The sequence below is a fragment of the Dendrobates tinctorius genome, unplaced genomic scaffold (genome assembly GCF_039654945.1).
Source record: "Dendrobates tinctorius isolate UK_male_01 unplaced genomic scaffold, ASM3965494v1 ptg000119l, whole genome shotgun sequence".
In the NCBI taxonomy this organism is placed as follows: domain Eukaryota; kingdom Metazoa; phylum Chordata; class Amphibia; order Anura; family Dendrobatidae; genus Dendrobates; species Dendrobates tinctorius.
The window spans coordinates 2,328,523-2,905,238 of NW_027361787.1; the positions used below are offsets into that span (position 1 = coordinate 2,328,523).

Consider the following 576,716-nt stretch of genomic DNA (forward strand, 5'->3'; position numbering starts at 1 on the left):
GAAGGCGGGAGATCTCCACAGCCACCAATATCCTACAGGACAACGGGATCATGTACAAGCGGGGCTACCCTGTTAAGCTGATCGTCTCCAAGAATGCAGCCACACAGGTCCTGACTTCCCCCGAGAGGCCATGTCTCTTCTGCAGAAGTGGTCGGTGGGGACTATGTGTTCTGTCCCCACATGAGGTGAATGGAGGTGTAGTTGATTGGGGCTGGGAGAGATTCCTACCTTCCGTTTCCTCAATGCAGAGCAGACAGGACCATTGTTGCTGTTTTGCTGTTCATGCGTCCGGAGAGATGATACAAACCAGATATTGTGAAGTCCAGACTTGTTTATTTGGGAATCTGGACATACAGCATATGATTGATAATGCAGTAGGTTCTCCAGAAGTGCAGATGTAGCGACCAAAGTGATACAGCGATGTGTGTGCAGCAAGTTGGTAGCAAGATGATTGAGCAAATTGTGGTAAAAAAACTGATGCCTTTCACAGCCTGCTAAGCGTGTCTTTCCCAGGAGAAAATGAAACTAATAATGGCCACCGGCAGGAAGAGAAGGAATGACTGACCTGGAAGTGGAAGGCATGTACTAGAATTAATTAGCTGCAGTCTGCTATACTGAAAAATGACAGAAGGTGGCAGCAGACCAAATGCAAAACTGAACACAAAGAATGGTAACATAACACAATCTATATAAGCATATAATCATAACTTTACATGGAACAGCACACTATGGATGAGGATACCAGCTCCCCGCAGAAGAAGATGCCACCCACCCTGATGAAGGAGTGGACATGGACAAGAGAAGAGAATACAAGACTATTTTTCACCATGGTCTGCGGAGGCACAAGAGGAGTTACAGTTAGTTTTTTTCACAAAATTAAAATTTGTTTTTGTTATTCCCCCATTTTTCCTAATTGTCTAGTGGTGACACATAGATTTTATCTAATCTGTACATGGCTCTTCACATTTCCAGCATTATTGTAAAAGGTCCATTCAAAAGATCCTTCTATGGAAAGAGGCCCAATCCCTAAAAGCAGATGTATGGTGCGTTCAGGACACCCGCCTATATAGCACTGATGCCCATAGACTTCAGAATGGGAACTTCCCAAATGTCTTTCATTCCCAAGCAATTGACAAAAAAAAGGAGTAGTAATCGCGATAAAGAACACCGTCAGCTTTCGGGTAATCACCAGCGTAGTGGACGACGAGGGCAGATACGTCATCCTAGTCTGCACCATAAATAACAAGACCTACACAATTGTCTCTATGTACGCCCCTAACTCCAGGCAGATTTCATTTCTTAAAGACACCCTGGCGGTAGTAGCAAAGGTTAAAAAGGCGCCCTGTTAGTCTGCGGGGACTTTAACATCACCCCCTGTCCTAATATTGATAAATTCGTGCCCCCTCAAAAGAAAGAAAATACCCGATCACTCTCTCAGACCCTCCTAGCGGAAGAACTCTATGATGTTTCCGAGCGGGATTACACCTTCTACTCACACTCCCATAGAGGTGACTCCAGAATTGACCTAATGGTCACAGATAAATGGTTATTACAGGACGTCTAAAAGGCCGCGATAGGGAACATAACCTGGTCGGACCACGCCCCGGTCTCTGGTCAAATTACAGAGGGACACAACTATCCAACATATTCTCTATGGAGAGTGAATAACTACCTTATCACATCCCATAAAATTAGTCCCCAATTGCAGAAAGCATTATCATAATATTTCACAATTAATAACACACCTGATGTGTCCGTATCTACAGTATGGTGCGCCCACAAGGCCGACATCTGGGGTAAAATAGCGTTCCAGAATAAAAAAGCAACACTACACCAAATAGAGGAAATTAATCAAAACATAGCCGCACTAGAAGAGGCACACAAACGTAGCCCCTCAAACAATCCTCCAAACATTACAGAAACTAAGGTATGAACTACACCAACTGCTCCAACCCAAATACGAGCACAATCTACGGAAAAGTAAAGCCAAATATTACTGGCAGGGAAACAAAGCGGGCAAAATTTTAGCCAATAAAATCAGAGCCAAAATAACCAAAGATTGTCCCACGTACAGGGCGACCAAAAAATATAATATATAACCCTAAGGAAATTGCGAACACCTTCTCAGAATACTATTCCTCCCTCTATAATCTGCAGGAAAATACCGCAATACCACAACTCACCCCCAACTAATAAATCAGTTCTTAAAGAGCGTAAAACTTCCTAAAATACCGGAAGACGAATTACACATGTTGAATCAACCAATATCCCAAACAGAAATACAGCAAACCATTAGAGGAATGAAAAATAATAAGTCCCCCGGCCCGACGGTCTAACGAGCGAGTACTTCAAAATATTCCAAGATATGACATCAATTTTCCAAAATTTTATTCCTGTTTAACTGCCCGAAAAAGATCAATTGATGGCGCATCGTATCCATTGACTGACACCTGAGTATAAGGTTTGCATGGAGGTAGTGAACATATTGTGCATAGGGCAGCACGGTGGCTCAGTGGTTAGCTGGGGTCCTGGGTTCGAATCCCACCAAGGACAACATCTGCAAGGAGTTTGTATGTTCTCCCCGTGTTTGCGTGGGTTTCCTCCGGGTACTCCGGTTTCCTCCCACACTCTAAAGACATACTGATAGGGAATTTAGATTGTGAGCCTCATCGGGGACAGTGATGAAAATGTGTGCATACTGTAAAGTGCTGCGGAATATGTTAGCGCTATATAAAAATAAAGATTATTTATTAAAGATTATATTGTAAGAACATCGGGCTGAGATTTTCCCTATCCAGGACTCTGTATAGAAGAGGCCATGACACTTTGTCAAAGGCCTTTTTGGCATCGAGACTCATCAGCATTGCAGGTGGCCTCAATTCATCTTGAGCCAGGACCGTGGCTGCGACCGCCATGCGAATATTTGCCACACTGCTCTGTCCCTGGCTAAATCCTGTTTGAGCCTCACATAGGAGGCCAGGTAGCAGCATCTGCAGTCATTTCACCAGGATCCTCACCAAGAGTTTATAGTCGTGGTTGAGGAGTGAGAGTTGGCGATAAGATTGTGGCAATAGTGCGTCTCCTGAAGAAAAATCACATCTGGTCGGAATCATTTTATATGTATTAGAACTGCATTTAAGGGTGGTGTTAAGGCCTGCAACGTTCCACGGCAAGAATCATAAGTGTGGTGAGGTGTAAATGGTGTCAGAATCTGATGTGTGGGGTATACTTATCCTGGGTCCTAGGGTGAGGTCAGCGCGGTGTGTAGTAGTACGGTGTGTCCATCCCTTTCGGTCCCAAGAAGCCGCAGGCATGAACAGGTATTAAAGGAGGTAACAGAGAACAATAAAAAAATAAACATAGTTAACTTTACAAATCGGTGGTGGGAGCTCGCCGGGAATATACCAGGAGAGCCGTGCCACCACCAAAGAGAACACTCTACAACAGAAACAACAGTCCTCCTAGAGTGAGAAATAACATATAGAGCAGGTTTCATACATCATCCCACTGTGACGTCTCCATGGCGTTGGAATCTACTGTATGCCATTGTAGGGAGATGGGCCGGGCCAGTAACATTCCTAATAATACATCCGGTACTACCCCCCCATGGCCAGCTAGGGTTGGTAAATGTTACAATGACATTTCCCAGTGAATGCATTTGTATTGGTTGAAAGCAATGTTAAAGTTGAAAAACGCATCAAAAACGCTGCGTCTGAACATAGCCCAAGTGGCGGAGGAAGATTTTGGTCTGGGGTTAATTATTTTGCCTTATATAAAAGTCATTAACCTGGAAAGGATGTACCTTAACATATTTCCCAGCAAAATCCACTTTGAATTCGTTTTTGTATTGTTTTTTGTTGCACCGGTAAAAATGGCAAGAAACTCTGACAACATTGTTTACAACTGTGACCTAGGAGTGACAAATGCTTCCAGGGGTCTTCCCCATGATGTTCCCGTGTCATTTGAGCAGTGTTTCTATCATTTTCAGATGTTTTTAGACCTTAAAAAGACCCCCGGGGGGATCGTGGTAAAAATGCTCGGGTCTCCCATAGACTTACATTGGGCTCGTTGTTCTGTCCGAGTACCCGAGTATTCCAATTTGCTCGACCTGAGCAACGAGCTCCCGAGCATTTTAGTGCTCGCCCATCACTAGCCATAACCAATGTGGACATGTCCAGTTCAATAATGTTGCAATGCTTACCCATAGTAAGGGAGGATAGGATGAACCTACCACGCTCCCCCGACGCACGTTTAGCGTATCAGCTTTCTCAAGAGGAATTGCCATTGGAGTCCTGTCCCATTAGCTATTTATATGATAATCTCCTCTGCCAATTACAGTGGAGCATGGTTACTGTTTCCCGCGTCATTATGATTTGCTTCTACCCACCACCATCATAGTGGTGTGCGTGTCGGGTAAATCAAACCCAGTGACACCATAGACACGCATGAGTCACATAACAGATGACCTGACAGTGCAGAAAGACACAGGAGCGCAGCACGCATGCACACATTTCGGTCATTTTTAAGAATTCAGCTGGTAACAGCCATGTATAAGGACAATGTTCTGGTATAAAAGGCATGGAATCACATCGTAAGAAAAAACCAGACTTGAAGGAATGGGGAGGGAACAGAAAGAAAGCTGTTATCAGGCGCCAACAATAGGATTATATGTAACAAAAATTGTACAAAGTGCTGAGTGCCAGAGTCGGTGAATAAAAGTTATTAATGTGCACATACATTATGGTAAGGACTTGTGGAAATATTTGCAAATAATATCTAAATGAACAAATACCGACACTGTGTGAAAGGGTCAGGACAAAGGGAGAAATAATGAGAAGAAAAAATTAAAGTATGTGAAAAAGCGAAAATGAATGAAAAATAAGAATAAAATAAAAAGTGAAAATACAAGTACAAGTGAGTGTAAGAAGATGAGATACAGTAGGTCTGTCAGTTACTGAGCTCAATTCCCTCAATATCCATGGGTGAATGCCATCTGGGCCGGGGGATTTGCCACTGTTCAGTTTGCTCAGACGCTGGCGACCTTCTCTTGTGTTACACTAGCTACAGTAGTGTCCAATATAACAGCAGTCCAGTATGACTAACCCGATTAATCCCTGTTTTTGGTGTAAATTAAATTACGTGTCACACAATTTACCAGTTGGTGCAGTAGATTCTAAGAAAACCCCCAGCCTCCGCATTCGTGATCTGCGGGTTTTTGAGTCTGTGTATTAGAATAATTGAAAGGCGGTGATCACAATAATAGCTGTGTGGAGATCACTCAGTGAGGGCAATCATTCTGTGAAGAGACAGGTGGGAATCCGGTGGCCCTTATCTAAGGGTGAGGCCAGGACACGTACATGCATTTCTCCTTGAAACCCTGAGAAATATGGGTCATTCAAGACATTGTTCAGAAGAACAGAGTACTTTGATTAAAAAGTTGATTGCAGAAGATAAAACTTATAAAGAAGAGGAGACAATGATTGGCTGTTCAGCTAAAATGATCTCCAATGCTTTACCATGGAAAGCCAAACCAGAGAGACATGGAAGAAATTGGAAGACGACCATTCAAATGGATGGAAGAATAGCCAGAATGGCAAAGGCTCCGCCAATGATCAGCTCCAGGATGATCACAGACAGTCTCACGCTACCTGTGAGGACTGTGACAGAAGACGCCTGTGTGAAGCTAATCTCTTAGCAAGAAGTCCCCGCAAAATTCCACTGTTAATAAAACACATGTACGGAAGCGGATACAATTTGCCAAAGAACACATCAACTGGCCTAAAGAGAAATGGAGAAACATTTCATGGACTGATGAAAGTGGAATTGTTCTTTTTGGATCCAAGGGCCGCAGACAGTTCATCAGACATCTCCAAACTCTGCATTCTAGCCTCGGCACACTCTGAAGACAGTGACGCATGGTGGTGCCGGCATCATGATATGGGCATGTGTCTCTTACTATGGTGCCGGACCTATTTACCGCTCACCAGGGATCATGGACCAGTTTGTATATATTACAATACTTGAAGAGGTCACGTTGCCTAACGCTGAAGAGGATATGTCCTTAAAATGAGTTTCACCAAGACAACGACCCTAAACACACCAGTAAACGAGCAAAATCTTGGATCCCATCCAACAAAATTGAGGTTATGGAGAGGCCAGCCCTAATCCCGGACCTCAGTCCGATAAAACACTTGTGGGGCGACATCAAAAATGCCGTTTCTGAGGCAAAGCCAACAAATGCCAAAAAATTGTGTGGGATGTAGTCCGAGCATCCTGGGCTGGAATAACAGCTGACAGGGGCCAGAAGTTGGTTTACTCTATGCAACATAGATGTGAAGCCGGTCTAAAAATCTGTGGGTAACAGCTAGTGATGAGTAAATTTGTCTGAAAAATGATTGCCAAACAGAAATTCGGCACAAATATGGTGCATTCGGATCTGTGATCGGAAACCCAAGAAAAATTAAAAAAAAAAATCAAGAGAAATCGGTAACATTCGGTACAAAGTGCAGGAAAATATTTGCGTTGCCACAAAAATATTTTCAGCACTTTAGTAACGATAATGGTTGTGTATCATGAGCGTTTGGCAGATGTTTGATGAGGGGAGGGGTGTGCAGAGCTCAGAGGCGCGGCGTTCTTGTAAGCACAACAGTCAGCCAATCAGGGTGCAGGAAACACAACGTCCTGACACTACGGCTTGTGTCATTGGCTGCTGAAATCACATGTCGCTCTCCATATAAATAGCGGACATCTTGTTTTAGCGCCATTTGTACATTGTAACAGCGCAGAGAGGCTGTTCCAGACGCTGCCACTGTTTACAGCAAGATTTCAGCTATTTAGTTAGGCGGTTGTATATCAGTCATAGAATCATAGAATCGTAGAGTTGGAAGGGACCTCCTGGGCCATCTGGTCCAACCCCCTGCTCAAAGCAGGATTCGCTAAATCATCCCAGTCAGATGTCTGTCCAGCCTCTGTTTGAAGACTTCCATTGAAGGAGAACTCACCACTTCTCGTGGCAGCTTGTTCCACTCATTGATCACTCTAACTGTCAAAAAGTTTTTTCTAATATCTAATCTGTGTCTCCTCCCATTCAGTTTCATCCCATTGCTTCTAGTCTTTCCTTGTGCAAATGAGAATAAAGTTGATCCTTCTACAATGTGACAGCCCTTTAGATATTTGTAGACAGCTATTAAGTCTCCTCTCAGTCTTCTCTTTTGCAAACTAAACATTCCCAAATCCTGCAACCTTTCCTCATAAGACAGGGTTTGCAGACCGGTCACCATTCTGGTCGCTCTTTTCTGAACTTGCTCCAGTTTGTTGATGTCTTTTTTAAAATGTGGTGCCCAAAACTGGACACAATATTCCAGATGAGGTCTGACCAAAGAGGAGTACAGGGCAATAATGACTTCACGTGATCTAGACTGTATGCTTCTGTTAATACATCCTAGAATTGCATTTGCCTTTTTTGCTGCTGCATCACACTGTTGACTCATATTCAGTCTGTGATCTATTAGTATACCCAAGTCTTTTTCACATGTGCTGTTGCTTAGCCCTATTCCTCCCATTCTGTATATGCTTTTTTCATTTTTATTGCCCAGATGTAGTACTTTGCATTTTTCCCTGTTAAAAACCATTCTGTTAGTTGCTGCCCACTTCTCCAGTTTATTTATATCTTTTTGAATCCTCTCTCTCTCTTCTCTAGTATTAGCTATCCCTCCTAGCTTTGTGTCATCAGCAAATTTAATCAGTTTACCCTCAATTCCTTCATCTAAATCGTTGATATTGATGTTGAACAATACAGCGCCCAGGACAGAGCCCTGTGGTACTCCACTTGAGACATTCTTCCAACTGGATGTGCAGCCATTTACGACCACTCTTTGGGTCCGATCACTAAGCCAGTTATGAATCCACCTAACAGTTGCCTTGTCCATTCCATAATTAGTCATTTTTTCAATAAGGATTGTATGAGATACTTTGTTAAATGCTTTGCTGAATTCATTTAGGTTAGCTAAGTGTTTCCTCACTATCTTTCTGTTTATAGATATCCTGGATTCTTCTATTCCCTTAATAGGACAGTGAAGAACAGTTGATGTTACATTTCCTTTCTGAGAGAAAACAGATGCAAAATAGGAATTTAAAAGTTCGGCCTTCTCAACATCCTGTCTTACCATTTCATCATTTTCATCCTGTAAAAATCCTATAGCATCTTTGACTTTTCTTTTACTTTTGACATATCCCCAAAATCCTTTATTATTGCTTTTGACATCTCTTGCAAGCCTCAATTCATTTTCAGCTTTAGCTAATCTGATTTGTGCCCTGCAGGTTCTGCAGACAGCATTATATTCTTCTTTAGATATGCCTCCCTCTTTCCATTTTATAAACATTTTTTTCTTCCTTTTTAGCATGTGCTTAAGTTCTGTGTTCATCCATCCTGGTTTCCTTAAATGCTTCCTATTCTTCCCTCTTTTCGGAATTGTTAACAATTGTGCTTTGAGAATTTCATTTTTCAAGATTTCCCATCCTTCCTGGACATTTTTGTTTTTAAGGATATCCAGCCATTGGATCTCTCCAATTCTCTTTCTGAATCCCTTAAAATCTGCCTTTCTGAAATCTAACCTTGATGTCTGAGTCTTCACAGGTCTTCCTCCTCTAGTTATCCAAAATTCTAAAATAGCATGGTCGCTACCTCCTAGGGTCCCAGCCACTTTTACCTCCTCAACCATTTCCTCCCTGTTTATAAGGATTAGATCCAAGGTAGCAGTTCCCCTTGTTTTCTCCCCTACCTTTTGGAAGATAAAGTTGTCAGCAAGAGAGGATAAGAATTTCCTTGACCTGTTAGTTTTGCCTGAGAGAGATTCCCAAAAAATGTCTGGATAGTTGAAATCTCCCATGACAACTATGTCATATTTTTTGGAGAACTTGGCCATTTGATGCATAAAGAGTTCATCCATATCTTCAGCTTGCACAGGCGGCCTGTAGTAAATGCCTACAATGGTGTCCTTTCCATTGTTCTGTCCTTGTATTCTTACCCAAACAGTTTCCACAGAACTCCCAGTCTCTGAAGCTTCAATCTCTGTGCAGATATACGCGTTTCTAACATACAATGCGACACCTCCTCCTCGTTTATCAAGTCTGTTTCTTGCAAATAAGTTGTATCCTTCTAGTCTTGTATTCCAATCATGTGTATTGTCCCACCAAGTTTCAGTGATTCCAATGACATCATATTTCTTTTCCTGTGTTAGTAGTTCCAATTCTCCTTGTTTGTTGCCCATGCTTTGTGCATTAGTATAGAAACATTTTAGTTTGTGATTGGTTTCTCCTTCTCCAATATTTTTATTAATTAGATTCTTTTGTCTTTGTTCTTCCTTTCCACTTCTAATAGCAGAGTTCTCAATAGCATTTGTCAGATGTATGGCTTTTTCTGGTCTTTTGCTTCCCTTCCCATGTTGTTTTAGTTTAAAGCTCTCCTTACAAGTGTAGCAAGGCGACTTCCAAATATGTTTTCCAGTCTTCGTAAGGTGCACCCCATCTCAGGCAAGTAGTCCATCGTAAAAGTAATTCACTCCGTGATCCATAAATCCAAATCGTTGCTGACGGCACCATCGACGTAGCCAGTTGTTCACCTGCAGAATCTTATTCCACCTTCTTGTTCCATGGCCATCCACTGGGAGGATGGAAGAGAAGACCACCTGCGCTCCCAGTTCTTTCACTTTCTTGCCTAAGTCTTCAAAGTCTCTGCAGATGGTTTCCAGGTCATTTCTTGCGGTGTCATTTGTCCCCACATGTAGTAGCAGGAATGGGTAGTCATCTGTAGGTCTGAAGAGTCCTGATATCCTGTCAGTCACATCTTTAATTTTTCCACCTGGAAGACAGCACATTTCTCTTGAAGTTATATCCGGTCGGCAGATAGCGGCCTCTGTTCCTCTCAATAGGGAATCCCCCATGACCACCACTCTCCGTTTCTTCTTCACAACATTTTTCTTTCTCCATCCAGGAGGACTCTGAAGGCGTACAAGGTTGCTGTTTGTGGGCAAAGTCTTATCCTGATGTATTTCTTCATCGTTCTCCTGCGTGAGAGCCTGGTACTGGTTCCTGAGAAGTATGGGTGCTGACTGCCTCCTGATCCTCCTGCTTCTTTGGGTCACATGTCTCCATTCCTCTGTTTCTTCAGGTGCACTTCGAATTTCTTCTCTTTCTGTAACATGAAGAGATAATTCTGCTCTGTCCAAGAACTCTTCACCTTCCTTAATGATCTTCAACATAGCTAACCTCTCTTCGAGATTTTGCAACTTTTCCTCCAACAGGGACACAAGCTTGCATTTTTGGCATGTGAAGTTTGACTTTTCCACTTGTAAGTCTGTGAACATGTAGCAAGAAATGCAGCTCACCAAATGGCTCCTGGCCTCTTCCATATTGAAATCGTGTAGCTAGATAGTGTCCAGTGCGGCTGTAAAATTTACATTCCGGAATATTTTATTTTTTGGGGGCCATTACTAGGGTCCACAGACAAAGCCAGGAGCACATGTCCTACAAGTGTGTTGTGCACTGCTTCTATAGTGCTCCATGCACGACTATAGCATTCTAAATAAGATTATATCAGTAGGTAAATGTGATAAAGCCTGCCGTATCCACATTGTAGCTAGTTAGCGAGGTGGTTGTATATCAGTCAGATACTGCAGGTAGCTACTGTCCAGTGCGGCTGTTACATTTACCTTCTCGCATTTCTTTTTCTTTTTTGGACATTACAGAGGTCCACAAACAAATCCAGCCGATCACGTGTTGTGCACGGCTTCTATTGTGCTCCATGCACGAGTATTGTATTCTAATTCACATGTAGCTAGTGACAAAATATTAAACAGCCTGCTGTATCCCACCTTGTCATTCAGTGCTGTGGTGATAAAAAACCTAAGGCACATATAAAAAAAGAAATTTAATTGCAAAAAGTTTGACAGCCCCGCACACATACACACAGCCCCACAGACCACTGCACACAGATACAGCCCCACAGACCACTGCACACAGATACAGCCCCACAGACCACTGCACACAGATACAGCCCCACAGACCACTGCACACAGATACAGCCCCACAGACCGCCGCACACAGATACAGCCCCACAGACCACTGCACACAGACACAGCCCCACAGACCACTGCACACATACACACAGCCCCACAGACCACTGCACACAGATACAGCCCCACAGACCACTGCACACAGATACAGCCCCACAGACCACTGCACACAGATACAGCCCCACAGACCGCCGCACACAGATACAGCCCCACAGACCACTGCACACATACACACAGCCCCACAGACCACTGCACACATACACACAGCCCCACAGACCACTGCACACAGATACAGCCCCACAGACCACTGCACACAGATACAGCCCCACAGACCACTGCACACAGATACAGCCCCACAGACCACTGCACACATACACACAGCCCCACAGACCACTGCACACAGATACAGCCCCACAGACCACTGCACACAGATACAGCCCCACAGACCACTGCACAGAGATACATCCCCACAGACCACTGCACACAGATACAGCCCCACAGACCACTGCACACAGATACAGCCCCACAGACCACTGCACACAGATACAGCCCCACAGACCACTGCACACAGATACAGCCCCACAGACCACTGCACACAGATACAGCCCCACAGACCACCTCCGTCACACACATTCTCTGCCCATTAGACTTACATTGGACACTATGAGTACCCGAGTATTAGGAGCTACTCACTAATCCCTATCCCTGATCTGTGTGAATACCTCTCTAAGGCTGATGTCTGAATTCCTGGGTGAATGTGGACACCTCTGTCAGCAATGCCTGCATTTATGGGTAAGTAGGGAGCTGCTGTAATTAAAATCACCACCTGGTGGAGGGCGGAGTGCTCGGTCAGTAAGCCAACATACAAAAGACAAAAAAACTGACTGGCACATCCAGACTAGTGTGAATAGGTGTATACCAAGAGGAGCTACCCTCATATACAATATACAAAGAAAGGTTGCACTCTAGCATGCTAAAGCATGTCAATGTGGAATATGTGAAATTTGACATATTCCACATTGACATGCTTTAGCATGATAGAGTGCAACCTTTCTTTGCATACTTTGCCTGCTCCAGTCAAGGTGACCGAGATGCTGTCTTCAGCTGTAAAGGAACCGGACAAGCCTGCTTTTTTTGACTGATCAGAGAGAACGATCACACCACAAGTTTCTCAATCCACATTAACATCTCTGCCTGCAACTCTCTCATGGTCCAGCAGTTTGTCCGGTTCAACGTACTTCACCCTCTCTCAGCAGTGCAGGCAGCCCATGGTTCCGCAGTTGTGGTCACGTAAAAGATAGCTTTGTCATGCATAGGAGGAAACAAAGAGGTTGAACCCCACCATCTCCAATTTGTTGGCCACGGAAATGCTACCTTTCTGCCTAATAGATACAGACATTTTCTGAAAGCTGATAGTCGTCACAGTCCCCCAGTACCAATTACCCAGTTGCTATTACTTTTCTAAGAAAGCTGTGCCTGTGCTACACCAGCATATCTCAGACATCACCCGTTCCTTGACAAAATCGCTGCCTGCCAGAATGCATTTCACCACAGACACTTGGACGAGTAAGCATGGCCAAGGGCATTACATCTCGCTGACTGGGCACTGGGTGACTCTGGTGGCTGTGGGAACAGGTGCTGCTCCACAAGTCTTGGAATCCCCAAGGCTTGCAGGACAAACCTCTACATTTAACACTTCCTCCACTGCTTCTGCCTCCTCTATCTCCTCTAGGGCCTCCACCTGTGCCCTCAACCTCTGCCTTAACGAGACACGCATTCCAAATGCGGTGAAAACCCCCACCACCTCTGTACAGCTCAGCCAGGGCTCTCTGCAATCAGGCAGTCTTAAAATGGATGTCTTGGAGTTCGCAGTCATACAGCTGAAGAGTTGTGGACAGTTCTCCAGGCTCAGTTTGATCAATTGCTGTCTCCGCTGACCCTGCATGCCGGGAAGGTGATAACGGTGCAAACCTGGTGGTGGCCCTATGGCAAGGCAAGTCCACACATGTGCCTTGCATGGCTCATGTCCTCAACCTGGTGGTACAGTGTTTTCTCAGCCACTATCCTGGCCTGGGTGAGCTGCTCCAGAAAGCACGCAAGTTGTGTGCTCATTTCCGCCATTTGCACCGCTCTCCTCATCGACTTGCATTGATACACGGTGGAATTCCACCCTGCACATGTTGCGGCGACTGTGGCAGCAGCAACAAGCCCTGATGCAGTATGTCATGTCGTATAGCCTGGGCCAACACAGTATGGACATGGCGCATGTCACATTTACAGGGTGCACACAGATTAAGGACCTCTGCACCCTTCTGCACAGTTTTGAAATGGCTACTGAGATGGTTATCACTGATGCCACCATCATCAGCATCACTATTCTGGTCATCTATATGCTGGAGAAGACTTTGAATAGCCAGCGGGAAGAGATGGTGGTCCCAGAAGAGGAGGAAGCAGTGGAGGATGCAGAAGGGATAATATTGTCTTTAAGTTCAAGACTGTCGCCACACAGGTGGGTGCCAAGGGAGGGTGGAGTAGTGTGATCGACGAAGGCTGGTGATAACAGACAAGTTGTTATTGAAGGGGCAAGATCCAAGGAACAAATGGAGGAGAAAGAGGTGATGGGCGAGTAACTGTCAGATGAAGAGGATAATCCTCCCTTCTCTGTTGTTTGTGGTTGGCGGGATGTGATGGAGGAAACGAGCCTCATTGTTACCCAGCCACCAACACAGCATGGGCTTGGACCTCATGGTAGAGCCCGACATATGAGCGCCTTCTTGCAGTATTATCTGCAACATGATCCCCGTATAGTTATGATTAGGAATAATGCTGACTGCTGGGTTGCCACTTTATTAGATCCACATTATAAAAACAAATTTTGCCAGATGATCCCTGCCCTAGAAAGGGAACAGTGAATGCTGGAGTATCAAAACAAGCTTTTACACAACCTTAAGAGAGCTTTTCCCCAAGACAGCAGTGAAGCACACCGTTCACATCGCAGCTGTAGACTTCCAACCTCCGGACCATCAATTCTTCAACGCCAAAACATTAGCAGCAGCAGCAGTGGTGGAAGTAGAAGAAGCAATTTCTGTGAGTCCTTTGACACTTTTTTAGGCCAACGCATGACGTGGGTTACTTGCTTACGTATTTTACCCAAAATATTAACTAATACCTCTCATATTTTTTATATGTTTTTGCACTTTATTTTTTAGGGTGCAGTTGGGCCCATTCAGTCTTGTAAACTGTGGTGTCTGTTCACATTGGATGCATTTGGATGGCGCTAGGCAGCCCGCCTAATCTAATAGTATGGGCGTAACTAATAGGCTGTTAGCCTGGATGATGTGCATTCCCATTGTGTGAGCAGCGGAGCATACAAGTCTTCATTGTGCATTAATATACCAAGCAACCGCCCCCTCCACACATTGGTAGGTTGTGAGTGGTTGTCTCATCGGTATTCTTGCACCTGTGTTGCCCCCATCCTAACTATATGGGCCCACTCACCCTGAGTGCATTTGTTTGGAGGTCTGGGCAGGTAAGCATCTCTGCCTCTTTGCTGTGTTTTTGAACATTTGACATTTGCCTGAATTTTTATATCTACACGATTTACACAAATTATATTTTCTTGTCTTAACTCTATACTATTTAACACTAGAAGCTGTGTATTTTTGTAATTATTTGTACGTATACATGATTAATTACATCTGTCTCTGTAAAAACAATCCCCTTTAACCCCTTTCTGACATCGGGTGTAAATGTACGCTGATGTTGGACTCCCTCCTTTTGATGTGGGCCCCGGCGCTGAGCCCACATCTTTTCTCGCACATGATAGGTCATAAACCCCGCACTTCAGTGACCGTCACGTGATCGCGGGTCACCGATGGGTTGACATGACAACCAGAGGGCTCCAGCAGACCTCTATGGTTGTCACTGCTGGATCCTATGAGTGCTGCCCAGTGGTTGGCGCTCATAGCAAGTGAGCAACTCTGCTACATGCAGGTGATCTGAGCATTGCCTGTATGTAGCAGAGCCGATCGGGTTATAGCAGCTTCTAGCCTCCCATTGAAACTATTGAAGCATGCCTGTGGAGACATTGGGTGGTCAGCGCGTACCCCGATCCGCTGGCCGAAACCACATGGATCAGGGATCATCCCACCGAACGCCGGCTCTCCCTTTAACATGGGCATAACGCTACTCAGACAACACACAGTGAGGGTAAAACAGTGTGGCAATGCTTTATTGAAGGCTTTACCACAAAACAGGCAGATAACACATAGAACAGTCACAGCAAAATACCCAACAGAGTGCACATTACAGAGTCTCACCCTTCCGATGATTCACTCCCATTGTCGCTACCCCACCTGTGGCACGCACAGAGAGGAGGTAACGACAAGTGTAGGAAGATGACAATCCATACAGTCCATACAAGGTAAAAGGCCAGTTGATCCGAGGATCACAACCTGGCTTCTCCAAACATATCCATGGTTCAGCGATGGTCAATGGAGCAGATCTGTATTCTTCCAACCGAGGCTGAAAACCCCTAGGTTGTTTCCTGTAGAATGATAGATCCGTGTCCCTCATGATGTAAAAACTATATGAAGTATATAGTTTGAAGTCTGGGATCTGCCTATATGTGGCTAGTTTTCTGTTTTGGATAACATGATACATGAGTTTAAGTTTTTTTTGTCTAGTCTCGCTTGAATATAGATCAATATTAAATAGTCACCTGATGACGCCTTTGGTGATCACAATGAAACACGTAGAAATAAGAGGCTTGGAGAGTGAGTGTATATGTCACCTCACCCTATATACTGAGATGCGAGGTATATGTTTTTTTCTATTAGTCACCTACTGACTAACATTCAGGGGGTGAACTATGGGTATAGTTTTACATTTGGAATTAATAAAGTTTAGTTTTATCCTTTTGTCAGCAAACATGAGGAATGACAAGAGACAACCCATTTAAGAAGATTCAATTTTGGTTAAAACTATTCCAACACTATGAAAATAGAAAAAGGCTTCTCCCCTATGTGACGTTTCTGATGTTTATTAACAGCTGATTTCCAAGTAAAATATTTCCCACATTAAGAAGATGAAAAAGGCTTCTTTCATGTTTGACTGCTCTGATGTCTAACAAGAAGCGCTTTCCGGTTAAAATATTTCACACATTCTAAACAGCAAAAAGGCTTCTCCCCTGTGTGAGTTCTATGGTGAGATGGCTCAGTGGTTAGCACTGCAGCCTTGCAGCGCTGTAGTCCTGGGTTCAACTCCCACCAAGGACAACATCTGCAAGGAGTTTTTATGTTCTCCTCATGTTTACGTGGGTTTCCTCACACATTCCAAAGACTAGATAGGTAATTTACATTGTAAGCCCTATTGGGAACAGTGATGATAATGTGTGCAAACTGTAAAGGGCTGCGGTATATGTTAGCCCTATATAAAAATAAATATTATTAGTTAGATTCCATTTCTGGTTAAAATATTTCCCATATTATGAACAGCAAAAAGGCTTCTCCCCTGTGTGGGATCTCTGATGGTGATCAAGATTTATTTAACATTTAAGAGGTTTCTCCCCTCTGTGACTTATTTGGTGTGGAACAAGACTCCCTTTGTGGTTAAAACACTTTCCACATTCTGAACATGAAAAAGGCTTCTCCCCTGTGTGGGTTCTCTGGTGGATAACACAATCTGATTTATATGCAAAACGTTTCCCACATTCTAAACAGGAAAAAGGCTTCTCCCCTGTATGAGTTCTCTGGTGCCTAACACAATCTGATTTATATGCAAAACATTTCCCACATTCTGAACAGGAAAAAGGCTTCTCCCCTGTGTGAGTTCTCTGGTGGGTAACAACATTTTTTTTCAGTGCAAAACATTTCCCACATTCTGAACATGAAAAAGGCTTATCCCCTGTGTGTGTTCTCTGGTGAGTAAGAAGCACTGATTTCTGTTTAAAACATTTCCCACATTCTGAACAGGAAAAAGGCTTCTCCCCTGTGTGAGTTCTCTGGTGATTAACAATATATGAATCATAGAATCATAGAATCATAGAATCATAGAATCATAGAATCGTAGAGTTGGAAGGGACCTCCTGGGCCATCTGGTCCAACCCCCTGCTCAAAGCAGGATTCGCTAAATCATCCCAGTCAGATGTCTGTCCAGCCTCTGTTTGAAGACTTCCATTGAAGGAGAACTCACCACTTCTCGTGGCAGCCTGTTCCACTCATTGATCACTCTAACTGTCAAAAAGTTTTTTCTAATATCTAATCTGTGTCTCCTCCCATTCAGTTTCATCCCATTGCTTCTAGTCTTTCCTTGTGCAAATGAGAATAAAGTTGATCCTTCTACAATGTGACAGCCCTTTAGATATTTGTAGACAGCTATTAAGTCTCCTCTCAGTCTTCTCTTTTGCAAACTAAACATTCCCAAATCCTGCAACCTTTCCTCATAAGACAGGGTTTGCAGACCGGTCACCATTCTGGTCGCTCTTTTCTGAACTTGCTCCAGTTTGTTGATGTCTTTTTTAAAATGTGGTGCCCAAAACTGGACACAATATTCCAGATGAGGTCTGACCAAAGAGGAGTAGAGGGAAATAATGACTTCACGTGATCTAGACTGTATGCTTCTGTTAATACATCCTAGAATTGCATTTGCCTTTTTTGCTGCTGCATCACACTGTTGACTCATATTCAGTCTGTGATCTATTAGTATACCCAAGTCTTTTTCACATGTGCTGTCACTTAGCCCTATTCCTCCCATTCTATATATGCTTTTTCCATTTTTATTGCCCAGATGTAGTACTTTGCATTTCTCCCTGTTAAAAACCATTCTGTTAGTTGCTGCCCACTTCTCCAGTTTATTTAAATCTTTTTGAATCCTCTCTCTCTCTTCTCTAGTATTAGCTATCCCTCCTAGCTTTGTGTCATCAGCAAATTTAATCAGTTTACCCTCAATTCCTTCATCTAAATCGTTGATAAAGATGTTGAACAATACAGGGCCCAGGACAGAGCCCTGTGGTACCCCACTTGAGACATTCTTCCAACTGGATGTGCAGCCATTTACGACCACTCTTTGGGTCCGATCACTAAGCCAGTTATGAATCCACCTAACAGTTGCCTTGTCCATTCCATACTTAATCATTTTTTCAATAAGGATTGTATGAGAGACTTTGTCAAATGCTTTGCTGAAGTCAAGATATACTATATCTACAGCATTTCCTTGATCCACCCAATCAGTGATACCGTCATAGAAGGAAATTAAGTTAGTCTGACATGACTTATTAGTTACAAACCCATGCTGACTCTGTTTAATCACTTCATTCTTATCCAGGTATTGACATACATGTTGTTTAATAATTTGTTCAAAGATCTTTCCTGGTATAGAAGTCAGACTCACCGGCCTATAGTTACCTGGGTCCACCTTCTTCCCCTTTTTGAAGATAGGAACAACATTTGCTCTTCTCCAGTCTTCTGGCACTTCTCCTGTTCTCCAAGAATTTTCAAAGATTATAGAGAGGGGTTCAAAAATTTCTTCTGCTATCTCCTTCAGTACTCTGGGGTGTAATTCATCTGGACCTGGAGACTTGAATTCATTTAGGCTAGATAAGTGTTTCCTCACTATCTTTCTGTTTATAGATATCCTGGATTCTTCTATTCCCTTAATAGGACAGTGAATAACAGTTGATGTTACATTTCCTTTCTGAGAGAAAACAGATGCAAAATAGGAATTTAAAAGTTCAGCCTTCTCAACATCCTGTCTTACCATTTCATCATTTTCATCCTGTAAAAATCCTATAGCATCTTTGACTTTTCTTTTACTTTTGACATATCCCCAAAATCCTTTATTATTGCTTTTGACATCTCTTGCAAGCCTCAATTCATTTTCAGCTTTAGATAATCTGATTTGTGCCCTGCAGGTTCTGCAGACAGCATTATATTCTTCTTTAGATATGCCTCCCTCTTTCCATTTTATAAACATTTTTTTCTTCCTTTTTAGCATGTGCTTAAGTTCTGTGTTCATCCATCCTGGTTTCCTTAACTGCTTCCTATTCTTCCCTCTTTTCGGAATTGTTAACAACTGTGCTTTGAGAATTTCATTTTTCAAGTTTTCCCATCCTTCCTGGACATTTTTGTCTTTAAGGATATCCAGCCATTGGATCCCTCCAATTCTCTTTCTGAATCCCTTAAAATCTGCCTTTCTGAAATCTAACCTTGACGTCTGAGTCTTCACAGGTCTTCCGCCTCTAGTTATCCAAAATTCTAAAATAGCATGGTCGCTACCTCCTAGGGTCCCAGCCACTTTTACTTCCTCAACCATTTCCTCCCTGTTTATAAGGATTAGATCCAAGGTAGCAGTTCCCCTTGTTTTCTCCCTTACCTTTTGGAAGATAAAGTTGTCAGCAAGAGAGGATAAGAATTTCCTTGACCTGTTAGTTTTGCCTGAGAGAGATTCCCAACAAATGTCTGGATAGTTGAAATCTCCCATGACAACTATGTCATATTTTTTGGAGAACTTGGCCATTTGATGCATAAAGAGTTCATCCATAGCTTCAGCTTGCACAGGCGGCCTGTAGTAAATGCCTACAATGGTGTCCTTTCCATTGTTCTGTCCTTGTATTCTTACCCAAACAGTTTCCACAGAACTCCCAGTCTCTGAAGCTTCAATCTCTGTGCAGATATACGCGTTTCTAACATACAATGCGACACCCCCTCCTCGTTTATCAAGTCTGTTTCTTGCAAATAAGTTGTATCCTTCTAGTCTTGTATTCCAATCATGTGTATTGTCCCACCAAGTTTCAGTGATTCCAATGACATCATATTTCTTTTCCTGTGTTAGTAGTTCCAATTCTCCTTGTTTGTTGCCCATGCTTTGTGCATTAGTATAGAAACATTTTAGTTTGTGATTGGTTTCTCTTTCTCCAATATTTTTATTAATTAGATTCTTTCGTCTTTGTTCTTCCTTTCCACTTCTAATAGCAGAGTTCTCAATAGCATTTGTCAGGTGTATGGCTTTTTCTGGTCTTTTGCTTCCCTTCCCACATTGTTCTAGTTTAAAGCTCTCCTGATGAGTGTAGCAAGGCGACTTCCAAATACATGCTTACCAGTCTTCGTAAGGTGCACCCCATCTCTAGCAAGTAGTCCATCGTATAAGTAGTTCACTCCGTGATCCAGAAATCCAAATCGCTGCTGACGGCACCATCGACGTAGCCAGTTGTTCACCTGCAGAATCTTATTCCACCTCCTTGTTCCATGGCCATCCACTGGGAGGATGGAAGAGAAGACCACCTGCGCTCCCAGTTCTTTCACTTTCTTGCCTAAGTCTTCAAAGTCTCTGCAGATGGTTTCCAGGTCGTTTCTTGCGGTGTCATTTGTCCCCACATGTAGTAGCAGGAATGGGTAGTCATCTGTAGGTCTGAAGAGTCCTGATATCCTGTCAGACACATCTTTAATTTTTGCACCTGGAAGACAACACATTTCTCTTGAAGTTATATCCGGTCTGCAGATAGCGGCCTCTGTTCCTCTCAACAGGGAATCCCCCATGACCACCACTCTCCGTTTCTTCTTCACAACATTTTTCTTTCTCCATCCAGGAGGACTCTGAAGGCGTACAAGGTTGCTGCTTGTTGGCAAAGTCTTATCCTTATGTATTTCTTCATCGTTCTCCTGCGTGAGAGCCTGGTACTGGTTTCTGAGCAGTATGGGTGCTGACTGCCTCCTGATCCTCCTGCTTCTCTGGGTCACATGTCTCCATTCCTCTGTTTCTTCAGGTGCACTTCGAATTTCTTCTCTTTCTGTAACATGAAGAGATAATTCTGCTCTGTCCAAGAACTCTTCACCTTCCTTAATGATCTTCAACGTAGCTAACCTCTCTTCGAGATTTTGCAACTTTTCCTCCAACAGGGACACAAGCTTGCATTTGTGGCATGTGAAGTTTGGCTTTTCCACTGGTAAGTCTGTGAACATGTAGCAAGAAATGCAGCTCACCAAATGGCTCCTGGCCTCTTCCATCTTGAGATTTCTTAAAAACGCTGAAAGATGAGCCCAAATTCGCGCGCCTATCGGCGCGCGGTTTTTCCGATTTCCTCTTTTCAGCTGCAACCCAGTGATCGTTGAGCTCGCGGAGACTCTTCACTTATCCCAGAAGGCACTGGGAATATGCAAATGATCTCCTCAAGACTCTTCCCCTGGTTTTCCGATTTCCTCTTTTCAGCTGCAACGGCCAAAACCCAGTGATCGTTGAGCTCGCGGAGACTCTTCACTTATCCCAGAAGGCACTGGGATAAGTGAAGAGTCTGTGTAAAACATTTCCCACATGCTGAACAGGAAAAAGGCTTCTCCCCTGTGTGAGTTCTCTTGTGGATAACAAAATGTGATTTATGTGCAAAACATTTCCCACATGCTGAACAGGAAAAAGGCTTTTCCCCTGTGTGAGTTCTCTTGTGGGTAACAAAATGTGATTTATGTGCAAAACATTTCCCACATTCTGAACAGGAAAAAGGCTTCTCCCCTGTGTGAGTTCTATTATGTTTAACCAAATATGATTTCTCGCTAAAACATTTCCCACATTCTGAACAAGAAAAAGGCTTCTCTCCTGTGTGAGTTCTATGGTGAGTAACAAAATGTGATTTCTGGTTAAAGCATTTCCCACATTCTGAACAGGAAAAAGGCTTCTCCCCTGTGTGAGTTCTTTGGTGGGTAACAAAATGTGATTTATGTGCAAAACATTTCCCACATTCTGAACAGGAAAAAGGCTTCTCCCCTGTGTGAGTTCTCTGATGCTTAACACAATCTGATTTATTGTTAAAACATTTTCCACATTCTGAACATGAAAAAGGCTTCTCGCCTGTGTGGATTCTCTGGTGCTTAACACAATCTGATTTATTGTTAAAACATTTCCCACATTCTGAACAGGAAAAAGGCTTCTCCCCTGTGTGAGTTCTCTGGTGAGTAGCAAATTTTGATTTCCAGTTAAAACATTTCCCACATTCTGAACAGGAAAAGGGCTTCTCCCTTGTGTGAGCTCTTTGGTGTCTAACAAAATATGATTTCTCATTAAAACATTTCCCACATTCTGAACATGAAAATGACTTCTTTACTTTAGGAGCAGTTTGTTTTTTATTGCCTCTTTTGTGTCTTTGATTTTCCTTAGTAGTCAGTAAAGAATCAGAAGATGGGACCTGTTTCATAGGATCAGATGACAGATCTTTGCTGTGAATGGATGATGATATATCTGGAGTAATAACAATCACTTCAGTTGTGTCTTGTAGGATCTCAAGATCATCAGATTTAAAAATTGAAGATGTCAGCTGTCCCTCTGATCTCCTGGTACAGTCATCTGCTAAGATAGAAAACAATTATTATTTATTAATAAAATATCCTTGAGTTTTATATTTTTGAACATTTCTATTTAAACTGTCCATAAAAATGGCAAGCTATGTAAAAAAACTTTAATTTTTACCAAGACAAAGACTGTTCACAGTCTAATAGAAAACCTTGTTGGATGATCAGTAGTGTGCGGTGTTCAACTGTTGGTTCATTCTGCCTCCCAAATATCAAATAAAAAGAAACCAATCAATGTTATGTAGGTGAAAATAATACCAATTCTCATCTCACAAAAAACAAGTCCCCACTCAGGTCCATCATCTGTCAGTGGAAAAACAGAGGTTCCCACACTATTAGTGGCTCAAATGCTGTTGAAAAGCAACAAGGTTTCTATAAACCAATCCAGCAAAATCCGCTCTCACTTCGGAGTCTTGCAGTGTGCGCAAACAACATTTAGGATCCCTGTATTCAGCAATATTATAGTGAGAAGAATCCACTTAATTTGCGGTGTGTGTCTCCTGGAGCACAATCTGGGCACTATGTGCTGGGTAATAACATGGCAAATGTGTAATTTTCACTCTCCAACATCCACTGTGTGTTAATTTCTGGAAAGTGGCTGTGGAGTCACAATATTCACTCCTCCTACACACGTGGTTAAAATTGATGTTACCCTTCATTTGATGACAGAAAAACCCACAATGGTGACAGAAATAACTTGAATCTGACAAAAGTAACAATAAATAAAAAATCTATGAAAATTAATAAATGAAAGTCAGACATTGCTTTCAACCAGGCTTCCACACATGAAATAGGCCTGGACAGAAATGATGGTACCCTGAAAATAATGTGACAAAAGGGACATGTTAAATCGCGATGTGTCCACTAATACAGCGCTGTTCTCCTCTGGTTCAGTCCTCTGTGCTCAGCTTGCGGCTTGTGTATTTGTTTCCTGCTGTGACCGTGGCCCGTTTACTGACTACTCTTGTGTCTTCTGATTCTGTATTCTGTCCTTCTGGTTCTGACCCAGCTACCTGACTATTCTTCTTGCCATCTAACTCCACAGAATAGCAGGTAACACCATGGTCCAAGCCTAGGGGTCCCAGTGTAAGTCCAGATCCATGTAAGGGTGTTATAGGGCGATGAGCAAGGCAATCCTTGGGATATGGAAAGCAGAGAAGATAGAGCCAAGCATGTTCATGGTGGACATCTTTTGAGCTGCCAGGTGACCATGAACAGTGCTCCCAATACATTGTGTCTGCAAACTATTCCAGCTAGATCTGCATTCAAAACGCTAAATGGCGCTCCTTCCCTTCTGAACACTGCCATGTGCCCAGACAGTAGTGTACAATTGTATGTAGGGTATAGTGTGAAGCTGGAAAATAATTTGTAAGATCCATTTGTTTCCAATTATACTTTGTGAATAATTTATCACCACATAAAGTGACACACGTCAGATATTAATAATGGGGCCTGATTAAGAACACAAAACTGGCTGCAGGAAGAGGTTAAATCAGAGGATTTTGGACACTACTGTAGTCAAACACTGTGACTATAGACAATAACATCTACTGAAATGATCAAACTCCACAGTCTCCATCAGTAATAAATGAGCAGCTAGTGGTGAAACCTCTCTGGGGTAATTAGAGTATGGGGCTCGGTGACGTCACAATCTAAACTATCGTAAGATCCAATATTTTCTGTCAGATGAGTTTCATGAAGAAATATTACACATTTATAGAGAACTGTGTATAATAGTGCAGAGCTGAGATGTCTTAAAGGGAACCTGTCAGCAGGATTGTGCTCAGTAACCTACAGACACTGTCAGGTCAGCGCCGTTATACTGATTACAGTGATACCTGGTGATGAAATCCGTCTTGTGGTTGTTGTGTAATCTGTATTTGTAGTTTTCAGTTAATGAGATTCTCGTGCTCTGGGGCGGGGCTGTGGGTGGGGCTGTGGGCGGGGCTTTATGTGGTGCTCTGATTCCATATTCATCTGTATTGGCTTATGACAGGTTGCTGACTTCTCACTGACCTGCCCCCATTATTACATAATGCATATAATAGCATTGATATTATTGTTGATAATGCCTATAATATTGTGGCTATTGTGAGGCTTAGAAAAAAATTACATCCAGCAAAATGTCACCGTCGATGGCGGCGCCTGCACAGTAGCATCTATAAGTAAGAGATAAAGGCTACTGGACAGGGGCCGCTGGTGACATTTTGCTGGATGTAATTTTTTTTCTAACCTCACAATAGCCACAATATTATATGCCCCCCCGAGGAAGCGGTATTTTCACCGCGAAACACGTGTTGGGGTGCACAGATCAGCGCTCTCTTTGCACCAGGACATGATGGGTATGTCCATACAATGATATTTCTCTTCCCCTTCGTTTGGGCATCTGTGCAATAGATATAATACACAGTGCTGGTCGTTTTTCTGCCTGGATTGTACTGCACTCGCTACTGCGGGGACACTGGTGCGGTGGTGATGTCTTACTGCCCCCCTTATGATATGCTGCATTTTCAGATTATATTGCCCACAGCGAATTAGATATCAGTGGGGGTCATACTCATTGCCACAGCACTAGAGATTCATACTGCCAGGGTCTAGTGCCATAGACTTCTGTGGATTAACTCTTTTCAGTGCAGACTCCCCAGCACTTTTTACCTGCACTAATCCATTTCCCTTACAAAGGGCCTGAGTGCTTTTCACATGATAACAAATTTATTTGTTGCTGATTTGTCTGTCTCAGTGGGCTCCGGGCCTTCATTTATTGCCTTCTTATTATCCTATCATGATTGTTCTGTTACTCTATATGTGCCTGTTTTTTGTCAATAAAAGTTTGCACTGCTTTAGATCTGGACTCCAGCATTCTCTTGTTTCTTTCCAATTTAGTGGGAGTCATCTCTGCTGATTGAGACTACATGAGGCACAATTCTTGTACTTACAGTAATGGACTAAAAATGCTTCTTTGGAGAATTTTCTTTATATCAATCATAAAAGGGAAGTTTGGCCAGAAAGACTGGACCTGGTCTTGTAGGGACCATGAGACATTCAGCAGTACAGAAGGGAGAGAAGAGTCATCCGATAAGATCTCAGGGATCTAGGAAGCCAACAGCATCATTACCCTCCGCTTTCTCTTACAGGCCCAGCATAATACCTTTCTTCAAGTGATTTTCTATATTCTCAGCACATTCTACGTACGCTGTCATTTGGCTTTATAGTTACAGATCTGGGCAGGTAACGGTCAGCATCTTCTAATACCAAGTGGAACCTCCACGTTGTAAGTTCAATAGAAAAGGGCTTTCAATGCCCAAAGTAAGCTAGTAACATAGTTTTGAAGGCTGAAGGAAGACCTTATGTCCATCTAGTTCAGCCTATTTTTAGTGCAGCTGTTCTGCATTGTTGATCCTGGGGAAGGCAAAAACCCCACAGAGTAGAAGCCAATTTTCTCCATAGGGAAAAAAAATTCCTTCCCCTAAGCTGGGTCAACCATCTACCTATAATATTCTGTTATTCGTAACCTTCTATACTGTTACTCACAAGAAAAGCATCCATTCCTTTCTTAAATTCATTCAGTGAGTTGGCCATCACCACTTCCTCAGGAAGAGAATTCCAGAGCCTCACTGCTCTTACCGTGAAGAACCCTCTTCTGTGCTGGTGCAGAAATTGTCTTTCCTCCAAACGAACAGAATGCCCCCTTGCTCTTGTCACAGTCCTTGGTACAAACAGTTCATTGGAGAGATCTCTGTATTGCCCTCTGATATACTTGTACATATGTATTAGGTCTCGCCTAAGTCTTCTCTTTTCTAGAGTAAATATGTGGCGCCCCTGAGGGTTCAGTCGCCACAGAGGTACTGCACCTCCTCCTGAGGTGTGGTACCCCACCATCCAGAAAAGGTGGAGACACCTGACCACACTCCAACACCTGCATCCCACACAACATAGTAGTGTAGCAAAGCACCTTTGGTGGCTCCCTGCTTGGAACACGAAGAGTGCTGGGAGGTGGGTGGAGTTTAGTCTGCACCAAAGAGCGGGGAAGATAGGATTCAGGAGCAGTTGGTGAGAGGAGATCCCCTGAGTGGCATGGATTGAAGGAAGTGCTGCAGCAGACCTCAGTGACCTGGGTCTGCTGGCACAGGAAAGAGATATTCAGAAAGCCTAATTCTCCATAAGAAAGATTGTTTTGTATGGAGCGTAAGGAGAAGAGAACTAAGGACTAGGGTTAGAGCAGAGCCCTTCCTCAAGTTCTAAGCGCAAGGCCGGGGTAAGGTCCCCGAGGTTGTATGAATACTAATGGTCCTGCAGCAGACACCGGAGGAATAGAAGTTGTCACCACTTTATTCCCACACAAGACTTGGGGGCACAACAGCAACTTGAGTGAGCTGGGACTTAGTAGCAAGGAGTCCCCGAAGCAGGCTACAGCTGTCTGCCGTACAAGTTGAGTTCAAAGAACATCTAAAAGGAGGAACTCCAGTGTAACTCAGTACTGTGAGTACTTCAAATAGGTGCTAGAAGGGCGACGTTCAGGAAAGGCATATGTTGGCGGAGTGTTGGAACGGAGTGCTTCATCTTGCCTGGAAGTTGGCTGAGCTCCTGACCTGGAGGAAATGGCACGGATGCGGGCACCTGTACGCACAACAGACTGTGAATAAAGCTTTGGAACTACATGCCCTGGTGTCCTCCGCTTATTACTGCGCAAACAAACTCAGCACTGCTACATCTCTGTGCTTAACACTGCACCATCTACGTCTCTTCCCTATCTCTTCATCTACTGTGCCCTGGGACTACAGCCCTACCTGTGGAGGGCCACAACATCATTGCTGCACCACACCATCTGTCCCAGAGGATCTGTCTGCAGCGTCGGCTTAACATCTCCATTGCTGAGCACCACAGGTGGCGTCACGAATCATCCACTCATAAACTTTAAACATTATCCGAACGCACTTGCAATCTTCCTTTTACAATGGACGCCCAGGGCCATGGACCGGGTCACAGCTGCCGTGACAACTCCCATTGAGATCAACGGGCCCGGTACCGAGTACCCTACGGCCCTGCCCTGCCAACAACAGGGGGCGATCCAAACAGACCTAATTTTGATAACCTTTCTGGGTATTGTAATGAACCAACTCCATTTATCATTTTAGTAGCCCGCCTTTGAACCCTTTCAAGTTCAGTAATGTCTTTCTTGAGCACCGGCATCCAAAATTGCACACAATACTCCAAGTGTGGTCTGACGAGTGATTTGTACAGAGGGAGAATTACGTTTTCATCTCGTGTCCCCAGACCTCTTCTTTTTTTTTTTTTAATCAGATAGTTTTTATTAAAAGTTTTAGAAATGACAGGCATGTACAACTTACAACATGTTGTCAAACATTCCCTTCCCCCATAACACCCCCCTCCCTTTGTCCGATGGCATATATACTGGTGCATAGCGAATAAACCCAATTCCATCATACAACCATATCATAGGAGAGATGACGATTAGCAACCGACAGGAGACCACCTCCATGGCCCACCCATTAATCTAGGAGATTTGAGGCAGCCAGGCCGGGAACCTTCAACCATCCCTCCCAAATTTTCCCAAAAATATGCGGCACACCCTTCCTGAGGTACACAAATTTTTCCCTATATAATATTTGGTTCAACCTATTAATGTATTCTTTTCTTGAGGGGATTTTGGCAGAAATCCAGTGATAAGCTATCAGCTTTCGGGCCACAAATAGCATTCTGGCCACAGCAATTTTAAGGTATTGATCCCCTCCCACCTCATCAACATAGCCCAAAACACAAACCGTGGGGTCCCTGGGAATATCCTGTCCCGTGACCAAGTGTATAAGGCTGAGGACCACGATCCAGAATATTTGCAGGCAAGAGCATGTCCACATCGTATGTAAAATGTCCGCATTATCCATCGTGCACCTGGGGCACCTCGAATCCAACCATAACCCTCTACTGAACAACCATTCGGGAGACCTGTATGTCCTATAGAGGATATATAGCTGAGACAGGCGGCCAGGCTCATTAAGAGATAATCTGGGAATCATCTGTAGAATCGAGTCCCACTGTTCCGCTGATATCGTACCCAGCTGTTGTTCCCACTTTGTCAGTGCACCAATAGGATGCCTTGACAGGACCTGTCCAAGTAAGCCACCATACACCATCGAAATCAGTCCCCTGGTGGACCCCTGCATACCAAGCCTATGGAAGATGACGTCACGGTGTACGGTTAGGTCAACTTTTTTGCTCTGCACCATATACGCGTGACGCAGCTGCAAATATTGATAAAACATAGAGCGTTGGAGGGGAAATTCCCGTCCCAATTGCTCAAAAGTTTTAAAGACCCCTCCCTCCACCAGCTGCGACACCCACCATATGCCAATCCGCCTCCAGTGAGCAAAGCCTCTGAGCGTTTTCATGCATGGCAAATGCTGATTGTCCCATATGGGGGAGTACTTTGTAAGACCGCGTATTCCTCTCAGCTGCCCCAGCTTATCCCATACCCTAACCATTAGAAGCACCGTAGGGAACCTGAGTGCAAGGGATCGAAATCTACCCGACTCCAGACTCGACACCAGTGATCCCCGCCCCACTAGAAATTGAAGGATCTTCTGACCTCCCACCAGATCCACCAACTCGCCCTCCATTCCTCCCGCTACATGCTGGCATTGGGAATACAGAAAATAAAGCCATGGGTTGGGCAACGCAAGTCCCCCCTCTTCTTTAGGTTTTTGCAAGTGTTCAAGTTTAATTCTCGCACCTTGTTTCAGCCAGATGAGCTCTCTAAAAATCATATTAATTTTATGAAACCTGTTCTGGGGAAGCCAGACAGGGGAGTTATGAAGGACATATAATAGTTGCGGCATAACTACCATCTTCAAAAGATTCACTCTTCCCACAACAGAGAGGTGTAACTTTGCCCAGGCCTTAACCTTCTGTTTGATCCTGTCCAACAGCGGAACAAGATTTAGGCTCTCATAGTCTGTCAGCTTATTGGATATTCTTATGCCCAAATATTGGAGGGACGTTGCAACCGGCACACCTACCACACTGCAGGAGCATGAGTCCAGTGGGAGGAGCGCAGACTTCTCCCAGTTAATAACCAGACCCGAGACCTCCCCAAACGCCCCAAGAAGTGTCATCGTGTTTTGTAATGATCTGTCCGCGTCCGCTAAAAATAACAACAGGTCATCCGCATATAATGCTACCTTCTCCTCATGCTCCCCATACCGGAATCCCTCTATGCCAGCATCCGATCTTATCCTCGAGGCCAATGGCTCCACCGCGAGAGCAAACAGCAGCGGGGATAAAGGGCATCCCTGCCTTGTTCCTCTATGAAGTGAAAAAGGGTCAGACAACTGACCATTAGCCCTCAGCCGAGCACTCGGCTCCGAGTACAAGAGCTTGACCCAGCCAATAAAGCCCGGGCCAAAGCCCATACAGTGAAGCGTCGCCCATAAATAGTCCCACTCCACACTATCAAATGCCTTAGCGGCGTCTAGGGACAGAACCACCCTCTTCCCGGCATTATCAGCCCTCACCTGCATATTCAGGTATAATCTCCTAATATTCATAGCCGTCGATTTGTTGGGCATAAACCCCGTCTGATCGGGGTGTATCAACACAGCTACTACTTTTGAGAGTCGAATGGCCAGGACCTTCGCTAAAAGTTTAATGTCTAGCGTCAAGAGGGAGATGGGCCTATACGACACGGGCAGAGTTGGATCCTTTTCCTTCTTCAACAGCACGGCAATGACAGCTTCTCGCATAGACGGTGGGAGAACACCCCGTTCCAAACTATCATTAAACACTGTCAATAGAGCAGGGAGCAACACCGTTCTATACCGTTTGTACACCTCAGCTGGCAACCCATCTACCCCAGGTGCCTTACCATTGGACATGGTTCCCAGAGCCTCCTCCAACTCGTCCAGACTTAGAGGTCTATCTAGAAAGTGTCTGTCCTCAGGAGTCAGCCTTGGGAGATTGGCAGCCTCCAAAAAGGCAACAACATCCTCTGTCGGGGCTCTAGCATGTGAGGAATATAAGTCAGCATAAAAAGTCTCCAGAATTTTTAAAATCCCCGGTGCGTCAGTGAGTAGTCGCCCATTCACATCCTGAAGACCCGCTATAGTCGCAGACCCTCTCTGTGCCGATGTCACGACAGAAAGCAAATGCCCCACACTTTCCCCACTCTCAAAATATTGAGTAGACTGAAACAGCCGTTTTTGCGCCGCCGCCTCTAATGTCTGTTTGGTCACCTTTGACTGCGCCTCCCCCAATCGCTTCCGAGTGGCAGGTGTGCTCTGTGTTGCAAGGGCCCTTTCCGCATCTTCCAGTTCCTTGAATACAAGTTGTGATTTTGCCCTGGAGGCGGTCTTTATTTTAGAAATCTCTCGTATGTACATTCCCCTTAAGTACGCCTTTAAGGCCTCCCAGACGATCCCACTAGAAGTCGAGCCTCTATTAAAACTAAGATATTCCTGCAACTCAGGGATAAAGCCGTTATTCTTATCGATTAGCTGCAGCCAAAACGGGTTGAGGCGCCAGAGAGGTCTATCACTGCTCCTGTTCCCGCCCCCCCCAAGCATGACTGAAACAGGCGAATGATCAGATACCGTTCGCGCCAGATATTTAACCTCTAAAGTTTTTCCCAGCATAAGATCATCACCCAGGGCCAGATCAATGCGAGACAGGGAGGAGTGAGTAGAGGAGAAGCACGAGAATTGACGGACACCAGGGTTACGGCATCTCCACAAGTCGGTCAAAGCTATCTCCCGCACGAGCACCCCAAATGGCGTAAGATTACCTCCCAGCCTCAAAGGTTCATGGCTACCCCTGTCCCAGTGTGAATCCAGAATATTATTAAAATCTCCCACCACCATATGCGGAACCCCCGGAAAATCTCTCAGAATGGCAAGAACTTCATAGATAACTCTACTGCTATATGGCGGAGGTATATATATATAGATATCAACACCAGTGAGGTAGAAAAGATTGTACAAGATAGAAGAACAAATTGCCCCTCTGTGTCCACCACCACCCGGTGACACTTAAATTGAGTCCTGGAGTGAATCAATATACTAACCCCCCTAGAGTATTGGGAATGAGTAGAGTGAAAGCCCGCCTGTACCCATCTCTTATCCAGGATTCCCAGCGTCTCCTGTGTGAGATGCGTCTCCTGCAAACAAACAACCACCGGCTTCTGGTCCGTTATGAAGGAGAATATGGCCTGTCGTTTTACCGGCGACTTTAACCCCCTGATATTCCAACTAAGTATCTTAAAGTCAGCCATTATCGTACCATAGCATATTGCCTACCATCTCCCCCCCGGCCGTACCATAGCCAATATTGAAATGTACAAGTATGCCAAAGGACATTTTGAACCTAATCCCTCCCCCCTCCCCCCAAAGAACACCCTCCAACAATTCCTTGGGCTGAACCAAGGGTGCAACAAGTAAGGGTGCTGTCGACCCCTTCCACCCCATTCAGCAGGTGCTTCAGTTCCTTTTCACTACCCGCATTTGACAGGATATAACCCCACAGCACTTTGCATTTTTCCTTATCCGTATTCAGACCAAGGCCCCATAAGGACCACAAATTCTTAAAAAACAGCATATAACAGAGTAATATAAGAATAAACAAAAATATAACTTCTTAGGCAGTCCATTGCCTCAGGACCGCAGACTTCAACCGCAAGGCTCCATAATAACTGAGCGAGCCAAGATACCATCAGCCACATTCCTGCTCCTTCCCCTCCTTCCTCAACTGTCACTCGTTAAGGTCCAACCAGTCCACGGCTTCCCTGGGGTCCAGAAAAAAGTGGGTTTTATTCCAGGCCTCAACACGCAGTTTAGCCGGGAAAAACATGGAGTACTTGACGCCACAGGCTCTCAGACGCTTCTTGATGTCTGTGAACTTCGCTCTCATCTTCTGAACTTCCGGCGAAAAGTCCGGGTAAAAGGAGACTCTGGATCCTTCTATTGTAAGGTCAGGGTGTTCTCTTGAGTATCTAAGGATAACGTCTCTATCTCTATAATGGAGGATTTTAGCCAGCACAGGTCTTGGTGGATGACCAGGGGGGGGGGCCCGAGTCGGGACTCTGTGCTCTTTCCACTGCATATAGGTGTGTTAGATTGTCCTCACCTACTTTTTCCTTAAGCCATGTTTCAATGAAGGCAGTAGGATTCTTTCCCTCACAGCGCTCTGGCATGCCCACAATACGAACATTATTCCTTCTGGATCTATTTTCAAGGTCGTCAGTTTTAGCCCAGACAGCTGCCATGTCCTTCTTGAGCTCTGTACAATGCTGTCCTGAGTCAGAGGCCGAATTCTCCACAGCACCCATACGTTTTTCCAGCTGGCTTGTTCTGTCTCTAACACTGTGCAGTTCATGTCGCACAGTCTGCATGGACTCCTGCAGAAAGCCCAGTTGTGTCAGGACATGTGAGATCGCAGTCCCACAGTGCACCACTGCCAGCATTACATCTTTGTTGGTGGGCTCGTCTGGAACTTGTAGTTGCAAGGCTGTGAGGTGCTGTTTATTTCTTTCCACCAGATCACTCCAGCTAGGCTCAGCTCCTTCCCCCCCTGCACTCTGGCATGGGCAGCCTCCTCCTCCTCCCCCATTCCCGGGCTCATGTCCTCTGCCACAGTCTCCTGGTCCATATCAGAATCCTGGAGAGACTCCTGCTCTGCCTCGGCCGTGCGGGCAAAGCGCTGCAGCCTGGCCGCCACTGCCCTGTTCCTAGCTGCGCTGTCTTCTGCGGCCTCCTCTATGGCACGCGCTGCGGCGGCGGCGCCATCTTGGCTCCCCGCTCCGGCCTCTCCTGCCACCCTTCTCTGACCTCTTTTCCCCATATCCTGGGGTGAAGCAGCGATCTCCGGTGCCCCGCGGTGTCTACCGTCTCCGGTGCAGCCTCCAGGGGTTATACTAGCCGTGCTGTGGGGACAGAACGGCTGAATTAAGCAGGTATATGCGGGAGCTCAGCGGGCACACGTCTTCCTCACATGCCGCTCAGGCCACGCCCCCCCAGACCTCTTCTAATGCATCCCATGACCCTATTTTTTCCATGTCTGATTTCCCCAGCAGTTTCCCATTTAGTAAGTAATTGTAGCATCTGTTTCTCCTTCCCATGTGCATAACCTTACACTTATCTGTGTTAAACCTCATTTGCCATTTTTCAGCCCAATTCTCCAATTTACTCAAATCTGTCTGTAGTTGCAAACTGTCCTCCTTTGTGTTAACTACCTTACATAGTTTTGTATCATCTGCAAATACTGATATTTTACAGTGTAAGCCATCCACTAGATCATTAATAAATATATTAAATAGTAGGGGGCCCAATACAGACCCCTGTGGTACCCCACTAGTGACCCTGGCCCAATCTGAGTGTGCCCCATTAATAACCACTCTTTGTTTTCTATCACTAAGCCAGCAACCTACCCACATCTACACACATTTTCCCCTAGCCCAAGATTTCTCATCTTACTTACCAATCTTTTATGTGGGACAGTGTCAAATGCTTTAGAGAAGTCAAGATAAATGACATCCAATGATTCTGCTTGGTCCATTTGAGAGCTTACATCCTCATAGAAGCTGATCAGGTTAGTCTGACAGGAGCGATCCTTCATAAATCCATGCTGATATGGAGTTAAACATTTATTAACATTGAGATATTCCATAATGGTATCCCTTAGAAACCCTTCAAAAATTTTACCCACAACAGATGTTAAGCTTACCGACCTATAGTTTTCAGGTTCCCTTTTACACCCCTTTTTGAATATTGGTACCACATTTGCTTGCCGCCAATCAAAAGGAACAGACCCTGTTTCTATAGAGTCTTTAAATATAAGGAATAGAGGCCTGTCTATCACATTACTTAACTCCCTTAATCCCCGAGGGTGAATGCCATCAGGGCCTGGTGATTTGACAATTTTAATCTTACTAAGGCGGTTCTGCACTTCTTCCTGAGTTAGGCAGGTAATACTTTATGGGGAGTTTACATTATTACTCTGCATTTCCTCTGGCAAATCCTTTTCCTGTGTGAACACTGTTGAGAAAAAAGTATTTAAAACATTTGCTTTTCCCATATCGCTCTCTATGATTTCACCCTCATTGTTCTTTAAAGGGCCGACACCATCAATTTTAATCATTTTACTGTCTATATAATTAAAGAATAGTTTGGGGTTTGTTTTACTTTCCTTAGCAATGAGTCTCTCAGTTTCCACTTTTGCTAAATGTATTTGTTTTTTACACATTTTATTTTTTTCTCTATAACTTTTTAATGCTTCTTCATGGCCTTCTTGTTTTAGCTTCCTAAATGCCTTGTTCTTGTTATTTATTGCCCTTTTTACATCCTTATTTAGCCACATTGGTGTTCTCCTGTTCCTAGCCCTTTTATTTCTGTACGGTATGGCTAGCTCGCAGTGGGTGTGTAAAACTGATTTAAATATTTCCCATTTATTTTCTGTGCTCCTATTTTTGAGGACATTGTCCCAATCAATTCGGCGAAGGTCCTATCTAAGCTCATCAAACTTTGCTTTCCTGAAATCCAGCGCTTTTGTAACCCCCTTCCAGGGCACCTTACTGAAGGACAAGTGGAATTGTATTATATTGTGCTCACTGTTCCCTAGGTGCCCATTGTGATGTACAATGTCTACAAGATATGATGTTTTCGGTTGGAACTTTCCAGAAAAATCCGGCATTCTATGACAGTGGGGCTGCAGCCCCCTCTCTTCCCCTTCTGAGTTACATGGTACACTGTAGTAGTTTCCCTTCCCCCCAAGTGCTATAAACCAGGACACTTCCTGTCACACCATTTGGCTTCTCTCAGCCTCAACTGAAAGAAAAAAAAAAAAGTTCGGGAAAAGGGTCTTTGTCTGAAATCAAGGTTAGAAGTAAACCTTTAAGAGCCTGCCCTGCGAAAACCGTACAAAGTAGAGATATGAAAATCATCTTTTGGTAATCTGAGCGGTCCCAGCTCCGCTACAGTGTCACTTCCGCAGTTCTAACATGTCCAGACCCTGAGATATGATTTGCTCCCAAATGGACGGTCATATCGCATAGATGTTTGATGTTTTCTTGATGGGCTCATTATGCTGGGAAACATGATACCACTGATGAGTCCATACCAGCTTCTCCCATAAAGTTATAGCTAATCTAAGTTTTGTAGCCAAATTATAACTTGGATGAGAGAGGTGGGATTAACCCAGAATGCACCTCTCCGTGATGTCACATTGCAGAGTCTATAAGGCATTCCCTTGGCAAAACCAGCAGAGGAGGGCTCCAATCCTCGTGCTGACAAGAACTCCAGATGAGTGGAGATGTGTGGCTCCGCCTTCTTTCTCCGCCGCATGGTTTTGCCTAAAGAGCCATGAACAACCGTGAGTGTACTTTCTATGTTCATCCATCTTTTATTTTATATTTGTAACTGTACATAATTAATGTCTCAACTTTATAGCAACTTATCTGTAATCACTGTCCTCTTTCGGAAAATAAATGATTTGATATTTAGTCTGCCTCCATGCTCTAAGAATCGAACTATACGCCTTTGATAGATAATCGCTACTAATTCAAGGGGTTTGCCACGGACCCTCTTAATTTAACACTGTGAATTAAGTAACTGTGACTGGTGGCAGCGCGTTGTGTATGGCTATTGCGGCTTGCTGGCAGTACAGAAGGGTCTTATATTGCTGAATGAGGGGCTGCTGCCACAGCATTGATAATTCCCTTACTGCAGAAGCCTAATTTCCGGTTCACAACAGGCAGCATGTCCGTCAACCAATTATCCTAGGTGCAGTTCCCTGACTGACCTGAGGGTAAGGGGGGCGCCGGAGAGCTGCGAGTTCCGAAGTGGAACTGAGGAAGTGGGATGTACATAAATCCCCGCAGTACTTAGAAGATTGATAGCAGTGGTGGGGCACCCAAAATACTCCCCTGCGGCAAATTGTAGAGCGAGATTAGCTTGCTGGATATTTTTGGTCACATGGTGCCAGTGGTGGGATAACTAAGATAAGCCCCCCCACTGTGCCTGTGATAGCCGTGTGCCGGCAGTGTGTCTCGTCCCTCCGTCCGCTGATACACCCATGTCAGTGGTGGGACTGTGACATAGTGGTGACACAGGGTCCGCTGTCCGTCGCATTTTGGTGGCAGCGGGACCCCCGTCAGTCGCCGTATCGGACGAGCAGCGGTGGGCTGTTTGTCACATATTGGTGGCAGCGGTGGGATAACTACCGCTGTTTATCACATATTGGTGGCAGAGCGGTGGGATAATCCTAGAGCATTAGTGATTTGGTTTGAGCAATCATTCCTCTCACTAAAAACCTACACGGTCCCTGCGGGAATCCTGCATCATAGGTTTTGGAGAACAGACTCAGTGGTTACTAGTCCTGAGACATTAGTGTGTACTTGCAAGTATCCCCTCCCGTTTCTTCGTTTTTCTTTTCTATCTTTCATTTGGCAACCATGGCGCAGATGAGAGTGGAGTGGTATCAGCAGCAGAAAAAGGACACCCTTACTGGGTTATGCACGTACTGAGGCATAGACGCCGCAGGCGGAACCAAAGATCAAATGATCGTGGGTCTAGTGCAGCTGGACAACGACCAGAATCCAGCGGGCGCAGACGTTGGCCCAAGTGGCAATGGGGCTGCAGCAGCTCCACTCATGAACGCTGGCCCCACATTCAATCAGAGCACGCTGGACCCCTACCTGCAAGAGGCCTTGGACGCACTCCCTGCCGAAGACAGTGAGGCATGGGGGAGGCTGATCCAGCAATATCGGCAGGAGGCCCAAGCCGAGCGCCAGGCCCAGGCTTAGAGAGCCGAGCGAGAGGCGGAGAGAGCTGAGCGCCAAGCTGAGGCTCAGAGAGCCCATGAGCTGGAGATGCTCCGACAAGGGGGGCATACCCCCACAGCCCGAAGCGGTGAGCCCAGCAGCGTCCAGACTCCTAAACCCCAGCCAGAGCATTTTCCCGTGATGGAAAAGGACGGGGACTTGGACACGTTTCTGCGAGCCTTTGAGAAAGCCTGCAGACAGTACTGACTGCCCGAAGACCAATGGGCCAGGTACTTGACCCCAGGGCTAAAAGGCAAAGCTCTGGAGGCGTTTGCTTCTCTTCCGCAAGCGCATGATGATGACTATCGCGCCATAAAGGAGGCGCTGATCGCCAAATATCGGCTGACACCTGAGGTATACCGAAAGAAGTTCCGACACCTCCAACGTGGCCCACATGATAGCTACAGTGATGTAGTGCAAGGACTCAGGACCCACTTTGACCAGTGGATCCACGGACTGTCGGTTTGAATCCTTTGAGCAGCTACGGGACCTGATGATCAAAGACCAGTTACTGCATCTCTGCCCAACGGTGGGCTGTTCGTCACATATTGGTGGCAGCGGTGGGATAACTACCGCTGTTCATCACATCCATCGACTCGTACTTCTGTTATTCTATCTGGCCTGTTGCTTAAAATTAAGTCCAGAAGGGCCGTCCCTCTAGTTGGGCCCTGCACAAGTGGTGACAGATAATTATCCTTGGACACTGACAGAAATTGGTTTCCTTTCTGAGATACGCAGGTTTCAGTTTCCCAGTTTATTTCATTTGAACAGTTTTGGATGGCGGAGAATGTTGTGGTCTAGAGGCAAAATGGTGATCATGGTAATACGGCCGGACTACACCACCGATAAAGCAGCCACAGCCGGTGACTGAGAGGAATCTGTGACTTCTCTGCATTCAGTGGTTACTACTCACCTGGGTAGTCATATGTGGGAATTTCCTCTTTACACCACTCATCATCTCTCACATAGGTCTCTGTAGTATTAATATGGGTCAGATCTTCACCCTGAAACAAATATTGTAAAAGTCACCGACAGATGGAGAAGTCCCATCTATGATCAGCTCTAATCCTGCCATCTCCACCGTTCTCATTACACAAGTATAAAACATATAATACTGGTGGATAAAACAAGACTGAGCACAAGACCTTCACAGCCGTCTACACATCATAGGGGAGATCTCCTGACACCTTCTCTCCATCTACCTGATGTTCCTGAGGAGCACTGGGATCTTCTTGCTTACAGTCCTGTGGAAGAAGAGGACGGGGACATCTCTCTGGTGTTGTCCTCTTACTGGATAGATCTGGAGGAAACACATACAGGGACTGAATTCATTCTCTACATACAGATAATTATAGGCCATGTGTATTTAGTCCTGTCTATTACCTGGAGATGTGAGGGGCTGGCGAACCTCCATTATGACATTCTTGTACAGATCTCTGTGTCCTTCTAAATACTCCCACTCCTCCATGGAGAAATAGACAGCGACATCCTGACACCTTATAGGAACCTGACACATACAATGATACCGTCATCCCCCCGATCCCTTCATAGTGTTACTGTGTAATGTCCCAGCATTCCCAGCAGTGTCACCTCTCCAGTCAGCAGCTCAATCATCTTGTAGAGGAGTTCTAGGATCTTCTGGTCATTGATGTCCTCATGGGTCAGGGGGTGAGGTGGAGGCCCCGTGATTGGGCTCAGTGGTCTTCCCCATCCCTCAGACACAGGGTCCTGACAGCGATCACTAGAGGTCTTCCTCACCACTGTGTAATCCTGGTTATGGAGAGACACATTAATAAATCTCACTACAGACATTTCCAGAGTCCTCACCTCTCCAGTTCTGTCCATCTGTTATTCCCATAGATAAGAATGATGTAATGTGACGTCATCAGAATCTCTCACCTCTCCAGTGAGCCGGAAGAGGATCTCTAGGGTGAGGTGTAACATCCTCTCCATCATCTTGTCTCTGTCCATATCCATCCTTGATGGGTAAATCAGGAAAACTCTCTTTTGTAGAAGATCTTCACTGAGAGGATCCAATATTGTAGAGACCTGAATGAGAAGAAGATGATCCGATGTAACATCATAAGAGTCCTGTGTAATAATACAATTACTGGAGATAATAAGGGAAACATATGAGGAGATTTATTATCTTACAGGGTTTAGTTTTCTTCCCTGACATCTACTAATAAAACCTATATATTTAGGCCACAGACAACAAGCAGTTTCCTCCTCGGAGTGGGCAGCTGAACACGTTCCTCATAGACTCATCTTCCATAACGCTAATTCTCGTCTCATTACCGACACTGGAATCGGCATCAGCAATACTGCAGGAGATATTCATTACACACGACATGAGAAATAACTCCTTCATGATGAGGACGACATCTTCATCTTCTAGTGCGGCTCTAGAAATAGATTTGGCCAGAGTCGGTCACTGCCTCCATCCCCACCGGCCGTCTATATGAAGGTTTCCCGTCTTCCCCGCACTGGAATCTTCTATCACGTTAGATCTTAGCTCTGAGTCACACACAGAAGTTTGAGGCTTTTAGAGAAGATTTTTAGTTTCCACAATGCGGACAGAAATGATCTGATCCCAAAGTCTCCATGTACAGTGATTTATGGGGTTTATTTCTGGCCTTAGGCTTTCCCATATTAAAAACCAGGGGAAGAGTCTTGAGGAGATCATTTGCATATTCCCAGTGCCTTCTGGGATAAGTGAAGAGTCTCCGCGAGCTCAACGATCACTGGGTTTTGGCCGTTGCAGCTGAAAAGAGGAAATCGGAAAACCAGGGGAAGAGTCTTGAGGAGATCATTTGCATATTCCCAGTGCCTTCTGGGATAAGTGAAGAGTCTCCGCGAGCTCAACGATCACTGGGTTTTGGCCGTTGCAGCTGAAAAGAGGAAATCAGAAAACCAGGGGAAGAGTCTTGAGGAGATCATTTGCATATTCCCAGTGCCTTCTGGGATAAGTGAAGAGTCTCCGCGAGCTCACCGATCACTGGGTTTTGGCCGTTGCAGCTGAAAAGAGGAAATCGGAAAACCAGGGGAAGAGTCTTGAGGAGATCATTTGCATATTCCCAGTGCCTTCTGGGATAAGTGAAGAGTCTCCGCGAGCTCAACGATCACTGGGTTTTGGCCGTTGCAGCTGAAAAGAGGAAATCGGAAAACCAGGTGAAGAGTCTTGAGGAGATCATTTGCATATTCCCAGTGCCTTCTGGGATAAGTGAAGAGTCTCCTCGAGTTCACCGATCACTGGGTTTTGGCCGTTGCAGCTGAAAAGAGGAAATCGGAAAACCAGGGGAAGAGTCTGGAGGAGATCATTTGCATATTCCCAGTGCCTTCTGGGATAAGTGAAGAGTCTCCGCGAGCTCACCGATCACTGGGTTTTGGCCGTTGCAGCTGAAAAGAGGAAATCGGAAAACCAGGGGAAGAGTCTTGAGGAGATCATTTGCATATTCCCAGTGCCTTCTGGGATAAGTGAAGAGTCTCCGCGAGCTCAACGATCACTGGGTTTTGGCCGTTGCAGCTGAAAAGAGGAAATCGGAAAACCAGGGGAAGAGTCTTGAGGAGATCATTTGCATATTCCCAGTGCCTTCTGGGATAAGTGAAGAGTCTCCGCGAGCTCACCGATCACTGGGTTTTGGCCGTTGCAGCTGAAAAGAGGAAATCGGAAAACCAGGGGAAGAGTCTTGAGGAGATCATTTGCATATTCCCAGTGCCTTCTGGGAAAAGTGAAGAGTCTCCGCGAGCTCAACGATCACTGGGTTTTGGCCGTTGCAGCTGAAAAGAGGAAATCGGAAAACCAGGGGAAGAGTCTTGAGGAGCTCATTTGCATATTCCCAGTGCCTTCTGGGATAAGTGAAGAGTCTCCGCGAGCTCAACGATCACTGGGTTTTGGCCGTTGCAGCTGAAAAGAGGAAATCGGAAAACCAGGGGAAGAGTCTTGAGGAGATCATTTGCATATTCCCAGTGCCTTCTGGGATAAGTGAAGAGTCTCCGCGAGCTCAACGATCACTGGGTTTTGGCCGTTGCAGCTGAAAAGAGGAAATCGGAAAACCAGGGGAAGAGTCTTGAGGAGATCATTTGCATATTCCCAGTGCCTTCTGGGATAAGTGAAGAGTCTCCGCGAGCTCAACGATCACTGGGTTTTGGCCGTTGCAGCTGAAAAGAGGAAATCGGAAAACCAGGGGAAGAGTCTTGAGGAGATCATTTGCATATTCCCAGTGCCTTCTGGGATAAGTGAAGAGTCTCCGCGAGCTCACCGATCACTGGGTTTTGGCCGTTGCAGCTGAAAAGAGGAAATCGGAAAACCAGGGGAAGAGTCTTGAGGAGATCATTTGCATATTCCCAGTGCCTTCTGGGATAAGTGAAGAGTCTCCGCGAGCTCACCGATCACTGGGTTTTGGCCGTTGCAGCTGAAAAGAGGAAATCGGAAAACCAGGGGAAGAGTCTTGAGGAGATCATTTGCATATTCCCAGTGCCTTCTGGGATAAGTGAAGAGTCTCCGCGAGCTCACCGATCACTGGGTTTTGGCCGTTGCAGCTGAAAAGAGGAAATCGGAAAACCAGGGGAAGAGTCTGGAGGAGATCATTTGCATATTCCCAGTGCCTTCTGGGATAAGTGAAGAGTCTCCGCGAGCTCACCGATCACTGGGTTTTGGCCGTTGCAGCTGAAAAGAGGAAATCGGAAAACCAGGGGAAGAGTCTTGAGGAGATCATTTGCATATTCCCAGTGCCTTCTGGGATAAGTGAAGAGTCTCCGCGAGCTCACCGATCACTGGGTTTTGGCCGTTGCAGCTGAAAAGAGGAAATCGGAAAACCAGGGGAAGAGTCTTGAGGAGATCATTTGCATATTCCCAGTGCCTTCTGGGATAAGTGAAGAGTCTCCGCGAGCTCAACGATCACTGGGTTTTGGCCGTTGCAGCTGAAAAGAGGAAATCGGAAAACCAGGGGAAGAGTCTTGAGGAGATCATTTGCATATTCCCAGTGCCTTCTGGGATAAGTGAAGAGTCTCCGCGAGCTCAACGATCACTGGGTTTTGGCCGTTGCAGCTGAAAAGAGGAAATCGGAATTTGGGCTCATCTTTCATCGTTTTTAAGAAATCTCAAGATGGAAGAGGCCAGGAGCCATTTGGTGAGCTGCATTTCTTGCTACATAGAATCATAGAATCGTAGAGTTGGAAGGGACCTCCTGGGCCATCTGGTCCAACCCCCTGCTCAAAGCAGGATTCGCTAAATCATCCCAGTCAGATGTCTGTCCAGCCTCTGTTTGAAGACTTCCATTGAAGGAGAACTCACCACTTCTCGTGGCAGCCTGTTCCACTCATTGATCACTCTAACTGTCAAAAAGTTTTTTCTAATATCTAATCTGTGTCTCCTCCCATTCAGTTTCATCCCATTGCTTCTAGTCTTTCCTTGTGCAAATGAGAATAAAGTTGATCCTTCTACAATGTGACAGCCCTTTAGATATTTGTAGACAGCTATTAAGTCTCCTCTCAGTCTTCTCTTTTGCAAACTAAACATTCCCAAATCCTGCAACCTTTCCTCATAAGACAGGGTTTGCAGACCGGTCACCATTCTGGTCGCTCTTTTCTGAACTTGCTCCAGTTTGTTGATGTCTTTTTTAAAATGTGGTGCCCAAAACTGGACACAATATTCCAGATGAGGTCTGACCAAAGAGGAGTAGAGGGAAATAATGACTTCACGTGATCTAGACTGTATGCTTCTGTTAATACATCCTAGAATTGCATTTGCCTTTTTTGCTGCTGCATCACACTGTTGACTCATATTCAGTCTGTGATCTATTAGTATACCCAAGTCTTTTTCACATGTGCTGTCACTTAGCCCTATTCCTCCCATTCTATATATGTTTTTTCCATTTTTATTGCCCAGATGTAGTACTTTGCATTTCTCCCTGTTAAAAACCATTCTGTTAGTTGCTGCCCACTTCTCCAGTTTATTTAAATCTTTTTGAATCCTCTCTCTCTCTTCTCTAGTATTAGCTATCCCTCCTAGCTTTGTGTCATCAGCAAATTTAATCAGTTTACCCTCAATTCCTTCATCTAAATCGTTGATAAAGATGTTGAACAATACAGGGCCCAGGACAGAGCCCTGTGGTACCCCACTTGAGACATTCTTCCAACTGGATGTGCAGCCATTTACGACCACTCTTTGGGTCCGATCACTAAGCCAGTTATGAATCCACCTAACAGTTGCCTTGTCCATTCCATACTTAATCATTTTTTCAATAAGGATTGTATGAGAGACTTTGTCAAATGCTTTGCTGAAGTCAAGATATACTATATCTACAGCATTTCCTTGATCCACCCAATCAGTGATACCGTCATAGAAGGAAATTAAGTTAGTCTGACATGACTTATTAGTTACAAACCCATGCTGACTCTGTTTAATCACTTCATTCTTATCCAGGTATTGACATACATGTTGTTTAATAATTTGTTCAAAGATCTTTCCTGGTATAGAAGTCAGACTCACCGGCCTATAGTTACCTGGGTCCACCTTCTTCCCCTTTTTGAAGATAGGAACAACATTTGCTCTTCTCCAGTCTTCTGGCACTTCTCCTGTTCTCCAAGAATTTTCAAAGATTATAGAGAGGGGTTCAAAAATTTCTTCTGCTATCTCCTTCAGTACTCTGGGGTGTAATTCATCTGGACCTGGAGACTTGAATTCATTTAGGCTAGCTAAGTGTTTCCTCACTATCTTTCTGTTTATAGATATCCTGGATTCTTCTATTCCCTTAATAGGACAGTGAATAACAGTTGATGTTACATTTCCTTTCTGAGAGAAAACAGATGCAAAATAGGAATTTAAAAGTTCAGCCTTCTCAACATCCTGTCTTACCAATTCATCATTTTCATCCTGTAAAAATCCTATAGCATCTTTGACTTTTCTTTTACTTTTGACATATCCCCAAAATCCTTTATTATTGCTTTTGACATCTCTTGCAAGCCTCAATTCATTTTCAGCTTTAGATAATCTGATTTGTGCCCTGCAGGTTCTGCAGACAGCATTATATTCTTCTTTAGATATGTCTCCCTCTTTCCATTTTATAAACATTTTTTTCTTCCTTTTTAGCATGTGCTTAAGTTCTGTGTTCATCCATCCTGGTTTCCTTAACTGCTTCCTATTCTTCCCTCTTTTCGGAATTGTTAACAACTGTGCTTTGAGAATTTCATTTTTCAAGATTTCCCATCCTTCCTGGACATTTTTGTCTTTAAGGATATCCAGCCATTGGATCCCTCCAATTCTCTTTCTGAATCCCTTAAAATCTGCCTTTCTGAAATCTAACCTTGACGTCTGAGTCTTCACAGGTCTTCCGCCTCTAGTTATCCAAAATTCTAAAATAGCATGGTCGCTACCTCCTAGGGTCCCAGCCACTTTTACCTCCTCAACCATTTCCTCCCTGTTTATAAGGATTAGATCCAAGGTAGCAGTTCCCCTTGTTTTCTCCCTTACCTTTTGGAAGATAAAGTTGTCAGCAAGAGAGGATAAGAATTTCCTTGACCTGTTAGTTTTGCCTGAGAGAGATTCCCAACAAATGTCTGGATAGTTGAAATCTCCCATGACAACTATGTCATATTTTTTGGAGAACTTGGCCATTTGATGCATAAAGAGTTCATCCATAGCTTCAGCTTGCACAGGCGGCCTGTAGTAAATGCCTACAATGGTGTCCTTTCCATTGTTCTGTCCTTGTATTCTTACCCAAACAGTTTCCACAGAACTCCCAGTCTCTGAAGCTTCAATCTCTGTGCAGATATACGCGTTTCTAACATACAATGCGACACCCCCTCCTCGTTTATCAAGTCTGTTTCTTGCAAATAAGTTGTATCCTTCTAGTCTTGTATTCCAATCATGTGCATTGTCCCACCAAGTTTCAGTGATTCCAATGACATCATATTTCTTTTCCTGTGTTAGTAGTTCCAATTCTCCTTGTTTGTTGCCCATGCTTTGTGCATTAGTATAGAAACATTTTAGTTTGTGATTGGTTTCTCTTTCTCCAATATTTTTATTAATTAGATTCTTTCGTCTTTGTTCTTCCTTTCCACTTCTAATAGCAGAGTTCTCAATAGCATTTGTCAGGTGTATGGCTTTTTCTGGTCTTTTGCTTCCCTTCCCATGTTGTTCTAGTTTAAAGCTCTCCTTACAAGTGTAGCAAGGCGACTTCCAAATACATGCTTACAAGTCTTCGTAAGGTGCACCCCATCTCTAGCAAGTAGTCCATCGTATAAGTAGTTCACTCCGTGATCCAGAAATCCAAATCGTTGCTGACGGCACCATCGACGTAGCCAGTTGTTCACCTGCAGAATCTTATTCCACCTCCTTGTTCCATGGCCATCCACTGGGAGGATGGAAGAGAAGACCACCTGCGCTCCCAGTTCTTTCACTTTCTTGCCTAAGTCTTCAAAGTCTCTGCAGATGGTTTCCAGGTCGTTTCTTGCAGTGTCATTTGTCCCCACATGTAGTAGCAGGAATGGGTAGTCATCTGTAGGTCTGAAGAGTCCTGATATCCTGTCAGACACATCTTTAATTTTTGCACCTGGAAGACAACACATTTCTCTTGAAGTTATATCCGGTCTGCAGATAGCGGCCTCAGTTCCTCTCAACAGGGAATCCCCCATGACCACCACTCTCCGTTTCTTCTTCACAACATTTTTCTTTCTCCATCCAGGAGGACTCTGAAGGCGTACAAGGTTGCTGCTTGTTGGCAAAGTCTTATCCTGATGTATTTCTTCAATGTTTTCCTGCGTGAGAGCCTGGTACTGGTTTCTGAGCAGTATGGGTGCTGACTGCCTCCTGATCCTCCTGCTTCTCTGGGTCACATGTCTCCATTCCTCTGTTTCTTCAGGTGCACTTCGAATTTCTTCTCTTTCTGTAACATGAAGAGATAATTCTGCTCTGTCCAAGTGTCATTTGTCACATGTTCACAGACTTACCAGTGGAAAAGCCAAACTTCACATGCCACAAATGCAAGCTTGTGTCCCTGTTGGAGGAAAAGTTGGAAAATCTCGAAGAGAGGTTAGCTACGTTGAAGATCATTAAGGAAGGTGAAGAGTTCTTGGACAGAGCAGAATTATCTCTTCATGTTACAGAAAGAGAAGAAATTCGAAGTGCACCTGAAGAAACAGAGGAATGGAGACATGTGACCCAGAGAAGCAGGAGGATCAGGAGGCAGTCAGCACCCATACTGCTCAGAAACCAGTACCAGGCTCTCACGCAGGAAAACAATGAAGAAATACATCAGGATAAGACTTTGCCAACAAGCAGCAACCTTGTACGCCTTCAGAGTCCTCCTGGATGGAGAAAGAAAAATGTTGTGAAGAAGAAACGGAGAGTGGTGGTCATGGGGGATTCCCTGTTGAGAGGAACTGAGGCCGCTATCTGCAGACCGGATATAACTTCAAGAGAAATGTGTTGTCTTCCAGGTGCAAAAATTAAAGATGTGTCTGACAGGATATCAGGACTCTTCAGACCTACAGATGACTACCCATTCCTGCTTCTACATGTGGGGACAAATGACACTGCAAGAAACGACCTGGAAACCATCTGCAGAGACTTTGAAGACTTAGGCAAGAAAGTGAAAGAACTGGGAGCGCAGGTGGTCTTCTCTTCCATCCTCCCAGTGGATGGCCATGGAACAAGGAGGTGGAATAAGATTCTGCAGGTGAATAACTGGCTACGTCGATGGTGCCGTCAGCAACGATTTGGATTTCTGGATCACGGAGTGAACTACTTATACGATTGACTACTTGCTAGAGATGGGGTGCACCTTACGAAGACTGGAAAACATGTATTTGGAAGTCGCCTTGCTACACTTGTAAGGAGAGCTTTAAACTAGAAAAACATGGGAAGGGAAGCAAAAGACCAGAAAAAGCCATACACCTGACAAATGCTATTGAGAACTCTGCTATTAGAAGTGGAAAGGAAGAACAAAGACGAAAGAATCTAATTAATAAAAATATTGGAGAAAGAGAAACCAATCACAAACTAAAATGTTTCTATACTAATGCACAAAGCATGGGCAACAAACAAGGAGAATTGGAACTACTAACACAGGAAAAGAAATATGATGTCATTGGAATCACTGAAACTTGGTGGGACAATACACATGATTGGAATACAAGACTAGAAGGATACAACTTATTTGCAAGAAACAGACTTGATAAACGAGGAGGGGGTGTCGCATTGTATGTTAGAAACGCGTATATCTGCACAGAGATTGAAGCTTCAGAGACTGGGAGTTCTGTGGAAACTGTTTGGGTAAGAATACAAGGACAGAACAATGGAAAGGACACCATTGTAGGCATTTACTACAGGCCGCCTGTGCAAGCTGAAGCTATGGATGAACTCTTTATGCATCAAATGGCCAAGTTCTCCAAAAAATATGACATAGTTGTCATGGGAGATTTCAACTATCCAGACATTTGTTGGGAATCTCTCTCAGGCAAAACTAACAGGTCAAGGAAATTCTTATCCTCTCTTGCTGACAACTTTATCTTCCAAAAGGTAAGGGAGAAAACAAGGGGAACTGCTACCTTGGATCTAATCCTTATAAACAGGGAGGAAATGGTTGAGGAGGTAAAAGTGGCTGGGACCCTAGGAGGTAGCGACCATGCTATTTTAGAATTTTGGATAACTAGAGGCGGAAGACCTGTGAAGACTCAGACATCAAGGTTAGATTTCAGAAAGGCAGATTTTAAGGGATTCAGAAAGAGAATTGGAGGGATCCAATGGCTGGATATCCTTAAAGACAAAAATGTCCAGGAAGGATGGGAAATCTTGAAAAATGAAATTCTCAAAGCACAGTTGTTAACAATTCCGAAAAGAGGGAAGAATAGGAAGCAGTTAAGGAAACCAGGATGGATGAACACAGAACTTAAGCACATGCTAAAAAGGAAGAAAAAAATGTTTATAAAATGGAAAGAGGGAGGCATATCTAAAGAAGAATATAATGCTGTCTGCAGAACCTGCAGGGCACAAATCAGATTATCTAAAGCTGAAAATGAATTGAGGCTTGCAAGAGATGTCAAAAGCAATAATAAAGGATTTTGGGGATATGTCAAAAGTAAAAGAAAAGTCAAAGATGCTATAGGATTTTTACAGGATGAAAATGATGAAATGGTAAGACAGGATGTTGAGAAGGCTGAACTTTTAAATTCCTATTTTGCATGTGTTTTCTCTCAGAAAGGAAATGTAACATCAACTGTTATTCACTGTCCTATTAAGGGAATAGAAGAATCCAGGATATCTATAAACAGAAAGATAGTGAGGAAACACTTAGCTAGCCTAAATGAATTCAAGTCTCCAGGTCCAGATGAATTACACCCCAGAGTACTGAAGGAGATAGCAGAAGAAATTTTTGAACCCCTCTCTATAATCTTTGAAAATTCTTGGAGAACAGGAGAAGTGCCAGAAGACTGGAGAAGAGCAAATGTTGTTCCTATCTTCAAAAAGGGGAAGAAGGTGGACCCAGGTAACTATAGGCCGGTGAGTCTGCCTTCTATACCAGGAAAGATCTTTGAACAAATTATTAAACAACATGTATCTCAATACCTGGATAAGAATGAAGTGATTAAACAGAGTCAGCATGGGTTTGTAACTAATAAGTCATGTCAGACTAACTTAATTTCCTTCTATGACGGTATCACTGATTGGGTGGATCAAGGAAATGCTGTAGATATAGTATATCTTGACTTCAGCAAAGCATTTGACAAAGTCTCTCATACAATCCTTATTGAAAAAATGATTAAGTATGGAATGGACAAGGCAACTGTTAGGTGGATTCATAACTGGCTTAGTGATCGGACCCAAAGAGTGGTCGTAAATGGCTGCACATCCAGTTGGAAGAATGTCTCAAGTGGGGTACCACAGGGCTCTGTCCTGGGCCCTGTATTGTTCAACATCTTTATCAACGATTTAGATGAAGGAATTGAGGGTAAACTGATTAAATTTGCTGATGACACAAAGCTAGGAGGGATAGCTAATACTAGAGAAGAGAGAGAGAGGATTCAAAAAGATTTAAATAAACTGGAGAAGTGGGCAGCAACTAACAGAATGGTTTTTAACAGGGAGAAATGCAAAGTACTACATCTGGGCAATAAAAATGGAAAAAACATATATAGAATGGGAGGAATAGGGCTAAGTGACAGCACATGTGAAAAAGACTTGGGTATACTAATAGATCACAGACTGAATATGAGTCAACAGTGTGATGCAGCAGCAAAAAAGGCAAATGCAATTCTAGGATGTATTAACAGAAGCATACAGTCTAGATCACGTGAAGTCATTATTTCCCTCTACTCCTCTTTGGTCAGACCTCATCTGGAATATTGTGTCCAGTTTTGGGCACCACATTTTAAAAAAGACATCAACAAACTGGAGCAAGTTCAGAAAAGAGCGACCAGAATGGTGACCGGTCTGCAAACCCTGTCTTATGAGGAAAGGTTGCAGGATTTGGGAATGTTTAGTTTGCAAAAGAGAAGACTGAGAGGAGACTTAATAGCTGTCTACAAATATCTAAAGGGCTGTCACATTGTAGAAGGATCAACTTTATTCTCATTTGCACAAGGAAAGACTAGAAGCAATGGGATGAAACTGAATGGGAGGAGACACAGATTAGATATTAGAAAAAACTTTTTGACAGTTAGAGTGATCAATGAGTGGAACAGGCTGCCACGAGAAGTGGTGAGTTCTCCTTCAATGGAAGTCTTCAAACAGAGGCTGGACAGACATCTGACTGGGATGATTTAGCGAATCCTGCTTTGAGCAGGGGGTTGGACCAGATGGCCCACGAGGTCCCTTCCAACTCTACGATTCTATGATTCTATATTACAGGAAAAACTCCAGAAAAAGCCGATATTAACACCTTTCCTACATTAGATGTACTATTCCGTCCATGTGACCTGGGACCTAAGTCCCAAGGACGGAATAGTACGTCTAGCACGATCAGCTGCGCTCACGGGGGGAATGCAGCTGATCGTGGCCGGGTGTCAGCTGATTATCACAGCTGACACCCGACACTATGTGTCAGGGGCGGTCACGGACCGCCCCCGACACGTTAACTCCTGGCACACTGCGATCAAACACGATCGCAGTGTACCGGGGGTTTAGGGAAGCATCGGCAAAGAGGCTCCCTCCGTGCTTCCCTGAGACCCCCACAGCAGCGCGATGTGCAGCACTGCTGCGGGGGTCTCCTTCCCTGCAGGTCCCCGAATCCAAATTGGTGGCGGGGACCTTCGGGGGCCTGCAGGGAGGCGGCTTCCTCATGGCTGCAAAGCGCCAGCATGAGGAAGCCTGCAGCACTGCCTGTGACAGATCGCTGATCTCTCACAGCGATCTGTGATGTGACAGATCAGCGATCTGTCACATGACAGTTATGTCCCCCCTGGGACAATGTAATAAAGTTTAAAAAAAGTGTAAAAATAATTTATAAAAAAAAAAAAAAAAAAAAAATCGCTAAATAAATTTAAAAAATATATATATATATTCCCTAATAAATTCATTTTTTAAAAAAAAAAATAAATAAAAGTACACATATTTGGTATCGCTGCATCCGTAACGATCCGCCCTATAAAACTGTCCCACTAATTAACCCCTTTATTGAACCTCTTAAAAAATAAAAAACGAAGCAAAAAATAATGCTTTATCATCATACTGCCGAACAAAAAGTGAAATAACGCGCGATCAAAAAGACGGATATAAATAACCATGGTACCGCTGAAAACGTCATCTTGTCCCGCAAAAAATGAGCCACCATACAGCATCATCAGCGAAAAAATAAAAAAGTTATAGCTCACAGAATAATTATTTTTTATATAAAATTGTTTTCAGTGCATAAAAGCGCCAAAACATAAAAAAAGACATAAATGAGGAATCGCTGTAACCGTACTGACACGAAGAATAAAACTGCTTTATCAATTTTACCGCACGCAGAACAGTGTAAACGCACCCCCCAAAAGAAATTCATGAAACGCTGGTTTTTGTTCATTCTGCGTCCCACAAATCAGAATAAAAAGCGATCAAAAAATGTCACAAGCCCGAAAATGGTACCAATAAAAACGTCAACTCGTCCCGCAAAAAATAAGATCTCACATGACTCTGTGGGTCAAAATATGGAAAAATTATAGCTCTCAATATGTGGTGATGCAAAAACTATTTTTACAATAAAAAGCATCTTTTAGCATGCGACAGTCGCCAAACATAAAAACCTGCCATAAATAGTAAATCAAACCCCCCGTTATCACCCCCTTAGTTAGGGAAAAATAATAAAATAAAAAATAAAAATATTTCCATTTTCCCATTAGGGCTAGGGTTAGAGTTAGAATTGGGGGGTTTCCACTGTTTTGGCACATCAGGGGCTTTCCAAACGCGACATGGCGTCCGATCTCAATTCCAGCCAAAAAGGTCAAATGGCGCTGCTTCCCTTCCGAGCTCTGCCATGCGCCCAAATAGTGGTTTACCCCCACGTATCGTACTCAAGACGAATTGCACAATAACTATTGGGGTCCTGTTGCTCTTGGGAAAATAACAATTGGGGGTAAAAAGATCATTTTTGTCGAAAAAAAACAGGATTTTTGGGTTGCTTACCGTAAAATCTGTTTCTCGGAGCCTTCATTGGGGGACACAGAGACCATGGGTGTATGCTGCTGCCACTAGGAGGCTGACACAATGCAAAAAAAGGTTAGCTCCTCCTCCGCAGTGTACACCCCACCGACCGGCAGGGAATTTCCTCAGTTAGTGAGAAAGCAGTAGGAGAAGTAACAGAACAGATTGAGAACAGAACAAACAACTCAACTGTAACCAATCAACCAAAGTAAGAACAGGAGTTGTAGAACATGGGAGGGTGCTGTGTCCGCCAATAAAGGCTCCGAGAAACAGATTTTACGGTAAGCAACCCAAAAATCCTGTTTTCTCGTTCGCCTTATTGGGGGACACAGAGACCATGGGACGTCCCAAAGCAGTCCCTGGGGTGGGAAACAAACTTCCATCAGGCCGGTGGACTCCACGCTGCAAAGCTGCAGCGTGGAGGCTCTGTGTCGTACCACCCAGGAAGCACCAACTGCCCGGGTAGAGTGCGCTCTGATCCCCGGAGGGGCCACTCGATGCTTAACCCAGTAGGCCTCCAAAATTGCCGATCTGATCCAGGGAGCAATAGTAGCCTTGGAGGCCGGGTGACCTTTCTGCGCCCCATCTGGAATGATGAAAAGAGAGTCTGTCTTCCGCAAGGAAGTCGTCCTAGACAGATAGATTCTCATCGCCCTGACCAGATCCAGCTTGTTCAGGGACCGCTCCCGAGGGTGAGTAGGACTTGGACAGAAGGACGGCAGAACAATATCCTCATTGAGGTGAAAGGAGGACACCACCTTCGGAAGAAAAGAGGGCGGAGGCCGTAGAACTACCTTGTCCTGGTGAAGTACCAAGAAAGGAGAGCGGCAAGAAAGAGCCGCTAATTCCGACACGCGCCGGATGGAAGTGATGGCCACCCGGAAAGCTACCTTCCAAGAAAAGAGAGAAAGGGAAACATCCCTGAGAGATTCAAAAGGAGAACCTTGCAGAACCTCAAGAACCAAATTAAGATCCCATGGATCCACGGGCGCTTGGTACGGAGGAGCCGTGTGAGCCACGCCCTGAAGAAAGGTTTTGACCTGAGGGCGGGAGGCCAACGTCTTCTGAAATAAAATGGACAGCACCGAAACTTGACCCTTCAAGGAACTGAGAGCAAGCCCCGCATCCAGCCCTGCCTGAAGAAACGCCAGAACGGAAGGGAGCGAAAAGCACATGGGCGCGATGTTATTGGCCTCACACCAAGTGAAATAGGCCTCCCAAGTACGGTAGTAAATCTTGGAAGACGATGGCTTCCTGGCTCGGATCATGGTATGAATTACTCGACCGGAGAATCCTGCTCGTTTCAAAACCTCGGTCTCAACAGCCACGCCGTTAAATTGAGCGGCCGAGAATTGGGGTGGCAAAACGGGCCTTGAGACAGCAGATCTGCCCTGTCTGGAAGCTTCCAGGGGGCGTCCGCGAGAAGGTTGACAATGTCCGCGAACCAAGACCTTCTGGGGCGATTCGGGGCGATGAGAATGACTGGAATTCCTTCTGCTTTGATCTTCTTCAACAGCTTGGGAAGAAGGGGCAGGGGAGGGAACAGGTAGGGGAGCTCGAACTGCGACCAAGGAATGGCCAGAGCGTCGGTGCCCACTGCGAGAGGATCTCGAGCCCTGGATACAAACTGTGGGACTTTCCTGCTGAGGTGAGAGGCTAGCAGATCTACATCCGGGGTCCCCCAACGACGGCAAAGCTGAAGAAACACTTCCGGATGTAGGGACCACTCTCCTGCCGCGAGACCCTCGCGGCTGAGAAAATCGGCGGCCCAGTTGTCCACGCAGGGAATGTGTACCGCGGAGATTGTCGGTACCGAAATCTCTGCCCACTGAAGGATCTTGGACACTTCTGCCAGGGCTGAGGCACTCCGTGTTCCTCCTTGGCGGTTGACATATGCCACCGCTGTGGCATTGTCTGTCTGAATGCGGATAGGCAGGCCCCTGAGGAGCCTCTCCCAGTGGACGAGAGCCAGATAAATTGCTCGTATCTCTAGGACGTTGATCGGCAGGGCTGATTCCCGAGTCGACCAACGACCCTGAACAGTGTGATTGCGGAACACTGCCCCCCATCCGAGGAGGCTGGCATCCGTTGTTACAATCTGCCAGTGAATGGGAAGAAAAGACCGCCCCAAGAGGATGAGAGATGACGTCAACCACCAGTTGAGAGACCGCTTGATCCGGCATGAAAGACGAACAGGGTGATCCAGGGACAGAGCAGACCTGTTCCTCCTTGACAGAATGGCGTGTTGGAGAGGTCTGGCGTGAAATTGGGCAAAGGGAACTGCCTCTATCGCCGCCACCATCTTTCCCAGGACCCTCATGGTTGTTCGGAGGGACGGATATCGTGTGGTCTGCAGCGATCGTACATCCTGCTGCAGGGAGAGAATCTTCTCTCGTGGGAGAAAGACCCTTGACCGACGAGTGTCGAACAGTAGGCCCAGAAACACAAGGCGTTGAGAAGGAACCAGACAGGACTTTTTCCTGTTGACGATCCACCCGAAATTGGAAAGAGTGTCTAGGACGATCTTCAAACTTAGGCGCGCCTGGTGAAAAGAGGGAGCTTTTTTCAGAATATCGTCGAGGTACGGAAAAAGAACGAGACCTCTGATCCTCAACAAGGCCATCAACCCATCAGTGGGTTTCATCCTGGATCCATAGAGCTGAATAGAGGAGCGATGTTCCTTCACTCTGATGGGAATTGATGGTGACGTTTGTCCAACGTCCACGTTACCGAGTAAATCCCCCCAGGACTGCAGCCGGTAAAGACCCCAATATCCACAGGTGTCCCCTCTAATTGGGGGAAAGGGATAGAAAAGCCTCTTATCCCGAGGGGAAACCCTGTACATGGAGACATCGGCCTCAGATCTCTCCTGTCCTGTTCTTCCAGAAAAGCCTCAAACTTCTGTGTGTGACTCAGAGCTGAGATCTAACGGGAGAGAAGATTCCAGTGCGGGGAAGACGGGAAACCTTCATATAGACGGCCGGTGGGGATGGAGGCAGTGACCGACTCTGGCCAAATCTGTCTCTAGAGCCGCAGTAGAAGATGAAGATGTCGTCCTCATCATGAAGGAGTTATTTCTCATGTCGCGTGTAATGAATCTCTCCTGCAGTATTGCTAATGCCGATTCCAGTGTCGGTAATGAGACGAGAATTAGCGTTATGGAAGATGAGTCTATGAGGAACGTGTTCAGTTGCCGACTCCGAAGAGGAAACTGCTTGTTGTCTGTGGCCTAAATATATAGGTTTTATTAGTAGATGTCAGGGAAGAAAACTAAACACTGTAAGATAATAAATCTCCTCATATGTTTCCCTTATTATCTCCAGTAATTGTATTATTACACAGGATTCTTATGATGTTACATCGGATCATCTTCTTCTCATTCAGGTCTCTACAATATCGGATCCTCTCAGTGAAGATCTTCTACAGAAGAGAATTTTCCTGATTTACCCATCAAGGATGGATATGGACAGAGACAAGATGGCGGAGAGGATGTTACACCTCACCCTAGAGATCCTCTTCCGTCTCACTGGAGAGGTGAGAGATTCTGATGACGTCACATTACATCATTCTTATCTATGGGAATAACAGATGGACAGAACTGGAGAGGTGAGGACTCTGGAAATGTCTGTAGTGAGATTTATTAATGTGTCTCTCCATAACCAGGATTACACAGTGGTGAAGAAGACCTCTAGTGATCGCTGTCAGGACCCTGTGTCTGAGGGATGGGGAAGACCCCTGAGCCCAATCACGGGGCCTCCACCTCACCCCCTGATCCATGATGACATCAATGACCAGAAGATCCTAGAACTCCTCTACAACATGACTGAGCTGCTGACAGGAGAGGTGACACTGCTGGGAATGCTGGGACATTATACAGTAACACTATGAAGGGATCGGGGGATGACGGTATCATTGTATGTGTCAGGTTCCTATAAGGTGTCAGGATGTTGCCGTCTATTTCTCCATGGAGGAGTGGGAGTATTTGGAAGGACACAGAGATCTGTACAAGAACATCATAATGGAGGTTCCCCAGCCCCTCACATCTCCAGGTAATAGACAGGACTAAATACACACGGCCTATATTTATCTGTATGTAGAGAATGAATTCAGTCCCTGTATGTGTTTCCTCCAGATCTATCCAGTAAGAGGACAACACCAGAGAGATGTCCCCGTCCTCTTCTTCCACAGGACTGTAACCAAGAAGATCCCAGTGCTCCTCAGGATCATCAGGTAGATGGAGAGAAGGTGTCAGGAGATCTCCCCTATGATGTGTAGACGGCTGTGAAGGTCTTGTGCTCAGTCTTGTTTTATCCACCAGTATTATATGTTTTATACTTGTGTAATGAGAACGGTGGAGATGGCAGGATTAGAGCTGATCATAGATGGGACTTCTCCATCTGTCAGTGACTTACAATATTTGTTTCAGGGTGAAGATCTGACCCATATTAATACTACAGAGACATATGTGAGAGATGATGAGTGGTGTAAAGAGGAGATTCCCACATATGACTACCCAGGTGAGTAGGAACCACTGAATGCAGAGAAGTCACAGATTCCTCTCAGTCACCGGCTGTGGCTGCTTTATCGGTGGTGTAGTCCGGCCGTATTACCATGATCACCATTTTGCCTCTAGACCACAACATTCTCCTCCACCCAAAACTGTTCACATGACGTTGGGCAGTGAAAGCCCTTTTCTATAGAACTTACAACCAATTACATTGATTTTGATCCTAAGGAATTCAGATTCCTGCACAATCTCTCCTGATATGGGGAGCAATATTATTTTCTCTAATCTTCTGCGCAGGATCCATAGTAGATCCAATGGTCCACCATAAATGAGGGCAACTCTGGTTTACTGTTGTGTAATCTGTATTTGTAGTTTTCAGTTAATGAGATTCTCGTGCTCTGGGGCGGGGCTGTGGGTGGGCTGTGGGTGGGGCTTTATGTGGTGCACTGATTACATATTCCTCTGTATTGGCTTATGACAGGTCGCTGACCCCTCACTGACCTGCCCCCATTATTACATAATGCATATAATAGCATTGATATTATTGGTGATAATGCCTATAATATTGTGGCTATTGTGAGGCTTAGAAAAAAATTACATCCAGCACAATGTCACCGGTGATGGCGGCGCCTGCGCAGTAGCATCTATATCAACTATATCAATTTTTTTTCATTAGGAAGTTATAAGGGTTAAAAGTTGACCAGCGATTTCTCATTTTTACATCAAAATTTACAAAACCATTTTTTTAGGGAGCACCTAATATTTGAAGTGAGTTTGAGGGGTCAATATGACAGAAAATACCCAAAAGTGACACCATTGTAAAAACTGCACCCCTCAAGGAGCTCAAAACCACATTCAAGAAGTTTATTAACCCTTCAGGGGCTTCACAGGAATGAATGGAATGTGGAAGGAAAAAATAAATATTTACTTTTCTTTCACAAAATTTTCCTTTATACCTAATTTTTTTTACTTTCACAAGGGTAGCAGGAGAAAATGGACGATACATTTTGTTTTGCAATTTCTCCTGAGCGTTCCGATACCCCATATGTGGGGGAAATCTACTGTTTGGGCGCACGGCAGGGCTCGGAAGGGAAGGCGCGCCATTTGACTTTTTGAATGTAAAATATACTGTAATAATTAGCGGTTGCCATGTCGCGTTTGGAGAGCCCCTGATGTGCCTAAACAGTGAAAACCCCCAACAATTGTCACCATTTTGGAAACTAGATCCCTTAGGGAACTTATCCAGATGTGTATTGAGCACCTTGAACCCACAGGTGCTTCACAGAAGTTTATAACGTAGAGCCGTGGAAATAAAAAAATAACATTTTTCTCAAATCTTTTTAGCTCCATATTTTGCATTTTCATAAGGGGAACAGGAGAAATTGCTCCATACAATTTGTTGTGCAATTTCTGCTGAGCACGCCGATACCCCATATGTGGGAGAATACTACTGTTTGGGAGCATGGCAGAGCTTGGAAGGGAAGGAGCGTCATATTGGAGAGCAGATTTTGCTGGAATTGTTTGTGGGTGACATGTCACATTGTCAGAGCCCCTGAGGTGCCAGAACAGCATAAGCCCCAAAAGTGACTGCATTTTACCAAATACTTCCCTGAATGAATTCTTCTAGTGGTGCAGTGAGCATACTGACACCACTGCTGTTCCATAGAAAATTATACCATTGGGCAGTGAAGAAAAAATAATTACTGTATTTTTCAGACTATAAGACGCACCCGAAATTTTTAAAAGGAAAATAGGGGAAAAAATGTGCCAAATGGGGGTCCGACTTACAGTCCGAATTCATCTTATCGGAGGGGATCACCACAGGTGCAAGAGTGGTCACAGACATTGTTTGGTGGTCCAGGCTGGTGCGGTGGCCTCTGGAAAATCCCATCCCAAGCTGGTGTGGCAGTGGTGCTCTGTGCTGGGGCGGCAGCACTCTACCTGGGGCAGCGGCAGCGCTCTGTGCTGAGGTGGCGGCAACACTCCGTGCTGGGGCGGCGGCAGCGCTCTGTGCTTGGGGCGGCGGCAGCACTCTGCTGCGTGGGGGTGTCCACCGCCATTTTGTCAAAGCCAGAGGCCCCTGCAACTCTACTGCTGCGATGCGGTGGCCTCCTGGAAAACGGCAGCTGGGAGCGGCGCATGCTCAGATTGAGATAGCAGCAACGAGATCTCGGAACGAAATCTGAATCTGAGCATGCGTCGCCCACAGCGGCCATTTTTCCAGAGACCACTGAATCACAGTAATGGAACTGCGGGGGTCTCCGGGTTTTGACAAAATGCCGGCGGAGCCCTCCACGCAGCACAGAGCGCCGCCACCACAGCATTTGTAAGTATATTCTGACTATAAGACTCACCCCTATTTCCCACAAATATTTTTTGGGATTAAGTGGGTCTTATAGTGAGAAAAATATGGTACATTTTTACCACTAAGATGTTGTATAAGCCCCAGATTTTACATTGGAAAATAGGTAGATAGATAAATGGTCCATACACCCATAGATGAATTCCCAGAGGGGTGTCATTTCCCAAATGGGGTCACTTCAGGGGGGATTCTGCTGTTGTGGCACTTTGTAGAGACGCTAAGTGCCAGGGCAATACAATCCCCCCTGAAGTGACCCCATTTTGGAAATGACACCCCTCTGGGAATTCATCTATGGATATAGTGACCATTTTCACTACATGGATGATTTCCAGAAACTCGTAGTGGAAGTTTCAGAGCAAAAATTGCAAAAGTATCATTGTAGTGCCCAATATATTGTGCCCAGCTTGTGTCTCTGGAGACCTCCCCCACCTACCCCCAGAAATTAAGTCAGCTCTACTCAAATGTGTCTGTCACTAAATAAACCAAATGCTTGAATGTCAAAACAGTTCAAAAACGTGGTTCTGTGTGGAAGATTGTAAAGCCGTCATGGAGGCATAAGGCTGGCAGTGATGGGCATTGTGGGTAATAATAGCGGGTATCATGCCTCATTCCTCTCTTGGAACATACACGACATCTTCTCTGGGGGTTCTTTCTTGTTTCAGTTACTGGGATGAGTGCAATAAAATGTCGCTCAGTGAGTCTTCTGACATCTTCACATTCTAAAGGATTGGTGGGGACAAAATTTTCAAAAACAAGATTTTCAGTGACCTTTTCCTGATAATCAAGGAAAGTATCTGCATTTCCGGCTTTTTTGTATAACACAAAAGAATTATATGTGGCCACCTGAAACAAATACATGACTAACTTTTTATACCAGATCTATGATTTTCTTGATACCTGGTATGGCTGTAGAACCTGATCTGCAAGGTCCACACCCCATATATTTGTTGTAGTCACTGACAGACACAGGTTTTGGAGTAGTGGATCCCTGTTGGTCTGCAGTGGCCCTTGTGGCATCTGTGTGGATCGAGCTCAGGATAAAAATATCTTTATCCTTGTACTTTAGGACAAGCAGCTCTCCATTGTGTAAAGCCCCTGACTGCCCCTTTCAGAACTTTTTGCTGAGCAATGATTGTGGAAACCCCTGACGGTTTTTGCGAATGGTCCCACAAGCCCCTATGTTATGTTCAACCAGACTTTTAAATAGAGGTATGCTGGTGTAGTATTGAAAACAAATTCAAAACCTTCATAACTATAAAACGTGGTCAGGAACCAGTTCGAAAACAATCATAGTTCCCCCACCAAAAATAAGGACTAATAAAGTAATAGTGGAGTACTCCCAATTGCATACAAATAAAGAAAAAGATAGAGTAGCCATAAACCACAATAGAAATATAAGAAAAATGATAAATCTTTATTAACACATCTTAAAACAAAATCAGACATTTATAAACACATAATAGAGGTAGATATACAAGGAATAATCCCAGTGTAGCGCACGGTAGGCATCCCTATATATAAAGTGACAGCAGGCCAGAGCACCATATGTTACAAGTATGAAGCTTAGTCTAAGCACCTAAACGTATTGTGCAACTTATCCAGAGACAATGTCTCTATATACCTAAAAAAGGACCGGGTGCTGTATATAGCAAGATGCTAAAATTTATATAAACAATTGCTGGCTCAGAGGAATATATCGATCAATTCTGGGATCATACCAAATATCCATATTGCTCATGCCACTTACCCATAGGGGAATATGAATGCAGGGAGGATACCGCTCTCAACCCCGACGCGCGTTTCGCCTCGGCTTTCTCAAGGGGAAGTGCCTATCTATCCTCAAGCACCCATATATAAATGCAGCGTTCCAGGTGTAGCTAATCAATAACGGTGCATGCCCAGTGTAGCCGCATAGTAACCGCGCGATGGCCCGCCGCCATCAGTGAGCAGCGCGCGTGCGCGGTGAGAAAAACACCGCTAGACGTCATCAACACGCGCGCGGCCCACAATATGATGGCCGGAGCATCGCGACCAATGTCGGGCACACCGCGCATGCGCTCAGGATCAGCGCCATGTTCTCGGAGACACTGCAAGCGGCCATGATGGTGGGGTCTGAACAGGTCGTTAAGCTGCTCACAGGCAAAATACAAAAGGGAGGGAGGGGGACATCATAATAAGAAAAGAATCCATGATTGCTAGAAAAAGGAGTCCAAAGAGAATCCCCATTATGTAGTTGTAATAATATACAGCCAATCAAAGACATGAGCAGTGCATATAATATAAAACCATACAGAAAGGAAGACAATAATGCAAATATGCAAAAAAGGTAATATTAAGTATAAATCATAAGGAAATCCCGCCATCATAAAATACCATCTACTGGAGGAAAAAACGTTCTAAAAAAGGAACAAGCTATGCCCCAGATCATACATATAAATGGCACTTATGGTACATACAATTAAATATTATATAAGAATACAATAGATCTCATAATGTATAATATTACAAAGCATCATACAAACATCATTGATTAAATGATACAAAAATATGGAGGATTCTTCTTTAATGTCTGGACATAACAAGGTCAACATTATATAGAAAGTAACCACACCAACCCCCCCCAACCCACGAACCCCCACCTAGTAATGGCAGTATCTTCAGTGAAGCGTAGGAGATGGATATCATAGTCAGCCATGTTTCACAAAATAGCAGGCAGTATAGTTTCCCAGAGAAGGCGACTACTGGTCCAAATAGTTATGAAAAATATAGTGGAACCAACTCTTCCGCATTCAGACATGGATGCCAGAAATAGTACAGCTGTGAAATAAACTAGAAGAAACAGACACAAAATATTAAAACCAAATTAAAAGCACAACAAGAACAAAAATGGATAAATAGTCAGACCACAACGGTAAAAAAGATAGACTGAGTCATAGCCGGGATCGTTATTATCCCAGTGGAACTTAAAGAACCGTAATGCTTCAGAACCCAATTCAAGATCTATTGGGACCAATCCCTAATTAAGGAAAGGAACAAAGGTATTAGTTTCATTCAGGCCAGCAGGAGCTAAGGTATCTAATGTCACAATCCACCTGCACTCGTGTTGTGCAAGGATCTTTTTAACATTGCCACCACGAATACCACAATCAATCCTATCAATCCCACGGACTAATAAACCCTTGGGATTGGCACTATGAAACAATTTAAAGTGTTTCGGAAGTGTTTTTAGACAGGAAATATCCTCAATATCTCTAGATGCCATTATGTCCCTAACATGTTCACGCACCCGAACTGTAAACTCTCGTGACGTAAGTCCAATATAAATTTTATTACAAGGACAAGTGGCATAATACACCACATTTGGTGTGTTGCATGTAATATAACTCTTTATAGAGAAAGTCTTTTTTCCGTCAGATGTACTAAAAGATGTAGATTTACAAATATTCGGACATGCAACACATCTCCCACAAGGGAAACATCCTTGTATACGAGTAAGGCCACGGACTGTTGGTATTGTTGGTACATAATGGCTTTTAACTAGATGATCTTTTAAATTCCAGCTTCGTCTAGGAATGATTCTAGGTCGTGGTGGCAAATGTGCTGCTAAAGTGGTATCAGTATAAAAAGTATTTTAAAAAATGTGGAGTATTAGCTGATATCTTTATTATATGGGTCCACTGCATCCTGATAGTGCATTTGTTTGGAGGCCTGTACGGGTAAACCTTGTTGTTCTTTTGCTGTTCTCATTATTGGAGGATTTTCAAGTCCTCTTTTTGTACTGTGCTGTATTAGTATTTAGTGTTAGGTACCCGTAAGCGTGGAGATCTTTGACGTAGGTTACGGGCTCACGTATTTTGGCCAAAATATCAGCTAATACTCCACATTTTTTAAAATGTGTTTTTTGCACTTTTTATTCGGGGTGCAGTTGGGCCCATTTGGTCTTGTAAACTGCGGTGTCTGTTCACACGGCATGCATTTTGTTAGCGCTGGGCAGCCCGCCTGATCTAATAGAAGGGTGTTGGTACTAGGCTGGCCTGGATGCTGTGCATGGCCTTAGTGTGAACAGCGCCGCATACAAGTTGTTTTGTGCATCAACATACCAGGCAATCGCCCCCTCCATGTATTGGTAGGCTGGAGCAGTTGCTTGATTGGTATTTTTGCACCTGTGTTGCCATCTTTATTATATGGGTCCACTGCATCCTGATAGTGCATTTGTTTGGAGGCCTGTACGGGTAAACCTTGTTGTTCTTCTGCTGTTCTCATTGTGTGGTGACCCCTGAGTGTGTTAGTGCTGTGTTCTGGTTGCTTGATTCTCTGTGTACGACTCGGTCTGTTCTCTGGATATCGCTTTGGATTCTGCCTGGTACCTTCTACGTCTGTTTGGTTTTGATCTCTGCTTGGCCCTGACTGTCCGTTCTGTCTCATCCCTGGTACTGTACTGATATCTTGTGTATGACCTTTAGCTTTGTCTGACCTTCCGTCTGTTTATCCCTCAGGTACCTTGCTTGCCTGTATTGTGCTTGACCCCCGCTTTGCCTGACTCTGAGTTTTCTACCTCCTCTGATAGCAGGACGCTAAGCCCCGCCCCCTTGCAGTCACATGACCATAGGTCCTATGCCGGCTTGCTAAACTTCTACATTAAGGTCCTGTGCATCTTTATTTTCCAGCTGTTCTTGTCCCCAGGGGTCCCTACGGTGCGGGTGAGTCCCTGCTTAGCGGAGGCTGTACGCCGGCGCTGTCAGGTCCCTGACATTATAACTGACCATTAAGTTTTTGAGGGGTTTTTTATGCAGAGAGTTATGGCTCCCATATGACAAGATGAAAAGTCTGAGTCAGATGTTTCAGGGTTTATCTCTGGAGCAGCAAGCTCTGGCTCGTTCTCAGCAGCAGGTTTCTGAGACAGTGCGGGTTGCTTTAGCTGCTGGGTCTCTGGGGGCTGGAGCGAGTGATGTTGCTTTGGTGTCCCCAGAACCGCCTGTTAAACTGCCTGACTTTTTTTCTGGAAACAAAAAGGAGTTCAGGGTCTTCATGGAGGGGTGCAAACTTTTTTTTAGTTTGAGACCACGTTCCTCTGGGGACGAAAGTCAGAAGGTTGGGGTCGTTATGTCTCTGTTAAGAGGGTCCCCACAAGCTTGGGCTTTCTCCCTTTCTCCCACTGCCCCTGAGAGAGTGTCTGTGAATGCATTTTTTGAGGCCCTCGGGCACATTTATGATGAGCCTGACCGAGTGCGATTGGCAGAGGACATGGTGATGAGTGTCTGTCAGGGGAAACACTCAGCTGAGTGGTTTTGTACTGAATTCCGCCGCTGGGCCGCAGAGGTCTCTTGGAACGACGCCACACTCCGAGGACTCTTTCGCAGAGGCTTGTCCGAGGGGCTGCAGGATGCCTTGGCATTACATCCCCCACCTAACTCTCTCGAGGACGCCATGACCCAGGCCGTCCGGATGGACCGCAGGCTGCGGGCCAGAGGGGTGATGCAGGTGGAGACTCCATTGTTCCCCAGTGAAAAAGAGACTGCCCCTGAGCTCATGGATGTAGGCGCCCTTTCCCTGAAGGATACGGAGAGGAAACGCCAGAAGGACAAGCAGTTATGCTTTTACTGCAGTAAAACGGGACATTGGAAAAGGGAGTGTCCTGATTGCCCGTCTTCAACCCGGTCAGCAGGAAACGACTAGGTCTGGGTAGTCAACGGGGAGACTACTCAGACCCTCAGGTACCCTTTTCCTCGTTTTCTAAAGTGTTACTGCCTCTGGAACTGTTTGTGGACGGTAGTTCTTTTTCCTCTACAGCCTTCGTGGACTGCGGGTCATCGATTAATCTCATTGACTCCCAATTGGTCACACACTGCAAGATAGGGACAGTTAGGCTCAAGGTTCCGATCAAGGTGATGGCCATTGACTCCTCTCCCCTCACTAAGGAGGGCATTCTCTTTATGTCTGACTTGTTTTCGCTCAGAGTGGGCGCTACTCATGTGGAAAACCTAAGTTGTTTTGTGCTGGACAATCTACCTGCAGGGTTGGTGTTGGGCATGCCCTGGTTACAACACCATAACCCAGTTATTAACTGGAAAACGGGGGAGATTGTTCAATGGGGGTTTAATGATTTTAAGTTATGTGATAAATCCGCACTGCTGGTTGAACCTGTTAAATCTGTGTCTGTATCATCTGTCGAGCTGAAAGGTATTCCGGAATGCCTGAAGGACTTCGAAGATGTATTCTCCGAAAGCGAGGCCGAGACGTTACCGCCACATAGACCCTTTGACTGCGCTATTGAGCTGTGTTGTGATTGTGAGTTCATTTTCCCCTTCGTCACTGAGGTCTGGTGAACTCCCTATTCTGGTAAAGGAAGGTAATGAGCTTGATTATCAGGCACCTGAGTCTAATGAGGATGACTGGCTGAGTGGAGTCACTGACTGGATATAAGGCTTTAGGCCTATTTATTTCTCCGGCTGTGATCGAGGGGTCTAGGGCATCGTAGGAGCCCCCCACGGCTACTGTTAGTTGTTGTGATAGGATCAGGGGTCTGCAATCCGATAGCTGCCAACCTCTCTGGTTTTCTGGACTTAGCTAGCAGTTCTGTTTTTGCCTCCTACGGTGACTCAATCATAACAGAGCTGGTCCCAGGGGCTAAATTACCTAAAGCCCGTCTGTTTAATTTGTTCGGTCCTGAGCGCTTGGCTATGAAGGAGTACATTGCTGAAAGTCTGCGCAAAGGACACATACGTCCTTCAGTCTCACCTGTGGTGGCAGGTTTCTTTTTTGTAAAGAAAAAAGATGGCGGGTTACGTCCCTGTCTCGACTTCCGGGAGCTTAATCAGATTACTGTATGGAATACGCACCCCCTTCCGTTGATTCCCGATTTATGTAACCAACTATCGGCGGAAAAGTGGTTTTCTAAACTGGATCTTCGGGAGCCATATAATTTGATAAGGGTTCGAGAGGGGGATGAATGGAAAACCGCGTTCCTCATGACCGAGGGACTATTTGAAAATTTAGTCATGCCGTTTGGTCTTACCAACGCCCCCGCCATGTTTCAGAATTTCATCAACGTAGTACTTTCAGATCTCATTGGTCGTTTTACCGTTATCTACTTAGATGATATTTAGATATACTCCTCCGACAAGCATTCTCATTTGGAACATGTACGATCTGTTCTCCAAAGACTGAGAGAAAATCATCTGTATGCCAAATTGGAGAAATGTGTATTCTGTGTGCAAGAATTGTCTTTTTTGGGATTAATTGTATCCGGTGAGGGTTTTCGCATGGACCCCAAGAAGGTGCAGGCCATTGCGGATTGGGTGCTACCCCAAGATCTTAAGGGTCTTCAGTGCTTCTTGGGGTTTGCCAGTTATTACCACAAATTTATCCGGGGGTTTTCGCAAGTGGTCAAACCTCTCACGGATCTAACATGCAAAGGTGCGGATGTGAGAAATTGGTCCTCACTCGCAAAAGAGGCCTTTGCGACGCTGAAAAAATGTTTTATGTCTGCTCCTGTCTTTGTACAGCCAGATCCTTCCAAGCCATTTGTGGTGGAGGTAGACGCCTCCGAGGTGGGGGTGGGAGCGGTGTTGTCCCAAGGGCCTGCCACTCTAACCAAACTCAGGCCATGTGCCTTCTTTTCCAGGAAGTTCTCTGCTGCTGAAAGAAATTATGATGTAGGCAATAGAGAGCTTCTTGCGGTTAAGTTGGCGTTTGAGGAATGGAGGCACTTTTTGGAGGGGGCCAGTCACCCGGTTACTGTGATCATTGATAACAAAAATTTGTCTTACATCGAGTCTGCTAAAAGATTAACGCCAAGACAGGCCCGTTGGTCACTTTTTTTTTCTCGTTTCCAGTTTACTATTACATTCCGTCCAGGGTTAAAGAATGTCAAGGCTGACGCCTTATCTCATAGTTTTCACCCTGTGTCTGTCCCTGAGCCATCGTCCTCCATTCTGCACCCTGGGGTGGTGTTAGCAGGGATCTCGTCTGAATTGGAATGGGGAATTGAGGGGGCCCAGTCGCTGGCTCCTGCGGCCAAGCCAGGGGGCAAGTTGTTTGTCCTAGAGCAACTTCGCCTTAAACTCTTACAAGAGTTCCACGAATCCAAGTTGTGTGCTCACTCTGGTATATCAGCCACACGACTGGTGGTGGCTAGGGTCTTCTGGTGGCCTACTCTGGGTTCTGATATAAAGGTTGTGGGGTCTGCGCTAGTTCTAAAAGCTCCCATAGCCGGCCGGCGGGGGAGCTGATGCCCTTGGAAGCTCCCGAAAGACCGTGGACCCATCTGTCCATGGATTTTATTACCAATCTTCCCTCTTCATGGGGTAATACGGTGGTATGGGTAGTGGTGGACAGATTTTCAAAGCATGCTCATTTTGTACCCCTGTCCACATTACCTTCTGCTGAGATCTTATCCAGATTGTTTGTGCAGCATGTGGTCCGCTTGCATGGGGTCCCCCTGAATGTGGTGCCTGATCGTGGTGTGCAGTTTGTGGCTAAGTTTTGGCATGTTTTCTGCAAAAAAATAGGGATATCTCTGTCCTTATCGTCTGCATACCATCCTGAGAGTAATGGTCAGACGGAACGCACTAATCAGTCTCTGGAACAGATCCTCAGATGTCTGACTTCTGCTAGACAGAATGACTGGTGTGATATACTGCCGTTGGCTGAATTTGCCTTCAAAAGTCGGGTGAGTCAATCCACTGGTATGTCCCATTTCTTGATCAACTATGGGTTCAGTCCTCATTTTGGTGAGTTTTCTCATCTGGATTCGGGGTGCCCCGGGGCTGAGGACTCAGTTCAGCGGTTAAAAGATACATGGGCAGAAGTCCAGCAGCGTATATCTAGGTCTCAAGGCAGGTATAAGTTTTTCGCGGACAGGAAACGAACACCTGGTCCCATGGTTCAGGTGGGAGAGAAAGTTTGGTTCTCCACGCGAAACATCAAGTTAAAGATTCCGTCAGCCAAGTTGGGCCCCAAATTCATTGGCCTGTACAAGATTGTGGAAAAAATCAACCCAGTAGCGTACAGGCTGTGCCTTCCACCCTCTTTCAAGATCCCTAACGTCTTCCATAGATCTCTACTGAAGCCATTTGAAGCAGTCCGGGGAGAATCCGAGTCCGCTGCTCCTCCGGTTTCGGTTGAGGGACATGTGGAATATGAGATTGGTCACATCATAGATTCTAGGTTGGTACGGCGGTCAGTACAGTACCTAGTTCATTGGAAGGGGTATGGGCCGGAGGACAGGTCCTGGGTGCCGGCCCGGTTGATGCATGCGGATCGTCTGGTTCGGGCTTTCCATGCTAGGTACCTAGGCAAGCCTGGGGGTCCAGAGGCCCCCCGTTGAGAGGGGGTTACTGTCATGATACCAGTGCTGGGTGACCGGCACTTCTGGGGTTAATGTTCTGATCGCAGTGCAGACTCTCACCTGCACACCTGGGACCTATTGTGGTTGCCTCTCATTGGTTCGGGGGAGGCTTCTTATAGCCTCAGGAAGCTCCCATCCCCCGTCAGTTATACTTTCGCCCTTGGCATTGTGTGGTGACCCCTGAGTGTGTTAGTGCTGTGTTCTGGTTGCTTGATTCTCTGTGTACGACTCGGTCTGTTCTCTGGATATCGCTTTGGATTCTGCCTGGTACCTTCTACGTCTGTTTGGTTTTGATCTATGCTTGGCCCTGACTGTCCGTTCTGTCTCATCCCTGGTACTGTACTGATATCTTGTGTATGACCTTTGGCTTTGTCTGACCTTCCGTCTGTTTATCCCTCCTGTACCTCGCTTGCCTGTATTGTGCTTGACCCCCGCTTTGCCTGACTCTGAGTTTTCTACCTCCTCTGAAAGCAGGACGCTAAGCCCCGCCCCCTTGCAGTCACATGACCGTTCACATGACCATAGGTCCTATGCCGGCTTGCTAAACTTCTACATTCAGGTCCTGTGCATTTTTATTTTCCGGCTGTTCTTGTCCCCAGGGGTCCCTACGGTGCGGGTGAGTCCCTGCTTAGTGGAGGCTGTACGCCGGCGCTGTCAGGACCCTGACAGTCCCCAGATAAGTAGGGCATCCTGGTGGGTTCAGTTTGCTGTCTTTCCCCTCATAATTGTGAAAAGCTGATGTGTATCCGGTTGAACTCTCACACATTTTATAGAACTTTATGCCGAATCTTGCCCTCTTAGAAGGAATAAATTGCTTAAGATGCAGTCTTCCTTTGAATTTTATAATGGACTCATCAATGGAAATAACATAGGGGTGTCTTGAACAGGGCGGTTGGACCAATAGGACTGAATGCTCGTTTTTTAACAAGCCCCATATTGAATGTAAGTCCTAAAAATGTTTTACTTTCTAGGACATTAGTTGGTGTCCATAAATTTGACCTAGCATAGGATCGTGGATTCTGGCTGATGAATTGGGATGCATATAAATTTGTAGGACAATATGCTCTAGCAAGCTATCTGTCATAAACAAATTAAAAAAATTAATTGGTGCAAAATTTTAATTAAATTAAGAGAAAGCGGAGGGTAATGATGCTGTTGGCTTCCTAGATCCCTGAGATCTTATCGGATGAATCTTCTCTCCCTTCTGTGCTGCTGAATGTCTCATGGTCCCTACAAGACCAGGTCCAGTCTTTCTGGCCAAACTTCCCTTTTATGAGCGACAACAGTAAATGTGCAGTGAGGCCAAGTGTGAATTTCTGTCCAATAACAGCAGAGTTTCCCTTTATCCTGACTTTTCAATTTGTATTAAAACCAACTAACTTCCAGGAGGATTGTGATAATCTCCAGGACAAACATTCCACCTGTGCCCTGATAGATCTCTAAGCTGTGCGTGGCTGAGGGCTGTAATATACATTTATTCTCGCCTGCAGGAGATGTGTTGGCTCCAGCCCTGGTGTCATGGAGTCACTCCACATCATAAATTACATTGTTTTTGGTCCTAAGGAATTCAGATTACTGCACAATCTCTCCTGAAATGGGGAGCAATATTATTTTCTCTAATCTTCTGCTCAGGATCCATAGTAGCTCCAATGGTCCACCATAAATGAGGGCAACTCTGGTTTACTGTTGTGTAATCTGTATTTGTAGTTTTCAGTTAATGAGATTCTCGTGTTCTGGGGCGGGGCTGTGGGCGGGGCTGTGGGCGGAGCTTTATGTGGTGCTCTGATTACATATTCATCTGTATCGGCTTATGACAGGTTGCTGATCCCTCACTGACCTGCCCCCATTATTACATAATGCATATAATAGCATTGATATTATTGCTGATAATGCCTATAATATTGTGGCTATTGTGAGGCTTAGAAAAAAATTACATCCAGTAAAATGTCACCGGTGATGGTGGCGCCTGCGCAGTAGCCTCTATATCAACTATATCAAATTTTTTTTGTTAGGAAGTTATAAGGGTTAAAAGTTAAACAGCGATTTCTCACTTTTACAGCAAAATTTACAAAACCATTTTTTTAGGGACGACCTCACATTTGAAGTGAGTTTGGGGGGTCAATATCACAGAAAATACCCAAAAGTGACACCATTCTAAAAACTGCACCCCTCAAGGTGCTCAAAACCACATTCAAGAAGTTTATTAACCCTTCAGGTGCTTCACAGGAATGAATGGAATGTGGAAGGAAAAAATAAACATTTACTTTTCTTTCACAAAAATTTTCCTTTACACCTAATTTTTTTTTTACTTTCACAAGAGTAACAGGAGAAAATGGACGATACATTTTGTTTTGCAAATTCTCATTTTTTTTTAGTGTAAAATATGCTGGAATAATTAGCGGTTGCCATGTCGCATTTGCAGAGCCCCTGATGTGTCTAGACAGTGGAAACTCCCAACAAGTGACCCTATTTTGGAAACTAGACCCCTTAGGGAACTTATCCAGATGTGTATTGAGCACCTTGAACCCACAGGTGCTTTACAGAAGTTCATAATGTAGAGCCGTGGAAATAAAAAGGCTAAACCACTGTTTGGGCGCATGGCAGAGCTTGAAAGGGAAGGAGCGCCATATTGGAGAGCAGATTTTGCTGGAATTATTTGTGGGTGACATGTCACATTGTCAGAGACAATGACGTGTCTAAACAGTGAAGCGACCCCATTTTGGAAACTAAACCCCCCAAGGAACTTATCTAGATGTGTGATGGGCACTTTGAACCCCCAAGTGCTTCACAGAAGTTAGTTACATACAGTTGTGAAAATAAAAAATCATATTTTTTCAACAAAAAATGAACTTTTCGACCTCAAATGTTTTTTCCAAAGGGTAACAGGAGAAATTGCACCCAAAAAGTTATTTTGCAATTTGTCCTGAGTATTCTGACACCTCATATGTGGGGGTAATCCACTGTTTTGGCGCATGGCAGAGCTCGGAAGGGAAAGAGCGCCATATTGGAGAGCAGATTTTGCTGGAATTGTTTGTGGGTGACATGTCACATTGTCAGAGCCCCTGAGGTGCCAGAACAGCATAAGCCCCAAAAGTGACTGCATTTTACCAAATACTTCCCTGAATGAATTCTTCTAGTGGTGCAGTGAGCATACTGACACCACAGCTGTTCCATAGAAAATTATACCATTGGGCAGTGAAGAAAAAATTACTGTAGTTTTCGGACCATAAGATGCACCCCAAATTTTCAAAACGAAAATAGGGGGAAAAATGTGCAAAATGGGGGTCCGTCTTACAGTCTGAATTCAGCTTACCGGGGGGATCAGCACAGGTGCAAGAGTGATCACAGAGGTTGTTCGGTGGTCCATGCTGGTGCAGTAGCCTCCGGAAAATCCCATCCCAGGCTGGTGCGGCAGCGGTGCTCTGTGCTGGGGTGGCGGCAGCGCTCTATGCTGGTGCAGCAGCGCTCTACCTGGGATGGTGGCAGCGCTCTGTGCTGGGGCGGCGGCGCCATTTTGTCAAAGCCGGAGGCCTCTGCAGCTCCATTGCTGCGATGTGGTGGCTTCTGGAAAAATGGCAACTGGGGGCGGTGCATGCTCAGATTCAGATCTCGGCAACGAGATCTTGGGGCGAGATCTGAATCTGAGCATGAGCCACCCACAGCGGCCATTTTTCTGGAGACCACCACATCGCAGCAATGGAGCTGCAGGGGCCTCTGGGCTTTGACAAAATGCTGGCGGAGCCCTCCACGCAGCACAGAGCGCCACTGCATCATTTGTAAGTATATTCCTACTATAAGACACACCCCCATTTCCCCAAAAAAATATTTGGGAAAAAGTGCGTCTGATATTCCGAATAATATGGTACATTTATACGACGAAAATGTTTTTTAACCCCAGATATTACATTGGAAAATAGGTAGATAGGTAAATGGTCACTACACCCATAGATGAATTCCCAGAGGGGTGTCATTTCCAAAATGGGATCACTTCAGGGGGGATTCTGCTGTTATGGCACTTTGGAGAGCCGCTAAGTAACAGAACAACAGAATCCCCCCTGAAGTGACCCCATTTTGGAAATGACACCCCTCTGGGAATTCATCTGTGTATATTGTGACCATTTTCACTACATGCATGATTTCCAGAAACTTGTAGTAGAAGTTTTATAGCAAAAATTGCAGAAATGTCATTGTAGTGCCCAATATATTGTGCCCAGCTTGTGTCTCTGGAGACCTCCCCCCACCTACCCCCCGGAAATTGTTAAGTCAGCTCTACTCAAATTTGTCTGTCACTAAATAATCCAAATGCTTGAATGTCAAAACAGTTCAAAAACGTGGTTCTGTGTGGAAGATTGTAAAGCCGTCATGGAGGCATAAGGCTGGCAATGATGGGCATTGTGGGTAATAATAGCGGGGATCATGCCTCATTCCTCTCTAGGAACATACACGACATCTTCTCTGGGGGTTCTTTCTTGTCTCAGTTACTGGGATGAGTGCAATAAAATGTCGCTCAGTGAGTCTTCTGACATCTTCAGATTCTAAAGGATTGGTGGGGACAAAATTTTCAAAAACAAGATTTTCAGTGACCTTTTCCTGATAATCAAGGAAAGTATCTGCATTTCCGGCTTTTTTGTATAACACAAAAGAATTATATGTGGCCACCTGAAACAAATACATGAGTAACTTTTTATACCAGATCTATGATTTTCTTGATACCTGGTATGGCTGTAGAACCTGATCTGCAAGGTCCACACCCCATATATTTGTTGTAGTCACTGACAGACACAGGTTTTGGAGTAGTGGATCCCTGTTGGTCTGCAGTGGCCCTTGTGGCATCTGTGTGGATCGAGCTCAGGATAAAAATATCTTTTTTATCCTTATACTTAAGGGCAAGCAGCTTTCCATTGTGTAAAGCCCCTGACTGCCCCTTTTGGAAATTTTCTTTGACCAATGACTGTGGAAACCCCTGACGGTTTTAGTGAATGGTCCCACAAGCCCCTATGTTATGTTCAACTAGATTTTTAAATAGGGGTATGCTGGTGTAGTTGTTGTCAACATACAGATTGTAGCCTTTATGTAAAAAAAAAAGGCTCAAAACCATTTTTCCAGATGTCCCCAGATAAGTAGGGCATCCTGGTGGGTTTAGTTGGCTGTCTTTCCCCTCATAAATGCGAAAAGCTGATGTGTATCCGGTTGAACTTTTGCACATTTTATAGAGCTTTATTCCGAACCTTGCCCTCTTAGAAGGAATAAATTGCTTGAGGTGCAGTCTTCCTTTGAATTTTACAAGGGACTCATCATTGGAAATAACATAGGGGTGGCTTGAACAGGGCAGTTGGACCAATGGGACAGAATGCTCATTTTTTTTAACAAGCCCCATAGCGAATGTAAGTCCTAAAAATGTTTTCATTTCTAGGATATTGGTTGGTCCCATAAATGTGACCTAGCATAATAGGATGGTGGATTCTGGCTGATGAATTGGGACACACATAAATTTGTCGGATAATATGCTCTAGCAAGCTATCTGTCAGAAACAAATTAATAAATATAATTAGTCCAAAATTTTCCACCTCCACATTTATACCAGGAATGGCATTAAAATTAGGGATGAATGGAGTAGCCGAATCCGAAGCCTCCCATCTGGGAAATGCTACATCAAGAGGCAAAGCCCCTTGGACATTGGTGTGCGCCAATTCACGAGCACTAGGGACAGTGCTAGTACTGGGCATTGTTCTCTGAGTTGGAGACATTTCTCCAGAAGCGCTATTTGTCCTTCTTGTTGTACTGGTCCTTGTGTGTGTCAGGAACACCGCACTGCACTTGCTCACTGAACCAGTGCACGTGTCCTGAGTAAGACAAACTGTGCTCAGCGATACCTGTGGAGCGGGCAGCAGCAGAGAAGGTGCGTGCTTCAGACCAGCAGGACCTAAAGCATGTGACTGCTGGGGGCATGGCCTAAACCTCAGAGAGCTAGGAGCTGCAGGAAAACTCCTAGCAGGGTAACTACGGGACAAAGTTACCAAGGGGCATAGACAGGCTGGGGTCAAAGCACGAGATAGCACTACAAAACCAGAGGATAGGCAGAACGGTGAGTCAGGATGTATCCAATGAGTCATACACAGAGATAGCTGCAAAGTACAAGAGAGGCGAGCAAAGAATAGTCAGGTCACAGGCAAGGAGTCATACACAGAGAGGGTAGTGCAGTACAGAATCAACAGGCAAATGCACAACGGGGGACAGAACCGGGTCAGAACCATATAAGCAAGCTAGAAGACAACGAACAGGCACACAGGGGTCAACACACTCGGCCAAAGGCAAAAGTATAACTGATTGGAGTTTCTCAGGGCTATAAGAAGCTCTCCCTGAACCAAAGAGAGTCCACAATAATTAACCCCAGGCGTGCAGGTCAAAGCTTGCACTGGGCTCAAGACATTAACCCCTAACTGTGCAGGTCAAAACTTGCACTGGGATCATGACAGTGTGTGAGGATGGACCGGAATCACTGCTCATTTCTGAGCTATCACTTCGCTGCTACTAAAGCCCTCAAAATCCACATCGCCATCTGACACTGCACTTTCTTCACTGTCAGAACATAAAAGTGCATAAGCCTCCTCTGCACTATAATACTGATGGGCCATTTTATTCGTTTTATTTTTTTTTTCTGTAAATAGAAATCTCTGACATGACCAAATTATTGGGGAGACAATTGAGAAAAGCCTAATTCTTTACCCTACCCCTTACTTTAGAATAAACCCTAACCCTAACTTTAGCCTAACAGTAACCCTAACCCTAATACTAACCCTAACCTGCCATATCTGTTTTTTTTACTTTCTAGCACAATCGCTGACTGACACAGCTGTTGGCAGCAGCACTTGTAACACTGTTTCTCCTCTAATCTTTCACTGACAGGAGATCTGAGGAGAAACAGTGTTTTTATGAGGCAGATCGTCCGGGAAAGTTCGCTGCTACAACAAACTTTCCTAGTGATTTGTCTCATTGGCTGGTGTGATGCTGACGTCATGAGGACCTGAACCAATCAGGTCTCAGTGAGGTCAAGGGTCACAGGATGCATTGTGCGGTGGAATCTCCTTGTTATAAGATACATGGGGGCCCGATGAGCATAAAACCGCCCACCATAGACAAATGTCGGTACTGCACAAAGCCCTGCTAGCGCCAGCGTTTATCTACCTTTGACAGTCTGGAAGCGCATAAGTTAAGGGTACCATCATTTCTGTCCAGGCCTATTTCATGAGGTTTAATTTTCAAAAAATACTATGGAATCATGGTTGAAAAGCAATGTCTGACTTTCATTTGTTCATTTTCATAGAGTTTTGATTTATTATTACTTTTGTCAGATTCAAGTTATTTCTGTGACCATTGTGGGTTTATCTGTCATTAAACGAGGGGTACCAACAATTTTGACCACGTGTGTAGGAGGAGTGAATATTTTGACTCCACAGCCACTTTCCAGAAATTAACACGCAGTGGATGTTGGAGACTGAAAATTACACATTTGCTATTTTCTTACCCAGCACATAGTGCCCAGATTGTGCTCCAGGAGACACACACCGCAAATTAAGTGGGTTCTTCTCACTATAATATTGCTAAATACAGGGATCCTAAATGTTGTTTGCGCACACTGCAAGACTCCGAAGTGAGAGCGGATTTTGCTGGATTGGTTTATAGAAACCTTGTTGGTTTTCAATTGAGCCACTAATAGTGTGGGAACCTCTGTTTTCCATTGACAGATGATGGACCTGAGTGGGGACTTGTTTTCTGTGAGATGAGAATTGGTATTATTTTCGCCTACATAACATTGATTGGTTTCTTTATATTTGATATTTGGGAGGCAGAATGAACAAACAGTTGAACACCGCACACTACTGGCTCATCCAACAAGGTTTTCTATTAGACTGTGAACTGTCATTGTCTTGGCAAATAATTAATTTTTTTTTTTACATAGCTTGCCATTTTTATGGACAGTTTAAGTAGAAACGTTCAAAATTATAAAACTCAATGATATTTTATAAAAATAATTGTTTTTTATCTTAGCAGATGACTGTACCAGGAGATCAGAGGGACAGCTGACATCTTCAGTTTTTAAATCTGATGATCTTGAGATCCTACAAGTTACAACTGAAGTGAATGCTATTACTCAAGATATATCATCATCAATTCACAGCAAAGATCTGTCATCTGATCCTATGAAACAGGTCCCATCTTCTAATTCATTATTGACTACTAAGGAAAATCAAAGTCACAAAAGAGGCATTAAAAAACAAACTGCTCCTAAAGCAAATAAGCCATTTTCATGTTCGGAATGTGGGAAATGTTTTAACAAGAAATCACATCTTGTTAATCACCATAGAACTCACACAGGGGAGAAGCCTTTTGCCTGTTCAGAATGTGGGACATGTTTTACCCATAAAGGGAATCTTGTTACACACCAGAGAACTCACACAGGGGTGAAGCCTTTTTCCTGTTCAGAATGTGGAAAATATTTTGCAAATAAATCACATTTTGTTAGACACCAGAGAACTCACACAGGGGAGAAGCCTTTTTCATGTTCAGAATGTGGGAAATGTTTTAGCCATAATTCACATTTGGTTAATCACCAGAGAACTCACACAGGGGAGAAGCCTTTTTCATGTTCAGAATGTGGGAAATGTTTTATCCAGAAATCACATTTTGTTAAACACCAGAGAACTCACACGGGGGAGAAGCCTTTTTCATGTTCAGAATGTGGGAAATGTTTTAGCCATAAATCACATTTGGTTAATCACCATAGAACTCACACAGGGGAGAAGCCTTTTTCATGTTCAGAATGTGGGAAATGTTTTAAATGGAAAATAGATCTTTGTAGCCATCAAAAAACCCACACAGGGGAGCTTTTTAACTGTTCAGAATGTGGGAAATATTTTAACCATAAAGGGAATTTTGTTAGTCACCAGAGAACACACACAGGGGAGAAGCCATTTTCCTGTTCACAATGTGGGGAATGTTTTAACCTGAAAGCGCTTCTTGTTAGACATCAGAGCAGTCACACAGGGAAGAAGCCTTTTTCATTTTCTTAATGTGGGAAATATTTTACTTGGAAATCAACTGTTAATAAATATCAGAGACATCACATAGGGGAGAAGTCTTTTTTATGTTCATAATGTTGGAATAATTTTAGCCAAAACTGAATTTTCTTAAATGGGTTGTCTGTTGTCATTCCTCATGTTTGCTGACAAAATGATAAAACTAAACTTTATTAATTCCAGATATAAAACTATACCCATAATTCACCCCCTGAAGGTTAGTCAGTAGGTGACTAATAGAAAAAAAATGTACACCACATCTCAGTATATAGAGTGAGGTGACGTTTACACACTCACTCTCCAAGCTTCTCATTTCTATGGGTTTCATCGTCCTCACCGAAGGCGACTCATCAGGAGACTAGTTAATATTGTCCTATATTCAAGCGAAACTAGACAAAAAAAAACTAAAATCATGTATCATGTTATCCGAAAGAGAAAACTATCCACATATTGGCAGACCCCAGACTTCAAACTATATACCTCGTAACAAAAAAACGAGGAATGGATTCGGCACACCACCTATGTAAAAATAGAAGAAAAACTTTATAGCAGCATGTGAAACCGGTTTAAAAACCTCAAACACCTAAGGCGTTTCTGGCACGTTACAAGAGCCCTTACTCATAGGATATAGAAAAACAAACTGACATAAGCATCATATACAACAGAAAACCAATCAAAATCATGTGAATAATAATGACATTAATTATGCACCAGTTGTGAATAGGGATGAGCGAGTAGTGAAATACTCGGACTCGCTGTACTCATTACGAGTAGCTCCTAGCACTCGGGTACTCGTAACGAGTAGCGACTCCAATGTAAGTCTATTGGAAATGCGAGTAATGGGCAGAGAATGTGTGTGGGCGGAGACTATGTGTGCGTGGAGAATGTGTACGCGGGTTTTTGGGGCTGTGTGTGTGTGTGCGGGGCTTGTGCGGGCTGTGCAGGCATCGTCCGATGGGACTACTTGTCCCATCTGGCTATGCCCGCTACAGTGACAGCATTAGTGGATGATGGGAAAGTAGTATTCCCATCATCCGGCTAATGGGGTGAATGTGTAAAAAGAAAAAGACATACAGAACATACAACACATAACATACAGTACATACACATAACATACAGCACATAACATAGAGTACATACTCAGTGCACACACCTAATTCCCCAAAGCCATTGATCACCTGAACCTGTCAAAGACTGAACTCCTTGTGTTTCCTCCCGCTACTAATGTACCTATACCTGACATTGCCATTTCTGTGTGATTCCACTATTACTCCCCAGCAGCATGCCCGCTGTCATGGGGTCATACTTGACTCCGAGCTTTCCTTTGCCCCCCACATAGGATCACTGGCTCGCTCTTGTTATCTGTACCTCAAAAATATTTCTAGAATTCGACCTTTTCTTACTTTTGATTCCGCAAAAACTCTTACTGTTTCTATTATTCATTCTCGTATCGACTATTGTAACTCTCTTCTAATCTGTCTTCCTCTTACCAAACTCTCCCCCCTCCAATCTGTCCTGAATGCTGCAGCCAGGATCATATTCCTCGCCAATCATTACACCGATGCCTCTACCTTGTGCCAGTCATTACACTGGCTACCCATCCAGTCCAGAATTCAGTATAAACTTATTACCCTCACCCACAAAACCCTCCATGGCTCAGCACCACCCTACATCTCCTCCCTTGCTTCAGTATACCACCCATCCCGCGCCCTCCGTTCTGCTGATGACCTGAGGTTAGCATCCTCAATAATCAGAACCTCCCACTCCCGTCTCCAAGTCTATACACGTGCTGCGCCAATTCTTTGGAATGCACTTCCCAGGTCAATACGATTAGTCCCCAATCCCTACAATTTTAAGTGTGCTGTGAAAAAGCATTTATTCAGACTGGACTACCGCCTCAATGCATTAACCTAATCTATCCCTGTGTGGCCCAGTCAAAAGTTTTTACCATGGCCAGGTTCCTCGCATCATGTTCCCACATGCTTTATGCATCCATTAGCCCTCTGTGTCTGTACTGTTACACACTTAACATTATGGCTGTTCCATACAATCAGGGCAACTGTTACCACCCACCTTTCGTGTCTCCCTCTTTCCTCATAGACTGTAAGCTTGCGAGCAGGGCCCTCACTCCTCTTGGTATGTTATGATCTATGTGATTATTGTTATGCTGTAATGTCTATTGTCTATACAAGTCCCCTCTGAAATGTAAAGTGCTGCGGAATATGTTGGCGCTATAGAAATAAAATTTATTATTATATTATTATCACCTGTAAAAAAAATTAAAATAATAAAGTAACCTACTGTATACTGACCTTTCTGCTGTAATCCCATTAATAATGACCGCTCTCCAGGGGCTCCAGCGATACAGTGATGCTGCGCGGCCCGCCAATCACAGTAATGCCACAATAAAGAAGGCGGCGGCTTTACTGTGATTGGTTAACGCATGCCAGGTGGGAGATCCAAATATTGCGAGGTGAGCAGTGAAACTTACTTGCTAGGATTCGAGTACCACGAGTATCTCATTACTTGCCGAGTACCGAATCCTAAGGAGTATACTCGCTCATCCCTAGTTGTGAGCGAATGAACCTGGGATTGGAAAGACACAATACAATAGTCAATGGACCCAACACTGATCCTGTCTTAAATAACAAAAACTGATGATATAAAAATTATTAACATGATAATTGTACAGCCATGAAAAGAAAACATAAAATAATAAGGCAGGAAAACTAATATAAACAAATAGTTTCTCAAATTCATGCCTCTGGGGTGTTTAGTGTCAAGCTTTAAGATCCAATATGCTTCACGTATAGTCAGAAGTTTGTGTTTATTGCCTCCTCTGGTCGGATTATAAACCTTCGCAAACGCATAAAAGGTAAAATTAGAACCATCTCCTCTGTGAACATTAACAAAGCGCTTGGCAGCCCCCGAATAAGCCACATTCTTATTGGGAAGATTGGTCAAGTGCTCGGCAATACGTTTGTTTTTATTTTCCGTGTGTTACATCCGATGTAATTTATCCCAAACAATGTACAGCAAATACAATAAAGTACGGATTGGGGGTCACAATTGATAAATGAGGTGATGTCGTACGATTTGCCGTCTGATGATTGAAAAACCTTTTTTCTGTCTATCGCATGCGTGCAAACATTACACCTACTACCGGCACACTTATAGAAACCAGAAATGGACGACCAAGATTTAGGAGTAGACATTGGCTTTAATAGTCTAGGGGAAAGAGCATTAGCTAAACTGCAACCCCGTCTGGCCACGGACCGCAGCCTGTACTGATAATATGCCGCAATTTGTCCTCCTGATACTGGTAAATATTTCTTAATTATAGATATTATTCGATTATATTGCGGCTGTAAGGTGCAGAAAAGGTGATAATAGAGTCGGAATTAAAATGAATAACGGATGATGTTTTAGTCGGTTCTAATGCGCTGGGTTTATTGGAAGCATTATTAAATGCATGCTTGATGTTCAGGTTACTATAACCCCTGTGAAGTAGACGTTTACTGATAATTTCACTCTCCTTATAGAACAAACACTGATCACAGCATATACGCTCCGCTCCGTTACACTCACCGTAAGGGATCACCTTAGTTGTATGATGGGGATGAGAAGATGAAGAAAGTACCAGTGAATTACCAGAATTCTCCTTCCTAAGGATAGTGGTGTGAATACAATGGAGGGTGGGATCGCCCATAAGAAAAATGTCCAAGAAGGGGATTTGGGTATTTATATTACTGACAGTAAAAGAAAGATTCAAAATATTAGAATTCAGATACGTATGTTAGGAAGACAAATCAGATGGGAACCGCGCCAAATGAGCAGTAAATCATCCACATACCTACCAGAAAAAGCAAGATTTATACAAAAAGGATTGGAATCAGAAAATAAATATAATTCCTCCCACCAAGCCATATAGAGAAAAGCTAATGTTGGGGAGAACTTTGAGCCCATTCGGGCACCAAGGACCTGCAACAAAAAAAATTCATTGTTAAATAGGAAAAAATTATGTTTTAACAAATATGTAAGAGAATCAATGATAAATGACTTAAGACGATCAGAATCATTGCTGTAACAATCTAAATGGTGAATAATCGCACGTACAGCCAAATTGTGGGGAACAGAAGAATATAGGATAACAACGTCACATGTAAAAAATTGAAAATCCTCTTGCCAATGAAAATGCTCAGAAACCCGCAAGATCAACAAGGTATCCTGGAAATCCCCGGGATTCTGGACACAAGAGGGCTTAAATGATCGTCCACCCAAGAACTCAAATTCTCATGTAAAGATCCAATTCTAGAAATGATAGGACGTAAAGGTGGTGGAAAGACATTTTTGAGTCTTGGGTAAACCATGAAAACCAGGAATAATCTCATGATCTGGTAATAGGCATTTGCTGACTTTAGAATTTATGATGCCGCCACGTGTGGCTTTTCCACACTACAACCCCCTTTGTCAGATTGACGCATCACAATGTTGGAGTTGCACTGCAATTCCTCGACAGCATTAGATTAATAGACAAATTATTAACATGATTTATGTCAATTTCGGCATCAAGTGCTTTCAGTTCTTTTTCAACCAATGATTGGAAAACATCAAGAGAAGGAACCCTTGATTGTAAAAGGTAATAAGTCGAATTCTAAGAAACAAAAATGTCATTGTCTTGAACAGAACATGGATTGCATTTTGGATCCTGAAGAGATGATAATGTACAAATGGCTTTCTGTTCCTCAAGTGAAAATAATGCGGTAGTCATAGGTGATGAAGCGGGTTCAAATGTTGGCCAATTACATTGCTGATCCACAGAGAAAAAGTGTCTTTTGACGGTTAACAACCTCGTAAGTTTATTAACATCTTTGATGGTCTGGAATAAGTTGAACTTTTTGCTCTGTACAGAATTCAGTCCTTTTGGTAAAACTTCCATTTGTGCTTTAGATAAAACCACAGGGTCAGAATCAGGACATTAGAAAAATTATCAATGGCTTTTACTAAGTTGTTTTCCTGTGCCTTGTAGGATAGCGTCTCCATGGACGGTTTTCTCTGTCTCCGTCCTTCTCTCCTACACACATTGCGTTTTTTGTTGCAACAGTGGAAAAATTACGAGGGTCACATGTATCCACAGTCATACTATGTGAAGAATGGCCAGTATCATAATCCGAGCTACGGTATTCAGATGAAGAAAAATAGACGGTTTTATTGCGTTTATAACCAGGCTTGGAAGCGTTCACATCATTTCTCAAGATGGATTTTTTAGAGGAACCATGAAAAGAAGATTTATTCCAATTATATACTTGATTGTTTTTATAGTCCGTAGTGTCTTTAGTCTTGAATATATATTGTCTTCCAATGATTTTATATTATCAGTGATTTTTTTCATGGAAATGTCAAATCAGGTAGTGAGTTAAATTTATTTACCGTATATACTCGCTTATAAGCTGAAATTTTCAGCTCATTTTTTTTAGGCTGAAAGTGCCCCTCTCAGCTTATTCTCGAGTCATTGTCTCAGGGGGTAGGCGGGGGAGGGGGAGCACAGGAGCCGGCGGCTGTCAGATCATCCTCACCCCCTCCTGGCCCGGTCTCTGCACTTACCTGCTTCTCAGATGGTTTCCGGTGCCGCAGATCTTCCTGTGTTCAGCCATCACGTGGTACCGCAGGTGAATATCACAGGTGTCGGGGCCCTGAGCAAGTGGCGACACTAGCACCTGGCCCCCATAGCATGCCAGTATCCGCACCTGCTCATGACACCGTCATCTGGCCCCCAGCGGTGAGAGGTGAGTATGTCATTTTTTTTAATCACAGCAGCATATGGTGCATATATATCTATGGAGCATCTTATAGGGCATCTTATGGGGCCATCAACATTTATGCAACATTATATGGGGCATATATATCTATAGAGCATCTTATGGGGCCATCAACCTTTATGGAGCAGCATATGGGGCATATTATTCTATGGAGCATCTTATGGGCCATCAACCTTTATGGGGCAGCATATTATTCTATGGAGCATCTATTGGGGCCATCAACCTTTATGGAGCAGCATATGGGGCATATTATTCTATGGAGCATCTTATGGGGCCATCAGCCTTTATGGAGCAGCTCTCCTCAACCACGACTATAAACTCTTGGTGAGGATCCTGGCGAACTGACTGCAGATGCTGCTACATGGCCTATGTGAGGCTAAGACAGGATTTACTCAGGGATGCAGCAGCGTGGCAAACATTCGCATTTCAAACCTTTCAAACCTTTGCGGGCATTAAGGTTCCCGTGTCAATTTACTAATGGCTCACTAAAATACTTGGGAATACAGGTGACAAAACACCCAGCTAAATTATAGAAAACTAATATTAATACATATCTTAAAAACGTAGAATCTACCTTAGTGAAATGGAAAGATTTTAACTTGTCATATCTAGGCAGAGCCAACTTAATTTAGATGACGGAATTCCCACGTTTCCTCTACCTCTTCCATACTATCCCAATTAACTATCTGTATCACTCATTCATCTGGGAGGGAAAAATGCCCTGTATAGCCTTCAAAATACTCCAATTATTGCGGCGAAACGGGGGGATAAATTTCCCTGACATTTGACACTATACCTTAGCATCCCTGTACCGGGTGGTGGTGGACTGGCTGAGAGGAATGTCTTATTATGCCCAATATGACCTGGAGCTGTCTTACCCCGGCACTGGCTCTCCCTACCCTTCTACATCTCCCTTATACGGAATTGCTGACTGAAGTATAAGGGAGGGACAGGACTGTAGTCGTGACCTGTATTCCGGTGACAGCTGTGTCCAGTCCTTCCCCTACATGAAACAATACTATTCTCGGCATACCTGCATCTCCAGATTCAGTTTCACCCGGGCACTTCCCAGGCCATAGCAGTCTCTCTTCTAATGCGACCCCCATCAATGGAGACACAGTCCGAGACAACTTTAACACTTTCTCTACTTAGAATTTTGCACGTTACATTCACAGTTGGTACATCATAACATTTTCTTGCTTCCTGATCTTTCCCTTGCTTGTTGTCACTTCTGTGCAGTAAACGCCCGGCCCGTACTTCACTGCTTCCCAGTTCCTTCCAGGCCTGACCTCACTATAATGACATTTCTTTCAGCCTGTTTCACCCCAGACATGAATTCATCAATCACTACGTTTGGTGACCCCTAGTGAAGCATCCGGCCTGTCTGTACTGATCTTGTCGAAGCTCCAACTCCTTTCATCTCCTTAGTCCAGCCAACTTCTGCCCTAAAAGCATTGGCACAGGCGGTAAAATGCCACATCTTCCTTTTCCGATTCTGACCCACTGCTTAGGCATGCAGTGGCCGTGGGTAACGTGGACAATAACGACTTAATTTTATGTGACTGCCGAGCTGTCTGGCCCTATAGCCCATGTGGACACTTGGGCACCCTGGCCCCATCTGACTAAACCACTCTTCATCACTAACCTTAACTCTCAGCAGCCCCTCCTACAATTAACCCTCTAAGAACCTCCTATCAGGCCCCACTAGTATACCCCCCTCTAGTGGTCCACTACATAATTATAACTACCTGGTGTATAGGGGAAACTATATAGTAAGAGTGTCCTTCTCTAATATCCCAAGAAGGATACACTACCTTTCCTTGACTGTACATATACAAAGAACACATAATATGTAAGCATTATAATACAGGAATACAAGTCAATATATACAGTTTTCTATACAATGGTAACACATTCAAGTGGCAATACCATAAGCAATGAGCAGTAATACATAGTTATACATGTAGCAGTACCACAGGCAATTATCATAAAACACGTCTGTAAACATTTAGAACTGGAAGACAATCAGAGGGAAGTGGAGCATGAAAGACATCATATCTTACCCCCTTACACTCATGAGAGCTAACCCCCTTTTAATGTCTACATGGAGGGTATGGTGGAAACTACGTTAACATTTCCAGCTCTCTGCCTGGATGTCTCTTCTTCTTCCACTTATTGGTAACCCCCACTTTCAGGACGGGCACTCTCACCCTGTCTTCTACCAGTGGTACTCCCAAGGTATAACATCTATTAAGCACTTAGTCCACCCCGAGGAACGACGGATTTACTCAATAGAGGAGTTGAAATGTAAATATCCCACTGCCATATTCCCTCCCTTCTAATATTGCAAGGTAAAAGCTATGGAACAAAAGTGTTAGCACATCTTTCTGAATATGAATGGAGACCATCCGTGCTTAGATGGCTCACGAAATCTAATTCTCCATCTGTCCAAATAGCCACTAATTACAAATTCATCCATGCAGCTCTGGATTATGAACAATTCCAATTTCCAGTAACAAAATGGCAGACTGAAGACCCCAGCATGTCCTGTGACACTATTCTGAAAGCTCTAGACCCAGCCTACAAATTCCTCCCCTCAGCCCGTTTCCCAGAAATGAGATAGAAAATCTGTCACGGCTCTTACCTGACTCCACAAAAGGTCATAGAATGGGGTTGTACACAACTTCTAAATGTTTTACATGCCATTCCCTAGAAGCCAACCTGTTTCATTGCTTGTGGGCATGCCCGGTCATTAGACTATTTTGGGAAAGAATACGGCAATACACCGCCACACATCTGACAAACTTTGTTCCTGGTGAACCCTTATGGGCCATATTTGGATACCTAAAACCAGATAATTTCACCTGTTCTCCAGGGGCCTGTAAACTACTGCATTGGGTGGCGGCTGCCAGTACTAAGGCCATTTTACAGACATGGATCCACGACCATGCCCCTCCTTTCAATATCTTTCTAGAGAAGCTGTCGTTCTTGCTTCAAATGGACTGGGTTGAGGTCTCTTTACATAAAGAGGGAAGGGTGCAGGCCTTTTTCGAAACTTGGGAAAGCTTCATCTCTCTGCTCCCAAAACGCATCCACAGCAATATTAAGACCTGTTCTCAGCCGACAGTCTGGTACCAGGAGCAGCTACTACTGGGGGAGACACCTGTCCAATCATGTCTCTGGGAGAACCGCTGCGGAGAGACACTTCGGGGTGTTTGGGGTGTACTTTGGTGACAGTGGGTCCTGAACTTAAGGTTGGACACACGTGCTGGATGTCTGATGGGTAAACATTATGCTTGTGTTTGACATGCCCCCCGCTTCCTTCTCCTTTTTTCCCTTCCCCGGTTTTTCAGGTTTGTCTTGATCTATTGTTCTGTGTACCGATGCGATCTCTAATGAGGAGGTTTATGTTACATATGCCTCAAACATTATCTGCATGGATATATGTAGGAACATTTTTTTGCATTCAATAAAAACAACGATTAAAAAAAAGACACAGCTGGATCCCAATGAAGGAGTAGAACCATCTCAAGGAGGATCACAGGGAAATGGACAGCATGAGACTTACATATGAGTGTCTGAGCAAAGGGTCTGAATACTTATGACCATGTGATAGTTCAGTTTTTCTTTTTTAATAAATTAGCAAAAATGTCTACATTTCAGTCAAGATGAGGTGCAGCGTGAACATTAATGAGAAAAAAATGAAATTGTCTGAATTTACCAAATGGCTGCAATGAAACAAAGAGTGAAAAATGTAAAGGGGTCTGAATACTTTCCATAACCACTATATATGTGTAGAGCGTATTTAGGTCATTGAGTGTAAGCCGGCAGTGAGCGTGGCCGCCATATCGCAATGTTAGGGTGCCAACCTCGGCGGGAAGGCGGGCTGAGTGATAGGCCGTAATATGGCTAGATAACGTCTCCTCACTGTACCTCTGATATGATAAGCCCACCTTAGAATCATAGAGTTGGAAGGGACCTCCTGGGCCATCTGGTCCAACCCCCTGCTCAAAGCAGGATTCGCTAAATCATCCCAGTCAGATGTCTGTCCAGCCTCTGTTTGAAGACTTCCATTGAAGGAGAACTCAATGGAAAGTATTTATTAGAATCGCTGTAAGTAGTAGGAGGGTCTCGTTTTTAGCTATTTTTTCATCTTCCCACTCTTCCATTATCATGGCTCTAATGTGTTTGTTAGCTGGAAAGACTCTGTTTCTCTGGGTTCACAGCCCCTAAACATTTCATCCTGTATTGAGTGAGCCATTTGTGCTTCCTCAGTTTTCATTGTACTTGTTCTGTATCGTCGGATGAAAAATAATCTTTATTCCTTTCCTCTGGGAGAACCTGAGGCATTTCCTCTCCACCCTCCAGATATTGGTACCGATCATAAGAACCTTCATCTTTCTCTGATGATGCTTCCGTTTCCCACCTGGCTCTCTTATGATGGGACATGACCTGTACTGTCTGAGGGGGAACTGGACTGGAAACTGTGCTTAGCGCGTCTTCCCCAATTATAGACCTCATGTCAGCCATGAATGAGGTCTGCTCCTTCTTTGGGATCTTTGTAATACATTCAGCACACAGACGTTTCTTATGTGTCACAAGTAACTTAGCCAACACACCTAACTACTTTGGCACGGAGGGTAATAAAAGGGATTTTTTTCCTTGTTGTAACTGTATAGCTTGCCCAAATATGGAGAGGAGATTGACATTTCGCTTGAGTAAATAAACCAATATATTTGGTTGAAGATTATTAGATCTACTGATCTTCAGCCAAATGTATTAGTCCACCTGACCTAATAAGTGTTCTTTAATCTGTAACTGATGTAAGAACAAAACGTTTTGTTTACTACGATTGTGGACAATAAATTATTGTTTGATCACTTAAACTGGGTACCAATGCACTCAGCGGTCTTCGGCTTTTTCAGGCAGTGTTCATGCGATGATGTCAGGGTTCACCACAGTTCATGGCTCAGCCTGGGGTGAACCCTGACATCACCGCGCGAACACTACCAACTCTGGCCGAAAATTGCCAAGCAGTGGAGTGAATAACCCGGAAGTTAATGAGCGGCCCCGGAAGTAGATGCTGTTGTGAGTTCATTTTTCCCTTCACCGTTGAGGTCTGATGAACTCCCTCCTCTGGTGAAGGAAGGTAGTGAGGCTGATTACCAAACACCTGGGCAGCTAGATGATGACTGGGTGGCTGGAATTGAGGACTGGATATAAGGCAGCCGACGCCCTTCTGCCTTGCTGGTGATCCTGCTGGATTCTTGGAGACCAGTCTGATTCCTGTGTCTCAAAGCTAAGTTTTTCTGGTCTGCTTTGTACACTTCAGTTTTGTTTTTGTTTTGCCTTGTTTTTTTGGGAGTTCTGCCATCCCCGGCCGGGGATGAGCTGAATTCCATTTTTGTCTCTGATCTGTTGATCTTTTGCTCTGTCTTCAGTATATACCTGAGTGCTGATATAGTCTTTTGAAGCCTAGCGACTTCAGGGCCTGTTTTTCCTATCAGTCGGTTGGCACATTTTGGATAGGGTTTTTGCGGATGGCAGACAGTGGCTTTCCTATCCTGTCCTTTTTAGTTAGCTTGGGCCCCATCATTTGCTCAACCTATCTTTCTATCTGTGTTAGTGTTTTCATCTTGCTTCACCGTCATTATATGTTGGGGGCTGCCTATTGTTTTGGGGTCTGCTCTGGGGCAGTTTAGTTTTTCCCCTTTCTGTCTTTAGGCTATGTAGTTCTCCGGCTGTTATCGAGGGGTCTAGGGCACCGTAGGAACCCCCCATGGCTACTGCTAGTTGTTGTGGATAGGTTCAGGGGCCGCAATCCGATAGCTGCCAACCTCTCTGGTTTTTCTGGACTTAGCTAGTATTTTGTTTTTTCCTCCTTCGGTGACTCATCATAACAGAATCACCAGCCATACCGCAGATCCTAGGGTACTCAATAGCAGGAGAGAATTGTAAAAAAAAAAAAAAGGGGGTCAGAATTTTTTTTTTTTGCGCATATTTTTTCCTCTATATCTCTGAGGCCATAGGGGGAATTTTTCTCTCAATGGAGATGAAGCAATTGTCTGATCGTGTGGAGCAGCTCGCTGCTGAAGTGCGGGGAATTTCCGCCTATCTTGCTCATTCACATGCTGCTGAACCAAAGATTCATGCCCCTGATGTGTTTTTTGGGGATCGGTCTAAATTCTTGAATTTCAAGAATAATTGTAAATTATTTTTTGCCTTGAAGCCTAACTCGTCGGGGAACTCCGCGCAGCAGGTTAAAATTGTCATCTCTTTGCTGCGCGGCGATCCCCAGGATTGGGCGTTTTCTTTGAAACCTGATGATCCTATTCTGAATAATGTGAACGCATTTTTTCAAGCCTTGGGGTTGTTGTATGATGAACCTAATGCTATTGATCAGGCTGAAAAGACCCTGTTGGCATTAAGCCAGGGTCAGGATTCGGCAGAGTTGTACTGTCAAAAATTCCGAAAGTGGGCGGTCCTTACTACCTGGAATGATTGTGCCTTGGCAGCCCTCTTTCAGAAGGGTTTGTCAGAAACTGTAAAAGATACTATGGTGGGATTTCCTGTTCCCTCAGGTCTTGACGATTCTACATCATTAGCCATTCAGGTGGATCGGCGTTTACGTGAACGCAAAACTACACGAGAGATGTTACCACCTGTTGAACAAATGTCTGAACCTATGCAATGTGATAGAGTTTTGTCTAGGGCGCAACGTCAGTAGTTCAGAAGGCGTAATAAGCTGTGTTTTTTTTGTGGAGATGCCTCGCATATTATTTCTGTCTGCCCTAAACGAGAGAAACGTTGTGCACACACGTTTTCTGTGGGTGGTGTTCAACCTAAGTTTCTTCTGGCAATTACTCTGATCTGCTCCCTGTCCACATTTTCCGCCAAGGCTTTTGTGGATTCAGGAGCAGCTCTGAACCTGATGGACTTGGATTTTGCTAAACATTGTGGATTTCCTATGACACCTCTGTGGACGCCTATACCTTTGAGGGGTATTGATGCTACTCCTTTGGCAAAGAATAAACCTCAGTTTTGGACCCAGGTGGTAATGCGGGTCGCCCCAGACCATCAAGAAAATTGCAGATTTTTGGTGTTGCATAATTTGCATGATACCATTGTTCTGGGGTTTCCCTGGTTGCAAATCCATAATCCTGTTCTGGATTGGAAATCTTTGTCTGTGGTGAGTTGGGGTTGTCGGTGTGCCCTTAGTGATGCTCCTGTTTTCTCCACCTCTCCCCAGTCGCTTGATGTTCCTGACTATTTGGCTGACTTTTATGATGTATTTAGTGAGAATGAGTCTGCGTCTTTGCCTCCTCATAGGAGTTATGACTGTGCAATTGAGCTGAACCCGGGGTGTAAATTCCCCAAGGGTCGGCTTTTCAATTTATCTGCACCCGAGCACGAGGCTATGCGATCCTATATTAAGGAGTCGTTGGAGAAGGGTCATATTAGACCATCCTCTTCACCCTTAGGTGCTGGGTTTTTTTTCGTGGCTAAAAAGGATGGTTCAGTAAGGCCTTGTATTGACTATCGTGCCCTCAACAAAATTACTGTTAAATATCAGTATCTAGAGTTGAGCGACTTTTGGTTTTTTAGGGTCGCGTTTCGTTTCGTGAAACCCGACTTTTCCAAAAGTCGGGTCGAGCAAGATCGTCCGATTATAGGGAAAAGTCGGGGTCGTCCCGAAACACGAAACCCAATGTAAGTCAATGGGGAATAAAAGTCGGCAGTGAGAGGAGGACAGGAAACACACCTACAGTGCCCATTTGAATGCCAAAAGCATCAATTCTTCTTACTTAAGCTTGTCAACCTTAATTAACTTCATAATACAAGTTACGCACTGAAAAATGGGGGTTATTTGGCTAAAGTTGTGGGGGGGAGGGCTGGCTGCAGGTTTTCATGTGCCCTGGGCGAAAGAGCGCCCCTTTAACACATACCACAACTCATCATGCTCCGATACGGCAGAGAAATAGCGGTATAGTACAATGAAAAATACCTCACTTTTTACATCTCATGACGAGGCCCATCTATTTCTCCATACAGAATCATTGGTCCCATATAATGTTTGAAACAGTATATGATGAGCTCCACATAATGCTACAGTATATGTTGGTCCCCATGGATGAAGCTCCACTGTCTTATGGGCCCAAATAATGCTCCAAACATAATGGGCCCCATTTCTAATGCTCTAGTGTATAATGGGCCCTGTAAATGCTGCTCCAGTGTCTGATGTCCACCTTTGGAATGTTCCAGTGTATGATGGGCCCCATCTATCATTCTCCAGAGTATAGTGCTCCCCAAAAATTGCTGTCCCAACATTGAAAACAATCAAATAAGTCTCCTCGCTAGGGAATCCCTGTACTTGTCTGGATTCCTCGTCGTCCCCATCTTCCATCTCACTGCACAGTATTTCAACTTTGCAAGTGCTGTGATCCTGAGCAAGCAGGGGGGGGCCCACTCGTTGGCGACGGCACTGGCACAGGGCCCCTGATAGTACGGTGGTGTGTCTGATGGCGGGTGGGCCGAACCTGCACTTTCATCTGCAGCTTCCTCTTTGTCACCGTGTAAGATGGAACTGTATATGGGAAGGGTAACCTGAGTTTCATCAGGGTCAGATTCAGGTCGTGTAGCGTGCGAGGGGAATGTAGTGGTCTGGGTCAATGTACCAGCAGATTCATCGAGCAGTGGCTGGGCATCAGTGCACTTGTGTCGCCCCCAGGAGTACGGTCGCCACAGTGGCATTACCTTCCTCCTAGGGAGTGTGATGTCATGCTTGGGAGCAACGAACGATCTCTCTAGCAGGTTAACTGATTGGGCGGCTTTATTCCCACGAGTCATGACCCTCCAAACAGCGTTCATGAAGGCAAAGTGTTTGTTTTACGTGGGCAGTATGGTTGCAAAGCTGAACCTTAAAGGAATGTCCAGAAGGGCACCACCAGGAGTGGAGCCTACGGTTAAATTCGACTCCACCTGGGAAACCTCAACCATGCCAGCTACAGAACAGATGCACACATTGCAAGCTTAATTCCGTTAACGAACGAGACTCCGTCATGCCCCGCGGTCCGAGTCCGGCTTACTAGAGGGACACGTGAGGCTCTGGCACATGAGATTGGCCAATAACTGGTGTGTCATGCCCTTACATGTCCGTGGCTGCATGTGCGCTACATTGAAAAGGCCAGCGTTTGTCGCTTACAGGTGCAGATAACCCGCTGAACAACGTTAGTGATGGGGATCACTGATTACAATTATTACCCGCGAACAATGATTTCCCAGTAAGTGCAGGTCAACCGCAGTTCCGGAATTAGGCCTAACCGTCATTCCTGAAAAAATGAAAAACTTACGTGTGCAAACCACAGGTGCTGTAGCTTGCTTAACAGCTCGCCAGCCGTTCTCACGCCCAGTATGGATTACACGTGATTGCACAAAGGTGAGAAAGGGTACCGTATCCCCAGATAACATGTATGGATAGCGTACACATTCAAAATATATGTCTCAGGAGGCAGGCTCAGACGGTGTTAGGCCCAGTATGGATTGCACGTGATTGCACAAAGGTTAGAAAGGGTACCGTATCCCCGGATAACATGTATGGATAGCGTACACATTCAAAATATATGTCTCAGGAGGCAGGCTCAGACGGTGTTAGGCCCAGTATGGATTGCACGTGATTGCACAAAGGTTAGAAAGGGTACCGTATCCCCGGATAACATGTATGGATAGCGTACACATTCAAAATATATGTCTATACATCAGGAGGCAGGCTCAGACGGTGTTAGGCCCAGTATGGATTGCACGTGATTGCACAAAGGTTAGAAAGGGTACCGTATCCCCGGATAACATGTATGGATAGCGTACACATTCAAAATATATGTCTCAGGAGGCAGACTCAGACGGTGTTAGGCCCAGTATGGATTGCACGTGATTGCACAAAGGTTAGAAAGGGTACCGTATCCCCGGATAACATGTATGGATAGCGTACACATTCAAAATATATGTCTCAGGAGGCAGGCTCAGATGGTGTTAGGCCCAGTATGGATTGCACGTGATTGCACAAAGGTTAGAAAGGGTACCGTATCCCCGGATAACATGTATGGATAGCGTACACATTCAAAATATATGTCTCAGGAGGCAGGCTCAGACGGTGTTAGGCCCAGTATGGATTGCACGTGATTGCACAAAGGTTAGAAAGGGTACCGTATCCCCGGATAACATGTATGGATAGCGTACACATTCAAAATATATGTCTCAGGAGGCAGGCTCAGACGGTGTTAGGCCCAGTATGGATTGCACGTGATTGCACAAAGGTTAGAAAGGGTACCGTATCCCCGGATAACATGTATGGATAGCGTACACATTCAAAATATATGTCTCAGGAGGCAGGCTCAGACGGTGTTAGGCCCAGTATGGATTGCACGTGATTGCACAAAGGTTAGAAAGGGTACCGTATCCCCGGATAACATGTATGGATAGCGTACACATTAAAAATATATGTCTCAGGAGGCAGGCTCAGACGGTGTTAGGCCCAGTATGGATTGCACGTGATTGCACAAAGGTTAGAAAGGGTACCGTTTACCCGGATAACATGTATGGATAGCGTACACATTCAAAATATATGTCTCAGGAGGCAGGCTCAGACGGTGTCAGGCACAGTATGGATTTGACGGCCCAGACTACACAGCAGAGGAGCAGGGAGAGGTAAAGATTGCAAATGCTGGGGCCCTGCCCAAGCAAGGGGGGCCCACTCGTGGGCGTCGGTACTGGCACTGGGCCCCTCATAGTACAGCGGTGTGTCTGACGGCGGGTGTGCACCACCACCGTCAGAGACACTTGATTGCTCTATGAAGGACCCTGTACCAGTGCCCGCTCCCAAGAGTCGGCCTACCCACCTGTCCAGGGCAACGGCACTCGCACGGTGTCGTGCGCTAGGTGGTGACTCCGGCCATGGGGGGGAGGCAGCACAGTTAGGGAGTTTTAGAAAGTGGCATATGTTGATGTTGGACATTCAGCTGATGCAAAAGGTGAAATAGGTCAAGTCCCAGGAAGAGGTGGACCAAAGCAAGCCATTTTTCTGTCACCCTATGTGTCAGCAGAGGAAGGTGGGACAAAATCCTTGGAAACCCATGCGTGGTTCATTTTAATGAAGGTTAGATCATCCACATTTTGGGTTGACAGACGGGTCCTTTTTTCTGTCAGGATTGATCCAGCTGCACTGAAGACTCTTTCCGATAGCACACTTGCAGCTGGACAAGCGAGCTCCTGTAAGGCATATTGTGCCAATTCAGGCCAGGTGTCCAGTTTAGCGGCCCAATAGTCAAAGGGGAATGACCTGTGTGGGAGAACATCGATATGGGAGGAAAAGTAGTTTGTAACCATAGTTGACAACTGCTGTCTCCTGTCACTTTCCATCGATGCAGTATGACCAGTTGTGTGAGTGGTACTTGAAAAATCAGTCCACAACATTGTCATGAAACCCCTGTCTCCAACGCCACTTCTGCTGTGTGCACCATGAACACCTCTGCCAAGCTGCCCCCGGCCCGTACGGCTCGTGTGAGAACCATCACCGCTGCTGTGTGCTGGGAATGCCTCAAGCAACCGATTTACCAGAGTTGCTTGTTTATTAGCCAATATTAGGTCAAGGTTCTCCTGTGACATGATGTTTTGTAATTTGCCTTTATAGCGTGGATCCAGGATGCTGGCCAACCAGTAGTCGTCATCGTTCATCATTTTGGCAATGCGTGGGTCCCTTTTTAGGATCTGCAAGGCATAATCTGACATGTGGGCCAATGTTCCCGGTGTCAATGATGCACTGCGAGTGCTGGTTGGAGGAGCACTTTCTGGCAAATCCACATCCCTCCAGTCACGCACAAACCCTGTACCATACCTTGCCACGCCAACATTTTCACTTGCCCCACGAGATGCATCCTCCTCCCCTAAGTAATCATCCCCATCTTCCTCCTCCTCCTCCTCTTCTTCCTCCACCTCGTCCAGGAGAGGTCCCTGAGCAGACAATGGCTGAATGTCATCAAGGATTCCCTCCTCATCAACATTGGCTGCAGACGCCTGCTCCTTAAGGTGCGTCAAAGTTTGCATGAGCAGACGCATAAGTGGGATGCTCATGCTTAGGATGGCATCGTCTGCGCTTACCAGCCATGTGCATTCCTCAAAACACTGAAGGACTTTACAGAGGTCTTTCAGCTTCGACCACTGCACACCTGTCAACTCCATGTCTGCTCTCAAAGTGCCTGGCCGTGTATCCTCCCACAAATGCATTATGGCCTGCCTCTGCTCGCACAGCCGCTCCACCATGTGCAGGGTGGAGTTCCACCTTGTTGCAATGTCGATAATGAGGCGGTGGTTGGGAAGGTGGAGCAATCGCTGCAGCTTCTGCATACGAACGGAGTGTACAGGCGACCGGCGGATGTGCGCGCACAGTCTTCGCAATTTCTGGAGCAGGACTGTTAACTCCGGATAATTTTTGAGGAAGCACTGCACCACCAGGTTCAAGGTGTGAACCAAGCAAGGTATATGGCTGAGTTTTGAAAGGGCTATGGCTGCCACAAAATTACGGCCGTTATCACTAACTACCTTGCCTGCCTCAAGATGTACACTGCCCAGCCATGACTCAGTTTGTCGCTTCAAGTACTCGGCCAGCACCTCGGCGGTGTGTCTGTTGCCCAAACACATCATCTGCAACACAGCCTGCTGACGCTTTCCACTAGCTGCTCGATAGGGGGACACATCGTGTGCAACAGTGGCAGCTGCAGATGGAGTGCTCGTACGACTGCGCTCTGTGGACGAGCTTTCGCTTCTGGAGGAGGAGGAGGAGGAGGGTCGAACGCATACAGCCAACTGTTTCCTATACCGTGGGCTAGGCAGCACTGTCCCACCACCGCTGTCCCCTGTGGACCCTGCATCCACCACATTAACCCAGTGCGCAGTGATGGACACGTAACGGCCCTGGCCATGCCGACTGGACCATGCATCAGTTGTGAGGTGCACCTTTCCGCTCACTGACTGCTTGAGTGCATGGACAATGCGGTCTTTCACATGATGGTGGAGGGCTGGGATGGCTTTGCGAGAGAAGAAGTGGCGACTGGGTAGGTCATAGCGTGGTACTGCATAGGCCATGAGTTCGCGGAAAGCTGTGCTTTCCACCAACCGAAAGGGCATCATCTCAAACGAGATTAGTTTGGCAATGTGGGCGTTCAAACCCAGTGTACGCGGATGAGAGACTGAGTACTTTCTTGACCTACTCATAGTGTCTGGGAGGGTGAGCTGGACTTGAGAGCTGCATATGGTGGAAGTAGCGGTGGACAGGGCGGACTGAGAGAGGGTTGATGATGGTGATGGAGTTGGTGTTCTTTCTGATGGCCTAGAATCAGTCTTTCGTTGATATAACAGTGGGATTCCCTGACTGCTGTGGCCTTGCAACGACACCTCAACATTTGCTGCTGTGCTAACCGGTGGGCTTACAGTGGGGGAAACAATGTAGCGTTGCTGACTACCTTCGTTGTGATCAGTTGCACATGTGGCACTTGAGGTTTGGTGTTGTGTCCACGCTTGCAAGTGCATGCTGGTTAAATGTCTAAGCATGCAACTGGTATTCAAATTTTTCAGATTTTTCCCTCGGCTAAAGGTCTTTGCGCACTTCTTACAGATAACCTTGGCCTGATCATGAGGATTTTGTTCAAAAAAGTGCCACACTGCACTCTTCCTACTTTGGCAGACATTTTGCGGCCTAGCACGCTGTGATCTTTTGACCCTCTGGACAAGCTGTCCAGCAACTCTTTTGATGTTTGGAACCTGTCTTTGGAGTGCTCCGGGCCTGCCAGATAATAGCTGTTGCGATGTCGATGTCTGCTGTGGATGCTCCTCATCTGAGCTATTGGAAGCAGCACCCTCTTCCCCCAATGGATGCCAATCTGGGTCAACAACTGGGTCATCCATCACCTCCTCTTCTATGTCATGTGCACCTTCCTCTGTGTCACCGTGTATGGTGGTATAGTGTGCGGGAAGGGGCACCTGAGTCTCATCATGGTCAGAATCTGGCTCTGTACACTGCGAGGACAATGTAGTGCTCTGAGTGAATGTACCAGCAGAATCATCCATCAGCGGCTGTGCATCAGTGCACTCCATGTCAGATTCATCTTGGCCTGGGTAATTCACCATTTCACTTGATAATCCAGGCATGGTATGTGAAAACAGCTCCATGGAGTAATCAGAAGTATGGCCTGCGTCATCCTTCAATCTTGGTTTGGGTGAAGGACACAAGGAAAGGTGTGGTTCATGAACATGAGCCTCCAATGACGACTCAGTGCTTTTACTTTTTACAACTGAAGAAGAGGAGGCGATAGAGCTGGAGGCTGAGTCAGCAATGTAAGACAAAACTTTTTCCTGATGCTCTGGCTTTAAAAGCGGTTTGCCAACTCCTAGAAAACTAAGCGTTCGAGGCCTTATGTAGCCAGACGATGACGCAGGCTCAACACCTCCTGCATTCGGTCCTATTTTGCTCTTGCCACTACCATCAGATCCACCACCAACACCATCATTACCAGCTGCCAACCCCCGCCCAATTCCACGGCCTCTTCCACCAGCCTTCCTCATTTTTGGTAGAAATGTAGACAAAATCCAACAAACTATATAGTAATGTAAAACAAGGTACAAGGTGTCTATAGGACAGGGGAGATTTTGAATTTCTGCACACACTTGTGGACACTGGACACTTTTGGATTGTGTGAGGCCCACTGATATCTGAGCGCTATGTGACAGGCTCGATGGCACAGCTGTGACCAAAGTGACTAGAGGATAAGGGAGATTTTGAATCTCTGCACACACTTTTGGACACTGGACACTTTTGGATTGTGTGAGGCCCAATGAATATCTGAGCGCTATGTGACAGGCTCGATGGCACAGCTGTGACCAAAGTGACTAGAGGATAAGGGAGATTTTGAATCTCTGCACACACTTTTGGACACTGGACACTTTTGGATTGTGTGAGGCCCAATGAATATCTGAGCGCTATGTGACAGGCTCGATGGCACAGCTGTGACAAAAGTGACTAGAGGATAAGGGAGATTTTGAATCTCTGCACACACTTTTGGACACTGGACACTTTTGGATTGTGTGAGGCCCAATGAATATCTGAGCGCTATGTGATAGGCTCGATGGCACAGCTGTGACCAAAGTGACTAGAGGATAAGGGAGATTTTGAATCTCTGCACACACTTTTGGACACTGGACACTTTTGGATTGTGTGAGGCCCAATGAATATCTGAGCGCTATGTGACAGGCTCGATGGCATAGCTGTGACAAAAGTGACTAGAGGATAAGGGAGATTTTGAATCTCTGCACACACTTTTGGACACTGGACACTTTTGGATTGTGTGAGGCCCAATGAATATCTGAGCGCTATGTGACAGGCTCGATGGCACAGCTGTGACAAAAGTGACTAGAGGATAAGGGAGATTTTGAATCTCTGCACACACTTTTGGACACTGGACACTTTTGGATTGTGTGAGGCCCAATGAATATCTGAGTGCTATGTGACAGGCTCGATGGCACAGCTGTGACAAAAGTGACTAGAGGATAAGGGAGATTTTGAATCTCTGCACACACTTTTGGACACTGGACACTTTTGGATTGTGAGAGGCCCAATGAATATCTGAGCGCTATGTGACAGGCTCGATGGCACAGCTGTGACAAAAGTGACTAGAGGATAAGGGAGATTTTGAATCTCTGCACACACTTTTGGACACTGGACACTTTTGGATTGTGTGAGGCCCAATGAATATCTGAGCGCTATGTGACAGGCTCGATGGCACAGCTGTGACAAAAGTGACTAGAGGATAAGGGAGATTTTGAATCTCTGCACATACTTTTGGACACTGGGCACTTTTGGATTGTGTGAGGCCCAATGAATATCTGAGCGCTATGTGACAGGCTCGATGGCACAGCTGTGACAAAAGTGACTAGAGGATAAGGGAGATTGGATTGCTTTTAAAAAAGCAGTTTGCAGAGCAGTGGGTAAACAGCAATGCCAGCCTGTCAGGAAGCCTTAAAAGGCAGCCCAACAACCAACACCACTGATACACCACAATATAGCCTCCCCTTGCACTGCACACACAGTGACTGGTGTGTTGTGCAGGCCAAATTGCTAGCAGCAGAAGCAGTTTTTTTTTCTTCTCAGCAGGACAAAAAAAAAATTGGGATTGCTTTTAAAAAAGCAGTTTGCGGAGCAGTGGGTAAACAGCAATGCAGGAATGTCAGGAAGCCTTAGAAGGCAGCCCAACAACCAACACCACTGATACACCACTATATAGCCTCCCCTTGCACTGCACACACAGTGACTGGTGTGTTGTGCAGGCCAAATCGCTAGCAGCAGAAGCAGTTTTTTTGTCTTCTTCCCTGCCTAACGCTCTCCCTACAGAATCAGCAGCAACCTCTCCCTATAATGAGATCGGCAGAAGTAAGATGGCGGTCGGCGTGCACGCCCTTTTATACCCCCTGTGACGCCCACCAAAGCAAGCCAATCACTTGCATGCCCTTCTGAAAGATGGTGGTGACCCCTGCCTATGTCATCACGTTGCCCACAGTGTCCGTGGATCCTGATTGGCTGAAAAAGAGCGCAAAACAAACTTTTGAAACGCGACTTTGGCGCGTAAGTCGCCGACCTCGTGGCCGACCTCATCCTAGGGTCAGGTTTCGTTTCATGAAACCCGACTTTGCCAAAAGTCGGCGACTTTTGAAATTTTTCGACCCGTTTCGCTCAACTCTATCAGTATCCGTTACCCCTGATTTCTGATCTATTCTCCAGAGTTAAAGGTGCTTGCTGGTTTACCAAGCTTGACCTCAGGGGGGCGTATAATCTTATTCGCATTAAGCATGGGAATGAATGGAAGACGGCGTTTAATACTCCGGAGGGACATTTTGAGTACCTGGTGATGCCTTTTGGGCTCACTAATGCCCCTTCTGTCTTCCAGTGCTTCATGAACTATATATTCCGAGACTTTGTGGATACATTTTTGATTATCTATCTGGATGATATTTTGATCTTCTCCAAGAATTGGGACTCTCATGTGGAACATGTTTGGACTGTGTTCCGGATTTTGATGGAGAATTCCCTGTATGTCAAGGGTTCGAAATGCATTTTTGGGGTACAGAGGATTTCATTTTTGGGATTTATTTTGTCTCCGTCAACTATTGAAATGGACCCGGCCAAGGTACAGGCCATTTATGATTGGGTTCAGCCCACCTCTTTGAAGGCCCTCCAGAAGTTTTTGGGTTTTGCTAATTTTTATCGGAAATTTATAGCTAATTTTTCTGGTATTGCCAAGCCATTGACTGATTTGACTAGGAAGGGTGCTGATGTGCTGAATTGGTCTCCGGAGGCTGTTTCATCCTTTCAGGAGCTGAAGCGAAGATTCACTTCTGCTCCGGTTTTGCGGCAACCTGATGTCTCACTCCCGTTTCAGGTGGAGGTGGACGGTTCTGAGATTGGTGCAGGAGCGGTGTTGTCCCAAAAAGATCCTGTGACATCTAAAATGAATCCTTGTGCTTTCTTTTCACGAAAGTTCTCCCCATCCGAACGTAACTATGATGTGGGGAATCGGGAACTGTTGGCCATGAAATGGGCATTTGAGGAGTGGAGACATTGGTTGGAGGGAGCCAAACACCAAGTCGTGGTCCTTACTGACCACAAGAATTTGATTTACCTGGAGTCGGCCAAGCGCTTGAATCCTAGAAAGGCTAGGTGGGCCTTGTTTTTCACACGTTTTGATTTTGTGGTCTCTTTTCTTCCGGGCACTAAGAATGTCAAGGCAGACGCCCTCTCTAGGAGTTTCCTTGCCGATTCTCCTGTTGTGACTAAGCCTGCTACCATCTTAGGTGAGGGGGTAGTTCTTTCTGCCATCCCGCCCGATTTGAGATGTGCTCTGGAAGAGTTTCAGGAGGACAAACCTGAGCGTTGTCCCAGTGGAAAGTTGTATGTTCCTGACCAGTGGAGGAAGAGAGTGATGTCTGAAGTTCATTGCTCTGCATTGGCTGGTCATCCAGGTATTTTTGGTACTAGAGATCTGGTGAGTTGGTCTTTTTGGTGGCCCGCCTTGTCTCATGATGTCAGGAATTTTGTGCAGTCTAAACCTTGCTCTCGCTCTAGTGGCTTGTTGATGCCTTTGCCGGTGCCCAGGAGGCCATGGACCCATATTTCAATGGATTTTATCTCTGATATGCCTGTCTCTCAGAGAATGACTGTTATTTGGGTGATTTGTGATAGATTCTCTAAGATGGTCCATCTTGTACCACTCCTTAAGTTGCCATCTTCCTCTGAGTTGGTGCCCTTGTTTTTGCAACAGGTGGTTCGCTTGCACGGGATTCCTGAGAACATTGTATCTGACAGAGGAGTTCAGTTTGTGTCTAGATTTTGGAGGACTTTCTGTTCCAAGCTGGGAATTCAGTTGTCCTTCTCCTCTGCGTTTCACCCTCAGACCAATGGGCAGACGGAGAGAACAAACCAGACTTTGGAGTCGTATTTGAGATGTTTTATTTCTGCCGATCAGGATGATTGGGTTTCATTTTTGCCCTTGGCCGAATTTGCTTTAAATAATAGAGTTAGTTCTGCCACTTTGATATCACCTTTTTTTTGTAACTTTGGGTTTCACCTTCAATTTTCTTCAGGGCAGGTGGAGCCTTCTGCGTGCCCAGGTGTTGACACTGTGGTGGAGAGAATGCACCAGATCTGGGACCAAGTAGTGGATAAGTTGTCTCTCTCCCAGGAAAAGGCCCAGCGGTTTACCAACCTGCGTAGGATCGTTGGTCCCCAGTTTAAGGTGGGTGATATGGTTTGGTTGTCATCAAAAAATATCGCTATGAAGGTGGCTTCTCCTAAGTTTAAGCCTAGATTTATTGGAGATTTTGGAGATTATTAATCCGGTCTCCTTTCGGTTGGCTCTTCCTGTCACATTTAAAATTCATAATGTGTTTCATAAGTCCTTGTTGAAGAGGTTTGTTGAACCAGTAGTTCCTGTGGTGGCACCTCCTAACCCTGTATTGGTTGAAGGTAACATAGAATATGAGGTAGAGAAGATACTGGATTCCCGTCTGGCTAGACGGAGACTCCAGTATTTGGTTAAGTGGAAGGGTTATGGTCAGGAGGATAATTCCTGGGTCTCTGCCTCTGATATTCATGCCGAAAGATTGGTGCGTGCCTATCATCGGGCTCACCCAGATCGCCCTGGTGGCATGGATGAGGGTTCGGTGACCCCTCCTCAAGGGGGAGGTACTGTTGTGAGTTCATTTTTCCCTTCACCGTTGAGGTCTGATGAACTCCCTCCTCTGGTGAAGGAAGGTAGTGAGATTGATTACCAAACACCTGGGCAGCTAGATGATGACTGGGTGGCTGGAATTGAGGACTGGATATAAGGCAGCCGACGCCCTTCTGCCTTGCTGGTGATCCTGCTGGATTCTTGGAGACCAGTCTGATTCCTGCATCTCAAAGCTAAGTTTTTCTGGTCTGCTTTGTACACTTCTGTTTTGTTTTTGTTTTGCCTTGTTTTTTTGGGAGTTCTGCCATCCCCGGCCGGGGGTGAGCTGAATTCCATTTTTGTCTCTGATCTGTTGATCTTTTGCTCTGTCTTCAGTATATACCTGAGTGCTGATATAGTCTTTTGAAGCCTAGCGACTTCAGGGCCTCTTTTTCCTATCAGTCGGTTGGCACATTTTGGATAGGGTTTTTGCGGATGGCAGACAGCGGCTTTCCTATCCTGTCCTATTTTGTTAGCTTGGGCCCCATCATTTGCTCAACCTATCTTTCTATCTGTGTTAGTGTTTTCATCTTGCTTCACCGTCATTATATGTTGGGGGCTGCCTATTGTTTTGGGGTCTGCTCTGGGGCAGTTTAGTTTTTCCCCTTTCTGTCTTTAGGCTATGTAGTTCTCTGGCTGTGATCGAGGGGTCTAGGGCACCGTAGGAACCCCCCACGGCTACTGCTAGTTGTTGTGGATAGGTTCAGGGGTCTGCAATCCGATAGCTTCCAACCTCTCTGGTTTTTCTGGACTTAGCTAGTATTTTGTTTTTTCCTCCTTCGGTGACTCATCATAACAAGATGCGGTTGGGAGACGGGAGGACGCGTCGCTGGACCAGTATGTATAATTATAATGTTTATTGTTAATTGTATGCTTTGTTTTACAGCCCCCTGCCCCGTCCCATATCTGTAAAGTCCAAGCTCGGGGTTCGGACGCAAGTTCGAGTCATCTCCGGCCCTGAGATCAAACTTTACAAAAAAACTCGGGTGAACCCACCGATATCGGTCATCGGGGGATACGCCCATCACTACTGGTCACAATTAGAAAGTAAATGGATCCGGCAATTAAATCCCTTACATCCTAATGGTGTAGATGACGTTCTCAGCTTCTCCCCTTTCCTATAGGGGGTTTGGTGGAATTCGTTCTCTACACTCTTTATTACAAAAAACAGGTTTCTCTGACTCAATGTGTCTTATTTGTTTCTTATTTCCCCATAATACACCGGTCACAAGATCGCCGATCTGCACTTTACTCTCCGATGGTGACGATCCTCTAGACATCCGGACAGTCAGGAGCATTGGATCCCATCTGTGTCTCCCCACTATTCTAACAATGGACGCTCTCTCCGCGATCATTTCCTCCTCTATACGGTTATTACGGGGAATGACGCTGTGATGACTTCTCTTCTGGGAGAGACACAGATCACAGGTGACTAATATTGCAGTGTGAATAGAAACTTATATTTCCGGTATTTTTCTGACCTTACATTGTGGGTTATGAGGTGTTTGGGGCTTGTTTTTTGTTCCGCCCTTTTCCCTTTGTTGTTATCTTTCCAGTTGGTAATTGGGATTCTAATATAAGCCCATATATCCCGGGAAGTGTCAGGTGCTGGGATCTCATTATATTATTAATAACAATTTCCTTCCCGATTATTCCCATCATTTATTGCTCATTACATTCTCTCTATAAAATAACAGATTCCTCTTTGTTACACGTCCTAATACTGATCATTTATATCTCTATATTGTAGAGGAAACATTTCTAGGAGTGTATACACTTCACCACAAACACTTCCCATAGATTTTATTATCATCACTGTTATTAAGCTGCTTTTCTCTTTATATCTTTACCATATCACTGTTTATTCTCTTTTCTTACCCGTTGCACAGTTGCACTCTCACTGGTCACTTGGTGGGGTCACATTTGGCTCTTTTCACCTGCATTGTTTTGTTTCCGGACCCCCCTCACTATCACTTTACCTGACTGATCGCTACCAGATGGCTCTATGCAGCATTATTCATCTTGGTCTTACCAACAGGTTTTCATCCTGATCCTCCTGCTTCACTGGGGAAGATGTGACCGGGGAACAGCCCCAATTCCTTTAGGAACACCCCCACTTTACCCCAGAGTTACCCCCCTTGCCTGGATTAGTGCAGGACCTTGGTGTGTTGGAAACACTTATCCGTACCCTCTGAGGAAGCTGACGTGGCGAAACACCAGTAAGAGGGAACAGTGGTGAATCTGCCATCTTTCTCTGTACACTCCCGGCATGTCGTCTGTAGGATCTGTAATCTCCATCTCTTGTTAGGATGGTTCCTCCTTTACACTATATGGGCTGTGCTGTATTCCTGGGATATCCCATATAGCACTGGCTGCACTTTATATCTCCTATCTGTACTCCAGGGATGTAATGCGCTGTCAGCTCTTTATTCTCTCACTATTTATACCCTTTGCTCTGTGTCCTCTCATTATATAAGCTATTCATCTATAAGTGCACAGGATCTATTCCCCTCATACACTGATATCCAGTGATAGATCTACAATCCGGTTACATATATCTATGTATGGATTTATCTTACACTCAATAAATACGGTGCACTTATCTCATCCCCACCTTGATAGTGACACTCTCTTAGGATACATGTTACTCTATGATGGCACTTTTGCACATAGCCACTAGATGGCGCTACATTTGACATTTGCCTGAATTTTTATATCTATACATGGTTTACACAAATTATATTTTCTTGTGGTAACTCTATACTATTTACCATTAGAAGCTGTGTATTTCTGTAATTATCTGTATGTATACATAGAATCATAGAATCATAGAATCGTAGAGTTGGAAGGGACCTCCTGGGCCATCTGGTCCAACCCCCTGCTCAAAGCAGGATTCGCTAAATCATCCCAGTCAGATGTCTGTCCAGCCTCTGTTTGAAGACTTCCATTGAAGGAGAACTCACCACTTCTCGTGGCAGCCTGATTGATTACCACTTCTGTCTCTGTAAAAACAATCCCCTTTAACTCCTTTCCGACATCAGGTGTAAATGTACTTCCTCTCTTTGATCTGGGCTCCGGCGGTGAGCCCACATCTTTTCTGGCACATGTCAGCTGTTTTGAACAGCTGCCATTTGCCCCTAACAGCCTCTGACAGCGACATTTAATGCGCACTTCCAGCAAGCGCATCAAAAATCCTACCCATCGGTGACCCCACCACAAGATCATGGGTCACCGATGGGTTGGCATGAGAACCAGAGATCTCCAGCAGACCTCTATGCTTGTCACTGCTGGAATGCTATGAGCGCCGCCCACTAGACAAAACCACATGAACCAGGGATCGTCCTGCCGAACTCCCGCTCTCCTTTTAACATGGGCAAAACGCTACTCAGACAACACAGGGTGAGGGTAACACAGTGTGGGCGATGCTTTATTCTACCACAGAACAGGCAGATAACACATAGAACAGTCCCCGCACAGCACCCAAGATGGGGCACATTACAGAGTCTCACCCTCCACTGACCCGCTGGGATAATAGCAGCTGTGACTTCAGATCTTCCAGGGTCACTACCCAGCTGTGGCACACACAGAGAGGAGGTAGCGACAAACATAGGAAGATGTGTCAGCGCCGGGATTTTTTCTTATGGTCACCAACCTCGGGTAAAGCTCATTTAGAGCTTCTCTTACCTAGGATCCTAGAAGTGGAAGAATAAAGAGAGAGACACAGGTGGCTTGTCTTTCAAGTTAATCTCCTTTATTGGGAGGGTCAGGGTAGATCTTTTATAGTGAATCAGAAAGAGGAAATGAACAAATATGGATACTTCCGTAATGTTGTGTAACAACTTCGAAATGGTGGATAGTTGGCAAAAACAATAGTTATATAACAGATATGACAAAATGATATATTATGTGTCTAATTGGGGATGACGGGAGTATGGCACTTCCTTGATATCAATTTAACAATTCGTGGAACTGCGTCCGGTAATACTAACAGGCCAGAATACTTGGCCTTGACATTTTAGACATTATTCTGAGAAAAGAGAGAATTTTTGGAACTGACCACTTGGCAGAATCTCCTAACCACGTAGACAGATGATAACAATTAAAATTGTGTCATGAGTTGCAAGTTATTTTTCAGTTATTTTTCTGGACTTTAGAAACTAAGATTAACCATTTCTTTGACAACTCCCCTCTTTTTATCATTCTGTCTACCTACCTCTATCTATCCTTGCCTTTATCCGAGGCCTGCAAGATAACCCTACTTCACAAAATACACGGCTTGTCCTATGTATATCATGGGACACCAGTCCTGCTGTGTATCCATTCAGATTATACCTGGGAATCAGACCTCCTTTCCCTACTTCTCTTTCATTTATTGCCCTATCTCAGAGGAATACAGATTTTATTGAGGGGAGTTTATGTCTGTTTTGTGTGTAACATGTTAATAAGATATATTATAACATATATTTTGATATATTAGTATGTATATATACATTTTTTATATCTTTATTCATTGGTAAGTGTTAATCATTTAATCATTTAAAGTCCATAATGCATGTAATCTTCATCGTTGTAGTTCTTTGTAGAGCCTTTGTCTTTGCTCAGACCAGCGGTTTTCCACAATGCAGACAATCAGCCAAGTCTACTGACGTTTGCTTGTTGCAGAATATACATTCACGCTGAACGGTGGTTATGAAGGTCGTCAGCACTTGGGTTTGCTTTATATCAGAGTCAGTATTGATTCTAGCTTTATGTTTACCTGGAAAATATTTACAATTAGAACCAAGAATTTTCTTTATGAGTAAAACAAATAATCTTATCATCACTGCAATAACCAATATCACAAAGACTGCTTGAATTAGAAAATGAATTATTCCTGATATCCATCCCCTATCCCTTTAAACAAATTCAAAGGCTTTAACCATGCGAGCCGTTCAGGGAGGGGCAGGTCTTCCAGGGAATTAACCTTCCGTATTCCTTCCTTTATCAGCCTAGCTTGTTCTATGTCATGAGTGACTCTCATCAGTCCGGACGGATCTATATAGTGGCAGCAGGCGGGTCCCACTACCTGACAGAATCCCCCTTGAGATGCTGTGAGATAGTCGAGCACCATAGAGTGTTGGTTGGTTATGACAATGAGCTGTCTCATATAAGCAGATCCTACATTGATGGCGTCAAATAAATACTCAGTCACATTATCAAAGATATCACCCAATTCCTCTATCATCTGAGCATTCCTTAGAGTTCCGAACATAACTCCCAGAGGACCAGTGAGAACCATCCCAGTTTTTTAAGATACCATGGAGTGTGCATTAAATGCTTGGGTGGCTGGGGAGAGGGTGCACTACGCTTTGCTATCATGTGATCAGGGACATTTTTATAAGGGAAATCATTCTCATCCCATACCCAGGTGGCCGGCTCTAACCTAGCCAGTGTACATGCACCTTCAGCTCCTTTAGGAATCCACCTATATGCATTACTCCCACATACTATGTTTATAAACTGAAATTTATTAAGAACAGCTATTGTCATTGAAACTAACCTGGTAGTGGCAGTGTAAAGACACCAAGAGTCATCTAAATCTGTAGTGACTGCCCTATAATATCGTAATGACTAGCATTCTGGGTCAGTATTTATACTTATAGACATCTCAACAGCTCCATCTCCATATTGACCTTCTCTGGTTTCTTCATCTACGTAAACTGCCTCTCTCTCTCAATAGAGTTACAAAATATTGCATAGTTTTTACAGCAATTGGGGCATGTGAACAAATCCAGCAATTGGATAGATTTCTGACCTGGGCAATATAGCTATGGTACTGGATAAATTTATTAGCCCATCATTTTGACACATCACTATCCCATGCTCCATTCCTAAGGCTCGGGTGATTCCTTGGCACACTTGTGACGTAAAGTGACTACCTCGGTCACTTTCGATTAGCTCTGGTACTCCAAATCTGCAAACAACTTCAGATATTAACTTTTTAACCACAGTACGTGCATTTGCATGAGCACAGGGCCATGCTTCTGGCCAATTTGAGAAAAGATCCACACATACCAGCACGTATTCATAGTTGCCTTCCCTTGGAAGCTGAATGAAATCAATCTGCAGTCGCTGAAAAGGGTACAATGGCCTCGGGGGGCACTTTAGTGGCACCTTTACTGTTTTTCCCACATTGTGGCATGCGCAGATTACACACCCCTGTACGAATTTTGCAGCAGCATAATGGAACCCTGGTGCGACCCAACTTGCTTTTACCTGGCTTACCATTCCATCCTTGGATTGATGGGTTAGTCCGTGGGAGAGGGAGCACACCATAGGGAACAATGCCCTGGGCAAGCAATACCTATCATCCGCTCTCCACAATCCATCTTCTTCCTTCGCACCTGAGTGCCTTTGCCATTCTTCCTTTTCTGGTGCAGAGGCCTGTTCTTGCAGTCTCTGGAGTAATTGAAGATCCACCTCCCCCCGACACCTGTACAGTGTATGTTCCTGTGGGGACAAAGCAGCAGCCTTGGCTGCAATATCAGCTCGGTTGTTGCCTTCGGCTTCCTTAGTGCGCTCCTTAGTGTGAGCCTGCACTTTCACTATAGCAACTTTTTTTGGCAGCTCCAATGCTCTAAGGAGCTGGGCCACCAAATCTGCATTTTTAATGGGCTTACCAGAGGAACCAACAAGCTTTCTGCTCTTCCATATGGGACCATAATCATGGCAGATGCCAAATGCATAGCGGCTATCTGTGAAGATATTTGCTGTCAAATGTTCAGCGATTACACACACGTCAGCGAGTGCTTTCAATTCAGCTTCTCAAGTAGACATCCTAGAAGGCAAAGCTTTACTTTGTACCACCTTATATTGATCAACTATTGAATAAATAACCTGTATAAGGTACTTCATTTTGATAAACCTGTGACACATCTATATAAAACTCTTGATCTACATTAGGGATTGGTGTCTCTTGCACATTGGCAAGTAGCCATGTTAAAAATACAGTATACCCTTAGCATGTCCCCCCATTCATGACAGTGCAAATGGAAGTGGAGGTCATAATTTGGGATTCCTAGAGCCGAGGCTGAGAGAATGGCTTCCTTCATGTCCTTGAACCCCTCTTTTGCTTCCGGGGTCAGTTGGCATGGCTTCTCTACAGTAGCTGATCAGCCCCAGGAATATACTCAGTGGCAGATGGAAGTGAGCTCCATTGCTTGGCTTATGGCTTTTTCTTCTGGTGTTATGTGTTTCAGCTGAAGTGAAATGCAATGACCTAAGAAAACAACTTTTTCCTTTGCTATTAGCAGTTACCTCTTTAGACCTTACATACTTCATGGTACAAAAATATTAACAAGGAAGCCTTTTCCATTAAACACACAGTACCCGTTTGATCTCTCTGCTCAGGGGATATCGTCTAATACGCACCGGTACAGTTTCTGGCTTCAATCTAATGAATACTGGTACTATCCTAAAAAAAAAAACACCTGTCTTATCCTTTACCCATACCGCAGCTGGTATCTGCTCGAGCATATGCATTATTTCCTCACATTGGTCAGTTGCAGTTTTTCTCGCCATCTAGCTAAATTGGCAACATCCTTGTGAGAGGGTTGCTTCAGACAACGGGCCTGTAACAGTAATGCCTTTCTTCCAAACTTAATTAAAAAAAACTGCATTCATAGTACTCAGGATATCAGCACCTATCAAGATTATAGGACATTTATCTTTGACTAGTAATTATGCACACAAGTATGTAGTATGTGCTATTCACACATTCATAGGTTTTGTTTCATACAAGGGATGATCTATTCCACCTGCTCCTAATCCCTGCACCATTTTCCCTGTCATGAATTGTGGTAAACAAAAGATCCTGAGTTTGAATTGTTGTGGCATATCCTTTTACTTATATATTATAGTACGGCTCACCCCGTATCAATTAAATATTTCATTTGTTTCCCAGGAGGACATTTTAATTATGTCATAGTGATTGGACCATCCCGTGGGGGAACCATTATTTTTGTTTACACTTCTCTGGATTTGTTATCCCATCTTTTCTTTTCTTCTCTCTCTACTGTTACCCTGTGATGTATACCTATACCTGCCACCTGGACCACAGTTTTCACAGCATTCACTATTGCATTATTAAATGCATCCGGAGTTATATTCACCATAACAGGAGTCGCCTTCTGCTGTTTCTTTACTTTCCAATTGTTAATCTGGTCCTCTATCCCCTGAACATGGGAAGGGATTGTATATACATTCTGGCCGTACTCTCATCACTTCTGTTCTCAGATCTGTTCTCAGATCTTCCTTCAATCCTATCAGTAACATATTTTTACAAATCTGGCTTCTCTGGGGTTGTCTGCAAGTGTAATGTAAAATGTTTCCTCATTTCTCCCCTCTGTAGGAATTGCTTGGGGCTGTTCTTACCGGAGTGGAGAGACTGTCTGTGAACCCCTGTGGCAACCCAAGGGTAACAAGTATAGAGGAGAAGCATCATATACAAGTCAGCTAGTTTGCATCTGCGGAGACATGGGGATCAGTCCTCCCCCCGTGTTTGGCACCTATAGGACCCCTGGCTGATGGTATATCACCAGGGTCTACCAGAGATGGGGCGTATAGAATTATACAGATGTTAAGGCTGCAGAAATCTCCTGTCAGCACATAACTTCGCTCTTTGGGCTGCTTAAGGGGGGAGCCGGTCTCATCCCCTCCGCTACTACAGGGGCGCAGGGAGCTGCGGTAGCACAAACTGATCTTGTGAAGGGGGAGCAGCCTGTGTGTGGAGACGCTGCAGATTGCCTGACATACATTCTCTCTAACGTCATCACATTTAGTATTAACTTCATCATTCATCATAACTTCTTAGTAATAACGTCATCATTCTTAGTATTAAAACACAACATATCATTCAGAGGTTCTGATCCACGCTGCAACTTGCACACCATAATCACATTTCCCAATGCCATACAGCATGCTCCTTACTTAAACACTCATCGTATCTCTCAGCATCCAAACATCCATTCCTTGGCACTTCTGCCTTTTCAAAAATTATCAGCGGTATCGTTAACTGCTTCATAATCCTGCAGGTCCTTTATCTTATATCTCGGATCCATAGTCTATCCTGACCAGGTGTGCCCAGCACCATAACAGCTGTCAAAGGTAGCGACCCCTGTCTTCAGCCCTGTTATGTAATAGTGGGATCCCACTGGTCTACTACAATAGCCAGCAATCCCACTATCAAAGCAATAACCTGAACCGCAGCTCTCTGTTCTGTCCTGATGCTGATACATACTCTCCCAAACAATTAGACAGATTACTGTCAACAACACAGTTCCAAACACAAGCGCTGTATACTCCTCATACAGCAGAATCAGAACCTGGATTCTCGCTAGACTCTGAGCATGCCAAATCTATTCCTGAGTCTGTCTTAGAGAAATCAAAATAATAATCATGTGAAACTATATCTTGCCACCTTGGCATGTACCATCTAGTCTCTAAGATGTATGACCAACTTTTTACATGACAAGAGAATACTCTATACAACTTATTTACTCTCTTGTACTGATGGGGAACAACTGGCGTCAAATGTATTCTTTCCAGAAACCAATCAGATCTTAATCTTCTCACACTTTACTATAGTAACCGAATGCAAACAATTTTCACATGACATGTAACACGCACACTTCACAGACTAGTATTCATCTCAAAGTGTCTCAAAGCCACCGGGCAGTAACTGGCTCCTGCACTTCCAAATCTTTGCTATCTCACAATTGACCGGGATATCTCGAGGTACTCTAAAATGAATATTTATAGTCAAAATATACACTCTCACAGGTCCAAGCCACGTTATGCCTGCCCACCAGCCAACTCCTCCAGTAATCTTTTCCTCAGACTTCCAATAACGTGGGGTTTTCAGATTCACACCAACCAATCAACCAATTCTTATCCTTTTACTACTTACCAACTGGATTCTGTCCCTTGTAGGACTGCAACTACTGGTAACATTTGAGTCACTAAGAGAGATTTCCCTACTCTCACTCAAAGGGGCGGAGGGAGCTGCGGACACAGGCTGTCGCTGTAAAGGAGGGGCTGCTGCTCATCCCTGCGCTATTTGATTTCTCCCTCTCCTATTCTGGGCAAACTCCCTCTCGTCATCAGTATTAAAATATGGATCATGCTGCTCAGCTGTTCTCATCCATGCGGCCACTTGCTCCTCATAACCATGTTTCTTAATCCATTTATCATGTTCTCTGCTAAATCGCTTCCATCTAGAGTCCAATACACCTACCCAGCTTTTGGACAATGCATATGACAAGAATATACTCTGCGCCTATACTGGTGGACTGAACACAGACCCTTATCACACAGCATATGGTGCACACATGGTAAGCATCTGTCTGACACTTCAATCACATCCATACACGCAGTACTTCTGTACTCTCCCGCTCCCCGCATCTTATCAAAAATGCTCTAGTGCCAATGGACGAAAACATGAATCACATCTATTTGTAGAAACTCTTGCTTGGTCCACTATATCCTCTAATTAGCGTCCTATCTGAGTACCGGGTTACATACAAAAAACATTTACATTTATATTCCCATAGATTGTCTTCACGTGATTCTCCCTCTTTACTACAAACTCCTACCCGGGACCTTCCTGTAAATTTTTCCAAGTAGCAACTAACTGGAGAGTTTTATCTTACTTCTTTGAGTAAGAAAACTATTTTATACACTGAGCACACGTCCTTTAGTCTCCATACATCAACAGCGCAGCTTAGTGTCCCACAACACAGATATAGCAAATATCAGGACTGCATTCTGCATGCAACATACAACTCACACACAATTGTTCCCATAATCCAAACACACAATTTCAGCAGTCTTTTGGTCTATCCGGTCTTGCTTTGCAATAACAATTAAGCACACAAAATTAGGATGTTAGGATGGTTAGTATTTTTAGTCAGATAAACAAATACAAATATGCAACCACAAACAATACAAACTACATTAAAGCCAAGAAACAAAAGAAACAAAACAAACAAAAAAAATTAAAAAAAACTTAAAAATAAAATAAAAAAAATAAAAAAATAAAACAAACCTTAATTTTTGTTACCCGAGGGGATTCCCATTCAAAGATCCAGACAGACTGACCTACCTATCCTGTCTTAGGGAGACAAGAAAGGATGCGAGCCAAAATGGCTCACGTACCCGGGTCTCCTTTCTGTTCTCCCCCCGACAGAGCAAGGCAATCCTTTTCAGTCCAAATTGATAGATAAAGGGGAATTCAATCTCCCTGTGGGCCTCCAATTGTCAGCGCCGGGATTTTTTCTTATGGTCACCAACCTCGGATAAAGCTCATTTAGAGCTTCTCTTACCTAGGATCCTAGAAGTGGAAGAATAAAGAGAGAGACACAGGTGGCTTGTCTTTCAAGTTAATCTCCTTTATTGGGAGGGTCAGGGTAGATCTTTTATAGTGAATCAGAAAGAGGAAATGAACAAATATGGATACTTCCATAATGTTGTGTAACAACTTCGAAATGGTGGATAGTTGGCAAAAACAATAGTTATATAACAGATATGACAAAATGATATATTATGTGTCTAATTGGGGATGACGGGAGTATGGCACTTCCTTGATATCAATTTAACAATTCGTGGAACTGCATCCGGTAATACTAATAGGCCAGAATACTTAGCCTTGACATTTTAGACATTATTCTGAGAAAAGAGAGAATTTTTGGAACTGACCACTTGGCAGAATCTCCTAACCACGTAGACAGATGATAACAATTAAAATTGTGTCATGAGTTGCAAGTTATTTTTCAGTTATTTTTCTGGACTTTAGAAACTAAGATTAACCATTTCTTTGACAATGACAGTCCATACAAGGCCAGTTGCTCCAAAGATCACAATCTGGCTTCTCCAAACGTATCCATGATTCAGTGATGGTCAGTGGAGCAGATCTGTATTCTTCCAACCGAGGCTGAAACCCCCTAGGTTGTTTTCTATAGAATGATAGATCTGTGTCCCTTGTGATGATGTTGTGGCTGCTGTCCTGTCTCTTGTCCTTTGGATGTATAGATGTCTTGGCAGAATCTCTCTGGCTGTTTCTCTCTCTCAGTCTCTTTATACCGAGGCATGTAACCCATTTTTACACCCAAGTACACTTAACTGTATTTCATTCAGTATTTACATAAAGGGTAAGAATGGAGATGAGATTATTATAGCATTACTTGATTATTTAAACTATTTGCATAGTTTTTCCCTCTCTGCTTTAGAAGTCAACAAACTGGCTCCATAACACAATGCATAATTAGCATATCAGCAATCAATCATCACTAGGGATCAAGGATAAGCGCACAATAAAAGTCAATATTACCGACTTACACCAACAAGTCTGTTTTCTTGACCCACTAGAAATCAACACTTAAATTTAAAGCCAACATACAGATAACATTCTATTATTCTTCATTTGCGAAAAAATAGCTGTCTGGTTATTTAAGATACAATGCTGTATGTCTTCACAATGCCAAAAGTAAAAAAAGAAATGTTTTTAAAAATATAAAAAACAATATAAAAGTTCAGATCACCCCCCTTTCGCTCCTTTTCAAAATAAAACAATAAAAAAATCAAACATACACATATTTGTTATAGCCGCGTTCAGAATCGCCCAATCTATCAATATAAAAAAAGAATTAACCAGATCGCTAAATGGCGTAACGAGAAAATGGTCAAAACACAAGAATCACTTTTTTTTGGTTGCTGCAACATTGCATTAAAATGCAATAAAGGATGACCAAAAGATCGTATCTGCACCAAAATGGTCTCCATTAACCCCTTCACCCCCAAGGGTGGTTTGCACGTTCATGACCGGGCTAATTTTTACAATTCTGACCACTGTACCTTTATGAGGTCATAACTCTGGAACACTTTTCTCTTGACATATTGTATTTCATGTTAGTGGTAAAATTTCATTCAAATAACTTGCGTTTATTTGTGAGAAAAATGGAAATTTGGCGAAAATTTTGAAAATTTCGCAATTTTCCAACTTTGAATTTTTATGCCCTTAAATCACAGAGATACGGCACACAAAAAACTTGATAACTAACATATCCCACATGTTTACTTTACATCAGCACAATTTTGGAACCAAAATTTTTTTTTTGTTAGGAAGTTATAAGGGTTAAAAGTTGACCAGCGATTTCTCATTTTTACAACACCATTTTATTTTTACGGACCACATCACATTTGAAGCCACTTTGAGGGGTCTATATGATAGAAAATACCCAAAAGTGACACCATTCTAAAAACTGCACCCCTTAAGGTGCTCAAAACCACATTCAAGAAGTTTATTAACCCTTTAGGTGCGTCACAGGAATTTTTTTGAATATTTAAAAAAAAATGAACATCTAACTTTTTTTCATAAAAAAAATACTTCAGGTTCAATTTTTTTTATTTTACCAAGGGTAACGGGAGAAATTGAACTGCAAAAGTTATTGTGCAATTTGTCCTGAGTACGCAGATACCTGATATGTGGGGGAGAACGACTGTTTCGGCGCATGGCAGAGCTCAGAATGGAAGGAGCGCCGTTTGACTTTTTCAATGCAAAATTGGCTGGAATTCAGATTGGACACCATGTCACGTTTGGAGAGTCCCTGATGTACCTAAACAGTGGAAACCCCCTACAAGTGACCCCATTTTGGAAACTAGACCCCCCAAGGAACTTATCTAGATATGTGGTGAGAACGTTGAACCCACAAGGGCTTTACAGAAGTTTATAACGTACAGCGGTACAATTAAAAAATCATATTTTTTCAACAAAAATGATCTTTTCACCCCAATTTTTATTTTCCCAAGGGTAACAGGACCCTAAAAGTTATTGTGCAATTTGTCCTGAGTACGCTGATACCCCACATGTGGGGGTAAACCACTATTTGGGCGCATGGCAGAGCTCGGAAGGGAAGCAGCGCCATTTGACGTTTTTGGCTGGAATAGAGATCGGACACGATGTCGCGTTTGGAAAACCCCTGATGTACCAAAACAGTGGAAACCCCCCACAAATGACACCATTTTGGAAACCAGACCCCCTAAGGAACTTATCTAGATGTGTGGTGAGAACTTTGAACCCCCATGGGCTTCACAGAAGTTTATAACATAAAGCCATACAATTAAAAAATCATATTTTTTCCACAAAAATGATCTTTTCACCCTCAATTCTTATTTTTCCAAGGGTAACAGGACCCTAAAAGTTATTGTGCAATTTGTCCTGAGTACGCTGATACCCCATATGTGGGGGTAAACCACTATTTGGGCGCATGGCAGAGCTCGGAAGGGAAGCAGCGCCATTTGACGTTTTTGGCTGGAATTGAGATCGGACACCATGTCGCGTTTGGAAAACTCCTGATGTACCAAAACAGTGGAACCCCACCACAAATGACACCATTTTGGAAACTAGACCCCCTAAGGAACTTATCTAGATGTGTGGTGAGAACTTTGAACCCCCATGGGCTTCACAGAAGTTTATAACATAAAGCCATACAATTAAAAAATCATATTTTTTCCACAAAAATGATCTTTTCACCCTCAATTCTTATTTTTCCAAGGGTAACAGGACCCTAAAAGTTATTGTGCAATTTGTCCTGAGTACGCTGATACCCCACATGTGGGGGTAAACCACTATTTGGGCGCATGGCAGAGCTCGGAAGGGAAGCAGCGCCATTTGACGTTTTTGGCTGGAATTGAGATCGGACACGATGTCGCGTTTGGAAAACCCCTGATGTACCAAAACAGTGGAAACCCCCCACAAATGACACCATTTTGGAAACTAGACCCCCTAAGGAACTTATCTAGATGTGTGGTGAGCACTTTGACCCCCCCAGTGCTTCACAGAAGTTTATAACACCCGGGCGTGAAAATAAAAAATTCGTATTTTTTCCACAAACATGATCTTTTAGTCACCATTTTTTATTTTCCCAAGGGTACCAGGAGAAATTGGACCCCAAAAGTTGTTGTCCAATTTGTCCTGAGTATGCTGATACCCCATATGTGGGAGAAAACTACTGTATGGGCACACGTCGGGGCTCGGAAGGGAAGTAGTGACGTTTTGGAATGCAGACTTTGATGGAATGGTCTGCGGGTGTCATGTTGCCTTTGGAGAGCCCCTAATGTACCTAAACAGTGGAAACCCCCCACAAATGACACCATTTTGTATACTAGACCCCCCAAGGAACTTATCTAGATGTGTGGTGAGCACTTTGAACCCCCCAGTGCTTCACAGAAGTTTACAACGCCCGGGCGTGAAAATAAAAAATTCATATTTTTTCCACAAACATGATCTTTTAGTCACCATTTTTTTTATTTGCCCAAGGGTACCAGGAGAAATTGGACCCCAAAATTTGTTGTCCAATTTGTCCTGAGTATGCTGATACCCCATATGTGGGAGAAAACTACTGTATGGGCACACGTCGGGGCTCGGAAGGGAAGTAGTGACGTTTTGGAATGCAGACTTAGATGGAATGGTCTGCAGGTGTCATGTTGCCTTTGGAGAGCCCCTAATGTACCTAAACAGTGGAAACCCCCCACAAATGACCCCATTTTGAAAACTAGACCCACTAAGGAACGTATCTAGATGTGAGGTGAGCACTTTGAACCCCCAAGGGCTTCACAGAAGTTTATAATGCCAGGGCATGAAAATAAAAAAATCGTATTTTTTCCACAAACATGATCAATTAGTCCCCAATTTTTTTTTTTTCCCAAGGGTAACAGGAGAAATTGAACCCCAAAAGTTGTTGTCCAATTTGTCCTGAGTACGCTGACACCCCATATGTGGGATAAAACTACTGTATGGGCACACGTCAGGGCTCGGAAGGGAAGTAGTGACGTTTTGGAATGCAGACTTTGATGGAATGGTCTGCGGGTGTCATGTTGCCTTTGGAGAGCCCCTAATGTACTTAAACAGTGGAAACCCCCACAAGTGACCCCATTTTGGAAACGAGACCCCCTAAGGGACTTATCTAGATGTGTGGTGAGCGCTTTGAACCCCCAAGGGCTTCACAGAAGTTTATAATGCCCGGGCATGAAAATAAAAAAATCGTATTTTTTCCAGAAACATGATCAATTAGTCCCCAATTTTTTCATTTTCCCAAGGGTAACAGGAGAAATTGGACCCCAAAAGTTGTTGTCCAATTTGTCCTGAGTACGCTGACACCCCATATGTGGGAGAAAACTACTGTATGGACACACGTCGGGGCTCAGAAGGGAAGCAGTGACGTTTTGGAATGCAGACTTTGATGGAATGGTCTGCGGGTGTCATGTGCGTTTGGAGAGCCCCTGATGTACCTAAACTATTGAAACTCCCCACAAGTGACCCCATTTTGGACACTAGACCCCCCACGGAACTTATCTAGATGTGTGGTGAGCACTTTGAACCCCCAAGTGCTTCACAGAAGTTTATAACACTCGGACGTGAAAATAAAAAAATCATTTTTTTCCACAAAAATGATATTTTTGCCCCCAATTTTTTATTTTCCTAAGGGTAACAGGAGAAATTGGACCCCAAAAATTGTTTTGCAATTTGTCCTGAGTAGGCTGATACCCTACATGTGGGGGTAAAACACTGTTTGGGCGCATGGCAGAGCTTGGAAGGGAAGGAGCACCATTTGACTTTTTCAACTCAGAATTGGCTGGAATTGAGATCAGACGCCATGTTGCATTTGGAGAGCCCCTGATGTGCCCAAACAGTGGAAACCCCCAATTATAACTCCAACCCTAACCCCAACACGCCCCTAACCCTAACCCTAGCCCTAACCCTAGCCCTAACCCTAACCCTAGCCCTAACCCTACCCTAGCCCTAACCCTACCCCAACACACCCCTAGCCCTAACCCTAGCCCTAACCCTAATGGAAAAATGGAAATAAATACATTTTTTTTATTTTATTATTTTTCCCTAACTAAGGGGGTGATAACGGGGGGTTTGATTTACTATTTATGGCGGTTTTTATGTTTGGCGGCTGTCGCACGCTAAAAGACGCTTTTTATTGTAAAAATAGTTTTTGCATCACCACATATTGAGAGCTATAATTTTTCCGTATTTTGACCCACCGAGTCATGTGAGGTCTTATTTTTTGCGGGACGAGTTGACGTTTTTATTGGTGCCATTTTCGGGCACGTGAAATTTTTTGATCGCTTTTTATTCCGATTTTTGGGACGCAGAATGAACAAAAACCAGCGTTTCATGAATTTCTTTTGGGGGGGTGCGTTTACACCGTTCCGCGTGCGGTAAAATTGATAAAGCGGTTTTATTCTTCGGGTCAGTACGGTTACAGCGATACCTCATTTAGGTAGTTTTTTTATGTTTTTGTCGGTTTTATGCAATGAAAACTATTTTATATAAAAAATAATTATTTTTGCATCGCTTTAACTTTTTTATTTTTTCGCTGATGATGCTGTGTGGTGGCTCGTTTTTTGCGGGACAAGATGACGTTTTCAGCGGTACCATGGATATTTATATGCGTCTTTTTGATCGCGCGTTATTACACTTTTTGTTTGGCGGTATGATAATAAATCATTATTTTTTGCTTCGTTTTTTATTTTTATTTTTTAAGGGGTTCGCTAAAGGGGTTAACTAATGGGACAGTTTTATAGGGCGGGTCGTTACGGACGCGGCGATACCTAATATGTGTACTTTTATTGTTTTTTTTTTATTATTTCCAAAAAATGGATTTATTGGGGGAATATTTTTTTTTTTTTCTAATTTATTTGGCGATTTTTTTTTTAATTATTTTTACACTTTTTTTTATTTTTTTTTTTACTTTATTAAATAGTCCCAGGTGGGACATCACTGTCCTGTGACAGATCGCTGATCTGTCACATCACAGATCACTGTGACAGATCAGCGATCTGACACAGGCAGTGCAGAAGGCTTCCTCATGCCTGCGCTTTGCAGGCACTGAGGAAGCCAGCTTCCGCAGGCCCCCGAAGGCCCCCGTCGCCATCTTGGATTCGGGGGCCTGGAGGAAGGGAGTCCCCCGAAGCAGCGCTGCACATTGCGCTGCCGTGGGGGGCTCAGGGAAGCACGGAGGGAGCCCCCTCCCTGCCGATGCTTCCCTTTAACCCCCAGTACACCGCGATCGTGTTTGATCGCTGTGTGCAAGGGGTTAACGTGTCGGGGGCGGTCCGTGACCGCCCGACACATTGTGCCGGGTGTCAGCTTTGATAATTAGCTGACACTTGGCCGCGATCAGCGGCGCTCACCACGTGCCCGGGTACCGTGGACGGGATAGTACGTCGGATGGCAGAAAGGGGTTAATAACATCAGCTCGGTACACAAAAAAAAGCCTTCACCCAACCCGAGATCATGAAAAATGGAGACACAACGGGTATCGGAAAATGGTGCAATTCTTTTACACTTTACCTAATAAAGAGGAGTTATTTTTACTGATACAGCGGGTACGGAAAGTATTCAGACCCCTTTAAATTTTTCACTCTTTATTTCATTGCAACCGTTTGGTAAATTCAAATTCATACTATCTATTCTTGACACGGGACGGGCTTATAAACTTCCGAAGTATATAATTTGGTGTTTGGGATCTGCGAATATGTGGCTAGTTTTCTGTTTCGGATAACATGATACATGATTTTAGGTTTTTTTTTCTCATTTAGTCTCTCTTGAATATAGGTCAATATTAAATAGTCTCTTAATGAGTTGCCTTTGGTGAGGACGATGAAACCCCTAGAAATGAGAGTGAGTGTGTATATGTCACCTCACCCTATATACTGAGATGTGGGGTATATGTTTTTTCTATTAGTCACTTTCTGACTAACCTTCAGGGGGTGAATTATGGGTATAGTTTTACATTTGGAATTAATAAAGTTTAGTTTTATCCTTTTGTCAGCAAACATGTGGAATGACAAGAGATAACCCATTTAAGAAGATCCAATTTTGGTTAAAACTATTCCAACATTATAACATTATGAACATAAAAAAGGCTTCTCTCCTGTGTGGATTCTCTGGTGCTTAACACATTCTGATTTAGTGTTAAAACATTTCCCACATTCTGAACAGGAAAAAGGCTTCTCCCCTGTGTGAGTTCTTTGGTGGCTAACAAAACGTGATTTATGTGCAAAACATTTCCCACATTCTGAACATGAGAAAGGCTTCTCCCCTGTGTGAGTTCTCTTGTGGGTAAGAAAATGTGATTTCTGTCTAAAACATTTCCCACTGTCTACACATGAAAAAGGCTTCTCCCCTGTGTGGATTCTCTGGTGCTTAACAAAATCTGATTTAGTGTTAAAACATTTCCCACATTCTGAACAGGAAAAAGGCTTCTCCCCTGTGTGGATTCTCTGATGATTAACACAATCGGATTTAGTGCTAAAACATTTCCCACATTCTAAACAGGAAAAAGGCTTCTCCCCTGTGTGAGTTCTCTGGTGGATAACAAAATTTGATTTATGTTCAAAACATTTCCCACATTCTGAACAGGAAAAGGAAAAGGGCATCTCCCCTGTGTGAGTTCTCTGGTGGATAACAAAATGTATTTTCTGGTTAAAACATTTCCCACATTCTGAACAGGAAAAAGGCTTCTCCCCTGTGTGAGTTCTATGGTGAGTAACAAAATGTGATTTCTGTGCAAAATATTTCCCACATTCTGAACAGAAAAAAGGCTTCTCCCCTGTGTGAGTTCTCTGGTGGATAACAAAATGTGATTTCTGTGCAAAATATCTCCCACATTCTGAACAGGAAAAAGGCTTCTCCCCTGTGTGAATTCTCTGGTGAGTAACAAAATGTGATTTCCATGCAAAATATTTCCCACATTCTGAACATGAAAATGACTTCTTTGCTTTAGGAGCAGTTTGTTTTTTAATGCCTCTTTTGTGACTTTGATTTTCCTTGGTAGTCAGTAATGAATCAGAAGATGGGACCTGTTTCATAAGATCAGATGACAGATCTTTGCTGTGAATAGATGATATATCTGGAGAAACAGCAATCACTTCAGTTGTGTCTTGTAAGATCTCAAGATCATCAGATTTAAAAACTGAAGATGTCAGCTGTCCCTCTGATCTCCTGGTACAGTCATCTGCTAAGATAAAAAAACTTTTTTAAATAAAATATCCTTGAGTTTTATATTTTTGAACATTTCTACTTAGCTTGCCATTTTTATGGACAGTTTATGTAAAAATCTTTAATTATTTATCCAAGACAATGACAGTTCACAGTATAATAGAAAACCTTGTTGGATGAGCCAGTAGTGTGCGGTGTTCAAGTGTTTGTTCATTCTGCCTCCCAAATATCAAATATAAAGAAACCAATCAATGTTATGTAGGCGAAAATAATACCAATTCTCATCTCACAAAAAAAATTCCCCACTCAGGTCCATCATCTGTCAATGGAAAAACAGAGGTTCCCACACTATTAGTGGCTCAAAGGCTGCTGAAAAGCAACAAGGTTTCCATAAACCAATCCAGCAAAATCCGCTCTCACTTCGGAGTCTTGCAGTGTGCGCAAACAACATTTAGGATCCCTGTATTTAGCAATATTATAGTGAGAAGAACCCACTTAATTTGCGGTGTCTCCTGGAGCACAATCTGGGCACTATGTGCTGGGTAATAAAATGGCAAATGTGTAATTTTCACTCTCCAACATCCACTGCGTGTTAATTCCCAGAAAGTGGCTGTGGAGTCAAAATATTCACTCCTCCTAAGGATTATAACCCTCAGTGAATTAATTTATAAAATGGAATCACTTTATGGGGATTTCTACTATTCTGGTTTTCTGTCATTTAGTTATATTATGGCTTCTGCATATGGTGTGTCCAATCTCATCTGGGATCTGTTCCTGCTGTCCAGCTGGAGTAATCTGCTCCCTACTTCAGCCAATTGGAAAGTACCACACCCTACTAAAGCGCAAGGCACATGGCCGGAATCTGCCAGATACAGCGCTGTTCTCCTCTGGTTCAGTCCTCTGTGCTCAGCTTGTGGCTTGTGTATTTGTTTCCTGCTGTGACCGTGGCCCGTTTACTGACTACTCTTGTGTCTACTGATTCTTTCCTTCTGGTTCTGACCCGGCTACCTGACTATTCTTCTTGCCATCTAACACCACAGAGTAGCAGGTAACACCATGGTCCAAGCCTAGGGGTCCCAGTGTAAGTCCAGATTCCATGTGAGGGTGTTATAGGGCGATGAGCAAGGCAATCCTTGGGAAAGCAAAGAAGATAGAGCCAAGCATGTTCATGGTGGACATCTTTTGAGCTGCCAGGTGACCACGAACAGTGCTCCCAATACATTGTGTCTGCAAACTATTCAGCTAGATCTGCATTCAAATAGCTAAATGGCGCTCCTTCCCTTCTGAACACTGCCGTGTGCCCAGACAGTAGTGTATATAGGGTACAGTGTGAAGCTGGAAAGCAATTTCTAAGATCCATCTGTTTTCTATTATCCTTTGTGAAGAATTCCAAACTTACCACCACATAAAGCGACACACGTCAGATATTAATAATGGGGCCTGATTAGGAACTACTGAAATGATCAAACTCCACAGTCTCCATCAGTAATAATGAGTAACTAGTGGTGAAACCTCTCTGGGGTAATTAGAGTATGAAGCCACATAAACCATATGAAACGCATCAATCCCTCTAATCTTCAATAAGGTCACATCGCTATTATGACATGATCTATAATGTTGGGGAATGGTTTTCAGATCCCCAATATCGGACACTGTCTTGGCCGCGCCAATGTCCCACACATGCTCCCGCACTCGAATCCTGAGTTCTCTTGTTGTCAGACCCACATATATTTTGGGACAAGGGCACGTGGCATAGTAAATCACGTTTGAAGTTCCACAGGAAATTCTCTGTCTAATCTGGAATTCCCTTGTCCCATCTGATGAGAAGAGAACTAGAGGGATTGATGCGTTTCATATGGGGATTAGGGGTGGTGACAACAAACATTTTTTATCACAGATGGAACTCAGGTGGTTCATTCAACTGGACACCATGACCCCTAATGGACTCAATGAAGTTTTGAGCTTGGCCCCATTCCTATAGTCTTTGGGGATTTAACAATTATGCATCAATTGGTCCCGGATATTATTTTCTTTTTTGTTAATGGATTCCCAATGGGATGATTTGCATTATTCTCTTTATAGTATATTCCATATGGATATCTGGGTATATTTATAGGCATATAATATATAGGTAATGAGAATTCCTCCTGTCCTTTTTCCTCCACAGGTCTATATCACACTCCCTCCTTTTTTCTGGCAGTGTGTTGTTTTTATATTGTTTTTAATTTTTACTCTTTATTTTCACTAATCTTTTCTTGTATGTCAATAATTTATAGCTAGTGACCTTGAGGACACCATATATCTCCTTCGACCCTCACCCTGTACCATATCTATGTGAACCGCATCCAGCAGTCTCTACAGTTGTGGGAATCATGACCATATATTGTATTCTATGTATTTTATGTACTTAGTATGTGAGATTTTTTCACCGTTTATGTCATATACGATGTACATTTATATATATGTGATGACTTTTTTTACGGTCATGACCCGCTTAGGATTATTGTCTGCATGGACCTTACGGTTCTTCCCATGTATGGGATATAATTATGAGCATATTATATCAAACATGTGAATCGGATCTAGTGGCCTTTATAGTTGTATGTGTCATGACCATATATTCATTTTATGCATTTGATGTATTTAATATATGAGACTCTTTATCGCCTGGGCTATATGTGATGCATATCCATGTATGTATGTGATAATTCTTTTGTATGGTCATAACCCCTTTAAAAATCATTCATCTTCCCGGTATGGATTTTTGGAATTTCCATTTACCCTATATATGGGATACAATTATGGGCGGCTGTGCGCATCTCTCTGCGGTGGTAATTGTGCTGCTGACAGATGGGCGTCTTTATGTTGTACACGGGCGCCTTGGTCTTTTGACCTGTGTCCTGTGTTCAGCATGACGCCTGTTCTGTGCAGCGGTGCTTGCCGACCTCAGAGCGCATGCGCCGATGAGGCCACGATGATTGGTTGATCTCGGTCTCGTGACTGCGGTCACAGAGTATATGAAGGTCCTGTGGAGATATGGTTACTATCTCCTTGATAAAGCGGCCTTTCTGCGCCACGAAACGTGCGTCAGGGGTCACTGCCAGACACTTCCCCTCTTCCTCCTGCATCCTCTGGTAAGATTTTGATCTGACATTTATTTCTGTCTTTCACTGGTGGTCGCCCTTGTTTATGTCCAGATTCATTGCACCCTAAGGACATTATATGTCTCTCCTCCTTACTTTTTGAGCTTTGCTCAGGGGATTTACTTGAAGTAATCTGGGCCATATGGCCATTGATTTTTGTAGGGCGGTATTATATTTTGGGCTTCCACTTGGGCATGATGTCTAAAATACATATATGAGGACATTATTTCCATCTTGGATGGACGGGGGGATGGTCGGGTATGTGTTCATCTGCTTTATATTGGCACCTCATCGTGATTTTGTGCACTTCTTTGTACGATAGTTAATAAAAATTATTAATATTTTTGCAGTCGTCGTTTTGCTCCCTTTTTTCTCTGGTGTTTCCATGTTTATAGGAGCTGATGTGGCTTGTGCCTAGGGTGAACAAATTGTTTTGGTATCATCCATAGGCATTTTAGAATTTCACATGGGATTCTTGTTATTAATCCCAGGGGGTAGGTGGATCCTCCAGGTTGTAAGTTCTATAGAAAAGGGCTTGCAATGCCCAAAGTCATTTGAACAGTTTTGGGTGGAGGAGAATGTTGTGGTCTAGAGGCAAAATGGTGATCATGGTAATACGGCCGGACTACACCACCGATAAAGCAGCCACAGCCGGTGACTGAGAGGAATCTGTGACTTCTCTGCATTCAGTGGTTACTACTCACCTGGGTAGTCATATGTGGGAATCTCCTCTTTACACCACTCATCATCTCTCACATATGTCTCTGTAGTATTAATATGGGTCAGATCTTCACCCTGAAACAAATATTGTAAAAGTCACAGACAGATGGAGAAGTCCCATCTATGATCAGCTCTAATCCTGCCATCTCCACCGTTCTCATTACACAAGTATAAAACACATAATACTGGTGGATAAAAGAAGACTGAGCACAAGACCTTCACAGCCGTCTACTCATCATAGGGGAGATCTCCTGACACCTTCTCTCCATCTACCTGATGATCCTGAGGAGCACTGGGATCTTCTTGGTTACAGTCCTGTGGAAGAAGAGGACGGGGACATCTCTCTGGTGTTGTCCTCTTACTGGATAGATCTGGAGGAAACACATACAGGGACTGAATTCATTCTCTACATACAGATAATTATAGGCCGTGTGTATTTAGTCCTGTCTATTACCTGGAGATGTGAGGGGCTGGGGAACCTCCATTATGACGTCCTTGTACAGATCTCTGTGTCCTTCTAAATACTCCCACTCCTCCATGGAGAAATAGACAGCGACATCCTGACACCTTATAGGAACCTGACACATACAATGATACCGTCATCCCCTGATCCCTTCATAATGTTACTGCATAATGTCCCAGCATTCCCAGCAGTGTCACCTCTCCAGTCAGCAGCTCAATCATCTTGTAGATGAGTCCTAGGATCTTCTGGTCATTGATGTCCTCATGGATCAGGGGGTGAGGTGGAGGCCCCGTGATTGGGCTCAGGGGTCTTCCCCATCCCTCAGACACAGGGTCCTGACAGCGATCACTAGAGGTCTTCTTCACCACTGTGTAATCCTGGTTATAGAGAGACACATTAATAAATCTCACTACAGACATTTCCAGAGTCCTCACCTCTCCAGTTCTGTCCATCTGTTATTCCCATAGATAAGAATGATGTAATGTGACGTCATCAGAATCTCTCACCTCTCCAGTGAGATGGAAGAGGATCTCTAGGGTGAGGTGTAATATCCTCTCCGCCATCTTGTCTCTGTCCATATCCATCCTTGATGGGTAAATCAGGAAAATGTTCTTATGTAGAAGATCTTCACTGAGAGGATCCGATATTGTAGAGACCTGAATGAGAAGAAGATGAGCCGATGTAACATCATAAGAATCCTGTGTAATAATACACTTACTGGAGAGAATAAGGGAAACATATGAGGAGATTTATTATCTTACAGGGTTTAGTTTTCTTCCCTGACATCTACTAATAAAACCTATATATTTAGGCCACAGACAACAAGCAGTTTCCTCCTCGGAGTCGGCAGCTGAACACGTTCCTCATAGACTCAACTTCCATAACGCTAATTCTCGTCTCATTACCGACACTGGAATCGGCATTAGCAATACTGCAGGAGATATTCATTACACGCGACATGAGAAATAACTCCTTCATGATGAGGACGACATCTTCATCTTCTACTGCGGCTCTAGAGACAGATTTGGCCAGAGTCGGTCACTGACTCCATCCCCACCGGCCGTCTATATGAAGGTTTCCCGTCTTCCCCGCACTGAAATCTTCTCTCACGTTAGATCTCAGCTCTGAGTCACACACAGAAGTTTGAGGCTTTTAGAAAAGATTTTTTGTTTCCACAAACACAACGGACAGAAATGATCTGATGCCAAAGTCCCCATGTACAGTGATTTATGGGGATTATTTCTGGCCTTAGGCTTTCCTATATTACGAGAAAAACTCCAGAAAAAGCCGATATTAAAATGTTTCTAAAGAAAATTGGCTCCAACAATTCTTGTAAGAAGAAAAAAATAACAAAAAAGCAGAAGACACATTTTATAATTTTTAACATGTTAAACATTTATTAAAAATAAATGAATCTTTTTGGTCCCCAGAACATAGATGTACACCGCAGGGACGGCACAGATGAGGCTGCAACAAAAACCCTGACAGTTTAACCACTTGCTGCTGTGAAAAGCAAACATGGCATCTAAGAAGGTGTGACAGAGTTTGGCTGAATGCCCCCCGCCTCCAAGTACTCGATAGTATGGGGCGGCCTAGTTACTACGATACTTACATGCCTAATAATGGGGTCTGGGCTGCAATGTATGAAGGTCTATTAGGCCGGGCCAGAGGCAACGTCCAATAAGTTACCTTATAACTCCCCCATACACAGTAGACTAAAGTTCCATGAAAGCACTGATTTTGGGGGGTTTGGCCGACCATATAATGTATTTGGGGGCCTCCCGACAGATGATGTCAGGGCAGAGAAGGATCTGGCATCCTGAATTTCAGAGGATAATCCGTGTGTTCTTCCTGTAGATAATCCTCCTCTAGAGGAGTCTGGAGGCGACTCTCTCATACAGACCACAGGAAAGCTGGAATATTTGTGTGTATGGGGGAGTCGGGAGAGATCGCCGTCTGCCAAATGACCGTTCAGCCAACTCTGATCTCATGTGTATGGGGCCGTTAGTATTACACTGACAGGCAGTGATGATACACAGCACTACAGTAGTACAGGGCATCACCGGAGCCATCAGAGGCTTGTATGTTGTATGATCGCACTGATCAGAGGGGTTTAAAAAAGGTTTAAAGGGGGGAAAATGTCACAGTTTCAGCAACAAGAAATATCCATCACTATATGGAAAGCAGAGTCACTGCACAATGTTAGTTACGTCCATAACTACTTTATTATACTCTATTGTCCTGTACACAGTAGAGTAGATAGAAATCACAGATCCCACAGCAATAGCTGGAATTGGACCCTCCAACGCAAAGAAAAAAAAATCTATCTATATACACTGTTCAAAAAAATAAAGGGAACACTTAAACAACAGAATATAACTCCAAGTAAATCAAACTTCTGTGAAATCAAACTGTCCACTTAGGAAGCAACACTGACTGACCATCAATTTCACATGCTGTTGTGCAAATGGAATAGACAACAGACGGAAATTATTGGCAATTATCAAGACACCCTCAATAAAGGAGTGGTTCTGCAGGTGGGGACCACAGACCACATCTCAGTACCAATGCTTTTGGCTGATGTTTTGGTTACTTTTGAATGTTGGTTGTGCTTTCACACTCGTGGTAGCATGAGACGGACTTCTACAACCCACACAAGTGGCTCAGGTAGTGCAGCTCATCCAGGATGGCACATCAATGCGAGCTGTAGCAAGAAGGTTTACTGTGTCTGACAGTGTAGTGTCCAGAGGCTGGTGGTGCTACCAGGAGACAGGCCAGTACATCAGGACATGTGGAGGGGGCCGTATAAGGGAAACAACCCAGCAGCAGGGCCACTACCTCCCCCTTTGTGCAAGGAGGAACAGGAGGAGCACTGCCAGAGACCTGCAAAATGATCTTCAGCAGGCCACAAATGTTCATGTGTCTGCACAAACGGTTAGAAACTGACTCCATGAGGATGGTCTGAGGGCCCGACGTCCACAGATGGGGGTTGTGCTCACAGCCCAACACCGTACACGATGCTTGGCATTTGCCACAAAACACCAGGATTGGCAAATTCACCACTGGCGCCCTGTGCTCTTCACAGATGGAAGCAGGTTCACACTGAGCACATATGACAGACGTGACAGAGTCTGGAGACGCCGTGGAGAGCGATCTGCTGCCTGCAACACCCTTCAGCATGACCGGTTTGGCAGTGGTCAGTAATGGTGCGGGGTGGCATTTCTTTGGAGGCCACACGATGTTGGGCTGTGAGCACAACCCCCATGGAGACACAATTGTGCCTTTACCTGGAGATAAATTCCCAGTGGGGGCAATTTCCAAAATGCAATAACTTAAGTGGGGAATTCAGCTCTTTTCACACTTAAGGGATCTGTATATGGAGTCTACAAACTACAGTGGGGAAATAAGGATTTGTTACGCTGACAATTTTGGGGTAAAGTCACATTTTGGTGAGGAAAAAAAAATAAAATTGTCATTTTTTCCTTCCACATTGCTTAAATTCCTGTCACACTATCCGGATTCAGATATTGTCCTGTCAGAAAGGAGAATACAGGGAGCGAAAGGGTTAATAGGACTCACAGGAGGAACCGGCCCAGAAAGCAGAAGATCCAGGAGTGTCCGCCACATATATGACTGCTCTGTGCACAGGACCTGTGATGAGGTCACAGGAGGGGAGGAGTCAGGGGTCACATGATCAGGGGCCTCAGTGTGTGCAGGACTCAGTGTGCTGGAGCGCTCCCGATAATCAGCTGCGTGTGTCGCGCTGTGTGATAGTCACAGCACCTGCATGGAGGGCGACACATGCAGCTGATTATCGGGAGCGCTCCAGGGATCCGGGGTCCCGATGCAGCTATTCGGTAAGCGATATTAGCCAATAACAACTTCTCCGACGATATTCGCTCATCTCTAGTAATAACAGCTCAAAAACATTCACCGAACTTTTCATTAAGTTTAATAGTAAGACCCTATTAAATATTGAGCACCAGCGGGATGAAGCACTGACAGCGGCATGTAAAAGTGTGGGCGCCCCGGGTCAAAATGACCGTTATTGTGATCAGTAGTAAGATGAAGATGAAATGATCTCTAAAAGGCCGAACCTCTAAGATCACACATGGCCTTTGTATTTTAGGCAACAATAATAAAAAAAAAAAAAATATATATATATATATATATATAGACTTTTTTACAATTTCATAAATGCAAAAAGGAAAAAGGGGCGATGCAAAACTTTGGGCACCCTGGGAGATTTGTGTACTGAGATAATTTTGACCAAGATTTCACACCTTAATTAGCTTGTTAGGGTTATGGTGAGATCACATGGTGACCAGGAGCTACAGTCTGAGGAAAGGGCTAAAAAGCCTTCACTAGACCCCTGTACAGCTGTATAATGAGGCCCAGGCTTTATAGTGAAGGGACAGGAGTGAGGGTCTGTTCCCAGGAGCTACAGTCTGAGGAAAGGGTTAAAAAGCCTTCACTAGACCCCTGTACAGCTGTATAATGAGGCCAGGCTTTATAGTGAAGGGACAGGAGTGAGGGTCTGTTCCCAGGAGCTACAGTCTGAGGAAAGGGTTAAAAAGCCTTCACTAGACCCCTGTACAGCTGTATAATGAGGCCAGGCTTTATAGTGAAGGGACAGGAGTGAGGGTCTGTGCCCAGGAGCTACAGTCTGAGGAAAGGGTTAAAAAGCCTTTACTAGACCCCTGTACAGCTGTATAATGAGGCCCAGGCTTTATAGTGAAGGGACAGGAGTGAGGGCCTGTGCCCAGGAGCTACAGTCTGAGGAAAGGGCTAAAAAGCCTTCACTAGATCCCTGTACAGCTGTATAATGAGGTCCAGGCTTTATAGTGAGGGGACAGGAGTGAGGGCCTGTTCCCAGGAGCTACAGTCTGAGGAAAGGGCTAAAAAGCCTTCACTAGATCCCTGTACAGCTGTATAATGAGGCCCAGGCTTTATAGTGAAGGGACAGGAGTGAGGGCCTGTGCCCAGGAGCTACAGTCTGAGGAAAGGGCTAAAAAGCCTTCACTAGATCCCTGTACAGCTGTATAATGAGGTCCAGGCTTTATAGTGAGGGGACAGGAGTGAGGGCCTGTTCCCAGGAGCTACAGTCTGAGGAAAGGGTTAAAAAGCCTTTACTAGACCCCTGTACAGCTGTATAATGAGGCCCAGGCTTTATAGTGAAGGGACAGGAGTGAGGGCCTGTGCCCAGGAGCTACAGTCTGAGGAAAGGGCTAAAAAGCCTTCACTAGATCCCTGTACAGCTGTATAATGAGGTCCAGGCTTTATAGTGAGGGGACAGGAGTGAGGGCCTGTTCCCAGGAGCTACAGTCTGAGGAAAGGGCTAAAAAGCCTTCACTAGACCCCTGTACAGCTGTATAATGAGGCCCAAGCTTTATAGTGAAGGGACAGGAGTGAGGGCCTGTTCCCAGGAGCTACAGTCTGAGGAAAGGGCTAAAAAGCCTTCACTAGACCCCTGTACAGCTGTATAATGAGGCCCAGGCTTTATAGTGATGGGACAGGAGTGAGGGCCTGTTCCCAGGAGCTACAGTCTGAGGAAAGGGCTAAAAAGCCTTCACTAGACCCCTGTACAGCTGTATAATGAGGCTCAGGCTTTATAGTGAAGGGACAGGAGTGAGGGCGTGTTCCCAGGAGCTACAGTCTGAGGAAAGGGCTAAAAAGCCTTCACTAGACCCCTGTACAGCTGTATAATGAGGCCCAGGCTTTATAGTGAAGGGACTGGAGTGAGGGCCTGTTCCCAGGAGCTACAGTCTGAGGAAAGGGCTAAAAAGCCTTCACTAGACCCCTGTACAGCTGTATAATGAGGCCCAGGCTTTATAGTGAAGGGACTGGAGTGAGGGCCTGTTCCCAGGAGCTACAGTCTGAGGAAAGGGCTAAAAAGCCTTCACTAGACCCCTGTACAGCTGTATAATGAGGCCCAGGCTTTATAGTGAAGGGACTGGAGTGAGGGCCTGTTCCCAGGAGCTACAGTCTGAGGAAAGGGCTAAAAAGCCTTCACTAGACCCCTGTACAGCTGTATAATGAGGCCCAGGCTTTATAGTGAAGGGACTGGAGTGAGGGCCTGAGCCCAGGAGCTACAGTCTGAGGAAAGGGCTAAAAAGCCTTCACTAGACCCCTGTACAGCTGTATAATGAGGCCCAGGCTTTATAGTGAAGGGACAGGAGGGAGAAAAGTGGGGAAAGGAGCCAGAAGAGCCGGACTGCCCATCACTAACCTGCAGAGCCGCACTCCACATATATGGCTGCTCTGTGCACAGGACCTGTGATGAGGTCACAGTAGGGGAGGAGTCAGGGGTCACATGATCTCCGGAGTGAAGAGGCTCCATGGAGACTTCTCCTCAGTCAGTGACATTCCCGCCATTATTCGCCCCTCACTACTGGCACAATTACCCCGCGCCGCCTTCTCTACACAGTGTTATGTGTGGAATGTAATGTGTGATTTCTCTGGAGGGAAATAGACCCCACACATGAGGGAATTCTCCCCAGTTACCGGCTGTCTACTATATGGCGGCATATGATTGTGCTATCGACTCCACACCAGGAGCTGAAATGCCCAAATCCCGGTTATTTCCCCCCTTCCAGAGTCCGGCTGAGGCCGGGGTCACACTTGGGAGAAACTCGCCCGAGTCTCGCTCCTCAGTGCCCTTGTGGATTAGCCTCTGTAGGGGAAACGACACCGGCTGTCAGGGACAGGGGGCCCCAACATAAATCCAATATTTGCTGTAAGAAAACCCAACCTGATGCCGCCATTCGGGGTCACCAATGCTCCGGCAGTCTGTGACAATGTCAGTAATTATATTTTTTCTCACTGATTGGTAGATTTGTGGTAATTTTCCTGGATGATATAGTGAGTTACTCCCGTCCTCTGGAGGAGCATGCTGAGCATGTCAGACAGGTTCTCCAGGTTCTACGTGATAACTTTTTATTTGGTAACCTGGAGAAATGACAATTTGTGGTCCAGCAGGTCCAGTTCTCAGGACATTAGGCTTCTGCATTGGGGTCTCAGATGGACCCCGTTACGGTCCCAGCAGTCCCTTCATTGGTTTGGACTATAAGCCGCACTGGACTATAAGACGCACCACAAATTTTCAGAAGGATAATGGGGCAAAAGTTAATGTGTCAAATGGGGGTCTGTCCCACAGTCTGAATTCAGTAAACCCGGGGCGGGGATCGGCAGCGCTGGTGGAGCCGGGTCACAGGAGGTGTTCGGTGATCCGGCAATGATCTGACTTATCCCAGGCTGGTGCAGCAGGAGCCTCTGTAACATCTGTAATCTCACTGAGGCCATTTGGAGTAAGGGGGTTTAGTTTATAAATCCAGAACATTTCTTCCCGATGTAGTTGTCCAATGCGATTCTGACCCTGTGGGGGAATCTCCTCTGTGGGGAATATTCTCAGTTGTGTGGAATCTTTCTTGTGTTTGATGGTGCAGTGACGTGAAAGCCCATGTTGGAGAAAACCCTATGGAGTATTGGAACGGTGTGAGTTCAGCCTTTTGTGGAGGGGTTGGGTCGTCCTTCCCACATATAATTTCTGGTATGAGCATATAATCACGTGTGTAACATAACTGGTGGAACATGACATGGGAGTTTTGATCGGGAAAATTTCACCAGTAGAAATAAGGGTGAATTCAGAGAGACCATGGCAGATAATATTCACATCTGAGAAATCTAAGTTATTCTGTGCAAATTGTGAATAAATCTCATATTAACCTTATTCTCCTCGTTAAATATGTAATGAAATCATTAACCCCTTTCTGTCCCAGCCCACACCAGAAACACATCATCCATGTACCGGTGGTCCGCACGGCGGTGTCAGGGGGGGCTTTTACACTATAAATATATGTATTTTCAAAGTCTGGCAAGAACAAATTAGTGAAACTGCAGCATCCGGCGCCCCCATCGCTGTCCCCGTCATCTGGGTGGACCAGCTGCCCCCAAAAGAGAAGGCCTTATGGGACAATATAACATTCAGGCTTTCCAGGATGAATCCAATATACTCATCTGTTTCAGCAGTTTTTTCCATAGATATTTTATTGCTTCCAGTCCTGTGATTTGTGGAATTCGTGCGTACAAGCTCCCGACGTCGATCAAAGCCAATTTATAACCCTCCTGCCAATCTATATCGGACACAATTCTCTATAAATCTCCGGTGTCCTTGATGTGAGCAGGTGCTATTCTCAGTAATGGTCTCAGACACCGGTCTATAAATGTAGAGAAAGATTCTGTTACTGATCCGACCCCGCACACTATCGGGCGGCCTGGTGGGGGCGCTGTGTCTTTGTGGACTTTAGGAATATAACACCAATGCGGCTTGTGTGGAAATTCAGGGAAGAGTTTCTCTGATATTCCTTAGACAATCGTCCCTTCTCTATGTGAAATCTCAGAGAAGATCTTAGTTGTTCCTTCTCGTTATTTGTGGGATCAGCGCTTGTTTTTCTCTGTGCTGCTCTCTGATCGCTGTCTTTCTGCTCCTTACTATATTGTCCATTACTACTAACACTACATTATTGCCTTTATCGGCTTCTCTAATAACAGGATCTTGGCAGTTTTTATCTCCTTCAGTGCTCGCTGTTCTTTTTTGTTACATTATCTGTTGTTTTTGTACAGCACTGCCTGTGTGTCTTTTACCCCTCTGTAAAAAAACATAAAAACAATTAACCCGATCAGTAAACACCGGAAATAGAAAAAATGTGAGAATTGCCAAAATTACGTATTTATGGATGGCACAATTCCACAAAAAATGCTGTAACGAGCGATCACAATTGTACTAATAAAAACGTTATCTCGTCCTGCAGAAAATAATCCATCATACAGCTCCACCGGAGGAAAATAACAATGTTACGGGGCTCGGGAAATGGAGGAACTGCTCCAAAAATGTTTCTTTCCAAACCTCAGATTTTTTTTCTCCATTAAAAGAATAATAAAAAACTGGACATGTTCGGTGTCGCCGTAATCATAGTGATGAGGAGAATCATATTACATGGTCAATTATACCACAAAATGTACAAAAACAATTCACAAAAAACAATGTCAGAATTGTTTTTTTCACAATTTCACCGCACTTGGAATTTTTTCCTCATTTTCGAGTACACTATGTGGTAAAATTAAGGGAGTCATTGAAAAGTACAACTCGCCCCGCAAACATCAAGCCTCATATGTCTATGTGGACAGAGAGATAAAGAGTTATGGCTCTGGGAAGAAGGGAAGGAAAAAATAGAAACAAAAAAACGAAAATGGGCCGCAGCATGAAGGGGTTAATTGCGCCTTTCTGCCACTTACAGGGAAAGTTAGAAATTAGTTGTGTCAGTTCCGCGTTATGTTCATGGCTTCTGATTTAGAGGAGTTGACTATAAAATTCCTTCCATGGCCGAATTCTCCGAATTCCTTTATTACAGAGGGAGATGAGATCATTGGGGTGAAACATAGAGCCACAAGTCACCTGTGTATAGAGCGAGTGTATAGAGCTGTGAGCCTATAGTGACCCACTAATATCGGGATTTATACGTAATGCCACCACTAACTGCTCCATCACCGGTGTGTATAGGAGAAGTGATGAGGGGCGCCCTCGCCCCGTCGCATTATTAATAGAAAATGTGTCAGATAGAAGGCCGTCTCCCCTAATTATCAGTTTAGGGTCAGTGTATAAGGAGAGAATGATAGATGATATCAATATGTCGTAGGGTGACCTTCAAGAAAGTCCGGGCTCTGTGTCCAACGCTTCTTCAGTGTCGGCAGAAACAAGGCACATTGGGATCCCGGGGTTTCCGCATGTGACATTAATAACAATGTTTTCTCACGAGCTTCTCTGTCCTTAATAAAGCCAACCTGATGGTTGGTAACAATTGGGGGCAGGTAGTGGGAGAGCCGGGCTGTAATCACTTTAGAGAATATTTTCACATCTACAGTAATTAGTGATATTGGATGAAAATTAGGGCAGACATTTGTTTCTTCTCCAGGCTTTCAGTAACAATGTTATGTCAGCCTCAAGTAATTAAGGGGCAGAGAGGGAGTCTTCTGAGATATTACTGAACACTTCTCCTAAAATGGTAATAACTGGGGTGCAAACATCTTATAAAATCTATTATTGCCTCCATCCGGCCCAAGGCTCTTCCCGATAGGGAATGATTTAATGGCCTCTCCGATCTCTTCCTCAGTGACAGCTTTGTCTAGTTCCTCCTGCTCAGGGGTCTGTAAGGAAGGAAGAGCAGCGTCCATAATATATTTGTCAATTTGTCTTTCCAGAATATTAGGTGGCATGTCGTGGTATTGTCCATGGATATTATAGAGCGAGCTATAATAGCAACAACATGCCTCAGCTGTGTCAGAGGGGTTATGCTTTTCTGGCCCGGGTGCCCCTTCTATTTTGGATATGTATGTCCCTTGCATGCATGGATATAACCTCCTTGCCAATGAGCGACCATATTTATCAGTGAATTCATACGAGCACCTTCTCATGTGATCTTGGTATTTTCTATACATTTCATCTATTAGCAACTTTATCGCCTTTCTTTTTTCAATCAGATCATTTTTATTGAACAAAACAAAGAATTACTAACATTTTGTTTTTCTTGTACAAACATTGTGAGAAAAACAATAAAAAATAAAAACCAGTAAACAATACAACAACCGGTTACAATGATATAAATCCCAATTTTGCTCTATAGTAGAGGGTGTACAGCAGTGAATAAGGCTGTGCATCCTCTGTAGTCCCGGAGCGTCTCTCCCAAACCCCCCTCCAGCCCCCCTTCTCTCTCTCTTTCTCCCTACAGTCAGGTTAGAAGTTGAGAGTGAGTGGGAAGGTGACGATTGTGAGGAAGCAATTTGAATGTTCCTGTGTCTACCGTGTGCAGTGTCATCAAGAAGTTTAAAGCCCATGGCACTGTGGCTAACCTCCCTAGATGTGGACGGAAAAGAAAAATTGACAAGAGATTTCAACGCAAGATTGTGCAGATGTTGGATAAAGAACCTCGACTAACATCCAAACAAGTTCAAGCTGCCCTGCAGTCCGATGGTACAATAGTGTCAAGCCATACTATCCGTCGGCATCTGAATGAAAAGGGACTGTATGGTAGGAGACCCAGGAAGACCCCACGTCTTACCCCGAGACATAAAAAAGCCAGGCTGGAGTTTGCCAAAACTTACCTGAAAAAGCCTAAAACGTTTTGGAAGAATGTTCTCTGGTCAAATGAGACAAAAGTAGAGCTTTTTGGGCAAAGGCATCAACATAGAGTTTACAGGAGAAAAAAGAGGCATTGAAAGAAAAAAACACGGTTCCTACAGTCAAACATGGCGGAGGTTCCCTGATGTTTTGGGGTTGCTTTGCTGCCTCTGGCACTGGACTGCTTTGACCATGTGCATGGCATTATGAAGTATGAAGACTACCAACAAATTTTGCAGCATAATGTAGGGCCCAGAGTGAGAAAGCTGGGTCTCCCTCAGAGGTCATGGGTCTTCCAGCAGGACAATGACCCAAAGCACACTTCAAAAAGCACTAGAAAATGGTTTGAGAGAAAGCACTGGAGACTTCTATGTTGGTCAGCAATGAGTCCAGACCTGATTCCCATATAAGACCTGTGGAGAGATCTAAAAATGACAGTTTGGAGAAGGCACCCTTCTAATATCAGGGACCTGTAAATAAATAATAATAATCTTTATTTTTATATAGCGCTAACATATTCCGCAGCGCTTTACAGTTTGCACACATTATCATCACTGTCCCCGATGGGGGCTCACAATCTAAATTCCCTATCAGTATGTCTTTGAAGTGTGGGAGGAAACCGGAGTACCCGGAGGAAACCCACGCAAACACGGGGAGAACATACAAACTCCTTGCAGATGTTGTCCTTGGTGTGATTCGAACCCAGGACCCCAGCGCTGCAAGGCTGCAGCGCTAACCACTGAGCCACCGTGCTGCCTGTAGCAGTTTGCCAAAGAAGAATGGTCTAAAATTTCAGCAGAGCATTGTAAGAAACTCATTGAAGGTTATCGGAAGCGGTTGGTCGCAGTTATTTTGGCTAAAGGTTGTGCAACCAAGTATTAGGCTGAGGGTGCCAATACTTTTGTCTGGCCCATTTTTGGAGTTTTGTGTGAAATGATCAATGTTTTGCTTTTTGCTTCATTCTCTTTTGTGTTTTTTCATTTAAGACAAATTAAATGAAGATAATATTACCAAAGAATTTGTGTTTGCAATCATTTTCAGGAAGAAACTGAGTATTATCTGACAGAATTGCAGGGGTGTTAATACTTTTGGCCACAACTGTATAGTTCTGTAATTGTAGTGTCGCCATAATAGGTGTAGTGTCGCTGCAGGTGTACAGTGCTGCGGGGGCTCTGCTGACATTTTGTGAAAGGCCAGAACCCCCGCAGTTTATATATTTATATTTACTCATTTATATAACGCTATTAATTCCACAGCGCTTTACAGACATTAGTGGCATTGTCCCCAATGAGGCTCACAATCTACATTCCCTATCCTTAGAAACGGACATGCGGCGGCGTCTTTCCAGTTCACAACATGTCTATTTATCTTGCAGAGACGCAATAAACCTCACCCGTACAATGTATTGTATGCGGAGAATCCACACGGTTCAGGGATCACATGTGGAGTCACCTGTGTTCAGTAGCCGGCAGCGGACGTGTGCTGAGTCTAAAGCGCTGCCAATTCCTGATCGTGTGCACCGGCCTAAGGAAATAAATCAGTCAATTTCAGATAAAAAGCAAATTCCTTTGACCTCTGCTGGTGTCAGTGCCGTCTGTGGCCCCAACAGGGATTTATGTGAATCCTATTTTAGATGGATTCAGGCAGAGCCCCCGGATGCACTGCAGAAGCGCAGTGTGAACACGGCTTAATATCCTATTGTGTGGAATAATGCCGTCTACTATACTATTCCGGCCTGTCCCAGTGCAGCGGCCAGACACGGACACGGACAGCATCCAGACATGGACAGCATCCAGACACGGACCCCGTGCAAACACGGACACCGGCCAGACATGGACAACATCCAGACACGAACACCGGCCAGACATGGACAGCATCCAGACACGGACAGCATCCAGACACGGACACTGGGCAGACACGGACACCGGCCAGACATGGACAGCATCCAGACACGGACCCCGGGCAAACACGGACACCGGCCAGACATGGACAGCATCCAGACATGGACACCGGCCAGATACGGACACCGGGCAGACACAGACAGTGGGCAGACACGGACAGCGGGCAGACACGGACACCGGCCAGACCCAGACACTGGGCAGACACGGACAGCGGCCAGACACAGACACCGGCCAGAAGATACTTATTTTATAAATCCGTTGCACATCATCATTCAGCATTTCTGCAGCTCCTCTCATCACTGGGCTGTAGTGGTCTTGTGGCTCTGGGGGTCTCCGTCAGTCGCAGCACTGGGCTGCAGTGTTCTTGTGGCTCTGGGGGTCTCAGCCAGTCTCAGCACTGGGCTGCAGTGGTTTTGTGGCTCCGGGGGTCTCTGCCAGTCTCAGCACTAGGCTGCAGGGGTCTTGTGGCTCCGGGGGTCTCTGCCAGTCTCAGCACTGGGCTGCAGTGGTCTTGTGTCTCCGGGGGTCTCTGCCAGTCTCAGCACTGGGCTGTAGGGGTCTTGTGGCTCCGGGGGTCTCTGCCAGTCTCAGCACTGGGCTGCAGTGGTCTTGTGGGTCCGGGGGGTCTCTGCCAGTCTCAGCACTGGGCTGCAGTGGTCTTGTGGCTCAAGGGGTCTCCGTCAGTCTCAGCACTGGGCTGCAGTCGTCTTTTGGCTCCGGGGGTCTCTGCCAGTCTCAGCACTGGGCTGCAGTGGTCTTGTGGCTCGGTGGGTCTCCGTCTGTCTCGGCACTGGGCTGCAGAGGTCTTGTGTCTCCAGGGGTCTCTGCCAGTCTTATCACTGGGCTGCAGTGGTCTTGTGGCTCGGTGGGTCTCCGTCTGTCTCAGCACTGGGCTGCAGAGGTCTTGTGTCTCCGGGGGTCTCTGCCAGTCTTATCACTGGGCTGCAGTGGTCTTGTGGCTCTGGGGGGTCTCTGTCAGTCTTATCACTAGGCTGCCATGGTCTTGTGGCTCCTGGGGTCTCTGTTATTCTCAGCACTGGACTGCAGTGGTCTTGTGGCTCCGGAGGTTTCTGCCAGTCTGAGCACTAGACTGCAATGGTCTTATGTCTCCCGGGGGTCTCCGTCAGTCTCAGTACTGGGCGCCAGTGGTCTTGTGGCTCCGGGAGTCTCTGCCAGTCTTAGCACTGGGCTGCAGTGGTCTTGTGGCTCCGGGGGGGTCTCTGTCAGTCTCAGCACTGGGCTGCAGAGGTCTTGTGTCTCCGGTGGTCTCTGTCAGTCTTATCACTGGGCTGCAGTGGTCTTGTTGCTCCGGGTGGTCTCTTTCAGTCGTAGCACTAGGCTGCTGGGGTCTTGTGGCTCCTGGGGTCTCTCTCAGTCTCAGCACTGGACTGCAGTGGTCTTGTGGCTCCGGAGGTTTCTGCCAGTCTGAGCACTAGACTGCAATGGTCTTATGTCTCCCAGGGGTCTCCGTCAGTCTTAGCACTGGGCTGCAATGGTCTTGTGGCTCCAGGGGTTTCCGTCAGTCTCAGCACTGGGCTCCAGTGGTCTTGTGACTCTGGGGGTCTCTGCCAGTCTCAGCACTGGGCTGCAGTGGTCTTGTGGCTCCGGGGGTCTCCTTCAGTCTCAGCACTGGGCTGTAGGGGTCTTGTGGCTCCGGGGGTCTCTGCCAGTCTCAGCACTGGGCTGCAGTGGTCTTGTGGGTCCGGGGGTCTCTGCCAGTCTCAGCACTGGGCTGCAGGGGTCTTGTGGCTCCTGGGGTCTCCCTCAGTCTCAGCACTGGGCTGCAGTGGTCTTGTGGCTCCAGGGGTCTCTGCCAGTCTCAGCGCTAGGTTGCAGTGATCTTGTGGCTCAAGGGGTCTCCGTCAGTCTCAGCACTGGGCTGCAGTGGTCTTTTGGCTCCGGGGGTCTCTGCCAGTCTCAGCACTGGGCTGCAGTGGTCTTGTGGCTCGGTGGGTCTCCATCTGTCTCAGCACTGGGCTGCATAGGTCTTGTGTCTCCGGGGGTCTCTGCCAGTCTTATCACTGGGCTGCAGAGGTCTTGTGGCTCCGGGGGGGGGGTCTCTTTCAGTCTTAGCACTAGGCTCCTGGGGTCTCTCTCAGTCTCAGCACTGGACAGCAGTGGTCTTGTGGCTCCGGAGGTTTCTGCCAGTCTGAGCACTAGACTGCAATGGTCTTATGTCTCCCGGGGGTCTCCGGCAGTCTCCGCACTGGGCTCCAGTGGTCTTGTGGCTCTGGGGGTCTCTGCTTGTCTCAGCACTTGGCTTCAGTGGTCTTGTGGCTCCTGGGGGTCTCTGCCAGTCTCAGCACTGGGCTGCAGAGGTCTTGTGGCTCCAGGGGTCTCTGCCAGTCTCAGCACTGGGCTGCAATGGTCTTGTGGCTCCGGGGGTCTCTGCCAGTCTCAGCACTGGGCTGCAGTGGTCTTGTGGCTCTGGGGGTCTCTGCCAGTCTCAGCACTGGGCTGCAATGGTCTTGTGGCTCTGGGGGTCTCTGCCAGTCTCAGCACTGGACTGCAGTGGTCTTGTGGCTCCGGGGGTCTCTGCCAGTCTCAGCACTGGGCTGTAGGGGTCTTGTGGCTCCGGGGGTCTCTGCCAGTCTCAGCACTGGGCTGCAGTGGTCTTGTGGGTCCTGGGGGGTCTCTGCCAGTCTCAGCACTGGGCTGCAGGGGTCTTGTGGCTCCTGGGGTCTCCCTCAGTCTCAGCACTGGGCTGCAGTGGTCTTTTGGCTCCAGGGGTCTCTGCCAGTCTTTGCACTGGACTGCAATGGTCTTGTGGCTCCAGGCTTCTCTGTCAGACTCAGCGCTAGGTTTCAGTGGTCTTGTGGCTCAAGGGGTCTCTGTCAGTCTCAGCACTGGGCTGCAGTGGTCTTTTGGCTCCGGGGGTCTCTTCCAGTCTCAGCACTGGGCTGCAGTGTTCTTGTTGCTCGGTGGATCTCCGTCTGTCTCAGCACTGGGCTGCAGAGGTCTTGTGTCTCCGGGGGTCTCTGCCAGTCTTATCACTGGGCTGCAGTGGTCTTGTGGCTCCGGGGGGTCTCTGTCAGGCTTAGCACTAGGCTGCCAGGGTCTTGTGGCTCCTGGGGTCTCTGTTATTCTCAGCACTGGACTGCAGTGGTCTTGTTGCTCCGGAGGATTCTGCCAGTCTGGACACTAGACTGCAATGGTCTTATGTCTCCCGGGGGTCTCCGTCAGTCTCAGCACTGGGCTCCAGTGGTCTTGTGGCTCCGGGAGTCTCTGCCAGTCTTAGCACTGGGCTGCAGTGGTCTTGTGGCTCCGGGGGGGTCTCTGTCAGTCTCAGCACTGGGCTGCAGAGGTCTTGTGTCTCCGGTGGTCTATGAGAGTCTTATCATTGGGCTGCAGTGGTCTTGTGGCTCCGGGTGGTCTCTTTCAGTCTTAGCACTAGGCTGCTGGGGTCTTGTGGCTCCTGGGGTCTCTCTCAGTCTCAGCACTGGACTGCAGTGGACTTGTGGCTCCGGAGGTTTCTGCCAGTCTGAGCACTAGACTGCAATGGTCTTATGTCTCCCAGGGTTCTCTGCCAGTCTTAGCACTGGGCTGCAATGGTCTTGTGGCTCCGGGGGTTTCCGTCAGTCTCAGCACTGGGCTCCAGTGGTCTTGTGGCTCCGGGGGTCTCTGCCAGTCTCAGCACTGGGCTGCAGTGGTCTTGTGGCTCTGGGGGTCTCTGCCAGTCTCAGCACTGGGCTGTTGGGGTCTTGTGGCTCTGGGGGTCTCTGCCAGTCTCAGCACTGGGCTGCAGTGGTCTTGTGGGTCCGGGGGGTCTCTGCCAGTCTCAGCACTGGGCTGCAGGGGTCTTGTGGCTCCTGGGGTCTCCCTCAGTCTCAGCACTGGGCTGCAGTGGTCTTGTGGCTCCAGGGGTCTCTGCCAGTCTGAGCACTAGACTGCAATAGTTTTAGGCCTCCCGGGGTCTCCGTCAGTCTCAGCACTGGGCTCCAGTGGTCTTGTGGCTCTGGGAGTCTCTGCCAGTCTTAGCACTGGGCTGCAGTGGTCTTGTGGCTCCGGGGGGGTCTCTGTCAGTCTCAGCACTGGGCTGCAGAGGTCTTGTGTCTCCGGTGGTCTCTGCCAGTCTTATCACTGGGCTGCAGTGGTCTTGTGGCTCTGGGGGGTCTCTTTCAGTCTTAGCACTAGGCTGCTGGGGTCTTGTGGCTCCTGGGGTCTCCGTCAGTCTTAGCACTGGGCTGCAATGGTCTTGTGGCTCCGGAGGTTTCCGTCAGTCTCAGCACTGGGCTCCAGTGGTCTTGTGGCTCTGGGGGTCTCTGCCAGTCTTAGCACTGGGCTGCAGTGGTCTTGTGCCTCCGGGGGGTCTCTGCCAGTCTTACCACTGGGCTGCAATGGTCTTGTGGCTCTGCGGGTCTCCGCCAGACTCAGCGCTGGGCTGCAGTGGTCTTGCGGCTCAAGGGGTCTCCGTCAGTCTCAGCACTGGCCTGCAGTGGTCTTTTGGCTCCGGGGGTCTCTGCCAGTCTCAGCACTGCGCTGCAGTGGTCTTGTGGCTCGGTGGGTCTCCGTCAGTCTCAGCACTAGGCTGTAGGAGTCTTGTGTCTCCAGGAGTCTCTGCCAGTCTTATCACTGGGCTGCAGTGGTCTTGTGGCTCCAGTGGTCTCCGACAGTCTCAGCACTGGGCTGTAGGGGTGTTGTGGCTCCGGGGGTTTCAGTCAGTCTTATCACTGGGCTGCAGTGGTCTTGTGGCTCCAGTGGTCTCCGTCAGTCTCAGCACTGGGCTGTAGGGGTGTTGTGGCTCCGGGGGTCTCCGTCAGCCTCAGCACTGGTCTGCAGGGGTCTTGTGGCTTCACCTTATATTATAGCAGCAAAGTGAATAATAACCATCAGGGCCCCCGAACCATCGGCCACGGAGCCAGAGGGGATTTAGCAGAGTAGTTTGGGGGACATGTAGGACTTGTTATTAATCGTTTTTTATTCTGCTGTTTGTGAGGTAGGAAGTAGAAAAAGACGGCAATTCTGCTAATGTTTTCTATTATGTGACTGTACGGCCCCTTCACACGACCTGTCATGTTTTTCACAGATGCCACGTGTCCACTATTTGACCTACGGTGCTGCTCTCATGTCCGTGTTTTCCCAGCAGCACAGATGACAAAGGGCCAATACAAGTCTATGGGTCCGTGTAAACGTGCCGTCCGTGTGCTGTACATGAGCCCTCTGTGTGCTGTACATGTGCTGTACATGTGACGTCCATGTGCCGTCCGTGTGCTGTACATGTGCCGTCTGTGTGCTGTACATGTGTTGTACATGTGCTGTCCATGTGCTGTAGATGTGCCGTCCATGTGCTGTCTGTGTGCCGTACATGTGCCGTCCGTGTGCTGTCTGTGTGCCGTACATGTGACGTCCATGTGCCGTCCGTGTGCTGTACATGTGCCGTCCGTGTGCTGTACATGTGCTGTCCATGTGCTGTCTGTGTGCCATACACATGCCGTCTGTGTGCCGTACATGTGCCGTCCATGTGCTGTACATGTGCCGTCTGTGTGCTGTACATGTGCCGTCTGTGTGCTGTACATGTGCCGTCCATGTGCTGTACATGTGCCGTCCGTGTGCTGTACATGTGCCGTCCGTGTGCTGTACATGTACTGTCCGTGTGCTGTACATGTGCCGTCCGTGTGCTGTACATATGCCGTCCGTGTGCTGTACATGAGCCGTCCGTGTGCTGTACATATGCCGTCCGTGTGCTGTACATGTGCCATCCGTGTGCTGTACATGTGCCGTCCGTGTGCTGTACATGTGCCGTCCATGTCTAACATGGAAAGTATATGAGAAGCTTTGTAATTCCATTTCCATTATCCATACGGATGACCAAGATCAGAGTCTCATTACCCCGAGTAGAGAAGCTCCAGGGACAAAGACCCCGTCTGGTCCTAACATGCTGGGGGCCCGGAGTATCCAGCCACGGGGCCCGGATTCTCTCATTTGTGGCCCCAGCGTTTCTTGTAGAATAAATCCCTTTCTCACACAGTGCTGTAGTAATGACTTTGTTCTCACGGTTTGTAGGAGGGTTCGTCTGACTCCATCTTATGTTATCAGTATAAGTGCGAGAGACAAGAGACCGACGACCGCAGTTTTACCGTGTGTGTCCGGCGTCAGTTCTACAGTGTGAGAGATGCGGGGTCTGTGACCGAAGCTGGGGGTATACGGGTGTATACAGCGTACACAGAGGGGTCTGTGACCGAAGCTGGGGGTATACGGGTGTATACAGCGTACACAGAGGGGTCTGTGACCGAAGCTGGGGGTATACGGGTGTATACAGCGTACACTGAGGGGTCTGCGACCAAAGCTGGGGGTATACGGGTGTATACAGCATACACAGAGTAGTCTGCAGCCGATGCTGGGAGTATACAGGTGTATACAGAGTACATAGAGGGGTCTATGACCGAAGCTGGGGGTATACAGGTGTATAAAGCATACACAGAGGAGTGTGCAACCAAAGCTGGGAGTATACGGTTATATACAGTGTACACGGAGGGGTCTGTGACTGAAGATGGTGGTATACAGAGTACACACACGGCTCCGCTCCGTACACCTCGTACACACGCAGCTCCTCTCCGTACATCTTGTGCACACGCGGCTCCGCTCTGTACACTTCGTGCACACACGGCTCCGCTCCGTACATCTCCATTTTACTCTGTGAAATTGAAAAATTGGATTCTAAAACATTACACCTTGTACATGCAGCTCTGCTCCGTACACCTCGTACACACACGGCTCCGCTCCGTACACCTCGTACACACAGGGCTCCGCTCCGTACACCTCGTACACACACGGCTCCGCTCCGTACACCTCGTACACACAGGGCTCCGCTCCGTACACCTCGTACACACACGGCTCCGCTCCGTACACCTCGTACACACAGGGCTCCGCTCCGTACACCTCGTACACACACGGCTCCGCTCCGTACACCTCGTACACACACGGCTCCGCTCCGTACACCTCGTACACAAACGGCTCCGCTCCGTACACCTCGTACACAAACGGCTCTGCTCCGTACACATCGTACACACACGGCTCCGCTCCGTACACCTCGTACACACACGGCTCCGCTCCGTACACATCGTACACACAGGGCTCCGCTCCGTACACCTCGTACACACACGGCTCCGCTCCGTACACCTCGTACACACACGGCTCCGCTCCGTACACCTCGTACACAAACGGCTCCGCTCCGTACACATCGTACACACACGGCTCCGCTCCGTACACCTCGTACACACACGGCTCCGCTCCGTACACCTCGTACACACAGGGCTCCGCTCCGTACACCTCGTACACACACGGCTCCGCTCCGTACACCTCGTACACAAACGGCTCCGCTCCGTACACATCGTACACACACGGCTCCGCTCCGTACACCTCGTACACACACGGCTCCGCTCCGTACACCTCGTACACACAGGGCTCCGCTCCGTACACCTCGTACACACACGGCTCCGCTCCGTACACCTCGTACACACACGGCTCCGCTCCGTACACCTCGTACACAAACGGCTCCGCTCCGTACACCTCGTACACACACGGCTCCGCTCCGTACACATCGTACACACAGGGCTCCGCTCCGTACACCTCGTACACACACGGCTCCGCTCCGTACACCTCGTACACACACGGCTCCGCTCCGTACACCTCGTACACAAACGGCTCCGCTCCGTACACATCGTACACACACGGCTCCGCTCCGTACACCTCGTACACACACGGCTCCGCTCCGTACACCTCGTACACACAGGGCTCCGCTCCGTACACCTCGTACACACACGGCTCCGCTCCGTACACCTCGTACACAAACGGCTCCGCTCCGTACACATCGTACACACACGGCTCCGCTCCGTACACCTCGTACACACACGGCTCCGCTCCGTACACCTCGTACACACAGGGCTCCGCTCCGTACACCTCGTACACACACGGCTCCGCTCCGTACACCTCGTACACACACGGCTCCGCTCCGTACACCTCGTACACAAACGGCTCCGCTCCGTACATCTCGTACACACACGGCTCCGCTCCGTACACCTCGTACACACACGGCTCCGCTCCGTACACCTCGTACACAAACGGCTCCTCTCCGTACACCTCGTACACACACGGCTCCGCTCCGTACACATCGTACACACACGGCCCGCTCCGTACACCTCGTACACACACGGCTCCGCTCCGTACACCTCGTACACACACGGCTCCGCTCCGTACACCTCGTACACACACGGCTCCGCTCCGTACACCTCGTACACACGAGGCTCCGCTCCGTACACCTCGTACACACACGGCTCCGCTCCGTACACATCGTACACACACGGCTCCGCTCCGTACACCTCGTACACACAGGGCTCCGCTCCGTACACCTCGTACACACACGGCTCCGCTCCGTACACCTTGTATACACACGGCTCCGCTCCGTACACCTTGTATACACACGGCCCGCTCCGTACACCTCGTACACACACGGCTCCGCTCCGTACACCTCGTACACACAGGGCTCCGCTCCGTACACCTCGTACACACACGGCTCCGCTCCGTACACCTCGTACACACACGGCTCCGCTCCGTACACCTCGTACACACACGGCTCCGCTCCGTACACCTCGTACACACACGGCTCCGCTCCGTACACCTCGTACACACACGGCTCCGCTCCGTACACCTCGTACACACACGGCTCCGCTCCGTACACCTCGTACACACACGGCTCCGCTCCGTACACCTCGTACACACTCGGCTCCGCTCCGTACACCTCGTACACACGCGGCTCCGCTCCGTACACCTCGTACACACACGGCTCCGCTCCGTACACCTCGTACACACACGGCTCCGCTCCGTAGACCTCGTACACACACGGCTCCGCTCCGTACACCTCGTACACACACGGCTCCGCTCCGTACACCTCGTACACACACGGCTCCGCTCCGTACACGTCCTACACACCTGCCTCTGCTACATCCACCCTGTAAACCCCTCCTGACCCCACACAGAAACTTCCCCTCATCCAGCACCATGACAACCAGCACAGCAGAGTCCTGCACACACTGAGGCCCCTGATCATGTGACCCCTGACTCCTCCCCTCCCGTGACCTCATCACAGGTCCTGTGCACAGAGCAGCTGTAGAAATCTCCGGCCTCGGGGGTCTCACCAGACTTCGCTCTTTTCTTGCAGGGGCCGCAGTGGATTTCATCCTGGATCCATAGAGCTGAATAGAGGAGCGATGTTCCTTCACTCTGATGGGAATTGATGGTGACGTTGATGAGTCTATGAGGAACGTGTTCAGCTGCCGACTCCGAGAGGAAACTGCTTGTTGTCTGTGGCCTAAATATATAGGTTTTATTAGTAGATGTCAGGGAAGAAAACTAAACCCTGTAAGATAATAAATCTCCTCATATGTTTCCCTTATTATCTCCAGTAAGTGTATTATTACACAGGATTCTTATGATGTTACATCCGATCATCTTCTTCTCATTCAGGTCTCTACAATATCGGATCCTCTCAGTGAAGATCTTCTACAGAAGAGAATTTTCCTGATTTACCCATCAAGGATGGATATGGACAGAGACAAGATGGCGGAGAGGATGTTACACCTCACCCTAGAGATCCTCTTCCATCTCACTGGAGAGGTGAGAGATTCTGATGACGTCACATTACATCATTCTTATCTATGGGAATAACAGATGGACAGAACTGGAGAGGTGAGGACTCTGGGAATGTCTGGAGTGAGATTTATTAATGTGTCTCTCCATAACCAGGATTACACAGTGGTGAAGAAGACCTCTAGTGATCGCTGTCAGGACCCTGTGTCTGAGGGATGGGGAAGACCCCTGAGCCCAATCACGGGGCCTCCACCTCACCCCCTGATCCATGAGGACATCAATGACCAGAAGATCCTAGAACTCACCTACAAGATGATTGAGCTGCTGACTGGAGAGGTGACACTGCTGGGAATGCTGGGACATTATACAGTAACACTACGAAGGGATCGGGGGGATGACGGTATCATTGTATGTGTCAGGTTCCTATAAGGTGTCAGGATGTCGCTGTCTATTTCTCCATGGAGGAGTGGGAGTATTTAGAAGGACACAGAGATCTGAACAAGAACGTCATAATGGAGGTTCCCCAGCCCCTCACATCACCAGGTAATAGACAGGACTAAATACACACGGCCTATAATTATCTGTATGTAGAGAATGAATTCAGTCCCTGTATGTGTTTCCTCCAGATCTATCCAGTAAGAGGACAACACCAGAGAGATGTCCCCGTCCTCTTCTTCCACAGGACTGTAACCAAGAAGATCCCAGTGCTCCTCAGGATCATCAGGTAGATGGAGAGAAGGTGTCAGGAGATCTCCCCTATGATGTGTAGACGGCTGTGAAGGTCTTGTGCTCAGTCTTGTTTTATCCACCAGTATTATATGTTTTATACTTGTGTAATGAGAACGGTGGAGATGGCAGGATTAGAGCTGATCATAGATGGGACTTCTCCATCTGTCGGTGACTTTTACAATATTTGTTTCAGGGTGAAGATCTGACCCATATTAATACTACAGAGACATATGTGAGGGGTGATGAGCGGTGTAAAGAGGAGATTCCCACATATGACTACCCAGGTGAGTAGGGACCACTGAATGCAGAGACGTCACAGATTCCTCTCAGTCACCGGCTGTGGCTGCTTTATCGGTGGTGTAGTCCGGCCGTATTACCATGATCACCATTTTGTCTCTAGACCACAACATTCTCCTCCACCTAAAACTGTTCAAATGACTTTGGGCATTGAAAGCCCTTTTCTATAGAACTTACGACCTGGAGGATCCACCTACTCCCTGGTATTAGTGTGAGAGTTATCCCTTAAAGCAATACCTATATGATTGCATGTGCCTGACCCAATATAGGCTGAGTGCATGCTTAAAGAGTCACACCGATCGCACAGTTAGGCCGGAATCACACTTCTTTGTGTGATACGAGAAACTCGCTCGAATCTCTCGTAATCAACATCCAGCACCGCTGCTGGTACTCAGGAACGGAGCTGCGGCTGCATAGAAATGCATAGAAATACATGCAACCACAGCTCCGGTCCTGAGTGTCGGCGGCCGGGTGTTGATGCGAGAGACTCGTGCGAGTTTCTCACATCACACACAGTAGTGTGATCCCGGCCTTAGATGTCTACTCCTTTCTCAGTAAAGGCTTGCACACAACTGAAGTTTATTCTCAAAAGAAACGAAATAGCCATTCTCTCCTTCACATTAGGAGACGCTGACCGTTACCTGCCCAGATCTGTAACTATAAAGCCAAATGACAGCGTACGTAGAATGTGCTGACAAGATAGAAAATCACTTGAAGAAAAATCTTATGCTGGGCCTGTAAGAGAAAGCGGAGGGTAATGATGCTGTTGGCTTCCTAGATCACTGAGATCTTATCGGATGAATCTTCTCTCCCTTCTGTGCTGCTGAATGTCTCATGGTCCCTACAAGACCAGGTCCAGTCTTTCTGGCCAAACTTCCCTTTTATGATCGACAACAGTAAATGTGCAGTGAGGCCAAGTGTGAATTTCTGTCCAATAACAGCAGAGTTTCCCTTTATCCTGACTTTTCACTTTGTATTAAAACCAACTAACTTCCAGGAGGATTGTGATAATCTCCAGGATAAACATTCCACCTGTGCCATGATATATCTCTAAGCTGTGCGTGGCTGAGGGCTGTAATATACATTTATTCCCGCCTGCAGGAGATGTGTTGGCTCCAGCCCTGGTGTCATGGATTCACTCCACGTCATACATTACATTGTTTCTGATCCTAAGGAATTCAGATTACTGCACAATCTCTCCTGAAATGGGGAGCAATATTATTTTCTCTAATCTTCTGCTCAGGATCCATAGTAGCTCCAATGCTCCACCATAAATGAGGGCATCTCTGGTTTACTGTTGTGTAATCTGTATTTGTAGTTTTCAGTTAATGAGATTCTCGTGCTCTGGGGCGGGGCTGTGGGTGGGGCTGTGGGCGGGGCTTTATGTGGTGCACTGATTACATATTCCTCTGTATTGGCTTATGACAGGTCGCTGACCCCTCACTGACCTGCCCCCATTATTACATAATGCATATAATAGCATTGATATTATTGGTGATAATGCCTATAATTTTGTGGCTATTGTGAGGCTTAGAAAAAAATTACATCCAGCACAATGTCACCGGTGATGGCGGCGCCTGCGCAGTATCATCTATATCAACTATATCAAATTTTTTTTTGTTAGGAAGTTATAAGGGTTAAAAGTTAAACAGCGATTTCTCACTTTTATAGCAAAATTTACAAAACCATTTTTTTAGGGACCACCTCACATTTGAAGTGAGTTTGGGGGGTAAATATGACAGAAAATACCCAAAAGTGACACTATTCTAAAAACTGCACCCCTCCAGGTGCTCAAAACCACAATCAAGAAGTTTATTAACCCTTCAGGTGCTTCACAGGAATGAATGGAATGTGGAAGGAAAAAATAAACATTTACTTTTCTTTCACAAAAATTTTCCTTTACACCTAATTTTTTTTTTACTTTCACAAGGGTAACAGGAGAAAATGGACGATACATTTTGTTTTGCAAATTCTCATTTTTTTTTACTGTAAAATATGCTGGAATAATTAGCGGTTGCCATGTCGCATTTGCAGAGCCCCTGATGTCCCTAAACAGTGGAAACCGCCAACAAGTGACCCCATTTTGGAAACTAGACCCCTTAGGGAACTTATCCAGATGTGTATTGAGCACCTTGAACCCACAGGTGCTTCACAGAAGTTCATAATGTAGAGCCGTGGAAATAAAAAGGGAAACCACTGTTTGGTCGCATGGCAGAGCTTGAAAGGGAAGGAGCGCCATATTGGAATTGTTTGTGGGTGACGTCACATTGTCAGAGACAATGACGTGTCTAAACAGTGAAGTGACCCCATTTTGGAAACTAAACCCCCCAAGGAACTTATCTAGATGTGTGATGGGCACTTTGAATCCCCAAGTGCTTCACAGAAGTTAGTTACATAGAGTTGTGAAAATAAAAAATCATATTTTTTCGACAAAAAATTAACTTTTCAACCTCAAATGTTTTTTCCAAAGGGTAACAGGAGAAATTGCACCCAAAAAGTTGTTTTGCAATTTGTCCTGAGTATTCTGACACCCCATATGTGGGGGTAATCCACTGTTTGGGTGCATGGCAGAGCTCGGAAGGGAGTGAGCGCCATATTAGAGAGCAGATTTTGCTGGAAGTGTTTGTGGGTGACATGTCACATTGTCAGAGCCCCTGAGGTGCCAGAACAGCATAAGCCCCAAAAGTGACTGCATTTTACCAAATACTTCCCTGAATGAATTCTTCTAGTGGTGCAGTGAGCATACTGACCCCACCGCTGTTCCATAGAAAATTATACCATTGGGCAGTGAAGAAAAAATTACTGTATTTTTCGGACCATAAGATGCACCCCAAATTTTCAAAACGAGAATAGGGGAAAAAAGTGCCAAATGGGGGTCCGTCTTACAGTCTGAATTCAGCTTACCGGGGGGGATCAGCACAGGTGCAAGAGTGATCACAGAGGTTGTTCGGTGGTCTATGCTGGTGCAGTGGCCTCCGGAAAATCCCATCCCAGGCTGGTGCGGCAGCGGTGCTCTGTGCTGGGGTGGCGGCAGCGCTCTATGCTGGTGCGGCAGCGCTCTACCTGCGACAGTGGCAGCACTCTGTGCTGGGGCGGCGGCGCCATTTTGTCAAAGCGGAGGCCTCTGCAGCTCCATTGCTGCGATGCGGTGGCTTCTGGGAAAATGGCAGCTGGGGGCGGTGCATGCTCAGATTCAGATCTCGGCAACGAGATCTTGGGGCGAGATCTGAATTTGAGCATGAGCCGCCCACAGCGGCCATTTTTCTGGAGACCACCGCATCGCAGCAATGGAGCTGCAGGGGCCTCTGGGCTTTGACAAAATGCTGGCGGAGCCCTCCACGCAGCACAGAGCGCCGCTGCATCATTTGTAAGTATATTCCTACTATAAGACACACCCCTATTTTCCCCAAAAAATATTTGGGAAAAAGTGCGTCTTATAGTCCGAATAATATGGTACATTTCATAGAATCATAGAATCGTAGAGTTGGAAGGGACCTCCTGGGCCATCTGGTCCAACCCCCTGCTCAAAGCAGGATTCGCTAAATCATCCCAGTCAGATGTCTGTCCAGCCTCTGTTTGAAGACTTCCATTGAAGGAGAACTCACCACTTCTCGTGGCAGCCTGTTCCACTCATTGATCACTCTAACTGTCAAAAAGTTTTTTCTAATATCTAATCTGTGTCTCTTCCCATTCAGTTTCATCCCATTGCTTCTAGTCTTTCCTTGTGCAAATGAGAATAAAGTTGATCCTTCTACAATGTGACAGCCCTTTAGATATTTGTAGACAGCTATTAAGTCTCCTCTCAGTCTTCTCTTTTGCAAACTAAACATTCCCAAATCCTGCAACCTTTCCTCATAAGACAGGGTTTGCAGACCGGTCACCATTCTGGTCGCTCTTTTCTGAACTTGCTCCAGTTTGTTGATGTCTTTTTTAAAATGTGGTGCCCAAAACTGGACACAATATTCCAGATGAGGTCTGACCAAAGAGGAGTAGAGGGAAATAATGACTTCACGTGATCTAGACTGTATGCTTCTGTTAATACATCCTAGAATTGCATTTGCCTTTTTTGCTGCTGCATCACACTGTTGACTCATATTCAGTCTGTGATCTATTAGTATACCCAAGTCTTTTTCACATGTGCTGTCACTTAGCCCTATTCCTCCCATTCTATATATGCTTTTTTCATTTTTATTGCCCAGATGTAGTACTTTGCATTTCTCCCTGTTAAAAACCATTCTGTTAGTTGCTGCCCACTTCTCCAGTTTATTTAAATCTTTTTGAATCCTCTCTCTCTCTTCTCTAGTATTAGCTATCCCTCCTAGCTTTGTGTCATCAGCAAATTTAATCAGTTTACCCTCAATTCCTTCATCTAAATCGTTGATAAAGATGTTGAACAATACAGGGCCCAGGACAGAGCCCTGTGGTACCCCACTTGAGACATTCTTCCAACTGGATGTGCAGCCATTTACGACCACTCTTTGGGTCCGATCACTAAGCCAGTTATGAATCCACCTAACAGTTGCCTTGTCCATTCCATACTTAGTCATTTTTTCAATAATACGACTAAAATGTTTTTTTAACCCCAGATATTACATTGGAAAATAGGTAGATAGGTAAATGGTCACTACACCCAGAGATGAATTCCCAGAAGGGTGTCATTTCCAAAATGGGGTCACTTCAGGGGGGATTCTGCTTTTATGGCACTTTGGAGAGCCGCTAAGTGCCAGAACAAGAGAATCCTCCCTGAAGTGACCCCATTTTGGAAATGACACCCCTCTGGGAATTCATCTATGGGTATAGTGACCATTTTCACTACATGGATGATTTCCAGAAACTCGTAGTAGAAGTTTTATAGCAAAAATTGCAAAAATGTCATTGTAGTGCCCAATATATTGTGCCCAGCTTGTGTCTCTGGAGACCTCCCCCACCTACCCCCGGAAATTGTTAAGTCAGCTCTACTCAAATGTGTCTGTCACTAAATAAACCAAATACTTGAATGTCAAAACAGTTCAACAACGTGGTTCTGTGTGGAAGATTGTAAAGCCGTCATGGAGGCATAAGGCTGGCAATGATGGGCATTGTGGGTAATAATAGCGGGGATCATGCCTCATTCCCCTATAGGAACATACACGACATCTTCTCTGGGGGTTCTTTCTTGTTTCAGTTACTGGGATGAGTGCAATAAAATGTCACTCAGTGAGTCTTCTCACATCTTCAGATTCTAAAGGATTGGTGGGGGCAAAATTGTCAAAAACAAGATTTTCAGTGACCTTTTCCTGATAATCAAGGAAAGTATCTGCATTTCCGGCTTTTTGTATAACACAAAAGAATTATATGTGGCCACCTGAAACAAATACATGACTAACTTTTATACCAGATATATGATTTTCTTGATACCTGGTATGGCTGTAGAACCTGATCTGCAAGGTCCACACCCCATATATTTGTTGTAGTCAGTGACAGACACAGGTTTTGGAGTAGTGGATCCCTGTTGGTCTGCAGTGGCTCTTGTGGCATCTGTGTGGATCGAGCTCAGGATAAAAATATCTTTATCCTTATACTTAAGGACAAGCAGCTCTCCATTGTGTAAAGCCCCTGACTGCCCCTTTCAGAACTTTTCTTTGACCAATGATTGTGGAAACCCCTGATGGTTCTTGCGAATGGTCCCACAAGCCCCTATGTTATGTTCAACCAGACTTTTAAATAGGGGTATGCTGGTGTAGTAGTTGTCAACATACAGATTGTAGCCTTTTTGTAAAAATGGAGTTATCATCTCCCAAACCATTTTTCCAGATGTCCATGTCATGATACCAGTGCTGGATGACCGGCACTTCTGGGGTTAATGTTCTGATCTCAGTGCAGACTTTCACCTGCACACCTGGGACCTATTATGGTGGCCTCTCATTGGTTCTGGCGAGGCTCCTTATAGCCTCAGGAAGCTCCCATCCCCCGTCAGTTATACTTTCGCCCTTGGCATTGTGTGGTGACCCCTGAGTGTGTTAGTGTTGTGTTCTGGTTGCTTGATTCTCTGTGTACGACTCGGTCTGTTCTCTGGATATCGCTTTGGATTCTGCCTGGTACTTTCTACGTCTGTTTGGTTTTGATCTCTGCTTGGCTCTGACTGTCCGTTCTGTCTCATCCCTGGTACTGTACTGATATCTTGTGTATGACCTTTGGCTTTGTCTGACTTTCCGTCTGTTTATCCCTCAGGTACCTCGCTTGCCTGTATTGTGCTTGACCCCCGCTTTGCCTGACTCTGAGTTTTCTACCTCCTCTGAAAGCAGGACACTAAGCCCTGCCCCCTTGCAGTCACATGACCATAGGTCCTATGCCGGCTTGCTAAACTTCTAGATTCAGGTCCTGTGCATCTTTATTTTCCAGCTGTTCTTATCCCCAGGGGTCCCTACGGTGTGGGTGAGTCCCTGCTTAGCGGAGGCTGTACGCCGGCGCTGTCAGGACCCTGACATTATAACTGACCATTAAGTTTTTGGGGGGTTTTTTATGCAGAGAGTTATGGCTCCCATATGACAAGATGAAAAGTCTGAGTCAGATGTTTCAGAGTTTATCTCTGGAGCAGCAAGCTCTGGCTCGTTCTCAGCAGCAGGTTTCTGAGACAGTGCGGGGGGCTTTAGCTGCTGGGTCTCTGGGGGCTGGAGCGAGTGATGTTGCTTTGGTGTCCCCAGAACCACCTGTTAAACTGCCTGACTTTTTTCTGGAAACAAAAAGGAGTTCAGGGTCTTCATGGAGGGGTGCAAACTTTTTTTTAGTTTGAGACCACGTTCCTCTGGGGACGAAAGTCAGAAGGTTGGGGTTGTTATGTCTCTGTTAAAATGGTCCCCACAAGCTTGGGATTTCTCCCTTTCTCCCACTGCCCCTGAGAGAGTGTCTGTGAATGCATTTTTTGAGGCCCTCGGGCACATTTATGTTGAGCCTGACCGAGTGCGATTGGCAGAGGACATGGTGATGAGTGTCTGTCAGGGGAAACACTCAGCTGAGTGGTTTTGTACTGAATTCTGCCGCTGGGCCGCAGAGGTCTCTTGGAACGACGCCGCACTCCGAGGACTCTTTCGCAGAGGCTTGTCCGAGCGGCTGCAGGATGCCTTGGCATTACATCCCCCACCTAACTCTCTCGAGGACGCCATGACCCAGGCTGTCTGGATGGACCGCAGGCTGTGGGCCAGAGGGGTGATGCAGGTGGAGACTCCATTGTTCCCCAGTGGAAAAGAGACTGCCCCTGAGCTCATGGATGTAGGCGCCCTCTCCCTGAAGGATACAGAGAGGAAACGCCGGAAGGACAAGCAGTTATGCTTTTACTGCGGTAAAACGGGACATTGGAAAAGGGAGTGTCCTGATTGCCCATCTTCAACCCGGTCAGCGGGAAACAACTAGGTCTAGGTAGTCAACAGGGAGACTACTCAGACCCTCAGGTACCCTTTTCCTCGTTTTCTAAAGTGTTACTGCCTCTGGAACTGTTTGTGGACGGTAGTTCTTTTTCCTCTACAGCCTTCGTGGACTGCGGGTCATCGACTAATCTCATTGACTCCCAATTGGTCACACACTGCAAGATAGGGACAGTTAGGCTCAAGGTTCCGATCAAGGTGATGGCCATTGACTCCTCTCCCCTCACTAAGGAGGGAATTCTCTTTATGTCTGACTTGTTTTCGCTCAGAGTGGGCGCTACTCATGTGGAAAACCTAAGTTGTTTTGTGCTGGACAATCTACCTGCAGGGTTGGTGTTGGGCATGCCCTGGTTACAACACCATAACCCAGTTATTAACTGGAAAACGGGGGAGATTGTTCAATGGGGGTTTAATGATTTTAAGTTATGTGATAAATCCGCACTGCTGGTTGAACCTGTTAAATCTGTGTCTGTATCATCTGTCGAGCTGAAAGGTATTCTGGGATGCCTGAAGGACTTCGAAGATGTATTCTCCGAAAGCGAGGCCGAGCCGTTACCGCCACATAGACCCTTTGACTGCGCTATTGAGCTGGTCCCGGGGGCTAAATTACCTAAAGCCCGTCTGTTTAATTTGTCCGGTCCTGAGCCTTGGCTATAAAGGAGTACATTGCTGAAAGTCTGCGCAAAGGACACATACGTCCTTCAGTCTCACCTGTGGCGGCAGGTTTCTTTTTTGTAAAGAAAAAAGATGGCAGGTTACGTCCCTGTCTCGACTTCCGGGAGCTTAATCAGATTACTGTATGGAATACGTACCCCCTTCCGTTGATTCCCGACTTATGTAACCAACTATCAGGGGAAAAGTGGTTTTCTAAACTGGATCTTCGGGGGCATATAATTTGATAAGGGTCCGAGAGGGGGATGAATGGAAAACCGCGTTCCTCACGACCGAGGGACTATTTGAAGATTTAGTCATGCCGTTTGGTCTTACCAACGCCCCCGCCATATTTCAGAATTTCATCAACGTGGTATTCTTAGATCTCATTGGTCGTTTTGTCGTTATCTACTTAGATGATATTTTGATATACTCCTCCGACAAGCATTCTCATTTGGAACATGTACGATCTGTTCTCCAAAGACTGAGAGAAAATCATCTGTATGCCAAATTGGAGAAATGTGTATTCTGTGTGCAAGAATTGTCTTTTTTGGGATTAATTGTATCCGGTGAGGGTTTTCGCATGGACCCCAAGAAGGTGCAGGCCATTGCGGATTGGGTGCAACCCCAAGATCTTAAGGGTCTTCAGCGCTTCTTGGGGTTTGCCAGTTATTACCGCAAATTTATCCGGGGGTTTTCGCAAGTGGTCAAACCTCTCACAGATCTAACATGCAAAGGTGCGGATGTGAGAAATTGGTCCTCACTCGCAAAAGAGGCCTTTGCGACGCTGAAAAAATGTTTTATGTCTGCTCCTGTCTTTGTACAGCCAGATCCTTCCAAGCCATTTGTGGAGGTAGACGCCTCCGAGGTGGGGGTGGGAGCGGTGTTGTCCCAAGGGCCTGCCACTCTAACCAAACTCAGGCCATGTGCCTTCTTTTCCAGGAAGTTCTCTGCTGCTGAAAGAAATTATGATGTAGGCAATAGAGAGCTTCTTGCGGTTAAGTTGGCGTTTGAGGAATGGAGGCACTTTTTGGAGGGGGCCAGTCACCCGGTTACTGTGATCACTGATAACAAAAATTTGTCTTACATCGAGTCTGCTAAAAGATTAACGCCCAGACAGGCCCGTTGGTCACTTTTTTTTTCTCGTTTCCAGTTTACTATTACATTCCATCCAGGGTTAAAGAATGTCAAGGCTGACGCCTTATCTCATAGTTTTCACCCTGTGTCTGTCCCTGAGCCATCGTCCTCCATTCTTCACCCTGGGGTGGTGTTAGCAGGGATCTTCTCTGAATTGGAACGGGGAATTGAGGGGGCCCAGTCGCTGGCTCCTGCGGCCAAGCCAGGGGGCAAGTTGTTTGTCCTAGAGCAACTTCGCCTTAAACTCTTGCAAGAGTTCCACGAATCCAAGTTGTGTGCTCACCCTGGTATATCAGCCACACGACTGGTGGTGGCTAGGGTCTTCTGGTGGCCTACTCTGGGTTCTGATATAAAGAAATTCATTTCTGGTTGTGGGGTCTGCGCTAGTTCTAAAAGCTCCCATAGCCGGCCGGCGGGGGAGCTGATGCTCTTGGAAGCTCCCGAAAGACCGTGGACCCATCTGTCCATGGATTTTATTACCAATCTTCCCTCTTCCAGGGGTAATACGGTGGTATGGGTAGTGGTGGACAGATTTTCAAAGCATGCTCATTTTATACCCCTGTCCGCATTACCTTCTGCTGAGATCTTATCCAGATTGTTTGTGCAGCATGTGGTCCGCTTGCATGGGGTACCCCTGAATGTGGTGCCTGATCGTGGTGTGCAGTTTGTGGCTAAGTTTTGGCATGCTTTCTACAAAAAATTAGGGATATCTCTGTCCTTTTCGTCTGCATACCATCCTGAGAGTAATGGTCAGACGTAACGCACTAATCAGTCTCTGGAACAGATCCTCAGATGTCTGACTTCTGCTAGACAGAATGACTGGTGTGATATACTGCCGTTGGCTGAATTTGCCTTCAATAGTCGGGTGAGTCAATCCACTGGTATGTCCCGTTTCTTGATCAACTATGGGTTCAGTCCTCATTTTGGTGAGTTTTCTCGTCTGGATTCGGGGTGCCCCGGGGCTGTGAACTCTGTTCAGCGGTTAAAAGATACATGGGCAGAAGTCCAGCAGCGTATATCTAGGTCTCAAGGCAGGTATAAGTTTTTCACGGACAGGAAACGAACACCTGGTCCCATGGTTCAGGTGGGAGAGAAAGTTTGGTTCTCCACGCGAAACATTAAGTTAAAGATTCCGTCAGCCAAGTTGGGCCCCAAATTCATTGGCCTGTACAAGATTGTGGAAAAAATCAACCCAGTAGCGTACAGGCTGTGCCTTCCACCCTCTTTCAAGATCCCTAATGTCTTCCATAGATCTCTACTGAAGCCGTTTGAAGCAGTCCGGGGAGAATCCGAGTCCGCTGCTCCTCCGGTTTCGGTTGAGGGACATGTGGAATATGAGATTGGTCACATCGTAGATTCTAGATTGGTACGGCGGTCAGTACAGTACCTAGTTCATTGGAAGGGGTATGGGCCGGAGGACAGGTCCTGGGTGCCGGCCCGGTTGATGCATGCGGATTGTCTGGTTCGGGCTTTCCATGCTAGGTACCCGGGCAAGCCTGGGGGTCCAGAGGCCCCCCCGTTGAGAGGGGGTTACTGTCATGATACCAGTGCTGGGTGACCGGCACTTCTGGGGTTAATGTTCTTATCGCAGTGCAGACTCTCACCTGCACACCTGGGACCTATTATGGTGGCCTCTCATTGGTTCTGGGGAGGCTTCTTATAGCCTCAGGAAGCTCCCATCCCCCGTCAGTTATACTTTCGCCCTTGGCATTGTGTGGTGACCCCTGAGTGTGTTAGTGCTGTGTTCTGGTTACTTGATTCTCTGTGTATGACTCGGTCTGTTCTCTGGATATCGCTTTGGATTCTGCCTGGTACCTTCTACGTCTGTTTGGTTTTGATCTCTGCTTGGCCCTGACTGTCCGTTCTGTCTCATCCCTGGTACTGTACTGATATCTTGTGTATGACCTTTGGCTTTGTCTGACCTTCCGTCTGTTTATCCCTCAGGTACCTCGCTTGCCTGTATTGTGCTTGACCCCCGCTTTGCCTGACTCTGAGTTTTCTACCTCCTCTGAAAGCAGGACACTAAGCCCTGCCCCCTTGCAGTCACATGGCCGTTCACATGACCATAGGTCCTATGCCGGCTTGCTAAACTTCTACATTCAGGTCCTGTTCATCTTTATTTTCCGGCTGTTCTTGTCCCCAGGGGTCCCTACGGTGCGGGTGAGTCCCTGCTTAGTGGAGGCTGTACGCTGGCGCTGTCAGGACCCTGACAGTCCCCAGATAAGTAGGGCATCCTGGTGGGTTCAGGTTGCTGTCATAATTGTGAAAAGCTGATGTGTATCCGGTTGAACTCTCACACATTTTATAGAGCTTTATGCCGAACCTTGCCCTCTTAGAAGGAATAAATTGCTTAAGATGCAGTCTTCCTTTTGAATTTTATAATGGACTCATCAATGGAAATAACATAGGGGTGGCTTGAACAGGGCAGTTGGACCAATAGGACTGAATGCTCATTTTTTTAACAAGCTCCATATTGAATGTAAGTCCTAAAAATGTTTTACTTTCTAGGACATTAGTTGGTGTCCATAAATTTGACCTAGCATAATAGGATCGTGGATTCTGGCTGATGAATTGGGACACATATAAATTTGTAGGACAATATGCTCTAGCAAGCTATCTGTCAGAAACAAATTAAAAAATTAATTGTTCCAAAATTTTCCACCTCCACATTTATACCAGGAATGGCATTAAAATTAGGGATGAATGGAGTAGCTGAATCTGAAGCCTCCCATCTTGGAAATATTTCATCAAGAAGCAAAGCCCCTTGGACATTGGTGTGCGCCAATTCCCGAGCACTAGGGACAGCGCTAGTACTGGGCATTGTTCCCTGAGTTGGAGACATTTCTCCAGAAGCGCTATTTGTCCTTCTTGTTGTACTGGTCCTTGTGTGTGAGGATGGACCAGAATCACTGCTCATTTCTGAACTATCACTGTCGCTGCTACTAAAGCCCTCGAAATCCACATCGCCATCTGACACTGCACTTTCTTCACTGTCAGAACATAAAAGTGCATAAGCCTCCTCTGCACTATAATACTGACGGGCCATTTTATTTATTTATTTTTTTTCCCGGAAATAGAAAACTCTGACGTGACCAAATTATTGGGGAAACAATTGAGAAAAACCTAATTCTTTAGCCTAACCCTAACCTGTCTTATCTGTATTGTTACTTTATAGCACAATCGCTGACTGACACAGCTGTTGGCAGCAGCACTTGTAACACTGTTTCTCCTCTAATCTCTCACTGACAGGAGATCTGAGGAGAAACAGCGTTTTTATGGGGCAGATTGCCAGGAAAAGTTCGCTGCTACAACAAACTTTCCTAGTGATTTGTCTCATTGGCTGGTGTGACACTGACGTCATAAGGACCTGTACCGATCAGGTCTCAATGAGGTAGGGGGTCACAGGAAGCATTTTGCGGTGGAATCCCCTAGTTATAAGGTACGTGGGGTCCCGATGAGCACAAAACTGCCGACCGTAGACAAACGACTGCGCTGCACAAAGCCCTGCTAGCGCTGGCGATTATCTACCATTGGCGGTCATGAACCGATTACGTTAAGGCCTATTTTCCCTTCACCCATGACAGCACCACATGAGAGAGGGATCCGCCCCGCCAGGACAGGAACCTACTGAAACATAAGGGGCGGCACCTCTCCCCCGCTTCAGTTGGGTTCCTGTCCTGGAAAGGAATCCCTCTGACAGCGGCGGTGCCTGTCAGAATGAAAGACCCAGGGCCGTCCCGGCGTGTAAGGATTGCAGGGCTGACTTACCTGCAACGCCGGCCGTCGGCAGCTGGTAGCGCAGTCCCCGGGGTGTTGCCTGATTCGGGCCCCGGGTTCGTGCGGGCACGTCCTGATGTCCTCCCTTCGGAGGTCCTCCTCGTGCCGCCCTCCCCCTCCGTGCGCCCGTCCTTCGCCTGCATGCAGGGGAAGCCGGGGGCGGGGACCGGCGTCTGACGTCAGCGGCGCAGAGGATTCTGGGAGCGCGACCGCTGACGTCATCAGGACGCGACAGTCATGGCGCCGGGCGCGACGCCGGCCAGGAGCGGCTGGCGGTAGCGGGGGGGAGGGGTAATGTGGGGCTCACTCACTGTTAAAAGAAGGAGCAGAAGCGGCTGCAGGGGTGACAATGGCGTCTCAGGAGGATCGCTCACCGTCCCCATTGTCCCTGCCCCCATCGCAAGCTTCTGGTCGCAAGAGCCGCTCGAGCGGCAAAAGCAGCAGCCGTCCAAGTCACCAATCGAGGGATTCCTCGAGGTCAAAAGAGCGCAGGGCGCACGCTCCTTCGCAGCCCCAGAGCCCGGTATCAGTCTTTCCTGGGTGGTGAGTGATCTCCGTGAAAGTTAGGCAGTATTATAATAGGCCTTCCTATGTCTTTTTTGTTTTTCTTAGGGAGCCAAAAAAGCCATAAGTAAAAAGAAAAATAGAGAATGTGCCATATGCCACAGCCCTTTAGCAAAAGACTACCCAAAGGACTTATGTGTCAGCTGTATTCAGCGGACTATGGCTGAAGAGGTGCCGAACCTGGCAACAAACCTCAGATCGATAATAAAATCTGAGGTACAGGGCTCACTTAAAAAATTATTAAAAAAGAAGAGTAGGAAAGCCTCCCCGAGTTCCTCATCAGGCTCCTCCTCTTCGGAGTATCAAGTTGAGCAGGGGTCATCTTCATCCTCAGACAGTGATACGGGGGGCAGACCTTGCTTTCCCGTAGAAGATACGGACACTCTCCTTAAAGCCATCAGGTCCACTATGGGCCTGCAAGAGGAGAAAGTAGAGAGATCACTGGAGGATGTAATGTTTGGCGGCCTGCAAGAAAGGAAAAAGCGTACCTTTCCGGTCAATGACATGGTACAAGCCCTAATCGAGAGAGAGTGGAAGAAACCGGAGAAGTCAGGTAGCCTTCCCTCCTCTTCAAAGCGCAGATACCCCTTCGAGGCTAAAGACACGGACGTCTGGGACAAGGTCCCAAAGATTGACGCAGCAGTGTCTAGGTCTTCCAAGAAGTCGGCCCTGCCCCTGGAGGATTCAGTGGTTTTGAGAGATCCCTTGGATAAAAAAGCGGACTCATACCTAAGGCACACTTGGGAGGCAGAGGCAGGGGGTCTGAAACCAGCAATAGCCGGCACCTGCACAGCCCGGTCATTAATGGTCTGGCTGCAACAACTCGAAGAGAAATTAGTCTCCAAAGTACCAAGGGAGAAAATATTAGGAGAAATGTACCTGCTACACAGAGCTGCCGCCTTCTTGGCTGACACCTCCGCCGACTCGATGAGGTTAACGGCAAGAGCAGCGGGGCTATCGAACGCCGCAAGACGGGCGTTATGGCTCAAAGGCTGCCCTGGGGACATTCAATCTAAGGCGAAATTATGTTCGTTACCATGTGATGGGCAGTTCCTGTTTGGAAAAAACCTGGATGACATCCTGGAAAAAGCCGGTGATAAAAAGAAGGGCTTCCCCAGATACATGGGTGATCAAAGGAGACCGCCCTTTCGGAGGGGAAGGTTCAATCGAGGCCATCCCCCGGGAGAGCGGAAAAGGTGGGACGACAAGAGGAAAAAAGAACCAGGATTCATGTTTGGGGGAACTACCTCAACCGCCAAAAAATCCCCGCAATGACACCAGCCCTCCTGTGGGGGGAAGATTGAGGCTCTTTTTCCAAGAATGGGAGAAAATATCGGCCAACAATTGGATTTTGAACATTATAAAGAAAGGCCTAAAAATCCCCTTCTTCCAGCATCCAAGAGCTTCATTTGTGGTGACCCCCGTCAGGAAGAAACCAGAAGAGCAATCAGCCTTAGAAACAGAAATCTTAGGACTGTTGGAGAAACAAGTTCTGATAGAGGTCCCAAAAGACCAAGAGAGAAGGGGGTTCTATTCTCCCCTCTTCCTAATAAAAAAACCCGACCTTTCCTTCAGAACGATAATAAATCTCAGGCGCCTCAATCAATGGATTACGAACCAAACATTCAAAATGGAATCAGTGACTTCGGCCATAAAGCTGTTACACCACAACTGCTTCATGGCCGTAATAGATTTGAAGGATGCCTATTACCATATCCCGATGCACCAAGAATACCAGAAATACCTGAGGGTAGCCCTATACATCCAGGGCGACCTCAGGCATTTTCAATTTACAGCTCTTCCGTTCGGCATCTCCATAGCGCCAAGGATTTTTACAAAAGTAATAGCGGAAATGACAGCTTTCCTTCGAATCCACAATGTGATTATGGTGCCTTACTTGGACGATTTTTTGGTCATTGGCAATTCAGAACATCACTGCGCACATCAGGTAGAGAAAATAACGGAGACCCTGCAAAAACTGGGTTGGATGGTAAACTTAAAAAAATCAAAACTCCAACCCCTAAGGAAACAAACATTTCTAGGTTTCGTCTTGGACTCCGACCGTCAAGTTTGTCTCTTGCCAGAGAAAAAACTAGAGAAGGTGAGAGAAATGACCCTTACGGCAATACAGCATCCTCACATGACCCTAAGAAGGGCAATGTCCCTGTTGGGCACGCTAACAGCCTGTATCCCGGCGGTCAACTGGGCACAGTTTCATACCCGGCAACTGCAGGCGGAAATCTTGTCAGCCCAGAGACGATTGAAAGGGCGTTTAGAGGGGAAGCTGGAACTTTCCGAAAGGGGGAAAACTCTCTCACTTGGTGGCTAGACGGCACAAATTTAGCAGGAGGAACGTTGTGGCACAGGCCCGTGTCTGATGTAATATTGACGGACGCAAGCTCCTCGGGATGGGGGGCACACCTGAGAGAACATATGGCCCAAGGGTCCTGGGGTCACATAGAGCAGAAGGCTTCCTCCAACTTAAGAGAGTTAAGAGCGATAAACAAAGCCCTAGAGGCATTTATCCCCATGTTTCAGGGTCAAAACGTCCGGATTATGTCAGACAACAGGGTGGCAGTGGCGTATGTCAACCACCAGGGAGGGACAAGGTCAAACTCCCTAATGGACGAAGCCAAAAGAATCTTCCTCAAAGCAGAACAACATCTAACCTCCCTAACAGCCCTACACATCAGAGGGACAGAAAATGTTCAAGCCGACTTTCTAAGCCGCAACAAATTAAAACAGGGAGAGTGGGTCTTAAATCGTATAATATTCCAGAGGATAGTACAGGTATGGGGGCAACCAGTGATCGACCTCTTTGCTACCAAAAACAACCGGCAAGTGAGAAGGTTCTGCTCATTAAACCCAAGGGAAAACCCGTGGGCAGTAGACGCTCTACAAATCCCGTGGCGGTTCAAACTAAGCTACGCCTTTCCCCCGATAGCGTTAATCCCGGCAGTGGTAAGAAAGATAAGAGACGAGCAAGCCAGAGTAATCCTCATAGCCCCGTTCTGGCCAAAAAGACCGTGGTTTTCACTACTACAAAGGATGTCTCTCTCGGACCCGTGGGTACTGCCAGAAATTCCAGATTTATTAGCTCAGGGGCCGATATTCCACAAACAAGTCAAGGGGCTCCATCTGACGGTGTGGAATTTGAGAGGGCGCTTTTGAGAGATAAAGGGTTTTCCCCGGGGTTGGTGACTACTCTAATGAAAAGTAGGAAACCAATAACAACCAACATATATGGCAGGACGTGGAAGAAATTCCTTCAATTCCTGGGAAAACCGTTAGGTCAAGAACCCCCAATCAAGTCCATCTTGGAGTTCATGCAGGCAGGCTTACAGCTAGGCCTGGCGGTTAATACCCTAAAGGTACAGGTTTCAGCGCTGGGTGCATTATACAATTGCAACATAGCAGCAGACAGATGGGTAGCCAGGTTCATAAAATCTTGCCACAGATCTAGGCCAGTTTCCTTACCGAAAATAGCTCCATGGGATCTAAATCTGGTACTGGAATCCCTTACGAAGGAGCCGTTTAAACCCATACAGCAGATTTCAACTAAAAATCTCACCCTAAAAACCATCATTTTGGTAGCTCTAACGTCGGCACGTAGAGTTAGTGACCTGCAGGCCCTTTCAGTCAACCCACCATATACCCAGATATACCAGGATAGGGTGGTGATGAGAACAGACCCTGCTTACTTGCCGAAAGTAGTAACTAAGAAATTGTCCTCCCTTCCTTTTGCGAGAATCCGAAAAACCCAGGGGAGGAGAAATTTCATAGCCTAGACGTTAAAAGAACCCTAGTAGAGTATATGTCTATAACCAGCCAGTGGAGGAGGTCCCAGTCCCTATTTGTAGCCTTCCAGGGTGCTAGGAAAGGTTATGGAGTGTCAAAAGGGACTATTGCCCGATGGATTAGGGAGGCCATTAGTGTAGCCTATTCAGCTAGTGGCGTCCCGGTTCCTGACGGCATCAAGGCTCATTCCACCAGAGCCGTGGCGACCTCCTGGGCTGAGAAAGCAGAGGTGTCAATAGATCAAATTTGTAAGGCCGCTACCTGGGCCTCACCCTCAACTTTCCTTAGACACTATAGACTAAATCTATCCTCCTCGGCTGACTTGACCTTTGGTAGAAGGGTGCTGCAAGCGGTGGTCCCTCCCTAAGGTGTTCGAAGTCTCCAGAATCTCTCATGTGGTGCTGTCATGGGTGAAGGGAAAACCACCATGGTTACTTACCGGTAGCCGGTTTTTCCGTAACCCATGACAGCACCCGTATATTCCCCCCCCTTTTCACCGTTTGGGTGTGCACAATAGTCGGGTGTATTTGTGTGATGTGGTGTTGGATAAATATGTAACTAACCGGGAAGTCCTCTCAAGTGCTCTGTAATCCAACTGAAGCGGGGGAGAGGTGCCGCCCCTTATGTTTCAGTAGGTTCCTGTCCTGGCGGGGCGGATCCCTCTCTCATGTGGTGCTGTCATGGGTTCCGGAAAAACCGGCTACCGGTAAGTAACCATGGTGGTTTCATGAGTTTTAATTTTTAAAAAATTCTGTGGAAGCCTGGCTGAAAAGCAATGTCAGACTTTCATCTGCTCATTTTCATAGATTTTTGATTTATTTCTACTTTTGTCAGATTAAAGTTATTTCTGTGACCATTGTGGGTTTTTCTGTCATTAAACGAGGGGTACCAACAATTTTGACCACGTGTGTAGGAGGAGTGAATATTTTGACTCCACAGCCCCTTTCCGGAAATTAACACGCAGTGGATGTTGGAGTGAAAATTACACATTTGCCATTTTATTACCCAGCACATAGTGCCCAGATTGTGCTCCAGGAGACACACACCACAAATTAAGTGGATTCTTCTCACTATAATATTGCTAAATACAGGGATCCTAAATGTTGTTTGCGCACACTGCAAGACTCCGAAGTGAGAGCGGATTTTGCAGGATTGGCTTATGGAAACCTTGTTGCTTTTCAACAGCCTTTGAGCCACTAATAGTGCGGGAACCTCTGTTTTTCCATTGACAGATGATGGACCTGAGTGGGGACTTGTTTTTGTGAGATGAGAATTGGTATTATTTTCGCCTACATAACATTGATTGGTTTCTTTTTATTCGATATTTGGGAGGCAGAATGAACCAACAGTTGAACACCACACACTACTGGCTCATCCAACAAGATTTTCTATTAGACTGTGAACTCTCATTGTCTTGGTAAATAATTAAAGTTTTTTACATAGCTTGCCATTTTTATGGACAGTTCAAGTAGAAACGTTCAAAGATATAAAACTCAAGGATATTTTATTAAAAATAATTGTTTTTTTATTTTAGCAGATGACTGTACCAGGAGATCAGATGGACAGCTGACATCTTCAATTTTGAAATCTGATGATCTTGAGATCCTACAAGATACAACTGAAGTGATTGCTATTACTCCAGATATATCATCATCCATTCACAGCAAAGATCTGTCATCTGGTCCTATGAAACAGGTCCCATCTTCTGATTCATTACTGACTACTAAGAAAAATCAAAGTCACAAAAGAGGCAATAAAAAACAAACTTCTCCTAAAGCAAAGAAGTCATTTTCATGTTCAGAATGTGGGAAATATTTTGCACGTAAATCACTGCTTGTTGCTCACCATAGAACTCACACAGGGGAGAAGCCTTTTTCATGTTCAGAATGTGGGAAATGTTTTCACAAAAAAAAACTTTTTCTTATTCACCAGAGAACTCACACAGGGGAGAAGCCTTTTTCCTGTTCAGAATGTGGGAAATGTTTTAACCAGAAATGGCATCTTGTTAGTCACCAGAGAACTCACACAGGGGAGAAGCCTTTTTCATGTTCAGAATGTGGGAAATGTTTTAACCAGAAATGTAATCTTGATATACACCAAAGAACTCACACAGGAGAGAAGCCTTTTTCCTGTTCAGAATGTGGGAAATGTTTTAACCAGAAATGTAATCTTGATATACACCATAGAACTCACACAGGGGAGAAGCCTTTTTCCTGTTCAGATTGTGGGAAATATTTTAACCGGAAAGCGCTTCTTGTTAGACATCAGAGCAGTCACACAGAGGAGAAGCCGTTTTCATTTTCTTAATGTGGGAAATATTTTACTTGGAAATCAACTGTTAATAAACATTAGAGACATCACATAGGGGAGAAGCCTTTTTTATGTTCATAATGTTGATATAGTTTTAAAGGCGAGTACTCTGGCAGCTGTGCTCTGCTTGTGAGCAACGCATTATGTCCCTGCCATGTGCTGCTTACAAGCATAAAGCAGTTGCTGGTATCAGAGCAGGATTCAGCAAGGGAGCGCCGGGTAGGTAAGTGTAATGCTTTTTTTTAATGTTTTGTGATGGGGCCAATTATAAGGATTGGGCTATGCATACCAGGACTGGAATGGGGGGCCAGTCATACCCGAATAGTGATGGTGCCCTGCATACCAGGATAAGGATGGGGGCCATGCATACCAGGAGCGGGATGGGGCCAATCATGCCAGAATAGGGATGGGACCCTGCATACTAGGACAAAATGGGGACGCTGCATACCAGGATAAGGATGAGGGCCATGCATACTACGACATGATGGGAGCCCTGCAAACCAGGATAAGGATGGGGCCATGCATACTAGTATAGGGATGAGGGATCTATGTATACCAGGGTAGGGATGAGGGGACCATATATACCAGGATAGGGGATATTAAGTACAGAATTAACCACAATTTTTGCTTCAATTTTTTTTCCTAATTTCCTCTAAACCTAGGTGTGTTTTATAGTCCAAAAAATACAGTATATATATCTTTTTTTTTTTTCTCAGTGAACTCATTCCTCACGTTTGACCTCATTAAAATAAAAACACACTCCACTGGCGGGCCGGCTCCACTTCAGTGGTGTTGAGACTCACGGTCCCGGGGCTAATGTGAGGTTCTCACATCACACGAGCCCTGCACCCAATCAGCGGCAGCTTCACTGCTCCTTCCTTTGGTCTGAACATCAGCAGGAAGCCAGGGCTGCGACTGCTCTCTGACGGCCTCATGATGCTTGATTTGTCCGAAGGTGGGGACAGTGATGTCAGCGCTGATTGGGCACAGGGCTCACATGACATAAAAACCTCAAGAGACCCCAGAAAGCAGGTACCGACAACGTTTTCAAACATCAAAAATCCCACACGGGGAAAAGTCATTATTATACCTAGAGTGTGAGAAATGAATGACAGGAAAATCGTATTTTGTGGGCCATCAAAAATAACTCAGACGAGGAGAACCTATATACACTCACTGGCCACTTTATTAGGTACACCTGTCCAACTGTGTGTTAAGACTTAATTTCTAATCAGCCAATCACATGGCGGCAACTCAGTGCATTTAGGCATGTAGACATGGTCAAGACAATCTCCTGCAGTTCAAACCGAGCATCAGTATGGGGAAGAAAGGTGATTTGAGTGCCTTTGAACGTGGCATGATTGTTGGTGCCAGAAGGGCTGGTCTGAGAATTTCAGAAACTGCTGATCTACTGGGATTTTCACGCACAACCATCTCTAGGGTTTACAGAGAATGGTCCGAAAAAGAAAAAAAATCCAGTGAGCGGCAGTTCTGTGGCCGGAAATGCCATGTTGATGCCAGAGGTCAGAGGAGAATGGGCAGACTGGTTCGAGCTGATAGAAAGGCAACAGTGACTCAAATTGCCACCCATTACAACCAAGGTAGGCAGAAGAGCATCTCTGAACGCACAGTGCGTCGAACTTTGAGGCAGATGGGCTACAGCAGCAGAAGACCACACTGGGTACCACTCCTCTCAGCTAAGAACAGGAAACTGAGGCTACAATTTGCACAAGCTCATCGAAATTGGACAGTAGAAGATTGGAAAAACGTTGCCTGGTCTGATGAGTCTCGATTTCTGCTGCGACATTCGGATGGTAGGGTCAGAATTTGGCGTAAACAACATGAAAGCATGGATCCATCCTGCCTTGTATCAACGGTTCAGGCTGGTGGTGGTGGTGTCATGGTGTGGGGAATTTTTTCTGGGCACTCTTTGGGCCCCTTGGTACCAATTGAGCATCGTTGCAACGCCACAGCCTACCTGAGTATTGTTGCTGACCATGTCCATCCCTTTATGACCACAATGTACCCAACATCTGATGGCTACTTTCAGCAGGATAATGCGCCATGTCATAAAGCTCGAATCATCTCAGATTGGTTTCTTGAACATGACAATGAGTTTACTGTACTCAAATGGCCTCCTCAGTCACGAGATCTCAATCCAATAGAGCATCTTTGGGATGTGGTGGAACGGGAGATTCGCATCAGGGATGTGCAGCAGACAAATCTGCGCCAACTGTGTGATGCCATCATGTCAATATGGTCCAAAATCTCTGAGGAATGCTTCCAGCACCTTGTTGAATCTCTGCCACGAAGAATTGAGGCAGTTCTGAAGGCAAAAGGGGGTCCAACCCCTTACTAGCATGGTGTACCTAATAAAGTGGCCAGTGAGTGTATATTATTCACAAATTGTACAAAAACATGATGCGCGTGGCGTGTGTTCAAGAATGATATATTATATGGGAGTTTTATAGAATAAACCAAATACCAACAGAAAATAAACGACCAAAAACAAACATTTATCAGTAAAATTAACTCATCTTAATTAGGTAAAGTATGAAAGAATTGCGCCATTTTCCGATACCCGTCGCATCTTCATTTTTCATGATCTTGGGTTGGGTGAAGACTTATTTTTTGTGGCCCGAGCGGACGTTTTTAATGATACCATTTTGGTGCAGATACAATCTTCTGATCGCCTGTTATTGTATTTTAATGTAATAGTGTGGCGACCAAAAAAACTTAATTCTGGCATTTTTTACGTTTTATCTCATTACGCCATTTAGTGATCGGGTTAATTCTTTTTTTATGTTGATAGATCGGGTGATTCTGAATGCAGCAATACCAAATATGTATTTTTTATTGTTTTATTTTAAATGGGGCAAAAGGGGAATTTGAACTTTCATATTTTTTTTTACTTTTTTAATATTTTTATAAACTTTTTTTTTTTTTTTTTTAACTTTTGCCATTGTGAAGACATACAGCAGTGTTCCTTAATTAACCAGACAACTATTTATAGCAAATAAAGAATAATAGAATGTTATCTGTATGTTGGCCTTAATTTTAAGTGTTTAATTTCTAGTTGGTCAAGAAAACAGACTTTTGTTTGTAAGTCGGTAATATTGACTTTTATTGTGCGCTTATCCTTGATCACTAGTGATGTTTGCTGATATGCTAATTATGCATTGTGTTATGGAGCCAGTTTGTTGACTTCTAAAGCAGAGAGGGAAAAACTATGCAAATAGTTTAATCAAGTAATGCTACTTGTTCTCATCTCCATTCTTACCCTTTATGTAAATACTAAATGAGGGACACTTGTTAAGTGTACAAATAGAATAACTACAATGTCCCAAAACCTAATCCAAAAGGGCAAATCACGCAAATCCGTATCACAAATCCCATCAATATAAACATGGAACAAGGAAGAAATCCCAATAATATTAAAAATTCATTTTATTCAAAAATTCTAAAAGTGACAAAAGCATAATGCCGTAATAGGGGACACCGTACACACTTAAGTAATCATGAGGAGACAATGTAAGACTGACATGTATGAACCAATCACATGACAGTACATATCAATTCTTATATCAATAATTATAATATTTATTCCATACAGTCAGAACCCATATACAATGTCTGAACAAGATCAATGATATCCAAAATATCCCTCCCCTAAGGGTATAAGGGAAACCACTCAGAGGCTAAAGGCATATATACTATAACCGTGTAAAATAACATGGACACAATGAGAACGTCAAGAATCCTGATCATAAATATGCCGATATGCACAGAGCACAAGGAATGAAAAAGTAATATTACCTCTAATTACAAGTGTGATCCAGCGTCCCCTCACCCCGACGCGTGTTTCGCCGCCTGCTTCTTCCGGGGGCGTCAAAGAATTAAGAGTGGTGTACTTAATTATTTGTACCAACTGTCCAACTGGGGGGTCTGTATGTGGGAGAGACAGGGCAAAAGCTTAGAACAAGGATGAATTCTCACAACTACACAATAAGAGAAAAAAGAATAGATCTACCTGTGGCAAAACATTTTTGTAGCCCTGATCACAGCACCATGGACATGAAATTACTTGTATGAAAAAGGTAACTTCAAATCTCAGAGAAACAGAAGGATCTGGGAGTATAAACTCATGACAGTCTTTGACACTCTCAATGCAGGAATGAATGTGTCGCATGGATTCATGTCTAATATCAATTAAGGAATTTTCTCCTCAGACATTGTGGGGCATCACAACACAGAACCAGACCCCTATCAGGGGACAATAAAACTTTCACACTCCTAATCTATGAACTGTTCCAATATTTATGGCCACCACTGTTTATCCCTCCCCCATAATGATAGTTCTACTTCACGTCATTTGTCTTACCTATTGCATTATGTCTGTGCTATGTGATTCTTCAGATTTTGTATTATTCTATGCCTGAAGAGACCTGAGTAGTCTGGAAAGCTTGCAATGTGTTACCATCTTTTCAGTTAGCCATTAACCCCTTTACTCCCAAGGGTGGTTTGCACGTTAATGCCCGGGCCAATTTTTACAATTCTGACCACTGTCCCTTTATGAGGTCATAACTCTGGAACGCTTCCATGGATCCTGGTGATTCTGACATTGTTTTTACTCTTCGCCACGACAGCACCCACTGGAGGTATCGGATCCGCCCATTTGGAACAGGAAACCCTACAGGAAAGATAAAAGGGGCGGTCCGCCTTTCCTCCTCAGTTTTTGGTTTCCTGTTCCAAATGGAGCAGGATCCTGCAGGATCTTACCTGGGCCATGCATCCGCCTGTGCGGTCTCTTCGGGAACGGCAGGGGCTGCGGTCCGGAGGCAGCGTCGGGGGAGACTCCGTTTGACGGCTCCCCCCTCGTCTGGTGGCATAATGGTAATGGCCGGGTCCGGGGAGGGCCGCCCGGTCTTACCAGGGAGCGCGCCGGTCTGGCATCCGGGAGATCCTCCCCCCCATCCCCATCGGTGGGGGTATAGCGTGGATGGTGAGGCCATGTGCGCGCGAGCCGCGTGTGTTTATTGCGGTGGCGCGGGAGCAGGCCGGCGCCCGACGCTCCTATACCCCGGAAGTAATGGTTGAACTTCCGGGGTAAGATGGCGATGACGCGGCGCATGCGCCCTGTGACTGGCGACTTCCGGGGCTACGATATGGATACAGATAAAACAGCGCTGCAACGTTGGAACATGTCGTCCCCCGCAGAGTCGCAGACCCCAGCAGGGGATTCAGCTGGGGGCAACTCCACCAGGGACCGCAGCGCCAGGACGGAGACTGCCCGCAGGAGCGAGGCAGCAGAAACCCGATCCAAACCGTCTCAGCCATCTGAACCGGTATTAAGCTTCACTGGGTGAGTGTGCAAAGCATATGCTCTACCTATTAAGCTAACCTCCTCTCCTCCCCCCCCCTCCCCCCCCCTCTTTACCTTTGACCTCCCGTTTTAGTCAAAGAAAAAAGGAAAAACAAAACATAAAGAATGCGCATTATGTTCAGAGCCTCTCCCTGACTCCTACCCCAAAAAGCTCTGCAAACAATGCATTAAAGAGACCAGGCAGGGGTCGACGATATCTTCTCAGGATATCCGAGCCATAATTAGGGAGGAAATACAAGCCATCAACCGCGCCAGCACTCCCGCAGAGTCCAGTCATAGAAAACAGGTTATTGTTAGTTCAGAGTCAGAGGAAGAACAGGATTTAAACTCAGACTCCGCATCCACGTCCTCATCATCATCCTCGGAGGCGGAAGGACGCGCATGTTTTCCTCTGGACAGCGTAGATAACCTGGTAAAAGCGGTTAGAAACACTATGGGGTGTGAAGAGGAAAGGGGAGCCCAGACCGCGCAGGACATTATGTTTGCGGGATTGGCAGAAAAAAAGAGGAGACCATTTCCAGTAATACCGGCAATTAAAGATCTCATCAAAAGGGAATGGGAAAAACACGACCAGAGGGGTTTTCTCCCATCCGCTTCAAAACGGAAGTACCCGTTCACTGATGAAGATCTATTAAAATGGTCTAAAATACCAAAAGTGGACGCTGTCATATCCTCCACTTCCAAACAAACCTCGATCCCGGTCGAGGACGCAGGATTGTTAGCAGACCCATTGGACCGAAAGGCTGAATCTTCGCTCAAAAGGTCCTGGGAGTCCACCACCGGGGTATTCAAACCCGCAATAGCCAGCACATGTACTGCTAGGTCAATGCTGGTATGGCTAGATCAATTAGACCAGCAGATTGAGCAAAGAGTGTCAAGAGAGAAACTGCGTGCAGCCATCCCGTTGATAAGAGGGGCAGCTGCCTTTATGGCAGACGCTTCAGCGGACACCCTAAGACTGGCAGCAAGGTCGGCAGCCCTGGTGAATAACGCCAGACGCGCGCTTTGGATAAAAAGCTGGAAAGGGGATGCACAGTCAAAATCCAAAATTAGTGCAACCCCATGCGAGGGTGAGTTCCTCTTCAGAAAAGCCTTAGACGAAATTCTCGCCAAGGCAAAAGAAAGAAAAAAGGCCTTCAGTGATTCTCCCATTCCGTTTTATAGGAAAACCTTTAAAAGACGGCCATTCGGGAGAAGAAGACAATCGGACAGAACGAGATGGGCCACGAAAGACGAAAAGCAGAAGGGTACCATCTTCAGAGGGCCAACATATAGGAGAGAGAAAAATTAAAAGTTTAGACCCACCGGTTGGGGGCAGATTAAAATTTTTTTTTACCAAATGGGAACAAATTACGTCAAACCCATGGATTTTGAATATAATCAAGGAAGGAATAAAGATTGAATTCCTTCGAATCCCCTATGAGTTCTTTGTTATAACTCGCCTTAATTCCTCACTTCAGCAAAAGGCTCTCGAAGACGAGATTCGAGTCCTGCTAGCTAAAAAAGTTTTAGTTGACGTCCCTGAGGAACAACAGGGTAGAGGCTTTTACTCTCCCTTGTTTTTGGTGTCTAAACCAGACGGTACATTTAGAACCATTATTAATTTAAAGAAGCTAAATTCATTTATAAAAAAGTATAAGTTCAAAATGGAATCGATTAGATCCACTATAAAGCTTCTTTTTCCAAATTGCGTAATGGCAGGGATTGATTTAAAAGATGCTTATTATCATCTCCCTATACACAACAGATTCCAGAAATACCTAAGAGTCGCAGTGGAAGTCGAGGGCAGGATTCGTCATTTCCAATACGCGGCCATGCCCTTCGGGCTTTCCACGGCACCAAGAATATTTACCAAGGTGATGGCAGAAGTGATGGCCTACCTTCGCCAAAAGGACACACTAATTGTACCATATCTAGACGACTTCCTAGTAATTGGGAATTCAGTCAAACAATGTACTGAACGCGTGACTGACGCAGTCTCCTCTTTTCAGAGCCTTGGCTGGATCATCAATATCCAAAAGTCCAGACTCGATCCGCAATCTCTCCAGACTTTTCTAGGATTTCAACTAGATTCCTTGACCCAGAGATGTCTACTACCCCAGGTAAAAATCATCCTCATAAAACAAAAAATACAAGCAGCTATAGTTAAACCACGTGTATCCTTAAGAGGAGCAATGTCACTATTAGGATCACTAAATTCTTGCACCCCGGCAGTCCGGTGGGCCCAGTACCATGTCCGTACACTACAACACCAAATCCTCCAGGAGGATAAACGACATAGTGGTCATTTACAGAGCAAAATAACCCTGTCACAAGAAGTCTTGACTTCCCTAGAGTGGTGGTTAGACGATGACCATTTATGTTCAGGAGTCCCATGGGTTATAGTTCCATCCTGTATTGTAACCACCGATGCCAGTCCCCAGGGCTGGGGAGCCCACATGGAGAATGGGTTTTATCAGGGAAGGTGGAGTAAAGAGGAATGTGATTACTCATCTAATTTAAAAGAACTGACTGCAGTGTTCTATGCTCTATACAACTTCCTTCCGCAGCTCCAACAGAAGCATGTAAGGATCCTGTCGGACAATACCACCACAGTGGCATATATAAACAGACAAGGAGGAACTCGATCAGAGACTCTGATGTCTTCAGCGGCAAAAATTTTAAACTTAGCAGAAAACTAATTTTTGTCCCTCTCGGCCCTTCATATAAGAGGCGAGAGCAATCAAAAGGCAGACTTCCTAAGCCGTCACACTCTACGACAAGGAGAGTGGTGCCTCAATCGGAAGGTCTTCAGGGACATAGTAGCCGCATGGGGACAACCCGAGGTGGATCTTTTCGCCACAAGGGAGAACAGGCAGATAAAAACCTTTGCCTCCCTATCTCCGTCAGATCACCCAAACATACTGGACGCCTTTCTAGCTCCATGGAATTTCAACCTAGCGTATGCGTTCCCTCCATTGATCCTCCTACCTCAAGTAATTCGGAAGATCAGAGATGACAAAGCCAGAATAATCTTAATAGCACCGTTCTGGCCAAAAAGACCGTGGTTTTCGTGGCTGCAGATTATGTCGATAACAGATCCTTGGATCCTTCCGACTGCCAATCTACTCTCCCAGGGCCCCTTTTTCCACCCTCAAGTGCTCAGCTTGCACTTGACGGCGTGGAATTTGAGAGGCAGTTATTGAGGACAAGAGGATTCTCGGAGTCCTTAATTGCTACACTACTACAAAGTAGAAAACAGTCCACGACCCAGATTTATACTAGAATATGGAAAAAATTTCTTCAATTCCATACAGTACCTCATACAACAGAAGTTCCGATAATCCCAATCTTGGAATTTCTGCAGAAGGGGAAACACTTAGGCTTAGCAGTAAATACACTGAGAGTACAAATATCGGCATTAGGAGCACTATATGGCCATAATATAGCGGGCAACAAGTGGATAACTCGTTTCATTACAGCATGTGAACGAATAGCCCCAATCCACATACCCTCCGTCCCTACATGGGATCTAAATCTGGTCTTAGACGCCCTAACGGTAGACCCCTTTGAGCCGATCGACACAATACCCTTTAAATACTTAGCACTTAAAATGGCCCTCTTAGTATCACTGACCTCAGCTAGAAGAGTGGGTGATATTCAAGCCTTGTCAATAGATCCACCTTTTTTCCAAGAATACCAAGACAGATTAGTATTAAAACCTGACCCTGCCTACCTGCCAAAAGTGGCAACAAAATATCATAGATCTCAGGAGATACTCCTCCCAACCTTCTATAAAAATCCCTCTACTCCGGAAGAGCAGAAGTTCCATACTCTGGACGTCAAAAGAGCTGTCCTAAAATATATTGAGAGGTCCAACAGTTGGAGGCAGAGCAGGGCCCTATTTGTTTCATTTCAGGGCTGTAAGAAGGGGTATGGAGTCACGAAGAGCACCATTTCCCGGTGGATCAGAGAGGCCATTCGTTTAGCCTACTCCGCAAAAAACGAAGATCCTCCAGGGAACATCAGGGCGCATTCCACCAGAGCAATGGCAACCTCTTGGGCGGAAAAGGGAGATGTTCCGATTGAAACTATATGTAAGGCGGCAGTTTGGTCATCCCCTTCTACCTTCTATAAGCACTACAGACTTGATCTGTCATCAACCTCTGACTTAAGCTTTGGCAGGACTATCCTTGGCACGGTGGTCCCACCCAGGTGATGGTCTCTGGAATCTCTCCAGTGGGTGCTGTCGTGGCGAAGAGTAAAAAGCCGGATTACTTACCGGTAATGCTCTTTTAATGAGTCCACGACAGCACCCGTTCACTTCCCCCCCTAAAGATATCAATAGTTAAAGTATTACCAAATAATGGATAAGAAAGATGTTAAAATAAGAGAACATTGCCTAATCCTTGGCGGTCCTTCTGGTACTCTGAAACGTAAAACTGAGGAGGAAAGGCGGACCGCCCCTTTTATCTTTCCTGTAGGGTTTCCTGTTCCAAATGGGCGGATCCGATACCTCCAGTGGGTGCTGTCGTGGACTCATTAAAAGAGCATTACCGGTAAGTAATCCGGCTTTTCTCATGACATATTGTACTTCATGTTAGTGGTAAAATTTCTTTGACATGACTTGCGTTTATTTGTGAAAAAAATGGAAATTTGGTGGAAAATGTTGCAATTTTCCAATTTTGAATTTTCATGCCCATTAATCACAGAGTTATGTCACACAAAAGACTTAATAACATTTCCCACATGTCTACTTAACATCAACACAATTTTGGAACCAAATTTTTTTCGTTAGGAAGTTATAAGAGTTAGAAGTTGACCAGTGATTTCTCATTTCTACAACACCATTTTTTTTTTAGGGACCACATCACATTTGAAGTCACTTTGAGGGGTGTATATGATAGAAAATACCCAAAAGTGATACCATTTTGAAAACTGCACCCCTCAAGGTGCTCAAAACCACATGTCAGAAGTTTATTAACCCTTCTGGTGCTTCACAGGAATTTTTGGAATGTTTTAAAAAAGAAATGAACATTTAACTTTTTTTTATAAAAACTTTACTTCAGATCCAATTATTTTTTTTCCCTAATGGTAACAGGAGAATTTGGACTGCAAAAGTTATTGTGCAATTTGTCCTGAGTACGCTGATACCTGATATGTGGGGGTAAGCCACTGTTTGGGCGCATGGTAGAGCTTGGAAGGGAAGGAGCGCCGTTTTACTTTTTCAACACAAAATTGGCTGGAATTGAGATTGGACGCCATGTTGCGTTTGGATAGCCCCTGATGTGCCTAAACAGTGGAAACCCCCACAAGTGACCCCTTTTTGGAAAATACACCCCCCAAGGAACTTATCTAGATGTGTGATATGAACTTTGAACCCCCAGGTGTTTCACTAAAGTTTATAGCGTCTGGGCGTGAAAATATGAAAATCATTTTTTCCACAAACATGATTTTTAGTCCCCAATATTTTATTTTCCCCAGGGTAACAGTAGAAATTGGACCCCAAAAGTTGTTGTCCAATTTGTCCTGAGTACACTGATGCACCATATGTGGCAGAAAACTACTGTATGGGTGCACATTGGGGCTCGGAAGGGAAGTAGTGACGTTTTAGAATGCAGACTTTGATGGAATGGTCTGCGGTGTCATGTCACGTTTGGAGAGCCCCTGATGTGCCTAAACAGTGGAAATCCCCCACAAGTGACCCCATTTTGGAAACTAGACCCCCCCCAGGGAACTTATCTTATTTAGATAAGACCCCCCTGGGAACTTATCTAAATGTGTAGTGAGCACTTTGAACCTCAAGTGCTTCACAGAAGTTTATAACGTAGAGCCATAAAAGTAAAAAATATTTTTTTCCACAAAAATGATATTTTCTAAGCCAATTTTTTATTTTCTCAAGGGTAGCAGAAGAAATTGGACCCCAAGAGTTATTGTGCAAATTGTCCTGAGTACGCTGATACCCCATATGTTGGGGTAAACCACAGTTTAGGTGCATGGCAGAGCTCAGAATGGAAGGAGCGCCACATTTTACTGTTAAGGTTTGCAGGTGCCATGACACACTGGGAGAGCCCATGAGGTGCCAGAACAGCAGAACCCCCTATAAGTGACCCCATTTTATGAATTACACCTCAATGAATTCATCAAGGGTTTGCAGTGATCATATAGACACCATGGGTGTGTCACAGAATGTTATACCATTGGGCAGCCATGCGGAGAGACTCGGGAGGACCGGAGCACTATTTGCCTATTCAAGTGAATGGGTCTGTGCACATGTCAGAGTGTTTCCACGGACCGTGTGTCCATGAGCAAACCACGCTGACGTCCATTTTTAATGTCAGCATGGGCCACAAAACAGCATACGTGCACACATAAATCACATGGATATCATTCATGTGACACGCATTGACACCGGGGAAGAAGCGTTACAGTAAGCGCTGTTCCCCAGTGCCAGGTGCTGAACACGACTCACCATTCTCCCCTGCTTGTGCCGATCGCCGCCACAGTACCAGTACCAGAAATATCAGGACATGTGAATGAGGTGCTATAGCGGGTTTTTATGCTTGGCAGCTGTCACACACTAAAAGATGCTTTTCATTGTAAAAATAGTTTTTGCATCACCACATTTTGAGAGCTATAATTTTTTGATATTTTTTGATCGCTTTTTATTCTGATTTTTGGATGCAGAATGAAGAAAAACCATCAATTCATGAGTTTCTTTTGGGGGGGCGTTTATACCGTTCCAGGTGTGGTAAAATTGATAAAGCAGTTTAATTCTTCGGATCACTATGATTACAGCAATACCTCATTTATATCATTTTTTATGTTTATACAATAAAAACTATTTTATATAAAAAAAAAATATTTTTTCATCGCTTTTTTCTGAGAGCTATAACTTTTTTATTTTTCCGCTGATGACACTGTATGGGGGCTTTTTTTTGCGGGACAAGATGGCGTTTTCAGCGGTACCATGTTTATTTATTGATCACGTGTTTTTCCACTTTTTGCTTGGCGGTATGATGACAAAGCGTTGTTTTTTTGCCTTTGCTTTTATGGTGTTCACTGAAGGGGTTACCTAGTCGAACAGTTTTATAGGTTGGGTCGTTATGAACGTGGCAATACCTAATATGTGTACTTGTACTGTTTAGATTTTTTTTAATGCAAATATTTATTTGATGTTAGAATAAATATTGACTTTTTTATTTTCTATTTATTTTTTTTATTTCTACAATTAGTTACATGTTTTTTTCATTTCATTCTATCTTTTACACTTTGTCCCACCATGGGACAGTCATTTTTTGCAGGCTGATCGCTTCTATGGCAGGCAGATGAAGCAACATCCCCATGCTATAGAACAGGGGTGGGAATCTTCTTTCTTCCAAGGGCCATTTGGATATTTATACCATCCTTCGGGGGCTGTACAAGCTCCGCCCACAAAGTACATCCTGACTCTGCCACTGGTTTCATGACTTAATCTTTCATTGCATGCCCTTCAATGTTCAGTAGTGAACACTGCGTGTGTGTGCTAACAGAGCAAGAAGAAATTAATGAGCTTCTAGCAATCAAAATACAGCTCCCTGCCCAAGAATGCAGTCCCTGAGAATCTGCTCGGAGGCCTGATAAAAGGTCATCGAGGGCCGTAAATGGCCCTGGGGCCTGAGGTTCCCCACCCCTGCTATAGAAGCTGTCAGCGCTGCACTCAGTGCCCTGACACTGAGAGACCGCCTGACTTGCATTGCGCATGACCAGGAAGTTTCTTAGCTCTGGTCGTGACAACATCAGGTTACCATGGCAGTGATCGCGACCTCGCGTCACGTTGTGGGGTCTCCGATCCAAAGGCAGAGGGACTGTCAGACCTCTGACTGCGCCAGGAATGCTGTGATCGTGTTCGATTGCAGTATTTTGGGGGTTAAAATGCCGGGAGTGGTCTGTGACTGCTCCTGGCACTTAGTGCTGGGTGTCAGCTGTGAGAATCAGCTGACACCCGGCCACGATCGGCCGCACACCACCTGTGTGCGCGGCCGATCGCCGAGACGTACTATTCTGTCAATGGTCAAATTGGCTCAGGGCACATGGACGGAATAGTACGTCTGATGTCAGAAAGGGGTTAAACACAATACCACCCCTCTTATTTATTGTATTATGCTGCATTAGAAACTAAATAATTACGGCATGATGAAAATCAGCTTAAAGTTTCATGGAGCAATGTCTACCTTTCCCTCTTACCCCCCCTTAGGTCGTATGATCCCTATTTTTTGTGCTTCAGTTTTCCTTGTTTTTCCTTTTCTCTAGGAGCCAAGTCATATGTGACGCCCCTATCACCGACTCTATGGTCTCTGCGCTGACTGTAGGACTTGTAGCTGTTTAACATTTAATAAAAATTCATTGGTTATAAAGAAGCTGTCCGGTTGAGTTATGAAATGAGCCGTGTCCTCTGATTCTCCCCTTCTGAATTCAGAGCTGACAATGACAATTTTACTTGTCCCTTGTCTCTACGATATCTACAAGTTTTCCTTTTACCGCTACATGTTATTGATACATAAAAGTTTCAGGACTCGGAAACATTATTTCTGCAAATATAAAGATGCGTGATATTTTGTTAGGCCAATTGTCTGATACTTAGAGGAAGCTTAGCAGCAATTCCAATATCTAAGACATATCTAAACACTATTACGGATTACACACAGTCACAGAAATTGCATTATAAGCTGTGGCCCTCATTCAGTGACAGCTCTTTTTCTTGTCTCTTGTACTCCTGCACCGGGTCATCTCTTACAATGGTCCAACGTTATCTACAAGCATTGATGGATTCCATTGTCCTTGATCTCTTTTTTCCATAGGTGCAATATCTTGGTGGAATCTCTCACCGTGCTCATCGCTCACGACTTCACAGTTTGGTTGAAAAATGTCTTGATGCGAATGTAAGAAATGAATCTTTAAGGACATGTACAGCCAAGATCCTGACACAGTGCGGAAAATAAGTATTTGATACGCTGCCGATTTTACAAGTTTTCCCTCCTACAAAGAATGGAGAAGTCTGTAATATTTATCACAGGTACAATTCAACGGTGAGAGAAAATCCAAAAATAAAAAAAGCAGAAAATCACATTGTATGATTTTAAAATAATGAAATTGCATTTTATTGCATGAAATAAGTATATGATCACCGACCAACCACCAAGAATTCAGACTCTCACAGCCCTGTTAGTTTTTCTTTAAAAAGCCCTGCTACTCTGCTCTCACCTGTATTAATTGCAACCAGTTTGAACTTGTTATCTGCATAAAAGACACCTTTCCAGATAATCAGTCACACGCCAATCTGTCCACCATGGCCAAGACCAAAGAGCTGTCTAAGGACACCAGGGACAAAATTGCAGACCTGCACAAGGCTGGGGTGGGCTGCAGCACAATAGGCAAGCAGCTTGGTGAAAAGGCAACAATTGTTTACAAAATTATTGGAAAATGGAAGAAACACAAGTTGACTGTCAGTCTTCTTCGCTCTGGGGCTACATGCAGAATCTCGTCTCGTGGGGTAAGGAAGATTCTGAGAAAGGTCAGAAAGCCCAGAACAACATGGTAAGACTGGGTCAATGACCTGAAGAAAGCTGGGATCACAGGACCGGGCCTGCTCAGGAAGTGTGCATAGCTAATCAGCTACCTAGTGTTCACTGGTGGATACAGACTGACCTGCAGGTAGCCACCAGGTACCACTCCTGGGCAGAACCCAATATTGCAGCTGCAGACCCCAGGGGTCAGGTTCGCTGACACTGAATAGGGATAGGTCTCTTTTCAGACTAGTAAGTTCTGGTACCTCTACAGAATGGTTACTGACACTGATTAGGGCAAGGTTAAGACACTCTGGTCTATGATACTGGAACAGGGTTTGGCCGAACATAGACCAGATGACAATGTTCAGGCACTGGCCACTCATGGACAAGCTTCAAGCACTGGTCACTCCGGGAATGAGATTCAGGCCCTGGCCTTTCTGGATCCAGGGGACTATGGATACAGGACTTGCTACACCAGAATGAGTTTCAGACACTGGCTGCTCTGGGACCAGGGGATGACGGATTCAGGACTGGCCACACTGAGGCAAGGAATACAGGTTTAGGACACTGGCCAAACCAGGACCAGGGAACCTCATAACTCACTAGTAGTACACCTTACTGACTAATGATTCTACATGTTGCATGGTGAATCCCTAAGGGAGAGGGAGTCTTTTATATAGGATGACTCCCAGCAATTAGCTGGAAGCCATCTTCCAGGTGCAGTAATTATACTAAACATCTCTGAGCAACAAGCTAAGAGTATTTAGTATATACTTGCTCTGCCCCTTTAAGAATGGGGGAGTGCGCGCATGTGTGTACTAGGTGCATCGCTTGGAGCTGCGGCGCTCACACAGCCAGGAAGCAGGAGAACGCTGAGGATTGTGCCGAGGGTCTGAGGCAGTGAGTAAGCTGGCATCCCACCATGCAGGGGTGCCAGTAATAGAGCTACAGGCACACTATGCCATCATGGATTAAAATCTTTCCGGGCACGCAAGGTCCTGCTACTCACACCAGCATATGTCAAGGCCCATTAGAAGTTTGCCAATGGCCATCTGGATGATCCAGAGGAGGCAAGGGAGAATGTCACTTGGTCAGATAAGACCAAAATAGAAATTTTTGCTATCATCACCACCCGCCATGTTTGGAGGAAGAAGAAGGATGAGTGCAAATCCAAGAACACCGTTCCAACCATGAAGCACGGTGGGGGGGAAACATCATACTTTAGGGGTGTCTTTCTGCAAAACAGACAAGATGACTTCACCGTATTTAAGGGAGGATGGATGGGTCAAGGATCGAGAGATTTTAGCCAAACACCTCCTTCCCTCAGTTGGAACATTGAAAATGGGTCGTGGCTGGGTCTTCCAGCATGGCAATCACCCAAAACACACAAGAGGAACTAAGAAGCATTTCAAGGTCCTGGAGTGGCCTAGCCAGTCTCAAATCCTGAACCCAACAGAAAATCTTTGGAGGGAGCTTAAAATCAATGTTGCCCAGCGACAGCCCTGAAACCTGAAGGATTAGGAGAAGATCTGTATGGAAGTATGGGCCAAAATCCCTGCTGCAGTGTGTGCAAACTTGGTCAAGAACTACACGAAACATCTGACCTCTGTAATTACAAACAAAGGTTTCTGTACCAAATATTAAAACAGTTATCCACTACCCTAATTCGTTTAATTTTGTATTCATTAATCTTACTATTATGTGCCAGTAATGGATCCATACACTTATTATAGTAATATATACCTTTATAAGGCAGATAGCATCACTTGGTGTCTGCCAGATGTAACTCTGATGTTTATCAATCACTTCTTGTCCCCCGGCGTACTGCGCTCTAATACTACAAGCTCCGTTATGCGTTGCAGTGGCCTGTGAGCCAGCACTTAGCACGCCTTCTCCATTTTCCACACAAACTCCTCCCTGCCTCCTCACCATCACCATATGTATATACACACATACTGTATATATGTATACATAGACATATGCATACACATTTCCTATTCTTTGTCATGTTTGTCACACTTACATGTATCAGATCACCAAACAAATGTAAATATTAGCCAAAGTTAACACAAAATGCAGTTTTTTAATGAAGATCTTTATTATATAGGGAAAAAGAAATCCAAACCTCCAGGGCCCTGTGTGAAAAAGTGATTGCCCCTAAATCTTATAACTGGTTGGGCCACTCTTAGCAGCAACAACTGCTTGCAATAACTGGCAGTGAGTTTCTGGAGGAATTTTGACTACTCATCTTAGTAGAATTTCTGAGCATGGACCGCCTTGTTAAGGTAATGACACAACAGCATCTCAATTGCATAGCTCCCAACCATCCCAGATTCAGCTGGACTGTCATGTCCCATCTCAGCTGTTCTCCCAACCTCTATATTCCTCTCTTCGACATTTTCATTGCTCCTGTAGCTCCTCCTGCTCGGAGGGATTGGCTGCTTCTCTGCTAAGTGCATAAATTAGATTATATATTCACTTCCTCTCCCTTCAGTGATTGGTCTCCCCAGGAGTATCAGCTTCCATCTCAGTCTCCACAGGCTGCTGCTTTACCAGTGAGCCACAGCTCACAATGCTGGAGATGGGAGAATTTGGTCATATTGACCGCTATATTGCCGGCAATGAACTCAGAAGCAGAGTATACATATCCATAGCAATACATTGTGTATAAGAATGCTTTTTATGGTGCCTGTATACTGAGGGGAAGAAAAATATATATTTTTATTCTTATAAAAGTATTTAAAATAATAAGCAATTACAAAAATGTATTTTTCTATGTTATACTCCCAGATCCTGAAACCACAGCCTCAACATTACTGACAGGCACTGTAAGCTGCTGAGCCACAAGCTCCAGTGAAGTGACTGCAGGATTGTGTGCACTTGATCCATATTCCAGGCTCTGACTACAGGCAGATTATTCTGATAGAAATACACTGCTGTGTACAATGGATGTTTCTGTATTCTAGAGGAGAATAAGAGATTTTTTTCATCCTATAAAATTACTAATAAATAATAATGAAAAACACTCGATAATGAAAAAAAATGTCATTTTAATGCGTTTTTTAAATAATAAGCATCACAAATCAGTGAATAACCCGGACATAGTTGTGCTAATATAACTGTAATGACCCGCAGAACGCAGTGATCAGATTATTTACAGGAATCGGTAAATTACGGGAGAAACAAAATGTGTAATGCGGAGGACGTGTTCACACGTAGCGTAAATGCTGCGTTCTTTCTTCTGTAAATGTCTGACCCAGATGACGTAGTGACAATCTTCCCTGATTATTGCGCGTTTGCTGCGTTTCTTCTTTTTTGCATTTTCCTCCATATTTGATGTTTTTGGCGGATATGAAGCCGCGTTTAACACTTTAATAGTACAGAAAAGCTTTGATTCTGCGCTTATAAATGTGACGGCGGTTTTCTCTTCATACATTTTTTTTCTTAATATGTTTTTTTCAGAAGAAGCCTATAAAGGGAAAATGCATCAAAGCCCCAGAGGTCCGCAGGGTCTTCAGACCACAGAGAGCGCAGATTTCATGAGAACTGTGGCGCTATCAGACTCCAGCACTCAGTATCTTCCATGATGTAACAGTCAGGATTCCTCTAGATTCTCGTCTCTCCGCCTGGTTACAGCTGTTCTTCCTTTCTCCCCTTTTCTTTCCTCGCCTTTCCCATTCCTTCTCTTCCCCTCCCGCCTCTTAAATGTTTTATATATAAGGTATTATATGTGTCCCGTAACCCCTTTCCCGACCTATCCTGTGCAGACCAATCTTTTTCATTTTCTTTCTATCCCTTTCATTTTTCCCTTTTCCCCATTTTCCTTAACCCCTTCATGACCGTACTAGTACGGCGCAGGTAGCTTCTCTCCCTTTGATGTCGGCTCCGGTGGTGAGCCCGCATCTTTCCCAGCACACGTCAGCTCAAGTGAGGTATTCTGCTACATACAGGAGACCTGATCATCGCCTGTACGTAGCAGAGCCGACCGAGTTATGGCAGCTTCTAGTCTCCCATGGAAACTATTGAAGCAGGCCAAAAGTGAAAAAAAAGTTTTTAAAAATATAAAAAAATATAAAAGTTTAAATCCCCCCCTTTCACCTCACTCAAAATAAAACAATAGAAAAACCAAACATACACAAATTAGGTATCGCCGCATTCAGAATCGCCCGATCTATCAATAAAGAAAGGAACAAACTGATCACTAGACGGTGTAGTGAGAAAAAAAGGCAAAATGCCAGAATTCAGGTTTTTTGGTCGCTGCGACATTGAATTAAAATGTAATAACGGATGTTCAAAAGATCGTATCTGCACCAAAATGGTATCAATAAAAACATCAGCTCGGCGCGCAAACAATAAGCCCTCACCCAATCCAAGTTCATGAAAAATGGAGACGCTAAGGGCCTCAGAAAATGGCGCATTTTTTTTCCAACAAATTTTGGATTTTTTTTCACCACTTAAAAAAAGAAGAACTGAGACCTGTTTGGTGTCTATGAACCTGGAATGACCTGTAGAATCATAATGGCAGGGCAGGTGTAGCATTTGGGGAATATGGTAGAAAGTAAATCCCAAAAATTTTTTTCCCATTTTTGAGTACACGATATGGTAAAACCAATGATGTCGTTCCAAAGCACAACTTGTCCCGCAACAAACAAGCCCTAACATGGCCATACTGACGGAAACATAAAAAGTTATGGCTGTGGGAAGAAGGGGAGCGAAAAACAGAAACGCAAAAACGAAAGAGGGCAAGGTCTCTAAGGGGTTAAAAACCCTATTTTCCTTCCCCAGTCTCCTCCTTAACCCTTTCTCCCCTTTATTCTGCCTCTCTCTTTCATGACTTTACATTTCTCTTCTTTGCTGTTGTTTGGTTCTTGTCTGTATTACTGGGTATTTATAATCTGTCTCCCCTTTTTCTTTACCCCATTTATGTAAATAAATCCTTAATAAAAACTACTTTACCATAAAAGGCGCCCGCTGTGCGCCCAAGGCACGCGGCTGATCTGTGCCGATTTGGGGCTTTTCTCTCTAATAAAATTGCAGGTAAAAAACTGCAGAAACTTTATTAAGTGCAGAATCAAAGCTTTTCTGTCCTCTAAAAAGCACAATAAAACCGCGGCTTCACCTCTGCACCAAGAACGCATCAAATAAGGGGGAGAAGATTGTTATTGTAGATGGTGCGGATCCTGCAGAAAACAAAAAACACCGTATTTCTGCAGTGTGTGAACACGGCCTTACACACACAAATAAGCCGGATGTCGTATAGTGACGCTACATAAAGAGGAGAACGTTCTGGAGGCTCCGACTGTGAATGACGGCACAAAAAATAATCCCCAGGTCCCACGCACGCTGGACCAGAGACCCATGAATCCACCTGCTCATCTCCAGTCCCAACTGTCCCGGATACAGCGGGCAGTCCCGGATTTGGGTCTACGCCCTGCAGTCTCAGGCGTCTGCTGAATTTCCCTCACTACCAGCGCCCCTCTGACAACTCCTCCGGCCGGGGGAGAAAGCAGTGGTAAAAGGCCGTGGATTAGGGTGAGGCTGGGGTCACACTAGAGAGGAATACAGACGAGTGAGAGGCATTAAAATCACGCATTACACACGGACAAATGATTCTCTATGGGGCAGCTCCCATCAGCCATATATTTCTCATCCGTATTCTACGGTCCGTGCCAATCACAGCATGCTGCGATTATCAGCGTACTACGCCCGTAGTACGCCAATGCAAGTCATTGTAAAAAAATGTGTGGGCTCCCACGGTAATTTGTCAATGTGGGAACCCACGCATTTTTTTTTTACAACGAATTAACCCCTTAAATTAAGACCTACACCTCCCAAATTTTACACATCATCCCTCATCTAATTACTAATGAAAGACATATAAAAAAAATGAAATCAAATGGTTTACTGTATGTAACCATGTGTCATTTCATGTCGGGTTGGGGAATGATATGACAAAAGCCGGCAATTGAATTAGCGGCTATTCTGCTATGAAGAACTCTGAAATATAAATATATATATATATATGTGTCTCAATGACATGTATGTATATATATATGTATTCTATGTGTCTATATCTATTCTTTGGTTTCTGTTAGAAACCCTGTCATAGGGCTCCATTATATGTCCATTTTGCAAGCCGGCGAGAAAATCTCGGCATACGGATTACATATGGATTACATACAGATGCTTACATGCGCAAAATACGCGACCTCACCTTGCTTACGGATGACATACGGAGCACTGTTTAGGGGTCATTCAGCCGTATTACGCCTGTAAACTACGGACCGTATTTTGTGTCGGTTAGTGTGACCCCAGCCTGAGGCCAAAAGTTGCTGCTATGCACCGCATGCTCTGTGCCTCTATCTGTGCTTCAAAAGTTGTGAGGTGTGCACAGTTACTTGGTGTAACACTGGTGGATGTGCACCCACTGCAACATCAGCCAGGCTTACCTACACACACGGCTCCGCTCCGTACACCACGTACACACATGGCTCTGCTCTTTACACCTCGAACACACGGCTCCGGTCCGTACACCTCGTACACACAGGGCTCCGCTCTGTACACCTTGTACACACACGGCTCTGCTCCGTACACCCATGGCTCCGCTCCATACACCTCGTACACACAGGGCTCCACTCCATACACCTCATACACACAGGGCTCCGCTCTGTACACCTCGAACACACACAGCTCTGCTTCGTACACCTCGTACACACACGGCTCCGCTCCGTACACCCCGTACACACACGGCTCTGCTTCATACACCTTGTACACACACGGCTCTGCTCCATACACCTCATATAAACGTGGCTCTGCTATGTACACACCTGGCTCCGCTCCTTACACCTCGTACACACACAGCTCCGCTCCATACACTCCGTACACACGCGGCTCCGCTCCGTACACATCATACACACACGGCTCCGCTCCATACACCTTGTAAACTCACGGCTCTGCTCCGTACACCTCGTATGCATGTGCCTCTGCTACGTACACACCTGGCTCCGCTCCATACACCTCGTACACACTCGGCTCTGCTCCGTACACCTCGTATACACACGGCTCCGCTCCGTACACCTCGTACACACACGGCTCCGCTCCGTACACCTCGTATACACGTGGCTCTGCTACGCACACACGCGGCTCCGCTCCGTACACCTCGTACACACTCGGCTCCGCTCCGTACACCTTGTACACAGTCAGCTCCGCTCCGTACACCTCGTACACATGCAGCTCCGCTCTGTACACCTCGTACACACACGGCTCCGCTCTGTACACCTCGTACACACACGGCTCCGCTCCGTACACCTCGTACACACAGGGCTCCACTCCGTACACCTCGTACACACACAGCTCCGCTACGTACACCTCATACACATGCAGCTCCGCTCCATACACCTCGTACACACACAGCTCCGTTCCGTACACCTCGTACACACACAGCTCCGCTCCGTACACCTCGTACACACACAGCTCCGCTCCGTACACCTCGTACACACACAGCTCCGCTCCGTACACCTCGAACACACACGGCTCCACTCCGTACACCTCGCACACATGCGGCTCCGCTCCATACACCCCGTACACACACGGCTCCGCTCCGTACACCTCGTACACACATGGCTCCGCTCCGTACACCCCGTACACACGCGGCTCCGCTCCGTACACCTTGTACACACATGGCTCCGCTCCGTACACCTCGTACACACACGGCTCCGCTCTGTACACCTCGTACACACAGGGCTCCGCTCCGTACACCTCATACACACCCAACTCCGCTCCGTACACCTCGTACACACACGGCTCCGCTCCGTACACCTCGTACACACACGGCTCCGCTCCGTACACCCCGTACACACGCGGCTCCGCTCCGTACACCTCGTACACACACGGCTCCGCTCCGTACACCTCGTACACATACAGCTCCGCTCCGTATACCTCGTACACACACGGCTCCGCTCCTTACACCTCGTACACACACGGCTCCGCTTCGTACACCTCGTACACACACGGCTCCGCTCTGTACACCTCGTACACACAGGGCTCCGCTCCGTACACCTCGTACACACCCAACTCCGCTCCGTACACCTCGTACACACACGGCTCCACTCCGTACACCTCGTACACACACGGCTCCGCTCCGTACACCCCGTACACACGCGGCTCCGCTCCGTACACCTCGTACACACACGGCTCCGCTCCGTACACCCCGTACACACGCGGCTCCGCTCCGTACACCCCGTACACACGCGGCTCCGCTCCGTACACCCCGTACACACGCGGCTCCGCTCCGTACACCTCGTACACATACGGCTCCGCTCCGTACACCTCGTACACACACGGCTCCGCTTCGTACACCTCGTACACACACGGCTCCGCTCTGTACACCTCGTACACACAGGGCTCCGCTCCGTACACCTCGTACAGACCCAACTCCGCTCCGTACACCTCGTACACACACGGCTCCGCTCCGTACACCTCGTACACATACGGCTCCGCTCCGTATACCTCGTACACACACGGCTCCGCTCCGTACACCTCGTACACACACGGCTCTGCTTCGTACACCTCGTACACACACGGCTCCGCTCCGTACACCTCGTACACACACGGCTCCGCTCCGTACACCTCGTACACACACGGCTCCGCTCCGTACACCTCGTACACACACGGCTCCGCTCCGTACACCCCGTACACACGCGGCTCCGCTCCGTACACCTCGTACACACGCGGCTCCGCTCCGTACACCTTGTACACATACGGCTCCGCTCCGTATACCTCGTACACACACGGCTCCGCTCCGTACACCTCGTACACACACGGCTCTGCTTCGTACACCTCGTACACACACGGCTCCGCTCCGTACACCTCGTACACACACGGCTCCGCTCCGTACACCTCGTACACACACGGCTCCGCTCCGTACACCTTGTACACACACGGCTCCGCTCCGTACACCTCGTACACACACGGCTCCGCTCCGTACACCTCGTACACACACGGCTCCGCTCCGTATACCTCGTACACACACGGCTCCGCTCCGTACACCTCGTATACACACAGCTCTGCTACATCCACCCTGTAAACCCCTCCTGACCCCACACAGAAACTTCCCCTCATCCAGCACCATGACAACCAGCACAGCAGAGTCCTGCACACACTGAGGCCCCTGATCATGTGACCCCTGACTCCTCCCCTTCTGTGACCTCATCACAGGTCCTGTGCACAGAGCAGTCATATATGTGGCAGACACTCCTGGACCTTCTGCTTTCTGGGCCGGTTCCTCCTGTGAGTCCTATTAACCCTTTCGCTCCCTGTATTCTCCTTTCTGACAGGACAATCTCTGAATTCGGACAGTGTGACAGGAATTTCAGCAATGTGGAAGGAGAAAATGACAATTTTACTGTTTTTCTCACAGAAATGTGACTTTCCCCCAATGTATCATTGTCCTAAAGGTGACAGGAGCGCTGAGGCCGCACAGTGCGCTGTGTCTCCTGAGTGCCGATACCCCACAGGCTCGGGAGGGAAGGGGCGCCATTGTGGCTGGGATAGACGGCGGACGCCGTGTGACCTGTGAAGAGCGCTGACACCAGAACAGCAGAGACCCTTTTAGCCCTTTCCTCAGACTGTAGCTCCTGGGAACAGGTCCTCACTCCTGTCCCTTCACTATAAAGCCTGGGCCTCATTATACGGCTGTACAGGGGTCTAGTGAAGGCTTTTAGCCCTTTCCTCAATCTGTAGCTCCTGGGAACAGGCCCTCACTCCTGTCCCTTCACTATAAAGCCTGGGCCTCATTATACAGCTGTACAGGGGTCTAGTGAAGGCTTTTTAGCCCTTTCCTCAGACTGTAGCTCCTGGGAACAGGCCCTCTCTCCTGTCCCTTCACTATAAAGCCTGGGCCTCATTATACAGCTGTACAGGAGTCTAGTGAAGGCTTTTTAGCCCTTTCCTCAGACTGTAGCTCCTGGGAACAGGCCCTCACTCCTGTCCCTTCACTATAAAGCCTGGGCCTCATTATACGGCTGTACAGGGGTCTAGTGAAGGCTTTTTAGCCCTTTCCTCAGACTGTAGCTCCTGGGATCAGGCCCTCACTCCTGTCCCTTCACTATAAAGCCTGGGCCTCATTATACAGCTGTACATGGGTCTAGTGAAGGCTTTTTAGCCCTTTCCTCAGACTGTAGCTCCTGGGATCAGGCCCTCACTCCTGTCCCTTCACTATAAAGCCTGGGCCTCATTATACAGCTGTACATGGGTCTAGTGAAGGCTTTTTAGCCCTTTCCTCAGACTGTAGCTCCCGGGATCAGGCCCTCACTCCTGTCCCTTCACCATAAAGCCTGGGCCTCATTATACAGCTGTACAGGGATCTATTGAAGGCTTTTTAGCCCTTTCCTCAGACTGTAGCTCCTGGGAACAGGCCCTCACTCCTGTTCCTTCACTATAAAGCCTGGGCCTCATTATACGGCTGTACAGGGGTCTAGTGAAGGCTTTTAGCCCTTTCTCAATCTGTAGCTCCTGGGAACAGGCCCTCACTCCTGTCCCTTCACTATAAAGCCTGGGCCTCATTATACAGCTGTACAGGGGTCTAGTGAAGGCTTTTTAGCCCTTTCCTCAGACTGTAGCTCCTGGGATCAGGCCCTCACTCCTGTCCCTTCACTATAAAGCCTGGACCTCATTATACAGCTGTACAGGGGTCTAGTGAAGGCTTTTTAGCCCTTTCCTCGGTCTCTAGCTCCTGGGCACAGGCCCTCACTCCTGTCCCTTCACTATAAAGCCTGGGCCTCATTATACAGCTGTACAGAGGTCTAGTGAAGGCTTTTTAGCACTTTCTTCAGACTGTAGCTCCTGGGATCAGGCCCTCACTCCTGTCCCTTCACTATAAAGCCTGGGCCTCATTATACAGCTGTACAGGGGTCTAGTGAAGGCTTTTTAGCCCTTTCCTCAGACTGTAGCTCCTGGGATCAGGCCCTCACTCCTGTCCCTTCACTATAAAGCCTGGGCCTCATTATACAGCTGTACATGGGTCTAGTGAAGGCTTTTTAGCCCTTTCCTCAGACTGTAGCTCCTGGGATCAGGCCCTCACTCCTATCCCTTCACTATAAAGCCTGGGCCTCATTATACAGCTGTACATGGGTCTAGTGAAGGCTTTTTAGCCCTTTCCTCAGACTGTAGCTCCTGGGATCAGGCCCTCACTCCTGTCCCTTCACTATAAAGCCTGGGCCTCATTATACGGCTGTACAGGGATCTAGTGAAGGCTTTTTAGCCCTTTCCTCAGACTGTAGCTCCTGGGATCAGGCCCTCACTCCTGTCCCTTCACTATAAAGCCTGGGCCTCATTATACGGCTGTACAGCGGTCTAGTGAAGGCTTTTAGCCCTTTCTCAATCTGTAGCTCCTGGGAACAGGCCCTCACTCCTGTCCCTTCACTATAAAGCCTGTGCCTCATTATACAGCTGTACAGGGGTCTAGTGAAGGCTTTTTAGCCCTTTCCTCAGACTGTAGCTCCTGGGATCAGGCCCTCACTCCTGTCCCTTCACTATAAAGCCTGGACCTCATTATACAGCTGTACAGGGGTCTAGTGAAGGCTTTTTAGCCCTTTCCTCGGTCTCTAGCTCCTGGGCACAGGCCCTCACTCCTGTCCCTTCACTATAAAGCCTGGGCCTCATTATACAGCTGTACAGGGGTCTAGTGAAGGCTTTTTAGCACTTTCTTCAGACTGTAGCTCCTGGGATCAGGCCCTCACTCCTGTCCCTTCACTATAAAGCCTGGGCCTCATTATACGGCTGTACAGGGGTCTAGTGAAGGCTTTTTAGCCCTTTCCTCAGACTGTAGCTCCTGGGATCAGGCCCTCACTCCTGTCCCTTCACTATAAAGCCTGGGCCTCATTATACAGCTGTACATGGGTCTAGTGAAGGCTTTTTAGCCCTTTCCTCAGACTGTAGCTCCTGGGATCAGGCCCTCACTCCTGTCCCTTCACTATAAAGCCTGGGCCTCATTATACAGCTGTACATGGGTCTAGTGAAGGCTTTTTAGCCCTTTCCTCAGACTGTAGCTCCTGGGACCAGGCCCTCACTCCTGTCCCTTCACTATAAAGCCTGGGCCTCATTATACAGCTGTACATGGGTCTAGTGAAGGCTTTTTAGCCCTTTCCTCAGACTGTAGCTCCTGGGATCAGGCCCTCACTCCTGTCCCTTCACTATAAAGCCTGGACCTCATTATACAGCTGTACAGGGGTCTAGTGAAGGCTTTTTAGCCCTTTCCTCGGTCTCTAGCTCCTGGGCACAGGCCCTCACTCCTGTCCCTTCACTATAAAGCCTGGGCCTCATTATACAGCTGTACAGGGGTCTAGTGAAGGCTTTTTAGCACTTTCCTCAGACTGTAGCTCCTGGGAACAGGCCCTCACTCCTGTCCCTTCACTATACAGCCTGGGCCTCATTATACAGCTGTACAGGGGTCTAGTGAAGGCTTTTTAGCCCTTTCCTCAGACTGTAGCTCCTGGGAACAGGCCCTCACTCCTGTCCCTTCACTATAAAGCCTGGGCCTCATTATACAGCTGTACAGGGGTCTAGTGAAGGCTTTTTAGTCCTTTCCTCAGACTGTAGCTCCTGGGAACAGGCCCTCACTCCTGTCCCTTCACTATAAAGCCTGGGCCTCATTATACAGCTGTACAGGGGTCTAGTGAAGGCTTTTTAGCCCTTTCCTCAGTCTGTAGCTCTTGGGATCAGACCCTCACTCCTGTCCCTTCACTATAAAGCCTGGGCCTCATTATACAGCTGTACAGGGGTCTAGTGAAGGCTTTTTAGCCCTTTCCTCAGACTGAAGCTCCTGGGCACAGGCCCTCACTCCTGTCCCTTCACTATAAAGCCTGGGCCTCATTATACAGCTATACAGGGGTCTAGTGAAGGCTTTTTAGTCCTTTCCTCAAACTGTAGCTCCTGGGCACAGGCCCTCACTCCTGACCCCTCACTATAAAGCCTGGGCCTCATTATACAGCTGTACAGGGGTCTAGTGAAGGCTTTTTAGCCCTTTTCTCAGACTGTAGCTCCTGGTCACCATGTGATCTCACCATAACCCTAACAAGCTAATTCAGGTGTGAAATCTTGGTCAAAATTATCTCAGTACACAAATCTCCAAGGGTGCCCAAAATTTAGCATCGCCCCTCTTTCCTTTTTGCAATTATGAAATTGTAAAAAATGTCTCTCTCTCTATATATATATTTTATAATTATTATTTTTGCCTGAAATACAAAGGCCATGTGTCATCTTAGAGGTTCGGCCATTTAGAGGTCATTTCATCTTCATCTTACTACTGCTCACAATAACAGTCATTTTGACCCGGGGCGCCCACACTTTTACATGCCACTGTCAATGCTTCGTCCCGCTGGTGCTCAATATTTAATAGGGTCTTTCTATTAAACTTAATGAAAAGTTTGGTGAATTTCTTTGAGCTGTTATTACTAGAGATGAGTGAATATCGTCGGAGAAGTTGTTATTTGCTAATATCACTTACCGAATAGCTGCATCGGGACCCCGGATCCCTGGAGCGCTCCCGATAATCAGCTGCATGTGTCGCTCTCCATGCAGGTGCTGTGACTATCACACAGCGCTACACACTCAGCTGATTATCGGGAGCGCTCCAGCACACTGAGTCCTGAACACTCTGAGGCCCCTGATCATGTGACCCCTGACTCCTCCCCTCCTGTGACCTCATCACAGGTCCTGTGTGCACAGAGCAGTCATAGGCAACGGCGGCGCAGTCATGACAGTTCCCCCCCTTTACGTCTCCTCCTTCTGAGATTGGCCATGAATCTGTCCATGATGCGAGGAGCATCAACATTCTTAAGCGATTCCCAAGACCTCTCCTCAGGCCCGAACCCTCTCCAATCAATGAGAAAAAAAGTCTTTCCCCTATCCTTTTTCATGGCCAAAATATCCATCACTTCGAAGACGTCATCGTCCCCTACTGGCTGAGGAACAACGGGAGGCGCAGGACAGAACTGTTATGAGTTCATTTTCTCCTTCACCTTTGATGTCTGATGAACTCCCTCTGCTGGTGAAAGGAGGTAGTGAAATTGATTTGGATGGGAAGAACCTGTCATCTGAACAGGTGGAGTGTGATTGGACATCTGGAATCTCTGAGTGGATATAAGGCAGCCGATGCCCTGCAGGGTTGCTGGTGATCCTTTCTGCTCTGAGCTCTTGCATCCAGTTTAGTTCCTGTCTACTAAAGCTAAGCTTTTGCTCTGCAATTATTCCATGAGATTTTGTCTGGTTTACTTAGTGTTTGTGTTCAGCCAGCCCTTGCTGGGACTGGCTGAACTCCATTTTTGTCTCTGATCAGTTGATCTCTTTGCTCTGTTTTCAGAATATACCTAAGTGCTGATATAGTGATTTTGAAGTCTAGCGACTTCAGGGCCTTTTTTCCTATCAGACGGTTGGGACATTTTTGGTAGGGTTTTTGTGGATTGCAGCCAGCATCTTTTCTGTCCTATCCTATCTAGTTAGTTGGGCCCCATCGTTTGTTCAGCCTGTCTTTCTGCCTGTGTTTGTGTTTTCATCTGTTTTCACCATCAATACTTGTTGGGGTGTTGTGAGTTCATTTTCCCCTCCGTCACTGAGGCCTGGTGAACTCCCTATTCTAGTGAAGGAAGGTAGTGAGCCTGATTATCAGGCACCTGGGACTAATGAAGACGATTGGCTGAGTGGAGTCACTGACTGGATTTAAGGCAGCCTACGCCCTTTCTGCCCTGCGGGTGATTTCTCTGTGGACTCTTGGACACCAGTCTGATTCCTGCTCTCCTTAAGCTAAGTTTTCTGTTTTGCCTTTTTGCATCTAAGATTTGTTTTTGTTTTTCTTGCTTTTTGGATTCTGCCACTCCCTGCTGGAGTGTGCAGTGTTCCGTGAGCTCTGTCTTCTGAAAGTACCTGAGTGCTGATTTAGTTTTTGAAGCTTAGTTGCTTCAGGGCCATTTTTTATCAGCTTGTTGGCTTTTGTCTCTGATAGGGTTTTGGCAGATTGCAGACAGCAGCCTTCCTATCCGTTCCTATCTAGGTAGTTTTTGGGCCCCGTCTTTGCTCAGCCTGTCTTTCTGTCTGTGTAAGTGTTTTCATCTTGCTTCACCGTCATTATATGTGGGGGGCTGCCTATTGCTTTGGGGTCTGCTCTGGGGCAGTTAGATTTCCCCTTTCCTTCTTTAGGCCTATGTATCTCTCCGGCTGTGATCGAGGGGTCTAGGTCATCGTAGGAACCCCCCACGGCTACTGCTAGTTGTGTTGATAGGTTCAGGGGTCTGCAATCTGATAGTTGCCAACTTCTCTGTTTTTCAGGACTTAGCTAGCATTTCTGTTTTTGCCTCCTACGGTGACTCAATCACAACATTGGGGGCTGTCTATTGCTTTGGGGTCTGCTCTGGGGCAGTTTAGATTTCCCCTTTCTTTTTTTAGGCTTATTTAGTTCTCCGGCTGTGACGAGAGGTCTAGGACCACCGTAGGAACTCCCCACGGCTACTGTTAGTTGTTGTGAATAGGATCAGGGGTCTGCAATCCGCTAGCTACCAACCTCTCCGGTTTTCTGGACTTAGCTTGTATTTTTGTTTTTTCCTCCTCCGGTGACTCATTCATAACACAGAACTGATTGAGGATGACCGGTTTCAGGAGCGAGATATGGAAGACGTTATGGACCCGGAGTGAAGCAGGCAGCCTCAATCTGTAGGCCGTATTGTTGATGCGTCCAAGAATCTCGAAGGGACCGATGTACTGGGGGCCCAATTTATACGAAGGGATTTTCAAGCGGATGTGCTTGGTCGACAGCCAGACCTTGTCTCCTGGATGGTATGGTGGGAGATCCCTCCGCCTCTTGTCGGCATGTTTTTTCATCCCGGCCGCAGCTTGTATAAGAGCCTCTTTGGTCTTCCTCCAGACCTGGGAAAACTCTTGGGAGAGGGCACCGGCGGCGGGTACGCCGGAGGATGAAGATAATGGAAGAGGCACACCTGGATTCTGACCAGAGACCACAAAAATGGATACCTGGTGGTGGATTCATTGGAGTGATTGTTATGGGCAAACTCTGCCCATGGAAGAAGATCGACCCAATTGTCACGATGAGCGTTAGAGAAGTTCCACAGGTAGGAGGTCAAGACTTGGTTGACCCGTTCGACTTGCCCGTTGGTCTGTGGATGCTAAGCAGAAGAGAAATCCAGGGATATGCCCAAGAGTTTACAGAGTGCTCTCCAGAAGCAGGAGGTAAACTGTACCCCGCGGTCAGACAAGATTCGCTGAGGAAATCCGTGTTATCTGAAAATCTGATGAATGTAAATTTTAGCCAATTTAGAAGCTGTGGGCAAGCCGGGTAACGGGACAAAATGGGCCATCTTGGAAAACCGATCGACTACCACCAGAACAGTCGTGCATCCAGAAGAGCGGGGTAAGTCGGTTACAAAATCCATGGTGATATGTTGCCAAGGAGCTTCGGGAACAGGCAACGGCAGAAGAAGGCCGGAGGACAAGCTTCTAGGTACCTTGTTCCTGGCGCAAATTGAGCAGGAGGCCATGAAGTCTGACACATCTTGGCATAGAGAAGGCCACCAGTAATAACGGGAAACCAGCACAAGGGTCTTCTTGATGCCGACATGTCCAGCGATCTTGGAGGAGTGGCCCCAGCGTAGTACTTCTGCCCTTTTGTCTTGCGGGATGAGGGTCTTGCCAGGCGGCACGGAATCAAGATTCACAGGAGCTACCGTGATAACTCGGGCAGGATCGATAACATGCGACGGAGCCTCCTCCACTTCGGGTGACTGCAGGGACCGGGAGAGAGCATCTGTTTTGGTATTTTTGTCACCGGGTAGGAAGTGGAGCTCAAAGTCGAAGTGAGAGAAAAACAATGACCACCTGGCTTGTCTGGAGTTAAGTCTTTGAGCCGACTGGAGGTAGGCCAAGTTTTTGTGGTCAGTGAATATGGTGAAGGGATGGACCACCCCTTTCAGGAGATAACGCCACTCCTCCAGCGCCATCTTTATGGCCAGCAACTCCCGATCCCCAATCATGTAGTTACACTCTGCGGGTGAAAATGACTTGGAGATGAACCCGCACGGAGTCAAGCGCCCTTTTGGGAAAGAATCGCCCCTGCCCCAGTAGAAGATGCATCTACCTCGAAGACAAAGGGCTTGCCGACCTCTGGCCGATGCAAAACCGGATCCGTAGCAAAGGCCCGCTTCAGGGTGAAAAATGCATCTTCAGCTTCCGAGGGCCAGATGTTCGGTCTTGCTCCCTTCCGGGTAAGGGCAACAATAGGCTTGGTTAAAGCAGAGAAGTGCGGGATGAATTGCCTATAGTAATTTGCGAAGCCCAAAAACCGTTGAATGGCCTTCACTCCGGCAGGTCGTGGCCATTTGAGCACCGCGGACAATTTCTCTGGGTTCATTCGCAACCCCGAGTCCGTGATGATATACCCCAAGAAGGGTAGGGAGGTCTGCTCAAACAGGCATTTCTCCAACTTGGCATAAAGTTGATTCTCCCGCAAGCGTTGCAAGACCAGGCGAACACTCCTCCTGTGAGAGGGTAGGTCTGATGAAAAGATGAGGATGTCATCTAAATACACCACGAGGCACGAGTAGTATAGAAGATCCCGGAAAACGTTGTTAGCAAATTCTTGGAAGACCGCTGGGGCGTTACAAAGTCCAGAGGGCATGACCAAAAATTCATAATGGCCATCCCGCGTGTTGAAGGCGGTCTTCCACTCATCTCCAGCACGTATTCGGACCAAATTGTAGGCCCCCCGTAGATCCAGTTTGGTAAAGATCCGGGCACCAGGCAGGCGGTCATCAGTTCGGGGATAAGTGGTAGAGGATACCTATTCTTGACCATGATGTTATTTAAGCCTCGGTAGTCAATGCAAGGTTGAAGGGATCCATCCTTCTTACGAACAAATAAAAACTCGGCCCCTGCTGGAGATGACGACTTCCGGATAAAGCCCCTGGCCAAGTTTTCCTGGATGTACTCCGACATGGCTGAGGTTTCTGCAGGTGACAACGGGTGTATTCTTCCCCTGGGAGGAGAAGTTCCAGGAACTAGCTCAATTGAGCAATCGCAGGCCCGATGCGGAGGAAGGGTCTCAGCTTCCTTCTTGTTGAAGACATCCGCAAATGAATGGTAGGCCACGGGAAGCCCCGGAAGGTCTGCGGGCACTTGGTGCAGACTGATACGGGTAACAAGCAGCAGACAACGTTCTTGGCAAGCGTGACCCCAGCGGAGGACTTCCCCGGAGCGCCAAGCAAGGACTGGCTCATGCGACCTGAGCCAGGGCAGGTCAAGGAGCAGAGCGTGAGACAAATTAGGCAAAACATAAAAAGCAATTCTCTTCCGGTGAAGAGCTCCGATATGCATTTCCAGCTCGAGAGTGACCGTGGTGACGGGAACAGGTAACGGCTTGCCATCCACCGAGGTGATCACACGCGGCTCTTCAAGGGTGATGACAGGAATCCGGAACTTGTCCACCTTTTCCATCCGAATGAAGTTGCCCGCCGCACCCGAGTCCACATATGCCTCCACAGATCTACGCTCCCAACCTAGGAGAATTAAAGCTGAGATGGTAAGGGGTAGAGAGGGAACAGAGTCACCTAGGAAGGCCTCTCTTACCTGGCCTAGGCAGAGGAGTTTCCCGGCCTCTCAGGACAGGAACGCAGGAAGTGGTTGGTTCCACCACAATAGAGGCATAAACCTTGCCGTAACCTTTCCCTGCGCCGCAGCACTGATAGCTTAACGCGATCCACCTGCATGGGCTCCGGGGCAGAACTACTGGCAGGCTTGAACGAACGAGGACTGGGGGCAGGATTGAACCTAGACGGGCCTCTCTCCCTGACTGTCTCGCGGGAGCGTTCCTGGAACCGCAAGTCAATATGAGTAGCCAGGGATATAAGGTCCTCTAAAGAGGTGGGGGTGTCCCGACCAGCAAGCTCGTCCTTGATTTTCCCCGAAAGCCCCCTCCAAAAGGCCCCTACCTATGCCTCATTATTCCACCTGAGCTCTGAGGCCAGGGTCCGGAAGCGGATAGTGAACTGTCCCACGGTAAGAGTTCCCTGTCGGAGATTGAAAAGGGACTCCGTGGTGGAGGCCAGACGCCCGGGCTCGTCAAAGACCCGGCGGAAAGTATCCAGTAAGTCATGTAGGCTGGATACCACCGGATCATCTCGCTCCCACAGGGGGTTCACCCATGCCAAGGCCTCCCCCTCGAGATGGGACACGATAAATGCCACCTTAGCCCTATCAGACGGGTATTGCTGGGGCAGCAGCTCAAAATGTAGGTGGCACTGGTTAAGAAACCCCCGGCATAATTTGGGATCCCCGCTATACCTAGGAAGCATCCCCAAACGTGGCGGTGGGTGAGGTGCAGGGTCGCTGGGCGGGATCAGAGGCCGCTGTGGACGACTGCAGGGACTGCAAACGGTCATCAACAGATGAAATGTAATTTAGAATATGGGACTGAGTATCACGCTGCTGCGCAAGCTCCTGCTGGAGTCCCACGAGCAGAGGGACGCTCCCTGGATCGGAGGTTTGAATGGCGGATAACCGAGTGTCCATGGACTTCATAAAAGCCATAATCCGGGTTTGGTTCTCCTGCAAAAAGAGTAGTTCCTTTTGGGTGGCTGCCGAGGCACCAGCGGGGTCCATGGCCTGATTATACTGTTATGTGTAGCAAGAGTGTACCCTCTGGGTCACGGTACCGGGATCCCTGGGGTGAGTTGGCCAGGTGGTGCCGACCCCTATACAGGGACCATCAGGAGCAGGCCCGAAGGAGTCGAATACCGTGACAGCTGATACCAAGAGGGGCGGCCCAGGTGCGGGTGAGACAGACAAGGCAGAGCGACTGGAGTCAGGAGTGACCGGAGTCAGGAGTGACCGGAGCCAGGAGCAACAGGGGTCAGGAGCGACAGGAATCAGGAGTAAGCAGAGTCAGGAGTAACCGAAGTCAGGAGCGACAGGAGTCAGGAGCGACTGGAGACAGGAGTGACAGGAGTCAGGAGTGACTGTAGACAGGAGTGACCAGACGGGGTCAGAATACCGTACGGAAGGCACACGATAATCAAGCGCCTCCATGAGGGAGGAGCCGCCTGATATACCCTGTGCTGGAGCTTGATTGGTGATTGCTCCACATGGGGTGGTGCAGAAGGGGTTAAGTGAGGAGAAGGGCGCGCGCCCACGGCCTAAGGTGCATACCTGGAGCAGGACAGGAAGAGGAACCCTCGTGCTGAATCCCCCGGGCTGCAGGATGGGAGGCTGAGGGTGTCGTGCGGCGGCCATAGCGGTAAGCGGGGATCCGAGGGGGAACCCTGGCAGCAGCAGCAGCAAGAAGAGCGGGACCCGGTGAGATAGGTGACACCGGCCCTGACCTGACAGGCGGCGCCGGTACTGGCGGCGCAGGCATGACAAGATCGCTCTCCACAGCGTCTCCAGACTCTGTCATGTCTGTCACATGTGCTCAGTGTGAACCTGCTTTCATCTGTGAAGAGCACAGGGCGCCAGTGGTGAATTTGCCAATCTTGGTGTTCTGTGGCAAATGCCAAGCGTCCTGTACGGTGTTGGGCTGTGAGCACAACCCCCATCTGTGGATGTCACGCCCTCAGACCATCCTAATGGAGTCATTTTCTAACCTTTTGTGCAGACACATGAACATTTGTGGCCTGCTGAAGATCATTTTGCAGGGCTCTGGCAGTGCTCCTCCTGTTCCTCCTTGCACAAAGGTGGAGGCAGTGGTCATGCTGCTGGGTTGTTGCCCACATACTGCCCCCTCCACGTCTCCTGGTGTGCTGGCCTGTCTCCTGGTAGCGTCTCCAGCCTCTGGACACTACGCTGACAGACACAGCAAACCTTCTTGCCACAGCTCGCATGGATGTGCCATCCTGGATGAGCTGCACTACCTGAGCCACTTGTGTGGGTTGTAGGGGCCGTCTCATGCTACCACGAGTGTGAAAGCACAACCGACATTCAAAAGTGACCAAAACATCAGCCAGAAAGCATTGATACTGAGATGTGGTCCCCACCTGCAGAACTACTCCTTTATTGAGGGTGTCTTGATAAATGCCAATAATTTCCATCTGTTGTCTATTCCATTTGCACAACAGCATGTGAAATTTATTGTCAATCAGTGTTGCTTCCTAAGTGGACCGTTTGATTTCACAGAAGTTTGATTTACTTGGAGTTATAGTCTGTTGTTTAAGTGTTCCCTTTATTTTTTTGAACAGTGTATATAGATAGAGATATTTTTTTTTCTTAAGGTTGGAGGGTCCAATTCCAGCTATTGCTGTGGGATCTGTGATTTCTATCTACTCCACTGTGTACAGGATAATAGAGTATAATAAAGTAGTTATGGACGTGACGTAACTAACATTGTGCAGTGACTCTGCTTTCCATATAGTGACAGATATTTCTTGTTGCTGAAACTGTGATTTTTTTTTTCCCACTTTAAACCTTTTTTAAACCCCTCTGATCAGTGCGATCACACAACATACAAGCCTCTGATGGCTCCGGTGATGCCCTGTACTACTGTAGTGCCGTGTATCATCACTGCCTGTCAGTGTAATACTAACGGCCCCATACACATGAGATCAGAGTTGGCTGAACGGTCATTTGGCAGACGGCGATCTCTCCCGACTCCCCCATACACACAAATATTCCAGCTTTCCTGTGGTCTGTATGAGAGAGTCGCCTCCAGACTCCTCTAGAGGAGGATTATCTACAGGAAGAGCAAACAGATTATCCTCTGAAATTCAGGATGTCAGATCCTTCTCTGCCCTGACATCATCTGTCGGGAGGCCCCCAAATACATTATATGGTCGGCCAAACTCCCCGAAATCAGTGCTTTCATGGAATTTTAGTCTAATGTGTATGGGGGCGTTATAAGGTAACTTATTGGACGCTGCCTCTGGCCCGGCCTAATAGACCTTCATACATTGCAGCCCAGACCCCATTATTAGCCATGTAAGTATCGTAGTAACTAGGCCGCCCCATACTATCGAGTACTTGGAGGCGGGGGGCATTCAGCCAAACACTGTCACACCTTAGGTGTCATGTTTGCTTTTCAGGGTTTTTGTTAAAGCCTCATCTGTGCCGTCCCTGCGGTGTACATCTATGTTCTGGGGCACAAAATATTCATTTCTTTTTAATAAATGTTTAACATGTGATAAATTATAAAATGTGTCTTCTGATTTTTTCTTCTTACAAGAATTGTTGGAGCCAATTTTCTTTAGAAACATTTTAATATCGGCTTTTTCTGGAGTTTTTCTTGTAATATAGGAAAGCCTAAGGCCAGAAATAAACCCCATAAATCACTGTACATGGAGACTTTGGGATCAGATCATTTCTGTCCACGTTGATTGTGGAAGCAAAAGATCTTTTTTAAAGCCTCAAACTTCTGGGTGTGACTCAGAGCTGAGATCTAACATGATAGAAGATTCCAGTGCGGGGAAGACGGGAAACCTTCATATAGACGGCCGGTGGGGATGGAGGCAGTGACCGACTCTGGCCAAATCTGTCTCTAGAGCCGCAGTAGAAGATGAAGATGTCGTCCTCATCATGAAGGAGTTATTTCTCATGTCGCGTGTAATGAATATCTCCTGCAGTATTGCTAATGCCGATTCCAGTGTCGGTAATGAGACGAGAATTAGCGTTATGGAAGATGAGTCTATGAGGAACGTGTTCAGCTGCCGACTCCGAGGAGGAAACTGCTTGTTGTCTGTGGCCTAAATATATAGGTTTTATTAGTAGATGTCAGGGGAGAAAACTAAACCCTGTAAGATAATAAATCTCATATGTTTCCCTTATTATCTCCAGTAATTGTATTATTACACAGGATTCTTATGATGTTACATCGGATCATCTTCTTCTCATTCAGGTCTCTACAATATCGGATCCTCTCAGTGAAGATCTTCTACAAAAGAGAATTTTCCTGATTTACCCATCAAGGATGGATATGGACAGAGACAAGATGGCGGAGAGGATGTTACACCTCACCCTAGAGATCCTCTTCCGTCTCACTGGAGAGGTGAGAGATTCTGATGACGTCACATTACATCATTCTTATCTATGGGAATAACAGATGGACAGAACTGGAGAGGTGAGGACTCTGGAAATGTCTATAGTGAGATTTATTAATGTGTCTCTCCATAACCAGGATTACACAGTGGTGAAGAAGACCTCTAGTGACCGCTGTCAGGACCCTGTGTCTGAGGGATGGGGAAGACCCCTGAGCCCAATCACGGGGCCTCCACCTCACCCCCTGATCCATGAGGACATCAATGAGCAGAAGATCCTAGAACTCATCTACAAGATGATTGAGCTGCTGACTGGAGAGGTGACACTGCTGGGAATGCTGGGACATTATACAGTAACACTATGAAGGGATCGGGGGATGACGGTATCATTGTATGTGTCAGGTTCCTATAAGGTGTCAGGATGTCGCTGTCTATTTCTCCATGGAGGAGTGGGAGTATTTAGAAGGACACAGAGATCTGTACAAGGACGTCATAATGGAGGTTCCCCAGTCCCTCACATCACCAGGTAATAGACAGGACTAAATACACACGGCCTATAATTATCTGTATGTAGAGAATGAATTCAGTCCCTGTATGTGTTTCCTCCAGATCTATCCAGTAAGAGGACAACACCAGAGAGATGTCCCCGTCCTCTTCTTCCACAGGACTGTAACCAAGACGATCCCAGTGCTCCTCAGGATCATCAGGTAGATGGAGAGAAGGTGTCAGGAGATCTCCCCTATGATGTGCAGGCGGCTGTGAAGGTCTTGTGCTCAGTCTTGTTTTATCCACCAGTATTATATGTTTTATACTTGTGTAATGAGAACGGTGGAGATGGCAGGATTAGAGCTGATCATAGATGGGACTTCTCCATCTGTCGGTGACTTTTACAATATTTGTTTCAGGGTGAAGATCTGACCCATATTAATACTACAGAGACATATGTGAGGGGTGATGAGTGGTGTAAAGAGGAGATTCCCACATATGACTACCCAGGTGAGTAGTAACCACTGAATGCAGAGAAGTCACAGATTCCTCTCAGTCACCGGATGTGGCTGCTTTATCGGTGGTGTAGTCCGGCCGTATTACCATGATCACCATTTTGCCTCTAGACCACAACATTCTCCTCCACCCAAAACTGTTCAAATGACTTTGAGCATTGAAAGCCCTTTTCTATAGAACTTACAACCTGGAGGATCCACCTACTCCCTGGGATTAGGAGACGCTGACCATTACCTGCCCAGATCTGTAAACTATAAAGCCAAATGACAGCGTACGTAGAATGTGCTGGCTAGTTAGAAAATCACTTGATGAAAAATATTATACTGGGCCTGTAATAGAAAGCGGAGGGTAATGATGCTGTTGGCTTCCTAGAATCCTGAGATCTAATTTCAGGGCTGAAATCTCATATCCTGAGATCTTGATACCGAGATCTCCATCTGCGCATGCGCCGCCCCCCAGCAGCCATGTTCACGGAGTCCACCGCACAGGAGGAAACCACGGACATGCGAGGGGCTCTGGACTATCACGAAAAGTCGGCAGAGTCCCCCCCGCAGCGGCGGACACTTCAGGCAGCAGCAGCGGTGGACACCCCGAGCAGCGGCAGCAGCAGCGGAGGCGGCCACCTTGGGCAGCAGCGGACACCCCAGGCAGCAGTACCAGGCACCCCAGCAGCTCCAAACACTCGCAGCTGCGCACTGCACATCGGACACCCCCTCATCCCACCCTGTGGCCTGCAGCATCACCCCACTCCTGCCTCCTCCAGCAGCGACCCTGGGACCCCGCTTCACCACAGCAATAAGACGCATGGATTATAAGAAGCACCACCGTGTTATTAAAAAAAAATTCCTATTTTTCTCCTCAAAATTTGAGGTGCGTCTTATAATCCTGAGCGTCTTATTATCCAAAAAAAACGGTAACATGTTTTTTTATTCTAGTTCTTTTTGTACAGGTTCATTTTGTATGGTAGTCTGATGATTGTGGGATCGGCCTGCCTCACTTATGTGAGTCTGCAACTACCTGGTAGCCTTTAAAATAAGGTCTCCATTACCTCTGCCAAATGGCTGAGATCCAAATTTAAGACACATCAGCTCTGCACTATTATAAAAAGTTCTCTATGAATATTTAATATTTCTTCTTGAAACTCATCTGATGGAAAATATTGGCCCTTACGATAGTTTAGATTGCCAAGAGCCACCGAGCCCCAAACTATAATTACCCAGAGAGTTTTCACCAGGATAATAGGAAACAAATGGACCTTACAAATTATTCTCCAATGTCTCTTCAATCCAATAATCCCCTATATATGGTTGTACACTACTCTCTGGGCACATGGTAGGGTTAAGAAAGGAAGGAGCGCCATTTAGCTATTCGTACACAGATCTTGATGGAATAGTTTGCAGACACGATGTATTGGGAGCACTGTTAGTGATCACCTGGCAGATCCAAAGATGGCCACCATGAGAAGGCTTGGCTCTATCTACTCTATTTTCCAGATCCCAGTGATTGCCTTGCTCATCATCCCTTAACCCCTCTTCATGGATCTGGACTTACACAGAGACCCCTAGGCTTGGGCCATGGTGTTACCTGCTACTCTGTGGAGTGAGATGGCAAGAAGAATAGTCAGGTAGTTGGTCATAACCAGGAGGGCAGAGAAAGTACAAATTCAGAAGACACAAGTGTAGTCAGTAAGCGGGCTGGGATTATACCAGGAAACAAATACACCAGCTGAGCACAGAGGACTGAACCAGAGGAGAACAAGGCTGTATCTGGCAGATTCCGGGAATAGGCTTCAAGCTTTAGTAGGGTTTGGTGCTTTCTAATTGGCTTAAGCAGGTAGTAGATTGCTACCAGATTGCTGGACAGCACATAAACCCATACTGCCAGGCTGGATGAAACTACTGGTCTCAGGCACCCTAATCATAGCGGCTGGACAGAGCCAGCGCCACCCAGAGCTTCTGGTTTCGACGTCTCTTCTATTACCAGCAACGCCTGCACAATAAATAAGGCGCTGCTTGGTGATGGAATCAAACATCACAGGAGCAGATTCCAGTGGAGAGGGGACACACCATCTGCAGATGCCCTAATATAACAAAATTACAGGAAACTAAAGCAGTAGAAATCCCCATAAAGTGACTCCATTATGGAAATTATAACCCTCAGTGAATTATTCTATGGGAGTAGTGACACTTTACGGAAATTAGCTCGCACTGGATGTTGCAACATGAAAATTGCACATTTGCCATTTTATTACCCAACACATAATGCCCAGATTGTGCTCCAGGAAACATACACCGTAAATTAAGTGGGTTCTTCTCACTATAGTAATGCCAAATATATGGATGCTAAATATGGTTTGGGCGCACTACAAGGCTCAGAAGAGAGTGGATATTTGACTTTGGGAGAGCGGATATTGCTGGATTGGTTTATGGAAGCCATGTTGCTTTTCAAGAGCTTTTGAGCCACAAATATTGTGGAAACCTTTTGGTTTTCTTCTGACAGATGATGGACCTTAGTGGTGTCTTGTGTTTCCGTGAGATGAGTAGAAGTTTTATTGGTATAATTTTTGCCTATATAACATTGTTTTGTGGCTTTTTATTCCATGTTTGGGAGGCAGAATGAACAAACCATTGAACACCATGATGCACTGGTTCATGCTATGAGGCTTTCGATTAGACTGTGAACTCTCATTGTCTTGGTGAATAATTCAATGGTTTTAAAAAGCTTGAATCTTTTATGGACAGCTTAAGTAGAAATGTTCAAAAGTATAACATTTGAAGATATTGTATTCAAAATTACTAACTGGTTTTATTTTTAGTAACGCTGACATCTTCAGTTTTTAAATCTGATGTATCCTGTGAGATCTCAAGATCAACTGAAGTGAATGCCATTACTCCAGATATATCATCATCCATTCACAGCAAAGATCTGTCATCTGATCCTATGAAACAGGTGCCATCTTTTGGCTCATTACCAACTACTAAGGAAAATCAAAGTCACAATATAAGCATTAAAAAATTAATTGATTCTAAAGGAAAGGAGCCATTTTCAGATTCAGAATATGGAAATAGTTTTCTTGAAAAGACTTTTCCTAAACATGAAAAAATTCACATAACAGAGAATAGATTTTCCTGTTCACAATGTGGGAAATGTTGTACAAAGAAATCAGATTTGGTTAAGCACCAAAGGAATCATACAGTGGAGAAGCCTTTTTGCTGTTCAGAATGTGGGAAATGTTTTAATAAGAAATTAGATTTGGTTAGTCACCATAGAACTCACACAGGGGAGAAACCTTTTTCCTGTTCAGAATGTTGGAAATGTTTTAGCCAGAAATCAGATTTGTTTAATCACCATAGAAACCACACAAGGGAGAAGCCTTTTTCCTGTTCAGAATGTGGGAAATGTTTTGCACATAAATCACATTTTGTTACTCACCATAAAACTCACACAGGCGAGAAACCTTTTTCCTGTTCAGAATGTGGGAAATGTTTTAACCAGAAATCAGATTTGGTTAGTCACCATAGAACTCACACAGGGGACAAGACTTTTTGCTGTTCAGAATGTGGGAAATGTTTTACAAAGAAATCAGATTTGGTTAAGCACCAAAGAACTCACACAGGGGAGAAGCCTTTTTGCTGTTTAGAATGTGGGAAATGTTTTACAAAGAAATCAGATTGTGTTAAGCACCAGAGAACCCACACAGGGGAGAAGCCTTTTTCATGTTCAGAATGTGGGAAATGTTTTATCCAGAAATCACATTTGGTTAATCACCATAGAACTCACACAGGTGAGAAGCCTTTTTCCTGTTCAGAATGTGGGAAATGTTTTACAAGGAAATCAGAATTGATTATGCACCGTATAACTCACACAGGGGAGAAACCTTTTTCCTGTTCAGAATGTGGGAAATGTTTTTCAAAGAAATCACATTTTGTTAGTCACCAAAGAATTCACACAGGGGAGAAGCCTTTTTCCTGTTCAGAATGTGGGAAATGTTTTGCACATAAATCACATTTTGTTACTCACCATAAAACTCACACAGGCGAGAAACCTTTTTCCTGTTCAGAATGTGGGAAATGATTTAACCAGAAATCAGATTTGGTTAGTCACCATAGAACTCACACAGGGGACAAGACTTTTTGCTGTTCAGAATGTGGGAAATGTTTTACAAAGAAATCAGATTTGGTTAAGCACCAAAGAACTCACACAGGGGAGAAGCCTTTTTGCTGTTTAGAATGTGGGAAATGTTTTACAAAGAAATCAGATTGTGTTAAGCACCAGAGAACTCACACAGGGGAGAAGCCTTTTTCATGTTCAGAATGTGGGAAATGTTTTATCCAGAAATCACATTTGGTTAATCACCATAGAACTCACACAGGTGAGAAGCCTTTTTCCTGTTCAGAATGTGGGAAATGTTTTACAAGGAAATCAGAATTGATTATGCACCGTATAACTCACACAGGGGAGAAACCTTTTTCCTGTTCAGAATGTGGGAAATGTTTTTCAAAGAAATCACATTTTGTTAGTCACCAAAGAATTTACACAGGGGAGAAGCCTTTTTGCTGTTCAGAATGTGGGAAATGTTTTAACTGGAAATCAGATTTGGTTAATCATCAAAGAACTCACACAGGGGAGAAGCCTTTTTGCTGTTCAGAATGTGGGAAATGTTTTAACTGGAAATCAGATTTGGTTAATCATCAAAGAACTCACACAGGGGAGAAGCCTTTTTGCTGTTCAGAATGTGGGAAATGTTTTAACTGGAAATCACACTTGGTTAAACACCATGGAACTCACACAGGGGAGAAGCCTTTTTCCTGCTCAGAATGTGGGAAATGTTTTAACTGTAAATCATATTTGTTTAAGCACCAAAGAACTCACATGGGGGAGAAGCCTTTTAACTGTTCAGAATGTGGGAAATGTTTTGTGAAGAAATCTTCTCTTCTTAGTCACCAAAAAACTCACACAGGGGAGAAACCTTTTTCATGTTCTTAATGTGGGAAATGTTTTCTACCAAAATCAACTCTTAATAAGCATCAGGGAAGTCATACGGGGAGTTTTTTTCATGTTCAAAATGTTGGAAATATTTTAACTCAAAATTGTATCTTCTTAAAGGTGTTGACCACTACTAGGACAACCCCTTGTCATTCCTCATGTTTGGCCATCTAATATATAAAGCTCAAGTGTGTGTATGTATGTATGTGTGTATGTATGTATGTCCAGGATAGGCATCCGCACCGTCGCAGCTACAGCCACAAAATTTGGCACAGTCACACGTCTGGACCCTGAGAGCGTCCTAAGCTATGTTGTGAGGCGAAATTTTAACTCTACACATTCCAATTCACCAATTTTGCCCCTAGCTACATAATGGGGAAAAAGTGTGTGCATATCAAGCCCCGCCCCTCATTATGATGTCACAATGGTTGCCATGGCGACGCTGATGTCATAGGTTGCAAGCCCCGACGCTCATTATGATGTCATAATGGTTGACTATGGGATGGAGGATGTGTGATGGGTATATGGGCACTGGACTATGGGATGGAGGATATGTATGACGGGTATATGGGCACGGTACTATGGGATGGCGGATATGTATGGTGGGTATATGGGCATGGGACTATGGGATGGAGGATATGTATGATGGGTATATGGGCACGGGACTATGGGATGGAGGATATGTATGGGCATGGGATTATGAGATGAAGGATGTGTGATGGGTATATGGGCATGGGACTATGGGATGGAGGATGTATGATGGGTATATGGGCACTCGACTATAGGATGGAGGATATGTATGATGGATATATGGGCACGGGCCTATGGGATCGTGGATATGTATGATGGGTATATGGGCACGGGACTATGGGATGGAGGATAATTATAATTTGCTATAACTAACCACAGTTAGTTACTATGCCCGGGCAGCGCCGGGCTCTTCAGCTAGTGTTACAATAAAAACACTCATTGTACGAGAATGATCAGTACTAAATATATTGAACAGCCTTGTCGGGCTGAGCTGCCATCATGGAAAATCTTTCGCTAACTAACTTTGCAGCTAATGAGATGACTTGACTTATGGATATGGGACGGACCCCCACTCCATCTTAAAACCACCATAACTACAGTAAACCTAGGCACTAGAATAAATACACAACACATTATATTGGTTGTCAAAATGGCCACAGCTTTATTTAAATCACAGGATTAAAACAATCACATTAGGAGTCAGGTGAAGTGCTAGTACATTGGGATTCACAAGTATTGTGATATCCCCAGCTGTCTGACATACAGAACCAGGACAGACAGCCATAAAGGGGCGGCACGCACTGGCTTGCCATTCAAGCACAGCCAGTAAACTTATGTGAGTAATGACATTAGATAAAAGGGACATGGGGATTTATGGACTGTAATGGAGTTTGGTGAAATACTAAATATTGTCATTTTGTATTATCACTTTCTTTAGTATTCTAGAATACATGTCTCTCCCTGCAGTATGAGGTTATCATGTATACACCTTTTATCACTATATGTAGTTTGTTTGTCTAACCATATATATAAAAAGCCCAAATGAGGTCCTCCATATATTCAGAAGTAGAAGTCAACAACATGGCCTACAAACGTTACTCCCATAAACAACATTTCAGTGTGAAATATATCTGTATTTCAACAAAACACATAAAAAATATAAAAAGAAGAGATTATGCAGAGAAAAATTATCAGGTATGTATATAAAACAAATCTAAATCTGCCCCAAAGTATAGTTTAGAAAAATCCTTTACATATATATATATATAATTGTAAGTGGAAAGTCCATATGGAAGAAGTATAACAATTATATCGCTTATCACCCTATATCATTACATATCTCAGGTGTAAGGTCTCCCCGAATGGTCAATAGCAATTCACAATAAACCCAGATACAAAGAATATATAGAACGGGTTTACAATCCACACAGGAATAAATATTACATTGTAGACTCATAAAGTGACAGTGCTCATGGAAACATTCATAAAATAGTACAAACAATGAATGATATAAAGCCGATTCCATAGGGCATGTGTGGCATTATGGGCATGACACGGTCACGGCTTCACATGGAGTCTTCATTGCTGGTGCATAAATCCAGAAGCAGCAAAACGGGGCAAACTGCACATTACACGCGTTTCGCTTGTAGAAACCCCTTTCTGAGGAAGCATTACAAGCGAAACGTGCTTAAGGCTATGTGCACACGTAGCATTTTAAAACGCTCACTAAAAACCGGACTCCTGCCCAGAAATCGCGCGTTTTTTTTCCCGCGCGATTTCACCGCGATTTTACCGCGATTATGACCGCGATTTTGCCACGATTTTCGCGTGCGTTATTCAAGCACTTTCTAAGCGATTTGAAGCATCACTTGGAAAGTGATTGACAGGTTGGTCACACTCGTCAAACATAGTGTTTGACAAGTGTGACCAGGTTTTTACTATTGAGGCCGCCTATGCGGCCTCAATAGTAAAAAATAGAATGTTAAAATGCTAAAAAAAAAAAATAAAAAATCGGGGTATATTTACCTTCCGGCGTCCCGCGCTGCCATCCCGAGCCTCAGCATTCCCAGTAATGCCTTGCGAGACCTGTGATGACGTAGTCTCTCGTTGCTATAGCGATCTCGCGAGACTACGTCATCACAGGACCTTGCTGCAAGGCATTACTGGGAACGCTGAGGCCGGGAATGCAGCGCGGGACGTCGGAAGGTAAATATACCCCGATTTTTTATTTTTTATTCTTTTTTTTTACAGGGGTATGGTACCCAGGGCCTGGAGGACAGTCTCCTCTCCTCCACACCGTGGGTACCAACCGCACATGAGATGCTTAACTTCCTGCATGGTGGGCATAGCCACATGCGGGAAGTCATCGATTCTCATGCATTCCTATGGGTGCGGAATCGCGGCAATTCTTTGCGATTCCGCACAAAAGAATGAGCATGCTGCGATTTTTTCCGCGATGCCGCCGCCGAAAAAAGCGCAGCATTAGCACAGCATGTGCGTAATTCCATAGGAATGCATGGGGGGCGTTCTGTACATGATTTTTAAGCGTTTTCGCACCGAAAATCGCAGCAAAAACGCTTAAAAATCGCTACGTGTGCACATAGCCTAAATGAGCGCCTCTGGGTAATGTAATCATCCCTATAGATCTGTCTTGTCAGTGTCTGCCTCTTTGGTATGTGGACATTGTGGGGTTCGCCACGTTCTCCTGCTTCTTGATTTGTGCACTAGCAATGAAGACTCTATGTGAAGCAGTGACCGGGTCACAATACTATTTTGTCCTCACACTCACTCCCTGTGATTGTGGATGTGTCTGGCCTAAGAGAGACAATCAGCAAGTGGGTTATAAATTAGATATAAATATAATATATATGACCAAATATATTTTAGTTCCCCCTTCTATATCTACCATCCAACTATAGTGATAAACTCTCTGCAGAGTAATGATATACTATATCGGTCTGTGTTCCTGGAGGATAGCTTCTGCTCCACTAGATACCATTGATAAGATACATGGTGCCTCACGTCCAGTATTTATGGTGAATAGCATATATTATTATGGGCAGTTGTTCTTTGAGATCAGTAGATTTAACATATGTCAAATTAAAAAGCGGGTCTGTAATATCCCGAAATTTCAAAGGTTCTGGTTACAATCGATAACTTCCTTGTCAATTCCAGAACCTGGTGGGAAAATTATATTTCCACCTTATTAAAACCAAGCCAGGTATATACTGAGCCTAATATGAAAAACTTACCCATCAGCATTTTCTCTTTTCTTCTTTTTTCCATAAATTCCTTGATATTCCTACTTTTTAGTTTTTTTAACAGGACATCGGGGGCCCATATGTCCTAGAACCCATGTTTCTCTCTGTGCCCTAGTACACTGTGCTTCTGGTCTCCGGTCCATACTGCTATTAGTGAGCAGAACGGATTCACAAAATATTGAACTCCGTTCACCTCACTTTCTGAAGTGATGCAGCATTCAGTTTGTGAAAATTGAGCTTATAATTATTTTAATTTTAACAATTAGAATAAAATCTACATAAAATTAACATTGTTATAAATATTTATACATTTAAATAGCCACAAAAATACACATCAGTAGATAAGAAATTATTCAAACATTTATTCTGGACCTCATAATTTTGACCCTGGCATCTTACCTCTCTGGTTTCCTGTCCATGACCCTGGTATATTACCTTTCTGGTTTCCTGTCCATGACCCTGGTATATTACCTCTCTGGTTTCCTGTCCATGATCCAGTTATCTTACCTTTCTGGTTTCCTGTCCATGACCCTGGTATATTACCTCTCTGGTTTCCTGTCCATGATCCTGGTATCTTACCTCTCTGGTTTCCTGTCCATGACCCTGGTAGCTTACCTTTCAGGTTTCCTGTCCATGACCCTGGTATATTACCTCCCTGGTTTCCTGTCCATGACCCTGTTATCTTACCTCTCTGATTTCTTGTCCATGACCATGGTATCTTACCTCTCTGGTTTCCTGTCTATGATCCTGGTATCTTACCTCTCTTGTTTCTTGTCCATGACCCTGTTATCTTACCTCTCTAGTTTCCTGTCCATTACCCTGGTATATTATCTCTCTGGTTTCCTGTCCATAACCCTGGCATATTACCTTTCTGGTTTCCTGTCCATGATCCTGGAATCTTACTTCTCTGGTTTCCTGTCCATGGCCCTGGTATATTTCCCTTCTGGTTTCCTGTCCATGACCCTGGTATCTTACCTCTCTGGTTTCATGTTCATGACCCTGGTATCTTACCTCTCTGGTTTCCTGTCCATGACCCTGGTATCTTACCTCTCTGGTTTCCTGTCCATGACCCTGGTATCTTACCTCTCTGGTTTCCTGTCCATGACCCTGATATATTACCTTTTTAGTTTCCTGTCCATGACCCTGGTACCTTTCTGGTTTCCTGTCCATGACCTTGGTACATTACCTTTCTAGTTTCCTGTCCATGACCCTGGTACCTTTCTGGTTTCCTGTCCATGACCCTGGTACATTACCTTTCTAGTTTCCTGTCCATGACCCTGGTACCTCTCTGGTTTCCTGTCCATGACCCTGGTACCTTTCTGGTTTCCTGTCCATGACCCTAGTAGTTTGGGGGACATGAAGGACTTGTTTTTATTATCTTTGTATTCTGCTGTTTGTGAGGTAGGATGTAGAAAAAGACGGCAATTCTGCTGTTTTCTATTATGTGACTGTACGGCCCCTTAACACGACCTGTCATGTTTTTCAACGATGCCATGTGTCCCCTATTTGACTTATGGTGCTGCTCTCATGTCCATGTTTTCCCAGCAACAGAGGTGACAAAGAGCCAGTACAAGTCTATGGGTCCATGTAAACATGCCGTCCGTGTGCCGTACATATGCCGCCCGTGTGCTGTACATGTGCCATCCATATGCTGTACGCGTGCCGTCCGTTTGCCGTCAATGTGCTGTACATGAGCCGTCGTGTGCGGTCCGTGTGCTGTACATGTGCCGTCTGTGTGCTGTACATGTGCTGTCCGTGTGCCATACATGAGCCGTCTGTGTTTAACCCCTTCATGACCAAGCCTATTTTGACCTTAATGACCAGGCCATTTTTTGCAATTCTGACCAGTGTCCCTTTATGAGGTAATAACTCAGGAACGCTTCAATGGATCCTAGCGATTCTGAGATTGTTTTTTCGTGACATATTGGGCTTCATGTTAGTGGTAAATTTAGGTTGATAATTTTTGCGTTTATTTGTCAAAAAATCAGAAATTTGGTGAAAATTTAGAAAATTTTGCAATTTTCAAATTTTGAATTTTTATTCTGTTAAACCAGAGAGTTATGTGACACAAAATAGTTAATAAATAACATTTCCCATATGTCTACTTTACATCAGCACAATTTTGGAAACAAAATATTTTTTTGTTAGGAAGTTATAAGGGTTAAAAGTTGACCAGCGATTTCTCATTTTTACAATAAAATTTACAAAACCATTTTTTTAGGGACCACCTCACATTTGAAGTCACTTTGAGGGGTCTATATGGCAGAAAATACCCAAAAGTTACACCATTCTAAAAACTGCACCCCTCAAGCTACTCAAAACTACATTCAAGAAGATTATTAACCCTTCAGGTGTTTCACAGGAACTAAAGCAATGTGGAAAGAAAAAATGGACATTTTAATTTTTCCAACAAAAATTTTCTTTTAGCATCAATTTTTTCATTTTCACATGGGAAACAGGATAAAATGGATGCTAAAATTTGTTGGGCAATTTCTCCTGAGCACACCGATACCTCATATGTAGTCATAAACCACTGTTTGGGTGCACGGCACGGCTCAGAAGGGAAGGAGCGCCATTTGACTTTTTGAATGGAAAATATGCTGGAATATTTAGCAGTTGCCATGTCGTGTTTGGAGAGCCCCTGTGTGCATAAACATTGGAGCTCCTCCACAAGTGACCCCATTTTGGAAACTAGACCCCCCAAGGAACTTATCTAGATGCATAGTGATCACTTTGAACCCCCAGGTACTTCACAAATTGATCTGTAAAAAAAAAAACACTTTTTTTTCACAAAAATGTTCTTTTAGCCTCAGTTTTTTCATTTTCACATGGGCAACAGGATAAAATGGATCCTAAAATTTGTTGAGCAATTTCTCCTGAGTACACCGATACCTCATATGTGGTCATAAACCACTGTTTTGGTGCACGGCATGGCCCGGAAGGCAAGGAGCACCATTTGACTTTTTGAATGGAAAATTAGCTCCAATCGTTATCGGACACCATGTCGCATTTGGAGAGCCCCTGTGCACCTAAACATTGGAGCTCCCCCACAAGTGACCCCATTTTGGAAACTAGACCCCCTAAGGAACTTATCTAGATGTGTAAGGAGCACTTTGAACCCCCAAGTGCTTCACAAAAGTTTATAACACAGAGCAGTGAAAATAAAAAATAATTTTTTTTCCTCAAAAATGATTTTTAGCACACTATTTTTAATTTTCACAAGGCTAACAGGAGAAATTGGACCACAAATCTTGTTGTCCAGTTTGTCCTGAGTACGCTGGTACCCCATATGTGGGGGGGAACCACTGTTTGGGCACACGGCAGGGCTCAGAAGGGAAGGAGCGCCATTTGACTTTTTAAAATGCAAATTACTTCCAATCGTTAGCGGACACCATGTTGTGTTTGGAGAGCCACTGTGTGCCTAAACATTGGAGCTCCCCCACAAATGACCCCATTTTGGAAACTAGACCCCCTAAGGAACTTATCTAGATGTGTAGTGAGCACCTTGAACCCTCAAGTGCTTCACAAAAGTTTATGACGCAGAGCCGTGAAAATAAAAAAAAATTTTTTTCCCTCAAAAAATTATTTTTTAGTGCGCAATTTTTTATTTTCACAAGGGTACCAGGATAAATTAGACCCCAAAATTTGTTGTCCAGTTTGTCCTGAGTACGCTGGTACCCCACATGTGGGGGGGAACCACTGTTTGGGCACACGTTGGGGCTCGGAAGGGAAGTAGTGACATTTTGAAATGCTGACTTTGATGGAATGGTCTGCGGGTGTCATGTTACATTTGCAGAGCCCCTGATGTACCTAAACTGTGGAACCCCCCCACAAGTGACCCAATTTTGGAGACTAGACCCCCCAAGGAACTTATCTAGATGTGTGGTGAGCACCTTGAACCCCCAAGCGCTTCACAGAAGTTTATAACGCAGAGCCGTGAAAATAAAAAATATTTTTTTTTCCACAAAAAAAAAAAGATTTTTAGCCAGCAATTTTTTTTTCACAGGGGTAGCAGGATAAATTGGCCCCAAAAGTTGTTGTCCAGTTTGTTCTGAGTACGCTGATACCTCATATGTGGGTGGGGACCACTGTTTGGGTACACGTCGGGGCTCGGAAGGGAAGTAGTGACATTATGAAATGCTGACTTTGATGGAATGGTCTGCGGGCATCATGTTACATTTGCAGAACCCTGATGTACCTAAACTGTGGAACCCCCCACAAGTGACCCCATTTTGGAAACTAGACCCCCCAAGGAACTTATCTAGATGTGTGGTGAGCACCTTGAACCCCCAAGTGCTTCACAGAAGTTTATAACGCAGAGCAGTGAAAATAAAAAATATTTTTTTTTCCTCAAAAAAAATGATTTTTAGCTAGCAATTTTTTTTTTCACAAGGGTAGGAGGATAAATTGGACCCCAAAAGTTGTTGTCCAGTTTGTCCTGAGTACGCTGATACCCCATATGTGGGGGATGACCACTGTTTGGGTACACGTCGGGGCTCGGAAGGGAAGTAGTGACATTATGAAATGCTGACTTTGATGGAATGGTCTGCGGGCATCATGTTACATTTGCAGAACCCCTGATGTACCTAAACTGTGGAACCCCCCCACAAGTGACCCCATTTTGGAAACTAGACCCCCTAAGGAACTTATCTAGATGTGTGGTAAGCACCTTGAACCCCCAAGTGCTTCACAGAAGTTTAGAACGCAGAGACGTGAAAATAAAAAATATTTTTTTTTCCTCAAAAAAAATGATTTTTAGCCAGCAATTTTTTTTTTCACAAGGGTAGCAGGATAAATTGGACCCCAAAAGTTGTTGTACAGTTTGTCCTGAGTACGCTGGTGCCCCATATATGGGGGGGAACTATTGTTTGGGCACACGTAAGGGCTCGGAATGGAAGTAGTGGCGTTTTGAAATGCAGACTTTGATGGAATGGTCTGCGGTCGTCATTACGTTTGCAGAGCCTCTGATGTGCCTAAACAATAGAAACCCCCCACAAGTGACCCCATTTTGGAAACTAGACCTCCCAAGTAACTTATCTAGATGCCTGGTGAGCACTTTGGACCCCCAAGTGCTTCACAGAAGTTTATAACGCAGAGACGTGAAAATTATAAAAAAAAATTTTTCCACAAAAATATTTTTTTAGCCCCCAAATTTTTATTTTCCCAAGGGTACCAGGAGAATTTAGACCCCCAAAGTTGTTGTGCAATTTTTCCTGAGTACGCTGATACCCCATATGTTGGGGTAAACCACTGTTTGGGCACACGTCGGGGCTTGGAAGGGAGGAAGCACCGTTTAACTTTTTGAACGCAAAATTGGCTGGAATCAATGGTTGCACCATGTCGCGTTTGGTGACCCCCTGATGTGCCTAAACAGTGGAAACCCCTCAATTCTAACTCCAGCCCTAACCCCAACACACCCCTAACCACAGCCCTAACCCCAACACATCCCTAACCCTAATTCCAACCCTAACCATAACCCTAACCCCAACAGACCCCGAACCCTAATCCCAACCCTAGCCATAACCCTAACCACAAGCCTAACCCTAATTCCAACCCTAACCCTCTTTCCAACCCTAACCCTCTTTCCAACCCTAACCCTCTTTCCAACCCTAACCCTCTTTTCAACCCTAACCCTTTCCAACCCTAACCCCCCTTCCAACCCTAACCCTTTCCAACCCTAACCCTCTTTCCAACCCTAACCCTCTTTCCAATCCTAACCCTAACCCTCTTTCCAACCCTAACCCTCTTTCCAACCCTAACCCTAACCCTCTTTTCAACCCTAACCCTCTTTTCAACCCTAACCCTAACCCTCTTTTCAACCCTAACCCTAACCCTCTTTTCAACCCTAACCCTAACCCTAATGGAAAAAAAAATATATATATATTATCTTTATTTTATTAGTTCTGCCTACCTATGGGGGTGATAATCGGGGGGGTTTATTTACTTTTTCTTTCATTTTGATCACTGTGAGAGTGATCAAAATGAAAGAATGGAATCTGCAGCCGGCAGATTCGGGCGGGCGCACTGCGCATGCGCCCGCCATTTTCAAAGATGGCGGCGCCCATCATCCGGACCCGAGGGACACCGGGAGGGACGGGGGGACACCGGAGGTACCGGGGGGGGTGAGGGGGGGATCGGAGGCTGGCGGGGAGCAGAGGGAATGGGAGGGGGGCAGATGATGACAGCGGCGGCAGATCGCCGCTGTCATTCAGTTGCGGGGGGGCGATCGCCGGTGGGGGGGGTGGAATCGGTGTCTCCAGCCATGTCCGATGCTACAGCAGCATCGGACATGGCTGGATTGTAATATTTCATCAATTTTCATTGATGAAATATTACTATCGCTCTGATTGGCTGTTTCACTTTTAACAGCCAATCAGAGCGATCGTAGCCACATGGGGGCGAAGGCACACCCCCTGTGGTGAATTACAAAGCCCCCTGTATCTGCGGGTCGGGTGACCTTTCAGTGACCCCGGTCACCCGACCCGCAGGGGGGCTTTGAAGTCATGACGCCACATAGGCGTCACTGGTCAGATTTGAACCAGGTTTCATGACGCCTATGTGGCGTCATTGGTCGTGAAGGGGTTAACATGGAAAGTATATGAGAAGCTTTGTAATTCCATTTCCATTATCCATACGGATGACCAAGATCAGAGTCTCATTATCCCGAGTAGAGAAGCTCCAGGGACAAAGACCCCATCTGGTCCTAACACGCTGGGGGCCCGGAGTATCCAGCCACGAGGCCCGGATTCTCTCATTTGTGGCCCCAGCGTTTCTTGTAGAATAAATCCCTTTCTCACACAGTCCTGTAGTAATGACTTTGTTCTCACGTTTTGTAGATGGGTTTGTCTGACTCCATCTTATGTTATCAGTATAAGTGCGAGAGACGAGAGACAGACGACCGCAGTTTTACCGTGTGTGTCCGGCGTCAGTTCTACAGTGTGAGAGATGCAGGGTCTGTGACCGAAGCTGGGGGTATACGGGTGTATACAGCTTACACAGAGGGATCTGTGATCGAAGCTGGTGGTATACGGGTGCATACAGCATATACACAGGGGTCTGCGACTGAAGCTGAGGGTATATGGGTGTATACAGTGTACACAGGGGTCTGCGACCGAAGCTGGGTGTATACAGCGTACACAGAGGAATTTGTGACCGAAGCTGGGGGTATACGGGTGTATAAAGAACACTGAGGGGTCTGCGACCCAAGCTGGGGGAATACAGGTGTATACAGCATACACAGGGGTCTGTGCCCGAAGATGGGGGTATACGGGTATATACAGCGTACACTGAGGGGTCTGCGACCGAAGCTGGGGGTATACGGGTGCATACAGAGGGGTCTGCGACCGAAGCTGGGGGTATACGGGTGTATACAGTGTACACAGAGGGGTCTGTGACAGAAGCTAGGGGTATACGGGTGTATACAGCTTACACACAGGGGTCTGAGACTGAAGCTGTGGGCATACGGGTCTATACAGCGAACACAGAGTGATCTGCGACCGAAGCTGGGGGTATACGGGTGTATACAGTGTACACAGAGGGGTCTGTGACCGAAGCTGTGTGTATACGGGTGTATACAGCATACACACAGGGGTCTGAGACTGAAGCTGGGGATATACAGTGGTATACAGTGTGAGAGATGCGGGGTCTGTGACTGAAGCTGGGGGTATACGGGTGTATACAGTATACACCACAGGGGTCTGCGACTGAAGCTGGGGATGTATGGGTGTATACAGTGTACATAGGGGTCTGCACCCGAAGATTGGGGTATACGGGTGTATACAGCGTACACTTGTAGGAGGAAGAGTCCCCGCTGTGTGTCCGGGCCAGAACCAAGAGGGCCGTCACCAAGGTTCCTAGGGAGACTTTCAGGGGGACACAATTAGGAGACGGACCGCAGAGACTTCTAGAAAGGCTGGGGGAGGAGTTACTATAAAAGGGGCTGAGGACGCCAGCAGGAGTCAGTTGACGCAGCAGGGGAAGAGACGCGAGGAAGCTAGAGGGTGCCAGAGAGCCAGAGCAATAGTCTATACCAGAGACCAGAGGGAAGAGCAGCGACAGGCGAGACAGAAGTGGGACTTACTGTGCACAGAAAGGAGGTGGCACCGAGCCGTCCAGCCGAGGAACACCGACCGCCAGCCCGCAGCTGCGGCCTGTCCGCTGCAGCCTGCGGCCGTCGCCACTTCACTCCTGCCAGCAGCTGCGGCCTACCCGCTGCTGTCCGCTGCCGCCCGCAGCTGTCGCCGCTTCACTCCAGCCCGTGGCTGCGGCCTGTCCGCTGCCGCCCGTGGCAGCCGCCGCCTCACTCCGGCCCGCAGCTGCGACCGGCCTGCAGTCACTTGAGGCAGCCACTGCACGTTCCCATCTCGAGGCTGTGGCCTCCACTTTCCGGCCCCAGACAACGCCATACTGCCTCCGCCGGGGGGCATAACGCCGGAGAACCCTCCCGGGGCCTGTTGTGCCCCCCCCGTGCCGGGGCGTAGGAATGCCCGAAGTCTATGCCAGATTTACGTCGGCTGGGCCCAGCGGCTGAAACGCCGAAGCATCATCGACCATCGCTCTGCCGGACGACAGAGAGGATAAGTGACACCTTGTAGTCAAGGACCCGTAGTCGGCAATACGGCGGCCCTATAGTCACTGGTCTTTGCCAGATTAGTCGTGTTCGCATTATCAGTGTATTCTTGTGTTGATCCCTGCGAGGATAATTACTGTTAGCTAGTTTGGTTGCTCTAGATAGCCCCTATAGGCATCTTCACATATAAAAGTTACATCTTAAAGTCCAAGCCGTCTCACGCCTCGTCACTGCATCCCGCGTGCCTGCGAGTGCTACACACTGAGGGGTCTGCGACTGAAGCTGGGGGTATACAGCTTACACAGAGGGGTCTGTGACTGAAGATGTGGGTATACAGAATACACAGAGGGGTCTGTGACTGAAGATGGGGGTATACAGAGTACACAGAGGGGTCTGTGACTGAAGATGGGGGTATACAGAGTACACAGAGGGGTCCAAACAAACGCGGCTCCGCTCCGTACACACACGGCTCTGCTCTGTACACCTCGTACACACACGGCTCTGCACCATACACCTCGTAAACACGCGGCTCTGCTCCGTGCACATGCGGCTCTGCTCCGTACACCTCGCACACATGTGGCTCCGCTCCATACACCTCGTACACACGCGGCTCCGCTACGTATACCTCGTACACATGGCTCCTCTCCGTACACCTCGTACACAGGCGGCTCCGCTCCGTACACCTCGTACACAGGCGGCTACGCTCCGTACACCTCGTACACATGGCTCCTCTCCGTACACCTCGTACACAGGCAACTCCGCTCCGTACACCTCGTACACATGTGGCTCCGCTCCGTACACCTCGTACACACGCGGCTCCACTCTGTACACCTCGTACACACGCGGATCCTCTCCGTACACCTCGTACACACGTGGCTCCTCTCCGTACACCTCGTACACACGTGGCTCCTCTCCGTACACCTCGTACACACGTGGCTCCTCTCCGTACACCTCGTACACACGCGGCTCCACTCTGTACACCTCGTACACACATGTGGGTCCGCTCCGTACACCTCGTACACACGTGGCTCCTCTCCGTACACCTCGCACACACGCGGCTCCACTCCGTACACCTCGTACACACGCGGCTCTACTCCGTACACCTCGTACACACACAGCTCCACGCCGTACACCTTGTACACACATGCGGCTCCGCACTGTACACCTCGTACACACGCGGCTCTGCACCGTACACCTCGTACACACACGCGGCTCCGCACCGTACACCTTGTACACACACGCGGCTCCGCACCGTACACCTCGTACACACGCGGCTCCGCACCGTACACCTCGTACACACGCGGCTCCGCACCGTACACCTCGTACACACGCGGCTCTGCTCCGTACACCTCGTACACACATGTGGCTCCGCTCCGTACACCTCGTACACACGCGGCTCCACTCTGTACACCTCGTACACACGCGGATCCTCTCCGTACACCTCGTACACACGCGGCTCCTCTCCGTACACCTCGTACACACGTGGCTCCTCTCCGTACACCTCGTACACACGTGGCTCCTCTCCGTACACCTCGTACACACGCGGCTCCTCTCCGTACACCTCGTACACACGCGGCTCCACTCTGTACACCTCGTACACACATGTGGCTCCGCTCCGTACACCTCGTACACACGTGGCTCCTCTCCGTACACCTCGCACACACGCGGCTCCACTCCGTACACCTCTCCGTACACCTCGTACACACACAGCTCCACGCCGTACACCTTGTACACACACGCGGCTCCGCACCGTACACCTCGTACACACGCGGCTCCGCACCATAAACCTCGTACACACGCGGCTCCGCACCGTACACCTCGTACACACGCGGCTCTGCACCGTACACCTCGTACACACAGGGCTCCGCTCCGTACACACGAGGCTCCGCTCCGTACACCTCGTACACACAGGGCTCTGCTCCGTACACCTCGTACACACACGGCTCCGCTCCGTACAGCTCGCACACACGCGGCCCCGTCCGTACACCTCGTACACACGCGGCTCCGCTCCGTACACCTCGTACACGCGGCTCCGCTCCGTACACCTCGTACACACATGGCTCCGCTCCAAACACCTCGTATACAAGCGGCTCCGCTCCGTACACCTTGTACACACGCAGCTCCGCTCCGTACAACTCGTACACACACGGCTCTGCTCCGTACACCTCGTACACATGCGGTTCCGCTCCGTACACATGCGGTTCTGCTCCGTACACCTCGTAGACGCGGCTCCGCTCCGTACACCTCGTACACACATGGCTCCGCTCCGAACACCTCGTATACAAGCGGCTCCGCTCCGTACACCTTGTACACACGCAGCTCCGGTCCGTACATCTCGTACACACACAGCTCTGCTACATCCACCCTGTAACTCCTCCTGACCCCACACATAAACTTCCCCTCATCCAGCACCATGACAATCAGCACAGCAGAGTCCTGCACACACTGAGGCCCCTGATCATGTGACCCCTGACTCCTCCCCTCCTGTGACCTCATCACAGGTCCTGTGCGCACAGAGCAGCTGTAGAAATCTCCGGCCTCGGGGGTCTCACCAGACTTCGCTCTTTTCTTGCAGGGGCCGCAGTGGATTTCATCCTGGATCCATAGAGCTGAATAGAGGAGCGATGTTCCTTCACTCTGATGGGAATTGATGGTGACGTTTGTCCAACGTCCACGTTACCGAGTAAATCCCCCCAGGACTGCAGCCGGTAAAGACCCCGATATCCACAGGTGTCCCCTCTAATTGGGGGAAAGTGATAGAAAAGCCTCTTATCCAGAGGGAAACCCTGTACATGGAGACATCGGCCTCAGATCTCTCCTGTCCTGTTCTTCCAGAAAAGCCTCAAACTTCTGTGTGTGACTCAGAGCTGAGATCTAACGGGAGAGAAGATTCCAGTGCGGGGAAGACGGGAAACCTTCATATAGACGGCCGGTGGGGATGGAGGCAGTGACCGACTCTGGCCACATCTGTCTCTAGAGCCGCAGTAGAAGATGAAGATGTCGTCCTCATCATGAAGGAGTTATTTCTCATGTCGCGTGTAATGAATATCTCCTGCAGTATTGCTAATGCCGATTCCAGTGTCGGTAATGAGACGAGAATTAGCGTTATGGAAGATGAGTCTATGAGGAACGTGTTCAGCTGCCGACTCCGAGGAGGAAACTGCTTGTTGTCTGTGGCCTAAATATATAGGTTTTATTAGTAGATGTCAGGGGAGAAAACTAAACCCTGTAAGATAATAAATCTCCTCATATGTTTCCCTTATTATCTCCAGTAATTGTATTATTACACAGGATTCTTATGATGTTACATCGGATCATCTTCTTCTCATTCAGGTCTCTACAATATCGGATCCTCTCAGTGAAGATCTTCTACAGAAGAGAATTTTCCTGATTTACCCATCAAGGATGGATATGGACAGAGACAAGATGGCGGAGAGGATGTTACACCTCACCCTAGAGATCCTCTTCCGTCTCACTGGAGAGGTGAGAGATTCTGATGACGTCACATTACATCATTCTTATCTATGGGAATAACAGATGGACAGAACTGGAGAGGTGAGGACTCTGGAAATGTCTGTAGTGAGATTTATTAATGTGTCTCTCCATAACCAGGATTACACAGTGGTGAAGAAGACCTCTAGTGATCGCTGTCAGGACCCTGTGTCTGAGGGATGTGGAAGACCCCTGAGCCCAATCACGGGGCCTCCACCTCACCCCTTGATCCATGAGGACATCAATGACCAGAAGATCCTAGAACTCATCTACAAGATGATGGAGCTGCTGACTGGAGAGGTGACACTGCTGGGAATGCTGGGACATTATACAGTAACACTATGAAGGGATCGGGGGATGACGGTATCATTGTATGTGTCAGGTTCCTATAAGGTGTCAGGATGTCGCTGTCTATTTCTCCATGGAGGAGTGGGAGTATTTAGAAGAACACAGAGATCTGTACAAGGACGTCATAATGGAGGTTCCCCAGCCCCTCACATCTCCAGGTAATAGACAGGACTAAATACACACGGCCTATAATTATCTGTATGTAGAGAATGAATTCAGTCCCTGTATGTGTTTCCTCCAGATCTGTCCAGTAAGAGGACAACACCAGAGAGATGTCCCCGTCCTCTTCTTCCACAGGACTGTAACCAAGAAGATCCCAGTGCTCCTCAGGATCATCAGGTAGATGGAGAGACGGTGTCAGGAGATCTCCCCTATGATGTGTAGACGGCTGTGAAGGTCTTGTGCTCAGTCTTGTTTTATCCACCAGTATTATATGTTTTATACTTGTGTAATGAGAGCGGTGGAGATGGCAGGATTAGAGCTGATCATAGATGGGACTTCTCCATCTGTCTGTGACTTTTACAATATTTGTTTCAGGGTGAAGATCTGACCCATATTAATACTACAGAGACAGATGTGAGAGATGATGAGTGGTGTAAAGAGGAGATTCCCACATATGACTACCCAGGTAAGTAGTGACCACTGAATGCAGAGACGTCACAGATTCCTCTCAGTCACCGGCTGTGGCTGCTTTATCGGTGGTGTAGTCCGGCCGTTTTACCATGATCACCATTTTGTCTCTAGACCACAACATTCTCCTCCACCTAAAACTGTTCAAATGACTTTGGGCATTGAAAGCCCTTTTCTATAGAACTTACGACCTGGAGGATCCACCTACCCCCTGGTATTAGTGTGAGGGTGATCCCTTAAAGCAATACCTATATGATTGCATGTGCCTGACCCAATATAGGCTGAGTGCACGCTTAAAGAGTCACACCGATCGCACAGTTAGGCCGGAATCACACTTCTTTGTGTGATACGAGAAACTCGCACGAATCTCTCGTAATCAACATCCAGCACCGCTGCTGGTACTCAGGAACGGAGCTGCGGCTGCATAGAAATGCATAGAAATACATGCAACCACAGCTCCGGTCCTGAGTGTCGGCGGCCGGGTGTTGATGCGAGAGACTCGTGCGAGTTTCTCACATCACACACAGTAGTGTGATCCCGGCCTTAGATGTCTACTCCTTTCTCAGTAAAGGCTTGCACACAACTGAAGTTTATTCTCAAAAGAAAGGAAATAGCCATTCTCTCCTTCACATTAGGAGACGCTGACCGTTACCTGCCCAGATCTGTAACTATAAAGCCAAATGACAGCGTACGTAGAATGTGCTGAGAAGATAGAAAATCACTTGAAGAAAAATCTTATGCTGGGCCTGTAAGAGAAAGCGGAGGGTAATGATGCTGTTGGCTTCCTAGATCCCTGAGATCTTATCGGATGAATCTTCTCTCCCTTCTGTGCTGCTGAATGTCTCATGGTCCCTACAAGACCAGGTCCAGTCTTTCTGACCAAACTTCCCTTTTATGATGGAGAACAGTAAATGTGCAGTGAGGCCAAGTGTGAATTTCTGTCCAATAACAGCAGAGTTTCCCTTTATCCTGACTTTTCACTTTGTATTAAAACCAACTAACTTCCAGGAGGATTGTGATAATCTCCAGGACAAACATTCCGCCTGTGCCATGATAGATCTCTAAGCTGTGCGCGGCTGAGGGCTGTAATATACATTTATTCCCGCCTGCAGGAGATGTGTTGGCTCCAGCCCTGGTGTCATGGAGTCACTCCTCGTCATAAATTACATTGTTTTTGATCCTAAGGAATTCAGATTACTGCACAATCTCTCCTGAAATGGGGAGCAATATTATTTTCTCTAATCTTCTGCTCAGGATCCATAGTAGCTCCAATGGTCCACCATAAATGAGGGCAACTCTGGTTTACTGTGGTGTAATCTGTATTTGTAGCTTTCAGTTAATGAGATTCTCGTGCTCTGGGGCGGGGCTGTGGGTGGGGCTGTGGGCGGAGCTTTATGTGGTGCTCTGATTACATATTCATCTGTATTGGCTTATGACAGGTCGCTGACCCCTCACTGACCTGCCCCCATTATTACATAATGCATATAATAGCATTGATATTATTGGTGATAATGCCTATAATATTGTGGCTATTGTGAGGCTTAGAAAAAAATTACATCCAGCACAATGTCACCGGTGATGGCGGCACCTGCGCAGTATCATCTATATCAACTATATCAAATTTTATTGTTAGGAAGTTATAAGGGTTAAAAGTTAAACAGCGATTTCTCACTTTTATAGCAAAATTTACAAAACCATTTTTTTAGGGACCACCTCACATTTGAAGTCACTTTGAGGGGTAAATATGACAGAAAATACCCAAAAGTGACACCATTCTAAAAACTGCACCCCTCAAGGTGCTCAAAACCACATTCAAGAAGTTTATTAACCCTTCAGGTGCTTCACAGGAATGAATGGAATGTGGAAGGAAAAAATAAACATTTACTTTTCTTTCACAAAAATTTTCCTTTACACCTAATTTTTTTTTTACTTTCACAAGGGTAACAGGAGAAAATGGACTATACATTTTGTTTTGCAAATTCTCTTTTTTTTTTACTGCAAAATATGCTGGAATAATTAGCGGTTGCCATGTCGCATTTCCAGAGCCCCTGATGTGCCTAAACAGTGGGAACCACCAACAAGTGACCCCATTTTGGAAACTAGACCCCTTAGAGAACTTATCCAGATGTGTATTGAGCACCTTGAACCCACAGGTGCTTTACAGAAGTTCATAATGTAGAGCCGTGGAAATAAAAAGGCTAAACCACTGTTTGGGCGCATGGCAGAGCTTGAAAGGGAAGGAGCGCCATATTGGAGACCAGATTTTGCTGGAATTGTTTGTGGGTGATGTCACATTGTCAGAGACAATGACGTGTCTAAACAGTGAAGTGACCCCATTTTGGAAACTAAACCCCCCAAGGAACTTATCTAGATGTGTGATGGGCACTTTGAACCCCCAAGTGCTTCACAGAAGTTAGTTACATAGAGTTGTGAAAATAAAAAATCATATTTTTTCAACAAAAAATTAACTTTTCGACCTCAAATGTTTTTTCCAAAGGGTAACAGGAGAAATTGCACCCAAAAAGTTTTTTTGCAATTTGTCCTGAGTATTCTGACACCCCATATGTGGGGGTAATCCACTGTTTTGGCGCATGGCAGAGCTCGGAAGGGAGTGAGCGCCATATTGGAGAGCAGATTTTGCTGGAATTGTTTGTGGGTGACATGTCACATTGTCAGAGCCCCTGAGGTGCCAGAACAGCATAAGCCCCAAAAGTGACCGCATTTTACCAAATACTTCCCTGAATGAATTCTTCTAGTGGTGCAGTGAGCATACTGACACCACCGCTGTTCCATAGAAAATTATACCATTGGGCAGTGAAGAAAAAATTACTGTATTTTTCGGACCATAAGATGCACCCCAAATTTTCAAAACGAGAATAGGGGAAAAAAGTGCTAAATGGGGGTCCGTCTTACAGTCTGAATTCAGCTTACCGGGGGGGATCAGCACAGGTGCAAGAGTGATCACAGAGGTTGTTCGGAGGTCTATGCTGGTGCAGTGGCCTCCGGAAAATCCCATCCCAGGCTGGTGCGGCAGCGGTGCTCTGTGCTGGGGTGGCGGCAGCGCTCTATGCTGGTGCAGCAGCGCTCTACCTGGGACGGTGGCAGCACTCTGTGCTGGGGCGGCGGCGCCATTTTGTCAAAGCCAGAGGCCTCTGCAGCTCCATTGCTGCGATGCGGTGGCTTCTGGGAAAATGGCAGCTGGGGGCGGTGCATGCTCAGATTCAGATCTCGGCAACGAGATCTTGGGGCGAGATCTGAATCTGAGCATGAGCCGCCCACAGCGGCCATTTTTCTGGAGACCACCGCATCGCAGCAATGGAGCTGCAGGGGTCTCCGGGCTTTGACAAAATGCTGGCGGAGCCCTCCACGCAGCACAGAGCGCCGCTGCATCATTTGTAAGTATATTCCTACTATAAGACACACCCCCATTTCCCCCAAAAAATATTTGGGAAAAAGTGCGTCTTATAGTCCGAATAATATGGTACATTTATACGACTAAGGCCGGTTTCACATTCGCGCTTTTGAGCGCAGCGACGGCCTGCGCACGGCCGCCGCTAAGCCCTGCCCCGCCTCCACCGGTATCTCCGCCTCCGGGCACATGACGTTGCATGCGTCGTGCGTCCCCTATCTTCATCACAGAGGGCGCAGGCCGTGCGCAGTCTGCGCACAGTCTGCGTTTGGCGGCGCATGCGTCCTTTTGACGGTGCGCCGAAGCACAACCAAAATGCAACAGGTTGCGTTTGGCGCTGCTCGGCGCACCGTCAAAAGGACGCATGCGCCGCCAAACGCAGACTGTGCGCAGACTGCGCACGGCCTGCGCCCTCTGTGATGAAGATAGGGGACGCACGACGCATGCAACGTCATGCGCCCGGAGGCGGAGATACTGGTGGAGGCGGGGCATGGGGCGGGGCTTAGCGGCGGCCGTGCGCAGGCCGTCGCTGCGCTCAAAAGCGCGAATGTGAAACCGGCCTAAAATGTTTTTTTAACCCCAGATATTACATTGGAAAATAGGTAGATAGGTAAATGGTCACTACACCCAGAGATGAATTCCCAGAGGGGTGTCATTTCCAAAATGGGGTCACTTCAGGGGGGATTCTGCTTTTATGGCACTTTGGAGAGCCGCTAAGTGCCAGAACAAGAGAATCCTCCCTGAAGTGACCCCATTTTGGAAATGACACCCCTCTGGGATTTCATCTAGGGATATAGTGACCATTTTCACTACATGGATGATTTCCAGAAACTCGTAGTAGAAGTTTTATAGCAAAAATTGCAAAAATGTGATTGTAGTGCCCAATATATTGTGCCCAGCTTGTATCTCTGGAGACCTCTCCCCACCTACCCCCGGAAATTGTTAAGTCAGCTCTACTGAAATGTGTCTGTCACTAAATAAACCAAATACTTGAATGTCAAAACAGTTCAACAACGTGGTTCTGTGTGGAAGATTGTAAAGCCGTCATGGAGGCATAAGGCTGGCAATGATGGGCATTGTGGGTAATAATAGCGGGGATCATGCCTCATTCCTCTCTAGGAACATACACGACATCTTCTCTGGGGTTCTTTCTTGTTTCAGCTACTGGGATGAGTGCAATAAAATGTCGCTCAGTGAGTCTTCTGACATCTTCACATTCTAAAGGATTGGCGGGGACAAAATTGTCAAAAACAAGATTTTCAGTGACCTTTTCCTGATAATCAAGGAAAGTATCTGCATTTCCGGCTTTTTTGTATAACACAAAAGAATTCTATGTGGCCACCTGAAACAAATACATGACTAACTTTTTATACCAGGTATTTGATTTTCTTGATACCTGGTATGGCTGTAGAACCTGATCTGCAAGGTCCACACCCCATATATTTGTTGTAGTCAGTGACAGACACAGGTTTTGGAGTAGTGGATCCCTGTTGGTCTGCAGTGGCCCTTGTGGCATCTGTGTGGATCGAGCTCAGGATAAAAATATCTTTATCCTTATACTTAAGGACAAGCAGCTCTCCATTGTGTAAAGCCCCTGACTGCCCCTTTCAGAACTTTTCTTTGACCAATGATTGTGGAAACCCCTAATGGTTCTTGCGAATGGTCCCACAAGCCCCTATGTTATGTTCAACCAGACTTTTAAATAGGGGTATGCTGGTGTAGTAGTAGTCAACATACAGATTGTAGCCTTTTTGTAAAAATGGAGTTATCATCTCCCAAACCATTTTTCCAGATGTCCATGTCATGATACCAGTGCTGGATGACCGGCACTTCTGGGGTTAATGTTCTGATCTCAGTGCAGACTCTCACCTGCACACCTGGGACCTATTATGGTGGCCTCTCATGGTTCTGGGGAGGCTTCTTATAGCCTCAGGAAGCTCCCATCCCCCGTCAGTTATACTTTCGCCCTTGGCATTGTGTGGTGACCCCTGAGTGTGTTAGTGCTGTGTTCTGGTTGCTTGATTCTCTGTGTACGACTCGGCCTGTTCTCTGGATATCGCGTTGGATTCTGCCTGGTACCTTCTACGTCTGTTTGGTTTTGATCTCTGCTTGGCCCTGACTGTCCGTTCTGTCTCATCCCTGGTACTGTACTGATATCTTGTGTATGACCTTTGGCTTTGTCTGACCTTCCGTCTGTTTATCCCTCAGGTACCTCACTTGCCTGTATTGTGCTTGACCCCCGCTTTGCCTGACTCTGAGTTTTCTACCTCCCCTGAAAGCAGGACACTAAGCCCTGCCCCCTTGCAGTCACATGACCATAGGTCCTATGCCGGCTTGCTAAACTTCTACATTCAGGTCCTGTTCATCTTTATTTTCCGGCTATTCTTGTCCCCAGGGGTCCCTACGGTGCGGGTGAGTCCCTGCTTAGCGGAGGCTGTACGCTGGCGCTGTCAGGACCCTGACAGTCCCCAGATAAGTAGGGCTTCCTGGTGGGTTCAGTTTGCTGTCTTTCCCCTCATAATTGTGAAAAGCTGATGTGTATCCGGTTGAACTCTCACACATTTTATAGAGCTTTATGCCGAACCTTGCCCTCTTAGAAGGAATAAATTGCTTAAGATGCAGTCTTCCTTTGAATTTTATAATGGACTCATCAATGGAAATAACATAGGGGTGGCTTGAACAGGGCAGTTGGACCAATAGGACTGAATGCTCATTTTTTTAACAAGCTCCATATTGAATGTAAGTCCTAAAAATGTTTTACTTTCTAGGACATTAGTTGGTGTCCATAAATTTGACCTAGCATAATAGGATGGTGGATTCTGGCTGATGAATTGGGACACATATAAATTTGTAGGACAATATGCTCTAGCAAGCTATCTGTCAGAAACAAATTAAAAAATTAATTGTTCCAAAATTTTCCACCTCCACATTTATACCAGGAATGGCATTAAAATTAGGGATGAATGGAGTAGCCGAATCCGAAGCCTCCCATCTGGGAAATGCTACATCAAGAGGAAAAGCCCCTTGGACATTGGTGTGCGCCAATTCACGAGCACTAGGGACAGCGCTAGTACTGGGCATTGGAGTTGGAGACATTTCTCCAGAAGCGCTATTTGTCCTCCTTGTTGTACTGGTCCTTGTGTGTGAGGATGGACCAGAATCACTGCTCATTTCTGAGCTATCACTGTCGCTGCTACTAAAGCCCTCGAAATCCACATCGCCATCTGACACTGCACTTTCTTCACTGTCCGAACATAAAAGTGCATAAGCCTCCTCTGCACTATAATACTGACGGGCCATTTTATTTATTTTTTTTTTTCCCGGAAATAGAAAACTCTGACGTGACCAAATTATTGGGGAAACAATTGAGAAAAACCTAATTCTTTAGCCTAACCCTAACTTTAGAATAAACACTAACTTTAGTCCCAACACTAACCCTAACTATAGCACTAACCCTAACCTGCCTTATCTGTATTGTTACTTTATAGCACAATCGCTGACTGACACAGCTGTTCCCAGCAGCACTTGTAACACTTTCTCCTCTAATCTCTTACCGACAGGAGATCTGAGGAGAAACAGCGTTTTTATGGGGCAGATCGCCAGGAAAAGTTCATTGCTGCAACAAACTTTCCCAGTGATTTGTCTCATTGGCTGGTGTGACGCTGACGTCATAAGGACCTGTACCGATCAGGTCTCAATGAGGTAGGGGGTCACAGGAAGCATTTTGCGGTGGAATCCCCTAGTTATAAGGTACGTGGGGTCCCGATGAGCACAAAACTGCCGACCGTAGACAAACGACTGCGCTGCACAAAGTCCTGCTTGCGCCGGCGTTTATCTACCATTGGCGGTCATGAACCGATTACGTTAAGGCCTATTTCATGAGTTTTAATTTTTTAAAAATTCTGTGGAAGCCTGGCTGAAAAGCAATGTCAGACTTTCATCTGCTCATTTTCATAGATTTTTGATTTATTTCTACTTTTGTCAGATTAAAGTTATTTCTGTGACCATTGTGGGTTTTTCTGTCATTAAACGAGGGGTACCAACAATTTTGACCACGTGTGTAGGAGGAGTGAATATTTTGACTCCACAGCCACTTTCCGGAAATTAACACGCAGTGGATGTTGGAGTGAAAATTACACATTTGCCATTTTATTACCCAGCACATAGTGCCCAGATTGTGCTCCAGGAGACACACACCACAAATTAAGTGGGTTCTTCTCACTATAATATTGCTAAATACAGGGATCCTAAATGTTGTTTGCGCACACTACAAGACTCCGAAGTGAGAGCGGATTTTGCTGGATTGGTTTATAGAAACCTTGTTGGTTTTCAGCAGCCTTTGAGCCACTAATAGTGTGGGAACCTCTGTTTTTCCATTGACAGATGATGGACCTGAGTGGGGACTTGTTTTTGTGAGATGAGAATTGGTATTATTTTCGCCTACATAACATTGATTGGTTTCTTTTTATTCGATATTTGGGAGGCAGAATGAACAAACAGTTGAACACCGCACACTACTGGCTCATCCAACAAGGTTTTCTATTAGACTGTGAACTCTCATTGTCTTGGTAAATAATTAAAGTTTTTTACATAGCTTGCCATTTTTATGGACAGTTTAAGTAGAAACGTTCAAAAATATAAAACTCATGGATATTTTATTAAAAATAATTGTTTTTTTTATTTTAGCAGATGACTGTACCAGGAGATCAGAGGGAGAGCTGACATCTTCAATTTTGAAATCTGATGATCTTGAGATCCTACAAGATACAACTGAAGTGATTGCTATTACTCCAGATATATCATCATCCATTCACAGCAAAGATCTGTCATCTGGTCCTATGAAACAGGTCCCATCTTCTGATTCATTACTGACTACTAAGAAAAATCAAAGTCACAAAAGAGGCAATAAAAAACAAACTGCTCCTAAAGCAAAGAAGTCATTTTCATGTTCAGAATGTGGGAAATATTTTGCACGTAAATCACTGCTTGTTGCTCACCATAGAACTCACACAGGGGAGAAGCCTTTTTCCTGTTCAGAATGTGGGAAATGTTTTACACATAAATCAGATTTTGTTACCCACCAGAGAACTCACACAGGGGAGAAGCCTTTTTCATGTTCAGAATGTGGGAAATGTTTTCACAAAAAAAACTTTTTCTTATTCACCAGAGAACTCACACAGGGGAGAAGCCTTTTTCCTGTTCAGAATGTGGGAAATGTTTTAACCAGAAATGGCATCTTGTTAGTCACCAGAGAACTCACACAGGGGAGAAGCCTTTTTCATGTTCAGAATGTGGGAAATGTTTTAACCAGAAATGTAATCTTGATATACACCAAAGAACTCACACAGGAGAGAAGCCTTTTTCCTGTTCAGAATGTGGGAAATGTTTTAACCAGAAAGGGAATCTTAATGAACACCATAGAACTCACACAGGGGAGAAGCCTTTTTCCTGTTCAGATTGTGGGAAATATTTTAACCGGAAAGCGCTTCTTGTTAGACATCAGAGCAGTCACACAGAGGAGAAGCCGTTTTCATTTTCTTAATGTGGGAAATATTTTACTTGGAAATCAACTGTTAATAAACATTAGAGACATCACATAGGGGAGAAGCCTTTTTTATGTTCATAATGTTGATATAGTTTTAAAGGCGAGTACTCTGGCAGCTGTGCTCTGCTTGTGAGCAACGCATTATGTCCCTGCCATGTGCTGCTTACAAGCATAAAGCAGTTGCTGGTATCAGAGCAGGATTCAGCAAGGGAGCGCCGGGTAGGTAAGTGTAATGCTTTTTTTTAATGTTTTGTGATGGGGCCATGGATACCAGGATGGGGCCAATTATAAGGATTGGGCTATGCATACCAGGACTGGAATGGGGGGCCAGTCATACCCGAATAGTGATGGTGCCCTGCATACCAGGATAAGGATGGGGGCCATGCATACCAGGAGCGGGATGGGGCCAATCATGCCAGAATAGGGATGGGACCCTGCATACTAGGACAAAATGGGGACGCTGCATACCAGGATAAGGATGAGGGCCATGCATACTACGACATGATGGGAGCCCTGCAAACCAGGATAAGGATGGGGCCATGCATACTAGTATAGGGATGAGGGATCTATGTATACCAGGGTAGGGATGAGGGGACCATATATACCAGGATAGGGGATATTAAGTACAGAATTAACCACAATTTTTGCTTCAATTTTTTTTCCTAATTTCCTCTAAACCTAGGTGTGTCTTATAGTCCAAAAAATACAGTATACCATTCCTCACGTTTGACCTCATTAAAATAAAAACACACTCCACTGGCGGGCCGGCTCCACTTCAGTGGTGTTGAGACTCACGGTCCCGGGGCTAATGTGAGGTTCTCACATCACACGAGCCCTGCACCCAATCAGCGGCAGCTTCACTGCTCCTTCCTTTGGTCTGAACATCAGCAGGAAGCCAGGGCTGCGGCTGCTCTCTGACGGCCTCATGATGCTTGATTTGTCCGAAGGTGGGGACAGTGATGTCAGCGCTGATTGGGCACAGGGCTCACATGACATAAAAACCTCAAGAGACCCCAGAAAGCAGGTACCGACAACGTTTTCAAACATCAAAAATCCCACACGGGGAAAAGTCATTATTATACCTAGAGTGTGAGAAATGAGTTACAGGAAAATCGTATTTTGTGGGCCATCAAAAATAACTCAGACGAGGAGAACCTATATATATTATTCACAGATTGTACAAAAAAATGATGCGCGTGGCGTGCGTTCAAGAATGATATATTATATGGGAGTTTTATAGAATAAACCAAATACCAACAGAAAATAAACGACCAAAAACAAACATTTATCAGTAAAATTAACTCATCTTAATTAGGTAAAGTATGAAAGAATTGCGCCATTTTCCGATACCCGTCGCATCTTCATTTTTCATGATCTTGGGTTAGGTGAAGACTTATTTTTTGTGGACCGAGCGGACGTTTTTAATGATACCATTTTGGTGCAGATACAATCTTCTGATCGCCTGTTATTGTATTTTAATGTAATAGTGTGGCGACCAAAAAAACTTAATTCTGGCATTTTTTACGTTTTATCTCATTACGCCATTTAGTGATCAGGTTAATTCTTTTTTTATGTTGATAGATCGGGTGATTCTGAATGCAGCAATACCAAATATGTATTTTTTATTGTTTTATTTTAAATGGGGCAAAAGGGGAATTTGAACTTTCATATTTTTTTTTACTTTTTTAATATTTTTATAAACTTTTTTTTTTTTTTACTTTTGCCATTGTGAAGACATACAGCAGTGTTCCTTAATTAACCAGACAACTATTTTTAGCCAATAAAGAATAATAGAATGTTATCTGTATGTTGGCCTTAATTTTAAGTGTTTAATTTCTAGTTGGTCAAGAAAACAGACTTTTGTTTGTAAGTCGGTAATATTGACTTTTATTGTGCCCTTATCCTTGATCACTAGTGATGTTTGCTGATATGCTAATTATGCATTGTGTTATGGAGCCAGTTTGTTGACTTCTAAAGCAGAGAGAGAAAAACTATGCAAATAGTTTAATCAAGTAATGCTACTTGTTCTCATCTCCATTCTTACCCTTTATGTAAATACTAAATGAGGGACACTTGTTAAGTGTACAAATAGAATAACTACAATGTCCCAAAACCTAATCCAAAAGGGCAAATCACGCAAATCCGTATCACAAATCCCATCAATATAAACATGGAACAAGGAAGAAATCCCAATAATATTAAAAATTCATTTTATTCAAAAATTCTAAAAATGACAAAAGCATAATGCCGTAATAGGGGACACCGTACACACTTAAGTAATCATGAGGAGACAATGTAAGACTGACATGTATGAACCAATTACATGACAGTACATATCAATTCTTATATCAATAATTATAATATTTATTCCATACAGTCAGAACCCATATACAATGTCTGAACAAGATCAATGATATCCAAAATATCCCTCCCCTAAGGGTATAAGGGAAACCACTCAGAGGCTAAAGGCATATATACTATAACCGTGTAAAATAACACGGACACAATGAGAACGTCAAGAATCCTGATCATAAATATGCCGATATGCACAGAGCACAAGGAATGAAAAAGTAATATTACCTCTAATTACAAGTGTGATCCAGCGTCCCCTCACCCCGACGCGCGTTTCGCCACCTGCTTCTTCCGGGGGCGTCAAAGAATTAAGTGGTGTACTTAATTATTTGTACCAACTGGGGGGTCTGTATGTGGGAGAGACAGGGCAAAAGCTTAGAACAAGGATGAATTCTCACAACTACACAATAAGAGAAAAAAGAATAGATCTACCTGTGGCAAAACATTTTTGTAGCCCTGATCACAGCACCATGGACATGAAATTACTTGTATGAAAAAGGTAACTTCAAATCTCAGAGAAACAGAAGGATCTGGGAGTATAAACTCATGACAGTCTTTGACACTCTCAATGCAGGAATGAATGTGTCGCATGGATTCATGTCTAATATCAATTAAGGAATTTTCTCCTCAGACATTGTGGGGCATCACAACACAGAACCAGACCCCTATCAGGGGACAATAAAACTTTCACACTCCTAATCTATGAACTGTTCCAATATTTATGGCCACCACTGTTTATCCCTCCCCCATAATGATAGTTCTACTTCACGTCATTTGTCTTACCTATTGCATTATGTCTGTGCTATGTGATTCTTCAGATTTTGTATTACTCTATGCCTGAAGAGACCTGAGTAGTCTGGAAAGCTTGCAATGTGTTACCATCTTTTCAGTTAGCCATTAACCCCTTTACTCCCAAGGGTGGTTTGCACGTTAATGCCCGGGCCAATTTTTACAATTCTGACCACTGTCCCTTTATGAGGTCATAACTCTGGAACGCTTCCATGGATCCTGGTGATTCTGACATTGTTTTCTCATGACATATTGTACTTCATGTTAGTGGTAAAATTTCTTTGACATGACTTGCGTTTATTTGTGAAAAAAATGGAAATTTGGTGGAAAATGTTGCAATTTTCCAATTTTGAATTTTCATGCCCATTAATCACAGAGTTATGTCACACAAAAGACTTAATAACATTTCCCACATGTCTACTTAACATCAACACAATTTTGGAACCAAATTTTTTTCGTTAGGAAGTTATAAGAGTTAGAAGTTGACCAGCCATTTCTCATTTCTACAACACCATTTTTTTTTTAGGGACCACATCACATTTGAAGTCACTTTGAGGGGTCTATATGATAGAAAATACCCAAAAGTGATACCATTTTGAAAACTGCACCCCTCAAGGTGCTCAAAACCACATGTCAGAAGTTTATTAACCCTTCTGGTGCTTCACAGGAATTTTTGGAATGTTTTAAAAAAGAAATGAACATTTAACTTTTTTTATAAAAACTTTACTTCAGATCCAATTATTTTTTTTCCCTAATGGTAACAGGAGAATTTGGACTGCAAAAGTTATTGTGCAATTTGTCCTGAGTACGCTGATACCTGATATGTGGGGGTAAGCCACTGTTTGGGCGCATGGTAGAGCTTGGAAGGGAAGGAGCGCCGTTTGACTTTTTCAACACAAAATTGGCTGGAATTGAGATTGGACGCCATGTTGCGTTTGGATAGCCCCTGATGTGCCTAAACAGTGGAAACCCCCACAAGTGACCCCTTTTTGGAAAATACACCCCCCAAGGAACTTATCTAGATGTGTGATATGAACTTTGAACCCCCAGGTGTTTCACTAAAGTTTATAGCGTCTGGGTGTGAAAATATGAAAATCATTTTTTCCACAAACATGATTTTTAGTCCCCAATATTTTATTTTCCCCAGGGTAACAGTAGAAATTGGACCCCAAAAGTTGTTGTCCAATTTGTCCTGAGTACACTGATGCACCATATGTGGCAGAAAACTACTGTATGGGTGCACATTGGGGCTCGGAAGGGAAGTAGTGACGTTTTAGAATGCAGACTTTGATGGAATGGTCTGCGGTGTCATGTCACGTTTGGAGAGCCCCTGATGTGCCTAAACAGTGGAAATCCCCCACAAGTGACCCCATTTTGGAAACTAGACCCCCCCAGGGAACTTATCTTATTTAGATAAGACCCCCCCTGGGAACTTATCTAAATGTGTAGTGAGCACTTTGAACCTCAAGTGCTTCACAGAAGTTTATAACGTAGAGCCATAAAAGTAAAAAATATTTTTTTCCACAAAAATGATATTTTCTAGGCCAATTTTTATATTTTCTCAAGGGTAGCAGAAGAAATTGGACTCCAAGAGTTATTGTGCAAATTGTCCTGAGTACGCTGATACCCCATATGTTGGGGTAAACCACAGTTTAGGTGCATGGCAGAGCTCAGAATGGAAGGAGCGCCACATTTTACTGTTATGGTTTGCAGGTGCCATGACACACTGGGAGAGCCCATGAGGTGCCAGAACAGCAGAACCCCCTATAAGTGACCCCATTTTATGAATTACACCTCAATGAATTCATCTAGGGTTTGCAGTGATCATATAGACACCATGGGTGTGTCACAGAATTTTATACCATTGGGCAGCCATGCGGAGAGACTCGGGAGGACCGGAGCACTATTTGCCTATTCAAGTGAATGGGTCTGTGCACATGTCAGAGTGTTTCCACGGACCGTGTGTCCATGAGCAAACCACGCTGACGTCCATTTTTAATGTCAGCATGGGCCACAAAACAGCATACGTGCACACATAAATCACATGGATATCATTCATATGACACGCATTGGCACCGGGGAAGAAGCGTTACAGTAAGCGCTGTTCCCCAGTGCCAGGTGCTGAACACGACTCACCATTCTCCCCTGCTTGTGTCGATCTCCGGCACAGTACCAGTACCAGAAATATCAGGACATGTGAATGAGGTGCTATAGCGGGTTTTTACGTTTGGCAGCTGTCACACACTAAAAGATGCTTTTCATTGTAAAAATAGTTTTTGCATCACCACATTTTGAGAGCTATAATTTTTTGATATTTTTTGATCGCTTTTTATTCTGATTTTTGGATGCAGAATGAAGAAAAACCATCAATTCATGAGTTTCTTTTGGGGGGGCGTTTATACCGTTCCAGGTGTGGTAAAATTGATAAAGCAGTTTTATTCTTCGGGTCACTATGATTACAGCAATACCTCATTTATATCATTTTTTATGTTTATACAATAAAAACTATTTTATATAAAAAAATAATTATTTTTTCATTGCTTTTTTCTGAGAGCTATAACTTTTTTATTTTTCCGCTGATGACACTGTATGGGGGCTTTTTTTTGCGGGACAAGATGACGTTTTCAGCGGTACCATGTTTATTTATTGATCAAGTGTTTTTCCACTTTTTGCATGGCGGTATGAAGACAAAGCGTTGTTTCTTGTCTTTGCTTTTATGGTGTTCACTAAAGGGGTTACCTAGTGGAACAGTTTTATAGGTTGGGTCGTTATGGACGTGGCAATACCAAATATGTGTACTTTTACTGTTTAGATTTTTTTTAATTCAAATATTTATTTAATGTTAGAATAAATATTGACTTTTTTATTTTCTATTTATTTTTTTTATTTCTACAATTAGTTACATGTTTTTTTCATTTCATTCTATCTTTTACACTTTGTCCCACCATGGGACAGTCATTTTTTGCAGGCTGATCGCTTCTATGGCAGGCAGATGAAGCAACATCCCCATGCTATAGAACAGGGGTGGGGAACCTTCTTTCTTCCAAGGGCCATTTGGATATTTATACCATCCTTCGGGGGCTGTACAAGCTCCGCCCACAAAGTACATCCTGACTCTGGCACTGGTTTCATGACTTAATCTTTCATTGTATGCCCTTCAATGTTCAGTAGTGAACACTGCGTGTGTGTGCTAACAGAGCAAGAAGAAATTAATGAGCTTCTGGCAATCAAAATACAGCTCCCTGCCCAAGAATGCGGTCCCTGAGAATCTGCTCGGAGGCCTGACAAAAGGTCATCGAGGGCCGTAAATGGCCCTGGGGCCTGAGGTTCCCCACCCCTGCTATAGAAGCTGTCAGCGCTGCACTCAGTGCCCTGACACTGAGAGACCGCCTGACTTGCACTGCGCATGACCAGGAAGTTTCTTAGCTCTGGTCGTGACAACATCAGGTTACCATGGCAGTGATCGCGACCTCGCGTCACGTTGTGGGGTCTCCGATCCAAAGGCAGAGGGACTGTCAGACCTCTGACTGCACCAGGAATGCTGTGATCGTGTTCGATTGCAGTATTTTGGGGGTTAAAATGCCGGGAGTGGTCTGTGACTGCTCCTGGCACTTAGTGCTGGGTGTCAGCTGTGAGAATCAGCTGACACCCGGCCACGATCGGCCGCACACCACCTGTGTGCGCGGCCGATCGCCGAGACGTACTATTCTGTCAATGGTCAAATTGGCTCAGGGCACATGGACGGAATAGTACGTCTGATGTCAGAAAGGGGTTAAACACAATACCACCCCTCTTATTTATTGTATTACGCTGCATTAGAAACTAAATAATTACGGCATGATGAAAATCAGCTTAAAGTTTCATGGAGCAATGTCTACCTTTCCCTCTTACCCCCCCCCCCTTAGTTCGTATGATCCCTATTTTTTGTGCTTCAGTTTTCCTTGGTTTTTCCTTTTCTCTAGGAGCCAAGCCATATGTGACGCCCCTATCACCGACTCTATGGTCTCTGCGCTGACTGTAGGACTTGTAGCTGTTTAACATTTAATAATTCATTGGTTAAAAAGAAGCTGTCCGGTTGAGTTATGAAACGAGCCGTGTCCTCTTGATTCTCCCCTTCTGAATTCAGAGCTGACAATGACAATTTTACTTGTCCCTTGTCTCTACGATATCTACAAGTTTTCCTTTTACCGCTACATGTTATTGATACATAAAAGTTTCAGGACTCGGAAACATTATTTTTGCAAATATAAAGATGCGTGATATTTTGTTAGGCCAATTGTCTGATACTTAGAGGAAGCTTAGCAGCAATTCCAATATCTAAGACATATCTAAACACTATTACGGATTACACACAGTCACAGAAATTGCATTATAAGCTGTGGCCCTCATTCAGTGACAGCTCTTTTTCTTGTCTCTTGTACTCCTGCATCTGGTCATCTCCTACAATGGCCCAACGTTATCTACAAGCATTGATGGATTCCATTGTCCTTGATCTCTTGTTTCCATAGGTGCAATATCTTGGTGGAATCGCTCACCGTGCTCATCGCTCACGACTTCACAGTTTGGTTGAAAAATGTCTTGATGCGAATGTAAGAAATGAATCTTTAAGGACATGTACAGCCAAGATCCTGACACAGTGCGGAAAATAAGTATTTGATACGCTGCCGATTTTACAAGTTTTCCCTCCTACAAAGAATGGAGAAGTCTGTAATATTTATCACAGGTACAATTCAACGGTGACAGAAAATCCAAAAATAAAAAAAGCAGAAAATCACATTGTATGATTTTAAAATAATGAAATTGCATTTTATTGCATGAAATAAGTATATGATCACCGACCAACCACCAAGAATTCAGACTCTCACAGACCTGTTAGTTTTTCTTTAAAAGCCCTTCTACTCTGCTCTCACCTGTATTAACTGCAACCGGTTTGAACTTGTTGCCTGTATAAAAGACACCTTTCCAGATAATCAGTCACACGCCAACCTCTCCACCATGGCCAAGACCAAAGAGCTGTCTAAGGACACCAGTGACAAAATTGTAGACCTGCACAAGGCTGGGGTGGACTGCAGCACAATAGGCAAGCAGCTTGGTGAAAAGTCAACAATTGTTGACAAAATTATTACAAAATGGAAGAAACACAAGTTGACTGTCAGTCTTCTTCGCTCTGGGGCTACATGCAAGATCTCGTCTCGTGGGGTAAGGAAGATTCTGAGAAAGGTCAGAAAGCCCAGAACTACATGGTAAGACTTGGTCAATGACCTGAAGAGAGCTGGGATCACAGGACCGGGCCTGTGCATAGCTAATCAGCTACCTAGTGTTCACTGGTGGATACAGACTGACCTGCAGGTAGCCACCAGGTACCACTCCTGGGCAGAACCCAATATTGCAGCTGCAGACCCCAGAGGTCAGGTTCGCTGACACTGAATAGGGATAAGTCTCTGTTCAGACTAGTAAGTTCTGGTACCTCTATAGAATGGTTACTGACACTGATTAGGGCAAGGTTAAGACACTCTGGTCTATGATACTGGAACAGGGTTTGGCCGAACACAGACCAGATGACAAAGTTCAGGCACTGGCCACTCATGGACAAGCTTCAAGCACTGGCCGCTCCGGGAATGAGGTTAAGGCCCTGGCCTTTCTGGATCCAGGGGACTACGGATACAGGACTTGCCACACCGGAATGAGTTTCAGACACTGGCTGCTCTGGGACCAGGGGATGACGGATTCAGGACTGGCCACACTGGGGCAAGGAATACAGGTTTAGGACACTGGCCAAACCAGGACCAGGGGACCTCATAACTCACTAGTAGTACACCTTACTGACTAATGATTCTACACGTTGCATGGCGAATCCCTAAGGGAGAGGGAGTCTTTTATATAGGATGACTCCCAGCAATTAGCTGGAAGCCATCTTCCAGGTGTAGTAATTATACTAAACATCTCTGAGCAACAAGCTAAGGGCATTTAGTATATACTTGCTCTGCCCCTTTAAGAATGGGGGAGTGCGCGCATGTGTGTACTAGGTGCATCGCTTGGAGCTGCAGCTCTCACCCAACCAGGAAGCAGGAGAACGCTGAGGATTGTGCCAAGGGTCTGAGTCAGTAAGCTGGCATCCCACCATGCAGGGGTGCCGGTAATAGAGCTACAAGCACACTATGCCATCATGGATTAAAATCTTCCAGGGCCGTAAGGTCCTGCTACTCACACCAGCATATGTCAAGGCCCATTAGAAGTTTATTATATAGGGAAAAAGAAATCCAAACCTTCAGGGCCCTGTGTGAAAAAGTGATTGCCCCTAAACCTTATAACTGGTTGGGCCACTCTTAGCAGCAACAACCACTTGCAATAACTGGCAGTGAGTTTCTGGAGGAATTTTGGCCACTCATCTTAGTAGAATTTCCGAGTGTGAACCATCTAGCTCCCAACCATCTCAGATTCAGCTGGACTGTCATGTCCCGTCTCAGCTGTTCTCCCAACCTCTATATTCCTCTCTCCGACATTTTCATTGCTCCTGTAGCTCCTCCTGCTCGGAGGGATTGGCTGCTTCTCTGCTAAGTGCATAAATTAGATTATAGATTCACTTCCTCTCCCTTCAGTGATTGGTCTCCCCAGGACTATGAGCTTCCATCTCAGTATCCACAGGCTGCTGCTTTACCAGTGAGCCACAGCTCACAATGCTGGAGATGGGAGAATTTGGTCATATTGACCTCTATATTGCTGGCAATGAACTCAGAAGCAGAGTATACATATCCATAGCAATACATTGTGTATAAGAATGCTTTTTATGGTGCCTGTATACTGAGGGGAAGAAAAATATATATTTTTGTTCTTATAAAAGTATTTAAAATAATAAGTAATTACAAATATGTATTTTTTAATGTTAGACTCACAGATCCCAAACCCACAGCCTCAACATTACTGACAGGCACTGTAAGCTGCTGAGCCACAAGCTCCAGTGAAGTGACTGCAGGATTGTGTGCACTTGATCCATATTCCAGGCTCTGACTACAGGCAGATTATTCTGATAGAAATACACTGCTGTGTACAATGGATGTTTCTGTATTCTAGAGGAGAAGAAGATATTTTTTCATCCTATAAAATTACTAATAATAATGAAAAAAAAAGTCATTTTAATGCGTTTTTCAAATAATAAGCATCACAAATCAGTGAATAACCCGGACATTGTTGTGCCAATATAACAGTAATGACCCGCAGAACACAGCGATCAGATTATTTACAGGAATCGGTAAATTACGGGAGAAACAAAATGTGTAATGCGGAGGACGTGTTCACACGTAGCGTAAATGCTGCGTTCTTTCTTCTGTAAATGTCTGATCCAGATGACGTAGTGACAATCTTCCCTGATTATTGCGCGTTTTTCTCAGATGAAGCCTATAAAGGGAAAACGCATCAAAGCCCAAGAGGTCCGCAGGGTCTTCAGACCACAGAGAGCGCAGATTTCATGAGAACTGTGGCGCTATCAGACTCCAACACTCATTATCTTCCATGGTGTAACAGTCAGGATTCCTCTAGATTCTCGTCTCTCTGCCTGGTTACAGCTGTTCTTCCTTTCTCCCCTTTTCTTTCCTCGCCTTTCCCATTCCTTCTCTTCCCCTCCCGCCTCTTAAATGTTCTATATATAAGGTATTACATGTGTCCTGTAACCCCTTTCCTGGCCTATCCGGTGCAGACCAATCTTTTTCATTTTCTTTCTATCCCTTTCATTTTTCCCTTTTCCCCATTTTCCTTAACCCCTCCATGACCGTCCTAGTACGGTGCAGGTAGCTTCTCTCCCTTTGATGTCGTCTCCGGCGGTGAGCCCGCATCTTTCCCAGTACAAGTGAGGTATTCTGCTACATACAGGAGACCTGATCATTGCCTGTATGTAGCAGAGCCGATTGAGTTATGGCAGCTTCTAGTCTCCCATGGAAATTATTGAAGCAGGCCAAAAGTAAAAAAAAAGTTTTTAAAAATATATAAAAAATATAAAAGTTTAAATCCCCCCCTTTCACCCCACTCAAAATAAAACAATAGAAAAACCAAACAAACACAAATTTGGTATCGCCGCGTTCAGAATCGCCCGATCTATCAATAAAAAAAGGAACAAACCGATCACTAGACGGTGTAGTGAGAAAAAAAGGCAAAATGCCAGAATTAAGGTGTTTTGGTCGCCACGACATTGAATTAAAATGCAATAACGGATCATCAAAAGATCGTATCTGCACCAACATGGGATCAATAAAAACATCAGCTCGGCGCGCAAACAATAAGCCCTCACCCAATCCAAGATCATGAGATGCTACGGGCCTCAGAAAATGGCGCAATATTTTTTTCCCAACAAATTTTGGATTTTTTTTCACCACTTAGATAAAAAAGAACTGAGACCGGTTTGGTGTCTATGAACCTGAAATGACCTGGAGAATCATAATGGCAGGGCAGTCTTAGCATTTGGGGAATATGGCAAAAAGAAAAGCCAAAAAAAGTTGTGGAGTTGCACTTTTTTTGCAATTTCATCGCACTTGGAATTTTTTTCCCCATTTTTGAGTACACGATATGGTGAAACCAATGATGTCGTTCATTGTAAATACACCCCTGTCCTCTGTATCTCCCCTCCTCATTGTAGAGTGTGAGCTCTCACCAGCAGGGGCGGCTGATTCTGCTTTAATTATTGTATCAATGTTGCTACTTATGACTTGTGTTTTGAAACTGTAAGGCTGTGTGCACACGCTGCGGATATCTAGCAGATCCGCAGCGGATTTTTCTGCGCAGAAACGTTGCATATCTGCATTGTGATGTACAGTAGCATTAAAATCAATGAAAAAAGAAAAAAACGCTGTGCAATCGTTAACGATTGGACAAGCTGTGTTATTGAATATACATGTAACTGATGGATGTATTTATATGTATTTTATATATAGATTCTTTGTGATGGGTGTTACCTAGATGGTGATTGGCTGTGCCACACTATAAAAGGCCACCATATGTACTGTTATGTTATACTTGAAAAAGGCCACAATATGGCCGAAACGTTGTATTTTATACTGGCAGAATACATTTTTGATACAATTTTTCACCCAGACCGGATGCTGTTCCTCTTCCTTATTTTGGACTATTGTTCATTTGGATCCATGAACCTTTGAACTGGCATCCAATCCTCCGTTGTGCTGTCGGCTGCTTTTTGCTGTTTGTTGTTTGGTTCTTGTCTGTATTACTGGGTATTTATAATCTGTCTCCCCTTTTTCTTTACCCCATTTATGTAAATAAATCTTTAATAAAAACTACTTTACCATAAAAGGCGCCTGCTGTGCGCCCAAGGCACGCGGCTGATCTGTGCGGATTTGGGGCTTTTCTCTCTCTAATAAAATCGCAGGTAAAAAACTGCAGAAACTTTATTAAGTGCAGAATCAAAGCTTTTCTGTCCTCTAAAAAGCGCAATAAAAACGCGGCTTCACATCTGCACCAAGAACACATCAAATAAGGGGGAGAAGATCGTTATTGTAGATGGTGCGGATCCTGCAGAAAACAAAAAACACCGTTTTTCTGCAATGTGTGAACACGGCCTTACAGACACAAATAAGCCGGATGTCGTATAGTGACGCTACATAAAGAGGAGAACGTTCTGGAGGCTCCGACTGTGAATGACGGCACAAAAAATAATCCCCAGGTCCCACGCACGCTGGACCAGAGACCCATGAATCCACCTGCTCATCTCTAGTCCCACCTGTCCCAGATACAGCGGACAGTCCCAGATTTAGGTCTACGCCCTGCAGTCACAGGCGTCTGCTGAATTTCCCTCACTACCAGCGCCCCTCTGACAACTCCTCCTGCCGGGGGAGAAAGCAGAGGTAAGTGGCCGTGCATTAGGGTGAGGCCAAAATTTGCTGCTATGTGCGCCACATGCTCTGTGCCTCTATCTGTGCTTCAAAAGTTGTGAGGTGTGTACAGTTACTTGGTGTAACACTGGTGGATGTGGACCCACTACACGATCGGCCAGGCTTACCCTAGAGAGGTGTAAGTAGGTGTCCACCAGGACTTCACTAGAGCTACTGGTGGAGAGGATAGGCTGGACAGCCGGTAGACACCAGGAACTACTCCAGGGTAGTCCCCAAGACTACCTCAGCTGATTGGTGGGTCAGAGACACAAGTGTGCGGTACAACAGGCAAAGTGAACTGCCTAGGAACCAATATCCAGCAGAAAGCGGATGGTGGAGCTACCTAATATAGGACCTGCCAACACGGGATAGGCTGGGGAACCTAATCTGTGAAGGACCCTGCAGGGATAAATTCCTGTAGAGACTGGCCAATCCCTCAAAGCTAAATGGAAGCAACATGCTGAGAAGCTGCAGTGACCATAGTGAGTAGGGAGGCGCTGACAGGGCATATGAGGGACCACAGTAACACCTGGTTAGGAGACCACTCAGATATCCCTGAGCTGAACCCCGCGCTACACCTCATAACAAATGTAATATTATCTATACAGCAAGTGGTAAAGAAATAAGTGATGCCTGTAAGATAAAAATGCCCATTACACCCTTAGATGACTTCCTGATGGGTACAGTGTCTGAAATGGGGTCACGTTAGGGGGTTGTATGTTGTCCACAATCATCGGGGGCTTTACAATTGGCCCCACAAGCGAGGACTGCCAAATTAGTGCTCCAAAAGCAAAACAGTGACTCTACCCATTGGAGCCCGGCCGTGTGCAGTCTTTCCTGACCTCAGGTTTGGGAGAAATTTCTGTGTAAATTGTGGCTCCATTTTACTCTCTGTGAAATTTAAAAATTTAAGTTTAAAACATTTCACCTCGTACACACGGCTCCGCTCCGTACACCTCGTACACACACGGCTCCGCTCCGTACACCTCGTACACATGCGGCTCCGCTCCGTACACCTCGTACACACAGGGCTCCGCTCCGTACACCTCGCACATATGACTCCGCTCCGTACACCTCATACACACATGGCTCCGCTCTATACACCTCGTACACACAAGGCTCCGCTCCGTACACCTTGTACACACAGGGCTCTGCTCCGTACACCTCGTACACACAAGGCTTCGCTCTGTACACCTCATACACACATGGCTCCTCTCCGTACACCTCATACACACACTACTCCGCTCCGTACACCTCGTACACACACGGCTCCGCTTCGTACACCTCGCACACACGCGGCTCCGCTCCGTACACCTTGTACACTTGCGGCTCCGCTCCGTACACCTTGTACACATGCGGCTCCGCTCCGTAGACCTTGTACACACTCGGCTTCGCTCCTTACACCTCGTACACACAGGGCTCCGCTCCGTACACCTCGTACACACTCGGCTTCGCTCCTTACACCTCATACACACAAGGCTCCGCTCCGTACACCTCATACACACAGTACTCAGCTTCGTACACCTCGTACACACACGGCTCCGCTCCGTACACCTCGTACACATGCGGCTCCGCTCCGTACACCTTGTACACATGCGCCTCCGCTCTGTACACCTCGTACACATGTGGCTCCGCTCCTTACACCTCGTACACACGCGGCTCCGCTCCGTACACCTCGTACACATGCGGCTCCACTCCGTACACCTTGTACACGCGCGGCTCCGCGCTCCGTACACCACGTACACACATGGCTCCGCTCCGTACACCTCGTACACACATGGCTCCGCTCTGTACACCTCGTACACAAGCGGCTCTGCTCCGTGCACCTCGTACACATGCGGCTCTGCTCCGTACACCTCGTACACATGCGGCTCCGCTCCGTACACCTTGTACACACGCGGCTCCACTCCGTACACCATGTACACACATGGCTCCGCTCCGTACACCTCGCACACACATGGCTCCGCTCTGTACACCTCGTACACACACGACTCCGCTCCGTACACCTCGTACACACGTGGCTCCGCTCCGTACACCTCGTACACACGTGGCTCCGCTCCGTACACCTCGTACACACGTGGCTCCGCTCCGTACACCTCGTACACACGCGGCTCCGCTCCGGACACCACGTACACACACGGCTCCGCTCCGTACACCTCGTACACACACGACTGCGCTCCGTACACCTCGTACATACAGGGCTCCGCTCCGTACACCTCGCACACACACGGCTCCGCTCCGTACACCTCGTACACACGCGGCTCCGCTCTGTACAGGACGTACTCACACGGCTCCGCTCCGTGCACCACGTACACACACGGCTCTGCTCCGTACACCTTGTACACACGCGGCTCCGCTCCATACACACACGGCTCCGCTCCGTACACCTCGTACACACACGGCTCCGCTCCGTACACCTCGTACACACGCGGCTCCGCTCCGTACACCTCGTACACATGCGGCTCCGCTCCGTACACCTTGTACACATGCGCCTCCGCTCCGTACACCTTGTACACATGCGCCTCCGCTCCGTACACCTTGTACACACACGGCTCCGCTCCTTACACCTCGTACACACAGGCTCCGCTCTATACACCTCGTACACACACGGCTCCACTCCGTACACCTCGTACACACGTGGCTCCGCTCCGTACACCTCGTACACATGTGGCTCCGCTCCTTACACCTCGTACACACACGGCTCCGCTCCGTACACCTCGTACACACGCGGCTCCGCTCCGTACACATCGTACACAGGGATCCGCTCTGTACACCTCGTACACACACGGCTCCGCTCCGTACACCTCGTACACAAGTGGCTCCGCTCCGTACATCTCGTACACACGCGGCTCTGCTCCGTACACCTCGTACACACACGGCTCCGCTCTGTACACCTCGTACACACACGGCTCCGCTCCGTACACCTCGTACACACGCGGCTCCGCTGCGTACACCTCGTACACAGGGCTCCGCTCCGTACACCTCGTACACACACGGCTCCGCTCCGTACACCTCATACACACACGGCTCCGCTCCGTACATCTCGTACACACGCGGCTCCGCTCCGTACACCTCGTACACACACGGCTCCGCTCCGTACACCTCGTACACACGCGGCTCCGCTCCGTACACCTCGTACACACACGGCTCCGCTCCGTACACCTCGTACACTCGCGGCTCCGCTCCGTACACCTCGTACACAGGGCTCCGCTCCATACACCTCGTACACACACGGCTGCGCTCCGTACACCTCGTTCACAGACGGCTCCGCACCGTACACCTCGTACAAAGTTACGCTCCGTACACCTCGTACACACAGGGCTCCGCTCCGTACACCTCGCACACACAGGACTCCGCTCCGTAGACCTCGTACACACACGGCTCCGCTCCGTACACCTCGTACACACGCGACTCCGCTCCGTACACCTCGTACACACGCGGCTCCGCTCCGTACACCTCGTACACACAGGGCACACCTCGTACACAGGGCTCCGCTCCGTACACCTCGTACACACACGGCTCCGCTCCGTACACTCACGGCTCCGCTCCGTACACCTCGTACACACGCGGCTCTGCTCCGTACACCTCGTACACACACGGCTCCGCTCCGTACTCCTCGTACACACGCGGCTCCGCTCCGTACACCTCGTACACACAGGGCACACCTCGTACACAGGGCTCCGCTCCGTACACCTCGTACACACACGGCTCCGCTCCGTACACCTCATACACACACGGCTCCGCTCCGTACATCTCGTACACACGCGGCTCCGCTCCGTACACCTCGTACACACACGGCTCCGCTCCGTACTCCTCGTACACACGCGGCTCCGCTCCGTAGACCTCGTACACACACGGCTCCGCTCCGTACACCTCGTACACACGCGACTCCGCTCCGTACACCTCGTACACACGCGGCTCCGCTCCGTACACCTCGTACACACGCGGCTCCGCTCCGTACATCTCGTACACATGCGGCTCCGCTCCATACACCTCGTACACACGCGGCTCCGCTCCGTACACACACGGCTCCGCTCCATACACGTTGCACACACACAGCTCCGCTCCGTACACCTTGTACACAGTGGCTCCGCTCCGTACACCTCGTACACACACGGCTCCGCTCCATACACGTTGCACACACACAGCTCCGCTCCGTACACCTCGTACACAGCGGCTCCGCTCCGTACACCTCGTACACACAGGGCTCCGCTCCGTACACCTCGTACACACATGGCTCCGCTCACCTCGTACACACACGGCTCCGCTCCATACACCTCGCACACACACGACTCCGCTCCGTACACCTCGTACACATGCGGCTCCGCTCCGTACACCTCGTACACACGCGGCTCCGCTCCGTACACCTCGTACACACGCGGCTCCGCTCCGTACACCTCGTACACAAACGGCTCCGCTTCATACACCTCGCACACACACGGCTCCACTCTGTACACCTCGTACACGCACGGCTCCGCTCCATACACCTCGTACACACGCGGCTCCGCTCCTTACACACGCGGCTCAGCTCCGTACACCTCGTACACACACGGCTCCGCTCACCTCGTACACAAACGGCTCCACTCCGTACACACGCGACTTGGCACCGTACACACACGGCTCCGCTCCGTACACCTCGTACATACGCGGCTCCGCTCCGTACACCACGTACACACGCGACTCCGCTCCGTACACCTCGTACACACATGGCTCCGCTTCGTACACCTCGTACACACAGGGCTCCGCTCCGTACACCTCGTACACACGCGACTCCGCTCCGTACACACACGGCTCCTCTCCGTACACCTCGTACGCACGTGGCTCCGCTCCGTACACCTCGCACACACGCGGCTCCACTCCGTACACCTCGAACACATGCGGCTCCGCTCAGTACACCTCATACACACGCGGCTCCGTTCTGTACACCTCGCACACACGCACGGCTCCACTCCGTACACCTCGTACACAAACGGCTCCGCTTCATACACCTTGCACACACACGGCTCCGCTCTGTACACCTCGTACACGCACGGCTCCGCTCCGTACACCTCGTACACACGCGGTTCCGCTCCGTACATCTCGTAGACACGCGGCTCAGCTCCGTACACCTCGAACACACACGGCTCCGCTCACCTCGTAGACGCACGGCTCCGCTCCATACACCTCGTACACACACGGCTCCGCTCCATACACCTCGTAGATGCACGGCTCCGCTCCGTACACCTCGTACACACACGGTCCGCTCCGTACACCTCGTACACACACGGCTCCGCTCCGTACACCTCGTAGACGCACGGCTCCGCTCCGTACACCTCGTACACACACGGCTCCGCTCCGTACACCTCGTACACACGCGGCTCCGCTCCGTACACCTCGTACACACACGACTCCGCTCCGTACACCACGTACACACGCGGCTCCACTCCGTACACCTATGCACATATGGCTCTGCTCCGTACACCTCGTACACACGCGGCTCCGCTCCGTACACCTCGTACACACAGGGCTCCGCTCCGTACACATCGTACACACACGGCTCCGCTCCATACACCTCGTACACACGCGGCTCCGCTCCGTACACCTCGTACACACGCGGCTCCGCTCCGTACACCTCGTACACACGTGGCTCCGCTCCGTACATCTCGTACACACGCCGCTCTGCTCCGTACACCTCGTACACACACGGCTCTGCTCTGTACACCTCGTACACACACGGTTCCGCTCCGTACACCTCGTACACACGCGGCTCCGCTCCGTACACATCGTACACAGGGATCCGCTCCGTACACCACGTACACACACGGCTGCGCTCCGTACACCTCGTACACACACGGCTCCGCTCCATACACCTCGTACACACGTGGCTCCGCTCCGTACATCTCGTACACACACGGCTCTGCTCCGTACACCTCGTACACACACGGCTCCGCTCTGTACACCTCGTACACACACGGGTCCGCTCCGTACACCTCGTACACACATGGCTCCGCTCCGTACACCTCGTACACAGGGCTCCGCTCCGTACACCTCGTACACACACGGCTCCTCTCCGTACACCTCATACACACACGGCTCCGCTCCGTACATCTCGTACACACGCGGCTCCGCTCCGTACACCTCGTACACACACGGCTCCGCTCCGTGCTCCTCGTACACACGCGGCTCCGCTCCGTACACCTCGTACACACACGGCTCCGCTCCGTACACCTCGTACACACGCGGCTCCGCTCCGTATACCTCGAACGCAGGGCTCCGCTCCGTACACCTCGTACACACACGGCTGCGCTCCGTACACCTCGTTCACAGACGGCTCCGCACTGTACACCTCGTACACAGTTCCGCTCCGTACACCTCGTACACACAGGGCTCCGCTCCGTACACCTCGTACACACAGGGCTCCGCTCCGTAGACCTCGTACACACACGGCTCCGCTCCGTACACCTCGTACACACGCGACTCCGCTCCGTACACCTCGTACACACACGGCTCCGCTCCGTACACACACGTCTCCGCTCCGTACACCTCGTACACACACGGCTCCGCTCCGTACTCCTCGTACACACGCTGCTCCGCTCCGTACACCTCGTACACACAGGGCACACCTCGTACACAGGGCTCCGCTCCGTACACCTCGTACACACACGGCTCCGCTCCGTACACCTCGTACACACACGGCTCCGCTCCGTACATCTCGTACACACGCGGCTCCGCTCCGTACACCTCGTACACACACGGCTCCGCTCCGTACTCCTCGTACACACGCGGCTCCGCTCCGTACACCTCGTACACACGCGACTCCGCTCCGTACACCTCGTACACACGCGGCTCCGCTCCGTACACCTCGTACACACGCGGCTCCGCTCCGTACATCTCGTACACACGCGGCTCCGCTCCGTACACCTCGTACACACACGGCTCCGCTCCGTACACCTCGTACACACACGGCTCCGCTCCGTACATCTCGTACACACGCGGCTCCGCTCCGTACACCTCGTACACACGCGGCTCCGCTCCGTACACCTCGTACACACGCGGCTCCGCTCCGTACACCTCGTACACACGGCTCCGCTCCGTATACCTCGTAAACACAGGGCTCCGCTCCGTACACCTCGTACACACAGGGCTCCGCTCCGTACACACAGGGCTCCGCTCCGTACACCTCGTACACACACGGCTTCGCTCCGTACACCTCGTACACACACGGCTCCTCTCCGTACACCTCGTACACACACGGCTCCGCTCCATACACCTCGTACACACACGGCTCCGCTCCGTACACCTCGTACACACACGGCTCCGCTCCGTACATCTCGTACACACACGGCTCCGCTCCGTACTCCTCGTACACACACGGCTCCGCTCCGTACTCCTCGTACACACGCGGCTCCGCTCCGTACACCTCGTGCACAAACGGCTCCGCTCCGTACACCTCGTACACACAGGGCTCCGCTCCGTACACCTCGTACACACACGGCTCCGCTCCGTACACCTCGTGCACACACGGCTCCGCTCCGTACACCTCGTGCACACACGGCTCCGCTCCGTACACCTCGTACACACACGGCTCCGCTCCGTACACCTCATACACACGCGGCTCTGCTCCATACACCTTGTACACACACGGCTCCGCTCAGTACACCTCGTACACACACGGCTCTGCTCCGTACACCTTGTACACACACGGCTCCGCTCCGTACACCGCGTACACACACGGCTCTGCTCTGTACACCTCATACACACGCGGCTCTGCTCCGTACACCTTGTACACACACAGCTCCGCTTCGTACACCCACGGCTCCGCTCCGTACACCTCGTACACACACGGCTCCGCTCCGTACACCTCGTACACACACGGCTCCGCTCCGTACACCTTGTACACACACGGCTCCGCTCCGTACACCTTGTACACACACGGCTCTGCTCCGTACACCTTGTACACACACGCGGCTCTGCTACATCCAACCTGTAAACCCTTCCTGACCCCACACAGAAACTTCCCCTCATCCAGCACCATGACAACCAGCACAGCAGAGTCCTGCACACACTGAGGCCCCTGATCATGTGACCCCTGACTCCTCCCCTCCTGTGACCTCATCACACGTCCTGTGCGCACAGAGCAGTCATATATGTGGCGGACACTCCTGGACCTTCTGCTTTCTGGGTCGGTTCCTCCTGTGAGTCCTATTAACCCTTTCGCTCCCTGTCTTCTCCTTTCTGACAGGACAATCTCTGAATTCGGACAGTGTGACAGGAATTTCAGCAATGTGGAAGGAAGAAATGACAATTTTACTGTTTTCCTCACAGAAATGTGACTTTCCCCCAAATGTATCATTGTCCTACAGGTGACAGGAGCGCTGAGGCCGCACAGTGCGCTGTGTCTCCTGAGTGCCGATACCCCACAGGCTCGGGAGGGAAGGGGCGCCATTGTGGCTGGGATAGACGGCGGACGCCGTGTGACCTGTGAAGAGCTCTGACACCAGAACAGCAGAGACCCCACAAGTGGCCCCATGTTACCCCCTCCACCTCTGGGGGACTCATCTAGGGGGCAGGGAGGATTATTAACCCTCAGGGGGTCACAGAATTGTGTAACATTGAGCGGAGGAATGAAATGTTCCCACTAAAATATCGCTCTGTCCCCGAGTCTGTAATTATCACACGGGAGAAGAGGAGAAAACAGAAACCACCTGTTCCACAATTTCCCCTGAGTGCCGATACCCCATAAGGGGCCGGACACTCCTCAGGAGGGAAGGAGCGCCGTCTGACAGGGCTGAGTCTGCTCTTATGGTGTTAGGGGCCATGTCACATTATCAGAGCCCCCAATAAGAGGCGCCATGTTACACCCGCCACCTCTCAATTACTCATCTGTGTCCCAGAATTTTATACCATTGGGCGATGAGGAAAAAATAATTACATTTTACCACAAATAAATAGTTTTCTCCCCAGAGCAGCCATAGAAGCTGTCAGTGCTGAGAGAGACCGGATTGTTACGGCCGCCTGAAGAAGGAGCCGCTGTGCTCTGCAAGCTGCAAACATACTATTATCTGGTTATAAAGGCGTCACTCCGAGAATAGTTATATCATCATTGGGCAGAAAAGTCTTCACATCCATCTTGTAATATAGGAAAGCCTAAGGCCAGAAATAAACCCCATAAATCACTGTACATGGGGACTTTGGGGTCAGATCATTTCTGTCCGTTGTGTTTGTGGAAACTAAAAATCTTTTCTAAAAACCTCAAACTTCTGTGTGTGACTCAGAGCTGAGATCTAACGTGAGAGAAGATTCCAGTGCGTGGAAGACGGGAAACCTTCATATAGACGGCCGGTGGGGATGGAGGCAGTGACCGACTCTGGCCAAATCTGTCTCTAGAGCCGCAGTAGAAGATGAAGATGTCGTCATCATCATGAAGGAGTTATTTCTCATGTCGCGTGTAATGAATATCTCCTGCAGTATTGCTAATGCCGATTCCAGTGTCGGTAATGAGACGAGAATTAGCGTTATGGAAGATGAGTCTATGAGGAACGTGTTCAGCTGCCGACTCCGAGGAGGAAACTGCTTGTTGTCTGTGGCCTAAATATATAGGTTTTATTAGTAGATGTCAGGGGAGAAAACTAAACCCTGTAAGATAATAAATCTCCTCATATGTTTCCCTTATTATCTCCAGTAATTGTATTATTACACAGGATTCTTATGATGTTACATCGGATCATCTTCTTCTCATTCAGGTCTCTACAATATCGGATCCTCTCAGTGAAGATCTTCTACAGAAGAGAATTTTCCTGATTTCCCCATCAAGGATGGATATGGACAGAGACAAGATGGCGGAGAGGATGTTACACCTCACCCTAGAGATCCTCTTCCATCTCACTGGAGAGGTGGGAGATTCTGATGACGTCACATTACATCATTCTTATCTATGGGAATAACAGATGGACAGAACTGGAGAGGTGAGGACTCTGGAAATGTCTGGAGTGAGATTTATTAATGTGTCTCTCCATTACCAGGATTACACAGTGGTGAAGAAGACCTCTAGTGATCGCTGTCAGGACCCTGTGTCTGAGGGATGTGGAAGACCCCTGAGCCCAATCACGGGGCCTCCACCTCACCCCCTGATCCATGAGGACATCAATGACCAGAAGATCCTAGAACTCATCTACAAGATGATTGAGCTGCTGACTGGAGAGGTGACACTGCTGGGAATGCTGGGACATTATACAGTAACACTATGAAGGGATCGGGGGATGACGGTATCATTGTATGTGTCAGGTTCCTATAAGGTGTCAGGATGTCGCTGTCTATTTCTCCATGGAGGAGTGGGAGTATTTAGAAGGACACAGAGATCTGTACAAGAACGTCATAATGGAGGTTCCCCAGCCCCTCACATCTCCAGGTAATAGACAGGACTAAATACACACGGCCTATAATTATCTGTATGTAGAGAATGAATTCAGTTCCTGTATGTGTTTCCTCCAGATCTATCCAGTAAGAAGACAACACCAGAGAGATGTCCCCGTCCTCTTCTTCCACAGGACTGTAACCTAGAAGATCCCAGTGCTCCTCAGGATCATCAGGTAGATGGAGAGAAGGTGTCAGGAGATCTCCCCTATGATGTGTAGACGGCTGTGAAGGTCTTGTGCTCAGTCTTGTTTTATCCACCAGTATTATATGTTTTATACTTGTGTAATGAGAGCGGTGGAGATGGCAGGATTAGAGCTGATCATAGATGGGACTTCTCCATCTGTCGGTGACTTTTACAATATTTGTTTCAGGGTGAAGATCTGACCCATATTAACACTACAGAGACATATGTTAGAGATGATGAGCGGAGAGGAGATTCCCACATATGACTACCCAGGTGAGTAGTAACCACTGAATGCAGAGAAGTCACAGATTCTTCTCAGTCACCGGCTGTGGCTGCTTTATCGGTGGTGTAGTCCGGCTGTATTACAATGATCACCATTTTTTCTCTACAACACATTTTCCTTCACCCAAAACTGTTCAAATGACTTTGGGCATTGAAAGCCCTTTTCTATAGAACTTACAACCTGGAGGATCCACCTACTCCCTGGAAGTCAAATGACAGCGTACGTAGAATGTGCTGACAGGTTAGAAAATCACTTGAAGAAGAATCTTATGCTGGGCCTGTAAGAGAAAGCGGAGGGTAATGATGCTGTTGGCTTCCTAGAACCCTGAGATCTTATCGGATGAATCTTCTCTCCCTTCTCTGCTGCTGAATATCTCATGGTCTCTACAAGACCAGGTCCAGTCTTTCTGGTCAAACTTTGCTTTTATGAGCGACAACATTAAATCTGCAGTGAGGCCAAGTGTTAATTTCTGTACAATAACTAATCTCCCTTTATCCTCATTTTTCAACTAAACTACCGTAATTTTCAGACTATAAGATGCTTGAAGAAAATGGGGGGGTGTCTTATTATCCGGATGTACCGGCTCTGGCTGTGGTGGGTAGGTGGAGGAACGGCATCGGCGGAGCAGCGGGTCACAGGAGGCTGGAGCAGGTGGCTGTGGCTAACTCCTGTTTCCGCTGCTAAAGAGAAATGAATATTCACTGCATTCCACGCCAATGGGCTTGGAGAGCAATGGATATTCATTTCTCTTTAATAATAGTATCTTGATCTGATTACCCCCCAACCCCGGTCTTGGTATGCATGGCCTCATCCTTATAATTGGCACACACCCCCCATCCCTATCCTGGTATGCATGGCTCCATCAGAAATCATGAAAAATACAAACCATTACACTTACCTACCCCGCGCTCCCTCGCGTCCTGCTCCGGTGCCAGCAACTGCTATATGCTTGTAAGCAGCACAGATGCCAGGACTGTGCACATAAAGGGCAGTGAGTATTCTTTGCTCTTCAGTAGCACACAGTGCCAGCCACCGGCTTCCTGCTGCTACCGGCGATCACATGTGCCGCTACTTAAGAGAAATAAATATTCATGAATACTCACTGTTCTCAGCGCCGCTTACAAGCATAAAGCAGTTGCTGGCACTGGGGCAGGAAGGCTGCAAGGGAGCGCCGGATAGGTAAGTGTAATGGTTTGTTTTTTTAATGTTTTCTGATGGGGCCATGCATACCAGGATAGGAATGGGGTGGGGGCCACTTATAAGTGTGGGGCCACTTATAAGTGTGGGGCCCTGCATACCAGGACAAGATGGGGCTGTAGGTTACCAGCAGGTGCGATGGATGCAGTAACGAGCAGGAGGCAGAGCAAGTGTTAACGGGTGTCTTTATATAACCAGAGAAAAAGATAACAACGCTTTCTCCACGCAGGGAGTTAATATATACAAGATGCACAGAAGTATTGCGCGGACAAATACGTAGGGTTCAACTTATCAGACTCTGTCATCTGGAGGGAGGTAGTTGGAAGATCCCACGATGGCGCTGCAGACGGCGCGTCACATTGAGGAAGCGGTCCTGGATGTATCGGAGGCACTGTCTCTTAGCGGTGAAGAAGAGTCTAGGACCTTTTGGTGGGCTGCTGTATGTCCGGGTACCGGTGGCTGTTGTTTCAGCGGATGAGGCGGAGGGTTCCGGTATCAAGGCCGCAGCCGCGGCTGTAAAGTCAAAGTCTCCGACGGGAGCCATGCACTCTACACTGTCAGCTGTCAAGCGTTGCACAGTACGGTCAGTGCTTCCTGCCTGTGGTCGCGTAGGGTCGATGTCCGGCAGCGGTAAGCGGTCACTGGTGCTGTTGCTGGATGTTGGGGGTGCGCACTCAAGCGTAGTCTGCCATCAGTAGTGTTACCCGCAGGTAGGGAGCAAACCTTCCCCTGCTGCACCTCCTGTCTTCCGGCCAGAGACCCCAGGTTCCCGCGCACCCCCCTTTTTATATCAGACCCGCCCTGCAGCAAAGGTCACAGGTCTGTCCCGCTCATGTTCTCTGTCCCCCTTCAACACTAGTGGCAATCCCAATGGTATCGGCCCAGAGACACTGTTGCCTTTATTGTTCCGGTCCTTCCTCCTACATCCCCCCACTCTTTTTGCTCGCCATTCCACGGGTGAAGATTTGCGGGGAGCGTTAGAAAACTTTCACCTTCTCTGGATTCGCTTCTGCCATACGAATTAGTCTTGCTTATAACGTTCGGGGGGGGTTGCCAGCTGTTGACCATTCGGAGCGTCTTAAGCTGGGAGGAGTAGTGGAGCTCTCTGGGGAGGTGGAATCTGACTGTATGATGGGGGATCCAGAGATGTACTCTTCTGGAGGGCCGTCACTTGGTGTGAGGATGTCCTCTTCCTCTTTTTCTTCTAGAACTGCTGGAGTCGGCTCCAGGGCCTCAGGAACCTCCTTTGGTCAAATCGGGTCTCTAGACTTCGTAACAGGGTCTCTGGATTTCGTAAACAGGTCCCTCAGAACTGACTCGTCACTTCACCCGATAAGGTTCCTTCTCCCAACGGTGTTCCAGTTTGTTTTGAGAACATTTCTCTCTCACCAGTACTCGATCTCCTACTTGAAGCTCAGCTGCCTGGCAAGGGGCCTGACTGAGTGTTCTAGCTCCCGTAGTCTTGTTTGCACCAGCCGATGCAGTGCCTGTAAACAATGCCGGTGATCTCTCCAGTCCTCTCCTGGACTGGATATTTTTCTTCAGGATCCAACTCCAGCTCGGTGATCTCTTTTCCTTCACGACTGAACAGCAGGGTGTAGCCAGTAACTCGATGTACACAATTATTGTACACCCAAACCAGTTCGGAGACATATTCAGGACAACGGGCTTTTCGGTCTTCCTCTAGGGTTCGAAGCATTTGAATCAGAGTCCGATTGAATCTCTCACAAGCTGCGGGTGGTACGGGTTGTCTGAGACATGTCTATGCCATACAGACGATGCAACTGCTCCATTATCTTCCCCAAGAAGCAGATACCTCGATCCGAATGAATCCATTTGGGACAGCCGTAGATCTGAATAAAATTCTTACAGATGGCGTAAGCGGCGGACTCTGCGGTTTGGTGACGAGTGGGAGTCACCACGGCAAACTGTGTGAAGTCGTCACCCTGGTGAGCTGGCCCAATGGTGTGATAATCTATCATCCGGAGTTCCAGGGGGCGGATGTCACTATGGTTTGGACAGGAGCCCTTTGCTCAGGCGGCTTCGCCAATTCACACTGCCGGCATTTCCTGCAGGCCTTCTCAACCTCTGTCCGCAGTCGAGGGTGGTAGATGAATCATTGTAACCACCGGAAAGTTTACTCCGGGCCAAAATGTGCTCCTCCTTCATGTGCTTCACGGGCAATTTCAGGAAGTAGGGTTTCAGGTGTTACTACTTGCCATGTGGCAGCCAGCTCCGTCTGGAGCTGTATCTTCCGATATAATAGCCCGTTCTTCATCTGCGGTCACTCCCACTGGCGAAGAATCCAGAGGGTTCCGGGGGAGAGAGCACCCCTCTGGGCTGTACTGGGAAGTCTTCCTTGAGTTACACACCATCGCAGTAGGGTGAGCTCCGTATTTTTCTGCTGTAACTGAACCCATTTGTCCCTAGACAGCCCCAAAATGCCTTCCGTTGTCTTAGCTCGCAGCTGTTCCTGCGTCGCCACTACAGTCCTGGCGGGCTCCATGAAACATGGAATCTCTTCATTTTCCAACTCCTCATCTCTGCTCAGTCCGGGGGCAGAATGGCGGATACTGGAAAGAGAGTCGGCATGGCTGTTCTCCACTCCTCTCTTGTAGGCGATTTTATACCTAAATTGGCCATTCTGGCCACCCATCGCTGTTCTCATGCCCATAATTTGGCATTTTCTAGATGCGCCAATGGGTTGAAGTCCATGCGTACTATGACTTCGACAAATATTCCGCAAACCTCTCCGTCATAGCCCACACCAACGCGAGCAGCTCCAACTTAAAGGAGCTGTAGTTGTCAGGATTACGTTTGGAATCGTGAAAGGACCGACTAGCGTATGCGATCACCATCTCTCGTCTGCCCTGCACCTGAGACAACACAGCTCCCAGTCCGCGCAAACTCCCATCAGTGTGGAGAATAAACAGTTGAGTAAATTCCGTGTAAGCCAAGACGGGCTTCGCTTAATGCCTTCTTGAGATCTTGAAAAGTCTTCTCTTGCGGTTCTTGCCAGTGGATCTTCCAACTCTTTGCACTGGACGGTGCCCCTTTCAATAAATCCAGCAGTGGCTGGGCTCGGTGGGCGAAGTTCTTCACAAATCGACAGTAGTATTCTGTCAAGCCAAAGAATGCATGAACATCCTTCACCATTTCTGGAGTAGGCCAGTCCTGTATGACTGCGATCTTTCCCGTGATGGCCTCACGCCTTCTGCTGAGACTACATGCCCCAGGTACTTGATCTGGGTATGAAATAGATGGCATTTCTGTGGCTTTACTTTTAATCCGTGTTTCTGGAGACGACTGAGTATCTGCTCTCTGCGTCATAGATGTTCTTCAAATGAAGCCGCATACACAATAATAATAATAATCTTTATTTTTATATAGCGCTAACATATTCCGCAGCGCTTTACAGTTTGCACACATTATCATGATGTCATCCAGGTAGATCAAGGTAGCTTCAAAGTTCAGGTCACCCAGGCATCTCTCCATCAGCCGTTGGAACGTCCCGGGGGCATCGGCCAAGCCGAAGGGCATTCGATTGAACTGAAATAACCCCATGGGTAGTATGAAAACTGTCTTTGCCCGATCCTGATCTGACATGGGCACCTGCCAGTATCCGCTGGCCAGGTCGAGCGTGGAGAAGTACTTTGCTCTTCCTAGAGCAGACAGGGACTCTTTAATGCAGGGAAGCGGATATGAATCCCTTATGGTACAGGCATTAAGCTTTCGATAATCCACGCAGAAACGCAGAGTGCCGTCCTTTTTCCTCACTAGAAAGATTGGAACTGCCCATAGGCTTTGCTCTCTCGGTTGACAACCTTTTGCAACATCTGTCCCAACATCGTCTTCACCTCCTGATACAGCTGTGGGGGAATTTGCTGGTAACGTTCCCCAATGGGTGCGGAGTCTCCAATTGGAATTTCGTGAGTAATGGCCTTGGTACAACCGAAATCATCCTCATGACGGGCAAACACCTCTCTATATCGTCCCAAGAAGTTTTTTACTTGCTGCACCTGAGACGGAGTGAGCTCCGAGAGCTCAGCCCGCATCTGCTCCAGGATTACTTGCCCCTCTAGGGTAGGTTCCGGCTCTGTAGCCATGGTTAAAATCACTGTCACTGTCTAGGGGTCCCCCCAACAAGCTTCCAGTTGCAGTATCTGGGAGGGCAGAATGTCTTCAGTCAAACCCATTACCTTGGCCACTTCACTTTGGGGCCACAAGGTGATATCTCGATCTTCTAGGTTTACACACCGAACGGGAACAGCCCCGCCTCTTACTTTAGCCAAAGAGCAGGCTACCAAGAATCCCGAGGGTAACTGCTCCGAGAAAGAAGGCTCAATCTGTATCTCCACCCCTTCCAAGGGAATGCGACCCCAGACGGGCAGAGAGATTGTTTGTCCGGGTAGTAACACGAGCTTCGCTGACGAGGGTGCAATCACTTTCCCCAGCACTTCTCCCTCTCGGCACGACTTCTGTGCTTGGGCTACCCGCACCAGCTGTTGGAAGATTTTCCTCTGAGGGGGGTGTGGGAGCTCCATTGCTTCAGGATTTCTTGGGAGGGCTCATTGAAAAGGAGACTTCCGAACTTTTTTAGCATATACATCCCTAACGTGACTGTATGTTCATGGGTCTCCTCCCCTTGAGTCAGCACCACACCCCTCCGTCCTAGGTCTTTGCGACAGAGAGAAATCTGCATCCAAGCTACCCCTGCAACCGGGATTGGCAACCATCAATTTTATCACGGTTCCCCATTCAGGTCTCATAGCTTCAGGGAAGTGTTGCCAGAAATAGGCCTCAGGCATGGTAGTCACTTGGGACACTGTATCCACCAAACATTGCGCAGCACGCCCCTCGAATTCTGCCCAGATCAACGGGCACGTAGACACTAAATTTGTGGCACTTCCACTACTCCCCCGTATCTGTTCTGGCTCCTAAGCAGAGTCCCCCCCAGCTCAGAGCCCTCTAGTTTAACGGGCAGCGATATTGGTTTCTCCCTCGCCATGGACATTTTCGTGTCAGGTGTCCTGTTTCCCCATATTCATAACAGGTGAGGGGTCGCTGTTGTCGGTACATTCTGGAATCATGGCAGGGCTCTGCCCCAGAGCGAGTCACAGCAGCTTCAGCCTTTCTCTTAACTTCCGCCAACTCTCCTTTTATGTCCTGCAGTTCTTTTCTCATTTCTTCAAACCGTTGGGGCTTGGCCACCGCACTCACAGATGCTTCAGTGCACTGAGCCTTCCCCACTGGGACTGCCACCCCCTGCTCCTGCTCCCGTGTGCGCGCCTCACTCCCTATTTTGGAAAACGTCTGGTGAGGATTCACCCGTACTCGCTCCCGCAAGGCCTGCTTTGTCAGGGTATCACGCAGTCCAGTCACTAAGAGGTCTCGCAAAGTTACGTCTATGGGGCCCACTCCCACACTGTTCTTTCTAACAGTGGCGGTATTAAGTTCTTGCAGGGCATTCATATGTTGGGTCACAGTTTCACCTTCCCTCTGTATACGGCTGAATAGGTGAGTCCTCAGTTCCTCTACATCAGTTGGGTCCCCATGAGTCTCCTCTAGGATCTGCAGAACCTTGCCGAAGGTATCGCGTTACCTAGGGGTCCGTAAAATTACCGAGTCCCGGGCTTCCACATCTAAGGTCATAATGGCCACCTCAGCCTCTAAAGCAGGGGTCATCGGGTGCATTCTCATCATGCCCCGTATCTGCTTGGTCCAGCTCCGCAGCATGGTGTTACTACCGGTGTACTTTGGCAGATTATTCAGCATGGCCCCCAATGATATCCTGGACCTTGGGTCGTCCCCAACTCCTTGGTCTGCCGCCACCGTGCTGGTAGACTGCATCCTGCCAACTATGCCAATTGTAGGTTACTAGCAGGTGCATTGGATGCAGTGACTAACGGGGAAGAGCAAGTGTTAATGGGTGTCTTTTTATAACCAGAGAAAAAGATAACAACGCTTTCTCCACGCAGGGAGTTAATATATACAAGATGCACAGAAGTATTGCGCAGACAAATATGTGGAAGTTCAATATTATGCAGTGACAGCTTGACTTCAGCTGTCAACAATGGTAACAACAAAAAAAGAATTGCTAACGGCGGGAGAGGAAAAAATGTAGGGTTCAACTTATCAGACTCTGTCGTCCGAAGGGAGGTGGTTGGAAGATTCCACGATGGCGCCGCAGACGGCGCGTCACATTGAGGAAGCGATCCTGGATGTAACGGAGGCACTGTCTCTTAGCGGTGAAGAAGAGTCCGGGACCTTTTGGTGGGCTGCTCTGTGTCCGGGTACCGGTGGCTGTTGTTTCAGCGGATGAGGCGGAGGGTTCTGGTATTAAGGCCGCAGCCGTGGATGTAAATCAAAGTCTCCGACGGGAGCCATGCACTCTACACTGTTTGCTGTCAAGCGTTGCACAGTACGGTCAGCGCTTCCTGCCTGCGGTTGCGTAGGGTCGGTGTCTGGCAGCGGTAAGCGGTCACTGGTGCTGTTGCTGGATGTTGGGGGGTGCACCCTCAAGCGCAGTCTGTTGTCAGTAGTGTTACCTGCAGGGAGGGAGTCAGTGTCATAAGCAAATACAGATTAATATGTACGCAGAGCACCACATAAGGCCCAGCCCACAGCCCAAACCACAGCCCCGCCCCAGAGCACGAGAATCTCCTTAACGGAAAACTACAAATACAGATTAAACAATAACCAGCCGGCAGCTGCTTGAAAAAGGCACATCTATTAGATGCTCCAATTCCGATGCTTTGCCCGGATCTTCCCACTTGCCCTGTAGTGGTGGCACGTGGGGTTCATATTTAGAGGGTTGATGTCACCTTTGTATTGTCAGGTGACATCAAGCCCATGGCTTAGTAATGGAAAGGTGTCTATCTATTCCATTCCTGAAAAGGAAAAATTGAGGACTCTTTCCAACAGGCAATTGCGTCAGGTTAAAAGAGCAGCTGCAAAAATGCCTTGTCATAGCAGCAGACAAATTTTTGAAGCTGCTGGTGCCTCCAACGTCCCCCAAACAACAAGATGCAGGGTCCTTCAGAGGTTTGCAGCTGTGCGTAAGCCATCCTGTCGACCACCTCTATCCACTGCACACAAGCAGAAATGGCTCCAGTGGTGTGATGTACAATGTCTGTGAGGTATGGGGTTTTGTCCACAAAATATGATGTTTTCTGTTGTAACTTTCCAGAAAGATCCGGCAGATATGACAATCCAGGCTGCTAGCTCTGCAGCTTCATCCCTCCTCCCTTCACACACACACAGAGCAGTGCCACCCCCCCTCCTATACAGCCTGTGTTCGTCACATATTGGTGGCAGCGGTGGGATAACTAAGATAAGCCCCACTGCGCCTGTGATAGCCGTGTGCCGGCATTGTGTCACGCCCCTCCGTCCGCTGATACACCGGTGTCAGTGGTGGGATTGTGACATAGTGGTGACACAGGGTCCGCTGTCTGTCGCGTTTTGGTGGCAGCGGGACCCCCGTTAGTGTCGCCCGTAAGTGGACGAACGGCGGTGGGCTGTTCGTCACATATTGGTGGCAGCGGTGGGATACGAACCCACGCCTCCAGAGAGACTGGGGGAGTACGCAGTGGCGTACTTAGATGATATTGCCGTCTTCAGTTCCACCTGGGAGGAACACCTCCAGCACCTCCTGGAGGTGCTCAAGCGTCTTCACCAGGCAGGCCTGACCATCAAGCCGGGGAAGTGCCAGATAGGCATGCACAAGGTCCACTACCTGGGGCACCGGGTAGGCGGGGGTTCCATGAGTCCGGAGCCAGAAAAAGTGGACGCAATCGTGTCCTGGCCCACCCCCAGGACCAAGAAACAGGTGAAGTCCTTCTTGGGCACTGCAGTGTACTATAGGCGGTTCGTACAGGACTATAGCGCCCTTGCCAAACCCTTGACTGACCTCACCAAGCAGAGGCTACCCCAAACAGTCAACTGGACAGATGACTGTGAGGCGGCTTTCCAAGCTTTGAAAGCAGCCCTGTGCAACTCTCCAGTGTTGAGAGCAGTCGACAGCAGTCGCCCGTTTCTGGTACAGACCGACGCCAGCGAGTTTGGCCTCGGTTCTGTGCTTAGCCAGGTCGACTCGGGAGACCAAGAACACCCCGTGTTGTACCTGAGCCGGAAACTTTTGCCGAGGGAAGTGGCATACTCGACCATCGAGAAGGAGTGTCTGGCCATGGTGTGGGCACTGCAGCGTTTGCAGCCCTACCTGTACGGGCGTGCCTTCACGGTGGTAACTGACCACAACCCTCTGAGCTGGTTGCACACAGTGTCCGGAACCAATGGAAGGTTGCTCCGCTGGAGCCTTGCCCTTCAACAGTACGACTTCACTGTAAAACACAGGAAGGGCAGTGAAAACGGCAATGCCGATGGGTTGTCCCGCCGGGGCGAACCCGCTGAGGTGCGCATGGCCGATTACCGAGAGGTAATGCCTCCTTAGCGCCCTCTTAAGGGGGGAGGTGTGATGTACAATGTCTGTGAGGTATGGGGTTTTGTCCACAAAATATGATGTTTTCTGTTGTAACTTTCCAGAAAGATCTGGCAGATATGACAATCCAGGCTGCTAGCTCTGCAGCTTCATCCCTCCTCCCTTCACACACACACAGAGCAGTGCCACCCCCCCTCCTCTACAGCCTGTGTTCGTCACAAGTGGGCCAAACGATACATGAAGATTGACTTCCACACTGTTCTGTTCACCGATGAGTGCCGTGCAACGCTCGATGGTCCAGATGGATGGAGTGTAGGATGGCTGGTTGATGGACACCCCATGAAAACACGGATAAGGTGCCAACAAGGAGGAGGTGGAGTAATGTTTTGGGCTGGAATCATGGGGAGAGAGATTGTCGGCCCCTTTAGGATCCCTGAAGGGGTAAAGATGAACTCCATAATCTGTTATGAATGAGTCACCAAGGAGAAAAAAACAAAAAGCAAGCTAAGCCCAGAAAACCGGAGAGGTTGGTAACTAGCGGATTGCAGACCCCTGATCCTATCCACACAACTAGCAGTTGCCATGGAGCGTGCCTACGGTGGTCCTAGGCGCCTCGTCACGGCTGGAGAACTAAATAAGCCTAAAGAAAGAAAGGGAAAATCTAAACTGCCCCAGAGCAGACCCCAAAGCAATAGACAGCCCCCAACATGTATTGTCGGTGAAATAAGATGAAAACACAAACACAGCACTTCCTGTCATGGTTCAAGAGGAAGAACTGTGCTTTCCGCTGCAAGATCATTTTCATGCATGATAATGCACCGTCTCATGCTGCAAATAACACATCCGCATCTCTGGCTGCTATGGGCATAAAAGAGGACAAACTTATGGTGCGGCCACCATCTTCCCTTGACCTCAACCCCATTGAGAACCTCTGGAGAATCGTCAAAAGGAGTGTCTATGATGGCGGGAGGCAGTTCACATCTAAGCAACAGCTCTGGGAGGGGATTCTGTCCACATGCAAAACAATTGAAGCACAAACCATCCAAAAACTGACAAATTCAATGGACGGGAGAGTTCAGAAGCTTCTTTCGAACAAGGGGTCCTATGTGCAAATGTCACATCACCTAGAATAAAGTTTTGACTTGAGAACTGTTTGATTTCATTTTGTAATAAGCTGATAATGCTTATAATTTCACAAATCACCATTTTTTTGTTGAAAATAAAAATAAAAAGGTTGAAAACTCTGCTGTGCATAATAATTTGGAACATGCATTTTGAGTGTTTATTATTTTAAAAAATATACTGTTTTCATAGGCAGTTTGTTCAAAAACATTGCAATTATACTAGAATAGTAGATGACTGGAAAATAACAATGACTGCAATTCATACAGGTAATTTAGAGAAAATATGAGGAAATATTTTTTGCATAATAATTTGGAACACAGTGTAGAAATAAAACAAAACAGTTTTCCTTTTTCAAAAATAACAAACACAGTTATACTCAACTAACATCTAAGTGGGAAGAGCCGGGCAAAGCGCCAAAATGGGTGCATCTAATAGATGTGCCTTTTCCGGGCAGCTGCGGGCTGCTATTTTTAGGCTGGGGGGGGCAATATCCATGGCCCCTTACAAGCCTGAGAATACCAGCCCCCAGTTGTCTTGTCTGCTGTAGCAAGGCTGATTGTCAAAAATGGGGGGACTCCATGCCGTTTTTTAAAATTATTTAAATAGTTAAAAAAAAAAACAGTGTCAGGAGCCCTCTATTCTTGATATCAAGCCTTGCTGAAGCTGACAGCTGAGGATTGCAGCCCCCAGTTGTGAGTTTTCCAGATTGGTTATAGAAAATACAAGGGAACCCACACCGTTTTTTTCATTCATTTATTTAGTTATAGCGCCGGCGGTGGGTGAGGAATACTCTAATCATCCGCTCCTGCTGTCACTGTTCTTAGCCGCAGGTGTAGATTGATGGGAGTAATAGTCCCAAAAGCCCCCACCTGCTGTCATCATTCTGACTTTTATATAACGCTCATCATTCTCCCCGCCAGCAGAGCAGGGGAGAATGATGAGAGTGTCTTCAGCACCCACCGCCGGGGAACAGCGGTTACTGTAGCGCTTCTTCCCTGCCGGCCGTCCATGTGATACTGATGCTGCACTCGGGCGGGACATGGTTGTCACACGTGTGCCACAAGTATTACACACATGTACATCTCCGGTACAGGAAATATCAGGACATGTGAAACCGGCCTTATACACAGTTCTCTTTAAATGCCTAATATTTCTTCTTGAAACTCATCTGACAGAAAATATTGAAGCTTAGGATAGTATAGATTGTGAAGTCTCCGAGACCCATACTCTAATTACCCCAGAGAGGTTTCACCACTAGTTACTCATTTATTACTGATGAAGGAAGACTGTTGAGTTTGATCATTTCAGTAGTTCCTAATCAGGCCCCATTATTAATATCTGACGTGTGTCACTTTATATGGTGGTAAGTTTGGAATTCTTCACAAAGGATAATAGAAAACAAATGGATCTTACAAATTATTTTCCAGCTCCGCACTATACCCTACATACGGTTGGACACTACTGTCTAGGCACATGGCAGTGTTCAGAAGGGAAGGAGCGCCATTTAGCTATATGAAGGCAGATCTAGCTGGAATAGTTTGCAGACACAATGTATTGGGAGTATAATGAAAAAAGAGTAACCAGCTCACCTGTCCCGGCTAATAGTGGTGCATGGAAGCTCGGATTTCAGTCAAGCCAAACGTGAGATACATCCAAAGAAAAAAGGGGGGGTTTCTAGCTTCCAAATGTATAAAAAATGTATTAAGGGCATAAGAACAGAGATAAACGGACATGCCCCATAATGGCGGAAAGCAGAGCAACGCATTTCAAACAATACGTTCTTTTTCAAGCTCAAAAAGAATGTATTGTTTGAAACGCTTTGCTCTGCTTTCCGCCATTATGGGGCATGTCCGTTTATCTCTGTTCTTATGCCTTTAATAAATGTTTTTGTACATTTGGAAGCTGGAAACCCCCTTTTTTTTCTTTGAATGTATTGGGAGCACTGTTCATGGTCACCTGGCAGCTCAAAAGATGTCCCCCATGAACACCCTCTGCTTTCCATATCCCAAGGATTGCCTTGCTCATCTAACACCATTACATGGATCTGGACTTACACAGGGACCTTTAGGATTGGACCATGGTGTTACCTGCTATTCTGTGGTGTTCGATGGCAAGAAGAATAGTCAGGTAGCTGGGTCAGAACCAGAAGGACAGAATACAGAATCAGAAGACACAAGAGTAGTCAGTAAACGGGCCACGGTCACAACAGGAAGCAAATACACAAGCCGCAAGCTGAGCACAGAGGACTGAACCAGAGGAGAACAGCGCTTTATCTGGCAGATTCCGGCCATGTGCTTTGAGCTTTAGTAGGGTGTGGTACTTTCCAATTGGCTGAAGTAGGGAGCAGATTACTCCAGCTGGACAGCAGGAACAGATCCTGGATGAGATTGGACACACCATATGCATATGCCCTAATATAACTAAATGACAGGAAACCAGAACAGTCGAAATCCCATAAAGTGAATCCATTTTATAAATTAATTCACTGAGGGTTATAATCCTTAGCAGGAGTGAACATTTTGGCTCCACAGCCACTTATCGGAAATTAACACTCAGTGGATGTTGGAGAGTGATAATTAGACATTTGCCATTTTATTACCCAGCACATAGTGCCCAGATTGTGCTCCAGGAGACACCGCAAATTAAGTGGGTTCTTCTCACTATAATATTGCTAAATACAGGGATCCTAAATGTTGTTTGCGCACACTGCAAGACTCCGAAGTGAGAGCGGATTTTGCTGGATTGGTTTATAGAAACCTTGTTGCTTTTCAACAGCCTTTGAGCCACTAATAGTGTGGGAACCTCTGTTTTTCCATTGACAGGTGATGGACCTGAGTGGGGACCTGTTTTTGTGAGATGAGAATTGGTATTATTTTCACCTACATAACATTGATTGGTTTCTTTTTATTCGATATTTGGGAGGCAGAATGAACAGACAGTTGAACACCGCACACTACTGGCTCATCCTACAAGGTTTTCTATTAGACTGTGAACTATCATTGTCTTGGTAAATAATTAAAGTTTTTACATAGCTTGCCATTTTTATGGACAGTTTAAGTAGAAATGTTCAAAAATATAAAACTCAACGATATTTTATTAAAATAATTTTTTTTTGGTCTTAGCAGATGTCTGTACCAGGAGATCAGAGGGACAGCTGACATCTTCAACTTTTAAATCTGATGATCTTAAGATCCTACAAGATACAACTGAAGTGAATGCCATTACTCCAGATATATCATCATCCATTCACAGCAAAGATCTGTCATCTGATCCTATGAAACAGGTCCCATCTTCTGATTCATTACCGACTACTAAGGAAAATCAAAGTCACAAAAGAGGCAATAAAAAACAAACTGCTCCTAAAGCAAAGAAGTCATTTTCATGTTCAGAATGTGGGAAATGTTTTACATGGAAATCAAATTTTATTACTCACCAGAGAATTCACACAGGAGCGAAACCTTTTTACTGTTCAGAATGTGGGAAAAATTTTGCACATAAATCAAATTTTGTTAACCACCAGAGAACTCACACAGAGGAGAAGCCTTTTTCCTGTTCAGAATGTGGGAAGTATTTTACATGGAAATCGCGTTTTGTTACTCACCAGAGAACTCACACAGGGGAGAAGCCTTTTTCATGTTCAGAATGTGGGAAATGTTTTGCACAGAAATCACATTTTGTTATCCACCAAAGAACTCACAAAGGGGAGAAGCCTTTTTCCTGTTCAGAATGTGGGAAGTATTTTACATGGAAATCGCGTTTTGTTACTCACCAGAGAACTCACACAGGGGAGAAGCCTTTTTCATGTTCAGAATGTGGGAAATGTTTTGCACAGAAATCACATTTTGTTATCCACCAAAGAACTCACACAGGGGAGAAGCCTTTTTCCTGTTCAGAATGTGGGATATGTTTTAACAATAAATCAGATTGTGTTAAGCACCAGAGAATCCACACAGGGGAGAAGCCTTTTTCATGTTTAGAATGTGGGAAATGTTTTAACAATAAATCAGATTGCGTTAAGCACCAGAGAACTCACACAGGGGAGAAGCCTTTTTCATGTTCAGAATGTGGGAAATGTTTTAACAATAAATCAGATTGCGTTAAGCACCAGAGAACTCACACAGGGGAGAAGCCTTTTTCATGTTCAGAATGTGGGAAATGTTTTAGCAAGAAATCAAATTGTGTTAGGCACCAGAGAACTCACTCAGGGAAGAAGCCTTTTACATGTTAATGTGGGAAATGTTTTAACCAGAAAGCGCTTCTTGATCGTCATCAGAGCAGTCACACAGAGGAGAAACCTTTTTCATTTTCTTAATGTGGGAAATATTTTACTTGGAAATCAGCTGTTAATAAACATCAGAGATGTCACATAGGAGAGAAGCCTTTTTATGTTCTTAATGTTGGAATAGTTTTCACTAAAATTAAATCTTCTTAAATGCGTTGTCTCTTGTCATTCCTCATGTTTGCTGACAAAAGGATAAAACTAAACCTTATTAATTCCAAGTGTAAAACTATACCCATAATTCACCCCCTGAAGGTTAGATAATAGGTGACTAATAGAAAAAACATGTACCCCACAGTTCAGTATATAGGGTGAGGTGACGTATACATGCTCACTCTCCAAGCCTCTCATTTCTACAGGTTTCATCGTCCTCACCAAAGACGACTCATCAAGAGACTATTTAATATTGACCTATATTCAAACGAGACTAAAGGAAAAAAAAACCCTAAATTCATGTATCATGTTATCCGAAACAGTCAGAAAACTAGCCACATATTGGCAGATCGCAGACCTTAAACTATATACTTCATAAGTTTATAAGCCCCTCCAGTGTCAGGAATAGATAGTATGAATTTGAATTTACCAAATGGCTGCAATGAAATAAAGAGTGAAAAATTTAAGGAGTCTGAAATCTTCCCATACCCACTGTATCAGTAAAAATAACTTTGGGTGAAAGCTTATTTTTTGTGTGCCGAGCTGACATTTTTAATGGATGCCATCTTGGTGCAGATACGATTTTTTTGTCATCCTTTATTGCATTTTAATGAAATGTTGCGGTGGTCAAAAGTAGTAATTCTGGCGTTTTGACATTTTTTCTCATTACAATATTTAGAGATCGGGTTAATTATTTTTTATATTGATAGATCGGGCGATTCTGAACGCCGCTATAATAAATGTGTATGTTTGATTTTTTTATTGTTTTATTTTGAAAGGGGGGTGATTTGAACTTTATTTTTTTTAATATTTTTAAAAACTTTTTTTTACTTTTGGCATTGTGAAGACATACAGCATTGTATCTTAATTAACCAGACGACTATTTTTTATCAAACGAAGAATAATAGAATGTTATCTGTATGTCGGCTTTAAATTTAAGTGTTGATTTCTGGTTGGTCAAGAAAACAGACTTTTGTTTGTCAGCCGGTAATATTGACTTTTATTGTGCGCTTATCCTTAAACAGGGCTGGACTGGGACTAAAATTCAGCCCTGGCATTTGAAGTTACACAGGCCCACTAGTCACATGGTGACTATATAATATCTTTGTACACTTGTAGGTTACAAGAAGTGAGAGGAGAGTAACACAACTATATAACATGTAGTCACAGCTGTGCCCAGTATTTAAGCTCAGTCCTATTTATTGCTTTTAGGTACAGTACTCCTCCCAAAGCTCTGTTCCATTTTGTACACACGGTGACAGAATTCCTGACAGAACCGCTATCCATTGGGCAACCAGACCCCCTGGTCATAGCCGCCCCTATCATACCTCCCAACTTTTGAAGAAGGGAAAGAGGGACAAAAACTGTAAATTTTAGGCGACGCCCCGGCCACATCCATTTCGCAACTAGTCACACCCATGTCAACGCCCAACCGCACCCATTTAGCACTGCTGATCACACTGACTGGTACTGAGGGCACAGTGGCTGGCATTATGAGCACACTGACTGGCACTAAGGAAGAGAGAAAACAGAAAAAAGAAAACAGAGAAAGAAAGGAGAGCAAGAGAGGTAGAAAGAGCAGAGAGAAAGAAGAAAGAACAGAGAGAAAGAAAGAAGCAAAGAAAAGAAAGAAAGAACAGAGAAAGAAAGAGAAAAGAAAAAGAAAGAAAGAGGGGAAAGAAAGAACAGTGAGAGAGAAAGAAAAAAGAAAGATTAGAGAGAAAGAACAGAGAGCGAGAAAGAAAATGAGGGAAAGACAGAACAGAGAATAAGAAAGAAAGAATAGAGAAAGAAAGAAAAAGAGAGAAATAAAGAAAAATTCTATAAAGATGCTATAGCAGCCTGGCTCCCATTGTAGTGCCCACCTGAGCCTCCCGATGCAGGACATATCATGATCCACTTACATGGCCGGCATCCCCGATTCCAAGGTGATCCTGCTGTCTGCGCTGTTGGAGGAGGGCATGGTGATGGATCTGAAGCATTCCTAGTGCCATCACAATTTCCTCATGAAATTATCTAATTTCCGGTCAGCTTCCAGCACATCACTTCCGATGGAACGTCATGTGTGAGTTTTAAAATGCTGCTCGGGGCTCTTGGCACTTGGCTCCTCTCCGTACAGTTGTGGCCAAAAGTATTGACACCCCTGCAATTCTGTCAGATAATACTCAGTTTCTTCCTGAAAATGATTGCAAACACAAATTCTTTGGTATTATTATCTTCATTTAATTTGTCTTAAATGAAAAAACACAAAAGAGAATGAAGCAAAAAGCAAAACATTGATCATTTCACACAAAACTCCAAAAATGGGCCAGACAAAAGTATTGGCACCCTCAGCCTAATACTTGGTTGCACAACCTTTAGACAAAATAACTGCGACCAAACGCTTCCGGTAACCATCAATGAGTTTCTTACAATGCTCTGCTGGAATTTTAGACCATTCTTCTGTGGCAAACTGCTCCAGGTCCCTGATATTAGAAGGGTGCCTTCTCCAAACTGCCATTTTTAGATCTCTCCACAGGTGTGCTATGGGATTCAGGTCTGGACTCATTGCTGGCTACCTTAGAAGTCTCCAGTGATTTCTCTCAAACCATTTTCTAGTGCTTTTTGAAGTGTGTTTTGGGTCATTGTTCTGCTGGAAGACCCATGACCTCTGAGGGAGACCCAGCTTTCTCACACTGGGCCCTACATTATGCTGCAAAATTTGTTGGTAGTCTTTAGACTTCATAATGTCATGCACACGGTCAAGCAGTCCAGTGCCAGAGGCAACAAAGCAACCCCAAAACATCAGGGAACCTCCGCCATGTTTGACTGTAGGCACCGTGGTTTTTTCTTTGAATGCCTCTTTTTTTTCCTGTAAACTCTATGTTGATGCCTTTGCCCAAAAAACTCTACTTTTGTCTCATCTGACCAGAGAACATTCTTCCAAAATGTTTTAGTCTTTTTCAGGTAAGTTTTGGCAAACTCCAGCCTGGCCTTTTTATGTCTCGGGGTAAGAAGTGGGGTCTTCCTGGGTCTCCTACCATACAGCCCCTTTTCATTCAGATGCTGACGGATAGTACGGGTTGACACTGTTGTACCCTCGGACTGCAGGGCAGCTTGAACTTGTTTGGATGTTAGTCGAGGTTCTTTATCCAACATCCGTACAATCTTGCGTTGAAATCTCTTGTCAATTTTTCTTTTCCGTCCACATCTAGGGAGGTTAGCCACAGTGCCATGGGCTTTAAACTTCTTGATGGCACTGCGCACGGTAGACACAGGAACATTCAGGTCTTTGGAGATGGACTTGTAGCCTTGAGATTGCTCATGCTTCCTCACAGTTTGGTTTCTCAAGTCCTCAGACAGTTCTTTGTTTTCTCCATGCTCAATGTGGTGCACACAAGGACACAGGACAGAGGTTGAGTCAACTTTAATCCATGTCAACTGGCTGCAAGTGTGATTTAGTTATTGCCAACGCCTGTTAGGTGCCACAGGTAAGTTACAGGTGCTGTTAATTACACAAATTAGAGAAGCATCACATGATTTTTTGAACAGTGCCAATACTTTTGTCACCCTCTTTTTTATGTTTGGTGTGGAATTATATCCAATTTGGCTTTAGGACAATTCTTTTTGTGTTTTTTCATTTAAGGCAAATTAAATGAAGATAATAATACCAAAGAATTTGTGTTTGCAATCATTTTCAGGAAGAAACTGAGTATTATCTGACAGAATTGCAGGGGTGTCAATACTTTTGGCCACAACTATATATGCCATGCTTAGTAACTCTTTTCAGCTGATGTAATACATGGGTGTAATGCTTAGGTTGCTATCCTTATCGTACGTACAAAATAAAAAGTCATACCTTTACTTCTCTGGTAACGCAGATAAGGATAGCTAACAGCTAAGCATATTGTAAGTACTATTTTTGCAAACGTAGTAGTCTTGAACCCCCTTTTCGGCTCTTCTATTTAGACTCTTAAGAATCTGTATGGAGTCAGATGACTGCCCACAGCTGGTGTGGTTGTCAATCTTTCTCCATGCCGGCATGACAAATAAAGGATCTTACTTATTCAGGTCTGGACGATTTCTAATTGGAAGACTAAAACTCCACTGGCATTTGGTGCGTTGGCCGGGAAATCCAACACCTTTCCCTCACCGTTGAGCACTGTAAACCATGCACGGGGGAGTCTGGAACTCCTTAAGTAAGTCCTCCACCTTGACATTAGGCGTCAACAGGGGCATTATCAGTTATACCGGACTGAAGGGAAGTGACGGATTTCGTATAGTCTAAGGATCTCTGGGAATCGTCTGTATCTGAATACAGGTAAGAACATTTAATAATTTTCATTATATTCGGTAACCTTGTTAATCCAGTATGAATGTTATTCTAGGAATTGAATGGGGACTGTGATTGTGGACTTTTCCAATTGGGGTTTGTGAGAGGCTCCTGTAAGTTGGAAGTTGTTTACATGCAATTGGGGTTATAAAACTCCTGTAAGTTGCGAAGCTCCATAGTGATTGGGGTTTGTTAATTCTTGCAAGATATTCTGTAGAATGGGTATAAAGCCAGTGTCCAGTGTGAGGCTACTGTGGAATAAAAAACTCTGTGTGTACGTTAAATTGATCTAGATGGGAGAATCGAGGGAGATTCTCGTCAGATTAAGGAATCCGCTGGATTAACCTATAATAGAACCCAGTATAAGATGAATTTTTTTCGGTATTGTTTTGTCTTCTGTACTTTGTTGAATGTTGTTTTCTGTTAAGTGTGCTGTTTTGTCTGTCATTTAAAATTATAGAACTAAAACGCCATAACTATATGTTTTATGTTACACATGAGACTCCTTGAATGTTCTCTTGAGTGAATGTATGAGGATTAGAATATAAAATCCTGACTGTATAAGGGAGTCCAGTAGGTGTGGTTAACAGTCATCTGTGGACTGGAGACAAATCATAGGTTGTTATAGTGGTATACATCACCTAGGTACACGCCACCTGATCCCCATAGAGAATATTCTATGTTGTTATGTTATATGTTTTTCTTTTAATAACATAAAAGAAAAGGAGAGTCTGCGCCGGTGGTGCTCTGAATACCTGATATTAAGAACGGGAATGTCTCTGGATATAAAGAGGCCGTGTCATTGGACTTTATCTCAGCACCTCAGGTCTAGGAGTATGAGGGAACTTTACTCTCTTGTCTTTTATGTCTCTGTGTATGTGTGTATGTCCAGTTCCTAACTGAAAATCGTGTTTGTACTGTTCAGAATTCCTTGTGAGTATATGTATCTGTCATATCAGTGACCATAGCCCTTGGGGACTTTCATGTTTGTTACACTGTGTTGTCACACTCGCCCCTTACAGGCCTTCCTTGAATGGAGGTGGCACGATATAGAGGTACAAGCTGGTAAATACCTAGGACATAGTGTAATCAGTGAGGATTATTTAGATCCTGGATATTACTAGCAGTAATTGTATTGTTGCTATTGGTTTATTATCTTCTTGTTGACTTATGAATTCCACTGATATCTGTCAGATTTCTTATAAGTGGGTAGAAATCCATTGTGCTCCAGGGTTTATATTGTGTATAGTCCTCATCTTGTTTGTCTTTTGTGTTTAAGAATTTTATGTAACATCCTTATGGGACTTTGTCCCATATAGATATATATATATTTTAAGGTCTTGTCCTCATTATAAGGCAGGATTGTTATTTACCATTTCATCTGATGGCTGGAAAGTTATTAAGATTGTACCAAGAAGGTATCCCTGGAATGAAACCGGATATGGTCCTTTTTCATCAGGTATCCAGAGAGAACAGTCTTCAGATCAAATGTGCAATGTGTCCTTATTGGTAACTTATAGGCCTAACTCTTATATATTATAACAAATAGAGAGTAAAAATTCTATATCCCTGACATTGTCTTTTCAATCTTTAGAAACTAGGAGAAGGCACCACCCAGAGCACACAGTCCTGAGGTGGGGAGATAAGCTATGAACATGAGGATTGTTGTGGAATGTGGTTGTGGTTTTGAGATAAGAAAGGACCACTAGGACACCCTGAATGTGTCCCTGACAGATGGGTTGTATTTTATGATAAACTTAGTTTCATAAAATGTGAACATTTGGTACAAGAAATGGAAAAGTGTAATGAGAGGAAACATTTAATTTGGCTAAAGTAGAAATACATTTAAAACACTGTATTTCCAGAAGTAACTCTCCTTGTGGGAAGCCATGAGGTCACTTTTCTTGTTGATTCAGGAGCCACTAGAACCTTAGAACATCCAGAAGAGATACCTACTATTGGACTGTCTGCTGCCTGCATAATAGTAAAAGGAGCGCATGGTAAGACACACAGAACTATTGTCTACGCCTGTGGAGACACCGGGCCCTCAGCACAGGTAAGAGTGCAATTACACAAATTATATCAATTGTGTGGGAGGGATATGATGCAAGCCCTGAGCCCAGGAATACTTCCTACTGCTGCAGGACTATAGGTAACATCCATGGCTGAGACAATGGTGCTCCAGGGGTATGGAGAATTCAGATACTATTAGTCTAGATCTAATAACTGCAGGACCATCCTTTATTACTGAGTCCTTCATCAAGGAAGCAATAAAGGTACACAAATGTAGATGTTCACACACCTGAAGAACGACACTGCTCCATGTACTACAGGTATTTTAGGGGTCCTGATGTAAAATATGAGAATTTTCATGCTCTAGATTGTTCTTTGCACACCATATACTGGGATTATAAAGGGAACTGTGCCGTCAGTTGTAAACTGTCAGAACAAATTAAATTGTTGTTTTTGCTTTTTAGAGGCCTCGTGCCACATGTTTCCCTCTCCAGATGTGAAGGTAGATCATGGAATTCCTTGGTGATTTTGTTGGAGAGTGTAAGGAAAGTAACAATGGGAGGATTTGGGTGATGGCTCATTTTACAATACCAGACTGCAGGCATGTTCACAAGTTCTAAAGTGGGACACCATTTGTAAACCCAGTGTCCACCTGCAGCGAGGCAGGGGAACAAGTGAGAAATGCTGATCCTTTCCTAGAATTAGAGGAAGAATTGACCACATACCCAGAATCTTTGTGGTCCTCATGACCTGCAGATGTGGGATTGATAATAAGGGTGATTATATCCTGTCCAGCTCACCTTGTAACACAACCTTGTTTCCAGTAGGGAGGGCGCCCCCATCTGTAAACGAGGCTGTGATAACAAGAGCCCCCACAGTGCCAGACCCCCATACTCTGCTGAATGACTGGAGGCCGGAACATAAGGTCTTTACAGTGATGTCAGTAATGTCTCCTTCAGCATCTTGGTACATCCAGATAGCCAGGTTTGGTTTGTATTCACATATAAGGGGAGCAGGTATACATTCACCAGGATCCCACAAGGGTACTGTGAATCACCTACTATTGTTTTCCAGGTAAAAGCAGCTAACCTAGCTCAATGTGAGTCACCAGAAGGAGCCAGATGCTCTTATATGTGGATGACATGCTATTGGCATTAAAAAAGAAAAAAAAAATTGGTAACCAAAGGGGTTATTTTTAAAGATGACCTATATGTATAAACTGCCCAGTGACCTCCTAAGATATGTCACAGTATTGAGCCATGGTATAAGCTATGTCTCAACAGGAGGGATGGTAGAGGTCATATCTTACGTATTTATGATTTACTAACTATTACATTTTTTGTTTAATCTGCATTACTTGTGCAAAAATAATTCCTAAGGGAACCTGAGACCAGAGAGAGGACAATGTCCTCACCCTGAATACTTATTCCAACACATTTGTATGGATTTTATTGAACAAGTGTGAGGGAAAGAGTCCGGCCTTGTTATTATGGATGCTTTCAGCAGGTGGATTGAAGCTGTCCACCCTGATGCATTAATTTTACCGAAGGCCCTTCTAAAGGAAATCATACCCAGATTTGGGGTTCCAGAAAATATATAGTAAACTAAGTAATGTTATTATTACCTAAAACATTGTCAATTGAGTTGGGAAACCGCTGTGCCTGTCATCCTCATTCAGCCGGACTGGTTGAAGGACACAGTGGGATCTTGAAAAATAGGTTGACAAAGACCATGCAGGAAGCAGGAAAGATTGGTTGTACTGTTTCCTATTGGTTGTACTAAATATGTATGTCACACGGACATCTGTAGTGCTGACAGCCTTTTGAAGTCATATACGGGAGATCTTTTCTGTCACCTCAGCTAAAATCCTTTAAAAGGATAGATGAGGAAGGTGATTGCACATTAGCAGAATATATGGCTAAGATATTAACTCACAAAGAAGTTTCTACTCGTAGTTTTTTTCCAGGAAACTCACTAACAAAACCTGAGATTGTGAAACTTGCAGACTGGGTCCTTGTGAAGGTGATAAAGAAGAGACACCAGCACCATCCTAAGTGGGAAGGTCCTTACCAGGTCCTGTGGACTTCTCCTACTGTGGTCAAGATTCTTGGATCCATCTCTCATACTGTAAACTTGTCAGACAGGTAGGGACAGAGTAGGATCTGACTTGCTTGTCAAAGTCCAGCTACAAAGGGAGGTTTTCCACAAGGGAAAGCTTGTCTCAAACTAGTGAAGTCTCCCATTCATCCCCTTACCCGGACAAGACGGTCAGATCTAGGATGTGTACATCAGGGTTAGTCACAGGTATATTCTTTGTGACCATAGTGATGGGAGATTGGAGGGTAATAGACCCAGCAGGAGAGGAAAGTCCAGGGTGGTAGAATGGTTTCAGATTTAAGACTTTAAATCCTACTTTTGAAATTGGGCAGGAGGCCGCCATGTTAGTGGATTTCTGTCTGTTGTATATATGATGTAGAGACAGGGAACAAGCTGTGAAACTAGCAGTCTGATAAGTATGTTTGTGTTATGAGCTCTAATAGCAGAGGTAATGGATGTGTGACTGGAGTAAAGCAGCATGGACAATTGTAGCCCGAGACTATAGGTATAAGCCTTATGGCTACATAGATTTAAAGCCTGATTCTCCATTAGGAAAGAGGAGGTCCCCTTACACAAATAAGAATAATTGTAATCAGCTACTGAGAACTTTTAAAAACCCTAAGATGAGGGATCAAAGGTTTAGGAGCTGATATGTCAGGAACAGACCCAATAGGACATTTCTACATAGAAGTTCAGAATAATAGCATACATAGACCCAAGGAAGGTATGCCAGAGAGAACCATAACAGAGTCCATAGGGTTCATAGTTAGATTGTCTAACCTAACTTATGAAGATAAACTAGCTCTAGAGAGAGGCTGTGAGAAGAATGAATGGTTAGAATGGCTTAAATATATTGCAAAAACCTTAAAAAAAATTTGAGTTGTATGGTAAAACTTATAACTGCTCAGAAAGGGAAGGAAAATGTAAAATGTTATCATTTTTATATCCTCCACTAGAGAAACCGGATGTCCCACCACAGGTGATTGCTAATCCTGGTAACTATACTTGTTTCAGTCTTCCAGGGCATGGACACGACTTCGGAGAGCTCCAAGGCGATTCTTGTAGAGAATGGATCATTGTCTCCCACAGGGCCAAGTACTCAGCCATATGGTCAGACCACACTACCCTGAGAGCGGATATATGGTGGTTATGCGGTGATAAAGGATAAGAGCCAGACTACCACATGGTTCCCGAGGGGACTGTGTGGTGGTCCAGCTAATCATTCCGTTCCACCTGTTGTCAACAGGGATATGGCCAAAGGTACGTAGTGGAAGAGACAGAAGCGTGAAACTCTGCAAGGATCCTTCCATTCTAGTATCTACATAGATGACATTGGAGTTCCCAGGGGAGTGACCAACGAGTACAAGGCTAGGATCCAGGTAGCAGCCGGGTGGGAATCCATAATTTGGTGGGTGATTATAAATAAAAATGTAGATTGGATAAACTACTTATACTATAACCAGCAGAGATTTGCTAATTATACCCGAGATGCAGTTAAAGGGATAGCTGAGCAATTAGGACCAACTTCTCTCATGGCTTGGTAGAATAGGACGGCATTAGACAAGTTCTTAGCAGAAAAGGGAGGTGTATATAAAATGTTTGGAGGATTTTGTTGCACGTTTATCCCTAATACAGATCCTGATGGGAGTATCTCCAAAGCTCTTGATGGACTGACTGCCTAATGAATTAGCAGAGAACTCTGGATATGACGACATATTCCTGGACTGAAGGATGGTTTGGGAAATGGTCCGGAGTATTCACTTCTGCGTTGACATCTCTTACCATCGTGGCCGGAGTGCTGATTGTTTGTGGATGCTGTGCTATTCTATGTATTAGAGGACTTGTTCAAAGACTGATTGACTCTGCCATAACAAAACCTATGTATCAAGGAATGGAGACCTTGGAAGAATGAAAATGTTGGGACTTAATGATAAATATACTGAACATATTACTCTCCATCTATATTATATGAAGATGTTCTGTGAAATCTGACAAAAAGAAATCTGTCCCCAATGTGTACAGATAGATGATTTTATTACAAGATAAGGGAATGTTATAATAATTGTAATAAAGTTCTTTCTTTTATGTGCATGTGTATGTATGTATATATATATATGCGTGCATCCACAGTATATATGCACACATGATTGCATAAGCCATTTATTTTGCCTAGACTTTGAAACTCTTTTTAGCTTATGTATTGTGAACATATGGGTGTTACCTTTGGGTGTTACTTTTTGTGAACGTTAGCTGGTTTTCCTTATCTTGCATGACTTCTCTGGTAACGTAGATAAGGATTAACAGCTACGCTTATTCTAATTGCATGTACTATTTTTCTTGCAAATGTAGTGTTTTCAACGCCTTCTTTTCCTATTTAAACTCTTAAGAATATGTATTGAGTTAGACAGAGGACGGCCCACACCTAGTGTGGCTGTCATTCTCTCTCTCCGTGCCGGCATGACCAATAAAGAAACATCTTACTTATTCAGGTCTGGACGATTTCTAATTGGAACATAAAAAATCCCTGACAAAGGGTCTTGTGGCTCTGGGGGTCTCTGCCACTCTTTGCACTGGCCTGCAGTGTTCTTGTGACTCCAGGCTTCTCTGCCAGTCTCAGCACTAAGCTGCAGGGGTCTTGTGGCTCCGGGAGGTCTCTGCCTGTCTCAGCACTGGGCTGCAGTGGTCTTGTGGCTCCGGGGTTCTCCGTCAGTCTCAGCACTGGGCTGCAGTTGTCTTGTGGCTCCAGGGGTCTCCGTCAGTCTCAGCACTGGGCTGCAGTTGTCTTGTGGCTCCAGGGGTCTCCGTCAGTCTCAGCACTGGGCTGCAGTGGTCTTGTGGCTCTGGGGGTCTCTATCAGTCTCAGCACTGGGCTGAAGGTGTCTGGTGGCTCTGGGGGTCTCCGTCAGTCTCAGCACTGGGCTGCAGAGGTCTTGTGGCTCCGGGGTTCTCCGTCAGTCTCAGCACTGGGCTGCAGTGGTCTTGTGGCTCTGGGGGTTTCAGTCAGTCTCAGCACTGGGCTGAAGGTGTCTGGTGGCTCTGGGGGTCTCCGTCAGTCTCAGCACTGGGCTGCAGAGGTCTTGTGGATCCGGGGTTCTCCGTCAGTCTCAGCACTGGGCTGCAGTTGTCTTGTGGCTCCAGGGTTCTCCGTCAGTCTCAGCACTGGGCTGCAGTCATCTTGTGGCTCCAGGGGTCTCCGTCAGTCTCAGCACTGGGCTGCAGTGGTCTTGTGGCTCCGGGGTTCTCCGTCAGTCTCAGAACTGGGCTGTAGTGGTCTTGTGGCTCTGGGGGTTTCAGTCAGTCTCAGCACTGGGCTGCAGGTGTCTGGTGGCTCTGGGGGTCTCCGTCAGTCTCAGCACTGGGCTGCAGAGGTCTTGTGGCTTCACCTTATATTATAGCTGCAAAGTGAATAATAACCATCAGGGAGCCTGAACCATCGGCAACGGAGCCAGAGGGAATTTAGCAGAGTAGTTTGGGGGACATGTAGGACTTGTTTTTATTCTGCTGTTTGCGAGGTGGGATGTAGAAAAAGATGGCAATTCTGCAGTTTTCTATTATGTGACTGTACGGCCCCTTCACATGACTTATGTTTTTCACAGATGCCACGTGTCCCCTATTTGACCTACGGTGCTCCTCTCATGTCCGTGTTTCCCCATCAGCACAGATAGGGGGTGTATACAGCGTACACTGAGGGGTCTGCAACCAAACCTGGGGGTATACAGGTGTATACAGTGTACACAGGGGGTTGTTACCGAAGCTGGGGGTATACGGGTGTATACAGTGCACACTGAGGGGTCTGCGACCAAAGCTGGGGGTATACAGGTGTATACAGCGTACACAGGGGGTTGTTACTGAAGCTGGGGGTATACGGGTGTATACAGAGTACACAGAGGTGTCTGTAACCGAAGCTGGGGGTGTACTGGTGTATACAGTGTACACAGAGGAGTCTGTGACCGAAACTGGGGGTATACAGCGTACACAGGGGGCTGTTACCGAAGCTGGGGGTATATGGGTGTAAACAGCATACACGGGGGGCTGCGACCGAAGCTTGGGGGTATACGGGTGTATACAGCTTACACAGGAGTCTGCGACCAAAGCTGGGGATATACGAGTGTGTACAGCCTACACACAGGGGTCTGTGACCAAAGCTGGTGTGATTACAGGTGTATACAGCGTACAGCGAGGTGTCTGACTGACTGGGGGTATACTGGTTCATACAGTGCACACTGAGGGGCCTGCGACTGAAGCTGGGGGCATACGGGTGTATACAGCGTACACAGAGGGGTCTGTGACCGAAGCTGGGGGTAAACATGTGTATACATTGTACACAGGGGTCTGTGACTGAAGCTGGGGGTATACGAGTGTATACATTGTACACAGGAGTCTGCGACTGAAGCTGGGGGTATACGAGTGTATACAGTGTACACAGGAGTCTGCGACTGAAGCTGGGGGAATACAGGTGTATATAGTGTATACAGGTTTCTGTTCCGTACACCTCGTACACACACGGCTCCGCTCCGTACACCTAGCCAGGGCTGTGGAGTCGGTAAGCCTAACCTGCAACTCCGACTCCTCAATTTCCCTTACACCGGCTCCGACTCCATGACTCCGACATATATTGCTTATATTTATGTGAAAAATTTATTGTATTACAATGTGAACATCAGACATTTAATCATTTCTATGATCCAATAATCAAGATATTTAGATAGAACATATCTATTTATAGGAATACAACTTTAGAACACAAAAAACTGTAATAAATTGTAAATATGTAATACGCTGTATAATATCGATTACATGTATACAGTACAGTCATGGCCAAAAGTTTTGAGAATGACACAAATATTATATTTTCACATGATCTGCTGGCCTCTGGTTTTTATGTGTGTTTGTCAGATGTTTTTATCACATACAGAAATATAATTGCAATCATATTATGAGTAACAAAAGGTTATATTGACAGTTAGAATGAGTTAATGCAGCAAGTCAATATTTGCAGTGTTGACCCTTCTTCTTCAGGACCTCAGCAATTCTCCCTGGCATGCTCTCAATCAACTTCTGGATCAAATCCTGACTGATAGCAGTCCATTCTTGCAAAATCAATGCTTTTATTTTGACTGAATTTGAAGGTTTTTGTTTGTCCACCCGTCTCTTGATGATTGACCACAAGTTCTCAATGGGATTAAGATCTGGGGAGTTTCCAGGCCATGGTCCCAAAATCTCTATGTTTTGTTCCCTGAGCCATTTAGTTATCACCTTTGCTTTATGGCAAGGTGCTCCATCATGTTGAAAAAGGCATTGTTGATCGCCAAACTGCTCTTGGACGGTTGGGAGAAGTTGCTCTCGGAGGACATTCTGGTACCATTCTTTATTCATGGCTGTGTTTTTAGGCAAGACTGAGAGAGAGCCCATTCCCTTGGCCGAGAAGCAACCCCACACATGAATGGTTTCAGGATGCTTGACAGTTGGCATGAGACAAGACTGGTGGTAGCGCTCACCTGGTCTTCTCCGAATAAGCTGTTTTCCAGATGTCCCAAACAATCGAAAAGGGGATTCATCAGAGAAAATGACTTTACCCCAGTCCTCAGCAGTCCACTCCCTGTACCTCTTGCAGAATATCAGTCTGTCCATGATGTTTTTTCTGGAGAGAAGTGGCTTCTTTGCTGCCCTCGAGACCAGGCCTTGTTCCAAGAGTCTCCGCCTCACAGTGCGTGCAGATGCACTCACACCTGCCTGCTGCCATTCCTGAGCAAGCTCTGCACTGCTGGTAGCCCGATCCGCAGCTGAAACACTTTTAAGAGACGGTCCTGGCGCTTGCTGGTCTTTCTTGGGCGCCCTGGAGCCTTTTTGGCAACAAGGGAACCTCTCTCCTTGAAGTTCTTGATGATGCGATAGATTGTTGACTGAGGTGCAATCTTTCTAGCTGCGATACTCTTCCCTGTTAGGCCATTTTTGTGCAGTGCAATGATGACTGCACGTGTTTCTTTAGAGATAACCATGGTTAACAGAAGAGAAACAATGAAGCCAAGCACCAGCCTCCTTTTAAAGTGTCCAGTGGTGTCATTCTTACTTAATCATGACAGATTGATCTCCAGCCCTGTCCTCATCAACACCCACACCTGTGTTAATGGAGCAATCACTGAAACGATGTTAGCTGGTCCTTTAAAGGCAGGGCTGCAATGATGTTGAAATGTGTTTTGGGGGATAAAGTTAATTTTCTAGGCAAATATTGACTTTGCAAGTAATTGCTGTTAAGCTGATCACTCTTTATAACATTCTGGAGTATATGCAAATTGCCATTAGAAAAAGTGAAGCAGTAGACTTTGTAAAAATTAATATTTGTGTCATTCTCAAAATTTTTAGCCATGGCTGTACAGACCAAAGTTTGGACACACCTTCTCATTCAAAGAGTTTGCTTTATTTTCATGACTATGAAAATTGTAGATTCACTCTGAAGGCATCAAAGCTATGAATTAACACATGTGGAATTATATAATTAACAAAAAAGTGTGAAACAACTGAAAATGTGTCTTATATTCTAGGTTCTTCAAAGTAGCCACCTTTTGCTTTGATTACTGCTTTGCACACTCTTGGCATTCTGTTGATGAGCTTCAAGAGGTAGTCACTGGAAATGGTCTTCCAACAGTCTTGAAGGAGTTCCCAGAGATGCTTAGCACTTGTTGGCCCTTTGGCCTTCACTCTGCGGTCCAGCTCACCCCAAACCATCTCGATTGGGTTCAGGTCTGGTGACTGTGGAGGCCAGGTCATCTGGCGTAGCACCCCATCACTCTCGTTCTTGGTCAAATAGCCCTTACACAGCCTGGAGGTGTGTTTGAGGTCATTGTCCTGTTGAAAAATAAATGATGGTCCAGCTAAACACAAACCGGATGGAATAGCATGCCACTGCAAGATGCTGTGGTGGCCATGCTGGTTCAGTATGCCTTCAATTTTGAATAAATCCCCAACAGTGTCACCAGCAAAGCACCCCCACACCATCACACCTCCTCATCCATGCTTCACGGTGGGAACCAGGCATGTAGAGTCCTTCCGTTCACCTTTTCTGCGTCGCACAAAGACACGGTGGTTGGAACCAAAGATCTCAAATTTGGACTCATCAGACCAAAGCACAGATTTCCACTGGTCTAATGTCCATTCCTTGAGTTCTTTAGCCCAAAAAAGTCTCTTCTGCTTGTTGCCTGTCCTTAGCAGTGGTTTCCTAGCAGCTATTTTACCATGAAGGCCTGCTGCACAAAGTCTCCTCTTAACAGTTGTTGTAGAGATGTGTCTGCTGCTAGAACTCTGTGTGGCATTGACCTGGTCTCTAATCTGAGCTGCTGTTAACCTGTGATTTCTGAGGCTGGTGACTCGGATGAACTTATCTTCCGCAGCAGAGGTGACTCTTGGTCTTCCTTTCCTGGGGCGGTCCTCATGTGAGCCAGTTTCTTTGTAGCGCTTGATGGTTTTTGCCACTGCACGTGGGGACACTTTCAAAGTTTTCCCAATTTTTCGGACTGACTGACCTTCATTTCTTAAAGTAATAATGGCCACTCGTTTTTCTTTACTCAGCTGCTTTTTTCTTGCCATAATACAAATTCTAACAGTCTATTCAGTAGGACTATCAGCTGTGTATCCACCAGACTTCTGCACAACTGATGGTCCCAACCCCATTTATAAGGCAAGAAATCTCACTTATTAAACCATAGTCATGAAAATAAAGAAAACGCTTTGATTGAGGTGTGTCCAAACCTTTGGTCTGTACTGTGTGTGTGTATATATATATATATATATATATATATATATATATATATATATATATATATATATATATATACACATATACACACACACACACACACACACACTATGACTTATCTCGGCTAAGACAAAGCCTAGATCCTCAGGCTACATCCACATCATGGGCGTAGCCAGGATCAAACCTGGGGGGGGCAGAACCTCATACTGCACACCCCTACACTTGAAAATAAAGCCTGCACCTTAAGAAGATGTGGTGGTGAATGCAGTATATTTATTCCAACTATCAGTTGATGTTACTGAAGAAGAGCAATGCCTGTCCTGGGCGTCCTTTTGGGCAGCTATGAGGTGGACCTGACTGGTGCTAAAAAAAAAAAAAAGGACTGTTAGTCTGTGTGCTATCCGGCTTTCATTCTTTTTGGTACAGATATGATATGGATAGATATATAAATAAAAGCAGATTAGAAATCTGCTCTGATATTGAAAACATTATCTATGAGCTCAAAAACCTTTCAGGTGATGCAGTTTTTAAAAAGCTGATCTGCTTTTGCAACTGAAAAACGTATCCTCAAAAAACGCAGCAAAAACGCTGTGTGTGAATGTAGCCTTAGATCAGGAATAGAACAGCCATTTATAGGACATTTCATAACTTTCCCAAATTCCTATGAAAAAATATTCAGCACATTCTGCATTGAACTACTGTACCCAATTTATTATATATTTTAGGAGTCGGAATCGGTCCATTTTATACCAACTCCACCAAAATGAGCACCGACTCCGACTCCACAGCCCTACATACTAAGGTTATGTTTTATCTCCCGTCCACCACACTCCAGCTCCGGCTCCGCCCCCCACGCACCAGCCTCTGCTCCCTCCCATGCCCAGCCTCTGCTCCCTCCCATGCTCAGCCTCTGCTCCCTCCCATGCTCAGCCTCTGCTCCCCCCCATGCTCAGCCTCTGCTCCCCCCCATGCTCAGCCTCTGCTCCCCCCATGCTCAGCCTCTGCTCCCTCCCATGCTCAGCCTCTGCTCCCCCCATGCTCAGCCTCTGCTCCCCCCATGCTCAGCCTCTGCTCCCCCCCCATGCTCAGCCTCTGCTCCCCCCCATGCTCAGCCTCTGCTCCCCCCCATGCTCAGCCTCTGCTCCTCCCCCCATGCTCAGCCTCTGCTCCTCCCCCCATGCTCAGCCTCTGCTCCCCCCCCATGCTCAGCCTCTGCTCCCCCCCATGCTCAGCCTCTGCTCCCCCCCCATGCTCAGCCTCTGCTCCCCCCCCATGCTCAGCCTCTGCTCCCCCCCCATGCTCAGCCTCTGCTCCCCCCCCATGCTCAGCCTCTGCTCCCCCCCATGCTCAGCCTCTGCTCCCCCCCCATGCTCAGCCTCTGCTCCCCCCCATGCTCAGCCTCTGCTCCCCCCCCATGCTCAGCCTCTGCTCCCCCCCCATGCTCAGCCTCTGCTCCTCCCCCCATGCTCAGCCTCTGCTCCCCCCCCATGCTCAGCCTCTGCTCCCCCCCCATGCTCAGCCTCTGCTCCCCCCCATGCTCAGCCTCTGCTCCCCCCCCATGCTCAGCCTCTGCTCCCCCCCCATGCTCAGCCTCTGCTCCCCCCCCATGCTCAGCCTCTGCTCCCCCCCCATGCTCAGCCTCTGCTCCTCCCCCCATGCTCAGCCTCTGCTCCTCCCCCCATGCTCAGCCTCTGCTCCTCCCCCCATGCTCAGCCTCTGCTCCCCCCCCCCATGCTCAGCCTCTGCTCCCCCCCCATGCTCAGCCTCTGCTCCCCCCCATGCTCAGCCTCTGCTCCCCCCCCATGCTCAGCCTCTGCTCCCCCCCCATGCTCAGCCTCTGCTCCCCCCCCATGCTCAGCCTCTGCTCCCCCCCATACCATCTCCCTTCTGTCCTCTGCTCCCCCCCATGCTCAGCCTCTGCTCCCCCCCCCCATGCTCAGCCTCTGCTCCCCCCCCCATGCTCAGCCTCTGCTCCCCCCCCCATGCTCAGCCTCTGCTCCCCCCCCATGCTCAGCCTCTGCTCCCCCCGATGCTCAGCCTCTGCTCCCCCCCATGCTCAGCCTCTGCTCCCCCCCCATGCTCAGCCTCTGCTCCCCCCCCATGCTCAGCCTCTGCTCCCCCCCCATGCTCAGCCTCTGCTCCCCCCCCCATGCTCAGCCTCTGCTCCTCCCCCCATGCTCAGCCTCTGCTCCTCCCCCCATGCTCAGCCTCTGCTCCCCCCCCATGCTCAGCCTCTGCTCCCCCCCCATGCTCAGCCTCTGCTCCCCCCCATGCTCAGCCTCTGCTCCCCCCCCATGCTCAGCCTCTGCTCCCCCCGATGCTCAGCCTCTGCTCCCCCCCCATGCTCAGCCTCTGCTCCCCCCCCATGCTCAGCCTCTGCTCCCCCCCCATGCTCAGCCTCTGCTCCCCCCCCATGCTCAGCCTCTGCTCCCCCCCCCATGCTCAGCCTCTGCTCCTCCCCCCATGCTCAGCCTCTGCTCCTCCCCCCATGCTCAGCCTCTGCTCCCCCCCCCATGCTCAGCCTCTGCTCCCCCCCCATGCTCAGCCTCTGCTCCCCCCCATGCTCAGCCTCTGCTCCCCCCCCATGCTCAACCTCTGCTCCCCCCCCATGCTCAACCTCTGCTCCCCCCCCATGCTCAACCTCTGCTCCTCCCCCCATGCTCAGCCTCTGCTCCTCCCCCCATGCTCAGCCTCTGCTCCCCCCCCATGCTCAGCCTCTGCTCCCCCCCCATGCTCAGCCTCTGCTCCCCCCCCATGCTCAGCCTCTGCTCCCCCCCCATGCTCAGCCTCTGCTCCCCCCCCATGCTCAGCCTCTGCTCCCCCCCCATGCTCAGCCTCTGCTCCCCCCCCCATGCTCAGCCTCTGCTCCTCCCCCCATGCTCAGCCTCTGCTCCTCCCCCCATGCTCAGCCTCTGCTCCCCCCCCCATGCTCAGCCTCTGCTCCCCCCCCATGCTCAGCCTCTGCTCCCCCCCCATGCTCAGCCTCTGCTCCCCCCCCATGCTCAGCCTCTGCTCCCCCCCCCATGCTCAGCCTCTGCTCCCCCCCCCATGCTCAGCCTCTGCTCCCCCCGATGCTCAGCCTCTGCTCCCCCCCCATGCTCAGCCTCTGCTCCCCCCCCATGCTCAGCCTCTGCTCCCCCCCCATGCTCAGCCTCTGCTCCCCCCCCCATGCTCAGCCTCTGCTCCCCCCCCCATGCTCAGCCTCTGCTCCCCCCCCCATGCTCAGCCTCTGCTCCCCCCGATGCTCAGCCTCTGCTCCCCCCCCATGCTCAGCCTCTGCTCCCCCCCCATGCTCAGCCTCTGCTCCCCCCCATACCATCTCCCTTCTGTCCTCTGCTCCCCCCATGCTCAGCCTCTGCTCCCCCCCCCATGCTCAGCCTCTGCTCCCCCCCCATGCTCAGCCTCTGCTCCCCCCCCATGCTCAGCCTCTGCTCCCCCCCCCATGCTCAGCCTCTGCTCCCCCCCCCATGCTCAGCCTCTGCTCCCCCCCCCATGCTCAGCCTCTGCTCCCCCCGATGCTCAGCCTCTGCTCCCCCCCCATGCTCAGCCTCTGCTCCCCCCCCATGCTCAGCCTCTGCTCCCCCCCCATGCTCAGCCTCTGCTCCCCCCCCCATGCTCAGCCTCTGCTCCTCCCCCCATGCTCAGCCTCTGCTCCTCCCCCCATGCTCAGCCTCTGCTCCCCCCCCCCATGCTCAGCCTCTGCTCCCCCCCCCATGCTCAGCCTCTGCTCCCCCTCCATGCTCAGCCTCTGCTCCCCCCCCATGCTCAGCCTCTGCTCCCCCCCCATGCTCAGCCTCTGCTCCCCCCCCATGCTCAACCTCTGCTCCCCCCCCATGCTCAGCCTCTGCTCCTCCCCCCATGCTCAGCCTCTGCTCCTCCCCCCATGCTCAGCCTCTGCTCCCCCCCCATGCTCAGCCTCTGCTCCTCCCCCCATGCTCAGCCTCTGCTCCCCCCCCATGCTCAGCCTCTGCTCCCCCCCCATGCTCAGCCTCTGCTCCCCCCCATACCATCTCCCTTCTGTCCTCTGCGGGGTGTCGCTGCTCCCTCCTCCGGGCTTCTCGGTGTGTTGTGTCGCGCTCTTCCCCGCTGACAGCTCCGCTCCTCTGCTGCGCGCTCTCCACACTTCTCTCCTATGGGAAATGCTGGACAGTGTGGGCGGGGCCACAGCTTCCTCCCGTCTGCTCTATGGAGGAGGAGGCGCCGCCCCTTCTGGTCACATGGCCATGACGTCACCACAGGTCCTGTGTGCACAGAGCAGCCATATATGTGGCAGACAGTGAGGCCCCTGATCATGTGACCCCTGACTCCTCCCCTCCTGTGACCTCATCACAGGTCCTGTGTGCACAGAGCAGTCATATATGTGGCAGACACTCCTGGACCTTCTGCTTTCTGGGCGGTTCCTCCTGTGAGTCCTATTAACCCTTTCGCTCCCTGTCTTCTCCTTTCTGACAGGACAATCTCTGAATTCGGACAGTGTGACAGGAATTTCAGCAATGTGGAAGGAAAAAATGACAATTGTACTTTATTTCCTCACAGAAATGTGACTTTCCCCCCAATGTATCATTGTCCTACAGGTGACAGGAGCGCTGAGGCCGCACAGTGCGCCGTGTCTCCTGAGGGCCAATACCCCACAGGCTCGGGAGGGAAGGGGCGCCATTGTGGGGGGATAGACGGCGGACGCCGTGTGACGTGTGAAGAGCGCTGACACCAGAACAGCAGAGACCCCACAAGTGGCCCCATGTTACCCCCTCCACCTCTGGGGGCTCATCTAGGGGCAGGGAGGATTATTAACCCTCAGGGGAGTCGCTTGTGTAATACACGACTGCTCCGTTTGGGGGTCACCAAGACAATTTTGTGTTTTTCATGAAAACTCCGACTTTTATTCATCTATTGAGTTGCCAAATGAATTTAACCCCTTAAAGGGAGTCTGTCACCCCATTTTAGCGCTATAAGCTGGGGCCGCCGCCATCAGGGGCTTATCTCCAGCATTCTGTAATGCATTCTGTAATGCTGTAGATAAGCCCCCGATGTAACCTAAAGATAAGAAAAACACGTTAGATTATACTCACCCCGGTGTTCGGTCCGTCCCGTCCGGCGCCTCCCATCTTCATACGATGATGTCCTCCTCCTAACTTCTCCCTCAGCTCCTGTGCAGGCGTGCTTTATTGGCCCTGTTGAGGGAAAAGCAGAGTACTGCAGTGCGAGGGGCCGGGAAGGTCACAGAGGTCCCGCGCATGCGCACTGCAGTACTCTGCGCTGCCTTCTACAGGGCAGATAAAGTACGCCTGCGCAGGAGCCGAGGGATAGCAGGAGGACGTCATCGTATGAAGATGGGAGGCCCTGGACCGGACTGCAACACCCACCGCCCCCCGGTGAGTATAATCTCACGTGTTTTTCTTACCTTTCAGGTTACATCGGGGGCTTATCTACAGCATTACGGAATGCATTACAGAATGCTGTGGATAAGCCCCTGATGGCGGTGGCCGCAGCTGATAGGGCTAAAATGGGGTGACAGATTCCCTTTAATGAACGGAGCTTTTTTCGTTTTTCGCTCCCCTTATTTCCAGAGCCATAATTTTTTTATTTCTCCGTCAGTATGGGCGTGTGAGGGTTATTTTTTGCGGGATGAGTTGTGCTTTTGAACGACACCATTGCTTCTACCATGTCTTGTACTCAAAACCGGGAAAAAAATTCCAAGTGCGGTGAAATTGCAAAAAAAGTGCCATCCCACACTTGTTTCTTGCTTGGCCTTTTTGCTAGGTTCACTAAATGATAAAACTGCCCTGCCATCATGATTCTCCGGGTCATTACGAGTTCATAGACACCAAACATGTCTAGGTTCTCTTTTATCTAAGTGGTGAAAAAAAATACAAAATTTGCTAAAAAATAAGCACAATTTTCCAAGCCCCGTAACGTCTCCATTTTTCGTGATCTTGTGCTTGGTGAGGGCTTATTTTTTGCGTACCGGGCTGATGGTTTTAATGATGCCACGTTTTTGCAGATACATTCTTTTGATCACCCGTTATTGCATTTTAATGCAATGTCACGGCGACCAAAAAAAACGTAATTCTGTCATTTGATTTTTTTTCTCACTACGCCGTTTAGCAGTCGGGTTCATCCTTTTTTTATTGATAGAGCGGGCGATTCTGAATGCGGTGATACCTAATATCTGTAGGTTTGATTTTTTTTATTGTTTTATTTTGATTGGGGCGAAAGAGGGGTGATTTTAATTTTTATGTTTTTTATTTTCTTTCATTTTTAAACACTTATTTTTGGCATGCTTCAATAGCCTCCATGGGAGAGTAGAAGCATGCCATACTTGATCGGCTCTGCTACATATGGGAGATGAGCAGATTACCCATATGTAGCAGTAACACAGCATTGCTCATAGCAATCTGACGGCAACAACCATAGAGGTCTCTATGAGACCTCTGATTGTCATGGCAACGCGTCGCTGACCCCCGATCACATGACGGGGGTTGGTGATACGCTCATTTCCGGCTGGACGCCGGAAGTACTAGTTTAATGCCCGCTGTCAGTGTTTGACAGTGAGATTTAACTAGTTAATAGGCGCAGGCAGATCTTGATTCTGCCCGCGCCTATTGCCGGCACATGTCACCTGTTTATAACAGCTGACATGTCGAGGTTTTGAAGTGGGCTCACCGCCGGAGCCCACATCAAAGCAGAGGATACTGACCGCTGATGTACTATCCCGTCAGAGGTCTGTAAGGGGTTAAAATCTCGTCCAGACATTGACAAGGTTCGAAAAAAAGATTTTTATTTGAAATAATAATTTTCTCCTTTAAACTTTGCTTTCGTCAAAGAATGCCCCTTTGCAGCAATTTCAGCATTGCAGACCTTTGGCATGTGTACCATACGGTCAAGCTGCTCCCACAACTGCTCAATGGGGTTGCGATCTGGTGACTGCGCTGGCCACTTCATTACAGACAGAATACCAGCTGCCGGCTTCTTCCCTAAATAGTTCTTGCATAATTTGGAGGTGTGCTTTGGGTCATTGTCCTGTTGTAGGATGAAATTGGCTACAATCAAGCGCTGTCCACAGGGTATGGCATTGCAAAATGGAGTGATAGCCTTCCTTATTCAAAATCCCTTTTACCTTGTGCAAATCTCCCACTTTACCAGCACCAAAGCAACCCCAGACCACATTACCTCCACCATGCTTGACAGATGGCGTCAGGCACACTTCCAGCATCTTTTCAGTTGTTCTGCGTATCACAAATGTTCTTCTATGTGATACAAACACCTCACACTTGGATTTGCCTGTCCATAACACTTTTTTCCAATCTTGTTCTGTCCAATGTCTGTGTTCTTGTGCCCATATTAATGTTTTCTTTCTATTAGCCAGTCTCAGATATGGCTTTTTCTTTGCCACTCTGCCCTGAAGGCCAGCATCCCGGAGTCGCCTCTTCACTGTAGACGTTGACTCTGGCGTTTTGCGTGTACTATTTATTGAAGCTGCCAGTTGAGGACCTGTGAGGCATCGATTTCTCAAACTACAGACTTTAATGTACTTGTTACTCAGTTGTGCAGTGGGGCCTCCTACTTTTCTTTCTACTATGGTTAAAGCCTGTTTTTGCTCTAGGAGTAGTACACACCGTTGTAGGAAATCTTCAGTTTCTTGGAAATTTCTTATATAGAATTAATTTCTAAGAACGAGAATAGACTGTCAAGTTTCACATGAAAGTTCTTTTTTTTCTGGCCATTTTGAGAGTTTAATGGAACCAACAAATGTAATGCTCCAGATTCTCAACTAGCTCAAAGGAAGGTCAGGTTTATATCTTCTCTAATCAGCCAAACTGTTTTCAGCTGTGCTAACATACTTGCATAAGGGTTTTCAAGGGTATTCTAACCATCCATTAGCCTTCTTACACAGTTATCAAACACAAAGTACCATAAGAACACTGGAGTGATGGTTGTTGGAAATGGGCCTCTATACACCTATGAAGATATTGCATTACAAACCAGACGTTTGCAGCTAGAATAGTCATTTACCACATTAACAATGTATAGGGTGTATTTCTGAATCATTTAATGTTAGCTTCATTAGAGAAAACTGCTTTTCTTTCAAAAATAAGGAAATTTCTAAGTGACCCTAAACTTTTACATGGTAGTGTGCTTTAATATTAGCCGTATTTCCTGTTGGCAGGTATACCTTTTCTTTTAGGATTTGATTAAAAACTTCCACCAGTGGAGAAGAAACCTCTTCTACTAATGTTTTGCAGAACTCCCCTGGCAGCCCATCTGGTCCGGGGGCCTCGCTATTTTTCAGGGAGTTAATAGTGTCTAGTATCTCTTCCTTTCTTATTGTAGAGTTGAATCTTTCTCACCTTCTGAGACTGTTGGGAGGGATAGTCTGTCTAGGAATGTCTTCCCCTCTTCTCCATCTACTGGTTCTTGTTCATACAATGTGTTTATTTATGCCAGCTGTCATTTATGATTTTTGGGTCTGTTTGTGGTGAACCTTTGTGATCATTCAGGCTACCTATAAATATCATAGGTGTTCGACCTTTTGCCAAGCGAGCCAATAATGAACCAGCCTTATTACCGTATCTAAAAATTCAGACGTTTTTTGGTTCCCCTTTATTCTTTCTAGTCTGTCCAGCTAAAGGTCAAATTCTGCTTTAGCTTTGATCCATTTATGCCTATTTTCTAAATTGGGTCAGTTAACCCCTTAACCCCCAAGGGTGGTTTGCACGTTCATGACCAGGCCAATTTTTACAATTTTGACCACTGTCACTTTATGAGGTAATAACTCTGGAACGCTTCCATGGATCCCGGTGATTCTGACATCGTTTTCTCGTGACATATTGTACTTCATGTTAGTGGTAAAATTTCATTCAATTAATTTGCGTTTATTTGTGAAAAAAATGGAAATTTGGCGAAAATTTTGAAAATTTCGCAATTTTCCAACTTTGAATTTTTATGCCCTTAAATCACAGAGGTACGGCACACAAAAAACTTAATAAGTAACATTTCCCACATGTTTACTTTACATCAGCACAATTTTGGAACCAAAACTTTTTTTTTTTAGGAAGTTATAAGGGTTAAAAGTTGACCAGCGATTTCTCATTTTTGCAACACCATTTTATTTTTACGGACCACATCACATTTGAAGCCACTTTGAGGGGTCTATGTGATAGAAAATACCCAAAAGTGACACCACTCTAAAAACTGCACCCCTTAAGGTGCTCAAAACCACATTCAAGGAGTTTATTAACCCTTCAGGTGCATCACAGGAATTTTTTGAATATTTAAAAAAATGAACATTTAACTTTTTTTCACAAAAAAATACTTCAGATTCAATTTTTTTTATTTTACCAAGGGTAACAAGAGAAATTGGACGCAAAAGTTATTGTGCAGTTTGTCCTGAGTACGCTGATACCTAATATGTGGGGGGAACCACTGTTTCGGCGCATGACAGAGCTCAGAAGGGAAGGAGCGCCGTTTGACTTTTTCAATGCAAAATTGGCTGGAATTCAGATCGGATGCCATGTCACGTTTGGAGAGACCCTGAATTACCTAAACAGTGGAAACCCCCCACAAGTGACCCATTTTGGAAACTAGACCCCCAAGGAACTTGTCTAGATATGTGGTGAGAACTTTGAACCCACAAGGGCTTCACAGAAGTTTATAACGTACAGCGGAACAATAAAAAAATCATATTTTTTCCACAAAAATAATCTTTTCACCCCCAATTTTTATTTTCCTAAGGGTAACAAGACCCTAAAAGTTATTGTGCAATTTGTCCTGAGTACGCTGATACCCCATATGTGGGTGTAAATGACTATTTCGGCGCATGGCAGAGCTCAGAAGGTAAGCAGCGCCATTTGACTTTTTTGGCTGGAATTGAGATCGGACACCATGTCGCGATTGGAAAACCCCTGATGTACCAAAACAGTGGAAACCCCCCACAAATGACACCATTTTGGAAACTAGACCCCCCAGGAACTTATCTAGATGTGTGGTGAGAACTTTGAACCCCCAAGGGCTTCACAGAAGTTTATAACGTACAAACGTACAGCCGTACAATTAAAAAATCATATTTTTTCCATAAAAATAATCTTTTCACCCCCAATTTTTATTTTTCCAAGGGTAACAGGACCCTAAAAGTTATTGTGCAATTTGTCCTGAGTACGCTGATACCCCACATGTGGGGGTAAACCACTATTTGGGCGCATGGCAGAGCTCGGAAGGGAAGCAGCGCCATTTGACGTTTTTGGCTGAAATTGAGATCGGACACCATGTCGCGTTTGGAAAGCCCCTGATGTACCAAAACAGTGAAACCCCCCACAAATGACCCCATTTTGGAAACTAGACCCCCTAAGGAACTTATCTAGATGTGTGGTGAGCACTTTTAAACCCCCAGTGCTTCACAGAAGTTTATAATGACCGGGCGTGAAAATAAAAAAATCGTATTTTTTCCACAAACATGATCTTTTAGTCCCCATTTTTTTTATTTTCCCAAGGGTACAAGGAGAAATTGGACCCTAAAAGTTGTTGTCCAATTTGTCCTGAGTGCGCTGATACCCCATATGTGGGAGAAAACTACTGTATGGGCACACGTCAGGGCTCGAAAGGGAAGTAGTGACGTTTTGGAATGCAGACTTTGATGGAATGCTCTGCAGGTGTCATGTTGCATTTGGAGAGCCCCTAATGTACCTAAACAGTGGAAACCCCCCCCACAAATGACCCCATTTTGGAAACTAGACCCCCTAAGGAACTTATTTAGATGTGTGGTGAGCACTTTGAACCCCCAAGGGCTTCACAGAAGTTTATAACGCCCGGGCGAGAAAATGAAAAAAATCGTAATTTTTCCACAAACCTGATCATTTAGTCACCATTTTTTTATTTTCCCAAGGGTACCAGGAGAAATTGGACCCCAAAAGTTGTTGTCCAATTTGTTCTGAGTACGCTGATACCTCATATGTGGGAGTAAACTGCTGTATGGGCACACGTCGGGGCTCAGGAGGGAAGTAGTGACGTTTTGGAATGCAGACTTTGATGGACTGGTCTGCGGGTGTCGTGCGTTTGGAGAGCCCCTGATGTACCTAAACTATTGAAACTCCCCACAAGTGACCCCATTTTGGAAACTAGACCCCCCACGGAACTTATCTAGATGTGTGGTGAGCACTTTTAACCCCCAAGTGCTTCACAGAAGTTTATAACGCCCGGGCGTGAAAATAAAAAAATCATTTTTTTGCACAAAAATGATATTTTTGCCCCCAATTTTTTATTTTCCTAAGGGTAACAGGAGAAATTGGACCCCAAAAGTTGTTTTGCAATTTGTCCTGAGTAGGCTGATACCCTATATGTGGGGGTAAAACACTGTTTGGGCGCATGGCAGAGCTTGGAAGGGAAGGAGCGCCGTTTGACTTTTCAACGCAGAATTGGCTGGAATTGAGATCAGACGCCATGTTGCATTTGGAGAGCACCTGATGTGCCTAAACAGTGGAAACCCCCAATTATAACTCCAACCCTAACCCCAACACACCCCTAACCCTAATCTCAGCCCTAACCCTAGCTCTAACCCTAATGGGAACATGGAAATAAATACATTTTCTTTTAATTTTATTGTTTTTCCCTAACTAAGGGGGTGATAACGGGGGGTTTGATTTTCTATTTATGGCGGTTTTTATGTTTGGCGGCTGTCGCACGCTAAAAGACGCATTTTATTGTAAAAAGTTTTTGGATCACCACATATTGAGAGCTATAATTTTTCCGTATTTTGACCCACCGAGTCATGTGAGGTCTTATTTTTTGCGGGACAAGTTGACGTTTTTATTGATACCATTTTCGGGCACGTGACATTTTTTGATCGCTTTTTATTCCGATTTTTGTGACGCAGAATGAACAAAAACCAGCGTTTCATGAATTTCTTTTGGGGGTGCGTTTACACCGTTCCGCCTGCGGTAAAATTGATAAAGCGGTTTTATTCTTCGGGTCAGTACGGTTACAGCGATACCTCATTTATGTCATTTTTTATGTTTTGGCGCTTTTATGCAATGAAAACAATTTTATATAAAAAATAATTATTTTTGCATCGCTTTATTCTGCGAGCTATAACTTTTTTTATTTTTTCGCTGATGATGCTGTATTGCAGCTCGTTTTTTGCGGGACAAGATGACATTTTCAGTGGTACCATGGATATTTATATGCGTCTTTTTGATCGCGCGTTATTGCACTTTTTGTTTGGCGGTATGATAATAAATCATTATTTTTTGCTTAGTTTTTTATTTTTATTTTTTAAGGGGTTCGCTAAAGGGGTTAACTAGTGGGACAGTTTTATAGGGCGGGTCGTTATGGACGCCGCGATACCAAATTTGTGTACTTTTAATGTTTTTGTTTTTTTTATTTCCAAAAAATGAATTTATTAGGGAATATATATATATTTTTTTTAATTTATTTAGCGATATATTTTAAAATTATTTTTACACCTTTTTTTTTTTAACTTTATTTCATTGTCCCAGGGGGGACATCACTGTCCTGTGACAGATCGCTGATCTGTCACATCACAGATCACTGTGACAGATCAGCGATCTGTCACAGGCATTGAAGCAGACTTCCTCATGTCTGCGCTTTGCAGGCACTGAGGAAGCCAGCTCCCTGCAGGCCCCCGAAGGTCCCCGTCGCCATTTTGGATTCGGGGACCTGCAGGGAAGGAGCCCCCCGCAGCAGCGCTGCATATTGCGCTGCTGTGGGGGGCTCAGGGAAGCACGGAGGGAGCCCCCTCCCTGCCGATGCTTCCCTTTAACCCCCGGTACACCGCAATCGTGTTTGATCGCGGTGTGCAAGGGGTTAACGTGTCGGGGGCGGTCCATGACCGCCCCTGACACATTGTGCCGGGTGTCAGCTGTGATAATCAGGTGACACCCGGCCGCGATCAGCGGCGCTCACCACGTGGGCGCCGCTGATCGCTGTGACGTACTATCCCGTCCCTGGGAATGAAGTCCCAGGGCACATGGACGGGATAGTACGTCACATGGCAGAAAGGGGTTAAACACGGAGGTATGAATAAGGCCGTATTCAGAGACTGGGCAGTAATAGAATAGTAAAATCCATCCAGTGATCCTCCAATGTCTGCTGAACATGGGATGGGGAGAGTTTCTAGTTCTGTTAGAACATAGACACCAGACTTCTTGCTGTTAACCAGTTAATGCTTTCTTGTCCACCACACTGCAGTGTCCAAAGAGGAAGACGGTGAGACAGGCAGCGACATCGCATCAGAGAGCTCGTGACCTCAGAAGATCCCCAGATCCTGGTATTGTGACATAACATTAAGAACAATATTCATTCATTGATATTACTCTATAGAAGGGAACCTGTTGCCTCGTGTTGCCGCTGTAAGATGCGGCCACCGCCTTTAGGGGCTTATCTACAGCATTCTATAACGCTGCAGATAAACCCCCGATCTAACCTGAAAGGTGAGAAAAAGACGTTTTCTTATACTCACCCGGGGGCGGTCCGGTCCGATTGATGCCACAGCGATTTTTGCCGGCAGTTTTTCCGCCTCTGCCCCGTAACGGATCACTTATGGCCACACTGCGTTCGGCCTCATTCATTCCCTGTGGGAATTGCGAACATCTGCTGCACTTGCGGTTTTGAACTTCCAGTGAAACAAATAAAACACAGCTAGCAGCGTTGTTTTCCGTTGCTGCAAGTACAGCATTTGCCGGATCTGCCGCGAATGGCAAAAATTGCTGATGTGACAGTAGCCTAAGTCCCTGACGACAGTGTCTGCATTACTCATACTCATCAATGGGGGGGCAGCACTAAAAGTGCCCAGGGCAGCACCAACTCTAAATACGGCCCTGAGCAGAGGCTCCTGTTTAGGATAATAAGCCAACATGATCACAGCTGCTCCAAATGAAAAGAAAATGAGTTTATTACAATGAGAGTTCGTTCACATAACTACATGATATGGTGGAGAACTATCCGATGTCTTATCAGATGGCGCTAGACCCAATATTATACCATGGGGCAGAGCAGAGCTGTACTCTGTATCTCATACTAATTCAGCATGAGAAAAAAAATCACAGCCACTGGCCACCTCCTGATGGGCACCATGAAGAATGTGACGTGACCAGATAAAGTCCATCATCACCCTGCACCTTGGCTCAGCCGGACGTGGCTCTTCTCTAGCACATGATGCTCACAAAGGAGTCACAAAAGCATTTTTTTACCAGGCAGATATTCTATATCCTGTTCAAATTGTTTTTATTGAAAATGTCCCAATTATTATACAATCCAGGTAATGGCAATGACGGTCACAGAGGAGCGCCAGCCGTGCCTTCTCTGGGGAGATCAATGCAGCTCCAGCCGGGTGCCTCCAAAGAGGAAGGAGGTTGCGATGCTGAATGAACCCGGTCGGACGGAGCGCAAAGAGAGGGGAGTGTAGATTTAGAATCTTCTTTTACTAATCACATTGGACTACATTAATAAAAGAAGATTGTAAATCTACATTCCCCTCTCTTTGCGCTCCATCCGACCGGGTTCATCCGGCATCGCTAATTATTATACAAGATAGAGTTAAACAAAATAAAGGAAAAGAAAAGGAAAAAAAAGGGGAAACAAGGGAAAATAAAGGAAAATGGGAGAAGGGACTATCGCAAAGCAACAACAGTTATTCTATCTCTGATACATGTACCAAGAGATACTAAGATCAAGGGTAAGACAATGGATTTATCATTTCTTTCACATTATCTCACCATTGTGATAATGAACCTATCACATATTATGTAAGCTATGTTCCTGATCAGGGCTGCCAAAAGGAATTTCAGGGCCTCATACTGGCAAAATTTTTGGGCTCCCTTGAAACTCCGTCCAGGCTCCACCCCAGTTCTGCCTCCACTCAAGCCCCGCCTATACCCATCAAACTTTCCACAGTCCCACCACCCACTCTTGGAAAAACTCTTCTGCCCCATCCTCACCAATCACACAGTAACTGTTCCCATGGAACCGTATCACATACATAACCATCAGCTTTTGTTTTGACCAACGGATTTTTTAAGCCTGCCACCACGACAAGGTAGACTCTTTTGGCAGGGCCCTACTCTACTCTAACCTATTAAATGTTTCTTAAAATATCCAATCATCTTATTAGGAATATTTTCTATTTATTTTTCTTTAAGGGAATGTGTCACATACATTTTTTAAACTAATTGAGATACTATTGTTATAATCTTTTGTATAATCTGTATTTCTGATTGCAGATTATTGTATGCTGTTTCCTGAACATTTATGGGAGCTGCTCTCTTGCCTGTTTGGAGATATGGATATTGGACATATACATGTGTATATATATCATGACATGTTATAGGGGACTCTATTTCCTTGGGAGAGTTTTCTATTCATGTTCTTACGTTTAGTGACATTACATGCAGATGTCATTGTGCAGGAAGGGGGAAGAGGTGAGCTGTGACATTACCTACTGGGAATGGTGGATTCTGTTATCTCCCATTGTAATCCTGGTTGTTATAATAATGAGGTGACTGCTAATAAGGGATCTCTTCTAGAAGTGCCAGTCTATTAGAAAAGTCGTTTCTGTTTATTTATTATTTTATGATCTAAGGGGTTACATACTTTAAACTGAATTCTTGCAAAACTTTATTAACTATGAAGGATTGGCCATGTTCTGGTTATTGGTCACGAATGTGTTTGAGATGATAGGGCTCTTACTAATATGGCCTTTCTTGAATTACAGCAACAAATATGAAATATGGGAAATAGAAATATAGGCTATGCTGAATTTCTGCACTAAATGCCTTTTAATCATCTCATATAATTGTAGATTGTGAGCCCTCGCGGGCAGGGTCCTCGCTCCTCCTGTGCCAGTCGTGACTTGTATTGTTTAAGATTATTCTACTTGTTTTTATTATGTATACCCCTCCTCACATGTAAAGCGCCATGGAATAAATGGTGCTATAATAATAGTAATAATAATATACTCATTGGTTAATAATAATAACTAGAGAGTGGACAATGCCCAAAACATAAAAGCTTCATAACACATTCCCACTAAATATTTTGCTAACTAAATCTATTTTCATAAGAGTCATTTAGTTAAATCCTTTGGTCAATTACATAAAGTGCAAAATTACAGTGCCAATAACAAAAGAGAAAACAAAGAAAACAGACAAAACAAAAACAACACATATAACAATAACATATAACACAATGAAAATAAGGTCATTTTGTGAGTTCAGAGAAACATAATATAAAAACAACAAAGAGTATTGCACACAATCTAAGGAACTGAAGCAGGTCCGACCCCCCCCCCTTTGCTTCTGCTCACCGGGCACCATACAGTAGTAAGGGCAGTAATGCCCTGATGGCGGCCCTGTCCCTGCCTACATGAAGTATGTAGCTAGTCTACATAGATCAAGGGATGTCAGACATCCATTCCTGGCTACCTACAGTTGCCATTTCATCTAAGTATTCAGTCAATCTATATTAAAAGGAAACTGTCACCCCCCCGCCAAGGTCATATATGACCTATTAATATGGGCACACAGGTAATAGTTACTAGTCCTACCTGTATGCCTCATATTAACGGTCTTGTTGTGGAGAAATGTTATATTCTGCCTTTACGTTAATGATTTCTTCCTGGCTCCGGGGCATTCTCTGCCTGGAAGAAATCCCTGCCCTCTCTCCTCATTACAATATTACCCTCCTCCCATCAGCGCCAGTAATAGCCCCAGAATCCTGCGCCTCTGCCATGCACCTTGTCGGCGCGCACACCAGAGATTACTGGAGCGGAAGGCGCCGCCACCTCTGCAGAAGATCCCTGAGTGCAGTACCCATAGAAGGGAGGATGAGATATGTATTTCTGGGGGAGTGCAGGGCGCAGGAGTGGGATTCCAGGGCCAAAACTGCCGTGCATGAGAGGGGGTTAGTATTACAATGAAGAGAGAAGGCAGGGATTTCTTCCAGGCAATGCAAGCCCCAGTGCCTGGAAGAACTCATTAACTTAAAAAAATGTAACATTTCTCCATAACAAGACCATTAATATGAGGCATACAGGTAGGACTAGTGTAACATTTCTATTACCTGTATGCCCAAATTAATAGGTCATATACGTCTCGGGGGGTGACAGATTACCTTTAAAGCATAAATACACATAGATAAGAATTAATATATATAATATGATGACGACAGCCGTCCAGACCTGCATCCCACCACAAGAAACAGTCCAGAGTAATCCCTGGAGAATGCTATCATCCTCAGTGACACAGTGAGGGGCTATGCGCCCCCTTCTGATCTCAGGCTATTTACTCATTTAGGAGTGTCTGCTCAAACTGTTGGGGTACAGCTGTGGGACCCTATTTTCAGAGATGATGTCCTCCACCCAAGTCTCAAAAAGCTGAAAGGGTCTTCAGGAGAGGTGGGTAGTCGAGCTAGGCTATCAGACGGTCACCTCTGTAGCTGCAGTCATCCTTCCTATGGTACTATTCAGGGGTGGACATATTATTGGTACAAATTGTGAAATTGCACACGGGCCAAGAGGTAAGGGGACCCATTTCCACCTCCAAAGCAGATAAAATTGTGCATTATGATGAGTTATTGGGCTGATGTTTAGCATAAAGACATAATATATCCACAAGACCATTAATATGAGGCATACAGGTAGGTCTAGCGTAACATTTCTATTACCTGTATGCCCATATTAATAGGTCATATACGTCTCGGGGGGTGACAGATTACCTTTAAAGCATAAACACGCATATATTAATTCTTATTTATCTAATAGGATGACGACAGCTGTCCAGACCTGCATCCCACCACAAGAAACAGTCCAGAGTAATCCCTGGAGAATGCTATCATCCTCAGTGACACAGTGAGGGGCTATGCGCCCCCTTCTGATCTCAGGCTGTTTACTCATCTAGGAGTGTCTGCTCAAACTGTTGGGGTACAGCTGTGGGACCCTATTTTCAGAGATGATGTCCTCCACCCAAGTCTCAAAAAGCTGAAAGGGTCTTCAGGAGAGGTGGGTAGTCGAGCTAGGCTATCAGACGGTCACCTCTGTAGCTGTAGTCATCTTTCCTATGGTACTATTCAGGGGTGGACAAGGATGGGCATGTTATTGGTACATGTTATTGAAGACTTAGGCAAGAAAGTGAAAGAACTGGGAGCGCAGGTGGTCTTCTCTTCCATCCTCCCAGTGGATGGCCATGGAACAAGGAGGTGGAATAAGATTCTGCAGGTGAACAACTGGCTACGTCGATGGTGCCGTCAGCAACGATTTGGATTTCTAGATCACGGAGTGAACTACTTATACGATGGACTACTTGCTAGAGATGGGGTGCACCTTACGAAGACTGGAAAGCATGTATTTGGAAGTCGCCTTGCTACACTTGTAAGGAGAGCTTTAAACTAGAACAACATGGGAAGGGAAGCAAAAGACCAGAAAAAGCCATACACCTGACAAATGCTATTGAGAACTCTGCTATTAGAAGTGGAAAGGAAGAACAAAGACGAAAGAATCTAATTAATAAAAATATTGGAGAAAGAGAAACCAATCACAAACTAAAATGTTTCTATACTAATGCACAAAGCATGGGCAACAAACAAGGAGAATTGGAACTACTAACACAGGAAAAGAAATATGATGTCATTGGAATCACTGAAACTTGGTGGGACAATACACATGATTGGAATACAAGACTAGAAGGATACAACTTATTTGCAAGAAACAGACTTGATAAACGAGGAGGGGGTGTCGCATTGTATGTTCGAAACGTGTATATCTGCACAGAGATTGAAGCTTCAGAGACTGGGAGTTCTGTGGAAACTGTTTGGGTAAGAATACAAGGACAGAACAATGGAAAGGACACCATTGTAGGCATTTACTACAGGCCGCCTGTGCAAGCCGAAGATATAGATGAACTCTTTATGCATCAGATGGCCAAGTTCTCCAAAAAATATGACATGGTTGTCATGGGAGATTTCAACTATCCAGACATTTGTTGGGAATCTCTCTCAGGCAAAACTAACAGGTCAAGGAAATTCTTATCCTCTCTTGCTGACAACTTTATCTTCCAAAAGGTAAGGGAGAAAACAAGGGGAACTGCTACCTTGGATCTAATCCTTATAAACAGGGAGGAAATGGTTGAGGAGGTAAAAGTGGCTGGGACCCTAGGAGGTAGCGACCATGCTATTTTAGAATTTTGGATAACTAGAGGTGGAAGACCTGTGAAGACTCAGACGTCAAGGTTAGATTTCAGAAAGGCAGATTTTAAGGGATTCAGAAAGAGAATTGGAGGGATCCAATGGCTGGATATCCTTAAAGACAAAAATGTCCAGGAAGGATGGGAAATCTTGAAAAATGAAATTCTCAATGCACAGTTATTAACAATTCCGAAAAGAGGGAAGAATAGGAAGCATTTAAGGAAACCAGGATGGATGAACACAGAACTTAAGCACATGCTAAAAAGGAAGAAAAAAATGTTTATAAAATGGAAAGAGGGAGGCATATCTAAAGAAGAATATAATGCTGTCTGCAGAACCTGCAGGGCACAAATCAGATTATCTAAAGCTGAAAATGAACTGAGGCTTGCAAGAGATGTCAAAAGCAATAATAAAGGATTTTGGGGATATGTCAAAAGTAAAAGAAAAGTCAAAGATGCTATAGTATTTTTACAGGATGAAAATGATGAAATGGTAAGACAGGATGTTGAGAAGGCTGAACTTTTAAATTCCTATTTTGCATCTGTTTTCTCTCAGAAAGGAAATGCAACATCAACTGTTATTCACTGTCCTATTAAGGGAATAGAAGAATCCAGGATATCTATAAACAGAAAGATAGTGAGGAAACACTTAGCTAACCTAAATGAATTCAAGTCTCCAGGTCCAGATGAATTACACCCCAGAGTACTGAAGGAGATAGCAGAAGAAATTTTTGAACCCCTCTCCATAATCTTTGAAAATTCTTGGAGAACAGGAGAAGTGCCAGAAGACTGGAGAAGAGCAAATGTTGTTCCTATCTTCAAAAAGGGGAAGAAGGTGTACCCAGGCAACTATAGGCCGGTGAGTCTGACTTCTATACCAGGAAAGATCTTTGAACAAATTATTAAACAACATGTATGTCAATACCTGGATAAGAATGAAGTGATTAAACAGAGTCAGCATGGGTTTGTAACTGATAAGTCATGTCAGACTAACTTAATTTCCTTCTATGACGGTATCACTGATTGGGTGGATCAAGGAAATGCTGTAGATATAGTATATCTTGACTTCAGCAAAGCATTTGACAAAGTCTCTCATACAATCCTTATTGAAAAAATGACTAAGTATGGAATGGACAAGGCAACTGTTAGGTGGATTCATAACTGGCTTAGTGATCGGACCCAAAGAGTGGTCGTAAATGGCTGCACATCCAGTTGGAAGAATGTCTCAAGTGGGGTACCACAGGGCTCTGTCCTGGGCCCTGTATTGTTCAACATCTTTATCAATGATTTAGATGAAGGAATTGAGGGTAAACTGATTAAATTTGCTGATGACACAAAGCTAGGAGGGATAGCTAATACTAGAGAGGAGAGAGAGATGATTCAAAAAGATTTAAATAAACTGGAGAAGTGGGCAGCAACTAACAGAATGGTTTTTAACAGGGAGAAATGCAAAGTACTACATCTGGGCAATAAAAATGAAAAAAGCATATATAGAATGGGAGGAATAGGGCTAAGTGACAGCACATGTGAAAAAGACTTGGGTATACTAATAGATCACAGACTGAATATGAGTCAACAGTGTGATGCAGCAGCAAAAAAGGCAAATGCAATTCTAGGATGTATTAACAGAAGCATACAGTCTAGATCACGTGAAGTCATTATTTCCCTCTACTCCTCTTTGGTCAGACCTCATCTGGAATATTGTGTCCAGTTTTGGGCACCACATTTTAAAAAAGACATCAACAAACTGGAGCAAGTTCAGAAAAGAGCGACCAGAATGGTGACCGGTCTGCAAACCCTGTCTTATGAGGAAAGGTTGCAGGATTTGGGAATGTTTAGTTTGCAAAAGAGAAGACTGAGAGGAGACTTAATAGCTGTCTACAAATATCTAAAGGGCTGTCACATTGTAGAAGGATCAACTTTATTCTCATTTGCACAAGGAAAGACTAGAAGCAATGGGATGAAACTGAATGGGAAGAGACACAGATTAGATATTAGAAAAAACTTTTTGACAGTTAGAGTGATCAATGAGTGGAACAGGCTGCCACGAGAAGTGGTGAGTTCTCCTTCAATGGAAGTCTTCAAACAGAGGCTGGACAGACATCTGACTGGGATGATTTAGCGAATCCTGCTTTGAGCAGGGGGTTGGACCAGATGGCCCAGGAGGTCCCTTCCAACTCTACGATTCTATGATTCTATGATTCTACAAATTGTGAAATTGCCCACGGGCCAAGAGGTAAGGGGACCCATTTCCACCTCCAAAGCAGATAAAATTGTGCATTATGATGAGTTATTGGGCTGATCTTTAGCATAAAGACATAATATATCCACAAGACCATTAATATGAGGCATACAGGTAGGTCTAGCGTAACATTTCTATTACCTGCATGCCCATATTAATAGGTCATATACGTCTCGGGGGGTGACAGATTACCTTTAAAGCATAAACACACATAGATAAGAATTAATATATATAATATGATGACGACAGCCGTCCAGACCTGCATCCCACCACAAGAAACAGTCCAGAGTAATCCCTGGAGAATGCTATCATCCTCAGTGACACAGTGAGGGGCTATGCGCCCCCTTCTGATCTCAGGCTATTTACTCATCTAGGAGTGTCTGCTCAAACTGTTGGGGTGCAGCTGTGGGACCCTATTTTCAGAGATGATGTCCTCCACCCAAGTCTCAAAAAGCTGAAAGGGTCTTCAGGAGAGGTGGGTAGTCGAGCTAGGCTATCAGACGTTCACCTCTGTAGCTGCAGTCATCCTTCCTATGGTACTATTCAGGGGTGGACATGTTATTGGTACAAATTGTGAAATTGCACACGGGCCAAGAGGTAAGGGGACCCATTTCCACCTCCAAAGCAGATACAATTGTGCATTATGATGAGTTATTGAGCTGATCTTTGGCATAAAGACATAATATATCCACAAGACCATTAATATGAGTCATACAGGTAGGTCTAGCGTAACATTTCTATTACCTGTATGCCCATATTAATAGGTCATATACGTCTCGGGGGGTGACAGATTACCTTTAAAGCATAAACACACATACATTAATTCTTATCTATCTAATAGGATGACGACAGCTGTCCAGACCTGCATCCCACCACAAGAAACAGTCCAGAGTAATCCCTGGAGAATGCTATCATCCTCAGTGACACAGTGAGGGGCTATGCGCCCCCTTCTGATCTCAGGCTATTTACTCATTTAGGAGTGTCTGCTCAAACTGTTGGGGTGCAGCTGTGGGACCCTATTTTCAGAGATGATGTCCTCCACCCAAGTCTCAAAAAGCTGAAAGGGTCTTCAGGAGATGTGGGTAGTCGAGCTAGGCTATCAGACGGTCACCTCTGTAGCTGTGGTTCCATTCAGGGGTGGACAGGGTTGGACATGTTATTTGTGCAAATTCTGCAACTGCCCATGGGCCAAGAGGTAAGGGGACCCATTTCCACCTCCAAAGCAGATGAAATTGGGCATTATGATGAGTTATTGGGCTGCAAAGGATCCATATATTGTTCATGCACAGTGTCCCTTTTCCGCCTGTGTCTTCCAGTGGCTCCAATATATAATTAATTTCCTGCACATTAATAATTTCGAGGCTATCAAGCTCAATACAATCAATCCTATCACTACCAATACTGTGTGGGCTTTTGAAAAGTTGAGAGTAAATTATTTAACCCAACTCTGATAGACCCCATCCAGAAAAAGGGATTCCATCCCTCCTTGGATATATCGCCAGCTTTTTGCTGCAGCTCCTTTACTTTATCCATTATTGAATCATGTGCATCTTCTAGGAGCAGCATTGCTCACCTATAACAGCGCAAGTGCCCCCTTCAACTGCTAACAGGCAGTCAAGCGCCATTGTCTTCTGAAGGGCTACTATCCACATTAGTGACTTCACAAGTAGAAGCTAATGGAGGTGACGCCAACAACCAAAACATTTGGTGATATCACAAGTAGTAGCTTATGGGGGCAAAACTAACCACCAAAACATTCCGTGAAATGACAAATAAGAGCTAATGTGGGCGGAGCCAAGAACCTCACTTTCATTGAAGTGCATTGCCCAATATACTAGAGATCAAACGATATGAATCCTCCAATGTGGGGGAAGATCTGACTAGCTTCACTGCATATGGAGCTAATATGTATATACATCGGTGTTGTACAAGGATTTCCCAATATTGGTTGGATTTATATTTTTGATCTGGACTGTATATTACTATATGTCTCAATAACATCTGACAATTACATAGTTATCTTCATGTTACACGTGTTCCCTTTACAGGATATAACGTTAATCTCCCAGATTTGGATGATTCTCTAACAATACATGGCCTAAAAATCGAGAAGTCGTCATGTTCCAGTTCTGGCTGAGGGGATTCTCTCAATTATAACTAATCTATGGAGCTGATGAGCAAGAAAGTCAGAAGCCAGAATCATGTGATGGATAATCGGTAAATCGCTGTCATTTCTGGGCTTGATGATAAATCCCGTCACACCCTATATATCTCCCTTTACTATTGGTGGAAGAGCTGTAATGCTTGGACATCTCCTAATCTGAGGGGTTCACTAATTATTTTGGACCTGCTTGTATTATATAGAATAAAGACTCCATAATCAATAAAAAATAAATGAGAAATGGATGATAGAAGAGAATGAAGGACACAACAAGAGATGACATAGAGCCGACTTACCGCTCTCTCCACCGTCTGCAACTGTCAGACGGAATGTTGGCTCTGCAGCTCCATACACAATGTGTGTGATGTCATAAGGCAAGGGGGCGGAGCCAGAAACCTCAACATTCCGTGACATCAGCAGCAGGAGCAGCAGTTATTTACAGAGACCAGAGCAGGCCATACAACCCATTCATTACCATATAAATGAAATTGACTCTAATTATCCATCTTGACCTCTTAAAACTTTCAAAAAATGCCACAATGTCATTATTACCATACATTGTAATTCCGGAGTAGTTTCCACTGATGTGAACAGTGATAAATCAACAATAATAACCCATATATCCCAGTATTACAGAAGATTAGATGATATGGATGGTTGGATGTGGAGGTGGACATGCTACTGTAGGAAAAATGGCCAGTAAATAGGGGAGGACACTATAGACAATGTTACTATATACCAGGATTGGGCTATTTTCCCAAGGGGCTATATGAGAGACCATAACATATTAATTACAGTTATTACTTTATATTAATAATAATTGTATAACTTAATATTGAGTAGAATTAAATATGCTGACACCCCCTACATACCATATGAACCCATATACAGCCCCCTTTATACCTCTATATACTGTAAGAGCTCACACCTAGCTTCCTACATACAGTATGAGCCCTTACATAGCCCCTCCACATACATTGTAAGAACCCACCTAGCCTCTCTATATATAGTATGAGCCCCCACATATCCTCTCTATATTCAATATCAGTCCTCACATAGCGCTTTGTATATACAGTCATATGTTAAAGTTTGGGCACCCCTATTAATGTTAGCCTTTTTTCTTCATAACAATTTTGGTTTTTGCAACAGCTATTTCAGTTTCATATATCTAATAACTGATGGACTCAGTTATATTTCTGGATTCAAATGAGGTTTATTGTACTAACAGAAAATGTGCAATCTGCATTTAAACAAAATTTGACTGGTGCAAAAGTATGGGCACCCTTATCATTTTCATGATTTGAACATTCCTAACTACTTTTTACTGACTTCCTGAAGCACTAAATTGGTTTTGTAACCTCATTGAGCTTTGAACTTCATAGGTGTATCAAATCATGAGAAAAGTTATTTCAGGTGGCCACTTGCAAGTAGTTCTCCTATTTGATTCTCCTATGAAGAGTGGCATCATGGGCGCCTCAAAACAACTCTCAAATGATCTGAAAACCAAGATTATTCAACATAGCTTTTCAGGGGAAGGATACAAAAAGTTGTCTCAGAGATTTAACCTGTCAGTTTCCACTGTGAGGAACATAGTAAGGAAATGGAAGAACACAGGTACAAGTTCTTGTTAAGCCCAGAAGTGGCAGGCCAAGAAAAATATCAGAAAGGCAGAGAAGAAGAATGGTGAGAAGAGTCAAGGACAATCCACAGACCACCTCCAAAGACCGGCAGCATCATCTTGCTGCAGATGGTGTCACTGTGCATCGGTCAACAATACAGCGCACTTTGCACAAGGAGAAGCTGTATGGGAGAGTGATGCGAAAGAAGCCGTTTCTGCAAGCACGCCACAAACAGAGTCGCCTGAGGTATGCAAAAGCACATTGGGACAAGCCAGTTACATTTTGGAAGAAGGTCCTGTGGACTGATGAAACAAAGATTGAGTTGTTTGGTCATACAAAAAGGCGTTATGCATGGAGGCTAAAAAACACAGCATTCCAAGAAAAACACCTGCTACCCACAGTAAAATTTGGTGGAGGTTCCATCATGCTTTGGGGCTGTGTGGCCAATGCCGGCACCGGGAATCTTGTTAAAGTTGAGGGTCGCATGGATTCAACTCAGTATCAGCAGATTCTTGACAATAATGTGCAAGAATCAGTGACGAAGTTGAAGTTACGCAGGGGATGGATATTTCAGCAAGACAATGATCCAAAACACCGCTCCAAATCTACTCAGGCATTCATGCAGAGGAACAATTACAATGTTCTGGAATGGCCATCCCAGTCCCCAGACCTGAATATCATTGAACATCTGTGGGATGATTTGAAGAGGGCTGTCCATGCTCGGCGACCATCAAACTGAACTGGATTTGTTTTGTAAACAGGAATGGTCACAAATACCTTCATCCAGGATCCAGGAACTCATTAATAGCTACAGGAAGCGACTAGAGGCTGTTATTTTTGCAAAAGGAGGATCTACGAAATATTAATGTCACTTTTATGTTGAGGTGCCCATACTTTTGCACCGGTCAAATTTTGTTTAAATGCAGATTGCACATTTTCTGTTAGTACAATAAACCTCATTTGAATCCAGAAATATAATTGAGTCCATCAGTTATTAGATATATGAAACTGAAATAGCTGTTGCAAAAACCAAAATTGTTATAAAGAAAAAAGGTTAACATTAATAGTGGTGCCCAAACTTTTATATATGACTGTAGTATGAGACCAACGCTAACCAAGAAAAGGGTACACTAATGTCAATAATAATCCCAAATAGAGTGCAGCACCTAGCCTATAAACTAATGAAGCCAAAAGACACTGAGAAAAAGAAAAGGCAAATAACACGGTATACACCTCCGTATATACAAAAGTGAGAAAACCTTTATTTCATCATGGACATGGTAACTTTAAAAACATTTAAAATACACAACAAACCAATAGCCCAAAACTCCCCAAAAGGCCCAAAAGCCTTAAATACAACCCATGTAATGGGTGAATGGCAGCCCCCAGCATATGCAGAAAGAAAATACATGTGTCATACGGTCATAATGATAAATGAACCTATAACTACAAATATAAACAGAATGGGTGATGGTACATGCAGGATACGACTAATCAACATCATTTCCCATTGCACAGGTATAAACAGTCAAAAAATAGAGTCTCCCACATATACCAAAGCATGTATGCAAAGAAGTCACCCTAAAATAGTTGTAACAATACAGATGACGTCAAAAAATGGGCATAACTGACTGAGAATGCTATAATGAAATAAAAGTATGATCACCCAAAATGAGAAAGCCAGACACTGACATGGGGGGCGGCAAGAAGTCCCGAGGGGGACAAGAAGGGAGAGTGGGAAGAGGCCCCACGCGTATCGCCGCTTCGTCAGTCAGTTATGACTAAATCCAGTAACTGTTGACTACTGGTGATGGATACATAAGAAAAGAAGGAAGCGCATCACAGAAGAATATAAAATTCAAGTCACCTTTATTCCATCCAGGTTAAAAATTAGTACATTCATGGTACAAGATTATTTTACGACTAAGGTCTTCAGCCAGAAACGCGTCAGAATGAACATGTTTTTAATATTGTACCATGGATGTTCTAATATTTAATCTGGAAGGAATAACTACTTGAATTCACATTCTGCTCTGCCCTCCAGTTCTTTAGAAGGAACGTGAAGCAATTCGACAGCCTTTTAGGCAGATAGGTCCAAGTTGCCATCCACTAGTCTGTGGTTAGGCTAGCTCTGCCCCGTAGGCACCACTAGGGACTGCGGTGCCAAGAGATCTATTCTGTACAAGAACCATCAGGGTCAGTTGCAGCTATTTAGTGTATAACCTATTTTCCCAAGTGAGTTACCACACAGGCATAACACCCCGATTTGCCTGAGCGACTTGTGAAGGAACGCCTCGTGTGCGCCCATTTCCACAAGTCAGCTACAGCTGCCGCCGATCTAGCAGTGCTTCTGCAGCTCTTGCAAGTGCCAGTTCACACACTGGTGTGCGACGTGACCATACTCTGGAACCCCACATTACATATGTTGGCAAGTGTTTGTGAGCAGCAGAGGGCAGTAGTTAAATACGAGCTACAACATGCCGGTCAGTATTCCGATCAGTCTCCGCACTTAACAACTGACAAGTTGGCATTACCAATTACCATCGATTACCAATATGCAACACTACAGAGAGAGGTTGAGCTTTGTCCTGGGTAACTATATCCCTGTAGAGACTTGTTAATAACACTATTATTTAGTCCTCTATCTCTTAAATCTGTGTAGTTATATCCTGTAAGTGAATGGTCACTGATACATTGTCTCTAAATCTGGATAATTGTATCCCATTGGCCAGATAAATACCTTATATTCCAGTACCTGGGAAATTGTATCCCAGTAGTGATGGCTCTACTGCTTTATACAGTATACCTATCCTGTTGGCTAATGGTCTGGCTAAATTTATCCCTCTACTATCAGCAACTATTGTATTTCTAATTGCACTTTAATCTTATTATTATATAATTTTTCAATAAAGGTTATATTTTAGTAGACTTTAGTTAGGGTTTATTTGCTGTCTCAGACTTTTCCCTCTCCCCATATTGTATACACATACATCCCTTCCTTGCCCCCCAAGCTGTGTATTCAAATCTACCCAACCCCATTACAATAAATTGTCAGTTTCTTCAGTTCCGTTGGAGCACTTAGCACCGATGCTGTTTGCGCCTCTGAGGCGCCGTCGAATGACGTCAACAGGGTGATCACAAGACTTGATCACGCTGCTGACATCGCCATATCCCGGTGGTCAGGACTTCAATTGTGCTCAGTCCGTTTGAAAAATGCAAGTACAATTGATCACTGGGATACGGCGCACTTCATCTTCTCTGAGCTTGACATCCGTCTCAGAGAACAGCCGACTCATAGTCTGCCTGGCCCATAATGCAACCTCCAAGAAATCTCCTCGGACCGCCGGATGAGTCGGCTCAATGGTGTTCCCATGCCGGCTGAACCGGGGCAGATACCCCTTCTGCCCTCCCCTAGACAAGCCTCTGGGTTAAGGCTAAATAACAGAAGCAGTTGCTGTTTTCTATAAAATTTATAAAAAGCAGTACATTATAGTAATACCTTGACTAACGAGTGCATCGACTTATGAATTTTGCGAGATGCGAGCCGTCGCTCTGTCAATTTTTGCTTTATGATGTGAGCCGAGATCTGAGATACAATCGAGCGAGCTTACACCACTCACCTCGTGGTTACCCTGCCGTGCAAGCAGCTCTGTCGTTGCTTCATTCTTCAACTATGGGTCCTAAAAAAGTGAGTTGCCCTGTCAGTTCTTTTTATCTTTTCTTGTGATTCAGGACCTTACCATCTTTTGCTGCACACAGGTTTTTCGTATTACCAACGTTGCCATTTTCCTGAGGTGGACTCTATTTTAAGCACTGCATGCTGCGTGTATTTGACATGGGGCTGTTCATAGGATAATGGTTATTTTTTTGGTTCATTCTTCTGCTAATTTTGCTGTTAATGAATCTTTTTTAAAAACTCCTAATAAAGGGAATAGAAGAATCCAGGATATCTATAAACAGAAAGATAGTGAGGAAACACTTAGCTAACCTAAATGAATTCAAGTCTCCAGGTCCAGATGAATTACACCCCAGAGTACTGAAGGAGATAGCAGAAGAAAATTTTGAACCCCTCTCCATAATCTTTGAAAATTCTTGGAGAACAGGAGAAGTGCCAGAAGACTGGAGAAGAGCAAATGTTGTTCCTATCTTCAAAAAGGGGAAGAAGGTGGACCCAGGCAACTATAGGCCGGTGAGTCTGACCTCTATACCAGGAAAGATCTTTGAACAAATTATTAAACAACATGTATGTAAATACCTGGATAAGAATGAAGTGATTAAACAGAGTCAGCATGGGTTTGTAACTAATAAGTCATGTCAGACTAACTTAATTTCCTTCTATGACGGTATTACTGATTGGGTGGATCAAGGAAATGCTGTAGATATAGTATATCTTGACTTCAGCAAAGCATTTGACAAAGTCTCTCATACAATCCTTATTGAAAAAATGACTAAGTATGGAATGGACAAGGCAACTGTTAGGTGGATTCATAACTGGCTTAGTGATCGGACCCAAAGAGTGGTCGTAAATGGCTGCACATCCAGTTGGAAGAATGTCTCAAGTGGGGTACCACAGGGCTCTGTCCTGGGCCCTGTATTGTTCAACATCTTTATCAACGATTTAGATGAAGGAATTGAGGGTAAACTGATTAAATTTGCTGATGACACAAAGCTAGGAGGGATAGCTAATACTAGAGAAGAGAGAGAGGATTCAAAAAGATTTAAATAAACTGGAGAAGTGGGCAGCAACTAACAGAATGGTTTTTAACAGGGAGAAATGCAAAGTACTACATCTGGGCAATAAAAATGATAAAAGCATATATAGAATGGGAGGAATAAGGCTAAGTGACAGCACATGTGAAAAAGACTTGGGTATACTAATAGACCACAGACTGAATATGAGTCAACAGTGTGATGCAGCAGCAAAAAAGGCAAATGCAATTCTAGGATGTATTAACAGAATCATACAGTCTAGATCACGTGAAGTCATTATTTCCCTCTACTCCTCTTTGGTCAGACCTCATCTGGAATATTGTGTCCAGTTTTGGGCACCACATTTTAAAAAAGACATCAACAAACTGGAGCAAGTTCAGAAAAGAGCGACCAGAATGGTGACCGGTCTGCAAACCCTGTCTTATGAAAAAAGGTTGCAGGATTTGGGAATGTTTAGTTTGCAAAAGAGAAGACTGAGAGGAGACTTAATAGCTGTCTACAAATATCTAAAGGGCTGTCACATTGTAGAAGGATCAACTTTATTCTCATTTGCACAAGGAAAGACTAGAAGCAATGGGATGAAACTGAATGGGAGGAGACACAGATTAGATATTAGAAAAAACTTTTTGACAGTTAGAGTGATCAATGAGTGGAACAGGCTGCCACGAGAAGTGGTGAGTTCTCTTTCAATGGAAGTCTTCAAACAGAGGCTGGACAGACATCTGACTGGGATGATTTAGCGAATCCTGCTTTGAGCAGGGGGTTGGACCAGATGGCCCAGGAGGTCCCTTCCAACTCTACGATTCTATGATTCTATGATTCTATCATTGTTTCTCTTCTGTTAACCATGGTTATCTCTAAAGAAACACGTGCAGTCATGATTGCACTGCACAAAAATGGCCTAAAAGGGAAGAGTATCGCAGCTAGAAAGATTGCAACTCAGTCAACAATCTATCGCATCATCAAGAACTTCAAGGAGAGAGGTTCCCTTGTTGCCAAAAAGGCTCCAGGGCGCCCAAGAAAGACCAGCAAGCGCCAGGACCGTCTCTTAAAAGTGTTTCAGCTGCGGGATTGGGCTACCAGCAGTGCAGAGCTTGCTCAGGAATGGCAGCAGGCAGGTGTGAGTGCATCTGCACGCACTGTGAGGTGGAGACTCTTGGAGCAAGGCCTGGTCTCAAGGAGGGCAGCAAAGAAGCCACTTCTCTCCAGGAAAAACATCATGGACAGACTGATATTCTGCAAGAGGTACAGGGAGTGGACTGCTGAGGACTGGGGTAAAGTCATTTTCTCTGATGAATCCCCTTTTCGATTGTTTGGGACATCTGGAAAACGGCTTATTCGGAGAAGACCAGGTGAGCGCTACCACCAGTCTTATCTCATGCCAACTGTCAAGCATCCTGAAACCATTCATGTGTGGGGTTGCTTGTCAGCCAAGGGAATGGGCTCTCTCAGTCTTGCCTAAAAACACAGCCATGAATAAAGAATGGTACCAGAATGTCCTCCAAGAGCAACTTCTCCCAACTGTCCAAGAGCAGTTTGGCGATCAACAATGCCTTTTTCAACATGATGGAGCACCTTGCCATAAAGCAAAGGTGATAACTAAATGGCTCAGGGAACAAAACATAGAGATTTTGGGACCATGGCCTGGAAACTCCCCAGATCTTAATCCCATTGAGAACTTGTGGTCAATCATCAAGAGACGGGTGGACAAACAAAAACTTTCAAATTCAGACAAAATAAAAGCATTGATTTTGCAAGAATGGACTGATATCAGTCAGGATTTGATCCAGAAGTTGATTGAGAGCATGCCTGGGAGAATTGCTGAGGTCCTGAAGAAGAAGGGTCAACACTGCAAATATTGACTTGCTGCATTAACTCATTCTAACTGTCAATATAACCTTTTGCTACTCATAATATGATTGCAATTATATTTCTGTATGTGATAAAAACATCTGACAAACACATATAAAAACCAGAGGCCAGCAGATCATGTGAAAATATAATATTTGTGTTATTCTCTAAACTTTTGGCCATGACTGTACACTGCCATTATGCACCTTCTCTGTCTGCCTCATAGACATGTATGAGTTACCGTCACTGACAACTGTCAGTAGGATCTGTGCTTTCTGATACCAAGAATATGGCTCCAAGTACCAACCATTTTCTCAATTTTTTGTCATTGCATGTCAACATCCATAATTTTTTTTTATTTTTCTTTCAATATAGCTTTATGAGGACCTGTGTTTTTTATTATACTTTTTCAGCAGTCACCATTCATTTTAGCATCTAAGGGGTTACATGATCCTAGACCAATTTGGACTCCGATCATTGTTAATGCTGAAGGCTGAAAGCAACAGCCTGAGCATCTGTACAGTGCAGAACACAGCGCTGTAGTCTTCTTCTGAAGCATCGTCCTGTAAAACCGGTGCACTCATTAGAAGAACCCATAAGGTTTGTACGGCAGTAATTAAGGGTCTAATGATCCTGAACTACAGAAAGTCTGGTTGTAGTACATTTCTGCTGATTGCCCCTAAAACAGCTTACAGTCTGTACAGTAGACAGACACATCCCTTGGTCCCTGGGTGGGCTAATCTAATGTCTTCTGCTCTGCATTCTGAGAGAGATGGTGTCACGGGATAAAGACTAAACTAGGACATATATAAAACTTACCAGAAGGAGCGGAGGAGAGGACAGTATATAAGATATGCGCATTATAAAATTACGCCCTTACAAAGTGACTTACAAGAGGGAATTTGTCATGAGATAAACTTTCCCCAGTCCCGCATGCTCAATGCCTCGGGGTGATCCTCGACTCTGCACTCTCTTTCGAGCCACATATCCAAGCCCTTGCCTCCTCCTGCTGACATAAACTCAAAAATATTTCCCGGATCCGTGCATTCCTTGACCATGAAGCCACAAAAGCACTAGTGCATGCCCTTATCATCTCCCGCCTCGACTACTGCTACCTCCTACTCTCTGACCTCCCCTCTAGCACTCTTGCACCACTCTAATCCATCCTACACTCTGCTGATCGACTAATCCACCTATCTGCCTGTTATTCCTTAGCCTCTCCTCTATGCCAATCCCTTCACTGGCTTCCTATTGTCCAGAGGCTCCAGTTCAAAACCCTAACTATGACATACAAAGTCATCCACAACCTGTCTCCTCCATACATCTGTGACATGGTCTCCCGGTACTTACCCACAAGCAACCTTCGATCCTCTCAAGATCTCCTTCTCTACTCCCCTCTTATCTCTTCTACGCACAACCGCATACAAGACTTCTCCTGTGCTTCCCCCATACCCTGGAACTCTCTACCTCAACACATCAGACTTTCCCCTACCACAGAAACCTTCAAAAAGAACCTGAAGACCCACCTCTTCCGACAAGCCTACACTCTGCGGTGATCCTCAGTCTACTGAACCGCCACACCACCAACTCTACTCTCTCCTAGTGTACCCTCACCCGTGTCCTGTAGACTGTGAGCCCTCGCGGGCAGGGTCTTCTCTCCTTCTGTACTTGTGTGCACCTTGTTTTGCTCATGTTTATTGTACTTGTCCATATTTGCCCCTTTCACGTGTAAAGTGACATGGAATAAATGGCGCTCTAAAAATGTATAATAATAATAATAATATTAATGAGATGAATTGAAGCATGAAGTCAGTTTTTTTTCGGGCTGCATTATTGTACTTTGCACCAAATTTTCAGTGCTGCACGAAACGGTACAAACTTAGTGATTTTTTTTTATGCGCGAAAACTGAAACAAAAGCCTCAATAAATTTCCAATGTTTCCTGTAAATTCTAGCTACGTGTAGCTATAAAACTGCTCTTCAATGTGAACCTGCATTGGAGTTCAGGTTTAGGGCTGTGGTAACATCACGTCTGATGTATACGCATTGGTATACTTTCTTTTAACCTGTACAGAAAAGCAAAATCAGCTTCATCTGTCAATGGAGACGCATAACAACTAGACTTTTATTTTTCTACAATAGAAGTCTAGTATGCTGTAAAGTTTCTATTGGTCGAGAATGGTCATTTCTACCTTCGCTAACAACTGGATGGCCCATTAGAGACAATGCAGAAGATCCACCTCACCTCGCAGCAAACTACCGTCCATCTATAAAAAGTCTTTAGCTTCACATTTTCCACAGGATTGGTCATTGTGATTGGTGGGAGTCAGACAGATTGGATCCCCATAGATCCAGAGAACAGGACGATGAAACAGTTGTGGCCTCCATCACTCAATTCTTTGCCTAGATGGCTGTCACATGCGTACAGCTCTACTTGATTCTCTCTAGCAATCCTATAGACAATACAAGAAGCGGCGGAACGCATGTGCTGCCACCGCTCCATTCTGATGGCTCACTGCAGAGCCCTGCTTTCAGTAGTTGGACCCCCACCGATCACAAAGTTATCTAATTCATGGACAAAAGTGTCTAAATGATAGCAGTATGCCACCCGCTTCAAGCTAACAGCGGCAAACCATGCAGCCATGATGGGAGCCGTGAGTGTGGGGGGGTGGTGTCAAGCAACATTGCCCTCCCTGTGCTGGTGGCTAAATTTCACCAGTATCTGCATCCGAGGCCAATACAGTGGAATTCAATGGTAGAACTGTATTCAGTCTGTACATCTGAGTGTCAGCCAGAAGGCACAATGAGGAGACTAGATCACCCCTGCACAGACGGGTGAAGGGCACTGGAGGAATTGGGCTGGGTGAGAACAATTTTTAAACAATTTTGTCAGTGAATTCTTTTGGAATGGAGCCAGCATGCTGAGTAGGAGCAATCATACTGTATGTGCTGTGGAGGGAATTGTGGGGGTCACCATACTGTGTACATAGTTATGGGGACATTATGCTGTGTGTGGGGGCCTCAATTTTGTGTGAGAGGACTGTGTGGGTAATCAAACTGTGTAGGGAACTGTGGGGGAAATCATACTTTATATTGGAGGCAGCTGGGACCATCATACGGTGTGTGAGACTTTGGGGGACATCACATTGTGTATGGGGTACAGTGGGGGCCATCATACTGTTTTGTGGGGCTGTGAAGGCATCATACTGTGTGGGGGAATGTAGAAGATTCTTACAGTGTAGGGGCCTCATAATGTATGTGGGGGAAGACTGTTGGCATCATACGGTGTTGGGGGCACTGTGGGGACAACATACTGCGTTGGAGGGGGCGGTTGCAGTATCATAATGAATGGGGTGTGCAATGGTCACATCATACTATGTTAATGGTTGTGGGGCATGATACTATGTTGTATACACGATTGCAGCATCATACTGCGCTAATGGTTTTGGGGGCATGATACTATGTTGTGGACATTGTTGCTTCATCATACTGCGCTAATGGTTGTGGGGGCATGATACTGTGTTGTGGACACGGTTGCAGCATCATATTGCATTAGTAGTTGTGGGGGCATGATACTATGTTGTGGACACGGTTGCTGCATCATACTGCGCTAATGGTTGTGGGGGCATGATACTATGTTGTGGACACGGTTGCAGCATCATACTGCGTTAGTGGTTGTGAGGTCATGATACTATGTTGTGGACACAGTTGCAGCATCATACTGCGTTAGTGGTTGTGGGGGCATGATACTATGTTGTGGACACGGTTGCAGCATCATACTGCGCTAATGGTTGTGGGTCATGATACTATGTTGTGGACATGGTTGCAGCATCATACTGCGTTAGTGGTTGTGGGGGCATGATACTATGTTGTGGACACAGTTGCTGCATCATACTGCGCTAATGGTTCTGGGGGCATCATAATATGGTGTGGACACGGTTGCTGCATCATACTGCGCTAATGGTTGTGGGGGCATAATACTATGTTGTGGACATTGTTGCTGCATCATGCTGCGCTAATGGTTGTGGGGGCATGATACTATGTTGTGGACACAGTTGCTGCATCATACTGCGCTAATGGTTGTGGGGGCATGATACTATGTTGTGGACACGGTTGCTGCATCATACTGTGTTAGTGCTTGTGGGGGCATGATACTATGTTGTGGACACGGTTGCAGCATCATACTGCGTTAGTGGTTGTGGGGGCATGATACTATGTTGTGGACACGGTTGCAGCATCATACTGCATTAGTGGTTGTGGGTCATTATACTATGTTGTGGACACGGTTGCTGCATCATACTGCGCTAATGGTTGTGGGTCATTATACTATGTTGTGGACACGGTTGCTGCATCATACTGCGCTAATGGTTGTGGGTCATTATACTATGTTATGGACACGGTTGCTGCATCATACTGCGTTAGTGGTTGTGAGGTCATGATACTATGTTGTGGACACAGTTGCAGCATCATACTGTGTTAGTGGTTGTGGGGGCATGATACTATGTTGTGGACACGGTTGCTGCATCATACTGCGTTAGTGGTTGTGGGGGCATGATACTATGTTGTGGACACGGTTGCAGCATCATACTGCGTTAGTGGTTGTGGAGGCATGATACTATGTTGTGGACACGGTTGCAACATCATACTGCGTTAGTGGTTGTGGGGGCATGATACTATGTTGTGGACAAAGTTGCAGCATCATACTGTGTTAGTGGGGGCATGATACTATGTTGTGGACATGGTTGCTGCATCATACTGCGCTAATGGTTGTGGGTCATGATACTATGTTGTGGACACAGTTGCAGCATCATACTGCGTTAGTGGTTGTGGGGGCATGATACTATGTTGTGGACACGGTTGCTGCATCATACTGCGCTAATGGTTGTGGGGGCATGATACTATGTTGTGGACACGGTTGCTGCATCATACTGCGCTAATGGTTCTGGGGGCATCATAATATGGTGTGGACATGGTTGCTGCATCATACTGTGCTAATGGTTGTGGGGGCATGATACTATGTTGTGGACATTGTTGCTGCATCATACTGCGCTAATGGTTGTGGGGGCATGATAATATGTTGTGGACATTGTTGCTGCATCATACTGCGCTAATGGTTGTGGGGGCATGATACTATGTTGTGGGCACAGTTGCTGCATCATACTGCGCTAATGGTTGTGGGGGCATTATACTATGTTGTGGACATTGTTGCTGCATCATACTGTGTTAGTGGGGGCATGATACTATGTTGTGGACACGGTTGCAGCATCATACTGCATTAGTAGTTGTGGGGGCAAGATACTATGTTGTGGAAATGGTTGCTGCATCATACTGCGTTAGTGGTTGTGGGGGCATGATACTGTGGTGTGGACACGGTTGCAGCATCATACTGCGTTAGGGACACTGTAGAGTCATCCTACTGTGCACGTGTTGGGTATTGTATGGGCACATTGTGTGAGGAGTATATGCCACACACAACCTCCATATGCCAGCTCCCCCCCTGTATATGCCACGCACAACCTTCATATGCCAGCTCACCCCTGTATATGCCACGTACAACCTCCATATGCCAGCTAACCCCTGTAAATGCCACACACAACCTCCATATGCCAGCTCACCCCTGTATATGCCACACAAAACCTCCATATGCCAGATCACCCCTATATATGCCATGCACAAACTCCATATGCCAGCTCACCCCTGTAAATGCCACACACAACCTCCATATGCCAGATCACCCCTGTACATGCCCTGCACAAACTCCATATGCCAGCTCACCCCTGTATATGCCACACAAAACCTCCAACTTGCCAGATCACCCCTGTATATGCCACGCATAACCTTCATATGCCAGCTCCCCCTGTATATGCCACACACAACCACCATATCCCAGCTCACCCCTGTATATGCCATGCACAAACTCCATAAGCCAACTCCCCCCTGTATATGCCACACACAACCACCATATCCCAGCTCCCCCCTGTATATACCACACACAACCACCATATCCCAGCTCACCCCTGTATATGCCATGCACAAACTCCATATGCCAGCTCACCCCTGTATATGCCACACACAACTTCCATATGCCAGCTCCCCTGTATATGCCAGACACAACCTCCATATTCCAGCTCCCCCTGTATATGCCACGCACAACCTCCATATGCCAGCTCCCCCTGTATATGCCACACACAACCTCCATATGCCAGCTCCCCCTGTATATGCCACACACAACCTCCATATGCCAGCTCACCCCTGTATATGCCACACACAACCTCCATATGCCAGCTCCCCCTGTATATGCCCCGCACAACCTCCATATGCCAGCTCCCCCTGTATATGCCCCGCACAACCTCCATATGCCAGCTCACCACTGTATATGCCACCCACAACCTCCAAATGCCAGCTCACCACTGTATATGCCACGCACAACCTCCATATGCCGGCTCACCCCTGTATATGCCACGCACAATGTCCATATGTCAGCTCACCCCTGTATATGCCACGCACACCCTCCATATGCCAGCTTATTCCTGTATATGCCACGCACAACCTCCATATGCCACCTCACCCCTGTATGTCATGCACAACCTCCATATGCTACTTCCCCCCTGACATATGCCATCAACCACCTCTCATATTTTTGTCTCTGTGCAAAAAGCAGTTTTCCTGACCCTTCACCTTTGCAGCCCTGATAGTTACCAATGGATGATGTCACCACCCCAATCCTGTCGTTGCTGCAGCACACCTGGTATACAGCAGGTCATCTTGTCTCCAGCAGCTCGTCGGGTCTTCAGTAGGCAGCAGCTCGTCAGGTCTACAGCAGGCAGCAGCTCGTCGGGTCTACAGCAGGCAGCAGCTTGTCAGGTCTACAGCAGGCAGCAGGTCATCGGGTCTGCAGCAGACAGCAGGTCATCTTGTCTCCAGCAGCTCGTCGGGTCTTCAGTAGGCAGCAGCTCGTCGGGACTACAGCAGGCAGCCGCTCGTCGGGTCTACAGCAGGCAGCAACTCGTCGGGTCTACAGCAGGCAGCAGCTCGTCGGGTCTACAGCAGGCAGCAGGTCATCGGGTCTACAGCAGGCAGCAGTTCATCGGGTCTACAGCAGGCAGCAGCTTGTCAGGTCTACAGCAGGCAGCAGCTTGTCGGGTCTACTGCAGGCAGCAGGTCGTCGGGTCTACAGCAGGCAGTCGGGTCTACAGCAGGCAGCAGTTTGTCGGGTCTACAGCAGGCAGCAGCTTGATGGGTCTACAGCAGGCAGCAGCTTGTCGGGTCTACAGCAGGCAGCAGGTCGTCGGGTCTACAGCAGGCAGCAGCTTGTCGGGTCTACAGCAGGCAGCAGCTCGTTGGGTCTACAGCAGGCAGCAGTTCGTCGGGTCTACAGCATGCAGCAGCTTGTCGGGTCTACAGCAGGCAGCAGCTCGTCGGGTCTACAGCAGGCAGCAGCTCGTTGGGTCTACAGCAGGCAGCAGTTCGTCGGGTCTACAGCATGCAGCAGCTTGTCGGGTCTACAGCAGGCAGTCGGGTCTACAGCAGGCAGCAGCTTGTCGGGTCTACAGCAGGCAGCAGCTCGTTGGGTCTACAGCAGGCAGCAGTTCGTCGGGTCTACAGCAGGCAGCAGGTCGTCGGGTCTACAGCAGGCAGCAGCTTGTCGGGTCTACAGCAGGCAGCAGCTCGTTGGGTCTACAGCAGGCAGCAGTTCGTCGGGTCTACAGCATGCAGCAGCTTGTCGGGTCTACAGCAGGCAGTCGGGTCTACAGCAGGCAGCAGTTTGTCGGGTCTACAGCAGGCAGCAGCTTGATGGGTCTACAGCAGGCAGCAGCTTGTCGGGTCTACAGCAGGCAGCAGGTCGTCGGGTCTACAGCAGGCAGCAGCTTGTCGGGTCTACAGCAGGCAGCAGCTCGTTGGGTCTACAGCAGGCAGCAGTTCGTCGGGTCTACAGCATGCAGCAGCTTGTCGGGTCTACAGCAGGCAGCAGCTCGTCGGGTCTACAGCAGGCAGCAGCTCGTCGGGTCTACAGCAGGCTGCAGCTCGTCAGGTCTACAGCAGGCAGCAGCTCGTCGGGTCTACAGCAGGCAGCAGGTCATCGGGTCTACAGCAGGCAGCAGTTCATCGGGTCTACAGCAGGCAGCAGCTTGTCAAGTCTACAGCAGGCAGCAGCTTGTTGGGTCTACTGCAGGCAGCAGGTCGTCGGGTCTACAGCAGGCAGTCGGGTCTACAGCAGGCAGCAGTTTGTTGGGTCTACAGCAGGCAGCAGCTTGATGGGTCTACAGCAGGCAGCAGCTTGTCGGGTCTACAGCAGGCAGCAGCTTGTCGGGTCTACAGCAGGCAGCAGCTCGTTGGGTCTACAGCAGGCAGCAGTTCGTCGGGTCTACAGCAGGCAGCAGCTTGTCCGGTCTACAGCAGGCAGCAGCTTGTCGGGTCTACAGCAGGCAGCAGCTCGTTGGGTCTACAGCAGGCAGCAGCTCGTCGGGTCTACAGCAGGCAGCAGCTCGTCGGGTCTACAGCAGGCAGCAGCTCGTCAGCATTCCAGGAGCTCCTCTGGTATCCTGTCCTGATCTCCTGCAGCTCTTCCGGTAAGCGCAACGTGACCATCCAAGACCTATTATGCTGGAAGTGAACAGTACAGCATCCGGCATAATAGGGCTTGTGATAGAGTGTAAATGGAGCTTAGCGGATAGCGCTGGTCTCTAATAAAATGGCGTCTGGCCCCACATACAGCTGTGAATTGAGCAGCCCACAGAGGCGTACCCAGGTCACAGCTGATGCGGCTGCAATGTTAGAGATAGGGTTGGTGTCCGACTGATGTCTGCTATGCCCAGGGACTGCCGTATTTGAGGATGGAAAGTGTCGTTCAGCAGCCATTACAGACCTGCAAGGTAAAATGGCAGCGCCCAGTGGCTGCACTAAAACAGAAAAAAACAAAACATAAACATAACAGAGTCAAGCTTAGGTGAAAACATCTTTTTAGATCATTTTCATTTTTACAATAAATTATCAAAAATCACGGCACCTTCCCTTTCATCTCATTTCCACCTCGATAGTGACACTCTCTTAGGATACATGTTACTCTATGATGGCACTTTTGCACATGGCCACTAGATGGCGCTACATTTGACATTTGCCTGAATTTTTATATCTACACATGATTTACACAAATTATATTTTCTTGTTGTAACTCTATACTATTTAACATTAGAAGCTGTGTATTTCTGTAATTATTTGTATGTATACATGATTGATTACCACTTCTGTCTCTGTAAAAACAATCCCCTTTAACCCCTTTCCAACATCAGGTGTAAATGTATGCCGATGTCAGACTCCCTCCCTTTGATGTCTGCTCCAGCGCTGAGCCCACATCTTTTCTGGCACATGCCAGCAAGCGCGCCGGAAATCCCGCCCTTCAGTGACTCCGTCACATGAATGTGGATCACTGATGGGTTGGCATGACAACCAGAGGTCTCCAGCAGAAGTCTATTTCTATGAGCGCTGCCCGCTAGCCGAAAACGCATGGACCAGGGATCGTCCGGCCAAACTCCCATTCTCCTTTTAACATGGGCAAAATGCTACTCAGGCAACACAGGGTGAAGGTAAAACAGTGTGGCAATGCTTTACTGAGCCACAAAACAGGCAGATAACACATAGAACAGTCCCAGCACAGTACCCAAGATGGGGCACATTACAGAGTCTCACCCTTCCACTGACTCGCCGGGATAATAGCAGCTGTGACTACAGATCTTCCAGAGTCACTACCGCACCTATGGCATGCACACAGAGGGGGTAATGATAAGCGTAAGAAGACGACAGTCCATACAAGGCCAGCTGAACCGAGGATCACAACCTGACTTCTCCAAACGTATCTATGTTTTAGCAATGGTCAATGGAGCAGATCTGTATTCTTCCAGCCGAGGCTGAAAACCCCTAGGTTGTTTCCTATAGAATCATAGATCCGTGTCCCTCGTAATGGAGCCATGATCTAAAAAGGCTGCTGTCCTGTCTCTGGTCCTTTTGAGATGTATAGATGTCTTGGCAGAATCTGTCTGGCTGTCTCTCTCTCTGTATCTTTATACAGAGGCATGTAACCTATTTTTAGACTTAACAAGTGTCCCTCATTCAGTATTTACATAAAGGGTAAGAATGGAGATGAGATTATTATAGCATTACTTAGTTTTTCCCTCTCTGCTTTAGAAGTCATCAAACTGGCTCCATAACACAATGTATAATTAGCATATCAGCAAACATCACTAGTGATCAAGGATAAGAACACAATAAAAGTCAATATTACCGGCTTACACAAACAAAAGTCTGTTTTCTTGACCAACCAGAAATCAATACTTAAATTTAAAGCCAACATACAGATAACATTCTATTATTCTTCGTTTGTTAAAAATAGTCGTCTGGTTAATTAAGATACAATGCTGTATGTTTTCACAATGCCAAAAGTAAAAAATGTTTTTAAAAATAATAAAAAAAATATAAAAGTTCAAATTACCCCCCTTTCGCCCCACTCAAAATAAAACAATAAAAAAAAAGCACATACATATTTGGTATCACCGCGTTCAGAATTTCTTGATCTATCAATTTAATAAAAAAATTAACCTGATTGCTAAACGGCGTAATGAGAAAAAAAAGTCAAAACGCCACAAAGAGGTATTCTTGGTCTTTCTACAGTTGCATTGCCGATGGAGTTAAAACTACCTGAAAACGCCTGGTGGTGTGAGTACGAGTTATACAATTATCTAAGAAGCTGATAGTTAGAACCCTTGGGATTCACAGCCAGCAGGAAGAGTCAGAATACTGCCGCTGATTGGGTGCCGGGCTCGTGTGATGTAACAACCTCACATAAGCCCCGGGACAGTGAGTATCGACATCACTGAAGTGGAGCCGGCACGCCAGCGGAGTATGAGTGTTTTTATTTTAATGAGGCCAAACATGAGGACTGAGCTCACTGATAAAAAAAGATATATATATATACCGTATTTTTGGGACTATAGGACGCACCTAGGTTTTAGAGGAGGAAATTAGGAAAAAAATTGAAGCAAAAAATGTAGTAAATTCTGTACTCAATATCCCATATCCTGGTATGCATGGCCCCCTCATCCCTACCCTGGTATGCATGGCCCCCTCATCCCTACCCTGGTATGCATGGCCCCCTCATCCCTACCCTGGTATGCATGGCCCCCTCATCCCTACCCTGGCATGCATGGCCCCCTCATCCCTACCCTGGCATGCATGGCCCCCTCATCCCTACCCTGGTATCTGGTATGCATGGCCCCCTCATCCCTATCCTGGTATGCATGGCCCCCTCATCCCTACCCTGGTATGCATGGCCCCCTCATCCCTACCCTGGTATGCATGGCCCCCTCATCCCTACCCTGGTATGCATGGATCCCTCATCCCTATCCTGGCATGCATGGATCTCTCATCCCTACCCTGGCATGCATGCCCCCTCATCCCTATCCTGGCATGCATGGATCCCTCATCCCTATCCTGGCATGCATGGATCTCTCAACCCTACCGTGGTATGCATGTCCCCCTCATCCCTACCTTGGTATGCATGCCCCCTCATCCCTATCCTGGTATGCATGGCCCTCTCATTCCAATCCTGGTACTGTATGCATGGCCCTCTCATCCCTATCCTGGTATGCATGGCCCCCTCATCCCTATCCTGGTATGCATGGCCCTCTCATCCCTATCCTGGTATGCATGGATCCCTCATCCCTATCCTGGTATGCATGGCCCCCTCATCTCTATCCTGGTATGCATGGCCCCCTCATCTCTATCCTGGTATGCATGGCCCCCTCATCTCTATCCTGGTATGCATGGCCCCCTCATCCCTACCCTGGTATGCCTGGCCCCCTCATCCCTACCCTGGTATGCCTGGCCCCCTCATCTCTACCCTGGTATGCATGACCCCCTCTTCCCTATCCTGGCATGCATGGCCCCCTCATCCCTACCCTGGTATGCATGGCCCCCTCATCCCTACCCTGGTATGCATGGCCCCCTCATCCCTACCCTGGTATGCATGGCCCCCTCATCCCTACCCTGGCATGCATGGCCCCCTCATCCCTACCCTGGCATGCATGGCCCCCTCATCCCTACCCTGGTATGCATGGCCCCCTCATCCCTATCCTGGTATGCATGGCCCCCTCATCCCTACCCTGGTATGCATGGCCCCCTCATCCCTACCCTGGTATGCATGGCCCCCTCATCCCTACCCTGGTATGCATGGATCCCTCATCCCTATCCTGGCATGCATGGATCTCTCATCCCTACCCTGGCATGCATGCCCCCTCATCCCTATCCTGGCATGCATGGATCCCTCATCCCTATCCTGGCATGCATGGATCTCTCAACCCTACCGTGGTATGCATGTCCCCCTCATCCCTACCTTGGTATGCATGCCCCCTCATCCCTATCCTGGTATGCATGGCCCTCTCATTCCAATCCTGGTACTGTATGCATGGCCCTCTCATCCCTATACTGGTATGCATGGCCCCCTCATCCCTATCCTGGTATGCATGGCCCTCTCATCCCTATCCTGGTATGCATGGATCCCTCATCCCTATCCTGGTATGCATGGCCCCCTCATCTCTATCCTGGTATGCATGGCCCCCTCATCTCTATCCTGGTATGCATGGCCCCCTCATCTCTATCCTGGTATGCATGGCCCCCTCATCCCTACCCTGGTATGCCTGGCCCCCTCATCCCTACCCTGGTATGCCTGGCCCCCTCATCTCTACCCTGGTATGCATGACCCCCTCTTCCCTATCCTGGCATGCATGGCCCCCTCATCCCTACGCTGGTATGCATGACCCCCTCATCCCTATCCTGGTATGCATGGCCCCCTCATCCCTACCCTGATATGCATGGCTCCTCATTCCCATCCTGTTATGCATGCCTCCTCATCCCTATCCTGACAGTAATTATCGCCCTCATCCCTATACTATTATGCATAGCCCCATCCCTATCCTGATTTGCAGGGCCCCATCCCTATTCTGGTATGATTGGCCCCCATTGCGGTCCTGGTATGTATGGCCAATCCTTATAATTGGCCACCACCCCCATCCGGGTATGCATGGCCCCATCAGAAGACATTAAAAAAAACCCATTACACTTACCTATCCTTGCGCTCCCTCACAGCGTCTGCTCCAATGCCAGCAACTGCTTTATGCTTGTATACAGCACATGGCAGGGACGTCATGCGTTGTTCTCAAGCAGAGCACAGCTACCGGAGTACTCACCGGGACTGTGCACACAGAGAGCAGTGAGCATTCATTCCTCTTCAGTAGCGCGCAGTGTCAGCCACCGGCTTCCTGCTGGCATGAATATTCACTGGATTCATTCATTCATCAGGAGACTATTTAATATTGAACTATGTTCACGCGGGACTAGACGAAGAAAACCCTGAAATCATGTATCATGTTATCCGAAACAGTCAGAAAACTAGCCCCATATTGGCCGACCGCAGTACCCCAAACTATATACTGTAAGTTTATAAGCCTCTCCAGTGTCAGGAATAGATAGTATGTGACAATCCCGTATATACCACTCAGGGAACACTTACCTTTCAGAGATAATTTCCATATTCATACTAAATAATGGCACAGATCTCCCAGACATTATGACTGCACATATCCCTAGTCTCTATAACGATATTGCAGTCATTCCCTGACAGACCGCAGCATGGCCATTAGTTAGAAGCTGCTAATGATCTTTGGAGCAGGTAAGTTTTCCCTGAGTGGTACATATTGGGCCGTCTGAAGACTGAGTTTAGTCTAGGACAATTTGTCTGCACTACTAATTATCAGCAGTTACATTACCAAACTAGGGCAGTCCCTATAGGAGAAAACACAAGAATTATACTGTATTATCACATACTATCAATTCCTGACATTGGAGGGGCTTATAAACTTACACAGTATATAGTCTGAGGTCTGGGATCTGCCAATATGGGGCTAGTTGTCTGACTGTTTCAGATAACATGATGCATGATTTTAGGGGTTTTTTTTGTCTAGTCTCACTTGAATATAGGTCAATATTAAATAGTCTCCTGATGAGTCGTCTTTGGTGAGGACGATGAAACCCTCAGAGATGAGAGGCTTGGAGAGTGAGTGTGTATACGTCACCTCACCCTATACACTGAACTGTGGGGTACATATTTTTTCTCTTAGTCACCTACTGATTAACTTTCAGGGGTGAATTATGGGTGTAGTTTTACATTTGGAATAAAGTTTAGTTTTATCCTTTTGTCAGCAAACATGAGGAATGACAAGAGACAACCCATTTAAGAAGATTCAATTTTGGTTAAAACTATTCCAACATTATGAACATAAAAAAGGCTTCTCCCCTATGTGACATCTCTGATGTTTATTAACAGTTGATTTCCAAGTAAAATATTTTCCACATTAAGAAAATGAAAAAGGCTTCTCCTCTATGTGACTGCTCTGATGTCTAACAAGAAGCGCTTTCTGGTTAAAATATTTCCCACATTCTGAACATGAAAAAGGCTTCTCCCCTGTGTGAGTTCTCTGGTGCTTAACCAAATGTGATTTCTGGTTAAAACATTTCCCACATTCTGAACATGAAAAAGGCTTCTTCCCTGTGTGAATTCTCTGGTGTGTAACAAGAAGCACTTTCCGGCTAAAACATTTCCCACATACTGAACATAAAAAAGGCTTCTCCCCTGTGTGAATTCTTTGATGAGTAACAAGATTCCATTTATGGGTAAAACATTTCCCACATTCTGAACATGAAAAAGGCTTCTCCCCTATGTGAGTTCTTTGGTGTTGCTCAAGATCCCTTTTATAGTTGAAACATTTCCCACATTCTGAACATGAAAAAGGCTTCTCCCCTGTGTGGGTTCTTTGGTGATGCTCAAGATTCCCTTTATGTTTAAAACATTTCCCACATTCTGAACATGAAAAAGGCTTCTCCCCTGTGTGAGTTCTCTGGTGCTTAACCAAATGTGATTTCTGGTTAAAACATTTCCCACATTCTGAACATGAAAAAGGCTTCTTCCCTGTGTGAATTCTCTGGTGTCTAACAAGAAGCAGTTTTTGGCTAAAACATTTCCCACATTCTGAACATAAAAAAGGCTTCTCTCCTGTGTGAGTTCTTTGGTGTATAACAAGATGCCCTTTATGGTTAAAACATTTCCCACATTCTGAACATGAAAAAGGCTTCTCCCCTGTGTGAGTTCTTTGGTGCCTAACAAAATGTGATTTCCATGTAAAACATTTCCCACATTCTGAACATGAAAATGACTTCTTTGTTTTAGGAGCAGTTTGTTTTTTAATGCCTCTTTTGTGACTTTGATTTTCCTTAGTAGTCGGTAATGAATCAGAAGATGGGACCTGTTTCATAGGATCAGATGACAGATCTTTGCTGTGAATGGATGATATATCTGGAGTAACAGCAATCACTTCAGTTGTATCTTGTAGGATCTCAAGATCATCAGATTTAAAAATTGAAGATGTCAGCTGTCCCTCTGATCTCCTGGTACAGTCATCTGCTAAGATAAAAACAATTATTTTCTAATAAAATATCCTTGAGTTTTATATTTTTGAACGTTTCTACTTTAATTATTTACCAAGACAATGACAGTTCACAGTCTAATAGGAAACCTTGTTGGATGAACCAGTAGTGTGCGGTGTTCAACTGTTTGTTCATTCTGCCTCCCAAATATCGAATAAAAAGAAACCAATCAATGTTATGTAGGCGAAAATAATACCAATTCTCATCTCACAAAAAACAAGTCCCCACTCAGGTCCATCATCTGTCAATAGAAAAACAGAGGTTCCCGCACTATTAGTGACTCAAAGGCTGTTGAAAAGCAACAAGGTTTCTATAAACCAATCCAGCAAAATCCGCTCTCACTTCGGAGTCTTGCAGTGTGCGCAAACAACATTTAGGATCCCTGTATTTAGCAATATTATAGTGAGAAGAATCCACTTAATTTGCGGTGTGTGTCTCCTGGAGCACAATCTGGGCACTATGTGCTGGGTAAGAAAATGGCAAATGTGTAATTTCCACTCCAACATCCACTAAGTGTTAATTTCCGGAAAGTGGCTGTGGAGTCAAAATATTCACTCCTCCTACACACGTGGTCAATGTTGTTGGTACCCCTCGTTTAATGACAGAAAAACCCACAATGGTCACAGAAATAACTTGAATCTGACAAAAGTAATAATAAATAAAAAATCTCTGAAAATGAACAAATGAAAGTCAGACATTGCTTTTCAGCCATGCTTCCACAGAATGAAAAAAATTAAACTCATGAAATAGGCCTGGACAGAAATGATGGTACCCTTAACTTAACCGCTTCATGACTGCCAACGGTAGATAAACGTCAGTGCTAGCAGGGATTTGTGCCGAGCTGACATTTGTCTATGGTCAGCGGTTTCATAGAATGGTAGAGTTGGAAGGGACCTCCTGGGCCATCTGGTCCAACCCCCTGCTCAAAGCAGGATTCGCTAAATCATCCCAGTCAGATGTCTGTCCAGCCTCTGTTTGAAGACTTCCATTGAAGGAGAACTCACCACTTCTCGTGGCAGCCTGTTCCACTCATTGATCACTCTAACTGTCAAAAAGTTTTTCTAATATCTAATCTGTGTCTCCTCCCATTCAGTTTCATCCCATTGCTTCTAGTCTTTCCTTGTGCAAATGAGAATAAAGTTGATCCTTCTACAATGTGACAGCCCTTTAGATATTTGTAGACAGCTATTAAGTCTCCTCTCAGTCTTCTCTTTTGCAAACTAAACATTGCCAAATCCTGCAACCTTTCCTCATAAGACAGGGTTTGCAGACCGGTCACCATTCTGGTCGCTCTTTTCTGAACTTGCTCCAGTTTGTTGATGTCTTTTTTAAAATGTGGTGCCCAAAACTGGACACAATATTCCAGATGAGGTCTGACCAAAGAGGAGTAGAGGGCAATAATGACTTCACGTGATCTAGACTGTTTGCTTCTGTTAAGGTCTGTTTCACGCTTCCGTTTTTGACCATCAGTCAAAATCCGCCAGTTTTTTCCCCATTGACTTGCATTACCAGCGGATATTGACGGATGGCCGTCCGTTGGATCCATTTTTTTGCGGATTCGCCAAATTTTTTGCGTCCGCCAGCATGCCTGGACGGACCCTGCAAGGTTTTTTTTGGTGCAGGATCTGCATTTTACAGTGCGCTTGCCCGGAGGAAAGAAGTCAGGAGAAAATTTAACCCTGAAATGCTTTGTGGTGGACAACAAAAAATTCTCTCTCGCTCTCTCATTCCCGGACAGCGGATCCGTCAAAAAACCCGATCTGGTGGCATCAGTTAGGAACGGATCCGCTTTCCGCCTTTTTGGCGGATTTTAACTGAAACAAAAAACTGAAGTGTGAAACAGGCCTAATATATCCTATAATTGCATTTGCCTTTTTTGCTGCTGCATCACACTGTTGACTCATATTCAGTCTGTGATCTATTAGTATACCCAAGTCTTTTTCACATGTGCTGTCACTTAGCCCTATTCCTCCCATTCTGTATATGCTTTTTTCATTTTTATTGCCCAGATGTAGTACTTTGCATTTCTCCCTGTTAAAAACCATTCTGTTAGTTGCTGCCCACTTCTCCAGTTTATTTAAATCTTTTTGAATCCTCTCTCTCTTCTCTAGTATTAGCTATCCCTCCTAGCTTTGTGTCATCAGCAAATTTAATCAGTTTACCCTCAATTCCTTCATCTAAATCGTTGATAAAGATGTTGAACAATACAGGGCCCAGGACAGAGCCCTGTGGTACCCCACTTGAGACATTCTTCCAACTGGATGTGCAGCCATTTACGACCACTCTTTGGGTCCGATCACTAAGCCAGTTATGAATCCACCTAACAGTTGCCTTTCGTGCTGATCGGGAACCCCACGCACCTTATAACCAGGGCTGGCGTTAGGGGCAGGCAGACCAGGCATCTGCCTAGTGCCCCCCGTTCCCCCAGGGGCCCCCAGCTAGCAGCAGCACATCACACAGATGCTATGGGGCCTGTGAGGCAGGGGAGCCCACCAGCTGCCAGCGCTGACCCCCCCGCCACCACCACACTGAACTATACCGGCATCTGTCGGTACAGTTCAAGGCAATGACGGAGGAGAGAGTGTCAGCTGATGCTCCCTCTCCCATCATTCCCCGCTCTGCCTCTGACACTGCGGGTGCGCGATGATGTCATCGTGCACTCACTGTGTGCCAGGCAGCGCATCAGCAGCTGCTGAGACAGAAGCCAGGAGCAGCGCAGGCATGAGAGGTGAGGATAGTGGTTTTTTACTATAACAGTGACTACCGGACTTTCGGGCCATTCTCGGGGGGGGGGGGGAGATGTGGGTTGTGCTATATACTATGCGGGCTGTGTTACATACTGTGCGTGCTGTGTTACATACTATGCGGGCTGTGCTATATACTATGCTGGCTGTGCTATATACTATGAGGGCTTTGCTATATACTATGAGGGCTGTGCTATATGGGCAGTGCTATATACTATGCAGGCTGTGCTATATACTATGAGGCTATACACTATGTGGGCTGGGTTATATATGTGGGCTGGGTTATATATGTGGGCTGGGTTATATACTATTGGTGGGTATATTATATTCTATGGGGGGAGGCTGTATTACATACTATGGGCGGTATATTTTAATCTATGGGGAAGCTGTGTTATATACTATGGGGGGCTGTATTTTATTCTATGGGGGGTTACATTATATACTATATGGAGGAGGGCTGTTTTATATTCTATGGGGGGGCTACATTATATTCTATGGGGGCTGTATTAGATTTTATGAGGGAGAATGGCATCATACTCTTTGAAGGAGCTACATTATATTCTATGGGGAGGTGGGCTGTATTATATTCTATTTGGGGCTACATTATATTCTATGGGGTGATGTATTATATTTATATTCTATGAGGGGTGATTGCATCATACTCTATAAGGGGGCTACATTATACTATATGAGGGGGGGCTGCATTATACTCTGTGGGGTGGCTGCATTATGCTCTATGGGGTGGCTGCATTATAGTATATGTGGGCTGCATTACACTGTATCAAGGACTATGGGGAATACATTATGCTATATGAAGAACTATGGGGTGCATTAAACTATGGGAAGTGAACTGTAATACATGGATGACTCTGGTGGTGTATTATACTATATGGAGCACTATGAGGACTGAGTAGAACTGAGCAGTGTATTTTAATATATGGAGGACTATGAGGAGTGTATTATACTATATGGAGGACTGTGGGGAGTGTATTATACTATATGGAGGACTATGGGGAGTGTATTATACTATATGGAGGACTGTGGGGAGTGTATTATACTATATGGAGGACTATGGGGAGTGTATTATACTACATGGAGGACTGTGGTGCACATTATAATATATGGTGGACTATGGGGTGTATTATACTAAACAAGCAAAATGCTGCATATTCATCGAGTGATTGGATTGTTTATGCCGGAACAAAAATCATTGTTCTCAGCAGCAAATCGCTAAACTGTAGATGTGCGGCTTGATGCCATACATGATCCTGTATGGGGACAGATTGATCTATTAGTGATTGTTCTGTCCCCATCATTCTTTCTCAGACAGTGAACAAGACGGTGAACATATGTTCCTAGAGAGGACTGAGGCATGATTCCCGCTATTATTACCCACAATGCCCATCATTGCCAGCCTTATGCCTCCATGACTGCTTTATAATCTTCCACACAGAACCACGTTTTTTAACTGTTTTGACATTCAAGCATTTGGATTATTTAGTGACAGACACATTTGAGTAGAGCTGACTTAACAATTTCCGGGGGTAGGTGGGGGGAGGTCTCCAGAGACACAAGCCGGGCACAATATATTGGGCACTACAATGACATTTTTGCAATTTTTGCTCTAAAACTTCCACTACGAGTTTCTGGAAATCATCCATGTAGTGAAAATGGTCACTATATCTATAGATGAATTCCCAGAGGGGTGTCATTTCCAACATGGGGTCACTTCAGGGGGGATTCTGTTGCTCTGGCACTTAGTGGATCTCCAAAGTACCATAACAGCAGAATCCCCCCTGAAGTGATCCCATGTTGGAAATGACACCCCTCTGGGAATAGGAAATGACCCCCCCTCTGTGAATTCATCTATGGGTGTAGTGACCATTTACCCATCTACCTATTTTCCAATGTAAAATCTGGGGGTAAAACAACATTTTAGTGGAAAAATATAATTATTTTTTCTTCACTGCCCAATGGTATAATTTTCTATGGAACAGCTGTGGGGTCAGTATGCTCACTGCACCACTAGAAGAATTCATTCAGGGAAGTATTTGGTAAAATGCAGTCACTTTTGGGGCTTATGCTGTTCTGGCACCTCAGGGGCTCTGACAATGTGACATGTCACCCACTAACAATTCCAGCAAAATCTGCTCTCCAATATAGCGCTCCTTCCCTTCTGAGGTCTGCCATGTGCCCAAACAGTGGTTTACCCCCATATATGGGGTTTCAGAATACTCAGGACAAATTACACAACAACTTTTGGGGTCCAATTTCTCCTGATACACTTTGAAAAAAAAAATGGAGGGCAAAAAGATCATTTTTTGTGGAAAAAATATGATTTTTTATTTTCTCGGCTCTACGTAATTAACTTCTGTGAAGCACTTGGTTGTTCAAAGTGCCCACCACACATTTCCTTGGGGGGTTTAGTTTCCAAAATGGGGTCACTTGTTGGGTTTCCCCTGTTTAGACTCGTGGCTATTTTGAGATTTAGAAAAAAATGAAATCCAGCAAAATGTCACCGGCGATGGCGACACCTGCACAGTATTATCTATAAGTAAGAGACAGAGGCTACTGGACAGGGGCCGCTGGTGACATTTTGCTGGATGTAATTTTTTTCTAAGCCTCACAATAGCCACAATATTATAGGCATTATCACCAATAATATCAATGCTATTATATGCATTATGTAATAATGGGGGCAGTTCAGTGAGGGGTCAGCGACCTGTCATAAGTCAATACAGATGAATATGTAATCAGAGCAACATATAAAGCCCCGCCCACAGCCCCGCCCACAGCCCCGCCCCAGAGCACAAGAATCTCATTAACTGAAAACTACAAATACAGATTACACAACAGTAAACCAGAGTTGTCCTCATTTATGGTGGACCATTGGAGCTACTATGGATCCTGACCAGAAGATTAGAGAAAATAATATTGCTCCCCATTTCAGGAGATTGTGCAGTAATCTGAATTCCTTAGGATCAAAAACAATGTAATGTATGACGTGGAGTGAATCCATGACACCAGGGCTGGAGCCAACACATCTTCTGCAGGCGGGAATAAATGTATATTACAGCCATCAGCCACGCACAGCTTAGAGATCTATCATGGCACAGGTGGAATGTTTGTCCTGGAGATTATCACAATCCTCCTGGAAGTTAGTTGGTTTTAATACAAATTGAAAAGTCAGGATAAAGGGAAACTCTGCTGTTATTGGACAGAAATGGTGTCTTTCCCTCATCCTTCAAACATGCCTCAATCACACCCATCCTCATAAAGCCCTCCCTTGACCAATCCTCTGTGTCTAACTATCACCCAATATCTCTCCTCCCTTATGCCTCAAAACTACTGGAACAGCATGTATATCTTGAACTGTCCTCCCACCTCTCCTCCTGTTCCCTCTTTGACCGGTTACAATCTGGCTTCCGACCGCATCACTCAACTGAAACTGCCCTAAGTAAAGTGACTAACGACCTACTAACCACCAAGAGCAAGCGACACTACTTTGTCCTTCTTCTCCTGGACCTGTCTTCTGCCTTCAACACCATGGACTATTCCCTCCTGCTACAGATTCTCTCATCTCTTGGCATCACAGACTTGGCCCTATCCTGGATCGTGTTGCATTTTGGTGTGCTCGGCGCACCCTCAAAAGGACGCATGCGCCAGCAAACGCATACCTGCGCATGGCCTGCGTACCCAATGCTAAAGATAGGGTACGAAGGTCACATGCAGCGTCTTGCGCCCATAGGCGGAGCAGCCGGGAGGAGGCGCGGCCTGGGTTGGAGCTTAGCGGCGGCCGTGCGCAGACCAACGCAGGTCAGTGAAACGCTAGTGTGAAACTAGCCTAAGTCAGTTCTATACCAAAATGGCGTCTGTGTCTTCAGGCAACACCTTGGAAGGAATCCTTGGAATGCAGAAGCTGAGATACTGGATACCATATATGGAAGTGAAGCTGAAATGGACCTATCATAGACTGACACTGGCTACTCAGAAGATGGTGTGACACCCATTTCCTGTCTCTTTGTCTTGAGAATAAACTTCAGTTGTGTGCAAGCCTATACTGAGAAAGGAGTAGACATCTAACTCTGTGTTCAGTGTGACTCTTTAAGCGCGCACTCAGCCTATATTGGGTCAGGTACAAGCAATCATATAGATCTCGCTTTAAGGCATCACCCTCACACTAATCCCAGGGGGTAGGTGGATCCTCCAGGTTGTAAGTTCTACAGAAAAGGGCTTTCACTGCCCAAAGTCATTTGAACAGTTTTGGATGGAGGAGAATGTTGTGGTCTAGAGGCAAAAGGGTGATCATGGTAATATGGCCGGACTACACCACCGATAAAGCAGCCACAGCCGGTGACTGAGAGGAATCTGTGACTTCTCTGCATTCAGTGGTTACTACTCACCTGGGTAGTCATATGTGGGAATCTCCTCTTTACACCGCTCATCATCTCTCACATATGTCTCTGCAGTATTAATATTGGTCAGATCTTCACCCTGAAACAAATATTGTAGAAGTCACAGACAGATGGAGAAGTCCCATCTATGATCAGCTCTAATCCTGCCATCTCCACCGTTCTCATTACACAAGTATAAAACATATAATACTGGTGGATAAAACAAGACTGAGCACAAGACCTTCACAGCCGTCTACACATCATAGGGGAGATCTCCTGACACCTTCTCTCCATCTACCTGATGATCCTGAGGAGCACTGGGATCTTCTTGGTTACAGTCCTGTGGAAGAAGAGGACGGGGACATCTCTCTGGTGTTGTCCTCTTACTGGATAGATCTGGAGGAAACACATACAGGGACTGAATTCATTCTCTACATACAGATAATTATAGGCTGTGTGTATTTAGTCCTATTACCTGGTGATGTGAGGGGCTGGGGAACCTCCATTATGACGTCCTTGTACAGATCTCTGTGTCCTTCTAAATACTCCCACTCCTCCATGGAGAAATAGACAGCGACATCCTGACACCGTATAGGAACCTGACACATACAATGATACCGTCATCCCCCGATCCCTTCATAGTGTTACTGTATAATGTCCCAGCATTCCCAGCAGTGTCACCTCTCCAGTCAGCAGCTCAATCATCTTGTAGATGAGTTCTAGGATCTTCTGGTCATTGATGCCCTCATGGATCAGGGGGTGAGGTGGAGGCCCCGTGATTGGGCTCAGGGGTCTTCCCCATCCCTCAGACACAGGGTCCTGACAGCGATCACTAGAGGTCTTCTTCACCACTGTGTAATCCTGGTTATGGAGAGACACATTAATAAATCTCACTACAGACATTTCCAGAGTCCTCACCTCTCCAGTTCTGTCCATCTGTTATTCCCATAGATAAGAATGATGTAATGTGACGTCATCAGAATCTCTCACCTCTCCAGTGAGACGGAAGAGGATCTCTAGGGTGAGGTGTAACATCCTCTCCGCCATCTTGTGTCTGTCCATATCCATCCTTGATGGGTAAATCAGGAAAATTCTCTTCTGTAGAAGATCTTCACTGAGAGGATCCGATATTGTAGAGACCTGAATGAGAAGAAGATGATGCGATGTAACATCATAAGAATCCTGTGTAATAATACAATTACTGGAGATAATAAGGGAAACATATGAGGAGATTTATTATCTTACAGGGTTTAGTTTTCTTCCCTGACATCTACTAATAAAACCTATATATTTAGGCCCCAGACAACAAGCAGTTTCCTCCTCGGAGTCGGCAGCTGAACACGTTCCTCATAGATTCATCTTCCATAACGCTAATTCTCGTCTCATTACCGACACTGGAATCGGCATTAGCAAAACTGCAGGAGATATTCATTACACGCGACATGAGAAATAACTCCTTCATGGTGAGGATGACATCTTCATCTTCTACTGCGGCTCTAGAGACAGATTTGGCCAGAGTCGGTCACTGCCTCCATCCCCACCGGCCGTCTATATGAAGGTTTCCCGTCTTCCCCGCACTGGAATCTTCTCTCACGTTAGATCTCAGCTCTGAGTCACACACAGAAGTTTGAGGCTTTTCTGGAAGAACAGGACAGGAGAGATCTGAGGCCGATGTCTCCATGTACAGGGTTTCCCCTCGGGATAAGAGGCTTTTCTATCCCTTTCCCCCAATTAGAGGGGGCACCTGTGGATATCGGGGTCTTTACCGGCTGCAGTCCTGGGGGGATTTACTCGGTAACGTGGACGTTGGACAAACGTCACCATCAATTCCCATCAGAGTGAAGGAACATCGCTCCTCTATTCAGCTCTATGGATCCAGGATGAAATCCACTGCGGCCCCTGCAAGAAAAGAGCGAAGTCTGGTGAGACCCCGAGGCCGGAGATTTCTACAGCTGCTCTGTGTGCACAGGACCTGTGATGAGGTCACAGGAGGGGAGGAGTCAGGGGTCCCATGATCAGGGGCCTCTGTGTGCTGGTTGTCATGGTGCTGGATGAGTGGAAGTTTATGTGTGAGGTCAGGAGGGTTTTACAGGGTGGATGTAGCAGAGCCGTGTGTGTACGAGGTGTACGGAGCGGAGCCGTGTGTGTACGAGGTGTACGGAGCGGAGCCGTGTGTGTACGAGGTGTACGGAGCGGAGCCGTGTGTGTACGAGGTGTACGGAGCGGAGCCGTGTGTGTACGAGGTGTACGGAGCGGAGCCGTGTGTGTACGAGGTGTGCGGAGCCACATGTGTACGAGGTGTACGGAGCGGAGCCGTGTGTGTACGAAGTGTACGGAGCGGAGCCGCGTGTGTACGAGGAGTACGGAGCGGAGCCGTGTGTGTACGAGGTGTGCGGAGCCACATGTGTACGAGGTGTACGGAGCGGAGCCGTGTGTGTACGAAGTGTACGGAGCGGAGCCGCGTGTGTACGAGGAGTACGGAGCGGAGCCGTGTGTGTACGAGGTGTACGGAGCGGAGCCGTGTGTGTACGAGGTGTACGGAGCGGAGCCGTGTGTGTACGAGGTGTACGAAGCGGAGCCGTGTGTGTACGAGGTGTACGGAGCGGAGCCGTGTGTGTACAAGGTGTACGGAGCGGAGCCGTGTGTGTACGAGGTGTACAGAGTGGAGCGTGTGTGTACGAGGTGTACGGAGCAGAGCCGTGTGTGTACAAGGTGTACGGAGCGGAGCCGCCTGTGTACGAGGTGTACGGAGCGGAGCCGTGTGTGTATGAGGTGTACGGAGCGGAGCCCTGTGTGTACGAGGTGTACGGAGCGGAGCCGTGTGTGTACGAGGTGTATGGAGCTGAGCCGTGTGTGTACAGGGTGTACGGAGCGAAGCCGTGTGTGCACGAGGTGTACGGAGCCGAGCCGAGTGTAAACGAGGTGAATGGAGCGAATCCGCCTGTTATAATAATTGTAATAAAGTTCTTTCTTATGTGTGTATATATATATACCCATGCGTGTATGTATGTATGGGTGTGTATGTATGTATATATGTATCTATGCACATGACTGCATATATGCCATTTATTTTTGCTTAAGACTTTGAAACTCTTTTCAGCTGATGTAATACATGGGTGTTACTTTTGGTTGTTACTTTTTGTGAACGTTAGCAGGTTTCCTTGTTAGAAATCCTTATCTACAGTTACCAGAGAAGTCATGTAACATGACTTCTCTGGTAACTGTAGATAAGGATTTCTAACAAGCTCAGCATATTGTATGTACTCTTTTTTGCAAACGCAATGTTTCAACACCCTTTGGGTTTTGCTATTTAAACTCTTAAGAATATGTATTGAAGTTAGACAGAGGACTCCTCACATCTTGTGTGGTCGTCATTCTCTCTCCTTGCCGGCATGTCCAATAAAGAAGCATCTTACTTATTCAGGTCTGGACGATTTCTAATTGGAAGACTGAAACTCCACTGACATTTTGGTGCGTTGGCCGGGAATCCAACACCTTTCCCTCACCGGTGAGTACTGTAAACCGTGCACGGGGGAGTCTGGGACTCCTTAAGTAAGTCCTCCGCCTTGACATTAGGCGTCACCAGGGGCATTAATCAGTTATACCGGTTTGAGGGAAAGTGACAGATTTCGTATAGTCTAAGGATCTCTGGGAATCGTCTGTATCTGAATACAGGTAAGAACATTTCATAATTTTCATTATATTATGAATGTTATTTTAGGAATTGAATAGGGAACTGGTAGACTTTTCCAATTGGGTTTGTGAGAGGCTCCTGTAAATTGGAAGTTTACACGCAATTGGAGCTCCATAGATTTGGGGTTTGTTTGTTTTTTTAAGATATTCCGCTAAATAACAATAATCTCTATTTATTTTCTTTTTTATTTTTTGAATGTGTACTAAGCCAGTGTGAGAAGGCTACTGTGGAATAAAAAACTCCGTGTGCACGTTAAATCGATCTAGATGGGAGAAGCGAGGGAGATTCTCGTTAGATTAACCCCTTAATGACAGCCAGTATATCTTTTTTCTGACCTGAGATATAAGAGAATATCATCCCCACACAGGTGACGATCCAGCAGCTGTCGGCTGTCTACTATAGCTGACAACTTGCTGTATCCTGCTATACCACTTTGCATTAATTCCTGTAAATCACCTGAAGGGTTAATAAACTATCTGACAGAAGTTTTCAATATGTCAGGGGGTGCTGTTTTTAAAAAGGGCTACTAAGGGGTTAAGGAATACGGTATAAGATGAATTTTTGCTGGTTTTCTGTTTTGTCTTCTGTACTTTGTTGAATGTTGTTTTCTGTTAGGTGTGCTGTTTTGTCTGTCTTTTGAAACTACATAGAACTAAAACGCCATAACTATATGTTTTATGTTACACATGAGACTCCTTGAATGTTATCTTGAGTGAATGTATGAGGATTGCAATATAAAATCCTGAATGTATTAGGGAGTCCAGTAGGCGTGGTCAACAGTCATCTGTGGACTGGAGACAAATCATAGGTTACTATAGTGGTATAAATCACCTAGGTACATGTCACCTGATCCCCATAGAGAATATTCTATGTTGTTTTGTTATATGTTTTTCTTTTAATAACACAGGGTGACTGAACCCTCCTCATTTCACTGAGGAGAGTCTGCGCCTGTGGTGCTCTGAATACAGGCCCGGATTGGCAATATAACCAACCGGGCATTTTCCCGCTGGGCTGCTATCACTTGGGCCGCGGGCGGCAGCGCCCGATCATCTGGCCGCTTGCCAGCTGCTGCGGCCACTGTTGCTCCTGCCGCCGGCCCTCTGCGGGCACGGCGGTGATAGTTTCCAAGTTCCTCCCGCACTGCAGGGAGATAAGCCGCCACGCCTCCCCCACGCACCCCATCCTCGCCATAGCATGAGACCCCCTCCCCCCCGCAGCCACTCACAGCGTCGCACTCGCTTGCCTGCTCGCTCTGTTCGCAGGACCTGTGATGAGGTCACAGGAGGGGAGGAGTCAGGGGGTCACATGATCAGGAGCCTTTGTCCAGACCCCCGATCATGTCACCCCTGACTCCGCCCCTCCTGTGACCTTATCACAGGTCCTGTGCGCTCAGCCTTGCCTCTACCGTCTGCAAGACTCTGCTTTGCTGTCGTCATGGTGCTGGTTGAGGTAAGTATGTGTGGGGTCAGGATTTACAGTGTGGATGTAGCAGAGCTGTGTGTGTACGAGGTGTACGGAGCGGAGCCGTGTGTGTACGAGGTGTACGGAGCGGAGCCGTGTGTACGAGGTGTACGGAGCGGAGCCGTGGGTGAGCCGTGGGTGTACGAGGTGTACGGAGCGGAGCCATGGGTGTACGAGGTGTACGGAGCGGAGCCGCACGTGTATGAGGTGTACGGAGCGGAGCCGTGTGTACGAGGTGTACGGAGCGGAGTCGTGGGTGTACGAGGTGTACGGAGCGGAGCCGTGGGTGTACGAGGTGTACGGAGCGGAGCCGTGGGTGTACGAGGTGTACGGAGCGGAGCCGTGGGTGTACGAGGTGTACGGAGCAGAGCAGTGTGTGTACGAGGTGTACGGAGCGGAGCCGTGTGTACGAGGTGTACGGAGCGGAGCCGTGGGTGAGCCGTGTGTGTACGAGGTGTACGGAGCGGAGCCGTGGGTGTACGAGGTGTACGGAGCGGAGCCGCACGTGTATGAGGTGTACGGAGCGGAGCCGTGTGTACGAGGTGTACGGAGCGGAGCCGTGTGTACGAGGTGTACGGAGCGGAGCCGTGTGTACGAGGTGTACGGAGCGGAGCCGTGGGTGTACGAGGTGTACGGAGCGGAGCCGTGGGTGTACGAGGTGTACGGAGCGGAGCAGTGTGTGTACGAGGTGTACGGAGCGGAGCCGTGTGTACGAGGTGTACGGAGCGGAGCCGTGTGTTCGAGGTGTACGGAGCGGAGCCGCGTGTGTATGAGGTGTACGCGCGCCGCAGTCTTTGTCCATCTTTCCCTTCTTCAAAAGTTGGGAGGTATGATAGGGGCGGCTATGACCAGGGGGTCTTGTTGCCCAATAGAGAGCAGTTCTGCCAGGAATTCTGCCACCGTGCATACAAAAGGGGACAGAGATTTGGGAGGAGTACTGTACCTAAAAGCAATAAATAGGACTGAGCTGAAATACTGGGCACAGCTATGACTACATTTTATATAGTCGTGTTAATCTCCTCTCACTTCTTGTAAACTGCAAGTGTACAAAGATATTATATAGTCACCATGTGACTAGTGGCCCTGTGTAACTTCAAATGCCAGGGCTGAATTTTAGTCCCAGTCCGGCCCTGTCTGAATACCTGATATTAAGGACGGGAACGTCTCTGTATATAAAGCGGCGGTGTCATTAGACTTTATCTCAGCACTTCAGGAATAGGAGTACGAGGGAACTTTACTCTCCTGTCTTATGTCTCTGTGTACGTGTGTCTGTCCATTCTCTAACTGTGGAAGCTGTTGTATGTTGTGTGTTTGTACTGTTACACTGGTCAGAAGTCCCTGTGAGCATATTTATCTCGTTCAGATCAGTGACCACATTTATCATTGTGACCCCATTCCTTGGGGACCGTTCACGTTTGTCACACTGTGTTGTCATACTCGCCCCTTACAGGCCTTCATTGGACGGAGATGGCAAGATATAGAGATACAAGCAGGTAAATATCTGGGACATAGTGTAATTAGTGATGGGCGAGTCCTAAATTACTCGGAATCACTTGACTCTAGCGAGTCCGAGCCCGGGACTCGCTACTCGTTGCGAGTCTAGCGAGTCCAATGTTAATGAATGGGGAAGCGAGTCTTAGCGAGTAATGTGCGATTTACAAATCGCAGATGTGTCTCGGAAAGCGCTTGCATTGGCGATTTGTAAACCCCACTCGCAACAGTTTGTTGCTGCTGTGTCCGAGTCCAAACTCGCATTTGTTTGTCTTATTTAGCGCCGATGAGGCGAGGGAAGCGATTTTCTCTAGCACACACCATGCTTTGAGCAAACAGGAAATAATCCGAGTCGAGTTGACATACGCACACACACACAGAGCAATACAGAGCAATCATGGCCCGTGTCACTGTCAACACGCTGCAGTTGATTGATTTGGTGGAGGCTCGGCCCCTGCTTTGGCTCCCCACTGACCCTGCCTATGGGCATAACATCCAGCGGACTACAGCCTGGAGGGAGATCGCTCAAGTGATGTTCCCTGCACTGCTACGGCCACGACCTCGTCCCTTTGCAACCTCTTTTTTGGGAAATTGTGGTTTTTGTGACATTGTTGACAAATGCACAGTCACCGAGATGGAGTTAGGTGGTGCTGTAGGCGTCACTTGCTGGCGGGGTAAGTGTGTGTGCTGACACCTAGCAGTGAAGCTGCACACTAGTCCCTGCACTGTGCACTGCACTGTAAGGTTTGATCCTCCCTGCCTGCCTACAGTCTACACAGTACTCCTCTGTCCTCCTGGTAGCTCTCAGAAGAGCTGTTTGGGTTTAATATAAGGAATCTTGAAGTTTCCCTACACTAACTGACAATCCCTATGATCTGCTCAGAAAAATATTCAGGATTGAGAGTCCTCAGTAGTTGATACCTTTTAATGGCTAACTGAAAAGATGGTAATACATTGCAAGCTTTCGAGACTACTCAGGTCTCTTCATCAGGCTAGACTAATACAAAATCTGAAGTCACATATTTATGCACAATACAGCCTAGAAAAAATGCAATAGATAAGACAAGTGACGTGAAGCAGAACTATCAATATGGGAGAGGGAGAAACATAAATATAAACATTGGACCAGTTCATAGATAAGGAGTCTGGATGTTTTATGGTCCTCTGATTGGGGTCTAGTTCTGTGTTGCCCTGCAAGGTTTTAAAAGGAAATTCCTTAATTGATGTAAAAAGACATAAATCCATGCGACACATTCATTCCAGCACTGAGAGTGTCAAAGTTCGTCATAAATTTGTACTCCCAAACTCGTCTCTCTATCTGAGATGTGAAGTTACCTTTCAATACCAGTAATTTCATATCCATGCTGCTGTGATCAGGGATACAGAAATGTTTTGCCACAGGTAGATCCATTCTTTTTTCTCTTATTGTGTGACGATGAGCATTCATCCTTGTTCTAAGCTTTTGCCCTGTCTCCCCCACATACAGACCCCCAGTTGGACATTTAGTACAAATAATTAAGTACACCACATTAGATGTAATGCAGGTGAAAGTACCTGGGATCTTGTAGTCCTGATGTGAGTTGGGGATCTTTATCTTGTCCGTGGTCATTATAAATGGACAGGTTTTACATTTTTTCTGGTTGCAAGGAAAGGTTCCTGCAGCTGTTGGAGAGGACAGGGAGCTTCTGACAATGATGCTTCTTAAATTTGGGGGCTGCCTAAAACACAGCAGTGGGGGGTCTGGAAAAATTGATTTTAATCGGGCATCTTTTTGTAGTAAAGGTTGTAATTTCCGTGCAGCTCCCCTTAGCACCTCCAGATTTGGGTTGTAGGTGACTACTAGAGGCACTCGGTTATTTTCTTCTTTAGCTTTGTAATGTAGCAGGTGATTCCTTGACAATCTGGTGGCTCTTGTAATTTGGTTTTCAATTGTTCTTGGATGGTAACCCTGATTCAAAAAGGTTTTTTTGAGGCGACCAAGGTGTTTGTCTCTATCCATGGGGTTGGAACATATACGATTGTATCTGATGGCTTGGCTATAGATAATAGAGTTCTTTATGTGTTTTGGATGGAAACTGTCCCATTTAAGGTATGTTGGACGGTCGATTGGCTTCTGATACAGGGATGTCTCTATTTCATTGTTTTTTAGCTTAATGATGGTGTCCAAAAAATTAATCTCGGTACTGGAGTAGTTGAGTGTTAAATTGATGGTGGGATGAAATTGATTAAACTGTTCGTGGAACGTCTTTAGCTGTTGCTCAGACTCCGTCCAGATGATTAAAATATCATCAATGAAGCGGTAGTAGGCCAGGGGCCTGATGGGGCATGAGGACAAAAAATCGCTTTCAAGCTTGGCCATGAAAAGATTTGCATACTGTGGAGCCATTTTACTTCCCATAGCTGTGCCAGTCTCCTGTAGATAGATCCTGTTGTCAAATTCAACAAAGATATACATCTTTCCTGTATGATCTGCTCAAGCATCTACCTCACCCTGCTCTATCTCAGATCTCTCAGGAATGTAGAGGAAATGGCGGTGGAAAAGGCTTATATACAGCCTCGCCTCTCATACATGACATAGGCATCACGATGGACAGAAGCCAATCATAGTCCTGCCACAACCAACATTACTGAATATGATTGGCTAACATGCTTGTCCATCTAAAAAAGTTTTCTGACCTAACACGCTAGGCTGTCTCGGAAGCTTTGTAGGAACATAACAGATTCTATATTTGCGAGTCCCGAATCCAGTATACAGGACTCGGGATTCGTAGACTCGCTCAGACTCGCTCACAATCGCTGTGTGTTGACATAGGCTGTCTTGGAAACTTGTAGGAACATAACAGATTCTGTATAAGCGAGTCCCAAATCCAGTATACAGGACTCGGAATCGTAGACTCGCTCAGACTCGCTGTTGACAGCGATGTGATATAGCGAGTCTAGCGAGTGAGAAAAAAAAACTGACAAAACTAGGATTGCCATTGACTTGCATTGGACTCGTTACTGTGCGATTAATCACTGGGAGACTCGCCGAGTAACGAGTCCAGCGAGTCCCTTACTATTCACCGAGTAACGAGTCCTAGCGAGTAGACTCGCCCATCCCTAAGTGTAATCAGTGAGGATTATTTAGATCCTGGATATTAGGAGCAGTAATTGAATTGTTGTTGTTGGTTTTTTACCTTCTTGTTGACATATTAATTTCACTGATCTTTGTCAAACTTCTTAAAAGTTGGTAGAAATCCATTGTGCTCCAGGGTTTATATTGTGTATAGTCCTTATCTTGTTGTTTGTCTTTTTCTTGTGTATAAGAATTTTACGTAACATCCTTACAGGACGTAGACCCACAGATATATTTTAAGATCTTGTCCTCATTGTAAGGCAGAATTGTTATTTTCCATTTCATCTGAAAGCTGGAAAGTTATTAAGATTGTACCAAGAGAGTATCCCTGGAATGAGACTGGATATGGTCCTTTTTCATCAGGTACCCAGAGAGAACAGTCTTCAGATCAGATGTGCAATGTGTCCTTTTTGCTTATAGATTGATAAGCCTAACTTTTGCACCATATAGAGGGTAAAATTGTGTGTCTTTGAAAATAGAACATTCAGATGTCCCTTTCATCTTGAGTAACCAGTAGAAGGTACTATAAAATCTAAACTAACAGTTTTTGAGATTGTAAGATAAGCTGTGAACATGGGGAACTTAATGGATAGAGTAAGGACATGGTACACAGGTACAGGAAATTGGACAGAAATTAATAGGACTATACAGCAGGATGACGAGGATGTCGATAGATATTATCACAGAATTAAAGAGGTATTTGACATCCATAGTGGCATTGTCCCACCTGTTAACATGATGAACGATACCCCCTATGAACAGCAATTAAAAACCGCCTTCTTAAAGGGTTGTCAGTCCCAAATAAGTGGGTATATTACCAAACACATGGTTACACACAGGACAGCCCGACTGACTGAAGTTTTAGATTATGCCAGACATGCAGACCAGTACTTTAAGGACAAAAAAAATAAAAGTTAAAAAAGGTCAAGTATTTTTAGTTGATGATAGGTGTGAGATCTTCGTTGCCCAAAAAGATCCAAATAAAGGACAAGGAGACAGGGGTAGAGGAAGAGGAAGGGGGAGAGGTAAGAGAGCAGGAGATAGACTATCTTGTTGGCATTGTGGGAAGACTGGACACTTTATCCGACAATGCCCAGATAGACAATACGCCCCAAATATACAAAACCAATGACTAAAGGCAACTGATAAAAACAACATCACATCACAAATATCAGATCCCTTTTTGCCAGAGGAAAAAAGTAAGATTCCTGAAGTAATATTTAACTTGGATGAAGTAGAAATGTATAAAAAAAACACTGTATTTCCAGAAGTAACCGTCCTTGTGGGAAGCCATGAGGTCACTTTTCTTGTTGATTCAGGAGCCACTAGAACCTTAGTACATCCAGAAGAGATACCGACTATTGGACTGTCTGCTGCCTGCATAGTGGTAAAAGGAGCAAGTGGTAAGACACAGAGAGCCATTGTCTACGCCTGTGGAGACACCGGTCTCTCGGCACAGGTAAAAGTGCAATTACACAACTTATATTATCAGCTGTGTGGGAGGGATATGATGCAGCCCTGAGCCTGGGAATAATTCCTACTGCTGCAGGACTATAGGTGAAATCCATGGCTGAGACAATGGTGCTCCAGGGGTATGGAGAATCCAGATATTATTACAGTCTAGATCTAATAACTGCAGGACCATCCTCTATTACGGAGTCCTTCATCAAGGAAGCAATAGATAAAGGTACACAAATGTAGATGTTCACACACCTGAAGGACTACACTGCACCATGTACTACAGGTATTTCAGGGGTCCTGATGTAAAATATGAGAATTTTCATGCTCTAGATTGTTCTTTGCACACAATATACTGGGATTATAAAGGGAACTGTGCCGTCAGGTGTAAACTGTCAGAACAAATTAAATTGTTGTTTTTGCTTTTTAGAGGCCCCGTGCCACATGTTTCCCTCTCCAGATGTGAAGGTGGATCATGGAATTCCTTGGTGATTTTGTTGGAGTGTAAGGAAAGTAACAATGGGAGGATTTGGGTGATGGCTCATTTTACAATGTCAGACTGCAGGCACGGTCACAAGTACTAAAGTGGAACACCATTTCTAAACCCAGTGTCCACCTGCAGCGAGGCAGGGGAACGAGTGAGAAATGCTGATCCTTTCCTAGAATTAGAGGAAGAACTGGCCACATACCCAGAATCTTTGTGGTCCTCATGACCTGCAGATGTGGGATCGATAAAAGGGGTGATTATACCCTGTGCCAGCTCACCTTTTAACACAACCTTGTTTCCAGTAGGGAGGGCGCCCCCATCTGTAGGCGAGGCTGTGATAACAAGAGCCCCCACAGTGCCAGACCCCCATACTCTGCTGAATGTCTGGAGGCCGGAACATAAGGTCTTTACAGTGATGTCAGTAATGTCTTCAGCATCCTGGTACATCCAGATCGCCAGGTTTGGTTTGTACTCACATATAAGGGGAGCAGGTATACATTCACCAGAATCCCACAAGGGTACTGTGAATCACCTACTATTGTTTACCAGGTAAAATCGGCTAACCTAGCTCAATGTGAGTCACCAGAAGGAGCCAGATGCTCTTATATGTGGATGACATGCTATTGGCATTAAAAGAAAAAAAAAAAAATTGGTAACCAAAGGGGTTATTTTTAAAGATGGCTTATATGTATGAACTGCCCAGTGACCTCCTAAGATATGTCACAGTATTGAGCCATGGCATAAGCTATGTCTCAACAGGAGAGATGGTAGAGGTCATATCTTACGTATTTATGATTTACTAACTATTACATTTTTTGTTTAATCTGCATTACTTGTGCAAAAATAATTCCTAAAGGAACCTGAGACCAGAGAGAGGACAATGTCCTCACCCTGAATACTTATTCCAACACATTTGTATGGATTTTATTGAACAAGTGTGAGGGAAAAGGTCCGGCCTTGTTATTATGGATGCTTTCAGCAGGTGGATTGAAGCTGTCCACCCTGATGCATTAATGGTACCAAAGGTCCTTCTAAAGGAAATCATACCCAGATTTGGGGTTCCAGAAAATATATAGTAAACTAAGTAATATTATTATTACCTAAAAACTTTGTCAATTGAGTTAGGAAACCACTGTGCCTGTCATCCTCAGTCAGCCAGACTGGTTGAGAGACACAGTGGGAGCTTGAAAAATAGGTTGACAAAGACCATGCAGGAAACAGGAAAAATTGGTTGCACTGTCGCCTATTGGTTGTACTAAATATGTATGTCACACGGACATCGGTAGTGCTGACAGCCTTTGAAATCATATACGGGAGATCTTTTCTGTTACCTCAGCTAAAATCCTTTAAAAGAATAGATGCGGAAGTTGATTGTACATTAGCAGAATATATGGCTAAGATATTAACTCACAAAGAAGTTTCTACTCGTAGTTTTGTTCCAGGAAACCCACTAACAAAACCTGAGATTGTGAAACCTGCAGACTGGGTCCTTGTGAAGGTGATAAAGAAGAAACACCAGCACCATCCTAAGTGGGAAGGTCCTTACCAAGTCCTGTGGACTTCTCCTACTGCGGTCAAGATTCTTGGATCCATCTCTCATACTGTAAACTTGTCAGACAGGTAGGGACAGAGTAGGATCTGACTTGCTTGTCAAAGTCCAGCTACAAAGGGAGGTTTTCCACAAGGGAAAGCTTGTCTCAAACTGGTGAAGTCTCCCATTCATCCCCCTACCCGGACAAGACGGTCAGATCTAGGATGTGTACATCAGGGTTAGTCACATGTATATTCATCGTGACCATAGTGATGGGAGAGTAGAGGGTAATAGACCCAGCAGGAGAGGAAAGTCCAGGGTGGTAGAATGGTTTCAGATTTAAGACTTTCAATCTTACTTTTGAAATTGGGCAGGAGGCCGCCATGTTAGTGGATTTCTGTCTGTTGTATAAATGATGCAGAGACAGGGAACAAGCTGTGAAACTAGCAGAGTCTGATAAGTATGTTTGTGTTATGAGCTGTAATAGCAGAGGGGATGAATGTGTGTGACTGGAGTAAAGCAGCATGGACAATTGTAGCCCGAGACTATAGGTATAAGCCTTATGGCTACATAGATTTAAAGCCTGATTCCCCAGTAGGAAAAAGGAGATCCCCTTACACAAATAAGAATAATTGTAATCAGCTACTGAGAATTTTTTAAAAAAAACCCTAAGATGAGGGATCAAAGGTTAGAAGAGCTGATATGTCAGGATTAGAGCCAATATGATATTTCTACATAGAAGTTCAGAATAATAGCATACATAGACCCAAGGAAGGTATGCCAGAGAGAACCATAACAGAGTCCATAGGGTTCATAGTTAGATTGTCTAACCTAACTTATGAAGATAAACTAGCTCTAGAGAGAGGCTGTGAGGAGGAGAATGAATGGCTAGAATGGCTTAACTACATTGCAGAAAGCTTAAAAAAATTAAGCTATATAGTAAAACTTATGTCTGCTCAGAAAGGGAAGGAAAATGTAAAATGTTAACATTTTTATATCCTCCACTTGAGAAACCGGATATCCCACCACAGGTGATTGCTAATCCTGGTAACTATACTTGTTTTAGTCTTCCAGGGCATGGGCACGACTTCGGAGAGCTCCAAGGCGACTCTTGTAGAGAATGGATCATTGTCTCCCACAGGGCCAAGTACTCAGCCATATGGTCAGACCACACTACCCTGAGAGCGGATGTATGGTGGTTATGCGGTGATAAAAGCATAAGAGCCTGACTACCACATGGTTCCCGAAGGGACTGTGCGGTGGTCCAGCCAATCATGCCGTTCCACCTGTTGTCAACAGAGATATGGCCAAAGGTACGTAGTGGAAGAGACAGAAGCGTGAAACTCCGCAAGGATCCTTCCATTCTAGTATCTACAGAGATGACATTGGAGTTCCCAGGGGAGTGACCACCGAGTACAAGGGTAGGAACCAGGTAGCAGCCGGGTGGGAATCCATAATTTGGTGGGTGATTATAAAAATGAATGTAGATTGGATAAACTACTTATACTATAACCAGCAGAGATTTGTTAATTATACCCGAGATGTAGTTAAAGGGACAGCTGAGCAATTAGGACCAACTTCTCTCATGGCTTGGTAGAATAAGATGGCATTAGACAAGTTAGTAGCAGAAAAGGGAGGTGAATATAAAATGTTTGGAGGATTTTGTTGCACCCTTTATCCCTAATACAGATCCTGATGGGAGTATCTCCAAAGCTCTTGATGGACTGACTGCCCTGTCTAATGAATTAGCAGAGAACTCTGGATATGACGACATATTCCTGGACTGAAGGATGGTTTGGGAAATGGTCCGGATTATTCACTTCTGCGTTGACATCTCTTACCATCGTGGCCGGAGTGGTGATTGTTTGTGGATGCTGCGCTATTCTATGCATTAGAGGACTTGTTCAAAGACTGACTGACTCTGCCATAACAAAAACTATGCATCAAGGAATGGAGACCTTGGAATCCAAGGAAAGAATGAAAATTTTTGGACTTAATGATAAATATACTGAACATATTACTCTCCCTCTAGATTATATGAATATCTTCTGTGAAATCTGACAAAAAGAAATCTGTCCCCAATGTGTACAGATAGATGATTTTATTACAAGATGAGGGAATGTTATAATAATTGTAATAAAGTTCTTTCTTTTATGTGCATGTGTATATATATATATATATGTGTGTATCTATATACATATGTGTATGTGTGTGTATATACACAGTATATACCGTACATGATTCTGCCATTATTATCCCTAGTCACTCTTTTCAGCTGATGTAATACATGGGTGTAATGCTTAGGTTGCAAAACTTATCTAACGTACAAAAAGTAACAGTCATACCTTTGCTTCTGTGGTAACAGAGATAAGGATAACCCAATGCTAAGCAAATTGTATTTACTATTCTGCAAACGCAATGTGTTCCAACACCCTTTCAGCTTTGTTATTTAAACTCTTAAGAATATGTATTGAGTTAGACAGAGGACGGCCCACACCTAGTGTGGCTGTCATCCTCTCTCTCCGTGCCGGCATGTCCAATAAAGAAGCATCTTACTTATTCAGGTCTGGACGATTTCTAATTGGAAGACAAACTCCCCTGACAGACACAATTGTGCCTTTACCTGGAGATAAATTCCCAGTGGGGGCAATTTCCAAAATGCAATAACTTAAGTGGGGAATTCAGCTCTTTTCACACTTAAGGGATCTGTATATGGAGTCTACAAACTACAGTGGGGAAATAAGGATTTGTTACGCTGCCAATTTTGGGGTAAAGTCACATTTTTGTGAGGAAATAAAGTAAAATTGTCATTTTTTCCTTCCACATTGCTAAAATTCCTGTCACACTATCCGAATTCAGATATTGTCCTGTCAGAAAGGAGAAAACAGGGAGCAAAAGGGTTAATAGGACTCACAGGAGGAACCGGCCCAGAAAGCAGAAGATCCAGGAGTGTCTGCCACATATATGACTGCTCTGTGCACAGGACCTGTGATGAGGTCACAGGAGGGGAGGAGTCAGGGGTCACATGATCAGGGGCCTCAGAGTGTGCAGGACTCAGTGTGCTGGAGCGCTCCCGATAATCAGCTGCGTGTGTCGCGCTGTGTGATAGTCACAGCACCTGCATGGAGGGCGACACATGCAGCTGATTATCGGGAGCGCTCCAGGGATCCGGGGTCCCGATGCAGCTATTCGGTAAGTGATATTAGCCAATAACAACTTCTCCGACGATATTCGCTCATCTCTAGTAATAACAGCTCAAAGACATTCACCGAACTTTTCATTAAGTTTAATAGCGAGACCCTATTAAATATTGAGCACCAGCGGGATGAAGCATTGACAGCGGCATGTAAAAGTTTGGGCGCCCTGGGTCAAAATGACCGTTATTGTGATCAGTAGTAAGATGAAGATGAAATGATCTCTAAAAGGCCGAACCTCTAAGATGACACATGGCCTTTGTATTTTAGGCAAAAATAATAATAAAAATAGATATATATATAGATTTTTTTACAATTTCATAATTGCAAAAAGGAAAAAGGGGCGATGCAAAACTTTGGGCACCCTTGGAGATTTGTGTACTGAGATAATTTTGACCAAGATTTCACACCTTAATTAGCTTGTTAGGGTTATGGTGAGATCACATGGTGACCAGGAGCTACAGACTGAGGAGAGAGCTAAAAAGCCTACACTAGACCCCTGTACAGCTGTATAATGAGGCCCAGGCTTTAAAGTGAAGGGACAGGAGTGAGGGCCTGTTCCCAGGAGCTACAGTCTGAGGAAAGGGCTAAAAAGCCTTCACTAGACCCCTGTACAGCTGTATAATGGGGCCCAGGCTTTATAGTGAAGGGACAGGAGTGAGGGCCTGTTCCCAGGAGCTACAGTCTGAGGAAAGGGCTAAAAAGCCTTCACTAGACCCCTGTACAGCTGTATAATGAGGCCCAGGCTTTATAGTGAAGGGACAGGAGTGAGGGCCTGTTCCCAGGAGCTACAGTCTGAGGAAAGGGCTAAAAAGCCTTCACTAGACCCCTGTACAGTTGTATAATGAGGCCCAGGCTTTATAGTGAAAGGACAGGAGTGAGGGTCTGTTCCCAGGAGCTACAGTCTGAGGAAAGGACTAAAAAGCCTTCACTAGACCCCTGTACAGCTGTATAATGAGGCCCAGGCTTTATAGTGAAGGGACAGGTGTGAGGGCCTGTTCCCAGGAGCTACAGACTGAGGAAAGGGCTAAAAAGCCTTCATTAGACCCCTGTACAGCTGTATAATGAGGCCCAGGCTTTATAGTGAAGGGACAGGAGTGAGGGCCTGTTCCCAGGAGCTACAGTCTGAGGAAAGGGTTAAAAAGCCTTCACTACACCCCTATACAGCTGTATAATGAGGCCCAGGCTTTATAGTGAAGGGACAGGAGTGAGGGCCTGTGCCCAGGAGCTACAGACTGAGGAAAGGGCTAAAAAGCCTTCACTAGACCCCTGTACAGCTGTATAATGAGGCCCAGGCTTTATAGTGAAGGGAGAGGAGTGAGGGCCTGTTCCCAGGAGCTACAGTCTGAGGAAAGGGTTAAAAAGCCTTCACTACACCCCTGTACAGCTGTATAATGAGGCCCAGGCTTTATAGTGAAGGGACAGGAGTGAGGGCCTGTGCCCAGGAGCTACAGTCTGAGGAAAGGGCTAAAAAGGCTTCACTAGACCCCTGCACAGCTGTATAATGAGGCCCGGGCTTTATAGTGAAGGGACAGGAGTGAGGGCCTGTTCCCAGGAGCTACAGTCTGAGGAAAGGGCTAAAAAGCCTTCACTAGACCCCTGTACAGCTGTATAATGAGGCCCAGGCTTTATAGTGAAGGGACAGGAGTGAGGGCCTGTGCCCAGGAGCTACAGTCTGAGGAAAGGGCTAAAAAGCCTTCACTAGACCCCTGTACAGCTGTATAATGAGGTCCAGGCTTTATAGTGAAGGGACAGGAGGGAGAAAAGTGGGGAAAGGAGCCAGAAGAGCCGGACTGCCCATCACTAACCTGCAGAGCCGCACTCCACATATATGGCTGCTCTGTGCACAGGACCTTTGATGAGGTCACAGGAGGGGAGGAGTCAGGGGTCACATGATCTCCGGAGTGAAGAGGCTCCATGGAGGCTTCTCCTCAGTCAGTGACATTCCCGTCATTATTTGCCCCTCACTACTGGCACAATTACCCCGCGCCGCCTTTTCTACACAGTGTTATGTGTGGAATGTAACGTGTGATTTCTCTGGAGGGAAATAGACCCCACACAGGAGGGAATTCTCCCCAGTTACCAGCCGTCTACTATATGGCGGCATATGATTGTGCTATCGACTCCACACCAGGAGCTAAAATGCCCAAATCTTGTTTATTTCCTCCCTTCCAGAGTCCGGCTGAGGCTATATACGGCCATGCTCCTCTCCAGTCACCGTGGGGGGTTTGGTAGAAGGATGGAGGGTTGTGCCTGTGAGTCACGGGTCACCTTCCCTATCCTTTACCCCTTATACCTGACCTGTTTATCCAATTATCTGGAGCTAAATGGTTTTACAAACTCACCGTGAGAGGGGAATATAACCTTATAAGTGTACGTCAGGGGGACGAATGGAAGACCGCATTCAATACACCTGAGGGGCAGATATAAAATCTGATGCTGCCATTCAGGGTAACCAATGCTCCGGCAGTCTGTGAAAATGTCATTAATTATATTTTTTCTCACTGATTGGTAGATTTGTGGTAATTTTCCTGGATGATATAGTGAGTTACTCCCGTCCTCTGGAGGAGCATGCTGAGCATGTCAGACAGGTTCTCCAGGTTCTTCGTGACAACTATTTATTTGGTAACCTGGAGAAATGACAATTTGTGGTACAGCAGGTCCAGTTCTCAAGACATTTGGCTTCTGCATTGGGGGTTCAGATGGACCCCGTTACGGTCCCAGCAGTCCCTTCATTGGTTTGGACTATAAGCCGCACTAGACTATAAAACGCACCCCAAATTTTCAGAAGGAAAATAGGGCAAAAGTTAATGTGTCAAATGGGGGTCTGTCCCACAGTCTGAATTCAGTAAACCCGGGGGGGGATCGGCAGCGCTGGTGGAGCCGGGTCACAGGAGGTGTGCGGTGATCCGGCGATGACCTGACTTATCCCAGGCTGGTGCAGCAGGAGCCTCTGTAACATCTGTAATCTCACTGAGGCCATTTGGAGTAAGGGGGTTTAGTTTATAAATCCAGAAGATTTCTTCCCGATGTAGTTGTCCAATGCGATTCTGACCCTGTGGGGGAATCTCCTCTGTGGGGAATATTCTCAGTTGTGTGGAATCTTTCTTGTGTTTGATGGTGCAGTGACGTGAAAGCCCATGTTGGAGAAAACCCTATGGAGTATTGGAACGGTGTGAGTTCAGCCTTTTGTGGAGGGGTTGGGTCGTCCTTCCCACATATAATTTCTGGTATGAGCATATAATCACGTAACATAACTGGTGGAACATGACATGGGACTATTGGTCAGGAAAATTTCACCAGTAGAAATAAGGGTGAATTCAGAGAGACCATGGCAGATCGAGTCACAACAGAGGCAAGTTTTCAGATTGCATGTAAGGAGTTTATTCGGGAGACAGGCGATTTTTAGCAAATCTTCCTTCTCTTTTATGTTTCTTGGTGCTAGGACATTTTTCAATGATGGAGGTCTTCAAAATGTCAAAAAGGGATTGCTGGGTAATGTTTTTCCCACTCCAGCTGTCTGACATGCTCATGATGCTCCTGCAGAGGATGTGAGTAACTCAATATATCATCAGGTAATCTACCACAAATCTACCCATCGGTGAGAAAAAAAATGACATTTTTAAAGACTACCGGAGCATTGTTTAATCTGAATGGCATCACCAAATTTTCAGTATGCCCCTCCGGTGTATTGAATGCGGCCTTCCATTCATCACCATTGTGTATACGTATAAGAGTAATCATAAAGAATTGAAGGAATTGTCACCCAGATCCTTCTTACAATTTTATTCCATGGTGAAACGTGACATCAGACCATATTAGAGTGCGGCGTGCAGGTAGCAGGGAGCTATACAGATGAGAGAGCCTGACGGACTACGGCCGTTTCGCACTTGCTTAGCACTTCTACCGGTCCATGCTTGTCAGGGGGTTACCCCACTTCCTTTTAACAAGGGTTAGGGAATGGTTAACTGAGAAGTGCAAAACATTTATAGTGAGTACAGTGAAATGATTAATATAAAAAATTAAAATATAACATAGATCATAGCCACACAGACATATTCAATGTATCACTGAGGCCAATGGGAACTTGTGCATCGCAATCCACAATCCATGCTGCTTCTCTTGTTAGTAGTAATCTATTCTGGTCACCGCCTTGTACAGGATAATCAGCGGGCTCAATTCCTGCAGATCTCAGCACATTGGGGTCCGCATTATGGACCTCTCTTATATCATTAATGTCACAGATCCTTCTCCTGTGTAACTGAATGGAAATGTTCTCTGAGCCTGATGTGCCGCGGTCTAATAGTCTGGGCAATATAATAATTGTCCTGGGCAGTATATGACATAAAGCGCTTGCTCTGTGCGGCCCGTGATTGGTTTATCTACCGTCATCGCCCCGATCCTCAGATTTCTCCTGTAAGATGGAGATGACAGAAGGAGCAATCCCCACAATGGAAATGGCCTCTTGGGCGTCTTCCATGTAACCAGGTGACTTTATTGTTCTTCTCCTGGAATCTTTCCTGTAGCGATAAGTCATCTAAGTCACCGCTTCTTCTAGAAGAAATCGAGGGTTGTTCTTTGCTGCTACGGCTAAATCTTTATCTCCTCACAAATGCCAATTCCTGTTTATCGCTGATTTTATTACATTCATATTGGGATTAGGTGTAAAAGTAACAATAAACCTTTTATTATCTCGTCCTTTTTCTGCTCTTCCTCCTGGATCTTGTAACTAGACCCACATGGGTTCCTCCATCGCTCTAGCACAGTGTAATAATGTTGGCGGATAACCTCTGTGTAATAAGTCGTCTGTCAGGTTATTCGCTTGTTGTAGGAAACCTTCTCTACTATTCATTGTTCTCAGCCTCAGATACCGGCTGTATGGTCGGCCTCTGTTAGTATGTTCCAGGTGCGCATTATTAGAATGGAGGGACATATTGGTGGCTGCAGGTTTTGATAGGTGCTGGTTATTATTCTACCATCCTCTATTTTATTATTCACATCTGAGAAATCTAAGTTATTCTGTCCAAATTGTGAATAAATCTCATATTAACCTTATTCTCCTCGATCAGATATGTAATGAAATCATTAACCCCTTTCTGTATCAGCCCACACCAGAAACACATCATCCACATACCGGTGGTCCGCACGGAGGTGTCAGGTGGGGTTTTACACTATAAATATATTTATTTTCACAGTCTGGCAAGAACAAATTAGTGAAACTGCAGCATCTGGCGCCCCCATCGCTGTCCCCGTCATCGGGGTGGACCAGCTGCCCCCAGAAGAGAAGGCCTTATGGGACAATATAACATTCAGGCTTTCCAGGATGAATCCAATATAGTCATCTGTTTCAGCAGTTTTTTCCATAGATTTTTTATTGCTTCCAGTCCTGTGATTTGTGGAATTCGTGCGTACAAGCTCCCGACGTCGATCAAAGCCAATTTATAACCCTCCTGCCAATCTATACCGGACACAGTTCTCTATAAATCTCCGGTGTCCTTGATGTGAGCAGGTGCTATTCTCAGTAATGGTCTCACACACCGGTCTATAAATGTAGATAAAGATTCTGTTACTGATCCGACCCCGCACACTATCGGGCGGCCTGGTGGGGGCGCTGCGTCTTTGTGGACTTTAGGAATATAACACCAATGCGGCTTGTGTGGAAATTCAGGGAAGAGTTTCTCTGATATTTCTTATACAATCATCCCTTCTCTATCTGAAATCTCAGAGAAGATCTTAGTTGTTCCTTCTCGTTATTTGTGGGATCAGCGCTTGTTTTTCTATGTGCTGCTATCTGATCGCTGTCTTTCTGCTTCCTTAATATATTGTTCCATTGCCAGCGGCGTATCTAGGGGGGGCAGCTGGGGCTGTTGCCCCTGGCGCAGCCAGCAGGGGGGCGCAGTCGGGCCGCCTAATGCAGCGGTCCGCAGTGTCCTCCCTGGCAGCTGCGTTCTGCCGCTCCCCAGCCTGAGAGTCAGCGGTTCTCTGTGTCAGCTGTCAAGCTGACAGCCAGCGCAGAGAAGGTGCCGTGTCGGCTCCCAGGGAACAATTATATACAGACCCCAGTACAATTGAAGCTCTGACCGCCGGGTCAGAGCGACGTCAGCAGCATGATCAGGTCATGTGATCACGCTGCTGACGTCAGTCCCCGACACCCAGAGTGAACGCTGGTGGTAAGTAACTGTGCTCCAATGTGGAGCTGAAAAACCACCAAAGATGGGAGATGGGGGGTGTTAATGTGGGGAAGGGGGTTAATGTGTGGGGGGGTTAATGAGTGGGGATTAATGTGTGTGGGGGATTAATGAGTGGGGATGGGGGTTAATGTGTGTGGGGGGTTAATGAGTGGGGATGGGGGTTAATGTGGGGGGTTAATGTGTGTGGGGGTTAATGAGTGGGGATCGGGGATAATGTGTGGGGGTTAATGAGTGTGGATGGGGTTAATGTGTGGGGGGTTAATGAGTGGGGATGGGGGTTATTGAGAGGGGGGTTAATGAGTGGGGATGGGGGTTAGTGTGTGGGGGGGTTTAATGAGTGGGGATGGGGGGTTATTGAGTGGGGGGTTAATGAGTGGGGATGGGGGTTATTGAGTGGGGGTTAATGAGTGGGGATGGGGGTTAATGTGTGTGGGGTTAATAAGTGTGGATGGGGTTATTGAGTGGGGGGTTAATGAGTGGGGATGGGGGTTAATGTGTGTGGGGATAATAAGTGGGGATGGGGGTTATTGAGTGGGGGGTTAATGAGTGGGGATGGGTGTTATTGAGTGGAGGGTTAATGAGTGGGGATGGGGGTTAATGTGGGGGGTTTAAAGAGTAGGGGTGGGGCTTAATGTGTGGGAGGGTTAATGAGTGGGGATGGGGGTTAATGTGTGGGGGGTTAATGAGTGGGGATGGGGGTTAATGTGTGGGGGGCTAATGAGTTTGGATGGGGTTAGTGTGTGTGGGGGGTTAATGAGTGGGGATGGGGTTAATGTGTGGGGGGATTTAGAGTGGGGGTACATAATGTGTTGGGGGCTTTGGGAGTAGGGATGTGGGGTTATTGAGTGGGTGTGGGGGATATTTAATGTGTGGGGGGATTTGGAGTGGGGATGGGGGTTATTTAATGTGTGGGGGTATTTGTAGTGGGGATGGGGGGTTATTTAATGTGTGTGAGGGATTTGGAGTGGGGATGGGGCATTATTTAATGTGTGAGGGATTTGGAGTGGGGATGGGGGGGTTATTTAATGTGTGTGAGGGATTTGGAGTGGGGATGGGGGGTTATTTAATGTGTGAGGGATTTGGAGTGGGGATGGGGGGTTATTTAATGTGTGTGAGGGATTTGGAGTGGGGATGGGGGTTATTTAATGTGTGTGAGGGATTTGGAGTGGGGATGGGGGATTTAATGTGGGTGGGGGGATTTGGAATGGGGATGGGGGTTATTTAATGTGTGTGAGGGATTGGGGATGGGGGGATTTAATGTGTGTGGGGGGGGGATTTGAGGACACAAAATGAAGAGTGTGTATGAGGAAACAGTATGGGGGATGGGTGCAGACAGTATAGACAGGGAGCAAACGAGTTAATGTATGTGGACACAGTATGGGGAGTGAGGGTGATGGGATGTGTGCAGACACAGTACCATCCACCTTTCCTACAGCCCCTACCCAACATCCCTACAGTCCCTTCTGTACACTTGCTTTGGCAAAACTAATGTGTATTTAGTCCTGCCAATAAAGCTTCTTTGAATCTTGAATCTTGTATGGGGAGTCGGGGGTATGTGTGAGCAGACAGTATAGTAAATATAGGAGGAGACAGTATGGTGAACAGGGGGGATGTTAGAGGAGACAGTATGAGGAGGGAGGGGAATAGTGAGGTGACAGTATATTGCAGATATTTTTATTTAGGAGCACTATAATGACACTTCTATCTTTAAGGGCATCGTGTGGAGATTTGCAGCAGAAGACCGGAGAAGATGGAAGTCTGCAGAGACGGCTGTGGATGAGAAACTCATCATGGGGTCTGGACAAGAAGAAGAAAAGGAGACCGACTCCAGAAACAATGTCATCTGTAAGGTACCTGGATGTAAGTGTTATCTGTGATACTGACTAATTCTCTTGTTTTTATTTATGTTAGGAGCATTACAGGGGTTCTCCAGGTTTGTGCTGAGTCTGCAGACATTCTATGTGACTGCAGACTTCTGAATTCTCACAGTGCTCACTGAACGCTGTCAGGATTCTCTCATGCCGGTAATTTACATACATGCGGTCACATGCTGACTAGACATGTGTGGCCTCACTCAATGAAAATGAACAGAGCGGGGCCGGGCACGTCTAGTCGGAATGTGGCCAGAAGTATACAAATCACATACATGTGCTGACATTACTGTACATCGGCAAGGGAGAATCCTAAAAGTGTGCAGTGCATTCGTTGTGAGGATTCAGAAGCTGCAGTGTCAGGATTCAGCTCTGCAGGTTCCCGTGTCATCACATGGACACGTCACTCATATGCGACTCTCATACTTATGGTCCTGTGACAACGAGCTTCTCTTCCTGCTTCTCTCAGTTCTCACTGAACATTGAGAGCATTAGGGAGAGCAGCTCGTCAGAACATGACTAAGTGTGCAAGTTGCATATGTACTTTGGGGGGGCAAACCAAATTCTTGCCCCGGGTGCCAGAAACCTAGATATGCCTCTGTCCATTAGTATTAACACTACATTATTGCCTTTATCGGCTTCTCTAATAACAGGATCTTGGAGTTTTTATCTCCTTCGGTGCTCGCTGTTGTTTTTTGTTACATTATCTGTTGTTTTTTGTGCAGCACTGCCTGTGTGTCTTTTACCCCTCTGTAAAAAACATAAAAACAATTAACCCGATCAGTAGTGTTGAGCGATACCATCCGATATACAGAAGTATCGGATCGGATTGGATCGGCCCGATACCCAAAAAAGTATCGGGTATCGCCGATATCGATACCGGAAGTCCCATTCAAGTCAATGGGACAGAAATATTGGAATTAAAAAAAACCCCTTTCTTTCCTTGTACATCCTGTTCGGGAGGGGGGGGGGGAAGAGTGTGGGCGGACACTGTGCGGGTCTGTACGGGCCTCCGGGGTCTGTACGGGCCTGATGGGGGTCTGTGCGGGCCTCTCGGGGGTCTGTACGGGCCTGATGGGGGTCTGTGCCGGCTGCCGGGGGTCTGTGTAGTCTGCCGGTGGCCTGTGCGGGCTTCTCGGGGGTCTGTGCCGGCTGCCGGGGGTCTGTGTAGACTGCCGGTGGCCTGTGCGGGCCTCTCGGGGGTCTGTATGGGCCTGCCGGGGGTCTGTGTAGACTGCCGGTGGTCTGTGCGGGCCTGCCGGGGGGTTGTATGTGCAGGCATCGTCCAATAGGACTACAAGTCCCATCGGGATATGCCTGCTACAATGACAGTGATTGACACATTAGCCAATGATGGGACAGTAGTAGTCCCATCATCCGGCTAATGTGTTGAATGTAAAAAGAAAAAAAATACTACATACTGTATATACAACATACATACTACATACATGCTTCATATATACAAAATACATACATACTACATGCATAATTCATATATACTACATTCATACAACATACATACTACATATATACTACATTCATACGACATACATACTACATATATACTACATTCATACGACATACATACTACATTCATACGACATACATACATACGACATACATACTACATTCATACGACATACATACTACATTCATACTACATTCATACAACATACATACAACATACATACATACTACATTCATACAACATACATACTACATATATACTACATTTATACTACATATATAATGCTACAGACATACAACATACATACAATACATACTACATTCATACAACATACATACATCATGCTACAGACATACAACATACATACATACATTATACATACATACTACATACAGACATACAGTACATATAACAGAGTACATACTCAACATCACTTGTCACTTTGTTCCCTGAAGCCAGTGTCATCTATGAAAAAAATTAGAAAATAACAAACAAGCGATATACTCCCTGATCCGCAGAAATCCACGAGTGTCCCACGCTGATCTCCCATGGAGAACAGTAGCATCAGCTGATGCGACCGCTCTCCACGGGGCTTCAGGAATCTAATTAAGGGTAGGTAGGTATCCTTCCGCACTGTATTCCTCTGCCACTGTAAAAAAATAGTCCCTAGTCTCACTTTTGGCATTGCTGTGTGAGAAAGTTCCCACGCAGCTTTTGCCATAAAGTGAGACTAGGGACTATTTTTTTAGAGTGGCGGAGGAATACAGTACGGAAGGATACCTACCTCCCGTCATTGGATTCCTGAAGCCCCCTGGAGAGCGGTCGCATCAGCTGATGCTGCTGTTCTCCACGGGAAATCGGCGTGGGACCCTCGTGGATTTCTGCGGATCAGGGAGTATATCGCTTGTTTGTTATTTTCTAATTTTTTTCATAGATGACACAGGCTTCGGGGAACAAAGTGACAAGTAATGGTAAGTATGTACTGTATGTTATATGTACTGTAGGTCTATATGTATGTATTGTATGTAGTATGTATGTAGCATGTTGTATGTCTGTAGCATGTTGTATGTATGTAGTATGTATGTTGTATGAATGTAGTATATATGTAGTATGTATTGAATGAATGTATTGTATGTAGTATGTATGTTGTATGAATGTAGTATATATGTATGTTGTATGAATGTAGTATGTATGTTGCATGAATGTAGTATATATGTAGTATGTATGTATGTTGCATGAATGTAGTATATATGTATGTTGTATGAATGTAGTATATATGTAGTATATATGAATGTTGTATGAATGTAGTATATATGTAGTATATATGTATGTTGTATGAATGTAGTATGAATGTAGTATATATGTAGTATATATGTATGTTGTATGAATGTAGTATATATGTATGTTGTATGTAGTATATATGTATGTTGTATGAATGTAGTATATATGTAGCATGTATGTAGTATGTATGTTGTATGAATGTAGTATATATGTACTATGTATGTAGTATAAATGTAGTATATATGTAGTATGTATGTTGTATGAATGTAGTATATATGTAGTATGTATGTAGCATGTATGTTGTATGAATGTAGTATATATGAAGTATGCATGTAGTATGAATGTTGTATATATGTAGTATGTATGTTGTATGAATGTAGTATGTATGTTGTATGAATGTATTATGTATGTATGTAGTATTTTTTTTTTTTTTTTTTTTACATTCAACACATTAGCCGGATGATGGGACTACTACTGTCCCATCATTGGCTAATGTGTCAATCATTGTCATTGTAGCAGGTATCGCCCGATGGGACTTGAAGTCCCATCGGACGATGCCTGCACACACAAGACCCCCGGCAGGCCCGCACAGACCACCCACAGCCGGCACAGACCCCCCCAGTAGCCGGCACAGACCCCCGACAGCCGGCACAGGCCCCCGGCAGGCCCATACAGACCACCGACAGCCGGCACAGGCCCCCGGCAGGCCCGTACAGACCACCGACAGCCGGCACAGGCCCCCGGCAGGCCCATACAGACCACCGACAGCCGGCACAGGCCCCCGGCAGGCCCGTACAGACCACCGACAGCCGGCACAGGCCCCCGGCAGGCCCATACAGACCACCGACAGTCGACACAGGCCACCGCAGTTGGCACAGACAGCGCATCATGATGACATCATTTCAGCAGCCAATCACAGCCACAACAGTGGCTCATAGCATTATGGGAACTTCCGATTCCGATATCCAATACTGAAAAAATATCGGTACTCGGTATCGGAATTCCGATACAGCTAATATCGGCCGATACCCAATATTTGCAGTATCGTAATGCTCAACTCTACCGATCGTAAACACCGGAAATAGACAAAATATGAGAGTGCCAAAATTATGTTTTTATGGTTGGCACAATTCCACAAAAAATTGCTGTAACGAGCAATCACAATTGTACTAATAAAAACGTTATCTCGTCCTGCAAAAAATAATCCATCATACAGCTCCACCGGAGGAAAATAACAATGTTACGGGTCTCGGAAAATGGCGAAACTGCTCCAAAAATGTTTCTTTGCAAACCTCAGATTTTTTTAATCCACTAAAATAATTAAAAAATCTGGACATGTTTGCTTTTTTACAGAGGGAAATGAGATCATTGGGTGTGAAACATAGAGCCACAAGTCACCTGTGTATAGAGCGAGTGTATAGAGCTGTGAGCCTATAGTAACCCACTAATATCTGGATTTATACGTAATGCCACCACTAAATGCTCCATCACCGGTGTGTATAGAAGTGATGAGGGACGCCCTTGTCTCGTCCCATTATTAATAGATGATGTGTCAGATAGGAGGCAGTCTCCCCTAATTATCAGTTTAAGGTCAGTGTGTAAGGAGAGAATGATAGATAACAAGAAAAGGCCCAACCCAATATGTCGTAGTATATCCAAAGAAATGGGCCTACCATTAATGGCACTTCAAAAATACTGATATATCCAATAAGACAGAAGTATGAGCCATAAAATATACAACTTTATTAAAGCACAATGGCCGAACAATAAAGGCACAATAAAAAGGAGATACCTGGCCAATAAACCAAACAAGGTAAGTATGTATGTATAAATCCACTAAGGGATGTACCAATAAAAGATGAAGAAAATCTTATGACTGAATAGCATCCCACACACAAAAAAGGCTTCTCCCCTATGTGACATCTCTGATGTTTATTAACAGTTGATTTCCAAGTAAAATATTTCCCACATTAAGAAAATGAAAAAGGCTTCTCCCCTGTGTGACTGCTCTGATGTCTAACAAGAAGCGCTTTCTGGTTAAAACATTTCCCACATTCTGAACATGAAAAAGGCTTCTCTCCTGTGTGGGTTCTTTTATGACTATCAAGACTTATTTTCCATTTAAAACATTTCCCACATTCTGAACATGAATATGGCTTCTCTGCTGTGTGGATTCTCTGGTGCTTAACACAATTTGATTTATTGTTAAAACATTTACCACATTCTGAACAGGAAAAAGGCTTCTCCCCTGTGTGAGTTCTCTGGTGGGTAACAAAATGTGATATCTGGTTAAAGCATTTCCCACATTCTGAACAGGAAAAAGGCTTCTCTCCTGTGTGAATTCTATGGTGATTAACACAATCTGATTTATTGCTAAAAGATTTCCCACATTCTGAACAGGAAAAAGGCTTCTCCCCTGTGTGAGTTCTCTGGTGATTAACAAAATGTGATTTCTGGTTAAAACATTTCCCACATTCTGAACAAGAAAAAGGCTTCTCCCCTGTGTGAGTTCTCTGGTGAGTAACAAGCTCTGATTTCTGTTTAAAACATTTCCTACATTCTGAACATGAAAAAGGCTTCTCTCCTGTGTGAATTCTCTGGTGAACACCAAGGTCTGATTTCTGACTAAAACATTTCTCACATTCTGAACAGGAAAAAGGCTTCTCCCCTGTGTGAGTTCTCTGGTGAATAACAAAATGTGATTTCTGGTTAAAACATTTCCCACATTCTGAACAAGAAAAAGGCTTCTCCCCTGTGTGAGTTCTCTGGTGAGTAACAAAATGTGATTTACGTGCAAAACATTTCTCACATTTTGAACAGGAAAAAGGCTTCTCCCCTGTGTGAGTTCTTTGGTGCCTAACAAAATGTGATTTCCATGTAAAATATTTCCCACAGTCTGAACATGAAAATGACTTCTTTCCTTTAGGAGCAGTTTGTTTTTTAATGCCTCTTTTGTGACTTTGATTTTCCTTAGTAGTCAGTAATGAATCAGAAGATAGGACCGGTTTCATAGCATCAGATGACAGATCTTTGCTGTGAATGGATGATGGTATATCTTGAGTAACCGCAATCACTTCAGTTGTAACTTGTAGGATCTCAAGATCATCAGATTTAAAAATTGAAGATGTCAGCTGTCCCTCTGATCTCCTGGTACAGCCATCTGCTAAGATAAAAAACAATTATTTTTAATAAGATATCTGAGTTTTATTGTCAGGAACACCGCACTACACTCGCTCACTGAGCCAGTGCGCGTGTCCTGAGTACAGAAACAGTGTTAAAAGATACCTGTGGAGCAGAGTAGCAGAGGTGACCATGCGTGCATCAAACTATCGGTGTCAGGATCCTGTCAGCGCCGGAAAGTAAAGATGCACAGGACCTGAGGACGCTGAAGTTAGCAAGCTGGCACAGGACCTATGGTCATGTGACTGCAAGGGGGCGGGGCTTAGCGTTCTGCTTTCAGAGATGACAGGACACCATACAACAACTCAGAGTCAGGAAAAACGGAGGTCACACACAGTCCGGGCAAACGAGGCACAGGAGGGACAAACTGACGGGTGGTCAGACAAAGCCAAAGGTCATATACAAGACGGCGACGTGGTACCAAGGGGACAAGCAGAGGGAAGTCGGGTCACAAGCAGAGAGTCATACTCGAGAGGTAGCGCAGTACAAGAGGGACAGGCAGAACTCGAAACAGGGACAGAACTGGATCAAAACCAAACAAGCAAGTTATCAGGCACAAGGCACACGTACGCACAAGGTCAACTAACTCAGCCGAGGGCAGGAGTATAACTGACACCGGACCTAGGTCCAGCGAGCATTAAATAGCCGCCCTCTGCCAGAGAGAGGCAGAAACAATTAACCCCCAGTCTGATCAGGATGGGCCAAAGCGAAACCCCGCCCTGGATCATGACATTTATATTTTTGAACATTTCTACTTAAACTGTCTATAAAAGTGGCAAGCTATGTAAAAAAAACTTTATTTACCAAGACAAATGACAGTTCACAGTCTAATAGAAAACCTTGTTGGATGAACCAGTAGTGTGCGGTGTCCAACTGTTTGTTCATTCTGCCTCCCAAATATCAAATATAGAGAAACCAATCAATGTTATGTAGGTGAAAATAATACCAATTCTCATCTCACAAAAAACAAGTCCCCACTCAGGTCGTACATCTGTCAATGGAAAAACAGAGGTTCCCACACTATTAGTGGCTCAAAGGCTGTTGAAAAGCAACAAGGTTTCTATAAACCAATCCAGCAAAATCCGCTCTCACTTCGGAGTCTTGCAGTGTGCGCAAACAACATTTAGGATCCCTGTATTTAGCAATATTATAGTGAGAAGAACCCACTTAATTTGTGGTGTGTGTCTCCTGGAGCACAATCTGGGCGCTATGTGCTGGGTAAGAAAATGGCAGATGTGTAATTTTCACTCTCCAACATCCACTGCGTGTTCATTTCCAGAAAGTGGCTGTAGAGTGAAAATATTCACTCCTCCTACACACGTGGCCAAAGTTGTTGGTACCCCTCGTTTGATGACAGAAAATCCCACAATGGTCACAGAAATAACTTGAATCTGACAAAAGTAATAATAAATAAAAAATCTATCAAAATTAACAAATGAAAGTCAGACATTGCTTTTCAGCCATGCTTCCACAGTATTTAAAAAAATAAAACTCATGAAATAGGCCTGGACAGAAATGATGGGACCCTTAACTAAAATATTTTGTTGCACAAGCTTTTGAGGCAATCAAACGATTCCTGTAACTGTCAATGAGACTTCTGCACCTCTCGACAGGTATTTTGGCCCAGTCCTCAAGAGCAACTGCTCCAGTTGTCTTGTGTTTAAAGGTTGCCTTTTCCAGATGGCATGTTTCAGCTCTTTCCAAAGATGTTCAATAGGATTTAGGTCAGAGCTCATAGAAGATCACGTCAGAATAGTCCATTGTTTTCCTCTTAGCCATTCTTGCATGTTTTTAGCTGTCTATTTTGTGTTGCTATCCTGTTGCAAGACTCATGACCTGCGACTGAGACCAAGCTTTCTGACACTGGGCAGCACATTTCACTCTAGAATCCCTTGAGTCTTGAGATTTCATTGCTCCCTGCACACATTCTAGAAACCCTGTGCCAGATCCAGCAAAGCAGCCACAGAACATAACAGAGCCTCCTCCATGTTTCACAGAAGGGACAGTGTTCTTTTCGTGATATGCTTCATTTTTCTGTCTGAGAACATAGAGCTGATGTGCTTTGCCAAAAGTTCCATTTTTGTCTCATCTGTCCATAGGACATTCTCCCAGAAGCTTTGTGGCTTGTCAACATTTAGTTTGGCAAATTCCAGTCTGGCTTTTTTATGATTATTTTCAACAATGGTGTCCTCCTTGGTCGTCTCCCATGAAGTCCACTTTGGCTCATACAACGACAGATGGTGCAATTTGAAATTGTTGTTCCTTGAGCTTGAAGTTCACCTTTAATCTGTTTAGAAGTTTTTCTGGGCTCTTTTGTTACCATTCATATTATCCGTCTCTTTGATTTTTCATCAATTTTCCTCCTGCGGCCACGTCCAGGTAGGTTGGCTACAGTCCCATGGATATTAAATTTCTGAATAATATGTGCAACTGTGGTCACAGGAACATGAAGCTGCTTGGAGATGGTCTTAGAACTTTTACCTGTAACATGTTTGTCTATAATTTTCTTTCTAATCTCCTGGGACAACTCTTTCCTTCGCTTCCTCTGGTCCATGTTCAGTGTACACACCATGTCACCAAACAGCACAGTGAGTATCTGTAGCCTCTATACAGGCCACTCACTGATTCCAAGATTGTAGACACCTGTGATGCCAATTAGTGGACACACTGCGATTTACCATGTCCCTTCTGTCACATTATTTTCAGGGGTACCATCATTTCTGTCCAGGCCTATTTCATGAGTTTTATTTTTTTTTTTAAATTCTGTGGAAGCATGGCTGAAAAGCAATGTCTGACTTTCATTTGTTCATTTTCATAGATTTTTGATTTATTATTACTTTTGTCAGATTCAAGTCATTTCTGTGACCATTGTGGGTTTTTCTGTCATTAAACGAGGGGTACCAACAATTTTGACCCCGTGTGTATAGATTATAACCCTCAGTGAATTAATTTATAAAATGGAATCACTTTATGGGGATTTCGACTATTCTGGTTTTCTGTCATTTAGTTACATTAGGGCTTCTGCATATGGTGTGTCCAATCTCATCTGGGATCTGTTCCTGCTGTCCAGCTGGAGTAATCTGCTCCCTACTTCAGCCAATTGGAAAGCACCACACCCTACTAAAGCGCAAAGCACATGGCCGGAATCTGCCAGATACAGCGCTGTTCTCCTCTGGTTCAGTCCTCTGTGCTCAGCTTGCGGCTTGTGTATTTGTTTCCTGCTGTGACTGTGGCCTGTTTACTGACTACTCTTGTGTCTTCTGATTCTGTCCTTCTGGTTCTGACCCAGCTACCTGACTATTCTTCTTGCCATCTAACACCACAGAATAGCAGGTAACACCATGGCCCAAACCTAGGGGTCCCAGTGTTAGTCTAGGGCCATGTATTGGTGTTAAAGGGCGATGAGCAAGGCAATCCTTGGGATATGGAAAGCAGAGAAGATAGAGCCAAGCATGTTCATGGTGGATATCTTTTGATGAGCGAGAATACTCATTGCTCGGGTTTTCCCGAGCATGCTCGGGTGTCCTCCGAGTATTTTGGCAAGCTCGGAGATTTAGTTTTTGTCGTCTCAGCTGCATGATTTGCGACTGCTAGACAGCTTGAATACATGTGTGGAATGCCTGTTAGGGAATACCCCCATGTATTCGTCCTGGCTACAAGTTGCAAATCATGCAGCCGAGATGATGAAAACTAAATCTCCGAGCATGCCAAAATACTTGGAGGACACCCGAGCATACTCGGGAAAACCCGAGCAACGAGCATACTCGCTCATCACTAATTGTGTCTGCAAACTATTCCAGCTAGATCTGCATTCAAATAGCTAAATGGCGCTCCTTCCCTTCTGAACACTGCCATGTGCCCAGACAGTAGTGTACAACCGTATGTAGGGTATAGTGCGAAGCTGGAAAATAATTTGTAAGATCCATTTGTTTTCTATTATCCTTTGTGAATAATTTATCACCACATAAAGTGACACACGTCAGATATTAATAATGGGGCCTGATTAAGAACACAAATCTGGCTGCAGGAAGAGGTTAAATCAGAGGATTTTGGACACTACTGTAATCAAACACTGTGACTATAGACAATAACATCTACTGAAATGATCAAACTCCACAGTCTCCATCAGTAATAAATGAGCAGCTAGTGGTGAAACCTCTCTGGGGTAATTAGAGTATGGGGCTCGGTGACGTCACAATCTAAACTATCGTAAGCTCCAATATTTTCTGTCAGATGAGTTTCAAGAAGAAATATTACACATTTATAGAGAACTGTGTATAATAGTGCAGAGCGGAGATGTCTTAAAGGGAACCTGTCAGCCGGATTGTGCTCAGTAACCTACAGACACTGTCAGGTCAGCACCGTTATACTGATTACAATGATACCTGATGATGAAATCCGTCTTGTGGTTGTTGTTTAATCTGTATTTGTAGTTTTCAGTTAATGAGATTCTCGTGCTCTGGGGTGGGGCTGTGGGTGGGGCTGTGGGCGGGGCTTTATGTGGTGCTCTGATTACATATTCATCTGTATTGGCTTATGACAGGTTGCTGACCCCTCACTGACCTGCCCCCATTATTACATAATGCATATAATAGCATTGATATTATTGGTGATAATGCCTATAATATTGTGGCTATTGTGAGGCTTAGAAAAAAAATTACATCCAGCAAAATGTCACCAGCAGCCCCTGTCCAGTAGCCTCTATCTCTTACTTATAGATGCTACTTGTGCAGGCGCCGCCATCTCCGGTGACATTTTGCTGGATGTAATTTTTTTCTAAGCCTCACAATAGCCACAATATTATAGGCATTATCACCGGTAATATCAATGCTATTATATGCATTATGTAATAATGGGGGCAGGTCAGTGAGGGATCAGCGACCTGTCATAAGCCAATACAGATGAATATGTAATCAGAGCACCACATAAAGCTCCGCCCACAGCCCCACCCACAGCCCCGCCCCAGAGCACGAGAATCTCATGTCAGTACATTCTACGTACGCTGTCATTTGGCTTGATATTTTACAGATCTGGGCAGGTAACGGTCAACATCTCCTAATCCCAGGAGGTAGGTGGAACCTCCAGGTTGTAAGTTCTGTAGAAAAGGGCTTTCAAAGCCAAAAGTCATTTGCACAGTTTTGGGTGGAGGAGAATGTTGTGGTCTAGAGGCAAAATGGTGACCATGGTAATACGGCCGGACTACACCACCGATAAAGCAGCCACAGCCGGTGACTGAGAGGAATCTGTGACTTCTCTGCATTCATAGTAGCATAGTTTTGAAGGCTGAAGGAAGACCTTATGTCCATCTAGTTCAGCCTATTTTTAGTGCAGCTGTTCTGCATTCAGAATTCACACATAAGGCTAGTTTCACACTTGCTTTTTTTTGCAGCGCGTTTTTCCCGCAAAAAAACGCATTGAAAAAACGCATACATAAGCATACAACTGCTGCGTTTTTTTCAAGCATTTTTATGAGCATGCATGAAAAAAACGCAGCGTTTTTATGCGTTTGTATGCGTTTTTAGCGCGTTTTTACCGCGTTTGCGTTTTTTTCCAACATTTTTAGGTGGCCCCTCACACTACCCAAACCATGACTTTACTAACCCTAACCCTGACCCTAACCCTAACCCTGACCCTAACCCTAACCCTGACCCTAACCCTTAACCAAATCATACTTAACCCTAACCCAAACCCTAAACCCTAACTAACCCTAACCCTAACCCTAACCCTGACCCTGACCCTAACCCTAACCCTAACCCTGACCCTAACCCTAACCCTAACCCTGACCCTAACCCTTAACAAAACCATACTTAACCCTAACCCTGACCCTGACCCTGACCCTAACCCTAACCCTAACCCTAACCCTGACCCTAACCCTAACCCTAACCCTAACCCTGACCCTAACCCTTAACAAAACCATACTTAACCCTAATCCTGACCCTAACCCTGACCCTAATCCTTAACAAAACCATACTTAACCCTAACCCTGACCCTAACCCTAACCCTGACCCTAACCCTAACCCTAACCCTGACCCTAACCCTAACCCTAACCCTGACCCTAACCCTTAACAAAACCATACTTAACCCTAATCCTGACCCTAACCCTGACCCTAATCCTTAACAAAACCATACTTAACCCTAACCCTGACCCTAACCCTAACCCTGACCCTAACCCTAACCCTGACCCTAACCCTAACCCTAACCCTGACCCTAACCCTTAACAAAACCATACTTAACCCTAATCCTGACCCTAACCCTGACCCTAACCCTTAACCAAACCATACTAAACCCTAACCCTGACCCAAAACCCAACCCTAACCCTGACCCTGACCCTAACCCTAACCCTAAACCCCCTTAACTAACCCTAACTCTAACTCAAACCCCTAAATTCCATGGTTAAAAAAAAAAAACGCATATGCAAAAAAACGCTTACATGAGCATGCCAGTGCGCACATATGCGCATCCATAGGCTATAATGGCCCTTTTTAGCGCAAAACGTGCGCATATGTGCGCATGCGCTTTTTTGCAGGGCCAAAAAATGCAACATGATGCGTCTGGAAAATCCAATCGCACACCCCAAAAAAACGCAGCGCATGAAAATCGCATACATGCGCTTACAAGCGCGCAAGTATGCGCACCCATGTTAAAGATAGGGGAAAAAACGCATGCGCAGGTTAGCGTTTTTTTCCAGCGCTAAAAAACGCAAATGTGAAACCAGCCTAAGAAGAGCATTCTGCCCAATATGAATAAACATCAGAAAGGGTTAGATTAAAACAATAATCCTTTTATTAATCATCACATAAAACCACAATAACATAGTAATAGTAGATGAAGTAGTCGGTGTTTGGGAAACAAAAATAGATTCCCCGGAACTGATTCAGAGCCTAGGCATAATAAAGTGCACCATGAGAGAAATCCCCCCAAAAAAGCAGTAAGGTACCCGTATCAAGTCATCACCCTGTACATACAATCTCAAATCACTATGGATCCCATAAAGAGCAAAGTATCCTAATGCAGGATAGAGAGACTGCTAATAAAAGAGCACTGTGGCTAGTATGCAGGGAACCGCCCACCATAGAGGCTATACCTTCTTTGCTATACTTGTACATATATATTAGGTCTCCCCTAAGTCTTCTCTTTTCTAGAGTAAATAGACCTAATTTTGATAACCTTTCTGGGTATTGTAGTAAACCAACTCCATTTATCATTTTAGTAGCCCGCCTTTGAACCCTTTCAAGTTCAGTAATGTCTTTCTTGAGCACCGGCGTCCAAAATTGCACACAATCCTCCAAGTGTGGTCTGACGAGTGATTTGTACAGAGGGAGAATTATGTTTTCATCTTGTGTCCCCAGACCTCTTCTAATGCATCCCATGACCCTATTTGCTTTGGTGGCAGCTGCCTGACACTGGGCACTCCAATTTAGCTTCTTATTGACTAAGATGCCTAAGTCTTTTTCCATGTCTGATTTCCCCAGCAGTTTCCCATTTAGTAAGTAATTGTAGCGTCTGTTTCTCCTTCCCATGTGCATAACCTTACACTAGTGTAATGACAAAAAAAATTTTTTTATGAAACCATGTGCAATGGAGGAACTTTTATGGGTTATTTAAGAATAAGTATTGCTTTTTTTGTTTTTTAAAAAAAGTTCCCCCTTTCATTCAAATGAACTAAGGCAAAAATGGTATTTTTCCGCCAAGAAAGGACATGCAATTTTGCATTATTATCTTTTATGTTGACAATAGGAGGGCAGATTCCTCGTCCAGATAGACCTGTTTGCTTTTACACTGTTGCTGGAATTTCTAGAAGACATTTTCTGAATGTACTTCTTGATCATAAAACTTGAAGCTTTGCACTGAAAATGAAAAGATAATACTAAGTTCCAAAATATTTTAAAATATTCCAGAATGTTCTAGATGTGAATAAAATACCACTTTTTGTTACAACTTAGAAAGATATTTTCTTTAAAGATTAAAATTAAAAGATGAAAAATCTTTTGAAAAAGAGGGGGAACTTTTTTGAATATTTTACAAATTTGATGATACTAATGTCATTTGAATGCAATTGTTCCTCCAATGTAAGGGGTTTCATTTTCGTTTTGCAAAATTTTTAAAATTGTCATCACCCTACTTACACTTATCTGTGTTAAACCTCATTTGCCATTTTTCAGTCCAATTCTCCAATTTACTCAAATCTGTCTGTAGTTGCAAACTGTCCTCCTTTGTGTTAACTACCTTACATAGTTTTGTATCATCTGCAAATACTGATATTTTACTGTGTAAGCCATCCACTAGATCATTAATAAATATATTAAATAGTAGGGGGCCCAATACAGAACCCTGTGGTCCCCCACTAGTAACCCTGGCCCAATCTGAGTGTGCCCCATTAATAACCACTCTTTGTTTTCACTAAGCCAGCTACCTACCCATCTACACACATTTTCCCCTAGCCCAAGCTTTCTCATCTTACTTACCAATCTTTTATGTGGGACAGTGTCAAATGCTTTAGAGAAGTCGAGATAAATGACATCCAATGATTCTCCTGGGTCCATTTGAGAGCTTACATCCTCATAGAAGCTGATCAGGTTAGTTTCACAGGAGCGATCCTTCATAAATCCATATTGATATGGAGTTAAACATTTATTAACATTCAGTGGTTACTACTCACCTGGGTAGTCATATGTGGGAATCTCCTCTTTACACCGCTCATCACCCCTCACATATGTCTCTGTAGTGTTAATATGGGTCAGATCTTCACCCTGAAACAAATATTGTAACAGTCACAGACAGATGGAGAAGTCCCATCTATGATCAGCTCTAATCCTGCCATCTCCACCGTTCTCATTACACAAGTATAAAACATATAATACTGGTGGATAAAACAAGACTGAGCACAAGACCTTCACAGCCGTCTACACATCATAGGGGAGATCTCCTGACACCTTCTCTCCATCTACCTGATGATCCTGAGGAGCACTGGGATCTTCTTGGTTACAGTCCTGTGGAAGAAGAGGACGGGGACATCTCTCTGGTGTTGTCCTCTTACTGGATAGATCTGGAGGAAACACATACAGGGACTGAATTCATTCTCTACATACAGATAATTATAGGCCGTGTGTATTTAGTCCTGTCTATTACCTGGTGATGTGAGGGGCTGGGGAACCTCCATTATGACGTTCTTGTACAGATCTCTGTGTCCTTCTAAATACTCCCACTCCTCCATGGAGAAATAGACAGCAACATCCTGACACCTTATGGGAACCTGACACATACAATGATACCGTCATCCCCCCAATCCCTTCATAGTTACTGTATAATGTCCCAGCATTCCCAGCAGTGTCACCTCTCCAGTCAGCAGCTCAATCATCTTGTACGTGAGTTCTAGGATCATCTGGTCATTGATGTCCTCATGGATCAGGGGTCTTCCCCATCCCTCAGACACTGGGTGCTGACAGCGATCACTAGAGGTCTTCTTCACCACTGTGTAATCCTGGTTATGGAGAGACACATTAATAAATCTCACTACAGACATTTCCAGAGTCCTCACCTCTCCAGTTCTGTCCATCTGTGTTAAGGGCTGGCGGAATGCACCAAATAATAAAGGTGGTATGAGGTGCGTTCGCAGCCTGGGGTCCACCATGCAGAGATGGAAACCTGCTGCTCAGTAATGGTGGTGACTATATGGCAAATAATAAAGAGACACACGTGGGTTAGCTTCACCTGGTGTGTACGGGAGCGAGTTCTGTTGATTCACAGAACCGAGGTGCCGCACAATGTAGGTGCCGAAGCCTGTTAAACTCACAGGGCTTGGCCGGATGAGCGCTAGTATACAGACACAGGACTCCGCCCCAAGGATACGGGGTTAGAGTCCCTCTAGTCCACTAGCGCTCAGTGCACAGTAGCGGAGCCAGCAAGAGGCCAAATGAGAGATAACGCACCAGTGTGCACTGCACCAGTCTGGCGGATGCCACTAACCACCCAGAGTGGGGAGGAAAGCGATAGATTTGCGCACGGTGCCGCATTGGCAGTTACTGCTACCTGACGCGGTAGGACAGTGCCTTAAGCAGAGCGGCAGTCAGAAACTAGCAAGTGCAGAGGACTGTGGCATATAGCCTAGCCACTGACAGGTGCTGACTCTAACAACATACACAACCAAGGGTAGGGATTTCATAATGAGTCATTCGAAGTAACAAGCATCCGTCATCATACACACCATAAGCCACAAGAGTCTATACTAGCGCATGGCCGAGCGGCCATGCGACTCTTTTATAGCAGTGTCCTTTCGGGACCTTTACAGTAGTGGACTAATCCGAGCAGGAACGGGACCTGCGCATGTGACCTCCTACCTCCAATGAGAGGTCATCCCACAGGCATGCTCAGTACCCAAAAGACAGGACTTAGTCCCAGAAGTGTCTACTTTTGCTGCTGACTCAAGCATGGAGTTATAGCAGAGCCAGAATGAGCAACCAGACGCCTAGCATCAGCCTGGGCAAGACGCCTGGACCGACGCCTCTGCTCAGCAGGAATCTCTGCGGCTGCAGAGGAATGGGAGACCGCAGAGGACATGGCTTGAGATTCCCCCTGTGCAGTGGGGGAAGCTCGGCACCTAACAATCTGTTATTCCCATAGATAAGAATGAGGTAATGTGACGTCATCAGAATCTCTCACCTCTCCAGTAAGCCAGAAGAGGATCTCTAGGGTGAAGTGTAATATCATCTCTGCCATCTTGTCTCTGTCCATATCCATCCTTGATGGGGAAATCAGGAAAATTCTCTTCTATAGATCTTCACTGAGAGGATCCAATATTGTAGAGACCTGAATGAGAAGATGATCAGATGTAACATAAGGATCCACTTGCTGATGTGAAAAGCAAACATGGCATCTAAGAAGGTGTGACAGTTTGGCTTCAAGTACTCGATAGTATGGGTCGGCCTAGTTACTACGATACTTACATGCCTAATAATGGTGTCTGGGCTGCAATGTATGAAGGTCTATTAGGCCGGGCCAGAGGCAGAGTCCAATAAGTTACCTTATAACGCCCCCATACACATTAGACTAATGTTACATGAAAGCACTTATTTCGGGGGGTTTGGCCGACCATATAATGTTTTGGGGGCCTCCCGACAGATGATGTCAGGGCAGAGAAGGATCCGGCATCCTGAATTTCAGAGGACAATCCGTTTGTTCTTCCTGTAGATAATCCTCCTCTAGAGGAGTCTGGAGGCGACTCTCTCATACAGACCACAGGAAAGCTGGAATATTTGTGTGTATGGGGGAGTCGGGAGAGATCGCCGTCTGCCAAATGACCATTCAGCCAACTCTGATCTCATGTGTATGGGGCCGTTAGTATTACACTGACCGGCAGTGATGATACACGGGAGTACAGGGCATCATGGAGCCATCAGAGGCTTGTATGTTGTGTGATCACACTGATCAGAGGGGTTTAAAAAAAGGGTTAAAGTGGAAAAAAAAATAGAATTAGACTTACCGGTAATTCGATTTCTTGAAACCTTCCACGATAACATAGGAGGTCGTCTCCACACCCTAATGGGGGACAGGAAGCACGAGAGGTTAAAAGGTCCTTCCCTCCTCCCTTTCACCAGTGACTTACAACTGATTACCATAGCACCGGTTACCTTTAAGATTCTCAGAATTTGTCCAAGAATACAGGGAGGGAAATAGTGGTGTCGTGGAAGGTTTCTAGAAACCGAATTACTGGTAAGTCTAATTCTATTTTCTCTAGCAACCTTCCACGACAGCATAGGAGGCATAACAACCTATACTGCACTGGGGGGGGAGACAACGGCCTGAAGAACTTTTCGGCCAAAGACTAGATCCCTGATGGATACGAGGTCTAATCTATAATGTCTAGTAAAGGTAAAGGTTGCTGCCCTACAAATCTGCTCTGAAGATGCGCCTGCCCTCTCAGCCCATGACTTAGAGGTAGACCGTGTTGAATGCGCTTTGATTCCAGCAGGGGGAGTGATGTTTTGTGTCAGGTAAGCTTCAGAGATAGCCCTTCTAATCCAATTAGCAATGGTGTTCTTTGCCACCTTCTTCCCTCTGTTTGGGCCAGAGGTATGAATAAATAGGTTGTGGTCGACTCTATAGGGTTTGGTAAACTCCAGGTAGTGGAGAACTATACGTCTTACATCCAGCGTATGGAACACATCTTCCTTGGGGTTTGCTGGGTTCTGACAGAATGACGGAAGGATTATATTCTGTGACCTATGGAAGTTGGACACTACCTTCGGCAGAAAAGATGGGTCAAGAGAGAGAACTATGGAATCATCTCTAATAGTTAGGTAGGGTTCTCTAACTGAGAGCACCTGGAGCTCTCCTACTCATCTTGCTGAAGTTATTGCTACAAGGAAGGCGACTTTACAGGTGAGAAGCTGGGAAGTGCTGGATGACAAGGGCTCAAAGGGAGATTGAGTGAGTCCCGTAAGCACCACATTCAAGTCCCATGTTGGGACCGCTATTAACTTCTTTGGATGAAGTCTAGTGGCCGATGTCATGAATCTTCTTATCCACCTGTGGTTGGCCAAGTCACAATCGAACATAGCACTTAATGCTGACACTTGAACTTTCAAAGTGGTAGGTTTTAGATCTAGTTCTAGCCCCCTCTGCAAGAAATCCAGGATACGAGAAATGTTAGGTTTCTCTGGATCAGGCAGGTCTGGTAGACACCATGAGGAGAATCTCTTCCATATCTTATAATATATGGCGATAGTGACCGGTTTTCGGGATTTCTGTAGGGTCTTTATTACCGCCACTGATAAGCCCCTAGCCCTCAGGATCTGGGCTTCAGTAGCCAGGCCGCCAACCTCATTCCTCGTAGGTTTGGGTGATGTAGGGGGCCCTGCGAGAGAAGGCAGTCTTCCATGGGTAGGATGAATGGTCCATCTACCACCAGTTCCGTGATCAGAGAGTACCAGCTCCTCTTTGGCCATAATGGAGCTACTAGGATGGTTGGGGTATGATTGTCCCGAATCTTCTTCAGGGTTGCGGCAAGGATTGGGACTGGCGGAAAGGCGTAAGCTAGATGGAACCTCCACCTGTGGGTGAAGGTATCCACTCCCAGGGACCTGTCTCTGGGGTTCAGTGAAAAGTATTTCTCCACTTGAGCATTTTCTCCTGAGGCTAATAGGTCCACTTCCGGTAGGACCCACCTGTCGACCAGTTTCTGGAAGATTATTTTGCTTAGGGTCCATTCGGCCGGCTGGATGCTTTTCCTGCTTAGGAAATCTGCCTGAAGATTGGCCGTACCCTTCAGGTGAATTGCCATCAAAGAGCGGAGGTGCTTTTCGGCCCAGGAAAATATTCGGTTTGAGAGGCCATCCAGGCTGCTGGATCTCGTACCCCCCCTGGTGCCTGAGATGGGCCACCGTTGTTATATTGTCTGAGTAGACTCTGATGTGCTGGCCCCGGACCAGGTGTCTGCCAGTAGAGCTTCTTCCACTGCCTTCAACTCTCTGAAGTTTGAGGATTTTGCGCTCACTTTCTGGCTCCATAACCCCTGGAATGGGTGACGAGACACTACCGCTCCCCAGCCTTTTTTGCTGGCGTCTGTTGTTACCGTGACTAAAGGGGTCTGAGACCAGTTGATTCCCCTGCACAGGTTCTTGTGGTCCATCCACCATGCCAGCAAGGCTCTCACTACCCCTGGGGTCTGGACCTTTTTGTTCAGACAGGTGTGATCCCGATTCCAGTTTCTTAGGATATGGGACTGGAGCGTTCTGGAGTGGGCCTGTGCCCAAGGTACTGATTGGATACAGGAGGTCATAGACCCTAGTATGGACATAGCTGACCTGAGGGTCGGGGGATCTCTGGTCCCTGAACTCTGAGATCCTTGATATTATGGATCTCTGGTGCTCCTCCGGGAGGAAGGAGGTCTGAACCTGACGGGTGACCAAGCTGCGGATCTCGTCAATTAGTGACGGGTGCTCGGCCCTGACCACTTTATCTGTGCATGCCTGACATAACTTTTTCTCCCAATAAGAGGGAAGTTTCGTGCTGCATATGACACATTTGGCCGTTTTGCTGGATGTATTGGTGCTTTTATGGGCAGACTTTTCTCCCTATAAAAAAGAGGGGGAGAAGTATTTTAAGGACCTCTATCCCGGATCGCACCACTAGGACCCACCCCAGGTAACACTCACTGTGGCTGGGGCAGCGCTGGGCTCTGCAGATGCAGGGCAGGAAGAACTGTCCATGACAGCAGGGGATGTCTTACCTGTCGGTGTCTTCCGGCGGGTTAATGAAGGGTTAACTCCGCCCTCAGCGCATTAGCTTGTTTCCCCCTCCTCCTCCCTGGGTCCTGGAGCAGGCACAGCAGATGCTGGCGAGCTCCGCGCGCTGGCAGCAGCATGGGGGCCGCCATGACAGCGCGCCCTCCACATACCCCAAAAGTGACCCGCGTGTACAGCACGCAGGGGAGGAGGAGACGCCGGAGAGCACTGGCCCGCTTTACTCCCCAAAGGGGAGAACGGGAGGGCCAGGAACGGTCCCGAATGCAGGTGCAGAACGGAGGAGGGGAGGCTGCGCCACCGACCACCACTGCCCGGCTCTTTCACACAGCACACCAGACCTCTCCATGCCCCATGGGGGACAGGAAAGACACTGGTGAGAGGGAGGAGGGAGGGACCTTTTAACCTCTCGTGCTTCCTGTCCCCCATTAGGGCGTGGAGACGACCTCCTATGCTGTCGTGGAATGTTGCTAGAGAAAATCACAGTTTTAGTAACAAGAAATATCTGTCACTATATGGAAATCAGAGTCACTGCACAATGTTAGTTACGTCACGTCCATAACTGCTTTATTATACTCTATTATCCTTTATACAGTGGAGTAGATAGAAATCACAGATCCCACAGCAATAGCTGGAATTGGACCCTCCAACATAAAGAAAAAAAAAATCTCCATATCTCTCTCTATAATATATATATATAGCAGAATCATATCTCCTGACTCTGCAGTTAGCCAGTGAGTATATATTGGTGGCGCAGATTTTATTCTTCCCATTGAGCTGGCTCTTCAGGACCTTTGATGGTGTTTGGATGTTGCCGCTTTCCTTGCCTCCTCATCATGGTTACCGTATCCCTGTGGGATGCGTAAGTCTTTGTAGCATGTCTGTACATCTGCTACCTGCCCTGCTGATAATTCCACTCCATCAGTCTTAACTACCTTGCCTCTCTTTATTACCAACTGACCGCACTTATTCAGTCCGAAGGACGCTCCGATGTCCCGATATCTTCACTGTAGATCCTTGTCAGGTGGATAAGTGAATTGTTGTCTTGATCGTTTTTCGCATACAGCTTGAGGTCATCCATGTAGAGGAGGTGGCTGATGGTGCTTCCACTCTTGAACTTGTATCCATAGACAGACTCTGCAATTATCTGACTGAGGGGCTTCAAGCCTATGCAGAACAGCAATGGGGACAGTGCATGACCTTGGTATATGCCGCATTGGATGGTCACTTGTGCTAGTTGTCTTGAGTTGACTTATAATGTTATTCTCCATAGCCTCATTGAGTTTCTGAGGAAGGTTCTTAATTTCTTGTCGACATTGTAGAGAGCCAAGCATTCAGAGATCCATGTGTGTAGAATTGAGTCATAGGCTTTCCTGTAGTCAATCTGTGAAGGGTTAATACTAAAATCAGAGCTGAAGTTTCACTTCTCCATTTTTCCTGAAGGTTTCATTTCTCCATTTTTGTTGCTGTAAGATAAATTTTGTAATTAGGTAAAAGGTCAAACTGTCATGAAACCAGACTGTTCCCATCAGGTGCAAGATTAGGGAGTTGGGGGTGTATTACTCTGAAGAATATGCCATTATATTACTTTCTATGCTATTTGGATACAGACATATATGTAGTTTCCGGTTTTCTGCAATATTATTGGCTTATAAAGTGAAATGATGCTATTGGTACTTGAGAACCTTGCATAATTAAGCAAAAGATTATAAAAGAAGTGACTAAAATAAAGGGGACTAGTGATCTGTCTCGATCCTCCCATACAGAGACCCCCGTCTCCGTGTGGTCATTTGAGTTGCTAGCAACACTCTGTGGATTAATTTGGACATCACTGGCTCAACCGTAAAGGGTTAATTTAGCCCTACCTCGACAGCTGGCGGCCCAACGTGGGGCCCCCGAACAGGGACGCCTCTGCCCATGGAGGACAAGACAAAGGACCCTCGGAGCGGACACAGGTGCTGGAAAATTGGGACTGATCATCCCCCACAACAACCACGGTAATTTGGCAGTTAACTGTTCAGACTGACCGTTGGTGTGGTTTTCCTGTGCTTGTTGCTGCAAAGAGGATCTGAGGTTTGTCTCCGTGGTGGGGTGATTCATGGCTGGAATCATATAGAGGTGCAGTCCTGTTGGGGGCCCAGTGCTCAAACCGTACCTCATAAGGAACGGACACCCCGGATTGACCAGTGATTGTGACTCTCTTTATAGTCAAAATATCCTGAATTCCTGATCATTGTTAGTAATCGGGCGTGGTGACGTGATCGAAGACTGGGTAGGATACATAACTCAGGTATATATAGATAGATATATATATAACCAGAGGTGTCCGGAGGGATAGTCTGAGACGCCCTCCTCCTTTCACTGAGTACCGCGAATTTTGGGTATCCCAGAGGGTGATTATTGACCCGGTGGAACAGACTGATACGGCCGCTCCAGATCTGTGCACAACTAAGGTAAGGATATTTAGCGCTAAATGAGAGAATCCATGGAAGGAAAAGAATTTTGTGGCTTGGCACATGAATTGTGTGACGAAGGTGTTAGGAAGAACAGAGGAAGTGAATTCTGATTGTTTCTGTTACTGCTATGTTGAAGAAGGAAAAATTGTCTATTATGGCAAGGACTGGATGTATTGTGGTTCAAGAAAGTGACTGTGGTGTGAGAAAGTGATTGGTTTAGAAGGAACTGAGATTGATACTAATGTGTAAGGCAGACAAATAGTTAAAAGTGATGATTTGAAAGAAGAGGTCTCCCTGCTAGATAATAATTGTACAAGGAGACCAGGAGACGCTGACGGTACCTACTATCATCCGCCGCTAGCCTCAGTCCCCGCTATGTCTAATATTGCTAGTGGTTATGAGTATACTCCCTTCACCCCATCCCAAATAGACACCCTTTGCAATCAATTACCCAATCCAGAGTCTTCCCCCATGGCTTTCTACAGGCAAATGGCAGCAAATTGAGAGATTTATTCCACTTCCCGAAGAGATCTATTACACATACTTCGAGTAAAAGTTGGGGAGGGGTATTTTCCAATTATTGAGGGTGGCATAATGTATAATGTCAATCTGGATGGGGGAACCTATGAGAGTGGTGTTGATTTCTGCAATGCTTTAAAGGTTTGGGCACAAGATAAATTAGCGGACCAAGCTATCTCTCTCACAGATATCACAAAGGCCGAAGGGGAGACTGCCGAGAAGTTCTATGGGCGTCCTATGGCAGTATTTAGAGATCTGGGATTCTCCCTGTATATTGAAGCCCATACACATCTTTTTGTGGCACTTTGATGTCCGGCCTCAGACCCGAATTGCAAGAGGCAATAATTTCAGTTAGACCTGACGTTGAGAATTCCACTCCGGACAATGTATTGAAAGTAATAAAAAGTTTTCAGAAGACTTTAACCCGCTCTGTTCAGCATAGAGAAAAAGAAAAAGAAAAAAAACAAAACAAAACTAGCAACCTCCAGCCCCCACTGCAGCTGCGAGCACAAAGTGTGCCCTTCAGCCCACACAGCAAACTCTCGCCCCCCTCAGACTTCAGCTACTGAGAACCTTACTCCTCAGCCCCTCCCTGCTAATTCTCGTCAGCAATTCTGGCGCTGTGCCCGATTCGGACACTTTTATGGAGATTGTCATACAGGCCTCTGTTTTAATCGGAGTAGATGGCAGACCCAATTAATATACTGTAATAAACCCCATAAAACCCTTCCCCGAGGTTACTATTCAGTTTGTAATCTCTCCCACATGTCCAGTAAATTTACTAGGGGCAGATTTATTATCACAGTTCTGCTCCGAAATACAATTCCAAGATGATGGTCAGATGGTTCTTAGGTTATATAATCCCTATGTAGATGAAGACAGTGAGGAAATCTGTATTTTGCATGCCTTTCCCACAGTTATGCCACAAGGGGCCCAAAACAGTCCCAACCAGTATGCAAAAAAAATATGAGCAGGTGTCTTTTGCCATTTCTGGCATTGTTAACCTCCTTAAGTATCTGGCAGCACTGAACTGTCGGGTTTCGGCCTCGAGACTTCAGTTCTGCCTTGGTCAAGTGATATTCTTGGGTCACTTTCTCCTTCAGGGTGTCTGACACCTCACAGAAGAAAGAAAAATAGCTGTCAGCAACCTTCCTTTCCCAAAAGATGAAGCTGAACTCCAGCGTTTTCTTGGACTATGCACTTATTGTTGTCAGTGGATACCGGATGCATCCCGCATAATGCATCCTCTTTACAATGCCTTGAAAGACGGTATAATGAACTATAAGGAAAGATGGCAGTGATGAGGATTACCTCCAACATGATTGTTCCCAATTTCTGATAGAAGAAACAGCTACTCCACCAAATGTCAGTGAGAATCCACTCCCAGATCCTGATCTGGTGTTATACACGGATGGTTCAAGATATGCTGACGAGTTTGGTAGATTCCACACAGGATACGCTGTTACCACAGAGGACACTGTAGTGCACGCAGCTGCACTCCCGCCCTCACAGTCAGCACAAGAAGCGGAACTCCAGGCTCTGTCTACTGCATGTACTTTGGCCAAGAACAGACGGGCTAATATATACACGGACTCACGGTATGCATTTGGTATTGCTCACGATTTTGGGGCTCTATGGACCAATCGAGGGTTTATTACTACTGCCGGAACCCCAGTGAAAAATGCTGAAGCTGTTAAAACCCTCATGGACTCGATCAAATTACCTACTCAGGTGGCTATTATCAAAGTTAAGGCGCACGGTCCTAGGACCAGTCCACAGACTGTTGGCAACACATTTGCGGATATGCAAGCAAAAGCCGCCGCTCTTTTACCCGTTGAACTAACCATACCAACTGTGGTGACCACACGCTCTCAGTGTAAACAGTTACAAGAAGCATTAACCCTACAAGAACCTGATGATCTACAACAGACTGAAGTTTTCTGTTGGACCCTGTTTAATGACGATGCAGAGAATGTCTCCAAAGGAAGAGGTGAAGCAATGGAAGACTGATGGGGCACGAATGAATAATGGTCTCTGGAAAAAGGACCAACTTGTGTGTCTCCCTAAGCGGATGTACCCTGCTATTGCCACATGGGCACATGGACCTACACATCGAGGAAAGAATCAGGCCCTCGCACTGGTGCAAAAATTCTACTGGGCCCCGGTTCTCCAGTTGGCTGGAAGCATTCCCTGTTACCAACATGACTGCAAAAACCACAGCGAAGAAATTGGTGATGGAAGTCATATGCAGATATGGGGTTCCAGAAGTTGTTGAAAGTGATCAAGGCCCGGCCTTTTCTTCTCATGTGTACCAAGAAGTTCTGACAATGTTTGGATCCACTGTAGCCCTCCATACTCCGTACCACCCACAATCCAGTGGTGAAGTTGAGAGGCTGAACGGCACACTGAAGGGACAATTGACCAAAATGATGCAGGAGACTACGGCTCCATGGTCAGAGCTCCTACCCATTGTACTATACCATATCCGTACTCCCCTATTACAAAATATTGCTTGTCCCCATATGAGATATTGTTTGGTACTAGGCCCCCAGTTGCAAATTTCCAGCCCCAGCAGTTATCAGAAGAAACTGACCATGCTGTTCAATATGTTATTCTGCTTAGTAAAAATCTTGCTAACACCTATGCTCTAGTTTCCTCTTCTTTACCAGATTCAGTAGAAACCGACACCTGTCATAACCTGAAGCCTGGTGATTTGGTAGTCGTGAAAAGGCATGTCAGGAAGCATGGACTAGAACCCTTGTATGACGGTCCCTATCAAGTCCACCTCATCACCCAACAAGCCAATAGCAAATAAAGGGGGGGCATAATGTTTTAGTTTTCGCATTTTTCATATTATTATTGGTAGAAGTTAAAGTTACAAGATATACAATGACTCAGAGATCAATACGATAAAGATAATGATCGTAATAAGGACAGTTGGTGGTCAGACACCTTCTCCTTTCTCAATCCAGCCAATTGATTTAAGGGAATTGGGGGCTGGATAGCTGGGATTTTACAAAGCTTGTTACATATTGCTGCCTGTATCCTTGTTGTATATGTGATACTAAAAATTGTTCTTTGGTGTGTTTCTGTATGTATTAGGAAATTCTACACTAAGCCAGCTAATGATGATACCAAAGGCGTCGTTGCCCCTGCTCTTCTCTGCACCGATTTCAAAAGGCTACTTGATGAAGACGTCGAAGCCAAGCACATGGCTACCTACAAAAGATCTCCACCACAGTTATCAAAAATTGTTATTCGTGAACTGCAGTGCACAGGGGGGACGGGTGCACCGCGACAGCCATGACTGGTAACACAGCATCAGTCATGTGAAGACCAGTACCCCTCAAGCTGTTAGCTTGGGATAACAGATATGCATCATCAGAGGTGCTAACAAAATTTATCTAGGGGTGAATGTGAAGGGTTAATACTAAAATCAGAGCTGAAGTTTCACTTCTCCATTTTTCCTGAAGGCTTCGTTTCTCCGTTTTTGTTGCTGTAAGATAAATTTTGTAATTAGGTAAAAGTTCAAACTGTCATGAAACCAGACTGTTCCCATCAGGTGCAAGATAAGGGAGGTGAGGGTGTATTACTCTGAAGAATATGCCATTATATTACTTTCTATGCTATTTGGATACGGACATATATGTAGTTTCCGGTTTTCTTGCAATATTATTGGCTTATAAAGTGAAATGATGCTATTGGTACTTGAGAACCTTGCATAATTAAGCAAAAGATTATAAAAGAAGTGAATAAAATAAAGTAAATGCTCCTGTACAGAGACCCCCATCTCCGTGTGGTCATTTGAGTTGGTTTGGTCCCGTAGCCCATTTATCATCAGATTGTCTTGGTTCCTCGACATCTGACGCGGACCTTGTTAATCTGGGCAATGTCCCAGCTGGAAAGACTCTTTGTTCAAGAGACACTCTCATGTTTATTGAGGTAGGCACCATAGTGTTATGGACCACTTCTGGTATATTACGTCCAACAGGGCAGAGCTAGGATTTGAACCCAGTTTCCCACATTGGTGGCTGTGACTTTACTAAACGTGGCACGTGTATTGCTGGCTTCTATTATATCTTTTACCGAATGTTACCGACTTTTATGTTACGGACTTTTTCCGATCATAAGAAAAATTTTCATTTTACCAATCATGAATCAGAATGTACCATATTAGCGCTGAATTTATGTTTGGTGATCGTTTTCCTAACATATTTGCTCATCTCTAATTTTATTTTTGGAGGTACTGTAGGAACATTATACTGTGTGTGGGGGTATGGCAGTACTATGAAAAGATTATACTGTGTGGGGGTATGGCGGTACTATGAGAACATTATACTGTGTGTGGAGATATGGCGGTACTGTGAGAACATTATACTGTGTGGGGGTATGGCGGTACTATGAGAACATTATACTGTGTGTGGGGGTATGGCGGTACTATGAGAACATTATACTGTGTGGGGGTATGGCGGTACTATGGGAAGATTGTACAGTGTGGGGGTATGGTGGTACTATGAGAACATTATACTGTCTGTGTGGGGGTATGGCGGTACTGTAGGAACAATATACTGTGTGTGGGGGTATGGCGGTACTGTAGGAACATTATACTGTGTGTGGGGGTATGGCGAAACTGTAGGAACATTATACTGTGTGTGGGGGTATGGCGGTACTGTAGGAACATTATACTGTGTGTGGGGGTATGGCGGTACTGTAGGAACATTATACTGTGTGTGGGGGTATGGCGGTACTGTAGGAACATTATACTGTGTGTGGGGGTATGGCGGTACTGTAGGAACATTATACTGTGTGTGGGGGTATGGCGGTACTGTAGGAACATTATACTGTGTGTGGGGGTATGGCGGTACTGTAGGAACATTATACTGTGTGTGGGGGTATGGCGGTACTGTAGGAACATTATACTGTGTGGAGGGGTATGGCGGTACTGTAGGAACATTATACTGTGTGTGGGGGTATGGCGGTACTGTAGGAACATTATACTGTGTGGGGGGTATGGCGGTACTATGAGAACATTATACTGTGTGTGGGGGTATGGCGGTACTATGAGAACATTATACTGTGTGGGCGTATGGCGGTACTATGAGAACATTATACTGTGTGGGGGGATGGTGATACTGTGAGAAGATTATACTATGTGTGGTGGGATGGTGATACTGTGAGAAGATTATGCTGAGTGTGGGGGTATGGTGATACTGTGAGAAGATTATACTGTGTGTGGTGGGATGGTGATACTGTGAGAAGATTATACTGTGTGTGGGGGATGGTGATACTGTGAGAAGATTATACTGTGTGTGGGGGGATGGTGATACTGTGAGAAGATTATACTGTGTATGGTGGGATGGTGGTACTGTGAGAAGATTATACTGTGTGTGGGGGGATGGTGATACTGTAAGAAGATTATACTGTGTGTGGTGGGATGGCGATACTGTGAGATTATACTGTGTGTGGTGGGATGGTGGTACTGTGAGAAGATTATACTGTGTGTGGGGGGGATGGTGATACTGTGAGAAGATTATACTGTGTGTGGGGGGGATGGTGATAGTGTGAGAAGATTATACTGTGTGTGGGGGGATGGTGATACTGTGAGAAGATTATACTGTGTGGGGGGATGGTGATACTGTGAGAAGATTATACTGTGTGTGGTGGGATGGTGATACTGTGAGAAGATTATACTGTGTGTGGTGGGATGGTGATACTGTGAGAAGATTATACTGTGTGTGGTGGGATGGTGATACTGTGAGATTATAGTGTGTGTGGTGGGATGGTGATACTGTGAGAAGATTATACTGTGTGTGGTGGGATGGTGATACTGTGAGAAGATTATACTGTGTGTGGTGGGATGGTGATACTGTGAGAAGATTATACTGTGTGTGGTGGGATGGTAATACTGTGAGATTATACTGTGTGTGGTGGGATGGTGATACTGTGAGAAGATTATACTGTGTGTGGGGGATAGTGATACTGTGAGAAGATTATACTGTGTATGGTGGGATGGTGATACTGTGAGAAGATTATACTGTGGGTGGGGGGATGGTGATACTGTGAGAAGATTATACTGTGTATGGTGGGATGGTGGTACTGTGAGAAGATTATACTGTGTGTGGTGGGATGATGATACTGTGAGAAGATTATACTGTGTGTGGTGGGATGGTGATACTGTGAGAAGATTATACTGTGTGTGGTGGGATGGTAATACTGTGAGATTATACTGTGTGTGGTGGGATGGTGATACTGTGAGAAGATTATACTGTGTGTGGGGGATAGTGATACTGTGAGAAGATTATACTGTGTATGGTGGGATGGTGATACTGTGAGAAGATTATACTGTGGGTGGGGGGATGGTGATACTGTGAGAAGATTATACTGTGTGTGGTGGGATGGTGATACTGTGAGAAGATTATACTGTGTGTGGGGGATAGTGATACTGTGAGATTATACTGTGTATGGTGGGATGGTGATACTGTGAGAAGATTATACTGTGTGTGGTGGGATGGTGATACTGTGAGATTATACTGTGTGTGATGGGATGGTGATACTGTGAGAAGATTATACTGTGTGTGGTGGGATGGTGATACTGTGAGAAGATTATACTGTGTGTGGTGGGATGGTGATACTGTGAGAAGATTATACTGTGTGTGGTGGGATGGTGATACTGTGAGATTATAGTGTGTGTGGTGGGATGGTGATACTGTGAGAAGATTATACTGTGTGTGGTGGGATGGTGATACTGTGAGAAGATTATACTGTGTGTGGTGGGATGGTGATACTGTGAGAAGATTATACTGTGTGTGGTGGGATGGTGATACTGTAGGAACATTATACTGTGTGTGGGGGTATGGCGGTACTGTAGGAACATTATACTGTGTGTGGGGGTATGGCGGTACTGTAGGAACATTATACTGTGTGTGGGGGTATGGCGGTACTGTAGGAACATTATACTGTGTGTGGGGGTATGGCGGTACTGTAGGAACATTATACTGTGTGGAGGGGTATGGCGGTACTGTAGGAACATTATACTGTGTGTGGGGGTATGGCGGTACTGTAGGAACATTATACTGTGTGGGGGGTATGGCGGTACTATGAGAACATTATACTGTGTGTGGGGGTATGGCGGTACTATGAGAACATTATACTGTGTGGGCGTATGGCGGTACTATGAGAACATTATACTGTGTGGGGGGATGGTGATACTGTGAGAAGATTATACTATGTGTGGTGGGATGGTGATACTGTGAGAAGATTATGCTGAGTGTGGGGGTATGGTGATACTGTGAGAAGATTATACTGTGTGTGGTGGGATGGTGATACTGTGAGAAGATTATACTGTGTGGTGGGATGGTGATACTGTGAGAAGATTATACTGTGTGTGGGGGATGGTGATACTGTGAGAAGATTATACTGTGTGTGGGGGGATGGTGATACTGTGAGAAGATTATACTGTGTATGGTGGGATGGTGGTACTGTGAGAAGATTATACTGTGTGTGGGGGGATGGTGATACTGTAAGAAGATTATACTGTGTGTGGTGGGATGGCGATACTGTGAGATTATACTGTGTGTGGTGGGATGGTGGTACTGTGAGAAGATTATACTGTGTGTGGGGGGGATGGTGATACTGTGAGAAGATTATACTGTGTGTGGGGGGGATGGTGATAGTGTGAGAAGATTATACTGTGTGTGGGGGGATGGTGATACTGTGAGAAGATTATACTGTGTGGGGGGGATGGTGATACTGTGAGATTATACTGTGTGTGGTGGGATGGTGATACTGTGAGAAGATTATACTGTGTGTGGTGGGATGGTGATACTGTGAGAAGATTATACTGTGTGTGGTGGGATGGTGATACTGTGAGATTATAGTGTGTGTGGTGGGATGGTGATACTGTGAGAAGATTATACTGTGTGTGGTGGGATGGTGATACTGTGAGAAGATTATACTGTGTGTGGTGGGATGGTGATACTGTGAGAAGATTATACTGTGTGTGGTGGGATGGTGATACTGTGAGAAGATTATACTGTGTGTGGTGGGATGGTAATACTGTGAGATTATACTGTGTGTGGTGGGATGGTGATACTGTGAGAAGATTATACTGTGTGTGGGGGATAGTGATACTGTGAGAAGATTATACTGTGTATGGTGGGATGGTGATACTGTGAGAAGATTATACTGTGGGTGGGGGGATGGTGATACTGTGAGAAGATTATACTGTGTATGGTGGGATGGTGGTACTGTGAGAAGATTATACTGTGTGTGGTGGGATGGTGATACTGTGAGAAGATTATACTGTGTGTGGTGGGATGGTAATACTGTGAGATTATACTGTGTGTGGTGGGATGGTGATACTGTGAGAAGATTATACTGTGTGTGGGGGATAGTGATACTGTGAGAAGATTATACTGTGTATGGTGGGATGGTGATACTGTGAGAAGATTATACTGTGGGTGGGGGGATGGTGATACTGTGAGAAGATTATACTGTGTGTGGTGGGATGGTGATACTGTGAGAAGATTATACTGTGTGTGGGGGATAGTGATACTGTGAGATTATACTGTGTATGGTGGGATGGTGATACTGTGAGAAGATTATACTGTGTGTGGTGGGATGGTGATACTGTGAGATTATACTGTGTGTGATGGGATGGTGATACTGTGAGAAGATTATACTGTGTGTGGTGGGATGGTGATACTGTGAGAAGATTATACTGTGTGTGGTGGGATGGTGATACTGTGAGAAGATTATACTGTGTGTGGTGGGATGGTGATACTGTGAGATTATAGTGTGTGTGGTGGGATGGTGATACTGTGAGAAGATTATACTGTGGGTGGGGGGATGGTGATACTGTGAGAAGATTATACTGTGTGTGGTGGGATGGTGATACTGTGAGAAGATTATACTGTGTGTGGGGGATAGTGATACTGTGAGATTATACTGTGTATGGTGGGATGGTGATACTGTGAGAAGATTATACTGTGTGTGGTGGGATGGTGATACTGTGAGATTATACTGTGTGTGATGGGATGGTGATACTGTGAGAAGATTATACTGTGTGTGGTGGGATGGTGATACTGTGAGATTATACTGTGTGTGGTGGGATGGTGATACTGTGAGATTATGCTGTGTGTGGTGGGATGGTGATACTGTGAGAAGATTATACTGTGTGTGGTGGGATGGCGATACTGTGGAAATATCTTTTGTGTGAGAGATGCCAGTACTGTGGACACACTATACTGTGTGAGGGGCATCATATATACTGCATAAGGCTGGTTTCACACTTGCGCTTTTTTGCGTTTTACATGGGTGCGCATACACATGCGTTTTTTTGTAGTGTGCGCTCGCGCGCACAAAATGCATCTTGTTGCATTTTTTGTGCGTCCAACCTGTCCCAAAAAAACTCATGTGCACGCAATGCGTTTATTTTCACCCACTCATTATAGTCTACGGGTGTGCTGACGTGCGCATGGTAATGCGCACATCAGCGCAAAAAAAGCATGTGTATTTTTTTTAAAAAACGCGCCTAAACCCGCAAAAAATGCACACAAACGCATGATGCATTTTTATGTGCGTTTGCAAAAAGTGTGAAAGTAGCCTAAGGGGTGTTAGAAGGAGAGTCATAAGAACAAATCCTCAGGGCTGTGCGGCATTTGTACATAGACTGCCATCTGCCATACAGATGGCAGTCTATGTGGAATCAATGGGGAAAGGGAGAGTTTCAGGGAGGAAGAGTCTAGATGGTGCACCAGGTCAGGTGACCTTGAGGACACAGTTTCCTGATATTATAAAGGCCACAGCCCCAAAGGAAAGGGGTGCGGGGAGGAATCTGAGGTACCGGCCATGGTAAAGTGCCCGAGGCAGCTGGTTGTGGGGCAGAACCCTGCTTACAGGGGCATAATGGGGGCATTACACTGTGTGGGGCCAAGAAAGGGGCCCTGTACTATGGGAACACTCCGTGCGCAGTATGAGCCTTTTTGACAGTGCGCCGACCTGCGCCAAACGCAACCTGCTGCAGTTTGGTTGCGCCGACGCACCGTCAAAAAGGCGCATGCGCCGACAAACGCATACTGCGCATGGCCTGTGCCCCCAGTGATAAAGGGGAGCGGGAGATAAAGATAGGGGACGCAGGGCGCATGCAGCGTCATGCGCCGGTAGGCGGAGCTACCGGCGGAGGCGCGGCAGGGGGCGGGGCTTAGCGACGGCCGTGCGCAGGCCGTCGCTGCGCTCAAAAACGCTAGTGTGAAACTAGCCTTAGATTGTGTACAGAGGCCACGACTTTACCACTGATGACCAATCCGTATCCTTAGGATGGGTGATCAATGTCTGATCGGTGGGTGCAACACCGCCACTCCCATCACTCACCTGTCACTGGAAGCTGGAACTGCACATACCCTGCACCCCTCCGTCTCACTCACCCTGCAGCCTCTCACACCCCTCCATCTCCCACACCCCCTGCCCCCTCTCGCTCCCCTCTATCACACACCCCCTGCGCCCTCTCGCTCCCCTCTATCACACACCCCCTGCGCCCTCTCGCTCCCCTCTATCACACACCCCCTGCGCCCTCTCGCTCCCCTCTATCACACACCCCCTGCGCCCTCTCGCTCCCCTCTATCACACACCCCCTGCGCCCTCTCGCTCCCCTCTATCACACACCCCCTGCGCCCTCCCGCTCCCCTCTATCACACACCCCCTGCGCCCTCCCGCTCCCCTCTATCACACACCCCCTGCCCCCTCCCGCTCCCCTCTATCACACACCCCCTGCCCCCTCCCGCTCCCCTCTATCACACACCCCCTGCCCCCTCCCGCTCCCCTCTATCACACACCCCCTGCCCCCTCCCGCTCCCCTCTATCACACACCCCCTGCCCCCTCCCGCTCCCCTCTATCACACACCCCCTGCCCCCTCCCGCTCCCCTCTATCACACACCCCCTGCCCCCTCTCGCTCCCCTCTATCACACACCCCCTGCCCCCTCCCGCTCCCCTCTATCACACACCCCCTGCCCCCTCTCGCTCCCCTCTATCACACACCCCCTGCCCCCTCCCGCTCCCCTCTATCACACACCCCCTGCCCCCTCTCGCTCCCCCCTATCACACACCCCCTGCACCCTCTCGCTCCCCTCTATCACACACCCCCTGCACCCTCTCGCTCCCCTCTATCACACACCCCCTGCACCCTCTCGCTCCCCCCTATCACACACCCCCTGCCCCCTCCCGCTCCCCTCTATCACACACCCCCTGCCCCCTCCCGCTCCCCTCTATCACACACCCCCTGCCCCCTCCCGCTCCCCTTTATCACACACCCCCTGCCCCCTCCCGCTCCCCTCTATCACACACCCCCTGCCCCCTCCCGCTCCCCTCTATCACACACCCCCTGCCCCCTCCCGCTCCCCTCTATCACACACCCCCTGCCCCCTCCCGCTCCCCTCTATCACACACCCCCTGCCCCCTCCCGCTCCCCTCTATCACACACCCCCTGCCCCCTCCCGCTCCCCTCTATCACACACCCCCTGCCCCCTCCCGCTCCCCTCTATCACACACCCCCTGCCCCCTCCCGCTCCCCTCTATCACACACCCCCTGCCCCCTCCCGCTCCCCTCTATCACACACCCCCTGCCCCCTCTCGCTCCCCTCTATCACACACCCCCTGCACCCTCTCGCTCCCCTCTATCACACACCCCCTGCACCCTCCCGCTCCCCTCTATCACACACCCCCTGCCCCCTCCCGCTCCCCTCTATCACACACCCCCTGCCCCCTCCCGCTCCCCTCTATCACACACCCCCTGCCCCCTCCCGCTCCCCTCTATCACACACCCCCTGCCCCCTCCCGCTCCCCTCTATCACACACCCCCTGCCCCCTCCCGCTCCCCTCTATCACACACCCCCTGCCCCCTCCCGCTCCCCTCTATCACACACCCCCTGCCCCCTCCCGCTCCCCTCTATCACACACCCCCTGCCCCCTCCCGCTCCCCTCTATCACACACCCCCTGCCCCCTCCCGCTCCCCTCTATCACACACCCCCTGCCCCCTCCCGCTCCCCTCTATCACACACCCCCTGCCCCCTCCCGCTCCCCTCTATCACACACCCCCTGCCCCCTCCCGCTCCCCTCTATCACACACCCCCTGCCCCCTCCCGCTCCCCTCTATCACACACCCCCTGCCCCCTCCCGCTCCCCTCTATCACACACCCCCTGCCCCCTCCCGCTCCCCTCTATCACACACCCCCTGCCCCCTCCCGCTCCCCTCTATCACACACCCCCTGCCCCCTCCCGCTCCCCTCTATCACACACCCCCTGCCCCCTCCCGCTCCCCTCTATCACACACCCCCTGCCCCCTCCCGCTCCCCTCTATCACACACCCCCTGCCCCCTCCCGCTCCCCTCTATCACACACCCCCTGCCCCCTCCCGCTCCCCTCTATCACACACCCCCTGCCCCCTCCCGCTCCCCTCTATCACACACCCCCTGCCCCCTCTCGCTCCCCTCTATCACACACCCCCTGCCCCCTCTCGCTCCCCTCTATCACACACCCCCTGCCCCCTCTCGCTCCCCTCTATCACACACCCCCTGCCCCCTCTCGCTCCCCTCTATCACACACCCCCTGCCCCCTCTCGCTCCCCTCTATCACACACCCCCTGCCCCCTCTCGCTCCCCTCTATCACACACCCCCTGCCCCCTCTCGCTCCCCTCTATCACACACCCCCTGCCCCCTCTCGCTCCCCTCTATCACACACCCCCTGCCCCCTCTCGCTCCCCTCTATCACACACCCCCTGCCCCCTCTCGCTCCCCTCTATCACACACCCCCTGCCCCCTCTCGCTCCCCTCTATCACACACCCCCTGCCCCCTCTCGCTCCCCTCTATCACACACCCCCTGCGCCCTCTCGCTCACCTCTATCACACACCCCCTGCGCCCTCTCGCTCACCTCTATCACACACCCCCTGCCCCCTCCCGCTCCCCTCTATCACACACCCCCTGCCCCCTCCCGCTCCCCTCTATCACACACCCCCTGCCCCCTCCCGCTCCCCTCTATCACACACCCCCTGCCCCCTCCCGCTCCCCTCTATCACACACCCCCTGCCCCCTCCCGCTCCCCTCTATCACACACCCCCTGCCCCCTCCCGCTCCCCTCTATCACACACCCCCTGCACCCTCCCGCTCCCCTCTATCACACACCCCCTGCCCCCTCCCGCTCCCCTCTATCACACACCCCCTGCCCCCTCTTGCTCCCCTCTATCACACACCCCCTGCCCCCTCTTGCTCCCCTCTATCACACACCCCCTGTCCTCCCCATGTTCCCTGTTCCCGCCATTACCTCTCACAAGTTTCCCATCTTCTCAGCTTCCAGCCTGCAAGCTCTCTGGCTCCTCCCCCTTAAATGATATGATCGTTACCTCATCGCAGGTCCTGTACCATGCATCGGTGGCCCCAGATCATGTGACCCCTGACTCCTCCCCTCCTGTGACCTCATCACAGGTCCTGTGCACACAGAGCAGTCATATATGTGGCAGACTCTGAGGCCCCTGATCATGTGACCCCTGACTCCTCCCCTCCTGTGACCTCATCACAGGTCCTGTGTGCACAGAGCAGTCATATATGTGGCAGACACTCCTGGACCTTCTGCTTTCTGGGCCGGTTCCTCCTGTGAGTCCTATTAACCCTTTCGCTCCCTGTCTTCTCCTTTCTGACAGGACAATCTCTGAATTCGGACAGTGTGACAGGAATTTCAGCAATGTGGAAGGAAGAAATGACAATTTTACTGTTTCCCTCACAGAAATGTGACTTTCCCCCAATGTATCATTGTCCTAAAGGTGACAGGAGCGCTGAGGCCGCACAGTGCGCCGTGTCTCCTGAGGGCCGGTACCCCACAGGCTCGGGAGGGAAGGGGCGCCATTGTGGCTGGGATAGACGGCGGACGCCGTGTGACGTGTGAAGAGCTCTGACACCAGAACAGCAGAGACCCCACAAGTGGCCCCATGTTACCCCCTCCACCTCTGGGGGCTCATCTAGGGGGCCGGGAGGATTATTAACCCTCAGGGGTCACAGAATTGTGTAACATTGAGCGGAGGAATGAAATGTTGCCACTAAAATGTCGCTCTGACCCCGAGTCTGTAATTATCACACGGGAGAAGAGGAGAAAACAGAAACCACTTGTTCCACAATTTCCCCTGAGTGCCGATACCCCATAAGGGGCCGGACACTCCTCAGGAGGGAAGGAGCGCCGTCTGACAGGGCAGAGTCTGCTCTTATGGTGTTAGGGGCCATGTCACATTATCAGAGCCCCCAATAAGAGGCGCCATGTTACACCCGCCACCTCTCAATTACTCATCTTTCTCCCAGAATTTTATACCATTGGGCGATGAGGAAAAAATAATTACATTTTACCACAAAAATAGTTTTCTCCCCAGAGTTTACCTTTATAAAAGGGGAAATAGGTAAAAACGGCCCCAAAATGTGTCAGACAATTCCCGATGACTGTCCGGCGCTTCATGCCCACCCGGCGAGTCTTGGGAGGGAAGACGCTATTGGATTCCTGGAGAACACATTTTCTTAGGGTACAGTGGGGAGAATAAGTCTTTGATGTTCTGCCGATTTTCCAGGTTTCCCCCTACAGAGAATGGAGAGGTCAGTAATTGTTATTGTAGGAAGACTTCACCTGTGAGAGACAGAATCTAACAATAAATAACAGAAGATCACATCCTATGATTTCTAAGGAATTAATGGGAATTTTATTGCATGAAATAAGTATTTGACACAATAGAGAAACAGGATTTTTGGCCCCCTCCTCCATACAGATCTTCTCCAGATATTTCAGTTTTCGGAGCTGTTGCTTGGCAACATTGAGTTTCCGCTCCTCCAAAGATTTCCTGTTGGGTTCAGGTCTGGAGACCGGCTAGGCCACTCCAGGACCCTGACATTCTTCTTTAGTAGCCACTCCTTAGTTTCCCTGTCTCTGTGTTTTGGGTCATTGTTCTGCTCAAAGACCCAGCCTCGACCCATCTTCAATGCTGTTACTGAGAGAAGGAGGTTGTTGGCCAAAATCTCCCGGTACATGACCCCATCCATCCTTCCTTCAATACGTTGCAGTTGTCCTGTCCCCTTTGCAGAAAAACACCCCCAAAGTATGATGTTTCCCCCACTAGGCTTCACGGTTGGGACTGTGTTCTTGGGGTTGTACTCATCCTTCTTGTTCCTCCTCACATATGTATGGAGTTGATACCCAAAAATTCTCTTTTGGTCTCATCTGACCACTTGACCTTCTCCCATGCCTCCTCTGGATCATCCAGATGGTCATTGGCGACCTTCAAATAGGCCTGGACATGTGCTGGCATGAGCAGGGGAACCTTGCGTGCCTTGCAGGATTTTAATCCATGACAGCATCATGTATTGCTAACTGTAATGTTTGAGACTGTGGTCCCAGCTCTCTTCAAGTCATTGACCAGGTCCTCGTCCCATGTAGTTCTGGCCTGATTCCTGACCTTTCTCAGAATCACCCTTACTCTACGAGGCGAGATCTTGCATGGAGCCCCAGACTACGGAAGATCAGTCATCTTGTATTTCTTCAATGTTTCTAATAATTGCACCAACAGTTGCCTTCTCACCTAGCTGCTTGCCTATTGTCCTGTAGCTCATCCCAGCCTTGTGCAGGTCTACAATTTTTTCCCTGGTGTCCTTGGACAGCTCTTTGGTCTTGGCCATTGTGGAGAGGTTGGGAGTGTGATTGAGTGTGTGGACAGGTTTCTAGTATACAGGTAATAAGATTAAATAGGTGCAATTAATACAGGTAATGAGTGCAGAGTAGGAGGCTTCATAAAGAAAAACTAACAGGTCTGTGAGAGCCAGAATTCTGGCTAGTTGGCAGGTGATCAAATACTACTTTACTACTTTCATCCAATAAAATTTAATTTACTTATTTAGAAAACATACAATGTGATTTTCTGTTTTTTATTTTTACATTTTGTCTCACAGTTGAAGTGTACCTGCAATAAAAATTACAGACCTCTTCATTCTTTGTAGGTTGGAAAACTTGCAAAATTGCCAGCATAACAAATACTTATTTTCCCACTGTAGTTTGTGGACTCCATATACAGTATGTGGGCCCTGCTATATACTATGTGGGCTGTGCTATATACTATGTGGGCTGTGCTATATGCTATGTGGGCCGTGCTATATACTATGTGGACTGTGCTATATACTATGTGGGCCGTGCTATATACTATGTGGGCTGTGCTATATACTATGTGGGCTGTGCTATATACTATTTGGGCTGTGCTATATACTATGTGGGCTGTGCTATATACTATGTGGGCTGTGCTATATACTATGTCGCTGTGCTATATACTACGTGGACTGTGTTATATACTACGTGGGCTGTGTTATATACTACGTGGGCTGTGTTATATACTATGTGGGCTGGGCTATATACTATGTGGGCTGTGCTATATACTACGTGGACTGTTATATACTACGTGGGCTGTGTTATATACTATGTGGCTGTGCTATATACTATGTGGCTGTGCTATATACTATGTGGGCTGTGCTATATACTATGTGGGCTGTGCTATATACTATGTGGGCCGTGCTATATACTATGTGGGCCGTGCTATATACTATGTGGACTGTGTTATATACTATGTGGGCCGTGCTATATACTATGTGGGCCGTGCTATATACTATGTGGGCCGTGCTATATACTATGTGGGCCGTGCTATATACTATGTGGGCTGTGCTATATGCTATGTGGGTTGTGTTATATGCTATGTGGGCTGTGCTGTATGCTATGTGGACTGTGTTATATACTATGTGGCTGTGCTATATACTATGTGGGCTGTGTTATATACTATGTGGACTGTGTTATATACTATGTGGCTGTGCTATATACTATGTGGGCTGTGCTATATACTATGTGGGCTGTGCTGTATACTATGTGGGCTGTGCTGTATACTATGTGGGCTGTGCTGTATACTATGTGGGCTGTGCTATATACTATGTGGGCTGTGCTATATACTATGTGGGCTGTGCTATATACTATGTGGGCTGTGCTATATACTATGAGCTGTGCTATATACTATGTGGGCTGTGCTATATACTATGGGCTGTGCTATATACTATGTGGGCTGTGTTATATACTATGTGGGCTGTGTTATATACTATGTGGGCTGTGTTATATACTATGTGGGCTGTGCTATATACTCTGTGAGCTGTGCTATATACTATGTGAGCTGTGCTATATACTATGTGGGCTGTGCTGTATACTATGTGGGCTGTACTGTATACTATGTGGGCTGTACTGTATACTATGTGGGCTGTGTTATATACTATGTGGGCTGTGCTATATACTATGTAGGCTGTGTTATATACAACGTGGCTGTGCTATATACTATGTGGCTGTGCTGTATACTATGTGGGCTGTGTTATATACTATGTGGGCTGTGTTATATACTATGTGGGCTGTGTTATATACTATGTGGGCTGTGCTATATACTATGTGAGCTGTGCTATATACTATGTGGGCTGTGCTATATACTATGTGAGCTGTGCTATATACTATGTGGGCTGTGCTATATACTATGTGAGCTGTGCTATATACTATGTGGGCTGTGCTGTATACTATGTGGGCTGTACTGTATACTATGTGGGCTGTGTAATATACTATGTGGGCTGTGCTATATACTATGTGAGCTGTGCTATATACTATGTGGGCTGTGCTATATACTATGTGAGCTGTGCTATATACTATGTGGGCTGTGCTATATACTATGTGAGCTGTGCTATATACTATGTGGGCTGTGCTGTATACTATGTGGGCTGTACTGTATACTATGTGGGCTGTGTAATATACTATGTGGGCTGTGCTATATACTATGTGAGCTGTGCTATATACTATGTGGGCTGTGCTATATACTATGTGAGCTGTGCTATATACTATGTGGGCTGTGCTGTATACTATGTGAGCTGTGCTATATACTATGTGGGCTGTGCTATATACTATGTGAGCTGTGCTATATACTATGTGGGCTGTGCTGTATACTATGTGGGCTGTGCTGTATACTATGTGGGCTGTGTAATATACTATGTGGGCTGTGCTATATACTATGTGAGCTGTGCTATATACTATGTGGGCTGTGCTATATACTATGTGAGCTGTGCTATATACTATGTGGGCTGTGCTATATACTATGTGAGCTGTGCTATATACTATGTGGGCTGTGCTGTATACTATGTGGGCTGTACTGTATACTATGTGGGCTGTGTAATATACTATGTGGGCTGTGCTATATACTATGTAGGCTGTGTTATATACAACGTGGCTGTGCTATATACTATGTGGGCTGTGTTATAATATTGGGGGGTATATTATATTCTATGGGGGAGGCTGTGTTATATACTATGTGGGCTACATTATATTCTATATGGAGGACTATGGGAAGTGTATAATACTATATGGAAGACTGAGCAGTGTATTTTAATATATGGAGGACTATAGGGAGTGTATTATACTATATAGAGGACTATGGGGCACATAATAATATATGGAGGACTATAGGGAGTGTATTATACTATATAGAGGACTATGGGGCACATATTATATGGAGGACTATGAGGTGTGGATTTTACAATATGGAGGACTGCACATTATAATATATGTCGGACTATGGTGTGAATAATACTAAACAAGCAAAATGCTGCATATTCATCGAGTGATTGGATTGTTTATGCCGGAAGAAAAATCATTGTTCTCAGCAGCACATCGCCGGTGTAAACTGTAGATGTGCTGCTGATAACATGATACTGTCTGGGGACAGATTGATCTAATAGTGATTGTTCTGTTCCCATCATTATTCCTCAGCCAGTGGAAAGAGGCCGGGAAACAAGTGTGGAACGATTTCAATATTGTCGATCATGCTTGTTTAGCGGCCTGAACTCAGCGCATGTAACTACAACCGAAATGCTCCTGTGTGATGTGCCATATGTCAGCATTTGGGCCCCATTTTAAACTTTGCCTAGGGCCCCACTTTGCCTAAAACCGGCCCTGTGTGTCACAGTAAGTTTGTAAAACCATTTAGCTCAGGATAATTGTATAAACAGGTCAGGTATAAGGGGTAAAGGATAGGGAAGGTGAACCGTGACTCACAGGCACAACCCTCCATCCTTCTACCAAACCCCCCACGGTGACCGGAGAGGAGCATGGCCGTATATGAGCCTCAGTCGGTCTCTGGAAGGGAGGAAATAAACGAGATTTCAGCAGATTAGTTTCAATAAATTTTTATTTAGAAACTTATTAAACCAAGTCCAAGTTATGATCTCCCATGCAAGGGAGCATAAGCTAACAATTTACCATACATTCAATAAACTTCAAATAATATAAGGGAGACAGGACATAGACAGGGTAGGGAAAGGCACAAAAGATATAATTATACGATATCCAATAATCTATAATGGTGTCATCAATAACCAATCCAGGGCGTTTAAAGCGGTTATGCAACTCACTATTGTAGGATCATATCTGAATCCCGTCCCAGGCCGTGATCAGTTCTCAATTGGCTACAGAGAGAGCCTCAGAGCCTAATCCAGTCGAGTATCTGAGTGAAGCTCCATCCAGGGATGCCGAACCCTGAAGAAAGAATCCGACCTGTCGGTTCTAGTTGCTTCTATTCTTTTATATAACATAATGTCGTTCATCTTCTCTTTCACCATAGATATTGGCAGTGAGGGCGACTTCCACTTTGCCGCAATGTGGATTTTAGTGACCATACATAAGTAGTTTACTAGCTTCTGAAATCTTTCTGGAAGCCGGGAAGGCCTGGTTCCCAGTAAAAGGGTAGAAGGTTCCAGATTAACCGGTCCACCATACATCTGTGCTATCAGACGCTTCACCTTCTCCCAAAGCCCAGAAACCACCGTACAAGACCATCAAATATGTCTCATGTCACCAGATATTCCACAGCCCCAAAACAGTCTCCCGAGATATTGGGAAAAATGCTGTGAATTTTTTCTGGTCCATAATAGACTCTGTACAATAGTTTTAAGGAGGTCTCCACAAGGGAAGTCTGGTGACTACCTCATGATAGGGTGTCATAGCTACGATACCATTCATCAATTGACTGTTCAAACCCTGAATCCTCCTCCCACTGTAACATATACTTCAATTTTTTATCATCTTGTGGAGAATTTCTAGCATAGTAGATCAATGAGATCGTTCCCCTGCCCAAAGGGTCATTTAGACATTAATTTTCAAACCTCGTTGCCCTGAGAGTAGTACCGCTCGGGAGGATCTGCTTTGCAAAGTGGAAGATCTGGTTCAATCGCATTACCTCCCTAACTGGAGGTTCAAATATTTGAACAAATTCCTGTCTGTCAAGTAAGGCTGTGTTCACACACAGCGTTTTTTTAGCGGTATTTTTAGCGGTTTTTCCAATAAAACCGCTAAAAATAAGCTTCCCATTCATTTCTATGCATTTTTCACCACAAAAAAAACCGCATCACGGTTAAAAACGTAGCATGCTCAATAATTACGCAGATTTTTCCGCGTTTCTGGCTAGTTATATGCGTTTTGAAAACGCAGAAAAAAAACACACAAAAAACACGCGCAGAAAAAAACGCGCGGTTTCTGGAAAGGGAGTCAGGTTTTTCAGCAGAAAATTTCTGCTACGTGTGCACTTAGCCTAAGATATTAAATGGGGAACACAAATGTTTAAGGCTATGTGCACACGTAGCAGAAATTTTCTGCTGAAAAACCTGACTCCCTTTCCAGAAACCGCGCGTTTTTTTCTGCGCGTTTTCCGCATGTTTTTTTTGCGTTTTTTTCCGCGTAGTTTCTAGACACATGGAAAAAGCCAGAAACGCGGAACAAAACGCGAAATTAATGAGCATGCTGCGTTTTTTACCGCGATGCGTTTTTTTTTTTCGCGGTAAAAAACGCATCAATGTGCACAAAAAGTGCAAAATTAATGGGAAGCTTCTTTTTCGTGTTTGCCAAAAAATCCGCGGGAAAAACCGCGATAAAAACGCTGTGTGTGAACACAGCCTAAGTATATGAATACCTTTCAGCTTCCACCAAGAAAACATTTGTGGCTCAAGGCCTGGCGGGAACATGGGGTTTTGTAATATAGCTGTCAGGGGAGAAGGGCTTGATTGTAAGTTATATTTAAACCGGACTTTCCTCCAAAGAAGCAACGAGTGGACTGTAAAAGGAGCCACATTCATTAACCCCCGTGGAAGTCGGTCTGTGGTCCACATTAGGCCTGATAAAGAGAATGGTTTGGGAGAAATGATTCCAGAATAACCCATCTCGGACTATTGGGATATGAACACGCACTTATTAATGGAGCAATCTGTGCCGACTTGTAATAAAGTGTAAAATTAGGGAGGGATAAACCCCCTTCTTTTCTGTGACGGAACATAAGTTTTTGCACAATTCTGGGTTGTTTTCCGAGCCAAAGAAACTTAGACATCATAGAGTGTAAATGAGTGATCGTTCTGGCTGGTACCATAATTGGGAGGGACCTAAATAGATATAAGAAGCGAGGCAGTGACACCATTTTTAATGCATGTATTCTGCCGGGCCAGGATAACTTTGAGGAAGCCCATCTATCCAGGTCCCTCTGGAAGTTTTGGATCAGTGGAGTGTAATTCCACCTAAACAGAGTTGACCTGTTGGCTGTTAAGTTGATACCCAGATATGTTAGATACCGTATTTTTCAGACCATAAGACGCACTTTTTTCCCTCAAAATTTTGGGGGAAAGTGGGGGGTGCATCTTATGGTCGCAATATACTAACCTGCGGTGCGGTGGTGGCAGCGGGCAGGGCTCTGCGGTGCGGTGGTGGCAGCGGGCGGGGCTCTGCTGTGCGGGGTGGCGGCGAGATCTGAACCCGCGCATGCGCCGTCCCCGGATCGGCGGCCATCTTTCCGCCGTCCATGTTCCTGGAGGCCACTGCAACATGGCGGTGGCCAGCAAGGGATGTGCGGGGGCCTCCGGGCTGCGAGGAAATGGCGGCGGAGCCGCCGCCGCCCCTGCATCGGAGCGCAGCCCGCCGCCACCCTCACCCCGCAGAGCCCACCTGCCCCAGCTCAGCACAGGCCACCTGCCCCAGCCCAGCTGCCCCAGCACAGCTGTCCCTGCCCCAGCACAGCTGCCCCAGCACAACCAACCTGCCCCAGCACAGAGCCGCCACCGCACGAGCCTGGACCACTGAATGACCCCTGTGACTACTCCTCCACCTGTGCCGGATCCCTTCCCAGGTAAGCTGAATTCGGACTGTAAGACGGACCCCCATTTGACACATTATTATTTTTTTCCCTATTTTCCTTCTGAAAATTGGGGTGCGTCTTATGGTCCGGTGCGTCTTATAGTCCGAAAAAAAAAGTAATGTTCTTTGTCTATAAACCCAAAATGGGAGGCTATATTAGTTTGCTCTGTCTTAGGAAAATTTACAAATAATGCTTCGGCTTTATCAATGTTAATCTTTAACCCTGAGATCTTCTCAAATTCTTGAAGGAAGGAAAACAAGTGAGGGAGTGTAGTGTGGGGACTTATTAATGTTAGCAGGAGATCATCCGCAAAGAGGCTGACTTTATATTGGTCTCCCATATTCTCAGGGCCCAGGATATTCTGATCTCTCCTTATTGCTTCCACAATGGGTTCCATTGCAAGTGCAAAAAGATCCGGAGATAGAGGACAGCCCTGCCTGGTACCCTCTGAATATTAATTGGAGGGGGATGTGGTGACGGGAGTTTTACATAAGCGATAGGGCTATCATATAACAATTGGAGGCACTTTATAAGTTTAGGGGAGAATCCGACTTCCGATAGAACCGTAAAGAGATATATCCAGGACGCCGAATCGAAAGCCGTCTCAATATCTAATGCAAGCAGGAGAAGTCGCTTTCGCTGTAGGTTAGTTGTATGAATAATATTTAACCCTCTCCTAATATTATCTGGGGCCTGTCGCGCTGGTATAAAACCAACCTGACCCCGATGGATGAGGTGAGGGAGGATTTTATTGATCCTGTTAGTCACAATGGATGTAAAGATTTTGAAGTCAATGTATAAGAGGGATATAGGTCTATAATTTGTTGTGAGATGATCTTTCTTAGGATTAGGGATTACGGTTACATGCGCCACGTAGAGCTCAGGGGGCAGCTGTGAGCCATTTAGTAGTGAATTACAGAGGTTTTTATATGTGGTGTCAGCACATCGCTGCATTTTTTATAATATATTGCTGTAAGACCATCCGGCCCCGGGGCCTTTCCCTTTTTTAGTTTTTTGATTGTTGAAACTATTTCCTCCTCAGAGATGTGTAAATGGAGTTGTTGTGCCGCGGACTCAGTCAGGTTAGGTAGATGTAGTGTGTGAAGGAATGACTCCAGTAGTGAGGGGGGGTGATTGTGGGGGGAATACAAACTCTGGGGGTATTCATTATAAGTGCTATACATGACATCGGGGTGGGCTGAGGTCTGACCCTTAGGGTCTTTTATAGAGGAGATTATATGCAGTGACTCTCTCATTCTGAGCTTACGAGCGGCATCTTATTAGGCTTATTGGCATGGTGATAAAACGCGGCTTTAGTCCAAGTTAGGGTGTGATGAAGGAGCAGCCGCCATCTTAGATATGGGGCCTAATGCTCGCCTCATGTCTGAGCTTGGCATCCATTTTGGTCTGAGTTTACCAGAATTGCAGGCAGCCAACTTCTCCTACCCCCCCAGGGCCTGTGTGCATAGTGAATAATGCAGGAATTAGTGCTCCAATGTTGAATAGCAAGGCCTTTTAGTATGATAATGAGATAAGGCCCAAAACAGAACTTCAAAACTTAGGTAAGGAGCCGCGCCAGCATGGGGCAGGAAAATGCCTGAGGGCTTTAATTAGAATATACCTGTCAGCCAGACACAGGAATACACATCCATTGTGTGTCCCAGTCGCTCCAGCTCCATCGTAGGAGCATGGATTATGAACACATCTTGCGAGTTATGGACTCATGAAAATATCCGAGTGACCCTGAGGAAATTGCACATCTGGCAGTGTGACTCCTGAGTCGGTGAGGGCGCTGGGACCTGAGATATAGAGATTGGCCCTCCACAGTGACCCAATGGGGCCATGTTTCCTCTCCACACGACAGGCAAAACAAACCGCATTCACTGGTACCTCTCATGTCCTGATCCGACCATGCTGTAGAAAGTTACCCCCTTTCTTAGATATTGTGAATAAGTTCTGCAGAGAGCTAAAGGGTGGAGATTATTAGCCCTCCCTCTGACATAGGGGGAGGAACCTAGCGTGTTTAAGAACTAGCAGCACATGGCAGAGAGACTCACACAGAAGAACCAGACGATGATGATCTAAGAAGGAACTGGGGACAGATCTGCCAAGGGGAGCAGCCGCCCGCGCTTTGGGGTCTGTCCGGCAACTAAGATTCCTGTACCTGTGGACTGCAGAGATCCCGGCACCCTCATGCAGCCTGGTAAATTGACCTCCAGCTTAATATCTCTAAAGGGCGTTTTACACTAAGCGATATCGCTAGCAATATCGCTATAATGTCACTGGTTTTGTGACGTTATAGCGATATCGCTATGTGTGATACTTACCTCCGACCGGCTCCCCCGCTGTCCATCGCTGATCGCGCGAGAATGTCTGGCTCCATTTCTCGTCGTCAGCTTCCTACTGGGCTTCCTGCTGTGTGAGACGAGCGACGCGTGGAGGCGGGCGGGAGGACGCCAGGATCGCTGTGTGTGAAAGGTGAGTATCGTGCGCTGCGTCGCTGCTGCATCGCTGTGAGATCTTTCTGTATGAAAGCTCACTAGCGATCATTTAGCGATGCACCAGCGATCCTGACCGGGTCGGATCGCTGGTGCATCGCTAAATGTAAAAGGGCCATATGTCTTGTACCCTATTGTTATATCTTACTCCGACTGCAAATCCACTGTAATTCCATTGTATAGCTTTCTGTATATTTCTATAATTATCTAGTGCGCCCTTAAGGCAATTAAACTATAAAATTAATCTTGGGCTGATGCTTTTACTCTGATCACGAATCTTAGAATACCCAGCGGGTAACAGGACATCCTCCCCGGCGGCCATTTGCTGTAGGTGCAGTTCCTTTACTGACCTGAGAGACCGGGGGGGCGCCGGAGAGCTGTGCCTGTGTAGTTACGTCACAGTGGTGACGTGGGAGGAACGGGTCCTGTGTCCTCCACATAGGGCCTCTCCGTTCTGGTGGTGAGAATGGCGTCTAATTGTCATTTCATATCTTGTATTTGTGTAGATAAGTATAGGGGTGAAGAGCGCTGATTGGCCAATTCTCACTTCTGCAGTTTCTCCTCCAGTCTGGGCTGTAATTCAGACCTTTCTTCTTCCTGTCGGCCGATAACTTAATCACAGAACCGGGAATAGATTTTCTGTGCGCAAGTCACATTGCTCCAAGTGAGGCCTCCTCCGCTGTGTGAGTATAGGGGAAATTTGTTATATCTTCTCTTATAGCGGTTACATTAGAGATTTGGGCATTTTAGCTCCTGGTGTGGAGTCGAGAGCACAATCATATGCCGCCATATAGCAGACGGCCGGTAACTGGTGAGAATTCCCTCCTGTGTGGGGTCTATTTCCCTCCAGAGAAACCACACGTTACATTCCACACATAACACTGTGTAGAAAAGGCGGCGCAGGGTAATTGTGCCAGTAGTGAGGGGCGAATAATGGCGGGAATGTCACTGACTGAGGAGAAGGCTCCATGGAGGTCTGCACTCCGGAGATCATGTGACCCCTGACTCCTCCCCTCCTGTGACCTCATCACAGGTCCTGTGCACAGAGCAGCCATATATGTGGAGTGCGGCTCTGCAGGTTAGTGATGGGCAGTCCGGCTCTTCTTGCTCCTGTCCCTTCACTATAAAGCCTGGGCCTCATTATACAGCTGTACAGGGGTCTAGTGAAGGCTTTTTAGTCCTTTCCTCAGACTGTAGCTCCTGGGAACAGGCCCTCACTGCTGTCCCTTCACTATAAAGCCTGAGCCTCATTATACAGCTGTACAGGGGTCTAGTGAAGGCTTTTTAGCCCTTTTCTCAGACTGTAGCTCCTGGGATCAGGCCCTCACTCCTGTCCCTTCACTATAAAGCCTGAGCCTCATTATACAGCTGTACAGGGGTCTAGTGAAGGCTTTTTAGCCCTTTCCTCAGTCTGTAGCTCCTGGAAACAGGCCCTCACTCCTGTCCCTTCACTATAAAGCCTGGGCCTCATTATACAGCTGTACAGGGGTCTAGTGAAGGCTTTTTAGCCCTTTCCTCAGACTGTAGCTCCTGGGAACAGGCCCTCCTGTCCCTTCACTATAAAGCCTGGGCCTCATTATACAGCTGTACAGGGGTCTAGTGAAGGCTTTTTAGCCCCTTCCTCAGAATGTAACTCCTGGGCACAGGCCCTCACTCCTGTCCGTTCACTATAAAGCCTGGGCCTCATTATACAGCTGTACAGGGATCTAGTGAAGGCTTTTTAGCCCTTTCCTCAGACTGTAGCTCCTGGGAACAGGCCCTCACTCCTGTCCCTTCACTATAAAGCCTGGGCCTCATTATACAGCTGTACAGGGGTCTAGTGAAGGCTTTATAGCCCTTTCCTCAGACAGTAGCTCCTGGGAACAGGCCCTCACTCCTGTCCCTTCACTATAAAGCCTGGGCCTCATTATACAGCTGTACAGGGGTCTAGTGAAGGCTTTTTAGCCCTTTCCTCAGACTGTAGCTCCTGGGCACAGACCCTCACTCCTGTCCCTTCACTATAAAGTCCGGGCCTAATTATACAGCTGTACAGGGGTCTAGTGAAGGCTTTTTAGCCCTTTCCTCAGTCTGTAGCTCCTGGGAACAGGCCCTCACTCCTGTCCCTTCACTATAAAGCCTGGGCCTCATTATACAGCTGTACAGGGGTCTAGTGAAGGCTCTTTAGCCCTTTCCTCAGACTGTAGCTCCTGGGAACAGGCCTTCACTCCTGTCCCTTCGCTATAAAGCCTGGGCCTCATTATACAGCTGTACAGGGGTCTAGTGAAGGCTTTTTAGCCCTTTCCTCAGTCTGTAGCTCCTGGGAACAGGCCCTCACTCCTGTCCCTTCACTATAAAGCCTGGGCCTCATTATACAGCTGTACAGGGGTCTAGTGAAGGCTCTTTAGCCCTTTCCTCAGACTGTAGCTCCTGGGAACAGGCCCTCACTCCTGTCCCTTCACTATAAAGCCTGGGCCTCATTATACAGCTGTACAGGGGTCTAGTGAAGGCTTTTTAGCCCTTTCCTCAGACTGTAGCTCCTGGGATCAGGCCCTCACTCCTGTCCCTTCACTATAAAGCCTGGGCCTCATTATACAGCTGTACAGGGGTCTAGTGAAGGCTTTTTAGCCCTTTCCTCAGACTGTAGCTCCTGGGATCAGGCCCTCACTCCTGTCCCTTCACTATAAAGCCTGGGCCTCATTATACAGCTGTACAGGGGTCTAGTGAAGGCTTTTTAGTCCTTTCCTCAGACTGTAGCTCCTGGGATCAGGCCCTCACTCCTGTCCCTTCACTATAAAGCCTGAGCCTCATTATACAGCTGTACAGGAGTCTAGTGAAGGCTGTTAGCCCTTTCCTCAGACTGTAGCTCCTGGGAACAGACCCTCACTTCTGTCCCTTCACTATAAAGCCTGGGCCTCATTATACAGCTGTACAGGGGTCTAGTGAAGGCTCTTTAGCCCTTTACTCAGACTGTAGCTCCTGGGCACAAGCCCTCACTCCTGTCCCTTCACTATAAAGCCTGAGCCTCTTTATACAGCTGTACAGGGGTCTAGTGAAGGCTTTTTAGCCCTTTCCTCAGACTGTAGCTCCTGGGAACAGGTCCTCACTCCTGTCCCTTCACTATAAAGCCTGGTCCTCATTATACAGCTGTACAGGGTTCTAGTGAAGGCTTTTTAACCCTTTCCTCAGACTGTAGCTCCTGGGCACAGGCCCTCACTCCTGTCCCTTCACTATAAAGCCTGGGCCTCATTATACAGCTGTACAGGGGTCTAGTGAAGGCGTTTTAGCCCTTTCCTCAGACTGTAGCTCCTGGTCACCATGTGATCTCACCATAACCCTAACAAGCTAATTAAGGTGTGGAATCTTGATCAAAATTATCTCAGTACACAAATCTCTAAAGGTGCTCAAAGTTTTGCATCGCTCCTTTTTCCTTTTTGCAATTATGAAATTGTAACATAGTAACATAGTTTTGAAGGCTGAAGGAAGACCTTATGTCCATCTAGTTCAGCCTATTTTTAGTGCAGCTGTTCTGCATTGTTGATCCAGGGGAAGGCAAAAAACCCACAGAGTAGAAGCCAATTTTCTCCATAGGGAAAAAAATTCCTTCCCCTAAGCTGGGTCAACCATCTACCTATAATATTCTGTTATTCGCAACCTTCTATACTGTGTGGTGTAATGACCACTGTGTCCACGAGGGGGCGCTGTGTGGATGTCCCAAGAGTGTGAGTGGTTGAAGAGCCATTATGTATCTCAAGGTGGGTGACCTTGAGATAGAGACATATGTATGTTTATGAATGCTATTGTAAAGTATATATGTCTGTGTGAAGGACCTGTGGTGAGGTCATAGTCATGTGACCCGGTGGGCATGGCTATGGACCATATAATGTGGCCAGGTTAGGTCACATGGAGTGAATGCTGGGTCCTGATTGGTCCAGTTTGGAAGGTCCCGTGAGGAGAAGGATCTCCTCACTAACAGCAGCCTGTGGAGCGGCTGTGTGTGTAATGGCGGCCAGTATCTGAGAGTCCCTGAGGAGTGAGTGGACTTCTGCGGCCTGGAGAAACAGCCATATGGGAACCCTGACGTGGGTGAGATAACCCTGGGGCTAAATAGCCTGTATAATGGACGCTCTCCTGTAATGCTGTGTATATTGCTGCTGGAGGTTTATGAAGGATGAATAAACCTCATAGACTATGATTTGTTGGAAAATCCTGTGCCGGATGTGTTTTTCGATCGCTGCAAGCGAGAACCCCTTACTTACATGACAGCGCTACCTCACATATGGTGGAGAAAGCAAAGGGCAATATTGTAGCCTTGTTGCTAGGGGCAACGGAAAAGGACTGTAGATTCGGTTGCTGGGGGCAACGCTGAGCCAGGAGGGCTGACGGTCTTAAAGCCATGTGATGTGCTGACAGGAGTCAGTGGCAAAGACTTATAGGATACCTCTGCGGTAGAGAGGTCCGAGAACCTGCGCGGCCAGCAGGTGCCGGTCGGGAAAGAAGGAAAAAAAAAAAAAAAGTGTTTTACTGACCTGGGTCAGTGGTAAAGACTGTGTTCCTGGAGGGTTCAGTGAGCAAGGTCCTGGAGGGTCAGTGTTGGGAAGAGCCCTGGAGCACATGGTAGGACCTTGGACCTGGTGAGGCTTAAGTGTTGGGCAGTCTCAGGCCGAGACGGATGTCCTGAATAGCACCCGCTGAGCCCCTGGACCTGGTGAGGCCGGTGTGTTGGGAGACCCTGGGAGGAGGGTCGGCTCCCTGAATAGCACCCAGTGTGCCCTGTGTGGTGGACGGTCTCAGGCGGAGACGGTACGTCCTGAGTGGCACACGAACAGGACATGTGAGAGACTGTGCATGTGTTTTTTTTCTTTTTTTTTTTCTTTTCCTCTGCAAAACCTGAAGGTGCTTGCTGTGGCTCAGTGGGGTCACGAAGGTCTCGCAGCACAAGGACCTGGTGTTTTCTTTAAGGGATCTGCCCTGGGAGCATTGGTAGCAGACGCTGTCTGTCTACACCATCCTGCTGCAGCTTTATTGCATGTGACTAAGCGGATACAGCAGTTGTGGCTTTACACAACTATTAAGGGTGAGTACCCTGTATTATTGCTGCATAACCCATTATACCTGCACTGGTAAGGCCCTATGGGCGCACTTTTGTGGCTTTTTTATCTTTGAGGGTGACAAGCGGCTTCCAGTAACCCGGCGGGGTTACGAAGGTGACAAGCGGCTTCCGGTGGATCGGCGGGTCCACGAAGATGGCGCAGCAGGAGCTGCAGTGACACCAGCCGCTGTGTATGTGTGTGAACAGCAGCCGGAGGTGCCGGTGATCAGTGACAGCAGGAGCTGTGGTGGTGCCAGCAAAGACTTGTGTGGTATCGTTAAAAGACAAACTGTACTGTGTGAACTGTGGCCTAAGAGGTTCTGCAGGACGGACATGGGGAAATCCCAAAAGGGGGCGGTGACCCAAAAGGGGGCGGTGACCCATAAGGGGGTGGTGACCCAAAAGGGGGCGGTGACCCAAATTGGAGTGGTAACCCAAAAAGGGGTGGAAACCCAAAAGGGGGCGGTGACCCAAATTGGAGTGGTAACCCAAAAAGGGGTGGAGTCCCAAAAGGGGGCGGTGAGCCAAATTGGAGTTGTAACCCAAAAAGGGGTGGAGTTCCAAAAGGGGCGGTGACCAAAATTGGGGTGGCAACCCAAAGCGGGGTGGTGGTCCAGAAAGTGGCCAAGTGTGAAGAAGTGACAGCACTGGGTGACTCAGTAGGTATGTCTGGAGTACCGCAGTGTATGTGCAGGTCTTTTTCAGAATGTGGAATATCCTTTCCAGGTAGTAATGATGGGCCACAGATGTGTACAGTGATGCTGCAGCGGGAAGGAGCCTTTGGTCGGCTGGACTCAGAGAGTCAGGTGACTCTGACAGGAACTCCTCTCGTTTTCTCTCTGACCGAGAAAAACGTCAGGGTTCACTGTAAACACGGGGTCACGGTGAACTACGCAGTAGACACAGTAGTGTTTGAGGGGACCAAAGGTGGTGAGTGCCAAGGTAGAGGAATACCACGGGACTTAGTCTATGCCTGGGAGAGGGGCCGGGACTTTCTTTTGTTTGATGACGTTTGGTCTGACGATGGAGATGCTTCGACTGTGGGGCAAGCGGACACTGAGACAGTGACGGCTCCTGACATGGACAGGTCAGAGGTAGAACTGACCAGAGGAAGAAGTACATCTGCCCAAGTGACGGACCTGACGTCTCGTGATAAGACAGATGGTGGGCTGGGAGATGAGACGACTGGACTAGACACATTGGTGCTGGACGGTAACTGGAGGGTTCACTCGACTGGGGTGACTGACCCAGTGGTACCCTTTAACGATATAATTAAAGAGGTAGTGGTGCGACACGTGATGGACAAAAGAGAACAAGATCGTGAGATACAGCTGATAAAGGAGAATGTAACAGAACATGTCGAACGGGAAAGAGTCCTAAGGCAAGCAGCTGAGCACAGAGTGGATGAGCTGGAGAAGGAAGGCTCTGAGCTCAGAGGTCACCTGTCAGCGTGTAAAACCATGAACAAGACCCTGTTGGAAGATATGGAGGTGCTCAGAGAGGCCCAAGAGAAGCATCAACAGGAGATTCTCAGGAGAGAGGATGAGCGTCGCTACCTGGCAGAGGAGAAAGATAAAGTTCTGCAAGAACTCAGTGGAGTAGTAAAAGGTCTTCTGCAGGAGAAGTGGAGGGGTGAAGACGTACAGCGGCCTTGCCCGACTGATAGCAAGGCAGAACTGCCAAAGCCCATCTTGGAAAAGGGTCCTGAAGACTGTAAATCTCAGGAAGATGGTGAGCCAAGAGCTGCACAAGACAGTCATCCGGTCATGACAGATATCTTGAGGGAAGTGTCCGTGGGGAACCCAGAGCCATCTGTCCAGGATGAGAGCAAGTCCACGACCTTCAAGGTTGTAATTGATGTACCAGAAGACATGCAAGAAGCCTGTGCTGAGGAAGGTGTGCATGAGGCTTTCAAAGAGGCGGTCAAAGCGTGTAAGGTGCACTGGGCACCTGAGACTCGGCAGTTGGTGATAGTATCAGCTAGGGAAAACACATCAAACCGAGTAGCTGTCCTGAAAGAGATGCATTTGCAGTGTCTACGTGTCAAACAATTGGTTAGGCGGAGTAATATGAAGGCTGCTCGACGCCTAGAGATAGCAAGAGAGGCTATGGATCGGTTGGGTTTGAGGAAAGATGTGGTTCCGGTACCCAAAGCTCTGATTGGGAGAATCATTGGAAGGTCCGGGAAGGTGATGCAGGACCTTGTGAATGTCTCCGGTGTGGTGAGGGTGAGGATCCCTCCTGATGACGAAGACCAGGTGTCTGGTGAAGTGGGAAGGATTCCCATGATGGTGGTTGGCTCCATGGAAAGCCTGAGGAACTTTCAATTGCTCTTGGAGTATAGAGTGGGGTACCTGCAAGAGATTGAACAGTTGAAGCTGGACCGCCAGCGGATTAATAAAGAAGTGCGGAATACCAGGTGGCGGCCGCCTTCATACCAAGATGTAAGGACCCCAGGGGTACCGCCAAGAAGTGACATGGCAGATGGCCGAAGAATGTCAGCGAGTGGCAATTCGACAGACCGTACGAGGTTGAAGGGCTGTAGTTCCTGTGAGACGTTGACTGAGTCAGACTCGTGCCAGACAGCAAGATCGACTAAGACTTATGACCGCACCAACCGAGAGAGACGGTCAATGAGAGAAAGATCAGGTGACAAGGGGCACTGTAACAGTGTGGTGACTAAACAGTGTCTGATGATGCAGACAGACCGTGACTGGAGGGTCAAAGACAATGACCGGTATTATGACCGCTGGGGGCGGGGGAGGCCTAATGTAGAGATGAGGCCGTATGACAAATGGAGACAGTTCTCTCGACCTGTGGGGCAAGGTGCAATACGTGCCCGGTCTCGAGACCCTGGTGTGATGTTGTGTGTTCAACCCCACAAGTTTGAACATAGGGGGGAGGTATGTGGTGTAATGACCACTGTGTCCACGAGGGGGCGCTGTGTGGATGTCCCAAGAGTGTGAGTGGTTGAAGAGCCATTATGTATCTCAAGGTGGGTGACCTTGAGATAGAGACATATGTATGTTTATGAATGCTATTGTAAAGTATATATGTCTGTGTGAAGGACCTGTGGTGAGGTCATAGTCATGTGACCCGGTGGGCGTGGCTATGGACCATATAATGTGGCCAGGTTAGGTCACATGGAGTGAATGCTGGGACCTGATTGGTCCAGTTTTTGGAAGGTCCCGTGAGGAGAAGGATCTCCTCACTAACAGCAGCCTGTGGAGCGGCTATGTGTGTAATGGCGGCCAGTATCTGAGAGTCCCTGAGGAGTGAGTGGACTTCTGCGGCCTGGAGAAACAGCCATATGGGAACCCTGACGTGGGTGAGATAACCCTGGGGCTAAATAGCCTGTATAATGGACGCTCTCCTGTAATGCTGTGTATATTGCTGCTGGAGGTTTATGAAGGATGAATAAACCTCATAGACTATGATTTGTTGGAAAATCCTGTGCCGGATGTGTTTTTCGATCGCTGCAAGCGAGAACCCCTTACTTACATGACAGCGCTACCTCACAACTGTTACTCACAAGAAAAGCATCCATTCCTTTCTTACATTCATTCAGTGAGTTGGCCATCACCACTTCCTCAGGAAGAGAATTCCAGAGCCTCACTGCTCTTACCGTGAAGAACCCTCTTCTATGCTGGTGCAGAAATTGTCTTTCCTCCAAACAAAGAGAATGCCCCCTTGTTCTTGTCACAGTCCTCGGTACAAACAGTTCATTGGAGAGATCTCTGTGTTGCCCTCTGATATACTTGTACATATATATTAGGTCTCCCCTAAGTCTTCTCTTTTCTAGAGTAAATAGACCTAATTTTGATAACCTTTCTGGGTATTGTGGTGAACCAACTCCATTTATCATTTTAGTAGCCGCCTTTGAACCCTTTCAAGTTCAGTAATGTCTTTCTTGAGCACCGGCGTCCAAAATTGCACACAATCCTCCAAGTGTGGTCTGACGAGTGATTTGTACAGAGGGAGAATTATGTTTTCATCTCGTGTCCCCAGACCTCTTCTAATGCATCCCATGACCCTATTTGCTTTGGTGGCAGCTGCCTGACACTGGGCACTCCAATTTAGCTTCTTATTGACTAAGATGCCTAAGTCTTTTTCCATGTCTGATTTCCCCAGCAGTTTCCCATTTAGTAAGTAATTGTAGCGTCTGTTTCTCCTTCCCATGTGCATAACCTTACACTTATCTGGGTTAAACCTCATTTGCCATTTTCACCCCAATTCTCCAATTTACTCAAAACTGTCTGTAGTTGCAAACTGTCCTCCTTTGTGTTAGCTACCTTACATAGTTTTGTATCATCTGCAAATACTGATATTTTACTGTGTAAGCCATCCACTAGATCATTAATAAATATATTAAATAGTAGGGGGCCCAATACAGACCCCTGTGGTCCCCCACTAGTAACCCTGGCCCAATCTGAGGATGCCCCATTAATAACCACTCTTTGTCTTCTATCACTAAGCCAGCTACCTACCCATCTACACACATTTTCCCCTAGCCCAAGATTTCTCCTCTTACTTACCAATCTTTTATGTGGGACAGTGTCACATGCTTTAGAGAAGTCGAGATAAATGACATCCAATGATTCTCCTGGGTCCATTTCAGAGCTTACATCCTCATAGAAGCTGATCAGGTTAGTTTGACAGGAGCGATCCTTCATAAATCCATGTTGATATGGAGTTAAACATTTATTAACATTGAGATATTCCATAATGGTATCCCTTAGAAACACTTCAAAAATTTTACCCACAACAGATGTTAAGCTTACCGGCCTATAGTTTCCAGGTTCCCTTTTACACCCCTTTTTGAATATTGGTACCACATTTGCTTGCCGCCAATCAAAAGGAACAGACCCTGTTTCTATAGAGTCTTTAAATATAAGGAATAGAGGCCTTTCTATCACATTACTTAACTCCCATAATCCCCGAGGGTGAATGCCATCAGGGCCTGGTGATTTGTCCATTTTCCTCTTACTGAGGCGGTTCTGCACTTCTTCCTGGGTTAGGCAGGTAATACTTAATGGGGAGTTTACATTATCACTCTGCATTTCCCCTGGCAAATCCTTTTCCTGTGTGAACACTGTGGAGAAAAAAGTATTTAAAACATTTGCTTTTCCCACATGGCTCTCTATGATTTCACCCTCATTGTTCTTTAAAGGGCCGACACCATCAATTTGAATCTTTTTACTGTTTATATAAGTAAAGAATAGTTTGGGGTTTGTTTTACTTTCCTTAGCAATGAGTCTCTCAGTTTCCACTTTTGCTAAATGTATTTGTTTTTTACACATTTTATTTTTTTCTCTATAACTTTTTAATGCTTCTTCATTGCCTTCTTGTTTTAGCTTCCTAAATGCCTTGTTCTTGTTCTTTATTGCCCTTTTTACATCCTTATTTAGCCACATTGGTGTTCTCCTGTTCCTAGCCCTTTTATTTCTGTACGGTATGGGTAGCTCGCAGTGGGGGTGTAAAACTGATTTAAATATTTCCCATTTATTCTCTGTGCTCCTATTTTTGAGGACATTGTCCCAATCAATTCGGCGAAGGTCCTCTCTAAGCTGATCAAACTTTGCTTTCCTGAAATCCAGCGTTTTTGGTAACCCCCTTCCAGGGCACCTTACTGAAGGACGAGTGGAATTGTGTTATATTGTGGTCACTGTTCCCTCGGTGCCCATCGACTCGGACTTCTGTTATTCTATCTGGCCTGTTGCTTAACATTAAGTCCAGAAGGGCCGTCCCTCTAATTGGGCCCTGCACAAGTGGTGACAGAGAATTATCCTTGGTCACTGACAGAAATTGGTTTCCTTTCTGAGATACGCAGGTTTCACTTTTCCATTTACATTTGTAATAGATATGGTCTTGCTTTTAAAATATTCAGGAGGCCGTAATGGCACAGTGAGTAATAAAAAATGTAGAGTAGGACCCCCCACATGAGATTGCCTTGGCGCGGCGGGGTGGCTCAATGTATTGATCAATATTTTGCCAAATATCTCATTTTGATTACGGTTAGATGTCAATATGTGCATTGCACTTCATGTTATGCGTTCTGACCATCGGCAGCGCTGGCTTCTCTCTTTTTATATTTTCACTTTCCCGGTCTATGTCGGGGTAGTTGAAGTCCCCCATAATAATCACCTCCTTGGGATTTGCTGCTTTGTCTATTTGTTTCAATAATACATTCTCAGTGGTTTCTGTTATATTTGGTGGCTTATAACAAACCCCTATGAGGATTTTATTACTTTTCCCTCCTTGTATCTCCACCCATAGAGACTCCACCTCTTCATTTCACTCTTGTATATCTTCTCTTAGTGTGGGCTTTAAAGTGGACTTTATATATAGACAGACTCCACCCCCTTTCCTTTTTTTATGATCCCTCCTAAACAAATCATATCCTTGCAAGTTAGCCGCCCAGTCATAGCTGTCATCTAACCATGTCTCAGTTATTCCTACTATGTCGTATTTTTCCTCATACATTACCAACTCCAGATCTTCAATCTTATTGGTCAGGCTCCGTGCGTTGGTCAGCATGCAGAAAAGAAGTTTTGCTTCCTTTTTCTTAGCTTCCTTCTGAGTTCCCTGTCTTGGGTCCTCAGTACCACATCTAGTATCCTTGATTAGTTTGTCTTTCTGCTGCATGTTCTTGTCGGCTGTTTTTCCTCCCATCCCCTCTTCTTCTAGTTTAAAGCCCTCCTGATGAGTGTGGCAAGTCTTCTGGCGAATGTGTGTTTCCCAGGTTTTGTGAGGTGTATCCCATCTCTTGCGAGACGTCCATCGTAGAGGTAATTCACGCCATGGTCCAAGAATCCAAATCCTTGCTGCCTGCACCACCGTCGTAGCCAGTTGCTCACCTCTAGTATCCTATTCCATCTCCTGATGCCATGACCATGTAAAAAAGTCTATATACAGTCATATGTTAAAGTTTGGGCACCCCTATTAATGTTAAGCTTTTTTCTTTATAACAATTTTGGTTTTTGCAACAGCTATTTCAGTTTCATATATCTAATAACTGATGGACTCAGTTATATTTCTGGATTCAAATGAGGTTTATTGTACTAACAGAAAATGTGCAATCTGCATTTAAACAAAATTTGACTGGTGCAAAAGTATGGGCACCCTTATCATTTTCTTGATTTGAACACTCCTAACTACTTTTTACTGACTTCCTGAAGCACTAAATTGGTTTTGTAACCTCATTGAGCTTTGAACTTCATAGCCAGGTGTATCAAATCATGAGGAAAGGTATTTAAGGTGGCCACTTGCAAGTAGTTCTCCTATTTGATTCTCCTGTGAAGAGTGGCATCATGGGCTCCTCAAAACAACTCTCAAGTGATCTGAAAACAAAGATTATTCAACATAGCTTTTCAGGGGAAGGATACAAAAAGTTGTCTCAGAGATTTAACCTGTCAGTTTCCACTGTGAGGAACATAGTAAGGAAATGGAAGAACACAGGTACAGTTCTTGTTAAGCCCAGAAGTGGCAGGCCAAGAAAAATATCAGAAAGGCAGAGAAGAAGAATGGTGAGAAGAGTCAAGGACAATCCACAGACCACCTCCAAAGACCGGCAGCATCATCTTGCTGCAGATGGTGTCACTGTGCATCGGTCAACAATACAGCGCACTTTGCACAAGGAGAAGCTGTATGGGAGAGTGATGCGAAAGAAGCCGTTTCTGGAAGCACGCCACAAACAGTCGCCTGAGGTATGCCACAGCACATTTGGACAAGCCAGTTACATTTTGGAAGAAGGTCCTGTGGACTGATGAAACAAAGATTGAGTTGTTTGGTCATACAAAAAGGCGTTATGCATGGAGGCTAAAAAACACAGCATTCCAAGAAAAACACTTGCTACCCACAGTAAAATTTGGTGGAGGTACCATCATGCTTTGGGGCTGTGTGGCCAATGCCGGCACCGGCAATCTTGTTAAAGTTGAGGGTCGCATGGATTCAACTCAGTATCAGCAGATTCTTGACAATAATGTGCAAGAATCAGTGACGAAGTTGAAGTTACGGAGGGGATGGATATTTCAGCAAGACAATGATCCAAAACACTGCTCCAAATCTACTCAGGCATTCATGCATAGGAACAATTACAATGTTCTGGAATGGCCATCCCAGTCCCCAGACCTGAATATCATTGAACATCTGTGGGATGATTTGAAGCGGGCTGTCCATGCTCGGCGACCATCAAACTTAACTGAACTGGAATTGTTTTGTAAACAGGAATGGTCACAAATACCTTCATCCAGGATCCAGGAACTCATTAATAGCTACAGAAAGCGACTAGAGGCTGTTATTTTTGCAAAAGGAGGATCTACGAAATATTAATGTCACTTTTATGTTGAGGTGCCCATACTTTTGCACCCGTCAAATTTTGTCTAAATGCAGATTGCACATTTTCTGTTAGTACAATAAACCTCATTTGAATCCAGAAATATAACTGAGTCCATCAGTTATTAGATATATGAAACTGAAATAGCTGTTGCAAAAACCAAAATTGTTATAAAGAAAAAAGGTTAACATTAATAGGGGTGCCCAAACTTTAACATATAACTGTATATATATATATCTTATTATTATTTTTGCCTAAAATACAAAGGCCATGTGTCATCTTAGATGTTCGGCCTTTTAGAGATCATTTCATCTTCTTCTTACTACTGCTCACAATAACGGTCATTTTGACCAGGGGCGCCCACACTTTTACACGCTGTCAATGCTTCGTCCCGCTGGTGCTCAATATTTAATAGGGTCTCGCTATTAAACTTAATGAAAAGTTCGGTGAATATCTTTGAGCTGTTATTACTAGAGATGAGCGAATATCGTCGGAGAAGTTGTTTTTGGCTAATATCGCTTACCGAATAGCTGCATCGGGACCCCGGATCCCTGGAGCGCTCCCGATAATCAGGTGCATGTGTCGCCCTCCATGCAGCTGCTGTGACTATCACACAGCGCAACACACGCAGCTGATTATCGGGAGCGCTCCAGCACACTGAGTCCTGCACACACTGAGGCCGCTGATCATGTGACCCCTGACTCCTCCCCTCCTGTGACCTCATCACAGGTCCTGTGCACACAGAGCAGTCATATATGTGGCGGACACTCCTGGATCTTCTGCTTTCTGGGCCGGTTCCTCCTGTGAGTCCCATTAACCCTTTCGCTCCCTGTATTCTCCTTTCTGACAGGACAATATCTGAATTCGGATAGTGTGACAGGAATTTAAGCAATGCGGAAGGAAAAAATGACAATTTTACTTTATTTCCTCACAAAAATGTGACTTTAACCCCAAAATCGGCAGCGTAACAAATACTTATTTTCCCCCACTGTAGTTTGTAGACTCCATATACAGATCCCTTAAGTGCAAAAAGAGCTGAATTCCCCACTTAAGTTATTGCATTTTGGAAATTGCCCCCACTGGGAATTTATCTCCAGGTAAAGGCACAATTGTGTCTCCATGGGGGTTGTGCTCACAGCCCAACATCGTGCGGCCTCCAAAGAAATGCCACCCCACACCATTACTGACCACTGCCAAACCGGTCATGCTGAAGGATGTTGCAGGCAGCAGATCGCTCTCCACGGCGTCTCCAGACTCTGTCACGGCTGTCACGTGCTCAGTGTGAACCTGCTTCCATCTGTGAAAAGCACAGGGCGCCAGTGGCAAATTTGCCAATCCCGGTGTTCTGTGGCAAATGCCAAGCGTCCTGTACGGTGTTGGACTGTGAGCACAACCCCCATCTGTGGACGTTGGGACCTCAGACCATCCTCATGTAGTCAGTTTCTAACCGTTTGTGCAGAGACATGCACATTTGTGGCCTGCTAAAGATCATTTTGCAGGTCTCTGGCAGTACTCCTCCTGTTCTTCCTTGCATAAAGGTGGAGGTAGCGGTCCTGGTGCTGGGTTAATGCCTTCATACGACCCCCTTCACGTCTCCTTGTGTACTGGCCTGTCTCCTGGTAGCAACTCCAGCCTCTGGACACTACGCTGACAGACACAGTAAACCTTCTTGCTACAGCTCGCATTGATGTGCCATCCTGGATGAGCTGCACTACCTGAGCCACTTGTGTGGGTTTTAGAGGCCGTCTCATGTTACCACGAGTGTGAAAGCACAACCAACATTCGAAAGTGACCAAAACATCAGCCAGAAGCATTGGTACTGAGATGTGGTCTGTGGTCCCCACCTGCAGAACCACTCCTTTATTGAGGGTGTCTTGATAATTGCCAATAATTTCCATCTGTTGTCTATTCCATTTGCACAACAGCATGTGAAATTGATTGTCAATCAGTGTTGCTTCCTAAGTGGACAGTTTGATTTCACAGAAGTTTGATTTACTTGGAGTTATATTCTGTTGTTTAAGTGTTCCCTTTATTTTTTTGAACAGTGTATATAGATAGAGAGATTTTTTTTTTTCTTTACGTTGGAGGATCCAATTCCAGCTATTGCTGTGGGATCTATGATTTCTATCTACTCCACTGTGTACAAGATAATAGAGTATAATAAAGTTGTTATGGACGTGACGTAACTAACATTGTGCAGTGACTCTGCTTTCCATATAGTGATGGATATTTCTTGTTGGTGAAACTGTGATTTTTTTTTTCCACTTTAAACCTTTTTTAAACCCCTCTGATCAGTGCGATCACACAACATACAAGCCTCTGATGGCTCCGGTGATGCCCTGTACTACTGTAGTGCCGTGTATCATCACTGCCTGTCAGTGTAATACTAACGGCCCCATACACATGAGATCAGAGTTGGCTGATCGGTCATTTGGCAGACGGCGATCTCTCCCGACTCCCCCATATACACAAATATTCCAGCTTTCCTGTGGTCTGTATGAGAGAGTCGCCTCCAGACTCCTCTAGAGGAGGATTATCTACAGGAAGAACAAACGGATTATCCTCTGAAATTCAGGATGCCAGATCCTTCTCTGCCCTGACATCATCTGTCGGGAGGCCCCCAAATACATTATATGGTCGGCCAAACCCCCCGAAATCAGAGCTTTCATGGAACTTTAGTCTACTGTGTATGGGGGCGTTATAAGGTAACTTATTGGACGCTGCCTCTGGCCCGACCTAATAGACTTTCATACATTGCAGCCCAGACCCCATTATTAGGCATGTAAGTATCAGAGTAACTAGGCCGCCCCATACTATCGAGTACTTGGGGGCGGGGGGCATTCAGCCAAACTCTGTCACACCTTCTTAGATGTCATGTTTGCTTTTCACAGCAGCAAGTGGTTTTGTTGAAGCCTCATCTGTGCCGTCCCTGCGGTGTACATCTATGTTCTGGGGCCCAAAAAGATTCATTTATTTTTAATAAATGTTCAACATATTAAAAATTATACAATTGTGGCCAAAAGTATTGACACCCCTGCAATTCTGTCAGATAATACTCAGCTTCTTCCTGAAAATGATTGCAAACACAAATTCTTTGGTATTATTATCTTCATTTAATTTGTCTTAAATGATAAAACACAAAAGAGAATGAAGCAAAAAGCAAAACATTGATCATTTCACACAAAACTTCAAAAATGGGCCAGACAAAAGTATTGGCACCCTCAGCCTAATACTTGGTTGCACAACCTTTAGCCAAAATAACTGCGACCAACCGCTTCCGGTAACCATCAATGAGTTTCTTACAATGCTCTGCTGGAATTTTAGACCATTCTTCTTTGGCAAACTACTCCAGGTCCCTGATATTAGAAGGGTGCCTTCTCCAAACTGCCATTTTTAGATCTCTCCACAGGTGTTCTATGGGATTTAGGTCTGGACTCATTGCTGGCCACCTTAGAAGTCTCCAGTGCTTTCTCGCAAACCATTTTCTAGTGCTTTTTGAAGTGTGTTTTGGGTCATTGTCCTGCTGGAAGACCCATGATCTCTGAGGGAGACCCAGCTTTCTCACACTGGGCCCTACATTATGCTGCAAAATTTGTTGGTAATCTTCAGACTTCATTATGCCATGCACACGGTCAAGCAGTCCAGTGCCAGAGGCAGCAAAGCAACCCCAAAACATCAGGGAACCTCCGCCATGTTTGACTGTAGGGACCGTGTTTTTTTCTTTGAATGCCTCTTTTTTTTCTCCTGTAAACTCTATTTTGATGCCTTTGCCCAAAAAGCTCTACTTTTGTCTCATCTGACCAGAGAACATTCTTCCAAAACGTTTTAGGCTTTTTCAGGTAAGTTTTGGCAAACTCCAGCCTGGCTTTTTTATCTCTCGGGGTAAGAAGTGGGGTCTTCCTAGGTCTCCTACCATACAGTCCCTTTTCATTCAGACGCCGACGGATAGTACGGGTTGACACTGTTGTACCCTCAGACTGCTGGGCAGCTTGAACTTGTTTGGATGTTAGTCGAGGTTCTTTATCCAACATCCGTACAATCTTGCGTTGAAATCTCTTGTCAATTTTTCTTTTCCGTCCACATATAGGGAGGTTAGCCACAGTGACATGGGCTCTTGACACTGCGCACGGTAGACACAGGAACATTCAGGTCTTTGGAGATGGACTTGTAGCCTTGAGATTGCTCATGCTTCCTCACAATTTGGTTTCTCAAGTCCTCAGACAGTTCTTTGGTCTTCTTTCTTTTCTCCATGCTCAATGTTGTACACACAAGGACACAGGACAGAGGTGGAGTCAACTTTAATCCATGTCAACTGGCTGCAAGTGTGATTTAGTTATTGCCAACACCTGTTAGGTGCCACAGGTAAGTTACAGGTGCTGTTAATTACACAAATTAGAGAAGCATCACATGATTTTTCGAACAGTGCCAATACTTTTGTCCACCCTCTTTTTTATGTTTGGTGTGGAATTATATCCAATTTGGCTTTAGGACAATTCTTTTTGTGTTTTTTCATTTAAGACAAATTAAATGAAGATAATAATTTGTGTTTGCAATCATTTTCAGGAAGAAACTGAGTATTATCTGACAGAATTGCAGGGGTGTCAGTACTTTTGGCCACAACTGTAAAATGTGTCTTCTGCTTTTTACATATTTTTTTCTTCTTACAAGAATTGTTGGAGCCAATTTTCTTTAGAAACATTTTAATATCGGCTTTTTCTGGAGTTTTTCTTGTAATATAGGAAAGCCTAAGGCCAGAAGTAAACTCCATAAATCACTGTACATGGAGACTTTGGGATCAGATCATTTCTGTCCGTTGTGTTTGTGGAAACAAAAAATCCTTTCTAAAAGCCTCAAACTTCTGTGTGTGACTCAGAGCTGAGATCTAACGTGAGAGAAGATTCCAGTGCGGGAAGACGGGAAACCTTCATATAGACGGCCGGTGGGGATGGAGTCAGTGACCGACTCTGGCGAAATCTGTCTCTAGAGCCGCAGTAGAAGATGAAGATGTCGTCCTCATCATGAAGGAGTTATTTCTCATGTCGTGTGTAATGAATATCTCCTGCAGTATTGCTAATGCCGATTCCAGGGTCGGTAATGAGACGAGAATTAGCGTTATGGAAGATGAGTCTATGAGGAACGTGTTCAGCTGACGACTCCGAGGAGGAAACTGCTTGTTGTCTGTGGCCTAAATATATAGGTTTTATTAGTAGATGTCAGGGAAGAAAACTAAACCCTGTAAGATAATAAATCTCCTCATATGTTTCCCTCATTATCTCCAGTAATTGTATTATTACACAGGATTCTTATGATGTTACATCGGATCATCTTCTCATTCAGGTCTCTACAATATCGGATCCTCTCAGTGAAGATCTTCTACAGAAGAGAATTTTCCTGATTTACCCATCAAGGATGGATATGGACAGAGACAAGATGGCGGAGAGGATGTTACACCTCACCCTAGAGATCCTCTTCCATCTCACTGGAGAGGTGAGAGATTCTGATGACCTCACATTACATCATTCTTATCTATGGGAATAACAGATGGACAGAACTGGAGAGGTGAGGACTCTGGAAATGTCTATAGTGAGATTTATGATTGTGTCTCTCCATAACCAGGATTACACAGTGGTGAAGAAGACCTCTAGTGATCGCTGTCAGGACCCTGTGTCTGAGAGATGGGGAAGATCCCTGAGCCCAATCACGGGGCCTCCACCTCACCCCCTGATCCATGAGGACATCAATGACCAGAAGATCCTAGAACTCATCTACAAGATGCTTGAGCTTCTGACTGGAGAGGTGACACTGCTGGGACATTATACAGTAACAATATGAAGGGATCGGGGGGGATGACGGTATCATTGTACGTGGCAAGTTCCTATAAGGTGCCAGGATGTTGCTGTCTATTTCTCCATGGAGGAGTGGGAGTATTTAGACGGACACAGAGATCTGTACACGGACGTCATAATGGAGGTTCCCCAGCCCCTCACATCACCAGGTAATAGACAGGACTAATTACACACGGCCTATAATTATCTGTATGTAGAGAATTAATTCAGTCCCTGTATGTGTTTCCTCCAGATCTATCCAGTAAGAGGACAACACCAGAGAGATGTCCCCGTCCTCTTCTTCCACAGGACTGTAACCAAGAAGATCCCAGTGCTCCTCAGGATCATCAGGTAGATGGAGAGAAGGTGTCAGGAGATCTCCCCTATGATGTGTAGACGGCTGTGAAGGTCTTGTGCTCAGTCTTGTTTTATCCACCAGTATTATATGTTTTATACTTGTGTAATGAGAACGGTGGAGATGGCAGGATTAGAGCTGATCATAGATGGGACTTCTCCATCTGTCGGTGACTTTTACAATATTTGTTTCAGGGTGAAGATCTGACTCCTATTAATCCTACAGAGACATATGTGAGGGATGATGAGCGGTGTAAAGAGGAGATTCCCACATATGACTACCCAGGTGAGTAGTAACCACTGAATGCAGAGAAGTCACAGATTCCTCTCAGTCACCGGCTGTGGCTGCTTTATCGGTGGTGTAGTCCGGCCGTATTACCATGATCACCATTTTGCCTCTAGACCACAACATTCTCCTCCACCCAAAACTGTTCAAATGACTTTGGGCATTGAAAGCCCTTTTCTATAGAACTTAACCCTTGGAGGATCCACCTAACCCCTGGGATTAATGTGAGGGTGATCCCTTAAGGCAAGATCTATATGATTGCTTGTACCTGACCCAATATATGCCGAGTGCGCGCTTAAAGAGTCACACGGAACACAGAGTTAGATGTCTACTCCTTTCTCAGTAAAGGCTTGCACGCAACTGAAGTTTATTCTCAAGACAAAGAGACAGGAAATGGGTGTCACACAATCTTCTGAGTAGCCAGTGTCAGTCTATGATAGGTCCATTTCAGCTTCACTTCCATATATGGTATCCAGTATCTCAGCTTCTGCATTCCAAGGATTCCTTCCAGGGTGCTGTCTGAAGACACAGACGCCATCTTGGTACACCATATCTGAACTGACAAATCAGGTTGACCCAGCCTATTTTGACCTTAATGATCTGGCCATTTTTAGCAATTCTGACCAGTGTCCCTTTATGAGGTAATAACTCAGGAACGCTTCAACGGATCCTAGCGATTCTGAGAATTTTTTCATCACATATTGGGCTTCATGTTAGTGGTAAATTTAGGTCAATAATTTTTGCGTTTATTTGTGAAAAAATTGGAAATTTGGTGAAAATTTTGAATTTTTATTCTATTAAACCAGAGAGTTATGTGACACAAAATAGTTAATAAATAACATTTTCCAAATGTTTACTTTACATCAGCACAATTTTGGGAAAAAAAAATTTTTTTGTTAGGAAGTTATAAGGGTTAAAAGTTGACCAGCGATTTCTCATTTTTACAACACCATTTTTTTTTAGTGATGACCACCTCACAATTGAAGTCACTTTGAGGGATCAATATGACAGAAAACACCCAAAAGTGACACCATTCGAAAAACTGCACACCTCAAGGTGCTCAAAACCACATTCAAGAAGATTATTAACCCTTCAGGTGCTTCACAGGAACTAAAGCAATGTGGAAGGAAAAAATGGACATTTTAATTTTTCCAACAAAAATGTTCTTTTAGCCTCATTTTTTCATTTTCACATGGGCAACAGGATAAAATAGATCCTAAATTTGTTGGTCAATTTCTCCTGAGTACACAGATACCTCATATGTGGTCATAAACCACTGTTTGGGCGCACGGCAGGGCTCGGAAGGGAAGGAGCGCCATTTGACTTTTTGAAGGGAAAATTAGCTCCAATCGTTAGCGGACACCATGTCGTGTATGGAAAGTATGTAGTGTATGTCAGGTTAGTGTGTGTGGTGTTGTGTATGTCAGGTTGGTGTGTGGTGTAGTGTACATCAGGTCAGTGTGTGTGTGTGGTGCAGTGTACGTCTGGTTGTGGTGTAGTGTATGTCAGGTTGGTGTGTGTGGTGTAGTATATGTCAGGTCGGTGTGTGTGTGGTGTAGTGTATGTCAGGTTGGTGTGTGGTGTAGTGTATGTCAGGTCGGTGTGTGTGTGGTGTAGTGTATGTCAGGTCGGTGTGTGTGGTGTAGTGTATGTCAGGTCGGTGTGTGTGGTGTAGTGTATGTCAGGTCGGTGTGTGGTGTAGTGTACGTCAGGTTGGTGTGTGGTGTAGTGTATGTCAGGTTGGTGTGTGTGGTGTAGTGTATGTCAGGTTGGTGTGTGTGGTGTAGTGTACGTCAGGTCGGTGTGTGGTGTAGTGTATGTCAGGTTGGTGTGTGTGGTGTAGTGTATGTCAGGTCGGTGTGTGTGTGGTGTAGTGTACGTCAGGTTGTGGTGTGTGATGTAGTGCATGTCAGGTTGGGTGTGTTGTGTTGTGTATGTCAGCCTGGTGTGGGTGAGTTCTGTAGTGGAGTGTCAGGATGTGTTTAGTCCCTGGACGTGTGATGAATTCTGAAGCATTCATTCATACACAGTGTAGGTTTGTCGGGACACGTTTCACATTGGAAACGAGTTTCCCTTCTTATCCCCCTTTTATAGCACACCCGGCACCTTTATTTTTGCTCTCCCCTTAGTGGGAGCATGTTGTCCTGGTACCATACGGGAAACTTGAGTTCCAGGGGTGCTGGGACATGCTCCGTCCTCCTCTCCAAAATTCATGGCCTTTATCACCGCCTCCTGGAACTGAAGGAAGGTGCTGTTGGTCTGGCTTGCACATCGTGATAGCACGCATGCGTTATATAGTGCCATTTGTACGATGTGCACAGCCAGTTTTTTATACCACACTTTCGCCTTCCGCATGGCACGATAGGGCTGGGGGACTTTATCAGATAGATCAACTCCCCCCATGTTTTTGTTGTACCCCAGGGCACAGTCCGGTTTGTGGACCTGGTCTGGGGTACCTCGAACGGTGGTGGCCGTGGTGCCGGGAACATGGATTGTTGTCAAGAGAAAGACGTCTCTTTTGTCTTTGAACTTGACCACAACCATGTTGCCGCTACAATGGGCTCGGCTCTCACCCTTTGGGAGAGGCTGCTCAATTAGCGACAAAGGGAGACCCCTCTGGTTTCTGCGCACGGTACCGCAAGCGACAGTAGCTCTGGCAGAGAGGGATTGAAATAGTGCGATGCTTGTATAAAAGTTATCAACGTACAGATGGTCACCTTTATCAAGCAGAGGGTGGACCAAATCCCACACTGTTTTCCCACTCACCCCCAGAGCAGGTGGACATTCTGGGGGCTGGATCCTGGTGTCCTTCCCTTGGTAAACTCTAAAGCTGAGTGTGTACCCTGAGGTACTCTCACACAGCTTGTAGAGTTTTATCCCATACCTCGCCCTTTTGCTGGGCAGGTACTGACGGAACGGAAGCCTCGCTTTGAAGTGGATGAGGGATTCATCCACACAAATTTCCCTTTGGGGAATGTACACTTCAGAAAACTTGTTGCTGAAGTGTTCGATGACCGACCGAATTTTGAACAGTGTATCAAAATTGGGGTCATCGCGGGGAAGGCTGTCAGTGTTGTCCCTAAAATGGAGAAACTTATGAATCGCCTCAAAACGTCTGCGACTCATAACTATGCCAAATACTGGAGTTTGATATAAAATTACAGTACTCCAGTATTGACGAATTTCTGGTTTCTTCACAATCCCCATGTGAAGGACCAGTCCCCAATATTTCATCATTTCTACAGAGTCAATGGGGCTCCAAGTAGAGAATAATGAATTAGGGTTTTCAGCCAAAAATTGCTGGGCGTACAAGTTTGTTTGCTCCACCATAAGACTGACAATTGACTCCGAGAAATAGACTTTGAAAAAGTCTATTTCCCTGAAGTTGGCAGTCTCAAACTGGATTCCTGATTGGGGAACGAAATCAGGAATCCGTGGAGCAACATTCTCAGGGACAGGGGTCCAGGAGGGGGCACTAGTGCTAGGTTGGGGGTTACTCACATTTGGCTGTGGGTCTTCTTCCCCGGCTTCCGTCTCTTCCTCCCTGGGCTCCAGACTATTTCTCATCCTGCAACATCTTGGTGGTGGTAAGTCTGTGTCGCTGGAGGAGGAAGAGTGGGAGGAATAGAGAAAAGTGGGGTCCTCTCCCTCACTATCCGCTTCAGAGGCAGTAAAGGCATATGCCTCCTCAGCTGAGTACACCCTTTGAGACTGGGATGACTGTGACGAGTGGGACATTGTGTGTGTGGTGTGTATGTGTAAAAAAACATAAACTTATAGTGTGCGTGTGTATGTGCGAGTGTTTGAAACTTTCTACTACAGGAGGGGGCTGTCAGGTGCCGTGGGTCAGGAGGTAGTAGCAGCAGGGTGGTGATCACTGGGGGCGATCACCGGGGCAGGGGGCGATCACAGGGCCAGGGGGGGCGGAATCAGGCAGCATAAGGGAGATCTGCGGCGGCAGCAGCAGGGCGTGATCACCGGGGCAGAGGGGCAATCACAGGGCCGGGGGGTGGAATCAGGCAGCAGAGGGGAGCGGAGGACCGCACAGAGGAGAGATCAGCGGCAGCAGCAGCAGGGGGCAGGGGGTGATTACAGGGCTGAGGGGTGATCATAGGGGCAGGGGGGTGATCACAGGGCCGGAGGGAGTGGAATTGGGCAGCAGAGGGGAGCGGAGGACAGCACAGAGGGGAGATCAGTGGCGACAGCAGCAGGGGGGTAATTACTGGGCGGGGGGTGCGATCACCTGGGCAGGGGGGCGATAACCTGGGCAGGAAGGGGCAATCACCTCTGCAGTGGGGGTGATCACAGGGGCAGGGGGTGTAATGAGGCAACAGAGGGGAGCGGAGCACAGTACCAGAGGGAAGATCGGCGGCAGTGGCAGCAGGCACGGTGATCGGCGACAGCAGCAGCAGGCAGAGACATGTCAGGTGTCAGGGCAGCAGGCAGCACCTCGCTCTTCACCTACCACGGACAGGATGAGGCTGAAGAGCGAGGGCAGCCATACCTGACACCTGCCCCACATCTGATTGGAGGGATAGCGTCACGTGTACGCTAGCTCCAATCAGATCTGGGGGATGACACAGAGGTCACCTAGCTACAGCCAATGGCTGATGCTATTGCAGCATCAGCCATTGCTGATTTGTAATAGTTCACCAAGTTTCATTAGTGAAATATTACAATCACTCTGTTTGGCTGTTTCACTTTCAAAAGCCAATCAGAGCGATCGTAACCATGAGGGGGGGGCAAAGCCACCCCCCTGGGGTTAACTACAGGTCCTGGTGCTCTGATTACACATTCATCTGTATTGGCCTATGACAGGTCGCTGACCCCTCACTGACCTGCCCCCATTATTACATAATGCATATAATAGCATTGATGTTATTGGTGATAATGCCTATAATATTGTGGCTATTTTGAGGCTTAGAAAAAAAATTACATCCAGCAAAATGTCACCGGCGATGGCGGCGCCTGCGCAGCAGCATCTATATCAACTATATCAACTTTCCATCAGCACAATTTTGAAAACAAAATTTTTTTTAGTTAGGAAGTTATAAGGGTTAAAAGTTAAACAGCGATTTTTCATTTTTACAAAAAAATTTAGAAAACCATTTTTTAGGGACCACCTCACATTTGAAGTGAGTTTGGGGGGTCAATATGACAGAAAATACCCAAAAGTGACACCATTCTAAAAACTGCACCCCTCCAGGTGCTCAAAACCACATTCAAGAAGGTTATTAACCCTTCAGGTGCTTCACAGGAATGAATCAAATGTGGAAGGAAAAAATAAACATTTACTTTTCTTTCACAAAAATTTTCCTTTAGACCTAATTTTTTTACTTTCACAAGGGTATCGAGAAGGTGGACTATAAATTTTGTTTTGCAATTTCTCATGAGCGTGCCGATACCCCATATATGGGGAAATCTACTGTTTGGGCGCACGGCAGGGCTCAGAAGGGAAGGAGCGCCATTTGACTTTTTGAATGTAAAATATGCTGGAATAATTAGCGGTTGCCATGTCGTGTTTGGAGAGCCCCTGATCTGCCTTAACAGTGGAAACCCCCAACAAGTGTTACCATTTTGGAAACTAGACCCCTTAGGGAACTTATCCCGATGTGTATTGAGCACCTTGAACCCACAGGTGCTTCACAGAAGTTTATAGCGTAGAGCCGTGAAAATAAAAAAAAATAAAATTTTTCACAAATCACTTTAGCTCCAAATTTTGCATTTTTATAAGGGTAACAGGAGAAATTGCTCCATACAATTTGTTGTGCAATTTCTCCTGAGCTCGCCGATACCCCATATGTGGGAGAGTACTACTGTTTGGGCGCATGGCAGCGCTTGGAAGGGAAGGAGCGCCATATTGGAGAGCAGATTTTGCTGGAAGTGTTTGTGGGTGACATGTCACATTGTCAGAGCCCCTGAGGTGCCAGAACAGCATAAGCCCCAAAAGTGACTGCATTTTACCAAATACTTCCCTGAATGAATTCTTCTAGTGGTGCAGTGAGCATATTGACCCCACAGCTGTTCCATAGAAAATTATACCATTGGGCAGTGAAGAGAAAAATTACTGTATTTTTCGGACTATAAAGTGCACCCCAAATTTTCAAAAGGAAAATAGTGGAAAAAATGTGCCAAATGGGGGTCCGTCTTACAGTCCGAATTCAGCTTACCGGGGGAAATCAGCACAGGTGCAAGAGTGGTCACAGATGTTCGGTGGTGCGGTGGCCTCCGGAAAATCCCATCCCAGGCTGTTGCGGTAGCGATGCTCTGTGCTGGGGCGGCAGGTCTCTGTGCTGGAGTGGCGGCAGCGCTCTGCCCTGGGGTGGCGGCAGCGCTCTGTGCTGAGGTGGTGGCAGCTCCCTGCCCTGGGGAGGTGGCAGCGCTCTGTGCTGGGGCGGCCGCTGTGCTCTCTACTGAGGTGACGGCAGCGCTCTGTGCTGGGACGGTGGCGCTCTGTGTTGCGTAAGGGGCTCCGCCGCCATTTTGTCAAAGCCGGAGGCCCCTGCAGCTCCATTACTGCGATGCGGTGGCCTCTGGGAAAATGGCAGCTGGGGGCGGCGCATGCTCACATTCAGATCTCGGCAACGAGATCTCTGGATGAGATCTGAATCTGAGCATGCGCCGCCCACAGCGTCCATTTTTCCGGAGACCACCGCATCGCAGCAATGGAACTGTGGGGGTTCCCCGGGCTTTGACAAAATTCCAAAGGAGCCCTCCACACAGCACAGAGCACCGCTGCCCCAGCATTTGTAAGTATATATTCATCTATGGATATAGTGACCATTTTCACTACATGGATGATTTCCAGAAACTCGTAGTAGAAGTTTCAGAGCAAACATTGCAAAAATGTCATTGTAGTGCCCAATATATTGTGCCCAGCTTGTGTCTCTGGAGACCTCCCCCCACCTACCCCCGGAAATTATTAAGTCAGCTCTACTCAAATGTGTCTGTCACTAAATAAACCAAATGCTTGAATGTCAAAACAGTTCAAAAACGTGGTTCTGTGTGGAAGATTGTAAAGCCGTCATGGAGGCATAAGGCTGGCAATGATGGGCATTGTGGGTAATAATAGCGGGGATCATGCCTCATTCCTCTCTAGGAACATACACGACATCTTCTCTGGGGTTCTTTCTTGTTTCAGTTACTGGGATGAGTGCAATAAAATGTCGCTCAGTGAGTCTTCTGACATCTTCACATTCTAAAGGATTGGCGGGGACAAAATTGTCAAAAACAAGATTTTCAGTGACCTTTTCCTGATAATCAAGGAAAGTATCTGCATTTCCGGCTTTTTTGTATAACACAAAAGAAATATATGTGGCCACCTGAAACAAATACATGACTAACTTTTTATACCAGATCTATGATTCTCTTGATACCTGGTATGGCTGTAGAACCTGATCTGCAAGGTCCACACCCCATATATTTGTTGTAGTCAATGACAGACACAGGTTTTGGAGTAGTGGATCCCTGTTGGTCTGCAGTGGCCCTTGTGGCATCTGTGGGGATCGAGCTCAGGATAAAAATATCTTTTTATCCTTAATATTAAGGGCAAGCAGCTCTCCATTGTGTAAAGCCCCTGACTGCCTCTTTCAGAACTTTTTGCTGACCAATGATTGTGGAAACCCCTGACGGTTTTTGCGAATGGTCCCACAAGCCCCTATGTTATGTTCAACCAGACTTTTAAATAGGGGTATGCTGGTGTAGTAGTTGTCAACATACAGATTGTAGCCTTTTTGTAAAAATGGAGTTATCAGCTCCCCAACCATTTTTCCAGATGTCCCCAGATAAGTAGGGCGTCCTGGTGGGTTTAGTTGGCTGTCTTTCCCCTCATAAATGCGAAAAGCTGATGTGTATCCGGTTGAACTCTCACACATTTTATAGAGCTTTATTCCGAACCTTGCCCTCTTAGTAATAAATTGCTTGAGGTGCAGTCTTCCTTTGAATTTTACAAGGAACTCATCAATGGAAATGTTTTCTGTTGGGGTGTAGAGCTTTAAGAACATTTCTGTGAAGTCTTCGATGATGGGTCTGATTTTGAATAATCTGTCATGTTCTGGGGCATTTCTGGGCAGGCATTGACTATTGTCATTAAAATGCCAAAATCTCATGAGCATTTCATAACGGGTCCTAGGAAGAACGGCAGAAAACATAGTGGTGGCTTGAACAGGGCAGTTGGACCAATAGGACCGAATGCTCGTTTTTTTTAACAAGTCTCATAGCAAATGTAAGTCCTAAAAATGTTTTCCATTCTAGGACATTACTTGATTCCATAAATTTGACCTAGCATAATAGGATCGTTGATTCTGGCTGATGAATTGGGACGCATATTATTATTATTTATTTATATAGCACCATTGATTCCATGGTGAGAAGGGGTTACATACAAATTACAGATATCACTTACAGTAAACAAACTAAGAATGACAGACTGATACAGAGGGGAGAGGACCCTGCCCTTTCAAGCTTACATACTACAGGATGGTGGGGAAGGAGACAGTAGGTTGGTGGGTTGCAGCAGTTCAGTTGTTGGTTGAGGCGATATCTCCGGTAGTGGTGAGGAGGTAGCGGGGTCATTGCAGGCTATAAGCTTTCTTGAAGAGGTGGGTTTTCAGGTTCCGTCTGAAGGATCCGAATGTGGTTGATAGTCGGACATGTTGGGGCAAAGAATTCCAGAGGATGGGGGCTATTCAGGAGAAGTCATGGAGGCGGTTGGGTGAGGAGCGACATAAATATATAAATTTGTAGGCTAATATGCTCTAGCAAGCTATCTGTCATAAACAAATTAAAAAAATTGGTCCAAAATTTTCCACCTCCACATTTATACCAGGAATGGCATTAAAATTAGGGATGAATGGAGTAGCCGAATCTGAAGCCTCCCATCTGGGAAATGCTACAGCAAAGCCCCTTGGACATTGGTGTGCGCCAATTCACAAGCACTAGGGACAGCGCTAGTACTGGCCATTGTTCCCTGAGTTGGAGACATTTCTCCAGAAGCGCTATTTGTCCTTCTTGTTGTATTGGTCCTTGTGTGTGAGGATGGACCAGAATCACTGCTCATTTCTGAGCTATCACTGTCGCTGCTACTAAAGCCCTCGAAATCCACATCGCCATCTGACACTGCACTTTCTTCACTGTCAGAACATAAAAGTGCATAAGCCTCCTCTGCACTATAATACTGACGGGCCATTTTATTTATTTATTTTTTTCCCGGAAATAGAAAACTGACTTGACTGAACTCTGACATGACTGACATGACCAAATTATTGGGGAGACAATTGAGAAAAGCCTAATTCTTTAGCCTAACCCTGACTTTAGCCTAACAGTAACCCTAACTGTAACCCAAACTTTAGCCTAACACTAACCCTAACTATAACATTAACTGTAGCCTGGCTTATCTGGTTTTCTATTGACAGATGATGGACCTGAGTGGGGACTTGTTTTTGTGAGATGAGAATTGGTATTATTTTCGCCTACATAACATTGATTGGTTTCTTTTTATTCAATATTTGGGAGGCAGAATGAACAAACAGTTGAACACCGCACACTACTGGCTCATCCAACAAGGTTTTCTATTAGACTGTGAACTGTCATTGTCTTGGTAAATAATTATTCTATCAATGGGATGAAACTGAATGGGAGGAGACACAGATTAGATATTAGAAAAAACTTTTTGACAGTTAGAGTGATCAATGAGTGGAACAGGCTGCCACGAGAAGTGGTGAGTTCTCCTTCAATGGAAGTCTTCAGAGGCTGGACAGACATCTGACTGGGATGATTTAGCGAATCCTGCTTTGAGCAGGGGGTTGGACCAGATGGCCCAGGAGGTCCCTTCCAACTCTATGATTCTATGATTCTAAAGTTTTTTACATAGCTTGCCATTTTTATGGACAGTTTAAGTTGAAATATTCAAAAATATAAAACTCAAGAATATTTTATTTAAAAAAAATGTTTTTTATTTTAGCAGATGACTGTACCAGGAGATCAGAGGGACAGCTGACATCTTCAATTTTTAAATCTGATGATCTTGAGATCCTACAAGATACAACTGAAGTGATTGCTATTACTCCAGATATATCATCATCCATTCACAGCAAAGATCTGTCTGATCCTATGAAACAGGTCCCACCTTCTGATTCATTACTTACTACTAAGGAAAATCAAAGTCACAAAAGAGGCATTAAAAAACAAACTGGTCCTAAAGCAAAGAAGTCATTTTCATGTTCAGAATGTAAGAAATGTTTTAACAAGAAATCTCATTTTGTTACACACCAGAGAACACACACAGGGGAGAAGCCTTTTTCCTGTTCAGAATGTGGGAAAAGTTTTATAAATACATCAAATCTTATTGCACATCAGAGAACTCACACAGGGGAGAAGCCTTTTTCATGTTCAGAATGTGGGAAATGTTTTAGCTGGAAAAAACTATTGGTTAATCACCATAGAATTCACACAGGGGAGAAGCCTTTTTCCTGTTCAGAATGTGGGAAATGTTTTACAGATACATCAAATCTTATTGCACATCAGAGAACTCACACAGGGAAGAAGCCTTTTTCATGTTCAGAATGTGGTAAATGTTTTAACCGGAAATTAGATTTGGTTAATCACTATAGAACTCACACAGGGGAGAAGCCTTTTTCCTATTCAGAATGTGGGAAATGTTTTAACCAGAAAGGGAATCTTGATGAACACCAAAGAACTCACACAGGAGAGACGCTTTTTTCATGTTCAGAATGTGGGAAATGTTTTACTCAGAATTCAAGTCTTGTTACACATGAGAAAATTCACACAGCAGAGAAGCCATATTCATGTTCAGAATGTGGGAAATGTTTTAAATGGAAATCACAATTGGTTAATCACCATAGAACTCACACAGGGGAGAAGCCTTTTTCCTGTTCAGAATGTGGGAAATGTTTTAACTGGAAATCACAGTTGATTAATCACCATAGAACTCACACAGGGAAGAAGCCTTTTTCCTGTTCAGAATGTGGGAAATGTTTTAACTGGAAATCACAATTGGTTAATCATCATAGAACTCACACAGGGGAGAAGCCATTTTCCTGTTCAGAATGTGTAAAATGTTTTAACCGGAAATCAGATTTGGTTAATCACCATAGAACTCACACAGGGGAGAAGCCTTTTTCATGTTCAGAATGTGGGAAATGTTTTAACTGGAAATCACAATTGGTTAATCACCATAGAACTCACACAGAGGAGAAGCCTTTTTCATGTTCATAATGTGGGAAATGTTTTAACAATAAATCAGATTGTGTTAAGTACCAGAGAACTCACACAGCAGAAAAGCAATATTCATGTTCAGAATGTGGGAAATGTTTTAGCAAGAAATCAAATTGTGTTAAGCATCAGAGAACTCACACAGGGGAGAAACCCTTTTTCCTGTTAATGTGGGAAATATTTTAACCAGAAAGCGCTTCTTGATCACAATCAGAGCAGTCACACAGAGGAGAAGCCATTTTCATTTTCTTAATGTGGGAAATGTTTTACTTGGAAATCAACTGTTAATAAACATCAGAGACATCACATAGGGGAGAAGCCTTTTTTATGTTCATAGTGTTGGAATAGTTTTAATCAAAATTGAATCTTCTTAAATGGGTTGTCTCTTGTCATTCCTCATGTTTTCTGACAAAAGGATAAAACTAAACCTTATTAATTCCAAATGTAAAACTAAACCCATAATTCACCCCCTGAAGGTTAATCAATAGGTGACTAATAGAAAAAACATGTACCCCACATCTCAGTATATAGGGTGAGGTGATGTATTGACACTCTCCAAGCCTCTAATTTCTATGGATTTCCTCGTCCTCACTAAAGGCTTCATCAGGAGACTATTTAATATTGACCTATTTTGTTTTTTAAATTCGTTTATTGAACCATAAACAAGTGTACTGCATACATACTGGTATATAATGTTAAGCATAATATAATTACACATATATTTCACACTGCATTAAAATGTACAGCAAAATGTAAATACCAGTTGCATACAAATAAAGCAAAACATAATATGCATTAAATCACAGTGGCCTTGTGTTATTATTCCAGTGATGAGATCTACCTGACTACTAAATCATACCTACCTCTACGAGAACAAAAAAAAAAACTATTCTGCAGCCTACTTCCACACACTTAGTTGTTTATTATGTGACATCTACACTCTGCAAAGTAAGGTGAGAGGAATTCCACCTCTCCCATATCTTGTCGAATTTACCTGGGCACCCTCTATTCTGATATAACGTGCGCTCATATGGAATAATCGAGTTTACCAGGCTAATCCAGGACCCGAGAGAGGGAGATGAACTCCTCATCCACCGCAATGCCAATACCTTTCGTGCCATAAACAGCGTCTCTCTTAGGAATATCCCAACATATTGACCCCATGTCTCCTCATCCCATACTCCAAGTAGCCAGACCAGTGGCTCAAGGGGAACAGGAATTTGTACCAGAGACGTCCGTAGTGATGTCACTTCCCTCCAATATTGTGCAACAACCGGACAACCCCAGATCATATGAACAAAGTCTGCATCTATTGAGTGACATCTCAAACATTCCGACGATTGGTATCGGCCCATCTTAAAGAGTCGAGTTGGAGTCAAATATGATTGATTTACAATATATAACTGTATCATCCTGTTGTTAACAGACGGAGATACCTTGATCGATGACTCTAGGATTTCTTCCCACTCCTCTCCCTGTGTATCTGGGATGAGCCTTTCCCACTTCTTAACGGAGTCTATGGTGGATTCTGTCCCTATTGACAACAGATATGTATATAGAGAAGAGATGAGACCCTGGGGGCCCTGTGATTTAAGGATCCCTATCAAGGGTAGAGATGAAATAGCATTATCTGTACCTATACATCTCATATGTGATTGAAACGCTGATCTTAGGCCTGTTTCACACTTGCTTTTTTTTGCAGCGCGTTTTTCCCGCAAAAAAACGCATTGAAAAACGCATACAAAAGCATACAACTGCTGCGTTTTTTTCAAGCATTTTTATGAGCATGCATGAAAAAAACGCAGCGTCTTTAAGCGTTTGTATGCGTTTTTAGTGCGTTTTTACCGCGTTTGCGTTTTTTTCCAACATTAGGTGGCCACTCACACTAACCCAAACCATGACTTTACTAACCCTAACCCTTAACCAAACCATACTTAACCCTAACCCTGACCCTAACCCTGACCCTAACCCTTAACCAAACCATACTTAACCCTAACCCTGACCCTAACCCTTAACCAAACCATACTTAACCCTAACCCTGACCCTAACCCTTAACCAAACCATACTTAACCCTAACCCTGACCCTAACCCTTAACCAAACCATACTTAACCCTAACCCTGACCCTAACCCTGACCCTAACCCTTAACCAAACCATACTTAACCCTAACCCTGACCCTAACCCTAAACCCCCTTAACTAACCCTAACTTTACCCAAACCCCTAAATTCCATTGTCTAAACTAATGGTAAAAAAAAAAACGCATGTGCAAAAAAACGCATACATAAGCATGCCAATGCGCACATATGCTCACCATAGACTTATAATGGGTGTCTTGCTGTAAAAAAATGCATTGCGCGCGCATGCGTTTTTTTGAGGCAAATCGGACACACAAAAAATGCAACAAGTTGCATTTTGTGCGTCCGAGCGCATACCGCAAAAAAACGCATGTGCGGTAAAACGCGTACAAACGCATGTGTATGCGCACATAAGCGCATCCCATGCAAAGTATAGGAAAAAAAAACACATGCGCTATTTAGCGCTAAATTACCGCGAAAAAAAACGCAAATGTGAAACCAGCCTTAGCTGTAAATAATGAAAGAACTGAGACCTCAGGACACTGCGATTAATTTGTAATTGTTCAAAAGAGATCAAAGTTCCACGGTCATACAGATCGCCTATCGTAGAGACACTATATTGAGCCCAAAACTCGGCAGATGGATGTTCAAGTAACGCCGGAAGGTAACCATTATTCCATAGGGGCATCTCAGCTACAATATCCTCAAATCCAACCACCCACTTGATCTGTTTCCATATTGATCGTGCCAGACGAAGCAGGGGCAGCAGTCGTGAGACATTTGTTTTCCTCATTTCAAAAAATCCCAACGGGCAACTAGTTTGTGTGGCATGAAGTAAATGGTTTTCAGAATTAGGTAGGTGACCGCCGGGCATCCACGTGCTTATGGCTTTGGCCTGCCTAGACAAATAATACAGGAAGAAATCGGGTAACGCTGTCCCCCCTCCCTTCTTGGGCCTCTGCAAAGTGGCTAGCTTAAGTTTGGTCCTAGTTTTCCCCCATATAAAAGATGTGATTTGGGAATTCAAATTAGCGAAAAAGGATCTGGGCACCACTACAGCACTATGTTGAAGAAAGTAGCTAAGTTTGGGGAGTAATATTTTAATTAAATTAATACGTCCGGCCACAGACAGTGGAAGTTTACCCCAAATTTGACTTTAACCATCTCCTGTAGCGGATATATATTAAGGTGCAAATCAAGTTTACTGTCTTTAGAAATATGGACACCCAGGTATTTAAAACTGGTTACAATGGGTAGCAAAGAGAGAGTCTCAAGTCGTGGCATCGGAGCATGGGAAAGAGGCATCAGAGCAGATTTCCCCCAATTTATATATAGGCCAGAAAATTTACCAAATTTATTTATAATAGTGATCACTCTTGTCAGGGTTTCCTCCGCTTTGTCCATAAATATCACCATGTCATCAGCATATAGGCCTATGGTGTCTGTCCGACCTGCTATTTCTATACCAGCAACATTAGGGGAAGATCTTATACGAATTGCCAGTGCCTCCATAGCAAGAGCAAAAAGGGCCGGGGAAAGGGGACACCCCTGACGAGTTCCCCTATGCCGTGAAAATGGCTCAGATATGGAATTATTTACAATGACCCGGGCCTTAGGCTTCATGTACAAAATACTGACCCATTTTTGAAATCTATCACCGAATCCATACCTCTGCAAACATGCACGGAGAAAAGGCCATTCAAGAGAGTCAAAGGCCTTGGCCGCTACCATCGATGCCAATGCCCATTCATTGTCCTGCACCAGAGAGCTATATTGGACCACTGACTGGACTCGTCTAATATTAATGGAGGTGCTCTTACCAGGCATAAAGCCAGTTTGGTCAGAGTGTACAAGATCTAATATGACTGAATTCAACCTCTTGGCCAAAATTTTTGTAAAAATCTAATAATCCACATTTACCAATGATATGGGCCGATAAGATCCACAATCTAAAGGATCTTTCCCCTCCTTTTTAAGAACTATTATATTGGCCTCATAGAAGGATTCCGGCATGCATCCCCCCTCCCAAATCCCCTGAAACACCGTCAACAAAAGAGGCGCCAGTATCTCCTGGTATTTCCTATACAGTTCAACAGGAAAGCCATCCGGCCCAGGGGCCTTCCCAGAGGCCATATCCTTTATGGCATCCTCCACCTCCTCCAGAGTAAATTCAGCATCCATAAAGGCCCGCTGGGAAGGACTCAGCGTAGGAAACTCCATATCTGACAAGTAATTTAGACACTCCCGGCCGTCCATATCAGTTTTAGAATTATACAATGAACTATAAGGCTATGTGCCCACGTTGCGTGTTAAAACGCACACCAAAAACCGGACTCCTTTCCAGAAATTGCGCATTTTTTTCCGCGCGATTTCACCGCGATTATGATCGCGATTTTGCCGCGATTTTCGTGTGCGATATTCAAGCACTTTCCAAGCGATTTGAAACATCGCTTGGAAAGTGATTGACAGGTTGGTCACACTCGTCAAACATAGTGTTTGACAAGTGTGACCAGGTTTTTACTATTGAGGCCACCTATGCGGCATCAATAGTAAAAGATAGAATGTTAAAATGCTAAAAAAAATAAAAAAAATCGGTGTATATTTACCTTCCGGCGTCCCGCGCTGCATTCCTGGGCCTCAGTGTTCCCAGCGATGCCTTGCGAGACCTGTGATGACGTAGTCTCGCGTTGCTATAGCGATCTCGCGAGACCGCTAGAGTCACGCGAGACTACGTCTCACAGAACCGTGCTGCAAGGCATTACTGGGAACGCTTAGGCCGGGAATGCAGCGCGGGACGCCGGAAGGTAAATATACCCAGATTTTTTATTTTTTATTTTTTTTTTTACAGGGGTATGGTACCCAGGGCCTGGAGGACAGTCTCCTCTCCTCCACACCGTGGGTACCAACCGCACATGAGACGCTTAACTTCCCGCATGGTGGGCATAGCCACATGCGGGAGGTAAGCGATTCTCATGCATTCCTATGGGTGCGGAATCGCGGCAATTCTTTGCGATTCCGCACAAAAGAATGAGCATGCTGCGATTTTTTCCGCGATGCGATTCTGCTGTGGAAAAAAGCGCAGCATTAGCACAGCATGTGCAGAATGCCATAGGAATGCATGGGGGGCGTTCTGTACACGATTTTTAAACGTTTTCGTGCCGAAAATCGCGGCAAAAATGCTTAAAAATCGCTACGTGGGCACACAGCCTTATAATCAGAAAAACATTTCAGAATTTCCTCCGTTGAAGAAACCAGAGTACCATCCATGTTGCGAATCTGTAGAATTGTGTTAGTTGTATTATGCTGTCGCACCAAATCAGCCAAGAATTTACTCGCCTGATTCCCCATTTCAAAATAAGATTGTCTAGTAAAAAATAGTTTACGTTTAGTTTTAGTATCAATGTATTGAGTATATAGCCTTTGAGCAGTCAACCACTCCACCCTATTGCTGTTAGTTTGATCAGATACTGTATATAGGCTGCCTCCGAATTTTTCAGACGTTGCTCCATCTCGCCATCCTCCTCCGATGTCACCCGTTTAATATAAGAGATCGTAGAGTATAAACAACCCCTCAGATAAGCTTTAAGAGTGTCCCAAAATATATTAACATTTCGGGGTTCAGGGTGGGACGAGACGAAGCAACGTAACTGATCTATCGATCTATCAGGCGATTTTATCAACTTCAGCCAAAAGGGTTCAACTTCCATGTTATCCTGTTGGTCGATGGGCCAAATTTAAGCTTAAGAACAACCGGACAATGGTCTGAAATCCCCCTAGTGCCATGTTCAATATTGTCAACGCATATCGCTAGGCTGCTGGATCCAAAAATGTCATCTATACGAGATAGGGAGCGTTTAATGGAGGAATGGCAAGTATACTCCCTTGTCTCAGGATGGCGCATTCTCCATAGATCTAGCCACCCGCTTCCCGCCATGAATTGTGACAGCTGGGATGTAACCGGGGGGGATGTCCCGTTCCGCACCCCATCATCCAGCCTCAGCTTATCTAGATGATTATGCATCACTAGTGTTGAGCGATACCATCCGATACCCTAAAATATTGGATCGGATGGTATCGGCCCGATACGAAAAAAGTATCGGGTATCTCCGATACCGGAAGTCCCATTCAAGTCTATGGGACTTCCGGTATCGGAATAAGAAAAACCCTTTTCTGTCCTTGTACAGCCTCTCGGGGGGGTGTACGGACCTTCCGGGGGTCTGTGCCGACTGCCCGGGGGTCTGTGCGGACTGCCGGGGGTCTGTACCGGCCTGCCGGGGGGGGCTGTGCCGGCCTGCCGGTGGTCTGTACCGACTGTCCGGGGGTCTGTGCGGGCTGCGGGGGTCTGTACCGGCCTGCCGGGGGGCTGTGCCGGCCTGCCGGTGGTCTGTACCGACTGTCCGGGGGTCTGTGCGGGCTGCGGGGGTCTGCACCGGCCTGCCGGGGTGCTGTGCTGGCCTGCCGGTGGTCTGTACCGACTGTTCGGGGGTCTGTGCAGGCTGCGGGGGACTGTACCGGCCTGCCGGGGGGCTGTGCCGACTGTCCGGGGGTCTGTGCAGCCTGCGGAGGTCTGTGCAGGATTGTCCGATAGGACTACAAGTCCCCTCGGGCGATGCCTGCTACCATGACGGTGATTGACACATTAGCCAATGATGGGACAGTAGTAGTCCCATCATCCGGCTAATGTGCTGAATATACAAAAAAAAAATACATACATACATACTACATACATACTACATATATACTACATGCATGCAACATACATACATATATACTACATATATACTACATGCAACATGCATACTACATATATACTACATGCATGCAACATACATACATACAACATATATACCACATGCATGCAACATGCATATATACAACATATATACTACATGCAACATACATACTACATATATACTACATGCATGCAACATACATATATACTACATATATACTACATGCATGCAACATACATATATACTACATATATACTACATGCATGCAACATACATACTACATATATACTACATGCATGCAACATACATACATACTACATATATACCACATGCATGCAACATGCATACTACATATATACCACATATATACTGCATGCATGCAACATACATACACTCACTGGCCACTTTATTAGGTACACCTGTCCAACTGTGTGTTAAGACTTAATTTCTAATCAGCCAATCACATGGCGGCAACTCAGTGCATTTAGGCATGTAGACATGGTCAAGACAATCTCCTGCAGTTCAAACCGAGCATCAGTATGGGGAAGAAAGGTGATTTGAGTGCCTTTGAACGTGGCATGATTGTTGGTGCCAGAAGGGCTGGTCTGAGTATTTCAGAAACTGCTGATCTACTGGGATTTTCACGCACAACCATCTCTAGGGTTTACAGAGAATGGTCCGAAAAAGAAAAAAAATCCAGTGAGCGGCAGTTCTGTGGCCGGAAATGCCTTGTTGATGCCAGAGGTCAGAGGAGAATGGGCAGACTGGTTCGAGCTGATAGAAAGGCAACAGTGACTCAAATTGCCACCCGTTACAACCAAGGTAGGCAGAAGAGCATCTCTGAACGCACAGTGCGTCGAACTTTGAGGCAGATGGGCTACAGCAGCAGAAGACCACACTGGGTACCACTCCTCTCAGCTAAGAACAGGAAACTGAGGCTACAATTTGCACAAGCTCATCGAAATTGGACAGTAGAAGATTGGAAAAACGTTGCCTGGTCTGATGAGTCTCGATTTCTGCTGCGACATTCGGATGGTAGGGTCAGAATTTGGCGTAAACAACATGAAAGCATGGATCCATCCTGCCTTGTATCAACGGTTCAGGCTGGTGGTGGTGGTGTCATGGTGTGGGGAATTTTTTCTTGGCACTCTTTGGGCCCCTTGGTACCAATTGAGCATCGTTGCAACGCCACAGCCTACCTGAGTATTGTTGCTGACCATGTCCATCCCTTTATGACCACAATGTACCCAACATCTGATGGCTACTTTCAGCAGGATAATGCGCCATGTCATAAAGCTCGAATCATCTCAGATTGGTTTCTTGAACATGACAATGAGTTCACTGTACTCAAATGGCCTCCTCAGTCACCAGATCTCAATCCAATAGAGCATCTTTGGGATGTGGTGGAACGGGAGATTCGCATCAGGGATGTGCAGCCGACAAATCTGCGCCAACTGTGTGATGCCATCATGTCAATATGGTCCAAAATCTCTGAGGAATGCTTCCAGCACCTTGTTGAATCTCTGCCACGAAGAATTGAGGCAGTTCTGAAGGCAAAAGGGGGTCCAACCCGTTACTAGCATGGTGTACCTAATAAAGTGGCCAGTGAGTGTATATGCAACATGCATACTACATATATACTACATGCAACATGCATACTACATATATACTACATACATGCAACATGCATACTACATATATACCACATATATACTACATGCATGCAACATACATATATACTACATGCATGCAACATACATATATACTACATATATACTACATGCAACATGCATACTACATATATACTACATGCATACTACATATATACCACATGCATGCAACATACATACATACTACTAGTGTTGAGCATTCCGATACTGCAAATATCGGGTATCGGCCGATATTCGCTGTATCGGAATTCCGATACCGAGTACCGATATTTTTTCAATATCGGATATCGGAATCGGAAGTTCCCATAATACAAAGAGCCACTGCTGTGGCTCTGATTGGCTGCCGAAATGACGTCATCATGATGCGCGGTCTGTGCGCATCATGATGCGCCGTTAGTTCGGGCCTTCCGGGGGGTCTATGCCGACTGCCTGGGGGTCTGTACCGGCCTGCCGGGGGTCTGTGCCAGCCTGCCGGGGGTCTGTGCCGACTGCCCGGGGCTCTGTACCGGCCTGCCGGGAGTCTGTGCCGACTGCCCGGAGGTCTGTGCTGACTGCCTGGGGGTCTGTGCGGACTGCCAGGGGTCTGTGCCGGTCTGCCGGGGGTCTGTGCCGGCCTGCCGGTGGTCTGTACTGACTGTCCGGGGGTCTGTGCAGGCTGCGGGGGTCTGTACCGGCCTGCCGGGGGGCTGTGCCGGCCTGCCGGTGGTCTGTACCGACTGTCCGGGGGTCTGAGCGGACTGCTGGGGGTCTGTGCCGACTGCCCAGGTGTCTGTGCGGACTGCCGGGGGGCTGTGCCGGCCTGCCGGTGGTCTGTACCGACTGTCCGGGGGTCTGTGCAGGCTGCGGGGGTCTGTACCGGCCTGCCGGGGGGCTGTGCCGGCCTGCCGGTGGTCTGTACCGACTGTCCGGGGGTCTGAGCGGACTGCCGGGGGTCTGTACCGGCCGGTACAGACCCCCGCAGCCTGCACAGACCCCCGGACAGTCGGTACAGACCACCGGCAGGCCGGCACAGCCCCCCGGCAGGCCGGCACAGCCCCCCGGCAGGCCGGTACAGACCACCGGCAGTCTGCTCAGACCCCCGGACAGTCGGTACAGACCACCGGCAGGCCGGCACAGCCCCCCAGCAGGTCGGTACAGACCCCCGCAGCCTGCACAGCCCCCCGGCAGGCTGGCACAGCCCCCCGGCAGGCCGGTACAGACCCCCGGCAGTCCGCACAGACACCTGGGCAGTCGGCACAGACCCCCGGGCAGTCGGCACAGACCACCGGCAGGCCGGCACAGCCCCCCGGGAGGCCGGTACGGACCCCCGGCAGTCAGCACAGACCCTGGGCAGTCGGCACAGACCCCCGGCAGGCCGGTACAGAACCTCGGGCAGTCGGCATAGACCCCCCGGAAGGCCCGAACTGACGGCGCATCATGATGCGCACAGACCGCGCATCATGATGACGTCATTTCGGCAGCCAATCAGAGCCACAGCAGTGGCTCTTTGCATTATGGGAACTTCCGATTCCGATATCCGATATTGAAAAAATATCGGTACTCGGTATCGGAATTCCGATACAGCGAATATCGGCCGATACCCGACATTTGCAGTATCGGAATGCTCAACACTATTCATCACCAAATTAAAATCTCCCATACAAATAACATGAGCATCTGGGTAATTCAGGGCGAAACGCAATGCCTTCTGGATAATGGACATATTTGCTGGAGGAGGGTTGTAAATACACAGGATAACATATTTCTGAGAGTCAATTAGCGCATGTACAAACACAAATCGTCCCTCAGGGTCTTTCCAGGCCTCCCTGGTCTCCCACCGAACATCTTTATGTATTAATAGTGAAACTCCCCTGGAATAGCTGGTGTGAAAGGCATGTATAAACCACTGTACCCATGGTTTTTGCACCCACCGAACCATATCCCTGGTCAGGTGCGTCTCAACCAGAGCCACAATATGAGGGCGATATTGTCTAATCTGTGAGAATACCTTAATTTTCTTTCGGGGGGGGTTTATGCCCCTTACATTCCAGGTCATAGAAATTAGCTCAGAACCCATTCCCGCCTATCTGGGTATGTTGCGCAGTGGTACCCGAACAGAATGCAGAGACATTACCTAGAGAACAAAGTTGGCATCGGCTGCGGCATTTATCTAAATACCTATAAAAACTAAAACCTTGAAAAGAGAAAACACAAAACAAGAACTTAGTGATGTAGAAGCACAGTCTCACGCCCCCATCAAAAAATAAGGAAGGGGATACCATCACTGAACACAGCGTCCGGTATTGTTGGTAACTGGATCCTTGCCGAAGAAGCTCCAATTAGACCTGTAACTGAAAGGATTCAAATTAACAGCCGTCACATTAGGATTCCTTCGCAGGGGATCCCCCATGGGACTGCAGCCACTCAGCCGCCTCCGCCGGATCTGTAAAAAACACGGAGGTACCTCCGTGATCAACCCGGAGCCGGGCCGGGTATATCATCGAGTACACAATGTTTCTGTCCCTGAGCCGTTTCTTGACCTCGATGAACTGTGCCCGCTGCTTCTGCAATTCCATGGAGAAGTCCGGAAAGATGGAGACGACAGCATTATTGAATTTGATGGGACTTTTTAGTTGTGCAGACGTAGAGTGGTGTCCCTGTCCTTACAATTGAGCAGGCGTGCCAGGAAAGGCTGAGGTGGGGCCCCCGGAGACAGGAGTTTTGTAAGGACCCTGTGGGCTCTTTCAATAGCGAACATTGGGGAGAATTCATCCCCCAGGGAGGTCTTAAGCCAGTCCTCCAGAAACTGCTCAGGATGCTGACCTTCCGAGCGCTCAGGCAGGCCAATAATGCGGATATTATTCCGACGCATTCTATTTTCCAAGTCGTCCGCCTTTTGTTTCCAAGCATTCATGGAGCCCGCCACCTTCGTCAATTTGGCCTCCATAGGTGTAATGTTATGCTCCACCCTGGAAACCCTCGTCTCCACCTCCGTAATACGTCCCTTCATGGCCTGCATATCGTGACGAAGCCTCCCCACCTCCGTGTAGACATCCTCGATTTTCTCCATCAGGGATGTCCTGGTCAGCGAGATAGCCTGCATCAACTGCTCAGATGCCTGTTTGAGGGTCAACTCCTCCTGCTCCGTCTCCTCCTCATCCGCAGAAGGGCTATTTTTGCGTTGAACTTGAGAGGAGGTATTCCTAAGGAGTCGGGCACTTTCGGAGGGGTTGGGTCTTGCATACTCTTTTAATTTTTCTGCCGCTCCTGGCCCTTTAAATCGACTCATGACTGATTGCAATACGATCTAGTGAGGCAGTCAGAAATATGTACCCCGGACAATTCCCACCGCAGAGGGCAATCACAGCAGGGTTAATAATAGATATTATAGTTTCAGCATAGGCCGCAGATAGGAGGCTATATATAATCGTGAGCACTATTCATAAGAGTCCCTTGCGGCCAGGGGAGGGAGAGGGATCCCCACACAGACAGCAGTAGTGGGGGAGGGTGCTCAAAGCCTCCCTCAGTAATGGCACCAGCCAGCGCAGTGAGGGGTTAACGGAGGGGAGAATAACACGCAGGGTCCAATTTTCCAGGGCACTCACCGCGTGTCCCCTCTATCGGTCTGCCAGTATCTTCACTGCCTGCGGTGCAGCGGTGTGAATCAGCGCCGCAGCTCTCAGCAGCAGAGCCGCGCGCCCAAGATGGCCACCACCTCGTGGAGGAGCAGGATCAGCCGCCCGCCTGCAGCAACCACCTCACGCTCTCTTGCGGGGCACCAGGGGGTCCCAACGTCCAGGGGGTCCAGATCGCCACCAGTAAGTTATGTAGAAAGGGGTCTAGATGCCAGGATTTCTTCAGGATTCTAAGGAGCTCTTTCAGCTGCGTCCTCTTCTGCACGCTACATAGCCACGCCCCCAATATTGACCTATTTTCAAGCGAGACTAAACAAAAAAAACTAAAATCATATTATCCGAAACAGTCAGAAAACTAGCCCCATATTGGCAGATCCCAGACCTCAGACTATATACTGTGTAAGTTTATAAGCCCCTCCAGTGTCAGGAATAGATAGTATGTGACAATACAGTATCATTCTTGTGTTTTTCTCCTGTAGGGACTGCCCTAGTTTGGTAATGTAACTGCTGTTAATTAGTAGTGCAGACAAATTGTCCTAGACTAAACTCAGTCTTCAGACGGCCCAATATGTACCACTCAGGGAAAACTTACCTGCTCCAAAGATCATTAGCAGCTTCTAACTAATGGCCATGCTGCGGTCTGTCAGGGAATGAGTGCAATATCGTTATAGAGACTAGGGATATGTGCAGTCATAATGTCTGGGGGATCTGTGCCATTATTTAGTATGAATATGGAAATTATCTCTGAAAGGTAAGTGTTCCCTGAGCGGTATATACGGCATTGTCACATACTATCTATTCCTGACACTGGAGGGGCTTATAAACTTACACAGTATATAGTCTGAGGTCTGGGATCTGCCAATATGGGGCTAGTTTTCTGACTGTTTCGGATAACATGATACATGATTTTAGGGTTTTCTTCGTCTAGTCCTGCTTGAATATAGTTCAATATTAAATAGTCTCCTGATGAATGAATGATGAATCCAATGAATATTCATTTCTCTTAAGTAGCGGCACACGTGACCGCCGGCAGCAGCAGGAAGCCGGTGACTGACACTGCGCGCTACCGAAGAGGAATGAATACTCACTGCTCTCTGTGCACACAGTCCCGGTGAGTGCTCCGGCAGCTGTGCTCTGTATATGAGCAGTGCATGACGTCCCTGCCATGTGCTGCTTACAAGCATAAAGCAGTTGCTGGCATCGGAGCAGGATGCTGTGAGGGAGCGCCGGGTAGGTAAGTGTAATTTTTTTAATGTATTTTGATGGGGCCATGTATACCAGGACTGGGATGGGGGCCAATCATACCAGAATAGCGATTGGGCCCTGCATAACAGGACGACATGGGGGCCCTGCATACCAGGATAAGGATGGGGCCAATCATACCAGAATAGCGATTGGGCCCTGCATAACAGGACGACATGGGGGCCCTGTATACCAGGATAGGGATGCAGCCATGCATACCAGGATAAGGATGCGGCCATGCATACCAGGACGAGATGGGGGCCCTGCATACCAGGGTAAGGATGGGGGCCATGCATACCAGGATAGGGATGAGGGCAATCATTCCTGCCAGGATAGGGATGAGTGATCCATGCATACCAGGATAGGGATGAGAGATCCATGCACACCAGGATAGGGATGAGGGAACCATATATACCAGGATGAGATGGGGACACTGCATACCAGGACAGGGATGGGGCCATGCATACCAGTATAGGAATGAGGGCCATGCATACCAGAATGGGGATCAGGGGGCCATGCATACCAGGGTAGGGAATATTAAGTACAGAATCGACCACATTTTTTGCTTTAATTTTTTTCCCTAATTTCCTGCTCTGAAACGGGTGCGTTTTATAGTTCACAAAATACAGCATATATATTTTTTTTTTCTCAGTGAACTCATTCCTCATGTTTGGCCTCATTAAAATAAAACCAGTCATACTCCACTGGCGTGCCGGCTCCACTTCAGCGGTGTTGAGACTCACTGTCCCGGGGCTTATGTGAGGTTCTCACATCACACGAGCCCTGCACCCAATCAGCGTCAGCTTCACTGTTCCTTCCTTCGGATGTATTGAACATCGAGAGGAAGCCAGGGCTGCGGCTGCTCTCTGACGGCCTCATGATGCTTGATTTGTCTGAAGGTGGGGACAGTGACGTCAGCGCTGATTGGGCACAGGGCTCACATGACGTAAAAACCTCAAAAGAGCCCCAAGAACACAAGTGCCGACACCACTGAAACGGAGCCAGCATGGGAGGTTTGTGGAGGAATGAGAAGGGGTTGTCCAACTAGTTGTTAACCTTTTCATCAAAAATCCCACACAGGGAAAAGTCATTATTATACCTAGAGGGCGAGAAATGAATGACAGGAAAATTTTGTTGACCTTCAAAATAACTCAGACGGGCAGAACCTATTGTGAGGTAGCACTGTCATTCAAGTAGGGGATACTCGCTCAGCAGCCACAAAATCAGATCCGGCACAGATTTTCCATAAACTCATAACAGTCCATGCGGTTTATTCAGCAGCATAAACCCATAGCAGTAACATAAACTTCATAACATCAGTATAGCGTCCATGACAGAGTTCAGCTCTGTAATCCTTTAGCATACAGGTTAAGCAAATGTCCATTACACAGGCTCTTCAGCCTCAGTGTTATCTCACCCCGTCAGGGTCACTCATGGTTCCTTCACCATCATGCGGCAGACGTCCATTCCCTCCAGGGATTTACCAGGCACGTGCAGCCATTAACACAGGGTTCACTTACTGTCAGAAGGCAGCCCCATCTCACTCAGACGGGACCTTCCACACTGGACCAACCAGGTCCCACCATTCACCACATGTGACCTACCCTGGCCACGTTATATGGTCCATAGCCGCGCCCACCGGGTCACATGACTATGACCTCATCACAGGTCCTTCAACCACTCACACTCTTTACAACAGTGTTCTTTAAACACACCCCCTGGGTGGGTTTGTAGGTAGCCAGGTCCGCCCATCTCTCTAGTTACCTAGAGACTTCTCCCTGACACATTGAAGCAACACCTCAGCAATGTCCTTGCTGATCAACACACATACATAAGTCTCCATCTCAAGGCCACCCACCTTGAGATACATAACCATCCTTCAGGATTCTGACACTCATCCTCTCTCTTGGGACATCCACACAGCGCCCCCTAGCGGACACAGTGGTTACTACACCACACTATATTATTCACAAATTGTACAAAAACATGATGCACGCGGCGTGCGTTCAAGGATGGAATATGATATGGGAGTTTTATAGGATAAATTCAAGGTGAGAATATTATATGGGAGTTTTATAGGATAAATTCAAGGTGAGAATATTATATGGGAGTTTTATAGGATAAATACAAGGTGAGAATATTATATGGGAGTTTTATAGGATAAATACAAGGTGAGAATATTATATGGAAGTTTTATAGAATAAATTCAAGGTGAGAATATTATATGGGAGTTTTATAGGATAAATTCAAGGTGAGAATATTATATGGGAGTTTTATAGGATAAATTCAAGGTGAGAATATTATATGGGAGATTTATAGGATAAATTCAAGGTGAGAATATTATATGGGAGTTTTATAGAATAAATTCAAGGTGAGAATATTATATGGGAGTTTTATAGGATAAATTCAAGGTGAGAATATTATATGGGAGTTTTATAGGATAAATTCAAGGTGAGAATATTATATGGGAGATTTATAGGATAAATTCAAGGTGAGAATATTATATGGGAGTTTTATAGGATAAATTCAAGGTGAGAATATTATATGGGAGTTTTATAGAATAAATTCAAGGTGAGAATATTATATGGGAGTTTTATAGGATAAATTCAAGGTGAGAATATTATATGGGAGATTTATAGGATAAATTCAAGGTGAGAATATTATATGGGAGTTTTATAGAATAAATTCAAGGTGAGAATATTATATGGGAGTTTTATAGGATAAATTCAAGGTGAGAATATTATATGGGTGTTTTATAGGATAAATTCAAGGTGAGAATATTATATGGGAGTTTTATAAGATAAATTCAAGGTGAGAATATTATATGGGAGATTTATAGGATAAATTCAAGGTGAGAATATTATATGGGAGATTTATAGGATAAATTCAAGGTGAGAATATTATATGGGAGTTTTATAGGATAAATTCAAGGTGAGAATATTATATGGGAGTTTTATAGGATAAATTCAAGGTGAGAATATTATATGGGAGTTTTATAGGATAACTTCAAGGTGAGAATATTATATGGGAGTTTTATAGGATAAATACAAGGTGAGAATATTATATGGAAGTTTTATAGGATAAATTCAAGGATGGAATATTATATGTGAGTTTTATAGGATAAATTCAAGGTGAGAATATTATATGGGAGTTTTATAGAATAAATTCAAGGTGAGAATATTATATGGGAGTTTTATAGGATAAATTCAAGGTGAGAATATTATATGGGAGTTTTATAGGATAAATTCAAGGTGAGAATATTATATGGGAGTTTTTTAGGATAAATTCAAGGTGAGAATATTATATGGGAGTTTATAGGATAAATTCAAGGTGAGAATATTATATGGGAGTTTTATAAGATAAATTCAAGGTGAGAATATTATATGGGAGTTTTATAGGATAAATTCAAGGTGAGAATATTATATGGGAGATTTATAGGATAAATTCAAGGTGAGAATATTATATGGGAGTTTTATAGGATAAATTCAAGGTGAGAATATTATATGGGAGATTTATAGGATAAATTCAAGGTGAAAATATTATATAGGAGTTTTATAGAATAAATTCAAGGTGAGAATATTATATGGGAGTTTTATAGGATAGATTCAAGGTGAGAATATTATATGGGAGATTTATAGGATAAATTCAAGGTGAGAATATTATATGGGAGATTTATAGGATAAATTCAAGGTGAGAATATTATATAGGAGTTTTATAGAATAAATTCAAGGTGAGAATATTATATGGGAGTTTTATAGGATAGATTCAAGGTGAGAATATTATACGGGAGATTTATAGGATAAATTCAAGGTGAGAATATTATATGGGAGTTTTATAGAATAAATTCAAGGTGAGAATATTATATGGGAGTTTTATAGGATAAATTCAAGGTGAGAATATTATATGGGAGTTTTATAGGATAAATTCAAGGTGAGAATATTATATGGGAGTTTTTTAGGATAAATTCAAGGTGAGAATATTATATGGGAGTTTATAGGATAAATTCAAGGTGAGAATATTATATGGGAGTTTTATAAGATAAATTCAAGGTGAGAATATTATATGGGAGTTTTATAGGATAAATTCAAGGTGAGAATATTATATGGGAGATTTATAGGATAAATTCAAGGTGAGAATATTATATAGGAGTTTTATAGAATAAATTCAAGGTGAGAATATTATATGGGAGTTTTATAGGATAGATTCAAGGTGAGAATATTATATGGGAGATTTATAGGATAAATTCAAGGTGAGAATATTATATGGGAGATTTATAGGATAAATTCAAGGTGAGAATATTATATAGGAGTTTTATAGAATAAATTCAAGGTGAGAATATTATATGGGAGTTTTATAGGATAGATTCAAGGTGAGAATATTATACGGGAGATTTATAGGATAAATTCAAGGTGAGAATATTATATGGGAGATTTATAGGATAAATTCAAGGTGAGAATATTATATGGGAGTTTTATAGGATAACTTCAAGGTGAGAATATTATATGGGAGTTTTATAGAATAAATTCAAGGTGAGAATATTATATGGGAGTTTTATAGGATAAATTCAAGGTGAGAATATTATATGGGAGTTTTATAGGATAGATTCAAGGTGAGAATATTATATGGGAGATTTATAGGATAAATTCAAGGTGAGAATATTATATGGGAGATTTATAGGATAAATTCAAGGTGAGAATATTATATGGGAGATTTATAGGATAAATTCAAGGTGAGAATATTATATAGGAGTTTTATAGAATAAATTCAAGGTGAGAATATTATATAGGAGTTTTATAGAATAAATTCAAGGTGAGAATATTATATGGGAGTTTTATAGGATAGATTCAAGGTGAGAATATTATATGGGAGATTTATAGGATAAATTCAAGGTGAGAATATTATATGGGAGATTTATAGGATAAATTCAAGGTGAGAATATTATATAGGAGTTTTATAGAATAAATTCAAGGTGAGAATATTATATGGGAGTTTTATAGGATAGATTCAAGGTGAGAATATTATACGGGAGATTTATAGGATAAATTCAAGGTGAGAATATTATATGGGAGATTTATAGGATAAATTCAAGGTGAGAATATTATATGGGAGATTTATAGGATAAATTCAAGGTGAGAATATTATATGGGAGATTTATAGGATAAATTCAAGGTGAGAATATTATATGGGAGATTTATAGAATAAATTCAAGGTGAGAATATTATATAGGAGTTTTATAGAATAAATTCAAGGTGAGAATATTATATGGGAGTTTTATAGGATAGATTCAAGGTGAGAATATTATATGGGAGATTTATAGGATAAATTCAAGGTGAGAATATTATATGGGAGATTTATAGGATAAATTCAAGGTGAGAATATTATATAGGAGTTTTATAGAATAAATTCAAGGTGAGAATATTATATGGGAGTTTTATAGGATAGATTCAAGGTGAGAATATTATACGGGAGATTTATAGGATAAATTCAAGGTGAGAATATTATATGGGAGATTTATAGGATAAATTCAAGGTGAGAATATTATATGGGAGTTTTATAGGATAACTTCAAGGTGAGAATATTATATGGGAGTTTTATAGAATAAATTCAAGGTGAGAATATTATATGGGAGTTTTATAGGATAAATTCAAGGTGAGAATATTATATGGGAGTTTTATAGGATAGATTCAAGGTGAGAATATTATATGGGAGATTTATAGGATAAATTCAAGGTGAGAATATTATATGGGAGATTTATAGGATAAATTCAAGGTGAGAATATTATATGGGAGATTTATAGGATAAATTCAAGGTGAGAATATTATATAGGAGTTTTATAGAATAAATTCAAGGTGAGAATATTATATAGGAGTTTTATAGAATAAATTCAAGGTGAGAATATTATATGGGAGTTTTATAGGATAGATTCAAGGTGAGAATTTTATATGGGAGATTTATAGGATAAATTCAAGGTGAGAATATTATATGGGAGATTTATAGGATAAATTCAAGGTGAGAATATTATATAGGAGTTTTATAGAATAAATTCAAGGTGAGAATATTATATGGGAGTTTTATAGGATAGATTCAAGGTGAGAATATTATACGGGAGATTTATAGGATAAATTCAAGGTGAGAATATTATATGGGAGATTTATAGGATAAATTCAAGGTGAGAATATTATATGGGAGATTTATAGGATAAATTCAAGGTGAGAATATTATATGGGAGATTTATAGGATAAATTCAAGGTGAGAATATTATATGGGAGATTTATAGAATAAATTCAAGGTGAGAATATTATATAGGAGTTTTATAGAATAAATTCAAGGTGAGAATATTATATGGGAGTTTTATAGGATAGATTCAAGGTGAGAATATTATATGGGAGATTTATAGGATAAATTCAAGGTGAGAATATTATATGGGAGATTTATAGGATAAATTCAAGGTGAGAATATTATATAGGAGTTTTATAGAATAAATTCAAGGTGAGAATATTATATGGGAGTTTTATAGGATAGATTCAAGGTGAGAATATTATACGGGAGATTTATAGGATAAATTCAAGGTGAGAATATTATATGGGAGATTTATAGGATAAATTCAAGGTGAGAATATTATATGGGAGTTTTATAGGATAACTTCAAGGTGAGAATATTATATGGGAGTTTTATAGAATAAATTCAAGGTGAGAATATTATATGGGAGTTTTACAGGATAAACCAAATACCAACAGAAAATAAACGACCAAAACAAACATTTATCAGTAAAAATAACTCCTCTTTATTAGGTAAAGTATGAAAGAATTGCACCATTTTCCGATACCCGTCGCGTGTCCATTTTTCATGATTTTGGGCTGGGTTTGGGATTATTTTTTGTGTGCCAAGCTGATGATTTTAATGGAGACCATTTTGGTGCAGATACGATCTTTTGATCGCCCGTTATTGCATTTTAATGCAATGTTGCGGCGACCAAAAAAACATAATTCTGGTGTTTTGGCTTTTTCTCGTTACGCCATTTAGCGATCGGTTTAAATGTTTTTTTTATATTGATAGATCGGGCGATTCTGAACGCGGTGATACCAAATATGTATATGTTTTAGTTTCTTTCTATTGTTTTATTTTGAATGGGGCGAAAGGGCAGTGATTTAAACTTTTATATATTTTTTATATATTTTTAAAAACTTTTTTTACTTTTGGCATTGTGAAGACATACAGCATTGTATCTTAATTAACCAGATGACTATTTTTTAGCAAACGAAGAATAATAGAATGTTATCTGTATGTTGGCTTTAAAGTTAAGTGTAGATTTCTAGTTGGTCAAGAAAACAGACTTTTGTTTGTGTAAGTCGGTAATAGTGACTTTTATTGTGCACTTATCCTTGATCACTAGTGATGATTGCTGATTTGCTAATTATACATTGTGTTATGGAGCCAGTTTGTTGACTTCTAAAGCAGAGAGGGAAAAACTATGCAAATAGTTTAAATATTCAAGTAATGCTATAATAATCTCATCTCCATTCTTAAGGCCCTTTTACATTTAGCGATGCACCAGCGATCCAACCAGCGATCCGACCCGGTCAGGATCGCTGGTGCATCGCTAAATGATCGCTAGTGAGCTTTCATACAGAAAGATCTCACAGCGATGCAGCAGCGACGCAGCGCACGATACTTACCTTTCACACATAGCGATCCTGCGTCCTCCCGCCCGCCTCCACGCGTCGCTGGACGTCACAGCAGGAAGTCTCCGCAGGAAGCAGGCAACGAGAAATGGAGCCGGACATTCTCGCGCGATCAGCGATGGACAGCGGGGGAGCCGGTCGCTGGTAAGTATCACACATAGCGATATCGCTAGCAATATCGCTATAACGTCACAAAACCAGTGACGATTTAGCGATATTGCTAGCGATATTGCTTAGTGTAAAACCCCCTTTAGGGTCCCGTTACACTAAACAATGCACCAGCGATCCCGACAACGATACGACCTGCTCAGGATCCCTGGTGAGCTGTCAAACAGGCAGATCTCACCAGCGGTCAGGACAAACGAGGACGCTGGTATCCAAGGTAAACAGCGGGTAACTAAGCGCCGCGACACTAATGTGCGCCATCTTGGGTACTGTGCTGGGACTGTTCTATGTGTTATCTGCCTGTTCTGTGGTACAATAAAGCATTGCCCACACTGTGTTACCCTCACCCTGTGTTGCCTGAGTAGCGTTTTGCCCATATTAAAAGGAGAGCGGGAGTTCGGCGGGACGATCCCTGGTCCATGCGTTTTCAGCTAGTGGGCAGCGCTCATAGCATTCCAGCAGTGACAAGCATTGACTTCTGCTGGAGGCCTCTCGTTGTCATGCCAACCCATTGGTGACCCGCGATCATGTGACGGGGTCACTGATGGGCGGGATTTCCAACGCACTTGCTGACATGTGCCAGAAAAGATGTGGCCTCAGCGCTGGAGCCGACATCAAATGGGACAGTCCAACATCGGCATACATTTACCCCTGATGTCAGAAAGGGGTTAAAGGGGATTGTTTTCACAGAGACAGAAGTGGTAATCAATCATGTATACATACAGATAATTACAGAAATACACAGCTTCTAATGGTAAATAGTATAGAGTTACCACAAGAAATATAATTTGTGTAAACCATGTGTAGATATAAAAATTCAGGCAAATGTAGCGCCATCTAGTGGCCATGTGCAAAAGTGCCATCATAGAGTAACATGTATCCTAAGAGAGCGTCACTATCAAGGAGGAAATGAGATTAAAGGGAAGGTGCCGTGATTTTTGATAATTTATTGTAAAAATGAAAATTATGTAAAAAGATGTTTTCATCTAAGCTTGACGCTGTTATGTTTATTTTTTTACTCTTTTAGTGCAGCCACTGGGTGCTGCCATTTTACCTTGCAGGTCTGTAATGGCTGCTGAACGACACTTTCCGTCCTCAAATACGGCAGTCCCTGGGCATAGGAGACAGCGGTCGGACACCGACCCTATCTCTCACTCAATTCACAGCTGTAGTTATGGCCAGGCGCCATTTTATTAGAGGCCAGCGCTATCCGCTGAGCTCCATTTACACTCTATCGCTAGCCCTATTATGCCGGATGCTGTACTGTTCACTTCCAGCATAACAGGTCTCGGATGGTCACACCACACCTACCGGAGGAGGTGCAGGAGATCAGGACAGGATACCGGAGAAGCTCCTGGAGACCTGATGAGCTTCTGCCTGATGGAGAACCGATGAACTGCTGCCTGATGGAGACCCAACGAACTGCTGCCTGCTGGAGACCCAACGAACTGCTGTCTGCTGTAGACTCGATGAGCTGCTGTCTGCTGTAGACCCGACGAACTGCTGTCTGCTGGAGACCCGACGCGCTGCTGCCTGCTGGAGACCCGACGAGCTGCTGTCTGCTGGAGACCCAACGCGCTGCTGCCTGATGGAGACCCGACGAGCTGCTGTCTGCTGGAAACCCAATGAACTGCTGTCTGCTGTAGACCCAATGAACTGCTGCCTGCTGGAGACCCGACGAACTGCTGCCTGCTGGAGACCCGACGCGCTGCTGCCTGCTGGAGACCCGACGCGCTGCTGCCTGCTGGAGACCCGACGAACTGCTGCCTGCTGGAGACCCGACGAGCTGCTGTCTGCTGGAGACCCAATGAACTGCTGTCTGCTGTAGACCCGATGAGCTGCTGTCTGCTGGAGACCCGACGCGCTGCTGCCTGCTGGAGACCCGACGAGCTGCTGTGTGCTGTAGACCCAATGAGCTGCTGAAGACAAGATGACCTGCCACATGCCATCCTGGATAACTTCGCCTCTGGACACCTCTGATTGGATGGCGTCACCGAAATGACACTGGATGGACTCGTTGCCATGGAGACCGGATGGGTCCACACCACGCGAGCGTTCAGCATCCCAGTGAAGCAGGATGTTCAGGATGAAAACCTGTTGGTAAGACCAAGATGAATAATGCTGCATAGAGCCATCTGGTAGCGATCAATCAGGTAAAGTGATAGTGAGGGGGGTCCGGAAACAGAACAATGCATGTGAAAAGAGCCAAATGTGACCCCACCAAGTGACCAGTGAGAGTGCAACTGTGCAACGGGTAAGAAAAGAGAATAAACAGTGATATGGTAAAGATATAAAGAGAAAAGCAGCTTAATAACAGTGATGATAATAAAATATATGGGAAAGTATTTGTGGTGAAGTGTATACACTCATAAAAATATTTTCTTTAACCCCTTAGTGACAGAGCCATTTTGCAGCTTAATGACCAGGCCAATTTTTACAATTCTGGATCGCTTTAACGGATCCTGGTGATTCGGACATTGTTTTTTCGTGACATATTGTACTTTATCTTAGTGGTAAAATTTCTTCGATATGACTTGCGTTTATTTATAAAAAGAATGAAAATATGGCAAAAATTTTGAAAATTTTGCAATTTTCAAAATTTAAATTTTTATGCCCTTAAATCAGAGAGATATGTCACACAAATTTCTTATTAAATTACATTTCCCACATGTCTACTTTACATCAGCACAATTTTGGAAACAATTTTTTTTTATTAGGAAGTTCTAAGGGTTAAAAGTTGACCAGCGATTTCTCATTTTTACAACAAAATTTGCAAAACCCTTTTTTTAAGGACCACCTCACATTTAAAGTCATTTTGAGGGGTGTATATGATAGAAAATACCCAAAAGTGACACCACTCTAAATACTGGACCCCTCAAGATGCTCAAAACCACATTCAAGAAGTTTATTAACCCTTTACGTGCTTCACAGGAACTGAAGCAATGTGGAAGGAAAAAAAAAAATTTAACTTTTTTTTACAAAAAATTTACTTCAGAACCAATTTTTTTTATTTTCACAAGTGTTAAAAGAGAAAATGAACCACAACGTTTGTTTTGTAATTTCTCATAAATGCGCCGATACCCCATATGTGGGGGTAAACCACTTTTTGGGCAGACGGCAGAGCTCGCAAGGGAATGAGCGCCGTTAGACTTTTTCAAAGCAGAATTTGCTGGAATTGAGATCGGACGCTATGTTGCGTTCGGAGAGCCCCTGATGTGCCTAAACAGTGGAAACCCCCAACAAGTGACCTCATTTTGGAAACTAGACCCCTTAAGGAACTTATCTAGATGTGTGATGAGCACTTTGAACCTCTAAGTGCTTCACAGAAGTTTATAACGTAGAGCCATGAAAATAAAAAATAATTTTTTTTCCACAAAAATTATATTTTCGCCCCCAAATTTTTATTTTTAAAAAGGTAACAGGAGAAATTAGACTCCCAAAGTTGTTGTCCAATTTGTTCTGAGTATGCCCATATCCCATATGTGGGGGTAAACCACTGTTTGGGCACACAGCAGAGCTCATAAGGGAAGGAGCATCGTTTGCCTTTTTCAGTGCAGAATTGGCTGGAATTGAGATTGGACGCTATGTCGCATTTGGAGAGCCTCTGATGTGCCTGAACAGTGGAAACCCCCCACAAGTGACACCATTTTGGAAACTAGACCCCTTAAGGAACTTATCCAGATGTGTGGTGAGCACTTTGAACCCGCATGTACCTCACAGAAGCTTATAACGCAGAGCAGTAAAAATAAAAAATCATTTTTTCCTCAAAAATGTTTTTTTAGCCCAATATTTTTTATTTTCCCAAGGGTAACAAGAGAAATTGGACCCCCAAAGTTTTTGTTCAATTTGTCCTGAGTACACCGATACCCCATATGTGAGGGGACCACTGTTTGGGCGCATGGGAGAGCACGGAAGGGAAGGAGCGCCATTTTGGAATGCAGACTTTGATGGAATGTTCTGCGAGCGTCATATTGCGTTGCAGAGCCCCTGATGTGCCTAAACAGTAGAAACCCCCACATGTGACCCCATTTTGGAAGCTAGATCCCCGAAGGAGCTTATCTAGATATGTGGTGAGCACTTTGAACCCCCAAGTGCTTCACAGAAGTTTATAATGTAGAGTGTTATGATGAGTCACCGAAGGAGGAAAAAACAAAATACCAGCTAAGTCCAGAAAAACCAGAGAGGTTGGCAGCTATCGGATAGCAGACCCCTGACCCTATCAACAACAACTAGCAGTAGCCGTGGGGGGTTCCTACGGTGCCCTAGACCCCTCGATCACAGCCGGAGAACTATATAGCCTAAAGAGAGAAAGGGGAAAAACTAAACTGCCCCAGAGCAGACCCCAAAGCAATAGGCAGCCCCCAACATATAATGACGGTGAAGCAAGATGAAAACACTAACACAGATAGAAAGATAGGTTGAGCAAATGATGGGGCCCAAGCTAACTACATAGGACAGGATAGGAAAGCTGCTGTCTGCTATCCGCAAAAACCCTATCAAAATGAGCCAACCGACTGATAGGAAAAACAGGACCTGAAGTCGCTAGGCTTCAAAAGACTATATCAGCACTCAGGTATATTCTGAAGACAGAGCAAAATATCAACAGATCAGAGACAAAAATGGAATTCAGCTCACCCCCGGCCAGGGATGGCAGAACTCCCAAAAAACAAGGCAAAACAAAAACAAAACTGAAGAGTACAAAGCAGAGCAGAAAAACTTAGCTTTGAGATGCAGGAATCAGACTGGTCTCCAAGAATCCAGCAGGAAAATCACCAGCCAGGAAGAAGGGCGTCGGCAGCCCTATATCCAGTCCTCAATTCCAGCCACCCAGTCATCATCTAGCTGCCCAGGTGTTTGGTAATCAGTCTTACTACCTTCCTTCACTAGAGGAGAGAGTTCATCAGACCTCAATGGTGAAGGGAAAAATGAACTCACAACAGTACCTCCCCCTTGAGGAGGGGTCACCGAACCCTCATCCATGCCACCAGGGCGATCCGGGTGAGCCCGATGAAAGGCACGCACCAATCTTTCGGCATGAATATCAGAGGCAGAGACCCAGGAATTATCCTCCTGACCATAACCCTTCCACTTAACCAAATACTGGAGTCTCCGTCTAGCCAGACGGGAATCCAGTATCTTCTCTACCTCATATTCCATGTTACCTTCAACCAATATAGGGTCAGGAGGTGCCACCACAGGAACTACTGGTTCAACAAATCTCTAAAACAAGGACTTATGAAACACATTATGAATTTTAAATGTGACAGGAAGAGCCAACCGAAAAGAGTCCGGATTAATAATCTCCAAAATCTTGTAAGGTCCAATAAATCTAGACTTAAACTTAGGAGAAGCCACCTTCATAGCGATAATTTTTGATGACAACCAAACCATATCACCCACCTTAAACCGGGGACCAACGGTCCTACGCCGGTTGGAAAACCGCTGGGCCTTTTCCTGGGAGAGAGACAACTTATCCACTACTTGGTCCCAGATCTGGTGCATTCTCTCCACTACAGTTTCAACACCTGGGCAGGCAGAAGGCTCCACCTGCCCTGAAGAAAATCGAGGGTGAAAACCAAAGTTACAAAAAAAAGGGGACATCAAAGTGGCAGAACTAGCTCTATTATTTAAAGCAAATTCGGCCAAGGGCAAAAATGAAACCCAATCATCCTGATCGGCAGAAATAAAACATCTCAAATACGACTCCAAAGTCTGGTTTGTTCTCTCCGTCTGCCCATTGGTCTGAGGGTGAAACGCAGAGGAGAAGGACAACTGAATTCCCAGCTTGGAACAGAAAGTCCTCCAAAATCTAGACACAAACTGAACTCCTCTGTCAGATACAATGTTCTCAGGAATCCCGTGCAAGCGAACCACCTGTTGCAAAAACAAGGGCACCAACTCAGAGGAAGATGGCAACTTAGGGAGTGGTACAAGATGGACCATCTTAGAGAATCTATCACAAATCACCCAAATAACAGTCATTCTCTGAGAGACAGGCATATCAGAGATAAAATCCATTGAAATATGGGTCCATGGCCTCCTGGGCACCGGCAAAGGCATCAACAAGCCACTAGAGCGAGAACAAGGTTTAGACTGGGAGCAAGTCCCACAGGACTGCACAAAATTCCTGACATCACGAGACAAGGCGGGCCACCAAAAAGATCGACTCACCAGATCTCTAGTACCAAAAATACCTGGATGACCAGCCAATGTAGAGCAATGAACTTCAGACATCACTCTCTTCCTCCACTGGTCAGGAACATACAACTTTCCACTGGGACAACGCTCAGGTTTTTCCTCCTGAAACTCTTCCAGAGCACGTCTCAAATCGGGCAAGATGGCAGAAAGAACTACCCCCTCGCCTAAGATGGTAGCAGGCTTAGTCACAACAGGAGAATCAGCAAGGAAACTCCTAGAGAGGGCGTCTGCCTTGACATTCTTAGTGCCCGGAAGAAAAGAGACCACAAAATCAAAACGTGTGAAAAACAAGGCCCACCTAGCCTGTCTAGGATTCAAGCGCTTGGCCGACTCCAGGTAAATCAAATTCTTGTGGTCAGTAAGGACCACGACTTGGTGTTTGGCTCCCTCCAACCAATGTCTCCACTCCTCAAATGCCTATTTCATGGCCAACAGTTCCCGATTCCCCACATCATAGTTACGTTCGGATGGGGAGAACTTTCGGGAAAAGAAAGCACAAGGATTCATTTTAGATGTCACAGGATCTTTTTGGGACAAAACAGCTCCTGCACCAATCTCAGAAGCGTCCACCTCCACCAGAAACAGGAGTGAGACATCAGGTTGCCGCAAAACCGGAGCAGAAGTGAATCTTCGCTTCAGCTCCTGAAAGGAAGAAACAGCCTCCAGAGACCAATTCAGCACATCAGCACCCTTCCTAGTCAAATCCGTCAATGGCTTGGCAATACCAGAAAAATTAGCTATAAATTTCCGATAAAAATTAGCAAAACCCAAAAACTTCTGGAGGGCCTTCAAAGAAGTGGGCTGAACCCAATCATAAATGGCCTGTACCTTGGCTGGGTCCATTTCAATAGTTGACGGAGACAAAATAAATCCCAAAAATGAAATCCTCCGTACCCCAAAAAGGCATTTCGATCCCTTGACATACAGGGAATTCTCCCTCAAAATCCGGAACACAGTCCGAACATGTTCCACATGAGAGTCCCAATTCTTGGAGAAGATCAAAATATCATCCAGTTAGATAATCAAAAATTTATCCAAAATGTCTCGGAATATATTGTTCATCAAGCACTGGAAGACAGAAGGGGCATTAGTGAGCCCAAAAGGCATCACCAGGTACTCAAAATGTCCCTCCGGAGTATTAAACGCCGTCTTCCATTCATCCCCATGCTTAATGCGAATAAGATTATATGCCCCCCTGAGGTCAAGCTTGGTAAACCAGCAAGCACCTTTAACTTTGGAGAATAGATCAGAAATCAGGGGCAACGGATACTGATATTTAACAGTAATTTTGTTGAGGGCACGATAGTCAATACAAGGCCTTAATGAACCATCCTTTTTAGCCACAAAAAAAAACCCCAGCACCTAAGGGTGAAGAGGATGGTCTAATATGACCCTTCTCCAATGCCTCCTTAATATAGGATCGCATAGCCTCGTGCTCGGGTACAGATAAATTGAAAAGTCGACCCTTGGGGAATTTACACCCCGGGTTCAGCTCAATAGCACAGTCATAACTCCTATGAGGAGGCAAAGACGCAGACTCACTCTCACTAAATACATCATAAAAGTCAGCCAAATAGTCAGGAACATCATGTGACTGGGGAGAGGTGGAGAAAACAGGAGCATCACTAAGGGCACACCGACAACCCCAGCTCACCACAGACAAAGATTTCCAATCCAGAACTGGATTATGGATTTGCAACCAGGGAAACCCCAGAACAATGGTATCATGCAAATTATGCAACACCAAAAATCTGCAATTTTCTTGATGGTCTGGGGCGACCCGCATTACCACCTGGGTCCAAAACTGAGGTTTATTCTTCGCCAAAGGAGTAGCATCAATACCCCTCAAAGGGATAGGCGTCCGCAGAGGTGTCATAGGAAATCCACAACGTTTAGCAAAATCCAAGTCCATCAGGTTCAGAGCTGCTCTTGAATCCACAAAAGCCTTAGCGGAAAATGTGGATAAGGAGCAGATCAGAGTAATTGCCAGAAGAAACTTAGGTTGTACACCACCCACAGAAAACGTGTGTGCACGTTTCTCTCGTTTAGGGCAGACAGAAATAATATGCGAGGCATCTCCACAAAAAAAAACACAGCTTATTACACCTTCTGAACTCCTGACGTTGCGCCCTAGACAAAACTCTATCACATTGCATAGGTTCAGACATTTGTTCAACAGGGGGTAACATCTCTCGTGTAGTTTTGCGTTCACGTAAACGCCGATCCACCTGAATGGCTAATGACATAGAATCGTCAAGACCAGAGGGAACAGGAAATCCCACCATAGTATCTTTTACAGTTTCTGACAAACCCTTCCAAAAGAGGGCTGCCAAGGCACCATTATTCCAGGTAGTAAGGACCGCCCACTTTCAGAATTTTTGACAGTACAACTCTGCCGAATCCCGACCCTGGCTTAATGCCAACAGGGTCCTTTCAGCCTGATCAATAGCATTAGGTTCATCATACAACAACCCCAAGGCTTGAAAAAATGCGTTCACATTATTCAGAATAGGATCATCAGGTTTCAAAGAAAACGCCCAATCCTGGGGATCACCGCGCAGCAAACAGATGACAATTTTAACCTGCTGCGTGGAGTTCCCTGATGAGTTAGGCTTCAAGGCAAAAAATAATTTACAATTATTCTTGAAATTCAAGAATTTAGACCGATCCCCCAAAAATACATCAGGAGAAGGAATCTTTGGTTCAGCAGCATGTGAATGAGCAAGATAGGCGGAAATTCCCCGCACTTCAGCAGCGAGCTGCTCCACACGATCAGACAATTGCTTCATCTCCATTGAGAGAAAAATTCCCCCTATGGCCTCAGAGATATAGAGGAAAAAATATGCACACAAAAAAAATAAATTCTGACACTTTTTTTTTTTTTTTTTTACAATTCTCTCCTGCTATTGAGTACCCTAGGATCTGCGGTATGGCTGGTGATTCTGTTATGATGAGTCACCGAAGGAGGAAAAAACAAAATACCAGCTAAGTCCAGAAAAACCAGAGAGGTTGGCAGCTATCGGATAGCAGACCCCTGAACCTATCAACAACAACTAGCAGTAGCCGTGGGGGGTTCCTACGGTGCCCTAGACCCCTCGATCACAGCCGGAGAACTATATAGCCTAAAGACAGAATGGGGAAAAACTAAACTGCCCCAGAGCAGACCCCAAAGCAATAGGCAGCCCCCAACATATAATGACGGTGAAGCAAGATGAAAACACTAACACAGATAGAAAGATAGGTTGAGCAAATGATGGGGCCCAAGCTAACTACATAGGACAGGATAGGAAAGCTGCTGTCTGCCATCCGCAAAAACCCTATCAAAATGAGCCAACCGACTGATAGGAAAAACAGGACCTGAAGTCGCTAGGCTTCAAAAGACTATATCAGCACTCAGGTATATTCTGAAGACAGAGCAAAATATCAACAGATCAGAGACAAAAATGGAATTCAGCTCACCCCCGGCCAGGGATGGCAGAACTCCCAAAAAACAAGGCAAAACAAAAACAAAACTGAAGAGTACAAAGCAGAGCAGAAAAACTTAGCTTTGAGATGCAGGAATCAGACTGGTCTCCAAGAATCCAGCAGGAAAATCACCAGCCAGGAAGAAGGGCATCGGCAGCCTTATATCCAGTCCTCAATTCCAGCCACCCAGTCATCATCTAGCTGCCCAGGTGTTTGGTAATCAGTCTCACTACCTTCCTTCACTAGAGGAGGGAGTTCATCAGACCTCAATGGTGAAGGGAAAAATGAACTCACAACAGTAGAGCCATAAAAATAAAAAATCATATTTCTTTTCACAAAAATGATCTTTTCGCCCCCAATTTTTTATTTTCACAAGGGTAACAGGAGAAATTGGATGCCTGAAGTTGTTGTGCAGTTTGTCCTGAGTACACCGATACCCTATAGGTGGGGGTAAATCACTGTTTGGGCACACAGCAGAGCTCGGAAGTGAAGGAGCACTGTTTGACTTTTTAAATGCAGAATTGATTGGTATTGAGATCGGACGCCATGTCGCATTTGGAGAGCCCTGATGTGCTTAAACAGTGGAAACCCCCCCAATTCTAACTCCAACCCTAACCTCAACACACCCCTAACCCTAATCTCAATCCTAACCCTAACTTTAACCCTAATGGGAAAATGGAAATAAATAATTTTTTTTATTTTATTATTTTTCTCTAACTAAGGGGGTGATAACGGGGGGTTTGATTTACTATTTATACTGGGTTTTTATGTTTGGCAGCTGTCGCACGCTAAAAGACGATTTTAGTTTCAAAAGATAGTTTTTGCATCACCACATTGTGAGAGCGATAATTTTTCCATACTTTGGCCCACAGAGTCATGTGAGGTTTTGTTTTTTGCGGGACGAGTTGACGTTTTTATTGGTACCATTTTTGGGCAAATGACTTTTTTTATCACTTTTTATTTCGATTTTTATGAGGCAGAATAAACAAAAACCAGCAATTCATGAATTTCTTTGGGGGGAGCGTTTATACCATTCCGCGTGCGGCAAAATTGATAACGCAGCTTTATTCTTCGGGTCAGTATGATTACAGCGATACCTCGTTCATATTTTCTTTATGTTTTGGCACTTTCTACAATAAAAACAATTTTATATAAAAATTATTATTTTTGCATTGCTTTATTTTGAGAGCTGTTATGAATCGGTCGCCGAGGAGGAAATAAAAAACAACACAAGCTAAGTCTCAGAAAACCAAAGAGGTTGGTAACTATACAGACTGCAGACCCCTGATCCTAACACGCAACTAGCAGCAGTCGTGGAGCGTTCCTACGGTGGTCCTAGACGCCTCGTCACAATCGGAGAGCTAAATAAGCCTAAAGCAGGAAAAGAGGAAAACTAACTGCCCCAGAGCAGACCCCAAAGGAAAGACAGCCCCCCACATGTATTGACGGTGAAACAAGATGAAAACACAAACAAAGGCAGGAAAATAGGCTGAGCAAACGATGGGGCCAAACTAACTAGAAAGGACAGGAAAGGAAAGCCACTGTCTGCAATCTGCCAAAAACCCTACCAAAAATAATGTCCAACACAACTGATAGCAAAATTAACCCTGAAGTCACTAGACTTCTCCCACTATATCAGCACTCAGAAATATTCTGAGACAGAGCAAAAAGAGGCCAATCTAATAAGGGACAAAAAAAAGGCAAATTGGCAAATACAGATAAATAAGAGTGGAAATTCAGCATAGCCCAGCCGGACTGGCTGACCACACAAAAAACTGAATTGACCAACAAGAGCAAGTGTGAACATTAGCAAAAACAAACTTAACTTGAGAAGACTGGAACAGAGCTGAGTCCAAGACCTGAGAAGCAGACTGAATCACCAGCACCAGGATAGGGCGTCGGCTGTCTTATATCCAGTCTGATACTCCAGAGATCCAATCGTTATCTTCCTCACCAGGTGGCAGATCACTACCAATTAAACCAACCTCACTACCTCCTGTCACCACCAGAGGGAGAACGGAAGGAGAACTCTCAACTGGTGGAGCAGAAAATGAGCTCATAGCAGAGAGCTATAACTTATATTTTTTCGCTGATGATGCTGTGTGGCGGCTCGTATTTTGGCGGGGAAAGATGATCTTTTCAGTGGTACTATGTTTATTTATATCCATCTTTTTGATCACGCGTTATTCCACCTTTTGTTCGGCGGTATGATAAAGCATTGTTTTTTTAGCCTTTTTTTAACTTTTTTATGGTGTTCACTAAAGGGGTTAACAAGTGGGATAGTGTTATAGGGCGGGTCGTTACGTACGCGGTGTACTTTTATTGTGTAGATTTTTTATTTAAATATTTATTGATTGATTGAATAAATATTGATTTTTTTATTATCTTTAATTATTTTTTAAAATATTTTTACAATTATTTAAAAAAAAATTTAAGTTAATTCTTACTTTTACACTTTTACGCACTATGGGACACTCATTTTGTGCAGGCTGATCACTTCTATAGCATGCAGATCTGCATATTCTAGAAGCGGTCAGCGCTACACAAAGTTGCACATTGACCTGAGAGACTTCTTGGTCATCACTGCGCATGACAGGAAGTCTCTCAATAGTGGAGACCCAGATGTCATCGTCACGACATCGGGTCTCCATGGCAGCGTTCGGGACCCAGCGTCATGCTGCCAGGTCTCCAATCCATAGGCAGAGGGGCTGTCACAGCTGACAGCTCTTCTGCCTGCTCCTGGAATGCTGTGATCATGTTTGATCGCAGTGTGCAGGGGGTTAAAGTGCCATGAGCGTCCATGACCGCTCCTGGCACTTAGTGCCGGGTGTTGGCTGTGATAATCAGCTGACACCCGGCCGCGATCAGCCCCCCCCGTGAGCGCGGCTGATCGCGTATGACGTACTATTCCGTCCATGGGAATTAAGTCCCAGGGCACATGGTCGGAATAGTACGTCATATGGCAGAAAGGGGTTAAGATTAAATGTAATAGTTAGTGTTGAGCATTCCGATACCGCAAGTATCGGGTATCGGCCGATACTTGCTGTATCGGAATTCCGATACAGACTTCCGATATTTTTTCAATATCGGAAGTCGGCATCGGAATCGGAAGTTCAAAGTTGATTGACAGCCTGACGTCATCATGATGCGCGGTGTGTGCGCATCATGATGCGCCGTCATTTCGGGCCTTCCGGGGGTCTCTGCCAGCCTGCCGGGGGGCTGTGTGGACTGCCCGGGGTCTGTACCGGCCTGCCGGGGGGCTGTGCCGGCCTGACGGTGGTCTGTGCACCCTGTGGGGGTCTGTACCGGCCTGCCGGGGGGCTGTGCCGGCCTGCCGGGGGGCTGTGCTAATGTCCGGGGGTCTGTGCAAGCATCGTCCGAGGGGACTATAAGTCCCATCTGGCGATGCCTGCTACCATGACAGTGATTGACACATTAGCCAATGATGGGACAGTAGTAGTCCCATCATCCGGCTAATGTGTTAAATGTTAAAAAAAAAAAAAAAAAAATACTACATACATACTACATACATACTACATGCATGCTACATACATACTGCATGCTACATACATACTACATACATACCACATATATACTACATACATACTACATGCATGCTACATACATACTACATACATACTACATGCATGCTACATACATAACATATATACTACATGCATGCTACATACATACTACATGCTACATACATACTACATACATGCTACATACATACTACATACATACTACATACATGCTACATACATACTACATACATACTACATATATACTACATGCTACATACATACTACATACATACTACATGCTACATACATACTACATATATACTACATACATACTACATGCATGCTACATACATACTACATGCATGCTACATACATACTACATGCATGCTACATACATACTACATACATACTACATATATACTACATGCATGCTACATACATACTACATACATACTACATGCATGCTACATACATAACATATATACTACATGCATGCTACATACATACTACATGCTACATACATACTACATACATACTACATACATGCTACATACATACTACATACATACTACATATATACTACATGCTACATACATACTACATACATACTACATGCTACATACATACTACATATATACTACATACATACTACATGCATGCTACATACATACTACATGCATGCTACATACATACTACATGCATGCTACATACATACTACATACATACTACATATATACTACATGCATGCTACATACATACTGCATGCTACATACATACTACATACATACCACATATATACTACATACATACTACATGCATACTACATACATACTACATGCATGCTACATACATAACACATATACTACATGCATGCTACATACATACTACATGCTACATACATACCACATACATACTACATACATACTACATACATACTACATGCATGCTACATACATACTACATGCTACATACATACTACATATATACTACATATATACTACATACATACTACATACATACTACATGCATGCTACATACATACTACATGCATGCTACATACATACTACATACATACTACATACATACTACATGCATGCTACATACATACTACATGCTACATACATACTACTACATATATACTACATGCATGCTACATACATACTACATGCTACATATATACTACATGCTACACACATGCTACATGCATGCTACATACATACTACATACATACTACATGCATGCTACATACATACTACATGCTACATACATACCACATACATACTACATATATACTACATGCATGCTACATACATACTGCATGCTACATGCATGCTACATACATACTACATACATACTACATGCTACATACATACCACATATATACTACATACATACTACATACAATACATTCATACAATACATACATAGACATACAGTACATATAACATAGAGTAACATACTTACCAATACTTGTCACATTGTTCCCCGAAGCCATTGTCTTTTAAAGGAATAAATATTAACATAACAAACCACAAAAATACTCACCCACGATCCGAAGCAGTCCACGAGTGTGTCCCACGATGATCTTGGGTAGAGAACTGCAGCATTAGCTGATGCCGCCGTTCTCTACGGGCTGCAGGAATCCAATGACGGAAGGTAGGTATCCTTCCGCACTGTATTCCTCCGCCACTTAAAAAAAAAAAGTCCCTAGTCTCACTTTATGCCATTGCTGTGTGGGAATTTCCCACGCAGCAATGGCATAAAGTGAGACTAGGGACTTTTTTTTTTTTTAAGTGGCGGAGGAATACAGTGCGGAAGGATACCTACCTTCAGTCATTGGATTCCTGCAGCCCGTAGAGAACGGCGGCATCAGCTGATGCTGCAGTTCTCTACCCAAGATCGTCGTGGGACACACTCGTGGACTGCTTCGGATCGTGGGTGAGTATTTTTGTGGTTTGTTATGTTAATATTTATTCCTTTAAAAGACAATGGCTTCGGGGAACAATGTGACAAGTATTGGTAAGTATGTTACTCTATGTTATATGTACTGTATGTCTATGTATGTATTGTATGAATGTATTGTATGTAGTATGTATGTAGTATATATGTGGTATGTATGTAGCATGTAGTATGTATGTAGTATGTATGTAGCATGCATGTAGCATGCAGTATGTATGTAGCATGCATGTAGTATATATGTAGTATGTATGTGGTATGTATGTAGCATGTAGTATGTATGTAGCATGCATGTAGTATATATGTAGTATGTATGTGGTATGTATGTAGCATGTAGTATGTATGTAGCATGCATGTAGTATATATGTAGTATGTATGTAGCATGTAGTATGTATGTAGCATGCAGTATGTATGTAGCATGCATGTAGTATATATGTAGCATATATGTAGTATGTATGTAGCATGTAGTATATATGTAGTATGCATGTTGCATGCATGTAGTATATATGTAGTATGCATATTGCATGCATGTAGTATATATGTAGTATGTATGTTGCATGTAGTATATATGTAGTATGAATGTAGCATGTATGTAGTATGAATGTAGCATGTATGTAGCATGTAATTTTTTTTTTTTTTTTTTACATTCAACACATTAGCCGGATGATGGGACTACTACTGTCCCATCATTGGCTAATGTGTCAATCACTGTCATGGTAGCAGGTATCGCCCGATGGGACTTGTAGTCCCATCGGACGATGCCTGCACAGACCCCCGAAGCCTGCACAGCCCCCCGGCAGGCCGGCATAGCCCCCCGGCAGGCCGGCACAGCCCACCGGAGCCTGCACAGACCACCGGCAGGCCGGCACAGCCCCCCGGCAGGCCGGCACAGCCCACCGGAGCCTGCACAGCCCCCCGGCAGGCCGGAACAGCCCACCGGAGCCTGCACAGCCCCCCCGGCAGGCCGGCACAGCCCCCCGGCAAGCCGGCACAGACCACCGGAGCCTGCACAGACCCCCTGGCAGGCCGGCACAGCCCCCCGAAAGGCCCGTACAGACCCCAGAGAGGCTGTACAAGGGAAAAACAGGGTTTTTCTTATTCCGATACCGGAAGTCCCATAGACTTGAATGGGACTTCCGGTATCGGAATCGGCGATACCGATACTTTTTTTTAAGATCGGCCGATCCATTCCGATCCGATACTTTGAAGTATCGGACGGTATCGCTCAACTCTAGTAATAGTTTACAATATACATTGATAATTAGGATTAGAGATGAGCGAATATTTCAATGTTCGGATTACGATCGCCTATTTATTCAGTCTATGGGAGGCAAAAGCAAACGCATGCACAACACCTTCTAATGGCCTCAAAATCTGCCAAACAGGAACAGATATCAGGAAAGTGGCCTCAATTCACCCACAGTACACACTGTAGCATGGCACTGCAGCAATCAGCCCTGCATGAGGTATCGTCGTCTGGGCCAGCATTTACAAAAGATTTCCGAGGTCACCAAGGTGTTTGGCTATTCGGTTGGAACATATCTGATTGTATCTGATGGCTTGGCTACAGGCAATAGTTTTTCTTTGTTTTTGAAAACTTGCTGAAATTAATAATCAGGCCTAATACCTTATCTTCTCCCCTTGTAGGCTGTAGAACGACCTCATAGAGTGCCGACATGTCCTCTTCCTCCTGGGATTCCACCAAGACCTGCGCTGGCTAAAATTTTACACTACTGGGACAGAGGTATGATACTGCGACAGGCAACAGATCACTCAGATCTAACGATTAAGGGATCCAAAGTCTCCATCTTTCCAGATTATTCTATAGAAGTTTAGAAATAAAGAGCCACATTCTTTGATATCAAAAACATCTGAGAGATGAAATATGATGTTGAGTTAAGGGTGGTAGCTGGAGCTACTGTGCACGTTTTTCAAGATTCAAAAGAAGCCCTTCACTGCATGGATATTAATGAGTGTTATGACTTGGGTTGGAGTAGTGGTATTGCAACCACTAGGGGCACCACTGGCAGGTTGCGTAGTCAGGAATCACCCAGAGGTCGGTACACGGGAGCAGCAGTATAGTTTGGGTGAGGCTCAATAATCACGCAAGGAAGGAAGTGCAATGCCAGATTTAAGTAGGGAGTTCAATTTAAGGGATTACAAAGTGGAAACAATCAGGAACAACACAGGTTCTAGTACCTTGGTTAGCAAGGAACTGTCCAACGAGCTGAATAGCTCAAAAGGAAAAGCTGCCACGTAATGCACAAGAGCTGTTGGGTTCGGATTCTGACAGTAGTCCACCTCCTTCCAAGATGTAGCTGGCTTCTTCAGATGTCTCCAATGAAAGGCTTTTGTAAGCATGGGTGCATAAACATTGTATCCTGGCTCCCATGAATTATCTTATGGTCTGTAACCCCTCCAGTACACCAAATATTGTAATCTTTCTCTAAGTCTTCTAGAGCTCAGAATTGTATCCACAAAGTATTCTTCACCATAAACCTTTTTGTGGTGGAGGAGGTGGTTGAGTTCTTCCAGGAAACAGGTTCTCACTGAATGGTTTGAGCAAAGACACATGGCTAGGAAGTCTAGGAAGACCTCTGGTGGTCGCAAACTTCTTCCATGTAAGGATTATGGAGGCCACTGTGCTCTTAGGAACCTTGAGTACTGAAAAAATTCTTTTGTAACCTTGGCCAGATCTGTGCCTTTCCACAATTCTGTCTCTGAGCTCCTTGGATAGTTCATATGACCTCATGATTCTCATTTGGTCTGACATGCACTGTAAGTTGTGAGGTCTTATATAGACAGGTGTGCGCCTTTACAAATCAAGTCCTATCAGTTTAATTACACACAGCTGGACTCTAATGAAGGAGTAGAAACATCTGAAGGAGGATCACAAGGAAATGGACAGCATGGGACTTACATATGAGTGTCTGAGCAAAGGGTCTGAATACTTATTACCATGTGATATTTTGTTTTTTCTTTTTTAATAAATTTGCAAAAATGTCTACTTTTTTTTCAGTCAAGATGGGGTGCAGAGTGCACATTAATGAGAAAAAAATGAACAGATCCACAATACACCATTTCCCTACCTGGCAGCGGAGTTTGGAACCCGAGGGGAAAGCGTTCTGGTGCCTCCGCTCAATGTCCACTGACCCTGTCTGACCCTATAAGGAAATCCCTCACCAAGCCATCACTGTCACCTAAAAAGTGCTTAAGTGCTTCATCCAAGTGTTGAACCTACTGTAGATGTAATGTATTGATAACAAATATGTCTCCAGTGCTTGGGTATAGTATTTTACTCAAATGACCATATATTAATATATATTGTGTATATATTGTATCTTCAATACCTCTAGGGTGAGCACAAAACTATATGTATAGACCACCTCCCAAGAAAATACACTCCAAATGAAATGTTAGAGTAGATCATGTCTCAATGACATATAATAGATTTGAATATATCCGGGGTATAATATCCCTTAATAAATCACCTCACAAGAGGATACACTCCCAATCACATGTTAAAGGTAGAGATGTCACAATGACACATAAGAAGTATTTTACATGTATAAGGTTCAGGATGTCTTAACCCTTAATAAATAATGTCTAAAAAAAGGTGCACCCCACATCCAATATTAGGGTGCTTTATGTCTCAATGACACATCAGAGATATTTCTTAGTTCTACCATTGAGTAGCTCTCACTGAGCCTTCAGGCAAGTTCAACAGCATGTATCAACATAGAGGTTATAACTTAGCTTCTAGATGCATGCATCCCATCCCGACGCGTTTCCTCCCTCTCTTGGATGGATACAGGGGTTCATCAGGGGATTTCAAAGGGTGATGGGCTCGAATCAGCTACCAATTACACTGACCTTTTAGAAGAATTTGTGCCAATGTGTGGACTCTATTATAATGGTGGCTCTCATTTTATAGACCCAAGTCTCCGCGAGACCGGATACCATGCACCGGTCACACCTTCTGGACCAGAAATACTGGTTCTTCCACGACCTGGAAGTAATGCACCAGTACATGCGTACTATGAGCCAGATGCGCTCGTACAATGAAACGCACTGAACTCCACTCGGGACCGGAAGGAGCCGCACACCAAATATAGACCCACATATACTTCAGCCTGGACCACTAGTGGTAATATGGTGGAGTGTATAATGCGTTCCACATCTAATGATATGGTGGAACGCATGTCACAAACTGGTCTCGGCCACACAGTATACTCAAATACCACAGCATTCTTGTATTATCACTTACACTACCGTTCAAAATTTTAGGATCACCCAGACAATTTTCTGTTTTCCATGAAAACTCATACTTTTATTAATTAAATGAATTGCCAAATGAATTTAAAATCTAGTCCAGACATTGACAAGGCACAAAAAAAAAGATTTTTATTTGAAATAATATTTTTCTCCTTCAAATTTTGCTTTCGTCAAAGAATGCCCCCTTTGCAGCAATTCCAGCATTGCAGACCTTTGGCATTCTAGCAGTTAATTTGCTGAGGTAATCTGGAGAAATTTCACCCCATGCTTCCAGAAGCCCCTCCCACAAGTTGGTTTGGCTTGATGGACACGTTTTGCGTACCATACGGTCAAGCTGCTCCCACAACAGCTCAATGGGGTTGAGATCTGGTGACTGTGCTGGCCGCTCCATTACAGATAGAATACCAGCTGCCTGCTTCTTCCTTAAATAATTCTTGCATAATTTGGAGGTGTGCTTTGGGACATTGTCCTGTTGTAGGATGAAATTAGCTGTTGTGGGAGCAGCTTGACCGTATGGTACGCAAAACGTGCCCATCAAGCCAAACCAACTTGTGGGAGGGGCTTCTGGAAGCATGGGGTGAAATTTCTCCAGATTACCTCAGCAAATTAACTGCTAGAATACCAAAGGTCTGCAATGCTGGAATTGCTGCAAAGGGAGCATTCTTTGACGAAAGCAAAATTTGAAAGAGAAAATTATTATTTCAAATAAAAATCTTTTTTTTTGTGCCTTGTCAATGTCTGGACTAGATTTTAAATTCATTTGGCAACTCATTTAATTAATAAAAGTATGAGTTTTCATGGAAAACAGAAAATTGTCTGGGTGACCCGAAAATTTTGGTGTGACATGCACTGTGAGCTGTGAGGTCTTATATAGACAGGTATGCGCCTTTACAAATCAAGTCCTATCAGTTTAATTACAAACCAGACGTTTGCAGCTAGAATAGTCAATTATCACATTAATAATGTATAGAGTGTATTTCTGAATCATTTAATGATGGCTTCATTGGAAAAAAACTGTGCTTTTCTTTCAAAAATTAGGACATTTCTACGTGATCCTAAACTTTTGAATAGTAGTATATGTGTTACCATTCTTTAGAGAGCTGAATTATATTGTGTTGTGTTCCTTTAGCATAATATTCTATATAACTTTTGTGATGTGTACTAATGTTCATGTACAGTTTAGGGAGAGGAAGGTCTGTTTCACACTTCCGTTTTTGGCCATCAGTCAAAATCCGCCGTTTTTGCAAAAAAATGGATCCGCCATTTTTTTGGGCGGATCCGTTTTTTTCCCCATTGACTTGCATTACTGGCAGATCTTGATGGATGGCCATCCGTTGGATCCGTTTTTTTGCAGATCCGTCAATTTTTTTGCATCCGCTGAGATGCCTGGACGGACCTTGCAATGTTTTTTTAACTGAAGGATCCGCATTTTTATACAGCGCATGCCTGGAGGAATGAAGTCAGGAGGAAATTTAACCCTGAGATCATTTCTCTCTCTCTCTCTTCTCTCCCCCCCCCCCCCGGGCAGCGGTTCCTTTACACTGTGTTCCAAATTATTATGCAAATTATATTTTTCTATGATTTTCTAAATAGTCGGTACAAATGACAGTCATTCTAATAAAAGTCATCACCGGTTAGAGTATACATCAAGTTTTATTGCAGAAACCTCCCAATGATAACAGTATAATCTCCAAAATGAATAAAAACTCAAATTGCAGTGTTCCAAATTATTAGGCACAGTAGAATTTCTAAACATTTGATATGTTTTAAAGAACTGAAAATGTTCATTTGTGGAATTTGCAGCATTAGGAGGTCACATTCACTGAACAAAATGGATATTTAACTCCAAAACATCCTAACAGGCCAAGTTACATGGTAACAGAGGAACCCTTCTGTGACATCACCTTCACAATTCTCCATCCATTGAACTTGGGAGTTTTTGGAGAGTTTCTGCTTGTATTTCTTTGCATGAAGTCAGAATAGCCTCCCAGAGCTGCTGTCTTGATGTGACCGGCCTCCCACCCTCATAGATCTTTTGCTTGATGATACTCCAAAGGTTCTCTACAGGGTTGAGGTCAGGGGAAGATGGTGGCCACACCATGAGTTTATCTCCTTTTATGCCTATAGCAGCCAATGACTCAGAGGTCTTCTTTGCAGCATGACATGGTGCAGGGTCATGCATGAAGAGGATTTTGCTCCTGAAGGCACATTTCTGCTTCTTATACCATGGAAGACAGCTGTCAGTCAGAAACTCTATATACTTTGCAGAGGTCATTTTCACACCTTCAGGAACCTTAAAGAGCCCTACCAGCTGTTTCCCCATGATTCCGGCCCAAAACATGACTCCTCCTCCTCCTTGCAGAAGTCGCAGCCTTGTTGGGACATAGTGGCCATCCACCAACAATCCATCTGGACCATCCAGGGTTGCTCGACACTCATCAGTAAACAAGACTGTATGAAAAATAGTCTTCATGTATGTCTGGACCCACTGCTACAATATCTGCTTGTGAACACTTTTTAGGGGTGGCCGAATAGTAGGTTTATGCACCACAGCAAGCCTTTGAAGGATCCTACACCATGAGGATCGAGGGACTCTAGAGGCACCAGCAGCTTTAAATATCTGTTTGCTGGTTTGTAATGGCTTTTTAGCAGCTGCTCTCTTAATCCAATAAACTTGCCTGGCAGAAACCTTCCTCATTCTGCCTTTATCAGCACAAACATGTCTGTGCTCAGAATCAACCACAAATCTCTTAACAGTACGATGGTCACGTTTAAATTTTTGGGAAATATCTAATGTTTTCATCTCTTGACCAAGGCATTGCACTATTTGATGCTTTTCAGCAGCAGAGAGATCCTTTTTCTTTCCTAAATTCCTTGAAACCTGTGCCCTGCTTAATAATGTGGAACATCATTCTTAAGTAGTTTTCCTTTAATTGGGCTCACCTGGTAAACTAATTATCACAGGAATTTGAGATTGATTTCAGTGATCCAAAGAGCCCTGATACACAATACCATCTATGAGTTTATTTGAAAAACAAAAAATTACATCTTTATGACACTTAAATTCAATTTGCATAATAATTTGGAACGCAGTGCAAAATTGGTCATTCGACGGATCCGTCAAAAAAATGGATCCGGTAGCATACGTTCACATCAGTTAGGAACGGATCTGCTTTTCCGCCTTTTTGGCGGATTTTAACTGACACAGAAAACTGAAGTGTGAAACAGGCCTAAGGTGCTTTCTTTTGGGGACATTAGAGAGGACACCTTAGTATATAGTTCTTATATACAAGGGTAAACTAAGGGAAAGGGACAAAGAACCAGCTGAGATTGTAGCAAGGGGACCTCTTGTTTCATGTAGAAGCACCAGATTAAGGGACATCTTGGTAAAAAATCGCATTGGGATGCATAGTGTGAATTGGTTACACACCGGCATAACGAAAGGAAACCATAAGTGTGGCCATTGCCCTTATTGCAAATTCCATTTAACGGATCAAATTATTTGCATGGGAGCTGTAAGCCATTCTGTTGCAGAGTTTATCTCATGTAAAACGAATGATGTTGTTTATGTAGTGCTCTGCCCGTGCAAATACTTTTATATAGGGAAGACCACACGGTCACTATATGTCCGTTTTAGGGAACATTATAAATCTATCATGTCGAATAAGGGTGTACCGAGATTGATTCATCATGTCAGAGAGGCACATGCAGGGGACCCGAATGTTCTGGCATTTGCAGGTTTGGAGAAAGTGGATTTGCCCCACAGGGGGGAGACCTACACTAACTTCTACTAAGACGTGAGGCTAGGTGGATTATGCAGACTAATGCAATGGGCCCCACAGGATTTAATGATAGGGTGGACATGTCCATTTTTCTGTAGCAAATTTTCCCTGATAATAGTCACTTATCGTTTGCGGTATCCTTAGTAATATTTTGCTTGTATAGATGGTAGATAATATTATAATCATGTGAAGATTATTTACAGGGAAGATTAAATATAATAATTAATATTAGGGCATGTATCCATAACTAAGAACATATATGATATATCATTGAGTATATTTTAGTCATCACATGTCTGTTCTTTAATTATTATCGCTATATTTAGATCGCATAATTTTTGTATAATTAGGTTACATGTTATTAATGTTTAATTTAATATCTAATTTGATTATCCATTCAGTGTGCAAGACAGTGATAAAGATTTATAGTAAAATAGTTTTGCAGATAAATGTATATATATGGAATCTGATGAACTACATTATAGTGTAAAAGATTTTTCCCTACACATTTATGTGAATTTCTGTGTGTTTTCACGTTCGTGACTTGGTTTTAATTGTTTTTAAATGTCTATGTATTTCATGTCATTATGGCAGCAGCTGCAGAAGGAGGAGCAATAAGGTGGCAAGGTATAATTTCCCACGTCACATTCTTCTACTCACTGACCCGTTGAAGTGCTAGTAGGCACGTCGTCAGATTTTGCTCACTCCTCCCTCCAGCCTCCTGGCCATGAAGTTTTCATGTAGATTGCTAAATAAAGCAGACTTTTTCACCTGGATCGGTGAGTGCTATGGTCTTCTTTTATTCCATGTGGATTTATATACTGTGTCTTCTGTTCCAGCACCCGAGATCACGGGGTTCAGCCTCTATCAGCAATATGGATATGACAGCTTTATATCGGCAGTAGTTTTGGCAGTGCTGTCTGGCTTTTTCCTTACATGTTGATGATATACAAGGGCAAGTGTAGTTCATTTGTGGACCACTAGATGGAGGCATACTAGTGTGCTCTGTTAGGTATAGTTGATAGGATGGTTATAGAGGGTGAAGTGTAGGAGGGGCTGCCGGGTGGTAAGACAGGAGTTTCTAGAAAGTTAGGTCAGACCCGGCCAGGGTGCCCAAGTGTCCACATGGGCTATAGACCCGGACAGCTCAGCAGCCACGTAATGTTAAAGCGCTGCAACCCACGTTATCCACAGCCACTGTGCATCATAGCAGTGGGCCAAAACAGGGAAGAAAAGATGTGGCGACTCATCACCTGGGCAGATGCCTTTTAGGGCAGGAATCGGTGGGTGGAGATAAGGGGAGGGGGAAAAATAGTAAATTAGTGATAGGGGTTTGTTATAAGTCTCCAAAAATGATGGAAGCAACAGAGAATATCCTCATAAAGCAAATAGATGAAGCAGCGACTCAAGGAGAAGTCATTATTATGGGGGACTTCAACTACCCTGAAATACATTGGGGAACAGAAACCTGCAGTTCCAGCAAAGGTGATAGGTGTCTGACAACTATGAGAGACAATTACCTTTCACAACTGGTTCAGGACCCAACAAGAGGGGGGGCACTGCTAGACCTAATATTAACCAACAGGCCAGACCGCAGATCAAATGTAAGGGTTGGGGGTCACTGGGGTAATAGTGATCACAAAATAATAAGTTTTCATGTTTCCTTTAGGCTGTGGGCACACGTAGCGTTTTAAAACGCTCACTAAAAACCGGACTCCTTCCCAGAAATCGCGTTTTTTTCCGCGCGATTTCACCGCGATTATGATCGCGATTTTCGTGTGCGATATTCAAGCACTTTCCAAGCGATTTGAAGCATCGCTTGGAAAGTGATTGACAGGTTGGTCACACTCGTCAAACATAGTGTTTGACAAGTGTGACCAGGTTTTTACTATTGAGGCCGCCTATTCGGCATCAATAGTAAAAGATAGGATGTTAAAATGCTAAAAAAAAATAAAAAAATCGGGGTATATTTACTTTCCGGCGTCCCGCGCTGCATTCCCGGGCCTCAGCGTTCCCAGTAATGCCTTGCGAGACCTGTGATGACGTAGTCTCGCATTGCTATAGCGATCTCACGAGACCGCTAGAGTCACGCGAGACTACATCAGTACAGGGCCTTGCCGCAAGGCATTACTGGGAACGCTGAGGTCGGGAATGCAGCGCGGGACATCGGAAGGTAAATATACCCCGATTTTTTTATTCTTTTTTTTACAGGGGTATGGTACCCAGGGCCTGGAGGACAGTTTCCTCTCCTCCACACCATGGGTACCAACCGCACATGAGATGCTTAACTTCCCGCATGGTGGGCATAGCCACATGCGGGAAGTAAGCGGTTCTCATGCATACCTATGGGTGCGGAATCGTGGCAATTCTTTGCGCTTCCGCACAAAAGAATGAGCATGCTGCGATTTTTTCCGCGATGCGATTCCGCCGCGGAAAAAAGCGCAGCATTAGCACAGCATGTGCGGAATGCCATAGGAATGCATGGGGGGCGTTCTTTACACGATTTTTAAACGTTTTCGCGCCGAAAATCACGGCAAAAACGCTTAAAAATCGCTACGTGGGCACATAGCCTTAATAAGATGTGTAGTAGAGGGGTTACAAGGACACTAAACTTCAGGAAGGCAAATTTCCAACGTATGAGAGATGATCTAAGTGCAATTAACTGGGACGATATCCTGAGACATAAAAATACACAAAGAAAATGGGAAACATTTATTAGCATCCTGAATAGGACCTGTGCACAATATATACCATATTATTATTATTATGCATTTATTCCATGGTGCTTTACATGTAAAAAGAGGAAATATAGACAAGTATAGCAAACATGTGCAAGACAAGGGACACACAAGTACATAAGGAGAGGGGACCCGCGAGGGCTCACAGTCTACAGGGATGGATGAGGATACAGTAGGAGAGGGTAGAGCAGGTCGTGCTGTGGTTCAGTAGACCGAGGATCATTGCAGGCTGTAGGCTTGTTGGAACAGGTAGGTCTTCAGGTTCTTCTTGAAGGTTTCTGTTGATGGTCAGAGTCTGATGTGTTGCGGCAGGGAGTTCCAGAGTATGGGGGAAGCACGGGAGAAGTCTTGTATGCGGTTGTGGGAAGAAGAGATAAGGGGTTAGTAGAGAAGGAGATCTTGAGATGATCGAAGGTTGCGTGCGGGTAGGTACCTAGAGACCATGTCACAGATGTATGGAGGAGACAGGTTGTGGATGGCTTTGTATGTCACGGTTAGGGTTTTGAATTGGAGCCTCTGGGCGATAGGAAGCCAGTGAAGGGCCTGGCATAGGGGGGAGGCTGGGGAATAGCGGGGAGACAGGTGGATTAGTCAGGCAGCAGAGTGTAGGATGGACAGGAGCGGAGACAGAGTGCTAGAGGGGAGGCCAGAGAGTAGGAGGTTGCAGTAGTTGAGGCAGGAGATGATAAGAGCATGCACTAGTGTTTTTGTGGTTGAGGAATGAGCGGATCTGGGAAATATTTTTGAGTTTGAGGCGGCAGGAGGAGGCGAGGGCTGGGATATGTGGCTTGAAAGAGAGTGCAGAGTCGAGGATCACCCCAAGGCACCGAGCGTACGGGACTGGGGAAAGAGAGCAGTCTTTGACATTGATGGATAGGTCTGGTGGAGGGGTTGAGCGAGATGGGGGAAAGATGATGAATTCTGTTTTGTCCATGTTCAGTTTGAGAAAGCGAGCAGAGAAGGCTGAGAGAGCAGACAGACATTGTGGGATTTCATTCAATAAGGAGGCGACGTTGGGTCCAGATAGGTAGATCTGCGTGTCATCGGCATAGAGGTGATACTGCAAACCGTGGGATTCTATGATCTGTCCCAAGCCGAAGGTATACCATATGGGAATAAACATGCAAGAAATAGGAGGAGACCACTATGGCTAAATAGAGCTGTAGGGGGCGCAATAAGAGACAAAAATAAAGCATTTAGAGAATTAAAGCAAGTAGGTAATGATGAGGCATTAACTAAATACAGAAGATTAAATAAATTCTGTAATAAGCAAATCAAGACAGCAAAGATTGAGACAGAGCAACTCATTGCCAGAGAAAGTAAAAATAATCCCAAAATATTCCTTAACTACATAAATAGTAAGAAGCTAAAAAATGATAGTGTTGGTCCCCTTTAAAATAGTCTGGGTGAAATAGTGGATGAGGATGAGGAAAAAGTCAATATGCTAAATGACTTTTTCAACAGTATTTACTCAAGAAAATCCCATGACTGATAGCATGATCAAGGATAAAAATTCTCCATTAAATGTCACCTGCTTAACCCAGCAGGAAGTACGGCGGCGTCTAAAAATCAGTAAAATTGACAAATCCCCGTGCACGGATGGGATACACCCCCGAGTACTGCAGGAATTAAGCACAGTCATAGATAGACCATTATTTTTAATCTTTAAGGATTCCATAATAACAGGGTCTGTATCACAGGACTGGCGTATAGCAAATGTGGTGCCAATATTCAAAAAGGGGACAAAAACTGAACTTGGAAATTATAGGCCAGTGAGTTTAACCTCAACTGTGGGTAAAATCCTGGAGGGTTTTCTAAGAGATACTATACTGGAGTATCTGGAGAAGAATAACCTCATGACCCAATATCAACTTGGCTTTACAAGGGACCGTTCCTGTCAGACTAATCTGATAAGCTTTTATGAAGAGGTAAGTTCCGGACTGGACCAAGGGAATGCAGTGGACGTGGTGTACATGGACTTTTCAAAAGCTTTTGATACGGTGCCATACAAAAGGTTGATACATAAAATGAAAATATGTGTAGGTGGGTTAAGAGCTGGCTCAGGGATAGGAAACAAAGGGTGGTTATTAATGGAGCACACTCGGACTGGGTCACGGTTAGCAGTGGGGTACCACAGGGGTCAGTTTTGGGCCTGCTTCTTTTTAACTTATTTATTAATGACCTTGTAGGGGGCTTAGAGAGTAGAATTTCAATATTTGCAGATGACACTAAACTCTGCAGGGTAATCAATACAGAGGAGGATAATTTTATAGTACAGGAAGATTTATGTAAACTAGAAGCTTGGGCTGATAAATGGCAAATGAGCTTTAATGGGGATAAATGTAAGGTCATGCACTTGGGTAGAACGAATAAGATGTATAATTATGTGCTTAATTGTAAAACACTGGGCAAAACTGTCACTGAAAACAACCTGGGTGTATGGGTGGATGACAAACTCACATTTAGAGGCCAGTGTCAGGCAGCTACTGCAAAGGCTAATAAAATAATGGGATGCATTAAAAGAGGCATAGATGCTCATGAGGAGAACATAATTTTACCTCTATATAAGTCACTAGTGCGACCACACTTAGAATACTGTGTACAGCTCTGGTCTCCGGTGTATAAGAAAGACATAGCTGAACTGGAGCGGGTGCAGAGAAGAACGACCAAGGTTATTAGGGAACTAGGGGGTCTGCAATACCAAGACAGGTTATTACACTTGGGGTTATTTAGTTTGGAGAATCGAAGGCTTAGGGGTGATCTTACTACAATGTATAAATATATGCGGGGACAGTACAAAGACTTTTCTAATGATCTTTTTACTCTTAGACCTGTGACGGGGACAAGGGGGCATCCTGTGCGTCTGGAGGAAAGGTTTAAGCATACTCACAGACGCGGATTCTTTACTGTAAGAGCAGTGAGACTATGGAACTCTCTGCCATATGATGCTGTAATGAGTGATTCCCTACTAAAATTTAAGAAGGGACTGGATGCCTTTCTTGAAAAGTATAATATTACAGGGTATATACACTAATTTCCTTAATATTGCGTTGATCCAGGGATCTAGTCTGATTGCTGTATGTGGAGTCGGGAAGGAATTTTTTTCCCCAATGTGAAGCTTACTGTTTGCCACATGGGTTTTTTTTGCCTTCCTCTGGATCAACATGTTAGGGCAAGTTAGGATAGGATATGGGTTGAACTAGATGGACTTAAAGTCTTCCTTCAACCTTAATAACTATGTTACTATGTTACATGACTCGGTCGGTCAAAATATGGAAAAATTATAGCTCTCAAAATGTGGTGATGCAAAAACTATTTTTACAATAAAAAGCGTCTTTTAGCGTGCGACAGCTGCCAAACATAAAAACCCGGCATATATAGTAAATCAAACCCCCTTTTATCACCCCCTTAGTTAGGGAAAAATAATAAAATTAAAAATTTATTTATTTCTGTAATGTTATGTGAGATATTACTGTAAGATATGATGTTCTGGAACACTAGAATCTTCCCTTGCTCCACACAGATGAAAATCGGCCTGTCACAGCTAAGTGAAAGGAGTGTTAATTAAGCTGGAGTGGAGAGCATTTCTTTGTTTGAGACATGTGGCTGAATAAAATTATGAGAGATATTAAACTAAGCTAGCACGGGCTCCGGTCGCGGCAGAAAAATTATACAGACATTTCTGTGATCTGCGCAGACCCGGCTTCGCTACGGTGGATCTTGCAAAGTTCTAAAACCTCCCGAAACTGAGATATGGATTATTCCCAAATGGAGTATCCATATCATGGCATGCTTGGTGTTGTTTTACTGGATTCGATAAACTGAGAAAAATGAGACCATCAGTGAGTTTATACGAGCTTCCCTCATTAAGATATAGTTATTATAAGTTTTACAGCTGAATTGCAACTTGCAGAAAGGGGGGCTGAACTTCTCCAGACTGCCCCTTTCGTGATGTAACCGACCCTAGGCTATAAGATATCCCTCCCTTAAAATTCTTCAGTTAAGCTGGAGTTTTCATGCTGCAAAGACCTGCAGATGTCTGGGGATGTGTGGCTGGCTGGCTGCCCCTCCCCCTAGCACATTGTTTGCCTAATACCAACTAAGCACATGTAAGTGTACTTTCTGCTATCATCCCTGTTATTTTATATTTGCCTTGTACATATTTAATGTCTCACCTTTGTAACAACTTTTTATCTATGTAATCACTGCCCTCTTTGGGGAATAAATCATAAAATTATCAGTCTGCCTTCATGCTTTAAGAAACGAACTATGTGCTTTTTTAGATCATCGCTACTAATTTGGGGTTTTGCTACAGACCCTCTTAATTAACTCTTTGATAATTCCCTTACTGCAGTAGTCTAATTGACTGTGCACACCAAGCAGCCCATCCGACGACTAATTATCCTAGGTGCAGTTCCCTGACTGACCTGAGGGTAAGGGGGCGCTGAAGAGCTGCGAGTTCCAAAGTGGAACTGAGAAAGTGGGATATCCATAAATCCCCACAGTTCTTGGAAGGTTGTTAGCGGTGGTGGGGCATCCAAAATAACCCCCCTGCGATAAATTGCTAGGGCAAGATTAGCTTGCTGTATATTTTTGTCACATGGTGCCAGTGGCGGGATAACTAAGATAAGCCCCCACTGTGCCTGTGATAGCCGTGTGCTGGTAGTGCGTCACATCCCTCCGCCTGCTGACATATTGGTGTCAGCGGTGGGATTGTCACATGTTGGTGGCAGCGGTGGGATCGTGACAATTTCCATTTTCCCGTTAGGGCTAAGGCTGAGATTAGGGTTAGGGGTGTGTTGGGGTTAGGGTTGGAGTTAGAATTGGGGGTTTCAACTGTTTAGGCACATCAGGTGCTCTCCAAACACAACATGGCGTCTGATCTCAATTCCAGCCAAAAAAGTCAAATGGCGCCGCTTACCCCCACATATGGGGTATCAGCGTACTCACGACAAATTGCACAATAACTTTTGGGGTCCTGTTACTTTTGGGAAAATAACAATTGGGGGTGAAAAGATCATTTTTGTGGAAAAAATATTATTTTTTAACTGCACGGCTGTACGTTATAAACTTATGTGAAGCCCTTGGGGGTTCAAAGTGCTCACCACATATCTAGATAAGTTCCTTGGGGGTGTCTAGTTTCCAAAATAGGGTCACTTGTGGGGAGTTTCCACTGTTTAGGCACATAAGGGGCTTTCCAAACTTGATATGGCATCCGATCTGAATTCCAGCCAATTTTGCAAAAAAAAAGTCAAACGGCGCTCCTTCCCTTCCGAGCTCTGCCATGAGCCAAAAGAGTGGTTCCCCCCACATATCAGGTATCGGCGTACTCAGGACAAATTTCAAAATAACTTTTCCAGTTGAATTTCTCCTGTTACCCTTGCTAAAATAAAAAAATTGAACCTGAAGTAATTTTTTTTGTGAAAAAAGTTAAATGTTCATTTTTTTTTAAATATTTAAAAAATTCCTGTGAAGCACCTGAAGGGTTAATAAATTTCTTGAATCTGGTTTTGAGCACCTTGAGGGGTGCAGTTTTTAGAATGGTGTCACTTTTAGGTATTTTCTATCATATAGACCCCTCAAAGTGACTTAAAATGTGATGTGGTCCGTAAAAATAAAATGGTGTTGCAAAAATGAGAAATCGCTGGTCATCTTTTAACCCTTATAACTTCCTAACAAAAAAAAATTTGGTTCCCAAATTGTGTTGATGTAAAGTAGACATGTGGGAAATATTACTTAAGTTTGTTGAGTGCCGTATCTCTGTGATTTAAGAGCATAAAAATTCAAAGTTGGAAAATTGCGAAATTTTCAAAATTTTCGCCAAATTTCTGTTTTTTTCACAAATAAACGCAAGTTATATGAATTAAATTTTACCACTAACATGAAGTACAATATGTCACGAGAAAACATTGTCAGAATCACTGGGATCAATGGAAGCTCCAGAATTATTACCTCATAAAGGGACAGTGGTCAGAATTGTAAAAATTGGCCCGGGCATTAACATGCAAACCACCCTTGGGAGTAAAGGGGTTAAAGCAAAAAATGTGGTCAATTCTGTACTTAGTATCCCTTATCCTGGTATATATGGTTGTCTCACCCCCATCCTGATACACAAGGCCCCCTCATCCCTATCCTGGTATGCATGGATCACTCATCCTTATCCTGGCAGGAATGATCGCCCTCATCCCTATATTAATATGCAGGGCCCCCATCTCGTCCTGGTATGCATGGCCCCATCCCATTTGCCCCCACCCCCATCCTGGTATGCATGGCACCATCAGAAAACTTTAAAAAAAAAAAAAAATTAAACTTACCTACCCAGCGCTCACACGCTGCGTCCTGCTCCAGTGTCAGCAACTGCTTTATGCTTGTAAGCAGCACATGGCAGGGACGCCATGCGTTGCTCACAAGCAGAGCACAACTGCTGGAGTACTTACCGGGACTGTTCATTGGAGACCGGGGTGACTATTCATTGCTCTTCAGTAGCGCGCAGTGTCAGCCATCGGCTTCCTGCTGCTGCTGGCGGTCACGTGTGCCGCTACTTAAGAGAAATATATATTCATTGGATTCATCATTCATTCATTCATTCATCAGGAGACTATTTAATACTGAAGTATATTCAAGCGGGACTAGACGAAGAAAACCCTAAAATCATGTTAACCAAAACAGTCAGAAAACTAGCCACATATTGGGCGACCCCAGACCTCAAACTATATACTGTGTAAGTTTATAAGCCCCTCCAGTGTCAGGAATAGATAGTATGTGAAAATACCGTATATACCGCTCAGGGAACACGTAACTTTCAGAGATAATTTCCATCTTCATACTAAATAATGGCACAGATCTCCCAGACATTATGATTGCACATATCCCTAGTCTTTATACCGATATTGCACTCATTCCCTGACAGACCGCAGCATGGCCATTAGTTAGAAGCTGCTAATGATCTTTGGAGCAGGTAAGTTTTCCCTGAGTGGTACATATTGGGCCGTCTGAAGACTGAGTTTAGTCTAGGACAATTTGTCTGCACTACTAATTATCAGCTGTTACATTACCAAACTAGGGCAGTCCCTATAGGAGAAAACCCAAGAATTATACTGTATTGTCACATATTATCTATTCCTGACACTGGAGGGGCTTATAAACTTACACAGTATATAGTTTGAGGTCTGGGATCTGCCAATATGTGGCTAGTTTTCTGACTGTTTCGGATAACATGATACATTATTTTAATTTTTTTGTCTAGTCTCGCTTGAATATACTGTAGGTCAATATTAAATAGTCTTCTGATGAGTCGCCTTTGGTGAGGACGATGAAACCAGTAGAAATGAGAGGCTTGGACAGTGAGTCACCTCACTCTATGTATTCAACTGTGGGGTGCATGTTTTTTCTATTAGTCCCCTATTAACTAATCTTCAGGGGGTGAATTATGGGTATAGTTTTACATTTGGAATTAATAAAGTTAAGTTTTATCCTTTTGTCAGCAAACATGAAAAATGACAAGAGACAACCCATTTAAGAAGATTCAATTTTGGTTAAAACTATTCCAACACTATGAACATAAAAAAGGCTTCTCCCCTATGTGACGTCTCTGATGTTTATTAACAGTTGATTTCCAAGTAAAATATTTCCCACATTAAGAAAATGAAAATGGCTTCTCCTTTGTGTGACTGCTCTGATGTCTAACAAGAATCGCTTTCCGGTTAAAACATTTCTCACATTCTGAACAGGAAAAAAGGCTTCTGCCCTGTGTGCGTTCTTTGATGGCGATCAAGATCTATTTTCCATTTAAAACATTTCCCACATTCTTAAGATGAATATGGCTTCTCTGCTGTGTGAATTCTCTCATGTGTAACAAGACTTGAATTCTGAGTAAAATATTTCCCACATTCTGAACATCAAACAGGCTTCTCTCCTGTGTGAGTTCTTTGGTGCCTAACAAGATTCCCTTTATGGTTAAAACATTTCCCACATTCTGAACAGGAAAAAGGCTTCTCCCCTGTGTGAGTTCTTTGGTGCTTAACAAGATTGACTTTCAGTCTAAAATATTTTCCACATTCTGAACAGGAAAAAGGCTTCTCTCCTGTGTGAGTTCTTTGGTGCTGAACAAGATTGACTTTCAGTCTAAAATATTTTCCACATTCTGAACAGGAAAAAGGCTTCTCCCCTGTGTGAGTTCTCTGATGAGTAACAAGCAGTGATTTATGTGCAAAACATTTCCCACATTCTGAACATGAAAAAGGCTTCTCCCCTGTGTGAGTTCTCTGGTGATCAAGCAAATGTGATTTCTGGTTAAAACATTTCCCACAATCTGAACACGAAAAAGGCTTCTCCCCTGTGTGAGTTCTATGGTGATCAACCAAATATGATTTCCGGTTAAAACATTTCCCACATTCTGAACAGGAAAAAGGCTTCTCCCCTGTGTGAGTTCTCTGGTGACTAAAAAGATGACATTTCTGGTTAAAAGTTTTCCCACATTCTGAACACGAAAAAGGCTTCTCCCCTGTATGAGTTCTCTGGTGATTAACAAATTGTGATTTCCAGTTAAAACATTTCCCACATTCTGAACAGGAAAAAGGCTTCTCTCCTGTGTGGAATCTCTGGTGCATAACACAATCTGATTTATTGTTAAAACATTTCCCACATTCTGAACAGGAAAAAGGCTTCTCCCCCGTGTGAATGCTCTGATGTCTAACAAGAATCGCTTTCTGGTTAAAACATTTCCCACATTCAGAGCATGAAAAAGGTTTCTCCCCTGTGTGAATTCTCTGGTGATTAACCAAATCTGATTTCCAGTTAAAACATTTCCCACATTCTGAACAGGAAAAAGGCTTCTCCCCCGTGTGAATGCTCTGATGTCTAACAAGAATCGCTTTCCGGCTAAAACATTTCCCACATTCCGAACATGAAAAAGGCTTCTCCCCTGTGTGAATTCTCTGGTGAGTAACAAAAAGAGATTTCTTGTTAAAACATTTCCCACATTCTGAACATGAAAATGACTTCTTTGCTTTAGGAGCAGTTTGTTTTTTAATGCCTCTTTTGTGACTTTGATTTTCCTTAGTAGTTGGTAATGAATCAAAAGATGGGACCTGTTTCATAGGACCAGATGACAGATCTTTGCTGTGAATGGATGATAATATATCTGGAGTAATATCAATCACTTCAGTTGAATCTTGTAGGATCTCAAGATTATCAGATTTAAAAATTGAAGATGTCAGCTGTCCCTCTGATCTCCTGGTACAGTCATCTGCTAAGGTAAAAAACAATTTTTTTAATAAAATATCCTTGAGTTTTATATTTTTGAACATTGCTACTTAAACTGTCCATAAAAATGGCAAGCTATGTAAAAAACCTTAATTATTTACCAAGACTATGACAGTCCACAGTCTAATAGAAAACCTTGTTGGATGAAACAGTAGTGTGTGGTGTTCAACTGTTCATTCTGCCTCCCAAATATTGAATATAAAGAAGCCAATCAATGTTATGTAGGCGAAAGTAATACCAGTTCTCACTTCACAAAAACAAGTCCCCACTCAGGTCCATCATTTGTCAATGGAAAAACAGATAAGGCAGGTTAGGGTTAGTGCTATAGTTAGGGTTCATTTTAAAGATAGGGTTAGGTTTTTCTCAATTGTCTCCCCAATAATTTGGTCACGTCAGTTTTCTATTTCCAGAAAAAAAATAAAAATGAATAAAATGGCCGGTCAGTATTATAGAGCAGAGGAGGCTTATGCACTTTTATGCTCTGACAGTGAAGAAAGTGCAGTGTCAGATGGCGATGTGGATTTCGAGGGCTTTAGTAGCAGCGACAGTGATAGCTCAGAAATGAGCAGTGATTCTGGTCCATCCTCACACACAAGGACCAGTACAACAAGAAGGACAAATAGCACTTCTGGAGAAATGTCTCCAACTCAGGGAACAATGCCCAGTACTAGCGCTGTCCCTAGTGCTCGTGAATTGGCGCACACCAATGTCCAAGGGGCTTCGCCTCTTGATGTAGCATTTCCCAGATGGGAGGCTTCGGATTCGGCTACTCCATTCATCCCTAATTTTAATGCCATTCCTGGTATAAATGTGGAGGTGGAAAATTTTGCACCAATTAATTTTTTTTTTAATTTATGACAGATAGCTTGCTAGAGCATACTGTCCTACAAATTTATATGCATCCCAATTCATCAGCCAGAATCCACGATCCTATTATGCTAGGTCAAATTTATGGGACCAACTAATATCCTAGAAATGAAAACATTTTCAGGACTTACAGTACATTAGCTATGGGGCTTGTTAAAAAATGAGCACTCAGTCCTATTGGTCCAACCGCCCTGTTCAAGCCACCCCTATGTTTTCTGCCGTTCTTCCTAGGACCCATTATGAAAGCTTTTCGCATGTATGAGAGGAAAGATGGCCAACTAAACCCACGAAGACGCCCTACTTATCTGGGGACATCTGGAAAAATCGTTTGGGAGCTGATAACTCCATTTTTACAAAAAGGCTACAATGTATATGTTGACAACTACTACACCAGCATACCTCTATTTAAAAGTCTGGTTGAACATAACATAGGGGCTTGTGAGAGCATTCGCAAAAACCATCAGGGGTCTCCACAATCATTGGTCAGCAAAAAGTACCGAAAGGGGCAGTCAGGGGCTTTACACAATGGAGAGCTGCTTGTCCTTAAGTATAAGGATAAAAAAGATATTTTTATCCTGAGCTCGATCCACACAGATGCCACAAGGGCCACTGCAGACCAACGGGGATCCACTACTCCAAACCCTGTTTTTAGTCATTGACTACAACAAATATATGGGGTGTGGACCTTGCAGATCAGGTTCTACAGCCATACCAGGTATCAAGAGAATCATAGATCTGGTATAAAAAGTTAGTCATGTATTTGTTTCAGGTGGCCACATATAATTCTTTTGTGTTATACAAAAAAGCCGGAAATGCAGATACTTTCCTTGATTATTAAGAAAAGGTCACTGAAAATCTTGTTTTTGAAAATTTTGTCCCCGCCAATCCTTTAGAATGTGAAGATGTCAGAAGACTCACTGAGCGACATTTTATTGCACTCATCCCAGTAACTGAAACAAGAAAGATCCCCCAGAGAAGATGTCGTGTATGTTCATAGAGAGGAATGAGGCATGATCCCCGCTATTATTACCCACAATGCCCATCACTGCCAGCCTTATGCCTCCATGACGGCTTTACAATCTTCCACACAGAACCACGTTTTTGAACTGTTTTGACATTCAAGCATTTGGTTTATTTAGTGATAGACACATTTGAGTAGAGCTGACTTAACAATTTCCGGGGGTAGGTGGGGGAAGGTCTCCAGAGACACAAGCTGGGCACAATATATTGGGCACTACAATGACATTTTTGCAATTTTTCTGTTGTTCTGGCACTTAGCGGCTCTCCAAAGTGCCACAACAGCAGAATCCCCCCTGAAGTGACTCCATTTTGGAAATGACACCCCTCTGCGAATTCATCTATGGGTGTAGTGACCATTTATCTATCTACCTATTTTCCAATGTAAAATCTGGGGTTAAAACAACATTTTAGTGGTAAAAATATAATTATTTTTTCTTCACTGCCCAATGGTATAATTTTTTATGGAACAGCTGTGATGTCAGTATGCTCACTGCACCATTAGAAGAATTCATTCAGGGAAGTATTTGGTAAAATGCAGTCACTTTTGGGGGCTTATGATGTTCTGGCACCTCAGGAGCTCTGACGATGTGACATGTCACCCACAAACAATTCCAGCAAAATATGCTCTCTAATATGGCGCTCCTTCCCTTGCGAGCTCTGCCATGCACCCAAACAGTGGTTTACCCCCACATATGGGGTGTCTGCATAGTCAGTACAAACTAAAATATATATTGAGCTAAAAAGATTTGGATAATTTTTTTTTTTTATTTCCACGGCTCTACGCTATAAACGTCTGTGAAGCACCTGTGGGTTCAAGGTGCTCAATACACATCTGGATAAGTTCCCTAAAGGGTCTAGTTTCGAAAATGGGGTCACTTGTTGGGGGTTTCCACTGTCTAGGTACATCAGGGGCTCTCCAAACACAAAATAGCAACCACTAATTATTCCAGCAAATTTTACATTCAAAAAGTCAAATGGCGCGCCTTCCCTTTCGAGCCCTGCCGTGTGCCCAAACAGTAGATTTCCCCAAATATGGGGTATTGGCATGCTCAGGAGAAGTTGCAAAACAAAATGTATCATCCATTTTCTCCTGTTACACTTGCAAATGTAAAAAAAAAAACAGGTCTTAAGGAAAAATTTTGTGAAAGAAAAGTAAATGGTTATTTTTTCCTTCCACATTCCATTAATTCCTGTGAAGCACTGGAAGGGTTAATAAACTTCTTGAATGTGGTTTTGAGCCCCTTGAGGGGTGCAGTTTTTAGAATGGTGTCACTTTTGGGTATTTTCTGTCATATTGACCCCCAACCTCACTTCAAATATGAGGTGGTCCCTAAAAAAAAGTGGTTTTGTAAATTTTGTTGTAAAAATGAGAAATCGCTGGTCAACTTTTAACCCTTATAACTTCCTAATGAAAAAAAAATTTGATATAGTTGATATAGAGGCTACTGCGCAGGCGCCGCCATCGCCGGTGACATTTTACTGGATGCAATTTTTCTTTTCTAAGCCTCACAATAGCCACAATATTATAGGCATTATCACCAATAATATCAATGCTATTATATGCATTATGTAATAATGGGGGGCAGGTCAGTGAGGGGTCAGCGACCTGTCATAAGCCAATACAGATGACTATGTAATCAGAGCACCACATAAAGCCCCGCCCACAGCCCCGCCCACAGCCCCGCCCCAGAGCACGAGAATCTCATTAACTGGAAACTACAAATACAAATTACACAACAGTAAACCAGAGTTGCCCTCATTTATGGTGGACCATTGGAGCTACTATGGATCTTGAGCAGAAGATTAGAGAAAATAATATTGCTCCACATTTCAGGAGAGATTGTGCAGTAATCTGAATTCCTTAGGACCAAAAACAATGTAATTGGTTGTAAGTTCTATAGAAAAGGGCTTTCACTGCCCAACGTCATTTGAACAGTTTTGGGTGGAGCAGAATGTTGTGGTCTAGAGGCAAAATGGTGATCATGGTAATACGGCCGGACTACATCACCGATAAAGCAGCCACAGCCGGTGACTGAGAGGAATCTGTGACTTCTCTGCATTCAGTGGTTACTACTCACCTGGGTAGTCATATGTGGGAATCTCCTCTTTACACCACTCATCATCTCTCACATATGTCTCTGTAGTATTAATATGGGTCAGATCTTCACCCTGAAACAAATATTGTAAAAGTCACCGACAGATGGAGAAGTCCCATCTATGATCAGCTCTAATCCTGCCATCTCCACCGTTCTCATTACACAAGTATAAAACATATAATACTGGTGGATAAAACAAGACTGAGCACAAGACCTTCACAGTCGTCTACACATCATAGGGGAGATCTCCTGACACCTTCTCCATCTACCTGATGATCCTGAGGAGCACTGGGATCTTCTTGGTTACAGTCCTGTGGAAGAAGAGGACGGGGACATCTCTCTGGTGTTGTCCTCTTACTGGACAGATCTGGAGGAAACACATACAGGGACTGAATTCATTCTCTACATACAGATAATTATAGGCCGTGTGTATTTAGTCCTGTCTATTACCTGGTGATGTGAGGGGCTGGGGAACCTCCATTATGACGTTCTTGTACAAATCTCTGTGTCCTTCTAAATTCTCCCACTCCTCCATGGAGAAATAGACAGCGACATCCTGACACCTTATAGGAACCTGACACATACAATGATACCGTCATCCCCCGATCCCTTCATAGTGTTACTGTATAATGTCCCAGCATTCCCAGCAGTGTCACCTCTCCAGTCAGCAGCTCAATCATCTTGTAGATGAGGTCTAGGATCTTCTGGTCATTGATGTCCTCATGGATCAGGGGGTGAGGTGGGGGCCCCGTGATTGGGCTCAGGGGTCTTCCCCATCCCTCAGACACAGGGTCCTGACAGCGATCACTAGAGGTCTTCTTCACCACTGTGTAATCCTGGTTATGGAGAGACACATTAATAAATCTCACTACAGACATTTCCAGAGTCCTCACCTCTCCAGTTCTGTCCATCTGTTATTCCCATAGATAAGAATGATGTAATGTGACGACATCAGAATCTCTCACCTCTCCAGTGAGATGGAAGAGGATCTCTTGGGTGAGGTGTAACATCCTCTCCGCCATCTTGTCTCTGTCCATATCCATCCTTGATGGGTAAATCAGGAAAATTCTCTTCTGTAGAAGATCTTCACTGAGAGGATCCGATATTGTAGAGACCTGAATGAGAAGAAGATGATCCGATGTAACATCATAAGAATCCTGTGTAATAATACAATTACTGGAGATAATAAGGGAAACATATGAGGAGATTTATTATCTTACAGGGTTTAGTTTTCTTCCCTGACATCTACTAATAAAACCTATATATTTAGGCCACAGACAACAAGCAGTTTCCTCCTCGGAGTCGGCAGCTGAACACGTTCCTCATAGACTCATCTTCCATAACGCTAATTCTCGTCTCATTACCGACACTGGAATCGGCATTAGCAATACTGCAGGAGATATTCATTACACGCGACATGAGAAATAACTCCTTCATGATGGGGACGACATCTTCATCTTCTACTGCGGCTCTAGAGACAGGTTTGGCCAGAGTCGGTCACTGCCTCCATCCCCACCGGCCGTCTATATGAAGGTTTCGCGTCTTCCCCGCACTGGAATCTTCTCTCACGTTAGATCTCAGCTCTGAGTCACACACAGAAGTTTGAGGCTTTTAGAAAAGATTTTTTGTTTCCACAAACACAACGGACAAAAATGATCTGATCCCAAAGTCTCCATGTACAGTGATTTATGGGGATTATTTCTGGCCTTAGGCTTTCCTATATTACATGAAAAACTCCAGAAAAAGCCGATATTAAAATGTTTCTAAAGAAAATTGGCTCCAACAATTCTTGTAAGAAGAAAAAAAGAGCAAAAAGCAGAAGACACATTGTATAATTTTTAACATGTTAAACATTTATTAAAAAGAAATGAATCTTTTTGTGCCCCAGAACATAGATGTACACAGCAGGGACGGCACAGATGAGGCTGCAACAAAATCCCTGACAGTTTAACCACTTGCTGCTGTGAAAAGCAAACATGATATCTAAGAAGGTGTGACAGAGTTTGGCTGAATGCCCCCCGCCCCCAAGTACTCGATAGTATGGGGCGGCCTAGTTACTCCCATACTTACATGCCTAATAATGGGGTCTGGGCTGCAATGTATGAAGGTCTATTAGGCCAGAGGCAGCGTCCAATAAGTTACCTTATAACGCCCTCATACACATTAGACTAAAGTTCCATGAAAGCACTGATTTCGGGGGGTTTGGCCGACCATATAATGTATTTGGGGGCCTCCCGACAGATGATGTCAGGGCAGAGAAGGATCCGGCATCCTGAATTTCAGAGGATAATCCGTTTGCTCTTCCTGTAGATAATCCTCCTCTAGAGGAGTCTGGAGGCGACTCTCTCATACAGACCAGAGGAAAGCTGGAATATTTGTGTGTATGGGGGAGTCGGGAGAGATCGCCGTCTGCCAAATGACCGTTCAGCCAACTCTGATCTCATGTGTATGGGGCCGTTAGTATTACTCTGACAGGCAGTGATGATACACGGCACTACAGTACAGGGCATCACCGGAGCCATCAGAGGCTTGTATGTTGTATGATCGCACTGATCAGAGGGGTTTAAAAAAGGTTTAAAGTGAAAAAAAATATCACAGTTTCAGCAACAAGAAATATCCATCACTATATGGAAAGCAGAGTCACTGCACAATGTTAGTTACGTCACGTCCATAACTACTTTATTATACTCTATTATCCTGTACACAGTGGAGTAGATAGAAATCACAGATCCCACAGCAATAGCTGGAATTGGACCCTCCAATGTAAAGAAAAAAAAATCTCTCTATCTATATACACTGTTCAAAAAAATAAAGGGAACACTTAAACAACAGAATATAACTCCAAGTAAATCAAACTTCTGTGAAATCAAACTGTCCACTTAGGAAGCAACACTGATTGACAATCAATTTCACATGCTGTTGTGTAAATGGAATAGACAACAGATGGAAATTATTGGCAATTATCAAGACACCCTCAATAAAGGAGTGGTTCTGCAGGTGGGGACCACAGACCACATCTCAGTACCAATGCTTTCTGGCTGATGTTTTGGTCACTTTTGAATGTTGGTTGTGCTTTCATACTCGTAGTAAAATGAGACGGACTCTAAAACCGACACAAGTGGCTGAGGTAGTGCAGCTCATCCAGGATGGCACATCAATGCGAGCTGTGGCAAGAAGGTTTGCTGTGTCTGTCAGCGCAGTGTCCAGAGGCTGGAGGCGCTACCAGGAGACAGGCCAGTACACCAGGAGATGTGGAGAGGGCCGTATGAGGGCAACAACCCAGCAGCAGGACCACTACCTCCACCTTTGTGCAAGGAGGAACAGGAGGAGCACTGCCAGAGCCCTGCAAAATGATCTTCAGCAGGCCACAAATGTTCATGTGTCTGACTCTGCACAAACGGTTAGAAACTGACTCCATTAGGATGGTGTGAGTGCCCAACATCCACAGATGGGGGTTGTGCTCACGGCCCAACACCGTACAGGGCACTTGGCATTTGCCAGAGAACACCAGGATTGGCAAATTTGCCACTGGTGCCCTGTGCTCTTCACAGATAAAAGCAGGTTCACACTGAGCACATGTGACAGATGTGACAGAGTCTGGAGACGCCGTGGAGAGCGATCTGCTGCTTGCAACATCCTTTAGCATGACCGGTTTGGCAGTGGTCAGTAATGGTGTGGGGTGGCATTTCTTTGGAGGATCACACGATGTTGGGCTTTGAGCACAACCCGCATGCAGACAAAATTGTGCCTGTTATGATTGGGTAACCAAGGAGGAAAACAAAACCAAGCTAAGTCACAGAAAACCAGAGAGGTTGGTATCTAAGTGGATTGCAGACCCCTGATCCTAACCACACAACTAGAAGTAGCCGCGGAACGTACCTACGATGATTCTAGATGCCTCGTCACAGCCGGAGGACTAATTAAGCCTAAAGCAAGACAAGGGGAAATCTAAACTGCCCCAGAGCAGACCCCAAAGGAATAGACAGCCCCCACACATGTATTGATGGTGAGACAAGATGAAAGCACAAACACAGGTAGGAAAATAGACTGAGCAAACGATGGGGCCAAAACTAACTAGACAGGACAGGAAAGGAAAGATACTGTCTGCAATCACGCCAAAAAAAACATGCAAAAATGTCCAACACTTCTGATAGCAAAAAACCTTGAAGTCATTAGACTTCTCCCACTATATCAGCATATTCTGAGAACAGAGCAAAAAAAAGGCCAATCTAATAAGGTACAAAAAGCAAACTGGCACATGCAGTGACATAGGAATGGAAATTCAGCACAGCCCCAGCCGGGGCTGGCTAACCACACAAAAACTGAATAGATCAAACCAAATCAAGTGTGAACAATAGCAGAGAACACTTAGCTTGAGAAAGCAGGAACTGAACTGGAAACCAGAACCTCAGGAGGCAGGAAAAAATCACCAGCATGGGAAGAGGGAATCGGCTGTCTTAAATCCAGTCTGAGACTCCAGATGTCCAATCCTCATCCTCATTATCAGGTGGCAGGTCTCTGTTAATTAGATCAGCTTCATTACCTCCTGCCACTAGCAGAGGGAGCCCAGAAAGAGAACTCACGACTCCTCTGTCAACACAACCAGCTCCTTCACCAGAAACCAGAGGCAGACCAGAAAATAAGTTCACAACATGTGCCTTTACCAGTAGATAAATTCCCAGTGGGGTGCAATTTCCAAAATGCAATAATTTAAGTGGGGAATTCAGCTCTTTTTGCACTTAAGGGATCTGTATATGGAGTCTACAAACTACAGTGGGGAAAATAAGGATTTGTTACGCTGCCAATTTTGGGGTAAAGTCACATTTTTGTGAGGAAAAAAGTAAAATTGTCATTTTTTCCTTCCACATTGCTTAAATTCCTCTCACACTGTCCGAATTCAGATATTGTCCTGTCAGAAAGGAGAATACAGGGAGAGAAAGGGTTAATAGGACTCACAGGAGGAACCGGCCCAGAAAGCAGAAGGTCCAGGAGTGTCTGCCACATATATGACTGCTCTATGCGCACAGGACCTGTGATGAGGTCACAGGAGGGGAGGAGTCAGGGGTCACATGATTAGGGGCCTCAGTGTGTGCAGGACTCAGTGTGCTGGAGCGCTCCCGATAATCAGCTGCATGTGTCGCGCTGTGTGATAGTCACAGCACCTGCATGGAGGGCGACACATGCAGCTGATTATCGGGAGCGCTCCAGGGATCCGGGGTCCCGATGCAGCTATTCGGTAAGTGATATTAGCCAATAACAACTTCTCCGACGATATTCGCTCATCTCTAGTAATAACAGCTCAAAGGAATTCACCAAACTTTTCATTAAGTTTAATAGAAAGACCCTATTAAATATTGAGCACCAGCGGGATGAAGCATTGACAGCGGCATGTAAAAGTGTGAGCGCCCCTGGTCAAAATGACTGTTATTGTGAGCAGTAGTAAGATGAAGATGAAATGATCTCTAAAAGGCCGAACCTCTAAGATGACACATGGCCTTTGCATTTTAGGCAAAAATACTAATAAAAAATACATATATAGACTATTTTACACTTTCATAATTGCTAAAAAGGAAAAAGGGGCGATGCAAAACTTTGGGCACCCTTGGAGATTTGTGTACTGAGATAATTTTGACCAAGATTTCACACCTTAATTAGCTTGTTAGGGTTATGGTGAGATCACATGGTGACCAGGAGCTACAGTCTGAGGAAAGGGCTAAAAAGCCTTCACTAGACCCCTATACAGCTGTATAATGAGGCCCAGGCTTTATAGTGGAGGGACAGGAGTGAGGGCCTGTTCCCAGGAGCTACAGACTGAGGAAAGGGCTAAAAAGCCTTCACTAGACCCCTGTACAGCTGTATAATGAGGCCCAGGCTTTATAGTGAAGGGACAGAAGTGAGGGTCTGTGCCCAGGAGCTACAGTCTGAGGAAAGGGCTAAAAAGCCTTCACTAGACTCCTGTACAGCTGTATAATGAGGCCCAGGCTTTATAGTGAAGGGACAGGAGTGAGGGCCTGTTCCCAGGAGCTACAGTCTGAGGAAAGGGCTAAAAAGCCTTCACTAGACTCCTGTACAGCTGTATAATGAGGCCCAGGCTTTATAGTGAAGGGACAGGAGTGAGGTCCTGTGCCCAGGAGCTACAGTCTGAGGAAAGGGCTAAAAAGCCTTCACTAGACCCCAGTACAGCTGTATAATGAGGCCCAGGCTTTATAGTGAAGGGACAGGAGTGAGGGTCTGTTCCCAGGAGCTACAGTCTGAGGAAAGGGCTAAAAAGCCTTCACTAGACCCCTGTACAGCTGTATAATGAGGGCCAGGCTTTATAGTGAAGGGACAGGAGTGAGGGCCTGTTCCCAGGAGCTACAGTCTGAGGAAAGGGCTAAAAAGTCTTCACTAGACCCCTGTACAGCTGTGTAATGAGGCCCAGGCTTTATAGTGAAGGGACAGGAGTGAGGGTCTGTTCCCAGGAGCTACAGTCTGAGGAAAGGGCTAAAAAGCCTTCACTAGACCCCTGTACAGCTGTATAATGAGGCCCAGGCTTTATAGTGAAGGGACAGGAGTGAGGGCCTGTTCCCAGGAGCTACAGTCTGAGGAAAGGGCTAAAAAGTCTTCACTAGACCCCTGTACAGCTATATAATGAGGCCCAGGCGTTATAGCGGAGGGACAGGAGTGAGGGCCTGATCTCAGGAGCTACAGTCTGAGGAAAGGGCTAAAAAGCCTTCACTAGACCCCTGTACAGCTGTATAATGAGGCCCAGGCTTTATAGTGAAGGGACAGGAGTGAGGGCCTGTTCCCAGGAGCTACAGTCTGAGGAAAGGGCTAAAAAGCCTTCACTAGACCCCTGTACAGCTGTATAATGAGGCCCAGGCTTTATAGTGAAGGGACAGGAGTGAGGGCCTGTTCCCAGGAGCTACAGACTGAGGAAAGGGCTAAAAAGTCTTCACTAGACCCCTGTACAGCTGTATAATGAGGCCCAGGCGTTATAGTGGAGGGACAGGAGTGAGGGCCTGATCCCAGGAGCTACAGTCTGAGGAAAGGGCTAAAAAGCCTTCACTAGACCCCTGTACAGCTGTATAATGAGGCCCAGGCTTTATAGTGAAGGGACAGGAGTGAGGGCCTGTTCCCAGGAGCTACAGTCTGAGGAAAGGGCTAAAAAGCCTTCACTAGACCCCTGTACAGCTGTATAATGAGGCCCAGGCTTTATAGTGAAGGGACAGGAGTGAGGGCCTGTGCCCAGGAGCTACAGTCTGAGGAAAGGGCTAAAAAGCCTTCACTAGACCCCTGTACAGCAGTATAATGAGGCCCAGGCTTTATAGTGAAGGGACAGGAGTGAGGCCTGTCCCCAGGAGCTACAGTCTGAGGAAAGGGCTAAAAAGTCTTCACTAGAACCCTGTACAGCTGTGTAATGAGGCCCAGGCTTTATAGTGAAGGGACAGGAGTGAGGGTCTGTTCCCAGGAGCTACAGTCTGAGGAAAGGGCTAAAAAGCCTTCACTAGACCCCTGTACAGCTGTATAATGAGGCCCAGGCTTTATAGTGAAGGGACAGGAGTGAGGGCCTGTTCCCAGGAGCTACAGACTGAGGAAAGGGCTAAAAAGTCTTCACTAGACCCCTGTACAGCTGTATAATGAGGCCCAGGCGTTATAGTGGAGGGACAGGAGTGAGGGCCTGATCCCAGGAGCTACAGTCTGAGGAAAGGGCTAAAAAGCCTTCACTAGACCCCTGTACAGCTGTATAATGAGGCCCAGGCTTTATAGTGAAGGGACAGGAGTGAGGGCCTGTTCCCAGGAGCTACAGTCTGAGGAAAGGGCTAAAAAGCCTTCACTAGACCCCTGTACAGCTGTATAATGAGGCCCATGCTTTATAGTGAAGGGACAGAAGTGAGGGCCTGTTCCCAGGAGCTACAGTCTGAGGATAGGGCTAAAAAGCCTTCACTAGACCCCTGTACAGCTGTATAATGATGCCCAGGCTTTATAGTGAAGGGACAGGAGTGAGGGCCTGTTCCCAGGAGCTACAGTCTGAGGAAAGGGCTAAAAAGCCTTCACTAGACCCCTGCACAGCTGTATAATGAGGCCCAGGCTTTATAGTGAAGGGACAGGAGTGAGGGCCTGTTCCCAGGAGCTACAGTCTGAGGAAAGGGCTAAAAAGCCTTCACTAGACCCCTGTACAGCTGTATAATGAGGCCCAGGCTTTATAGTGAAGGGACAGGAGTGAGGGCCTGTTCCCAGGAGTTACAGTCTGAGGAAAGGGCTAAAAAGCCTTCACTAGACCCCTGTACAGCTGTATAATGAGGCCCAGGCTTTATAGTGAAGGGACAGGAGTGAGGGCCTGTTCCCAGGAGCTACAGTCTGAGGAAAGGGCTAAAAAGCCTTCACTAGACCCCTGTACAGCTGTATAATGAGGCCCAGGCTTTATAGTGAAGGGACAGGAGTGAGGGCCTGTTCCCAGGAGCTACAGTCTGAGGAAAGGGCGAAAAAGCCTTCACTAGACCCCTGTACAGCTGTATAATGAGGCCCAGGCTTTATAGTGAAGGGACAGGAGTGAGGGCCTGTTCCCAGGAGCTACAGTCTGAGGAAAGGGCTAAAAAGCCTTCACTAGACCCCTGTACAGCTGTATAATGAGGCCCAGGCTTTATAGTGAAGGGACAGGAGTGAGGGCCTGTTCCCAGGAGTTACAGTCTGAGGAAAGGGCTAAAAAGCCTTCACTAGACCCCTGTACAGCTGTATAATGAGGCCCAGGCTTTATAGTGAAGGGACAGGAGTGAGGGCCTGTTCCCAGGAGCTACAGACTGAGGAAAGGGCTAAAAAGCCTTCACTAGACCCCTGTACAGCTGTATAATGAGGCCCAGGCTTTATAGTGAAGGGACAGGAGTGAGGGCCTGATCCCAGGAGCTACAGTCTGAGGAAAGGGCTAAAAAGCCTTCACTAGACCCCTGTACAGCTGTATAATGAGGCCCAGGCTTTATAGTGAAGGGACAGGAGTGAGGGCCTGTTCCCAGGAGCTACAGTATGAGGAAAGGGCTAAAAAGCCTTCACTAGACCCCTGTACAGCTGTATAATGAGGCCCAGGCTTTATAGTGAAGGGACAGGAGTGAGGGCCTGTTCCCAGGAGCTACAGTCTGAGGAAAGGGCGAAAAAGCCTTCACTAGACCCCTGTACAGCTGTATAATGAGGCCCAGGCTTTATAGTGAAGGGACAGGAGGGAGAAAAGTGGGGAAAGGAGCCAGAAGAGCCGGACTGCCCATCACTAACCTGCAGAGCCGCACTCCACATATATGGCTGCTCTGTGCACAGGACCTGTGATGAGGTCACAGTAGGGGAGGAGTCAGGGGTCACATGATCTCCGGAGTGAAGACGCTCCATGGAGCCTTCTCCTCAGTCAGTGACATTCCCGCCATTATTCGCCCCTCACTACTGGCACAATTACCCCGCGCCGCCTTCTCTACACAGTGTTATGTGTGGAATGTAGCGTTTGATTTCTCTGGAGGGAAATAGACCCCACACAGGAGGGAATTCTCACCGGTTACCGGCCGTCTACTATATGGCGGCATATGATTGTGCTATCGACTCCACACCAGGAGCTAAAATGCCCAAATCTCGGTTATTTCCCCCCTTCCAGAGTCCGGCTGAGGTCGGGGTCACACTTGGGAGAAACTCGCCCGAGTCTCGCTCCTCAGTGCCCTTGTGGATTATCCTCTGTAGGGGAAACGACACTGGCTGTCAGGGACAGGGGGCCCCAACATAAATCCAATATTCGCTGTAAGAAAACCCAACCTGATGCCGCCATTCGGGGTAACCAATGCTCCGGCAGTCTGTGACAATGTCAGTAATTATATTTTTCTCACTGATTGGTAGATTTGTGATAATTTTCCTGGATGATATAGTGAGTTACTCCCGTCCTCTGGAGGAGCATGCTGAGCATGTCAGACAGGGTCTCCAGGTTCTACGTGACAACTATTTATTTGGTAACCTGGAGAAATGACAATTTGTGGTCCAGCAGGTCCAGTTCTCAGGACATTTGTCTTCTGCATTGGGGTCTCAGATGGACCCCGTTACGGTCCCAGTCCCTTCATTGGTTTTAGCCAAGTAACCTGAAAGTGTTACAGAGATTTCTTGTAGTCGAGATACTGAGGAACAAACAAGCGAAAAATAGGGTCTTACCTGATAACCAGATATAATGAGAGTAGGGGAGTATTACACTCACCTGATGGAGTGGCGCCTTTACACCATGCTCAATGCATAAATCAGCTGCTGCAGGACCCGGGGCCAAAGACCGAACAGAAGAGCTGATCCGGGTATAATGTGTCTGTACCTGCGCTGCTGATGGAGACGATCGGAGATGGAGATTTTCACTAAAAACGTTTATTTAAACAAGTTTTCAAAGTCAACGCGTTTCACAGTCACGCAGGACGTCTTCCTCAGGACGAAACCTGAGAGCGGATAAACATGTCAAGCTTGGAACGTTTTATATGCAGTCTTTATAATATTAATAATAATAATCTTTTTATTTATATAGCGCCAACATATTCCGCAGCGCTTTACAGGTTGCACACATTATCATCGCTGTCCCCGATGGGGCTCACAATCTAAATTCCCTATCAGTATGTCTCTGGAATGAAAAAACGCCAACAAAGCACAAAATGTCAAAGTTCATGAGAAAGTCCGTCACACAAAGATAAATTATAGATCATGAGAAAACAGAACACACTTACATATAATAATTATATTATAAAGTGCCTATGAATGAAGTGAGGTCACCTAAAAGAATGAATAAAGATATACTGTATCTTTCAGACAATAAGCCGCACCGGACCATAAGACGCACCCCAAAGTTTCAGGAGGAAAATAGGGCAAAAGTTAATGTGTCAAATGGGGGTCTGTCCCACAGTCTGATTTCAGTAAACCCGGGGGGGGGGATCGGCAGCGCTGGTGGAGCCGGGTCACAGGAGGTGTTCGGGGATCCGGCGATGATCTGACTTATCCCAGGCTGGTGCAGCAGGAGGCTCTGTAACATCTGTGATCTCACTGAGCCCATTTGGAGTAAGGGGGTTTAGTTTATAAATCCAGAAGATTTCTTCCCGATGTAGTTGTCCAATGCGATTCTGATCCTGTGGGGGAATCTCCTCTGTGGGGAATATTCTCAGTTGTGTGGAATCTTTCTTGTGTTTGATGGTGCAGTGACGTGAAAGCCCATGTTGGAGAAAGCCCTATGGAATATTGGAACGGTGAGAGTTCAGCCTTTTGTGGAGGGGTTGGGTCGTCCTTCCCACATATAATTTCTGGTATGAGCATATAATCACGTATGTAACATAACTGGTGGAACATGACATGGGGATTTTGGTCGGGAAAATTTCACCAGTAGAAATAAGGGTGAATTCAGAGAGACCATGGCAGATCGAGTCACAACAGAGGCAAGTTTTCAGATTGCATGTAATGAGTTTATTCGGGAGACAGGCGACTTTTAGCAAATCTTCCTTCTTCTCTTTTATGTTTCTTGGCGCTAGGACATTTTTCAATGATGGAAGTCTTCAAAATGTCAAAAAGGGATTGCTGGGTAATGTTTTTCCCACTCCAGCTGTCTGACAGGCTCATGATGCTCCTGCAGAGGACGTGAGTAACTCAATATATCATCCAGGTAAACTTCCGCAAATCTACCCATCGGTGAGAAAAAAAATGACATTTTCAAAGACTGCCGGAGCATTGTTTAATCTGAATGGCATCACCAAATTTTCAATATGACCCTCCGGTCCGAATGCGGCCTTCCATTCATCACCATTGTGTATACGTATAAGAGTAATCATAAGGAATTGAAAGAATTGTCACCCAGATCCTTCTTGCAATTTTATTCCATGGTGAAACGAGACATCAAACCATATTAGAGTGCGGCGTGCAGGTAGCAGGGAGCTATACAGATGAGAGAGCCTGACGGACTACGGCCGTTTCGCACTTGCTTAGCACTTCTACAGGTCCATGCTTGTCAGGGGGTTACACCACTTCCTTTTAACAAGGGTTAGGAAATGGTTAACTGAGAAGGGCAAAACATTTACAGTGAGTACAGTGAGATGATTAATACAAAAAATTAAAAGAAATATAACATAGATCACAGCCACACAGACATATTCAATGTATCACTGAGGCCAAGGGGAACTTGTGCATCACAATCCACAATCCATGCTGCTTCTCTTGTTAGTAGTAATCTATTCTGGTCACCGCCTTGTACAGGATAATCAGCGGGCTCAATTCCTGCAGATCTCAGCACATTGGGGTCCGCATTATGGACCTCTCTTATATCATTAATGTCACAGATCCTTTCCCTGTGTGACTGAATGGAAATGTTCTCTGAGCCTGATGTGCCGCGGTCTAATAGTCGGGGCAATATAATAATCGTCCTGGGCAGTATATGACATAAAGCACTTGCTCTGTGCGGCCCGTGATTAGTTTATCTACCGTCATCGCCCCGATCCTCAGATTTCTCCTGTAAGATGGAGATGACAGAAGGAGCGATCCCCACAATGGAAATGGCCTCTTGGGCGTCTTCCATGTAACCAGGTGACTTTATTGTTCTTCTCCTGGAATCTTTCCTGTAGCGATAAGTCATCTAAGTCACCGCTTCTTCTAGAAGCAATCGAGGGTTGTTCTTTGCTGCTACGGCTAAATCTTTATCTCCTCACAAATGCCAATTCCTGTTTATCGCTGATTTTATTACATTCATATTGGGATTAGGTGTAAAAGTAACAATAAACCTTTTATTATCTCGTCCTTTTTTCTGCTCTTCCTCCTGGATCTTGTAACTAGACCCACATGGGTTCCTCCATCGCTCTAGCACAGTGTAATAATGTTGGCGGATAACCTCTGTGTAATAAGTCGTCTGTCAGGTCATTCGCTGGTTGTAGGAAACCTTCTTCTCTACTATTCATTGTTCTCAGCCTCAGATACCGGCTGTATGGTCGGCCTCTGTTAGTATGTTCCAGGTGCGCATTATTAGAATGGAGGGACATATTGATGGCTGCAGGTTTTTATAGGTGCTGGTTATTATTCTACCATCCACTATTTTATTATTCACATCTGAGAAATCTAAGTTATTCTGTCCAAATTGTGAATAAATCTCATATTAACCTTATTCTCCTCGACCATATATGTAATAAAATCATGAACCCCTTTCTGTCCCAGCCCACACCAGAAACACATCATCCACGTACCGGTGGTCCGCATGGAGGTGTCAGGTGGGGTTTACACTATAAATATATTTATTTTCAAAGTCTGGCAAGAACAAATTAGTGAAACTGCAGCATCTGGCGCCCCCATCGTTGTCCCCGTCATCTGGGTGGACCAGCTGCTCCCAAAAGAGAAGGCCTTATGGGACAATATAACATTCAGGCTTTCCAGGATGAATCCAATATACAGTCATATGTTAAAGTTTGGGCACCCCTATTAATGTTAACCTTTTTTCTTTATAACAATTTTGTTTTTTGCATCAGCTATTTCAGTTTCATATATCTAATAACTGATGGACTCAGTTATATTTCTGGATTCAAATGAGGTTTATTGTACTAACAGAAAATGTGCAATCTGCATTTAAACAAAATTTGACCAGTGCAAAAGTATGGGCACCCTTATCATTTTCTTGAGTTGAACACTCCTAACTACTTTTTACTGACTTCCTGAAGCACTAAATTGGTTTTGTAACCTCATTGAGCTTTGAACTTCATAGCCAGGTGTATCAAATCATGAGAAAAGGTATTTAAGGTGGCCACTTGCAAGTAGTTCCCCTATTTGATTCTCCTATGAAGAGTGGCATCATGGGCTCCTCAAAACAACTCTCAAATGATCTGAAAACAAAGATTATTCAACATAGCTTTTCAGGGGAAGGATACAAAAAGTTGTCTCAGAGATTTAACCTGTCAGTTTTCACTGTGAGGAACATAGTAAGGAAATGGAAGAACACAGGTACAGTTCTTGTTAAGCCCAGAAGTGGCAGGCCAAGAAAAATATCAGAAAGGCAGAGAAGAAGAATGGTGAGAACAGTCAAGGACAATCCACAGACCACCTCCAAAGACCGGCAGCCTCATCTTGCTGCAGATGGTGTCACTGTGCATCGGTCAACAATACAGCGCACTTTGCACAAGGAGAAGCTGTATGGGAGAGTGATGCGAAAGAAGTCGATTCTGCAAGCACGCCACAAACAGAGTCGCCTGAGGTATGCAAAAGCACATTTGGACAAGCCAGTTACATTTTGGAAGAAGGTCCTGTGGACTGATGAAACAAAGATTGAGTTGTTTGGTCATACAAAAAGGCGTTATGCATGGAGGCTAAAAAACACAGCATTCCAAGAAAAACACTTGCTACCCACAGTAAAATTTGGTGGAGGTTCCATCATGCTATGGGGCTGTGTGGCCAATGCCGGCACCGGGAATCTTGTTAAAGTTGAGGGTCGCATGGATTCAACTCAGTATCAGCAGATTCTTGACAATAATGTGCAAGAATCAGTGACGAAGTTGAAGTTACGCAGGGGATGGATATTTCAGCAAGATAATGATCCAAAACACCGCTCCAAATCTACTCAGGCATTCATGCAGAGGAACAATTACAATGTTCTGGAATGGCCATCCCAGTCCCCAGACCTGAATATCATTGAACATCTGTGGGATGATTTGAAGCGGGCTGTCCATGCTCGGCGACCATCAAACTTAACTGAACTGGAATTGTTTTGTAAACCGGAATGGTCACAAATACCTTCATCCAGGATCCAGGAACTCATTAATAGCTACAGGAAGGGACTAGAGGCTGTTATTTTTGCAAAAGGAGGATCTACGAAATATTAATGTCACTTTTATGTTGAGGTGCCCATACTTTTGCACCGGTCAAATTTTGTTAAAATGCAGATTGCACATTTTCTGTTGGTACAATAAACCTCATTTGAATCCAGAAATATAACTGAGGCCATCAGTTATTAGATATATGAAACTGAAATAGCTGTTGCAAAAAACAAAATTGTTATAAAGAAAAAAGGTTAACATTAATAGGGGTGCCCAAACTTTAACATATGACTGTAGTCATCTGTTTCAGCAGTTTTTTCCATAGATTTTTTATTGCTTCCAGTCCTGTGATTTGTGGAATTCGTGCGTACAAGCTCCCGACGTCGATCAAAGCCAATTTATAACCCTCCTGCCAATCTATACCGGACACAATTCTCTATAAATCTCCGGTGTCCTTGATGTGAGCAGGTGCTATTCTCAGTAATGGTCTCAGACACCGGTCTATAAATGTAGAGAAAGATTCTGTTACTGATCCGACCCCGCACACTATCGGGCGGCCTGGTGGGGGCGCTGCGTCTTTGTGGACTTTAGGAATATAACACCAATGCGGCTTGTGTGGAAATTCAGGGAAGAGTTTCTCTGATATTTCTTAGACAATCGTCCCTTCTCTATGTGAAATCTCAGAGAAGATCTTAGTTGTTCCTTCTCGTTATTTGTGGGATCAGCGCTTGTTTTTCTCTGTGCTGCTATCTGATCGCTGTCTTTCTGCTCCTTAGGCTATGTGCACACGTACCGGAATTCTCACGGAAATTTCCGCGAGAATTCCGGAATTCCAGTCCGCGGGAAAATCGCATTTTAAATTCCCACGATTTTCCCGCGGAAAAACTAGCACTTTGCAAGCGTAATTAGCTTGCAGAATGCTAGCGTTTTCCAAGCGATCTATAGCATCGCTTGGAGAACTGATTGACAGGTTGGTCACACTCATCAAACACAGTGTTTGACAAGTGTGACCAACTTTTTACTACTGAGGCCGCCTATGCAGCATCAGTAGTAAAAGATAGTATGTAAAAAAAAATAAAAAACGGTGTTATTCTTACCTTCCGACATCCCGCGCAGCCGTTCCCAGTAATCCTTTGCGAAAATGCCCGCGATGACGTCCGTTCTCGCGGGATCGCGACGTCTCGCGGTAATTCGCGATGACGTCGCGTGAATGACCGCGAGACTTCGCGATCCCGTGAGAACGGACGCCATCGCGGGCATTTTCGCAAAGGATTACTGGGAACGAAAGCGTGAAGAGAAGCGGGAAGGCTGCGCGGGACGTCGAAGGGTGAGAATAACAATATTTTTTATTTTTAAATTCTATTTTTTACAGGGATAAGGTACCCAAAGCCCGGAGGACAGTCTCCTCTCCTCCGGACCGTGGGTACCATCCGCAATTGTTCTGCTTACTTTTCGCATGTTGTGCACAGCCACATGCGGGAAATAAGCGGAACAATGCATTCCTATGGGTGCGGGATCGCCGCGATTCCGCAAATTAATGAGCATGCTGCGGTTTTTACCGCGAAGCAATTCCGCCGCGGTAAAAACCGCAGCATTAGCACAGCATTGCGGAATCCCATAGGAATGCATGGGATGCTTATTTTTCGCGTTTTCGCGGCAAAATCGCGCGGTTAAAACCGCCGCGGAAACGCGAAAAAAACGCCACGTGTGAACTCAGCCTAACTATATTGTCCATTGCTACTAACACTACATTATTGCCTTTATCGGCTTCTCTAATAACAGGATCTTGGCAGTTTTTATCTCCTTCAGTGCTCGCTGTTCTTTTTTGTTACATTATCTGTTGTTTTTGTACAGCACTGCCTGTGTGTCTTTTACCCCTCTGTAAAAAACATAAAAACAATTAACCCGATCAGTAAACACCAGAAATAGGAAAAATGTGAGAATTGCCAAAATTACGTATTTATGGTTGGCACAATTCCACAAAAAATGCTGTAACGAGCGATCACAATTGTACTAATAAAAACGTTATCTCATCCTGCAGAAAATAATCCATCATACAGCTCCACCGGAGGAAAATAACAATGTTACGGGGCTCGGGAAATGGAGAAACTGCTCCAAAAATGTTACAGGGAAAGTGATGATATAGGTCAAATTCCATGATATATCCCCTATATCATCACTTTCCCTGTAAGCAATCTGTTCATGGTTACTATGCCTATACGTCTCCCTCACTACCTGATGCTCCTAACGCGTCCTTTCCATCTCACTGCCGGATGTTCTTAGTGCGTCCTTTCCATCTCCTGCATGACTGCGTCGCCTGGTGACGGCTAGGCGCCGGCCGTCCCACGTGACGCAGCAGCAGAGTGGTAGTGACGTGCGGGTTCACCAGCGGCACGGGGTTAATACCCGCCCCCCATACTGCCACTCACCGCTCCGTACTGAGGGCGGAAGTGACGTGTGTGTACTTAACTGGCAGGAGTGAGGGTCACCGCCCTCACTTCCTGCTTGTCAGCGTTGATGTCTGAGCATATCATTGGTGGAGGTGCCCTTTCCGCCTCTGGGGACTGGCTGGAACAATTGAACTGTGATTAAGTGTGACGTTCATGGGCGGATACATTGCACCCATTCGCTTCATTACATTCCTATTGGTAACTTCGCAAACAAGTAGGGTATTTAAATGGGAACCTAGGCATATTAAAGCCACGCCCCCTGAGGAAGATTTACACATCGAAACGTGCGTCGGGGTTTGTCGTCCTGCCTTCACACTTGGAAGCATGACGGGTAATTACATATTGGCAATGTATTTTGGTTGATTCATTTATCTCAATTGTTCTGCCTTATACACCTTTCACTAACTATGGATCTTTAGTCTCTTCACATGCCGCAGTGTCCGGTACCCCTCCATATTATTTAGTGCTATTGGATTTGTCTATTTACGACATTGATTATAATTGGGGGAACCTCGGTACCTGGGGTTTAGCATTATGCTTGTTATACTTGGGACTATTTTGTCCACTAAGACTGCTGTGACTAGTGGCAGCACATATATATCTGCTTTATCCCGTATGTACTAAGCGTGATCGTAGGAAATTCATGCCACGTTCTAGGGTTTTGAGGTCACTTTTAATTATATAAGTACCCCTTTTCATACTGTCTGCTCACTCGTGTATTGTGTTCAGTGTCTTTTTGCATATACTGACATTTTATGTCACTTTTTATGATTAATAAAAATTTGATAATTTTTTGTTAACTAGCCTAGACTCTAGTCTCTCCGGTTTATCATGATGTCATCATAGGTTGCAAGCCCTTCCGCCGCTCATTATGATGTCATAATGGTTGACTATGAGATGGAGGATGTGTGATGGGTATATGGGCACTGGACTATGGGATGGCAGATATGTATGATGGGTATATGGGCACGGGACTATGAGATGGCGGATATGTATGATGGGTATATGGGCATGGGACTATGAGATGAAGGATCTGTGATGGGTATATGGGCACTCGACTATGGGATGGCGAATATGTATGATGGGTATATGGGCATGGGACTATGGGATGGAGGATATGTTTGACGGGTATATGGGCACGGGACTATGGGATGGCGGATATGTATATGGGCACGGGACTATGGGATGGAGGATGTGTGATGGGTATATGGGCACTGGACTATGGGATGGAGGATATGTATGATAGGTATATGGGCACAGGACTATGGGATGGAGGATGTGTGATGGGTATATGGGCACTGGACTATGGGATGGAGGATATGTTTGATGGGTATATGGGCACGGGACTATGGGATGGAGGATGTGTGATGGATATATGGGCACTGGACTATGGGATGGAGGATATGTATGATGGGTATATGGGCACGGGACTATGAGATGGCGGATATGTATGATGGGTATATGGGCATGGGACTATGAGATGAAGGATCTGTGATGGGTATATGGGCACGGGACTATGGGATGGCGAATATGTATGATGGGTATATGGGCATGGGACTATGGGATGGAGGATATGTTTGACGGGTATATGGGCACGGGACTATGGGATGGCGGATATGTATATGGGCACGGGACTATGGGATGGAGGATGTGTGATGGGTATATGGGCACTGGACTATGGGATGGAGGATATGTATGATGGGTATATGGGCACTGGACTATGGGATGGAGGATATGTATGATGGGTGTAGTGCTGACGAAAACTATGTCAGAGAGTGGACCCTCTGGATCGCGGATCCGGAGCCCCCGGGTCGAGCACGCCAGGTGAAGACCGCCCCTATACAGGGACCGTTTGGGGCAGGACCTCAGAGGACGGAGGCGCGACAGCCGGAACCAAGAGGGACGGCTCCACGAACAAAAGGCCTGGGGAAGCAGCGGACAGAAATACTAGCAGGGACAGGTGGCTCAGGGAAGGACTCAATACGGAAAGGCAAGAGGAGGAATCAAGGCGAACTGGAGACAGGGAACGGCACATGGAATGGAAGAAAGGAGAGCGTGGACAGACTGGGGAGAGCGGGGAGGACGACACAGAGGAAGGCAGGAAGGATAGGCAGAGATAGGACTAACTACAGACGCACTGTAGGGGCCAGATTGCTACACAATCATCAGGCGTCCTCCTAACAGCGAGGACGCCTGAAATATACCAGCCCCCGGAAGTGCGTGCGCCAGGCCAGCCCCTCAGCGCCGCCCACAGCTGGAGAGAGAGGACGAGAGGGGGCGAGCGCGTGACAGAGAGCGGAAGCCAGGAGCCGCCGTGAGGGAGCGTGGACGACGGGCACGAGGCCGGACGGGAGCGCGCAGGTAGGGAAACGCTGCGGTGCGCGCTGCTCTAGAAGGGGCATCGGCGGGCATAGCCGCCGATGTCACAATGGGTATATGGGCACTGGACTATGGGATGGAGGATATGTATGACGGGTATATGGGCACGGGGCTATGAGATGGTGGATATGTATGATGGGTATATGGGGTATATGGGCACGGGACTATGGGATGGAGTATGTGTATGATGGGTATGTGGGCATGGGGCTATGAGATGAAGGATGTGTGATGGGTATATGGGCACTCGACTATGGAATGGCGAATATGTATTATGGGTATATAGGCATGGGACTATGGGATGGAGGATATGTATGATGGGTATATGGGCATGGGACTATGGGATGGAGGATATGTATGATGGGTATATGGGCATGGGACTATGGGATGGAGGATGTGTGATGGGTATATGAGCACTCGACTATGTGATGGAGGATATGTATGATGGGTATATGGGCACGGGCCTATGGGATGGAGGATAATTATAATTTGCTATAACTAACCACAGTTAGTTACTATGCCCGGGCAGCGCCGGGCTCTTCAGCTAGTATATATATATATATATACAGTGGGGCAAAAAAGTATTTAGTCAGTCAGCAATAGTGCAAGTTCCACCACTTAAAAAGATGAGAGGCGTCTGTAATTTACATCATAGGTAGACCTCAACTATGGGAGACAAACTGAGAAAAAAAAATCCAGAAAATCACATTGTCTGTTTTTTTTCATTTTATTTGCATATTATGGTGTAAAATAAGTATTTGGTCAGAAACAAGCAATCAAGATTTCTGGCTCTCACAGACCTGTAACTTCTTCTTTAAGAGTCTCCTCTTTCCTCCACTCATTACCTGTAGTAATGGCACCTGTTTAAACTTGTTATCAGTATAAAAAGACACCTGTGCACACCCTCAAACAGTCTGATTCCAAACTCCACTATGGTGAAGACCAAAGAGCTGTCAAAGGACACCAGAAACAAAATTGTAGCCCTGCACCAGGCTGGGAAGACTGAATCTGCAATAGCCAACCAGCTTGGAGTGAAGAAATCAACTGTGGGAGCAATAATTAGAAAATGGAAGACATACAAGACCACTGATAATCTCCCTCGATCTGGTGCTCCACGCAAAATCCCACCCCGTGGGGTCAGAATGATCACAAGAACGGTGAGCAAAAATCCCAGAACCACACGGGGGGACCTATTGAATGAACTGCAGAGAGCTGGGACCAATGTAACAAGGCCTACCATAAGTAACACACTACGCCACCATGGACTCAGATCCTGCAGTGCCAGACGTGTCCCACTGCTTAAGCCTGTACATGTCCGGGCCCGTCTGAAGTTTGCTAGAGAGCATTTGGATGATCCAGAGGAGTTTTGGGAGAATGTCCTATGGTCTGATGAAACTAAACTGGAACTGTTTGGTAGAAACACAACTTGTCGTGTTTGGAGGAAAAAGAATACTGAGTTGCATCCATCAAACACCATACCTACTGTAAAGCATGGTAGTGGAAACATCATGCTTTGGGGCTGTTTCTCTGCAAAGGGGCCAGGACGACTGATCCGGGTACATGAAAGAATGAATGGGGCCATGTATCGTGAGATTTTGAGTGCAAACCTCCTTCCATCAGCAAGGGCATTGATGATGAAACGTGGCTGGGTCTTTCAACATGACAATGATCCAAATCACACCGCCAGGGCAACGAAGGAGTGGCTTCGTAAGAAGCATTTCAAGGTCCTGGAGTGGCCTAGCCAGTCTCCAGATCTCAACCCTATAGAAAACCTTTGGAGGGAGTTGAAAGTCCGTGTTGCCAAGCGAAAAGCCAAAAACATCACTGCTCTAGAGGAGATCTGCATGGAGGAATGGGCCAACATACCAACAACAGTGTGTGGCAACCTTGTGAAGACTTACAGAAAACGTTTGACCTCTGTCATTGCCAACAAAGGATATATCACAAAGTATTGAGATGAAATTTTGTTTCTGACCAAATACTTATTTTCCACCATAATATGCAAATAAAAGGAAAAAAAAACAGACAATGTGATTTTCTGGATTTTTTTTTCTCAGTTTGTCTCCCATAGTTGAGGTCTACCTATGATGTAAATTACAGATGCCTCTCATCTTTTTAAGTGGTGGAACTTGCACTATTGCTGACTGACTAAATACTTTTTTTGCCCCACTGTATATATACATATACATGTACATACAGTATATGGTATGTGTATGTATATTATACTTGTATACTGCATGTGTGCACTATATTGTGTAAATATATAAGCTGTATGTGTATGTGAGCATACTGTATATACTGTATATAAACTGAATGTTTCTGTGTGTATATACTTTATATACACAGTATGTGTGTACTGTATATACAGCATATAGTGTATGTTTCTATATTTATAAAGTATATATGATGTGTGTACATGTATAGTGTGTATCTGTGTATATATGCTGCATATATAGTCCTGTAATTGTAGTGTCGCCATAATAGGAATCAGTAGTTTACCGTATTTTACAGGTTATAAAATGCTCCGGATTATAAGACGCCCCCAAATTTTGAGAAGAAGAAAAGGAAAATAACTTTTTTTAATAAATTACTTACCGGGGTTGGTGACTGCGGTGATGCGAGGTCCCAGGGTCGCTGCTGGAGGAGGCAGGAGTGGAGCGTTGCTGCAGGCTGGGATGAGGGGTCGTTCAGATGTGTGGAGCGCCGCTGCGGGTGTACGGTGCTGCAGGGGCTCTGCTGACATTTTGTGAAAGGCCAGAACCCCCGCAGTTTATATATTTATAGTTACTCATTTATATAACGCTATTAATTCCACAGCACTTTACAGACATTAGTGGCGTTGTCCCCAATGAGGCTCACAATCTACATTCCCTATCCTTAGAGACGGACATGCGGTTCGTCTTTCCAGATCACATGTCTATTTATCTTGTGGAGATGCGATAAATCTCACCCGTACAATGTATTGTACGCAGTGAATCCGTACGGTTCAGTGATCACATGTGGAGTCACCTGTGTTCAGTAGCTGGCAGCGGACATGTGCTGCGTCCAAAGCGCTGCCAATTCCTGATCGTGTGCACCGGCCTAAGGACATAAATCAGTCAATTTCAGAAAAAAAACAAATTCCTTTGTCCTCTGCTGGTGTCAGTGCCGTCTGTGGCCCCAACGGGGATTTATGTGATTCCTATTTTAGAGGGATTCAGGCAGAGCCCCCGGACGCACTGCAGAAGCACAGTGTGAACATGGCTTAATATCCTATTGTGTGGAATAGTGACGTCTACTATACTATTCCAGCCTGTCCCAGTGCAGCGGCCAGACACGGACACCGGCCAGACACGGACAGCATCCAGACATGGACAACATCCAGACACGGACACCAACCAGACACAGACCGGGCAGACATGGACACTGGGCAGACACGGACGCTGGCCACACACGGACACCGGGCAAACATGAATGCCGGCCAGACACGAACACCGGGCAGACATGAACACCGGGCAGACACGGACACCGGCCAGACACGGACAGCGGCCAGACACGGACACCAGGCAGACACGGACACCAGGTAGACACGGACAGCGGCCAGACACGGACAGCGGACAGACACTGACACCGGGCAGACACGGACATTGGCCAGACACGGACAGCAGCCAGACACGGACAGCGGCCAGACACAGACAGCAGTCAAACACGGACACCGGCCAGACACGGACACCGGGCAGACACGGACACTGGGCAGACACGGGCACTGGGCAGGCATGGACACTGGGCAGACACGGACACCGGGTAGACACGGACAGTGGCCAGACACGGACACCGGGTAGACACGGACAGTGGCCAGACACGGACAGCAGCCAGACACGGACAGCAGCCAAACACGGACACCGGCCAGACATGGACACTGACCAGACACGGACACCGGCCAGACACGGACACCGGCCTGAAGACACTTTTTTTTTATAAATCTGTTGCTGTCATCTTTCAGAGATTCTGCAGTGTTTTTTTCCCTGTTCAAATGAATGGGACAAAAAAATGTGAGTGAAAAGGCTGCAAAAAAGTAGAATATTTCCTGCCAACACTGTAGATCAATCCACAGCAAAAATGGTGAATGTGAACAGACACTACAGGGGATTTCTGAGAATGTAAAAATAATTAGCATGAAATGATAAATCCCCCGTGGCTCAAACACCAATGCTCCGGGGGTCTCTGCCAGTCTTAGCATTGGGCTGCAGTGTTCTTGTGGCTCTGGGGGTGTCTGCCAGTCTTAGCACTGGGCTGCAGTGTTCTTGTGGCTCCGGGGGTCTCCACCAGTCTTAGCACTGGGCTGCAGTGGTCTTGTGGCTCTGGGGGGTTTCTGCCAGTCTCAGCAGTGTACTGAAGTGGTCTTGTGGCTTCGGGGGTCTCCGTCAGTCTCAGCACTGGGCTGCAGTGGTCTTGTGGCTCCGGGGGTCTCCACCAGTCTTAGCACTGGGCTGCAGTGGTCTTGTGACTCTGGGGGGTTTCTGCCAGTCTCAGCAGTGTACTGAAGTGGTCTTGTGGCTTCGGGGGTCTCCGTCAGTCTCAGCACTGGGCTGCAGTGGTCTTGTGGCTCCGGGGGTCTCCACCAGTCTTAGCACTGGGCTGCAGTGGTCTTGTGGCTCTGGGGGGTTTCTGCCAGTCTCAGCAGTGTACTGAAGTGGTCTTGTGGCTCTGGGGTTCTCCGTCAGCCTCAGCGCTGGGCTGCAGTGGTCTTGTAGGTCTGGGGGTCTCCGTCAGTCTCAGCACTGGGCTGCAGTGGTCTTGTGGCTCCGGGGGTCTCCGTCAGCCTCAGCACTGGTCTGCAGGGGTCTTGTGGCTTCACCTTATATTATAGCTGCAAAGTGAATAATAACCATCGGCCACGGAGCCAGAGGGGATTTAGCAGAGTAGTTGGGGGACATGTAGGACTTGTTAATAATCTCTTTTTATTCTGCTGTTTGTGAGGTAGGATGTAGAAAAAGACGGCAATTCTGCTAATGTTTTCTATTATGTGACTGTACGGCCCCTTCACACGACCTGTCATGTTTTTCACAGATGCCACGTGTCCCCTATTTGACCTACGGTGCTGCTCTCATGTCCGTGTTTTCCCAGCAGCACAGATGACAAAGGGCCAATACAAGTCTATGGGTCCATGTAAACGTGCCGTCCGTGTGCTGTACATGTGCCGTCCGTGTGCTGTACGTGTGCCGTCCGTGTGCTGTACATGTGCCATCCGTGTGCCGTCCGTGTGCTGTACGTGTGCAGTCCGTGTGCTGTCCATGTGCAGTAGATGTGCAGTCCGTGTGCTGTACGTGTGCCGTCCGTGTGCTGTACATGTGCCATCCGTGTGCTGTCTGTGTGCTGTACGTGTGCAGTCCGTGTGCTGTCCGTGTGCTGTAGATGTGCAGTCCGTGTGCTGTCCGTGTGCTGTAGATGTGCAGTCCGTGTGCTGTCCGTGTGCTGTACATGTGCCGTCCGTGTGCTGTACATGTGCCGCCTGTGTGCTGTACATGAGCCGTCCGTGTGCTGTACATGTGCCGTCCGTGTGCTGTACATGTGCTGTCCGTGTGCTGTACATGTGTTGTCCGTGTGCTGTACATGAGCCGTCCGTGTGCTGTACATGTGCCGTCCGTGTGCTGTACATGTGCCGTCCGTGTGCTGTACATGTGCTGTCCGTGTGCTGTACATGAGCCGTCCGTGTGCTGTACATGTGCCGTCCGTGCTTAACATGGAAAGTCTATGACAAGCTTTGTAATTCCATTATCCACACGGATGACCAAGATCAGAGTCTCATTATCCCGAGTAGAGAAGCTCCAGGGCCAAAGACCCCGCCTGGTCCTAACACGCTGGGGGCCCGGAGTATCCAGCCACGGGGCCCGGATTCCCTCATTTGTGGCCCCAGCGTTTCTTGTAGAATAAATCCCTTTCTCACACAGTCCTGTAGTAATGACTTTGTTCTCACGTTTTGTAGGAGGGTTCGTCTGACTCCATCTTATGTTATCAGTATAAGTGCGAGAGATGAGAGACCGACGACCGCAGTTTTACCGTGCGTGTCCGGCGTCAGTTCTACAGTGTGAGAGATGCAGGGTCTGTGACCGAAGCTGGGGGTATACGGGTGTATACAGCGTACACAGGGGTGTGTGACTGAAGATGGTGGTATACAGAGTACACACACAGCTCCGCTCCTTACACCTCGTACACACACGGCTCCACTCCATACACCTTGTACACACACGGCTCTGCTACGTACACCTCGTACACACAGCTCCGCTCCGTACACCTCGTACACACACGGCTCCTCTCCGTAAACCTCGCACACACACATCTCCGCTCCGTACACCTCGCACACACGCGGTTCCGCTCCGAACACCTCATACACACATGGCTCCGCTCCGTACACCTCGTACACACACGGCTTCACTCCATACACCTCGCACACACACATCTCCGCTCCGTACACCTCGCATACACGCGGTTCCGCTCCGTACACCTCGTACACACATGGCTCCGCTCCGTACACCTCGTACACACACGGCTCCCCTCCATACACCTTGTACACACACGGCTCCGCTCCGTACACCTCGTACACACACGGCTCCACTCCGTACACCTCGTACACACACGGCTCCGCTCCGTACACCTCATACACACACGGCTCCGCTCCGTACACCTCATACACACACGGCTCCACTCCGTACACATCGTACAGACGCGGCTCCGCTCCGTACACATCGTACACACACGGCTCCGCTCCTTACACCTCGTACACACGCGGCTCCGCTCCGTACACCTCGTACACACACGGCTCCGCTCCGTACACCTCGTACACACACGGCTCCGCTCCGAACACCTCGTACACACACGGCTCCGCTCCGTACACTTCGTACACATGCGGCTCCGCTCCGTACACCTCGTACACACACGGCTCCGCTCCGTACACCTCGTACACACATGGCTCCGCTCCATACACCTCGTACACACAGGGCTCCGCTCCGTACACCTCGTACACACAGGGCTCCGCTCCGTACACCTCGTACACACACGGCTCCGCTCCGTACACCTCGTACACACAGGGCTCCACTCCGTACACCTCGTACACACGCGGCTCCGCTCCGTACACCTCATACACACACGGCTCCGCTCCGTACACCTCGTACACACACGGCTCCACTCCGTACACTTCGTACACATGCGGCTCCGCTCCGTACACCTCGTACACACACGGCTCCGCTCCGTACACCTCGTACACACATGGCTCCGCTCCATACACCTCGTACACACAGGGCTCCGCTCCGTACACCTCGTACACACAGGGCTCCGCTCCGTACACCTCGTACACACACGGCTCCGCTCCGTACACCTCGTACACACAGGGCTCCGCTCCGTACACCTCGTACACACGCGGCTCCGCTCCGTACACCTCATACACACACGGCTCCGCTCCGTACACCTCGTACACACAGGGCTCCGCTCCGTACACCTCGTACACACACGGCTCCGCTCCGTACACCTCGTACACACAGGGCTCCACTCCGTACACCTCGTACACACGCGGCTCCGCTCCGTACACCTTGTACACACACGGCTCTGCTCCATACACCTCGTACACACACGGCTCTGCTACATCCACCCTGTAAACCCCTCCTGACCCCACACAGAAACTTCCCCTCATCCAGCACCATGGCAACCAGCACAGCAGAGTCCTGCACACACTGAGGCCCTGATCATGTGACCCCTGACTCCTCCCCTCCTGTGACCTCATCACAGGTCCTGTGCGCACAGAGCAACTGTAGAAATCTCCGGCCTCGGGGGTCTCACCAGACTTCGCTCTTTTCTTGCAGGGGCCGCAGTGGATTTCATCCTGGATCCATAGAGCTGAATAGAGGAGCGATGTTCCTTCACTCTGATGGGAATTGATGGTGACGTTTGTCCAACGTCCACGTTACCGAGTAAATCCCCCCAGGACTGCAGCCGGTAAAGACCCCGATATCCACAGGTGTCCCCTCTAATTGGGGGAAAGGGATCGAAAAGCCTCTTATCCCGAGGGGAAACCCTGTACATGGAGACATCGGCCTCAGATCTCTCCTGTCCTGTTCTTCCAGAAAAGCCTCAAACTTCTGTGTGTGACTCAGAGCTGAGATCTAACGTGAGAGAAGATTCCAGTGCGGGGAAGACGGGAAACCTTCATATAGACGGCCGGTGGGGATGGAGACAGTGACCGACTCTGGCCACATCTGTCTCTAGAGCCGTAGTAGAAGATGAAGATGTCGTCCTCATCATGAAGGAGTTATTTCTCATGTCGCATGTAATGAATCTCTCCTGCAGTATTGCTAATGCCGATTCCAGTGTCGGTAATGAGACGAGAATTAGCGTTATGGAAGATGAGTCTATGAGGAACGTGTTCAGCTGCCGACTCCGAGGAGGAAACTGCTTGTTGTCTGTGGCCTAAATATATAGGTTTTATTAGTAGATGTCAGGGAAGAAAACTAAACCCTGTAAGATAATAAATCTCCTCATATGTTTCCCTTATTATCTCCAGTAATTGTATTATTACACAGGATTCTTATGATGTTACATCGGATCATCTTCTTCTCATTCAGGTCTCTACAATATCGGATCCTCTCAGTGAAGATCTTCTACAGAAGAGAATTTTCCTGATTTACCCATCAAGGATGGATATGGACAGAGACAAGATGGCGGAGAGGATGTTACATCTCACCCTAGAGATCCTCTTCCGTCTCACTGGAGAGGTGAGAGATTCTGATGACGTCACATTACATCATTCTTATCTACGGGAATAACAGATGGACAGAACTGGAGAGGTGAGGACTCTGGGAATGTCTGTAGTGAAATTTATTAATGTGTCTCTCCATAACCAGGATTACACAGTGGTGAAGAAGACCTCTAGTGATCGCTGTCAGGACCCTGTGTCTGAGGGATGGGGAAGACCCCTGAGCCCAATCACGGGGCCTCCACCTCACCCCCTGATCCATGAGGACATCAATGACCAGAAGATCCTAGAACTCATCTACAAGATGATTGAGCTGCTGACTGGAGAGGTGACACTGCTGGGAATGCTGGGACATTATACAGTAACACTATGAAGGGATCGGGGATGACGGTATCATTGTATGTGTCAGGTTCCTATAAGGTGTCAGGATGTCGCTGTCTATTTCTCCATGGAGGAGTGGGAGTATTTAGAAGGACACAGAGATCTGTACAAGGATGTCATGGAGGTTCCCCAGCCCCTCACATCACCAGGTAATAGATAGGACTAAATACACACGGCCTATAATTATCTGTATGTAGAGAATGAATTCAGTCCCTGTATGTGTTTCCTCCAGATCTATCCAGTAAGAGGACAACACCAGAGAGATGGCCCCGTCCTCTTCTTCCACAGGACTGGAAACAAGAAGATACCAGTGCTCCTCAGGATCATCAGGTAGATGGAGAGAAGGTGTCAGGAGATCTCCCCTATGATGTGTAGACGGCTGTGAAGGTCTTGTGCTCAGTCTTGTTTTATCCACCAGTATTATATGTTTTATACTTGTGTAATGAGAACGGTGGAGATGGCAGGATTAGAGCTGATCATAGATGGGACTTCTCCATCTGTCGGTGACTTTTACAATATTTGTTTCAGGGTGAAGATCTGACCCATATTAATACTACAGAGACATATGTGAGGGGTGATGAGTGGTGTAAAGAGGAGATTCCCACATATGACTACCCAGGTGAGTAGTAACCACTGAATGCAGAGAAGTCACAGATTCCTCTCAGTCACCGGCTGTGGCTGCTTTATCGGTGGTGTAGTCCGGCCGTATTACCATGATCACCATTTTGCCTCTAGACCACAACATTCTCCTCCACCCAAAACTGTTCAAATGACTTTGATACAGGAAAGATATATATCTTTGTACCGTGTTAGCCAGTAGATAGAAGAATATTTAGAATTGAGAGTCCTCAGTGGTTGATAACTTTTAATGGCTAACTGAAAAGATGGAAACACATTGCAAGCTTTTGAGACTCCTCAGGTCTCCTCATCAGGATATACTAATACAACATCTGAAAAATCACATATTTATACACAAAACAAAACAGAAATAATGCAATAGATAAGACAAGTGACATTTAGCAGAATTGTCATTATGGGAGAGGTATAAACATAAATATTGGAAGAGTTCATAGATAAGGAGTGTGAAAGTTTTATTGCCCTCTGATTGGGGTCTAGTTCTGTGTTGTGTGATGACCCCAGAAGGTCTGAAGAGCAAATTCCTTAATTGATGTAAAAAGACATAAATCCATGTGACACATTCATTCCTGCACTGAGTGTGTCAAAAGATGTCACAAATTTATACTCCCAGACCCTCCTGTCTCTCTGAGAGTTGAAGTTACCATTTAATACAAGTAATTTAATGTCCATCATGCTATGACCGGGGATACAAAAATGTTTGCCACAGGTAGATCCCTTCTTTTTTCTCTTATTGTGTGGCGATGAGAATTCATCCTTATTCTCAGTTTTTGCCCGGTCTCCCCCACATACAGACCCCCAGTTGGACATTTAGTACAAATAATTAAGTACACCCCATTAGATGTGATGCAGGTGAAAGTACCTGGGATCTTGTAGTCCTGATGTGAGGTGGGGATCTTTATCTTGCCCGTGGTTATTATAAATGGACAGGCTTTACATTTTTTCTGGTTGCAAGGAAAGGTTCCTGCAGCTGTTGAGGACAGGGAGCTTCTGACAATGACGCTTCTTAGATTAGGGGGCTGCCTAAAACACAGTAGTGGGGGGTCTGGAAACATGGATTGTAATCGGGCATCTTTTTGTAGTAAAGGTTGTAATTTCCGTGCCGCTCCCCTTAGCACCTCCAGATTTGGGTTGTAGGTGACCACTAGAGGCTCCCGGTTATTCTCTTCTTTAGCTTTGTAATGTGGCAGGTGATTCCTTGATATTCTGGTGGCTCTTGTAATTTGGTTTTCAATTGTTCTTGGATGGTAGCCCTGACTCAAAAAGGTCTTTCTGAGGCGACCAAGGTGTTTGTCTCTATCCATGGGGTTGGAACATACGTTATATGTTATATATTGTTAACGTATGATATTCCGATCACGCTCAGTAATGCAATACAATGAGTGCGTGGAAAACACCGGACTGCACTCCGATGACATAATGGAGAAGCGTTTGTTCTCCATCTTTTCCTCAGTGTTCTCTGATTTTCTCATCCTAGACAATCGGACCACACTGTGCTGACACTCGGGTCAGATCCTGATCCAAGTGTCAGCTGTACAGTAGAATTGGCCGATTCTCTCAGATCAGGGAATATATATGGCCGTCTGCATTGGCCCTTAGAAGTCCATACAATCACAAAATTGGCGCAAAAAGCATGAATCCATGCATAAATAATACACCACAGAATCATATTATTACTTTTGTGGTAACAACAAATGTTGACCCCACACAATAGTGTATACTTGTTAAAAATTTATATTTTATTGCACAAAAAGACACAAAAATATATACACAGGAAAAGTGATGGAACATAACACCAAACACCAAAATTCACCAAAGAAAAAGTAAGGGGGTAAAAGAACAATGCACCTGATATCCTACAGATCATCACCTTGCAATGGTAAAACATTTGCTGGCCACATCATTTGTATTATGACATTTCATTGCTGCATAAAAGCAGCTATATCCAATTATCCCAAAAATGAACCTCAATTGAGGTAAAATTAATGCCGGTGAATATAATAAAGGCTAGACAATTCTATACCTGTAAATGCGGGTGGAGATGCCTGGACGTCCCTCGACCCCAACGCGCGTTTCGCACTGCTTCTTCGGGAGGCGTGTCAGGGCAGGGGGAGATCCGATTTATATACCAGTACCACGTGTGCATAATCATTAAAAGTTGCGCAAACCTGCGTTCACTATGTCCACCATAATAGATCTCTACTGGCGCCTGTGCAGAAAACAATTGTACCGTTGTGGGGGATCAGTGGTGGCGCCTGCGCAGCATAGGTCTATAGTCACTATACCAAATGATCAGCTGCACCTGCGTGCGATGAACACCAAAGGTCCTGCTCAAATCCCAATACTGAGGTGTTTATGACGCATGCTCTGCATCACGTGGGACATAGAGTCCAATGGGAATAATACTTTGCGGTCACATGATAAGGCATCGCCAGGTCCTATGTGGAGATGTGCGCACCTAATTCATGAACAGACCGCTTTGCATTTTCCACCGTCCCCGTATACCACGCACGCGTGCTACCACAAATGGGTGGGCATGAAATAACACGACCACAATTCCATCATATCATATTAGTGAATACATAGCTATAATAAAGTGACGGTGCAATTAAAGTATCAATCAGTAAATCGATAAAAGAGCTATGTCTAAATATTCATATCTAGTGCAAACATGAACTCGATTATGACATTCCAATGCCCTGTCAATATCAAAAAAGTATATATAACGTTTATACGCTGTACTAGGATTAACCAATACATTTGTTATTAATATCACATGATAATATTCCTCAGCAATATCAGACTTTTGATTATAGTATTTAACTGACAAGACAATATCAAAAACTATACATAATATTTGAATGCCGTACTAGAATGGTATTATTAATATCGCATAGCGGTATCACTCAGCAACATCACCACTCAAGTGCAAAGCACAAGAGATGATAATGTCACACAAGGCGTCACTGCTGCGGTGTCAACCAAAAACAGCAAACACAAGATCTCATGGTCATCTCGTATCCATAATGGCATCCATCCATCTATTAGTGCAGGACAACGAAACCCCATCGTAAAAAATCCTCTTCATGATCCCATCTGAGGAAAGATGTACATCATTCTGCGATATGAACAGGAGTGGAGGCAGGAGTACTAAACATAAAAATAAATAAAATTAAAGAGAGACACACAAACTAATTGACACATTAAAACCCCCTACCCTCAAAGTAACCACCCCTAAAGTTATCAGAGATAAGCGCTAAAGCCAGAGCTTTCATCTAGACCCTGGGGTGTGAGGGTCCCCAGCCTATAAATCCATTGACATTCTTTTTTGGCCAGTATTTTAGACACATCCCCCCCTCTAGGGCCAAGGGTCACCTGTTGTGAGTTCATTTTTCCCTTCACTGGTGAGGTCTGATGAACTCCCTCCTCTGGTGAAGGAAGGTAGTGAGACTGATTACCAAACACCTGGGCAGCTAGATGATGACTGGATGGCTGGAATTGACAACTGGATATAAGGCAGCCGACGCCCTTCTGCCTTGCTGGTGATCCTGCTGGATTCTTGGAGACCAGTCTGATTCCTGCGTCTCAAAGCTAAGTTTTTCTGCTCTGCTTTGTACACTTCAGTTTTGTTTTTGTTTTGCCTTGTTTTTTGGGAGTTCTGCCATCCCCGGCCGGGGGTGAGCTGAATTCCATTTTTGTCTCTGATCTGTTGATCTTTTGCTCTGTCTTCAGAATATACCTGAGTGCTGATATAGTCTTTTGAAGCCTAGCGACTTCAGGGCCTGTTTTCCTATCAGTCGGTTGGCACATTTTGGATAGGGTTTTTGCGGATGGCAGACAGCGGCTTTCCTATCCTGTCCTATTTAGTTAGCTTGGGCCCCATCATTTGCTCAACCTATCTTTCTATCTGTGTTAGTGTTTTCATCTTGCTTCACCGTCATTATATGTTGGGGGCTGCCTATTGCTTTGGGGTCTGCTCTGGGGCAGTTTAGATTTCCCTTTCTGTCTTTAGGCTATGTAGTTCTCCGGCTGTGATCGAGGGGTCTAGGGCACCGTAGGAACCCCCCACGGCTACTGCTAGTTGTTGTGGATAGGTTCAGGGGTCTGCAATCCGATAGCTGCCAACCTCTCTGGTTTTTCTGGACTTAGCTAGTATTTTGTTTTTTCCTCCTTTGGTGACTCATCATAACACATAACACCATATCAATCCCCTTCACCTTAAACAGTCTAGAATTACATTGATGGTACTTCCTGAAATGCCTAGGAAGGGTCTTTAGAGAGCTGATGACAGTGGCTGTTTTAGCTTTCTGAATGTCTAAACAGTGCTCACGGTCACGAACTTTGAGCTCATGACTGCATACCTATGCAAATTTTTCCACAGGGACACTCTGCATAATACACAACCCCCTTATATGAACAGGTGATATTGACCATAATGTCAAATTTTCTAGACTGGTCAAAGTTAGAGAAACTAAAGCCCTTTTTCATATTAGCACAACCCTTGCAAAACCCGCAAGGGAAAAACACCTTACGTTCTGAGTTTTTCTTATTTTTTTCTTTTCTTTTGGGGTCATATGCACTGTGGACCAATATATCCCGCAGGTTGGGGGCCCTTCTTGCCACAAAAGATGGTGCATCTGGCAAGCATTGTTTAAGAATGGGATCAGTGAGAAGGATTTTCCAGTGTTTGTCAATAATCCCTCTCAATTCCGGCCACCTTATAATTGGTTATAATTGTTATAATTGGTAATAAACCTTACCTGCTTGCCCCCCTCATCACACGACACCAGGGGCTGATTTTTGTGAAGAAGTGATTCTCTTGGCGTATTTTTGGCTCTATTATATCCCCTTTGAATGGCCCGGTGGCCGTATCTTCGATCTTGGAACCGTTTTTTAAGAATACTGGATTGTTCCTCAAACTGAGGATCTTCCGAACAAATCCTCCTGATACACAGAAACTAGCCAATTGGTATGCCTTGAATTGTTGATTTAGGATGAGCGGAGGACGCATGCAGTAAGGAATTAGTTGATGTTGGTTTACGAAAAACCGTGGTAGACAAACTTCCATCAGGGAGCACTGAAATGGATAAATCCAAGAAATCGATCTTTCGTCCAAATTTATAAGAGAGTCTGATATTTTGATCGTTATCATTAAGTGCATTCATAAATGTCTCAAGGTCCACAACTGGACCCTCCCAGATGAACAAAATATCATTGATATAACGAATCCAGTTGTGGACCCGATCAACATTAGGGATCTCCTCACCTTGGAAGATGGACCATTCCCAGGCCCCCATAAACAAATTTGCATAAGAGGGGGCGCACGAGGCCCCCATTGCTGTTCCTCTTTGCTGCAAAAATATCTTCCCATCGAAAGTGAAGGCATTATGAGTAAGGATAAACCTCAACAGTTTCAAGATAAAGGAGGACATATCTCCATTCAAGTTACTATGACTCAAATATTTCTCTACTGCCTTCAATCCGTCTGAATGACCGATAGAAGAATATAATGCCTCCATATCTGCGGTGACAAGTACCGTTTCCTCAGTAAGTTGAATGCTCTCCAAATGACCCTAAGCTGCGTTAGTGTCTTTAATAAAAGAGGGCAGTTGTGTCACAAGAGGTTTCAAAAAGTGATCCACAATATCACACTCTATTTCACAAAGGCCATCATTAGCTGCAATAATCGGCCTCCCAGGTGGATTAAGGGGGTCCTTATGCACCTTTGGAATTAAATAAAAGGTCGCAAGCTTGGGACAACATTTTTCATAAATCCTTAGAAATCCATGTAGCCGCACACTCCGGTCCAAGTGCCGGTTGCAGTGCCGGGTGTTGTTTCTCGCATCACACACCCTAGTGTGACCCCGGCCTTAGAATGATTCTTGTACTCAGCGTTTGCAGGGTGCTGTAGCCTAGTGTTTGTATCTAGGGTATGTGCTCACAGTTTTATTTCAGGGGGCAGAGCTGCTTCAGGAAAGTGTCTCCAGTCTTTTACCTGAAGGCGCCATGTCTTTTGTGCCACCGGCGTCTTTTCTCGATAGTTTCTATTATAGTTGCAGGTGACAGAATGTGCTACTTGTATTAATGGCCTCAGTTTCCAAGCACTGAAGCAGATAAAAGACGTAAGAGACGGAGCGGGTACAGCAATGTGGTTTTCCATTGCCGTGCACTAAGTTCATGTTTAGCGGCAGGTTTGTGGCGCTTCTTCAATCCGCCTGACAAAGATGTGTGCACATCCCCTTACCTTGGTTCTGCAGCCACAAAATACAGGCATCCCAGCATGAAAGCCATCTGTCCAATCTCTGCTGCTTCTATAAGGAAGGCAAGGCAGCGATAACCTGGTTAATGAGTCACTACACATGGGCCGGTGATGGGTGCTGCCCCCAGACGGGAACTTTAGTGATTTTCACGTTTGAAAAAACTAAATGAATGAAAATCTTCTCCTGTACATCACAGTGTTAATCCGCGCAGAGTGTGCACTGGGGCGATCTATGTGGGGCCTGTGATCGGCGCAGGTTCAGAGACTTGTGGAAGGGAATGTGTCTGTGACAATGATAAAAAATGAAAATGTCTCTGATTTTTATTTGGGGAGACACAGTCTCAAAGAACATGAGCCTGTGAGCAGCACCATAGACTATAATGGAAGAGAACTAATGAAAACCACAGAGAGAACATGGACGTGAGAAACGGCCGTCTGACTGAGACTTTCCTGTCATTACTGTGCTCCAGCATGTCCACGACCACCGACCAGCCATATACACGTCAGTCAGTGTCCTCTACGGCCTGTTCACACAGGAGGACGCACTTCTCTGTGCACACAGCGACTGGTAATATGTTCTGTGCACGTAGACTGTCCTGTTCTCAGGAGCGCATGTCCTGTTTACCCCGAGCAATGTGCCACCAAGAACCTGGATTTTTAAGCCGTGACTAATAATCATTTTTCCTTCCATCAGGTGATTACTGACCTATTGAAATGAGCCGATAATCAGGAAGCCGCGCTCTTACAATCCCACATTTCATGATTATTGGCTCATCTAAAGTGGCCATAATTCAGTGGCTGTCAGCTCTGCAGGTCACAACACTAAACGTTGTGATTGTAGGCCGCGGACCTGTATTAGACTATCTAGAGAGCAAGATTACAGAGGGTACAAGACGTGGGCCTGTGGTCTTACAAATGCCAGGGCTGGATTTCACTCCCAGTCCGGCCCTGGTTACACGGAAAATAAAGACACAGCCAGAATAAAGCCTTTTATTAGCAATAAAACTAAACACAGTTTTCCTTTTTTATTTAAAAATATCAAACACCGTTATACTCACCTAACGCCTATTTCCACCGGAGATCTCGTTCTGCAATAAAAATAAAATACAACACTATACCATATCTGTCTGTCGCTCTGTCCCACGCCGTAATCCATGTCTGGGGGATAATTAGTTTTCAACCTGGACGGTGCCAAGATGCAACCATGCAGGCAGAGAACCACTGGTGAATGAGCTGCTGCAAGCGCAACATCATTGACCAGCAGTGACATCGTCGAGGTTTCCAGCCAGGCTGAACTGCAGTGACCTCAGGGAAAAAGTTAGTGATGAGGTCACCACTGTTCAAGCTAAGTCACTTCACAGCAGATCACCGTGAGAATTCTGTTTGTTATTTTTTAGTAAAAAACAAAAACTGCGTTTTGTTTTATTTCTAATAAAAGACTTTATTCTGTGTCTTTATTTACCATATAACTATAGGATTAGTAATGGAGAGGTGTCTTCTAGACACCTCTTCATTACTAAGCTGTGGGCTTGATGTCACCTGTCAATACAAGGGTGATATCAACCCCACAAATATGAACCCCACTTGCCATCACTATAAGGCAAGTGGGAAGACCCGGGCAAAGCACCAGAATTGGCGCATCTAATAGATGCGTCTTTTCTGGGCAGCTGCAGGCTGCTATTTTTAGCCTGGGGGGTCAATATCCATGGCCCCTTACAAGTCTGAGAATACCAGCCCCCAGTTTTCAGCTTTAGCGAGGCTGGTAGCCAAATAGGAAACAAATGGATCTTACAAATTATTTTCCAGCTTCGCACTATACCCTACATACGTTTGTACACTACTGTCTGGGCACATGGCCGTGTTCAGAAGGGAAGGAGCGCCATTTAGCTATTTGAATGCAGATCGAGCTGGAATAGTTTGCAGACACAATGTATTCGGAGCACTGTTCGTGGTCACCTGGCAGCTCAAAAGATGTCCACCATGAACATTCTTGGCTCTAATAGCTGTCTACAAATATCTAAAGGGCTGTCACATTGTAGAAGGATCAACTTTATTCTCATTTGCACAAGGAAAGACTAGAAGCAATGGGATGAAACTGAATGGGAGGAGACACAGATTAGATATTAGAAAAAACTTTTTGATAGTTAGAGTGATCAATGAGTGGAACAGGCTGCCATGAGAAGTGGTGAGTTCTCCTTCAATGGAAGTCTTCAAACAGAGGCTGGACAGACATCTGACTGGGATGATTTAGCGAATCCTGCTTTGAGCAGGGGGTTGGACCAGATGGCCCAGGAGGTCCCTTCCAACTCTATGATTCTATGATTCTATCTTCTCTGCTTTCCATATCCCAAGGATTGCCTTGCTTAACGCCCTTTAACATCCTCACATGGAATCTGGACTTACACAGGGACCCCTTGACTTGGACCATGGTGTTACCTGCTATTCTGTGGTGTTAGATGGCAAGAAGAATAGTCAGGTAGCTGGGTCAGAACCAGAAGGACAGAATACAGAATCAGAAGACACAAGAGTAGTCAGTAAACGCGCCACGGTCACAGCAGGAAACAAATGCACAAGCCGCAAGCTGAGCACAGAGGACTGAACCAGAGGAGAACAGCGCTGTATCTGGCAGATTCCGGCCATGTGCTTTGAGCTTTAGTAGGGTGTGGTACTTTCCAATTGGCTGAAGTAGGGAGCAGATTACTCCAGCTGGACAGCAGGAACAGATCCCAGATGAGATTGGACACACCATATGCAGAAGCCCTAATATAACTAAATGACAGAAAACCAGAATAGTAGAAATCCCCATAAAGTGATTCCATTTTATAAATTAATTCACTGAGGGTTATAATCCTTAGGAGGAGTGAATATTTTGACGCCACAGCCACTTTCTGGAAATTAACACACAGTGGATGTTGGAGAGTGAAAATTACACATTTGCCATTTTCTTACCCAGCACATAGTGCCCAGATTGTTCTCCAGGAGACACCACAAATTAAGTGGATTCTTCTCACTATAATATTGCTAAATACAGGGATCCTAAATGTTGTTTGCGCACACTGCAAGACTCCGAAGTGAGAGCGGATTTTGCTGGATTGGTTTATAGAAACCTTGTTGCTTTTCAACAGCCTTTGAGCCACTAATAGTGTGGGAACCTCTGTTTTTCCATTGACAGATGATGGACCTGAGTGGGGACTTGTTTTTTGTGAGATGAGAATTGGTATTATTTTCACCTACATAACATTGATTGGTTTCTTTATATTTGATATTTGGGAGGCAGAATGAACAAACAGTTGAACACCACACACTACTGGTTCATCCAACAAGGTTTTCTATTAGACTGTGAACTGTCATTGTCTTGGTAAATAATTAAAGTTTTTTTACATAAACTGTCCACAAAAATGGCAAGCTAAGCAGAAATGTTCAAAAATATAAAACTCAAGGATATTTTATTAAAAAGTAATATTTTTGTTATCTTAGCAGATGAGTGTACCAGGAGATCAGAGGGACAGCTGACATCTTCAACTTTTAAATCAGATGATCTTGAGATCCTACAAGATACAACTGAAGTAATTGCTATTACTCCAGATATACCATCATCTATTCACAGCAAAGATCTGTCATTTGATTCTATGAAACAGGTGCCATCTTCTGACTCATTACCGATTATAAAGGAAAATCAAAGTCACAAAAGAGGCATTAAAAAACAAACTGCTTCTAAAGTAAAGAAGTCATTTTCATGTTCAGAATGTGGGAAATATTTTACACGGAAATCATGTTTTGTTACTCACCAGAGAACTCACACAGGGGAGAAGCCTTTTTCATGTTCAGAATGTGGGAAATGTTTTAATCTTAACTCAAAATTGGTTAGGCACCAGAGAGCTCACACAGGGGAGAAGCCTTTTTCTTGTTCAGAATGTGAGAAATGTTTTAATCAGAAATCAGACCTTGTTGTTCACCAGAGAATTCACACAGGAGAGAAGCCTTTTTCATGTTCAGAATGTAGGAAATGTTTTAAACAGAAATCAGAACTTGTTACTCACCAGAGAATTCACACAGGGGAGAAGCCTTTTTTCTGTTCAGAATGTGAGAAATGTTTTAATCAGAAATCAGACCTTGTTGTTCACCAGAGAACTCACACAGGAGAGAAGCCTTTTTCATGTTCAGAATGTGGGAAATGTTTTAATCTTAACTCAAAATTGGTTAGGCACCAGAGGACTCACACAGGGGAGAAGCCTTTTTCCTGTTCAGAATGTGAGAAATATTTTATTCAGAAATCAGACCTTGTTGTTCACCAGAGAACTCACACAGGAGAGAAGCCTTTTTCATGTTCAGAATGTGAGAAATGTTTTAATCAGAAATCAGACCTTGTTGTTCACCAGAGAATTCACACAGGAGAGAAGCCTTTTTCATGTTCAGAATGTAGGAAATGTTTTAAACAGAAATCAGAACTTGTTACTCACCAGAGAATTCACACAGGGGAGAAGCCTTTTTTCTGTTCAGAATGTGAGAAATGTTTTAATCAGAAATCAGACCTTGTTGTTCACCAGAGAACTCACACAGGAGAGAAGCCTTTTTCATGTTCAGAATGTGAGAAATGTTTTAATCATAACTCAAAATTGGTTAGGCACCAGAGGACTCACACAGGGGAGAAGCCTTTTTCCTGTTCAGAATGTTTGAAATGTTTTATCCAGAAATCAGATTTAGTTAAGCACCAGAGAACCCACACAGGGGAGAAGCCTTTTTCATGTTTAGAATGTGGGAAATGTTTTATCTGGAAAACGCATATTGATGGTCACCAGAGAGCAAACACAGGGGAGAAGCCTTTTTCCTGTTCAGAATGTGGGAAATATTTTAACTGGAAAGAGCATTTTGTAAGACATCAGAGCAGTCACACAGAGGAGAAACCTTTTACATTTTCTTAATGTGGGAAATATTTTACTCGGAAATCAACTGTTAATAAACATCAGAGATGTCACATAGGGGAGAAGCCTTTTTTTGTTCAGAATGTTGGAATCATTTTAACCAAAATTACATCATCTTAAAGGGGTTTTCTCTTGTCATTCCTCTTGTTTGCTGACAAAAAGATAAAATTAAACTTTATTACTTCCAAATGTAAAACTATACCAATAATTCACCCCCTGAAGGTTAGTCAATAGGTGACTAATAGAAAAAACATATATCCCACATCTCAGTATATAGGGTGAGGTGACGTATACACACTCACTCTCCAAGCCTCTCATTTCTATGCGTTTCATCGTCCTCTCCAAAGACGACTCATAAGGAGACTTTATTTAATATTGACCTATATTCAAGTGAGACTAGACAAAAAAACTAAAATCCTGTTTCATGTTATCCGAAACAGTCAGAAAACTAGCCACATATTGGCAGATCCCAGACCTCAGACTATATACTGTGTAAGTTTATAAGCCCCTCCAGTGTCAGGAATAGATAGTATGTGACAATACATTATAATTCTTGGGTTTTCTCCTATAGGGACTGCCCTAGTTTGGTAATGTAGCTGCTGATAATTAGTAGTGCAGACAAATTGTCCTAGACTAAACTCAGTCTTCAGACGGCCCAATATGTACCACTCAGGGAAATCTTACCTGCTCCAAAGATCATTAGCAGCTTCTAACTAATGGCCATGCTGCGGTCTGTCAGGGAATGAGTGCAATATCGTTATAAAGACTAGGGATATGTGCAGTCATAATGTCTGGGAGATCTGTGCCATTATTTAGTATGAATATGGAAATTATCTCTGAAAGGTAAGTGTTCCCTGAGCGGTATATACGGGATTGTCACATACTATCTATTCCTGACACTGGAGGGGCTTATAAACTTACACAGTATATAGTCTGAGGTCTGGGGTCTGCCAATATGGGGCTAGTTTTCTGACTGTTTCGGATAACATGATACATGATTTTAGGGTTTTCTTTGTCTAGTCTCGCTTGAATAAACAGTTAAGCTCAAAAGTTTACATACCCTGGCAGAATTTTTGCTTTCTTATTTTTTTTCAGAGAATATGAATGATAACACCAAAACTTTTTCTCCACTCATGTTTAGTGGTTGGATGACACCATTTATTGTCAAACTACTGTGTTTTCTCTTTTTAAATCATAAAGACAACCAAAAACTTTCAAATGACCCTGAGCAAAAGTTTACATACCCTAGTGATTTTGGCCTGATAACATGCACAGAAGTTGACACAATTGGGTTTGAATGGCTACTAAAGGTAGGATCCTCACCTGTGATTTTTAACAAATGCCAGGAAAATTGGGATGCCAAGAAAAATCCACAAATAACATCAGCTGAAATACTGCCTCTATAATGAGACTGAGGGAGAAACAGCCAGAGAGATTCATCCATACGTCCCAAAAGGACCAGAGACAGGACAGCAGACATTTTACATCATGGCTCCATCACGAGGGACACGGATCTATCATTCTACAGCAAACAACCTTGAGGTTTTCAGCCTCAGTTGGAAAAATACAGATCTGTTCCATTGACTATTGCTGAACCATGGATACATTTGGAGATGCCAGGTTGTAATCCTCAGATCAACTGGCCTTGTACCTTATATGGGCTCAATGAACTGTTGTCTTCCTACATTTGCTATCACCTCCTCTCTGTGCGTGTCACAGGTGATGTAGTCAACCCTGGAAGATGAAGCCAGGTTGTGATCCTTGGATCAACTGGCCTTGTACCATGTATGGACTCAATGGATTGTCATCTTCCTATGCTTGTCGTTACCTCCTCTCTGTGTGCCACAGGTGGGGTAGTGACCCTGGAAGATCTGAAGTCACAGCTGCTATTAGCCCGGCGAGCCAGCGGAAGGGTGAGACTGTAATGTGCACCATCTTGGGTATTTTGCTGGGACTGTTTTATGTGCTACCTGCCTGTTTTGTGGTTCAATAAAGCATTTCCCCACTGTTTTACCCTCACCCTGTGTTGTCCGAGTAGTGTTTTGCCCATGTTAAAAGGCGAGTGGGAGTTCGGCAGGATGATCCTTGGGTCACAAGGTTTCAGCTAGCGCGCAGCGCTGATAGCAAGCTGGCAATGACATCCATAGAGGTCTGCTAGAGACCTTTAGTTGTCATACCTACCCATCGATGACCCGCGATCATGTGACAGGGTCACTGATGGGTGGGATTTCTGGTGCTGTCCAGAAGTGTGAGATAAATGCCGCTGTCAGAGGCTGTTAGGGGCACATGTCAGCTGTTCAAAACAGCTGACGTGCCTGAAAAGATGTCTCAGCACCGGAGCCCAAATCAAAGGGGAGAGAGTCCGACATCAGCATACATTTACACCTGATGTCGGAAAGGGGTTAAAGGGGATTGTTTTTACAGAGACAGAAGTGAACGCAGAAAGAAGACGATCGAGGGAGAAGCAGGGGCTGCAGAGAAGACCGTGCGCCAGGAGGGGGTGAGTATGACAGGGGGCAGAGCAATATTCACCTGTCTCCGGGTTCTCTGGCTGTGACGTCATTGCACACCCTCTGCTGAACGTCACTGCAGAGACCCGGGAGACAGCCAAGCTCAGCGACGGAACGGGGACTGGTAAGTATCGCCAGTGCTGGGGGCCTAAGCCAGCGGCGACACTGGCACCTGGCCCCCAGCAACGAGAGGTGAGTATGTCATTATCATTTTTTTTAATTGCAACAGCGGCAGCAGCAGCATATGGGGGGGTATTTATGGAGCATCTTCTTGGGCCAGCATTAACCCTTGTACAGCAGCATATGGGGGTATTTATGGAGCATCTTCTTGGGCCAGCATTAACCCTTGTACAGCAGCATATGGGGGTATTTATGGAGCATCTTCTTGGGCCAGCATTAACCCTTGTGCAGCAGCATATGGGGGTATTTAAAGAGCATCTTCTTGGGCCAGCATCAACCCTTGTGCAGCAGCATATGGGGAGTATTTATGGAGCATCTTCTTGAGCCAACATTAATCCTTGTGCAGCAGCATATGGGGGTATTTATGGAGCATCTTCTTGGGCCAGCATTAACCCTTGTGTAGTAGCATGTTTTTTTTTATCTATGGAGCATCTTGTTGGGCCACCCTTGTGCACCAATATATGTTTTTTTTTTATTCTATGGAGCATCTTCTTGGGCCACCATTAACCCTTGTGCAGCAATATATGTTTTTTTTATCTATGGAGCATCTTCTTGGACCACCATTAACCCTTGTGCAGCATTTTATGGGGGGTATTTATCTATGGAGCATCTTTTTGGACCACCATTAACCCTTGTGCAGCATCACCCTCGGCTTATACATGAGTCAATAAGTTTTCCCAGTTTTTTGTGGCAAAATTAGGGGGGGTCGGCTTATACACGAGTATATTCGGTATTTGGAAATACAACGAGCAGTCTGTCTCTCTGATTATGCTTGATTGCATGGGTACCCATAATATAGAAAATACCTGAGGAGACATAGAAATCCCTTCTCCGACAACTTGGAGGCCTTCAGCGGGTTATAATATACCACTTAGACTTCCATCTCAGGCTGAACAATTGACCGCCTCTACCCTGAACAGAAAACCAGATCCTGGGTGAGTAGATTTGTTACTCACACAGTTTTCTGTTGTGAGTTCATTTTCCCCTTCACCTTTGATGTCTGATGAACTCCCTCTGCTGGTGAAGAGAGGTAGTGAAATTGATTGGGATTGGAAGAACCTGTCATCTGAACAGGCGAGTGTGATTGGACATCTGGAATTTCTGAGTGGATATAAGGCAGCCGACGCCCTGCAGGGCTGCTGGTGATCCTTTCTGCTCTGAGCTCTTGCATCCAGTTTAGTTCCTGTCTACTAAAAGCTAAGTTTTTGCCCTGCTATTATTCCATGAGATTTTGTCTGGTTCCCTTAGTGTTTGTATTCAGCCAATCCTGGTTGGGACTGGCTGAATTCCATTTTTGTCTCTGATCAGTTGATCTCTTTGTTCTGTTTTCAGATTATACCTGAGTGCTGATATAGTGATTTTGAAGTCTAGCGACTTCAGGGCCTTTTTCCCTATCAGACGGATAGGACATTTTTGGTAGGGTTTTTTGCGGATTGCAGCCAGCATCTTTTCTGTCCTGTCCTATCTAGTTAGTTGGGCCCCATCGTTTGCTCAGCCTGTCTTTCTGTCTGTGTTTGTGTTTTCATCTGTTTTTCACAGACAATACATGTTGGGGGCTGTCTATTGCATTGGGGTCTGCTCTGGGGCAGTTTAGATTTCCCCTTTCCTTCTTTAGGCTTATGTAGTTCTCCGGCTGTGATGAGGGGTCTAGGGCACCGTAGGAACCCCCCACGGCTACTGTTAGTTGTGGTGTATAGGATCAGGGGTCTGCAATCCGATAGCTACCAACCTCTCTGGTTTTCTGGACTTAGCTTGTATTTTTGTTTTCTCCTCCTCCGGTGACTCATTGATAACAGAATCACCAGCCATACCGCTGGTTCTAGGGTACTCAATGGCAGGATAAAATTGTAAAAAAAAAACAAAGAAAATAAGTGTCAGAATTTTTTTTTGTGTATATTTTTCCTCTTTCTCTGAGGTCGTAGGGGGATTTTTTTCTCAATGGAGATTAAGCAATTGTCTGATCGTGTGGAGCAGCTTACTGCTGAAGTGCAGGGAATTTCCGCCTATCTTGCTCATTCACATGCTGCTGAACCAAAGATCCCTACTCCTGATGTGTTTTTTGGGGATCGGTCTAAATTTCTGAATTTTAAGAATAATTGTAAATTATTTTTTGCCTTGAAGCCTAACTCATCGGGGAGCTCCGCGCAGCAGGTTAAAATTGTTATCTCTTTGCTGCGCGGCGATCCCCAGGATTGGGCGTTTTCTTTGAAACCTGATGATCCTACTCTGACTGATGTGAACGCATTTTTTCAGGCCTTGGGGTTGTTGTATGATGAACCTAATGCTATTGATCAGGCTAAAAAGGCCCTGTTGGCATTGAGCCAGAGTCAGGATTCTGCAGAGTTGTACTGTCAAAAATTCCGAAAGTGGGCGGTCCTTAATACCTGGAATGATGGTGCCTTGGCAGCTCTCTTTCGGAAGGGTTTGTCAGAAACCATAAAAGATACTATGGTGGGATTTCCTGTTCCCTCTGGTCTTGACGATTCTATGTCATTAGCCATTCAGATTGATCGGCGTTTGCGTGAACGCAAAACTGCATGAGAGGTGATGCCACCTGTTGAACAAATGTCTGAACCTATGCAATGTGATAGAGTTTCGTCTAGGGCGCAACGTCAGGAGTTCAGAAGTCGTAATAAGCTGTGTTTTTTCTGTGGAGATGCCTCTCATATTATTTCTGTCTGCCCTAAATGAGAGAAACGTTTTGCACACACATTTGCTGTGGGTGGTGTTCAACCTAAGTTTCTTCTGGCAATTACTCTGATCTGCTCCCTGTCCACATTTTCCGCTAAGGCTTTTGTGGATTCGGGAGCAGCTCTGAACCTGATGGACTTGGATTTTGCTAAACGTTGTGGGTTTCCTATGACACCTCTGCGGACGCCTATCCCTTTGAGGGGTATTGATGCTACTCCTTTGGCGAAGAATAAACCTCAGTTTTGGACCCAGGTGGTAATGCGGGTCGCCCCCAGACCATCAAGAAAATTGCAGATTTTTGGTGTTGCATAATTTGCATGATACCATCGTTCTGGAGTTTCCCTGGTTGCAAATCCATAATCCAGTTTTGGATTGGAAATCTGTGTCTGTGGTGAGTTGGGGTTGTCAGTGTGCCCTTAGTGACGCTCCTATTTTCTCCACCTCTCCCCAGTCGCATGATGTTCCTGACTATTTGGATGATTTTTATGATGTATTTAGTGAGAATGAGTCTGCGTCTTTGCCTCCTCATAGGAGTTATGACTGTTTAATTGAGCTGAGCCCTGGGTGTAAATTTCCCAAGGGTCGACTTTTCAATTTATCTGTACCTGACCACGAGGCTATGCGATCCTATATTAATGAGTCGTTGGAGAAGGGTCGTATTAGACCATCCTCTTCACCCTTAGGTGCTGGGTTTTTTTTGTGGCCAAGAAAGATGGTTCATTAAGGCCTTGTATTGACTATCGTTCCCTCAACAAAATTACTGTTAAATATCAGTATCCGTTACCCCTGATTTCTGATCTATTCTCCAGAGTTAAAGGTGCTTGCTGGTTTACCAAGCTTGACCTCAGGGGGGCGTATAATCTTATTCGCATTAAGCAGGGGGATGAATGGAAGATGGCATTTAATACTCCGGAGGGACATTTTGAGTACCTGGTGATGCCTTTTGGGCTCACTAATGCCCCTTCTGTCTTCCAGTGCTTCATGAATGATATTTTCCGAGACTTTGTGGATACATTTTTGATCATCTATCTGGATGATATTTTGATCTTTTCCAAGGATTGGGACTCTCATGTGGAACATGTTCGGACTGTGTTCCGGATTTTGAGTGAAAATTCCCTGTATGTCAAGGGATCGAAATGCCCTTTTGGTGTACAGAGGATTTCATTTTTGGGATTTATTTTGTCTCCGTCAACTATTGAAATGGACCCGGCCAAGGTACAGGCCATTTATGATTGGGTTCAGCCCACTTCTTTGAAGACCCTCCAGAAGTTTTTGGGTTTTGCTAATTTTTATCGTAGATTTATAGCTAACTTTCCTGGTATTGCCAAGCCATTGACTAATTTGACTAAGAAGGGGGCTGATGTGCTGAATTGGTCTCCGGAGGCTGTTTCTTCCATTCAGGAGCTGAAGCGAAGGTTCACTTCTGCTCCGGTTTTGCGGCAACCTGATGTCTCACTCCCGTTTCAGGTAGAGGTGGACGCTTCTGAGATTGGTGCAGGAGCTGTTTTGTCCCAAAAAGATCCTGTAACACCTAAACTGAATCCGTGCTTTCTTTTCCCGAAAGTTCTCCACATCCGAACGTAACTATGATGTGAGGAATCGGGAACTGTTAGCCATGAAATGGGCATTTGAGGAGTGGAGACATTGGTTGGAGGGAGCTAAACATCAAGACGTGGTCCTTACTGACCACAAGAATTTGATTTACCTGGAGTCGGCCAAACGCTTGAATCCTAGACAGGCTAGGTGGGCCTTGTTTTTCACACGTTTTGATTTTGTGGTCTCTTTTCTTCTGGGCACTAAGAATGTCAAGGCAGACGCCCTCTCTAGGATTTTCTTTGCTGATTCTCCTATTGTGACCAAGCCTGCTACCATCTTAGGTGAGGGGGTAGTTCTTTCTGCCATCTCGCCCGATTTGAGACGTATTCTGGAAGAGTTTCAGGAGGACAAACCTGAGCGTTGTCCCATTGGAAAATTGTATGTTCCTGACCAGTGGAGGAAGAGAGTGATGTCTGAGGTTCATTGCTCCGCATTGGCTGGTCATCCAGGTATTTTTGGTACTAGAGATTTGGTGAGTCGGTCTTTTTGGTGGCCCGCCTTGTCTCGTGATGTCAGGAATTTTGTGCAGTCCTGTGGGTCTTGCTCCCGCTCTAAACCTTGTTCTCGCTCTAGTGGGTTGTTGATGCCTTTGCCGGTGCCCAGGAGGCCATGGACCCATATTTCAATGGATTTTATCTCTGATATGCCTGTCTCTCAGAGAATGACTGTTATTTGGGTGATTTGTGATAGATTCTCTAAGATGGTCCATCTTGTACCACTCCCTAAGTTGCCATCTTCCTCAGAGTTGGTGCCCTTGTTTTTGCAACAGGTGGTTCGCTTGCACGGGATTCCTGAGAATATTGTATCTGACAGAGGAGTTCAGTTTGTTTCTAGATTTTGGAGGACTTTCTGTTCCAAGCTGGGAATTCAGTTGTCCTTCTCCTCTGCGTTTCACCCTCAGACCAATGGGCAGACGGAGAGAACAAACCAGACTTTGGAGTCGTATTTGAGATGTTTTATTTCTGCTGATCAGGATGATTGGGTTTCATTTTTGCCCTTGGCCGAATTTGCTTTAAATAATAGAGCTAGTTCTGCCACTTTGATGTCACCTTTTTTTTGTAACTTTGGGTTTCATCCTCGATTCTCTTCAGGGCAGGTGGAGTCTTCTGCCTGCCCAGGTGTTGACACTGTGATGGAGAGAATGCACCAGATCTGGGACCAAGTGGTGGATAAGTTGTCTCTCTCCCAGGAAAAGGCCCAGCGGTTTTCCAACCGGCATAGGACAATTGGTCCCCGGTTTAAGGTGGGTGATATGGTTTGGTTATCATCAAAGAATATCTCTATGAAGGTGGCTTCTCCAAAGTTTAAACCTAGATTTATTGGACCTTACAAGATTTTGGAGATTCTTAATCCAGTCGCTTTTCGATTGGCTCTTCCTGTTACATTCAAGATCCATAACGTGTTTCATAAGTCTCTGTTAAAGAGGTTTGTTGAGCCAGTAGTTCCTGTGGTGGCACCTCCTGACCCTGTATTGGTTGAAGGTAATGTGGAATATGAGCTTGAGAAGACACTGGATTCTCGTCTGGCTAGACAGAGACTCCAGTATTTGGTTAAATGGAAGGGTTATGGCCAGGAGGATAATTCTTGGGTCCCTGCTTCCGATATTCATGCCGAAAGATTGGTGCGTGCTTTTCATCGGGCCCATCCTGATCGCCCTGGTGGCGTGGATGAGGGTTCGGTGACCCCTCCTCAAGGGGGAGGTACTGTTGTGAGTTCATTCTCCCCTTCACCTTTGATGTCTGATGAACTCCCTCTGCTGGTGAAGAGAGGTAGTGAAATTGATTGGGATTGGAAGAACCTGTCATCTGAACAGGCGAGTGTGATTGGACATCTGGAATTTCTGAGTGGATATAAGGCAGCCGACGCCCTGCAGGGCTGCTGGTGATCCTTTCTGCTCTGAGCTCTTGCATCCAGTTTAGTTCCTGACTACTAAAAGCTAAGTTTTTGCCCTGCTATTATTCCATGAGATTTTGTCTGGTTTCCTTAGTGTTTGTATTCAGCCAGTCCTGGTAGCTGCAGCTACATTTCTATTATGTTTCTTTTCTAATATATTAGTCTTCCAAACTATTTTGACAAGTTATTTTTTCAGAAGAATGTTCTTTGCAGACATTTTCCTTACAAATTGAACAAAATCTCTCAGTTTTCCTTTCTAAGTTTCTTGGACACATGAAACAGCGCTTTCTTTTTCTTTCTCCTGACCCTGGAATCATCTGAAACTGTACGCCGCACTGTTTCATTGCTTCTTTAGTTTGCTTTAGCAAGCCTTTCACGTCGCTTCGCTGTATCATGTGAGGCATTACAAGTTCATGACAAAGGTCCTTCAAAAATAGGCGTCTCCTGTCCTTCCTCCCTGCATGGAATTCTGGATGAGTTTCTGTATAGATGAATGAATTTAGGGATGCTACATCAAGCATATTTGAAAAAAGTACTACAGGCCATCGTTTTGTTTGCCTCTTGCATGAATATTCTCCCACCATCTCATCCTTTTTGTCTACACCTCCTTTTGTTTTATTGTAATGCAGGATGATTTCTGGTTTTAATTTTCTGTCATTGTTGTCAATACTGCAATTGTGATGCATGGTACTGAGTAAAATCACTGATTTCTCCTTCGCTTTGTAAGATACCAAAGTCGCTTTGTTATTGAATCCAAAGACACTCTCATAAAGTGCTCGCTGACGATTGGGTTTCAGTGCTTCTGGAATTTCTCGTCGGTTTGGCTTGATAGTACCAACAAGTGTAATAGCTTTTTGAAGCAGAAAATTGCCTACTTCAACATTGTTGAAATAATTGTCCATGGTAATGTTTCTACCTGAATTGAATATTGGAACAGCAAGAGTTTTGACAATTTCAGACACCAGATCCTTCTGTACTGGTGCACCAACCTCTTTGCCACAGTAGATTACGCCATCTATGCCATAATAATTTGCAGAATCACACATCCAGAAGATTTTGATTCCATATTTGGCTGGCTTGCTGGGCATGAATTGTATGAACTTGCAGCGTCCTCTGAACGGTATAAGTTGCTCCTCTACTGTAACATTAGCACTAGGATTGTAAAGTTTGGTGCAATTTTTGATAAATGTGTTCCAGATATAACTAATAGGGGCTAATTTGTCTGTTTCAAACCTCAATGCATGTGTTCGCTTATCATCAAATCGAATGTGTCTTCTAATTTCCTCATATCTGTCCACTGACATTGACGCCTTATAGTGTGGATCTGAAAGTGGGTCCAGAAATAATTCTTGTATTGGAACATACGATTTTTGACTCCCTGACAGTAGTAAAAGTCCAATGTATGCATAAAGTTCCTCATTTGAGATATTTTTCCAGGACTTATTTTTTGCAGAAGCGATATGTCTTTCTTCTAGGTTTGAACATAGAAGGACCTCTTCTGCAATACTGTCAGAAAAAAAGTACAGAATACGTCTTTAGGGGAAAAGTAACTGGGACTTCCCACAGCTCCTTGAACCTGTCTCACAATATTATGGATTGCAGTACGTCCGACTAATATAGGATTACTGTCCAAAAAAACATTCGTTTTGGATGTTCTATTCATCACTTCTTGAGGATCCAATGTATTCACTTCATCATCAGAAGAAGAATCACTTGAGGATGTTTGATTCTCTGGTGGCAGGTACTCATCATCAGACAAAGATAGTTCACTTTCATCTTCACTTTGAAACACAATTGCTTCAATCTCTTGGTCACTCAGATGCTTGGAGGAAGACTGTGCCATTGCTGACTAGATGTTAGCAAACTAAAAGAAAAAACAATGAACACAATCAGGGTTGTCCACTCTTTGCTTGTATGTGACACACTGTAAGTGTTAAGTGCCCCCTCCCTCCTCTCACCCTCTCTTACCTTTTATACTTTCTTATAGGTGTTGTACAATTCTCTGGATGTCTGTAGCTCAATAGCGTTACCCTTTGCAGGCTTCTTAGAATCAGAGAAACTGAAACTGAATCAGACTTCCTCTCAACATCTTATCTTAGGTCCTTCACAATTAGCTCACAGTGTATACTGTCCTCATTACTCTCTACACAGCTCATTACTGTGTTCAGAAGGACCTGAGATGATGTCATGGCCTTATCTCTCCCTCCAAAAATCACATGACATCCTCATATGGCATTATCCACACCCTGGCCCCTCCACCAGCATTACTGAGTACAAATAAAGTAACTTGAGACACAAACACTACTGAGAACATGATAACAAAATACATGGGGGCCTAAAAGGCCCCCAATCCGTACAGATGTGGTTTTCATCAAAAAAGCATTGTTACACCAAAATGCCTATGAATTAAATTATATGAACAACTGGATATTACCAACAATGACATACTTGAGGATAACCTGGAGTTTCAAAATTCTAACTTAAGTAATTTTGCAGATAATAGCAAAAAAGTAAGCATGGGGACCTAAAAGGCCCCTGTGAGAATCATGGGGGAATCTTGGATGAGGGCAGGTATATCTCGCCCAGATACCTTTCCTATGTGGGCTAGTCTGGTCTGTATCTCACCTGATGACTAATGAGTAATGGGAGGCGGATATAAAAGGACGCCAGGTGGTGTTAGTCGCTCAGTTTTGGGGAACACAGTGAGCATGTCTGTGTGAGAGACACTTGTGAGTGAAAGCAGTGCTCATGGTAACTGTGGTTGGCCTGCACGGGAGAAACCCTCCAGTTGGTAGATAGTTCGGACCCTGTTTAGTTAGTGCCGGACAGGCAAGGATTGTTTTATGTTTTACTCCCTGTATGTTTTGGCTTTCACCTTAAATAAACCTGACCCAGTGTCAGTTATGTCCGGATCCCAGCTGTGCACCTGAGTTTCATGCTAAACCCACGTGGCCTTTGACCCCAGCAAAGGCGATCCCGGAGTGTTTTATCACAGTATAGTGGAGAATGCGGGCACCACGTTGAAAGCGTGAACATGGAGGACGTGCTGAAAGCGCTGGTACAGTCCACCGCCGTCCAGCAAGAAGCTAATCGGGTGATGATGGCCCAGCTGAAGGAGTTGGTGGACATGGCAGTTACAGATCGTTCGCTTCTCCAGCAGGTGGCGCAGCGCCTGGCGACCTTACCTGAGGTTAACCCGGACGCCGATTCGAGAGTGATTCACGTGAGTCGGTACTGGCAGATGACGACCGAAGATGACGTCGAGGCATACCTGACCACGTTTGAACGGACGGCGGTGCGAGAAAAATGGCCGAAGGCCCACCTGATTGCCCCGTTTATTTACGGTGAGGCCCAAAAGGCTTATTATGACTTAGAACCTGAAGCCGCGCAGGACTTTGACAAACTGAAAGCCGAGATCTTGGCCCGGCTGGGAGTGACTACCGCTGTCCGTGCACAAAGAGTGCATCAATGAACTTATCAGCCGGATAAACCACTGCGGTCACAGGTGTTCGACCTGATCCACCTGACGAAGAAGTGGCTACAACCCATGGTGCTGACGGCGCCAGAGATGATCCAGAGTCGTCCTGGACAAGTACCTGAGAGCTCTACCGCCAGCCCTGAGGAAGTGGGTAAGCCATGGAAATCCTACGACGGCAGATCAACTGGTGGATATGGTTGAGCGTTACTCCGTGGCGGAAGGACTCCGAGACGACGCTACCCCACCTCAGTCTTTATCATCTCCACGTGGAACCAGTAAGACTGTTCCCGGGAGTAGGGGAGAAGGAAAAATCCCTAAGACAGTGGGGGAGGAAAATGGGACTGCCCGCACGGTGAGGCCAAGAGTAACGAACTTTGGTCTAGGCAAGGGGCCCGTTAGGTGTTTTCGCTGCCAAGAGATGGGCCACATCGCTGCGAACTGTCCAGTCACTACTGAACCCATGCAGTGCGACGTCACAGACTCTAAAAAATGCTTGTCTATGGTTGCCCGGATAGTGAGTGTGAATGCCGGTCAAAGTAAGGTGGAAAAACACCTGTGTGATGTAACGGTGGATGGAAAAAGGGTGGTGGCATTAGTAGACTCGGGAAGTGTGGTGACCCTGGTGAAGGCCAGTCTGGTGTCAGCATCGACTGGACCATCAGACAAATTTTCTGTAACGTGTGTGCATGGAGACACCTGTTCGTACCTCACCGCTGTCATATGCATTTCTACTTCCTATGGGTCTGTGCAGCATAAAGTGGGACTAGTCCCCACATTGTTGCATGATGTTATCTTGGGCCAGGATTTCCCCCACTTCTGGCAATTGTGGGACAATCAATTGATGCCCCAGGGTAACAGTGTACGGGATTCCTCTCCCATGGCGCGTGTGGGTCCTGAACCCCTGGAGGAGGTTCGCCAGGAAGACTCTAGTGACAAGTCTACTGGAAATGACCTTCAGTTCCCGTTTTCAGTCATGGCGGGGGATACAGAGACCAGGGAAGAGGAGGGCGCAGGCAGCCATCCACCTCCCCGTTTGCCGGATGTGGAAGTCCAGAAAGATGACTTCCAAAGTGAGCAAATAAAGGATCCTACCCTTTCTCAGGCTAGGACAAATGTAAAAGTGATAAATGGGGTACCCGTAGAACCTGGCACTAAGCTGGCATATCCTTACATGGTCCTGGAGAATGATTTATTATGTCAGATAGAGAAAAAAGGGGAAGACACGGTGCAACGATTAGTCATGCCAAAACCCTACCGGCGGAAAGTGCTGGACCTGGCCCACGGACATGTGATGGGAGGTCACCTGGGAGTCCAGAAAACCACCGAAAGGATATTACACTATTTTATTTGGCCAGGCATTCATCATGATGTTCGTGTATATTGTGAGTCTTGTCCTGACTGCCAAGCCTCTGCGCCTAAACCCCGGTTCTGTAGCCCTTTGGTATCCCTACCTATTATTGAAGTCCTGTTTGAGAGGATTGGGATGGATTTAGTTGGGCCCCTTCCACGGTCTGCACGTGGACACCAACATATCCTGGTCATCTTGGATAATGCCTCTCGTTACCCAGAGGCCATCCCTTTGCATAACACGGTCACCAAGACGATTGCCAAGAAGCTGGTGCATGTGTTTAGTCGGGTCGATATTCCAAAACAGATACTCACCGACCAGGGGACTCCCTTTATGTCAAGGGTAATGAGGGAGCTCTGCATGTTGCTACAAATCGAACCGTTACGCACATCCGTGTATCACCCTCAAACAGACGGGCTGGTCGAACGGTTCAATAAAACTCTGAAGCAGATGCTGAGAAAGGCGATAGACAAAGATGGGAAAAACTGGGACTATGTACTTCTGTATTTGCTTTTTGCCATCAGGGAAGTGCCCCAGTCTTCCACCGGATTCTCACCTTTCGAGTTATTGTACGCCTGACATCCCCGTGAACTGTTAGACGTCGCAAAAGAAACCTGGGAGGGTCAGGTCACTCCATTTAAAACAATGATAGATCATGTAACACAAATGCAGGACCGTATTGCGGCAGTTATGCCCATCGTCAAAGAGCACATGATGCAGGCTCAGGGAGCCCAGAAAAGAATCTATGACTGGGGCGCCAAGATCCGTACGTTTGCACCCGGAGATAGGGTGTTGATCCTGGTCCCTACGGCCGACAGTAAATTCCTGGCAAAGTGGCAGGGCCCCTTTGAGATTAAGGAAAGAGTTGGTGAGGTAAACTACAAAGTGCATCAGGCAGGTAAAAGGAAACCTGAACAGATCTATCATGTGAATCTGATAAAACCCTGGAAAGATCGGGCTGCCTTATCAACGGATCTGGCACGGCCCATCTGCTCGCATACCGTACCGGAGGTACTGATTGCAGAGACTCTCTTGGAGTGGCAAAAGACTGAGGTCAGGCAGTTTCTACTTCACAACCAAAGGTTTTTCTCTGAAAAACCCGGGCAGACTACACTATTGAAACATGACATCATAACGGAACCTGGGGTCACCGTCCATGTGAAACCCTACAGAATCCTGGAAGCGTGCCGTGAAGCCGTCTCCCGAGAAGTCAAGGTAATGTTAGAGTTAGGGGTCATTGAGGAGTCGCACAGTGCTTGGTCCAGCCCGATTGTGTTAATTCCTAAACCGGACAGCACCATCCGGTTCTGCAATGACTTCAGGAAACTGAATGCGGTCTCAAAATTTGATGCCTACCCTATGCCCCGGGTTGACGAGTTAATAGATCGGTTAGGGAAAGCCCGGTATATTACGACCCTAGATCTAACAAAGGGATATTGGCAGATCCCTCTGGCGGAAGCTGCCAGAGAGAAGACGGCATTTGCTACACCGGAAGGTTTATTTCAGTATGTGTATATGCCGTTTGGACTGCACGGAGCGCCGGCAACATTCCAGAGACTGATGGATCGAGTCCTGAGGCCACATAGGCAGTACGCTTCTGCCTATTTGGATGACATTGTCATTTACAGCTTGACTGGGAGACTTACCTCCGGAAAGTGCAAGCTGTGATTGAGGACCTGTGGGAGGCAAGTCTAACCGCGAACTCCAAGAAATGTCACATCAGGCTAGAAGAAGCCCGGTATTTGGGTTACGTAATTGGTAGGGGTATTGTTAAACCCCAGGTCGATAAAATTGAAGCGGTTCAGGATTGGCCGCAACCAGTTAACAAAAAGCAGGTGCAAGCCTTTCTGGGGATCGCCGGCTATTATCGCCGGTTCATCCCCAATTTTGCAGCCATCGCTACTACCCTGACGGATCTTACGAAAGGGAAAGATTCCATCATGGTTAAATGGAAATTAGCGGCTGAAGAAGCCTTCCATAGCCTAAAACGGGCACTCTGCTCTCAACCCGTACTGGTGACTCCGGATTTCCGCAGCGAGTTTGTGGTACAAACTGATGCCTCTGAGACCGGTATTCGGGCCGTACTGTCACAAGGGAGGGACGGAGTGGAACAACCGGTCCTCTATCTCAGCAGGAAGCTGAATAAACATGAGCAAAAGTAAGCGGTAGTGGAAAAAGAGTGCCTAGCCATTAAGTGGCCTATAGAGTCCCTCAAATATTATCTGGTGGGCAGAAAGCTCAGGCTGATCACTGACCATGCCCCTCTCAAGTGGATGCACTTGCACAAGAAATGGAATAGCCGAGTGACCCGGTGGTTCCTTGCCCTGCAGGCCTACAATTTTACGGTGGAGCACCGCCCAGGGGTACAGATGGGGAATGCAGATGCCCTTTCCTGAGTGCACTGACTGTGTGGCAGGTGTCATTGCTCGACCGGAGTGGTCTGAGCAGAGGGGGGATATGTGAGAATCATGGGGGAATCATGGATGAGGGCAGGTATATCTCGCCCAGATACCTTTCCTATGTGGCCTAGTGTGGTCAGTATCTCACCCAATGACTAATGAGTAATGGGAGGCGGATATAAAAGGACGCCAGGTGGTGTGTTAGTCGCTCAGCTTGGGGACCACAGAGAGCATGTCTGTGTGAGAGACACTTGTGAGTGAAAGCAGTGCTCACGGTAACTGTGGTTGGGCTGGACGGGAGAAGCCCTCCAGTTGGTAGTTATTTCGGACCCTGTATAGTTAGTGCCGGACATGCAAGGATTTGTTTTATGTTTTATTCCCTGTATGTTTTGGCTTTCACCTTAAATAAACCTGACCCAGTGTCAGTTATGTCTGGATCCCGGCTGTGCACCTGAGTTTCATGCTAAACCCACGTGGCCTTTGACCCCAGCAAAGGCGATCCCGGAGTGTTTTATCACACCCCCAATACGCATGCTAGGGTGAAATATGCTTTAAGAAGTAATTACCTTAATCTTGTTATCCTCTGTACTCTAGCAATTCTTCTGAGATGAGTGCAGGCCTTCCTTCTTTCTGAGTGTTTACTTTGCACCCTTGTCTGTAGAGGAGGAGCTTCATTGGTGCTGGAGTGCAGCACTGACGTATCTCAGCTAAGACAAAGCTAGATCCTCAGGCTACATTCACACCATGGGCGTAGCCAGGATCAAACCTAGGGGGGGCAGAACCTCATACTGTTCCGCAGAACCTCATACTGCACACCTCAGCTGCTGCAGAACCTCATAGTGCACACCCCTACACTTGAAAATAAAGCTTGCAGATGTGGTGAATGCTGTCTATTTATTCCAACTATCAATTGATGTTGATGTGTTACTGAAGACGAGCGAGCAATGCCTGTCCTGGGCATCCTTTTGGGCAGCTATGAGGTGTACCTGACTAGTGCTAAAAAAAGGAGTGTTAGTCTGTGTGCTACCCAGCCTTCATTCATTTTGGTACAGATGAGATATGGATAGACAGATATGGATAAATGGATGGATAGATAGCAAAAGCAGATTAGAAATCTGCTCTATTGAAAACATTATCTATGAGCTCAAAAACCTTTCAGGTGATGCGGTTTTTTAAAAAGCTGATCTGCTTTTGCAGCTGACAAACGAATCCTCAAAAAACGCAGCCAAAACGCTGTGTGTGAATGTAGCCTTAGATCAGGAATAGAACAGCCATTTATAGGACATTTCATAACTTTTCCAAATTCCTATGAAAAAATATTCAGCACATTCTGCATTGAACTACTGTACCCAATTTATTATATATTTTAGGAGTCGGAGTCGGTCCATTCTATACCTACTCCGACTCCACCAAAATGAGCACCGACTCAGACTCTACAGCCCTGGTTCTTGGTAGTCAACCATATTAAACAGACTGTTTATTTTGTGAAGATCCAGTGATTGTTTATGAGCATTTTGATGGCTCAAAACTTGTATGACATCATCCTGTAATCTCTGTATCTTGTCAGTAAGCTGTGACTATTCTAGAAGTGAGGAAACGTATTTTCATTTTGTATGTGGTCTCCAGCCTCTGTATATATTGTTCAATGTCTTGAGTAGTAGGGAAATACACAATATGATGTTGCAAGTCAATTATGGCCTTCTCAATATCAGAATCTACTGTGGCTAGGGCGGGGGGCGGTACATTTCACTGTGAAGCAAGCACTGCTCAGTGTGTGGTTTTCGGTGAGAGTACAGGGAGATTAGTTGAGCTTTTTTCTTTTAAGGCCGACAGTAAGAGAGGAGAAGATGGTGAAGGACTTACAGGCTTGAGCTGTCAGGTGTCATGAGGGATAAGACTGCTTCTTTTTCTATGTTGAGGTGAGGCAGTAATGGCTCTGGGGCGGGAAGATGAGCCATTCAATAAAAAAAGGCTGCTACCCTGTGTGACTGCTCTGGTGACTAAGAAGAAAGGATTTCTTCAAAAAGCATTTTCCACATTCTGAAGAGGAAAAAGGCTTCTCCCCGTGTGGATTCTTTGGTGCCTAACAAGTTCTGCTTTCTGGTTAAAACATTTCCCACATTCTGAACATGGAAATGGCTTCTCCCCCCGTGTGAATTTTCTGGTGGTTATCAAGATGCGCGTTCTAATAAAAACATTTCCCACATTCTGAACATGAATATGGCTTCTCCCCTGTGTGAATTCTCTGGTAAGTAACAAAATATGATTTATCTCTAAAACATTTCCCACATTCTGAACATGAATATGGCTTCATTGCTGTGTAAATTCTCATGTGCAACAAGATGTGAATTCTGAGTAAAACATTTCCCATATTCTGAACAGGAAAAAGACTTCTCCCCTGTGTGAGTTCTCTGGTGTACAACAACATATTTCTGGATAAAATGTTTCCCACATTCTGAACATGAATATGGCTTCATTGCTGTGTGAATTCTCTCATGTGCAACAAGTTCTGCTTTCTGGTTAAAACATTTCCCACATTCTGAACATGGAAATGGCTTCTCCCCCGTGTGAATTTTCTGGTGGTTATCAAGATGCGCTTTCTGATAAAAACATTTCCCACATTCTGAACATGAATAAAGCTTCTCCCCTGTATGAGTACTCTGGTGGTTATCAAGATACGCTTTCTGATAAAAACATTTCCCACATTCTTAATATGAAAAAGGCTTCTCCCCTGTGTGGGTTCTCTGGTGGCTAACAAGTTGCATTTTCCGGTTAAAACATTTCCCACATTCTGAACACGAAAAAGACTTCTCCCGTGTGTGAGTTCTCTGGTGTCTACCAAGAAGCTCTTTCTGATTAAAACATTTTCCACATTCTGAACATGAAAAAGGCTTCTCCCCTGTGTGGGTTCTCTGGTGCCTATCAAGATGCGCTTTCTGATTAAAACATTTTCCACATTCTGAACATGAAAAAGGCTTCTCCCCTGTGTGGATTCTCTGGTGCCTATCAAGATGCGTTTTCAGGTTAAAACATTTCCCACATTCTGAACATGAAAAAGGCTTCTCCCCTGTGTGAGTTCCCCAGTGCCTGACCAAATCTGATTTCCGGTAAAAACATTTCCCACATTCTAAACATGAAAAAGGCTTCTCCCCTGTATGAGTTCTCTGGTGGCTATCAAGATGCGCTTTCTGATTAAAACATTTCCCACACTTGGAACAAGAAAATCTATTCTCCTTTGTGTGAGTTTTTTGATGTTTAAGAGAAGACTTTTTGAGGGGAAAACTATTTCCATATTCTGAACGTGAAAATGGCTTCTTTGCTTTTGGAGCAATTAGTTTTTTAATGCTAAGCTTGTGACATTGATGTTCCTTAGTAGTCAGTAATGAAGCAGAAGACAGGACCTGTTTCAAAGGATCAGATGACAGATCGTTGCTGCGAAGAGATGATGGTATATCTGGAGTAATGGCATTAATTTCAATTGTATCCTGTGGGATCTCAAGATAGTCTGATTTTAAAATTGAAGATGTCAGCTGTCCCTCTCATCTCCTGTTACAGTCATCTGCCAAGAATAAAACCAATTATTTACGAATAAAAAATTCTTCAATTTCACATTTTACCAACATTTCTACTTAAACTGTCAGTAAAAATGGCAAGTTATGTAAAACGATTCAGTTATTCACCAGGACAATGACAGTTCACAGTCTAATAGAAAACCTCATAGGATGAACCAGTGGAGCCTGGTGTTCAAATGTTTGCTCATTCTGCCTCCCAAATATTGGAATAAACAGCCACTAAACAATCTTATGTAGGTGAAAATAACACCAATAAAATCTGGTACTCATCTCGCAAAAAAAAAATAAGTCCCCACTCAGGTCCTTGTTCCATGAGTGGGGACTCAAAAGAATTAGTTACTTACGGGTAACAGGATTTTTCTAAACCCATGACAGCACCATGAGAGAGGGGATCTGCCCACCAAGCATATGAAACCTACAGGCTAAAGAGGTGGCACCTCTCCCTCGCATAAGTTGGATTACACAGCATGAGAAGACCTCCAATGGTTATTATTAAAAATATCATAAAACAACTAACACCATGGGATCAAGTAAAAGAGGCATAGATGCTAATGAGGAGAACATAATTTTACCTCTATATAAGTTGCTAGTGCGGCCACACTTGGAATACTGTGTACAGTTCTGGTGTCCGGTGTATAAGAAAGACATAGCTGAACTGGAGCGGGTGCAAAGAGCGACCAAGGTTATTAGAGCACTGGGGGGTCTACAAAACCAAGACTGGTTATTACACTTGGGGTTATATAGTTTGGAAAAACGAAGGCTAACGGGTGACCTTATTACAATGTATAAATATATGAGGGGGCAGTACAAAGACCTTTCTAATGACCTTTTTACTCATAGACCTGAGACGGGGAGAAAGGGGCATCCTCTACATCTGAGGGAAAGAAGGTTTAAGCATAATCACAGACGCGGATTCTTTACTGTAAGAGGAGTGAGACTATGGAACTCTCTGCCGTATGGTGTTGTAATGAGTGATTCCCTACTAAAATTTAAGAGGGGACTGGATGCCTTTCTCGAAAAGTATAATGTTACAGTTTATATACATTAGTTTTCTTGATATTGCGCTGGTCCAGGGAACTAGTCTGATTGCCATCTGTGGAGTCGAAAAGGAATTTTCTTCCCCAAAATGAAGCTTACTGTTTGCCACATGGGTTTTTCTTTGCCTTCCTCTGGATCAACATGTTAGGGCATATTAGGTTACGATATGGGTCGAACTAGATGGACTTAAAGTATTCCTTCAACCTTAATAACTATGTTACCAACTAATAAACTAAAGGTGTGGAAACACAACGCTAGCGAAAGCAGTGCTCACCCACATGTAATGGCAGGGAATATAAGGGTGCTTTCATGGGTTCCGAAAAATCACGTTACTGGTAAGTAACTAAGACTTTATCAATCACCCATGACAGCACAATGAAAGATTCACAGAGAAATATAATAATCTAAGGTGGGACTGCCACCTGGAGCACCCCTGCCCAATGGTGAGGTTGGAGGAATCACCCATATCCTATCTAAAGTGCATATAGAAGGTAGAAGGATAGGACCAGGTTGCTGCCCTACAGATGTCGTCTAACGAGTCGTATGACCTCTCTGCTCAGGAGTATAGATGAGCGACTTTGCCTTTTATCGGGTCGAGTCGGGTTTCATGAAACCTGACTTTCTCAAAAGTCGGGTCAAACGAAATCGGCCGATTATCGTGAAAAGTCGAAGGCCGACTGAAACACGAAACCCAATGCAAGTCAATGGGGAAGAAAAGTCGGCAGGGAGTGGAGGACAGGAAACACACCTACAGTGCCCATTTTAATGCCAAAAACATCAATTCTTATTCCTTAAGCTTGTCAACCTTAATTTACTTTATAATAATAGTTAGGCATTGAAAACTGGGGGTTATTTGGCTAAAGTTGTGGGGGGGTAGTGCTGGCTCCAGATTTTCGTGGGCCCAGGGCCAAAGAGTGTCAATGGGCTCCTTTAAAGGCCCATTCACACATAGCGACGCACCAGCGATAACGATAGCGATCCGACCTGGCAAAGATCGCTGGTGCATCGTTACATGATCGCTAGATAGCTTTCAAACAGTCCAATCTCATCAACGATGCAAGACAGATCAGCGATCTGCATAACGACCACGTTGGTCGTTGAGTACCTTTCACACAACTTAATTGTAACCGATTCAGACCTGTATCGCTGAGCTCTGCGTCGCTAACGACGTCGCTCGTCGTTTTTAAGCTTCAAACACAGTGATGAGTGCTGGCCAGCGGGACGCCAACGATGGAAAAATGGACCTGCTCATTCTAGCTCGATCAGCGATAGGCAGCGGGGGGTCCGGTCGCCGCTACCTTTCACACTTAACGAGATCGCTAGCGATATCGCTGTTGCGTCACAATATCGGTGACGCTCGAGCGATATCGCTAGCGATCTTGCTATGTGTGAAACCCCCTTAACACATGCCACAATTCATGTTTAGGCAGAAGGCGTACAGACGTGATGTCATCGCGCTCTCTGACCAGAATTTCACTGTCAGGAAACGTGGAAGACGTCACGGCGGTGGAGCAGGGAGAGGTATTTCAACTTTGCAAGTGCTGTGATCCTGAGCAAGTAGGGGGGGCCCACTCATTGGCGATGACATCCCCCCACCGTCAGAGACACTTGATTCTACTATGTGGGACCTTGTGTTAGTGCCAAAGAGTGTGCCCACCCACCTGTCCAGGGCAATGGCACTCGCCCGGGTGCGTGTGCCATGTGGTGACCCCGGCCCTGTGGGGGGAGGCAGCCCAGTTAGGGAGGTGGAAAAAATGGCATATGTTGATGTTGGACATTCAGCAGCTGCAAATGGAGTAATTGGAGAAGTCTGCGGAAGTGGAGGACAAAAGCAAGCCATTTTTCTGTCAACCTACGTGTCAGCAGGGGAGGGTGGGACAAAATCCTTTGAAACCCATGCATGGTTCATTTTAATGAAGGTTAGATCATCAACATTTTGGGTTGACAGATGGGTCCTTTTTTCTGTCAGGATTGATCCAGCAGCACTGAAGACTCATTCAGATAACACACTAGCAGCAGGGCAAGCGAGCTCCTGTAAGGCATATTGCGCCAATTCAGGACAGGTGTCAAGTTTACTGGCCCAATAGTCAAAGGGGTAAGACCGGTGAGGGAGAACATCGATATGGGAGGAGAAGTAGTTTGTAACCATAGATGACAACTGCTGTCTCCTGTCACTTTCACTCGATGCAGTATTACCAATCGTGTGAGCAGTACTTGAAAAATCAGTCCACAACATAGTCATGAAACTCCTGTGTCCAATGCCACTTCGGATGTATGCACCACAAACACCTCTTCCATGTTTCCCCCTACGGCTTGTTGGA

The 576,716-nt window shown here is 45.6% G+C and overlaps 8 protein-coding genes, 1 long non-coding RNA gene and 2 pseudogenes across 10 annotated transcripts; 6 read left to right on the plus strand and 5 right to left on the minus strand.

The window, feature by feature from the left end:
• Positions 1–21,324: 21,324 nt before the first annotated feature.
• On the minus strand, positions 21,325–39,038 carry LOC141101548 (uncharacterized). Its single transcript, XM_073590670.1, has 5 exons — positions 38,817–39,038; positions 38,610–38,733; positions 38,429–38,526; positions 38,140–38,230; positions 21,325–22,400 (listed from the first exon to the last, which is right to left on the minus strand). Exons 1-5 carry the CDS (start codon positions 39,036–39,038, stop codon positions 21,325–21,327), a joined length of 1,611 nt encoding a protein of 536 aa, XP_073446771.1.
• A 14,989-nt stretch (positions 39,039–54,027) lies between these two features.
• On the plus strand, positions 54,028–55,734 carry LOC141101549 (oocyte zinc finger protein XlCOF29-like). The gene is made up of 3 exons (XM_073590671.1): positions 54,028–54,099; positions 55,231–55,380; positions 55,510–55,734. The coding sequence occupies exons 1-3, from the start codon at positions 54,028–54,030 to the stop codon at positions 55,732–55,734; spliced, it is 447 nt and encodes a 148-aa protein (XP_073446772.1).
• A 50,259-nt stretch (positions 55,735–105,993) lies between these two features.
• On the minus strand, positions 105,994–126,551 carry LOC141101511 (uncharacterized). Its single transcript, XR_012234990.1, has 3 exons — positions 126,448–126,551; positions 126,159–126,249; positions 105,994–107,020 (listed from the first exon to the last, which is right to left on the minus strand). It is a non-coding gene; the product is annotated as an uncharacterized lncRNA (long non-coding RNA).
• Positions 126,552–149,410: 22,859 nt separating this feature from the next.
• On the plus strand, positions 149,411–211,639 carry LOC141101550 (uncharacterized). The gene is made up of 9 exons (XM_073590672.1): positions 149,411–149,632; positions 149,716–149,839; positions 149,923–150,020; positions 150,219–150,309; positions 183,614–183,627; positions 208,028–208,207; positions 208,290–208,413; positions 208,497–208,651; positions 211,631–211,639. Exons 1-9 carry the CDS (start codon positions 149,411–149,413, stop codon positions 211,637–211,639), a joined length of 1,017 nt encoding a protein of 338 aa, XP_073446773.1.
• A 190-nt stretch (positions 211,640–211,829) lies between these two features.
• Positions 211,830–214,483, plus strand: LOC141101552 (uncharacterized; annotated as a pseudogene).
• A 4,696-nt stretch (positions 214,484–219,179) lies between these two features.
• On the plus strand, positions 219,180–440,963 carry LOC141101553 (oocyte zinc finger protein XlCOF29-like). The gene is made up of 3 exons (XM_073590673.1): positions 219,180–219,233; positions 229,569–229,718; positions 440,748–440,963. Exons 1-3 carry the CDS (start codon positions 219,180–219,182, stop codon positions 440,961–440,963), a joined length of 420 nt encoding a protein of 139 aa, XP_073446774.1.
• Positions 341,057–391,263, minus strand: LOC141101514 (uncharacterized; annotated as a pseudogene).
• Positions 349,592–359,926, minus strand: LOC141101526 (gastrula zinc finger protein XlCGF66.1-like). Its single transcript, XM_073590651.1, has 5 exons — positions 359,918–359,926; positions 350,329–350,478; positions 350,020–350,199; positions 349,814–349,937; positions 349,592–349,734 (listed from the first exon to the last, which is right to left on the minus strand). Exons 1-5 carry the CDS (start codon positions 359,924–359,926, stop codon positions 349,592–349,594), a joined length of 606 nt encoding a protein of 201 aa, XP_073446752.1.
• Positions 391,384–410,340, minus strand: LOC141101513 (uncharacterized). Its single transcript, XM_073590640.1, has 2 exons — positions 410,293–410,340; positions 391,384–395,466 (listed from the first exon to the last, which is right to left on the minus strand). Exon 2 carries the CDS (start codon positions 393,392–393,394, stop codon positions 392,096–392,098), a length of 1,299 nt encoding a protein of 432 aa, XP_073446741.1. The 5' UTR covers positions 393,395–395,466; positions 410,293–410,340; the 3' UTR covers positions 391,384–392,095.
• Positions 440,964–441,012: 49 nt separating the features above from the next.
• LOC141101515 (uncharacterized) lies at positions 441,013–453,628 on the plus strand. 2 transcript variants are annotated; one of them, XM_073590641.1, is made up of 4 exons: positions 441,013–441,126; positions 441,210–441,307; positions 441,506–441,596; positions 451,558–453,628. In XM_073590641.1, the coding sequence occupies exons 1-4, from the start codon at positions 441,042–441,044 to the stop codon at positions 452,829–452,831; spliced, it is 1,548 nt and encodes a 515-aa protein (XP_073446742.1). In that variant the 5' UTR covers positions 441,013–441,041; the 3' UTR covers positions 452,832–453,628. The 2 variants fall into 2 exon arrangements, with proteins under 2 accessions (XP_073446742.1, XP_073446744.1); XM_073590643.1 differs by having other exon boundaries at positions 451,561–453,628.
• Positions 453,629–524,377: 70,749 nt separating this feature from the next.
• LOC141101527 (uncharacterized) lies at positions 524,378–553,979 on the plus strand. The gene is made up of 6 exons (XM_073590652.1): positions 524,378–524,410; positions 541,641–541,820; positions 541,902–542,022; positions 542,106–542,203; positions 542,402–542,492; positions 552,249–553,979. Exons 1-6 carry the CDS (start codon positions 524,378–524,380, stop codon positions 553,688–553,690), a joined length of 1,965 nt encoding a protein of 654 aa, XP_073446753.1. The 3' UTR covers positions 553,691–553,979.
• Positions 553,980–576,716: the final 22,737 nt, after the last annotated feature.

Excerpts from the sequence above, each read along its gene's own strand:
- LOC141101549 (XM_073590671.1), top strand. The coding sequence starts at position 54,028 with ATGAAAGACGAACAGGGTGATCCAGGGACAGAGCAGACCTGTTCCTCC. Across the intron at positions 54,100-55,230 it reads CAGAATGGCGTGTTGGAGAG|GTCTCTACAATATCGGATCC; the intron begins GTCTGGCGTGAA and ends CTTCTCATTCAG. Across the intron at positions 55,381-55,509 it reads TCTTCCGTCTCACTGGAGAG|GATTACACAGTGGTGAAGAA; the intron begins GTGAGAGATTCT and ends CTCCATAACCAG.
- LOC141101548 (XM_073590670.1), bottom strand. The coding sequence starts at position 39,038 with ATGTCTGTAGTGAGATTTATTAATGTGTCTCTCCATAACCAGGATTAC. Across the intron at positions 38,527-38,609 it reads CCAGCCCCTCACATCTCCAG|ATCTATCCAGTAAGAGGACA; the intron begins GTAATAGACAGG and ends TGTTTCCTCCAG. Across the intron at positions 38,231-38,428 it reads GTGCTCCTCAGGAACATCAG|GGTGAAGATCTGACCCATAT; the intron begins GTAGATGGAGAG and ends TATTTGTTTCAG.
- LOC141101513 (XM_073590640.1), bottom strand. The coding sequence starts at position 393,394 with ATGGTGGATGGACCACAAGAACCTGTGCAGGGGAATCAACTGGTCTCA.
- LOC141101553 (XM_073590673.1), top strand. The coding sequence starts at position 219,180 with ATGGTGCTGCTCTCATGTCCATGTTTTCCCAGCAACAGAGGTGACAAA. Across the intron at positions 219,234-229,568 it reads ACAGAGGTGACAAAGAGCCA|GTCTCTACAATATCGGATCC; the intron begins GTACAAGTCTAT and ends CTTCTCATTCAG. Across the intron at positions 229,719-440,747 it reads TCTTCCGTCTCACTGGAGAG|GATTACACAGTGGTGAAGAA; the intron begins GTGAGAGATTCT and ends CTCCATAACCAG.
- LOC141101550 (XM_073590672.1), top strand. The coding sequence starts at position 149,411 with ATGTCTGGAGTGAGATTTATTAATGTGTCTCTCCATAACCAGGATTAC. Across the intron at positions 149,633-149,715 it reads TTGAGCTGCTGACTGGAGAG|GTTCCTATAAGGTGTCAGGA; the intron begins GTGACACTGCTG and ends TGTATGTGTCAG. Across the intron at positions 208,208-208,289 it reads TTGAGCTGCTGACTGGAGAG|GTTCCTATAAGGTGTCAGGA; the intron begins GTGACACTGCTG and ends TGTATGTGTCAG.
- LOC141101526 (XM_073590651.1), bottom strand. Across the intron at positions 350,200-350,328 it reads TCTTCCGTCTCACTGGAGAG|GATTACACAGTGGTGAAGAA; the intron begins GTGAGAGATTCT and ends CTCCATAACCAG. Across the intron at positions 349,938-350,019 it reads TTGAGCTGCTGACTGGAGAG|GTTCCTATACGGTGTCAGGA; the intron begins GTGACACTGCTG and ends TGTATGTGTCAG.
- LOC141101515 (XM_073590641.1), top strand. The coding sequence starts at position 441,042 with ATGGAGGAGTGGGAGTATTTAGACGGACACAGAGATCTGTACACGGAC. Across the intron at positions 441,127-441,209 it reads CCAGCCCCTCACATCACCAG|ATCTATCCAGTAAGAGGACA; the intron begins GTAATAGACAGG and ends TGTTTCCTCCAG. Across the intron at positions 441,597-451,557 it reads TCCCACATATGACTACCCAG|CAGATGACTGTACCAGGAGA; the intron begins GTGAGTAGTAAC and ends TTTTTATTTTAG.
- LOC141101527 (XM_073590652.1), top strand. The coding sequence starts at position 524,378 with ATGTTGGAGAAAGCCCTATGGAATATTGGAACG. Across the intron at positions 541,821-541,901 it reads TTGAGCTGCTGACTGGAGAG|GTTCCTATAAGGTGTCAGGA; the intron begins GTGACACTGCTG and ends TGTATGTGTCAG. Across the intron at positions 542,204-542,401 it reads GTGCTCCTCAGGATCATCAG|GGTGAAGATCTGACCCATAT; the intron begins GTAGATGGAGAG and ends TATTTGTTTCAG.